General features: G+C 44.6%; 3 protein-coding genes and 2 long non-coding RNA genes across 6 annotated transcripts in view; 2 read left to right on the top strand and 3 right to left on the bottom strand.

The window, feature by feature from the left end:
* The window catches only part of LOC134336618 (unconventional myosin-XV-like), a 315256-nt gene extending 34582 nt beyond the window's left edge, over positions 1 to 280674 (bottom strand). Inside the window, exons 1-38 of the mRNA XM_063030961.1 lie at positions 277760 to 280674; positions 266511 to 266572; positions 251990 to 252053; positions 229574 to 229683; positions 223867 to 223941; positions 223609 to 223705; positions 222791 to 222894; positions 218188 to 218251; positions 209398 to 209511; positions 200976 to 201137; positions 193382 to 193495; positions 188115 to 188173; positions 184733 to 184856; positions 180190 to 180285; positions 148208 to 148339; positions 147617 to 147742; positions 136428 to 136496; positions 133821 to 133925; positions 123027 to 123175; positions 115249 to 115294; positions 106319 to 106443; positions 98415 to 98532; positions 96511 to 96686; positions 91117 to 91207; positions 65933 to 66007; positions 65010 to 65078; positions 53111 to 53168; positions 38259 to 38389; positions 32601 to 32696; positions 27673 to 27908; positions 24299 to 24462; positions 21444 to 21516; positions 18769 to 18978; positions 15131 to 15246; positions 7745 to 7830; positions 4496 to 4583; positions 4180 to 4209; positions 582 to 854 (exon numbers count right to left, since the gene is read on the bottom strand). Coding sequence (XP_062887031.1) covers positions 582 to 854; positions 4180 to 4209; positions 4496 to 4583; positions 7745 to 7830; positions 15131 to 15246; positions 18769 to 18978; positions 21444 to 21516; positions 24299 to 24462; positions 27673 to 27908; positions 32601 to 32696; positions 38259 to 38389; positions 53111 to 53168; positions 65010 to 65078; positions 65933 to 66007; positions 91117 to 91207; positions 96511 to 96686; positions 98415 to 98532; positions 106319 to 106443; positions 115249 to 115294; positions 123027 to 123175; positions 133821 to 133925; positions 136428 to 136496; positions 147617 to 147742; positions 148208 to 148339; positions 180190 to 180285; positions 184733 to 184856; positions 188115 to 188173; positions 193382 to 193495; positions 200976 to 201137; positions 209398 to 209511; positions 218188 to 218251; positions 222791 to 222894; positions 223609 to 223705; positions 223867 to 223941; positions 229574 to 229683; positions 251990 to 252053; positions 266511 to 266572; positions 277760 to 280522 — 6850 coding nt within the window. The 5' untranslated portion in view covers positions 280523 to 280674. The remainder of the gene's footprint in view (positions 1 to 581; positions 855 to 4179; positions 4210 to 4495; positions 4584 to 7744; positions 7831 to 15130; positions 15247 to 18768; positions 18979 to 21443; positions 21517 to 24298; positions 24463 to 27672; positions 27909 to 32600; positions 32697 to 38258; positions 38390 to 53110; positions 53169 to 65009; positions 65079 to 65932; positions 66008 to 91116; positions 91208 to 96510; positions 96687 to 98414; positions 98533 to 106318; positions 106444 to 115248; positions 115295 to 123026; positions 123176 to 133820; positions 133926 to 136427; positions 136497 to 147616; positions 147743 to 148207; positions 148340 to 180189; positions 180286 to 184732; positions 184857 to 188114; positions 188174 to 193381; positions 193496 to 200975; positions 201138 to 209397; positions 209512 to 218187; positions 218252 to 222790; positions 222895 to 223608; positions 223706 to 223866; positions 223942 to 229573; positions 229684 to 251989; positions 252054 to 266510; positions 266573 to 277759) is intronic.
* A 50711-nt stretch (positions 280675 to 331385) lies between these two features.
* LOC134336473 (uncharacterized) lies at positions 331386 to 368715 on the bottom strand. Its single transcript, XR_010015797.1, has 3 exons — positions 368582 to 368715; positions 363592 to 363713; positions 331386 to 331489 (listed from the first exon to the last, which is right to left on the bottom strand). It is a non-coding gene; the product is annotated as an uncharacterized LOC134336473 (long non-coding RNA).
* Positions 368716 to 368797: 82 nt separating this feature from the next.
* On the top strand, positions 368798 to 513422 carry LOC134336596 (growth factor receptor-bound protein 2). 2 transcript variants are annotated; one of them, XM_063030918.1, is made up of 5 exons: positions 368798 to 368982; positions 468638 to 468735; positions 506378 to 506500; positions 507311 to 507479; positions 509892 to 513422. In XM_063030918.1, exons 1-5 carry the CDS (start codon positions 368905 to 368907, stop codon positions 510075 to 510077), a joined length of 654 nt encoding a protein of 217 aa, XP_062886988.1. In that variant the 5' UTR covers positions 368798 to 368904; the 3' UTR covers positions 510078 to 513422. The 2 variants fall into 2 exon arrangements, with proteins under 2 accessions (XP_062886988.1, XP_062886989.1); XM_063030919.1 differs by lacking the exon at positions 368798 to 368982 and adding an exon at positions 458071 to 458115.
* LOC134336597 (uncharacterized) lies at positions 507486 to 523768 on the bottom strand. Its single transcript, XR_010015835.1, has 3 exons — positions 523689 to 523768; positions 513440 to 513484; positions 507486 to 508214 (listed from the first exon to the last, which is right to left on the bottom strand). It is a non-coding gene; the product is annotated as an uncharacterized LOC134336597 (long non-coding RNA).
* Positions 523769 to 523905: 137 nt separating this feature from the next.
* slc25a19 (solute carrier family 25 member 19) lies at positions 523906 to 560335 on the top strand. Its single transcript, XM_063030917.1, has 6 exons — positions 523906 to 524350; positions 542782 to 542937; positions 543561 to 543731; positions 544737 to 544908; positions 557732 to 557862; positions 559163 to 560335. Exons 1-6 carry the CDS (start codon positions 524213 to 524215, stop codon positions 559409 to 559411), a joined length of 1017 nt encoding a protein of 338 aa, XP_062886987.1. The 5' UTR covers positions 523906 to 524212; the 3' UTR covers positions 559412 to 560335.
* Positions 560336 to 576716: the final 16381 nt, after the last annotated feature.

The following is a 576716-nucleotide window of genomic DNA, read 5'->3' as shown; positions in this document are numbered from 1 at the left end:
TTAAATACCTCTATCAAGTCCCCCCTCAACCTTCTACACTCCAAAGAACAAAGACCCAACTTGTTCAACTTTTCTCTGTAACTTAGGAGATGAAACCCAGGTAACATTCTCGTAAATCTTCTCTGTACTCTCTCTATTTTGTTGACATATTTCTTTAAAAGGTAAGGTGAAAATAAGTATGGAGACAGGGGCAGTTTAACTTGGTTGTGCATTCTTAAGCCCTAAATTTTACAGAGGTTACCTCAGACAAATGTTAACTGCACTCGTGAAGAAGTGAACATTTTTCTCAGGGATAGGGGTAGGCCCATGTCCAAGTAATCCTGCTTTCCCTTCATCTGTGTGACCTTCAGCACATCTCTGGCCTTCAAATAAACTGAAGAAGCCTGCCTCTTATTTTGGAGCATGACACTGGAAAAACAAGCATTGATCTTGGACAGTGATGTGGTGTCCCTTTCACTGCAGTATAACTGGAATAAAAGTGAACACTCAGTAATGCTGCAAATTAAAGTACGTGAGGGAGTAGACAGGGCCAGGCTGGCTGGAACTGAGATGAAGAGATGTACCCGAGATCATTCCACTACCTGGCACTGATGGCTCCACTGGCTGCATCACAGGAACTGTTTGCATTGCAGGCATCGGCTGCATTGCAGGCATCGGGTGCATTGCGGGCATCGGTTGCATTGCGGGCATCGGCTGCATTGCGGGCATCGGTTGCATTGCGGGCATCGGCTGCATTGCAGGCATCTGGTGCATTGCAGGCATCGGTTGCATTGAAGGCACAGCTGCACTTATTACTGGGGTCTGATAAGTAGGTACAGCAGTCATCTGTTGCATCTGAGGCATCATCGGAACACCTGAATAAGAGAAAGTAAAGGATACAGATAATGTACCTGGCACAGCCATCTTCTTTCTTCACACCATGCTTCTTCCTATATAGCGTCAAAGGTTTTCTGTATAAATGGTGTCAGGTGAAACTATCCACTGTACTTAGCATACAGAGGTAAAGACCATTAAGACATTGCAGACAGGAATAATTCAATTCACCATCCTATGCAATAGATACAATAAGGCAGTGCAAGATATTTATTCCTGATGACCTGAAGTCAAGCCTTAACTAACCAATAGGGCAGCAGAGTAGAGTAGCCGTTACAGTGCCAGCAATTGCAGATCGCAGATCGAATCCCGCTGTTGTCTGTATGGAGTTTATGCGTTCTCCTTGTGACCACACCGGTTTTCCTCTGGGTCTCTGGTTTCCTCGTTGGTGCTGGAAGCATGGTGGCCCTTGCTGGGCTGCCACCCGCACAATCCCTGCCTGGACTGTGTTGGTCGTTGATTCAAAACGACATATTGCACTGTCTGTTTTGATGTACATGTGACAAATGAAGCCAATCTTAATCTTAACCACTACTTTAATGCCCCAGAGAGGACTGCTGTAGTGTGCAAGGGTGTGGGGGTAGGACCATGTACTATGAAGGATGTACGATAGGATCTATGGGCATTTAGAGAATCATGGTCTGATCAGGGACAGTCAGCATGGCTTTGTGAAGGACAGATCGTGTCTAACAAGGCTGATAGAGTTCTTTGAGGAGGTGACCAGGCATATAGATGATGGTAGTGCAGTGGATGTGATCTATATGGATTTTAGTAAGGCATTTGACAAGTTTCCACACGGTAGGCTTATTCAAAAAGTCAGAAGGCATGGGATCCAGGGAAGTTTGGCCAGGTGGATTCAGAATTGGCTTGCCTGCAGAAGGCAGAGGGTCATGGTGGAGGGAGTACATTCAGATTGGAGGGTTGTGACTAGTGGTGTCCCACAAGGATCGGTTCTGGGACCTCTACTTTTCGTGATTTTTATTAATGACCTGGATGTGGGGGTAGAAGGGTGGGTTGGCAAGTTTGCAGATGACACAAAGGTTGGTGGTGTTGTAGATAGTGTAGAGGATTGTCAAAGGTTGTAGAGAGACATTGATAGGATGCAGAAGTGGGCTGAGAAGTGGCAGATGGAGTTCAACCCAGAGAAGTGTGAGGTGGTACACTTTGGAAGGACAAACTCCAAGGCAGAGTACAAAGTAAATGGCAGGATACTTGGAAGTGTGGAGGAACAGAGGGATCTGGGGGTACATGTCCACAGATCCCTGAGAGTTGCCTCACAGGTAGATAGGGTAGTTAAGAAAGCTTATGGGGTGTTAGCTTTCATAAATCGAGGGACAGAGTTTAAGAGTCGCGAGGTAATGATGCAGCTCTATAAAACTCTGGTGAGGCCACACTTGGAGTACTGTGTCCAGTTCTGGTCGCCTCACTATAGGAAGGATGCGGAAGCATTGGAAAGGGTACAGAGGAGATTTACCAGGATGCTGCCTGATTTAGAGAGTATGCATTATGATCAGAGATTAAAGGAGCTAGGGCTTTACTCTCTGGAGAGAAGGAGGATGAGAGGAGACATGATAGAGGTGTACAAGATATTAAGAGGTATAGATAGGGTGGATAGCCAGTGCCTCTTCCCCAGAGCACCACTGCTCAATACAAGAGGACATGGCTTTAAGGTAAGGGATGGGAAGTTCAAGGGGGATATTAGAGGAAGGTTTTTTACTCAGAGTGGTTGGTGCGTGGAATGCACTGCCTGAGTCAGTGGTGGAGGCTGATACACTAGTGAAATTTAAGAGACTACTAGACAGGTATATGGAGGAACTTAGGGTGGGGGCTTATATGGGAGGCACAACATTGTGGACCAAAGGGCCTGTACTGTGCTGTACTATTCTATGTTCTATGTTGTATAATAACATTTGAAAAGAGGCAATGTAATTTTCTTATTCATTCTGAAATTCCCAACACTTGAAGCACATTAAATTGGATTCAGTTGGGAAGGGAATTGATTTCCTGGATGAAGGGGAAGGTATAGGAGAATGGAAGTAATCAAACCTTCCCCAAGCAGCAAAAAACAATTTTACTGAAGAAACTCAGTGGGCACAGCAGTGTCAGTCCTGAAGCAGGGTTTCAACCCAAAACGTCGACAATTTCCTTCCCTCCACAGATGCTGGTCAATCCACTGGGTTTCTCTGTACTCTGCGTCTACAGTTACTTGTATCTCCATTCTCCAGGGAACTGTCACAGGGGTGATGGCCAGAACCAAAGGCCACAGTTTAAGAATTAGGGGTAGGCCATTTAGAACGGAGTTGAGGAAAAACTCTTTCACCCAGAGAGTGGTGGATATATGGAATGCTCTGCCCCAGAAGGCTGTGGAGGCCAAGTCTCTGGATGCTTTCAAAAAAGAGGTGGATAGAGCTCTTAAAGATAGTGAAATCAAAGGTTATGGGGATAAGGCAGGAACTGGATACTGATTGTAGATGATCAGCCATGATCACAGTGAGTGGCAGTGCTGGCTTGAAGGGCCGAATGGCCTACTCCTGCACCTATTGTCTATTGTCTAATGGGTTTCTTCTCTCTTGTGAGATTCAATGAGCACAGCTCTGACACTGCTGGTGTGTCTACCACTCTAACCATGCTTGAATCCTGCAAGTGATTGCCCCAGTGGTCTTCAGGGGAGGGAATCTGCTGCCCTTACCTGGTCTGGACTATATATGGCCCAGGCCCACAAGCACCTGGCTGATTGTAACTTCCCTCTGGAACAGCTTGGTAAGGAACTCTGCTGTATCAAACTGCTATGTTGAAAGAGAGAAAGTATGAACGCAGACAGTAAACTGGGCATCAATCCAGGAAAGAATTCAGACATGACAAAATCCTTTCCAGCCCTATAGTTTCTGTCCTCATAAACATCTAGAATGGGTGTCTAAATTGGGAGATCTGTCAAGTAGCAGCTCGTCACTAGCAGACAGTGTGGTAGACTTGTCTTCCAACCACAGAACAGACCCAGTCTTGGCAGCGGAAAGACATCCAAGTGGAAGTATCTAAAGGAGTCTCCAACACTGATTCCAAACACCATGAAGTCCAAGGCATCAGGTCAGAGCTGGCCAAGGAAACCATTGCATCCCCTCTCACTAATTAGTTGTTGCTCCTTCATGTCAAACGACATTTGTGAAACGCACAGGGAGTAACAAAGATACAGACTGTGGGTGGAGAAAAAAGTAGGCAGGAGAGTGAAGGACAATCATACATTTAATCATAGAGACTTCCCATAGACAGTAGGGGTTATACTGAGTGAACAGAAGAGCATGTACCTACCCATTGAGTAGCTGGGGACCATTGGTACACCTATGAACAAAGAGAAGTAATCAATAAATATCCCTGAGATGGAACAGAGCACACACTAGGTGTAAATGGTTCCACTGTACACACTCATCACCAACTCATCTCTGCAGCTCACAGTCTGCCTTTCCCATTCCTCAGACTCACACGCACCCTCACCCAGCCCACACCCAATCCCCACCAGCCCACTTCAAATCGCTTCCAGTCTTCTTGCCTCTGCATGTTATTTTCATTTACAAGTCCTCATTCACCACTCGCTGCTCATAACAAAGAGTGCCAGGATGTCCCTGACCTGTGGTCATGTACGCTCCTGCCTGTGGTGGGCCTATCCCCCCGCCTCCTTTCATCCGCCTGTTTAGGTCACTCGGTCTCTCCATTTCCTGAAAAGTGAATCAGAAGGATCTGTCAGAACCTCACTGCACAAAATCTGTGCAGTTACAGACACTGCTCACACTCAGCAACTCTCCCACACCCGATCTCACCAACGTTTACACTCTCTGCTCTCACACCCGATCTCCCTCCATCACTCACACACACCCCAGTGCTGACACAGATCTAAAACTCACCTCTTCACCCCATACTGGCACACATCCCCACTGCACTCACCATCACCACACACTGACTCATCACCAGCCATCACTCATTGTCAAGTATGATTCTTCTCCTGGTGGCAGATCTGGTCACTTGTGGATCCTGAGATGACTGAAGAGGCCGATCTGTGATCCGCGAGCCCTATTGCAGTGTTGGGAAGTGTAGGTCATTGAGGTGCTGGTGGATGGAGCTGGTTGGGCCTTTCCCAGTCTCCCCTTACATGGAAGCCATTTAGTTTCAGCGGCATACTGGAGGTATTCTTTGAGCTGTGCAGTCCCCTCATAGACAGTCCTTCTCCAGCTTTCCCTAATCTGCTAATTTCTCCCATCCATTCATGTTGATGTGTCACTTCCTCAGCTAGGTCGAGAATATTGTCCTTGAACCACTTTTTCTGCCCTCCAGCAGCGCACTTTGCATCCTTGAGTTGGCTGAACAGGAGTTGTTTGGGAAGGTGGGAGTCAGCCAGGCTGATGATGTGGCCAACCCATCACAATTGGTGTTGAGTCACAATTGTGGCTATGGAGTTAACGTTAGCTTCCTTCAGGATGTGGGAGTTAGTACGCCTGTTCTTCCAGCTAACTCTCGGAATCTTTCGGAGACATCTTTGATGGTAAGTTTCTCGGCATCCTGTATCTTGTCCATGAGAGCATTCTGTCTGCATCACTGCATTCTGACAGGCTGCATCACTGTCTGGTATGGGGGAGCTACTGCACAGGACCGAAAGAAGCTGCAGAGAGTTGTAAATCTAGTCAGCTCCATCTTTGGTACTAGCCTACAAAGTACCCAGGACATCTTCAGGGTGACTCAGAAAGGCAGCGTCCATTATTAAGGACCTCCAGCACCCAGGGCATGCCCTTTTCTCACTGTTACCATCAGGTAGGAGGTACAGAAGCCTGAAGGCACACTCAGCGATTCAGGAACAGCTTCTTCCCCTCTGCCATCTGATTCCCAAATGGACATCGAAGCTTTGGATACTACCTCACTTTTTTTAAATATACATACAGTATTTCTGTTTTTTGCATGATTTTTAATTCATTCAATATACATGTACTGTAATTGATGTACTTATTTATTTATTAATATTATTTTTTTATACTATGTATTGCATTGAACTATTGCTGCTAAGTTAATGAATTTCACATCACATGCCGGTGATAATAAACCAGATTCTGATTCTGATCCTGACCTCGCTCAATAAAGCAAGGAGGGAGGGCCACAGCTGTTTAGACAGGAAGCTCAGTGCTGGTCTTCATATTCCAATCTTCAAAAAACCTTTCTCAGTCTGGCAAAAGCTCCACTCACACAGCCGATTCTGCAATTTATTTAGAGGTTAATGTTGCTTCTTGAAGAAGGAAGGCTGCCAAGATATGGGAAATTATCACACTGACTACACACTTCTCCACGATACGCACCACTCCCATTACACACACCGACTACACACCCCTGTAGATTCACCAGTGAAAGACACACACACACACACACACACACACACACACACCCACCCCCATGGATTCACCAGTGAGACACACACATATAGAACATAGAACATAGAACATAGAATAGTCCAGCACAGTACAGGCCTTTCGGCCCACAATGTTGTGCCGACCCTCAAACCCTGCCTCCCATATAAGTCCCCACTTTAAATTCCTCCATATACCTGTCTAGTAGTCTCTTAAACTTCACTAGTGTATCTGCCTCCACCACTGACTCAGGCAGTGCATTCCACGCACCAACCACTCTCTGAGTAAAAAACCTTCCTCTAATATCCCCCTTGAACTTCCCACCCCTTACCTTAAAGCCATGTCCTCTTGTATTGAGCAGTGGTGCCCTGGGAAAGAGGCACTGACTATCCACTCTATCTATTCCTCTTAATATCTTGTACACCTCTATCATGTCTCGTCTCATCCTCCTTCTCTCCAAAGAGTAAAGCCCTAGCTCCCTTAATCTCTGATCATAATGCATACTCTCTAAACCAGGCAGCATCCTGGTAAATCTCCTCTGTACCCTTTCCAATGCTTCCACATCCTTCCTATAGTGAGGCGACCAGAAATGGACACAGTACTCCAAGTGCGGCCTCACCAGAGTTTTATAGAGCTCCATCATTACACCACGACTCTTAAACTCTATCGCTCGATTTATGAAAGCTAACACCCCATAAACTTTCTTAACTACCCTATCTATCTGTGAGGCAACTTTCAGGGATCTGTGGACATGTGCCCCCAGATCCCTCTGCTCCTCCACACTACCAAGTATCCTGCCATTTACTTTGTACTCTGCCTTGGAGCTTGTCCTTCCAAAGTGTACCACCTCACACTTCTCCGGGTTGAACTCCATCTGCCACTTCTCAGCCCACTTCTGCATCTTATCAATGTCTCTCTGCAATCTTTGACAATCCTCTACACTATCTACAACACCACCAACCGTTGTGTCATCTGCAAACTTGCCAACCCACCCTTCTACCCCCACATCCAGGTCGTTAATAAAAATCACGAAAAGTAGAGGTCCCAGAACAGATCCTTATGGGACACAGACACACACACACCCTGTGGATTCACCAGTGAGACACACACACACACACACACACACTGTGGATTCACCAGTGAGACACACAAACACACACCCTGTGGATTCACCAGTGAGACACACACACACCCTGTGGATTCACCAGTGAGACACACACACACACACACCCACACACACACCCTGTGGATTCACCAGTGAGACACACACACACAAACACACACCCACCCACACCCTCTGGATTCACCAGTGAGACACACACACACACACCCCTGTGGATTCACCAGTGAGACACACACATACACTCACCCCTGTGGATTCACCAGAACTGACGTGCATTCAGTACCCAATCCCCACCTTGGTATGTACCCCCTATCAGCTTTTGTCTCCACCTTCACTCAGTCAGCTCATCTCTGCACTCTACACTTACCCCTCCTCCATGCGAGAACACTGAGCCGAATAGATTGTCCACATAGTTTTCATACGCAGGTATAGTCTCGGACTTTGTTAAGGAGTCTGTGAAGGAACGAACAACAGCAGAATTGCCATTTGAAAATATGGGTCATATTTTCTTTCTCGGAGCACCAACTCACACAGATGGGCACCGTTCAGTTAATGGTGACATCAATTGGCCCCACTGTCACCTGCATAACCCACTGACTACAGCAATCCACTGGGAGATGGAAGCAGATTAGTAGGTCAAAGGATGGGGCAGTTGGTGTACAGGTAGATGCAGTGTGTGGAGAACTTGTGAGGAAGGATAGGCAGTCGTTGGGGCAAAATTGCAGTCAGTGGGATGGGTTGAAGTGTGTCTATTTTAATGCAACAAGTATCAAGAACAAGGGTGATGAACTTAGAGCATGGGTCAGTACATGGAACTATGATGTTGTGGCCATTATAGACTTGGCTTTCACAAAGGCAGGATTGGCTGCTGAATGTTCCAGAGTTTAGATGTTTCAAAAGGTACAGGGAGGGAGATATAAGAGGTGTTGGGGTGGCATTGATAATCAGAGATTCTCTACTTAGCCAGTGGGGTTGGAAGTGAGAAACAGGAAGAGAGTAATTACTCCACTGTGAGCATTCTGTAGATCTCCCAGTGGCAACAAATACACAGTGGAACAGACGAAGAGGCATATGTTTGGAATGGTGCAAAAATAACAGGGTTGTTGTCATGGGGCAATTCAACTTCCCTAATATTGATTGGCACCTCCTTATTGCAAAAGGTTTGGATGGGGTGGAATTTGTTAGGTGTGTCCGAGATTGATTCCTGACTCCATATGTAGACAAGCTGACTAGAGGAGAGGCCATATTGGATCTGGTGTTTGGTAATGAACCAGATCAGGTGTCAGATCTCCCAGTGGGAAAGCATTTCAGAGACAGTGACCACAACTCCCTGACCTTTACGATAGCCTTGGAGAGGAATAGGAGAAGATAGTATGGGAAGGAGTTTAATTGGGGGAGGGGGAATTATAATGCTATAAGGCAGGAGCTGGGGAGCATAAACTGGGAACAGATATACTCAGGGAAAAGCACAACAGAAATGTGGAGGTTGTTAGGGTGCAATTGCATGAAGCTCTGGATAGATTTGTCCCATTGTGGCAGAGAAAGGACAGTAGGGTGAAGGAACCATGGGTGACAAGAGATGTGGAACATCTAGTCAAGAGAAAGAAAGATGCTTGCTAAGGCTTAAGAAGCAAGGATCAGACTGGGCTCTAGAGAGTTACAAGATAGCAAGGAAGGAGCAGAAGAAAGGACTTAGTAGAGCAAGAAGAGGCATGAGAAGGGCTTGATGAGTAGGATTATGGAAAACCACAAGGTGCTCTACACATATTGTATGTGAAGAGCAGGATGGTCAGAGGGAGGATAGGAACAATCAGGGAGAAGCATTAGAGAAGGTAGGGGAGGTCCTTAATATGTACTTTGCTTCAGTATTCACCAGTGAGAGGGACCTCGGTGACAGTGACAACAGAGTAAAACAGGCCGATATGCCAGAACTTGTTGATGTTACGAAAGAAGAACATGCTAGAATATTTGAAAAAACATTAGGAATGGAAAGGTACTGGAGCCAAATGAGTCCTGATGAAGAGACTCAGCTCAAAATGTTGGCTCTTTATTTCTTTCTGCAGATGCTGAGTTCCTCCAGCACTCGGTTACTCTGGATTTCCAGTATCTGCAAAATCTCTTGTGGTCATGATATACTTCAGTTACTACGGAAGGGGAGGAAAGGAACTTCTGTGACCTTGACAATAATCTTTTCATCCTGACGGCCACAGGCTCAGTACCAGATAATTGTTGGTAGCAAGTGTTATTCCTTGGATCAAGAAAGAGAGTCAAGATAACTCTGAAAATGACTTCATTGGTGGGTAATTTATTGGAGAGGATTCTGACAGACAGTATTTTTGATTGTTTGGAGAAGCATTGTCTGATTAGGCATAGTCAGCATGGCTTTGTGAGGGGCAGGTCATGCCTCATTAGTCAGACTGAATTCTTTGAGGACGTGACAAAGCACATTGATGAGGTAGAGCAGTGGGTGAGGTGTGTATGAATAAGGTGAGTAAGGTGTTTGATAGCATTCCACATGGTAGGCTCTTTCAGAAAGTCAGGAGGCTTGGGATCCAGGGAATCTTGTCTGTGTGAATAGAGAACTGGCTTGCCCATAGAAGGCAGGGGGTGGTAGTAGATGGAGAGTATTCTGCCCGGAGATCAGTGACCACCGGTGTTCCACGTGGATCTGTTCTGGGACCCCTGCTCTTTGTGATTTTATAAATGATTTGGATGAGGAAGTGGAAGGGTGGGTTACTTAGTCTGCAGATAACATGAAGGTTGATGGAGTTGTTGATAGTTTAGAGGATTGTTGTAGCTTGCAGTAGGACACTGACAGAATTCAGAGCTAGGTGGAGAAAAGGTAGATGAAGTTCAACCCAAGAAAGAGGAAAGAGATTCATCTTGGAAGGATGAACTTGAAGGCAGAGTAAAGAGTTAGTGGCAGGATTCTTGACAGTGTGGAGGAACAGAGGGATTTTGGGTTCCATATCCATAGATCACTTAAATTTGCCACACAAATTGATAGTGTTGTTAAGGAGGCGTATGGTGCGTTGGCCTTCATTAGTCGCGGGGTAGAGTTCGAAAGCTCTGAGGTAAAAATGTTGCAGCTCTATAAAACCCTGGTTAGATCACACTTGGAATATTGTGTTCACTTCTGGTCGTCTCATTATAGGAAAGATGTAGAAGCTGTAAAGAAGATGCAGTGGAGATTTACCAGGACGCTCCCTGTACCGGAGAGTGTGTCTTATGAAGACAGGTTAAGCGAACCAGGGCCTTTCTCTTTGGAGCAAAGGAGGATGAGAAGTGACTTGACAGAAGTGTACAAAATAATAAGAGGCATAGATAGTGTGGATAGCCAGAGACTTTTCCCTAGGGCAGAAATGACTAATATGAGGGGGAATAATTTTAAGGTGTTTGGAGGAAGGTATAGGGGAGTGTCAGAAGTGGATATTTTACACAGAGAGTGGTGGGTACAAGGATTGCCTTGCCAGGGGTGGTGGTAGAGGCAGGTACATTAGGCACATTTAAGAAACACTTAGATAGTCGTATGGATGATGGAAAAATGGAGGGCCATGTAGGAATGAAGGGTTAGATTGATTCTTAATTGGTTGATAGGTTGAAAGCATTGTGGGCTGAAGGCCTGTGATGTTCTATGCTCTTCTACAGTATGTTCAACCCCTCTTCCTGCCGAACCCACCCTAATTCACAGACCCATCACATGGTACACCACATTAAACAAAGGAATCTCACTCCCACCCGTGGGATTACACACCCACTGACCCAAAACCCCTCTCACCCATTCCTACACACACATGATGTTCCCTGGATTGGAGAGGATCAAGAATAAAGAGAGGTTTGAAAATCTTGGATTGTTTCCATGGAGGCTGAGGAGGTGACCTCATAGAAAGTGATAAAGTTATGAGATGGGTAGGACAGCCAGGGGCTGGCTGGTGGTGCAGTGGCAACAACACTGAATTTCAGGGCAGGTGGTCCCGGGTTCAAACCCAGCCAGGTCCCAACCTGGGCAGCAGCGTGGAAAAAGGCCTGGCAATCTACTTCTGTATCTTGTGGACCCTTTGGTTCATGAGGTCACCAAGAGTTGAACTCGACTGAACAACAACAAGACAGCCGGAGTCTTTTTCCCAGGGTGGAAATGTCAAGTACTAGAGGGCATAAATTTATGGTGAGAGGGGGATAGCCACACTCATCACCCATCCCTGGGGCGCCTCCATTGCCACACCCATCAATCCACGAGGCACCTCCCTCACCCATCCCTGAGGCACCTCCATCACCCATCCCTGAGGAATCTCCATTGCCCATCTCTGAGGCAGCTCCATCACCCATCCCTGAGGCAGCTCCATCACCCATCCCTGAGGCGCCTCCATCACCCATCCCTGAGGCAGCTCCATCACCCATCCCTGAGGCTCCTCCATCACCCATCCCTGAGGCGCCTCCATCACCATCCCTGAGGCGCCTCCATCACCCATCCCTGAGGCAGCTCCATTGCCCATCCCTGAGGCAGCTCTATCACCCATCCCTGAGGCACCTCCATCACCCATCCCTGAGGTGCCTCCATCACCCATCCCTAAGGCGCCTCCATCACCCATCCCTAAGGCAGCTCCATCACCCATCCCTGAGGCACCTCCATCACCCATCCCTGAGGCACCTCCATCACCCATCCCTAAGGCAGCTCCATCACCCATCCCTGAGGAATCTCCATTGCCCATCCCTGAGGCACCTCCATCACCCATCCCTGAGGCACCTCCATCACCCATCCCTGAGGCAGCTCCATCACCCATCCCTGAGGCGCCTCCATCACCCATCCCTGAGGCAGCTCCAACACCCATCCCTGAGGAACCTCCCTCACCCATTCCTGAGGAATCTCCATTGCCCATCCCTGAGGCGCCTCCATCACCCATCCCTGAGGAATCTCCATTGCCCATCCCTGAGGCAGCTCCATCACCCATCCCTGAGGCGCCTCCATCACCCATCCCTGAGGCAGCTCCATCACCCATCCCTGAGGCAGCTCCATCACCCATCCCTGAGGCACCTCCATCACCCATCCCTGAGGAATCTCCATTGCCCATCCCTAGGCAGCTCCATCACCCATCCCTGAGGCACCTCCATCACCCATACCTAAGGCAGCTCCATCACCCATCCCTGAGGAATCTCCATCACCCATCCCTGAGGCACCTCCATCACCCATCCCTGAGGCAGCTCCATCACCCATCCCTGAGGCGCCTCCATTGCCACACCCATCAATCCCCGAGGCACCTCCCTCACCCATCCCTGAGGCACCTCCATCACCCATCCCTGAGGAATCTCCATTGCCCATCTCTGAGGCAGCTCCATCACCCATCCCTGAGGCGCCTCCATCACCCATCCCTAAGGCGCCTCCATCACCCATCCCTAAGGCAGCTCCATCACCCATCCCTGAGGCACCTCCATCACCCATCCCTGAGGCACCTCCATCACCCATCCCTGAGGCACCTCCATCACCCATCCCTAAGGCAGCTCCATCACCCATCCCTGAGGAATCTCCATTGCCCATCCCTGAGGCACCTCCATCACCCATCCCTGAGGCACCTCCATCACCCATCCCTGAGGCAGCTCCATCACCCATCCCTGAGGCGCCTCCATCACCCATCCCTGAGGCAGCTCCAACACCCATCCCTGAGGCACCTCCATCACCCATCCCTGAGGAATCTCCCTCACCCATTCCTGAGGAATCTCCATTGCCCATCCCTGAGGCGCCTCCATCACCCATCCCTGAGGAATCTCCATTGCCCATCCCTGAGGCAGCTCCATCACCCATCCCTGAGGTGCCTCCATCACCCATCCCTGAGGCAGCTCCATCACCCATCCCTGAGGCAGCTCCATCACCCATCCCTGAGGCACCTCCATCACCCATCCCTGAGGAATCTCCATTGCCCATCCCTAGGCAGCTCCATCACCCATCCCTGAGGCACCTCCATCACCCATCCCTAAGGCAGCTCCATCACCCATCCCTGAGGAATCTCCATCACCCATCCCTGAGGCACCTCCATCACCCATCCCTGAGGCAGCTCCAACACCCATCCCTGAGGCTCCTCCATCACCCATCCCTGAGGAATCTCCATCACCCATCCCTGAGGCGCCTCCATCACCCATCCCTGAGGAATCTCCATTGCCCATCCCTGAGGCAGCTCCATCACCCATCCCTGAGGCAGCTCCATCACCCATCCCTGAGGCACCTCCATCACCCATCCCTGAGGCAGCTCCATCACCCATCCCTGAGGAATCTCCATTGCCCATCCCTGAGGCAGCTCCATCACCCATCCCTGAGGCAGCTCCATAACCCATCCCTGAGGAATCTCCATTGCCCATCCCTGAGGCAGCCCCATCACCCATCCCTGAGGCAGCTCCATCACCCATCCCTGAGGAATCTCCATTGCCCATCCCTGAGGCAGCTCCAACACCCATCTCTGAGATGCCTCCATCACCCATCCCTGAGGCACCTCCATTGCCCATCCCTGAGGCAGCCCCGGGAAACTCAGAAAAGATTCAGTGAAGAGGCAGGAGTGGGGTGGTGAAGAGAGGGTGGGGGGGTGGGGCTGCACAGCCTGCAGAGTGTGATGGGACTTGTTGAGCTGGGAACTTTCTGCTAATTAATTGGGATACGGTTTCAAACAGAAATTTAGTTTAATGTTCAAGCTGATGCCAAACCAGGATCCTGCTGAAGTCAGGTCGAGAACAGTGCGGAGATAGTTTACACCAGCTGATTGCAGCTGCCAACCTGTTGCTGTGCAGGGCTCACAGAAGGGTCTCTACCCTTCGAGACTCCTCCCAGCATCCAGATAACATCAGTACACACTGCACAGCAGCTACTGTGGGGAAGGCAAACCTGAAGGAGCAGGAGATCCAGGAAGCACACAGTAGGAGTGAGGTTCTGGGTAGCAGGAGCTCAGGGGACCATCAGATCACTGCTGGAAGTAGGAAGAGGCTACAGGAAAGCCCTCGGAGTGGCGATCCCGGACAATGCAGCGGCGCAATGTACGTTGTGTGGAGACGCTGCTCTCTGATGCACGTACCGTACTCTCTCCTCAGATGGTATAAAAGGAAGTGGCTACTCTGTGTCTAATAATTCTTCTTATATGGATTAAAAAGAAAGGACAAGAAAATAGGTCACCTGGATTTTCTGCAATCCAGAGCCTCACTGCTTTCGAGCTGATCATCTTCCTCCCTCTAGAGAGAAGGCCAGAAAGGCACAAAGAAGTTCGAGAGCCGGAGATCTTGACACTACAGCTGTAGACTCAATACGCTGTGACTGGACAGCACTGTTTATATATTTCTAATTTATTTTTTATATTAACTAAGTTTATTCTTGAAATACAAAAATTCAAGAGCAGAGGCTGTTTATAATCTGAGCAGTATGCTACTGACAGTCTTTGATTATGATCACAGCATCCTCTCCAGTACACGCCCTCTCTACTCAATATAACAGCAGTCTTTACAAGCAAATACCTTCTGGTTTGTCTTCGCAGGGGAAAAGGAGAGGTCACACTTTTACTCTTAGAGAAGGGGAGTCTTGTGATCAGGAACAGAGGAGGAGATGTTGGAAGTAGCAGGGAAAATGGGAAGAGCAGGGGAGGAAAATCGATGATGACCAAACACCAATCACTGATTAATCATCAATAACAGCAGATGAGACCACCCCCACTGCTAAAGGCATCACATTAGACTGAGCGCGAAAACCAGCTACTTGTCCCATCTTTATCTTTGGTTTACTTACGAGCATACACATGTGATTCAGCTTCAGAGCTGTTGTAGGGTAACACTGCCGGAGGCAGAGGCGGTGCCTGTATGTTGGGTGCTGGAGGAATATATCCTTCATTGAACTCGAGTGACCTACCGAAACACAGTTCACAATGCTCAGTATGGAAAGCACAAGCAAAAAATACTCAATGCAGCAGTAGTTTCGCACAATACCCAGCAGTGGTTACCCTTGGAAAGTCTGATGCCTCACCCAGGGGAGTGCCCAATACACAGGAATTCTGATTCCTACATTAGAGAAGGTTCAATGCCCAATGGTTTTGATACACCACCCTGGGGAACTAACTATTGAGGTGTTTAAAATTGTTTCGATCAATTTTATAAAACTAGGCACTCAGTACAAAATTAAGAAGATCATGTTAAACCTTCTGTGACCACTCTTCTTCTCAAATTAGGTTGTGGTAAACCATATATATAGGTTGTAACTGGGTTAACTGTCTGGACAGGCCCCTCGACTGACTGCCCCTGTGGCTCCTCCCACAGAGCCCTGAATAAAGGCGTTTTCGCCCTGCTCTTCCCCCTCAGACCAGGGGCAGACACTCAGCATGGAGGTCACAGCTGACTGCGAATAAAAGCCTTTCAGTATTTACCCTACTTCAGTCCTTTGGAATTATTGAAGGAGCTTCATAAGTATTGCTTTCAGTTCTGGGGCTTATCATCTAAGAAGCTGGTCAAAGGCTTTGGACAGAGTATACAGAGGAGGTTAACAGGATATCACCAGGGAGGACTGTGAAGATCTGAGTGCTACAGAGCTGTGGAGAAGGTGCTAGAAGGATGTTTCAGGCTGAGTAGATTTTTTTATGACCGGTACTGACACAAACAGCCTCCTTCTATTTTCCATAACTTCCTGCAGGCATTTAGTTAAGTGAAGGTTAGAGAAGCAAGGTGTTCTCCTTAGACTGGTGGGTTTAGGGAAAGGTAAAAGAGGGATTGGGGGGGACTCCGCCTGCTGCTTAATGGAGTAACACACTATTTCTGTGGCTGCCTTTAATTCTTCCTTTTCCCCAGTTTAAACTCCGAATTTTTAACTTTTATTTGTCGGATCTTAGAAGGGAATAGTTGTCATTACGTCACAATCTTTAAGAAGTGGAAAGTAGCTTTCTGAATCCAGCAATGGAAAGGGAAAAACTTTGAAAGAAAAATCAGAAGATATGCTGGGCTGACCATTTAGAACATGCGTTGATGGCTCTAGACAAGAAAATAGATAATAACACCTCTGAGATGATGTCGTTTTGACAGAGTTTTCAGTTCATAGAGGAAAATATTATTTCCTTGAATTCTGAACTTAAAGAGTCGAAGCGTCAGTTAGCAGGTATTTCAGCCCGCTTGGAACAGGCTCAATGCAAGATTATCGTCAGAGTAACATTTGAATTGGTGGACTGAAGGAAGGATCCGAAAGTGGGGATTTATTGGACTATTTTGCTAATTTGTTTCAATCTCTATTCTACCTCAGCCTCCCGATATTGAACGAGCGCATAGAATTTTCACTTTGAAATCTCAAGATCCGAATAAACCAAGGTCAGTTTTGGTCAGTTTTCTTCATTTCAAAGTTAAAGACAAAATCATAAATTATGCAAGGAAACACAGAGTTTTTAAATTCAAGGGCTCCAAGATTCGTTTTTATGAAGATTATCCATGGGAAGTTATGGAACAGCAGTTCAAATTCATTCCAGCTATGAAGATAGCCCACGATAAGGGATTATTCCCAACACTTCCTATCCAGCCCGATTAAATTATTTCCTAAAGATTCGACTCCACGTGTTTTTTTGGATCCCAAAGTGGCATTGGACTACGTTAATTCTATTTTGGAGGTGGCCGAGGTTTGAATGGTATTAGGTCTGCTGAAAAATTCTCTGAAAGAAGACAAGCTTTGAAGATTTCTGATATGTTGAAGATATCCTTTGATCGATGGGCCATTTAAAGAAGATGTGAACTTCTTGATTTGACTGATGAGTGACTTTTCCGAAATCTGTTTGAATTAACACAGCAGACAGATTGTTAACTGGTTTGATTATTTGTTTTTATTCTTCCTTTTCTTCATTAATTAAGAGGGATTGAAAATAATGAAAGTTATTGATAGAGCAAAGGAAGGGGAACTGTCAGTGGCTCCAGTAACTGGAGGGTAAAGGTTTAACATAATTAACTAAAATATTAGAGCAACGTGGAGAAATATATTCACAAAGACAGTTTGCTACAATATGGAGTGACCTTTGTGACAATGGAATCATTTTATGTTGGAGCTTTCAAAGCACAGTGAAACTATTAGAAATAATTCTTTTAAATTGTATTTATTCAGAGATGTAGCCCAACGAGCCCTCACCACCCAATTACACCTATGTGTCTAGTAAACCTACTAACCCACCAGCGCCTTTACTTCCTGAGAAAGCTAAAGAAATTTGGCCTGTCCCCTAAAACCCTCACTAATTTTTATAGATGCACCGTAGAAAGCATTCTTCTAGGGTGCATCACAACCTGGTACGGAAGTTGTCCTGTCCAAGACCGAAAGAAGCTGCAGAAGATCGTGAACACAGTGCAGCACATCACACAAACCAATCTTCCGTCCGTGGACTCACTTCACACCGCACGCTGTCGGAGCAGTGCTGCCAGGATAATCAAGGACACCACCCACCCAGCCAACACACTTTTCGTCCCTCTTCCCTCCGGGAGAAGGCTCAGGAGCTTGAAGACTTGTACGGCCAGATTTGGGAACAGCTTCCTCCCAACTGTGATAAGACTGCTGAATGGATCCTGACCCAGATCTGGGCCATACCCTCCAAATATCCGGACCTGCCTCTCGGTTTTTTTGCACTACCTTACTTTCCATTTTCTATTTTCTATTTATGATTTACAATTTAAATTTTTAATATTTACTATCGATTTGTACTCCAGGGAGTGGGAAGTGCAGAATCAAATATCACTGTGATGATTGTACGTTCTAGTATCAATTGCTTGGCGACAATAAAGTATAAAGTATAACCCGTATGCCTTTGGAATGTGGGAGGAAACCAGAGGGGCTGGAGGAAACCCACATGGTCATGGGGCAAACATACCAACTCCTTACAGACAGCAGCGGAACTGAACTTGCTGCTGCTAGAACAGTATTATGTGAACCGCTGCATTACAATGCCACCCCAAATAGTTGAATATGACTAATTAGTGGTTTCGCAGAGTAGGCTGGCTTTAATAATCAGACCTTTTCAGAGTAATGTTGGGGTGTGAGGCTGATTTACGTGGGTCTTTCACTGGGACAACAGGAGATTGACCCTAATTGTGCTGGAACCATCAATGATTCTGGAATCTTAAGAGGAAAGATGGACAGAGTTTGTGTTGTTGGTATGCAAGAAGCCTTCAATAACACATTCTTGTTCACTATGTAGGCCCATGGCACAGTGGCACAGGTTGGGGTTGTTTGGTATGAGGTGTGATTTGGATGGTTACACTGTTAATGCATGAAATCTGCCTTCCCATATCTGTAAAGAACTAGTTGCTCAAATTAGCTTACTCCCGTCACCTATGCTTCCCAATTACTTTCTGCAGTTAGTGGATTGACTCCAAAGTCCACTGTGACACAGAAACCGGTAGCACTGAGTTACTTACGAATAGCATTCCTCAGAACCCGAATGGCGATCATAAGCATCCTCATTCTGTTGTGAATAGAAAAGAGGGGCTGGTGGCTGAGCTGTGAGTAAGTTCTTTCCTTCGATTTCAGCAATGAGATCCATGACAAAATCGCAGCCAAGCATATCTCTCCATTCCTCTCCAATGTGCATGGACACCGTCCATCCTCTCTGCTCATCCTGCTGGCCCCTAGGGACACAAAGGAAAAACATCCAGGTATAGCTTAACACATACACAAAGGCATTATTTCTCAAGAGGCTGAAACATAGAGAGCAGGTGGTTTTGCTACCATTCCCAAACCTAATCATCAACCACACCAATGCCCAGGAATGGAAAAGCCTATAAAAGTAGTGGACACAGCCCAGCCCACCCTCCCCTCCACATTAGCAAGGAGCACTGCCACATCCACCATCAAGGACTCCCATCATCCGGGCCAGGCTCTCTTCTTGCTACAAACATCAGGTAGGAGGTCCCACACCACCAGGTTCAGGAACAGTTATTATCTCACAACCATCAGACTCCTGAACCAGCGTGGGTAACTTCACTCACCCCAATGAGCCTCAGGTCCCACACCACCAGGTTCAGGAACAGTTATTATCTCACAACCATCAGACTCCTGAACCAGCGTGGGTAACTTCACTCACCCCAATGAGCCTCAGGTCCCACACCACCAGGTTCAGGAATAGTTATTATCTCACAACCATCAGACTCCTGAACCAGCGTGGGTAACTTCACTCACCCCAATGAGCCTCAGGTCCCACACCACCAGGTTCAGGGACAGTTATTATCTCACAACCATCAGACTCCTGAACCAGTGTGGGTAACTTCACTCACCCCAATGAGCCTCAGGTCCCACACCACCAGGTTCAGGGACAGTTATTATCTCACAACCATCAGACTCCTGAACCAGCGTGGGTAACTTCACTCATCTTAATGCTGAGCTGACTCCACAACTATCAACTCACTTCCAAGGACTCTACAACTCAGGTTCTCAGTATTATTTACTTATTTTTTTTATTGGCATGATTTGTGCTCTTTTGGACAGTGGCTGTTTGTCAGTATTGCTTTATGTTCCTGTAAATACCTGCAAGAAAATGAATCTCAAGGTAGTACTGTATATGGTGACAGATATGTACTTTGATACTTTGAACTTTGAGTATCATGGCATCATAGAGAGTTATGCAGCACAGACAGACGTACGCCCTTTGGCCTATTCACATCTGACGGTTGTGCTCAGGTAGAGTTATTCAGAATCAGAATCGGGTTTATTATCTCCAGCATGTGTCATGAAATTTGTTAACTTTGCAGTAGCAGTACAATGTAATACATAATATTGAAAGAAAAAAAAGCTTCTTTTGGTCAAGTGCAGTAGCCCCCTTCTCCCATACCAGACAGTGATGCAGCCTGTCAGAATGCTCTCCACACAGAAGTTGGAGGAAGTGAAGAACAAATTTGTCAAGATAACTTGGAGGTCAAATTATAACAGCAGGTTGCATTAACTCAGTCCGTGTTTACTAGAGTTTGGAAAGTTAAGGAATGATAAAGTCGAGGCACTTAAACTAGCAATGGAGGATCTGAAAGGAATTTTTGAAATCCACACATGGGACATGGGTAATATCCTTGTGAAGGGGGTGGTGAGCCATCATCTTGCCCTGGTGCCATTCCCGAACTGACCATATTCCCACAGTGTAGCCAGGGAAGGGAGATTAGTGCAATGAAAGAAGATGTGATATATTTTAATGTCAGGATATCATGTGAGTTGGAGACAACCATGAGGTTTCGACTTTCCCAGGTCCTTTCTGGCACGGTCATTCTTGGTGATAGAGGTCACAGTTTTGAACAGTGCCACTGTAAAAACCTTGAGAAGTCGCTGTGCTCCTGTAGACATTACAACAACAGAATGCAGAAGGCAGGTAGGGAGAATATCTAAGGTAGAATATGAGGTGCCAATCAAGTGGCCCGACATGGTTTTGGTTTCTTCAGACTTGTTGGATATGCACTCTTTCAGGCAAATACAGAACATAATTTCATACCTATTCACATTCATTCCTAGTGGAATCCTCCCCTGACCCTCCCCTCCCCTCCAATCACGTGATAGAGGAGTTCTGTGTATGACAATTGCCTCTCAAATTAAGATAACCGTGATAAACTGCCAGCCACACTAACATGTAGAAACGGTAAACTTCACTTCCGATGTATTTACCAGACGCCCACACAGCACCGTCACTGGTCTGTGACAACACTTCACGGCCAATGCCACAGAGCTAAGGTCACCACATTAATGCACTATGCAATGCAAGACTACAGAGACACAAGGCTTACAGAGACAGGTTACAAATCGAACAATAGATGATTATGGTTTTGATTTTGAACTACATTACGTATGTCACTGTGTTTCACCTGTGTTTGTGTTTCTCATGCTGAGTAAAGCTGTGCCTGCATTGGGTATTTTTAATACTGCACGCTGTGCATCATTGCTGAAAGTATCACGGTTGTGACGGGAATTGTTGTATGTGATCTGAGTGTATGTCTGATGGCAGCGGGTGTATCTATACAGAGTGCCCCCACTGGTATAACTCCACTATGTGACTGGCCTACTCTCCCTTTCTCAGGCACATCTGTACACTGGATACCTTGTCAACATTTTCACATACCGGAATTTTAAAATCCAGTTCCCAAGTTCTTCTCCTGTTGTCCAGGACTCCACCTCTGTTGCAAGTGTTTCCTCTGGTGAGAGAAAATGAAGTTAACTGTAAAAGATCTCCAACTGAACCCCTATTTCCAAGCATTTGAGTAGTGGAGGTATAATTTGTCCATCAGTGCCGATCGCCCCATCCTTGACCAAGTATAAATGTCTCTCTCCAGCAGACTTCATCGTGATCATCATGACTCCAGTATCTCTACTATTTTTTAATGCTTCTTAATTGTACACATGATTTTTTTGTGTTCTGTCGCTGAGCAGCAGTGAACCATCTGATTGGCCTATTAGAGATCTCTTTGGGAACTAGTTGACTTGATCAGCATTTCTGATCTGGCTGTTGTTCACGACTGCATTTAATAGAGAAAAAGCAGCCGGGGCAAGAGTGAAACTGGGACCGATAGGGGCGAGTTCAGTGGGGAACCTGTTTCTCTGGTAGGCTACAGGATGTACGGCATATGCAGTCAGTAATGTGCAAGAGGGTACATCTGCACAACACTTCCATATTTCAAATCACTTTTCAGCCAATCCAAAGAAAGAACAAGCCAATAAAAATATTAATACTTTTGGGATCATAGGTTTTACAAATGTGTATAAAATGCTGAAGTCAAGAGAATGCTAATCATTAACACAAGAGACTCTGCAGATGTTGGAAACATTGAGCAACACACAGACAAAATTAAAATACCAAGTAACACACATAAAAGTTGCTGGTGAACGCAGCAGGCCAGGCAGCATCTCTAGGAAGAGGTACAGTCGACGTTTCAGGCTGGAACCCTTCGTCAGGACTAAGTGAAAGAAGAGCTAGTAAGAGATTTGAAAGTGGGAGGGAGAGGGGGAGATTTGAAATGATAGGAGAAGACAAGAGGGGGAGGGATGGAGCCAAGAGCTGGACAGGTGATAGGCAAAGGGGATATGAGAGGATCATGGGACAGGAGGCCGAGGGAGAAAGAAAGGGGGAGGGGTGAAGCCCAGAGGATGGGCAAGGAGTATAGTGAGAGGGACAGAGGGAGAAGAAGGAGAGAGAGAGAAAGAATGTGTGTATATAAATAAATAACGGATGGGGTACAAGGGGGAGGAGGGGCCTTAACGGAGGTTAGAGAAGCCAATGTTCATGCCATCAGGTTGGAGGCTAGCCAGACGGAATACAAGGTGTTGTTCCTCCAACCTGAGTGTGGCTTCATCTTTACAGTAGAGGAGACCATGGATAGACATGTCAGAATGGGAATGGGACGTGGAGTTGAAATGTGTGGCCACTGGGAGATCCTGCTTTCTCTGGCGGACAGAGCGTAGGTGTTCAGCGAACCGGTCTCCCAGTCTGCGCCGGGTTTCGCCAATATATAGAAGGCTGCATCGGGAACACCGGACGCGGTATATATCCCCAGCCAACTCACAGATGAAGTGTCGCCTCACCTGGAAGGACTGTCTGGGGCCCTGAATGGTAGTGAGACCTGGCGTCCCATTCCCATTCTGATATGTCTATCCACGGCCTCCTCTACTGTCAAGATGAAGCCACAATCAGGTTGGAGGAACAACACATTATATTCCGTCTGGGTAGCCTCCAACCTGATGGCATGAACATTGACTTCTCTAACTTCCGTTAATGCCCCTCCTCCCTCCGTACCCCATCTGTTATTTATTTTATATATATATTCTTTTTCTCTCTCTCCTTTTTCTCCCTCTGTCCCTCTCACTATACTCCTTGCCCATCCTCTGGGCTTCACCCCTCCCCCTTTCTTTCTCCCTCGGCCTCCTGTCCCATGATCCTCTCATATCCCTTTTGCCTATCACCTGTCCAGCTCTTGGCTCCATCCCTCCCCCTCCTGTCTTCTCCTATCATTTCGGATCTCCCCCTCCCCCTCCCACTTTCAAATCTCTTACTAGCTCTTCTTTCAGTTAGTCCTGACGAAGGGTCTCGGCCTGAAACGTTGACTGTACCTCTTCCTAGAGGTGCTGCCTGGCCTGCTGCATTCAGCAGCAACTTTTATGTGTGTTGCTTGAATTTCCAGCATCTGCAGATTTCCTCGTGTTTGCGGTTTTAAAATACCGAGTTCTTCTCTAGCTTGTTCACTATGCTAATGTCATGGTGAAGGTTCAGCAGGCAGTCACTGACAGATGTCAAATGATAGCTGAGGCTATTAACATCTGAGGATTTATTTATTCACCTAACTGAGAGGATGGTGAAGATGATACACATTTTGAAGGGGCTTAATAAGATAAGCTGATTACATTGGGATAGGCTTCTATGGGGACTTACCATTATAAATCTGGACACGGATATTTGCAATAGAAAAGTTACCAGGAAAGTCTAATCAAAGTATAATAACTGGTCCAAACTTATGCAGAAATGAATCTACAGAGGAACCACATTTCTTACAGATTTTGATGTTTGCTGTTTCAGTGCATTGTTTATAGAATTTACAAAAATGCAAAACTTCTGCCCACAAACTCTGGACACTATTTCTGTGAAAGTGATTTCAGCAGCAATTCTAATCATACACTGTACTGAGATTAGTGATCAGTGAATCTACTTTCTGTTTCAAGTGTTAAAAAGGAGAGCTGGTTGGAGGATCTTTGTGGGATCTTTGACCTGTATCAGATGGTAAACGAACAAACACTGATGCACAACCTTCTTTTAACACCTTAACCAAACACACCCAATGCATTGCAGTTTCAGGACTGAATTGAAAGAGAATTAGGAACAATAAAGGGTTCCTGTCTTAAAGAGGATCTTTTAACAGTTAATTTATAAAATTATGCATTTCAAGCTGTAAAGCTGAGTCAATGATATTACTGTATTCATGTAAATACCATGAGAGACGTGGATGTCCAGCACCATCTGTCCTCGCCTGTGGTTGGCTGTCCATTCCAGCTGGGTGGGTGGGAAGGCCCTGTTCTGAACGCACTGCATGGCGCTGAGGGCTTTGTGTTGACACACAGCCCTGTACTCTTCCATGATGTGATCGGACACATACCTGCGTGAGAACAACATGTGGTCATTCTGTGTTACTGCAGACCATAGACACAGTCAGGAGACCATCACCTTTCACCTGCTTGACTGCAGGATATTACTACAATAAGGTGAAATCATTTCTATTACAGACAAAAATGAACAATATCGCACCAGCAAGTGGATACAACATGGACCAGACACAGAATAGATCTTTTTGTTCGTCTATTCACACTCTCCCAGCTAAAGTACAATATGGATCAGGTGCCAGTAAATCTGCCAGTGCAGAGCATGGATCATGCTGCAGTTGTAAAATACACTGATAGGTTGTGAATGAAAATAATTCAGTGTTAGTAGGTATGAGGTCATCTACCTACAATTTAAGGACGATTAACTACTGGAGTGCTTTCTAAATGGATCTAAATAACTAGTTAGAGGGCAAAATTCAGAAAGCATTAGAGGACAGGACTAAAAAGGGAATTTAAAAGACTGCTCGAAGTTGGTCTCTGTGTAAGGAAAAGTGAGAAGACATATATTCTGATATGTCCATACATGACCTCCTCGACTGCCACGATGAGGCTAAACTCAGGTTGGAGATGCAACATCTCATATACCGTCTTGGTAGTCTCCAGCCCCTTGGTATGAACATAGAATTCTCTAACTTCCGGTAATTCCCTCCACCTCCCTCCCCCTATCCCTATTTCACTCTACCCCATCCGCCAGCTGCCTATCACCTCCCTCTTGGTTCCGCCTCCTTCTACTACCCATTGTGTTTTCCCCTATTCCTTCTTCACCTTTCCTGCCGATCCCCCCCCCCCGCTTCCCCTCCCCCACCCCTTTATCTTTCCCCTTACTGGTTTTTCACCTGGAACCTACCAGCCTTCTCCTTCCCACCCTCTCCCCACCCTCTTTACAGGGCCTCTGCCTCCTCCCTCTACAGTCCTGACGAAGGGTTCCAGCCCGAAACATTGACTGATCATTTCCACGGATGCTGCCCGACCTGCTGAGTTCCTCCAGCGTGTTGTAAGTGTTGCCAAGAAATATATTACGACTGTAAAGAATTTTAGTTACAAAGTGCACCGGTGCACAGTTATTCACTGTGGGCACCCATCACCAGAAGTATACACTGTGTCAAAGGGCTGCAGCAAGGATTCAATAAATCATATTAGGGTTAAATAATGTGGAAGTGCAGCAGGGGTTTGCTTTGTTAACCCTTGAATAGAGAAGATCTCAGAGAAGGGGAGATGTTCAAATAGTAAAGGTGGTTAAATAATTTAATACAATCACCAATGAGAAAGATGTGACAGAGCAACCAGGTGTGCTGGGTAGTGTTTGGGTTGGTCTAACTTCACGCCCGAGCTTGATTGCAGACTGGCCATTGACAAACCTGCTCCTTCTCATCAGGCTGGTGTTTGGAGTAAGCGGAGGGTGACACAAGCCTTGCATTTGAAGGTGATGGTGAAAGCTGTGGGATGACTGGGAGACTGAGACCAGCCTTTGTTGTGATTGTAGGAAGTGGAACTTACTATTGCCATGTGTACTGAGCTATAGTGAAAAGCTTGTCTTGCACACTGTTCACATACAGCAAATCATTACACAGTGTGTTGAAGTGGTACATGGTAACACACTAACAGCGTGCAGAAAAAGTGTTAGAATTACACAGAAAGTGCAGCATGGCTAGATTTTGGGATGTTGGAAGATCAGCAACTGGGAGCAGGGGAGGATGGGATACTAAAGACCAGGACATAGCAAGAGATCAGGAGAGCATTTAAAGAAAGAAAGCTTAGCTTTATTTGTCACTTGCACATCAAAACATACAGTGAAATGCATTGTTTGGTGTCAAATCACACCAGCGAGGGTTGTGCTGGGCAAGTGTCACCAACATAGCAGGCCCACAACTCACTGATCCTTGCCATCAGTCTTTGGAATGTGGGAGGAAACCAGAGCACCCAGAGGAAACCCACACAGTCAGGGGGAAAACGTACAAACATTTAATGAAGGTTACCAGGTTTGGAGACCATTACAGTGTTGAGGAGACTGTGGATTGGTGGGTCAGGAGGCTGCCTGGAAGTTGCAATGATGGAGAGTGGTTTAATGGGTAGGGGGTTGGTGGGGCCGAAGGATGAAGATCAATATTTCACTTACCTATAGAATCAGAAAGTGAGACTCTCATTTGCACATGACAGACGAGGTTAAGTTGTGAATTAGCCATGATCTAACTGCAAGGACCAGAATTTTTTGTAGCCCAATGGCTTAACTTAATTCTGTCTCACCAGTCATAAAACAGGTACAACATCAGTCAGTTGTGCAATAAAGCCCCCTTGACATCACCCCATCAAATATTTCTAGAGCCCCTTCAGCATGGGCTAGATCAGAGTAAAGCTCTTTTGCACTATTCTAATCAGAATAGAGAAACGTAAGAATAGAGGTTACCTTGTATAGAATCTGTTCTAGACCATCAAGCATTTTGAAGATTTCACACACGTAGACCATTCTAAAGAAGTGGGAATTTGACAATGTTCCCCAAACAGGACCAGGACTGGCTATGTGGACTCTACCCCACCATTCAATAATGATCATAGCAGGTCTCAACTTCACCCTCCACCCTGGTACCAATAACATTTGATTTCCCTGTAGTCCAAACTCACTCAGCCTTGAATACATTCAGACCCTACAGTATATGAAGTGTACTACTTCCAGATCTTTGCACTTTCTGTGGTTTAATCCCAGAGCCAATAGTGTTCTTATATCTTCCACTGGGCAAAGTGTACGAGGAAGCTTCGCAGGTCATGGAGAAGGGATAATGGAAAATGTTGACAGGGCAGGGTGAAGAGAGGTGAGCAGGAGTGAAGCAAGTGTGGAACACAAACAATGGTTCAGAAAGGGTGGGCTGAGATGTCTCTGTGTCCTGCTGTAACATTTGAAAGAAACTGTACAGGAGCTCAATCAGATAAGAGAAGATACCAAAGAGGGTGACATTAGTACTAGGTCAGGAAATGTGTTGTTTTCTGGCAGCAAGATGTCAAAATCACAATTTAAAAAAATAAAAATTAAGCAGTGCATAAGAGAAATGGTAAGGAAGTGTTCCTGAGATTATGGATGGTACAGAAACCCGATGACAGACGGGAAGGCGTTGGTCCTTCTGGCCAAACATTCACTGAATCACTGAAGCTGACAGATTGCTTCTTGTTTCTCTGTTCCCACCCTGCACTCTCCACGTAACACTCTCTCTCACTTGAGCAGAGGCTTCTCGAGCTCAGGCGAAGGCTGCAGACAGCTCAGGCAGGAGGTCATCAGAAGGCAGGCTCGCTGCCACTCCTCCATGGCACGGTTCTTCCAGGTCTGGTTCGCCACCTGGCAGTAGATCTCATTCCGGAGTCTGGGATTGGAGATTCCCTTCTGCACAATAAAATTCCCAAGGATGATTTCCTTCCTGCCTTGGAGGAATTCTTCTTGTTGAAACCGCAGAACCTAAAAGGAAAAGGAAAAGGGGAGCTTAAAAAGTGCATGTAACACATGGTACTAAAGAGGGAGATGGCAGCGTCTGACAGTTTCTACGTAAAGTGAAAATGCCGTACATGGGCAGGTAGGAAGCTATCAAACATACATAGAATACTACAAACTTTACCAGCAGCCTCTGCTATATAAACTTATACTTTTACAAGACAGGAGGAGGCTTTCAGTTCTTTCCCAGCTCTCACTAGACTAATCCCATCAGTCACATTCCTTCTGCTTACTTCTCACCATAGCTCCATGGCCCCTTGCACAAACATCATGCCTCCTGCAGACACTGTCCTTAACTAGCTCCTTCAGGATCCTCTGTATTCCTGGTATGCTCTCTCATCTCTTACCCCATGTGGTGCTCACTCACCTAGTAGCAATACTCCCTGTAATGAAAAGAGTTTCGCTCATCTAGGTCTATGTCCCTTCAGGAGCTCAATGTAGAGATACGTTAAGACAAGACTTTAATGAGGGACAATAATGTCACTTAAGTGGGATTACATGAGAAATTCTGACAATACTGGCAAGAAGGGGGCATGAGAAGGCCTTGGCAAGTAGGGTAAATGAAAACCCCAAGGCATTCTTCAATTATATGAAGAACAAAAGGATGACAGGAGTGAAGGTAGGACCGATTAGAGATAAAGGTGGGAAGATGTGCCTGGAGGCTGTGGCAGTGAGCGAGGTCCTCAATGAATACTTCTCTTCGGTATTCACCAATGAGAGAGAACTTGATGACAGTGAGGACAATATGAGTGAGGTTGATGTTCTGGATCATGTTGATATTAAGGGAGAGGAGGTGTTGGAGTTGTTAAAATACATTAGGACGGACAAGTCCCCGGGGCCTGACGGAATATTCCCCAGGCTGCTCCATGAGGCGAGGTAAGAGATTGCTGAGCCTCTGGCTAGGATCTTTATGTCCTCGTTGTCCACGGGAATGGTACCGGAGGATTGGAGGGAGGCGAATGTTATCCCTTTGTTCAAAAAAGATAGTAGGGATAGTCCGGGTAATTATAGACCAGTGAGCCTTATGTCTGTGGTGGGAAAGCCGTTGGAAAAGATTCTTAGAGATAGGATCTGTGGGCATTTAGAGAATCATGGTCTGATCAGGGACAGTCAGCATGGCTTTGTGAAGGGCAGATCGTGTCTAACAAGCCTGATAGAGTTCTTTGAGGAGGTGACCAGGCATATAGATGAGGGTAGTACAGTGGATGTGATCTATATGGATTTTAGTAAGGTATTTGACAAGGTTCCACATGGTAGGCTTATTCAGAAAGTCAGAATGCATGGGGTCCAGGGAAGTTTGGCCAAGTGGATTCAGAATTGGCTTGCCTGCAGAAGGCAGAGGGTGGTGGTGGAGGGAGTACATTCGGATTGGAGGGTTGTGACTAGTGGTGTCCCACAAGGATCTGTTCTAGGACCTCTACTTTTCATGATTTTTATTAACGACCTGGACGTGGGGGTAGAAAGGTGGGTTGGCAAGTTTGCAGATGACACAAAGGTTGGTGGTGTTGTGGATAGTGTAGAGGATTGTCGAAGATTGCAGAGAGACATTGATAGGATGCAGAAGTGGGCTGAGAAGTGGCAGATGGAGTTCAACCCGGAGAAGTGTGAGGTGGTACACTTTGGAAGGACAAGCTCCAAGGCAGAGTACAAAGTAAATGGCAGGATATTTGGAAGTGTGGAGGAGCAGAGGGATCTGGGGGTACATGTCCACAGATCCCTGAAAGGTGCCTCACAGGTAGACAGGGTGGTTAAGAAAGCTTATGGAGTGTTAGCTTTCATAAGTCGAGGGATAGACTTCAAGAGTCATGGGGTAATGATGCAGCTCTATAAAACTCTGGTGGGGCCACACTTGGAGTACTGTGTCCAGTTCTGGTTGCCTCACTATAGGAAGGATGTGGAAGCATTGGAAGGGGTACAGAGGAGATTTACCAGGATGCTGCCTGGTTTAGAGAGCATGCATTATGATCAGAGATTAAGGGAGCTAGGGCTTTACTCTCTGGAGAGAAGGAGGATGAGAGGAGACATGATAGGGGTATACAAGATATTAAGAGGAACAGATAGGGGGGGACAGCCAGCGCCTCTTCCCAGGGCACCACTGCTCAATACAAGAGGACATGGCTTTAAGGTAAGGGGTGGGAAGTTCAAGGGGGATATTAGAGGAAGGTTTTTTAACTCAGAGAGTGATTGGTGCGTGGAATGCACTGCCTGAGTCAGTGGTGGAGGCTGATACACTAGTGAAATTTAAGAGACTACTGGACAGGTATATGGAGGAATTTAAGGTGGGGGCTTATATGGGAGGCAGGCTTTGATGGTCGGCACAACATTGTGGGCTGAAGGGCCTGTAATGTGCTGTACTATTCTATGTTCTAATGCTGTTTTGAGAACCTTGCAGCTGATGTTTGTACTCCCTACCTGACTTTTACAAGCATCATCAGCGTGATCCTCGAAACTGCAAAGAACAATTTCTAGATTCTTACAGATTGTGATAGAAACTTATATCCAACATTTCCCCTTTCCTCAGATTCTATACTAACACTGACAATTCACCCTACATAACTTGAAATCCTCTTCCAGATTCCAATGAGGCCAAACTCCCCAGCCAATGAAAATAGCCTCTTTGTTTATCACAAGACCATAAGATCGAGGAGAAGAATCAGGGTGCTTGGTCCATCGCATATACTCCGCAAATGTCTACATACCTAGGTACAGTATATAACCAGATCCCATCTGTGATGGTGGGATCTGAGATGAATCACCCCCTCAGCATTCCAGGCTGTGAATGATTCTGGCTTATCTTTTGCACTCACCTGCTAGGCCCACTATCACAAAGACGGTGATGACATTAGAGCTTTCCTCTTTCGCTAACTGTTTATTTACCCATCAGCTACAAGACTATATCCAGCAGGTTGCTGTCTGATCCATTCATTATGGTATCATTTAGCACTGTCCATTGCTTGTGTTAGCAAGCTTACTTCAATCCTGGCACGTCATGCTTGGATACATCTAGTGCTGCTCCCAGCAAGCACCCTCCGTGTTTCACTGAATTAGGGTTGATAGCAAAGGTAGAATGAGGGATGACCCAGGCTGTGAGCTTACATACTGCGGCAGTGTGGACTTATGCTGCATCTAATGATCCAGAGGACCTCATGGATGCCCAGTTTTCAGCTGTCAGATCTGTTTCTGTTCAGCATGACTGCAGTGCACCCAATGTATCAGAGATGGTCACTGCAATGAAGACAGGACATTGTCTCCACAAAAACATGCAATGGTCATTCCTACTAATTGTGCCATGGACAGGTATTGTACCTCTGTAACAGTAGACTTGGGTGTGGGGCATGAGGCTAGGCATGTTTATCTGGTGAATTCCTGCTGCAGACCCTGGCTGGTGTCTTCTCCTGTCTCCCACTGGGCAAAAGATACAACAGCCTGAAAGTACATATCATCAGGCTCAAGGGCAGATTTTAACCCAGATCCCAGGCTCCTTGCTATCAGACTCTTGAACGGAGTTCTTTTACGATAAGATGTACTCTTGGTCTCACCATCTACCTTGTTATGATCTTGCACTTTGTCCTTTTGCTGCCTCTCTTTGGTAGCTTTTACACTTTGTTATTATTGTTATTATTTTACCTTATTCTAGCTCAATACTGTACACTGTGACCTGTATGAATAGTATGCAAGACAAGCTGTACACATGACAATTGTAAACCAATACCCTTCATGCTTGGACTAATTAGTTCAGTGGTGTGGCTACCCAAAGCCCCGGTGATGGAGATTTGAGCCCTCCAACCAGACTGCATTGTCTGCTCTGCTTACTCTAAGCAGTGCTTCCACACTTTGTTCAACAGCGAGGAGCATTGCATCATGAATAAAATGTAATAAGGTAGACGTTCCTTGCCCTTGTTTAAAACGATCTAGGTTGTGAGCTTACAGATTGCGGCAGTGTGTGTTCATGGGGCCTGGGGAAATGTTAAGGATTCTCAAGGCTACTCTCTACCTTGTAGAGTCACGTCAACAGAATCTGTTTTCCCAAAAGGAGAGGACATAACCAGAGATAATGTGTGAGTATGGCACACTGCCTTCATTAATGGTCATCCCTACCACCCCCCACCCCATCTCTTATCTCTCAATCACTTCCTGTCCATGCTTGTCCCCACTATACATTATATACAATATACGGGACCTCATCAGATGTTTGCTGAACACCAACCAAATTGGAATATTCTGAGATCTTGAATCAATAATTGTTGAATAGATATGGAGTCATTATTTCATCATTACTTTTGCATTCTTGTTTATTTTTCCTCTGTCCCAGTTGCTCTACTTTATAATGACCTTTTTTTTTAAAGGAAAATATTAACAAGTAACTATAAAGTATAATTTCTTTATATCCACTTCTGGCTGTGACAGAGATTGAGGGTTAGGTGATCACACTTTCTACCTGTCCTGTTCACCTCTTTACTTTTATAAGAAAGATAATCCACAGGTGATTGAAATAAATCTAAGTAACAGAAGGTTGGTGTTCAAAATCCGATGGTGGTGGTGGTTAGGGAAACCAAGAGAGGCAAAACTTACAAGAGATTCTTGTAAAGAGTGGGCGAGTTCATCGAACCTTAACTGATATGAATACTTTGATTGTGGATTGTCAGAGTTGGTACTAACCAATTTGAAAAGCTCCAAAGCTGCCTGTCGCTCTGCTCCCTGCAGTCGAGTGAGAGGTTGCTGCAGAGGCTGGTCCAGAACTTCAAAGTGAGGCTCCTATGTAGAAAGTGAAATAAAATTAGTCCCTTTTGATCCCTGCTCAATGTTGTCTCTCAATTCCTAACGGTGAAATTCCTTCCTAATAGTGGCCACTTGGCTGTTCAATTCAGGAGGCATCGTGACTGTATCTTCACCAGTGATCCAGAGATATGCATTTCTTCAGGATACTGAGATTACTTTACCTGAGAGCAGTAACACAGCAGCAACCAAAACTGCCGTTTACAAGCAGAGTGGCGAACCTATGCAACACGTGCCTAAAATTACATGCACACAATCTTGTTGGTAAGTGGCATGTAGCTACCCTTCAATTCTTTAAACCCCTACCGTAATGAAAAAAGGTACATCATGATTATTTTACTGCCAAACAAAGCAGCAGGTTATCTTTTACAACCCGAGAGCAGTGAGATGTTTTCAGAGGAAACATCTCCCACCAGTCTGGTGCCAGTGAATGGTTACCAGAACACGTTAAGGTAGATGATACCTTTTGAAATCCTCACAGAACTGGTGTACATATCAGTATTTGGTTAGTAAATGGTTGGGCCAGTTGTCAAAGTCAGAATCTGAATCAGCTTTAATTTCACCGGCAAATGTTTAGAAATTTGTTGTTTTCCAGCAGCAGTACTTTGTAATACATAATAGTATACCACTCTTCGCTCTGCTTATATTTTTTCTTCTGTCGTTTGTGAATGACTAATGATAAATATTGTATGTAGCTTAGCTCCCCCATGAATATTCATGTGAGTCATTCTTTTCAGTGTTGAACTTGGTCAAGTCTAATTATAGATGTAGACTTACTGATGAAACTAGTGCATAGCTCCTTACACTGAGAAAGTCCCAGTTTATATTAGGGAAATTGAAATCCCCCATGCCAATAACCCTATTATTTTTACATATTTCCGTAATCTGATTACATAACTGTTCCTCAATGTCCCGGTGGCTAATGGGGGGGTCTGTAGCACAATCCCATCAGTGTGATTGCACCCTTCCTATTTCTGAGTTCCACCCAAACGGAACCCTCTTATGAAGTTAAATCAAGCAACATAGGTGACAGCAGGGTTCCAGATGAGCTCAATGCCTTCTATGCTCTCCCTGACCATCAAAACAAGGAGGAACCATCACAAACTCCAACAACCCCGATGATCCTACCATTTCCGTCTCTGAGGCTGACGTGTGAGCAGCCTTCAAGAGGGTGAACCCACGAAAAGCATCCAATGAAGTTATATCCTTCAGATGTTGTTACCCACTTCCCTTGTAAAACAACTTCTGGTGATAACCCAATCTCTTCACTGCCAGTGGCCACAACATAGTTGTTGGTTCTGCCTCCCATCTTTCATTTGTTCACTCCAGCAACACCCACACGCTGAAGGAACTCAGCAGGCCAGGCAGCAACTACGGAGGGAAATGAACAGTCAACACTTTTGGTTGAGAGACCCTTCCTCAGGTCGTGTGCCCAGCAGCACCTGCGACTTTAACTGACCACAGGTTTCCATTCTCCTATAGGTTCTCGTGTTTAAATACCTGACTCTTCCTTAACCCAGGCTTCACATTCCTCATCTAATGGAATATTGTCAAAGTCCATCTGCAGTGCTGCTGGTGCATCACTGCCTGGACCTCCATCTTCTGCCCTGCACTCAGAGAGAAAGCCTCCTGTTATTGGAGCTCTCATCCCAGATTGCACCTTCTCTCACTGTCACAAGTCATCGATGGTAACTGGAACTATTGTATCAGACGGCAACCTGGAACCCCGGTCTGCCAGTTTCCATTAACTGAGCATTTACTGCATCTCCCAAGGCCACCGAACCAGTGGTGGGACCAGGGCACCCCTGAAGTGAGTTCCACTTGGAACTTCTCTACTTGGATCCTTCAAAAACAAACTCCTTCACTTTAAATACATTTAGAGAATTTCTAGAAATGATTGACCAGAATATTTTAGGTATATACCTGTGTAATTATGAAAGCAAGTCTCGATTGTTAAATAAGGTAATTGTTAGATAAGGTAATCTAACATCTGATTCATGACATAATTTCCTTGTAGAGAGATCAAAGTTTCATTAAATGTTTAACATATTTCCAGCATGGTACAAATTACATTACATTACATTACTCATTACCTATCTGGGAAAAGAATATTATATGGTAGCTCGTCTTCTCCCATCTCCAATCTTAAATTCTCATCACAACCATAATTCAAGGAATTTTTGCATTGTTTCAAACCATATCCTAATTGCCCTGATTCTGCAGAACTGCATACCTCCCTCAGATGGGAAAGCAAGAACTGGCTGAAATTGCCCATTTTTCTATTTTTGTTTGCTACTCTTAACCAGAGTGAAAATGAGAATGTTTACTGATACTGATCATCAGGAATCTAACTGGACCTTCAAGGTCAGCTTGGTATCAAACTGAAGTTCATTAACATTAGTGTCCAAACTTGCTCATCAGTGCCAGCCCCTCTAGTACTCCAGCACCAGCATAAGAAACTGTTCCTCCGGTATCCAAAGTGTCAGACTGAAACCTTCCTCCCTAATACCAAAGTGTCAGACTGAAACCTTTCTCCCCAGTACCTAAGTATCAGACTGAAACCTATCTCCTAGTACCAAAGTGTCAGACTGAAACCTTTCTCCCTAATACCAAAGTGTCAGACTGAAACCTGTCTCCTAATACCAAAGTGTCAGACTGAAACCTGTCTCCCTGGTACCAAAGTATCAGACTGAAACCTATCTCCTAGTACCAAAGTGTCAGACTGAAACCTTTCTCCCTAATACCAAAGTGTTAGACTGAAACCTTTCTCCCTAATACCAAAGTGTTAGACTGAAACCTGTCTCCCTAGTACCAAAGTATCAGACTGAAACCTGTCTCCCTAGTACCAAAGTGTCAGACTGAAACCTGTCTCCCTGGTACCAAAGTGTCAGACTGAAACCTGTCTCCTAATACCAAAGTGTCAGACTGAAACCTTTCTCCCTAATACCAAAGTGTTAGACTGAAACCTTTCTCCCTAATACCAAAGTGTTAGACTGAAACCTGTCTCCCTAGTACCAAAGTATCAGACTGAAACCTGTCTCCCTAGTACCAAAGTGTCAGACTGAAACCTGTCTCCCTGGTACCAAAGTGTCAGACTGAAACCTGTCTCCTAATACCAAAGTGTCAGACTGAAACCTGTCTCCCTGGTACCAAAGTGTCAGACTGAAACCTGTCTCCCTGGTACCAAAGTATCAGACTGAAATCTATCTCCTAGTACCAAAGTGTCAGACTGAAACCTTTCTCCCTGGTACCAAAGTATCAGACTGAAATCTATCTCCTAGTACCTAAGTATCAGACTGAAACCTATCTCCTAGTACCAAAGTGTCAGACTGAAACCTGTCTCCCTGGTACCAAAGTATCAGACTGAAATCTATCTCCTAGTACCTAAGTATCAGACTGAAACCTATCTCCTAGTACCAAAGTGTCAGACTGAAACCTTTCTCCCTAATACCAAAGTGTCAGACTGAAACCTGTCTCCTAATACCAAAGTGTCAGACTGAAACCTGTCTCCCTGGTACCAAAGTGTCAGACTGAAACCTGTCTCCCTGGTACCAAAGTATCAGACTGAAATCTATCTCCTAGTACCAAAGTGTCAGACTGAAACCTTTCTCCCTGGTACCAAAGTGTCAGACTGAAACCTTTCTCCCTGGTACCAAAGTGTCAGACTGAAACCTTTCTCCCTAATACCAAAGTGCAGATTGAAACCTGTCTCCTTAATACCAAAGTATAAGACTGAAACCTGTCTCCCTAACACCAAAGTGTCAGACTGAAACCTTTCTCCTAGTACCAACGCTCCCAGCAGAACAACCACTCTGCTATCCCTTCCACCTCAACTTCCCCACTAAAGCCATGGCTTTCTAACTCAACCAACCCTCAAAAGACAAGCTCCTTTGTCAAATCTCGTATTTCTCGTACCTGAAACCTTTTCACTGGGGTGTCCAGGCTTCATTTAAGCATCAACCAATAACACTGTCTCTACCACCAGCTGGCTGATTATTTCAAACGTTATTCCCTCCAGGAATAGAGAAGTTAGTCATGGGATCACAGCATTATACAACTCAGAAACTGATCCTTTGAACCAGCTTGTTCATTCTGACCATCATGCTTTCCATTTATCCTTGATTCTTAGTCATTCAAGTGCTCATCTAGGTATTTCTTAAATATCGTAAAACCACCCCCACTCCCCAAACAGTGTCCTCCAAACTCCTAGCTGAATGATATTATTCTACCGCCAAAGACTGCCCTCCACACTATCTGGAAGCCCACAAATTCTTGTGTCATCTGCAAACTTATTCCCATACTACCTACATTAACATCTAAGGCATCAATGTATGTTACAAACAGTAAGGATCCCAGCACTGCACAGCTGGTCACAAATCAATCCCCAACCATCACCCTCTTCCTCCTATAAACAAGTCAATTTTGGATCGAATTTGTGAATTTGCATTTGTTCCCATCTTTTGGACCAGAATTACTTGTGGGACTTCTCCACGTAGACTACATCAACTATACTGCCCTCATCTATATATTTATTTACATTCTGGCAAAATTCAATCAAGTTATTCAGGCAAGGTCTCCCACTGACAAAGTCTTGTAAACTATCCCTGATCAATTCCTGTCTTTTTAAATATAGATTGATCCTAGGCTTCAGAACGTTTCCATTTATGTCCCTACCACTGATGTGAATCTCACTGGCCTGTCGTTAACCCGTTTATCCACTACCTTTCTTTAATAAAAAATCAGTTTGAAGAACCTCATCAGTGGTCAATGGTCTTAACAAATCTCTGTCAGGGCACCAGTTGTCTCCACCCTTGTTTCCTGTAACAGCCTGGGATACTCTTAGATAGATCCCAAAAGAAATTACAGTGTCACAGTAGCATTACAAATATACAAATATTAGAAGAGAAGTAAAAAAGAATAAGTTACCTCAAACAGTCTAACAGGAGGGGGTCACCACTTCCCTGGGTACAGGTTGACTCATTATAGAGCCTAATAATTACTTGCCTCTCTGGTGAGGTTATTAGAAAGGAAAGGCAACCATGTGAAATCATCCCTTTTACATCTGAACAATGGCTGAATTATCCAGGGCAACTTCCCTGCGAGCCTTTGATTTTGTCTGATTTCTTCCTTAACGCTCAAAGCTCATTCTCCCCTTAATGATGTAAGTCAAAATATCAAGGGAAAATTGTCAAAGGATGATATTTATCAATAGCGGTTGAAGCAATTACCCTTCAACTGCGTGAAGATCTGTAAAGTCACTACCACTTTGTTGTTCATAAAGTCGATCCTGGAGTTGATCTTCAGAGCTTGCCAAGTGAATCTCAACACCAGGGTGTCAGGGGGTCAGACATCAGCCTCTGATAGCAAAGATGTGTACAGTAGTCCTGAAACAGTCACACTGATCTAGCACTCACATCAAACACTGTTGGTCCAAGTCAGAAAATCCTCCTCCGCAAGCCCCCCCCCCACCTCCGCACAGGTGTCCAAAGCTTTCCCCTCCCACTGCCAGTAAGTCTTCGAAATGAGAGTCTGTTACAATACCTGGAAATGGCCATTGATGAAACTACTGAAGGGGTAGCTATTCACATCTGCAGGGAGCGAGTGATAGATGAGTGCCTTAACCTCTGGTGGGGAGACTTCAGTCACCTGGTTCTCAAAGGATTGAGGATTCACTGGAAAAGAAACAAAAGCATCAATTATACCAGATCAAAGTATCTAAGCGGGAATGAACTGAAAAAGCATGGCTGATGGTTAGTGACACCAGGCAAGGCATATAAATAGTATACAGCACACTTCACGTTCGCATGAACACAATGAAAAGCACCACACTACACTACAATGAACAGAACATGAAACACTGCATGTGGACTTTGTCAAAACAATGACATAATGTGGATAGATGCATGCCTGATTTTACAATAAACCTCTCACCAAGTACACAGATGCAGTATCTATTTCAAATCAATGGATATTCCATATCCCAAGTGCTCGCACAGTCCTTTCCTAAAATATAGACCAAACTACAACAGTGCTCCATGCCAAATAGTTACAGTAATTCCATTCCCTTTATGTAAAGAATATTCCTCACTGCAGATACGCTATTCCATTTCTTCAATAAGCTTATATTCCATTCCAAAAATACGAAGTATTCAACATAAAATACACTAGTTTTTTTTCCCAAATCAAGGCATGTTTCCTTCCACAGTATTACATTTTTCTTTCAGAATTCCAGTTCCAAAATCACTGAAATTCCATTCCACAAAAAAATATATTTTACTCACGAAGTGCACACAGAGTCCATTCCCCAAATATTCCACTCCCCAAAAACACATTCATTCACTAAGCACATTTGCCAGTGCACTTACATTCCAATCCTTAATACACTCTATTCCCCAAAACACACAAATATTTCATTTGTCAAATACACTTATACTCACATTCCTGAGCACAAGGAAAGTCCCACCTATCAAATAAACTGACCATCTACACCACATAATACACTGTCATGTTTACAAATAAAAATCCACTCTAAATATTCTGATACTCCAGTCAACAAACACACTGTTATGTCTCCCCAAACACCCTACCATTCCATTTCACACAAACAAAATTACAATCTTTTCCACATACAGTGATAATCCAAATACTGCATTATTGAACTCCACAAATATACTGAAAATGTAATTTCTAATATATCAATATTCCAATCTTCAAATAAAAATAACATTTATTCCCCCAAAGCACTAATATTTCATGCACACTCAGTTCTTATGATCTCCAAGTACAATGGTTTTCTAATGCTCAAATACACAGCCATTCTGTTCTCAAAATGCAGTGATTTCCCATTGCCCAAACATGCAGGCATTCTCACTTTCCAAATGTTCTAAATATACTGACATCTCAATCCTAAAGGATACAGAAATTCAACTCCACATATGCACAGATAGAACAGATAAAGGGGAACCAGTACATTGTGTAATAAGACATTAGTGGAAATTACAGACTTGTGTAATATGCCATGTTACGTACCCCGTAACTGGGTTGCCAAACCAGCAGAAATGGATCACTCAGTTGGAGTCTGGATTACTAGAACTAAGAAAGTTTTATTAAAGAAACAAGCAACACAGTACTCTAATCAAAAGGATAATGAATGCAACAGTTCAGCAATGATAAACATACATGTACACAGAATTAAGATAACAGGATCAATCAAGCTCTATCGTTGTCTAGGGGTAAATGACCAGTTTCAAAGTGACGCAAAGTTCAGTTCAATTTAGTTCAGTTCAGTTTGCAGTAATTGCTGCCGTGGTGATGGACAGTGGGGGGAAGGAGAGAGGGAGCAAAACGAATGGATATTCAAGGCTTCCACACAGACCTTCGCAGTCAGCTTTCGGGCGAGTCCTTTGTGATGTCATCTGAGGTCACTGACGGTGACTCCTCCGTTTCCAGATACGATCGTTTCTCTGCGGTGAACCCAGCACCCAGGCAAGGGTGGACACACACCAGGTTCCCGCCGATCGTGCCTTTCCACCCTAAGCGTCTATGGCTTGATCCCGTGATCAGCCGTCCAAGAACTTCCCACCGACTTGTGAGAGACGCACCGCTTCCAGGGTCTCGTTACCTCGGGTGTCGTGTGTGTCCTGCCTTAGCGAACCTGTCCCTTTTTATCCCCCTGCTGGGGTATCGCCTGTTCATCACTTCAAACAGTTCGGGGTTCAAAGGGGGAGCCGCTCTTGACAGCTCTCCTTCCTTCATTAACATCTCCAAAACTGCTCCATTGTTTTCCTTCTCTCTCTCTCTCCTGAAGACAGGTGGCAGACCAACTGCTGATCCCACTGGTGCCAGCCCAGGACAGCATTCTTGTCACACTTCCCCCCTTTAAGGATTTTTACCAGGGGGGTAAAAATTATAAACATGAATACATTATTTGATACACACACAAATATACATCTTTATCAGCTATTTGGCTAATACAGCGAGTTTGAAGTTGTCAACACCTGACAGACAGTCAGCCATCACATTTTCTGTTCCTTTTATATGTGTTATTAATAATCCCTTAGACCAGGCTCCAACTTAGCAAACTTCATAGTGGCCAAAAAGACCGATGAATTGTGATCAGTGTAACCTCTCATTTGGTTTTGTCCCGGACCACAATAACAACAGTCGTCCCATTCCGACTTAGTTTCCTCTCGCAAGGGCTTAGTAGGAGGGGGAGGGGTAGTGACTGCAGAGTTATTGCAAAACTTCCTACAGTACCTCACCATCTCCAAGAGCCTTCTGAGGGCCCTCTTGTCTGTCGGGGTTGGGAGGTCAGCGATAGCCTGCACTGTAGCTTGCATCACTGCCAGCTGCCCCTGTGTCACCACAATTCCCAGGTAAGTGACCTTCGTGTGGCCAAACTCATTTTTTTCAAGGTTCACTATCAAGCTGGCTTCAGACAGCCGTATTAAATTGCCAATACACACCTCTGTGTTCGTCAGCCTTTTAGTCATTGAATTACTCATTCTATATGGATGTTGCTCGCTAGGCTACCCTAGTGTGACAAACACCACCCAACATCCCAGTTCTTTGCATCGCCTCGGGACAATCAAACACACGGGTGCGAGTCGTTTAATTACTTCTCCTAACGAATCGCTTTGTTCGGGGATTAAGGGAGAGACCTTATCAGCAGACCTGGCCAAAACAATAGCCTTCTCCCATCTGGTCGATACCATACTCATCTTTTCAAAATGTTTTTTTTCTCTTATCGGGGGGACCCTAGCTTCATTGATTTCCGCTCTAACACCGACTAGATTTGTTAGCATATCAAAAGCCTGTGACCGTCTCAGTTCGCGTCGGCCATAATCAATAACATCCTTCCCCCTGGGCAGCCGGTAAACCTCTTTCATCATTCCACCAACTGTTCCCTCCAGTACCGCAAAATGTCCACCGGGGGGTACCTTGTGGGCCAGGTTAAAAATCTCATCCCCGTAACTCTTTTGCACCACCCTCCATTCCTCATCTGTGGGTACGGCACTTGGTCTCCCTTTCTTCCTTAGCACTTCCTCCTCCACCAAAACTATCAGCCCCTCGTCCCGCTCCTGCGCCTGCACAAATTCTTTCCTGGCTAATGCTAAGTCTGTCCCAGCTCCCTCACTACCTCTTGTCTCACTACACTCCTTCTTTTCACTTTCTACCCCCTTCTCGTACAAGGCTGGCAGAAACGTCTCAGCTAAATTTACTACCGCAGTCCCGTGATGAACCTGTGAGTCCATGGGCAGGGCCTCAATGCTGGCAGGCTGACCTGTCAATCTCACTGCTGGGAACACGATTCCCCCGGCGAGGTCAGTACCGAGCAAGACTTCCACGCCTTTCATCGGTAATTCGGACCTCACCCCGATCGTGACTAGTCCAGAGACCAGGTTGCTTTGTAAGTGTACCTGGTGCAAAGGGACTGTCTCTGTCCCTTCTCCAATACCTTTGACTTCTACCTCCCCAGTCTGGGTCTCTGAGCTAAACCCTAATACATTCTTCAGTATTAGTGACTGACACGCTCCCGTGTCTCTCCAGATCCGCACTGGAACTGGTTTTAACCCCTCCTTCACCGACACCAATCCGGCCGAGATAAACTTCTCGCGCCCTTCCTGAACTTTGGCAGACCTGTCCTTCCCTAGCGGTTCGTTTACCAGCTCGATACAGCCAGTCAAAATCGCCGTTTTTCCTTTTCCCGTCTCCTTCTTTGGGGCAAAGTGTCCGACTTTCCCGCAATTATAGCAGATGACCCCAGGAGACTTCCTACCAGACTGCTCCCGGTCTATCTTATCCTTCTCACTAGTCCCTGGCTTACTTTCTGACTTTTCCGGCGGACTCTCCCCGCCGTCCTGACTACCCTTCTGGTAGCCTTTACTCGGGGCAAACTTCATTTTATGCGTCAACGCATACTCATCCGCTAACTTAGCAGTTGCGGCTAACGTGGCTGCCTCTTTCTCATCTAGGTAGGGTCTCATACCCTCAGGGACACAACCTTTAAACTGCTCAATCAGGATCAGCTGTAGCAGTCTGTCATAATCCTCCTCTACCCCCTTCGAGGCGCACCAATGCTCACAATATGTCTGCATCTCACGGGCAAACTCTAAATACGTGCGGTCCCACTGCTTCCTCACATTCCGGAACCTCCGCCGGTATGCCTCCGGGACCAACTCATAAATCCTGAGGATGGCCTCTTTCACCACCTCATACCTCTGGGCATCTTCCGCGGACAAAGCTGAGTAAGCTTCTTGGGCCTACCCTTTCAGTACACTCTGAAGCAAAACAGCCCACTTATCCCTCGGCCAGTCCTGACTTATAGCCACTTTTTCAAAATGGAGAAAGTACCGATCCACGTCGGTATCGTCAAATGGGGGAACCAGCCTAACCTCCTGGGTCGCCCGGAACCCTCCACCTTGGTTCGGCACGGGCCCCTGCTCTGCCCTTATCTTTAACTTCTCCAGCTCGAATTCCCTTTCCCTCTGTTTCTCCTCTCGCTCCAGCTGTCTCTCTCTCTCTCCTGCCTTTCTAACTGTTTCTCTTTCTCCCGCCTTTCTAACTCTCTCTCTTTCTCCTGCCTTTCTAACTCTCTTTCTTTCTCCCGCCTTTCTAACTCTCTCTCTTTCTCCCGCCTTTCTAACTCTCTCTCTTTCTCCCGCCTTTCTAACTGCTTCTCTTCGTGTTCTATCTGCCGTACCCGGAACTCGTGCTCGAGTCTCAGTTTTCAAGCTGCACCTGTACTGCGTCTCCAGCAGGTTTTTCAATAGACACCACCTCCAGCTCGCCTTGGGGAAACACACCTTTAGATACATAGTGCTCTACGATAGCTCTGTGTATCTCCTCTCTCCTCATTGTCGACTTCCCCTTAGCAAGATTCAACCGTTTGGCCACAGCTACCAATTTCGATTTCCTGGCATCCTCTAATGCCTCCAAGGTCGGCGCCTTTATAATTTCCTCAGCCTCCATTTCTGCTGTTTGTCTTTTCTTTCTTTCGGGAATTTTTGACCCAAGCAATTTACTCCGTCCCAAATTTAGCGTTCAAAATCGCGGACGAGAACCCCACTTATGTTACGTACCCCATAACTGGGTTGCCAAACCAGCAGAAATGGATCACTCAGTTGGAGTCTGGATTACTAGAACTAAGAAAGTTTTATTAAAGAAACAAGCAACACAGTACTCTAATCAAAAGGATAATGAATGCAACAGTTCAGCAATGATAAACATACATGTACACAGAATTAAGATAACAGGATCAATCAAGCTCTATCGTTGTCTAGGGGTAAATGACCAGTTTCAAAGTGACGCAAAGTTCAGTTCAATTTAGTTCAGTTCAGTTCGCAGTAATTGCTGCCGTGGTGATGGACAGTGGGGGGAAGGAGAGAGGGAGCAAAACGAATGAATATTCAAGGCTTCCACACAGACCTTCGCAGTCAGCTTTCGGGCGAGTCCTTTGTGATGTCATCTGAGGTCACCGACCGTGACCCCTCCGTTTCCAGATACGATCGTTTCCCTGCGGTGAACCCGGCACCCAGGCAAGGGTGGACACACACCAGGTTCCCGCCGATCGTGCCTTTCCACCCTAAGCGTCTATGGCTTGATCCCGTGATCAGCCGTCCAAGAACTTCCCACCGACTTGTGAGAGACGCACCGCTTCCAGGGTCTCGTTACCTCGGGTGTCGTGTGTGTCCTGCCTTAGCGAACCTGTCCCTTTTTATCCCCCTGCTGGGGTATCGCCTGTTCATCACTTCAAACAGTTCGGGGTTCAAAGGGGGAGCCGCTCTTGACAGCTCTCCTTCCTTCATTAACATCTCCAAAACTGCTCCATTGTTTTCCTTATCTCTCTCTCTCCTGAAGAAAGGTGGCAGACCAACTGCTGATCCCACTGGTGCCAGCCCAGGACAGCATTCTTGTCACACTTCCCCCCTTTAAGGATTTTTACCAGGGGGGTAAAAATTATAAACATGAATACATTATTTGATACACACACAAATATACATCTTTATCAGCTATTTGGCTAATACAGTGAGTTTGAAGTTGTCAACACCTGACAGACAGTCAGCCATCACATTTTCTGTTCCTTTTATATGTGTTATTAATAATCCCTTAGACCAGGCTCCAACTTAGCAAACTTCATAGTGGCCAAAAAGACCGATGAATTGTGATCAGTGTAACCTCTCATTTGGTTTTGTCCCGGACCACAATAACAACAGTCGTCCCATTCCGACTTAGTTTCCTCTCGCAAGGGCTTAGTAGGAGGGGGAGGGGTAGTGACTGCAGAGTTATTGCAAAACTTCCTACAGTACCCCACCATCTCCAAGAGCCTTCTGAGGGCCCTCTTGTCTGTCGGAGTTGGGAGGTCAGCGATAGCCTGCACTGTAGCTTGCATCGCTGCCAGCTGCCCCTGTGTCACAACAATTCCCAGGTAAGTGACCCTCGTGTGGCCGAACTCATTTTTTTCAAGGTTCACTATCAAGCTGGCTTCAGACAGCCGTATTAAATTGCCAATACACACCTCTGTGTTCGTCAGCCTTTTAGTCATTGAATTACTCATTCTATATGGATGTTGCTCGCTAGGCTACCCTAGTGTGACAAACACCACCCAACATCCCAGTTCTTTGCATCACCTCGGGACAATCAAACACACGGGTGCGAGTCGTTTAATTACTTCTCCTAACGAATCGCTTTGTTCGGGGATTAAGGGAGAGACCTTATCAGCAGACCTGGCCAAAACAATAGCCTTCTCCCATCTGGTCGATACCATACTCATCTTTTCAAAATGTTTTTTTTCTCTTATCGGGGGGACCCTAGCTTCATTGATTTCCGCGCTAACACCGACTAGGTTTGTTAGCATATCAAAAGCCTGTGACCGTCTCAGTTCGCGTCGGCCATAATCAATAACATCCTTCCTCCGGTGCAGCCGGTAAACCTCTTTCATGATTCCACCAACTGTTCCCTCCAGTACCGCAAAATGTCCACCGGGGGGTACCTTGTGGGCCAGGTTAAAAATCTCATCCCCGTAACTCTTTTGCACCACCCTCCATTCCTCATCTGTGGGTACGGCACTTGGTCTCCCTTTCTTCCTTAGCACTTCCTCCTCCACCAAAACTATCAGCCCCTCGTCCCGCTCCTGCGCCTGCACAAATTCTTTCCTGGCTAATGCTAAGTCTGTCCCAGCTCCCTCACTACCTCTTGTCTCACTACACTCCTTCTTTTCACTTTCTACCCCCTTCTCGTACAAGGCTGGCAGAAACGTCTCAGCTAAATTTACTACCGCAGTCCCGTGATGAACCTGTGAGTCCATGGGCAGGGCCTCAATGCTGGCAGGCTGACCTGTCAATCTCACTGCTGGGAACACGATTCCCCCGGCGAGGTCATTACCGAGCAAGACTTCCACGCCTTTCATCGGTAATTCGGACCTCACCCCGATCGTGACTAGTCCAGAGACCAGGTTGCTTTGTAAGTGTACCTGGTGCAAAGGGACTGTCTCTGTCCCTTCTCCAATACCTTTGACTTCTACCTCCCCAGTCTGGGTCTCTGAGCTAAACCCTAATACACTCTTCAGTATTAGTGACTGACACGCTCCCGTGTCTCTCCAGATCCGCACTGGAACTGGTTTAACCCCTCCTTCACCGACACCAATCCGGCCGAGATAAACTTCTCGCGCCCTTCCTGAACTTTGGCAGACCTGTCCTTCCCTAGCGGTTCGTTTACCAGCTCGATACAGCCAGTCAAAATCGCCGTTTATCCTTTTCCCGTCTCCTTCTTTGGGGCAAAGTGTCCGACTTTCCCGCAATTATAGCAGATGACCCCAGGAGACTTCCTACCAGACTGCTCCCGGTCTACCTTATCCTTCTCACTAGTCCCTGGCTTACTTTCTGACTTTTCCGGCGGACTCTCCCCGCCGTCCTGACTACCCTTCTGGTAGCCTTTACTTGGGGCAAACTTCATTTTATGCGTCAACGCATACTCATCCGCTAACTTAGCAGTTGCGGCTAACGTGGCTGCCTCTTTCTCATCTAGGTAGGGTCTCATACCCTCAGGGACACAACCTTTAAACTGCTCAATCAGGATCAGCTGTAGCAGTCTGTCATAATCCTCCTCTACCCCCTTCGAGGCGCACCAATGCTCACAATATGTCTGCATCTCACGGGCAAACTCTAAATACGTGCGGTCCCACTGCTTCCTCACATTCCGGAACCTCTGCCGGTATGCCTCCGGGACCAACTCATAAATCCTGAGGATGGCCTCTTTCACCACCTCATACCTCTGGGCATCTTCCGCGGACAAAGCTGAGTAAGCTTCTTGGGCCTACCCTTTCAGTACACTCTGAAGCAAAACAGCCTACTTATCCCTCGGCCAGTCCTGACTTATAGCCACTTTTTCAAAATGGAGAAAGTACCGATCCACGTCGGTATCGTCAAATGGGGGAACCAGCCTAACCTCCTGGGTCGCCCGGAACCCTCCACCTTGGTTCGGCACGGGCCCCTGCTCTGCCCTTATCTTTAACTTCTCCAGCTCGAATTCCCTTTCCCTCTGTTTCTCCTCTTGCTCCAGCTGTCTCTCTCTCTCTCCTGCCTTTCTGTTTCTCTTTCTCCCGCCTTTCTAACTCTCTCTCTTTCTCCTGCCTTTCTAACTCTCTTTCTTTCTCCCGCCTTTCTAACTCTCTCTCTTTCTCCCGCCTTTCTAACTCTCTCTCTTTCTCCTGCCTTTCTAACTCTCTCTCTTTCTCCCGCCTTTCTAACTGCTTCTCTTCGTGTTCTAACTGCCGTACCCGGAACTCGTGCTCGAGTCTCAGTTTTTCAAGCTGCACCTGTACTGCGTCTCCAGCAGGTTTTTCAATAGACACCACCTCCAGCTCGCCTTGGGGAAACACACCTTTAGATACATAGTGCTCTACGATAGCTCTGTGTATCTCCTCTCTCCTCATTGTCGACTTCCCCTTAGCAAGATTCAACCGTTTGGCCACAGCTACCAATTTCGATTTCCTGGCATCCTCTAATGCCTCCAAGGTCGGCGCCTTTATAATTTCCTCAGCCTCCATTTCTGCTGTTTGTCTTTTCTTTCTTTCGGGAATTTTTGACCCAAGCAATTTACTCCGTCCCAAATTTAGCGTTCAAAATCGCGGACGAGAACCCCACTTATGTTACGTACCCCATAACTGGGTTGCCAAACCAGCAGAAATGGATCACTCAGTTGGAGTCTGGATTACTAGAACTAAGAAAGTTTTATTAAAGAAACAAGCAACACAGTACTCTAATCAAAAGGATAATGAATGCAACAGTTCAGCAATGATAAACATACATGTACACAGAATTAAGATAACAGGATCAATCAAGCTCTATCGTTGTCTAGGGGTAAATGACCAGTTTCAAAGTGACGCAAAGTTCAGTTCAATTTAGTTCAGTTCAGTTCGCAGTAATTGCTGCCGTGGTGATGGACAGTGGGGGGAAGGAGAGAGGGAGCAAAACGAATGAATATTCAAGGCTTCCACACAGACCTTCGCAGTCAGCTTTCGGGCGAGTCCTTTGTGATGTCATCTGAGGTCACCGACCGTGACCCCTCCGTTTCCAGATACGATCGTTTCCCTGCGGTGAACCCGGCACCCAGGCAAGGGTGGACACACACCAGGTTCCCGCCGATCGTGCCTTTCCACCCTAAGCGTCTATGGCTTGATCCCGTGATCAGCCGTCCAAGAACTTCCCACCGACTTGTGAGAGACGCACCGCTTCCAGGGTCTCGTTACCTCGGGTGTCGTGTGTGTCCTGCCTTAGCGAACCTGTCCCTTTTTATCCCCCTGCTGGGGTATCGCCTGTTCATCACTTCAAACAGTTCGGGGTTCAAAGGGTGAGCCGCTCTTGACAGCTCTCCTTCCTTCATTAACATCTCCAAATGCTGTTCCATTGTTTTCCTTATCTCTCTCTCTCCTGAAGACAGGTGGCAGACCAACTGCTGATTCCACTGGTGCCAGCACAGGACAGCTACATCGTAATCTATGTGTATTCTTGTCACAGCTAGAATATGTAGAAATTGTTGGCAGGCAGGACCTTTTTCCAAATGTCAGGTAGTGACTAGTGCGTGTCACAAGGAGCAGTGCTTGGGCTCTAACTATTCATAATATAGTGGATATCAATGACTTGGATGAGAAAACAATTTGTTACCAGAACCTTAGAGGAGGGAGGGCAATGTGTATTGTGAACAGAATGCAAAGAGACTCCAATGTGATTTAGACAAGTTAGGTGAGTGGGCAAATGCATGGCAGATGAAGGTTAACATGGATAAATGTGAGGTTATACACTTTGATTCTAAAAAGGAAGAATATATCTGCTTGATGACAGATTGGGAAAAGTGAAGGTGTAACAAAATTTGTAAATAAGTGCACAGGTGTGCCAAGTAATTTGGAAGACCATTAGTATGTTAGTCTTTATTACACAGGGATTTCAGCAAGGACGTCTTGCTGTAAAGGACCTTGGTGAGACCCCATCTGGAGTTTTTATGCACTTTTGGCTTCTTTATACAGTAAGGTGCTAATCTCTTCGGCACATATATTTCGTTAGGATGCCTAAGATTTTTGCACAGTACTGTACTTGTCAATGCGGAGTGGAGAGTGAGTTTGTAAATCTGGCTGGAGCAAAATATGTTGGGAATGGTGAGGGTGGAGTTCCATGGGAAGGGTGTGGGACAGGTGGGGGGTGACAAGGGGAGGGGAGCATGCATGGTTACAGACACACCCAGCCCTGAGACACTGGGCAAGGACATTTGATTCCAAACAATGATCACATTGATCACTACAGAAAATTTCTCTGGTACTTCCTGCTCGCTCCCCTCTCCCTTTTCCTTTTCCTGACCATGATTCCCCTTCCCACTCAGTCCACAATAGAGACCCATATCAGAAGCAAGTTTATCATCAATCACATACGTCATGAAATTTGTTTTTTTTTTGCTGCAGCAGTACAGTGCAAAACATAAATTTACTACAGTACTGTGAAGAAGTCTTAGGTACCCTAGCTACTGTGTGTGTATACCTAAGACTTTTGTATAAGAATGTTCTTATCATGATGGGAGTGAAACAAGAGCATACTAGATACTGTCCTGGGGCGGCAGGACTGATGTATGTGGACAGATTGGATCAGTTAGGTCACAATACCCCGGAGCATAGAGGAATGAAAAGGGGAATCTCACAGAAGGATTACAAAATTTGTTATTTAGAAATAAAGTATGGAACAGGCCCTTCTGGTCCTTCCAGCTGCACAGCCCCAATTCAACCTTAGCCTAATCACGGGACAATTTACAATGACCAATTAATCTACTGACCAGTACATCTTCGGACTGTGGGAGGAAACCAGAGCACCCAAAGGAAACGCCTGCATTCCATGGGGAGGCCATACAAACTCTTTACAGAGGATGCTGGGATAGAACTCTGAACTCCAGCACCCTGAGCTGTACTAGTGACATGCTAACCGGTACACTGCAGTGCTGTCCAAATTCTCACAGAACTAAAGAGATGAGATAAAAGGGGGACATTCCTGATAGCTGAGGAGTGGACAACCAGGGCTACTGTCTCAGAACTTGGGGTGTGCCATAAAAAGCCCAGACGGTGGTGAACCTGTGGAATTCTCCACAGCAATTGTCTGTGAAGGTCAAGTTATTAATTATATTTAAGAATGAGGTAAATATATTCCTCGATGCCAAATGGCTCAAAGGAGATGGGGAAGTGAGAACAGACAATGAAATGTTTGATTATCATTGATCGTTCAGCAGAACCCAAGGGCTGAATGGCCAAATCCCGCTCTTGACTCCACATTGCTGTGTTTTCATATACAGTACAGAGATTCAGAGACCTGGGTCCAGTACTGACGTCCGGGGCTGTGTGCATGAAACTTGTACATTCTCCCTGTAACTGTTAATAAAACCATTTTCCTCCGGCTGTTCTGCTTTCATCACATCCCAAAGACGAGGTTCGAAGGTTAATTGACTACTGTAATAGTATTTCAGTGTTTGAAGAGGACTTGGGAAGATTAATGTAGGATTGGTGTGAAAAGACTGAGAGCTGAGGATATCTCATAGGCCGAAGAACACATTTCCTTTCTGTATCTCTTCATGACTCTGATGCAATCGCACGGTGAGCAAGGATGGGAATTGAATATTCTCAGGTAATTGTCATTTCGGGAGGAGACACAGAAAATCAAAGAAGGGTGGTGGTTCTGTAAATAAAAGGTGATCAGTGTGATGTGGAATGATATTGCATCAGAACAAGCTGATAGAATCAGTAGAGATAAGAAACAGAAACAGAAAGAAGTCATCAGTGGGGTGTGGTTTATAAATCCTTGGATAGTATCGAATAGTTTGATTTTTGAACTTCTCTCAATTATAACTGAAGCCTTTCAACCTCAAACAACACTGGTTCTCCCTCTCTGCCCTACAGAAGGATATATGTAACACAGAATGTTAATAGATAACACCATTAATTAGGTAGGCAGTTAGAATACTTGAGTACAATAGGTGTGAAGTGTAACAGTCGGGAAGCTCTGCTGTAACTGTTGAGGGAATACCCTAGTACTGCTCACAGTTTTGGACCGTGTGTTTAAGGAGGAATATATTTGTATCAGGAACAATTCAAACAAGGCTGTCTATGTCACGAAATCATACAGCACAGAAAATACGTCCTTCAGCCAAATCATCCATACCAACAAACTTGCTTACGTAAGCTAGACTCATTTTCCTGTATTTGGTCCATGCTCTTCTAAACCTTCCCTATCATCCTAAACCTCCCCTACCCTAAACCCTCCCTATACTTCCAAATCTTCCCTCCCCTTCCAAACCTTTCCTTTCCTTCCAAACCTTCCCTCCCCTTCTAAACCTTCCTTATCCTTCTAAACCTTCCCTCCCCTTCCAAACCTTCCCTACCCTTCTAAACCTTCCTTATCCTTCTAAACCTTCCCTATCCTTCTAACCTTCTCTATGCTTATCCAAATGGCTTTTAGATGTTATTGTACCAGCCCCTATAACTTACTCTAGCAGCTTGTTCCATATACACTCCACCCTTGGTGTGAGAAAATTACAGCTCTCATCCCCCCTCACTTTAAGTCTATGCTCTCTAGTTTTGGATTCCCCTACCTTGGATGCCCCTCAAGATTTTATACTCCTCAATGAGATCACCCCTCAACCTCTTATGCTCCGGGAGACAAATGTCCTGGCCTATCTAGCCTCTCCTTATACACGTAACTCAAAATCTCCTGTCCCGGTTAAGTATTTGTAAGTCTATTTTTATACCTTTTCCAGTTTAATGTCATCCTTTCAGAACTGTACACATTACTCGTGATGTAGTCTCACCAATATCTTATATAGCTATAACAACACATCTAGTCTCCTGTACCCAATACCCTTACTGATGAATACCAAACACCTTCACGACCCAGTCTAGCTGTTTTCCCACTTTCAAGGAACTATGACCTACACCCCTAGGTCTCTCTGTTCTACAACACTCCCCAGGGCCCTACCATTTACTGTGCAAGTCCTTCTATGGTCTGTCTTAAAAATGCAAAATCTCACCTTAAACTCATCTGCCATTCCTTGGCCCACTGCCCCACTTGATCAAGATCCCATTGTGGCTTTGAACTGAATTGCTGACTGGAACGTTTTAAAGAGCAGTTAATAATCAACCACATAGCTCTAGGCCAGGACACAGGCATTGCTCAGGTGTAAGGCTTTAGAAAACAAGTGGGCTTTTATGACACTCCAATAATTTCATGGTCATCTTGACCGAGAATATCTTCTAATACCAGGATTTTAAAATTTCTTGAATTTAAGTTCTCAAGTGCTGTGGTGGGATTTGAGCTTACCTTCTGGATTAACAGCACGTATTTCCGGAAGCATGTGGAGACTGCAGTGAGAACAATCAATGTGGACTGTGTGCTGTGGCTGAGTGGACAAGGAGAAGGGAGCTGCTCCCGGGGGAGGTGGTGAGGTGGTTGCCTGTTGCTATTGGGAGCAGGAATGTTTTCAGGGGTTGCTGTAGATAGAGGGAAGGTTCCGGAACGAGAGAGAAGATGATGCTTGGGTGGAGTGCTCATGGTAAAGAATCATCAGAAAGGGATGGTACTACTGAGCAGAGGGTCATGTGTGAGAACCTCTCTCTAGGTGATGCAGAGGCCAGCTGTCCAGTTGCATCATAGTTGCTGCATCAAAGACAAATCTTTAACTTAGGATTAATTAGCATTGACTTATTTTGAGTTTGGGTGCAGGAACTGGGCCAGCACCAACAATCTCATTCATAGCAAGGATAAAGAGGAATCAATTGTCCAACAGTCTGGGTTGGATATGTGAAAGAGCGCTTCAAGAATCCCCGCACCCCCCCCCCATCACCTGCCCCAAATTTTACACACACTTACCCTCAGCAAGCTGTAACTGAGCAGCCAATTTTGCTGGGATCTCAAGCAGGCCAGCTTCCTGTTGAAGGAAAAAGCAAGACATTAGCTGGTGGTCTTTGTGAAAGGAGATGTTTGTGGGTATAGCCCACTGCAGGGTGTTTGGGAACGTGCAGACATCTTGTTGAAGGAGCATCTCAATAAGAGATGGCACATAGATGGTGGCATTCTGCTTGTAGCTATTCACCACTCACTGGCATCGAACTGATCATTCATCTACTGAGTAGTACTGACTAGATGCATGTTTGACATTATTTATTTTCAGGATTTTCATGAGCTTGTGGAGATTACATTTCACAATTATGTCGTTTTTCTGCCTGAAAATTACCAGCCAGCACCGTTAATGATAACTGGGCAGTCTTTCTAAGGCTGGTTTTGCACGAAGAGGTATGCTCAGCCCTTGGACTGGAGAATGTGCCAGACTGTGCTGAATGACTGGGTCCCAGTTACCTGTCTGGTTTAATGCTCTGACCCGCACATGTGGGCTCCGGCCAAAATCCAGCCTCGGAATCCCGAAATAAAACAGAGAATTCCAAAGAACGACTGGGAGAGAGTCCAGGAGAGGAGCTAGAAATGTGAGCAAGAGTGAAACCAGGGTCAGGTAGAAGAGGAATTGGGAATTCTGGGAGGAATAGGGTACGAAATGGTACTGGGATGAGCAGGGTTGGGATCAGGGGGATGGGAATACAGGAATAAGGCCAGTAGCAGCATCTATTGAGAATGAATTAATCTTCTTATGAGGAACCATTTCTCCTTCAACTTCACTCACATTTTTCAGATCAAAACTACTGATTCCTGCACCCATACAGAAACCAAAAATGTTGTTACCAATATGGATGCCATTTTTAATCCTGCTCACAGTTTCATCTATCTCTGTCTCAGGAGACAGGTTAGTGACAAATATCCACTGCAAGCCCATAGTTATACTGACTACACTTCTTTGCACCCTGGCTCCTGTAAGGGCTCCATTCTATTCTTGTAATTCCTCTATCTCCATTGTATCTGTTTCAAGGAAAATTTTCCACAGAGGTCTTCTTCCTGAATGTGACTTCCCTTTAACTCTTGACCACATCTCTTCTGTTCCTTGCATTTCTGCTCTCATGTATTCGTTTCCAGGTCAGAACAAGGAAAGAGTTCCCCTGGTTCTTATCTTCCACCTATTAGTCTCCAAATTCAATAGATTTGCAACTTCCATAGCTTTGCCAAGACTCCACCACCTGATATATTTCCCCTCTCCTTCCCATTAGTATTCTGAAAGAGCTATTCCTTTGATGACTGTAGTCTGCTCCTCCATCCTCACCAACTATTCCTCTTCTCATGGTACTTTTCATCACAACCTCCGCAGATCCATCACCTTTCACCTTTATCCCTCCCGTCATCCAGGGATCCAGACTTTCCAGGTGAATTAGTGACTCACTTGCACCCTTTCTGATCTAGTTACTGCATTCAGAACTCACTGCGTGGTCTCCTCTGTATGTTGGATGTTTCTATTGAAGACGCACTTACATTCAATTTGCCTCTGGGCAGATTTTGAGCTTCTGGGTGCCTCTGGCTCTGACATATCTGGCTGTGGCTTCCTGAACTTTTATAGCCTGAGGAACAACACCTCAAATTCTGAGCAAGCATCTTGCAAACTTCCAGACTCAGCACAGTTGCTGTCTGCATCAAAAATGACCAATTCTGTTGTAAATTATCCCTATAAAACTGATAATATATCGGTTTTCTGTCTTTACAAGCCCAGTCTAAATTACTGAGCATATGAATAATCTTACTTTCAGTTCTGATTCCCTGAAACAGCTTGGAACTCTTTGCTTTGTTTGTTTTCTCTCCATTTTGTGGACTTCAGGCATGCTAGGAGTCACACTCGTGTCCCCATCTACATCAACGGATCTGCAGTGGAGCGTGTATCAAGCTTCAAGTTCCTTGGTATCCACGTTTCCGATGATCTCACCTGGTCCCTGAACTCCTCCATCCTGATCAAAAAGGTGTAACAGCGTCTTTATTTCCTGTGGAGCATCAAGAAAGTTCACCTCTGTCCCAGGATACTGACAGACTTTTACCGCTGTACCATTGAGAGCGTACTCACCAACTGCATCTCAGTGTGGTATGGCAATTGTCCCGTATCGGACCACAAAGCACTCCAGCATGTGGTGAAAACTGCCCAGCAGATTATTGGCACCCAATTGCCCACCATTGAGAACATCTACCATAAACGCTGCCTGGGCAGGGCGAAAAGCGTTATAAAGGATGCATCTCACCCTAACCATGAACTTTTTACTCTCCTCCTATCTGGTAGGTGCTACAGGAGACTCCATTCCCGCACCAGGAGGCACAGGAAGAGCTTCTTCCCTGAGGCTGTGACCCTGCTGAACCTCTCATCACAGTGCTAAGCAGTGTTTCACCCATATTTGACTGTCTCAGTACTTCTATATTTGTATGCTGTAGCACTTACCTTTTATTCACGGTTATTTTGTAAATAATACTATTCTTTTGCACTTCTGGTCAGATGATAATTGCATTTCGTTGGCTTTGTATCTGTACTCGGCACGATGACAATAAAGTTGAATCTAATCTAATCTTAACTACCCTCATTAATTTATTGTATAGCTGAGTAAACAGCACTTCACCATGGAAACTCAGGCCTCACCAGACATTTCCTTTGTCCTATCCATCTCTTCTCCACCCTCTTGGCAATTTAAAACTAACTTGTTTTCCTACCTTCCCAATTCTGACAAACAGCCATTAACCCTAATCATTAACCCTGAGTCCTGAATTATTTCGATCAAAAAACACAGGAGCAGAATTAGGCCATTTGTTCCACTGAGTCTGCCCCTGCTCCATCATTTCATCATGTCTGACCCATTTCCCTCACAACTCCAGTCTCCTGACTTCACCCCTTTCATGTCCTGACTAATCAAGAACCTATTGTCTCCACCTTAAATACACCCAATGACTTGTCTCCACAGCTGCCTGTGGCAATGTATTCCACAGATACACCACCCTCTTACTAAAGAAATTCTTCTTCATCTCCGTTCTAAATGGACATCCCTCTATTCTAAGGCTGTGTCTTAGACTCTTCCACCATAGGAAACATCCTCTCCATATACACTCCATTGAGGCCTTTCACCATTCAATAGGTTTCAATAAGATCCCCCCTCATTGGTCTATATTCCAGCGAGTAAAGGCCCAGAGCCATCAATCACTTCTCATATGATAAGACTTTTCATTCACAGAATCATTCCCATGAACCTTCTCCAATGTCAAGCACATCCTTTCTTAAATAATGGGCCAAAAACTGCTCACGACACTCCGTGAGGTGTCACCAGTGCCTAATAGAGCCTTAACATAGCATTCTTGCTTTTATATTCTAGTTCTCTCAGAATGAATGCTAACATTGTATTTACCTTTCTCACCACCTATTCAACCCGAAAATTAGCTTTTAGGGAATGCTGAATGAGGACTTCCAAGTCCTCTTGCACCTCAGACTTCGAATTTTCTCCCCATTTAGAAAATAGTCTGTGTTTTTATTCCTTCTGCTAAAATGCATGACCGTTCCCTTACCAACACTATATTCCATCTGCCACTTCTTTGCCCATTCTCCTAATCTGTCTAAGTTCTTTTGCAGGCTCCCTGCTTCCTCAACATCACCTGCCCCTCGACCTATCTTTGTATTGTTCACAAAGCCATAAATTCTGTCATTCAAATCATCGACATACAATATAAGAAAGAAGCAGTCCCAACACCAACCCCTGCGAAACACCATTAATCACCGACAGGCAATCAGAAAGGGCTCCCTTTATTCCCACTCTTTGCCTTCTCCTAATACTCTATCCATGCTAATATCTTTCCTGTAATACCTTAGGGTCTTATCTTTTTAAGCAACCTCATGTGTGGCACCTTGTCAAAGGCCTTCTGAAAATCCAAGTACACAACATTCACCAATTCTCCCTTGTCTATCCCGCTTGTTATTTCCTCAAAGAATTCGAACAGGTTTGTCAGGTAAGACTTTTCCTTTCGAAAACAATGCTGACTTTGGCCTATTTTATCATGTGCCTCCAAGTACCTCGAAACCACATCCTTGAAAATCGACTCCAACATTTTCCCAACCACTGAGGTTTGATGAGGGAGAGGGAGAAGTGGAGAGTCCATCGTCATGCCCAACGCTGGCCCCCTAGGCCTGAGTCGACATCGTAGTAGTAGTAGTAGAGGTGAAACTAACTGACCTATAATTTCCTTTCTTCTGCCTCCCTCCCTTCTTGAACAGTGGAGTGACATTTGAATTTTTCCAGTCCTCTTGAATCATGCCTGAATCTATTGATTCTTGAAAGATTATTCAAGACCTACTAAGTAATTCTTAAACATAGAAACATAGAAGATAGGTGCAGGAGTAGGCCATTTGGCCCTTTGAGCCTGCACCGCCATTCAGTATGATCATGGCTGATCATCCAACTCAGAACCCTATACCTGCCTTCTCTCCATACCCCCTGATCCCTTTAGTCACAAGGGCCATACCTAACTCCCTCTTAAGTATAGCCAATGAACTGGCCTCAACTGTTTCCTGTGGCAGAGAATTCCACAGATTCACCACTCTCTGTGTGAAGAAGTTTTTCCTCATCTCGGTCCTAAAAGGCTTCCCCTTTATCCTTAAACTGTGACCCCTCGTTCTGGACTTCCCCAACATCAGGAACAATCTTCCTGCATCCAGCCTGTCCAATCCCTTTAGAAGTTTATACTTTTCAATAAGATCCCCCCTCAATCTTCTAAATTCCAGCGAGTATAAGCCTAGTCGATCCAGTCTTTCATCATATGAAAGTCCTGCCATCCCAGGAATCAATCTGGTGAACCTTCTTTGTACTCCCTCTATGGCAAGAATGTCTTTCCTCAGATTAGGGGACCAAAACTGCACACGATACTCCAGGTGTGGTCTCACCAAGGCCTTGTACAACTGCAGTAGAACCTCCCTGCTCCTGTACTCGAACCCTCTTGCAATGAATGCCAACATACCATTTGCCTTTTTCACCACCTGCTGTACCTGCATGCTCACTTTCAATGACTGGTGTACAATGACACCCAGGTCTCGTTGCACCTCCCCTTTTCCTAATCGGCCACCATTCAGATAATATTCTGTTTTCCTGTTCTTGCCACCAAAGTGGATAACCTCACATTTATCCACATTGAATTGCATCTGCCATGAATTTGCCCACTCATCTAACCTATCCAAGTCACCCAGCATCCTCTTAGCATCCTCCTCACAGCTAACACTGCTGCCCAGCTTCGTGTCATCAGCAAATTTGGAGATGCTGCATTTAATTCCCTCGTCTAAATCATTAATATATATTGTAAACAACTGGAGTCCCAGCACTGAGCCTTGCGGTACCCCACTAGTCACTGCCTGCCATTCTGAAAAGGTCCCGTTTATTCCCACTCTTTGCTTCCTGTCTGCCAACCAATTCTCTATCCACATCAATACCTTACCCCCAATACCGTGTGCTTTAAGTTTGCACACTAATCTCCTGTGTGGGACCTTGTCAAAAGCCTTTTGAAAATCCAAATATACCACATTCACTGGTTCTCCCCTATCCACTCTACTAGTTACATCCTCAAAAAATTCTATAAGATTCGTCAGACATGATTTTCCCTTCACAAATCCATGTTGACTTTGTCCGATGATTTCACTGCTTTCCAAATGTGCTGTTATCACATCTTTGATGACTGACTCTAGCATTTTCCCCACCACCGATGTCAGGCTAACCGGTTTATAATTCCTCGGTTTCTCTCTCCCTCCTTTTTTAAAAAGTGGGGTTACATTAGCCACTCTCCAATCCTCAGGAACTATCCAGAATCTAAAGAGTTTTGAAAAATGATCACTAGTGCATCCACTATTTCTTGGGCTACTTCCTTAAGCACTCTGGGATGCAGACCATCTGGCCCTGGGGATTTATCTGCCTTTAATCCCTTCAATTTACCTAACACCACTTCCCTACTAACATGTATTTCTCTCAGTTCCTCCATCTAACTAGACCCTTGGTTCCCTACTATTTCAGGAAGATTATTTATGTCCCCCTTAGTGAAGACAGAACCAAAGTAGTTACTCAATTGGTCTGCCATGTCCTTGTTCCCCATAATCAATTCACTTGTTTCTGTCTGTAAGGGATCTACATTTGTCTTAACCAATCTTTTTTCGTTTCACATATCTATAAAAGCTTTTACAGTCAGTTTTTATGTTCCCTGCCAGCTTTCTCTCAATCTTTTTTTCCTTTCCTAATTAAGCCCTTTGTCCTCCTCTGCTGGACTCTGAATTTCTCCCAGTCCTCAGGTGTGCTGCTTTTTCTGGCTAATTTGTATGTTTCTTCTTTGGAATTGATACTATCCCTAATTTCCCTTGAAAGATTATTACTAATTAATAATTAATTAACCCTGATACTCTCTCCACAGATTCTGACTGAGTGTTTCCAGCACTTTCGTTTTTAGTCCAAAACTGAAGAACTCAGTGAGTCTTTGTGGAGGTAAAGGGACAGTCGATATTTCAGGATGAGACCCTGTATCAGGATTGAGAGGAGAGGAGGGTTATGGTCAGTATAATGAGGTGAGGCAGTGTCTGGGACTGGCAGGTGATAGATGGATCCACGTGAGGAGCGGGATGACGGACAGATGGAGCCAGGTGGGGTGGAGCTGGAGACTGGAAAACCTTTTGCTGTATACAATTATTGCCTTCCAGTCTCTGCCTCTACCTCCAAACTCCAGGTGAACCCTTCCCTCACCTGGTTCCATCTACTCATTATCCCCTCTGCAGGCGGTTCCACTCTATCATGTGCCAGCTCTTGCATCACTCCTCCTCCTCATCTCCTTATTCTGGAAATCTCCTCTTTGCACTCTGATCTGATGAAAGGTCCAGGCCTGAAACATTGACCATCCTTTCCCCTGAACAGGTCAGAATCAGTATCAGGTTTAATATCACCAACATATGTCATGAAATTGGTTGTTTTGTGGCAGCAGTTCATTGCAATACATAATAATAAAAAAGCTGCAAATTACAATAAGGCAGGGATGGAGAAGATGGCAGCGCGACGCGCGCACGCAGCTCTCCGATGAGAATAATATTGTTTCTGTTAAATAGGGGCCGTGGACAATTCTGATTTGATGGAGACAGACGTGAAAGCACAGAGAAACATCTGGAGAAATTTCTGAAACACTGGTTCGCTGCCGCTGTTACTGGGCGATTGAGAATCTTCTGGGGGGAAGGCCCCAAAATCCCTGGCTTTGCCTGCTGCTGGCGACCGAGGCTGAGGTTGAATCATCTGGATAGAGATGGTGCTCGGTACTCGGTGTTGGAGGGCTGATCGGAGGCTCAAAGTTTTCAGACAACTCAGAGTTGGACTGTGGTCGGGCATGGCAGGGAGAGTTTTCTTCCATCTCCCGTCTGCGTGACATGTGGGACTTTCGAGAGACTTTGAACTTTTTTACTGTGCCATGGCCTGTTCTTCATCAAGTTATGGTATTGTTGCACTGTTGTAACTATATGTTATAATTATGTGGTTTTTGTCAGTTTTTCAGTCTTGGTCCGTCCTGTGTTTTGTGATATCACACCGGAGGAAATATTGTAAACAACAGGAATTCTGCAGATGCTGGAAATTCAAGCAACACACATAAAAGTTGCTGGTGAATGCAGCAGGCCAGGCAGCATCTCTAGGAAGAGGTGCAGTCGACCTTTCAGGCTGAGACCCTTCGTCCGAAGTGTCTCGGCCTGAAACGTCGACTGCACCTCTTCCTAGAGATGCTGCCTGGCCTGCTGCGTTCACCAGCAACTTTTATGTGTGTTGGAGGAAATATTGTATGATTTCTTAATGCATGCATTACTAAATGACAATAAAAGAGGACTGCATGTCCTCATAATCTAATCTAATAAATTATATAGGCAGTGCATAAAGAGAGCAATAAGAAAAATAATGCTTGATCTACTGAGTTGCTCCAGAAGATTGCTTTTTTTTGCTCCAGATTCCAGCACGTACGGTTTCTGATGTGGCAGCTTCTGTTTTCACACTCAGTGGCCACTTTATTAAGTACATTTGTACACCTGCTTCCTAGTGCAAATATCTAATCAGCCAATCAGGTGGCATGCAGTCATAGTCAAGAGGTTCAGTCATTGTTCAGACCAAACACTAGAATGGGGAAGAAATGTGATCCAAGTGACTTTGACTGTGGAATGATTGTTGGTGCCAGATGGGGTGATTTGAGTATCTCAGAAACTGCTCATCTCCTGGAATTCTCACAAACACCAGTCTCTCGAGTTTACAGAAAAACAAAAAAATCCAGTGAGTGGCAGTTTTGTGGGTGGAAATGCCTTGTTAATGAAAGAGGTCAGAGGAGAATGGACAGGCTGGTTCAAGCTGACAGGAAGGCAACAGTAACTCATCTAACCTCATGTTAGAACAGTGATGTGCAGAAAAACCACTCTGAATGCACAATACGTCGAGCTTTGAAGTGGATGGGCTACAGCAACTGAAGACCATACTGGGTTCCACTCTAAACTATTAGGTGCACTCCTATACCAAATAAAGTGATCACTGACTGTATATAAACTAGGTTGGTAATTCAACGACTCCCCTCACTCATGGTCTTACACTCACTATCATTCACAGCTAACATAGTACTGTCATCAGCATCTGTCCCAATCCTGAAGTCTACAGATCAGACCAAGGGGATCCTACTCAGATCTTGAAGTCACCCAGGAGGATCAGATCATCTCTGATGGGCAGGATCGGTGTAGATGCAATTCTCAAGAAGTATGATTGGCAAAGAGGAAATAAGAAAACCAAAATCCAGTGAAGCCTGGTCGTTGCCAACAGCCAACAGCCCATTCCTCCATTCCTTCACAGAGGCAAGCACAGGACCTCATGACAACACCCTGATCCAAGCACTCGATTATATCAAAACCAAGCAGTAGACTGCACAGATGACCTGGTTAACAGGCTGACAGGTACTGAAGACCGCTGAACTCTCAGCCATGCTAAACTTGTTCAGTTACCTCCAATATCTGGGGCAATGTTTACAGTTTCAGCCTCCCCACAAAGAGAACTGTTAAAATCTCACAGAGAGCCTGATGTTGCACATGCAGTGACAAGAATGGCAAAGCTCCTTGACTCTCTGAATTCCACTTCATTTAACACCAGTGAGGGGATTCTTGCCACCTCCATCAGTAAATATCAGGACTGATTTTATTTTTTTTTTAGAGATACAGCATGGAAGAGACTCTTCCATTCCGTACCAACCAGCATCCCACCTATTTAACCCTAGCCTAAGCACAAGACAATTTATAATGCTCAATTAGCCTACTAACCAGTACATCCTTGGACTATGGCAGAAAACTGGAGCACCCAGAGGAGGCCCATGCGGTCACGGGGGAACACACAAGCTCCTTATGGACAGTGCTGGAATTGAAGTCCATGGCCAACACTGTAAGACCACTAACTACAGTACTACACTACCGTGGCATCATTAGGAAGTCCAGAAGGTAATTAGCAGCAGAAGCAAGGTGTTTATGGATTGGAAACAGTATATCTCAAGGAACCTGAAGACTGGGGTCCAAGAGATTCCCCCAAAGAACAGCTGAAGAGGGCGCAGAGTGCAGGAAGTGCAGCCATTCTCTGTAACCACAACAAGCCAACAATTCAATGCTCTCAGGGCCATCTGTGGTCCCAGGAATATGTGGTATCTTATGTCTGTTATGCTAGTCACTATGATCCTGGCTGATCTTTTAGCTCAGCACCATTCTCTTGCCCCAACTGCACACCCTTTAAATTTCTTAAATATCTAGAGGCTTATTGTCATGTACACCAGATGCAATGAGATTCCTTGCTCGCATGAGGAAAGACTATACACGATGTTAATAAGTACAGATGTGAGCACAAAACAACAGAAAGGTGCAGGGTATAGTCGTGAAAACAGAAATGCTAAAGTGATGCTAACAGAATAACTGCGAGAGGAAGAACTAAGGATTTGAGAATATGGTAGCACCACTGGGAAACGGGTGGTGCAGAAGTCTGATAGCGAGCTAGAAGCTGTTCTGAAGTCTGGTTGACTGACTGTTACAATCTCCTGTATCTTTTCGTAGAAGTAGGAGAGAGAAAAGGGAATAGTGGTGGGCAATGCATCATGAAGATGAGCTGGATGACAGGACGTGATGAGCTTGTGATGGACTGGGCAGCGTTTATCACAATTTACAGGTCCTGTCAGCCCACTGCCGTACCAGGCTCAGAATCACCCGTCAGGACACTTTCAATGATGTATCTGTTGAAGTTCAAGATAATTCTGGTGGACTAGATGTGGTGTATCTGTCGAAGTTTGAGATAATTCTGGTGGACTAGATGTGGTGTATCTGTCGAAGTTTGAGATAATTCTGGTGGACTAGATGTGGTGTATCTGTCAAAGTTCGAGATAATTCTGGTGGACTAGATGAGGTGAGGATGGTGCTGATATGGATGCCAAGGAACTTGAAGCTATCGACCACCTGTACAGCAGCTCAGTTAATGAGGACAGGGTATTGTTCGCATCCCCAACCCCCTTCCTTCCTTAATCAACAATTAGCTCTTCTGTCTTCCTGACATTAGGACAAAATGGCAAGGTTGTTGTTTTGACATCAGGACACAAAGGTTGAAAATGCTCAGTGACACAGTAGTTAATTCCCTACACTCTGTATGACTAAGGCTACGTCCACACTACGCCGGATAATTTTGAAAACAAAGCTTTTTCTCTTTGTTTTGACCCTCTGTCCACACTAAAATGGCATTTTCATCCCCTGAAAACGGAGATTTTCAGAAACGTTCTCCAAAGTGAATATGTCTGAAAACACCTAATATCCGTTGCAGTGTGTACGGGGTAACCAGAGCTTTTTAAAATCGCTGTCATGATGTGCCGAAACAGATGGTGACAGCACGGCATTTCATTGTTTTCTTATTATTATTCTTATTATTATTATTACTACTTAATTGTCACCAAACAATTGATACTAGAGCGTACAATCATGACAGCGATATTTGATTCTGTGCTTCGCAGAACCTAACAATTTCAGAAGAGATGGCAACGAGACTGAAGCCAGAAGAGTTAGAAATGTACTCACCAAATATTTTTACCCATAGCTTACTGAATAAATAAGTATTCTCACTTTGCCCTGTTTTCTGTCCTTGCTTGTATGAAGGTGGTTCACCTATTAATGCAAGTACTTCTCTGACAATAGGTGTGTAGTCATAGTCATAGTCATACTTTATTGATCCTGGGGGAAATTGGTTAAACAGCCAATGTGTAACAGCCTAATGTAACATTGTATGGAAATACAAGATAATGCTGATGCAGACATGTTTTATACATTTAACAAGGTGCTTTATTAATGTAACAGAGTTAGTTAGTTTTTCAATGTTCGTCGTCAGCCAGGTCCATGAACTCCCTGTCGGTTGCCTCCATACGCTCCAGTATTTGTTTTTTTTAGTTTTAAGTTCCTCCTGCACGAGAGCCAAGAGCAATTCCTTTTTTCTACTCTGTAACTGGACGAACGTGCACCAAGTATATCGTTTCCTCTTTGCTTGTTTTCTGTGTGTCCTGCGCATGCCCACTAGGAGGAGATTCGCCCAAATATCCGCCTAATGTGGACGGAGTCATTTTGAAAAACGCTTAGTGTGGACGCCTGTCGTTTTTACTCAAAACCGGCGTTTTCAAAATTATCTGGCGTACTGTGGATGTAGCCTAAATTTCTCGTCACATCAGTCCTGAATGACTAACTGTTGTATTGTTTATAAAACACCCGCTGTCATATTGTACAAAATGAACCAATAATTACTGTCGAGTTAGAAGAGAGACTCCACAAACTCACCATTCCCACTGCTCCTCCGTCACTCCCGGTCCCTGAATATATTCGTTTGTGCCACGATATCTTGATTGGCTAAGGACAGAAGTCTCAGGTATCAGATTCTCGCTGTCACGCATCCAATTGCCCTCACCCACTATTCCATACCTATTTGTTTAATCCCTTTTTACTGCCACCCCGTTCCCCACCTCCCTCCCGTTTCCTAGGGCGTGATTACATTTGTGTTGCCACACTCCAGTGCCTCACCCATCTCAGACTTTGACAAAACTATTCCAATGTGGAATGCATCATCTTAGTTTTATTTTGAGGGATTGGCTTAGATCTTGACAACATTCTCCTTGGATAATAAGGCAAATTGCAGAGTCCCTACCCCTTCCCACCTGAGACCATCTCTTCACCTAGATCACAGTGGGATTTTCCTGCTGTGTCTGACTGAATTCACTTCACTTGCAATTTCAACATTCATACAACTGGATTAAATCCAGATAGTCTCCCTGTCTGCTTACTCTTAGTTCCCTTGTCTCTCATCTTCTCTGAAAATCAAGGGTAACAGACCCAACATGTTTCTCTGTTCACAGATGCTGATTGACATACTGAATATTTCCAGCATTTCCTGCTTTTGTCCCATCTTCTTCAAACCAGTCTAGGTTCAGGCTACCTCTCAACAATATAGGGAGTCACTTGTTGACTGTTCTAATGAAAGCACTTGTATTATCCACCACAAATAAGTTCAGCATATTTCTAAATACAGACTGAGGTCTTCAAACTCAAATCCTTTACAAAATTCCTGCTTTGCTCAAATGTCAGGATTAAACAAAGGGAACATTTAATCAGTTCTGGACAAGATCTCGGGGAGGACAACAAACTCCGCCTTAGCTCCTACGTCCTCTCAATAACAGCCCAAGCATCAGCTCTCCGATTCCAATTACCTGATTCCTCCTTTTCTCCTGTTTTAATGCGATTTCCTTCAGCTTTGGCCCCGCGGGGAATACATTCCTTCTGCACTGTGCTTGCGATCAGTTTCTGTAGAAGGTGTATGTTCATTAATGTATCAAAGTCCATACAGAAAAACAAGCAAGATTTACTGCAGCTGAACTTTGTCCGGCTCTTGCTGTCAGTGCATCTCGGTGTACGTAATATGTAGCTTCTCAGACTCTGCCTAGCAGAAAACATGGCCACTCCCTGACCCATGGGTGAGGCACCAAGGTGGGGCTACAAGCTGTCCACCTACAACTAAACAGTCACATGATGTGCCTGCAGAATAGATACTCCACCTTCACGTAGTGCACCCGTTCCCTTGTTCCCAGCCCCAGGTCCCCTGCTGCTATTACACAGCAGTCACACTGTAAAAAGCCCTTTGGACCAGTTGCCCAGGCCAACCAGGTTCCTATCTCTGCCAGTCCCACTTCCCTGCCTTTGGCCCATTTCGCTCTAAAACTTCCCCATCCATTTACCATGCAAATGTCATTTTTAATTAATTTTATCTACCTCAATCACTTTGGAGGCCATATGTATACCACCCTCTGTGCAAAAGTGTTATCCATCAGGTTCCTTTTAAATATTTCCTTCTCACCGTAACTCTGTGTCCTCTAGTTTTAGACACCCCAACCTAGGAAACAAAAACTGTGGCTATTCACCTTATCTTGTCCCTCATGATTTGGTAAATCTCAATAAAGCCACCCCTCAGCCTCCCTTGCTCCGGCAGGAAACAATCTCAGTCTGTCCTCATAACTCCAAACCTCCAGATCCAGTAACATTCTCCCGAATTTTTTCTGCATAGCCTGTGCTTAAGTTGCTGAATTCAGTCCCACGAAGAAAGTTGGGAATTTAAATTCAAGCTGACAGAAGAGGGAGAGGCTCTTCTGCCCACAATGTTGCACTGAACTAATTAAATTATTAATCAAGTGCTGCATTAAACTAATCAATGAATGAAATATCTTTATTGTCATTGCATACAGTAGTCATGCAGCACAGTGAAAATCAGTTTGCAACTCTCGTACTCAATGCTATAAACAAACAAATAAAATAAATAAACAGTAAATAAAATCAAGTAACCAGCCAGTACAGGCAATGTCCAGCGGTACAGCAGCGCAACTCAGATGCATGACAGCCATAAACCCAGTATTAAAGTAGCAAGAGAACAAATTTATAAATGATGCTTGATCGATTGGTTCAGAGCAATTATAGTTCTGGGGAAAAAGCTATTTTTCTGCCTTTCTGCCTACTGTACGTGATGCCCATATCTTCCATTTCCTGCACCATCATGTGCCTATTTAAGATCTCCTTGAATGCCCCAACTTTATTTGCCTCCACCACCACCACCTCAGGCAGTGCATTCCAGGCCCCCACCTCTCTCTGTGTAACAAAACTTACCCACACATCTCCTGTGAACTCACTCACTCTAATCCTAAATGCATGCCCTTTGAAATTAATCAATAAATCCTGAGACAAAGATACTGGCCATCCGTGCCTCTTGTATTATTATAAACCTTTATCGCATCTCCCCTAAGCCTCAGACGCTCCAGAGAAAACAACCCAATTTTGTCCAACACCTCATTTCAGCATACGCTCTCTAAACCAGGCAGCATCCTGCTAAACCTCTTCTGCATCCTCTCCAAAGCCTCAGCCAGAGTTGAATGCAGTCCTCCAAATAAGCCTAACTAGAGTTTTATAAAGCTGCACTCTTGAACTCAATTCCTCCACTAATAAAGTCAAGCGTGCATTTATGTCCTCTTTTACTGCCCTATCAACCTGAGTAACCATTTTCAGGGAGCTAAGAATTGGTGCCCTCATCAAAACTGTTGAGGATCCTGCCATTTAAAAGTGCACTTTCTCTTTAGATCTGATCTCCCAAAGTGCAACACTTCAAATTTGGCCATTTCTCTACTTATATCTATATCTTGTTATGTCCTTTGCCAATCTCCTGTGCTGTCCACAATATCACCAATCTTCATATCGACTGCAAACTTACTATGCCACCCATCCCCGGTCATTTATATATATCACAAACAGTGGTCCCATTGCGCATCCCTGTGAAACACCACTAGTCACAGAGCTGCAGCCAGAATAACTTGTACTGACCACTCTGTCTTCGACAGGCAAGCCAATTTTACATCTTAACAGCCAATACAATGTGAATCTTATGCATCTTAATCTTCAGGATGAGCCTCCTGAGAGGGACCTTGTCCATCGCCTTATGTTGATAACATCAACAGTTTCTACCTTTGTCACCTTCTTGAAAAATCCAATCAAGTTAGTTAGAAACATAGAAAAACCTACTACATAATACTACATCGGCCCACAAAGCTGTGCCAAACATGTCCTTACCTTAGAAATTACCTAGGGTTACCCATAGCCCTCTGTTTTTCTCAGCTCCATGTACCTGTCCAGGAGTCTCTTAAAAGACCCTATCGTATCACCCTGCACCACTGTCGCCGGCAGTTGGTTTTACCAGTATGATAAATTTCTTGGTGAACTGGGTACATTACAGAAACAGCCCCTTTGGCCCATCTTGCCCATGCCAACCAAGATGTCCATTTGCCTATTTGCCTGTGTTTGGGCTTTATCCATCTACAGTTTTCTAATGCACGAAACTTTCAAGTGTTGTTTAAATATTGTCAACGTGCCTGTCTCATCTACTCCCTTGGTAGCTTGTTCCACATCATCCAAATGGTGAAAAAAGAATGCCTCTCAGGCTCCTATTAAATCCCTCCCTTCTCACCTTAAACCTATGCCCCCCTAGCTCTTAATTCCCCAACTTCAAGAAACAGACTGTCTACATTCACTCAATTTATGTCCATCATGACCTTATGCATTTTTATAAGATTTCCTCTCATTCTCCGATACTCCATGAATAAAGTCCTATCCTGTTCAACCTCTCTCGATAACTCAATCCCCCAAGTTCTAGCAATATCCTCATAAATCTTTTCTGCATTCTTTCCAGCTGAATGGCAGCTTTCTTATAGCATGGTAACCAAACCCCCAATTTTGAACAATGAATTGAAAGAAAGCACAAGAACTGGGGTCTTGGTGAGTGGAAAGGGAGTGAAGGAGACATTACCTGTGGGTCAGATGTCATACTATTGGGATTTCTGGGTGGTTGAATCATGAATTATAAGAGTTTAGGTACAGGGCTAGAATCCAAACTACTGTAATTTCTCCCACACCATTCTGTGAACCTTGCTTCTCTCATTTCTTATTCTCTGATCTTATTTGTCCTCTGCCAATCTGTACATGGCTCAGTTAGTTATCCAGACATTTACACCCTTGTGCTTTTCTTTCCAATTTTGCCCCAAGCCATTCACAATCCCTCAGCAGAACCTTTTTCCTCATCCTACCAATGTTGCTTCAGCAGTAGATGACAACTGGATCCTCCCGCTCCCACTTCAAGTTCTTCTCCGGTCAGATTAGGTGGCACCAGGTAAGCAACGCAGTCTTTGAGGCTTCCTGTCTTTGCTGCAGGTAACACTATCTATCCCCTATGACTACCACATCCTTTTATCTTCGCCCACCCCCACCATTCAAACAGCTTCCTGTATTCTGGTGTAATGGACAGTTTGCACATCGTCCCAGCAGTGGCTGCATGTCTACACAGGGAGCAAGACCCACTGGACAAGGGGAAAGGCTGAAGCTCCTCTGGACCCACCCTGTGGATCCCCTCACTAGCCTCTTCAGCAGCTATACTCTCCTATCCCTGAGTGCTGATCAAACATGAAGAAGTTAGCCTGAGGGTGTGACTGCCCCCTGAAACACAATGTCTAGATGACTCTCCCTGCCTTATGTGTCCCAGTATCAATGGCCAGTCTCTAGCTTATTGAACATAGAACATAGAACAGTACAGCACAGTACAGGCCCTTCGGCCCACAATGTTGTGCCGACCCTCAAACCCTGCCTCCCATATAAGCCCCCACCTTAGATTACTCCATATACCTGTCTAGTAGTCTCTTAAACTTCACTAGTGTATCTGCCTCCACCACTGACTCAGGCAGTGCATTCCACGCGCCAACCACTCTCTGAGTAAAAAACCTTCCTCTAATATCCCCCTTGAACATCCCACCCTTACCTTAAAGCCATGTCCTCTTGTATTGAGCAGTGGTGCCCTGGGGAAGAGGCGCTGGCTATCCACTCTATCTATTCCTCTTATTATCTTGTACACCTCTATCATGTCTCCTCTCATCCTCCCTCTCTCCAAAGAGTAAAGCCCTAGCTCTCTTAATCTCTGATCATAATGCATACTCTCTAAACCAGGCAGAATCCTAGTAAATCTCCTCTGTATCCTTTCCAATGCTTCCACATCCTTCCTATAGTGAGGTGACCAGAACTGGACACAATACTCCAAGTGTGGCCTAACCAGAGTTTTATAGAGCTGCACCATTACATCGCGACTCTTAAACTCTATCCCTTGACTATGAAAGCTAACACCCCATAAGCTTTCTTAACTACCCTATCCACCTGTGAGGCAACTTTCAGGGATCTGTGGACATGTACCCCCAGATCCCTCTGCTCCTCCACACTACCAAGTATCCTGCCATTTACTTTGTACTCTGCCTTGGAGTATGTCCTTCCCAAGTGTACCACCTCACACTTCTCTGGGTTGAACTCCATCTGCCACTTCTCAGCCCACTTCTGCATCCTATCAATGTCTCTCTGCAATCTTTGACAATCCTCTACACTATCTACAACACCACCAACCTTTGAGTCGTCTGCAAACTTGCCAACCCACCCTTCTACCCCCACATCCAGGTCGTTAATAAAAATCACGAAGAGGTCCCAGAACAGATCCTTGTGGGACACCACTAGTCACAATCCTCCAATCTGAATGTACTCCCTCCACCACTACCCTCTGCCTTCGGCAGGTAAGCCAATTCTGAATCCACCTGGCCAAACTTCCCTGGATCCCATGCCCTCTAACTTTCCGAATAAGCCTACCGTGTGGAACCTTGTCAAATGCCTTACTAAAATCCATAGAGATCACATCCACTACACTACCCTCATCTATATGCCTGGTCACCTCCTCAAAGAACTCTATCAGGCTTGTTAGACACGATCTGCCCTTAACAAAGCCATGCTGACTGTCCCTGATCAGACCATGATTCTCTAAATGCCTACAGATCCTATCTCTAAGAATCTTTTCCAATGGCTTTCTCACCACAGACATAAGGCTCACAGGTCTATAATTACCCGGACTATCCCTACTACCTTTTTTGAACAAGGGAACAACATTCGCCTCCCTCCAATCCTCCGGTACCATTCCCATGGACAACGAGGACATAAAGATCCTAGCCAGAGGCTCAGCAATCTCTTCTCTCGCCTCGTGGAGCAGCCTGGGGAATATTCCGTCAGGCCCCGGGGACTTACCTGTCCTAATGTATTTTAACAACTCCAACACCTCCTCTCCCTTAATATCAACATGCTCCAGAACATCAACCTCACTCATATTGTCCTCACCATCATCAAGTTCCCTCTCATTGGTGAATACCGAAAAGAAGTATTCATTGAGGACCTCGCTCACTTTCAGTGAGATTCCCTGTGCAGCCAACATGGTGCCTATGGGGTTCTACCAGCTACAGCACATCGTCTGCCCAGCCATTCATGCTATGTGTAATTAATAAGGATTTAATTAATTATTTGAACCTGCCACACTCCTTGGCTACAATTATATCCCCAATTTAAATCTGTTATTCTAGATTAAAATTAAAGAACCTGCTAGAAATCTGAAATATAAACAGAAAATGCTGGAAGCTCTCAGCAGGCCAGGCAATGTCTGTGGCAAGAGAAACACTTAACGTTTCAGATCTGGTTCCTTTCCTATTACTTGCCCTAGATATTTAACCCAGTAAGCATGCCTTGAACTGCTTCCAATCCATTAAAGCCCTTCCTTAGATATTGTGTACAACAGTATTCCAGAAGAGATGTTACCAGTGCCCTTAAAAACTGAGATGGGAAGAGGTCAGGGTCTGTATATTCCTGCTAGAGTGAAGGGCAAGATTAGGGAACTTTGACTGATGAGTGATGTTGAAATTTTAGTCAGGGCAAGGAGGGAAGCATACGTCATTGCCAGGCAGCTGGAATGAAGCAAGTTCCTTCGGGAAGCACAATAAGGAATTAGGAGGGTATAAAGGAGCCATGCATCCCAGAGTGCTTAAGGAAGTAGCCCAAGAAATAGTGGATGCATTAGTGATAATTTTTCAAAACCCTTTAGATTCTGGACTAGTTCCTGAGGATTGGAGGGTGGCTAATGTAACCCCACTTTTTAAAAAAGGAGGGGAGAGAAATCGGGGAATTATAGACCGGTTAGCCTAACATCGGTGGTGGGGAAACTGCTAGAGTCAGTTATCAAAAATGTGATAACAGCACATTTGGAAAGCGGTGAAATCATCGGACAAAGTCAGCATGGATTTGTGAAAGGAAAATCATGTCTGACGAATCTCATAGAATTTTTTGAGGATGTAACTAGTAGAGTGGATAGGGAAGAACCAGTGGATGTGGTATATTTGGATTTTCAAAAGGCTTTTGACAAGGTCCCACACAGGAGATTAGTGTACAAACTTAAAGCACACGGTATTGGAGGTAAGGTATTGATTTGGATAGAGAATTGGTTGGCAGACAGGAAGCAAAGAGTGGGAATAAACGGGACCTTTTCAGAATGGCAGGCAGTGACTAGTGGGGTACCGCAAGGCTCAGTGCTGGGACTCCAGTTGTTTACAATATATATTAATGACTTGGATGAGGGAATTAAATGCAGCATCTCCAAGTTTGCGGATGACACGAAGCTGGGTGGCAGTGTTAGCTGTGAGGAGGATGCTAAGAGGATGCAGGGTGACTTGGATAGGTTAGGTGAGTGGGCAAATTCATGGCAGATGCAATTTAATGTGGATAAATGTGAAGTTATCCACTTTGGTGGCAAGAACAGGAAAACAGATTATTATCTGAATGGTGGCCGATTAGGGAAAGGGGAGGTGCAGCGAGACCTGGGTGTCATTATACACCAGTCATTGAAAGTGGGCATGCAGGTACAGCAGGCGGTGAAAAAAGCGAATGGTATACTGGCATTTATAGCGAGAGGATTCGAGTACAGGAGCAGGGAGGTTCTACTGCAGTTGTACAAGGCCTTGGTGAGACCACACCTGGAGTATTGTGTGCAGTTTTGGTCCCCTGATCTGAGGAAAGACATCCTTGCCATAGAGGGAGTACAAAGAAGGTTCACCAGATTGATTCCTGGGATGGCAGGACTTTCATATGATGAAAGACTGGATCGACTAGGCTTATACTCGTTGGAATTTAGAAGATTGAGGGGGGATCTTATTGAAACGTATAAAATCCTAAAGGGATTGGACAGGCTAGATGCAGGAAGATTGTTCCCGATGTTGGGGAAGTCCAGAACGAGGGGTCACAGTTTGAGGATAAAGGGGAAGCCTTTTAGGACCAAGGTTAGGAAAAACTTCTTCACACAGAGAGTGGTGAATCTGTGGAATTCTCTGCCACAGGAAACAGTTGAGGCCAGTTCATTGGCTATATTTAAGAGGGAGTTAGATATGGCCCTTGTGGCTAAAGGGATCAGGGGGTATGGAGGGAATGCTGGTACAGGGTTCTGAGTTGGATGATCAGCCATGATCATACTGAATGGCGGTGCAGGCTCGAAGGGCCGAATGGCCTACTCCTGCACCTATTTTCTATGTTTCTATGTTTCTATGACATATCCCTGATGGATAAGGGAGAATCCAAATAGATTCTATATTAAACTACAGAAAGGGTTAGTCCCCTTAAGCGCTCAATCGGTGTCACGAATGCTGTATCTGTCTTCCAGAGGGAACTGGACTGGATGGTGGACCAGTGCCAACTGGAGGCCACGTTCCCATATCTGGATAACATCACCATCTGCGGTCACGACCGGCAGGATCACGACAACAACCTCCAAAAATTTCTCCAAGCGGCCAAAGCTTTCAACCTCACCTATAACAAGGACAAGTGCGTGTTTGTGACCAGCTGACTTGCTATCCTTGGGTGTGTCATGGAGAATGGAGTCATTGGCCCTGACCCCGACTGTATACGCCCCTTGTTGGAACTCCCTCTTCCCTATACCTCAGAGCCCTCAAAAGGTGCCTGGGCTTCTTTTCATATTACGCCCAATGGGTCTCTAACTATGCAGACAAGGCCCGCCCCCTGGTCAAGTCCACCACATTCCCCCTCGCCGCCGAGGCCCACGTGGCCTTCAGCCGCATAAAAGGGGACATTGCCAAAGCAGCAATGCATGCGGTGGATGAGGCCATTCCCTTCCAAGTAGAGAGTGACGCCTCCGACTTTGCGCTGGCTGCTACCCTCAACCAGGTGGGAAGACTGGTGGCGTTCTTCTCCCGTACCCTTCAAGGTCCTGAAATTCGGCACTCCGCAGTAGAGAAAGAGGCCCAGGCCATAGTGGAAGCTAGTAGGCACTGGGTGCACTATCTCACCGGCAAAAAGTTCACCCTGCTAACTGACCAGCGCTCAGTCGCATTCATGTTTAATAATCAACAGCGGGGCAAAATCAAAAATGTTAAAATTCTGAGGTGGAGAATCGAACTCTCCGCCTACAACTATGACATCATGTACAGGCCTGGGAAGCTCAACGAGCCCTCCGATGCCCTATCCTGGGGAACGTGCGCCAGCGCGCAGATTGACCGGCTATACGCCCTACATGTAGATCTTTGCCACCCGGGGGTCACCTGGCTTTTCCACTTCGTGAAAGCCCGGAACCTGCCTTACTCCCTTGAGGAGATCAGGATGATGACCAGGGACTGCCAAGTCTGCGCAGAGTGCAAACCGCACTTCTACCGACCCGAAAAGGCACCACTCATCAAGGCCACCCGCCCCTTTGAGCGACTGAGTGTTGACTTTAAGGGCCCCCTTCCCTCCACCGACCGCAATGTGTACTTTCTTAACGTAATTGACGAGTACTCGCGGTTCCCCTTCGCCATCCCCTGCCCCGACACCACTACCACTTCGGTTATAAAAGCCCTGCGCAAGCTCCTCACTCTGTTCGGATACCCGTGCTATACCCACAGTGACAGAGGGTCCTCGTTTATGAGTGACGAGCTGCGCCAATACCTACTGGCTAGGGGAATTGCAACCAGTAGGACCACGAGCTGTAATCCCCGGGGGAATAGACAGGTAGAGAAGGAGAATGGCACAGTGTGGAAAGCCACACTCTTAGCCCTCAGGTCAAAGGGACTGCCAGTCTCCCGCTGGCAGGAGGTCCTTCCCGAGGCACTCCACTCCATCCGCTCCCTGTTATGCACAGCCACCAATGCCACCCCTCATGAGCGGCTCTTTTCTTTTCCCAGAAAATCGACCACTGGAACCACCCTACCATCTTGGCTGACGTCCCCGGGGCCAGTGCTGCTCTGGAAACATGCGAGGAGCAATAAATACTCCCTGATAGTCGAGAGGGTTCACTTACTTTATGCGAACCCCCAGTATGCCTACGTGGTTTTACCTGATGGGCGGGAGGACACGGTCTCCATCCGCGACCTGGCACCCGCAGGAGCACCGGGCCCCTTCCCTGAACACTCTGTGGTGACTATTGACCCCGTATCCACTGATATATATACCCACCAGACATCACGCACCCCAAGCCCTACACAGACACCACACGACACTCCCATACCGGGCGCGACGCACACGCACGAGGGATTACTGTCGCCTAAGGCGCTGACACCTCAAGTCAGGCTGGAGCCAGCACAACCGCCATCGCCAGTGCAATTACCGCCGGTGCTACGTAGATCACAACGACGGACTCGACCGCCTGATGGACTTGACCTGTAAATATACTTGTTGTAAATATTGTCAGTCACTTCACCCCGCAGGACTCTTTAAAAAAAAAAGAGGGGTGAATGTGGTAAACCATATATATATATGTTGTAACTGGGTTACCTGTCTGGACACACCCTCTGCTGACTGCCCCTGTGGCTCCTCCCACAGAGTCCTGAATAAAGGCGATTGGGCCTTGGCTCCTCCTCTCAGTCCAGGGGCAGACACTCAGCATGCTGGAGGTCACATTTTACTGCGAATAAAAGCCTTTCAGTACTTATTCTACTCCAGTCTTTTGGAGTTATTGAAGGTGCATCAGCAATATTTATTACTGATGTGGTTTGTCATTGCCTTCTTCTGGGCAGTGTCTTAACAAGACGGGTGACCCCAGTATTATCAATATTCTTCAGAAGTTGTCTGCCTAGCATCTGTGGTCATATAACCAGGACGTACAGGAGTGAGATATGCCAACTAGTGGAATGGTGCTGCAGCAACAACCTGGCACTCAACGTCAGTAAGACAAAAGAGCTGATTGTGGACTTCAGGAAGGGTAAGACGAAGGAACACATACCAATCCTCATAGAGGGATCAGAAGTGGAGAGAGTGAGCAGTTTCAAGTTTCTGGGTGTCAAGATCTCTGAGGATCTAACCTGGTCCCAACACATTGATGTAGTAAAGAAGGCAAGACAGCAGCTATACTTTATTAGGAGTTTGAAGCAATTTGGCATGTCAACAAATATACTCAAAATCTTCTATAGTTGTAGTGTGGAGAGCATTCTGAAAGGCTGTATCACTGTCTGGTATGGAGGGGCTACTGCACAGGACCGAAAGAAGCTGCAGAAGGTTGTAAATCTGGTCAACTCCATCTTGGGCACTAGCCTACAAAGTACCCAGGACATCTTCAGGGAGCGGTGTCTCAGAAAGGCAGCGTCCATTATTAAGGACCTCCAGAACCCAGGGCAAGCCCTTTTCTCACTGTTACCATCAGGTAGGAGATACAGAAGCCTGAAGGCACACACTCAGCGATTCAGGAACAGCTTCTTCCCCTCTGCCATCTGATTCCTGAATGGACTTTGAAGCTTTGGACACTACCTCACTTTTTTTAATTTACAGTATTTCTGCCTTTGCACATTTTTTAAATAATCTATTCAATATATGTAACTGATTTACTTGTTTATTTATTATTATGTTTTATTTTATTTATTTTTTTTATCTGCTAGATTACGTATTGCATTGAACTGCTTTTGCTAAGTTAACAAATTTCACTTTACATGCCGGTGATAATAAACCGGATTCTGATTCTGATACTTTCCCCCGCCCTCGCCAAATACAGATGCTTGATAAGGTGTTCAACAAAGCCCCATACAATGCACTACAAGAGAAAATGAAGCCCACGTGATTAAAATAAGATTTCCAGTGTTCAATATTAGAACCACAGCTCTCTTAGATATGTACAAGAGACACTTAGACTTGCATAAACGTGGGGAAAGTTCACAAAGCTGCTTCCATCTCAGCACCAAACACAGGAATAACATAAGGGCTACAGATTTCAGAATGACAGTGACAGATTGATGAAAGAAGCTTTACTGGATTGAAGCAACAAGTGAAACATTTGAAGGTTTTCCTAAGTATCACACAAGAGAGAAGGAATATGTAGTTTCACAAACACAGATCTTCAAAGGTGGCAATATAATGTAAGAAACATGCAGCCTCACGTCCCTGTTCCACTGTCTGAAGATCATACCTGATCTTTTACCACAGCACCACTGTCTTGCACTAACCTTACATCCCCTTATTCCTTTAATACTTAAAACCTCTTCATAGATTGATTGAGCAAGGGCTAGCCAGTGACGCAATGACATTGGCGCCGGACCCAGGAGCGGAGGTTCCTGGGTTCAAAACCAGTCGGATCCGCTCCCAAGTACACTTTCCATCTGTGCTGGGTTGAGTGTCAAGATTACAACTCAAAAATACTGTGAAAATGTCTGTGTGAGGAGTGGTGTGTCAGTCTCTCTCCTGTTCCGTGCCTTGTAAAAAGCCATGAAAGAGACATCATCACGGACGCACGCACCCACGCACATGCAGACACTCACGCACAGACTCACATGCACGCAGGCACACGTCAAAAAAAAGAGATTGATTCAGCAATTGGTAAATTATCCGTAGTGTTGGGCAATGAATCAAGGAGGAGATGATTCCCCTCATCGCTGACAATCAACACTGGCGCACCTCAAGGATGTGTGCTTAGCCCACCGCAGTATTGCAGCCCACTACATGCACAACTGTGTGGCTAGGCACAGCTCAAATGCCATCTAGAAATTTGCTGATGACACAACTATTGTTGGCAGAGTTTCAGGTGGTGATGAGGAGGTGTACGGGAGTGGATAGATCCACTGCTAGAGTGGAACGATAACAACAACCTTGCACTCAACGTCAGTAAGACAAGGAATTGATTGTGAACTTCAGGAAGGGGAAGTTGAGGAACACACACCAGTTCTCATCTAGTGATCAGCAGTGGGAAGGGGGAGCAGTTTCAAGTTCTTGGGTGTCAACATCTCTGAAGATCTATCCTGGGCCCAATTGATGCAATTACAAAGAAGGCACAACAGAGGTATATTTCATTAGGGTTTTGAAGAGACTTGGTATGTCATCAAAGACTCTCGCAGATTTCTACAGATGTATCTAGAAGACCATTTTAACTGGTTGCATCACTGTCTGGTATGGAGGGGCCACTGCACAGGATTGGAAAAAGCTGCAGAGAGTTGTAATCTCAGTCCGTTCCAACATGGGCATCAGCCTCCCCAGCATCGAGGACACCCTTAAAAGGTAATGCCTCTAAAAGGAGGCGTCTATCATTAAGGACCCCCATCACCCAGGACATGCCTCTTTTCATTGCTACCATCAGGGAGGAGGTACAGGGGCCTGAAGACACACACTCAACATTTCAGGAACAGCTTCTTCCCATCCCTTAGCAGATTTCTGAATGGACAATGAACCCATGAAAACTACCTCAGTACCTTTTTCTTTTTTTTTGCTCTTTTTGTGTTAATTATTTAATTTATTTTTATATGCCATATATTTCTTATTGTAATTTATAGTTTTCATTACTGGGTATCCCAATGTACTGCTGCCACAGGACAACAAATTTCACAACATATGCCAGTGATTCAGATTCTGACTGATCCTATTTAAGGAAAAGTAAATGGCAGTAGTCTAGGGAAATAAGGCGAGGGAGAACGAGAGGGATGATGCGTCGGTGACTCTTGACCCTGATCATTTCACAGGGATCATCCAGAAATCTTCCTTCTTCCTGCAAAATTCATGTTAAGAAGAAAAGCCAAGGTGCAGTGGGAATTTGCATATACTAAACGAAACAGTGACCTCCATGATGTGTTTCCTTTGAAAAATTAGCAATAAATAAGAAGTCAGACCACCATCTTTATGAAGACTCCCAGTTCATCATATCGGTACATTTTATTCGAGCAGTTAGGCAACAAAAACTCAATAATAGTCCTTGCTGTATGTACATTTCAGAGAATTAATGTCACAGGAATCTTGTTACCTGTACAATCATTTGAACTACTCACCCTCGTGTTTTCCTTCAGTCATAGCCTTGCAACATGGTTTGTTGGCCCTCCTCCTTCTGCATAGTCCCCTGTAGCTCGGATGCCTGGTGGCTGCTACGCAGGTTGCCCCGAGCCGTGCTTGAGCTGGAAGGGCTGCCTGCTGATGGCTGAGAAGCTGCACTCTGGGCAGCTCCCCTTGTGATCTAGAAAGGGCAGTGCCTGAGAAACTGCAGTAGGAGAGGAGATAACAATATCCATTTTCTCACTCCATACTCTCCTGCTGGGAGGCTGACAGTGGGCTACAACACTCGTTGTAGGACCGTCTTACACTGTTACAGACCACACCACCACGCAGGGTCCATCACTCTGTCAGAACATTTTATTCAAGCAGGTTGGTGACAACGACTCAGTAATGGACCTTACTGTACACACAGTACATTCCACAGCATTAAAGCATTAACTGCAGTCATTTGAACTACCGACCCTTGTGTTTCCATAGAACAATGCAGTACAAACCCTTCAGCCCACGGTGTTATACTGACCTTTAAACCTCCTGCAAGATCAATCTCACCCTTCCTTCCCACATAGAATTCCAATTTCCCACCATTCATGTGCTGATCTAAGAGTTTTCTAAATGTCCCTAATGTATCCTCCACACACAGCAGTGCATTCCACACACTTACCATTCTCTGTGTGAAAAACCTACCTCTGACATCTCCCCTATACTTTCCTCCAATCACATTAAAAATATGCCCTATCGTATTAACCATTTCTGCCCTGGGGGAAAGGAACTGGCTGTGCCTCATATCAACTTGTACACTTCTAACAAGTCACAACTCATCCTCCTTTGGTCCAAAGGAAGGTAAAGCCCAGCTCACTCAACCATTCCTCATGAGACATGATCTCTAATCCAAGCAGCATCCTGGTAAATCTCCTCTGCACCCTCTCCAGAGCTTCCATGTTCTTCCTACAATGGACTCATCTTTCATTTAATAATGGCCTTTCAAATTGGTTTGTTGATCCTCCCACCTCCGTGTGTTGACCCAGACTGATGTTTGGCCCCTGCTTGTTGACAGCTTTGTCTTCAATGTCTACAGTGTACTTCCAGATTGCTGTTCTTGCAGAAAGAACATTCATCTTTTCCCAGGTGGCATTAAGCTATGATCTGATCAAACCAGCTTTAGTACCAAGGCTTAGACAACCTGTTTGCAACCCCTCATAAAGTTAATTCAGTCTCCCCACGGTTCCTGACACCTCAGACAATCTGACAGCATGCTCAGATATTGAGGCATACTCATCCGTCTTCTATTTTAGCCACACTGGCCCCCTTTCACCCACAGCAGCCCTGAGGCTTGGTGGCACACTGTCCTTTCAGGACTGGGGCCCTGTCATCTGCCAACGGCGACGTGTAACACTGAGACGACCATGAACAACAGAAAAGGAGTACTCTGCACTCAACATGTGTGGACATTGTTTTTGCATTCATGATTACGTCTCCAGTCTGCCCTGCACAGCAATGAATAGATGTCAGTTGAATGAGCAGCATTGGACATCACCCAGTGCAGGAATGATCCAATTTCTAAGCAGATGTCACTTCACCCATCATCCTCTACTCTACTAATAGTCCAATGTTGGGTGTAAGTATTATTTCACTCTTTTTTTCTCTCTCAGAAGGCACAACTTTATGTTTCTCTGCTTCAAACTGAATCTGCCACCTATCTACTGACACTGTTAGCACTGTCTCTGTCTCCATATCATTTCCTGCAGTTTCTCCAGTTTTGTCTAAGCAGCAAGTTTTACATCACGATCCTGCTGTTCATATATAAAACAAGAGATCCAGTGACAGTGTTTGGGTACACCCACATCCTGCCAATCTGAAACCAACCGTTAAACCATGTCTCCAGTCCGACAGCCGCACTGTTTGTGTAATCTCATGTAGATCAAATGTTCAAATTTACAGCAACTTTTGTTCAAGTTCAGAATATTGTTTCCTCACTTCCATCACTAAAGAGCTCAGCTGCTAAAATCTAAAAAGGAAAGTTAATTATTGGTCTGGAATCTTCTCCGAGTTGATTTGAACCTTCTGTTGTAAGTACAAAAAGCAGATGCTGCTCTCTTTGTGATTTAACAACAGGGATAAAGTAATGAAATGGGAGCAGCCACAGCATGTTTATCAAAGTGCATCCACCCGATGGCTTGTCATCGTTAGCAGGCTACTGAAATTCACATACTTTTGTTTTCCTCTGGACTGCACAGTTCAGAGCTCCTCCAAAAAGTTGCCTATTGTCCAGCTGTTGTAACCTTCCCACTTCAGATCACTTGCAGGATTCCACAGCTAAGGCAGGTCTGACTTCAGCATGTGTGCTTCACACAACTGTGTCCTACCAGCTATAATATTCCAATCACAAAGCATTTTCACACTTGAAATCAGTCATCCACAATTCACAAACAGAGTACTGCAGGTTTCCCACATAACTAGACAGTAAGACATTGGAGAAGATTTGTACTGGAGGTTTCCCATATAAATCGAAGCAAGCAGCTGAGAAGAGGAGAGAAGGGTCTGCACTGCGCAGGCACGTGACGTAGTGCACCAAGGTTTAAAAAGAGAAACTTTCAACGGTTCTTGTTTCAGTTGAAGCAAGCAGCTGAAGAAGTTGGGTAGAAAATGTCATTTTTTTTAAACACTGCTCAGGGAGAAGGGTCTGCACTGCGCAGGCGCGTGACGTCACGCACCAAGGTTTAAAAGCAGACCACCATATACAGCGGCCATCGTCGGAGTGGACTGAGTCAGAGTGGGATGGCTTTGGCTCAACAGGCTTCGGCGAGAACAGGCAAAGGCCAGGGTGGTTTCGGTAAGTTATTTGTTCAGATTGTCTAGCGTAGAGAGAATGCCAGGCAGGATGTTGGAATGCTCCTCTTGCAGGATATGGGAAGTCAGGGAGCCCTCCGGTGTCCCTGACAACGACTCCTGCAAGAAGTGCATCCAGCTGCAGCTCCTAACAAACCGCATTAGGGAATGGAGCAGGAGCTGGATGACCTGCGGATCATTCGGGAGAATGAGGAGATTATAGATCGTAGCTACAGGGCGGTAGTTACACCAAAGGAGCAGAGGACAGGAAATTGGGTCACTGTCAGGCGAGGGAAGAGGAAAGGGCAGGCAGAGCAGGGTTCCCCTGTGGCCATTCCCCTCAACAACAAGTACACCGCATTGGATACTGTTGGGGGGGCTGACTTACCTGGGACAAGCTGCAGTAGCTGGATCTCTGGCACTGAGTCTGGCTCTGCAGTGCAGAAGGGAGGGGGGAAAGAGGAGAGCAGTAGTGATAGGGGACTCGATAGTTAGAGGTGCAGATAGGAGGCTCTGTGGTCGTGACAGAGAATCCAGGCTCGTTTGTTGCCTCCCGGGTGCCAGGGTCAAGGATGTCTCTGATCGCTTGCATGACATTCTGAAGTGGGAGGATGATCAGCCAGATGTCGTGGTGCACATCGGTACCAATGACATAGCAAGGAAGAGTGAGGAGGTCCTGGAGAGTGAGTATAGGGAGCTTGGTAGGAAGTTGAAAAGCAGGACCTCGAGGGTGGTACTCTCAGGATTGCTACCTGTGCTACGTGCCAGTGAGGGTAGGAATAGGATGCTCTGGAGGAGGAACAAGTGGCTGAGAAACTGGTGTAGGGGGCAGGGTTTCAGATTTCAGGATCATTGGGACCTCTTCTGGGGCAGGTGGGCCCTGTACAAGAGAGACAGGTTACACTTGAACTACAGGGGGACCAATATCTTTTCAGGGAGGTTTGTTAGTGCTATTGGGGAGGCTTTAAACTAGATTTGCAGGGGGATGGGAACCAGAGTGCCAGAGCTGACAGTGTGGCTGGGGTGAAAATAAATGATGTTAAAAGTTCAAGCAAATCCACTAATAGAAAAGTTCTGAGTGGTGTTAAAAATCTTCTGAGGTGTATATATTTCAATGCTAGGAGTATTGCGGGGAAGGCGGATGAGTTGAGGGCGTGGATTGACATGTGGAATTATGACGTTATAGCAATTAGTGAAACTTGGCTACAGGAGGGGCAGGACTGGCAGCTTAATATTTCAGGATTCCGATGTTTCAGATGTGATCGAGGCAGAGGAATGAAAGGTGGGGGAGTAGCTTTGCTTGTTAGGGAAAATATTACAGCAGTGCTCAGGCAGGACAGACGAGAGGGCTTGTCTACTGAGTCCTTATGGGTGGAGCTGAGAAACAGGAAAGGTATGGCCACATTAGTGGGATTGTATTACAGACCACCCAATAGTCAACAAGAATTAGAAGAGCAAATCTGCAGAGAGATAGCAGGCAACTGCAGGAAACATAAAGTTGTGGTGGTAGGGGATTTTAATTTTCCATATATTGATTGGGACTCCCATAGGGTTAGGGGTCTAGAAGGTTTAGAGTTTGTAAAATGTGTTCAGGAAAGTTTTCTAAATCAATATATAGAGGGACCAACTAGAGGGGATGCAATATTGGATCTCCTGTTAGGAAACGAGTTAAGACAAGTGACGGAAGTCTGTGTAGGGGAGCACTTTGGTTCCAGTGATCATAACACCATTAGTTTCAACTTGATCATGGACAAGGATAGATCTGGTCCTAGGGTTGAGGTTCTGATCTGGAAGAAGGCCAAATTTGAAGAAATGAGAAAGGATCTAAAAAGCGTGGATTGGGACAGGTTGTTCTCTGGCAAAGGTGTGATCGGTAGGTGGGAAGCCTTCAAAGGAGAAATTTTGAGAGCGCAGAATTTGTATGTTCCTGTCAGGATTAAAGGCAAATTGAATAGGAATAAGGAACCTTGGTTCTCAAGGGATATTGCAACTCTGATAAAGAAGAAGAGGGAGTTGTATGAAATGTATAGGAAATAGGGAGTAAATAAGGTGCTTGAGGAGTATAAGAAGTGCAAGAAAATATTTAAGAAAGAAATCAGGAGGGCTAAAAGAAGACATGAGGTTGCCTTGGCAGTCAAAGTGAAGGATAATCCAAAGAACTTTTAAAGGTATATTAAGAGCAAAAGGATTGTAAGGGATAAAATTGGTCCTCTTGAAGATCAGAGTGGTCGGCTATGTGCGGAACCAAAGGAAATGGGGGAGACCTTAAATAGGTTTTTTGTGTCTGTATTTACCAAGGAAACTGGCATGAAGTCTATGGAATTAAGGGAAACAAGTAGTGAAATCATGGAAACTGTACAGATCGAAAAAGAGGAGGTCCTTGCTGTCTTGAGGAAAATTAAAGTGGATAAATCCCCGGGACCTGACAGGGTGTTCCCTCGGACCTTGAAGGAGACTAGTGTTGAAATTGCAGGGGCCCTGGCTGAAATATTTAAAATGTCGCTGTCTACAGGTGAAGTGCCGGAGGATTGGAGAGTGGCTCATGTTGTTCCGTTGTTTAAAAAGGATCGAAAAGTAATCCGGGAAATTATGGGCCGGTAAATTTAACGTGGTAGTTGGTAAATTATTGGGGGGAGTACTAAGAGACAGAATCTACAAGCACTTGGCTAGACAGGGACTTATTAGGGAGAGTCAACATGGCTTTGTGCGTGGTAGGTTATGTTTGACCAATCTATTGGAGTTTTTTGAGGAGGTTACCAGGAAAGTGGATGAAGGGAAGGCATTGGATATTGTCTACATGGACTTCAGTAAGGCCCTTGACAAGGTCCCGCATGGGAGGTTAGTTAGGAAAATTCAGTCGCTAGGTATACATGGAGAGGTGGTAAATTGGATTAGACATTGGCTCAATGGAAGAAGCCAGAGAGTGGTGGTAGAGAATTGCTTCTCTGAGTGGAGGCCTGTGACTAGTGGTATGCCACAGGGATCAGTGCTGGGTCCATTGTTATTTGTCATCTATATCAATGATCTGGATGATAATGTGGTAAATTGGATCAGCAAATTTGCTGATGATACGAAGATTGGAGGTGTAGTAGACAGTGAGGAAGGTTTTCAGAGCCTGCAGAGGGACTTGGACCAGCTGGAAAAATGGGCTGAAAAATGGCAGATGGAGTTTAATACAGACAAGTGTGAGGTATTGCACTTTGGAAGGACAAACCAAGGTAGAACATACAGGGTAAATGGTAAGGCACTGAGGAGTGCAGTAGAACAGAGGGATCTGGGAATACAGATACAAAATTCCCTAAAAGTGGCGTCACAGGTAGATAGGGTCGTAAAGAGAGCTTTTAGTACATTGACCTTTATTAATCAAAGTATTGAGTATAAGAGCTGGAATATTATGATGAGGTTGTATAAGGCATTGGTGAGGCCGAATCTGGAGTATCGTGTTCAGTTTTGGTCACCAAGTTACAGGAAGGATATTAATAAGGTTGAAAGAGTGCAGAGAAGGTTTACAAGGATGTTGCCGGGACTTGAGAAACTCAGTTACAGAGAAAGGTTGAATAGGTTAGGACTTTATTCCCTGGAGCATAGAAGAATGAGCGGGGATTTGATAGAGGTATATAAAATTATGATGGGTATAGATAGAGTGAATGCAAGCAGGCTTTTTCCACTGAGGCAAGGGGAGAAAAAAACCAGAGGACATGGGTTAAGGGTGAGGGGGGAAAGGTTTAAAGGGAACATTAGAGGGGGCTTCTTCACACAGAGTGGTGGGAGTATGGAATGAGCTGCCAGACGAGGTGGTAAATGCGGGTTCTTTTTTAACATTTAAGAATAAATTGGACAGATACATGGATGGGAGGTGTATGGAGGGATATGGTCCGTGTGCAGGTCAGTGGGACTAGGCAGGAAATGGTTCGGCACAGCCAAGAAGGGCCAAAAGGCCTGTTTCTGTGCTGTAGTTTCTATGGTTTCTATGGTTTTTTAACTAAACAGTAAGACATTGGAGCAGATTTGTTCTGGGGTCTCCCACATAACCAGACAGTAAGACATTGGAGCAGATTTGAACTGGAGGTTTCCCACATAACTAGACAGTAAGACATTGGAGCAGATTTGTATTGGGGTCTCCCATGTAACTAGACAGTAAGACATTGGAGCAGATTTGTACAGGGGGTCTCCCACAAAACTAGACAGTAAGACGGGTGGGAGGAGAGAGAGCAGCGCGCCTGCGCGTGCGCAGCCCTCCGGTGAAAAATGATATCGTGTCTGTTAAATAAGGGCCGTGGACAATTCTGATTTGATGGAGAATGGACGTGAAAGCACAGAGGAACATCTGGAGAGATTCCTGAAACACTCATTCACCGCTGTTGTTACTGCGTTGTCGGGAATCTTTCGGAGGGTAGGCCTCAAAATCCCCGGCTTTGCCTTCTGTTGCCGACCAAGGTTGAGGTCGAATCGTTCGGACAGAGATGGCGCTCAGTACTCGGTGTCAGAGAGCTGATCAGAGCTCGAAGTTTTCAGATGACTCAGAGTCGGACTGTGGTCAGCATGGCAGGGAGAGATTTTCTTCCTTCTCCCGTCTGCGTGAGATGTGGGACATTTGAGAGACTTTGAACTTTTATTGTGCTCATGGACTTCTTCATCGAGTTATGGTATTGTTGCCCTGTTGTAACTATATGTTATAATTATGTGGTTTTGTCAGTTTTTTCAATCTTGGTCTGTCCTGTGTTTTGTCATATCACACCGGAGGAAATATTGTATCATTTCTTAATGCATGCATTACTAAGTGACAATAAAAGAGGACTACGTGTCTTCATAATCTAATCTAAGACATTGGAGCAGATTTGTACTGGAGGTTTCCCACATAACTAGACAGTAAGACATTGGAGCAGATTTGTACTGGGGTTTCCCACATAACTAGACAGTAAGACATTGGAGCGGATTTGTACTGGAGGTTTCCCACATAACTGGACAGTAAGACATTGGAGCAGATTTGTACAGGAGATCTCCCACATAACTAGACAGTAAGACATTGGAGCAGATTTGTACTGGGGTTTCCCACATAACGAGACAGTAAGACATTGGAGCAGATTTGTACTGGAGGTTTCCCACGTAACTAGACAGTAAGACATTGGAGCAGATTTGTACTGGAGGTTTCCCACATAACTAGACAGTAAGACATTGGAGCAGATTTGTACTGGGGGTCTCCCACGTAACTAGACAGTAAGACATTGGAGCAGATTTGTACTGGAGGTTTCCCACATAACTAGACAGTAAGACATTGGAGCAGATTTGAACTGGAGGTCTCCCACATAATTAGACAGTAAGACATTGGAGCAGATTTGTACTGGAGGTTTCCCACATAACTAGACAGTAAGACATTGGAGCAGATTTGTACTGGAGGTCTCCCACATAACTAGACAGTAAGACATTGGAGCAGATTTGTACTGGAGGTTTCCCACATAACTAGACAGTAAGACATTGGAGCAGATTTGTACTGGAGGTTTCCCACATAACTAGACAGTAAGACATTGGAGCAGATTTGTACTGGAGGTTTCCCACGTAACTAGACAGTAACACATTGGAGCAGATTTGTACTGGGGTCTCCCATGTAACTAGACAGTAAGACATTGGAGCAGATTTGTGTTGGGCATCTCCCACGTAACTAGACAGTAAGACATTGGAGCAGATTTGTACTGGAGGTTTCCCACATAACTAGACAGTAAGACATTGGAGCAGATTTGTACTGGAGGTCTCCCACATAACTAGACAGTAAGACATTGGAGCAGATTTGTACTGGAGGTTTCCCACATAACTAGACAGTAAGACATTGGAGCAGATTTGTACTGGAGGTTTCCCACATAACTAGACAGTAAGACATTGGAGCAGATTTGTACTGGAGGTTTCCCACATAACTAGACAGTAAGACATTGGAGCAGATTTGTAATGGAGGTTTCCCACGTAACTAGACAGTAAGACATTGGAGCAGATTTGTACTGGGGTTTCCCACGTAACTAGACAGTAAGACATTGGAGCAGATTTGTACTGGATCTCCCACGTAACTAGACAGTAAGACATTGGAGCAGATTTGTACTGGGATCTCCCACGTAACTAGACAGTAAGACATTGGAGCAGATTTGTACTGGAGATCTCCCACATAACTGGACAGTAAGACATTGGAGCAGATTTGTACTGGGGTCTCCCACGTAACTAGACAGTAAGACATTGGAGCAGATTTGTACTGGAGGTTTCCCACATAACTAGACAGTAAGACATTGGAGCAGATTTGTACTGGGGTTTCCCACAAATCTAGACAGTAAGACATTGGAGCAGATTTGTACTGGAGGTCTCCCACATAACTAGACAGTAAAACATTGGAGCAGATTTGTACTGGAGGTCTCCCACATAACTAGACAGTAATACATTGGAGCAGATTTGTACTGGAGGTCTCCCACGTAACTAGACAGTAAGACATTGGAGCAGATTTGTACTGGAGGTTTCCCACATAACTAGACAGTAAGACATTGGAGCAGATTTGTACTGGGGGTCTCTCACGTAACTAGACAGTAAGACATTGGAGCAGATTTGTACTGGAGGTCTCCCACGTAACTAGATAGTAAGACATTGGAGCAGACTTGTACTGGGGTCTCCCACGTAACTAGACAGTAAGACATTGGAGCAGATTTGTACTGGGGTCTCCCACGTAACTAGACAGTAAGACATTGGAGCAGATTTGTACTGGGGTCTCCCACGTAACTAGACAGTAAGACATTGGAGCAGATTTGTACTGGAGGTTTCCCACATAACTAGACAGTAAGACATTGGAGCAGATTTGTACTGGGGGTCTCTCACGTAACTAGACAGTAAGACATTGGAGCAGATTTGTACTGGAGGTCTCCCACGTAACTAGATAGTAAGACATTGGAGCAGACTTGTACTGGGGTCTCCCACGTAACTAGACAGTAAGACATTGGAGCAGATTTGTACTGGGGTCTCCCACGTAACTAGACAGTAAGACATTGGAGCAGATTTGTACTGGGGTCTCCCACGTAACTAGACAGTAAGACATTGGAGCAGATTTAGGCTATTCAGCTCATCATGTCTGCTCCCCCATTTGATCATGTCTGGTTACAGTATGTTCCCTCTCAACCCCATTTTCCTGCTGCTCCCCATAACCTCTCACACCATTAGCAATAAAATACCTATCAGCCTCCACTTTTAATTATACCAGCCATCTGTGGCAATGAATTTCATAGATTCACCACCCTCTGGCTAAAGAAATTCCTCCTCGTCTTTCAAAGTTGCTGGTGAACGCAGCAGGCCAGGCAGCATCTCTAGGAAGAGATACAGTCAACGTTTCAGGCCGAGACCCTTCATCAGGACTAACTGAAGGAAGAGCTAGTAAGAGATTTGAAAGTGGGAGGGGGAGGGGGAGATCCAAAATGTTAGGAGAACACAGGAGGGGGAGGGATGGAGCCAAGAGCTGGACAGGTGATTGGCAAAAGGGATATGAGAGGATCAAGGGACAGGAGGTCCGGGGAGAAAGACAAGGCGGTGGGGGGGGAACCCAGAGGATGGGCAAGGGGTATATTCAGAGGGACAGAGGGAAAAAAAGGAGAGTGAGAGAAAGAATGTGTGTATAAAAATAAATAACAGATGGGGTACGAGAGGGAGGTGGGGCATTAGCGGAAGTTAGAGAAGTCAATGTTCATGCCATCAGGTTGGAGGCTACCCAGACGGAATATAAGGTGTTGTTCCTCCAACCTGAGTGTGGCTTCATCTTTACAGTAGAAGAGGTGCTCCCGATGTGGCCTTTTATATATTGGCAAGACCCAACGCAGACTGGGAGACCGCTTTGCTGAACACCTACGCTCTGTCCGCCAGAGAAAGCAGGATTTCCCAGTAGCCAGACATTTTAATTCCACATCCCATTCCCATTCTGACATGTCTATCCACGGCCTCCTCTACTGTAAAGATGAAGCCACACTCAGGTTGGAGGAACAACACCTTATATTCCGTCTGGGTAGCCTCGAACCTGATGGCACGAGCATCGACTTCTCTAACGTCTTCTAATGCCCCACCTCCCCCTCGTACCCCATCTGCTATTTATTTTTATACACACATTCTTTCTCTCACTCTCCTTTTTCTCCCTCTGTCCTTCTGAATATACCCCTTGCCCATCCTCTGGGTTCCCCCCCGCCCGCCTTGTCTTTCTTCCCAGACCTCCTGTCCCATGATCCTCTCATATCCCTTTTGCCAATCACCTGTCCAGCTCTTGGCTCCATCCCTCCCCCTCCTGTCTTCTCCTATCATTTTCGATCTCCCCTCCCCCTCCCACTTTCAAATCCCTTACTCACTCTTCCTTCAGTTAGTCCTGACGAAGAGTCTCGGCCTGAAACGTCGACTGTACCTCTTCCTAGAGATGCTGCCTGGCCTGCTGCGTTCACCAGCAACTTTGATGTGTGTTGCTTGAATTTCCAGCATCTGCAGAATTCCTGTTGTCTTCCTCATCTTTGTTCAAAAGGAACATCCTTCTACCCTGAGGCTGTGCCCTCTGGTCTTAGACTCTCGCAATAGGTAGCATCCTCTCCAAGTCCACTCTCCCCAGGCCTTATGACGCAATGTCCAATCAGAGTTGGCTGTTGAAGGTGACATCCAGTCGCCATCCATCATGGTACCCACACACACTGTTCCAACCTGCTCGCTGTGCGTGGTGTTGACGAGGGGTGTGTGCAGTGGAGAGTAGAAACAAAAGGGAGGGACTGGTAAGAGATGAGAAAGAGTGACAGAGGGGTAGTGTAGAGTGGGGTAAGGAAAAGGGATAGGCAAAGAAGGGAGGGGAATGAGATGGAGGAGAAAGTGAGAGGGAGACAGGGAGGGTGATGAAACAGTATTATTTGTGAGTTTATTATTTTCCAACCTGATTCTGTCTCCTGTAAGCAACTGCCTTTGAGATTGCCACCGCAGCCCCAAACTGCACCAAGGCTCTCTTCATCCTCTTGTACCGGCTCCTGGTGGTGAAAATTGATGCATAAAGTTAGAGAACAGTTTAGTGGATGAGCTCCTTCACACACATACGTAGACATCGAATCAGACATATACGCGCGCGCACACACACACACACACACACACACACACACACACACACACACTCCTGCTGCAAAACACAGAGCCTCCTCAATGCAGTCCTTTGGAACTTCTGGTAAGAGCTTCATACAGTGTCGGGAAGTGTATGGTCATGAACTTTGCTGGAAGAAATGAAGCGGTTGACTATTTTCTACGTGGAGAGAAAATGCAAAAAACTAAGACGTAAAGGGACTTGGGAGTCCTTGTGCAGGATTCCCTAAAGATTTATTTGCAGGTTCAGTCTGTGGTGAGGAAGGCAAATGCAACATTAGTATTAATTTCAAGAGCAAACAAGAGGAAATCTGCAGATGCCGGAAATCCGAGCAACACACACAAAATGTTGGAGGAACTCAGCAGGCCAAGCAGCATCTAGGAAAAAGCATCGGACTGAAACTTTTCGACAGGACTAGAAAAAAAAACTGAGAAGTAGATTTAAAAGGTGAGGTGGGGGGGGTGAGGGGAGGAACACAAGGTGAAAGGTGAAACCTGAAGGGGAGAAGGGATGAAATAAGAGCTGGGAAGTAAATTGATGAAAGAGACAGAAGACTATGGAAGAAAGAAAAGGGGGGAGGAGCACCAGAAGGAGGTGATGGGCAGGCAAGGAGATAAAGTGAAAGAGGGAAAAGCGTGGGGGGCATTACCGGAAATTCGAGAAATCGATGTTCATACCATCAGGTTGGGGGCTACCCAAACAGAATATAAGGCATTCCTCCAACCTAAGCGTGGCCTCATCAGGACAGTGGAGGAGGCCATGGTTACACATATTGGACTGGGAATGGGAAGTGGAATTAAAATGGGGGTTACTGGGAGATCAGTGAAGCGGTCTCCCAAACTACGTCAGATCTTACTGATATACAGGAGGCCTCACCAGGATTGCTAGACACAGTATATGACCCCAACAGACTCATAGGTGAAGTATCGCCTCACCAGGAAGGACTGTTTGGGGCCTTGAATGATAGTGAGGGAGGAGGTGTCGGGGCAGGTGTAGCACTTGTTCCGCTTGCAAGGATAAGTGCCAGGAGGGAGATCAGTGGGGAAGGACGAATGGACAAGGGAGTCACATAGGGAGCAATCCCTGCGGACAGCAGAAAGTAGGGGGGAGGGAAAGATGTGCTTGGTGGTGGGATCCCGTTGGAGATGGTGGAATTTTCAGAGAATTGTGCGCTGGACATGGAGGCTGGTGGGGTGGTAGGTGAGGACAAGAGGAACCCTATCCTGGTAGAGTGGTTGGAGGATGGGGTAAAAGCAGATGTGGGTAAAATGGAAGGGATGTGGGTTGAGGGCAGTGTTGATGGTGGAGGAAGGGAAGCCCCTTTCTTTGAAAAAGGAGGACATATCCTTCTTTCTGGAATGAAAAGTCTCATCCTGAGAGCAGATGTGATGGAGGCAATGGAATTGAGAGAAGGGGATGACGTTTTTACAAGTCACAGGGTGGGAAGAGGTATAGTCCAGGTAGCTGTGAGAGTCCATGGGTTTAGAATATACATCGGTGGATAAGCTGTCTCCAGAGATAGAGACAGTGAGATCGAGAAAGGGAGGGGGTACGATGATGAGTTCTTCTTCTGCTGCCTCCATATCTGATCTTATTTCTTTGGCAAGATCTCTCCACCCCGCACTGATGACCCCTTCTCCCATCTTCAATCCTCCTCCTCTTCCTGGACACCCTGCCCAGGGCTTTTGCTTACTCTGGACCTTTTCATCGCCAACTGTTGATGGGACATCAACTGTCTAGACTTCAATATTCCTCCTATTCCAACTTCACTCCGTCCGAAAGCTCAGCTCTCCACTCCCTCCACACCAATCCTAACCTCACCATCAAACCTGCAGATAACGGAGGTGTTGGAGTAGTCTGGTGGACTGACCTCTACCTTGCTGAGGCCCATCGCCAACTCTCAGACACCTCCTCTTACTTACCCCTCGAACAGGACCCCACTAAGGAACACCAGGCCATTGTCTCCCACACCATTACCAATGTTATTAACTCTGGGGATCGCCCATCCACCCCACTGCCACCAACCTCAAAGTTCCTATACCCCGCACCTCCCACCCAAGATTCACAAACCTGCCTGTCCAGGTAGACCCATTGTTTCAGCTTGTTCCTGCCCCATCAAACTCATATCTGTATATTCCCCCCCAACCCGCCAGTTCAGTCCCTTCCTACTTACATCCGTAACCCCTCACGCTCTGGATCTTTTCAATGATTTCAGGTTCCCTGGCCCCCATCATCTTGCTTTTTGTCCAGTCCCTCTACACCTCCATTCCCCACCAGGAAGGCCTCAAAGCTCTCCAGATCTAACCAGTTCTCCACCACCACTCACCTCCGCCTGGCGGAACTTATCCTCACTCTAAATAATTTCTCCTTTGGCTTCTCCCACTTCCTTCAGAACAAAAGGTGTAGCCATGCGCACTTGCATGGGCCCCAGCTATGCCAACCTATTTGTTGGCTACGTGGAACGGTCTATGTTTCAAGCCTACACTGGTGACTGTCTCGCACTTTTCCTATGCTACATCGATGATTGCATTGGCGCTGCTTCCTGCTGAACTCCTCAACCTCATCCACGTAGCTTCCAACTTTCACCTTGCCCTCAAATTTACACAGTCTATTTCCGACACCCCCTTTCCCTTTCTCGATTTCACTGTCTCTGTCTCTGGATAGCTTATTCACTGGTGTCTATTATAAAACCACAGATTCTCACAGCTATGCGGACTATACCACTTCCCACCCTGTTACCTGTAAAAACATCATCCCCTTCTCTCAATTCCTCCATCTCCACAGCATCTGTGGATGAGGTTTTTCAATCTAGAATGAAGGAGATGTCCTCCTTTTTCAGAGAAAGGGGCTTCCCTTCCTCCACCATCAATGCTGCCCTTCCATTTCTTCCATTTCACGCATTCTACCAGGGATAGGGTTCCTTTTGTCCTCACCTACCACACCACCAGCCACCGTGTCCAGTACATAATTCTCCGGAACTTCCGCCATTTCCAATGGGATCCCACCACCAAGCACATCTTTTCCTCCCCCCCCCCCTTTTTCTACTTTCTGCAGGGATCGTTCCCTACGTGACTCCCTTGTCCATTCGTCCTTCTCCTCCCGGCACGTATCCTTGCAAGTGGAATAAGTGCTATACCTGCCACTACACCTCCTCCCTCACTATCACTCAGGGCTCCAAACAGTCATTCCAGGGGGGGCCTGTGAGTCTGTTGGGGTCATATACTGTGTCCGGTGCTCCCGGTGTGGCCTCCTGTATATTGATTGGTGAGACTCGATGTAGATTGGGAGACCGCTTCGCTGAGCACCTGAAAAAGTGGGATCTCCCAGTGGTCACCCATTTTAATTCCACCTCCCATTCCTATTCCAATATGTCTGCCCACGGCCTCCTCCACTGTCATGATGAAGCCACACTCAGGTTGGAAGAACAACACCTTATATTCTGCTTGTGTAGCCTCCAACTTGATGGCATGAATGTCAATTTCTTGAACCTCCAGTAATGCACTCCAACCCTCAACTCCTTCATCATTTCCCATTTCCTTTTCCCTCTCTCATCTTATCTCCTCGCCTCCCTCTGGTGCTCCTTCCCCCTTTTTCTTTCTTCCATGGCCTTCTGTCTCTTTCATCAATTTACTTCCCAATTCTTCACTTCATCCCCTCCCCCTTCAGGTTTCACCTTTCATCTGGTGTTTCTCTCTCCCCTCCCCTCCCTCACCTTTTAAATCTACTGCTCAGCCTTTGTCTTCCTCCAGTGCTGCTGAAGGGTCTCGGCCTAAAACGCTGACTGTACTCTTTACCTAGATGTTGCCTGGCTTGCTGAGTTCCTCCAACATTTTATTGTGTGTTGCATTCATTTCAAGAGGACTAGAATATAAAAGCAAAGGTGTAACATTGAGACTTTATAAAGCACTGGTGAGGCCTCACTTAGAGTATTGTGAGCAGGTCTGGGACCTTTCTCTTAGAAAGGATGTGCTGAAACTGGACAGGGTTCAAAGGAGTCTCACAAAAATGATTCCAGGATTAAATGGCTTCTCATATGAGGAGCGTCCGATGCCTCTGGTCCTGTATTCACTAGAATTCAGAGGAATGAGGGGTGACCTCATTGAAAGCTATCGAATGGTGAAAGGCATCTATTGAGTGGATGTGGAGAAGATCTTTCCTATGATGGGAGAATTTAAGACCAGAGGATACAGCCTCAGAATAGATGGCCATCCTTTTAGAACAAAGATTAGGAGGAATTCCTTTAGCCAGAGAGTGGTAAATCTGTGGAATTCATTGCCACAGGCAGCTATGGAGGCCATGTCTTTATGTACATTTGTACATTATGTATGGCTGATAGATCCTTGACTGGTCAGGGCATGAAGGGATACAGGGAGAAAGCAGGAGATTGGGCTGAGAAGAAAATCGGATCAGCCATAATGAAATGGTGGAGCAGACTCAATGGGCCAAATGGTCTAATTCTGCTCCTATATCTTATGGTCTTATACAGGAAGAGTGTCAAGGGAATCCATTCTGTGGGTTCACCTTGGCTTCCATAACAAATCTCTCAGTAACAAGCCTTGTCATTCACCATTGCAATAAACTGAATGGCTCAGTTAATTATTCATCCTCCTGAACCCATTGGGAGATCCAGTTATTTATTGCAGTTCGTCTTTATTAATCACACACACTGTAGGTTGTGGGGCACAGTACGATGTCATGCAGACGTGGTGGTGTCTGACAACGAGGGCACAAGCAATGATTGGCATTGAGGTGTACTGGGACTGAGGCTGCCGAGGTGGGCATCTGGTGACCCAGAGACTCTCTCATCTGGCCCCTGGCACTCAGCTGTACAGCTGCTCCAACATTGGTGATGGACGATGGATTCATTCCACCATGTAAACGGCATCACCTCTGCATCTCTGCAAATGCACAGACAAACACAGACATCTGGTGCTCACGGACAGTTTCAGAAGACCAGCTCTGTCGCTTCACTCCACAGCGGCTTACGTGAAGCCCAAGGAGAGAATCTATTGCTTTAGTGGATGAGGACCAACTTTTACGAGCCAGAGAAGATGGTTGAAAGGGATTGTTTTCTTCTTGTCTGTGGCTGTCACTGCTCTCAATGCACAATTGTATCTTGGAAACACAAAGCTCTCTGATGATACAAAATTGTATCTTGTAAACAGAAAGCTCTCTGATGATGCGCCAGAATCTGACCTGGCCTGGTGTCCCCTGATCTGAGACTGGACAATGACGATCTTGTGCCTGAGCAGCTGGAAGTTTCTCCTGTTGATGAAGGCACGGATATTCTTCTGAATGGTGACTGCTGCCCAGTTCTGGGTTCTTCTCCAGTAACTTTCCAACTGATTAAAAACTTGCTTCTTCAGAAAGGCCTGGGAAAAGAATTACAATGAAACTCCAGGGGCTGCTTCGATGTCATTTTCCAGGTATCTGTCCGATATAGACTACAGGAACCTACAGGGACCTGTCTCATGTAGGCCACAGGTACCCGCTGGTACCTGCCTTATGTCAACTACAGGCATCCACAGGTATTCAAAGGAGGTTCATGAAAATTATTCCAGAATTGAATGGCTTGTCATATGTAGAGCATTTATAACCATATAATCATATAACAATTACAGCACGGAAACAGGCCATCTCAGCCCTTCTAGTCCATGCCGAACACTACTCTCACCTAGTCCCACCGACCTGCACTCAGCCCATAACCCTCCATTCTTTTCCTGTCCATATAGCTGTCCAATTTAACTTTAAATGACAACATCGAACCTGCCTCAACCACTTCTGCTGGAAGCTCATTCCACACAGCTACCAGTCTCATTTGATGGCTCTGGGCCTGTATTCACTAGAATTCAGAAGAATGAGGGGTGACCTCTTTGAAACCTTGATAGAGTGGATGTGGAGAGGACGTTTCCTATGGTGGGAGAGTCTAAGACCAGAGGGCACAGCCTCAGAATAGAGGGGTGCCCTTTTAGAATGGAGATGAAGTGGAATTTCTTTACCCAGAGAGTGGTGAATCTGTGGAATTCTTTGCCACACGCAGCTGTGGAGGCCAGAGGTTGATAGATACTTTATACTTTATTGTCGCCAAACAATTGATACTAGAACGTACAATCATCCCAGCGATATTTGATTCTGCGCTTCTCGCTCCCTGGATTACAAATCGATAGTAAATATTAAAAATTTAAATTATACATCAGGAATAGAAAATAGAAAAATGGAAAGTAAGGTAGTGCTAAAAAAACCGAGATGCAGGTCCGGATATTTGGAGGGTATGGATTGGTAGATAGATTGATAGATTGACTGGTCAGAGCATGAAGGGATACGGGGAGAAGGCGGGAAATTGTGGCTGAGGGGAAATATGGATCAGCCATGATGAAATGGCAGGGCAGACTTGATGGGCCAAATGGCCTCATTCTACTCCTATATCTTATAGTCATGGTATTTTTCATATAGACTATGGGTACCTACTAGTACCTGCAGGTGTCTGATTGAGGTAGCATCTTCCCATTACCCCATTTGATGCCACTATACCCTGTGTACCCTGCCTATTCTGCCATTCTCCATAACAGGAAAACAGAATGCTCTATTCAGCAGATCAAGCAGTATCTGTTAAATAGAAACAGATTTAGATTGAAACATCTGAACTGAAATGTTGCCTCCTTTTCCCTCTCTTCATGGACACTGTCTGAACTAGTGAGCATTTTCATTTCTGATTTATAGCATCTACATTTCTGTTGGTTTCCAATTATCTTCTGCTCCTCTATTCTTTAAATTCTATTCATTCTATATCACACTTAGACCTTCACCATTCTCTGCATAGCTCACTATTCCCCAGAGCACTACCATTTTAAACTCCAATACTCCCCACAGTGTATTCCACACATCCCACTGATCCCTAGCCTGTAAGATCCGGAGATCGCATCCTTCCCCAGTGACCAATCACCGCGAAACCCCTTCATTCACAGAGTTCATTTATTATCACACCATTTCCTGGCGTTCATCCTCCATTCTTCTTCATTCTCCTTCAGCATCTTCACTGTTCCTCAAGATCCGGTCTCTGCAAAACAGAGTTGAAGTGCTGGTATCTGTTAGCTAATTACCTTGGTGATTCCCAGCTGATAGGACCCTGAAGTCCCCTTTGTGACCTTCTTTAGTATAGAGGAGCACAGGTCACGGTGTGAGGAAAGGTCCTTCTCACGACCCAGTAAAATGCTGTACCTGCAGACGACAGACAACCACAGCTAGCGTGAGGTCAACAGGTACAGGTTCCCAGAAATAATGCCCAGTTGTCCGACAAAGAATTTCACATTATAACTTCTCTGCAGCCTTGATTGTTAATCCTAATTATGCTATTTGCAAAATACTTTGTAAAGCGAGTTACTTAAAAATCATGTTCTGTCGAGGATGGCCAGGGAAAACTTTTACTGTTTGGTTCATGGTGTGCTGAGGTGGATCAGACACTTCTGGGAGCAGGAGAAGGTCACTGTACCCCACTCTTGGCCGATCAGATTGCAAGTTCAACTTCAAGTTCCCATCAACGCCAGTAACCTGTCACTCCCACAAATTTATTGGGATTCTATCTCTCTCCCTTAAAATTCTTCAAAGATTCTCCTTCCACCTCCTTTACAGGAAGAAATTTTCAATAAATCACAGCAGTTCGGGTAGCACCTGTGGGTGGGGCAAAGAATTGTTAATATTTCAGTTCAGATCCTGATGCAGGGCTTCCACTCAAAATATCTACAGTTCCTTTCCCACCCCTATCCACGCCCCCTGTACCCCAGCAACAGATGCTGCTCGACCTGCTCAGTTCCTCCAGCAGATTGTTGTAAACCTATGCTGTTATCTTCTCTTATAAGACAACACTGTCCAGTAAACTTCAGCTGAATTGTTTCCAATCCATTAACATCCTTCCTTAAGTAAAGAAACCAGCGGTGTACACGTTACTGAAGATGTGACCTCAGCAACACCCTCGGCAACTAAAGTACAGCCTCCTGTTAATTATCCTTGCAATGAATGATAACAATCTGTCCAGCTTTTCTCATTATACACTGTAGTTACACATTAGCCCTTTGTAAGTCACCCTCCAGCAGCTTCAGAACCTCTACGTCTCACAGCTCTGCAATCCCTCGCCATTTAGATAATATGCTTCTTATTCTCCTGCCAAAATGAACAATCTCACATTTGCTAGATCTTTCCCCAACTCACTGATCTAACCATATCCCTTTGTAACTTCCTTTTGTTGTATTAACCTCTATCAGAACTCCCCTCAGCCTCAACCGTGCCAAAGAAAACAACCCAAGTTTCTCCGGCCTTTCATGACAGCGCATGCCCTCTAAAGCAGACAGCATCCTTAGAGCCATAGAACACTACAGCACAGAAAACAGGCCATTCGGCCCTTCTAGTCTGTGCCGAAACTTTATTCCACTAGTCCCACTGACCTGCACCCAGCCCATAACCCTCCAGACCTCTCCCATCCATGTATCTATCCAATCCTTGTAAACCTCTTCTGCACCCTCTCCAAAGCCTCAACATCCTTCCTCTCGTGCAGCGATGACAATCCTTAGCACTAGATCCTGCTTCCTTTCGTTCTCTTCACAACTTTCCTACCGATATTAGTGACCCAGCAAATTATCAACCGTCTCCTTGATGTCATCTCCTCAGTGAGCTGTTTGTCCAATACCAAATTCAGTATAACACCACTGATTACATCAACCAAGCAGATAGGACCCATTCATGCCCGCTCTAGGGTTCCTGTGAGCCAGCCATGATTTGATCCTCCTGCACACAAATGTGATTTCCCTTTCACAAAACCAAGCTGACCTTGCTCAGTTACCTTGATTCTTTCTAATTGCCAATTTATAACATACTCAATTATGACTAATTCTAATATTTCTAACATTTCCCAACAGGCAGGTGTTACGCTAACTGCCCTATATTTTGCTGTTCTTTGCTTCCCTGTTTTGAAGTAAAGCAGTCACATTTTCTACCTTCTGATTTAGTGGAATCATCCATCAATATATTGCTAGACACTTGTTTCAAGACCCTGGCATGAAATTCAGCAGAATCTAGAGGGTGTCAGCCCTCTGGTCCAACAGTGAGCTCCATACCACTTGACAATGGTGAGGCTGATTTTCCTGAGTTCCTCCCTTATTTCCGATTCCTAAAAACATATCAGCTAATTCATCCACCATTTCCTTGTTTTGCATTATTAGTTCCCAGGACCTGCTGTCTGTATAACCAATTCTCACTTCAGGTTTCATTAAAATATTAATTGAAATTTTATTATCAGTTTCTGGCTATCTTTGGATCATAGAACATAGAAATCTACAACACATTACAGCCCCTTTGACCCATAATGTTGTGCTGACCATGTAACCCACTCTAGAAACTGCCTAGAATTTCCCTACAGCATAGCCCTCTATTTTTCTAAGCTCTATGTACCTATCTAAGAGTCTTTTAAAAGACCCTATCATATCCGCCTCCACTACCGTTGCCGGCAGCCCATTCCACGCACTCACCACTCTCTGAGTAAAAAACTTACCCCTGACATCTCGACTGTACCTACTTCCAAGCACCTTAAAACTGTGCCCTATTTCAGCCCTGGGAAAAAGCCTCTGACTATCCACATGATCAATGCCTCTCATCATCTTATGCACCTCTATCAGGTCACCTCTCATCCTCCGTCGCTCCAAGGAGAAAAGGCCGAGTTCACTCAGCATATTTTCATAAGGCATGCTCTCCAATCCAGGCAACATCCTTTATCTCATAGTTTTTTTCCCTTCTTTATGAATCATTCAATCACTCTTTATATTGTGTTCAATTTCCTAACCTGGTATGATAGACTACGAATGATATTTTAGTTAACTTTGGGCAATGGGTCCTCACTGTTAAACATTTCTTGCTTCTTGTGTCCATTCTGTGTGCTCTGAAGAACTTCCTTAATGAAATGTTCTTTTGACTTAGCAATGACAAAGGGTCTCTAATCTGAAACATGAGCTGTTTCTCTTTCCACAGGTGCGACCTGACCTGCTCAGGGTTTCTTCACCTGTTTACTTCATCAAGCTCTGCTTTCATGCCCACATGCTTGCTGTTCTGGTAGTCACACTATAAGGAGGATGTTGTGGCTTTGGAGAGGGTGCAGAGGAGGTTTACCAGGATGCTGCCTGGTTTAGAGGGCATGTGCTATCATGAGGGGTTGGATAAACCTGGCTTGTTTTCTCTGGAGCGGCAAAAGCTGAGCAGATCTGAAACATAGAAACATAGAAAACCTACAGCACAATACAGGCACAAAGTTGTGCCGAACACGTTCTTACCTGAGAAATTACCTAGGGTTACCCATAGTCCTCTATTTTTCTGAGTTCCATATACCTGTCCAGAGTCTCTTAAAAGACCCTGTTGTATCCGCCTCCATCAACGTCACCAGCAACCCATTCCATGCACTCACCACTCTCTGCATAAAAAAATCTACCCCTGATATCTCCTCTGTACCTAGTTCCAAGCACTTTAAAACTGTGCCCTCTCACACTAGCCATTTCAGCCCTGGGAAAAAGCCTCTGACTATCCACATGATCAATGCCTTTCATCATCTTATACACCTCTATCAGGTCGCCTCTCATCCTCCGTCACTCTGTGGAAAAAAGGCCGAGTTCACTCAACCTATTCTCATAAGGCATGCTCCCCAATCCAGGTAACATCCTTGTAAATCTCCTCTGCACCCTTTCTATGATTTCCACAAGCTTCCTGTAGTGAGGCGACCAGAAATGAGCACAGTACTCCAAGTGGGGTCTGACCAGGGTCCTATAGAGCTGCAACATTACCTCTCGGCTCCTAAGCTCAATTCCAAGATTGATGAAGGCCAATGCACTGTATGCTTTCTTAATCACAGAGTCAACCTACGTAGCAGCTTTGAGTGTCCTATGGACTCGGACCCCAAGATCCCTCTGATCCCCCATATTGCCAAGAGTCTTACCATTAATACTATATTCTGCCATCATATTTGACCTACCAAACTGAACCACTTCACACTTATCTGGGTTGAACTCCATCTGCCACTTCTCAGCCCATTTTTGCATCCTATCAATGACCCGCTGTATCCTCTGACAGCCCTCCACACTATCCACAACACCTCCAACCTTTGTGTCATCAGCAAATTTACTAACCCATCCCTCCACTTCTTCATCCAGGTCATTTATAAAAATCACAAAGAGTAGGGGTCCCAGAACAGATCCCTGAGACACACCACTGGTCACCGGCCTCCATGCAGAATATGACCCATCTACAACCACTCTTTGCACATCCTCTTTCTTAATATCTACATGCTCAAGCTTTTTAGTCCACTGTAAGTCATCCCTACAATTGCCAAAATCCTTTTCAGTAGTGAATACTGAAGCAAAGTACACATTAGGTACCTCTGCTATCTCCCCCAGTTCCAGACACACTTTTCCACTGTCACACTTGATTAGTCTTATTCTCTCATGTCTTATCCTCTTGTTCTTAACATACTTGTAGAATGCCTTGGGTTTTCCTTAATTCTGTCCTCCAAGGCCTTCTCATGGCCCTTTCTGGCTCTCCTAATTTCTTTCTTGAGCTCCTTTCTGTCAACCTTATAACCTTCCAGCTCTCTATCATTATCTAGCTTTTTGAACCTTTCGTGGAAACATAGAAAACCTATAACACAATACAGGCCCTTCGGCCCTCAAAGCTGTGCGGAACATGTACTTACTTTAGAAATTACCTAGGATTACCCATAGCCCTCTATTTTTCTGAGCTCCATATACCTGTCCAGGAGTCTCTTAAAAGACCCTATCATATCCGCCTCCACCACCATCACCGGCAGCCCATTCCACGCACTCACCACTCTCTGTGTAAAAAACTTACCCCTGACACCTCCTCTGTACCTACTTCCAAGCACCTTAAAACTGTGCCCTCTCGTGCTAGCCATTTCTGCCCTGGGAAAAAGCCTCTGACCATCCACACGATCAATGCCTCTCATCATCTTATACACCAACTTATACATCTTATCTTTCGTAAGCTCTTCTTTTCTTCTTGACTAGATTTACAACAGTCTCGTACACCACGGTTCCTGTACCCTACCTTCCTTTCCCTGTTTCATTGGAACATACCTATGCAAAACTCCATGCAAATATCCCCTGAACATTTGCCACATTTCTGCCATACATTTCCCTGAGAACATCTGTTTCCAATTTATGCTTCCAAGTTCCTGCCTGATAGCCTCATATCTCCCCTTAGTCCAATTAAACACTTTCCTAACTTGTTTGTTCCTATCTCTCTCCAATGCTATGGTAAAGGAGATAGAATTGTGATCACTATCTCAAAAATACTCTCCCATTGAGAGACCTGACACCTGACCAGGTTCATTTCCCAATACCAGATCAAGTACAGCCTCTCCTCTATTGTGTCAAGAAACCTTCTTTAACAAACCTAACAAACTCCACCCCTTGCTCTAGGGACATGCCAATCGATACTTGGGAAATTAAAATCTCCCACCACGACAACTCTGTTATTATTACACCTTTCCAGAATCTGTCTCCCTATCTGCTCCTCAATGTCCCTGTTACTATTGGGTGGTCTATAAAAAACACCCAGTAGAGTTATTGACACCTTCCTGTTCCTAACTTCCACCCACAGAGACGCCATAGACAATCCCTCCATGTCTTCCTCCTTTTCTACAGCCGTGACACTATCTCTGATCAACAGTGCCATGCCCCCACCTCTTTTGCCTCCCTCCCTGCCCTTTCTGAAACATCTAAGGCTTGGCACTCGAAGTAACCATTCCTGCCCCTGAGCCATCCAAGTCTCTGTAATGGCCACAACATCATAGCTCTAAGTACTGATCCATGCTCTAAGCTCATCCGTTTTGTTCATTATACTCCTTGCATTAAAATAGACACATCTGAAACCATCGGTCTGAGTGCGTCCCTTCTCGATCACCTGCCTATCCTCCCTTTCACACTGCCTCCAAGCTTTATCTATTTGTGAGCCAACCGCCTGTTCCTCCGTCTCTTCAGTTTGGTACCCACCCCCCAGCAATCCTGGTTTAAACTCTCCTCAGTAGCCTTAGCCAACCTCCTCACCAGGATATTGGTCCCCCTGGGATTCAGGTGCAACCCGTCCTTTTTGTACAGGTCACTCCTGCCCCAAAAGAGGTCCCAATGATCCAGAAATCTGAATCCCTGCCCCCTGCTCCAATCCCTCAGCCACACACTTATCCTCCACCTCACTCTGTTCCTGATCTGATAGTGGTTTATAAAATTCTGAGAGGCGTAGATAGAGCAGACAGGGAGAAATGTTGTATAGCAGAAGGCATGAATTGAAGGTAAGAGGGGGATGTGAGGGGTAAGTTTTACTCAGAGAGTGGTGGATGCCTGAAATGCACTGCCTGGTATGGTGGTAGAGGCAAATACATAGGAGGGTTTTAAGAGACATTTAGATCAGCACATGGATATGAGGAAGATGAAGGGATATGGACATGGTGTTGGTCGGAGGGATTTTGGGGGGTTTTGACTTACTTTTTAGCTGGTTCGACAGAACATTGTGGGCCAAAGTGCCTGTTCCTGGGCAGTACTATGTTCTACGTTCTCAATGGAGAGTCCCTCCAGAACCTTACATGTTGCTCCTGATTCCAGCATCTGCAGGCTCTTCTGTCTCCATTTTACCTTGCTGCACAATATCATGTCCAGTGTATCGCTGCTGCTGGCTGTTTCCGGAGGGCACTAAGCTATGAAACTACCCGAGAATACACTACTAACAGATATGGGTTTCCATTGCCCATCTGTAGATTAAAGGGGGAGAGGAGTGGAAACACTGGTGCCAAAAGGAATACACACATTCTTTTTCTCTCTCTTCTTTTTCTCCCTCTGTCCCTCTCACTATACCCCTTGCCCATCCTCTGGGCTTCCCCCCCACTTCTTTCTCCCTAGGCCTCCCGTCCGTCCCATGATTCTTTCATATCCCTTTTGCCAATCACCTGTCCAGCTCTTGGCTCCATCCCTCCCCCTCCTGTCTTCTCCTATCATTTTGGATCTCCCCCTCCCCCTCCCACTTTCAAATCTCTTACTAGCTCTTCCTTCAGTTAGTCCTGACGAAGGGTCTCGGCCCAAAACCTCGACTGTACCTCTTCCTAGTGAATATACATTCTACATTTTCCCTGTCCTTCCTGAATGTCATATAGCCTTGAACATTCTGGTCCCTGTCTATGTCACCCTGCAGTCATGTCCCCGTGATGGCTATCACACCTTACTTTCTATTTGTGCACTCAAGGTATGTTTTGATTTGAGTACCATGTGTGTTCAAGTATAGAGCCTTTGGTTCTGGTCTTTCAAGGATCAGGTGGGCTCATGGTGTCTTGTTGGTAGTGTACACCGTCAGCTTCCTGACTGCCCGATATTGAAGAGAAATAGCATGTTTATTTCTCATTCAGATTGTGTTCGGTAGAAGATTCATCACCCATCTACCATCTTAACACAATATTAAAGGAAAAGGAACGCTTTGTCAGTGGCAAACGCAGCTGGAGGAACTCAGCAGGTTGAGCAGCGTCTCCGAAAGGACAGGGACCGTTGATGTTTCAGGTTGAAATCCTGCATCAGGACATCTTCTCTGCTTTAACATAATCAACCACACAGCGTCGGCTGAGCTCCAGAGTCTCTGTCAGTTTGTAGGTGACAGGTCGGGGAATTGGCACAGGACAGAACTGCACAAGCAGGTTCACTGCAGATATGTGTGAGCTCAGTGATAGGACAACTTACAACTGTTATCTCCAAATATTAATAAACCCTAATGCCTGCTTTTAAATGAATAACCATTAAATTTCCAGCTTTATCTGATAATTCATGAAATCAGGATTTTCTTTTCGTTCCCTGAGTTACTGAGCATGACTAGGTTACTTTGACATTGCTGGGACTGGAGGGGATGAACTTGAGACCGCTCCCTCATGACAATCCAAAAGCAGGAACCAAGGTGGCACCATAATACATATTACTCCCACCTGCTCGTGAAGTCAGGGAACGGAATTCTGACTGGATAGCCTTCCTTTCTAATATGGATTGCCTCCATAATCCCAGAATGCCTGAGCTGGGAACCAACACATTCCATATCGAAGTAGTCAGCGATCTGTCAGAGACAACAATAAAACACTGAAGTCAAAAAAAAAGGAAAAATAATACATGAAGTGAGCACAACCACACCACAGTCTGCTATTGCTTTCACAACCACTGTAACCCAGTAATACCATAATAAATAGTAAGACTCTTGGCAGTGTGGAGGATCTGAGAGACCTTGGGGTCCATGCCCATAGGTCACTCAAAGCTGCTGTGCAGGTTGACAGTGTTGTTACGAAGACGTATGGTGTGTTGGCATTCATCAACTGTGGGATTGAGTTTAGGAGTTGTGAGGTAATGCTACAGCTATGTAAGACCTTGGTCAGACTCCATTTGGAGTATTGTGCTCAGATCTGGTCACCTCACTACAGGAAGGATGTGGATACTATAGAGAGAGTGCACAGGAGATTTACAAGGATGTTGCCTGGATTGGAGGGCGTACCTTATGAGAATAGGTTGAGTGTACATGACCATTTCTCCTTGGAGCAACAGAGGATGAGGGGTGACTTGATAGAGGTGTATAAGATGATGAGGTGTATTGATCATGTGCAGGCTTTTTCCCAGGGCTGAAATGGCGAACACAAGATGGCATAGTTTTAAAGTGCTTGGAAATAGGTACCGAGGGGATGTCAGGGGTAAGTTTTTCACACAGAGAGCAGTGAGTGCGTGGAGTGCACTTCCAGCGGCGGTGGGGGAAGCAGATACAATAGGGTCTTTTAAGAGCCTCTTAGGTACATGGAGCTTAGAAAAATAGAGGGCTATGCACTAGGGAAATTCTAGGCAGAATCTAGAGTGGGTTACATGGTCGGAATAACATTGTGGGCCGAAGGGCCTGTAATCTGCTGTTCTATGTTAACACCATACCCTGCTATTGTTTTCATAACCATTGTAACCCAGTAATCCCAGACCCTATTACTTTCATAATCACTGTGACCCAGTAATACCAGACACTGCCATCTCGTTCACAACCTGGTGCCTGGTGACACCACACTGTGCTAGCTCCTTCAAAACGACTGCAACCCAGTAACAGAACTCCCTTTTATCCTTTTCACCACCAGTGTTACCAAGTAACACCAGATCTTGCTATCTCCCTAATAACTGCTATTGCCTGGTAACACCATGCACTGTCATCCTCTTCACCACCACCGTAACACAGTAATACCACACCCTGCTATCCTCTTCATAAACACGTTTGCCCGTAAGATCATCCTCTGTGATTTCCTTCACAGCAATGTGGCCTAGTAACACCACACCATATATCACCTTCACCACCACTGTTGCCCAGGAACACCACTCCTTGCTATCCTTTTCACAACCCTTGTTCCCCAGTAACACCACATCCTGTTATTTCCTCCTGTTGCCAGGTAATACCACAACCTGCAACCTCCTTCACAACTACTGTAACCCAACAATACACACTGCTAACGTCTTCACAACCACTGTAACCCAATAACACACTGCTATCATCTTCACAACCACTGTAACCCAATAACACACTGCTATCATCTTCACAACCACTGTAACCCAATAACACACTGCTATCATCTTCACAACCACTGTAAGCCAACAACACACACTGCTATCATCTTCACAACCACTGTAACCCAACAACAATACACACTGCTATCATCTTCACAACTACTGTAACCCAACAACACACTGCTATTGTCTTCACAGCCACTATTGCCCAGAAACACCAACAACTGCTATCTCCTTCAAAACCACTGTTGCCTTGTAAAACCACACCCTGCTATCTCCTTCACTACCACAGTGACCCCATAACACCACAGCCTGCAATCCCCTTCACAACCACTGTTGCCCTGTAACACCACAACTTGTTATCTCCTTCACAAACTCTGTTGCCCGGTGACACAACACCCTGCTATCTCCTTCACAACCTCTGTAGCCCAGTAACACCACAAGCCACTCTCTGTTTCACAATCATTGTAACCCAGTAACAGCACATACTGCTGCCCTCTTCATAATCGCTGTAACCCAATACCACCACACCCTGTTATTCAGATCACAATCGCTGTTGCCCAGTAACATCACACCTTGCTATCTCCTTCACAACCACTGTAACCCAGTAACACCCCACCCTGCTATCCTCTTCACGACTACTGTATCCCAGTAACACCACACCCTGTTATCCTCTTTACAACTACTGTAACCCAGTAACACCCCACCCTGTTATCCTCTTTACAACTACTGTAACCCAGTAACACCCCACCCTGCTATCCTCTTTACAACCACTGTAACCCAGTAACACCACACCCTGCTATCCTCTTTACAACTACTGTTGCCCAGTAACACCACACCCTGCTATCCTCTTTACAACCACTGTAACCCAGTAACACCCCACCCTGCTATCCTCTTTACAACCACTGTAACCCAGTAACACCACGCCCTGCTATCCTCTTCACGACTACCGTATCCCAGTAACACCCCACCCTGCTATCCTCTTTACAACTACTGTAACCCAGTAACACCCCACCCTGCTATCCTCTTTACAACTACTGTAACCCAGTAACACCCCACCCTGCTATCCTCTTCACAACCACTGTAACCCAGTAACACCACACCCTGCTATCCTCTTTACAACCACTGTAACCCAGTAACACCACACCCTGCTATCCTCTTCACAACTACTGTTACCCAGTAACACCACACCTTGTTATCCAGTTCACCATTGCTGTTGCCTAGTAACACCACACCCTGCTCTTTTCTTTCACAACCACTGTTGTCTGGTAACTCCACACCCTGTTATCTCCTTCAAAACCACAGTTGCCTAATCAGACCACACCCTGCTAATTCCTTCCCTCCCACTGTAACTCAGTAACACCACAATCTGCTATTCTCACAACCACTGTAACCCAGTAACACCACATGCTAACTCCTTCCCTCCCACTGTAACCCAGTAACACCACAATCTGCTATTCTCTCACAACCACTGTAACCCAGTAACACCACATGCTAACTCCTTCCCTCCCACTGTAACTCAGTAACACCACAATCCGCTATTCTCTCACAACCACTGTAACCCAGTAACACCACATGCTAACTCCTTCCCTCCCACTGTAACCCAGTAACACCACAATCCGCTATTCTCTCACAACCACTGTAACCCAGTAACACCACATGCTACCTCCTTCACAACCACTGTAACCCAATAACAACACACACTGCTATCCTCTTCACAGTCACTGTTGCCCAGTAACACCACACCCTGCTAGCTGCTTCAAAACCACTCTTCCCTGGTGACGCCACTACCAGCTATCTTCTTCACTCCCACTGTAACCCTGCAACACCACACCCACTATCCTCTTCACAACCGCTGTTGCCCAGTAACACAATTTGCTTTCAAAAACACTGTTGCCCTATAACACCACACCCTGCTATCCTCTTCACAACCGCTGTCGCTGCCCAGTAACGTCACACCTTACTATCTCCTTCACATCTGCTGTAACCCACTAACACCATACTCCGCCAAACTATTTCCTTTACAACCACTGTAACCCAGTGACACCAAACAGCCTGCTAACTTGTCACAACCACTGTTGCCAGTAACACCATACCTTGCTATCTCCTGCACCGACACTGTTGCCAGTGCGACTACACCCTGCTATCCTCTTCACAACCACTGTTGCCAGTAACACCACACCTTGCTATCTCCTTCACAAACACTGTTGCCCGGTAACTCCACACACCGCTCTCTCCTTCAGAATCGCAGTAACCCAGCAACATCACACCCTGTTGCCCAGTAACCACACACTGCAATCTCTTTCACATCCACTGCTGCCTGGTAACTCCTCACCCTGATATCTCCTTCAAAACCACTGTTGCCTGGTAATACCACACCTTTCCATCTCTTTCACTACCACTGTAACCCAGTAAGACCTGCATATGATACTGCTATAAGTTTTTCATTGCACCTGTGTTTGTATGTTCATGTGTATATGACAGTAAACTCAACTTTGACTTTATCTTCCTCTCCTAAAAGAGAATAGAAAACCTCTATCCTGGTACAAAGTCCTCAGCGTTGATGGATTGAAGGGGAGCGAAGTTTATGTGAAGGAGAGGGAAATGGAGTGATTTTTGGGTGGAACTGGGAAAATTTATTTCAAAAAAGCAGGGGATCAACGTATGAAAACAGAATCTTTGAATATTTGTAAGGAAGTTGAATAGAGGCTTGATAAGCAAAGAGATCAAAGGTTATTGTAGGTAGAAAAGAATGCGGAATTAAGATTAGAATCAGATCAGTCAGGATCTAAAGAGCGGAACAGTTTGAAGGGCTGGGTGACCTACTCATACTGCTCTGCCCTGCACGTACAGCAGGATCTAAGCATCGGACTATCTTCGCTACAGATGACTGACCCTAGAACAGGGAAGGGAAAGGGGGAGTAAATAGAGGATTAAGTAGAAGACTTCACAATGATGAAATTCTTCGAGAGGGCAGGAAGAAGTCATTTCATGAGGGTAATAATCAAAGGACTTTGATTTAAGATAATTGGCAAAATAATTGCAGGAGAACAGGGTGTAAATTTTATTTTCATGCAGTGAGGTACGTTGAAATGGAATGTGCTGTAGGAAGCTGATATTTCAGCTCTTTAATAGAGCATTGGATATACATATGACAAACAGAAGCTACCAGGACCATGAGGAAACAGGCAGATGGATCTAACTTTACATCATTTCCAACAAGCTAACACAAACACAGCTTGAAATACCCTCTGAAAGCCGTAACAGTCAATCAACTTGAGTTCATCTGACTGATAGATTGATAAAGGTACTTAGATTGAGAAAGGAATTGTGCTTTAGAGATGGTTAGCTATGGTGTTGTTTTATTATTTTGTCCGGCGGAATCCATAACCCATCTAGGAAGCCAATTATGAGATGATGATGAAAATCTTTAATGCCGAGAGCATGAATAAGAGAAGAAGTCCAACAGCAGGGCACATTTAACAAGCATCAGGAATGCAGGAGAGAAGGAAGTAAATGTGTGACTGGCATGTGGAAGAGGGCTGTGGACAAGTGATATGGGAGTGTGCCTCTTATTGAACAACAGCTCTTTGCAAAGAACCATCACTTTTGTCAGTCTCCCTATCTCCCCACAGTGGGAGCTCACACTGGAAAATCCAGCACCTCCAGACACAGATTCTACTGGTTTGTGCTTGGAAAATTACGGCAAGAATGTGAGGTTGAACTGCCTGTACACTCGCACCAGAAAGGATAAAGGTGGTTTTGTGACTTCATTTGGCAATGTAATGAAAGTTGAGGAAAGCCTTGTTGTAGCTGTATTGTGAACCAATTTATCCACTAGTAGTCGATTATTCATCAAAATGTAAAGGTTCAACTAAAATTATGCATAGTTTAGTGACTAGTTGCATGAAATAACTCAAACATGCTTTCTTTTTGTGATGGAGAACGCTCAGTATACACACTCCTTACACACACAAACATTACCTTGTTATTCTGCTTTCATTCCCTGAGTGTATCCACTTCAATGTCTCCACCCACCCCCGCATATTCTTATAATGGATGATAAACGAAGTTGGTGTGCTTGGGTTGGCTTTATGGTGCCTTTCCCGCAGAATATTCCATTCCTTTAGTAATGAGGATATGTATATATTGTTTGTATACTGTATTTAAGGGAGACACTTTTGTTTATTTTGTAATATGATTGTAACAACATTGTAGGGTGCATCATATTCTGATTCATGTGCAGTCTTAAGCTGACTTTGTGGATAAGTAAAGATGGGATGCCCTGGTGCCTAATAAACGGGGGTCTGCACTCTCTGGCCAGGAGTTCACACTGAATAAAGTATAGAGCTGTTATTGTGCTTTCTGCTAACTATCTTTTTGTAAATATAGGCAGTTTTCCTTTTGCTATTTTCAATAATTTTTCTAAGTTTGATTTTTGACACATCTAATAAACACTCTTGCACAAAAGTGTTCAATGATTCCAGCTACTTTTGCATTGGTCATAATCCACATATCTTAACACCTTCCTTGATATGGAAGAATCTAATGATTTTATTTCTTCACTTATAGACCAAGCCTACAGACAAACCCTTATAAAGAAATTTAGGTAATTTGCATATCGATTGAGCACTGGAATTTCAAAAGATTGCTTTAAGTGAGCAGCTACTCTATTGGGGGTATTCTATAGGCCCTCTGGTAGCAGCAGAAATACAGAGGAGCAGATTGGGAGGCAGATTTTGGAAAGGTGCAAAAATAACAGGGTTGTTATCATGGGTGACTTCAACTTCCCTAATATTGATTTTCACCTGATTAGTTCCAAGGGTTTAGATGGGGCAGAGTTTGTTAAGTGTGTCCAGGACAGATTCCTGTCACAGTATGTGGACAGGCCGACTACAGGGAATGCCATACTAGATCTAGTACTAGGTAATGAACCGGGTCAGGTCACAGATCTCTCAGTGGGTGAGCATCTGGGGGACAGTGACCACCGCTCCCTGGCCTTTAGCATTATCATGGAAAAGGATAGAATCAGAGAGGACAGGAAAATTTTTAATTGGGGAAGGGCAAATTATCAGGCTACAAGGCTAACTTGTGGGTGTGAATTGGGATGATGTTTTTGCAGGGAAATGTACTATGGACATGTGGTTGATGTTTAGAGATCTCTTGCAGGATGTTAGGGATAAATTTGTCCTGGTGAGGAAGATAAAGAATGGTAGGGTGAAGGAACCATGGGTGACAAGTGAGGTGGAAAATCTAGTCAGGTGGAAGAAGACAGCATACATGAGGTTTAGGAAGCAAGGATCAGATGGGTCTATTGAGGAATATAGGGAGGCAAGAAAGGAGCTTAAGAAGGGGCTGAGAAGAGCAAGAAGGGGGCATGAGAAGGCCTTGGTGAGTAGGGTAAAGGAAAACCCCAAGGCATTCTTCAATTATGTGAAGAAAAAAAGGATGACAGGAGTGAAGGTAGGACCGATTAGAGATAAAGGTGGGAAGATGTGCCTGGAGGCTGTGGACGTGAGCGAGGTCCTCAATGAATATTCTCTTCGGTATTCACCAATGAGAGGGAACTTGATGATGATAAGGACAATATGAGTGAGGTTGATGTTCTGGAGCATGTTGATATTAAGGGAGAGGAGGTGTTGGAGTTGTTAAAATACATTAGGACGGATAAGTCCCCGGGGCCTGACGGAATATTCCCCAGGCTGCTCCATGAGGTGAGGGAAGAGATTGCTGAGCCTCTGGCTAGGACCTTTATGTCCTCGTTGTCTACGGGGATGGTAACGGAGGATTGGAGGGAGGCGAATGTTGTCCCCTTGTTCAGAAAAGGTAGTAGGGATAGTCCGGGTAATTATAGACCAGTGAGCCTTTCATCTGTGTTGGGAAAGCTGTTGGAAAAGATTCTTAGAGATAGGATCTATGGACATTTAGAGAATCATGGTCTGATCAGGGACAGTCAGCATGTGAAGGGCAGAGTGTGTCTAACAAGCCTGATAGAGTTCTTTGAGGAGGTGACCAGGCATATAGATGAGGGTAGTGCAGTGGATGTGATCTATATGGATTTTAGTAAGGCATTTGACAAGGTTCCACACGGTAGGCTTATTCAGAAAGTCAGAAGGCATGGGATCCAGGGAAGTTTGGCCAGGTGGATTCAGAATTGGCTTGCCTGCAGAAAGCAGAGGGTTGTGGTGGAGGGAGTACATTCATATTGGAGGATTGTGACTAGTGGTGTCCCACAAGGATCTGATCTGGGACCTCTACCTATCGTGATTTTTATTAACGACCTGGATGCGGGGGTAGTAGGGTGGGTTGGCAAATTTGCAGACGACACAAAGGTTGGTGGTGTTGTAGATAGTGTAGAGGATCGTCAAAGATTGCAGAGAGACATTGATAGGATGCAGAAGTGGGCTGAGAAGTGGCAAATGGAGTTTAACCCGGAGAAGTGTGAGGTGGTACACTTTGGAAGGACAAACTCCAAGGCAGAGTACAAAGTAAATGGCAGGATACTTGGTAGTGTGGAGGAGCAGAGGGATCTGGGGGTACATGTCCACAGATCCCTGAAAGTTGCCTCATAGGGTAGTTAAGAAAGCTTATGGGGTGTTAGCTTTCATAAGTCCAGGGATAGAGTTTAAGAGTCGTGATCTAATGATGCAGCTCTATAAAACTCTGGTTAGGCCACATTTGGAGTATTGTGTCCAGTTCGCCTCACTATAGGAAGGATGTGGAAGCATTGGAAAGGGTACAGAGGAGATTTACCAGGATGCTGCCTGGTTTAGAGAGTATGCATTATGATCAGAGATTAAGGGAGCTTTACTCTTTGGAGAATAGAAGGATGAGAGGAGACATGATAGAGGTGTACAAGATAATAAGAGGAATAGATAGAGTGGATAGCCAGTGCCTCTTCCCCAGGGCACCACTGCTCAATACAAGAGGACATGGCTTTAAGGTAAGGGGTGGGAAGTTCAAGGGGGATATTAGGGGAAACTTTTTTACTCAGAGAGTGGTTGGTGCGTGGAATGCACTGCCTGAGTCAGTGGTGGAGGCAGATACACTAGTGAAGTTTAAGAGACTACTAGACAGGTATATGGAGGAATTTAAGATGGGGGCTTATATGGGAGGCAGGGTTTGAGGGTCGGCACAACATTGTGGGCCAAAGGGCCTGTACTGTGCTGTACTATTCTATGTTCTATGTTCTAAGTGTGATTGCTTAAAATTGCTTTATTCAAACAACTACTGTATACTATTGATTACAGTGAGAGGAAAATCTAACTGACCGAAATCTAGAATGTAACTAGAAGCAATAATTTTACTTAGCAAGAACAGAGACGAGGAAATGACACACCTTTTTATTGTTTGGTTTTATGCAACGGATGAAAAATGGATTACACCTGGAAAATGAAAGAACATCAAGACTGTTATTCTGTTACTTTATAGAATCTTCACATATGTTACTTTACAGAAATATTTTAAGTTCATTAAATGGAAGAGATAAGAATAACTTCACCACACAGAGGCACGTGAGCATATGGTACTCACTTCCAGAATAAAAAGACTACATTATAACCCAGAATTAGATCAGGCTGACAATACTCACCCCCATGAAGTGCAAAGGTCACATGGATGATTGGGGCTGAATGGCCTCTTTCTCTGCTATATGTTCAATGGAACAAGTGATTACCCAGGCAGTGAAGGTGAAAATTAACACTCTAACCTGGGATGTGTTAAAGGTAACACACAACCTGGCAGAATGAACCCAGAATTAATCAGGAGTAAGATCTCTCTGTCCATGATGCTGCCTCAGCTTGTGATGGATTGGATTTGATGACTTTGTGGGTCCATTGAGCAATGCACATTGAAGGTACCCAACTGTTCACCAAGGTGACCAGAAAGCAGGTGTGAAAAATCGGCCTTTCTTTTCAGTGGGAGGGGAGAAAAGGAGAGAGGCGAGGACAGGCAGGGTGGGGAGGATGGAAGAGGGATAGAGTAGTCTCAAGTGAGGCTGTAAGGAGATATTTTTGGGTCTTGAATTCTGAGTCAATGGATGCTGGGGGAGAGGAGGTAGGGATTGAGGCTGAAGACTTTGACAGTTTTGTCCTGGAGACTGAGGACCAGCTTCGTTCTGCAAGAACTAAGTGCCTTGCTAGGATCCAGCGACACCTACAGACAGCAGACGGTACAGCAAGGGCAATGGGACCAGACAATATCCCAGCTGTTTGCTGAAGACTTGTGGTCCTGAATAAGCTGAACTGCTAGCCAATGCAGTTGCAGTGCAGATACCGGCACAGACCTATCAACATGGAAAATTGCCCAGGAATGTTCTGCTCAGAAAGCAGGATATATCCCGTCCAGGTAATTACCTTGGACTCACTTTACACCGCACGCTGTCGGAGCAGTGTTGCCCGGATAATCAAGGACACGACCCACCCAGCCAACACACTTTTCGTCCCTCTTCCCTCTGGGAGAAGGTTCAGGAGCTTGAAGACTCATACAGCCAGATTTGGGAACAGCTTCTTTCCAACTGTGATAAGACTGCTGAACGGATCCTGACCCGGATCTGGGCCGTACCCTCCCAAATATCCGGACCTGCATCTCGGTTTTTTTACACTACCTTACTTTCCATTTTTCTATTTTCTATTTATGATTTATAATTTAAATTTTTAATATTTACTATCGATTTGTAATCCAGGGAGCGAGAAGCACAGAATCAAATATCGCTGTGATGATTGTACGTTCTAGTATCAATTGTTTGGTGACAATAAAGTATAAAGTCTAATTACCACCCAGTGTCCTGTCAGTCAGCAGTGCGGTCAAGTGGCACTTGCTCACCAGTCACCTGGCGGCTGGTACCCAGTCTGTGCTTCATCACCACTGCTCAGCTTCAGACCCCAAAGGGACCTGACCCAAACACAAACTGAGGGGCTCCGTACCAGAGGACTAACTTCGACATTAGTGCAGCACCCTGATGGAAATCTAGCCTGAGGAGTCCGCATAAAGGAAGGTGCTTTTGATTGATGGAGGTCAATCATCCCAGCACCAGTACTTCACTGCAGGAGTTCCTTTGTGCCATGCCAGACCCAACCATCTCCAGCTGCATTATCAATCCCTTCCATTGTAAGGTCAGAAGTGGATGTTCAGTGATAGTTGCCAAAGGCTCATTATTATTATTTGTGACACTTCATTACAGTCATCAACCACATGCAGCAAGACCCAGGCAACATTCAGTATTATTGAGGATATCCTGGAGGGATCATGGACTGAGGTTAAGTGGATAGAATTTACCAATAAGAGAGTGGTGCTCACTTTCCAGGGGTCATTCTTCAGGCCATCCTGTAGCCAGCAGGAATTCGAGGAGCAGGTATCGAAACAAATTGCAGTAAGATGCAAGAAGAAGAGGGAAATTTTAACTTTCCCAGTATTGCCTGTAATTGCTTGTGTGTGGGGGGTTTAGATGTGTAATTGTTAAGCATGTACAAAAGAGTTTTTTGAGACAATATATACATATACAGTAGGTAGTCCCAACAGATAGAGGGTTGTACTCAGCCTTACCGTAGGTAATGGAACTGTTCATACGGCGAAGTGTTGGTGGGGAACAGTGACCATAATTCTACAAGTTTCAAGATCGTTATAGAAAGGGAATAGGTTGGTTCTCAAGTTAACGTCCAAGAGTTGCTTTACAAGAGGATCTGGTGAGGGGAGACTGGTGGTTGGGAGTAAAACAACATTTTGATAAAGGGTTCAGGGCCAGTATGATCTGGTAAGTGTGAAAGACAAAGATAGCAAGGTTACAGAGTTTGGATGAGGGGCTATTGAGGGGTTGATCAGGTAAAAAATGAAAAAAACATGACAGGTGTAGCACCTAGGATCAAGGGAGTCTCTTAATGAATGTAGAGTGTATAAGAGAAAGCTTAAGAACAAAATTAGATGGGCAAAAAGAGGCCATGAAATATTGTTAGCAGATAAGATTGAGGAGAATCCCAAGATATTCTACATCAGGAAAAGGGAGACGAGAAGGTCACTTTAGGGACCAAAGGAGTAATTATGTGTGAAGCCAGGGATGTGGGCAAGTCTTAAATGAATACTTCTGTATTCACCAAGGAGATGGATTGGAAAGGGGTAAGTTCATAGGCTGGAGCTGGTTAGTTTAAACCATATAACACATAAAGGTTGATAAAATGTCTAGCCAGTGCAGAGTACACCTGTGCTTATTTCTCTTAATAATAAGTATACCACTTTAGATACTACTGAGGGGGACAACCTACCGGGGGGGAGCGGGAGCCACAGTGACTGGGTCTCTGGCACTGAGTCTGGTGTTGTGACTCAGAAGAGCAGAGGGGTGAAGAGGACTGCAGCTTTGATAGATGATTCCTTAGGCACAGAGACGAGGTTCTGTGAGCACGATAGAGACACGTGGATGGTACATTGTCTCCCTGTGCCAGGGTCAGATTGGGTCCATGGCATTCTCAAGGGTGAGGGTGAGCAGCGGAGTCTAGATACCAATGACATAGGTAGACAAGGTGAGGGGATCCTGAAGAGAGATCTTAGGGAGCTGGGTAGAAAGCTGTGAAACAGGGTAGTAATCTCTGGATTGCTGCCTGTGCCACGTGGCAGTGAGGATAAGAATAGGATGATTTAGCAGGTGAATGCATGACTGAGGAATTCGTGTAGTGGGCAGGGGTTCAGATTTATGGATTACTGGGATCTTTCCTGGGGAAGGAATCACCTGTACAAAAGGAACAGGTTACACCTGAACCAGAAGGGGTTCAAGATCCTTGTGGTCAGGTTGGCTAAAGTTGTTCGGGAGGATTTAAACTAACTTGGCGGGAGTTGGGAATTGGAGTGGTAGTGTTGAAGATGAGGTACAAACAAGAGGCAATGCGTAGTGAGCAGAGCCTATTGACAAGGCAAAGCTGTAGTCAACAGGATGAGTTGCAACATAAAAGAAGGACACAATCATAAGGGTGAATAGAGGACTGAAGGTGGTATATTTGAATACATGCAGTATACGGAACAAGGTAGATGAACTTGTAGCACAGTTGCAGATTGGCATGTATAACATTGTAGGCTTTATTGACTCATGGCTGTAAGAAGATTATAGTTGGGAGCTTAATGTCCAAGGATATACATTGTATCGTAAGGACAGGCAGGTAGGCAGAGGGGGTGGTGTTGCTCAGTTGGTAAAAAATGAAATCAAACATTAGAAAGAGGTGACATAGGGTCAGAAGGTGTTGAATCATTGTGGAACTGCAAGGGTAAAAAGACCCTGATGGAAGTTGTATACAGACCCCCAAACAGTAGTAAGGATGTCATCTATAAATTACAACGGGAGATAGAAAATACATGGCAAAAGGGCAATGTTACATAGTCATAGTCATACTTTATTGATCCCGGGGGAAATTGGTTACAATAGTCAAGGGGGATTTCAATATGCAGCTAGAATGGGAAAATCAGGTTGGTGCTGGATTTCAAGAGGGGGAATTTCTAGAGTACTTATGAGGTGGCTTTTTAGTGCAACTCGTGGTTGAGCCCACTTGGAGGTAAGCTATTCTGAATTGGGTGCTGTGAAATGAACAGAAATTGATTAGAAAGCTTAAGGTAAGAGAACCCTTAGGGAAAGTGATCATAATATAATCAAATTCACCCTGAAATTTGAGAAGAAGAGGCTGAAGTCAGATGTGTTAGTATTACAGTGGAGTAAAGGGAATTGCAGAAGCATGAGAGAGGAATTGACTGGAAAAGAACACTGGCAGGGATGACAGCAGAGCAGCAATGGCTGGAATTTCTGGAAGCAACTTAGAACGCACAGGATCCCAGGGAGGAAGAAGTTTTCTAATGGAAAGATGACACAACCGTAGCCAAAAGGAGAAGTCAAAGCCAACATAAAAGCCAAAGAGAGGGCATATAATAGAGCAAAAATTAGTGGTAGGTTAGAGGATTGGGAAGCTTTTAAAAACCGACAGAAGGCAATGAAAAAAGTCATTAAGAAGGTAAAGATGGAATACGAAAGTAAGCTAGCCAATAATATTAAAGAGGATACCAAAGGTATCTTCAGATACAAAAGTGTAACAGAGAGGTGAGATTGGATAGTGGACCAATGACGGAAGAACTGAATAAGCATTTTACATCAGTCTTCACTGTGGAGGACATTAGCAATATGGTGAGAGTTCCAGGTGTCAGGGGTCATGAAGTGTGTGAAGTTACCATTACTAGGGGAGAAGGTTCTTGGGAAAATGAAAGGTCTGGAGGTGGATGTCATTTGGACCAGATGGTGTACACCCCAGGTTTCTGAAAGAAATGGTTGAGGAGTTTGTGGGGGATTAGTAATGATCTTTCAAGAATCACTAGATTCTGGAATGGTTCCAGAAGGCTGGAAAATTGCAAATGTCACACCACTCTTCAAGAAGGGAGAGAGGCAGAAGAAAGGAAACTAAAGGCCAGTTAGACTGACCTTAGTGGTTAGGAAGTTATTGAAGTCAATTATTAAGGATGAGGTCTCAGGGTACTTGGAGGTACAGATATTGTGGCTGATTGGCTGATTCGCAGAAGGCAAAGAGTGGGAATAAAGGGAGCCTTTTCTGGTTGGCTGATGGTGACTACTGGTGTTCCACAAAGGTCTGTGTTGGGACCGATTCGTTTTATGTTGTATGTCAATGACTTGGATGATGGAATTGATGGCTTTGTTGTAAAGTTTGCAGATGATATGAAGATACGTATGGGGATAGGCAGTTTTGAGGATGTAGGGAGGCTATAGAAGAACTTAGACAGATTAGGAGAATGGGCATAGAAGTGGCAGATGGAATACAGTGTCAGGAAGTGTATGGTCATGCACTTTGGTAAAATAAATGAAAGGGTTGACTGTTTTCTTAATGGAGAGAAAATACAAAAAACTGAGGTGCAAAGGGACTTAGAAGTCCTTATGCAGGATCCCCTAAGAGTTAATTTTCAGGCCGAGTCTGTGGTGTGGAAGGTAAATGCAATGTTAGTATTCAAGAGGACTAGTATATAAAAGCTAGTACGTAATGTTGAGACTTCATAAAATACTGGTGACATCTTACTTGGAGTATTGTCAGCAGTTTTGGGCCCCTTATCTTCGAAAGGATGTGCTGAAACTGGAGAGGGTTCAAAGGAGCTTCATGAAAATGATTCCATGATTGAATGGCTTGTCATATAGGGTGCTTGATGGCTCTGGGCCTGTAGTCATTGGAATTCAGAAGAATGAAAGGTGACCTCATTGAAACTTATCGAATGGTGAAAGGCCATGATAGAGTGGATGTGGAGAGGATGTTTTGTATGGTGGGAGGGGGTCTAAGACCAGAGGACAGAGTCTCAGAACAGAGGGGCATCCTTTTAGAATGGAGATGAAGAGGAACTTCTTTCACCAGAGAATGGTGAATCTGTGGAATTCTTTGCCACAGGCAACTTTTGAGGCCGTGTCTTTATGTACGTATATTTAAGACAGAGTTTGATGGGTTCTTGATTTGTCAAGGCATGAAAGGATATGGGGAGAAGGTAGGAGATTGGTGCTGAGAGGAAAATTGGATCAACCATGATGAAATGGCAGAGCAGAGTCAAATAGCCTAATTCTGCTCCTGTATCTTATGGTCTTACAAAATACCACAGGGTCCATGAGGTGTATCGGCAGGTAGACAGGGTGGTAAAGAAGGAATATGCTTTGGTTGAGGTATATATTATACGAGCTGGGATATCAAAGATGGGAGGCTCCATCCACCATCCCCAGCATTCACTGTCTCCATAACTAGCACACCACGACTGCAGCGTTTATCTACAAAACGCAGTTACCTGCCGAACCTGCTCCAAAACCCACAACCTCTGTTAGAAGGTACTGGAACAACCACCACCTGCAGGCTCCCCCTCCAGTCTACACACCATCCTGACTAGGAATTGGCATCCCTTCACTGACATTGTGTGTGAATTCAGGAGCACTCTCACCAGGAGGCCTAATCTGTGTGCAGAAGACAACTCGCCATCACGTTCTCATGAGCATTGGTAATAAGTACAGGACTTGGAAGTGACACCAAGGTTCTACAAAGTGGAAAAAAAGGATTGAAACGAGAGTGGATTGTGGTTGGTCAATAGATTTGCTTAACATTTGAAATGTTACAATAACGATCTCAGTTCCTCTGGGGGTGCCTGCAGCTCAGTATGTGGGGGTGTGGTGGCAGTGTAGAACTCCAGCTTCCTGGGTATTGTTGATGATGGCGTGGCAGGGCAGAGAACTGAATGTGACCACAGATCACACTGGAGTTCATGAGCACAACTGGAAACCTCTCTGAAAATTTAACTGGAATGTTAAATTGGAAAGTTGGGATAAGAGGCATCAATTGGTGTCAGGAACAATACATCAATCGGGACGCACAACAAGCTCCTAATATAGCGAAGGTGCCAGCATGGACAGGATGGACAGCATGGACCTAGTTTCAGCGTAATGTGCACACCGAGTGACGAGGCTGTCCTCTCCGTGCAATGGAACCCACCACCCCCTACTGGAGGCACCACCTGCTGCTTGATGGCCACAACACAATAATGTCACATAGAAAAGAACAGAAAATCTGCAGATGCTGGAAATCCAAGCAACACACACAAAGTGCTAGAGGAACTCAGAAGGCCAGGCAGCACCTACAGAAAAGAGTACAGTCAACATTTTGGGCCAAGACTGGAGAAAAAAAGAAGAGATGTAGAGTTAAAAGATGAGGGGAGGGGAGGGAGAAACACCAGGTGATAGGTGAAACCAGGAAGGTGGGGGGGTGAAGTAAAGAGCTGGGAAGTTGATTGGTGAAAGAGATGCAGGACTGGAGAAGGGGAGTCTGATAGGAGAGGACAGAAGGCCATGGGGGAAAGAAAATAGGGAGAGGAACACCAGAGGATGGCGATAGGCAAGCAAGGAGATAAGGTGAGAGAGGGAATGGGGCATAGTGAGGCCACACTCAGGTTGGAGGAACAACATCTTCTATTTCGTCTGGGTAGCCTCCAACCTGATGGCATGAACATCGATTTCTCGAACATCTGGTAATGTCTGCACCCCCCCCCCCCCATCCCCTCACCATTCCCCAGCAAGGCTCCCAATGAAAACAGATACCTGCTATAATGTCAACAGTTACCTACCTCCTCAGTTTTGTGATCAGTTCCAACAGGCTGTTCTGAAATTTGGCAGCCACAGTTGGTGCCTGGTTTCGGTGACCTCGACCCCTGCACCTAATTCTCTTCTGCAGATGAACACTCTCCTGCGCCATCTTGAACAAGTCAGAGACCATCTGGAGTAAGAGGTTGAGGCAGGTCAGAATCCATCACTGTCAGTAGTTGTCCCACTGATGCAGGACACTGTGAAAAGTTGACCTTAAAGGCTGAAGATATAACTTGGTGGATAAAATGGGCAACAATATGGCAAACAATGCTTTTCAGAGTACAAGCAAAATATTTTCCATTAAATGGAGAAACTAAACAAGGGAATACAGTAATTGAGGCTAATGAAAGGTGTAGACATTACGAACAACAGAGAATATTTACGTCAGGATAGGAATATCCTGAGTGGTAATATTGAGGCTTCAGTAAAGAGAGGCTTTATCCAGAGAAGGAAAAGAATAGAAAGGCTCAAGTTTTTTTTCCTTCCCTTCTTTAGATCTGCTCAGCTAGGATAGTAGAAAGGCCAGGCAAGGTAGTGGAATGCTCCTCTTGCAGGATGTGGGAAGGCAGGGAGACCTTCAGTGTCCCTGATGACTACAACTGCCAGAAGTGCATCCAGTTGCAGCTCCTAACAATCCACATTCAGGAGCTGGAGCTGGAACCCGATGAACTTCGGATCATTCAGAAGGCTGAGGGGGTGCAGGACACAGGAGGCTGACTGACAGTCAGGAAGGGGAAAGGGGTTAAGGAGCCAGTGCAGAGTACAACTGTGGCCATCCCCCTCAACAATAGGTATATCACTTTAGATACTGTCAGGGGATTGACTTAAAATAGGGAAGTCATAGTGGTCAGGTCTCTGTCACTGTCTAGCCTGTGCCTCAGAAGGGAAGCGGGGAGAAGAGGCACACAGTGGTGATAGGGGATTCATTAGTTAGGGGAATGGACAGGAGACTCTGTGGGCGAGAACAAGATTCCCAGATGGTATGTTGCCTACAAGGTACCAGGGTCTGGGATCTCTCAAAATGGGTCCTCAGCATTCTTAAGCCAGAAGCTGTGATCCACGTAGGTACCAATGATGTAGGTAGGACGAGTGATGAGGCTCTGCATAGGAATTTCAGGGAGTTAAAGGACATTACCTCCAGGGTTGTGATTTCAGGATTGCTACCCATGGAACGAGGAAGATTATAGAGTTTAATACGTGACTAAGGAGTTGGTGTAGGAGGGAGGGCATAAGATTTTTGGATCATTGGGCTCTCTTCCAGCGAAGATGGGACCTGTACGGAAGGAACGGTTTGCACCTGAACTGGAGGAGGACTAATATTCTAGCTGGAATTGTTTTTAATGCTGCACGGTAGGGTTTAAACTAGATTTGCAGGGGGATGGAAACCAAAGTGTCAGAACAGTTAGTGGAGAATTTGTGGAGGCAGATGTTGGTAAGTCCTCAGACAAAGTCAGGAGTCAAAAGGTTGAGCATGGTGTGACTGGTGTCCTGAACTGTGTATATTTCCATGCAAGAAGTATCGTAGGAAAGGCGGGTGATAGTGCTGAAGACGAGGTAGCTGGTCTACAAACAGAGGCAATGTTTAATGAGGGGAGGCTGTTGATAGGGCAGAATTACAGTCAACAGGATGAGTTGCAATGTAAGATGCAAACAAACTCAAAAAAAAGGCGAATACAGCACTGAAGGTGATATATTTGAATGCACACAGTATATGGAACAAGGTAGATGAACCTGCAGATTGACAGGTATGATGTACTGGGCATCACTGAATCATGGCTGAAAGATTATAGCTGGGAGCTTAATGTCCAAGGATACACATTGTATCAAAAGGACAGGCAGGTAGGCAGAGGGGGTGGCGTTGCTCAGTTGGTAAAAAAAAGAAATCAAATCATTCGAAAGAGGTGACATAGGGTCAGAAGATGTTGAATCATTGTGGAACTGCAAGGGTAAAAAGACCCTGATGGGAGTTGTATACAGACCCCCAGACAGTAGTAAAGATGTTTTCTACAAGTTACAATGGGAGATAGACAATGCATGCTCAAAGGGCAATGTTGCTATAGTCATGGGGGATTTCAATATGCAGGTAGATTGGGAAAATCAGGTTGGTGCTGGAGGACTTTCTAGAGTGCCTGTGAGATGGCTTTTCAGAGCAGCTCGTAGTTGAGCCCACTAGGGGATCAACTATTCTCGATTGGGTGTTGTGCACTGAAACAGAATCGATTAGAAAAGAACACTGGAGATAAGCAGTTATTTCACAAAGCATTAACCACCTGCGTGACACTCCTTCATGCATTACCATGCTTTTGCCTTTAAATACTGAAAAGAGACATGAGGTGGCAACAGAGTAACTTTTTCCCAATACTTCCGTGCAAAAATTGAGAACAATACCAAGTTCACTATTCCAACCCTGAAGTGATTTCAGTGTTTAAATCATTGTCGCGCTTGGTTCAATGATAATAATGCCCATTAGCTTAAGATCAATGAAGACACCAGCCTTGACTGAATACTGCCAGGTCTCCACTGACAACACTGATGAGATCTCAGGTCAATATCAATCATCTCCAGCTCCCCAGCCCTCTGTGACACAAACCTTATTGTTGCTCTGTATAAACAGTTCCATCACTTCTGGCCTGAGCTGGTCACGGTTCTTATCCAAGAATTTATGGACCTGTGTGAAGGAAATTGATTTGCTTAATTCTGCGTATTATGACTTAATCTTTGTCCCAAGCAGTTCAAATCCAACGAGGAGAACGTAGCGTGCTGAATCAGTGATCAAATGCAGCTCGCTGCAGAAGCTGTGCCTCACGGACAGGGGTCCCTGGGCTTTGCTCAGAAGGATGGAGTTTGGGGAGTCCAACAAGTCCAGCAGCACTGATCGGCAACAGCTGGTAAAGGAATGTAAAGCTGAGAGGAGCCTGGCAGCTTCACAGTTGGGTATGGGCATTTTCCATATTTACTTAGAGCAATGGAAGGACAGAATTCACCCCTTTGCCCATTTACTTCCATTACCAACTCTCACTTGTCCATCAGTGCCTCCCTCCTGAATTCTCCAGCCACACGCCTACAACAAAGGCAACCTACCACAACCAGTTAACCCACCAGCACAGAGTTGTAAAATAGAAACCGGCTCTTCAGCATATCCAGTTTGTCCAAACTACTAATCAGCCAATTCCCATCAACCTTACCTGGACTATAGCCCTCCACATCCGTGTACCTGTCTGAATTTAACTTAAATGTTGTAATTGAACTTACATCCACCACTCCGGTAGCAGCTTGTTCCACCCTCTCATGACCTTCTGAGTAAAGAAGTTCACCCTCATATTCCTCTTAAGCATTTCATTTTTTATCCTTAACCTGTGACTTCTAGTTCTAGTCTCACCCAACCTGAGTGGAAAAAGTCTGCTTCCATTTACCCTTATAATGTTGTATGTCTATCAAATCTCCTCTCACTCTTCTAAGTTCTCGGGAATAAAGTCCTAACATGTTCAACCTTTCTATAACTCAGATCCTCAAGTCCTGGCAACATCCTTGTAAATGTTCTCTCCATTCTTTCAATCTCATTATAACCATATACAACCATGTAACAATTACAGCATGGAAACAGGCTATCTCAGCCCTTCTAGTCCATGCCAAACTCTTACTCTCACCTAGTCCCACCGACCTGCACTCAGCCCATAACCCTCCATTCCTTTCCTGTCCATATATCTATCCAATTTAACTTTAAACAACAACATCGAACCTGCCTTAACCACTTCTGCTGGAAGCTCGTTCCACACAGCTACCACTCTCTGAGTAAAGAAGTTCCCCCTCATGTTATCCCTAAACTTTTGTCCTTTAAATCTCAACTCATGTCCTCTTGTTTGAATCTCCCCTACTCTCAATGGAAAAAGCCTATCCACGCCAACTCTATCTATCCCCCTCATAGTTTTAAATACCTCTATCAAGTCCCCCCTCAACCTTTTATGCTTCAAAGAATAAAGAACTAATCTGTTCAACCTTTCTCTGTAACTTAGGAGATGAAACCTAGGCAACATTTTAGTAAACCTCCTCTGTACTCTCTCAATTTTATTGACATCTTTCCTATAATTCAGTGACCAGAACTGTACACAATACTCCAAATTTGGCCTCACCAATGCCTTGTACAATCTCAACATTACATCCCAACTCCTATACTCAATTAATGATTAATAACGGCCTGCATACCAAAAGCTTTCTTCACCACCCTATCCACATGAGATTCCACCTTCAGGGAACTATGCACCATTATTTCTAGATCCCTCTGATCTACAGCATTCTTCAATGCCCTACCATTTACCATGTATGTCCTATTTTGATTAGTCCTACCAAAATGTAGCACCTCACACTTTTCAGCATTAAACTCCATCTGCCATCTTTCAGCCCACTCTTCTAACTGGCCTAAATCTCTCTGCAAGCTTTGAAAACCTACTTCATTATCCACAACTCCACCTATCTTAGTATCATCTGCATACTTACTAATCCAATTTACCACCCCATCATCCAGATCATTAATATATATGACAAACAACATTGGACCCAGTACAGATCCCTGAGGCACACCACTACACACTGTCCTCCAATCTGCCACACAGTTATCCACCACTACTCTCTGGCGTCTCCCATCTAGCCACTGCTGAATCCATTTTACTACTTCGATATTAATGCCTAACGATTGAACCTTCCTAACTAACCTTCCATGTGGAACCTTGTCAAAGGCCTTACTGAAGTCCATATAGACAACATCCACCACTTTACCCTCGTCAACTTTCTTAGTAACCTCAAAAATTCAATAAGATTTGTCAAACATGACCTTCCACGCACAAATCCATGTTGACTGTTCCTAATCAGACCCTGTCTATCCAGATAATTATATATACCATCTCTAAGAATACTTTCCATCAATTTACCCACCACTGACGTCAAACTCACATGCCGATAACTGCCAAGTTTCTCTAAGAACCCCTTTTAAACAATGGAACTACATGAGCAATACGCCAATCCTCCAGCACCATCCCCGTTTCTAATGACATTTGAAATATTTCTGTCAGAGCCCCTGCTGTTTCCACACTAACTTCCCTCAAGGTCCTAGGGAATATCTTGTCCGGATCCGGAGACTTATCCACTTCTATATTCCTTAAAAGTGCCAGTATTTCCTCTTCTTTAATTGTCATACTTTCCATAACTACCTTTCTTGTTTCCTTTACCTTACACAATTCAATATCCTTCTCCGTAGTGAATACTGAAGAAAAGAAATTGTTCAAAATCTCCCCCATCTCTTTTGGCTTCGCACATAGCCGTCCACTCTGATTCTCCAAGGGACCAATTTTATCCCTCACTATCCTTTTGCCATTAACGTAACTGTAGAAACCCTTTGGATTTATTTTCACCCTACTTGCCAAAGCAGCCTCGTATCTTCTTTTAGCTTTTCTAATTTCTTTCTTAAGATTCTTTTTACATTCTTTATATTCCTCGAGCACCTCATTAACTCCAAACTGCCTATATTTATTGAAGATCCCTCTCTTTTTCCGAACCAAGTTTCCAATATCCCTTGAAAACCATGGCTCTCTCAAACTTTTAACCTTTCCTTTCAACCTAACAGGAACATAAAGATCCTGTACCCTCAAATTTAAATGACCTCCATTTCTTTATTACATCCTTCCCATAAAAAAAATTGTCCCAATCCACTCCTTCTAAATCCTTTCGCATCTCCTCAAGGTTAACCTTTCTCCAATCGAAAATCTCAGCCCTGGGTCCAGTCCTATCCTTCTCTATAATTACATTGAAACTAATGGCATTGTGATCACTGGACCCGAAGTGCTCCCCAACACATATCTCCGTCACCTGCCCTATCTCATTCCCTAACAGGAGATCCAACACTGCCCCTTCTCTAGTTGGTACCTCTATGTATTGCTTCAAAAAACTATCTTGCACACATTTGACAAACTGCAAACCATCTAGCCCTTTTACCGAATGGGCTTCCCAGTCTATGTGTGGAAAATTAAAATCTCCCACAATCACAACCTTGTGCTTACTACAAATATCTGCTATCTCCTTACAAATTTGCTCCTCCAGTTCTCAGTCCCCATTAGGTGGTCTACAATACACCCCTATAAGCATCACAACACCTTTCTTATTCCTCAATTCCACCCAAATAGCCTCTCTAGACGAGTCCACTAATCTATTCTGCCAGAGCACTGCTGTTATATTTTCTCTGACAAGCAATGCAACACCACCCCCTCTTGCCCCTCCTATTCTATCACACCTGTAGCAACGAAATCCTGGAATATTTAGTTGCCAATCACACCCCTCCTGCAACCATGTTTCACTAATAGCTGCAACATCGTATTTCCAGGTATCAATCCATGCCCTAAGCTCATCCACCTTTCTTACAATGCTCCTAGCATTAAAATAGATGCATTTTAGAAACTCTCCACCTCCCACTCTCTGTTTATCCTTAATGGAGCAAACAACTTTGTTATCTTTTTCTTCCTTCTCCCCTACATCTTCGGTCTGAGGGCTCCTGATCTCTGTCCCCTGCCTATCCTCCCTCACACACTGCCTACCTGCCTTCTCCATTTGTGAACCAACCTCTCCTCTCCTAGTCTCCCTAATTTGATGCCCTCCCCCGCAACCATTCTAGTTTAAAGTCACCTCAGTTGCCCTTGCAAATCTCCCCGCCAGGACATTGGTCCCCCTAGGATTCAAGTGTAACCCGTCCTTTTTGTACACGCCTGCGCCAATAGAGGTCCCAATGATCCAAAAACTTGAATCCCTGCCCCCTGCTCCAATCCCTCAGCCCTGCATTTATCCTCCACCTCATCGCATTCCTACTCTCACTGTCATGTGGCACAGGCAGTAATCCAGAGATTACTACCTTTGCGGTCCTTTTTCTCAACTCCCTTCCTAACTCCCTATATTCTTCTTTCAGGACCTCTCCTTTTTTCCAACCTATGTCACTGGTACCTATATGTACCACAACATCTGGCTCCTCTCCCTCCCACTTCAGGATCTCTTGAACGCGATCAGAAACATCCCGGACCCTGGCACCAGGGAGGCAAACCACCATCCGGGTCTCTGGACTGCGTCCACAGAATCGCCTATCTGACCCCCTTACTATCGAGTCCCCTGTTACAACTGCCCTCCTCTTCCTTTCCCCACCCTTCTGAGCTACAGGGCCGGACTCTGTGCCAGAGGTACGGCCATTGTTACTTCCCCCAGGTAAGCTGTCCCCCCCAACAGTACTCAAACAGGAGTACCTATTGTCAAGGGACACAGCCACAGCCACAGGGGTACTCTCTATTACCTTATTCTTCCTATTCCCCCTCCTAAACGTGACCCACTTGTCTTCCTCCCATGGCCCCAGTGTGACCACCTGCCTGTAACTCCTCTCTATCAACTCCTCACTCTCCCTGACAAGACAAAGGTCATCGAGCTGCAGCTCCAGCACCTGGCGCAGATGTGGACGTCCGGGAGGCTGGGAGACTCCACTACCTCCCACATCCCGCACCGAGAACAACAAGCTGTCCTCACGCTCATACTGCCCCTCTCCTCAAATAACACAAAAAATGAATACCAAACCTTCCTCGCCTCGCCCGTTTCCGCCTAAGCCTGTTGAACCAAAGCCCTTAAGCCTTCACTCTGCTCCCGGCTCACTCCACAGCCCGCAAAACGACACTGCCCGCTGTATAAGGCTCTGTTCCTTTTAAATCTTCCGCGCTTCACTCCCCGACGTCACACGCCTGCGCAGTCCCGCCTCTCTCAACGCCGATGAAAAAAACCGAAAAATTCAAAAAAGGCTTCCTGCACACTCCCGCTCCGATTCTCAGACTTCCCTCTCCGAATTGATATTGTTCCTGTGGGTAAGTGACCAAAGCTGCAGACAATACTCCAAACCAGGCCTCACCAACGTCCTATACAACTTCAATATAACATTCCAAATCCTGTACTCAATACTTTGACTTCTGAAGGCCAATGTGCCAAAAGTTCTCTTTATAACTCTGTCTACCTGTGATGCCCTGTCAAGGAATTATCGACTTGTAATCCTTGACCTCTCTTCTTCAGTGGCCTACCACTCACTGTGTAAGCGCTACTGTGGTTTGTCCTCCCAAAGCACAACACCTCACGCTTCCCTGCAAGAAACTCCACCTGCCATTTCACTAGCTGCTCCAGATCCTGCTGCAAACTTCAATAGCTTTCTTTGCTGTCCACTACAGCCCCAATCTTTGGGGATTTGGGCAGAAACTGGAGCAGCTGAGTGAACCCACGTAGTCACAGAAAGAAGGTATAAACTCCGCACGTTCTGATAGCTGGCTCAAGCAGCTCTTTATGATGGGCAGGTGAACCAGAAATGTCCTTCATGGGAGTAAATCGGCAATCAGTCCTCAGTCTGCCCTAAAGCAGAGTCCACACCAATCAATGAATAATATAAATAAACCATATAACAGCCATAAAGACTGGTGACAGACCCTACTTGGTGGAACATTTTCGTTACTGCTTTACTCTGCTTCTAATCCACGACAAACCTTCCCAAAGGGTGTTCAAAGGAGAGAGTGACAGAAACTTCACTCTTAATCTAAATTCCCTTTACTGGCCTTGGATGCTTGACGGGAGACATCAGGACGGCTTCACTCGTACTACCATGTGTGGAACAGTGATCAGAGTGTTACTGTGTATCTACATGTGTGGGACAGTGTTGAGGGAGCGTTACTGTGTTTCTACATGTGTGGGACAGTGTTGAGGGAGTGTTACTGTGTATCTACATGTGTGGAACAGTGATCAGAGTGTTACTGTGTTTCTACATGTGTGGGACAGTGTTGAGGGAGTGTTACTGTGTATCATCATGTGTGGGACAGTGTTGACCGAGTGTTACTGTGTATCTACATGTGTGGGACAGTGTTGAGGGAGTGTTACTGTGTATCTACATGTGTGGGACAATGTTGACCGAGTGTTACTGTGTATCTACATGTGTGGGACAGTGTTGAGGGAGTGTTACTGTGTATCTACATGTGTGGGACAGTGTTGAGGGAGTTTTACTGTGTATCATCATGTGTGGGACAGTGTTGAGGGAGTGTTACTGTGTATCATCATGTGTGGGACAGTGTTGAGGGAGTGTTACCGTGTATCTACATGTGTGGGACAGTGTTGAGGGAGTGTTACTGTGTATCTACATGTGTGGGACAGGGTTGAGGAGTGTTACTGTGTTTCTACATGTGTGGGACAGTGTTGAGGGAGTGTTACTGTGTATCATCATGTGTGGGACAGTGTTGAGGGAGTGTTACTGTGTATCTACATGTGTGGGAAAGTGTTGAGGGAGCGTTACTGTGTATCTACATGTGTGGGACAGTGTTGAGGGAGTGTTACGGTGTATGATCATGTGTGGGACAGTGTTGAGGGAGTGTTACTGTGTATCTACATGTGTGGGACAGTGTTGAGGAGTGTTACTGTGTTTCTACATGTGTGGGACAGTGTTGAGGGAGTGTTACTGTATCTACATGTGTGGGACAGTATTGAACGAGTGTTACCGTGTATCTACATGTGTGGGACAGTGTTGAACGAGTGTTACCGTGTATCTACATGTGTGGGACAGTGTTGAGGGAGTGCTACTGTGTATCTACATGTGTGGGACAGTGTTGAGGGAGTGTTACTGTGTATCATCATGTGTGGGACAGTGTTGAGGGAGTGTTACTGTATCTACATGTGTGGGACAGTATTGAACGAGTGTTACCGTGTATCTACATGTGTGGGACAGTGTTGAGGGAGTGTTACTGTGTATCTACATGTGTGGGACAGTGTTGAGGGAGTGTTACTGTGTATCTACATGTGTGGGACAGTGTTGAGGGAGTGTTACTGTGTATCTACATGTGTGGGACAGTGTTGAGCGAGTGTTACCGTGTATCTACATGTGTGGGACAGTGTTGAGGGAGTGCTACTGTGTATCTACATGTGTGGGACAGTGTTGAGGGAGTGTTACTGTGTATCTACATGTGTGGGACAGTGTTGAGCGAGTGTTACTGTGTATCTACATGTGTGGGACAGTGTTGAGGGAGTGCTACTGTGTATCTACATGTGTGGGACAGTGTTGAGCGAGTGTTACCGTGTATCTACATGTGTGGGACAGTGTTGAGCGAGTGTTACCGTGTATCTACATGTGTGGGTGGGAGTATTAGTTCACTTGGTGTGTGTGAAGTGTCTAGTGCAGTAGTGTAGTAGTGCTTGTAGTTACTGCATGCTGTATGCTGCACAGTGCTCTCTGCTCGCTACTCTCTGCTTACAGCTATTGCCGCTGGCTGGCCTTCTTAATAGAGTGTGAGAAGAGGAGCCGAGTGAGTAAGCGTCCTCCTGTCAGTACAGAGCCTCTCCAGCACCAAGACTCCTGCAGTGCCTCCTCGGGGCCACACATGGAAACTGGGTATCTCACGGTCCCAGGCTAAAACAGGGGATCTCGGAGCAGCAGTGGGCCCCAGAGACGTGGCGTGCGGGCCCACCACTCTGTGGACACGTCCTGGCGCCCGTCAACCACTGTCCCAGCGACGGGCAAATAGCCCCACTGCCTTGTGGTAAGTCTGCTGAGACGAGGCTAAGGGAGCACACTCTGACAGAAAAGCAATGCTCAGGCGGCGTGCAATAGGCGGGCCTTAACAGACAAAGGACCCGGCAGCCTGCTGCAGCCAAGATGGAGGATCAGTTATCCTGGGATCACCCTTGCCACTGGGATTTACCTCATCATGGTGAAGATAGTGCCACTGGGGATGGCATACCCCCTGTGGCACTTTAAAATCTTCCTTGTGCAGGTCTCCACCTCTGACCACGGTGAACAATACCTGGACCTTACACATGGTTGAAGTCTGACGGCGATGGGCTGTCTGGCAACGGGAGCAGGTACAAATGGACTGGGAGCTCCTAGTCAGAACCCTGCATGGCAGTGGCACAGGATATTTGGTCGCTAGCAGCTGGGACTGGGTGGTAGCTGTTTTTGGCAGACCCCTGTGTGACTGAGCAGCCCTATTTGGGGACCGCACTGCTCACCCCAGTTGGGGAAGGGCCTAGAAAAGGTGGCCTAAAAATTGCCCATTCAATCACTCACCTGGATAGGTTACCGCGCCGATTGGGTTATTCCACTACTGCGGTCGAAATAAGAAACAATACAACCTAAAACTGGCAACATGGAATGTAAGGACTCTCCTGGACTCGTATGGCATCTCTGACAGACCTCACCAGAGAACAGCAGATGGTCTAACACTTCTGAAGAACCAGAATACCATTCTGCTGAGGTGGACTGAGCATTTTAACACCCTGCTTAATCAGGACTCTGACGCATACCCCACCATCCTCGAACTGCCTGAACTTCCTCCTATCCACGACCTCAGTCTACCACCAACCTTCCACGAGCTTCTATCAGCTGTCCATTCCCTTAAGAACAGCAAGTCCCCTGGCACTGACAATATCCCTGCTGAGTTACTGAAGAATGGAGGGTACATGTGTATGCGCACCCTCTACCAGTACATCACCAAGGCCTGGACCGATGAGAACATCCCACAGCAATGGAGAAATGCAAACATCGTTGTCATTTATAAGAACAAGGGTGACAAGGCCATCTGCGGCAATAGTAGGGGCATATCACTCCTTTCTGTTGTTGGAAAGGTCCTGGCTAAGGTGATGCTTCAGAGACTCATTAGCAACATCACCGAGTCAATGCTGCCTGAATCGCAGTGTGGATTTAGGAAGAACAGGAGCACGATCGACATGATCTTTACAGCCCGGCAGATTCAGGAAAAGTGCTGGGAGCAACATCAGGACCTGTTTATGGCCTTTGTTGACCTCTCCAAAGCATATGACACTGTGCAAAGAGAGCTCTTATGGGATGTCCTCCTCAGGTTTGGCTGTCCCAATAAATTTGTTAGCATCCTCCACTAGTTCCACGATGGGATGACTGCTCGGGTGACCATAGGAGGACAAGAGTCCGAGCCCTTCCTTGTACACACAGGGGTGAGGTAGGGGTGTGTGCTAGCGCCAGTGCTCTTTAACATCTTCCTCTTGTGTGTTACCAGGCTTCTCCACAACGAGATTGAAGACAGCAGTGGTGTGGCAGTGGATGTCAGATTAGATGGCAACCTCTTTGACATCAGGAGGCTCCACGCAACCACCAAACTCCGTAGAGAGCGGGTCCTGGAGCTGCAGTATGCAGACGACTGTGCTCTTGTGGCCCATACTCCGGAGGATCTTCAGACTGTCCTTGCTGTGGCGGTGAGAGCGTACAGCAGGATAGGTCTGACTGTCAATACCACCGAGACAGAAGTGGTTTGTCAATGGAGTACCAGTGTCCCACCCACTCTACCTGCCTTCACTGTTGGTGATGAAAAGCTGTCAGTAGTGCCATCTTTCAAATACCTGGGGAGCATTCTCTCTGAGGATAGCGGCATTGACGACATCCAGAGCCGCATTAAACAGGCATCAGCTGCCTTTGGGAGACTTCAGCGTAGAGACTTTAGAACAGGAGCCTTCGTCCCTCCACAAAGGTCGCCGTATACCAAGTGGTCTGTGTCACCACCCTCCTTTGTAGCTCTGAAGCTTGGGTAACCTGCAGCCGTCACATCAAGTCCTTGGAGTGCTTCCACATAAGCTGCTGATGGGGTGAAGGGGTAGGCAAATAGGGCTATAGACTAAGAACAATGATTAACTAATGATCAATCACCTTGGGTGCACCTTAGCTTACTGTTTCAGACAATCAAAGAGAAGCTTTACCCAGTAACCGGTGACATACTAGTCATTGTTCTCTAAAGATAGGCAAAGGCTCAAACAGGGAACTATCTGATCTTGCAGAAGCAGCTCAAGGTATAGCTAAATATGGGAAGTATTGTGCAGGGGCTAGAATGTTCTGGAGAAAAGGGGAAGGGTACGAATGAGGAACTAATGGGCTAGCTTTGGCTTAAAATAATTATAACTAACTGACCAATGATTATTTTACATCTAATTGTATCTTAGCATGTGAGTGAAATGATTCTAATATTGCCTAAACTTATAATCGTAAGATTTCCTGCTACCTGATCAATGTTATAAATTGCGGAGAACTGTGTAATTCGGGGGCAGTTTCTGGACTGGCTCTTTTGGGAGATCAGTCTGTAACTTCCCCCATAGCATGCTATGAGTAAAGAATAAAGGTTTGAAAAAGAATTACGTGAGTTAGTGTTTTTGTGGTACTTTGTCTTTGCATCGGTCGGTCCAGTACGAACAATTTGGCGAGCCAGCCAGGAGTCCAAGACGAGGGTCTCATGAGACGGTGTCAGAGTTCGACTCGGTGGCAGTGACCTGAGACAGGTGGGCCCACAAGGTAAGAGTTACCTTGTCCTCTCTCATTAATTGCCCACCTTGACGATCCCTTCGTCTGGCAGGTAATCCTCTGACAGACTCCTTCCGAAACCTGAGTTGAGGAACATCTGAGTACCACAGGTTAAAAGAGGGGTTAGAGTCCCCAACAAAGGTAACATAAGGGGTTAGAGTCCCCGACGAAGTATTGTGAGTATTAAAGCCTGCTGGTGCTAACAAATTGGGCTGCGGATCATTGGTAGTGATCTATTACATTTTCTTTGAGTGTGTTACAGCAAATTGGTCAGCGGGTTAATGGCAGTAACCTATTACATTTTGGGGCTGGTAACCATTCCATTGGTGTAGGGGGGCCAGGGCATGCAAGCCAGTAAATTGACCAGCACAGGACAGAGCAGATGTTTGGCCAAACACAGGAGAAGTGGCTCTCCCCTGCAATCTAACCGGATGCTGTAAATACGTTTTGGGGTATACTTGTGACAATTTGCCTGTCTCAGCACCCTGCCTTAGACCGGATGTTAAGAGGGGAAATCCTCCATGCGAAGGTCAGGACACTGAAGTGGGTGCAGAGAGACATGGCACAAGATTGATGGGGAGTAGGGGTTACAGATTATAAGGTGGTAAAGCCGCACTCTGGCGTATCAGCACCCAGCCCTAGACCGGTTGTTAAGAGGGGAAATCCCCCACGCAAAGGTCAGGACCCTGAAATGGGAGTGAGAAAAAGAGGCGGCTGACCCATCCGATTAGGGAGCGTGGGGCAAACATTGGATAAGTCTGTAAATAACTCGCCATTGTTTAAACTTTGTAAAGACCCAGAGAGAGAGAATGATTACTGAAGGTTATCGGCATGCCTAAATAAGAAATTAGGGAGTGAAATTTGGCCTCTGGGTGGGACCTGGGATTTGGATAAATGTCTAAAAGTAGAAGAAGCAATTTGGAAGAGTAATACCGGACAAAAATGGAAGGTTTCAATGTCCAATTGGAGAAAAACGGCCGAAGAATTAAATAACAGATCTAAACAAAGTAGCTGGGAGCATAACGCACGTCACAGAGGGATTAGTATATGTGACAATGAAGGAAATTCGAAACCGTGGGAGATATTAAAAGGACTGTGTGAGGATTACAATAAGAATAAGGAAGAACAGGATAGGGAGACAAGAGATAGGTGGGCTAAGGATAGACGGAAGGATAATGATGAAGCCAGCAAAAGTAAAACTGAGGTACCTCTTGACCTGTCTGGACTGCCCTTGCCCTTTAATGAAAGTGTATCAGAAGGATAGGAAGGTATGCAGAGGGGGAGGCATGGCTTTATTGGTAAGAAATGATATTAAATCATTAGAAAGAGGTGATATAGGATCGGAAGGTGCAGAATCTTTATGGGTTAAGCTAAGAAATTGCAGGGGTAAAAGGACCCTGATGGCAGTTATTTATAGGCCTCCAAACAGCTGCAGTGATGTGGACTACAAATTACAACTGGAAATAGAAAAGGCTTGTCAGAAGGGCAATGTTATGATAATTGTGGGGGATTTTAACATGCGAGTGGATTGGGAAAATCAGGTCAGCACTGGATCTCAAGACAGAGAATTTGTAGAATGTCTGCGAGATGGCTTTTTAGAACTGCTTGTTGTTGAGCCCACTAGGGGATTGGCTGTACTGGATTGGGTATTGTGTAATGAACCGGAGGTGATTAGAGAGATTGAGGTGAAGGAACCCTTAGGAGACAGTGATCATAACATGATTGAGTTCACTGTGAAATTTGAAAAAGAGAAGCCGAAATCTGATGTGTCGATATTTCAGTGGAGTAAAGGAAATTACAGTGGCATGAGAGAGGAACTGGCCAAAGTTGACTGGAAAGGGACACTGGCGAGAAAGACAGCAGAGCAGCAGTGGCTGGAGTTTATGCGAGAAGTGAGGAAGGTGCAAGACAGGTATATTCCAAAGAAGAAGAAATTTTCGAGTGGAAAAAGGATGCAACCGTGGTTGACAAGAGAAGTCAAAGCCAAAGTTAAAGCAAAAGAGAGGGCATACAAGGAAGCAAAAATTAGTGGGAAGACAGAGGATTGGGAAGTTTTTAAAACCTTACAAAAGGAAGCCAAGAAGGTCATTAAGAGAGAAAAGATTAACTATGAAAGGAAGCTAGCAAATAATATCAAAGAGGATACTAAAAGCTTTTTCAAGTATATAAAGAGTAAAAGACAGGTGAGAGTAGATATAGGACCAATAGAAAATGATGCTGGAGAAATCGTAATGGTAGATCAGGAGATGGCAGAAGAACTGAATGAGTATTTTGCATCAGTCTTCACTGAGGAAGACATCAGCAGTATACCGGACACTCAAGGGTCGCAGGGAAGAGAAGTGTGCGCAGTCACAATTACGACAGAAAGTACTCAGGAAGCTGAATAGTCTAAAGGTGGATAAATCCCCTGGACCAGATGGAATGCACCCTCGTGTTCTGAAGGAAGTAGCTGTAGAGATTGCGGAGACACTAGCGATGATCTTTCAAAAGTCAATAGATTCTGGCATGGTTCTGGAGGACTGGAAGATTGCAAATGTCACTCCGCTATTTAAGAAGGGGGCAAGGAAGCAAAAAGGAAATTATAGACCTGTTAGCTTGACGTCGGTGGTTGGGAAGTTGTTGAAGTCGATTGTCAAGGATGAGGTTACAGAGTACCTGGAGGCATATGACAAGATAGGCAGAATTCAGCATGGATTCCTTAAAGGAAAATCCTGCCTGACAAACCTATTACAATTTTTTGAGGAAATTACCAATAGGCTAGACAAGGGAGATGCAGTGGATGTTGTATATTTGGATTTTCAAAAGGCCTTTGACAAGGTGCCACACATGAGGCTGCTTAACAAGATAAGAGCCCATGGAATTACAGGAAAGTTACATATGTGGATAGAGCATTGACTGATGGGCAGGAAACAGAGTGAGAATAAAGGGATCCTATTCTGGTTGGCTGCCAGTTACCAGTGGTGTTCCACAGGGGTCAGTGTTGGGGCCGCTTCTTTTTACATTATACATCAACGATTTGGATTATTGGCTTTGTGGCTAAGTTTGCTGACAATATGAAGATAGGTGGAGGGGCCGGTAGTGCTGAGGAAACAGAGATTCTGCAGAGAGACTTGGATAGATTGGAAGAATGGGCAGAGAAGTGGCAAATGAAATACAATGTTGGAAAGTGTATGGTTATGCACTTTGGCAGAAAAAATAAACGGGCAGACTATTATTTAAATTGGGAAAGATTCAAAGTTCTGAGATGCAACGGGACTTGGGAGTCCTCGTACAGGATACCCTTAAAGTTAACCTCCAGGTTGAGTCAGTAGTGAAGAAGGCGAATGCAATGTTGGCATTCATTTCTAGAGGAATAGAGTATAGGAGCAGGAATGTGATGTTGAGGCTCTATAAGGCGCTGGTGAGACCTCACTTGGAGTACTGTGGGCAGTTTTGGTCTCCTTATTTAAGAAAGAATGTGCTGACGTTGGAGAGGGTACAGAGAAGATTCATTAGAATGATTCTGGTAATGAGAGGTTTAACATACGAGGAATGTTTGTCCGCTCTTGGACTGTATTCCTTGGCGTTTAGAAAAATGAGGGGAGACCTTAGAGAAACATTTCGAATGTTGAAAGGCATGGACAGAGTGGATGTGGCAAAGTTGTTTCCTATGATGGGGGAGTCTAGTACGAGAGGGCATGACTTAAGGATTGAAGGGCGCCCATTCAGAACAGAAATGCGAAGAAATTTTTTTAGTCAGAGGGTGGTGAATCTATGGAATTTGTTGCCACGGGCAGCAGTGGAGGCCAAGTCATTGGGTGTATTTAAGGTAGAGATTGATAGGTATCTGAGTAGCCAGGGCATCAAAGGTTATAGTGAGAAGGCGGGGGAGCGGGACTAAATAGGAGAATGGATCAGCTCATGATAAAATGGTGGAGTAGACTCGATGGGCCGAATGGCCTACTTCTGCTCCTTTGTCTTATGGTCTTACGGTGAGACTGAGGAGGAGGAGGTATGGCACATTCCCGTTGCCCGCATTCGACCCCAACCCACGGCACCGCCACCCCCATATAACGCTCCTACTGCCCAACCCCAGGCACCTCCGAATACACCGTCCCCAAGCCCAACAGCCTCCCGAACCAAGGGATAACTTCGGCGAGGGGGGAGTAACAGGCGCCGGACTAGGAGGCAACAAAACCTTTTGGTGGGAGATGACCGCCTGATAGACCCTGAGACAAATACTGATTATGACTCTGGTATTGATGATTCCGAAGACCCGAGACTCAGAGGGAGAGGGTTCCCGAGGCAATTTCCCAACAGGGCCGGTCCCAACCCTAGGGTAGGACAGCCGAACCAGGCGGCTACTATGCAGGTTTATACTCCTTGGAAGCCCCAAGAAATGTGTATGATCATGAATCAGGCCCCGAACAGGAAAAATGATCCCGAGGGATTTATCGATTATATGGTTGGTACAATCCAAACGTTTCGGGCGACTCCCCAGGATCTTTTTAGTTTGTGCTGCATGGCTCTCACAACTAGTGAGCAGGAAAAATGGAGGGAAGCTAATGGGAAATCATGCCAATTGGGAGTCCTTTTCCACCGCAATTCCACTCGCAGACCAGGTGAATAAGATAAAGAAGGCTTTGCAGCGCCCCGTACACATCGCTAAGGTCCTTGCGTGCCGCCCAAAGGCGGGAGAAGACGGCTGCGATTTTGGGGAACGCTTCTGCTCCCTTTATGCAACCTACGCTGGAGATGCCGCCTATAATGCCGGCAATACTTCGCCCCAGTTTAATTCGATGATTTTGCAGTGTCTCCCCGAGGATGTGTCCAAGGCTATTAGAACTGATACGGACTGGCCCGATAGGAACAAGCAGGCCATGAAAAGGGCAGGTGAGCATTTTTGGAGTCATGCAGGGACTCCAAGCCAACCAGAGTAAAGCATGAAATTGTGCAGCCCGTACATCCGGTGGTCCCTACGATTTTAAGCAACATTCCACCGGACTCCCAAGTTTTTACTATAGATCTGCAGCTTGCGCTTTTATTTGCAACACCCCTTGCTCCTGAGTCACAGAACCTTTTTGTATTTACCTTTCAAGACCAGCAGTACACTTGGACTAGGTTACCCCAAGGGTTCGTGCACTCCCCGACCATTTTCTCGCGGATATTGCATAGGCGGCTTGGAGATTTACAGTTTCCCGGGGGCTCTACGGTAATACAGTACGTTGACGACCTCCGACTGGCAAGCCCGTCAGAGACCTCAAACGTGCAGGACACCAATGTGCTTCTGAACGCTCTGCTTTCATGGGGATACGTGATCCCGCCCCGAAAAGTAAAGAGTGCCCAACGGCAAGTGAGATTTCTGGGAACCCTTTTGAGTGGAACCGAAAGGCAGCTCACCACAGAAAGGATAACCCCATCATTACGACCATCCTGCTATTTGCGGGGAAAGCCACGCGTGCTTTCCTTGGGCTGGTAAACTTTTGCAGACAGTGGATTCCCAATGTTGCTCTGTATACAAAACGTTTGAGCTCTCTGGCTTCCAGTTCGCTTCCGGGGCCCCTACAGCTAACTGAGCAGCAGAGAGAGGCTTTTGAGGAATTGAAGAAATCCCTGTCGAAGGCACCTGCTCTCGGCCGCCCGCTCTATGACCGTCCGTTCCTGCTTTTTCTGAATGTTTTAGATGATTGCGCCACTGCAGTGCTCATTCAGACTCATGGGGATAGACGCAGGCCTGTTGCCTATTATTCCGCTCAGTTAGACCCCGTAGCGCAGGGATTACCCCTCTGTTCGCAGATACTCCCGGCCATTTACTCCCTAGTTACGGCTGCTTCCAACATCACCCTCCAACAGCCAGTTACAGTGTATTCGTCCCACACCATTGTAGCGCTGCTGACCACCCACCAAACCCAACATCTGACTCAGGCCAGACTATGCTGTTGTGAAATAGCATTACTTAATAACCCACTCCTCACCTTTGCATACTGTGATACCAGCAACCCTGCTACACTTTTAGAGAACGGCCCCTGTTGAGTTGACTGAGCCTCCTCACGACTGTCCGCTACGGAACCATTTCCTCGCTCCTCCGGGACCCCCATCCAGAATGCCATGTGTGTAAGGAACCTCCTTCAGGCCATACTCCTCCCCGAAAAATTAGCCATTATTAAATGTTCGGCTCATCTAAAAGACGGAATTGCAGTGACTAAAGGAAATAACAGAGCCGATTTGGCTGCCAAGTAGGCTGCGCAGGAGGCGACCTCTATAGTCTTAACTGCAGAGAGATTGGCCTTCCCCGGACTAAAACACCACGGGCGCCGGGCACTCCAGACAGGGCTACAGTTCAACAACTCCAGGGGGACGCCCCTGATTCAGAAAAACAACTTTGGGAGACACACGGGTGTGCGTATTCGGTGTCCACAGGCCTCTGGCATACCCCAGTTGGCCAAGTTTGTATTCCTAATGCACTGCTGCCTATGTTGCCCGATTGCCTGCATACGGACAGCCACCTTGGCAAGGGGGGAATGAGTAATATTTTGCTCCGCACATGGTGACACCCCAGGCTGGACGAAGCTGCGGCAGCAACAATACAAGCCTGTTTGATTTGCCAAAAGACAAACGCGGGAAAGGGAGTAAAGTGTGCCCCAGGGAAAACCCCCTTGCCAAGTGGTCCTTTTGAATGTATTCAACTTGATTTTATCGAACTACGGCGTGTGTACTGTTATCAGCATTGTTTAGTAATTGTAGATGTGTTCAGTAAATGGATTGAAGCCTTTCCGACCACCAATAATAAAGCTTCTACGGTGGTAAGGTTGGTGCTTACAGAGATTATACCGAGATTCGGAGTGCCCAGACAAATAAGTTGGGATAATGGCCCTCACTTTGTAGGAAATATAGAGAACGATGTGAGGTGCTGAGCATCGAACAGCAGTTTCATTGTGCTTACCAGCCGAAAGCTGCAGGAATAGTGGAACGGGCCAACGGCACTCTGATAAACAAGCTGTCTAAGTTAATGTCCGAAACCGGACTGAGTTGGCCTTGGTCCTTCCGCTGGCTTTATACCATATGAGAATTACCCCGCGCTCCACTACAGGGGTATCTGCCGCTGAAATTGTTTATGGGCGTCCGGGAAGGACCACATGGGACGCTGACATGCAGCCTCCCACCCAAATTGATCTAAATGTCATGGGGGACGAATTGCAGAAGTACTTTCACCAACTAACATCCTCTCTAAAGTTCCTTCACTCTCAGACGCAGAATACCCTAAAGGAACCTGGAGGTCGGGGGGGGAGTGGCTGGAGTTGAAAATTGGAGACTCAGTGCTGATCAGGGATTAGGAGCGCTCCAAGCTTGGACCCCGGTGGAAAGGGCCATTCCAGATACTCCTGCAAACCCCAACGGCCGTTAAGGTTCGAGGGCACAGCCGCTGGATCCAGCTGAGTGATTGCAAACGATGGGCTCCGCAGGTGGACTAAAGACTGGTACCGGCTTTTCACTATCATAACTACCTCCGCGGTATTAAGCCGGGAGGACAATTTATTTTATAAAGCTCACATCCGTCTGCATGGTAACCGTACTGCATGTTATCCTTCGGTACAACCTACAGAAGCATTGTTTGTTGCTAACCCATCAGGGCTAAATTGGGCGGAACATGACTTAGTAGTGGAGGATAGATCAGGGGCATAATGTAAGGGGATGAGAGGAAAGTTTAAAAGGGGGGCTGTGGGAAAGTGCTTCAAGAGAGGGTGGTGAGACTACTGGCGAGGGCACTGGGGAATATCCCTTCTGTTTTGCCGGGGAGGGAGAAGGATGCGTCATTGCCGGGGTTCCCAGGGAGATACCTTGCCTGAAGAAACATTGTCCGGACCGCCGATGTAGGATTGGCCAGGGAATATTCTCTTTCAACTGCATCCACGAACAATGCGGGCCCGTCTTTAAAGGGAATTGAGTATGTATGTGGATATTGCAATAGGACTCATGTGTCGGCAGGTTCAGGGACTTTTGAATACTCCTCCCTGTATCCACAGGATCACTTGTGGTATGATAAAACAGTGAGTTACAATAATACCTGCTACCGTGCCAAGACAAGATATGTGTTATTGTTCAACAGTACCTATACCACAGCTACCACCACTCTGCCTAACCTCCTTGCAGTAGGAACGATTGGACCACTTTCTGTTCCCTGCCCCAAGGCTACCCACGTTCGACGCGACTGACAGCTCGGGCCGTGAGTAAGGAATTCTGTGCTGACTGGAGGAGTCCCGTTACTCTGGGCTCTTCTCTGGCCTATGGGTTCCTGAGCACTCTCTCTCTAGGGGGTTCGGCAGGAACCATAGCTGCAAAGAACCGCAACTACCTCATTTGTGGGCTGGCGGCATTGGGGAACAGTACGATGGAAGGTCTGGAGGCTGTTAACAGAGAATTGGTGGAGTTAGAAACATAGAAAATAGGTGCAGGAGTAGGCAATTCGACCCTTCGAGCCTGCACCGCTATTTAGTATGATCATGGCTGATCATCCAACTCAGAACCCTGTACCTGCCTTCCCTCGATACCCCCTGATCCCTTTAGCCACAAGGGCCTTATCTAACTCCATCTTAAATATAGCCAATGATCTGGCCTCAACTATCTTCTGTGGCAGAGAATTCTACAGATTCACCACTCTCTGTGTGAAGAAGTTTTTCCTAATTTCGGTCCTAAAAGGCTTCCCCTTTATCCTCAAACTGTGACCCCTCGTTCTGAACTTCCCCAACATCAGGAACAATATTCCTGCATCTAGCCTGTCCAATCCCTTTAGGATTTTATACGTTTCAATAAGATCCCCCCTCAATCTTCTAAATTCCAATGAGTATAAGCCTAGTCGTCCAGTCTTTCATCATATGAAAGTCCTGCCATCCCAGGAATCAATCTGGTGAACCTTCTTTGTACTCCCTCTATGGCAAGAATGTCTTTCCTCAGATTAGGGGACCAAAACTGCACACAATACTCCAGGTGTGGTCTCACCAAGGCCTTGTACAACTGCAGTAGTACCTCCCTGCTCCTGTACTCGAATCCTCCTGCAACTATACGCACAGCAGAGCAGGTATGCTGTGAGTTATCAGTTGGCCCAACAGGGAGGGGTATGAGCCATAGTCGAAGACAAATGTATCACCTGTGTTACTGACAAATCATACAACGTGACCCACGCCATTCAGCCTATTAAGAAACAATTGGATGATTTCAGGCAAGGTTCGGGGAAGGGGGATGGCTGGTTAGGGTGGTTGCGGGGAAGATCATGGGGGTCTTATTTACTGCATGGGCTGATTATTCTCATTATCATAATTATTGCTTGCTGTGTGATAATGACCTGCCTAAATGCTGGCTGCCGACTTGTCATGGGAAGACTGATGGCACTCTGCTCGACCTCCATTTGATTGGTCATCATGGTATGATAAAAGGGGGGAATGATGGGGTGAAGGGGTAGGCAAATAGGGCTATAGACTAAGAACAATGATTAATTAATGATCAATCACCTTGGGTGTGCCTCGGCTTACTGTTTTGAACAGTCAAAAACAGCTTTACCCAGTAACCGGTGACATACTAGTCATTGTTCTCTAAAGATAGGCAAAGGCTCAAACAGGGAACTATCTGATCTTGCAGAAGCAGCTCAAGGTATAGCTAAATATGGGAAGTATAGTGTAAGGGCTAGAATGTTCTGGAGAAAAGGGGAAGGGTCCGAATGAGGAACTGATGGGCTAGCTTTGGCTTAAAATAATTATAACCAACTGACCAATGATTATCTTACATCTCATTGTATCTTAGCATGTGATTGAAATGATTTTAATATTGTCTAAACTTGTAATCGTAAGATTTCCTGCTACCTGATCAATGTTATAAATTGTGGAGAACTGTGTAATTCGGGGGCAGTTTCTGGACTGGCTCTTTTGGGAGATCAGTCTGTAACTTCCCCCATAGCATGCTATGAGTAAAGAATAAAGGTTTGAAAAAGAATAACGTGTGTTAGTGTTTTTGTGGTACTTTGTCTTTGCATCGGTCGGTCCAGTACGACACTGCCTCCAGTGCATCCTGGGAATTACCTGGCGTGAGCGGGTGCCTCACACTGAAATACTTGTAAAGACCAACTGCAGAAGTATTGAGGCCATGATCACCCAGCGTCAGCTGCAGTGGCTGGGGAACGTGATAAGGATGCCCCCATGTCAGCTACCCCACAGAGTGTTATACTGCCAGCTACATCATGGTCGACGCTCAGCTGGAGGGCCGAAGAAGCGCTATAAGGATCAGATGAAGAATGCTTTAAGGAAGTGCAACATCAGACCCGAGGACCTGGAGGATGTTGCTGCTGACCGTACCACTTGGCGAGAGCTGTGTAGGGACAGGGTTCGTATTCTGGAGATGGAAAGAACAACCAGAAGACAGCCAGGAGAAATGCATCCATGGTCGCCACCATTACCACATATGTATGTCCCACCTGCAACAGAGCTTGTGGGTCCAGGATAGGACTGTATAGTCATCAAAGATCTCACCGTTAAAGGAGTGGACATCGTCATTGGATTTCGATAGACAACCGAAGACACGTGTGGGACAGTGTTGAGGGAGTGTAACTGTGTATCTACATGTGTGGGACAGTGTTGAGGGAGTGTTACTGTGTATCTACATGTGTGGGACCGTGTTGACCGAGTGTTACTGTGTATCTACATGTGTGGGACAGTGTTGAGGGAGTGTTACTGTGTATCTACATGTGTGGGACAGTGTTGAGGGAGTGTTACTGTGTTTCTACAAGTGTGGGACAGTGTTGAGGGAGTGTTACTGTGTTTCTACATGTGTGGGACAGTGTTGAGGGAGTGTTACTGTGTATCATCATGTGTGGGACAGTGTTGAGGGAGTGTTACTGTGTATCTACACGTGTGGGACAGTGTTGAGGGAGTGTTACCGTGTATCTACACGTGTGGGACAGTGTTGAGGGAGTGTTACCGTGTATCTACATGTGTGGGACAGTGTTGAGGGAGTGTTACTGTGTTTCTACATGTGTGGGACAGTGTTGAGGGAGTGTTACTGTGTTTCTACATGTGTGGGACAGTGTTGCGGGTGGGTTACTGAGTATCTACCTGTGTGGTTTAATGTTCAGGGATCTTCAGTCTGTATCTATCCTGTAAGGTGAAATATTGAGGGAACTTTTGCTCCACATGTACTCTGTGTATTCAATATCCCCTGGTCCTTCAGCTTTCCAGCAATGCTCTCACTCACCTGGTAGGTTACTGCACCAGCATAATGTCTGACTGTGAAGGCTGGCAGAGGCACCCTGGGCTTTTCATACCAAGGGTTGTTGTTATGTTGATAATGGCATTTCTGAAGAAAAGTGTGATCTGTTGCCTGAAAGGAAAAGCATAAATCAGTTATGTTTCATTGCAGGTTTCCTAAAAACATGGAGAAATACAGGAGTAAACAGGCCCTTCGGCCTATCAGGTATATGCTGACCACCAGCCACCTATTTACACAACTCCTGCATCTATTCTCCCCAAATTCCCATCAGTTCTTCCCAGTTTTACCACTCATTTACAGTTATCAATTAATCTGCTGACCTGCACACTTTTGGAATATAGAAGGAAATCGGAGCATTTGGAAGAAACCAACGCAGTCGCGGAGAAGCAGTCAGCACCCGGACCTGTGGAGCTGTGATGCAGTGGCTCTGCTGACTGCAGCCTGGTGCTGTTGGCAACGATATCCCACCCGTGTGCCCATGGGACAACCTGTCTCTCCTCACTGAATCACCACACCCCAGCCTGAGAGAGGCTACAGCTGTGGAGGGGTACAGGTTGGTCACAAAGTCTCTCTGACCTGTGGCAGGCTCGTTTGATCGTCCAGAATGCGAAGAATTCCATTTGGCTTGGCTGCGATGAGGTTTAAACAGCTCAGTCTATCCGAGACAGGAATGAAAGCCCAACTGATCTGTTCCCGAGAGTACTCCTCCTGTGGGACAAGAAAGGAGAGAGTTACAGTAAATATCTTAAATGCTTTTTGGCAGATTAGCAGCGTTTGAATCTGATGAGATTCAGTAACAATTCTGCATCCTGATTTAGTTATAAAAGTATCTACTATGATTTAGAGTTATAGAACCACAGGTGGTCACAGCATAGAAGGAGACTGTTCATTTCCTATCTCATCTTGGTGACTGCCCAAAACGGATCTAAATCCTCATCCTTCGTCCTTACCTGAACATGTTGAGCTTCTGTGAAGGATGGAATATTCTCCATTCCTAAGACATTCCTCTCAAGCCCTCTCTTAATGACATTTTCAGTTTCATTTCCTTGCCCTTAATATTCACCCAGTCACAATCCTTCATCATTCTAACAAATTCCCTCCTTTGGAAATAGGCCCAGGATCTCCATTCAGTATCAACAAGTAAGGACAGGGTTTGACATCACTGGTATCGTCGGCTGGAACAGGAGGTGACAGAATCGGGGAGTGGAGTGGAATGGTGTGAATAGGACTGGAGTGGGTGAGGTGCAATGAGACAGGGTGCAGTGTGGGGTGAGATGGTGTGATTTTGAGGGATGACACAGATGTGATGGATCAAGTGTTGAAGGAGAGCGATGGGTTTGAGAAGAAGTGGTGGAGGCTGCAGTGGGATATAGATTAGATGGTGTAGATCAGGAGTTTTCAAGCTTTTTTATGCCATGTCCCCTTATCACCAGGTTGGGAATACCTGGTGTAGACTCCTGTGGTTCCCAAGGTGGGTGATATTACCCCCCTGGGATGGTGGGAGTTTCTAAGGGGGCAATAAAGATAAAAGGGGTGGTGGAGGGGTGATCAGTAGCAAGGGGGTAGTTGAGGGATTACAGGGTTAATTTAAGAAATGAAGTACGTATTCTAAGCATTTGATTTTCATCATTGATTACAATGATTGCATAATCAACAATGAAGCTGCTCTCCATTGTGCGCTCAGTGGAAGAACAAACTGGACCAGGCCAACATCTATAAATCTACAGTCATGCTACTCAGGGACTTGGGCCATATATTTTTTCTTCTTCTTTGGGACTGTTTTTCTGAAATGGTAACCACATGTTCTCTTTGTGCTATGTGCTGTTGGTAATACATACGTTTTTACACCTTGTCCCAGAGAAACACTGTTTCATTTGGCCATATTCATGTATGGTTGAATGACAATTAAACTTGAACTTGTAATCACCTCATCTCTTGTTAACCCCCCTCTGTTCTCTTAGACTTTGCTTATAGTTGTTGAACAGCAATGTGGCACTTCTGTGTTTAATGTATCATGAGAAATCCGGACTGAAGAAATCGTATAATTTCCAGGCCCAGTCCAGCATTATTGCCATTCAATACTGTTCAATAGTGTTCGCCAGTATAGTTCCCATTGTACAGTGTTGGCCAGTATAGTTCCCATACACTAATCACACAGTGTGGCAATTCCTGTGAATTAGGGTATGGTGTTCAATAAGATAAAGTTACAAATTTGTGCTTTTGAATCGTGTCTACTATATTTCTCAAGCTCATGGCCAACCGAGCTATCTCTGTACCTTCAGGCAGTGTCAAGTTTTGCCTGAGCAATTATGATGTCATAATCTTCCCCTTTATTGATTGCAATGCTTGAGGTTGAACTTAAACAATTGGCGATTGTCCATGGTCAATCAAAACAAAAGTGTTAGAAGAAGTCCGACTGACAAAGTAGTGTGGAGTATCTGAAAGATGGATTTATACCAGCACCAAGCAACCAACAGCAGCCAAAGTTGTCTATTGTGGGAAAAAAGTTTTTTCAAATGAGGCAATGAAATGAAAAACAAAGATGAGGTACAAAGGTAAGCGAGCCAGGAATATAAAAGGAGGGTAGTAAAAGCTTCTTTAGGTATGTGAAGAGCAAAAAAATTAGTTAAGACCAAAGATGGGCCCTTGAAGACAGAAGCGGGTGAATTTATTATGGGGAACAAGGAATGGCAGACGAGTTGAACAGGTACTTTGGATCTGTCTTCACTAGGGAAGACACAAACAATCTCCCAGATGTAATAGTGGCCAGAGGACCTAGGGTAACGGAGGAACTGAAGGAAATTTGCATTAGACAGAAAATGGTGTTGGGTAAACTGATGGGTCTGAAGGCTGATAAATCCCCAGGGCCTGATGGTCTGCATCCCAGGGTACTTAAGGAGGTGGCTCTAGAAATCGTGGGCGCATTGGTAATCATTTTCCAATGCTCTATAGATTCAGGATCAGTTCCTGCGGATTGGAGGGTAGCTACTGTTATCCCACTTTTTAAGAAAGGAGGGAGAGAGAAAACAGGCAATTATAGACCAGTTAGTCTGACATCAGTGGTGGGGAAGATGCTGGAGTCAATTATAAAAGATGAAATAGCAGCATATTTGGATAGCAGTAGCAGGATAGGTCCGAGTCAGTATGGATTTACGAAGGGGAAATCATGCTTGACTAATCTTCTGGAATTTTTTGAGGATGCAACTATGAAAATGGACATGGGAAAGCCAGTGGATGTAGTGTACCTGGACTTTCAGAAAGCCTTTGATAAGGTCCCACATAGGAGGTTAGTGGGCAAAATTAGAGCACATGGTATTGGGGCTAGGGTACTGACAAGGATAGAAAATTGGTTGGCAGACAGGAAACAAAGAGTAGGAATTAACAGGTCCTTTTCAGAATGGCAGGCAATGACTAGTGGGGTATCACAAGGCTCAGTGCTGGGACCGCAGCTATTTACAATATACAGTAATAATTTAGATGAAGGGATTAAAAGTAACATTAGCAAATTTGCAGATGACACAAAGCTGGGTGACAGTGTGAAAAGTGAGGAGAATGTTATGAGAATGCAGGGTGACTTGGACAGGTTGGGTGAGTAGGCAGATGCATGGCAGATGCAGTTTAATGTGGATAAATATGAGGTTATCCACTTTGTTGGCAAGAACAGAAAGGCAGATTACTCTCTGAATGGTGTCAAGTTAGGAATAGGGGAAGAACAGCGAGATCTGGGTGTCCTTGTTCATCAGTCACTGAAAGTAAGCATACAGGTACGGCAGGCAGTGAAGAAAGCTCATGGCATGTTGGCCTTCATAACAAGGGGAGTTGAGTATAGGAGCAAAGAGGTCCTTCTGCAGTTGTACAAGGCCCTGGTGATACCACACCTGGAGTATTGTGTACAATTCTGGTCTCCAAATTTGAGGAAGGACATTCTTGCTATGGAGGGAGTGCAGCTTTGGTTCACTGGGTTAATTCCAGGGATGGCGGGAATGTCATATGTTGAAAGATTGGAGTGACTGGGCTTGTATACACTGGAATTTAGAAGATGAGAGGGGATCTGATTGAAACATATAAGATTATTAAGGGATTGGACACACTAGAGGCAGGAAACATGTTCCCGATGTTGGGTGAATCCAGAACCAGAGGCCACAGTTTAAGAATAAGGGGTAGACCATTTAAAATGGAGTTGAGGAAAAACTTTTTCACACAGAGGGTTGAGGATCTGTGGAATGCTCTGCCTCAGAAGGCAGTGGAGGTCAATTCTCTGGATTCTTTCAAGAAAGAGTTAGATAGAGCTCTTAAAAATAGCGGAGTCAAGGGATATGGGGAGAAGGCAGGAACAGGGTACTGATTGTGAATGATCAGCCATGATCACAGGGAATGGCGGTGCTGGCTCGAAGGGCTGAATGGCCTACTCGTGCACCTATTGTCTATTGTCTATTGAAACTGTTCAGGCTCCTTGAATACTTGAGGAGAAAGCACTTTGAGAAAGCAAATGGCTTATTTTTAGTTATTTTGTAAAAACTTTCAGAAATGGAAAGCACTTCAAAACATATTTGCCAACACTTCACTACAAAACTGTGATGGTCTGTGTGCTTCATACAACATTTCATTGCTCATTGCTAAATCTGTAAAGTCCCATACCATTGGAGAAGAACTGATTCTGCCAGCTGTAAGAGAGGTTCTGAGTACTGTTTTGCATAAGTCACCAGACCAAATAATTAAGGCAATTCTGCTCAGTAACAACTCTGTTAAAAGATTAATCGGTGAAATTACTGAGAATGTGGAAGACACATTGTGCCACATACTTAAGACAGCAGAATTTGCTCTATAGTTGGATGAGTCAACTTTGCCAGGCAACAAATCTTTGCTTCTTGGTTATGTTCACTTCATAAAAGATGAAAACGTGGTTCAAGAGTTGTTGAGAAATAGAAGGGGTTGTTGAGTAATTTTTCAAAGAGAAGGACATTCCCTTCACCAGCACTCTTGCTCATGCAACAGATGAGGCACCATCAATGACAGGACAATGGCCATTCTGTGGTTATTACTTTCTTGAAAAAGTTATATCCAACACAGTTATTGGTCACTGTGTAATTCAGTCATCTTGTCTCGAAAAAAAACCCAAGTGATCAGCTGCACAAGTCATTCATTACTGTTATTACTGAGGTAAATAGAATCAAGCCCCATGCTCTCAATTCTTGACTATTTCAAGAGCTTTGTATTAAGAATTATGAACAGTTTGAACACCTGCTGTTGCCTCAGAAGTCAGATAGCTCTCAAAAGGAAACTGCTTGAGACACTTTGATGTATTTTTGAAACTGTGATAGAATTCTCGAAGACTTACAGTTGAAATCGGAAGTTTACATACACCTTAGCCAAATACATTTAAATTCAGTTTTTCACAATTCTTGACATTTAATCCTAGAAAACATTCCCTGTCTTGGGTCAGTTAGGATCACTACTTTATTTTAAGAATGTGAAATGTCAGAATAATAGTAGAGAGAATGATTTATTTCAGCTTTTATTTCTTTCATCACTTTCCCAGTGACTCAGAAGTTTGCATACCCTTTGTTACTATTTGGTGGCATTGCCTTTAAATTGTTTAACTTGGGTCAAACGTTTTGGATAGCCTTCCACAAGCTTCTCACAGTAAGTTGCTGGAATTTTGTTCCATTCCTCCAGACAGAACTGAGTCAGGTTTGTAGGCCTCCTTGCTCGCACACGCTTTTTCAGTTCTGCCCACAAATTTTCTATCGGATTGAGGTCAGGGCTTTGTGATGGCCACTCCAATACCTTGACTTTGTTGTCCTTAAGCAATTTTGCCACAACTTCGGAGGTATGCTTGAAGCAGGTAACTGGGTGTCTGTCAGGAGAAGGTAGGGAAGTGGACAGTCAGTGCAGAGCACCCCTGTGGTCATTCCCCTCAGTAATAAGTATGCCACTTTGGATACTATTGATGGGGTATCTACTGGGGTAACACACAGCAATCAGGTCTCTGGCCCTGAGACTGGGGTTGGAGCTCAGAAGGGAAGCAGAGCAGAACACTGAGCTAGTGATAGGGATTCCATTGTTAGAGAAGTAGACACGAGATTCTGCAGACGTGATAGAGACACCCGGACGGTGTGTTGCCTCCCAGGTGCCAGGGTTAGCAGACATCCCACCTCTCCCGGAAGTTCCAGGAGTCTCCCGCATATTGATAGCGGCTCCCTGATGCCCGGAAATTATATACAATATCCCGGAAATCAATTTTTTTTTGAGAGCGAGGGGGAGAGCAGGAGCGAGAGTGAGCATCCTGATTGGTCTCTCTTCGTGCTAAGTAGACCTACCAAGTTTTCTCTGTGGGCGGGCTTTATGGTCGACCTCAAAAATAATGACTTTTGCTCGCTGCACTGTTTGCAACAGTGACTTTTCTATTGCCCATGGTGGGTTAAAATGTAAACGACATGTTGAGGTGAGTTTAACAGGTGTCATTCATTCATTACCGTAGCTAACGTTATTTAAACTAGCTCTATTGATGTCCTACGTGATGAGGCCAAACTCCCTGTAGACTTGCTTAAAGTTGTAATAGAATAAGCATGATAATATAATATAATATAAGTACATATTTTAATGTCACATTTTCTACATATACCCAACTTGGTTTACAGATTAAGCAAAATCACTAAACAAAGTATTACATACACGCTTGGAGGTCGACCGGAGGGGGGATATGGGGTTGCGGGGGGCAGGGGTGCTACCTCCCTGAAATGAGTTTGTGCAGTGTGGGATATCTGGGTTAGGGACATCTCAGATCGAGTCCACAGCATTCTAAAGGGGGAGGGTGAACCGCCAGAAGTCTTGCTATGTACTAGCATGAATGACAGAAGTAGGAAAACTGAGGAGATCCTGAAGAGAGAATTAAGGGAGCTAGGTAGGAAACTAGAAAGCAGGACCTCCAGGCTAGTAATGTCTGGATTGCTGCCTTTGCCATGCACCAGTGAGGATAAGAATAGGATGATTGGGCAGATGAATGTGTGACCGAGGAACTGGTACAAGAGGCAGGGTTTCAGATTCTGGATCATTGGGAACTCGTTTGGGAAAGGTATGTCCTGTACAAAAGGGATGGGTTACATCTGAACCTGAGGGGGAGCAATATCCCTGTGGGCATGTTTGCTAGAACTACTGGGGAGAGTTTAAACTAATTTGGCAGGGGGATGGGAAACTGAGTGATGGGCAGTTGGCAGACAAGCACAGACGGTGTGTAGTGAGACTGTCAGGAAGAACAGGCAGATGATAAGGTAAAATAGCACTCAGTGGAATGAGTTGCAGTGTAACGGGGGACAAAATCGAAAAGTGTGTCGATTACAGGATTGAAGGTGTTATCTTTGAATGCACACAGTATACGAAATAAGGTTGATGATCTTGTAGCGCAGTTGGAGATTAACAGGGGTGACATTGCAGGCATCACTGAGTCGTGGCTGAAAGAAGATTATAGTTGACAGTTTAACGTCCAAGGAAACTCATTGTATGGAAAGGATAGGCAGGAAGGCAGAGGGGGTGGCATTGCTCTGTTGGTAAAAACTGAAATCAAATCCTTGGAAAGAGATGACACAGGATCAGAAAATGTAGAGTTGCTGTGGGTAGAGTGAAGGAACTTCAAGAATAAAATAGCCCTGATGGGAGCTATATACAGGCCTCCAAATAACAGCCAGGATGTAGGCTACAAATTACAATGGGAGGTAGAAAATGCTTTTCAAAAGGGCAATGTTACAATAGTCTCGGGGGATTTCAATATGCAGGTAGATTGGGAAAATCAGGTTGGTGCTGATTTCCTATCCCAAGAGAGTGAATTTGAAGAATGCCTACAAGATGGCTTTTTAGAGCAGCTTGTGATTGAATCCACTAGGGGATCAGTTATTCTGGATTGATCATTGTGTAATGAGCCGGATTTGATCAGAGAGCTTAAGGACAAGAAACCCTTAAGAGACAGTGATCATAATATAATAGAACTCACCCTGCAATTTGAGAGGGAGAAGCAAAAGTCAAATGTATTAATATCACAGTGGAGTACAGGGAATTACAGAGATATGAGAGAAGAGCTGGCCAAAGTTGATAGGAAGGGAACACTAGCAGGGATGATGGCAGAACAGCATTAGCTGAAGTTTCTGGGAGCACTTTGGAAGGTGCAGAATAGGGGCACCTCAAAGAAGAAGTATTCTAAAGGCAGGATGACACAACCATGATAAGGAAAGTCAGAACCAACATAAAAGCAGAAGAGAGAACATATAACAGAGCAAAATTTAATGGGAAGATAGAGGATTGGGAAGCTTTTAAAAAATAACAAAAGGCAACTAAAAAAACCATGAGGTCCAAACCGATGAAATATGAAGACAAGCTGGCTAATAATATCAAGGAGGATACCAAAAGTTATTTTGGATAGAAAAGTGTAAAAGAGAAGCAAGAGTAGATATCGGGATGCTGGGAAGGTAGTAATGTGGGACAAGGAAACTGTGGACAAACTGAATAAGTATTTTACATCAGTTTTCACTGTGTCGGGGGGAAGAAGTGAGTGCAATTGCTATTACTGGGGAGAAGGTGCATAGGTAGCTGACAGGTCTGAAGTCAACTGGACTAGATGGACTATACCCAAGGGTTCTGAAAGAGGTAGCTGAAGAGATTGTGGGGCATTAATAATGATCTTTCAAGAGTCACCAGATTCTGGTATGGTGCCAGAGGACTGGAACATTGAAAATGTCACTCCACTCTTCAACAAGAGAGGGAGACAGAATAGAGGAAATTATAGGCTAGTGGTTGGAAAGGTGTTGGAGTTGATTGTTAAGGATGAGGTTTCAGGGTACTTGGAGGCACATGATAAATGGGACAAAGTCAGCATGGTTTTCTTAGCAGAAAATCTTGCCTGAATAAATCTGTTGGAATTCTTTGAGGAAATAACAATGGGGATAGACAAGGGAGAATTGGTGGATGTTGTATACTTGGATTTTCAAAAGAAAAGTATATGGTCATGTACTGTGGTAGAAGGAATAAAAACAAAGACTATTTTCTAAATGGGGAGAAATAAAACCTCATGCAGGATCCCCTAAAGGTTAATTTGCAGGTTGAATCATTGGTGAGGAAGGCGTTTGCAATGTTAGCATTCATTTCAAGAGGATTAGAATATAAAAGCAAGGCTTTGGAAGGAACTAATGAGGCTTGGCCTATTGTGAGCACTTTTGGGCCCTTTATCTACAAAAGGTTCTGCTGAGATTGGAGAGGGTTCAAAGAAGGTTCACATAAGGGTGCAACCTCAGAACAGAGGGATATGCATTGAGAAAGAGGTGAGGAGGAATTTCCTTAACTAGTGGGTGGTGAATCATTTGAATTGTTGCCACAGGCGGCTATGGAGGCCTGAGCAATGGATATATTTAAAGTGGAGGTTGATAGATTCTTGATAAGTCAGAGCGTGAAATGCTACGGGGAGAAATGAGGGAACTGGGACTGAGAGGAAATAGATCAGTCATGATCAAATAGAAGAGTAAATGCTATGGGTTGAATGGCCTATTTCTGCTCCATTGTCTCAAGGTTTCATCAATCAAAATTCTTTATAGTTTTTATGTAATGACTGCAAAGTGAGGGAGAGCTGAGGATATGGTCAGGGAACAAAGGGGCTGGAACAAAAAAGATTGGGAATCACACTTTTAAGTTGTAGAATGTAGTAAAGATTGAGTAGGTGTGGTCAGAGTCGGGGTGTTGGGGACGCGGTCAGAGTGGGGCTGTGGGTGACGTGGTCAGAGTGGGGCTGTGTGTGGGTGATGTGGTCAGAGTGGGGTTGTGGCTGATGTGGTCAGAGTGAGGGTGTGTGTGGGTGATGTGGTCAGAGTGGGGGTGTGTGTGGGTGACGTGGTCAGAGTGGGGTGTGTGTGACGTGGTCAGAGTGGGGCTGTGTGTGGGTGACGTGGTCAGAGTGGGGTTGTGGGTGATGTGGTCAGAGTGAGGGTGTGTGTGTGTGATGTGGTCAGAGTGGGGGTGTGTGTGACGTGCTCAGAGTGGGGATGTGTGTGTGTGATGTGGTCAGAGTGGGGATGTGGGTGATGTGGTCAGAGTGGGGGTGTGGGTGAGTGACGTGTCAGAGTGGGGGGTCTGTGTGTGTGACGTGGTCAGAGTGGGGATGGGCATGGGTGACGTGGTCAGAGTGGGTGCGTGTGATGTGGTCAGAGTGGGGATGTGTGTGGGTAACGTGGTCAGAGTGGGTGTGTGTGGGTGACGTGGTCAGAGTGGGGATGTGTGTGTGTGTGACGTGGTCAGAGTGGGGGTGTGGGTGATGTGGTCAGAGTGGGGATGTGTGTGTGTGTGACGTGGTCAGAGTGGGGGTGTGGGTGATGTGGTCAGAGTGGGGATGTGTGTGGGTGACGTCGTCCGAGTGGGGGTGCGTGTGGATGATGTGGTCAGAGAGGGAGTGTGTGTGGTGACGTGGTCAGAGTGGGGGTGTGTGTGGGTGACGTGGTCAGAGAGGGGGTGTGTGTGGTGTGGTGACGCGATCAGAGTGGGGATGTGTGTGGGTGACGTGGTCAGTGTGGGCGTGTGTGTGTGTGATGTGGTCAGAGTGGGGGGGTGTGTGTGTGTGACGTGGTCAGAGTGGGTGTGTGTGTGTGTGTGTGTGTGATCAGAGTGGGTGTGTGTGTGACGTGGTCAGAGTGGAGGTGTGTGGGTGACGTGTTCAGCATGGGGGTGTGTATGTGTGACGTGGTCAGAGTTCGGGTGTGTGTGGTTGACGTGGTCACAGTGGGGGTGTGTGTGTGTGTGTGACGTGGTCACAGTGGGGGTGTGGGTGTGTGACGAGGTCAGAGTGGGTGTGTGTGTGGGTGATGTGGTCAGAGTGGGTGTGTGTGTGTGTGAGACGTGGTCACAGTGGGGGTGTGGGTGTGTGACGAGGTCAGAGTGGGTGTGTGTGTGGGTGATGTGGTCAGAGTGGGTGTGTGTGTGTGACGTGGTCAGAGTGGGGGTGTATGTGTGTGTGACGTGGTCAGAGTGGGGATGTGTGTGGGTGACGTGGTCAGGGTGGGGATGTGTGGGTGACGTGGTCAGTGTGGGGGTGTGTGTGGGTGTGATGTGGTCAGAGTAGGGGTGTGTGGGTGGGTGATGCGGTCAGAGTGGGTGTGGGTGGGTGAAGTGGTCAGAGTGGGGTTGTGGGTGATGTGGTCAGAGTGGGTTTGTGTGTGGGTGGGTGATGCGGTCAGAGTGGGGGTGTGTGTGTGGGTGATGCGGTCAGAGTGGGTGTGTGTGGGTGGGTGATGCGGTCAGAGTGGGGTTCTGTGTGTGTGTGATGTGGTCAGAGTGGGTGTGTGTGTGTGTGTGACGTGGTCAGAGTGGTGGTGTGTGTGTGTGATGTGGTCAGAGTGGGTGTGTGTGTGTGTGTGACGTGGTCAGAGTGGTGGTGTGGGTGTGTGTGATGTGGTCAGAGTGGGGGTGTGTGGGTGTGTGACGTGGTCACAGTGGGGGTGTATGTGTGTGACGTGGTCAGAGTGGGGGTGTGTGTGTGACGTGGTCAGAGTGGGGATGTGTGTGACGCGGTCAGAGTGGGGGTGTGTGTGTGTGTGTGTTGTGGTCAGAGTGTGGGTGTGGGTGATGTAGTCAGAGTGGGGGTGTGTGTATGGGTGATGTGGTCAGAGTGGGAGTGTGTGGGTGACTTGCTCAGAATGGGTGTGTGTGTGTGATGCGGTCAGAGTGGGGTTGTGTGTGTGGGTGATGCGGTCAGAGTAGGGGTGTGTGGGTGGGTGATGCAGTCAGAGTGGGGGTGTGTGGGTGGGTGAAGTGGTCAGAGTGGGGGTGTGTGTGTGTGGGTGATGTGGTCAGAGTGGGGTTGTGTGTGTGTGTGATGCGGTCAGAGTGGGGGTGTGTGTGTGATGTGGTCAGAGTGGGTGTGTGTGTGTGTGACGTGGTCAGAGAGGGGGTGTGGGTGTGTGTGATGTGGTCAGGGTGGGGTTGTGGGTGATGTGGTCAGAGTGGGTGTGTGGGGGATGTGGTCAGGGTGGGGTTGTGGATGATGTGGTCAGAGTAGGGGGGTGTGTGTATGTGTGATGTGGTCAGAGTGGGGGTGTGGGGGATGTGGTCAGAGTGGGGGTGTGTGGGTGTGTGACGTGGTCAGAGTGGGGGTGTATGTGTGTGACGAGGTCAGAGTGGGGGTGTGTGTGTGACGTGGTCAGAGTGGGGATGTGTGTGACGCGGTCAGAGTGGGGGTGTGTGTGTGATGTGGTCAGAGTGGGGGTGTGTGTGTGGGTGATGTTTTCAGAGTGGGAGTGTGTGGGTGACGTGGTCAGAATGGGTGTGTGTGTGTGATGCGGTCAGAGTGGGGTTGTGTGTGTGTGAGATGTGGTCAGAGTGGGGGTGTGTGGGTGGGTGATGCGGTCAGAGTGGGGTTGTGGGTGATATGGTCAGAGTGGGGGTGTGGGGGATGTGGTCAGAGTGGGGGTGTGTGGGTGTGTGACGTGGTCACAGTGGGGGTGTATGTGTGTGACGTGGTCAGAGTTGGGGTGTGTGTGTGACGTGGTCAGAGTGGGGATGTGTGTGACGCGGTCAGAGTGGGGGTGTGTGTGTGTGTGTGTGTTGTGGTCAGAGTGTGGGTGTGTGTGTGACGTGGTCAGAGTGGGGGTGTGGGTGAGTGACGTGCTCAGAGTGGGGGTGTGGGTGATGTGGTCAGAGTGGGGGTGTGTGTATGGGTGATGTGGTCAGAGTGGGAGTGTGTGGGTGACGTGGTCAGAATGGGTGTGTGTGTGTGATGCGGTCAGAGTGGGGGTGTGTGTGGGTGATGTGGTCAGAGTGGGGGTGTGTGGGTGGGTGATGCGGTCAGAGTGGGTGTGGGTGGGTGAAGTGGTCAGAGTGGGGTTGTGGGTGATATGGTCAGAGTGGGGTTGTGTGTGTGTGGGTGATGTGGTCAGACTGTGGGTGTGTGTGTGATGTGGTCAGAGTGGGGGTGTGTGTGGATGAAGTGGTCAGAGTGGGGATGTGTGTGGGTGACGTGGTCAGAGTGGGGATGTGTGTGACGTGGTCAGAGTGGGGGTGTGTGTGTGACGCGGTCAGAGTGGGGGTGTGTGTGTGTGTGTTGTGGTCAGACTGTGTGTGTGTGTGTGATGTGGTCAGGGTGGGGATGTGTGTGACGCGGTCAGAGTGGGGGTGTGTGTGTGTGTGATGCGGTCAGAGTAGGGGTGTGTGGGTGGGTGATGCAGTCAGAGTGGGGGTGTGTGGGTGGGTGAAGTGGTCAGAGTGGGGGTGTGTGTGTGTGGGTGATGTGGTCAGAGTGGGGTTGTGTGTGTGTGTGATGTGGTCAGAGTGGGGGTGTGTGTGTGATGTGGTAAGAGTGGGTGTGTGTGTGTGTGTGACGTGGTCAGAGAGGGGGTGTGGGTGTGTGTGATGTGGTCAGGGTGGGGTTGTGGGTGATGTGGTCAGAGTGGGTGTGTGGGGGATGTGGTCAGGGTGGGGTTGTGGATGATGTGGTCAGAGTAGGGGGGTGTGTGTATGTGTGATGTGGTCAGAGTGGGGGTGTGGGGGATGTGGTCAGAGTGGGGGTGTGTGGGTGTGTGACGTGGTCAGAGTGGGGGTGTATGTGTGTGACGTGGTCAGAGTGGGGGTGTGTGTGTGACGTGGTCAGAGTGGGGATGTGTGTGACGCGGTCAGAGTGGGGGTGTGTGTGTGTGTGTGTTGTGGTCAGAGTGTGGGTGTGTGTGTGATGTGGTCAGAGTGGGGGTGTGTGTGTGTGTGTGATGTGGTCAGAGTGGGAGTGTGTGGGTGACGTGGTCAGAATGGGTGTGTGTGTGTGATGCGGTCAGAGTGGGGTTGTGTGTGTGTGAGATGTGGTCAGAGTGGGGATGTATGGGTGGGTGATGCGGTCAGAGTGGGTGTGGGTGGGTGAAGTGGTCAGAGTGGGGTTGTGGGTGATATGGTCAGAGTGGGGTTGTGTGTGTGTGTGTGTTGTGGTCAGAGTGTGGGTGTGTGTGTGATGTGGTCAGAGTGGGGGTGTGTGTATGGGTGATGTGGTCAGAGTGGGTGTGTGTGTGTGTGACGTGGTCAGAATGGGTGTGTGTGTGTGATGCGGTCAGAGTGGGGCTGTGTGTGTGTGAGATGTGGTCAGAGTGGGGGTGTGTGGGTGGGTGATGCGGTCAGAGTGGGTGTGGGTGGGTGACGTGTCAGAGTGGGGGTGTGTGTGGGTGACGTGGTCAGAGTGGGGGTGTGGGTGAGTGTGACGTGGTCAGAGTGGGGGTGTGTGTGTGTGTTGTGGTCAGAGTGTGGGTGTGATGTGGTCAGAGTGGGGATGTGTGTGACGCGGTCAGAGTGGGTGTGTGTGTGTGTGTGACGTGGTCAGAGTGGGGGTGTGGGTGATGTAGTCAGAGTGGGGGTGTGTGTGTGGGTGATGTGGTCAGAGTGGGAGTGTGTGGGTGAAGTGGTCAGAATGGGTGTGTGTGTGTGATGCGGTCAGAGTGGGGTTGTGTGTGTGTGTGATGTGGTCAGAGTGGGGGTGTGTGGGTGGGTGATGCGGTCAGAGTGGGTGTGGGTGGGTGACGTGGTCAGAGTGGGGGTGTGGGTGGGTGATGTGGTCAGAGTGGGGGTGTGTGTGTGTGTGATGTGGTCAGAGTGGGGGTGTGTGTGTGTGTGTGATGTGGTCAGAGTGGGGGTGTGGGTGATGTGGTCAGAGTGGGGGTTGTGTGTGTGTGTGACGTGGTCAGAGTGGGGGTGTGTGTGTGTGTGATGTGGTCAGAGTGGGGTTGTGGGTGATGTGGTCAGAGTGGGGGTGTATGTGGGTGGGTGACGTGGTCAGAGTGGGGGTGTATGTGGGTGGGTGATGTGGTCAGAGTGGTTGTGTGTGTGTGAGATGTGGTCAGAGTGGGGGTGTGTGGGTGGGTGATGCGGTCAGAGTGGGTGTGGGTGGGTGACGTGGTCAGAGTGGGGGTGTGTGTGGGTGACGTGGTCAGAGTGGGGGTGTGGGTGAGTGTGACGTGGTCAGAGTGGGGGTGTGTGTGTGTGTGTTGTGGTCAGAGTGTGGGTGTGTGTGATGTGGTCAGAGTGGGGGTGTGGGTGAGTGTGACGTGGTCAGAGTGGGGGTGTATGTGTGTGATGTGGTCAGAGTGGGGTTGTGTGTGTGTGTGATGTGGTCAGAGTGGGGGTGTGTGGGTGGGTGATGCGGTCAGAGTGGGTGTGTGTGTGTGGGTGACGTGGTCAGAGTGGGGGTGTGTGTGGGTGACGTGGTCAGAGTGGGGGTGTGGGTGGGTGAAGTGGTCAGAGTGGGGGTGTGGGTGAGTGACGTGGTCAGAGTGTGGTTGTGGATGATGTGGTCAGAGTGGGGTTGTGTGTGTGTGTGATGTGGTCAGAGTGGGGTTGTGTGTGTGTGTGATGTGGTCAGAGTGGGGGTGTGTGTGTGTGTGATGTGGTCAGAGTGGGGTTGTGTGTGTGTGTGATGTGGTCAGAGTGGGGTTGTGGGTGATGTGGTCAGAGTGGGGGTGTATGTGGGTGGGTGATGTGGTCAGAGTGGTTGTGTGTGTGTGTGATGTGGTCAGAGTGGGGGTGTGTATGTGGGTGATGTGGTCAGAGTGGGGGTGTGGGTGATGTGGTCAGAGTGGGGTTGTGTGTGTGTGTGACGTGGTCAGAGTGGGGGTGTGTGTGTGTGTGATGTGGTCAGAGTGGGGTTGTGGGTGATGTGGTCAGAGTGGGGGTGTGTGTGGGTGGGTGACGTGGTCAGAGTGGGGGTGTGGGTCACGTGGTCAGAGTGGGGGTGTGTGTGTGTGTGTGTGTGACGTGGTCAGAGTGGGTGTGGGTGGGTGATGTGTCAGAGTGGGGGTGTCTGTGGGTGATGTGGTCAGAGTGGGGGTGTGTGGGTGGGTGATGCGGTCAGAGTGGGTGTGTGTGTGTGTGACGTGGTCAGAGTGGGGGTGTGGGTGTGCGACGTGGTCAGAGTGGGGATGTGGGTGACGTGGTCAGAGTGGGGGTGTGTGGGTGGGTGATGCGGTCAGAGTGGGGTTGTGTGTGTGTGTGTGATGTGGTCAGAGTGGGGGTGTGTGTGTGTGATGTGGTCAGAGTGGGGTTGTGTGTGTGTGTGATGTGGTCAGAGTGGGGGTGTGTGGGTGGGTGATGCGGTCAGAGTGGGTGTGTGTGTGTGTGTGATGTGGTCAGAGTGGGGGTGTGTGGGTGGGTGATGCGGTCAGAGTGGGTGTGTGTGTGTGGGTGATGTGGTCAGAGTGGGGGTGTGTGTGTGTGATGTGGTCAGAGTGGGGGTGTGTGGGTGGGTGATGTGGTCAGAGTGGGTGTGTGTGGGTGGGTGATGTGGTCAGAGTGGGGGTGTGTGTGTCTGATGTGGTCAGAGTGGGGGTGTGTGTGATGTGGTCAGAGTGGGAGTGTGTGTGTGACGTGGTCAGAGAGGGGGTGTGGGTGTGTGTGATGTGGTCAGGGTGGGGTTGTGGGTGATGTGGTCAGAGTGGGTGTGTGGGGGATGTGGTCAGGGTAGGGTTGTGGATGATGTGGTCAGAGTGGGGGGGTGTGTGTGTGGGTGATGTGGTCAGAGTGGTGGTGTGTGTGTGTGTGTGACGTGGTCAGAGTGGTGGTGTGGGTGTGTGTGATGTGGTCAGAGTGGGGGTGTGGGGGATGTGGTCAGAGTGGGGGTGTGTGGGTGTGTGACGTGGTCACAGTGGGGGTGTATGTGTGTGACGTGGTCAGAGTGGGGGTGTGTGTATGACGTGGTCAGAGTGGGGATGTGTGTGACGCGGTCAGAGTGGTTGTGTGTCTGTGTGATGTGGTCAGAGTGGGGGTGTGTATGTGGGTGATGTGGTCAGAGTGGGGGTGTGGGTGATGTGGTCAGAGTGGGTGTGTGTGTGTGTGTGACGTGGTCAGAGTGGGGGTGTGTGTGTGTATGATGTGGTCAGAGTGGGGTTGTGGGTGATGTGGTCAGAGTGGGGGTGTATGTGGTGGGTGACGTGGTCAGAGTGGGGGTGTGGGTCACGTGGTCAGAGTGGGTGTGTGTGTGTGTGTGTGTGTGTGACGTGGTCAGAGTGGGTGTGGGTGGGTGATGTGTCAGAGTGGGGGGTGTGTGTGGGTGATGTGGTCAGAGTGGGTGTGTGTGTGTGTGACGTGGTCAGAGAGGGTGTGGGTGGGTGATGTGTCAGAGTGGGGGTGTGTGTGGGTGATGTGGTCAGAGTGGGGGTGTGTGGGTGGGTGATGCGGTCAGAGTGGGTGTGTGTGTGTGTGACGTGGTCAGAGAGGGGGTGTGGGTGTGTGTGATGTGGTCAGGGTGGGGTTGTGGATGATGTGATCAGAGTGGGTGTGTGGGGGATGTGGTCAGAGTGGGGGTGTGGGTGTGCGACGTGGTCAGAGTGGGGATGTGTGTGACGTGGTCAGAGTGGGGGTGTGCGTGTGATGTGGTCAGAGTGGGGTTTTGTGTGTGGGTGATGTGGTCAGAGTAGGGGTGTGTGGGTGGGTGATGCGGTCAGAGTGGGTGTGGGTGGGTGAAGTGGTCAGAGTGGGGTTGTGGGTGATATGGTCAGAGTGGGGTTGTGTGTGTGTGTGTGATGTGGTCAGAGTGTGGGTGTGTGTGTGATGTGGTCAGAGTGGGGGTGTGTGTGGATGAAGTGGTCAGAGTGGGGATGTGTGTGGGTGACGTGGTCAGAGTGGGGATGTGTGTGACGTGGTCAGAGTGGGGGTGTGTGGGTGACGTGGTCAGAATGGGTGTGTGTGTGTGACGCGGTCAGAGTGGGGGTGTGTGTGTGTGTGTTGTGGTCAGACTGTGGGTGTGTGTGTGATGTGGTCAGGGTGGGGATGTGTGTGACGCGGTCAGAGTGGGGGTGTGTGTGTGTGTGTGATGTGGTCAGAGTGGGAGTGTGTGGGTGACGTGGTCAGAATGGGTGTGTGTGTGTGATGCGGTCAGAGTGTTGTTGTGTGTATGTGAGATGTGGTCAGAGTGGGGGTGTGTGGGTGGGTGATGCGGTCAGAGTGGGTGTGGGTGGGTGAAGTGGTCAGAGTGGGGTTGTGGGTGATATGGTCAGAGTGGGGTTGTGTGTGTGTGGGTGATGTGGTCAGAGTGTGGGTGTGTGTGTGATGTGGTCAGAGTGGGGGTGTGTGTGGGTGACGTGGTCAGAGTGGGGATGTGTGTGACGTGGTCAGAGTGGGGGTGTGTGTGAAGCGGTCAGAGTGGGGGTGTGTGTGACGCGGTCAGAGTGGGGGTGTGTGTGTGTGTTGTGGTCAGACTGTGGGTGTGTGTGTGATGTGGTCAGAGTGGGAGTGTGTGGGTGACGTGGTCAGAATGGGTGTGTGTGTGTGATGCGGTCAGAGTGGGGTTGTGTGTGTGTGAGATGTGGTCAGAGTGGGGGTGTGTGGGTGGGTGATGTGGTCAGAGTGGGTGTGGGTGGGTGACGTGTCAGAGTGGGGGTTTTGTGTGGGTGACGTGGTCAGAGTGGGTGTGTGGGTGAGTGTGACGTGGTCAGAGTGGGGGTGTGTGTGTGTGTGTTGTGGTCAGAGTGTGGGTGTGTGTGTGATGTGGTCAGAGTGGGGATGTGTGTGACGCGGTCAGAGTGGGTGTGTGTGTGTGTGTGACGTGGTCAGAGTGGGGGTGTGGGTGATGTAGTCAGAGTGGGGGTGTGTGTGTGGGTGATGTGGTCAGAGTGGGAGTGTGTGGGTGAAGTGGTCAGAATGGGTGTGTGTGTGTGATGCGGTCAGAGTGGGGTTGTGTGTGTGTGTGATGTGGTCAGAGTGGGGGTGTGTGGGTGGGTGATGCGGTCAGAGTGGGTGTGGGTGGGTGACGTGTCAGAGTGGGGGTGTGTGTGGGTGACGTGGTCAGAGTGGGGGTGTGGGTGGGTGAAGTGGTCAGAGTGGGGGTGTGGGTGAGTGACGTGGTCAGAGTGTGGTTGTGGATGATGTGGTCAGAGTGGGGGTGTGTGTGTGTGATGTGGTCAGAGTGGGGTTGTGTGTGTGTGTGATGTGGTCAGAGTGGGGTTGTGGGTGATGTGGTCAGAGTGGGGGTGTATGTGGGTGGGTGATGTGGTCAGAGTGGTTGTGTGTGTGTGTGATGTGGTCAGAGTGGGGTTGTGTGTGTGTGTGACGTGGTCAGAGTGGGGGTGTGGGTGATGTGGTCAGAGTGGGGGTGTCTGTGGGTGGGTGACGTGGTCAGAGTGGGCGTGTGGGTCACGTGGTCAGAGTGGGGGTGTGTGTGTGTGTGTGTGTGACGTGGTCAGAGTGGGTGTGGGTGGGTGATGTGTCAGAGTGGGGGTGTCTGTGGGTGATGTGGTCAGAGTGGGGGTGTGTGGGTGGGTGATGCGGTCAGAGTGGGGTGTGTGTGTGTGTGTGTGATGTGGTCAGAGTGGGGATGTGGGTGACGTGGTCAGAGTGGGGGTGTGTGGGTGGGTGATGCGGTCAGAGTGGGGTTGTGTGTGTGTGTGTGATGTGGTCAGAGTGGGGGTGTGTGTGTGTGATGTGGTCAGAGTGGGGTTGTGTGTGCGTGTGATGTGGTCAGAGTGGGGGTGTGTGGGTGGGTGATGCGGTCAGAGTGTGTGTGTGTGTGTGTGTGATGTGGTCAGAGTGGGGGTGTGTGGGTGGGTGATGCGGTCAGAGTGGGTGTGTGTGTGTGGGTGATGTGGTCAGAGTGGGGGTGTGTGTGTGTGATGTGGTCAGAGTGGGGGTGTGTGGGTGGGTGATGTGGTCAGAGTGGGTGTGTGTGGGTGGGTGATGTGGTCAGAGTGGGGGTGTGTGTGTCTGATGTGGTCAGAGTGGGGGTGTGTGTGTGATGTGGTCAGAGTGGGAGTGTGTGTGTGACGTGGTCAGAGAGGGGGTGTGGGTGTGTGTGATGTGGTCAGGGTGGGGTTGTGGGTGATGTGGTCAGAGTGGGTGTGTGGGGGATGTGGTCAGGGTAGGGTTGTGGATGATGTGGTCAGAGTGGGGGGGTGTGTGTGTGGGTGATGTGGTCAGAGTGGTGGTGTGTGTGTGTGTGACGTGGTCAGAGTGGTGGTGTGGGTGTGTGTGATGTGGTCAGAGTGGGGGTGTGGGGGATGTGGTCAGAGTGGGGGTGTGTGGGTGTGTGACGTGGTCACAGTGGGGGTGTATGTGTGTGACGTGGTCAGAGTGGGGGTGTGTGTGTGACGTGGTCAGAGTGGGGATGTGTGTGACGCGGTCAGAGTGGTTGTGTGTCTGTGTGATGTGGTCAGAGTGGGGGTGTGTATGTGGGTGATGTGGTCAGAGTGGGGGTGTGGGTGATGTGGTCAGAGTGCGGTTGTGTGTGTGTGTGACGTGGTCAGAGTGGGGGTGTGTGTGTGTGATGTGGTCAGAGTGGGGTTGTGGGTGATGTGGTCAGAGTGGGGGTGTATGTGGTGGGTGACGTGGTCAGAGTGGGGGTGTGGGTCACGTGGTCAGAGTGGGTGTGTGTGTGTGTGTGTGTGACGTGGTCAGAGTGGGTGTGGGTGGGTGATGTGTCAGAGTGGGGGTGTGTGTGGGTGATGTGGTCAGAGTGGGTGTGTGTGTCTGTGACGTGGTCAGAGAGGGTGTGGGTGGGTGATGTGTCAGAGTGGGGGTCTGTGTGGGTGATGTGGTCAGAGTGGGGGTGTGTGGGTGGGTGATGCGGTCAGAGTGGGTGTGTGTGTGTGTGACGTGGTCAGAGTGGGGGTGTGTGTGGGTGATGTGGTCAGAGTGGGTGTGTGGGGGATGTGGTCAGAGTGGGGGTGTGGGTGTGCGACGTGGTCAGAGTGGGGATGTGTGTGACGTGGTCAGAGTGGGGGTGTGCGTGTGATGTGGTCAGAGTGGGGCTGTGTGTGTGGGTGATGTGGTCAGCGTGGGAGTGTGTGGGTGACGTGGTCAGAGTGGGGCTGTGTGTGTGGGTGATGCGGTCAGAGTGGGGGTGTGTGTGTGATGTGGTCAGAGTGGGGTTGTGTGTGTGTGTGATGTGGTCAGAGTGGGGGTGTGTGGGTGGGTGATGCGGTCAGAGTGGGTGTGTGTGTGTGGGTGATGTGGTCAGAGTGGGGTTGTGTGTGTGTGTGTGATGTGGTCACAGTGGGGGTGTGTGTGTGATGTGGTCAGAGTGGGAGTGTGTGTGTGACGTGGTCAGAGAGTGGGTGTGGGTGTGTGTGATGTGGTCAGGGTGGGGTTGTGGGTGATGTGGTCAGAGTGGGTGTGTGGGGGATGTGGTCAGGGTGGGGTTGTGGATGATGTGGTCAGAGTGGGGGTGTGTGTGTGTGTGTGATGTGGTCAGAGTGGAGGTGTGTGTGTGTGTGTGTGACGTGGTCAGAGTGGTGGTGTGGGTGTGTGTGATGTGGTCAGAGTGAGGGTGTGGGGGATGTGGTCAGAGTGGGGGTGTGTGGGTGTGTGACGTGGTCACAGTGGGGGTGTATGTGTGTGACGTGGTCAGAGTGGGGGTGTGTGGGTGTGTGACGTGGTCAGAGTGGGGGTGTGTGTGTGTGACGTGGTCAGAGTGGGGGTGTGTGTGTGTGTGACGTGGTCAGAGTGGGGATGTGTGTGACGCGGTCAGAGTGGGGGTGTGTGTGTGTGTGTGTGTTGTGGTCAGAGTGTGGGTGTGTGTGTGACGTGGTCAGAGTGGGGGTGTGGGTGAGTGACGTGCTCAGAGTGGGGGTGTGGGTGATGTGGTCAGAGTGGGGGTGTGTGTATGGGTGATGTGGTCAGAGTGGGAGTGTGTGGGTGACGTGGTCAGAATGGGTGTGTGTGTGTGATGCGGTCAGAGTGGGGTTTTGTGTGTGGGTGATGTGGTCAGAGTAGGGGTGTGTGGGTGGGTGATGCGGTCAGAGTGGGTGTGGGTGGGTGAAGTGGTCAGAGTGGGGTTGTGGGTGATGTGGTCAGAGTGGGGTTGTGTGTGGGTGGGTGATGCTGTCAGAGTGGGGGTGTGTGTGTGGGTGATGCGGTCAGAGTGGGTGTGTGTGGGTGGGTGATGCGGTCAGAGTGGGGTGTGTGTGTGTGTGTGATGTGGTCAGAGTAGGGGTGTGTGTGTGTGGGTGATGTGGTCAGAGTGGGGGTGTGGGTGATGTGGTCAGAGTGGGTGTGGGTGGGTGAAGTGGTCAGAGTGGGGTTGTGGGTGATGTGGTCAGAGTGGGGTTGTGTGTGGGTGGGTGATGCGGTCAGAGTGGGAGTGTGTGTGTGGGTGATGCGGTCAGAGTGGGTGTGTGTGGGTGGGTGATGCGGTCAGAGTGGGGTGTGTGTGTGTGTGTGAAGTGGTCAGAGTGGGGGTGTGTGTGTGTGGGTGAAGTGGTCAGAGTGGGGTTGTGGGTGATATGGTCAGAGTGGGGTTGTGTGTGTGTGGGTGATGTGGTCAGAGTGTGGGTGTGTGTGTGATGTGGTCAGAGTGGGGGTGTGTGTGGATGAAGTGGTCAGAGTGGGGATGTGTGTGGGTGACGTGGTCAGAGTGGGGATGTGTGTGACGTGGTCAGAGTGGGGGTGTGTGTGACACGGTCAGAGTGGGGATGTGTGTGTGTGTGTTGTGGTCAGACTGTGGGTGTGTGTGTGATGTGGTCAGAGTGGGAGTGTGTGGGTGACGTGGTCAGAATGGGTGTGTGTGTGTGATGCGGTCAGAGTGGGGTTGTGTGTGTGTGAGATGTGGTCAGAGTGGGGGTGTGTGGGTGGGTGATGCGGTCAGAGTGGGTGTGGGTGGGTGACGTGTCAGAGTGGGGGTGTGTGTGGGTGACGTGGTCAGAGTGGGGGTGTGGGTGTGTGTTGTGGTCAGAGTGGGGGTGTGGGTGTGTGATGTGGTCAGAGTGGGGATGTGTGTGACGCGGTCAGAGTGGGGGTGTGGGTGATGTAGTCAGAGTGGGGGTGTTTGTGGGTGGGTGACGTGGTCAGAGTGGTTGTGTGTGTGTGAGATGTGGTCAGAGAGGTGATGTGGGTGTGTGTGATGTTGTCAGGGTGGGGTGTGTGGGTGATGTGGTCAGAGTGGGGGTGTGTGTGGGTGGGTGACGTGGTCAGAGTGGGCGTGTGGGTCACGTAGTCAGAGTTGGGGTGTGGGTGGGTGATGTGGTCAGAGTGGGGGTGTGGGTGACGTGGTCAGAGTGGGGGTGTGTGTGTGTGATGTGGTCAGAGTGGGGTTGTGGGTGATGTGGTCAGAGTGGGCGTGTGGGTCACGTAGTCAGAGTGGGGGTGTGGGTGATGTGGTCAGAGTGGGGTTGTGTGTGTGTGTGATGTGGTCAGAGTGGGGGTGTGTGGGTGGGTGATGTGGTCAGAGTGGGGGTGTGGGTGATGTGGTCAGAGTGGGGGTGTGTGTGGGTGAAGTGGTCGGAGTGGGGTTGTGGGTGATGTGGTCAGAGTGGGGTGTGTGTGTGGGTGATGTGGTCAGAGTGGGGTTGTGTGTGTGTGTGATGTGGTCAGAGTGGGGGTGTGTGGGTGGGTGATGCGGTCAGAGTGGGGTTGTGGGTGACGTGTCAGAGTGGGGGTGTGTGTGGGTGACATGGTCAGAGTGGGGTTGTGTGTGTGTGTGATGTGGTCAGAGTGGGGGTGTGTATGTGGGTGATGTGGTCAGAGTGGGGGTATGGGTCACGTGGTCAGAGTGGGGTGTGTGTGTGGGTGAAGTGGTCAGAGTTGGGGTGTGTGTGTGTGATGTGGTCAGAGTGGGGGTGTGTGTGTGTGATGTGGTCAGAGTGGTTGTGTGTGTGTGTGATGTGGTCAGAGTGGGGGTGTGTGTGGGTGGGTGACGTGGTCAGAGTGGGGGTGTGGGTCACGTGGTCAGAGTGGGGGTGTGTGTGTGTGTGTGTGACGTGGTCAGAGTGGGGGTGTGGGTGATGTGGTCACAGTGGGGGTGTGTGTTTGTGTGTGACGTGGTCAGAGAGGTGGTGTGGGTGTGTGTGATGTGGTCAGGGTGGGGTTGTGGGTGATGTGGTCCGAGTGGGTGTGTGGGGGATGTGGTCAGAGTGGGGGTGTGTGTGTGTGACGTGGTCAGAGTGGGGATGTGTGTGACGTGGTCAGAGTGGGGGTGTGTGTGGGTGATGTGGTCAGAGTGGGTGTGTGGGGGATGTGGTCAGAGTGGGGGTGTGGGTCACGTGGTCAGAGTGGGGGTGTGGGTGATGTGGTCAGAGTGGGGGTGTGTGTGGGTGACGTGGTCAGAGTGGGGGTGTGGGTGATGTGGTCAGAGTGGGGGTGCGTGTGTGGGTGATGTGGTCAGAGTGGGGGTGTGTGTGTGGGTGATGTGGTCAGAGTGGGTGTGTGGGTGACGTGGTCAGAGTGGGGGTGTGTGGGTGGGTGATGTGGTCAGAGTGGGTGTGTGTCGGTGGGTGATGCGGTCAGAGTGGGTGTGTGTGTGTGTGATGCGGTCAGAGTGGGGTTGTGTGTGTGTGTGATGTGGTCAGAGTGGGTGTGTGTGTGTGTGACGTGGTCAGAGAGGGGGTGTGGGTGTGTGTGATGTGGTCAGGGTGGGGTTGTGGGTGATGTGGTCAGAGTGGGGTTGTGGGTGATGTGGTCAGAGTGGGGGTGTGTGTGGGTGGGTGACGTGGTCAGAGTGGGCGTGTGTGTGTGTGGGTGAGTGGTCAGAGTGGGGTGTGGGTGATGTGGTCAGAGTGGGGTGTGTGTGTGGTGATGTGGTCAGAGTGGGGTTGTGTGTGTGTGTGATGTGGTCAGAGTGGGGTTGTGTGTGTGGGTGATGTGGTCAGAGTGGGGGTGTGTGTGTGGGTGATGTGGTCAGAGTGGGAGTGTGTGGGTGACGTGGTCAGAGTGGGGGTGTGTGGGTGGGTGATGTGGTCAGAGTGGGGTGTGTGTGTGTGTGATGTGGTCAGAGTGGGGTTGTGTGTGTGTGTGATGTGGTCAGAGTGGGGGTGTGTGGGTGGGTGATGCGGTCAGAGTGGGTGTGTGTGTGTGGGTGATGTGGTCAGAGTGGGGTTGTGTGTGTGTGGGTGACATGGTCAGAGTGGGGTCGTGTGTGTGTGTGATGTGGTCAGAGTGGGGGTGTGTGGGTGATGTGGTCAGAGTGGGGGTGTGGGTGGGTGACGTGGTCAGAGTGGGCGTGTGGGTCACGTGGTCAGAGTGGGGTGTGTGTGTGGGTGACGTGGTCAGAGTGGGGGTGTGTGTGGGTGATGTGGTCAGAGTGGGTGTGTGTGGGTGGGTGATGCGGTCAGAGTGGGTGTGTGTGTGTGTGTGTGATGTGGTCAGAGTGGGTGTGTGTGTGTGTGACGTGGTCAGAGAGGTGGTGTGGGTGTGTGTGATGTGGTCAGAGTGGGGGTGTGGGGGATGTGGTCAGAGTGGGGGTGTGTGGGTGTGTGACGTGGTCAGAGTGGGGGTGTATGTGTGTGACGTGGTCAGAGTGGGGGTGTGTGTGTGTGTGACGTGGTCAGAGTGGGGATGTGTGTGACGTGGTCAGAGTGGGGGTGTGTGTGTGTGTGTGATGTGGTCAGAGTGGGGGTGTGTGTGTGTGTGATGTGGTCAGAGTGGGGGTGTGGGTGAGTGACGTGGTCAGAGTGGGGGTGTGGGTGATGTGGTCAGAGTGGGGGTGTGTGTATGGGTGATGTGGTCAGAGTGGGAGTGTGTGGGTGACGTGGTCAGAATGGGTGTGTGTGTGTGATGCGGTCAGAGTGGGGTTTTGTGTGTGGGTGATGTGGTCAGAGTAGGGGTGTGTGGGTGGGTGATGCGGTCAGAGTGGGGGTGTGGGTGGGTGAAGTGGTCAGAGTGGGGTTGTGGGTGATGTGGTCAGAGTGGGGGTGTGTGTGGGTGGGTGATGTGGTCAGAGTGGGGGTGTGTGTGTGGGTGATGCGGTCAGAGTGGGTGTGTGTGGGTGGGTGATGCGGTCAGAGTGGGGTGTGTGTGTGTGTGTGATGTGGTCAGAGTAGGGGTGTGTGTGTGTGGGTGATGTGGTCAGAGTGGGGGTGTGTGTGTGTGTGTGATGTGGTCAGAGTGGGTGTGGGTGGGTGAAGTGGTCAGAGTGGGGTTGTGGGTGATGTGGTCAGAGTGGGGTTGTGTGTGGGTGATGTGGTCAGAGTGGGGGTGTGTGTGTGGGTGATGTGGTCAGAGTGGGTGTGTGTGGGTGGGTGATGCGGTCAGAGTGGGGTGTGTGTGTGTGTGTGTGAAGTGGTCAGAGTGGGGGTGTGTGTGTGTGGGTGAAGTGGTCAGAGTGGGGTTGTGGGTGATGTGGTCAGAGTGGGGTTGTGTGTGTGTGGGTGATGTGGTCAGAGTGTGGGTGTGTGTGTGATGTGGTCAGAGTGGGGGTGTGTGTGGATGAAGTGGTCAGAGTGGGGATGTGTGTGGGTGACGTGGTCAGAGTGGGGATGTGTGTGACGTGGTCAGAGTGGGGGTGTGTGTGACACGGTCAGAGTGGGGATGTGTGTGTGTGTGTTGTGGTCAGACTGTGGGTGTGTGTGTGATGTGGTCAGAGTGGGAGTGTGTGGGTGACGTGGTCAGAATGGGTGTGTGTGTGGGTGATGCGGTCAGAGTGGGGTTGTGTGTGTGTGTGATGTGGTCAGAGTGGGGGTGTGTGGGTGGGTGATGCGGTCAGAGTGGGTGTGGGTGGGTGACGTGTCAGAGTGGGGGTGTGTGTGGGTGACGTGGTCAGAGTGGGGTTGTGTGGGTGGGTGATGTGGTCAGAGTGGGGGTGTGTATGTGAGTGATGTGGTCAGAGTGGGGGTATGGGTCACGTGGTCAGAGTGGGGTGTGTGTGTGGGTGAAGTGGTCAGAGTGGGGGTGTGTGTGTGTGATGTGGTCAGAGTGTGGGTGTGTGTGTGATGTGGTCAGAGTGGGGGTGTGTGTGTGTGATGTGGTCAGAGTGGGTGTGTGTGTGTGTGTGATGTGGTCAGAGTGGGGGTGTGTGTGTGTGATGTGGTCAGAGTGGGTGTGTGTGTGGGTGATGTGGTCAGAGTGGGGGTGTGTGTGGGTGGGTGACGTGGTCAGAGTGGGGGTGTGGGTCACGTGGTCAGAGTGGGGGTGTGTGTGTGTGTGTGTGTGTGTGACGTGGTCAGAGTGGGGTGTGTGGGTGATGTGGTCACAGTGGGGAGTGTGTGTGTGTGTGTGTGACGTGGTCAGAGTGGGTGTGTGTGGGTGATGTGGTCAGAGTGGGGGTGTGTGTGGGTGATGTGGTCAGAGTGGGGGTGTGTGGGTGGGTGATGCGGTCAGAGTGGGTGTGTGTGTGTGTGACGTGGTCAGAGAGGTGGTGTGGGTGTGTGTGATGTGGTCAGGGTGGGGTTGTGGGTGATGTGGTCCGAGTGGGTGTGTGGGGGATGTGGTCAGAGTGGGGGTGTGGGTGTGTGACGTGGTCAGAGTGGGGGTGTGTGTGACGTGGTCAGAGTGGGGGTGTGTGTGGGTGATGTGGTCAGAGTGTGGGTGTGTGGGTGATGTGGTCAGAGTGGGGGTGTGTGGGTGGGTGATGGTCAGAGTGGGGGTGTGGGTGTGTGACGTGGTCAGAGTGGGGTTGTGGGTGATGTGGTCAGAGTGGGGTTGTGTGTGTGTGTGTGATGTGGTCAGAGTGGGGTTGTGTGTGTGTGGGTGATGTGGTCAGAGTGGGGGTGTGTGTGGGTGATGTGGTCAGAGTGGGGGTGTGTGGGTGGGTGATGTGGTCAGAGTGGGGTTGTGTGTGATGTGGTCAGAGTGGGGGTGTGTGGGTGAGTGGTCAGAGTGGGGTTGTGTGTGATGTGGTCAGAGTGGGGTGTGTGTGTGGGTGATGTGGTCAGAGTGGGTGTGTGTGGGTGACGTGGTCAGAGTGGGGGTGTGTGTGACGTGGTCAGAGTGGGGGTGTGTGTGTGTGTGATGTGGTCAGAGTGGGGGTCTGGGTCACGTGGTCAGAGTGGGGTGTGTGTGTGGGTGAAGTGGTCAGAATTGGGGTGTGGGTGAGTGACGTGGTCAGAGTGGGGGTGTGGGTGATGTGGTCAGAGTGGGTGTGGGTGGGTGAAGTGGTCAGAGTGGGGTTGTGGGTGATGTGGTCAGAGTGGGGTGTGTGTGTGTGTGACGTGGTCAGAGTGGGGGTGTGTGTGTGATGTGGTCAGAGTGGGGGTGTGTGTGGGTGACGTGGTCAGAGTGGGGTGTGTGTGTGGGTGAAGTGGTCAGAGTTGGGGTGTGGGTGTGTGAAGTGGTCAGAGTGGGGGTGTGGGTGATGTGGTCAGAGTGGGGGTGTGTGTGTGTGATGTGGTCAGAGTGGTTGTGTGTGTGTGTGATGTGGTCAGAGTGGGTGTGTGTGTGTGATGTGGTCAGAGTGGGTGTGTGTGTGGGTGATGTGGTCAGAGTGGGGGTGTGTGTGTGTGTGTGATGTGGTCAGAGTGGGGGTGTGTGTGGGTGGGTGACGTGGTCAGAGTGGGTGTGGGTGGGTGACGTGGTCAGAGTGGGGGTGTGTGTGTGTGTCTGTGTGACGTGGTCAGAGTGGGGGTGTGGGTGAGTGTGACGTGGTCAGAGTGGGGGTGTGTGTGTGTGTGATGTGGTCAGAGTGTGGGTGTGTGTGTGATGTGGTCAGAGTGGGGTTGTGGGTGATGTGGTCAGAGTGGGTGTGTGTGTGTGTGTGACGTGGTCAGAGTGGGTGTGTGTGTGTGTGTGACGTGGTCAGAGTGGGGGTGTGGGTGATGTGGTCAGAGTGGGGTGTGTGTGTGGGTGATGTGGTCAGAGTGGGAGTGTGTGGGTGATGTGGTCAGAGTGGGGGTGTGTGTGTGTGATGTGGTCAGAGTGGGGTTGTGTGTGTGTGTGATGTGGTCAGAGTGGGGGTGTGTGGGTGGGTGATGTGGTCAGAGTGGGGGTGTGTGTGTGTGTGATGTGGTCAGAGTGGGGGTGTGTGGGTGATGTGGTCAGAGTGGTGTGTGTGGGTGACGTGGTCAGAGTGGGGTGTGTGTGTGGGTGATGTGGTCAGAGTGGGGGTGTGGGTGATGTGGTCAGAGTGGGGGGGTGTGTGTGGGTGATGTGGTCAGAGTGGGGGTGTGTGTGTGACGTGGTCAGAGTGGGGGTGTGTGTGGGTGATGTGGTCAGAGTGGGTGTGTGGGGGATGTGGTCAGAGTGGGGGTGTGGGTGTGTGACGTGGTCAGAGTGGGGATGTGTGTGATGTGGTCAGAGTGGGGGTGTGTGTGTGATGTGGTCAGAGTGGGGCTGTGTGTGTGGGTGATGTGGTCAGGGTGGGAGTGTGTGGGTGACGTGGTCAGAGTGGGGGTGTGTGTGTGGGTGATGTGGTCAGAGTGGGGGTGTGTGTGTGATGTGGTCAGAGTGGGGTTGTGTGTGTGTGTGATGTGGTCAGAGTGGGGGTGTGGGTGGGTGATGCGGTCAGAGTGGGTGTGTGTGTGTGGGTGATGTGGTCAGAGTGGGGTGTGTGTGTGTGTGTGTGATGTGGTCAGAGTGGGGGTGTGTGGGTGATGTGGTCACAGTGGGGGTGTGTGTGTGTGTGTGTGACGTGGTCAGAGAGTGGGTGTGGGTGTGTGTGATGTGGTCAGGGTGGGGTTGTGGGTGATGTGGTCAGAGTGGGTGTGTGGGGGATGTGGTCAGAGTGGGGTTGTGGATGATGTGGTCAGAGTGGGGGTGTGTGTGTGTGTGTGATGTGGTCAGAGTGGAGGTGTGTGTGTGTGTGTGTGACGTGGTCAGAGTGGGGGTGTGTGTGGGTGATGTCGTCAGAGTGGGTGTGTGGGGGATGTGGTCAGAGTGGGGGTGTGTGGGTGTGTGGGGGATGTGGTCAGAGTGGGGGTGTGGGTGTGTGACGTGGTCAGAGTGGGGGTGTGTGTGTGTGTGACGTGGTCAGAGTGGGGGTGTGTGTGTGTGACGTGGTCAGACTGGGGGTGTGTGTGTGTGTGTGTGTGTTGTGGTCAGAGTGTGGGTGTGTGTGTGACGTGGTCAGAGTGGGGGTGTGGGTGGGTGACGTGGTCAGAGTGGGGGTGTGGGTGATGTGGTCAGAGTGGGGGTGTGTGTGTGGGTGATGTGGTCAGAGTGGGAGTGTGTGGGTGACGTGGTCAGAGTGGGGGTGTGTGTGTGTGATGTGGTCAGAGTGGGGTTGTGGGTGATGTGGTCAGAGTGGGGTGTGTGGGTGGGTGACGTGGTCAGAGTGGGTGTGGGTGGGTGACGTGGTCAGAGTGGGGTTGTGGGTGATGTGGTCAGAGTGGGGGTGTGTGTGTGGTGATGTGGTCAGAGTGGGGGTGTGTGTGTGGGTGATGTGGTCAGAGTGGGTGTGTGTGTGTGGGTGATGCGGTCAGAGTGGGGTTGTGTGTGTGTGTGATGTGGTCAGAGTGGGGTGTGTGTGTGGGTGATGTGGTCAGAGTGGGGGTGTGGGTGATGTGGTCAGAGTGGGGTGTGTGTGGGTGAAGTGGTCAGAGTGGGGTTGTGGGTGATGTGGTCAGAGTGGGGTTGTGTGTGGGTGGGTGATGCGGTCAGAGTGGGGGTGTGTGTGTGGGTGATGTGGTCAGAGTGGGTGTGTGTGGGTGGGTGATGCGGTCAGAGTGGGGTGTGTGTGTGTGTGTGAAGTGGTCAGAGTGGGGGTGTGTGTGTGTGTGTGATGTGGTCAGAGTGGGGTTGTGGGTGATGTGGTCAGAGTGGGGGTGTGTGTGTGGGTGATGTGGTCAGAGTGGGGGTGTGTGTGTGATGTGGTCAGAGTGGGGGTGTGTGTGGATGAAGTGGTCAGAGTGGGGATGTGTGTGGGTGACGTGGTCAGAGTGGGGATGTGTGTGACGTGGTCAGAGTGGGGGTGTGTGTGACACGGTCAGAGTGGGGATGTGTGTGTGTGTGTTGTGGTCAGACTGTGGGTGTGTGTGTGATGTGGTCAGAGTGGGTGTGTGTGTGTGGGTGATGTGGTCAGAGTGTGGATGTGTGTGTGATGCGGTCAGAGTGGGGTTGTGTGTGTGTGTGATGTGGTCAGAGTGGGGGTGTGTGTGTGGGTGATGTGGTCAGAGTGGGTGTGTGTGGGTGACGTGGTCAGAATGGGTGTGTGTGTGGGTGATGTGGTCAGAGTGGGGTTGTGTGTGTGTGATGTGGTCAGAGTGGGGTGTGTGTGGGTGGGTGATGTGGTCAGAGTGGGGGTGTGGGTGACGTGGTCAGAGTGGGGGTGTGTGTGGGTGATGTGGTCAGAGTGGGGGTGTGTGTGGGTGAAGTGGTCAGAGTGGGGGTGTGGGTGATGTGGTCAGAGTGGGGGGTGTGTGGGTGGGTGACGCGGTCCCAGTGGGAGGTGTGTGTGACGCGGTCAATGTGGGGGTGTGTGTGTGTGTGTTGTGGTCAGAGTGGGGGTGTGTGTGTGATGTGGTCAGAGTGGGGATGTGTGTGACGCGGTCAGAGTGGGTGTGTGTGTGTGTGTGACGTGGTCAGAGTGGGGGTGTGGGTGATGTGGTCAGAGTGGGGGTGTGTGTGTGGGTGATGTGGTCAGAGTGGGAGTGTGTGTGTGGGTGATGTGGTCAGAGTGGGAGTGTGTGGGTGAAGTGGTCAGAGTGGGTGTGTGTGTGTGATGTGGTCAGAGTGGGGTTGTGTGTGTGTGTGATGTGGTCAGAGTGGGGGTGTGGGTGGGTGATGTGGTCAGAGTGGGTGTGGGTGGGTGACGTGTCAGAGTGGGGGTGTGTGTGGGTGATGTGGTCAGAGTTGGGGTGTGTGTGGGTGAAGTGGTCAGAGTGGGGGTGTGGGTGATGTGGTCAGAGTGGGGTTGTGGGTGATGTGGTCAGAGTGGGGTTGTGTGTGTGTGTGATGTGGTCAGAGTGGGGGTGTGTGTGTGTGTGATGTGGTCAGAGTGGGGGTGTGGGTGATGTGGTCAGAGTGGGGGTGTGTGTGGGTGGGTGACGTGGTCGCAGTGGGCGTGTGGGTCACGTGGTCAGAGTGGGGTGTGTGTGTGGGTGACGTGGTCAGAGTGGGTGTGTGTGGGTGGGTGATGCGGTCAGAGTGGGTGTGTGTGTGTGGGTGATTTGGTCAGAGTGGGGTTGTGTGGGTGTGTGATGCGGTCAGAGTGGTGTGTGTGTGTGTGTGACGTGGTCAGAGAGGGGGTGTGGGTGTGTGTGATGTGGTCAGGGTGGGGTTGTGGGTGATGTGGTCAGAGTGGGGGTGTGGGTGATGTGGTCAGAGTGGGGGGTGTGGGTGTGTGACGTGGTCAGAGTGGGGATGTGTGTGACGTGGTCAGAGTGGGGGTGTGCGTGTGATGTGGTCAGAGTGGGGGTGTGTGTGGGTGATGTGGTCAGAGTGGGTGTGTGTGGGTGACGTGGTCAGAGTGGGGGTGTGTGGGTGGGTGATGTGGTCAGAGTGGGGGTGTGTGTGGGTGATGTGGTCAGAGTGGGGTTGTGGGTGATGTGGTCAGAGTGGGGGTGTGGGTGATGTGGTCAGAGTGGGGGTGTGTGTGGTTGGGTGATGTGGTCAGAGTGGGGGTGTGGGTGACGTGGTCAGAGTGGGGTGTGTGTGTGGGTGATGTGGTCAGAGTTGGGGTGTGTGCGGTGGATGTGGTGAGAGTCGGAGGTGGGTGGTGTCGTTTACGAGGGCTGCGAATGCAGTAACGGAAAGCCCTGCTTTGTATTTGAGATGGTGAGAGAGGCTTCGGCAGAGTTAAACCTGATTATCATGTGCTGATTTGCATTGGATAAACCCAATGTGAAGAGCACATGAGTTGAGCCTGAGCTCCTGGGCAGGGTGAGTGTGAGAGCAGGTGAGTGGCGCACTGTGTGGAAGAAGTGAGCAGTGAGTTACATTAACAGGAACCTTGGGATGGTTGATGCAGTAGTCTGTAATCATGCCATTACCTGTTCCTGTGTAAGCACCGCTTGGCTGAAGAACTGTTGCAACTGTTCATTGGCGTAATTGATGCACAGCTGTTCAAAACTGTTTACAGCCAGGTCCTGAAGTGAAATAAGACGGAGATATAACTGAGTTATGATAGGTCAGCACTTAAAGCAAACACAGAAGTGAAGATCGAACACAGATTCTTTCCCAGTAGCAATGCTTCAAGATGATTTTCTTCAGAAATCCTACAATATATTCATTCTGATTATCACAAAATGGTCACCATATTGAAGAGGGCTACTCAGCTCATCAAGTCTGCCCTGGTTTTTTCTCCCACATTTCTACACAGCCATGTGAACTCTTCACTTTTGTAAATTAGCTGATGTTACAATTAAGTTTGCCTCATCCTCTATTCTGAGCAGAGCATTCCAGACCCTAACTACTTTCTTCTGGTTGTTTATCAGATATTGGTATTCTATGTCTCCTGGTCCTTCAGACTTCCACCAAAGGGAAACAACCTACTACCGATGGGAACACCTATGGGGACTGTCTTTTTTCTCTATATCCTGATACAAGTGCCCCAATCAGATTTCTGCTGGTCCAAGGGGAACAATTCCAGCTTTTCCAGCCTTTCCACAGTCCATTGTCCCTGGGGTCATTTCAGTAAATCTCCTCTCTGTAGCCTTTACATGTTTTGTGCAGTGCAGTGCCCCCAGAACTGGTACTGCTCTTCAACTACAGCAGAAATTGTGCTTTCTATCATGATCTTGCTCTTATATCTTGTATCTTGCTCTTGCACTTTACCGTGCCTCTTATAAAAATAAGATTCTATCTGCTTTATTAATCAGTTTATCAACTTGCTCAACAAGGTAAGCAGTTTCAAGTTTCTGGGTGTCAACAGCTGAGGATGTATCCTAGGCCTGACATATAGATTCAACTACAAAGAAGGCATGGCAGAGACTACATTTCATTCGGAGTTTGAGGAGAATTAGTCTATTACCTAAGACACTCGCAAATTTCTGCAGCCGTACCATGGAGAGCATTCTAACATGTTGCATCACCACGTGGTAGTGAGGGGCCACTGCACAGGATTGGAAAAGGCTGCAGAAGTTTGTCAACTCTGCCAGCTCCATCATGGACACTCGCCTCCCCAGCACTGAGGACATCTTCAAAAGGCGATGCAACAAAAAGGAGGCATCCATCATTAGGGACCCCCATCACCCAGGACATGCCCTCTTCTCATTGCTACCATCAGGGAGGAGATACAGGAGCCTGAAGACACACACTCAATGTTTCAGAAACAGCTTCAGCCCCTTTACCATCAGATTTCTGAATAAACACTACCTCAGTATTTTTTCTTTCTTTTTGCACTAATTATTTAATTTAATTTTCTTTATATATACTTATTGTAATTTATAGTTTTTATTAATATGTACTGCTGCTGCAAAACAACAAATTTCACGACATATGCTGGTGATGTTAAACCTGATTCTGATTCAGGACAGTGAGTGGGAAACTGGAGGAATAGTGGCATAGACTGGGGCAGATGTAAACGAAAATTCACAAAACACAGAAAATCCTGACTTGTGATAACTGTGAAAATCAAAGCTTCATGTTCTTTATTTGAATGCACTTCCAAAAAAATAGATGAGTTGTCAACAGTCAGCAACGTTTGAGTATGATGTAATAGAAATGGTAGTATGTACAATAATGTGCTAACACTCCTCTGTACAGAACTAGCAAAATTAAATGTGTAGACCAAATTGCACTAAGAATAGATGAGCTTTCTCCTTTAGTATATTTTATAATGAATAAAGTCTATTGAAGTAAAAGAAGAATGAGGGGTGGTGTTATTCAAATATATAAGATCCTAAAGTGGCCTGACAAGAGTAGATGGTGGGATATTTTTACTCAAGGGAGTTTCTTGGAAACAGTCATATAGATATAAAGCTGGTCATTTAAAACTTAGATGGATGGAACTCTGTTTACCTTATCCCATCAAATACTACAGGATACATAAAAAATACTGAATACATGGTGAACTAAATCTCCACCCCGTCCTCATATCTGGTTCCATGGCATGTACAGAATGGGTAAACACACAGCAAAGCTTTGATATGATGTTAAGCTTTATTTTTCTATTGCCTCTATCTTTGTACCAACATCGTCTTCCAGGAGACCTCACTCATAACTCCAGATCCTTTCTCCTATCTGCAGACTTGCTTTCTATCTGCTCCCGCCCTTCTGGCCCTTTAGTCTTTCCAGATCTTTCCATCCCAGGCTAGCAAGACAATGTTGACTGGCTCATTTCATTCCACTGTCCTTTTTCACTCTACTCTCTTATAGCACTCTTCTCACTAAAGATTGAATCCAACATTATTGTCATTCCTACTGACAAGGGCAGTGGTCTTGTGTTTTGGCTAACTGACCTCTATCTCATAGAGCTGGGCATCCCTCAGATACCTCTTTACACCTCCCAGTCAGCCATGATTCCACCACTGCACATCAGGCCATTACATCCCAAAGAGTCTTTGACCTTTGTTCTTCAGATCTTCCCTCACAGCCAACAGCCTCAAAGTCCTCCAACACCACACAACTTACTTCTTCCCCCCTCCCCAAGATCTACAAGAAGACTATCCTGGTAACCCTTTGTTTCTGATTATTCTTGCTTCTGACTGTTCAAGTTATTTCTTCCTAATTTGATGACATTATTTCTCCCCTTATTTAATCCTCATCCCAATTATATCCATGGCACCTCTGGTGCCTCCCGCCACTTTGACAGTGTCCAGTTTCTTGGTACAGCTGATTCATCTTCACCGTGAATGATCAACCCCTCCAAGGGCCTTCAATTCTTCCTTATACAAGCAGTTCAATCAACCACTCACCTTCAGCTGAACTCATTCTTACATTAAACAAATTGTCCGTCTACTCCTAAACAGATGGTGGAAATCTTGAGAAAACACAAAATTCTGGAGAAACTCAGCAGGTCAGGCAGCATCTATGGAGGGGAGTAAACAGTCCCCGGTTATCCTCAAAGGGTCTCAGCCTGAAATGTTGACTCTTTATTCCCATCCATAGATGTTGCCTAACCTGCTGAGTTTCTCCAGAATTTTATGTGTAGTTTGGTCAACTCAGTTTACTTTCTCCAAGAAGGTGTAGGTATGGGGACTTGCATGTGCCCAGGCCACCTGTCTCTTTGTTGGCTCCATGGAACAGTCCTAGATGCAGACCTACTCATGCCCATCCCCTCAGCTCTTTTTCCAATACACTGACGATGGTTCTGGAGCTGCTTCATGCACTCCTAAAGAGCTCAAATATTTCATTACCTTTCCTGCCCACCTCCACTCTGCTCTCACTTAGCCATGGTCCACTTCATTCCTCCCTTCACTACCTTGGCATCTCCATCTCCATCTCCATCTGAGATGAAGTTTTAGTTTCTGATGTCCATTATAACCACACCCACTCCCATGGCTAGCATGACAAACCCTGCTCACACCTCATTTTCGTAAGGAGTTCCTTCTATTCTCCAAGTGTCTCCATCTCCATCATATCTGCTCTGATAATGAGTTTGACCACACTTTTTCCTTTAACTGCGTTTTCATCTCTACAGATCTGCTCATCTATTTCTGCCAACCACTCCCCTTCCCAGAGCACCTTCTTCTGCAAATATCTTTTTACTTCTTCTCTCTCTACCATCCAGAGACACAGACACTCCTTCACAGAGATTCACTTGCACTTCATGTACAGTATTCCGTGTCCCTGATGTGGATTCTGTTGAAGAAACACAGGCAGAGACACTATCTTATAGAGTAGCTCTATTTGGCTCATAAGAGAAACCCTGCAGTTCTTGTTGGCTCAGTTCTTCACCCAACTTCTTCTCTGACCTCTGTACACAGCTTTCAAAATTGTTCCAACAATTGAACCAGCCAATTTAACACAGTATCTTACCATGGACATGTGTCAATTTGTTTCTTTTATCCATGTGCCAATCTTTAAAGTAACTGACCCTGACCCCTTTGGTCTGGGCCTTACCACAGGTGTTTTCTCAGCTCTCTCCAATGATCCCCCTGTCTGTTCATGAGCATACCTGTTTTCTCACTTTTCTAGTTCTGCTGTCGAGTCCTTGACTCCAGCCATTGCCTGTTTCTCTTTCACCACAGATACTGCCTGAGCTCAGCTCTTCCACCACCCTGTTTCTGCTGCTGCCTTCCAGCATCTGCAGGGTCTTGCTCCAACAGGCTTTAAGGTCCTTTGATAAATTTACCTGTTCAACCCTGGAGCCCATCCTCATTCTGAACAGATGCAAGCTATTCTGACATCAATTATAACCTGTCACCAGGAGTGCAAAAAATATGGTCCCTACTTTCTAACCTCTAAGCAGAATTTTGAAGAATGTGAGAAGACACATTAGTGTGCTCCCTAACCCTGTGGTTAATGATTAATCTGTTGTAATATTTCACATGTAAAGACAGATGCCAGTACATTCAGCTTCACTACAACACTATAACCAGACATACGTTAAACCCCCTGATCTTCAAAATTCCCAAATCCCGCCAAACTTACCTCAAAACCATAGATATCCACAACTCCCACAGAACTGTCCATCTCTGCTGGCATCAGACACTTGTTGATTTGTTGTACCAGCCAATCAAACAGCAGTGAATAGAGAGCTTTGGCAATAGTGTCCCTGAGAAGATAAAACACAAAATTACCGGCACCTTGAGAACGTTCAAACATAGGGAGATGGAGAGACAAATGGCAGAGAAAGGAAATGAAGGACAGATTCTAGCATTTGGGAGTGAGGAAGAGTCAGCGATTGGACAGATGATTGGCTGGTCTGAGGCAGGTGGGACAATGGGGAATAAAGGAGAACTGGACAATCAGTGTGTTTGACAGGGAGAGGGTGATAGTCCGGGACAGAGAGGGTGACGGTCCGGGTTGGACGGCAAATGACAGTCCGGGATGGAGAGGGAGATAGTCCGGGATGGAGAGGGTGACAGTCCGGGATGGAAGGCAAACGTCTAAACTAGGCTGAGTGGGGATTCATGATCACAACTTGGGGGTGATGGTAAAGATAAATTGGTTCATTATTGTCACATATACCAAGGTAGAAACATTGTTCTGCATGCTGTCCATTCAGATCATTTCATCACATCACATCACATCAGTGCATTGAGGAAGTACAAAGGAAAAATAACAACAGAATGCAGAATAAGGTGTAATAACGAGAGAATCTGCAACTGCTGGAAATGTTGAGCAACACACACAAAATGCTGGAGGAAGTCAGCAGGCCAAGCAGCACCTATGTCTAAGTTAGGACACTTCTGTCTCCTTCTTCAGTGTTGATGAGGGGACTAGCCCAGAAGTGTCAACTGTTTATTCCCCTCGAGAGATGCTGCTAACTTGCTCAGTTACTCCAGCGTTTTGTGGGTGCTGTAGAATAGAGAGTGGTTGGTTGCCAGTCAATGCTTGAGAGGATGGAGGTGGTTTTCTCAGGGAGCCAAGAGGAGAAGCAACTCTGTTCCCTTGAGCCACAGGGAAATAGGTCACTCTCCTCCAGGAGGCAGGAGCTGTGCAATAACAACCTCATTAATATCAGGCTCAACTGTTTGACTGGATTCCTTCCCCCAACACGGCCAACCGCACACACATACAGACGCTACCAAACAGTTACACACTCAGAATTGGAAACACATCCTGGCACTTAACCTTTTTTTTAAACAGCTCCAAACTACCCTCACCTAATCTTTGTGACTCATACCGAGAAGGTTCTACATAGCAGAGCATTTCAGACCTGTGGAATGTCTATCTGTGCCATGTGGGACTTCTCTGTATCCCAAAAATCCACAGGTGCAGTGTGTATTGTCAACTGGAGGAGTTCAAGCTCTTGTTGTAAGATTTGTTGAAAGGGTGTGGGCTTTGCAGACTGAGCCAGCAACTAACCACCCATCTATCATTGCCCTTGGTAAGGTGCTGGTTAGCTGCTGGCTCACCACTCAGTCCTCGAGCTATGGGAATGCTCACAATGCTGTTACGGAAAGAGAACCAGGAGCCGTGAGGAATGGCGACAGTAGATTCCGACTAATTGGAACACATCGAGACCAGTACACTTTGGCCCGATTAAGGAGCTGACCCAACTAGCTGGTTTCATAGAAATACTTAAAGATGTAGAAAAAAGACAAGCTGCCATTTAAATTAGTAACAAATTGCATATTGAAATGAAATACAGAATGAATCAGAATACCACCAAAACTACTACAGTACTAAAAACTGTGTATTAGTTCCTACTAGTTATCCAGAATCCATTCAGCGTTTGCTGACGTGTTCTTTTGATTGACTGTAAATGAACAAAATCAGGACTGACACTCAGCACAGACAAGGAATTGCCTTCAAATAGTACTTCCAATGGTTGTATCCTCCAGATCTTAATTTTAATTGTAACAATCAAGATGATTTGTAGCTCCTAACTAGTTGAAGTAGTGAAATTGTTTCAATTTCACTCCAAGCCATTTCTGGCATCTCCAACCCTGAAACTGCAGTGAGCAAAACAGTCCTGGATTTTCTTACTCACCAACTATGAGTGACAAAAATCACTGCTCTTTTAACAATGATATGCAGGTGACGCTATTTAAAAACTGTTCACTCTAAGCACGGTGTAGTGTCTAACAGCCACACAATGTGCACACGACTGTGCTCATTAGAAACTGTTTGGCAACTATCTGCCGCCCCAGTTAAGTGTCATTGTGTCCTAAATAAATAAAGGGAATCCTGACTAGTTTCTCAGTATGTTTTTGTTATTTATGAGTTGTCCCAAATAAGCAGCTGCCCTGATTAACTGATGGCCCAATTAACCGGAATTCACAGTATTTCCAAGTCAGGGTGAACTGTAGCTTTGAGGGCAACTTCTAATCAGTGGTGTCCTGATGCAGTTGCAGCCCTTGTCTTTCTAGCTGGTAGAGTTGGTGGGTTTTCAACGTGCTGTCTAAAGCAATCCACTGGAACCTAAGCAACGGCTGATAACACTATGGACAGTCCTAAAGCTGAGCATTTTACCAAAGCCTCCCAACCCATCATCACTATCCTGCATCCCTCACTATCGGCCCATCACTCACCCATCACAACTGTACTCCACCCAGAAGACTGGGCTAGGACATCTGGAAAAGGCCAGAGTCTTACTCAGCTAGTATCTGCTCAACACTCAGCTGTCCAGTTGAGCCTAAACATCCCACTGTAGTGTTATCACTGAATGACAGGGCTGCTCACTGACCTAAAGACCAGGAGATACCAGTGGTGAGAGATTACCTTGATCAGCTCATGGGCCATCTGAAAGTGGCTTCATTGCCGATCAGCAAGACACTGCCAATCAATCACCTCCCAATAGCAGGGAGGATACATCTGGTGGACAGAAGACATGAAAGATTGGGAAAGTGAATAAAAAGGCACATGGGATCCTGGGCTATATCAATGGAGAAGCACAGAGAGCAAGAGCAAGGAACCCAAAAGGAACCTTCAGAAAACACTAGTTCACCCACAATTGGAGCACTTTAGTTCTGGGCACCACCCCTTATGTAAAGACTTCGGAGAGGGTGCAGAAGAGATTTTCTAAAGTCACCTCAGGGATGATGGAAAAGACTGTGAAAGCTGGAGTCACTGAATGAGTTCTGAAACAAAAGAGATATGGGTACAGGGCAGGGTTGTGGGGCTAGGACTGATTCAGCAGGCTGAATGGTCTCCTTCTGAAGAGCAACCATTCTATGAGATATGGAAGAATGGAGTCAGAGAGACAGGTGCCTGAAAGGGAGAAACTAAAATAGAAAAGCAGCAGAAAGAACAATGAGAAAGAAAGAGAGTCGGCGAAGAATGTCAGATGAAGGCACAGGGACACACAGGGACACACTAGCACACACTAGCACACCCAGACGTGCACATGCAGACATCATGTCACCTGGCATCTATGGAGCCTTCAACAGATAGTGGTGAAAAAATCCGGTCATAACTGGTCTCCTGAAATATCAAAACACATTTTACTTCAATGAATATTAACAGAATTGAGGATGTACCCATGCAAACCCCTGTTGATGTGAATATTAATAAACATTCAGTGGCCAATTTATTAGGAGCCACCTGTATCTAATAAAGTGACGAACTAGTGTATGGTCATGGTCTTCTGCTGCTGTGACCCATCCACTTCAACATTTGACATGTTGTACATTCAGAGATGCCCTCCTGTACACCACTGTTGTAATGCATGGTTATTTGAGATACTATGACCTTCCTGTTAGCTTGAACCAGTCTGGCCATTCTTCTCTAACCTCCCTCATTAGCAAAGTGTTTTCACCCACAGAACTGCTGCTCATTAGATTTTTTTTTGTTTTGCACCATTCTCTATAAATTTCAGAGACTTTTGTATATGAGACTGCCGAAAGGATCATCAGGATCTCTCTTCCACTCACTCAAGATAATTATCAGAAGCAGGGCCCTTAGCATTGTTAAGGATCCTTCCCATCCATTCCGCAATCTCTTTGACCACTACCATCAGGTAGAATGTACAGTAGCATCAGGACGAGAGCTGTTCGGATAGAAAATAGCTTCCTCCCCCAGGCAGCGAGACGACTGAACTCCCTGCCACCACTCAGGTCTCATCATGTATGGAGCGCCAGTAGCGTTAAGTGATTTACTTTTTAACTTGCATCATAAATGCACCTTATACTAAATGTCAATCTTATGGAATATATTTTAGTATTTGTTAATACTTGTGGTAATGTGTGAGTTATAAGTACAGTGTCATGAACCTTGGTCTGGAGGAACATTAGTTCGTTGGCAGTATACATGTGTATGATTGAATGATAATAAACTGAACTTGAGCTTGAAAATCCCAGGAGATCAGAAGTTTCTGCGATCCTCAAACCACCCTATCTGGCACCGACAATCATTCCATGGTCAAAGTCACTTAGGTCACATTTCTTCCCCATTATGATGTTTGTAATGAACAAAACTAAACTTCTTGACCATGCCTGCATGCTTTTATGCATTGAGTTTCCACCACATGATTAGTTAATTAGATATTTGTATTAAGACCATAAGACCATATGACCTAGGAGCAGAAGTAGACCAGTCGGCCCATTGATTCTGCTCCACCATTCAATCATGGGCTGATCCAATTCTTCCAGTCATCCCCACACCCCTGCCTTCTCCCCATACCCTTTGATGTCCTGGCTAATCAAGAATATATCTCTGCCTTAAATGCACCCAATGACTTGGCCCCCACAGCCACTTGTGGCACCAAATTCCACAGATTTACCACCCACTGACTAAAGTAATTTCTCCGCATCTCTGTTCTAAATGGATGTCCTTCTATCCTGAATCGTGTCCTCTTGTCCTAGACTCCCCAACCATGCAAAATAATTTTGCCATATCTTATTTGTTCAGCTCTTTTAACATTTGGAATGTTTCTATGAGATCCCCCCTCATTCTTCTGAACTCCAGGGAATACAGCCCAAGAGCTGTCAGACGTTCCTCAAACGGTAACCCTTTCATTCCTGGGATCATTCTCATGAATCTTCTCTGAACCCTCTCCAATGTCAGAATATCCTTTCCAAAATAAGGAGCCCAAAACTGTGCACAATACTGTAAGTGTGGTCTCATGAGTGCTTATAGAGCCTCAACATCACATCACATCCCTGCTCTTATATTCTTTAACTCTAGAATTGAATGTCAACATTGCATTCGCCTTCTTCACCACCGACTTAACCTGCAGGTTAACCTTTAGGGTATCTTGCACAAGGACTCCCAAGTCCCTTTGCATGTCCACAGTGTGAATTCTCTCCCCATCTAAATAGTCTGCCCGTTTATTTCTTCCACCAAAATGCATGACCATACACTTTCCAATATTGTATTTCATTAACGAACAGGTGTACAGGTGTACCTAATAAAGTGACCAAGGAGTCTACCTCCCTACATTAACCAACACTGAATAGTCATAGTCATAGTCATATTTATTGATCCCGAGGGAAATTGGTTTTCGTTACAGTTGCACCATAAATAATTAAATAGTAATAAAACCATAAATAATTAAATAGTAATATGTAAATTATGCCAGGAAATAAGTCCAGGACCAGCCTATTGGCTCAGGGTGTCTGACCCTCCAAGGGAGGAGTTGTAAAGTTTGATGGCCACAGGCAGGAATGACTTCCTGTGATGCTCAGTGTTGCATCTCGGTGGAATGAGTCTCTGGCTGAATGTACTCCTGTGCCCAACCAGTCCATTATGTAGTGGATGGGAGACATTGCCCAAGATGGCATGCAACTTAGACAGCATCCTCTTTTCAGACACCACCGTCAGAGAGTCCAGTTCCATCCCCACAACATCACTGGCCTTACGAATGAGTTTGTTGATTCTGTTGGTGTCTGCTACCCTCGGCCTGCTGCCCCAGCACACAACAGCAAACATGATAGCACTGGCCACCACAGACTCGTAGAACATCCTCAACAACGTCCGACAGATGTTAAAGGACCTCAGTCTCCTCAGGAAATAGAGACGGCTCTGACCCTTCTTGTAGACAGCCTCAGTGTTCTTTCAGTTTATTGTCAATTCGTATCCCCAGGTATTTGTAATCCTCCACCATGTCCACACTGACCCCCTGGATGGAAACAGGGGTCACCGGTACCTTAGCCCTCCTCAGGTCTACCACCAGCTCCTTCGTCTTTTTCACATTAAGCTGCAGATAATTCTGCTCGCACCATGTGATGAAGTTTCCTACTGTAGCCCTGTACTCAGCCTCATCTCCCTTGCTGATGCATTCAACTATGGCAGTGTCATCAGAAAATTTCTGAAGATGACAAGACTCTGTGCAGTAGTTGAAGTCTGAGGTGTAAATGGTGAAGAGAAAGGGAGACAAGACAGTCCCCTGTGGAGCCCCAGTGCTGCTGATCACTCTGTCAGACACACAGTGTTGCAAGCACACGTACTGTGGTCTGCCAGTCAGGTAATCAAGAATCCATGACATCAGGAAAGCATCCACCTGCATCATTAGGGGATCTAATTGTGGCCTTACCATAGGCCGGAGCAGCTCCAGATCAAGTCTCTCCAGGGTCTTCATGATGTGGGAGGTCAATGCCACCGGTCTGTAGTCATTGAGGCCACTGGATGTAGATCACTGAACAAAGATGTACTCTACCACAGAATGTACAGGTTCCATTTCCAGCAATACTACAAATGCTGGCCAACCTTATTTCAACTCCTCTTCCCCCATATAATCTTATCCTATACCATCCTGCTATCCTCCTGGAATTCCCCCTATTGTCCTCCAATAATCACTCTTCATCATTAACCATCCTTATTTCCTAAAAATTCCTCACCTCCAACTGCCCCCAAGTAATTCTATACCTCAGATATCACCCTCCTACAATCCCCCCGCCCTCCATATCTCCTGTGTAATTTCCCATCTCTTGTTTCTCACCTCTGGGAACATCTATTGTTGTTAGCCTGATGTTCTCTTTACGTGACTTGTGATTACATGTGAGGTTTCTGTGATAAGGTTTGGAACTCATTACAAACAAGTTACTAGTGAGTAAGTGACACTTGATAACACTGTTGGCACCACCTTCCACCATACTGTTGAGAACTGAGGGCAGATGCCTCGGGCAGTAACTCGCCAGACTGAGTATGTCCTGCAGTTTGACAGTTTTCCACATTGTTGAGTTATTGCCAGTATTGTGACTTACTGAAACAGCTTGGCTAGAGGCACAGCTACTAACTGCGGTGTGCTGTTCTTCAGTACTCCTGCTGGGCTGTTGTCAGATCCCACACCCCTATTATACCCACTGCTCTCAGCCAGTTTGAATATCGCTCTGAAGTGAACTGAGCTAACTGAACAATGGTCTCGGTGATGGTGGGAATCTCAGGGAGCAAATCCGTGTTTCACTCTTGTCTTTGCCACACACGTGCTGGGCCCTGCCACCTATGCCGTGGGGATGTTCTTGGAACCTTTTCCTCTTGTTTCTTTGCCCATGTTTGACCTAATGCCGTGAGACTACTTGGGGCCTGGAATCAACGTTAAGAACTCAGAATGTGGTATTGGACATTGAGTGTGTGGACTGCTTCCAGAGTATTGCAGCACAGGTGAAAGGCACCGAGCAGGGAGGACACTATACCACTACACGTAAATATATGCAAATAAATACAATTCCAGAGACGTTGACACAGCCCTGACAGACCTGCATGTGCAGATTGACTTGAGAACATGGACACACATCAGACTTGGCTTTTTTTGGTTTTTAGGAGCAGTTTTGGGGACAGAGAGGGGAGTTCGGAGTCACATCAGGGTTTAGGGACAGGGATGAGGGGGAGTTAGGGTCAGGAGTAGTAAATGAAGAGACTGGGTGAGAGACTGTGTCCAGGTCAAAGCACTCTGTGGTCAAATGTCAGAGATCCCAGAAGACATGTCGCAGTCACTAAGGAGACCAGCAATCCTTAGTCCTGGGATGGAAGCCCGTATATGCAGCAAGTCCCAGGTACTGGCAGAGGTCACAAGAGCCAGTAACTCTCTAGATCATTGAGGTCAAAGGTCCATGCAAGTATGGACGCCAAGGTCTGTGCAAGTCCATGTATGGAGGCCCAAAGGTCCAACCCGGCAAAGTCCAGAGGGCAAAAGCCAAAGGTTGTAGTCCAAATGTAGAGGCCCAGAGGAGTCACAATGGTCTGGGTCACTGGGTTGGATACCTGTGCAAGTCCAGAAGTTACCTATGACTCTAAGAATCTGCAGACAAGAACCGGAGGCCTGGAGTAGGACTGTTCTATGGGTGGACACCTGTCCAGGTGACTGGGTAAGTATGTAGGGGGGAGGTAGGGATGGGGAAAAGGCTTGTTTGGTTGTTGTTGTGTTTTAGTTTTGTTGTTGCTGCTTGTGGAACATTGTAGGCATGGCATGTTGGCTCTGGAACAGACTCATAAAGCAGTATAGCACAGAAAAAGGCCCTTTGGCCCATCTAGTCCAGTCCATACCAAAACCATTTAAACTGGTTGTCAGTACAAATGATGCATTCCACTGTATGTTTTGACGCACGTGTGATAAATAAATCTCAGTCCGAATCTGGACTCTGCCCATTATTGCAAAATATAAACTATTTGTACCCACTCATGTAGATATGAAACAAAACACAGGTCACAGAGCCCTACTACCGCGGAAGCTGGTCTGTCTGGTTCTGTACTCACTGTCATTCGTTGTGTGATAACGCTGTTGAGTGCATCCAATGAGACCTGCAGCAGGTTGGCCACGATCCGTGTCTCAGTGTGACTGACAATGACAGCCAGCTCCTGGGACCCCTCCTAGGAAACAACCCACAGGGTAAGTCTGATGTCAGGGTCGAGCTGATAATTACATTGGGCTCTGCTTGTAAGGCAATGCCTGCTAACTGCAGGGAAAACAGCATCAGGGTCCCCAGTGTTGATGCTCCAACGAGACCGCCTGAATTCTGTAGAGCTTAGACAAGATACAGAGATTAGTCTGTAACACAGTTACATCCTGCAACTAACCATTAACCTTTGTTAAAGTCTGCTTTCATTCTTTAAGCAAGCGGGGCTGCTGGAGCTGACAGTCCCATGGGAAGATAGCTTGGAGGAGGCCTTTGAAAGGAAGCTCTCCAAGTACGCAGGACTGGTCAGCAACTGTCAGCAGGCTGGATGGAGAGCGAGGTGTCTCCCAGTGGAGGTTGGTTGTAGGGGATTCATAGCCCGTTCTTTAGTTAGGGCCTTCAGCATTTTGGGCATTGAGGGAGAGAGGAGGAGGAGAGCCATCCGCAGTACCACCGATGCGGCAGAGAGGGCCTCAAGATGGCTGTGGCTCAAAAGAGGGGAGCCATGGAGTCATAAGTAGCTAGCCATCTGGACACAAGCTGGGGTCTGATCAGCCCCGGCTGGGTCACCTGGAGGAGGTTGTATGATGTTGAAAGACCCGAAACACCCGATGATTCCAGGAACATCACTGAAGATGTGTCCAGAAGCATCAATAGATGTATGTACACAGCTGTGTATGTAATGAACATACCGAACTTCACTTCTGTGTTCAGGAGCCTATTTGAATCCTTGGTCTATCAACTCCAGCGCTCGGCAGGTTCCCAGTGCGGCTGCTCTCATGAGGCCGCCTGACCGACCCAGCATCCGAGTTGATAGATTCAAGGAATTGAATCGGCTCCTGAACACAGAAGTCAAGTTCTGTATGTTTAACTTAGTGGCAGCAGTACCATGCAATACGTGGTAATATAGCAAAAAAGTAAATTGATTACAGTAAATATAAATATGTATATTAAATAGTTAAATTAAAAATGGTGCAAAAACAGAAATAATAAAAGTGAGGTAGTGTTCGAGGGTTCAATGTCCATTCAGAAATCGAATGGCAGAGAGGAAGAAGCTGTTCCTGAATCGCTGAGAGTGTGCCTTCTGTACCTCCTATCTGACGGTAGCAATGAGAAGAGGGCATGTCATGGGTGATGGGGGTCCTTAATAATGGACGCTGGCTTTCTGAGGCATCGCACCTTGAAGATGTCTTGGATAGTATGGAGGCTAGTATCCAATGTGTAACTGACTAAGTTTACAGCTTTCTATAGTTTCTTTCAATCTGGTGCAGTAGCCACCCGCCCCTCCCCTTACCAGACAGTGATGCAGCCTGTTAGAAGGTTCTCCACAGCACATCTGTAGATGTTTTCGCGTGTTCTAGATGACAAACCACATCTCCACAAACACCTAATGAAATATGGCTGCTGCCTTGCCTTCTTTATAGCTGCATTGATATGTTGGGACCAAGTTAGATCCTTAGAGATCTTGACACCCAACTTGAGATTGGTTACTCTCTCCACTTCTGATCCGTTTATGAGGATTGGTTTTGTGTTCCTTCGTCTGAAGTCCACAATCATCTCTTTGGTCTTATCGATGTTGAGTGCCTACTCAACTAGTTGGCATATCTCGCTCCTGTACGCCCTCTCATCTCCATCTGAGATTCTGCCAACAATGATTGTATCGTGAGCAAAATTGAGCTGTGCCTAGCCGCAGAGTCATGGGTATAGAGAGAGCAGAGCAGTGGGCTAAGCACACACCCCTGAGGGGCACCAGCGTTGATTGTCAGTGAGGAGGAGATACTATCACCAATCCGCACAGATTGTGGTCTTCCGTTTAGGAAGCTGAGAATCCAATTGCAGAGGGAGGTACAGAGACCGATATTCTGTAGCTTATTGATCAAGACTGTAGGAATGATGGTGCTAAACACTGAATTATAGTCAACAAACAGCATCCAGACATAGCTGATGTCATGACGGTGCTAAACTGCAATTCCTTCAGTTTCATCTATTTCTTCATTTCTACCCTAGATACCTCTCCTTTTCCCTTTCATGGTGGTCAGGGTTCTGTTGAAGAACTGCAGTTACGCTCAGAAATCTTTGCGAAAGTGGGCGCTGTTGGCCAGCTGCTTTTCGATATCCCAAAGACGCAGCCTGGAAGATAAGCCCTGGGGTTCCGAGGTTCACGGGCCTGTGTACCAGTGGACTCCAGGCCGGTGCCACCAACTGAAGCTTCAAGGACAGAACATCGGGAACAGTGGATCAGCTGTCAGAGGCTGTGTACTCAGTGAGTTCTGCTCTCTCTCCCTCTCTCGTTGGTGAGTGAGAGATTGTTGCCAATTCTACAGCCACAGAACTTTTAACACCATAAATCAGTGAGTTGCTTTGCTATGAAAAGGGATACCTCCTTTCCCTTCATTAGGGAGAGAGAGAACTTGTAGCATGTTGAATTGTTGGATGAACAATCACTTTTTGTTGTACTACAGAACATGGTCTTCATTAGGTGGCCTTGCTTGGTGGGTGGAGGGTGCTGATTCTTTTTTGCAGAAGTGGGTGGGGCTGGGGAGGGTTGCTGCTTTGCAGTGACTTGTGCTTGGGAGGGAGAAGTAGGGGGGCTTTGGGGTTCTAACTTCCTTACTGTCACTCATTCTTTGGGGCACTCTTCTTTTTTTGTGGATGTCTGTGAAGAACAAGAACTTCAGAATGTATACATTGTTCTGACATTAAACAGAATTATTAAACTATTGTTTGTGTTGTCCAGGTGGTCTAAAGCTGTGTGAGGATCCATTGAGAGTGCATCTGCCGCAGACCTATTGTGCCGATAGGCAAATTGCAGTGGGACCAGGTCCTTGCTGAGGGAGGGATTCATTCAAGCAATGACCAACTTCTAAAGCATTTCATCACTGTAGATGTGAATGCTACTGAACGATGGTCATTGAGGAAGCTTACACTACTCTTCTTACGAACTGGTATAATCGTTGCCCATTTGTAGCAGGTGGGAACTTACGACTGTAGCAATGAGAGGTTGAAAATGTCCTTGAATACAACCAACTTGTGCCAGTTGGTTGGCACAAGTTTTCAGAGCCTTGCCACGTACTCCAAGGCCTGCCTCCAGGGAGCGTTCACTCTCCTGAGAGACAGCCTGACATCGGCCTCCGAGACAGATCACGGGGTCACCGGGTGCAATATTGTCCTGTATTGCAATTAGCCTTGTGTTGAATGATCTTGCACTGTAATCAGTCTAAACTCATACCACAAGGTGCTGGAATCGGAAGCAAAAACCCAACAGCTGAAGGTTAGGCAACATCTGTGGAGGGAAATAGACAGCCAACATTTTAGGTTGAGACCTTTCATCTGAAACTCCAGGAGGGAGATGGCCAGTATAAAGGGGTGAGGGTGAGGGGTTGAGAAAGAGCTGGAGGGGTTGGTTGCCAGGTGGAGGAGGAGAGAAGATAATAGCGAAAGAGGTCAAGAGGTGATAGCCAGAGATGACAAAGAGCTGCAGATGGGGGTAAATGATAGAAGAGGAAGGTGGAGAATGTAATCAAATAAGGGAGGTGGGGAGCGCAGTGGTGGGGGAGTAGGAGACCCACTGGGAAGGGTATATGGGCGATGGACGGGTGGAGTGGGTACAGAAGGGAAAAGACGGTGATTGGGGGCTGGAACGGGAGGGGTCAAGTGTGTGTCGGAGAAAAGGGTAAATTGGGGGAGAGAGAGTGACTTGTAGCAAGTTACCTAAAATTGGACAATTTGGTGTGTATGCCATTGAGTTGTAGACTCCCCGGGCAGAATATGAAATGTTGTTCTTCTGGTTTGTGTGAACTGAGGACAAACAGGTCAGTGTGGGAATGAGCAGGAGAATTAAAATGGCTAGCAACCGGGAGCTTCAGGAGGCTCCGTCCTCGGCCTCCTCCACTGCTAGGGTGATGCCAAACACAAACAGGAACATCACCTCATTTCCACCCAGATGATCTGCAACCTTATGGCACAGACATTGAATTCGCCAATCTCAGGTAACCCATTCCCCCTCAAATTTCTATCTACCCAGCTCCTCCTATTCACACCCATCCCACCCTCTGCGGCCCTGTCTCTCACTTGCTTTTACCACCTCAACCTCCAGTTGTCCATCGCCCACAATCTCCCACCGGAACCATCCCTCCTCGCATTTCCCTTACTTGGTTCCATACTCCCCTCAGATCCCATCACCTGCAGCCCTTTGTTGCCTCCATCTATCATTCTACCTTCCTCATCTGTATCCACCATTCCCCGCCAGCTCTTACCCCACCATCTCCCCCTTCACCTGGCTGTCTCCCCTTTACCTCTCAGTCCAAACAAAGGGTCTCGGCCCAAAGGCCATCCGCTCATTTCCCTTCATAGATGCTGCCTGACATGCTGAGCTCCTCCAGCAGTGTGTATATTCAGCACTTGCATATTCTGCCGATCGCCAGCTTCGTGCATTTCTCTAACTTTCTCTATGTAACTATTAAAATGTGGTTATGTAAGCATTAAAATACAGCACAATATCAGAATCAGGTTTATGTGTTGGGAAACTTGCTAACAGTAGCAGTAGCAGTTCAATATAATACATAATATAGAAGAAAAAATTAAATAAAATAATAGTAATAATAATAATAAATAAATTACAGTATATGTATATTGAATAGATTTAAAATTGTGCAAATAACAATTTAGGAATGTCCATTTAGGAATCGGATGGCAGAGGGGAAGAAGCTGTTTCTGAATCGCTGAGTGTGTGCCTTCAGGCTTCTGTACCTCCTCCCTGACGGTAACAAGGAGAAGAGGGCATGCCCTGGGTGCTGAAGCTGCCTTTCTGAGACACCGCTCCTTGAAGATGTCCTGGGTACTTTATAGACTGGTACCCAAGATGGAGCTGACTAAATTTACAATCCTCTGCAGCTTCTTTCAGTCCTGTGCAGTAGCCCCTCCATACCAGACAGTGATACATATGTGGAATATTTTAATAAACATGTGCCTTATGAATAATTTTATTTCCTTTCCCCATATTTCTGTTGGAATAATACATATAATTTCCTCACGCTGTTATCTAGCTCGAAATAATTGCTCTTCTACTCCATGAAATGATTAATTGTGAGTTTGTCTTTGTCTCTGTACTGCCCAGACCGTTGATAAGATGTTTACTTTTGCAGAACCAATTCATTTTCCTGCCTATGCATCAAACCATTAAAGTTCACTGAAATGTATGCATCATGGGTGTTACAACACATTCACTGAAGCAGAAACTAATTGAGGGAAAATTAATAGCATCATGACATAAAGAGAAACCAAAAGCATCAGTAGTAAAGTGGAAGAGAGCGAGGAACCCTTTCCAACAGTGGGTAACAGTGGGCTGAAGGCAACTTCATTCAGGGCACTGACATGCTGTGGGATGCCAATTAGCATGGCAACACTGGTTAAGTTATTGGATTAAAAATACAGAAACCAGAATTAATAATCAGAAATCTTGTGTTAAAATGGAAGCTGAGGAAGTTCAGTTCGGTTAATTAAATAAACTTGAGGCTGAACTCAATAATGATAACCATTACACCCTCAAGCAACACACATCAAAGTTGCTGGTGAACGCAGCAGGTCAGGTAGCACCTCTAGGAAGAGGTACAGTCGACATTTCAGGCCGAGACCCCTCTTCCTCCCTCTTCCTAGAGATGCTGCCTGGCCTGCTGCATTCACCAGCAACTTTGATGTGTGTTGCTTGAATTTCCAGCATCTGCAGAATTCCTCCTATTTGCGTGTAACCATTACACCCTAATGGTTTTTAGCATCTTGCGGAAGGGACGCAGCTGGCTTGATCCAGTTTCTGGTAATATAAAGAATACTTGTTCCTTTTGTTTGCAATGTTAATTTATTTCTGTAATTTATAATTTTCATTTTGTAATTTAAAATTGTCTTTGCATCGTACTGCTGCTGCAAAACATGAAAAATTTCACATCATATGGAGATAATAAATCATATTCTGATACTCAAATAATCCTGCAATGAAGTCCAAAATTCCACTTCCTTGTTGCCTTTCTATCTGCCTGCTATGCGTAGGCAGTCTTCAGTGATGCATACAAGAGAACTACCCTCCCCACGCGTGTCCCCCTGCCATCTCCCGAACTCTTTGAGCATAAATACTTCCCAATCTCTCACTATTTTAAAAAAGGAACCTGTACAAAACCCATTCACAACTAATCCCTTGGTTTCTGCTCAGTGGAGACATGGATGCATAGGTATGAAGATGGAGTGGGATTGGTATTTTTAACTCTCCATGCTTATCTACAATTGATACAAATCAGGATTTGCTAACATTTGGTTTTATTGATAGCTTTGTTGAACTTATTCAGTCTTGTAACTGTAATTGGATAACCTCGGAACCTTCATCTGGAACTACCACTCTCTTCGAGCTGCAATTTCAATGGGAAAAGGGTTGCTTACTTCACTGGCTTAGTGTTCCCAATTGTCCACCCTCTACTATGTGATTATGCTGTCTGTGCCTGGTCCAAGCAAACATTTGTGAGAATAGAGAACAGAGACATTTCCAAACGGAGCAGTCAGGATGAGTTCTTGGGTGAGGTTGTTTCCGGAATCAACTGAAGGGGCCAGAGCCAGACATGAAGAGTTTGTGAGCATGGAGAGTGTGAAGATTTACTGGAGTGATTAGACAGTGTGGAGGGATTTGTTGTTGTTCTGCTTTTGTTGGTGATCTGTACCTCAATTGAGTTAGATTGTCCTCTCCTGCAGAAGCCTATCTCCACTTCCAGCTGCCTGTCTCTAGTGTCCAATTTTGGGTTGAGTGATTATCCCATCCAAGGCAAAGTCCACTGGCTTAAGGTGGCAAGGACTTCCACTGAGTCCGAATAAAAAGGTAATGGAACTGCTATGTACAAATCATCACCAGAGTGTTACACTACCTTCTGGTCCCTCATCTAAATGTTAATGCATCTGCTAACCCTGCTACTCTGTGCCACCAGTTCCATCAGTTCAATTATAGTTTTTGCCTAGTATGGAGAAGGACCATCTTGTCGAATGTGGAATGTATCAGAAATGACATTAAACTAGAGCCTAGCCTGCCTGTTCTGCTGGATGTAAAAGATCCCAAGCACTATTCACAGACGACCATGGAAGTTCTGCTCATGCTCCGGCTAATTATTGTATATCAACCAGCACCACAAACAAGACATCCTGGTGTTAGCTCTCCCTATGTTCTTTAAAGTGCTTCCTAGAATGTGACAGTAGCTAAACATTTAAAGTATTTTACTGGCTGCAAGGTGCTAAAGCCATGAAAGGCATTCAATAAATGCAAGTATCTTCATTATTTTTACATCTACAGTATTGCCCCAAAGTGATGCTTAAAGCCAGAGCTGATGATGAGTATGGCAGGCACTTGCGCTAAAACACAACTATTACATGCCAGCACCACAGTGGTGATGGTAACACCTTAGGTTACTGTTTGTCTAACTTACCTCATATGATGTGAAGCAGAGATTGCCAAGTTGCAGAATGGAGGACAGAATAGCCCACACTGACATCAGCTGGCCTTCCATCAGTCCGATCCTCTCCAGAGAGTGCAACAAACTGACAAAGCCCTCCTCCTCATTCTTGCTGGTGATCTCGCACGCTCCACCCTATTGAAGGATACAGAACACAGCTCACCGGTTCAGACACACAGCTGGCAACCAACCACACTCCAGACAGAGCAGAGGGAAGGACAACATTGGCTCCCTCAAAGACTTCAAACTCGTGAAAAATCATGAGTGAAAAAGCACCTACTACTCCTTTCAGGTTGTCACTCACTTTGTGATGCCCTGCCACGTACTCCACACTCCACCATGAGATATAACAAAGGTCAAAGTAAACTTATTATCAAACTATATATATATATATATATATATATATATATATATACACACACACATACATACACACACACAACCCTGAGATTCATTTCTTGTGGGCATTCACAGTAAATACAAAGGACCACAATAGAATTGATGAAAGACCACACACAAGACAGATAAACAACCAGTGTGTGAAAGACAACAAACTGTGTAAATACAAAAAGAAAATAATAAATAAACAAACAAACAAACAAACAAATAAATAAATAAGCAAGCAATAAATATCAAGAACATGAGATGAAGAGTCCTTGAAAGTGAGTCCATAGGTTTTGGAAACAAGTCAATGTTGGGATGAGTGAAGTTATCCCCTCTGGTTCAAGAGCCTGACTGTTGAGGGGTAATAACTGTTCCTGAACAGTAAGATAGCGGTGCGTTCGGCTGCAGTGGCCTCTCAGGGCCAACCAAAGGTGTCTTTTTTATAATCGCAAGACTATACTGGAGTCCAAGAGCTTCAGGTATAGCAGAATACAGACCTACCACATCAGTGAGCTGCTCGTTGGTCGGAGTAGCTGGCTGGCATGGCAGTAGAGCAGCGGGCCGGCAGGTCAGGGGAGGAGGAGCTGGCCAGCAGGTGGGAGTACCTGGTTTGGGTTTGAGACCATGCTACTCGAAGGCATCGGAGTTGGGGCACGAATGCAGCATGCAGGGTAACCACAGGTAATTGCCTTAATGTTTCTTTTGCAAGAAATGTAAAATGCCACAGAGCTGATCTCTCCTCTGTACCTTCTTCCAAGCACCTTAAAACTGTGCCCTCTCGTGCTAGCCATTTCAGCCCTGGGAAAAAGCCTCTGACTACCCACATGATGAATGCCTCTCATCATCTTATACACCTCTATCAGGTCACCTCTCATCCTCCGTCGCTCCAAGGAGAAAAGGCCAAGTTCACTCAACCTATTCTCATAAGGCATGCTCCCCAATCCAGGCAACATCCTTGTAAATCTCCTCTGCACCCTTTCTATGGTTTCCACATCCTTCCTGTAGTGAGGCGACCAAAACTGAGACTATATATAATTGAGACTTGAACTATATATGTGTTTTTTTTGCATGACTGTGTTTTTGTTTTTGCTAACTATTTTGAATGAGCTGTGTATGTTTTGCACCTTGGCCCCAGAGGAACACTGTTTCGTTTGGCTGTGTCCATGTATGGTGGAATTATCATTAAATTTGATTTGAATTGGTGGTGTGGGTCCTGAGGCTCCTGTACCTCCTTCCTGATGGCAGCTGTCAGAAGAGAGCATGGCCTGGGTGTGGAACTCCCTGATAATGGATGCAGCTTTCCTGTGACAGCGCTCCATTTAGATGCTCTCAATGATGGGGAGTGTATGGTCATGCACTTTGATGGAAGAAATAAACGGGCAAACTATTATTTAGAAGGGGAGAGAATACAAAATACAGAAATGCAAAGGGACTTGGGAGTCCTTGTGCAAGATACTATAAAGGTTAACCTCCAGGTTGAGTCGGTTTTGAAGAAGGCGAATGCAATGTTGACATTCATTTCTGGAGGTATAGAATATAAGAGCAGGGATGTGTTGTTGAGGCTCTATAAGGCATTCGTGAGACCACACTTGGAGTATTGTGTGCAGTTTTGGGTTCCTTATTTTAGAAAGGATATCCTGACATTGGAGAGGGTTCAGGGAAGATTCGCGAGAATGATTTCAGGAATGAAAGAGTTACTGTATGAGGAACTCTAGGTAGCTCTTGGGCTGTATCCCCTGGAGTTCAGGAGAATGAGGGGGGTTCTCATAGAAACATTCCAAATGTTAAAAGGCCTGAACAGATTAGATATGGCAAAGTTATATCCTGTGGTTGGAGAGTCTAGGACAAGAGGGCACGACTTCAGGATTGAAGGACACAGAATTACTTTCATCAGAGGGTGATAAATCTGTGGAATTTGTTACCAAGTCATTGGGTGTATTTAAGGCAGATAGCTTCTTGATTAGCCAGGGCATCAAAGGGCATGCGGAGAAGACAGGGGAGTGGGGATGACTGGAAGAATTGGATCAGCCCATGATTGAATGGCGGAGCAGACTTGATGGGCCAAATGGCCTGCTTCTGCTCTTACATCTTGTGATCTTGTTTACCTGTGACTGTCTGGGTCATATCCACTACTTTTTGTAGGATTTTCCATTCAAAGGCATTGGTGTTTCCATACCAGGCATGATGCAGTCAATCAATATACTCCCCACAAAGATCTAGAAAAGTTTGTCAACATTTTAGATGTCATGCGAAATATACAAAAACATCTAAGAAAGTAGACGCACTGCTGTGTTTTCCTTGCAATGTAATCATCTGGCTGAAGCCAATTCTGTATAGGTACAGGAAATACAAACGTACAAATGGTTGACCAGAACTAGTCTGGGCAATTCGTTTAGCAGGGTAATATTACAGGGCACCTGTTCAAGATAACCTCCTACTCTACACATCCAGCTTGCTCACATGATGTCAGTTCCACAGCGTTTTGGGTGGGGAAACTATTACAACCCTTTGTACAAAAAAACATTTCTCATTGTCCTTAATTCACCACCTCAAGGAATCAATTCTTCATGCCCTCCCTCCCAAACACTAAAATGATTTTAAATACCTCAAAACAACAAATATTTCTGCCCTACATATCTTGTAAGAATAACTCCTGGCTCTCTCACAAATTCTCCTAAAATAATTAGCTTCACCTATGCAATAAAAGTAACTTATTGCCTTAAAGATATCTGAAAATGTCCTTGATTCCATAGACCCAAAACCTAGAGTCCCAAATCTGACCATCTCCAAAGCAGTGGTGTTTCAAACCAGGAATTTGAAGAAGCTGCAGCTTCTGTGAAGAGATGAAAACGGGGTACTGAGATGTAACACTTTACTGCTGCAAACCACTCTGCACGTCTGTGGAGAGAGTCAATGCAGGTATTCAATAAGTGCAAGCATTTCCATTCTCTTGATAAGGTAATAAACAGATATGAGGCAAATTTGTACTAAAGCACTAGCCCCCACCAGCACCACTACAATCTCCATTTGTCACATTTTTTCATCGATGTTGAGTGGATGTGTTGAGGTGGATCAAGATATTTCCACTACAGAGGAGAAGAGAAATCACAGGCTTCAAATTAGAGCAAAGCTGTACTGCAGAGACATCAGAATACACTTCCTCACACAAAGAATATTGGAAATCCAGAGCATTATCTTGCAAAAGGCCAAAGATGCTGAGGTAAATTGAAATTTTCAAGTCTGGCAGATTTATTATGGAAAGGATATCAAGGCTAATGACCCAAGGAGATGGTGCTGAGGTTACAGCCCAACACCATTTAGCAAGTTACATTTACATCCGTTTTTAGCATAGCACAGTGTCCTCAGACCCTTTTGAGGACAAACTTGACACCTAATAATGCAACATATTAGGAAAGGTAATCAAATCTCCTGTCAAAAGGTTTTCATGATCTTCTTAAAGGAAGTGATGCAGCAGGATTTGGGGGATTTCGGTGTGGTTGACTGGTAGCTGAAGGCCCAGTTGTCAGTGAGTGAATAATGAAAGCTGTGGATCACAAGGTGCCAGAATTGGAAGAACAAGAGGGTTGTAGGGCTGGTAGATGTTGCCAGCTGGAGTGCGGCTATGCAGAGGGGTGAAAATAAGATGGGCAGTTTTAACATAAATGGGTGCTGACCAGGCGACATTTTAGGTCAAGGCCTAAAATGATATGGGAGCAGGATTTGGTGTGAGTTAGAATACATACAAGCAAATTTTGAATGCTTCAAGTTTGTGTGAATGTGGGAATAGAATCATGGAAGCACTAGAAGTGACAAAGACCATGGCAAAGAGTTTCAATATTAAATCATCCAGACTTGATAGTACACTAGTACATGACTTGATACACACCATTGCAAGGTAACCTTATCCAAACTGAAGGCTGACATGGCAACCACATTCTAACTGAATGAAGGAAAAGATTCAAGGACAGAATGGTTCTACATATGCAGAAAAAATATTAAAGAGAAGGCTGTAACTATTCAGCAGGTCTGTGGAGAGAGAAACAAGTTCTGCGGGAAGGTCATCAAACTAAAACATGAACTCTCTGTCTCTTCACAGATGCTGCCTTACCTGCTAAATGGTTCCAGCATTTTCAGTTTTAATTTCATATTTCCAGTGTACTGCCCTGAGTAAGACTTCAACCGCTATGCTAAAAGAAATATTTTGAAATCATGTATTTCATTTTAGCAGATTTCTGCAAAAGCAGTGTGTCCTGCTGGTAGAATATTTTGGTTTTGGCTAAAGACAAGAAGCCCTACTGTTCTGCTTAGGATTGTTGTGTCAGCCAATCAGGATGGTGGGATCTGGAGAACATTCTAGAGAGAACGCAGCAGAGAGAGTTTTGTGATGGCAGTAGTTCATTTTGTGATCTTTTGGTGGGAGTTGCAGAGCAGGCCAGAAGGAAAGATGTTGCAGAATTTCATTGGAAGGAGAGTCTCCGTTGGAAGAAGTGCTTTGTGCAGATGAATGGCTCCAAGGAGGAAGGCAATACGAGAGACAGAGACAGAGACAGAGAGACTGAGACGGAGAGAGAGACAGAGAGACAGAGACAGAGAGAGAGACAGAGAGACTGAGAGAGATTGAGAGATTGAGAGACTCTGAGAGACTGAGAGACAGCTCGAGATGGTCTTTGAGGGAAGTTCAAGAATCTGGCAGGTGCTTTCACGCAGACCGTGGGTCCAGAGCATGAGTAAGAGATACCCCTGAATACCCAGCTTGGGAAGAGACACGTTCCAATAGTCACAATGCACGTTGGACTGTTTAACCGTAATGGGCCCTTTTCTTTTCTATTTTCCTATTAACTGTTTGACAAAGCTGAAACTGGTAAATATGCTTCTTTATAATTTTATGCAGTGTGTGATCTGTTATTTCTTGCTGACCGCTAATTGTGTATGGACAGTATTTACAGAGCATTCGCTCAAATTGAGGTTTCTTTAATCAGAACATCACGGCGTTCCTGTTTGGCTGAACCTCGAACCATACCAACTCTAGATGAGTATTGTGAATGAAAGGTGGCTGGCTTAGCGCCAAGCCCTGTAGCTGCTAGCTGAGTTAGTCAGCGAGCCAAGTTTGCTTACGAACTTGGTGAGAGCATAACCTAGCACTTGCAATTTTTTGACTTTTACAAAATAAAAATAATTCTTACATACTGCCAATATCCATTCTTCAGCTCAATATTCTGAGTTTTAATTTCTGGAAATCTGTCCTTTGAAGTTTGATCTGGAGTAGTCAATTTAGGTCAATGGCGTTTGGTTCATCTCACAAGTTTAAAAATCTGTTAGTTAACAGATGTCTTACCTTTTCCAAAGCACAGAATGTTTCTCTTTCTCATAACTTGAGTGTTACATGGTACAACACGGGAGTCGTTCTGCCTTTGGATCTGTGCTAGCTCCCATCACATCTGTCCAGCAGCTTAATCACTCTCACCAACTTCTCTTTAAGAGTTTTGCCACTAACCGAATCACTCTCACGTGGCCACCAACTTCTCTTTAAAAGTTTTGCCACTAACCAAACAGCAGATGGGGCCATTGGGTTGCACAGTGTGGTTACAGCTGCTCAGCCCACTGAGTTTGCAGAAACCATCAAGCACCAGATTTCACTAAACCTATACTAATCCCATTCCTTCACATTCCCACCAATGTCACCAGTTTCTGCCACTCATCTCCTCACCAGTGCAATGTACAGTCAGCAGTTCGTGCACCAACCCCCGTGTCTCTGGGATGTGGGGGATACCGGTGAAGGAAGCAGACTCCATGCTGACAGCACTGGAGTTCAGGATGGAACCTGGGTCCCTGTATCCGTCAGGCAGCAGCACTGACTGCTCAGTCACTGTGCAACTATTTGGTGAGGGCTCAGCTCGAGGTTTGAAGAACAAAGAGTATCTGTGTACACTGCTACGTTCATCATCTTTATTGCTCCAGCATTAACAATGTTCCCATCAAGTGCAGTTCTAAACCTCAGGAAACCTCTCTCTCTGTCTATATCTCTCTCACTTAAATTGTTTCCACAAACCAAGCTTTAGATCGTCTGGATTAATACCTTCTTTGTTCGTGAGAGCCTAATAATATGTGTAGGATCTTGGCATACTTCTTGTAGTTTATAATGTTGCGTTTGGATCAAACCGTAACACCGATACACCGATAGCACAAGTCTCTACAACACATACACACACACAGATTTTCTGAAGAAACTTCAGAAGAACACACAAACACAAATTCATCAGGCAGTGGTCAGTATGGAACATCCTGAAGGGCCTGTGGGAGAAAGATGCAATGGATCCTGCAGAATAACTTCCCAAGCAGATTATCAAATACAGATGGCAGAGTGCCTTATCACCAGAACTAATAGTTGTATCCTGTGATTTTATGATCTGGGATTTCTCTAGAAAGTGTGACGAAAGTACACATAGACTAAGATGTTAACTGTCCTGTGCTGGCACCAGTGGGATCAGCAGTTGATCTGCCACCTGTCTTCAGGAGAGAGAGAGATAAGGAAAACAATGGAGCAGCATTTGGAGATGTTAATGAAGGGACAGGAGAGTTTAATGGAAGGAGACACGGTCTGAGAGCTGTCAAGATCGGCTCCTCTTTGAACCCTGAACTGTTTGATGTGATGGACAAGCGATACCCCAGCAGGGGGATAAAAAGGGACAGGTTCGCTAAGGCAGGACACACACGACACCCCGAGGTAACAAGACCCTGGAAGCGGTGCGTCTCCCACAAGTCGGTGGGAGTTTTGGAGGGCTGCTCGCGGGACCAAGCCATAGACGCACAGGGTGGAAAGGCACGATCGGCGGGAACCTGGTGTGTGTCCGCCCTTGCCTGGGTGCCAGGTTCACTGCAGAGGAACGATTGTATCTGAAACGGAGGGGTTACAGTCGGTGACCTCAGAAGACATCACAAAGGGCTCGCCCGAAAGCTGACTGCGAAGAATATCGAAGGTCTGTGTGGAAGCCGTTTGAATATTCATTCGTTTTGCTCTGTCTCTCCTTCCCCCCACTGTCCATCTCCCACGGCAGTGATTACTGCGAACTGAACTGAAATTTGCGTCACTTTGAAACTGGTCATTTACCCCTAGACGACGATAGAGCTTGATTGATCCTGTTATCTTAATTCTGTGTACATGTGTGTTTATCATTGCTGAACTGTTGCATTCATTATCATTTTGATTAGAGTACTGTGTTGCTTGTTTCTTTAATAAAACTTTCTTAGTTCTAGTAATCCAGACTCCAACTGAGTGATCCATTTCTGCTGGATTGGCAACCCAGTTACGGGGTACGTAACAAAAGAAAAAAGAGGCAGAAAACCTGTTGATTATGGCCATTTATTGAGTGTTACAAGAGTAAAGAACGAAGAACCGAATTGGATAAATAACAATAAAGTCTGAAATAAAAACCAGTTCAGACTGAAAAGATAACAAGACATTCCACTGGTAACAATTAACCTATAAAAGAGCTACATTCAAGGGGCAAGAAGCTACTGCAAAAAACACTAGGAAGATTCCAGAAAACTACAGAAGCGGCGATAAAAAATTCATGAACATGTCCCCAGGACAGCTGTAATGAGGAAGAGACGATCGCATCCTTTGTGAACAATGCATTTGCAAAAAAGGTTTGGAAAAGGATGCAAGGATCCATGTCGAGGTTCCTCCTGAGAAGCTACACAACACAACTCTCTATCTATGTGCGATTTCCAAGAACGCACTCACAAATAAACATCAAATGCTCCTGGAATGTCATTAACAGAGTGAACACACTTTGGTCTGCCCAAGCCTGCTGGTCTTACAGTACAATAAAATGCCTGTATGTGAGTGCTGTCTGACACACTGAAGATCAGTGCAGCCAGTCCAAAGGCTTCTTGCGGAAGAATTGCAGTTTAAGAACCTGTCACCGCAGGACACTGAGGAGCTGGGTCCTATACAACAGCACACCAAATGCTTGAAAGATGTTTTTGGGAATCAAGCAAACTGTCTCACCTGGTTGAGGTAGAAATAGGCTTCGGATTCCTGAAGGCTCAACACCTCTTTCAGCTCCTCATCTAGACCTACCAACAGCTCGTAAAACACATGGTAATTACGCTCACTGCGTGCCTGGAAGACAAGAACCAAAGGGGAAATACGTGACACACACTACAGTACAAAAAACACTGCGCTCACACAGTAACAAAGCAAACATACTCAAGGTGTGACCAAGGGAACAGCACCGTTACGCAGTCACAGAGCGACAGAGGAACAACACTGTCACTCATTCACAGTGCGACCATGGGAACAACACTGTCACACAGTCACAATGTGACCAGGAGAACAACACTGTCACACAGTCACAATGTGACCAGGAGAACAACACTGTCACACAGTCACAGTGTGACCATGGGAACCACACCATCACACAGTCACTGTGCGACCAGTGAAACAACACTGTCTCGTAATCACAGTGTGACCAGGTGAACAACACTGTCTCGCAGTCACAGTGCGACCAGGGAAACAACACATTCACGCAGTCACAGTGCGACCAGGGGAACAACACCATCACGCAGTCACAGTGTGACCAGGGAAACAACACTGTCTCGTAATCACAGTGTGACCAGGTGAACAACACTGTCACACATTCACAGTGTGACCATGGAAACAACACATACACGCAATCACAGTGCAACCAGGGGAACAACACCGTCACGCAGTCACAGTGTGACCATGGGAATAACACTGTCACGCATTCACAGTGCGACCAGGGAAACAACACATTCACGCAGTCACAGTGTGACCAGGGCAACAATACCGTCACACAGTCGCAGTGTGACCAGGGAAACAACACTGTCTCGTAATCACAGTGTGACCAGGGAAACAAAACTGTCACACAGTCACAGTGCTACCGGGGAACAACACTGTCTCGCAGTCACAGTGCAACCAGGGGAATAACACCTTCACACAGTCACAGTGTGACCAGGGGAACAACACCGTCACACAGTCACAGTGCGACAAGGGGAACAACATCATCACACAGTCACAGTGTGACTAGGGGAGCAACACCTTCACACAGTCACATTGCGACCAGGGGAACAACATCATCACACAGTCACAGTGCAACCAGGGGAACAACACCATCACACAGTCACAGTGTGACCATGGGAATAACACTGTCACACAGTCACAGTGTGACCAGGGGAACAATACCGTCACACAGTCACAGTGTGACCAGGGGAACAATACCGTCACACAGTCACAGTGTGACCATGGGAACAACACGGTCTCGCAGTCACAGTGCGACCAGTGGAATAACACAGTCACGCAGTCACAGTGTGACCAGGGAAACAAAACTGTCACATGTCACAGTGCGACCAGGGGAACAACACCATCAGACAGTCACAGTGTTACCAGGGGAACAGAACCATCAGGCAGTCACAGTGTGACCAGGGGAACAACACTGTCACATATCACAATGTGATCATGGGAATAACATAGTCACACAGTCACTGTGTGACCAGAGAAACAAAACCATCACGTGTCACAGTGTGACCATAGGAACAACACTGTCTCGCAGTCACAGTGCGACCAGGGAAACAACACATTCACGCAGTCACAGTGCGATCAGGGGAACAACACCATCACGCAGTCACAGTGTGACCAGGGAAACAACACATTCACGCAGTCACAGTGTGACCAGGGGAACAACACCGTCACACAGTCACAGTGCAACCAGGGAAACAACACCGTCACACAGTCACAGTGCGACCAGGGGAACAACACTGTCACACAGTCACAGTGTGACCAGGGAAACAACACCTTCACACAGTCACAGTGCGACCGGGGAACACCATCATACAGTCACAGTGCGACCAGGGGAACAACACCATCACACAGTCACAGTGTGACCATGGGAATAACACTGTCACACAGTCACAGTGTGACCAGGGGAACAATACCATCCAACAGTCACAGTGTGACCAGGGAAACAACACCATCACACAGTCACAGTGTGACCATGGGAATAACACTGTCACACAGTCACAGTGTGACCAGGGGAACAATACCATCCAACAGTCACAGTGTGACCAGGGAAACAACACTGTCTCGTAATCACAGTGTGACCAGGTGAACAACACTGTCACACATTCACAGTGTGACCATGGAAACAACACATACACGCAATCACAGTGCAACCGGGGAACAACACCGTCACGCAGTCACAGTGTGACCATGGGAATAACACTGTCACGCAGTCACAGTGTGACCAGGGGAACAACACCGTCACACAGTCACAGTGCAACCAGGGAAACAACACCGTCACACAGTCACAGTGCGACCAGGGGAACAACACTGTCACACAGTCACAGTGTGACCAGGGAAACAACACCTTCACACAGTCACAGTGCGACCGGGGAACACCATCATACAGTCACAGTGCGACCAGGGGAACAACACCATCACACAGTCACAGTGTGACCATGGGAATAACACTGTCACACAGTCACAGTGTGACCAGGGGAACAATACCATCCAACAGTCACAGTGTGACCAGGGAAACAACACCATCACACAGTCACAGTGTGACCATGGGAATAACACTGTCACACAGTCACAGTGTGACCAGGGGAACAATACCATCCAACAGTCACAGTGTGACCAGGGAAACAACACTGTCTCGTAATCACAGTGTGACCAGGTGAACAACACTGTCACACATTCACAGTGTGACCATGGAAACAACACATACACGCAATCACAGTGCAACCAGGGGAACAACACCGTCACGCAGTCACAGTGTGACCATGGGAATAACACTGTCACGCATTCACAGTGCGACCAGGGAAACAACACATTCACGCAGTCACAGTGTGACCAGGGCAACAATACCGTCACACAGTCGCAGTGTGACCAGGGAAACAACACTGTCTCGTAATCACAGTGTGACCAGGGAAACAAAACTGTCACACAGTCACAGTGCTACCGGGGAACAACACTAGTGCAACCAGGGGAATAACACCTTCACACAGTCACAGTGTGACCAGGGGAACAACACCGTCACACAGTCACAGTGCGACAAGGGGAACAACATCATCACACAGTCACAGTGTGACTAGGGGAGCAACACCTTCACACAGTCACATTGCGACCAGGGGAACAACATCATCACACAGTCACAGTGCAACCAGGGGAACAACACCATCACACAGTCACAGTGTGACCATGGGAATAACACTGTCACACAGTCACAGTGTGACCAGGGGAACAATACCGTCACACAGTCACAGTGTGACCAGGGGAACAATACCGTCACACAGTCACAGTGTGACCATGGGAACAACACGGTCTCGCAGTCACAGTGCGACCAGTGGAATAACACAGTCACGCAGTCACAGTGTGACCAGGGAAACAAAACTGTCACATGTCACAGTGCGACCAGGGGAACAACACCATCAGACAGTCACAGTGTTACCAGGGGAACAGAACCATCAGGCAGTCACAGTGTGACCAGGGGAACAACACTGTCACATATCACAATGTGACCATGGGAACAACACCGTCACACAGTCACAGTGCGACCAGAGGAACAACCCTGTCTCGCAGTCACAGTGCGACCAGAGGAACAACATCACATGTCACAGTTCGACCAGGGGAATAACACAGTCACTGTGTGACCAGAGAAACAACCCCATCACATGTCAGTGTGAGCAAGGAAACAACACCATTTCGCAGTCACAGTGTGACCATGGGAACAACACTGTCTCGCAGTCACAGTGCGACCAGAGGAACAACAACATCACATGTCACAGTGCGACCAGGGGAATAACACAGTCACACAGTCACAGTGTGACCAGGGGAACAATTCCGTCACACAGTCACAGTGTGACCAGGGAAACAACACTGTCTCGCAGTCACAGTGTGACCAGGGTAACAACACTGTCACACGGTCACAGTGCGACCAGGGGAACAACGCTGTCACGCAGTCACAGTGGACCGGGGAACAACACTGTCTCGCAGTCACTGTACAACCAGGGAAACAACACTGAAACACAGTCACGGTGTGACCAGGAGAACAACACTGTCTCGCAGTCACAGTGTGACGACGGGAACATCACTGTCTCCCAGTCACAGTGCGACCAGAGGAACAGCATCACATGTCACAGTGCGACCAGAGGAATAACACAGTCACACAGTCACAGTGCGACCAGGGGAACAACACCGTCACACAGTCACAGTGCGACCAGGGAAACAACACCGTCACACAGTCACAGTGCGACCAGGGGAACAACACTGTCACACAGTCACATTGCGACCAGGGAACAACACCTTCACACAGTCACATTGCGACCAGGGGAACAACACCGTCACACAGTCACAGTGCGACCAGGGGAACAACACCGTCACACAGTCACAGTGCGACCAGGGGAACAACACCTTCACACGGTCACATTGCGACCAGGGGAACAACACCGTCACACAGTCACGGTGTGACCAGGGGAACAGAACCATCATGCAGTCACGGTGTGACCAGGGGAACAACACCGTCACATGTCACAATGTGACCATGAGAATAACACAGTCACACAGTCACAGTGTGACCAGAGAAACAACACCATCACATGTCACAGTGTAATCAAGGCAACAACACAGTCACGCAGTCACAGTGCGACCAGGGGAACAACACCATCACACAGTTGCTGTGTGACCAAGGAAACAACACGGTCATGCTGTCACAGTATGACCAGGGAAACAACACTGTCTCACAGTCACGGTGTGACTAGGGGAACAACACTGTCACACATTCACAGAGCGACCAGGGGAACAACACTGTCTCGCAGTCACTGTACAACCAGGGGAACAACACTGTCACACATTCACAGAGCGACCAGGGAAACAACACCATCATGCAGTCACAGTGGACCGGGGAACAAAACTGTCTCGCAGTCACAGTGTGACAAGGGGAACAACACCATCACATGTCACAGTGCGACCAGGGGAACAACACCATCACACAGTCACAGTGTTACCAGGGGAACAACACCATCACATGTCACAATGTGACCATGGGAATAACACAGTCACACAGTCACAGTGTGACCAGAGGAACAACATCACATGTCACAGTACGACCAGGGGAATAATACAGTCACACAGTCACTGTGTGACCAGAGAAACAACACCATCACATGTCACAGTGTGACCAAGGGAACAACACATTCATGCAGTCACAGTGCGACCAGGGGAACAACACCATCACGCAGTCACAGTGTGACCATGGGAACAACACTGTCTCGCAGTCACATTGCGACCAGGGGAACAACACCGTCACACAGTCACAGGCGAACAACACCATCACACAGTTGCAGTGTGACCAGGGAAACAACACGGTCATGCTGTCACAGTGCGACCAGGGGAACAACACTGACTTGCAGTCACAGTGTGACCAGGGAAACAACACTGTCTCGCAGTCACGGTGTGACCAGGGGAACAACAGTGTCACACAGTCACAGTGCGATCGGGGAAACAACACCATCACGCAGTCACAGTGGACCGGGGAACAACACTGTCTCGCAGTCACTGTACAACCAGGGAAACAACACTGAAACACAGTCACGGTGTGACCAGGGGAACAACACTGTCTCGCAGTCACAGTGTGACGAGGGGAACAACACCATCACATGTCACAGTGCGACCAGGGGAACAACACCATCACACAGTCACAGTGTTACCAGGGGAACAACACCATCACGTGTCACAGTGTGACCAAGTGAACAACACCATCTTGCAGTCACAGTGTGACCAGGGGAATAACACAGTCACACAGTCACAGTGTGACCATGGGAACAACACTGTCTCGCAGTTACAGTGCGTCCAGGGGAACAACAACATCACATGTCACAGTACGACCAGGGGAATAACACAGTCACACAGTCACTGTGTGACCAGAGAAACAAAACCATCACGTGTCACAGTATGACCATAGGAACAACACTGTCTCGTAGTCACAGAGTGACCAGGGGAACAACACCGTCACACAGTCACAGTGTGACCAGGGGAACAACACCATCACGTGTCACAGTGTGACCAAGGGAACAACACCATCTCGCAGTCACAGTGTGACCAGGGGAATAACACCGTCACACAGTCACAGTGTGACCATAGGAACAACACTGTCTCACAGTCACAGGCGACCAGAGGAACAACAACATCACATGTCACAGTACGACCAGGGGAATAACACAGTCACACAGTCATTGTGTGACCAGAGAAACAACACCATCACATGTCACAGTGTGACCAAGGGAACAACACCACCTCGCAGTCACAGTGTGACCAGGGGAATAACACAGTCACACAGTCACAGTGTGACCATGGGAACAACACTGTCTCACAGTCACAGTGCATCCAAGGGAACAACACCTTCACACAGTCACAGTGCGACCCGGGGAACAACACCATCTCGCAGTCACAGTGTGACCTAGAGAACAACACCTTCTCGCAGTCACAGTGTGACCAGGGGAATAACACCATTACACAGTCACAGTGCGACCAGAGGAACAACATCAAATGTCACAGTGCGACCAAGGGAATAACACAGTCACACAGTCACTGTGTGACCAGAGAAACAACACCATCACATGTCCCAGTGTGACCAATGGAACAACATCATCTCGCAGTCACAGTGTGACCAGGGGAATAACACAGTCACACGGTCACAGTGTGACCACGGGAACAACACTGTCTCTCAGTCACAGAGTGACCAGGGGAACAACACCATCACACAGTCACAGTGCGACCAGGGGAACAACACTGTCTCGCAGTCACAGTGTGACCAGGGGAACAACACCATCACGCAGTCACAGTGGACCAGGGAACAACACTGTCTCGCAGTCACTGTACAACCAGGGAAACAACACTGAAACACAGTCACGGTGTGACCAGGGGAACAACACCATCGTGCAGTCACAGTGTGACCAGGGGAACAACACTGTCTCGCAGTCACAGTGTGACGAGAGAACAACACCATCACATGTCACAGTGCGACCAGGGGAACAACACCATCTCACAGTCACAGTGTGACCAGGGGAACAGAACCATCACGCAGTCACAGTGTGACCTGGGGAACAACACCGTCCTGCAGTCACAGCGTGACCAAGGGAACAACACCGTCTCGCAGTCACAGTGTGACCTGGGAATAACACAGTCACACAGTCACAGTGTGACCAGAGGAACAACACCGTCCTGCAGTCACAGCGTGACCAAGGGAACAACACCGTCTCGCAGTCACAGTGTGACCATGGGAACAATACTGTCTCGCAGTTACAGTGTGACCAGGGGAACAACACCGTCACACAGTCACAGTGTGACCATGGGAACAACACCATCTCGCAGTCACAGTGTGACCAGGGGCACAACACCGTTACAGTCTAACCAGGGGAACAACAACTTCATGCAATCACAGTGTGACCAGCGGAACAACACCATCACAGAGTCACAGTGCGACCAGGGGACAACACTGTCTCGCAGTCACAGTGTGACCAGGGGAACAACACTGTCTCGTATTCACAGTGCGACCAGGGAAACAACACATTCACGCAGTCACAATGCGACCAGGGGAACAACACCGTCACACAGTCGCAGTATGACCAGCGGAACAATACCATCACGCAGTCACAGTGTGACCAGGGGAACAACACTGTCTCGCAGTCACTGTACAACCAGGGAAACAACACTGAAACACAGTCACAGTGCGACCAGGGGAACAACACCGTCATGCAGTCACAGTGTGACCAGGGGAGCAACACTGTCTCGCAGTCACAGTGTGACGAGGGTAACAACACCATCACATGTCACAGTGCGACCAGGAGAACAACACCATCAGACAGTCACAGTGTTACCAGGGGAACAGAACCATCACGCAGTCACAGTGTGACCAGGGGAACAACACCGTCACATGTTACAATGTGACCATGGGAATAACACAGTCACACAGTCACAGTGTGACCAGGGGAACAACACCATCACGTGTCACAGTGTGACCAAGAGAACAACACCGTCTCGCAGTCACAGTGAGACCCGGGGAATAACAGTCACACAGTCACAGTGTGACCATGGGAACAACACCGTCTCGCAGTCACAGTGCAACCAGGGAAACAACACATTCACGCAGTCACAGTGCGACCAGGGGAACAACACCATCACGCAGTCACAGTGTGACCAGAGGAACAACACTGTCTCGCAGTCACAGTGTGACCATGGGAACAACACTGTCTCGCAGTCACAGTGTGACCATGGGAACCACACTGTCTCGCAGTCACAGTGTGAGCAGGGGAACAACACCATCACGCAGTCACAGTGCGACCAGGGAAACAACACTGTCTCGCAGTCACAGTGTGATCAGGGTAAGAACATCTTCACACAGTCACAGTGTGACCAAGGGATCAACACCATCACGCAGTCACAATGTGACTGGGGAACAACATGGTCCCGCTGTCACAGTGAGACCAGGGGAACAACACCATCACGCAGTCACAGTGCGACCAGAGAAATAACAACATCACATGTCACAGTGTGACCAAGGGAACAACACTGTCACAGTCACAATGTGACCAGGGGAACAACACTGTCTTGCAGTCACAGTGTGACCAGGAGCAGGGCAAACTCACCTACAATCACAGTGACCATGAGTACAAATCACTGTTACAGTTTGACCATGGGAACAATTAAGACATGGGCACTCATGGGTTTATTCACGTTTCCCACACTCTGACCACAGTAACCTGGTCTACATTAAACACATACCTGAAAGACAAGCCTCGACTTTTCCAGAAGGTAATGGGATATTGAGGTTCCAACCACCAGGCCACTGAGAACATTGAAAAGCCACAGCTCAGTACATCCTCCTTTTTTAACAAAACTATAAAAGCTTATTTACACAATAAATACACAAAGTATAAACATTCAGTTGTAATAAGACAGTTGTATTTATAAAACAGTCAATTCCCCGGGGTGCCTATGGCTCCTGGAAATCCTGCAGTGTACCCATTGTGACCACGTGCTGTCTGTCCAAGGACTGCGAGGCACAAACGTATCCCCGGAAGAGGGGCAGGCACTCGACTCAGGCAGGACCCTCAACCTTCGCTCCCCTAGACCCGTGAATGGCCATCCTTCCACAGCTCAGTAGATCTGACTAGCTACAATATGTGAGAACGCCTCCCAGCCAGTGAATGCATCACTGGTGTTTGTTATGAACATTCCCCCCGACTGTAAATTACATCACTGAGCTCACAGCAAACTGGGGTGGGTTTGTGCAGAAAGGACACTTTCTATTTTGTAGCACCCGCAATAATATCAAACCTCTGAGGAAAGAATGGGCATTTTTGAAAGCAACCAATGTGTCCACTCTCCATCCAGATGAGGTGCAGCTTGAGATGACGAAAGCTTTCTCTTTGCCATCCCATTAAACATTCGACACCACAACTCCACTCAGAATAAATGAAGCTCCTTCCAATCTTGCTTCCTCAAACCCTGAATCTACAAGACTCTGCTTACCTCAGCTGATAGCACCTTGACACACCAGACTCTCACTGTTATCCTCCCCTCCCAAAAGCCTAAAGTGTACGATTGTTATTTAGTATCAAGGAATGCGGAATGAAGTCAGTAGATTATTTGGAGGTGCAGATCAAGTACAATCTAACAGAACAAGGAAACAGACTGAGGGTGTTGATTGGCTTCTGTAGATGTCATTGTTTGTTCTATAGAGACTTCAGCCTGTCTTGAACTCTGTGTCCACGTTAATGCAGCTCAGGGTTTAGATTAGATTATCCAGGGTTCCAGGATGAGACTCCACTCTATTTCATTACTCCTGCATTTGCTGGCCCATATTGTCTGTTAATGGTTTAGCATCCCAAATTGATAACAGCTACACTTGTCTTGAAACCCTTCACATCCCTCCCTTGATAATCTTTTGCTCTGACTCTTAACTTCTGCGTCTGGCTAGCCCTCGTCTCCTGTGCACCCCTTTCTCTGTCTGGCTCATCCTGATCTCTCCTGCACCCCTTTCTCCGTCTGGCTAGCCCTCGTCTCCTGTGCACCCCTTTCTCCGTCTGGCTCATCCTGATCTCTTCTGCACCCCTTTCTCCATCTGGCTAGTCCTGGTCTCTTCTGCACCCCTTTCTCCGTCTGGCTCGTCCTGGTCTCTTCTGCACCCCTTTCTCCGTATGGCTAGTCCTGGTCTCTTCTGCACCCCTTTCTCCGTCTGGCTCATCCTGATCTCTTCTGCACCCCTTTCTCCGTCTGGCTCGTCCTGGTCTCTTCTGCACCCCTTTCTCTGTCTGGCTCGTCCTGGTCTCTTGTGCACCCCTTTCTCCATCTGGCTTGTCCCGATCTCTTCTGCACCCCTTTCTCCGTCTGGCTCGTCCTGGTCTCTTCTGCATCCCTTTCTCCGTCTGGCTCGTCCTGGTCTCTTATGCACCCCTTTCTCCGTCTGGCTCGTCCTGGTCTCTTGTGCACCCCTTTCTCCGTCTGGCTTGTCCTGGTCTCTTCTGCACTTCTTTCTCCGTCTGGCTCGTCCTGGTCTCTTGTGCATCCCTTTCTCCATCTGGCTAGCCCTAGTCTCCTGTGCACCCCTTTCTCCGTCTGGCTTGTCCTGGTCTCTTGTGCATCCCTTTCTCCGTCTGGCTAGCTCTAGTCTCCTGTGCACCCCTTTCTCCGTCTGGCTTGTCCTGGTCTCTTCTGCACCCCTTTCTCCGTCTGGCTAGTCCTGGTCTCTTGTGCATCCCTTTCTCCGTCTGGCTAGCCCTAGTCTCCTGTGCACCCCTTTCTCCGCCTGGCTTGTCCTGGTCTCTTCTGCACCCCTTTCTCCGTCTGGCTTGTCCTGGTCTCTTCTGCACCCCTTTCTCCGTCTGGCTAGTCCTGGTCTCTTCTGCACCCCTTTCTCCGTCTGGCTAGTCCTGGTCTCTTGTGCATCCCTTTCTCCGTCTGGCTAGCCCTAGTCTCCTGTGCACCCCTTTCTCCGTCTGGCTTGTCCTGGTCTCTTCTGCACCCCTTTCTCCGTCTGGCTAGTCCTGGTCTCTTCTGCACCCCTTTCTCTACAAACCAGTATTGGGAAATACATCTTACGCTATTTATGTGTTCTTGTCTGGAAGTGCTACCCTACATCTCTGTGATACCCTAGCTCACTCTCCTTTGAGGCATTCCTAGCTCCTTTTTCACTTTCAGTTATTCTTTGCAATACCTACTCCTTCAGCTCAGCATCTAATGTTTTTCCAACTAAACCTTTGGGATCACCTTGAGATGTCTGTCTACACAAAGAGTAGTGTGAGCTGTTCTCGATAAATAACAAGAGTGACTTCACAAGTCACTATTACCTAAGATTTCCTAACATTGGAGACACTGGGAGGTAAATACCGATTTCTGATTCTCCTTTAACTAGCAGATTACGTCAATCAGATGGCACATGCTAGACGTCCTGTTACCTCTCAGCTTTCTGAACCTCCATTAGTGCTCACTTTTCAGAACTGTATTTGATTCTGTTTTAAAAGTCATAACTAAATTTGCTTCCAGCCGATAAGCTTTTTTGTTCTTGCATTAAAACTGATTTCAAGTGGCCAATACTTACAACAAAAATACAAACAGCCCAGGATTTCAGCCACAAAACTACAGGATTCCTTGTGGGGTTCTCATTTCTTCAGCCTGTCTCACTGGAATGGATCCCAGTGTGTAAGATAATGAAATGGCCAAAAATAACAGTTTAAAATGAGTCATAGTTCAAACTGGAAGAACTTACTTAAAGACTTTAGACTCAAGGGAAGACGAGGATCTCTAGACACAGGATAAGGGAGGATGAATTAAAAATTAAGATATTCCTGTAGCTCCTCCTCATAATAAGAAACAATTAGCTACTGGGTCATGTAGTTCCAGCTGTCCTCTGCCCGGGAATGCCCCTGCCCTGATGAACTTAGGACAATCAGACAACCATCTTTTAGAAAGTTGGGAAAGTTGTGCTACTAATCCCAATAAAGAGAGATGTTGAGATCCTGTTAGAAAAAATGGAGCATGCACTTGGTTTAGGTCAGGGACACAAGGGAATACCTTGGTAGTTATAACAAGATTAAGGATACACTTAAGAGGGAAATCAGGGCAAAGAGAGAAAATGAGATGGATCTGGCAGGTAAACTGAAGGAAAACCCCAAGAGATTCTATCCATATACTAAGAGTAAAAGGTTGGCTAGGAAGAGAGGCCTCCTTTGAGGTCAGTAAGGTTGCAAGAGTTGGGTGGGAATTGTAATCAACATATCTCCTTGATGTTTACTGAGGAGAAAATCATGGTTGCTTAAGAGATAAGGGAAACAAGTAGAGATGTTTTGGAAAATATTCATATTACCAGGGAGGAGATATTTGCTGCCTTACGGTGCTTTAAAGTAGAGGAAAATCCCTAGGCCGACTGAATACATCCTCCACTTTGTGGGAAGATAGAGAACCAACTGAGGAGGGTCCTGTAGTGATATTTGCTTCATCGTTATCTACTGATAAGGTCCTAAAGACTGGAATAAGACTAATGTCGTCTACTGTTTAAAAAGGGAACAAGGACAAGTCAGGGAGCTACAGGCAGGTCAGTCTGACTTCAGTGGTGGGGAAGTTACTGGAGGGAATTCTGAAGGACAGGATCTAACCAGTATTTGGATAGCCAGAGTCTAATTAGGAGGAGAGGGTATGTGTTTTTAATTTTTATTTATTTTATTGAGATACAGTATGGAATTTGTCCTTCTGGCCCTTTGATCCACACTGCCCAGCAATTCTCCGATTTTAATCCTAGCCTAGTCACAGCACAATTTACAGTGAGCAATTAACCTACCAAACGGACTGTGGGAAGAAACCAGAGCACGCAGAGGAAACCCATGCAGCCATGGGGAGAACATACAAACTCCTTACAGGCAGCAGTGGGAATTGAACCCGGGTCACCTGTACTGTAAAGTGTTGTGCTAACCACTACGCTGTCATGCCACCCTATCTATGGGAAGTTATGTGTGACAAATCTTCGTGAGTTCTTTGAAAAGGTAGCAAAAAGGGTAGACGAGGGCAAGGCAATTAATGCTGTCTATATGTTCTTTAACAAAACCTTTGACTTTTTTTTAAAACGCAGAGTGTATGGGTATATAGAATGAGCTGTCAGAGAACGTGGTTGAGACAGGTACAATAGTGTCACTTAAAAAGCAAGTGGACAGATACATGGAGGGAGGAGGCCTGGAACAAACACAGGAAATTGGGACTGGCTAAGTGTGCAATATGGTCAGCATTGACTCGTCAGGCCAAAGGCCTGTATCCCAGCTGTATTCCTCTACAACCATGACTCTAACAAAGTTCACAAATAAGACTCACTGCAGCCCAGTCAGCTGTTACTTACTGTCGGATATGAATCCAAAGGAGTTTCCCAAACCTGCTGGAGTTATTATTCAGGACAGTTTTAGCATTCCCAAATGCTTCCAAGATGGGAAAAGCCTGAGTTGCCTGTGGCAAGAAACAGTACAGATTATGGCATATCTTTCTGCTCACCTATGTTGTCACACTGACATGACGATTGTCAGGAACATGAAATGATCAATTTCTGATCAGCTGGAATGTCACAGATTAGTGTGTTGAAGGTCAGATAGGAAAGTGATGTTTTGGAGCATGAGGCAAATGATAAACACTTTATGGACAATCACTCTATCTTATACACTACATTAGACTAGTGGGCCTGTTAACACCAATCACTCTCACTACGACAATTCTATCTTGGGTTATGAACCTATTAAATTTAAATGAGGGAGTGACTTCACTCCGAGCTGTGACTGACAGGTAGTAGTACCACTGGGTCATCACTGTGACCAAAATCATGAAACAGCTCGTGAGCTGTCACACCACATTTCTGCATATTTCCCCAATCACCTTCAAGTGTCAAAAAGTCTCTGTCCCTACCTCCATTGTGTGTGTGTGTATACACATGTATGTTTCTGTGCATGTATCTTGTTTGTATTTGTGCATGTGTATTCAGATGAGTGTGTGTCCATATGGATCTGAGCTTCCATGATGTTTAGTCAGATCTGTCTGTGTTTGTGTCCATGCACGTACAGTGTGTGACATGTCAGAGTAAATGTGTGAATGCTACACAGTTCTTTCTGAAGGAGACATTCATTTTCATTGATTTCAGACTAACAACCAGTTCTGTGTAGCGAGTCTGACCTGACAGATTTCTTCCTCCCTGGTTCCCTGGTAAAGCGTCGTCAGGTAGCGGATGATCAGTTTTGCTGCCTCAGTCTTCCCTGTTCCACTCTGTCCACTACACAGATAGAAATGGAGGAATCAACGTCACTCAACGTCATGCCAGCCCAGTACCCTGAATCGTCTAGCCTACAACATTAATTGCAAGCACTCTCCAGTCATTCCGGGACAGCTCCAGCATTTTGGACAGACGCGATGCTGTCAGAATGTAGCACCCACCTGACGATGATACACTGCTCTCTCTCACGCCTCTGGCTCAATGTGTACGCAGCATCAGCAATGGCAAAGATGTGCCTGTGAACAGAAAGAAGGCATCTTGTCACCTGACCCACATTCACACTCTGCACCTGCTTTTGAGCGGTTTATCATTTGGTTCTTTAGTTCAACAATTCAAAAATATTTGGGGCCATCAGAACGACAAGACATTTGACCAGATCATGGTACTTTGTTTAACGTTGCTATTGCAACAATTTCCCGGTCAATGATGTCTGAACTTGAATTTGACCAGCACCATCTGAGCTATTTGTCCCAACTCGACCTGACCTCTGATTCGGGGCTGTGTGGGAAATCCCCATTCACCTTGACACCCCTTTCAAACCACTACAGTGGAGCTTGGCATATGGTGGACTTTCTCAGCAAATGTGGCCTTAATCACAGCATAGTGACAGTTGGAGGTAAACAACACACTTACCTTGGCTCCCTCGAACTCTCACTGTGTTAATCCCATGCATAGCCACCTGCCAACATCTTCATCCCTGCTTCTCAAAATGCAGCCATTTCCTGAACTTCTTCCACTGATAGTGCCCAGTCTACTCACCCCCACCTAAAGCTGTGCTCTAGACCCCCACCCCAGGTGCTGCCATTCAGTCTTCCGGCCTCGTGGCTTCCTGATCCTAACCCCCCCGCCCCAACCTCCTGACAACAACTCAGATGTGAATGGAGATTGGTAAGCTTCCAGACCACAGAAAAATTGGTAGTAAGTAGGGTTGTCCTAAGCTACATGAACTAGATGAGCTAATCATTTGGGCAGCGGCAGCTGGAATTTAATTCCGGTTAAGTGGGAGGTAATGCATCTTGGGAAAGTCCAAAAAGGATAAGAGTCAGAAAATGATCGTGAGCTGACAATCGGTCAGAATCAGGTTTATTATCACCGGCATGTGACGTGAAATTTGTTAACTTAGCAGCAGCAGTTCAAGGCAATACATAATATAGAAAAATAAACAATAAATAAATAAATAAATAACAATATACATATATAGAATAGATTTAAAATCGTGCAAATACAGAAATAAGATATATTTAAATAGTGAGGTAGTGTTCATGGGATCAATGTTCATTTAGGAATCGGATGGCAGAGGGGAAGAAGCTGTTCCTGAATCACTGAGTGTGTGCCTTCAGGCTTCTGTACCTCCTACCTGATGGTAACAGTGAGAAAAGGGCTTGCCCTGGGTGCTGGGGGGGCCTTAGTTCAATCTCCAAAGCTGAGAGGTAGCAGTACTAACGAGTATAGGTATCCAGCAATCTCAGAGTAAAAAACTTAGCCCACGAACCTACCCCCTCTCACCTGCAATGCATGCCCTCTGGTATTAGACATTTCAATCCTGGGAAACAGATCCTCTCTGTCCACTCTGTCTGTACCTCTCATTATCTTGTAAACCTCTGTCAGATCTCCCGTCAGCATTCAATGCTGCAGAGAAAACTACTCAAGTTTATCTATCTTCATCTTTCCCTCTAAACCAGGCAGCATCCTGATAAACCTCTTCTGCAGCCTCTCCAAAGCCTCGACATCCTTCCTATAGTGGAGCAACCAAAAACGTATGCAGTTCTCCAGATGTGGCCTAACCAGAGCTTTATAAAGTTGCAACATAACCTCCTCACTTTTAAACTCAATGCCTCATCTAATGAAAGCAAGCATTCCATAAGCGTTCTTAACCATTTTATCAACCTGTGTAGCCACTTTCAAAGAGCTAAGAACGTGGACCCCAAGATCTCTCTGCTCAGCAACACTGTTAAGGATCTTGCCCTGAATAGTGTACTGTCTCCTTGCAATTGCCCTACCAAGATGCAACTCCATCTGCCACTTCTCAGTCCATTTCTGCAACTGATCTACATCATGCCGTATTCTTTGCAAGTCTTCTATACTATCCACAACTCCACCAATCTTGGTATTACCTGCAAATTTACTAACCCACCCATCTACATTTTCATCCAGGTCATTTACATACATTACAAACAGCAGAGGTCCCGGCACAGATCCCTGCAGAACTCCACTAATTACAGACCTCCAGCTCGAACAAGTCCCTTTAACCACCACCCTCTGTCTCTTATGCGCAATCCATTCTGAATCCAAACAGCCAATTCGCCACAGACCCCATACATCTTAACCTTCTGGATTAGCCTCCCGTGCGGGACTTTGTCAAATGCCTTACTGAAATCCATGTAGACAACATCCACTGCCCTACCGTCATCAATCTCTGTCATCACCTTGTCAAAAAAACTCAGTCAAGTTGGCAAGGCACGACCTGCCCTGCACAAAGCCATGCTGCCTCTAGCTAATCAGGCCATGGGCTTCCAAATGCTCAGATATCCTATCCCTGAGAATGTTCCCCAGCAATTTCCCCACAACTGATGTGAGAGTCACTGGTCTATAGTTCCCAGGACTTTCCTTTCTTCCCTTCTTAAATAGAAGTACAAGACTAGCCACTTGCCAGTCCTCGGAACCTCACGTAGAGAGGTCACAAAAATGCTGATCAGGGTCCCAGCAATCTCGTCTCTTGCCTCCTTCAATAACCTTGGGGAAATCCCATCAGGTCCGGGGATTTCACCTTAATACTCTGTAGAAGGCCCAACACTTCCTCTTCCTAGATTTCTAAAAGCCCGAATGTATTTACACACTCAGCACTGATCTCCTGGTCCTCCATGTCCTTTTCCTTGGTAAATAGAAAAGCAAAGTACTCATTAAGTACTTCACTCACATTCTCTGCATCCAAGCAAGTGTTCCCCCCGCCCCGACCTTTACCCTTGAATGTTCCCACCCTATCCCGAGATATCCTCTTGCTCTTGCTGTATGTGTAGAATGCCTTGGGATTCACCTTAATCCGAGTTGCCAAGGAATTTTATGGTCTCTCCTGGCCTTCCTAATTCCCTTTTTTGGTTCCTTTCTGGCTTCTTTATTTCCTCATGTGCTTTATTTGATCCTGACTTCTGGAGCTTTACATACTTCTCCTTTTTCTTCTTGACGAAATTCACCGCCTCTCTGGACAGCCAAGGTTCTCTTATGCCCGTTCTTCCTTCTAACAGGACCATACCTTTCCTATACTCTGTGCAATTGGTCTTTAAACATCCTCCACATGTCTGACGTAGACTTGCCAGAGAAAAGGTGTCCCCAATTAACACTTCTTAGTTCCTGCCTCATGCCCTCGTAATTAGTCCTACTCCAATTGAAAACTTTCCCACCAGGACCATACCTATCCTTATCTAGAGCTATCCTGAAAGTGCAGGAGTTGTGGTCACTGATCCCGAACTGTTCACCCGCTGAAAGGTCAGTCACTGGGCAAGCTCGTTACCCACACCAGGCCCAGTACAGTTCCCCATCTTCCTAGAGATGCTGCCTGGCCTGCTGCGTTCACCAGCAACTTTGATGTGGGTTGCAGTTCCTCCTCTCATTGATTTAAGAAACCTTCCTGGATACACTTAACGAATTCAGCCCCATCTAAACGCCTGACACTAACAAGGTCCTAATTTATATTAGGGAAACTGAAATCCCCCATGACAATAACCCTTTTATTTTTACACATTTCCTTATTCTAATTATATATCTATCCCTCAATGTCCCGGTGGCTATTAGGGGGTCTGTAGTACAGTGTGATTGCACCCTTCCTATTCCTGAGTTCCTCCCAAATGGACTCAGTGTGTGACCCCTCCATTATGTCTCCTGAGTGCAACTGTGATATTATCCCCGCTTAGTGCCTCCCCACCCCTCCCTTTTACCTCCTGCAAACTCTCCCAGGTAGCATCAGTGACACTCACAGCCAGGATACTGGTTCCCCCCAGTTCAGGTGTAACCTGTCCCTCGTGCACAGGTCACCCCTTCCCCAGTAAAGGTTGCAATGGTCCAAGAACTTGAAACCCTGTCCCGGCACCATCTCCATTCATTTGTGCTACTACCCCGTTCCTACCTGCACTAGCCCATGGCACAGAGAGTAATCCAGAGATTACTACCTTGGAGGTTCTTCTCTCCAGCCTCTTTTCTAACTCAATGCATAGTCCCTCTTCCCCTTTTCTGCCCACGTCATTGGTGCCATTATGCACCATGATCTCTGCCTGCTCCCCCTCCCGCTTGGAAATACCCCAGCACCTGGGAGGCAACACGCCATCCTGATGTCTCTCTTGCGGCCACAGGACCTCCTTTCAATCCCCCTAACTACTGAGTTCCCTAGAACTACCGCATTGCCTGACAAGCCTCAGAGCCACCAGTTTGGTTGCTGCTGCTGTCTTCTGATGGGTCATACCCCACCCCCGGCAGCAGTATCTAAAGGATGCTGAGGGGAATGGTCAGAGCGGACCCTACACTGACTTCTTAATCCCCTTACCCCTCTTGGTCCTCTGGGTGTGACCACGTCTTCAAAAGTCTTGTCTATAAGATCTTCAGTCTCCCAAATGATCCTGGTCAGTCAGGTGCACTTACCACAGATGCAGCCATCAGGAAAACTGTCAGGTATCCTGACAGGAGGACCGTTCCATCCTGACTACCCGATACCAAAACAGAAACAGTCTTGCCTCTTCTTAACTGTGCCTCACCTGTTCACGCCAAAGCCTTCACACTCTATCACTGGCACACTCCAGCAATACACTTGGGCCTACCCTTCTTTTATTTGTAGCACAGGTTAGGAGTCTGATGCCCACAAGCTCCATGCCTGTGCAGCCCAAAAAGACCGGCCTTCCCAGAATCTGCTCCTTTTAGCCTGTCTCTCCCGCCTTCTGTAGGGCTGACACCAATACACACTCCTTCCACCTGAGCCACCAAGAAAAGACAGCTTTACCGAGTCTGCTCTCTTCACACTCACGTTCAAGTTCTACACAGACTACACTGGAGGCCTCCGCGCTGCAAAATTCTATTGCACATGAGACCCCAAGAAAGGTGCATGATAAAATAATAAAATAGACCCACTAATGTTATATGGAGCAATGTGAGGGGGGGGGGTCATGGGTTGAGAAGTTTAGGGAAGTAGACACAGGATTAGGGCTTGGACACAGAGCAGGGAGGAGGGAGAGATTTGAGCTTGAATAATGGGGAGGGGGGAGGGTGCAAATGTTGGCTATGGAACCCCCAGCTGTGTTGTGGTAGTGAAGGAAGATGTGGAAGCAGACAGAGATCTGATCAGCTTTTTATTTATACAATTCTGATCAAGGCTACACACAGGCAAATTGGGCAAGGCTGCTTCAGTTTCCCAAAGATGTGAATTTGGCAATTATTCTTTAATTCAAAATATCGAAGATACTTGAAAATATTGAAATGATGGCAAACTTAATGGACGGCGCAGTGACGTAGTGGTTAGTGTAACACTTTACAGTGCCATCTTTACAGCAACCTGTTTCTGAATCCCTCCACTGGCTGTAAGGAGTGACTGCGGGTTTCCTCCGGGTGCTTTGGTTTCCTCCCACAGTCCAAAGACGTTCATGTTAGGGTTGGTAAATTGTGGGATCGCTATGTTGGTGCCAGTAGCATGAAGACACTTGCAGGCTGCTTGGATTGTGTTGGTTGTTGATGCAAACTGAATATTTCACACTATGTTCCAATGGTTTGCTGTCCATGTCACAAATAAACATAATCTTCACCTTTCAATCTTTACTCATTTTGTAATTATTCAAATCAAACAGATACTGAGCCACCCCCAGTCCCAGCGCCGTCTGTCAGGGGACTTACGGAGGGTTCTCAGAAAGCTCCTTCCTCCTGTATTGTTCAGCAGATTCTGTGGCGTATATCCCAACACACTTGTAAGGGTTCAATGAAACCAGAATGCTCCAAATGTAAGTCTGTGAAAGAAGGAGCAATGACTTGAACATTCAAAATCACAATTCTCAAGCCAAGATCAACTTTGGACATATTGGGAGCAATATATGAGGACTGTATTGACAGAATGCAGAAAGCACTGCACTTTCATCCTGAGACTCATACCACTGGCCGACACCAGCACTTCCACAAAATTACCCACAGCATCTCAAATGTACACATTCACAAAGCACACCACCCCTGCAGTATGCATACCAGCTCACACAATCCCGCCACATCACTGACCTACTCGGTTTCTATCTTACCCTCACCACGTAGCTGCACCCATCACCCCACACACACACAGACTGAGAGACATCGCCCCGTACAGACAGACTGACTGACATTGCCCCATACAGACAGACTGACTGACGAACATTGCCCCACACACACAGACTGACCGACATTGCCCCATTAAGACTGACATTGCCCCATACAGACAGACTGACTGACATTGCTCCATACAGACAGACTGACTGACGAACATTGCCCCATACACACAGACTGACTGACATTGCCCCATTAAGATTGACATTGCCCCATACAGACTGACTGACATTGCCCCATACAAACATTGCCCCATATAGACTGACTGACATTGCCCCATACAGACTGACTGAACGACATAGCCCCATACAGACTGAATGAATGACAAAGCCCCATACAGACAGACTGACATTGCCCCGTACAGACTGACTAACATTGCCCCATACATACAGTCTGACATTGCCCCATACAGACAGTCTGACATTGCCCCATACAGACAGACTGACATTGCCCCATACAGACTGACTGACTAACATTGCCCCATACAGACAGTCTGACATTGCCCCATACAGACTGACTGAATGACATTGCCCCAGAGAGTCTGACATTGCCCCATTAAGACTGACTGACTGACATTGCCTCATACAGACTGATTGACATTGCCCCATACAGACTAACCGACTGACATTGCCCCATACAGTCTGACATTGCCCCATACAGACAGACTGTCTGAACGACAAAGCCCCATACAGACAGACTGACATTGCCCCATACAGACTGACTGACTGACATTGCCCCATACAGACAGTCTGGCATTGCCCCATACAGACTGACTGACAGACATTGCTCCATTGGACAAACTGACTGACAATGTTCCACACACACACACACACACACACACACACACACAGAGACTGACAGATGTCGCCCCACACAGACAGGCTGAATGACATTGCCCCATACAGGCAGACTGACATTGTTCCCATACAGACTCACTGACAGACATTGCCCCATACAGACAGACTGACATTGCCCCATACAGACTGACTGACTGACATTGTCCCATACAGACAGACTGACATTGCCCCATACAGACAGATTGACTGAAAGTGCCCCATATACACAGAGACTGACTGACAAATCTTCATACAGACAGACTGACTGAAAATGCCCCGCCACACACAAACACACACACAGACAAATATCACCCCATACAGACAGACTGACTGACATTGCCCTATACAGGCAGGCTGACTGACAGACATTGCCCCACACACACACAGACTGACTGACATTGCCCCATACAGACTGACTGACTGACAGTGCCCCATACAGACAGACTGACTGACAATATTCCACACAGACAGACTGACAGATATTGCCCAATACAGACAGGCTGAATGACATTGCCCCATACAGACATACTGACATTGCCCATACAGACAGACTGCAAGTGCCCTATACAGACAGAGACTGACTGACATTGCCCCAAACAGACTGACTGACAGACATTGCCCCACACACACACAGACTGACTGACATTGCCCCATACAGACAGACTGACTGATATTGCCCCATACAGACTGACTGATATTGCCCCCATACAGACTGACTGACATTGCCTCATACAGACTGATTGACATTGCCCCATACAGACAGACTGACATTGCCCCATACAGAATGACTGATATTGCCCCATACAGACTGACTGATATTGCCCCCATACAGACTGATTGATATTGCCCCATACAGACTGACTGATATTGCCCCCATACAGACTGATTGACATTGCCCCATACAGACAGACTGACAGACAATATTCCACACAGACAGACTGACAGATATCGCCCCATACAAACAGGCTGAATGGCATTGCCACATACAGACATACTGACATTGTCCATACAGACAAACAGACTGAAAGTGCCCTATACAGACAGAGACTGACTGACATTGCCCCAAACAGACTGACATTGCCCCAAACAGACTGACATTGCCCCCATACAGACTGACTGACATTGCCCCAAACAGACTGACATTGCCCCCATACAGACAGACTGACATTGCCCCATATAGACAGACTGACTGATATTGCCCCCATACAGACAGACTGACATTGCCCCATACAGACTGACTGACTGACATTGCCCCATACAGACAGACTGACTGACATTGCCCCGATACAGACTGACTGACTGACATTGCCCCATACAGACAGACTGACATTGCCCCATACAGACTGACTGACATTGCCCCATACAGACAGACTGACATTGCTCCATACAGACTGACTGACATTGCCCCATACAGACTGATTGACATTGCCCCATACAGACAGACTGACAGACAATATTCCACACAGACAGACTGACAGATATCGCCCCATACAAACAGGCTGAATGGCATTGCCACATACAGACATACTGACATTGTCCATACAGACAAACAGACTGAAAGTGCCCTATACAGACAGAGACTGACTGACATTGCCCCAAAAAGACTGACATTGCCCCCACACAGACAGACTGACATTGCCACATACAGACAGACTGACATTGCCCCATACAGACTGACTGATATTGCCCCAGACAGACTGACTGACATTGCCCCATAGAGACTGACTGACATTGCCCCATACAGACTGACATTGCCCCATACAGACTGACTGACATTGCCCTATACAGACAGACTGACATTGCCCCATACAGACTGACTGATATTGCCCCAGACAGACTGACTGACATTGCCCCATACAGACTGACATTGCCCCATACAGACTGACATTGCCCCATACAGACTGACTGACATTGCCCCATACAGACAAACTGACATTGCCCCATACAGACAGACTGACTGACATTGCCCCTTACAGACTGACATTGCCCCATACAGACTGACTGACTGATAATGCCCCATACAGACTGACATTGCCCCATACAGACAGACTGACATTGCCCCATACAGACTGACTGACTGATATTGCCACATACAGACTGACTGACTGACATTGCCCCATACAGACTGACATTGCCCCATACAGACAGTCTGACATTGCCCCATACAGACTGACTGACATTGCCCCGTACAGCCTGACTGAATGACATTGCCCCATACATACAGACTGACTGACATTGCCCCATACAGGCAGTCTGACATTGCCCCATACTGACTGACTGAATGACATTGCCCCATACAGAGAGTCTGACATTACCCCATTAAGGCTGACTGACATTGCCTCATACAGACTGACTGACATTGCCCCATACAGACTGACCAACTGACATTGCCCCATACAGACTGACTGACTGACATTGCCCCATACAGACTGACTGACTGACATTGCCCCATACAGACAGTCTGACATTGCCCCATACAGACAGACTGACATTGCCCCATACAGACTGACTGACTGACATTGCCCCATACAGACTGACCGACTTACATTGCCCCATACAGTCTGACATTGCCCCATACAGACAGACTGTCTGAATGACAAAGCCCCATACAGACTGACATTGCCCTATACAGACTGACTGACTGACATTGCCCCATACAGACTGACTGACAGACATTGCCCCATAGAGACAAACTGACTGACAATGTTCCACACACACACACACACACACACACACACACACACAGATGTCGCCCCACACAGACAGGCTGAATGACATTGCCCCATACAGGCAGACTGATATTGTTCCCATACAGACTGACTGACTGACATTGCCCCATACAGACTGACTGACATTGCCCCATACAGACTGACTGACATTGCCCCATACAGACTGACATTGCCCCATACAGACAGATTGACTGAAAGTGCCCCATATACACAGAGACTGACTGACAAATCCTCATACGGACAGACTGACTGACAATGTTCCACACACACACAGATATTGCCCCGTACAGACAGACTGACTGACATTGCCCTATACAGACAAGCTGACTGACAGACATTGCCCCACACACACACAGACTGACTGACATTGCCCCATACAGACTGACTGACAGACATTGCCCCACACACACACAGACTGACTGACATTGCCCCATACAGACAGACTGACTGATATTGCCCCATACAGACTGACTGATATTGCCCCCATACAGACTGACTGACATTGCCTCATACAGACTGATTGACATTGCCCCATACAGACAGACTGACATTGCTCCATACAGACTGACTGATATTGCCCCATACAGACTGACTGATATTGCCCCCATACAGACTGATTGATATTGCCCCATACAGACTGACTGATATTGCCCCCATACAGACTGATTGACATTGCCCCATACAGACAGACTGACAGACAATATTCCACACAGACAGACTGACAGATATCGCCCCATACAAACAGGCTGAATGGCATTGCCACATACAGACATACTGACATTGTCCATACAGACAAACAGACTGAAAGTGCCCTATACAGACAGAGACTGACTGACATTGCCCCAAACAGACTGACATTGCCCCAAACAGACTGACATTGCCCCCATACAGACTGACTGACATTGCCCCAAACAGACTGACATTGCCCCCATACAGACAGACTGACATTGCCCCATATAGACAGACTGACTGATATTGCCCCCATACAGACAGACTGACATTGCCCCATACAGACTGACTGACTGACATTGCCCCATACAGACAGACTGACTGACATTGCCCCGATACAGACTGACTGACTGACATTGCCCCATACAGACAGACTGACATTGCCCCATACAGACTGACTGACATTGCCCCATACAGACAGACTGACATTGCTCCATACAGACTGACTGACATTGCCCCATACAGACTGATTGACATTGCCCCATACAGACAGACTGACAGACAATATTCCACACAGACAGACTGACAGATATCGCCCCATACAAACAGGCTGAATGGCATTGCCACATACAGACATACTGACATTGTCCATACAGACAAACAGACTGAAAGTGCCCTATACAGACAGAGACTGACTGACATTGCCCCAAAAAGACTGACATTGCCCCCACACAGACAGACTGACATTGCCACATACAGACAGACTGACATTGCCCCATACAGACTGACTGATATTGCCCCAGACAGACTGACTGACATTGCCCCATAGAGACTGACTGACATTGCCCCATACAGACTGACATTGCCCCATACAGACTGACTGACATTGCCCTATACAGACAGACTGACATTGCCCCATACAGACTGACTGATATTGCCCCAGACAGACTGACTGACATTGCCCCATACAGACTGACATTGCCCCATACAGACTGACATTGCCCCATACAGACTGACTGACATTGCCCCATACAGACAGACTGACATTGCCCCATACAGACAGACTGACTGACATTGCCCCTTACAGACTGACATTGCCCCATACAGACTGACTGACTGATAATGCCCCATACAGACTGACATTGCCCCATACAGACAGACTGACATTGCCCCATACAGACTGACTGATATTGCCACATACAGACTGACTGACTGACATTGCCCCATACAGACTGACATTGCCCCATACAGACAGTCTGACATTGCCCCATACAGACTGACTGACATTGCCCCGTACAGCCTGACTGAATGACATTGCCCCATACATACAGACTGACTGACATTGCCCCATACAGGCAGTCTGACATTGCCCCATACTGACTGACTGAATGACATTGCCCCATACAGAGAGTCTGACATTACCCCATTAAGGCTGACTGACATTGCCTCATACAGACTGACTGACATTGCCCCATACAGACTGACCAACTGACATTGCCCCATACAGACTGACTGACTGACATTGCCCCATACAGACTGACTGACTGACATTGCCCCATACAGACAGTCTGACATTGCCCCATACAGACAGACTGACATTGCCCCATACAGACTGACTGACTGACATTGCCCCATACAGACTGACCGACTTACATTGCCCCATACAGTCTGACATTGCCCCATACAGACAGACTGTCTGAATGACAAAGCCCCATACAGACTGACATTGCCCTATACAGACTGACTGACTGACATTGCCCCATACAGACTGACTGACAGACATTGCCCCATAGAGACAAACTGACTGACAATGTTCCACACACACACACACACACACACACACACACACACACAGATGTCGCCCCACACAGACAGGCTGAATGACATTGCCCCATACAGGCAGACTGATATTGTTCCCATACAGACTGACTGACTGACATTGCCCCATACAGACTGACTGACATTGCCCCATACAGACTGACTGACATTGCCCCATACAGACTGACATTGCCCCATACAGACAGATTGACTGAAAGTGCCCCATATACACAGAGACTGACTGACAAATCCTCATACGGACAGACTGACTGACAATGTTCCACACACACACAGATATTGCCCCGTACAGACAGACTGACTGACATTGCCCTATACAGACAAGCTGACTGACAGACATTGCCCCACACACACACAGACTGACTGACATTGCCCCATACAGACTGACTGACTGACATTGCCCCATACAGTCTGACGTTGCCCCATACAGACTGACATTCCCCATACAGACTGACTGACTGACATTGCCCCATACAGACTGACTGACATTGCCCCATACAGACAAACTGACATTGCCCCATACAGACTGACTAACTGACATTGCCCCATACAGACTGACTGACTGACAATGCCACATACAGACAGACTGACTGACAATATTCCACACAGACAGACTGACAGATATTGCCCCATACGGACAGGCTGAATGACATTGCTCCATACAGACATTGCCCATACAGACAAACAGACTGAACGTGCCCTATACAGACAGAGACTGACTGACATTGCCCCCATACAGACTGACATTGCCCCATACAGACAGACTGACTGATATTGCCCCCATACAGACAGACTGACATTGCCCCATACTGACTGACTGAATGACATTGCCCCATACAGAGAGTCTGACATTGCCCCATTAAGGCTGACTGACTGACATTGCCCCATACAGACAGTCTGACATTGCCCCATACAGACTGACTGACATTGCCCCGTACAGCCTGACTGAATGACATTGCCCCATACATACAGACTGACTGACATTGCCCCATACAGGCAGTCTGACATTGCCCCATACTGACTGACTGAATGACATTGCCCCATACAGAGAGTCTGACATTGCCCCATTAAGGCTGACTGACTGACATTGCCCCATACAGACAGTCTGACATTGCCCCATACAGACAGACTGACATTGCCCCATACAGACTGACTGACTGACATTGCCCCATACAGACAGACTGACATTGCCCCATACAGACTGACTGACTGACATTGCCCCATACAGACTGACTGACATTGCCCCATACAGACTGACCGACTTACATTGCCCCATACAGTCTGACATTGCCCCATACAGACTGTCTGAATGACAAAGCCCCATACAGACTGACATTGCCCTATACAGACTGACTGACTGACATTGCCCCATACAGACTGACTGACAGACATTGCCCCAAAGAGACAAACTGACTGACAATGTTACACACACACACACACACACACACACACACACACACACACAGATGTCGCCCCACACAGACAGGCTGAATGACATTGCCCCATACAGGCAGACTGATATTGTTCCCATACAGACTGACTGACTGACATTGCCCCATACAGACTGACTGACATTGCCCCATACAGACTGACATTGCCCCATACAGACAGATTGACTGAAAGTGCCCCATATACACAGAGACTGACTGACAAATCCTCATACGGACAGACTGACTGACAATGTTCCACACACACACAGATATTGCCCCGTACAGACTGACTGACTGACATTGCCCCATACAGACTGACTGACAGACATTGCCCCATAGAGACAAACTGACTGACAATGTTCCACACACACACACACACACACACACACACACACACAGATGTCGCCCCACACAGACAGGCTGAATGACATTGCCCCATACAGGCAGACTGATATTGTTCCCATACAGACTGACTGACTGACATTGCCCCATACAGACTGACTGACATTGCCCCATACAGACTGACTGACATTGCCCCATACAGACTGACATTGCCCCATACAGACAGATTGACTGAAAGTGCCCCATATACACAGAGACTGACTGGCAAATCCTCATACGGACAGACTGACTGACAATGTTCCACACACACACAGATATTGCCCCGTACAGACAGACTGACTGACATTGCCCTATACAGACAAGCTGACTGACAGACATTGCCCCACACACACACAGACTGACTGACATTGCCCCATACAGACTGACTGACTGACGTTGCCCCATACAGACAGACTGACATTGCCCCATACACGCTGACTAACTGACATTGCCCCATACAGACTGACTGACTGACAGTGCCCCATACAGACAGACTGACTGACAATATTCCACACAGACAGACTGACAGATATTGCCCAATACAGACAGGCTGAATGACATTGCCCCATACAGACATACTGACATTGCCCATACAGACAGACTGCAAGTGCCCTATACAGACAGAGACTGACTGACATTGCCCCAAACAGACTGACTGACAGACATTGCCCCACACACACACAGACTGACTGACATTGCCCCATACAGACAGACTGACTGATATTGCCCCATACAGACTGACTGATATTGCCCCCATACAGACTGACTGACATTGCCTCATACAGACTGATTGACATTGCCCCATACAGACAGACTGACATTGCCCCATACAGACTGACTGATATTGCCCCATACAGACTGACTGATATTGCCCCCATACAGACTGATTGATATTGCCCCATACAGACTGACTGATATTGCCCCCATACAGACTGATTGACATTGCCCCATACAGACAGACTGACAGACAATATTCCACACAGACAGACTGACAGATATCGCTCCATACAAACAGGCTGAATGGCATTGCCACATACAGACATACTGACATTTTCCATACAGACAAACAGACTGAAAGTGCCCTATACAGACAGAGACTGACTGACATTGCCCCAAACAGACTGACATTGCCCCAAACAGACTGACATTGCCCCCATACAGACTGACTGACATTGCCCCAAACAGACTGACATTGCCCCCATACAGACAGACTGACATTGCCCCATATAGACAGACTGACTGATATTGCCCCCATACAGACAGACTGACATTGCCCCATACAGACTGACTGACTGACATTGCCCCATACAGACAGACTGACTGACATTGCCCCGATACAGACTGACTGACTGACATTGCCCCATACAGACAGACTGACATTGCCCCATACAGACTGACTGACATTGCCCCATACAGACAGACTGACATTGCCCCATACAGACTGACTGACATTGCCCCATACAGACTGATTGACATTGCCCCATACAGACAGACTGACAGACAATATTCCACACAGACAGACTGACAGATATCGCCCCATACAAACAGGCTGAATGGCATTGCCACATACAGACATACTGACATTGTCCATACAGACAAACAGACTGAAAGTGCCCTATACAGACAGAGACTGACTGACATTGCCCCAAACAGACTGACATTGCCCCCACACAGACAGACTGACATTGCCACATACAGACAGACTGACATTGCCCCATACAGACTGACTGATATTGCCCCAGACAGACTGACTGACATTGCCCCATAGAGACTGACTGACATTGCCCCATACAGACTGACATTGCCCCATACAGACTGACTGACATTGCCCTATACAGACAGACTGACATTGCCCCATACAGACTGACTGATATTGCCCCAGACAGACTGACTGACATTGCCCCATACAGACTGACATTGCCCCATACAGACTGACTGACATTGCCCCATACAGACAGACTGACATTGCCCCATACAGACAGACTGACTGACATTGCCCCTTACAGACTGACATTGCCCCATACAGACTGACTGACTGATAATGCCCCATACAGACTGACATTGCCCCATACAGACAGACTGACATTGCCCCATACAGACTGACTGACTGATATTGCCACATACAGACTGACTGACTGACATTGCCCCATACAGACTGACATTGCCCCATACAGACAGTCTGACATTGCCCCATACAGACTGACTGACATTGCCCCGTACAGCCTGACTGAATGACATTGCCCCATACATACAGACTGACTGACATTGCCCCATACAGGCAGTCTGACATTGCCCCATACTGACTGACTGAATGACATTGCCCCATACAGAGAGTCTGACATTACCCCATTAAGGCTGACTGACATTGCCTCATACAGACTGACTGACATTGCCCCATACAGACTGACCAACTGACATTGCCCCATACAGACTGACTGACTGACATTGCCCCATACAGACTGACTGACTGACATTGCCCCATACAGACAGTCTGACATTGCCCCATACAGACAGACTGACATTGCCCCATACAGACTGACTGACTGACATTGCCCCATACAGACTGACCGACTTACATTGCCCCATACAGTCTGACATTGCCCCATACAGACAGACTGTCTGAATGACAAAGCCCCATACAGACTGACATTGCCCTATACAGACTGACTGACTGACATTGCCCCATACAGACTGACTGACAGACATTGCCCCATAGAGACAAACTGACTGACAATGTTCCACACACACACACACACACACACACACACACACAGATGTCGCCCCACACAGACAGGCTGAATGACATTGCCCCATACAGGCAGACTGATATTGTTCCCATACAGACTGACTGACTGACATTGCCCCATACAGACTGACTGACATTGCCCCATACAGACTGACTGACATTGCCCCATACAGACTGACATTGCCCCATACAGACAGATTGACTGAAAGTGCCCCATATACACAGAGACTGACTGACAAATCCTCATACGGACAGACTGACTGACAATGTTCCACACACACACAGATATTGCCCCGTACAGACAGACTGACTGACATTGCCCTATACAGACAAGCTGACTGACAGACATTGCCCCACACACACACAGACTGACTGACATTGCCCCATACAGACTGACTGACTGACATTGCCCCATACAGTCTGACGTTGCCCCATACAGACTGACATTCCCCATACAGACTGACTGACTGACATTGCCCCATACAGACTGACTGACTGACATTGCCCCATACAGACAAACTGACATTGCCCCATACAGGCTGACTAACTGACATTGCCCCATACAGACTGACTGACTGACAATGCCCCATACAGACAGACTGACTGACAATATTCCACACAGACAGACTGACAGATATTGCCCCATACGGACAGGCTGAATGACATTGCTCCATACAGACATACTGACATTGCCCATACAGACAAACAGACTGAACGTGCCCTATACAGACAGAGACTGACTGACATTGCCCCCATACAGACAGACTGACATTGCCCCATACAGACAGACTGACTGATATTGCCCCCATACAGACAGACTGACATTGCCCCATACTGACTGACTGAATGACATTGCCCCATACAGAGAGTCTGACATTGCCCCATTAAGGCTGACTGACTGACATTGCCCCATACAGACAGTCTGACATTGCCCCATACAGACTGACTGACATTGCCCCGTACAGCCTGACTGAATGACATTGCCCCATACATACAGACTGACTGACATTGCCCCATACAGGCAGTCTGACATTGCCCCATACTGACTGACTGAATGACATTGCCCCATACAGAGAGTCTGACATTGCCCCATTAAGGCTGACTGACTGACATTGCCCCATACAGACAGTCTGACATTGCCCCATACAGACAGACTGACATTGCCCCATACAGACTGACTGACTGACATTGCCCCATACAGACTGACATTGCCCATACAGACTGACTGACATTGCCCCATACAGACTGACTGACTGACATTGCCTCATACAGACTGACTGACATTGCCCCATACAGACTGACCGACTTACATTGCCCCATACAGTCTGACATTGCCCCATACAGACTGTCTGAATGACAAAGCCCCATACAGACTGACATTGCCCCATACAGACTGACTGACTGACATTGCCCCATACAGACTGACTGACAGACATTGCCCCATAGAGACAAACTGACTGACAATGTTCCACACACACACACACACACACACATGTCGCCCCACACAGACAGGCTGAATGACATTGCCCCATACAGGCAGACTGATATTGTTCCCATACAGACTGACTGACATTGCCCCATACAGACTGACTGACATTGCCCCATACAGACTGACATTGCCCCATACAGACAGATTGACTGAAAGTGCCCCATATACACAGAGACTGACTGACAAATCCTCATACGGACAGACTGACTGACAATGTTCCACACACACACAGATATTGCCCCGTACAGACAGACTGACTGACATTGCCCTATACAGACAAGCTGACTGACAGACATTGCCCCACACACACACAGACTGACTGACATTGCCCCATACAGACTGACTGACTGACATTGCCCCATACAGACTGACTGACTGACATTGCCCCATACAGTCTGACGTTGCCCCATACAGACTGACATTCCCCATACAGACTGACATTGCCCCATACAGACTGACTGACTGACATTGCCCCATACAAACTGACATTGCCCCATACAGACTGACTGACTGACAATGCCCCATACAGACAGACTGACTGACAATATTCCACACAGACAGACTGACAGATATTGCCCCATACGGACAGGCTGAATGACATTGCTCCATACAGACATACTGACATTGCCCATACAGACAAACAGACTGAACGTGCCCTATACAGACGGAGACTGACTGACATTGCCCCCATACAGACAGACTGACATTGCCCCATACAGACAGACTGACTGATATTGCCCCCATACAGACAGACTGACATTGCCCCATACAGACTGACTGACTGACATTGCCCTATACAGACTGACTGACATTGCCCCATACAGACGGACTGACTGACATTGCCCCGATACAGACTGACTGACTGACATTGCCCCGATACAGACTGACTGACATTGCCCCATACAGACTGACTGACATTGCCCCATACAGACTGACTGACTGACAATGCCCCATACAGACAGACTGACTGACAATATTCCACACAGACAGACTGACAGATATTGCCCCATACGGACAGGCTGAATGACATTGCTCCATACAGACATACTGACATTGCCCATACAGACAAACAGACTGAACGTGCCCTATACAGACAGAGACTGACTGACATTGCCCCCATACAGACAGACTGACATTGCCCCATACAGACAGACTGACTGATATTGCCCCCATACAGACAGACTGACATTGCCCCATACAGACTGACTGACTGACATTGCCCTATACAGACTGACTGACATTGCCCCATACAGACGGACTGACTGACATTGCCCCGATACAGACTGACTGACTGACATTGCCCCGATACAGACTGATTGACATTGCCCCATACAGACAGACTGACTGACATTGCCCCATACAGACTGACTGACTGACAATGCCCCATACAGACAGACTGACTGACAATATTCCACACAGACAGACTGACTGATATTGCCCCCATACAGACAGACTGACATTGCCCCATACAGACTGACTGACTGACATTGCCCTATACAGACTGACTGACATTGCCCCATACAGACGGACTGACTGACATTGCCCCGATACAGACTGACTGACCGACATTGCCCCGATACAGACTGACTGACATTGCCCCATACAGACAGACTGTCTGAATGACAAAGCCCCATACAGACTGACATTGCCCCATACAGACTGACTGACTGACATTGCCCCATACAGACTGACTGACAGACATTGCCCCATAGAGACAAACTGACTGACAATGTTCCACACACACACACACACACACACACACACACACACACACACAGATGTCGCCCCACACAGACAGGCTGAATGACATTGCCCCATACAGGCAGACTGATATTGTTCCCATACAGACTGACTGACTGACATTGCCCCATACAGACTGACTGACATTGCCCCATACAGACTGACTGACATTGCCCCATACAGACTGACATTGCCCCATACAGACAGATTGACTGAAAGTGCCCCATATACACAGAGACTGACTGACAAATCCTCATACGGACAGACTGACTGACAATGTTCCACACACACACAGATATTGCCCCGTACAGACAGACTGACTGACATTGCCCTATACAGACAAGCTGACTGACAGACATTGCCCCACACACACACAGACTGACTGACATTGCCCCATACAGACTGACTGACTGACATTGCCCCATACAGTCTGACGTTGCCCCATACAGACTGACATTCCCCATACAGACTGACTGACTGACATTGCCCCATACAGACTGACTGACATTGCCCCATACAGACAAACTGACATTGCCCCATACAGACTGACTAACTGACAATGCCACATACAGACAGACTGACTGACAATATTCCACACAGACAGACTGACAGATATTGCCCCATACGGACAGGCTGAATGACATTGCTCCATACAGACATACTGACATTGCCCATACAGACAAACAGACTGAACGTGCCCTATACAGACAGAGACTGACTGACATTGCCCCCATACAGACAGACTGACATTGCCCCATACAGACAGACTGACTGATATTGCCCCCATACAGACAGACTGACATTGCCCCATACAGACTGACTGACTGACATTGCCCTATACAGACTGACTGACATTGCCCCATACAGACGGACTGACTGACATTGCCCCGATACAGACTGACTGACTGACATTGCCCCGATACAGACTGACTGACATTGCCCCATACAGACAGACTGACTGACATTGCCCCTTACAGACTGACATTGCCCCATACAGACTGACTGACTGATAATGCCCCATACAGACTGACATTGCCCCATACAGACAGACTGACATTGCCCCATACAGACTGACTGACTGATATTGCCACATACAGACTGACTGACTGACATTGCCCCATACAGACTGACATTGCCCCATACAGACAGTCTGACATTGCCCCATACAGACTGACTGACATTGCCCCGTACAGCCTGACTGAATGACATTGCCCCATACATACAGACTGACTGACATTGCCCCATACAGGCAGTCTGACATTGCCCCATACTGACTGACTGAATGACATTGCCCCATACAGAGAGTCTGACATTACCCCATTAAGGCTGACTGACATTGCCTCATACAGACTGACTGACATTGCCCCATACAGACTGACCAACTGACATTGCCCCATACAGACTGACTGACTGACATTGCCCCATACAGACTGACTGACTGACATTGCCCCATACAGACAGTCTGACATTGCCCCATACAGACAGACTGACATTGCCCCATACAGACTGACTGACTGACATTGCCCCATACAGACTGACCGACTTACATTGCCCCATACAGTCTGACATTGCCCCATACAGACAGACTGTCTGAATGACAAAGCCCCATACAGACTGACATTGCCCTATACAGACTGACTGACTGACATTGCCCCATACAGACTGACTGACAGACATTGCCCCATAGAGACAAACTGACTGACAATGTTCCACACACACACACACACACACACACACACACAGATGTCGCCCCACACAGACAGGCTGAATGACATTGCCCCATACAGGCAGACTGATATTGTTCCCATACAGACTGACTGACTGACATTACCCCATACAGACTGACTGACATTGCCCCATACAGACTGACTGACATTGCCCCATACAGACTGACATTGCCCCATACAGACAGATTGACTGAAAGTGCCCCATATACACAGAGACTGACTGACAAATCCTCATACGGACAGACTGACTGACAATGTTCCACACACACACAGATATTGCCCCGTACAGACAGACTGACTGACATTGCCCTATACAGACAAGCTGACTGACAGACATTGCCCCACACACACACAGACTGACTGACATTGCCCCATACAGACTGACTGACTGACATTGCCCCATACAGTCTGACGTTGCCCCATACAGACTGACATTCCCCATACAGACTGACTGACTGACATTGCCCCATACAGGCTGACTAACTGACATTGCCCCATACAGACTGACTGACTGACAATGCCCCATACGGACAGACTGACTGACAATATTCCACACAGACAGACTGACAGATATTGCCCCATACGGACAGGCTGAATGACATTGCTCCATACAGACATACTGACATTGCCCATACAGACAAACAGACTGAACGTGCCCTATACAGACAGAGACTGACTAACATTGCCCCCATACAGACAGACTGACATTGCCCCATACAGACAGACTGACTGATATTGCCCCCATACAGACAGACTGACATTGCCCCATACTGACTGACTGAATGACATTGCCCCATACAGAGAGTCTGACATTGCCCCATTAAGGCTGACTGACTGACATTGCCCCATACAGACAGTCTGACATTGCCCCATACAGACTGACTGACATTGCCCCGTACAGCCTGACTGAATGACATTGCCCCATACATACAGACTGACTGACATTGCCCCATACAGGCAGTCTGACATTGCCCCATACTGACTGACTGAATGACATTGCCCCATACAGAGAGTCTGACATTGCCCCATTAAGGCTGACTGACTGACATTGCCCCATACAGACAGTCTGACATTGCCCCATACAGACAGACTGACATTGCCCCATACAGACTGACTGACTGACATTGCCCCATACAGACTGACATTGCCCATACAGACTGACTGACATTGCCCCATACAGACTGACTGACTGACATTGCCCCATACAGACTGACTGACTGACATTGCCTCATACAGACTGACTGACATTGCCCCATACAGACTGACCGACTTACATTGCCCCATACAGTCTGACATTGCCCCATACAGACTGTCTGAATGACAAAGCCCCATACAGACTGACATTGCCCCATACAGACTGACTGACTGACATTGCCCCATACAGACTGACTGACAGACATTGCCCCATAGAGACAAACTGACTGACAATGTTCCACACACACACACACACACACACACACACACACACACACACACATGTCGCCCCACACAGACAGGCTGAATGACATTGCCCCATACAGGCAGACTGATATTGTTCCCATACAGACTGACTGACATTGCCCCATACAGACTGACTGACATTGCCCCATACAGACTGACATTGCCCCATACAGACAGATTGACTGAAAGTGCCCCATATACACAGAGACTGACTGACAAATCCTCATACGGACAGACTGACTGACAATGTTCCACACACACACAGATATTGACCCGTACAGACAGACTGACTGACATTGCCCTATACAGACAAGCTGACTGACAGACATTGCCCCACACACACACAGACTGACTGACATTGCCCCATACAGACTGACTGACTGACATTGCCCTATACAGACTGACTGACTGACATTGCCCCATACAGTCTGACGTTGCCCCATACAGACATTCCCCATACAGACTGACATTGCCCCATACAGACTGACTGACTGACATTGCCCCATACAAACTGACATTGCCCCATACAGACTGACTGACTGACAATGCCCCATACAGACAGACTGACTGACAATATTCCACACAGACAGACTGACAGATATTGCCCCATACGGACAGGCTGAATGACATTGCTCCATACAGACATACTGACATTGCCCATACAGACAAACAGACTGAACGTGCCCTATACAGACGGAGACTGACTGACATTGCCCCCATACAGACAGACTGACATTGCCCCATACAGACAGACTGACTGATATTGCCCCCATACAGACAGACTGACATTGCCCCATACAGACTGACTGACTGACATTGCCCTATACAGACTGACTGACATTGCCCCATACAGACTGACTGACTGACATTGCCCCATACAGACTGACTGACTGACATTGCCCCATACAGACAAACTGACATTGCCCCATACAGACTGACTAACTGACATTGCCCCATACAGACTGACTGACTGACAATGCCCCATACAGACAGACTGACTGACAATATTCCACACAGACAGACTGACAGATATTGCCCCATACGGACAGGCTGAATGACATTGCTCCATACAGACATACTGACATTGCCCATACAGACAAACAGACTGAACGTGCCCTATACAGACAGAGACTGACTGACATTGCCCCCATACAGACAGACTGACATTGCCCCATACAGACAGACTGACTGATATTGCCCCCATACAGACAGACTGACATTGCCCCATACAGACTGACTGACTGACATTGCCCTATACAGACTGACTGACATTGCCCCATACAGACGGACTGACTGACATTGCCCCGATACAGACTGACTGACTGACATTGCCCCGATACAGACTGACTGACATTGCCCCATACAGACAGACTGACTGACATTGCCCCCGACTGACTGACATCGCCCCATACAGTCTGACATTGCCCCAGACAGACTGACATTGCCCCATACAGACTGACTGATAATGCCCCATACAGACAGACTGACTGACATTGCCCCATACAGACAGACATTGCCCCATACAGACAGACTGACATTGCCCCATACAGACTGACTGACTGACATTGCCCCATACAGACAGACTGACTGACATTGCCCATACAGACTGACTGACATTGCCCCATACAGACAGACTGACTGACATTGCCCCATACAGACAGTCTGACATTGCCCCATACAGACAGACTGACATTGCCCCATACAGACTGACTGACTGACATTGCCCCATACAGACAGACTGACATTGCCCCATACAGACTGACTGACTGATAATGCCCTATACAGACAGACTGACTGACATTGCCCATACAGACTGACTGACATTGCCCCATACAGACAGACTGACTGACATTGCCCCATACAGACAGTCTGACATTGCCCCATACAGACAGACTGACATTGCCCCATACAGCCTGACTGACTGACATTGCCTCATACAGACAGACAGACATTGCCCCATACAGGCAGACTGACATTGCCCCATACAGACTGACTGACTGACTGACATTGCCCCATACAGACTGACTGACTGATATTGCCCCATACAGACTGACTGACTGACATTGCCCCATACAGACGGACTGACTGACATTGCCCCATACATATATTGATGTATTTGTCCTCACATGTTGCCAGCTCACATATGTATCTACTTAACCTACACATAGAACCACAGCTACAATACCTTCCATTATCAATCCTGATAGTATCTCTCAGCCACCCAGCACTGCCCCTGGGAGAACAGAATAATGTAGAGGATTTCCCTGACAATAAGTGATATTTAGCCACAAACAAATTGACTGCATGCTGAGATACCTACATACGGTCACACACATATTGTTAACAATATCAAATACTCCACAACATATTCCATACATTTAAATACCAGCTTTTGTAAACTTTACATATTCATTTTAACACAAACCATATATATTGACAAATAGTTACATCTATTATATTCTCAGATTAGCATACACATACATGTATGTACATGAAAAAGTCTAAGGAGCTAGTGGTAGACCTGAGGAGGGCTAAGGTACCGGTGACCCCTGTTTCCATCCAGGGGGTCCGTGTGGACATGGTGGAGGATTACAAATACCTGGGGATACGAATTGACAATAAACTGGACTGGTCTAAGAACACTAAGGCTATCTTCAAGAAGGGTCAGAGCCGTCTCTATTTCCTGAGGAGACTGAGGTCCTTTAACATCTGCCGGACGATGCTGAGGATGTTCTACGACTCTGTGATGGCCAGTGCGATCATGTTTGCTGTTGTGTGCTGGGGCAGCAGGCTGAGGGTAGCAGACACCAACAGAATCAACAAACTCATTCGTAAGGCCAGTGATGTTGTAGGGATGGAACTGGACTCTCTGACAGTGGTGTCTGAAAAGAGGATGCTGTCCAAGTTGCATGCCATCTTGGACAATGTCTCCCATCCACTACATAATGTACTGGGTGGGCACAGGAGTACATTCAGCCAGAGACTCATTCCACCGAGATGCAACACAGAGCGTCATAGGAAGTCATTCCTGCCTGTGGCCATCAAACTTTACAACTCCTCCCTTGGAGGGTCAGACACCCTGAGCCAATAGGCTGGTCCTGGACTTATTTCCTGGCATAATTTACATATTACTATTTAATTATTTATGGTTCTATTATTGTTTATTATTTATGGTGTAACTGTAACAAAAAACAATTTCCCCCGGGATCAATAAAGTATGCCTATGACTAAACGTACACTGACACACACTCAGATCACTCCACTGCAATGGAGATCAGCATCAGTATCAGGTTTATTATACCTGGCATGGGGCGTGAAGCTTGCTGACTTTTCTAAAGAGTCTAATGAAGATAACGAATATCTCTGCAGGAAAATGCACCTCAGGGTTGTATGTGGGGACATGCATGTACTGTCATAATAAATCTACTTTGAACAAATATGTTCATTCAAATTGCTCAATGTTTAAACACCCTAACAAAAGCAATTCTCAGTGAAACCTGCTAGGCGTGGTGTTGAACCAAAAAAAACATCGTTCACTGACATTGTGGGATAACAGTAAGTGTAAATGTGAGGGAGGAGAATGCACACAACAATTAAAGTGATGAACAAGAGAAAATCTGCAGATGCTGGAAATCCGAGCAATACACACAAAATGCTGAACTCAACAGGCCAGGCAACATCTATAGAAAAAAAACAGTCGACGTTCTGGAACGAAACCCTTTGGCAGGACTGGAGAAAAAACGCTGAGGAGTAGATTTGAAAGGTGGGGGGATGAGAGAGAAACACAAGGTGACAGGTGAAGCTTGTAGGGGGAGGGACGAAGCAAAGAGCTGGGAATTTGATTGGTGAAAGAGACAGAAGGACATGGAAGAAAGAAAAAAAGGGGAAGGGGGAAGAGTACCAGAGGGAGGTGAATTGCGGACAAGGGAGAGAGGGACAAGGGGATGGGAAATGGAGAAGGAGGTGTGGGGGAGGCATTACTGGAAGGTTGAGAAGTCGATGTTCATGCCATCAGATTGAAGGCCACCCCCATGGAATAAAAGTTGTTGTTCCCCTAACCCAAGTGTGGCCTTATCCCGATAGTGGAGGGTGGCACGGATGGACGTATCGGAATGGGAAGTAGAATTAAAATGGGTGGCCAGTGGGAAATCCCACTTGTTCTGGTGGAAAGATCATCAATGCTCGGTGAAGCTGTATCCCAATTTACGTCAGGTCTCACCGATATACGGGAGTCCCCACCGGGAGCACCGGACACAGTATATGACCACGACAGACTCACAGATGAAGTGTCGCCTCACCTGGAAGACTGTTTGGGGCCCTGAATGGTAGTGAGGGAGGAGGTGTAGGGGCAGGTGTAGCACTTGTTCCAGTTGCAAGGATAAGTGCCAGGAGGAAGATCAGTGGGGAGGGACAAATAGACAAGAGAGTCACATAGGGAGTGATCCCTGTGGAAAGCAGAAAGTGGGGGGGGGGGGGAGAGATGTGTTTAGTAGTGGGATCTAGTTAGGGGTGGCGAACGTTTCAGAGAATTATGTGCTGAACGCAGAGGCTGGTGGTGTGGTACGTGAGGACAAGAGGAAACCTATCCCTGATAGCGTGGCGGGAGGATGGGGTAAGAGCAGACGTGTGTGAAATGGATGAGATGTGGTTGAGGGCAGCGTTGATGGTGGAGGAACAGAAGCCCCTGTCTTTGAAACACAAGGACATCTCCTTCATTCTAGAATGAAAAGCCTCATCCCGAGAGCAGATGCAGTGGAGACAGAGGAATTGAGAGAAGGGGATGGCATTTTTGACAAGTCGCAGGGTGGGATGAGATATAGTCCAGGTAGCTGTGGAAGTCCATTGGTTACAGTGATAAAATACTCTACAATAATATAAAATTCTGATTGACATAAAAATTACGGATCAGCATCCTGTTAAATGTAGTAAGCAATGCTCACGTAATGTATATCCCTGTGGAATCTCCTCTTCAGGCAAAGTAGCACCGAGCTCTCACACACTTCCCTGCAAATTGGACACAGCAAGTTCAGCCAATGTTACAAGAGACGCTGGATCGATCTATGACGGACAATAACTACCCACATAATACACACACAACCAAAAACCCCATGATGCCTGTGTGTCGACCCTGATGTTATCAGCGCTGAACTCAAACTGCAAAATGACACCATCTCCCTGCTAAACCTTGTGGACCCAAACAACCCAAATGCTGACCGTCCCGTCCCCCAGACGCACACGCTGGATATACTGTATCGGGAACTGTGAACTCTGGCCTCATCCGGGCAGGGTGCTCCTGCGCCGTGAGGGATCGGCGCTCCGACTGCTGGGGGGGTGGGGGCTGGTCCCGATCTCAGTATGCTGGGTGTCAGGAGGGCGCAGGGGAGGAGAGGTTCCGGTTGATGTGCGTGTCGGACCCAGGCCTCGGGGGACCACGAGGGAGAGGGAGAGGGTCCCGCATAATATGAGCCATCTCGCGGGGATGCCCGCCGTGCCGTTCCGGGACGCTCCGAAGCGTTTCTTGTTCGGGCTGCTCCCGCACACCCGCCACTTCCTCGCCTTCGCCTGCCGACCCGACCGGACTCGCCGTGGCGATCCGTGTTCCCATCTGACAGCGGAGGAGGTCCGCAGGGGTGCTTCCCCTGTCCACTGGGGACCTGGGGTGGAAGGTGTTGCATCGGGCAGACCCGGACAACAGGGTCAGCGACACCCGGTCCAGCTGTCCATTCCGCGGGCAGGAGGAGAGTGTATCGCGCGTTTACGTTGCAGCCACGGTTTGAGTTTCTCAAGGGGCTGGTGAAGTTCTGGCGGCACTTGAGTCCCGCGCCCCTCATTACAGGCACCCAGTTCGGAAGGGTGGGGCGTGAGGAGCATCTCCTGGTGGGCTTGGTCCTGGGCCTGGCCAAGAAGGAGGGCGCTGCCCGGGAGGGGCGACTGCCTGCCCCTTTTACGATGGCAGTCCGTGCCCGACTGCCCCTGGAGAGCGAGCACGCGGCGCGCACACTGGGGAATTTCCGTGAGCGGTGGTCCCCCGCGGTCTAGGCTGTTTTATAGACGGTAGTAACCATATTTTAATTTCAGTACGTATTCTTACTGTCTTGTAAATATTGATTGTCTGTACGTGTTATGAATAAACCTGGGGGGGGGGGGAGACGGGATGGTCGGTGTGGAATTTAGAGTGACCATCAACGTTTGTATCGCGGTATAGGATGGTGATATGTGGGTAGGTGATGGATGGACAGTGCATGGGGCATGGGGAGGTCAGTAATGGATGGTCAGAGTGTCACATGGCGGGGCATGGGAGCAAGAGTGGACCCAAATGCAAGACACATCTTGTGAGGTTAATTTTAGTTTATTGTTCGATACCAGGAGAGCTAGGCAGGAGCAGGAGTAGCGAACTGGACAAGGACTGAGGACTACGACTAGGCTGGGACCAAGGGTCTAGGTTAGGACTCGGAATCGGCTCCCAGAACAAGGGGAGACATGAAGAGGCTAGGATATGGACTCCGAGCCCGAGACTGGGCAAGGACCCAGTATCTGGGTCTTGCCTCGGGCTCAGACCCCAGAACCAGGCATGGACATGACATGGGCTAGGGAGAGGAGGAACATGGAAAACAGAGCCTCGGTCTCGAGAGAGCAGGTACATGGAACCATAGACACATACACAGAACAGAGAGCCGGGACCCCTCCTTGGGTGCAGGACATAGGGCCGGGACTCACACACAGAACAGAGTCAGGACCCCTCCTTGGGTACAGGACATAGGACTGGGACTGGCACATAGAACAGAGAGCCAGGACTCCTCCTTAGGTACAGGACATAGGGCCGGGACTCATGACCCTCCACAGGGCAACGGCAAGACGGCCTGACTTACCCCATGGAGGCGAGGACAAGACAAGACAAACACGAATGAACACCAGACAGTACCTATCTAGCTCCGGCGGTGGAACTAGACCGAAGTGCAGGCGGGGGCTGCAGACAAGGGCTAGAGGCGAGAGGGGCATAGAAGGGATTCAGACAAGTGGGTAGGACAGGAATCACAGACCGCCAGGGCCAGGACTTGACTTGGAACCTCCGGGTAGTGGCGAGCTCTCGACTCGGCCCGGGAACAGTAGACAGCGGTTCTTGATTCCCTCTGGTGGGTTAACTGACGGACCGACCTCGGTAAGGAAACTTTGCAGGCTCGCTTCGGCGAGTTAACTGGACAGCGTTGCTCCGGTGAGGAACGGCAAATAACCAGCACCCGTTTCGGCCAGATAACATTGGCACGCCGTGACCTTGCAGACACTCCTACGCCGAACGGCTGGAAGCCGGATACTATAAACTACCGGTTCAGCCGAGTGTTAATTGCCTCTAATCACCAAAGTTGAGGGACACGGGAAAACAGGGAATCAATGGTCCAGATCGTAACATAAACAAGCTAAATTTAAAGGGACCCCGATCCGGACCATGACACAGAGATGGGACAGTAAGTGTATGGGTCAGTGATGGTTGGTTAATGTTTTGGTAGGGAGATGTTCAGCGTCAGTATACAGTATCTTTAGAAAACTAATAGAGAAAAGAATTAAGGGTAAAAATCTAAACTGCTGTGGAGGGAGGGGATGGTGAACATCTCAACTACATCGGACTGAGAGTGTAGAGATAGTAAGGATACAGAGGTGAGACCGGCTTGCAGACGACATGTGGAACCAGATGAGGAGGCGATCATAGGCAGATGTAGCATGTGGCTAAGTTGTTCTTTTGCCTCTGATTTCAGTGTCTGCAGACTCACATGCCTCCCATTGACAGGACTGGAAAGGACAGTAAGGAAAAGCAAGGGATGGTACTAAACAAAACTAGTGGAGTCATTGATTATTCAATGCTAATTCAGCAGTTTAGTGCAGGAGAGAAAGGAGACAACATGATATATGACGTGAACAAATGTTGGCAGGAAGCTAACCTCTCAACTATAGCAGATTAATGTTGGCTAGATTTTAATCTCTTTGTTGCATCAGGAATAAATTTTATTGGCTCGAAGCAAATTGTATTGTCGCTTCACTTTGTGTGTGTGTGTGTGTCTGTCTGTCTGTCCCCAATGCATATCAGATAACATCAGATAAAAGGTCTCTGCAATGCTGTCAACCATTATTGATAGATACAAACACAAAATAATCTGCAGATACTGGGGTCAAAGCAACACTCACAACACACTGGAGGAACTCAGCAGGTCAGGCAGCATCCATGGAAAAGATCGGTCAATGTTTCGGTCCTGACGAAGGGTTCCGGCCCGAAACGTCGACTGATCTTTTCCATGGATGCTGCCTGACCTGCTGAGTTCCTCCAGTGTGTTGTGAATGTCTCATTATTGATAGATAAATGTCTTGACTTGCACAAGGACAATACATATCAATATGTTGTTAACTGCAATCCTTAAAGTTACAGTGATATTTTTCCAATATTTTTAGATTTTATACAGATGACTGGCTGGCTCTGACCATAAACTGACCCTGAGCCTGACATCTGAAACTACATCTTCTGACTTGGCCTCCTGACAGGCTTCTCACCTGGACCTTGAAATGACTGACCCATATTTTGATATCTGACCATTCCTGGCAGCCTCTGACTGATCAATCAAACACACCACCTTTACATTTACACACATAGATACTAACTGATGGACAACAGTCAACTATGCAGTCTACCCTGAGGTCCAAGCAGAATACGCTGAAATTACAAGCAGGAACCCTGGAGCATCATAAATTACCCTTATCTCCCAACACTATCACAACAGGTATAATCTCCAAGGATGGAGTTCAGGGCATACAAGAACAGAATATCCAGACAACTCCTCTCCAAGCTGTGCAGATGTCAAAGCCAGCCCATGAGATCAGATGGACCAAGTGAACTTAAGTCCATTCAGTTTCTTCATGACGTCATTCCTGCACAATTAACAACTTGTTCAGCACCATACTGAATTCTTGTCAGAATCAGAATCAGGTTTATTATCACGGGCATGTGTCGTGCAATTTGTTAATTTAGCAGCAGCAGTTCAATGCAGTACATGATAAAGAATAAAAATAAATAAATAAGTAAAACAGTTGTATTCGTCCATCGTCGTCATCGATGAGGACCTCGACACCATTATGATGGTGTCGAGACTAGCGCGTGATTCGGATTTAAGTGAGGGAGAGTTGTGCAGCGTCAGTCTCACTCTCTCTTCCCAATTCCCATCTGGATCCAGTGGCAAGACAGAGTCTAGACGGCTGGAGATGGGACTAGGCGCAGTGGATGACCAGGATGTCTTCTGTGTCTTGTCCTGCTCTACGCGTTCCACGACGCTTGCAGAGACCGCCTTCTTGACCATTGGAGTGTATGGGGTGTCAGGGAGGGGTAGCACCTCTGGTGGGGTAACATGTTGCATCCTTTTCAAGGCGGTTAGTCCACCTTTGGTCCTCACCTGACACTCAGCTCTCACCTGTGGCTCCCCGTAGCTGTTTGCATGCGACAGCGGCCACACCCCGGGCAACGGCTTCGACAAGCCGGCTAAACCAGGTGAGGGTAGCCGACGGGTCTCAAACCCTCGGTGAGATAGGGAGTTGTCTATCCCAGCATGTGAAGCAGTAAATCAATTACAGTAGGTATACATATGTATACTGAATAGATTAAAAATAGTGCAAAAACTATATAGTTTTTATATAGTTTTTAAAAAGTGAGGTAGATGGGTTCAATGTCCATTTAGGAATTGAATGGCAGAGGGGAAGAAGCAGTTCCTGGATTGCTGAGTGCGATTCAGGCTTCTGTACCTGCTTCCTGATGGTAACAATGAGAAGAGGGCATGCCCTGGGTGACGGGAGTCCTTAATGGACATCGTCTTTCAGAGGCACTGGTCCTATGGAAGCTAGTGCTCAAAATGGAGCTGGCGAATTTTACAACTTTCTGTAGCTCCTTTTGGTCCTGTGCAATAGCCTCCCACCCCCACCATACCAGACAGAGATGCAGCCTATCAGAATGCTATCCATGGAACATCTGTTTGAATGTTTTAGTTGACAAACCAAATCTCTTCAAACTCCTTATGAAATATAGGTGCTGTCTTGCCTTCTTTATAGCTGCATCTATATGTCAGGACCAGGTTAGATGCTCAGAGATCTTGACACCCAGGAACTTGAAGCTGCTCACTCTCTCCACTTCTGATCCCTCTATGAGGATTGGTATGTGTTCCTTCGTCTTACCCTTCCTGAAGTCCACAATCAGCTCTTTCGTCTTACTTACGTTGAATGCCAGGTTGTTGCTACAGCACCATTCCACTAGTTGGCACATCACACTCCTGTACGCCCTCTCGTCTCCAACTGAGATTCTACCAGCAATGGTTGTACCATCAGCAAATTTGTAGATGGCATTTGAGCTACACAGTCATGTATATAGAGGGAGTAGAGCAGTGTGCTAAGCACACCCTGGTGGTGTGCCAGAGTTGATTGTTAGCGAGGAGGAAATATTATCACCAATCGGCACAGATTGCGGTCGTCTGGTTAAGTGAGGAAGTCGAGGATCCATTTGCAGAGGGAGGTGCAGAGGCCCAGGTTCTGTAATTTATTGATCACGATTGTGAGAATGACAGTGATAAATGCTGAGCTATAGTTGATGAACAGCATTCTGCCATGGGTGTTTGTGTTATCCAGCTTGTCTAAGGCTGTGTGAAGAGCCATTGAAATTGCATCTGCCATTGACCTATTGTGGTGATAGACAAATTGCAGTGGGTCCAGGTCCTTGCTGAGGCAGGAGTTCAGTCTAGTCATGACCAGCCTCTCTCATCACTGTCAATGTAAGTGCTATTGGGTGACAGTCAATAAGGTGGCTCACTCTACTCTTCTTAGGTACTGGTATAGTTGCTGCCTTTTTCAAGCAGGTGAGAACTTCTGACTATAGCAGTGAGAAGTTGAAAATGTCCTTGAATACTCCCGTCAGTTGGTTGGCACAACCTTTTCAGAGCTTTACGAGGTACTCCATTGAGGTCTGCCGCCATACGAGGGTTCCCCCTACTGAAAGACAGCCTGTCATCGGCTTCCAAGAGAGAAGCCACAGGGTTACAGGGTCACAGGATCACAGCACAGAAGACGTTGAGCTCATCTGGTAGTGAAGCATCACAGCCATTCATGCTATTGGGTTTCGCTTTGTGTGAAGTATTGTCCTGCAAACCCCGCCAGGGTTGACGTATATCTGATGCCACAGATCGAGCCCTCAGCAGACAATGTACCTCCTGGTTCATCCATGGCTTTTGATTTGGGGGTATAGAGCAAGTTTTCATAGGCACATTCACATCTACACAGATTTTAATGAAGTCAGTAACAACTGCAGCATAGTCATCCAGATTCTTTTTTTTATTGAAGTTCATCATCAAACAAACATTTCCACAAGATGTATTTCAGATACTGTACATATATATCTGTTAAGGATCCGGCCCGAACACTGGGTCGAAGGGTCTCTGCTGGTAGCTCTGGATCACAACAGTCTTTAATTTCAGTTTTCTTTTACCTGGCCATGTGGGTTCTGGCCCAGCCCCTTTCCTTTTTTGGGCTTCCTCCAATTACCTGCTTGTCTCCTCATTTGCACCCACCTGTTTCTAATTTTCACTCATGACCCTGTCCATTTAAACCCCACCTTGACTGGTATCCTCTGCCAGTTCATCCCAGTTCTGAGCTGTGTCGTTCCAGCCTGTCATTGTGACTTCTGCCAACCGATTTTTGCCTGATTCTGTGTTTTAGACTTTGCCCGTTCCTGGACCTGATTTTTGCCTGTGCGCTCTGGGTTCTCTGCCCTCGCCTGACTGCCTTTCCTGGTAACACCTCTGCCTGCCATTTCAGATTCGTGCCTGCCTTCTGTTTTTGAAAGACTGTTGCCTTTGTGCTCCCTAATAATCCTGATGAAATAGTATTCATTGGTCTGCACTTGAGTTCCGCCGAAACCCGACAGAACCAGACAATATCATATAATGATATTTGTCACAAATCTCCACATAATATTTATTTGAGGTATACGCTTACAGAAAGGAGAGGAAAGAAAGAACAATCAAAAGAAAACTATGTACAAAGTAGGGAGTGAACTTCTTTTCACAACATATTCATTGACTTGTGAGAATAAAATCAGGCCTATGAGGTGTTATGTAGTGAAACCATTTTTCCCAGTATGAATCAAATTGTTCCAACTTATGATTAACAGATGCTGTTATCTTCTCCATTTTGTAAATGTCCATTGCAATTTCCATCCATACATTTAAAGTTGGGCTCTCCTGTGATAACCATTTCCTGGCAAGGGTCTTTTTACCAGCCACCAGCAGTACATTCATTAAATATTTATCTCTTTTCAACCATTCTTGAGGTATATATCCAAAATATACGGTCTTACTCTCTAAGGGTATTTCACGTTTGAAGATGTCTTGTAGGGCGTTATGTATCCCACTCCAATAGTCTTTGATAACGGGGCATTCCCAGAAAATATGATAATGGTTTGCATTTTGATTTCTGCAATTTCTCCAGCAAACAGGGAGGTTACTATCACAATGGGATTTCTGAGAGGGTGTAATAAAATATCTTATCAAGTTTTTCCACCTGAACTCTCTCCATTTCTGTGAACAGGTACACTTCCATTGATACCTCCATATTATTGTCCCGTCTTCCTCAGATATTATTATCCCTCCTTCCAACTCTCATTTTGTTTTAATGTATGAAGTCAAATGTGTTTTGAGATTTGACAAACCCTTATACACGCTTGAAATGATTCTACTACCGTTGTCTGAATTATATGCTTTTCTAAATAGCTCTATCAGACATGTACTTGCCTTGGTTACATTTTTAACCCTCCTATTAACATACTGTCGCATCTGTAAATACCGGTAAAAGTCTTGTTTTTCTAATAAGTGTTTCTCTTTGAGCATTTCAAAACTGAACAGTGTTCCTTCTTTCATTATATTGCAAATAGCTGTTAATCCTTTAGCTGTCCAGTCCTTAAATCTAGCGTCCAGTTTATTCGGCATAAAATCCAAGTCATATGCACACCATTTAAGAATTGCAATGTCTCTCTCTAGTTTATATTCCTTTATAATAGTTTTCCATATTTTAAGAGTCCATTTCACCCACGGGTTATCAATAGTATTTATGTACCTTTGTAGGTTGTTATCAGCCAAAATTGCCTGTATGGGGATGGAAAGTATCCCCTCCTCAATGTTTTTCCATTGAGTGTCATATGATGGGTTGCACCAGCATATCACAGCTCTCAACTGTGCTGCGAAATAATAATCTCTGAGAGAAGGTAGGCCCATTCCCCCTCTTCCTTGGCTAATTGCAAAGTTTTGATACGAATCCCGTGTCATGGTCTGGATCGGGTTCCCTTTAAATTTACTTTGTGTTACGATCCGGACCGTTGTCTCCCTGTTTCCCTTTGGTTCCCTGTTTTCCCGTGTCCCTCGGGCTTGGTGATTGGAGGCAATTTACTCTCGGCTGAACCGGCAGTTTATAGTCTCTGGCTTTCAGCTGTTCTGCGCGAGAGTATTAACAAACTCACTGAAGGTACTGCGAGCTAATGTCATCTGGCTGGAGCAAGCCTAGTCTCCTCCTGAAGCAAGTGCCAGCAAGCCGCCTTCCCTTGTCAGTACGGGTCAGTCAAAGTTAACCCGCTGGGGCGAGTCAAGAGCTCGCCGCGGCTTGGAGCGTACTTGAGCCCAGTTATAGTTCTGTCCATTGTCGTGCCTCTAAAGGCGTCCCGGCCCTGTACCCTGGAAGGGTCCTGACCCTGTTTCAAGAAGAGTCCCAACTCCATCCTGTGTCTAAGGAGGAATCTCGGCTCAGTGTTTTATGTCCTGTGTTTGAGTCTGTCCTGTGAATACGAAGAGTTCCTGGCCCCGGGGGCTCCAAGCATCAGGTCCTGGCCCCGGGAGCTCCAAGTTCCACATCCTGTCCCTAAGCCTAAGTCTGTGTTCCTGCTCCTAGTCTGTGTCCTGTCCATGTGCCTTGTCCTGTAGCCTAGCCACGTCTTGTCTCCAAGCCCGAGTCAAGACCCAGATTCTGGGTCCCTGTCCAGTCTCTGGCTCGGAGTCCTTGTCCAGTTTCCTAGTTCCTTGACCTGGTCCCACTTTCCTAGTCTTAGCCTTAGCACAGTCCCTGTGTCCCAGACTTAGCGTAATGGACAAGGAACAGGCCCTGGACTATTTCCCGCTTCTGCTTTGCTCTCCTTGCAACGAGCAATAAACTCAATTTAGTTTACCTCACATGGTGTTTTTGTGTCTTGTATTTGGGTCCACTCCCAATGCCCCCCCCCCCCCACTGTGACATCCTGGGCCTTTTACCTTGCCATGTATATCTTGATAGCATCTTGTTCCATTCATTGAATTGATTTTGGTTAATCTCTATTGGTAGGGTCTGAAAGAGATATAGTAGTCTGGGCAGTATATTCATTTTAATAGATTCAGTCCTTGAACTGAGACCAAGAAAAGGAATTAGGTTCCATCTTGTTATATCTTCCTTAATTTTTTATATATAGGCTAATAATTGCATTCTGATAATTTTGCCAAATCTTTTGGCATAATGATGCTCAAATATTTGATAGACTCTGTTTGCCATGCCCAAGGATATCAACTTTCAATTTCTCTTGGTGGGCTATAATTATATGAAAGTAGTTGGGTTTTATCTATGTTGATCTTGTATCCTGATAATTGGCCATATTGTTCAAACGATTGCATCAATTTAGGTAAAGAGTATGTTGGTTGCCCTGGATAGATCAAAATGTCATCCGTGTAACAGGCCAGTTTATGCTCTGTCCCTTTAATAGTAATTCCCCTGATATCTTCATTTTGCCTGATGTATTGAGCTAATGGTTCCAGATATAATGTGAAGAGTAGTGGTGACCATGCACAGCCTGTCTCGAGCCCCTTTCTAGGGTAAAACTATTAGATAAATATCCATTGATTTTAATCCTAGCAGTAGGATTGTCGTATAGTGCCTGTATAGTTTTGATATTTGTGTCATGTAGACCAAATCTACGTAAAATTCTGTAAAGAAAATTCCAATTAACCGAATCAAATGCCTTTTCAGTGTCCACGCTTACCACTATTGCTTCAATTTCATTTTTTTAAATATGATCCATAATGTGAAGTGTCCTTCATACATTGTCTTGTGTTTGGCGTTGTTGTATAAAATCTGTCTGATTCTTATGTGTCAGTGTGGGCAGAAACTCTTCTAATCATTTGGCCATGATGGAGGTAAATATTCTATAATCCACATTAAGAACAGATATTGGTCTAAATGACCCACATTCCATTTATCCTTGCCTTCTTTCGGTATAGCTGAGATTATTGCCTCCTTCCAGCTGGGTGGCACTTCTGCCTTTCTTAGAACCCAGTTCAGTGTGGGGAGCAAAACAGAAATTAACTCATTTCTAAACTCTTTACACCACTCTGCCATATATCCATCTGATCCTGGTGACTTGCTTAATTTAAGCCTACTAATTGCAGTTTTTAGTTCAGCTTCAGTTATGTCAGTCATCGTTCTGCTTTGTTCTTTGCTTAAAGTGGGTAACTCTAAAGAATTCAGGAACGTGTCAACCTGGGCTATGCTTCCCCCTGGAGCTTTGGAATACAGAGTTTTGTAAAACATTTTAAAAGCTTCTTGAATTTCACTTGACTTATTTTTTTTATCACTTTTGTTCTTGGATCCCTAATTCTATGAATTATATTTTCTGCTTTTTTTTTCAGTTTCCACGCCAGTATTTTCATAGATTTAGATCCACTTTCATAGTGTCTCTGTTTCAGAAACATTAATTTTTTTCTAATTTCTTGTGACGCCAAACTATGATTTCACCCCCCCCCCGTCTTTCTCCCTAGACCTCCTGTCCCATGATCCTCTCATATCCCTTTTGCCTATCACCTGTCCAGCTCTTGGCTCCATCCCTCCCCCTCCTGTCTTCTCCAATCATTTTGGATCTCCCCCTCCCCTCCGCCTCCCACTTTCAAATCTCTTACTAGCTCTTCCTTCAGTTAGTCCTGACGAAGGGTCTCGGCCCGAAACGTCGACTGTTCCTCTTCCTAGAGATGCTGCCTGGCCTGCTGCGTTCACCAGCAACTTTGATGTGTATTGCTATTAATTTCAATGCTATTTTTTAAATTTCCTCTAGTGTATCCTGTGCCAAACTCAGTGTTTTTTCCAGTTCCTTCAGCTTATTTTGTAACTCCTCTAATGTTTTATTCCTTATTTTTTTCTTGTATGAAGATATCGCTATAATTTTCCCTGAAGACAGCCTTCAGAATATCCCATAGAATGGGAGGTGAAACCTCTCCATTATCATTGAATTCTAAGTAAATACCAATTTCTTTTTTAATTTGTTCCTTAAAATAAGGATCATTGAGTTGACTTAAATTTAGTTTCCAAATAGTATTCTTCGGTTGTAGGTCAAAATCAACAGATAAATATATAGGTGCATGGTCACTTACATCTATTGTCCCAATTCCATGGGTGATTATTTTGTCTCTATCTTTTCCAAATGTTATGAAATAGTCTATTGTATATGCAGACTGGGGGGCAGAATAATGAGTGTAATCCCTTCTGTTGGGGAAAGGGTCCCTCCATATATCAATTAGACCAGCATCCTCAAAAAGAGTGTTAACTTTCTTATGCAAGGACTTTGTTTCATAAGTTTTTCTATTGGAAGAGTCTAACTTTGGTTGTAATTGTAAATTTAAGTCTCTCCCGCATATCAAGAGACCTTCTGTTTCTGTTACCATAATATTAGTAATTTTCTGGAAGAAACTAATATCACTTCCTGGGGGTGTGTATATATTCAATAAAGTAACTGGATTTCCATCTATATGCCCCCTTACCAGAATATATCTGCCCTCCTTATCTCCCATTTCGAACACTTTTTCAAAATTTAGCTTGCTTGAGATGAGAATAGCAACTCCTGTTCTGTGTCCTGATTTATATGAGGAGAAAAACAAATTGGTGAAGCCCATTCTCTTTAATTTTCCATGCTCATTATCACTTAAGTGAGTTTCTTATAAATATACTACATGGGCTTGTTCTTTTTTCATTTTTGATAGAATTTTACTTCGTTTGATTGGATTTAATAGCCCACTGACATTAAAAGAAATGAATTTTACTTTGTTCTTAGCCATGTGTATTTATCTTAGTATATCATTGAAATTTGCAGAATATAACTTAATCGATCTACTCCCTGAACAAATAAGAACCAGGAAATGCGAATAATAAAAAAAAAGGTAACGAAGGTGTGATTCCAAGGCTGGGGTCTCTAGATGACCCTGGGTTGAGCTAGAAGAAATGCCTAGCCGTGGGGGATAGCCCCTCCTACCTGTGAGTTGAGGGTCCCCACTGCAGTACCCATAAAAGTAGGTAAAAAAAAATCTATGTCCATTACACAGAAATGATTTCCCTGTATATTCTTGTTTAGATGGGGAAAAGGAGTGAATGAATGAATTTTTAAAAATTGAGTAATATAAAATCCACATTATAATACATTATAATTTCTCGAGATAGGTATAATACCGTCTATTTTTGCTTCCATTTAGTTTATCAGCACTTTTAAAGTTAGCCAAACCTTACGGCTCTTCTGGAGGAGGCAAGGGCTGTCCTCGGAGAACTCAGTATCTTCTTAATATCCTTCTCTCATCGTCCTCCCGTCCCCTGCTTTCTTGGTTCTCTTACTATTTCCCAAGCAGATCAGGATAACTGCTCAGCCAGGCTTTCCCTGGGTTTGACTACGCTAATGGCCAGTTCTCTGTTCTTCATGTCTGTAGTTGCCTCTTCCACCGTCTGATATGGCTGTACCCCTCCTTCGTAAAACACCCTCAGTTGAGCAGGGGGTTTGGAACTTAATCTATGTTGCTTTAATATTCGTTTCACTTCAGAATATTCCTTCTGTTTCTGTAGGACCGCTGGGGGATAACCTTGATCGAAGTATATTAACTTCCCCTTTCAAACAACCCTCTTCTTACCCCAGGCCCTTTGTAGAATCTCCGCCTTGCTCTGGAATCGAAGGAATCTAAGTACTACTGAGCGCGGCTTACTTTCTCTGACTTTGGGAGACCTCGGGACAAGTGCACGATGCGCCCTCAATTTCAATCTCCATAGTCGGAATCTCCAGCGCTTCCTGCAGCAACTTTTCTACAGACTTCATCATCGACAAGCCCTCCGCTCCTTCAGGAACATTATAAATCCTGATATTTCTCCATCGCGATCTTCCCTCCTGGTCAAGCAATTTACTTTCCTGTTGTTTTAATATTTTTATCGTCTTACTTAGTATCTGTTCCACGTTTTGCATGTGATCTTCCACCTTCTCAATTCGTGTCTCTGCCATCGCTGTTTTCTGATTGACATTGGCGAGCTGTGACTTTATATCATTTAATTGCTGTTTTATATCTTTTTAGACTTCCCTTATCTCTTCCAGAATCTTTATCATATTTGGCGCTTCGCCTGAACGAGGCCCAGCGTCAGCCTCGCCGCCACGCGCACGTGTAGGAGAGCCACTCGTTGTACCTCTCTCTTCCATAGGCTCCGCAGTGGTGCTTTTTTTTATCTCCATCCTTTTTCCCCATTCTTGCCCCCCTTATCAATTCAGATATTTTCGAAAGATCTTATATTTGATGGATTAACGGGGCAAAATATGCGTTTTTCCAGAGGAGCTATTGACTTAAGCTGCCATTCTGAACGATGATGTTACTGGACTCCATAGTCATCCAGATTCAAAGTTGAATCCCTGAATACAGTCCAGTCCACCAATTCAAAGTCTTGTGTATCTAATGTTAGCCAACACCACACTTCAAAGGCTTGGAATCCATGGATATATTGGAATCCATCCACGGATTGGATGCCTCCAACATCCAATCTGAAATAGTGTCCAAACTCTGAAACTATTTAACCCTTTAATTATTTTATAGCCTCTAAACCTCTGCAATTCCATGCCTGTTGTACATATTGCTACATTGTTATTGCAGTTACTGAGGAGCAACTACATTAATCCATGTTTGGTGTGGACATCACTTGTATTCAGAGCTCCAGTTGCTCCTAGAATTAGATTTTTATGAAAGTTGGCTAACCCTTCTGTATCTACTTGTAGGATAGTGTAACACATTATCCTCTGAAATGAATGTCTTTTGTATGTGCTCCTCTGTTCTCCAAGTACAGACCAAATAGTGGTATGGGGTGAGACCTGTTCTTTCAGAATAAGGTTAATACAAGTAGCAGTCATTTTGATCACTTATTTTCATATAACTGTTATCTTTGTTGCAGAATAATATAAAATAAAAACACCATGTTTTCCCATAAGAACTTGCTGAACAAAATACCAAGTTTCTTATTACGACATGATAACTTCCATAGTCAATGACAGCAGCACATTTACTATAACATCATGAAATCCAATGCAACTGTCATGATTAATCTAGATCTACCAGGGTACTTCTGGAATTACGAAAGGAAATGATATCTTACTCTAGGTTGGATAGATCCTCCACATCCTTGGTCTCAGCGTTGTGACCATCCTTCAATGCTAGCTGAAACAGAGAGCAATTGATGCTTCAGATTATCTTCTCAAAGACTAAGAAACCTGAAAGATCATTGATAATGGCATCTGAGACATAAGCCTCTGCCAGATACTGGAAATTTTGAGCAACACGCACACAATGTTGGAGATCAGGCAGCATCTATAGAGGGGAATTGTTAGGTCTGACTGGTTAAATGTTATTTTCTCCATAGTATTACAATTTTCTGCTTGTACTGTTTTTCATATTATTACTTATATACAAGTAACTGCTTATTATGCTTCCTGCTGGCCACAGTACATACTGTATATGCAATTGTTCAGTATGTCCCGTATTTATACGATTCAGGAAGTTTCTTTTAGTATTGCATTATTTGCAAAGGAGGTATCTTTCTTTCTTTCTTTCTTTTTAAATCTTTTTATTGAGTAAGTATACAAAAAAGGTAAGCCATATAAACATTAATACAATGTTAAAGTATAATAAAATTCCAAAAGATAACAATACCAAAAAGAAAATACTACAAACAATGTAATTTAAGCATAAGAAACCAAGATAACATAATAGTATACTAAATTTTATATATATCAATGGAAAAAAAAGAAAAAAAAAACCCCAAAAAAAAACCCACCGTGCAGCTAACTAAAAGCAAGGCAAAGCAATGGGCTAACTTGAAACCAAACAGAGTTAAACTTAAAATCACGTCCTCAATCCCGACCTCCATTAAAAACAGTGAAAAAAAAACAAGAAGGGTAAATATTACATTAAATGAAAATATCGAATAAAAGGTCCCCAAATCTGTTCAAATTTAAATGAAGAATCATAAAGGTTACTTCTAATTTTCTCCAAATTCAAACATAAAATCGTCTGAGAAAACCAAAAAAAGGTAGTTGGAGCATTAAGCTCTTTCCAATGTTATAAAATACATCTTTTCGCCATTAAAGTAAGAAATGCAATCATTCTACGGGCTGAAGGGGAAAGATTACTAGAAATTTTAGGTAGTCCAAAGATAGCAGTAATAGGGTGAGGAGAGATATCTATATTTAATACCTTAGAAATAATATTGAAAATATCTCTCCAAAAAGTTTCCAAAGTAGGGCAAGACCAAAACATATGAGTTAAAGAGGCTATCTGCCCCGAACATCTATCACAGAAAGGATTAATATGCGAGTAAAAACGCGCTAACTTATCTTTGGACATATGTGCTCTATGAACCACTTTAAATTGAATTAGGGAATGTTTAGCACAAATAGAGGAAGTATTAACTAATTGTAAAATCTGCCCCCAATCATCCACAGAAATGGTAAGCCCCAATTCCTGTTCCCAATCTACCCTAATCTTATCAAATGGAGCTTTCCTAAGTTTCATAATAATATTATAAATCATAGCCGATGCACCTTTCTGACATGGATTAAGGTTAATTATCGAATCTAAAATATATATAGGAAAAGGAGGTATCTCATTGGTTGACTCTTATCTATGAATTTGAATGTAATCTATGTAATATAAAAGCATGAGACCAAGGCCATCCTAGTTCTCTAACTTCCTTAATTCTTATTGCTTCTATCTCCCATTGCTTAGTGGGCCCCTATCACTGTTCGTTTCAATTTTCCTTTGCTCTATCAATGCTTAATAAAATGATCATGAAGCAATAAATTTTTGCCTCCTAATTGATTTCTGAAAGGACCTTGGATTAAAGCATCAGACTCTAACAATTGGCACAGAGTTTGGCAGGATGATCACTGCGAAGTTTAAGGTCTTGGAACAACTGCAGACAAAGTGGAATTTTTAGCGCATAACAAAAAGAGTAAGTACTCCCTTTGCCACTTGTGTGGAGAGGGGAGAAGCAGATCTGCAACACCAAGCTGAGTGCTGAAATTAATATCGGGCTCGGCTGTATAAATTGGTGCAGTATGGGAGAAGTTCAGTTGGAAGATGATCCGTTTCAGTCGCTTAACGATGTATTTGGCTGAAATCTGTTTCAGCTGCTAGATCATCTACTCAGTTGCAATCTATTAAGATTTCAGGATCGCGACCCAAGTAATAAAAAGTATATGAATTAAGACTGAATTAGTCTAGCCAAGGTCGTAAAACCTACTAAGAACTCTTACCTGAAAAAAACATCTCCGTTTGACAAAATTAATGAAAAAGTCTTAAACAAAAAATATCAACAATGTTATGTTTATTAGATCCAGAGAATGCCTGAGGGAAAGGAAACATAGAAAACCTACAGCACAATACAGGTCCTACAGCCCGCAAAGCTGTGCCGAACATGTCTGCTAGTGATTTAAGTAAGACCCCGTGGTTGCTTTGATCAAATGTGTGAGTGAATGAAAAGTTCAATGAGGGGCCGGCTGGTGGCACAACCTGACCCGGGAACAGAGGTTCCTGGGTTCAAAACTAGTCAGATCCGCCCCTGAGTACGCCTGCCATCCATGCCAGGCTGAGTGTTGAGATCGCAACTCGACCTCATAAAATAAAAAGGGGAAAATACTGTGAAAATGTCTGTGAGGAGTGATGCGTCGCACAGTCTCTCTCTCGCTCAGCACCTTGTAAAAGCCATGAAAAAGACATAATCACGGACACATGGACGCACGCAGGCACACACCAAAAAAAAAGAAAGGAAACGTCAACGAGGGGATTAAAGACTTTTATTAATCATTTGGGAAAGAAACGTGAAACTTGCTACAAGCTACCCAAGCAGCATGATAGAGACAATAAAAAGTCTAAAGAACAAATTTCTGCATTAACCGGACGAGCAGGGGGTAAAAAGCTTGATAAAAATCAACGTGCATTATGCAATGCTCAAACAAACTAAAACAACATGGAGAAAATGATTAGGGACTTCTAGGGGGTGGTCCTGCTCGTGACACTCCTCCTGAATTTCCTCCCTGGGAAACACTGCGCACACTGAACAGTCCCCCGAGACAGCGACACATCTGAACCGCAAGGAATTACAGGATGGACATTGACATGGACTCTATAGTGGCCTCTAACGACTCGAGTGAGGATGACAGTAATGAAACGATGTCACAGTGTGCTCCAATAAAGAGCAAAGAAGGAAAACACGTAGTACTGAAGATGACGCCATTGCTAATCAATATATTGGCAGACAAACCCGTTTAGTAGCAGACCCATCAACTATTTTCAATGACTCAAAACCATCACACAAGTGCTTTACAGTTATCGATATGGTCAATGGATTTTGCTCCTGGTACCTGAATGTTAACTGTGGTTGGCTTTCAGTTTATAATCAACAATACCAGTGGATGAGGCTGCCACAAAGGCTCCACAACAACCCTACTGTCTATCACATGGCTTTGACACAACATCTGAGGGACATTGATTCGTCTGACAAATACTTTGTGGATGATGGCCAGGTTGCATTAAAAGCTGCAGAGCAGCATGAACATGATCTGCTTTATTTGCTCGATTATCTATCTTCCAAAGGTCACAATGCAAATCTAGACAAGGCACAATTGCAACAAGAGGAAGCAATTTACAGTACCTGGGACAGAAAATTTCCCAAGGTAAGCAGGGAAAAACTGAGAATCATGCAATAGGTGTTAAGTCAGCAAAACCTCCAACAGTTTAGCAGCTCCAGTCATCTCTGGGTTTGTGCAACACAGCAAAGCATAGGTCAACTCATGCTGTAATTGCTCAACCAATCAACAATCTGGTGAAAGGCAGCAAACTCTCAGATAACCCTGCGACTTTTAATGAAGAACAACAGAAAGCTTTTCAAATTTAAAGTTAGCATTGTGTATCACTGCATTAGGAATCCACAATACAGGTAGACTGGTTGCTCAGAGAGACGGTGATGGTAGCTGGATGAGAGCTGGTTCCAAGATGTCCTTTTCAGACCAGGCATCTTAGTGTTCATTCCAAAGCTTGGTTGACCTGCTCTGTCTAAATGTAGGCGAAACCCAGAGGAAAGACTCACTGTTGCCCCAATCAGCTTACAGAATGTCCTCCAGAAACGTGAGGGAAATTGTGGACTATGATCGGTGACAAAGTCCACCGGGAATCCATGGATCCTGAAGAACTGGTCCAGAACAACTTTGGCCAACTCTACCACAGATGGTAGCTTGTCCAAGGCAATGAATTTGCAGGCCTTTGAAAATGAATCAACAATTACCATGATAATGGTCTTCCCCTTGGAAGGCAAAAGACCCCTGAAGTCTATGAAGCTGTGCACACATTGTCCCTCTGCACCCAGGTAGCAGGTGGAGGAGCCCTTGAGGTAGGGTACTAGGTTCCTTGTTCTGGGCACACTACATACATGCCCGCATATATTGCTGAACTCCTTTGCCATTCCGGCCACCAATACCTTCTCTCAATGAACTTGAGAGTACTGGCAATTGCTGGGTGAGCGATCGTTCTTGATGAATGTCCCTATTTAATACCAGCATTCCCAAAATACTGATTGAGAAGTTGCAGAACCTGGGCCTCTGTACCTCCCTCTGCAATTGGATCCTTGACTTCCTAACCGGAAGACCACAATCTGTGCGGATTGGTGATAACATCTCCTCCTCGCTGATGATCAACACTGGCGCACCTCAGGGGTGTGTGCTTAGCCCACTGCTCTACTCTCTATATACACATGACTGTGTGGCTAGGCATAGCTCAAATGCCATCTATAAATTTGCTGACGATACAATCATTGTTGGAAGAATCTCAGGTGGCGACAAGAGGGTGTACAGGAGTGAGATATGCCAGCTAGTGGAATGGTGCCACAGCAACAACCTGGCACTCAACGTCAGTAAGACGAAAGGGCTGATTGTCGACTTCAGGAAGGGTAAGACAAAGGAACACATTCCAATCCTCATAAAGGGAACAGAAGTGGAGAGAGTGAGCAGTTTCAAGTTCTTGGGTGTCAAGATCTCTGAGGATCTAACCTAGTCCCAACATATCGATGTCGTTATAAAGCAGGCAAGATAAAGTGGTTATACATTATTAGGAGCTTGAAGAGATTGGCATGTCAACAAATACACTCAAAAACTTCCATAGTTGTACCATTGAGAGGATTCTGACAGGCTGATTATAAATCTAGTCAGCTCCATCTTGGGTACTAGCCTACCAAGTACCCAGGACATCTTCAGGGAGCAGTGTCTCAGAAAGGCAACATCCATTATTAAGGACCTCCAGCACCCAGGGTATGCCTTTTTCTCACTGTTACCATCAGGTAGGAGATACAGAAGCCTGAAGACACACACTCAGCGATTCAGGAACAGCTTCTTCCCCTCTGCCATCCAATTCCTAAATGGACATTGAATCTTTGGACACTACCTCAGTTTTTTTTTTAAATATACAGTATTTCTGTTTTTGCATGTTTTTTAATCTATTCAATATACATAATTGATTTACTTGTTTTTTTTTATCTGCTAGATTATGTATTGCATTGAAATGCTGCTGCTAAGTTAACAAGTTACACGTCACATGCCGGTGATAATAAAGCTGATTCTGATATAAGAGTACCCGATACTTGGGTGAACAGCCGACCCAGAGGCACGATCACATTGGCTTGGGGCAAAATGGCGGTAGGCTGCTCCTCATTCAGGTTTGTCAAACTGACAGGTCGAGGACAAGGTTTCTGGCAAAACTTGCAAAAAATGTAACAAAGTAGGATACATGAAAAGAGCATGCCTGTTTCAATAATTCCACAAAATGAGTTCAAACGGCATTTCAAAAATACTGCAGGTATCCACCTAAGAACTTACACTGGAGAAAAGATAACTCCTGTGGGAATAACATTTGTAACAGTGAAATACAACAACCATCAAGCCACACTGGGCTTGTATGTGGTCAAAACAGGAGGGCTGGCATTATGGGGCTGTGATCGGCTGAGACAGTCATAACTTGATTAGAATATCCATCCACCATTTTCATGCCACATCTCCTGTAAAAGAGTCAACTGAAATGTACTGGATGATGCCTCAGAAGTGTTCAAGGACGGGATTGGAAAACTCAAATATATCAAGGGTAAAATAGTATTAAATGAAAATACCAAATGCAATTTTACAAAATCCGTCCAGTTCCTTATACCATCTGTGATAAAGTAGCCAGTGAGCTACATGGAGGCTTAAGAATTCTTTCCAAGGTTAAGTGCAGCCTATGGGCAGCACCAGTGATCCCGGTAGCAAAGAAGAATCGATCTGAAAGAATCTGTGGTGATTTTAAGGTCACCATCAACCCAGTACTGAAAGTAGATCAACACCCTCTGCCCAGGATACAGGATATATTTGCCAACCTTTCTAGGTCGAAACACTTCAGCAAAGTGGACTTGGTGAGGTCTCCCTGCAGATGGAGGTGGAAGAAGAGCCCAAAGTGCTTCTCACCATGAACGCTCACAAAGGCCTTTATCGCTCTATCAGCGGAGAAGCATCTGCACCTGCATTCTGGCAGAAAGCTGCGGATTAGGTCAGAGTAACCCGGATTAGATCATTGCTACTGGCCAAGATGACAAGGAACATCTCCAAAATCACAAGACAGAGTTAAAAAGATAATAAAATTATGGGCTCAGAGCACAACGTGAACAGTGTGAATTCTTTAAAGCAAGAGTCAATTACTGTGACTACACCATCGATGCACAGGGATTACACAAACATGCTGAGAAAATGCAAGTAGTGGTGGATGCCCCAAGGCCGAAGGATATGTCACAGTAGCTGCCCTTTATAGGATGTACCAATTACTATAACAGGTTCTTGCCAAACCTGGCTACTGAGCTCCATCCCTTGAACTCATTTCTGCAGATTGGGAAGAAATGGTAATGATCAAAGTAGTGTGAAGTGTCTTTCCAAAAGGTAGAGGAAATGGTGATGTCAGGCACTGTACTTACACATTATCATCCATGTCACCCAGTGAAGCTTGCCTGTGACTCCTCGCTTTATGGTGTACAATAGGTGCAGTCATGTGACATGTTATGAGTGATGGGAGTGAACGCCTCATAGTCTTTGCATCCCACTCCCTCACCGCTGCACAGAAAAATTACATACAGATCGGCAGAGAGGCCTTGGGTCCGGTTTGGTGGTATAAGACATTTCAAACAGTACCTGTATGGGAGAGAGTTTACCCTCGTTACTGATCGTTAACCACTGGTGTCCATTTTCAATCCACAGAAGGGAGTTCCACTAACAGCAGCTGCACGAAGGCAGAGATGGGCTTTGTTTCTTGGAGGACACGACTACAAGATGAAATTCAAGAGGACAACTAATTACGGAAATGCTGATGGATTATTCCATTTACCCTTGGAAAAGGAAATACCTGAAAAATTTACAAAAGAGGACACTCCTCTTGACTTATTCTCCCTAAAGCAAATTGAAAGTCTCCCAATTACAGCAGAGGAAGTCCAGAAGGAAACCAAGAAAAATCCCACACTGTCTCAGGTCACCATGGCAACCCAAAATGGATGGAATGTGCAGCAGAAGTTCCAGATTCCCCATTTTTACCAGCGCTGTGATGAACTTGTCCTTGATTTTGCTGGACCCCTCATGGGCACGAATTTCTTGGTAATAGTGGATACAGCTACAAAGAGGCCAGAAGTGTTCCTAATCGCCTCCACTACTGCCTTGAACATTGTTGATGTGTTGAGAAGACTCTTCTCAGGGACTGATGTTCCGGAACACTTAGTCCGTGACAATAGAGCAGTTTATTGTGAAACAGTTTCAGCCATTTCTGAAAATGAATGGAATGAGACACATTACATCCACACTATACCACGCAGCTACAAATGGCTTGGTGGAAAGGTTCTCCAGAGTCTAAATGATGCACTGCAAGCACTGTCTGCAGAATACAATATTCTGAATCAGAAGCTCACCAATGTCCTACTTGCATATATCACAATGCAGCACACTCCAGAACTAACAACTCACCAGCTATTCTGTTCCTGAGTCATCCCATGTTCACTCTTGGATCTCCTCAAACCCAGGAGTAGGCATGACAAACAGCTGAGGCAAATGGAGGGCTCCTCGAACAAGAAGGTTCAATGTTCCACTCCTGGACAAGCAGTCCTGGTAAGGGACTACTGAGCTGATCAAAAGTGGGTACTTGGAAAGATTAGTGATAGAGCTTGACCTCTCTCCTACACAGTGGAAATTGTATTTGATGTCATCTGGAGATGACACATCGATCAGTTGAGGAGAGAAGAGTGAATTGTTAGAGAAGGACAGCATCCAGAGCTGTCAGAACCGCTTCCTGCGGTCCCAGAGTCAACTCCTACAACCACCAGAAGGCCCCAGAACCTGCGGTTGTTTCAAAGCCACACGTCTCACCTGCCAAGCAGAGTGATTGCACCACCCGCCCCCCCCAGACCTTGTTAGGAAAGTCATTATCCCACAAGAATAAGAAATCTTTCACAGCAATTAAATCTTCAGGGCTGTATGGTATCTATTTTCTGTCTGTATTGCATTTATTATGCTAATCTGTCAAGTGGGGGTAGGTGTGGTAAGAGCAAATGAGTATAGTTATGTATTCACACTTTGTCTTGGTTTACTTTAGCGGAGAGGGACTGAGCCATGGGGGATATTTTTTTGTTGACCACTAACTGGAGTGCTTGGTTATACTGATTACTCTATTATACTGCTTAGTAATACTAATATCGCTAATTTAGTTTTTCATCGCTACAAGATCATATTTGTCTTTGCTGGTTTTATAAATAAGGATCAAATGTACCTTCTACAATTTGAAGATTTGTTATTGCACGATCACTGTTTCTGAGAGCGGCCTGCTCTGAGCCATATTCTTTCCATTTCTTGATGATGGACTGAGCTGTACTCTGAGAGATAGTCAGTGACTTGGAAGTTTTCTTGTATCCATCTCCTGATTTGTGCTTTTCAATAACGTTTTGTGGAGTTGCTTAGGGTGTTCTTTTGTCTTCATGGTGTAGTTCTAGCCAGGATACTGACTCACCAGCAGTTGGACCTTCCATATAGAGGTATATTTTTACTACAGTCAATTGAAACACCTTAATTATACCCTAGTGAACTCTATTTAACTAATTATGTGACTTCTGAAACCAATTGGCTGCACCAGTGATAATTTTGTGTGGTTTATTAAAGGAAGTGAATACTTATGCAATCAATTATTTTGTTTTTATATTTGTAATTAACTCAGATCACTTTGTTAAGATCTGTTTTCACTTTAACATGAAAGAGTCTTTTTCTGTTGATCAGTGTCAAAAAAATCCAAATTAAATCAACTGTGATTCAATGCTGTTAAACAAAAATACATGAAAGCTTCCGGGGGTGGGGGGGGGTGAATACTTTTTATAGGCACTGTAAGACCATAAGACCACAAGAGATAGGACCAGAATTAGGCCATTTGGCCCATCAAGTCTGCTCCACCATTTCAATCATTATCCCTCACAATCCCATTCTCCTGCCTTCTTCCCTGACTTTCATGCCCCGACTAATCAACCTCCCTCTTAAATACACCCAATAACCTTGCCTCCACAGTCACCTATGGCAATAAATTCTATAGATACACCAAGCTCTGGCAAAATTAATTCCTTCTTCTCTCCATTCTAAATGGATGTCCCTCTATTCTGAGGCTGTGTCCTCTGGTTCTAAACTCCCCACTACGGGAAACATCCACTCCACATCCACTCTATCTAGGTCTTTCAACATTCCATACTCTTCATTGAGATTCCCCCTCATTCTTCTAAACTCCTGTGAGTACAGGCCCAGAGCCATCAAATGCTCCTCATATGATAAACCTTTCATTCGGGAGTCATTCTCATTCACCTCCTCCAAATGCTCTCCAATGTCAGAACATCCTTTGTTAGATAAGAGTGAAAAACCACAGTGAAAAGGATGGGATTAGAGAGAGATAAATTACATCCCTATAATGCACTGTCACACCCCTCATACATAATCACATCCTTATAATGTATATCACACACCTCATACATAATCACATCCCTATAATGTACATCAGACCCCTCATACATAATCACATCCCTATAATGTACATCAGACCCCTCATACATAATCACATCCCTATAATGTATATCACACACCTCATACATAATCACATCCCTATAATGTACATCAGACACCTCATACATAATCACATCCCTATAATGTACATCAGACCCCTCATACATAATCACATCCCTATAATGTACATCAGACCCCTCATACATAATCACATCCCTATAATGTATATCACACACCTCATACATAATCACATCCCTATAATGTACATCAGACCCCTCATACATAATCACATCCCTATAATGTACATCAGACCCCTCATACATAATCACATCCCTATAATGTATATCACACACCTCATACATAATCACATCCCTATAATGTACATCACACCCCAGTCATACATCACACCCCTATAGTATATCACACCGTCGTACATAATCACATCCCTATACTGTATCACACCTGTCATATATAATCACATCCCTATAATGTATATCACAACCGTCATACATAATCACATCCCTATAATGTATATCACACCCCAGTCATACATCACACCCCTATAGTAATCACACTGTCGTACATAATCATATCCCTATAATGTACATCAGACCCCTGTCATACATTATACCGAGAGTAAGTGGTGGAATGAAATAGACAATGGACTAAGGGGAGGTACTAATGCAGGCAAATAGGGTTAGTGTTGGAGGACAAAAGGGTTAAGCATAGACGTGGTGGTCTCAATGGCCTGTTTCTGTGCTACGCAACTCAATAACTCTGTGACGGGATACTTGCTGGGAAATTCCAGCTGCCCCACTACAAACTGTACATATAGACCCAGAAATAAACAGTAATATCAAGACTTAGGTGGAAAGCTACACTTGTTTACAGAATTCAGGTGGCTGTCAAAAATAACACCTGTATCAAGTGGGAGAGAATAAAGGATGTGAAAGAAGAGAAAGCAGTATGGTGCAAAAAAAGAGAGATGGGAAGAGAAGGATCACAAGGAAGGAGAGGAGAGAGACCTGGAAGAGAGATGAAGCAAAAGAGAGATACAAAGGACAAGAAGAGTGGGAGGAGGTGAATGATAAGGGTTTAGAATATTGAGGAAGGTAATCCAACAGTTATTTACCTTCCCTCACTGTTACTGAGGGAATCTGGCATTTCCAAAAGTGGATAAGTAGTTTCTCGTTGATTATTTTGTCATTTATTTCAAACTAACAGAAAGTTTGCAATGGATTATGTGGAATCTCCACTGGATTGGTACCTGTTTTAATGAGAAGTCATTCTCAGGAATATCTTCAGCATTATCCTCGGGCTCCCAGTGCCCTGTTCTTCTTTGTGTTCTAACACCCTGCTCTTTGTACATTGTCCATTTGCTCAGATTCTCAATAGTTGGATGAGGGAGCAATGTTTCTGAATCCAACCAAGTCAAGTTCTCATTACTGAAGCACTTCCTCCTTGCCCAGTGGATTTCCTTCTTGTCCTGAAAATCTTCATCATCCCAGGTACATGTGATCTGTCGGCAAGGATCTGCTCTCAATTGGGAAGACAGGGATGGATGAGAATCCGACAGGGTGAACTGTCTGTCATCCTGGTCTCTCCTGAGTGGCATGTTCATGGGACCGGTACGCAGGTAATGAGGATCATTTCTGGTATCTCTTGGTCGTAGATTTGAATCACTGCTCTCTGAACTGGATGGTCGAATGTCCCTTTGAGTATGAAGCTTATCTCTTAGTTCATTCTGTGGCTTCCCTACAACACCCGGGTAGGAGCAGTCTGGTTGCGCTGGTGCTGCAGCTTTGTAGGGCTGCGGCATGTCTGCACGATTCCTTTCACTTCTACAACTGGCTAATACAGTTGCTTTTGATTTGACCAGTTGGTGCACTCGTGGCAGCACAATTGCATACCTGGCATCAGAACCCAGCTTTTCCTCCCCTTTGATCTGGCCCTCAGCCTGATGGGGTGTATCCTGTCCACTGGCTTCTCCTTTTAGCACAAGCTGCATATCAGCAGACACCATTGCTTCAACATCTCCCATCCTGTGGGCAGTCTCATCTACTTCTGGTAACCCACAGTCTCCTTCCGCCTCTTCCTTCAATGCCACTTTCCAGCTGGGAAGACGGCCACCCTCTCGGGTGCCAAACCCCACTGTGCTGGCAAGGCGGATTGCCATGCGCCTCTTGAAATTGCTCGGCTTCCCCTCTGTGCTCTTCCGTCTCAGGCTAAGTGTCCTTGAAAGCCACTTGGTAGTTCCAATCACATTGGTAACAGTGACCAGCTTGGATCTGGTCTTCAGGACATTGGGAATCTGGCGGCTAATCCATCCAGTGACCCTACGAATGGCGGAAAACCGCCGGCAGGCATTCCCCTTGATCGTGCTCCTTCCAGGTTTGGCCTCCATGCTACTTTCCACATCCGTTGTCTCCACTGTTCTCTGAGTCTTTGGTGTACACTTCCTGATAGATGCCAATTTCACCTTTCCTACCACCTTGGCAATTTTTGTCTTGTGATCCAGAGCCATCTGCTGCTGTGCAGATGATTGTTGTTTTCCAGCATCGTGGTCTACTGATTCTGAGGAACTACTTTCATTGCTTCTCTCTGTCTGTGGGCTTTTCACTGAGACATGACCAGTGAACGACCCATCGACTGATACATCTTGGTGCGATTTGATGGCCTCTTCTGGCAACTGGCACATTTCACTCTCTCCTGCAGCTGTTGCAAGATGCTGGTTTGATCTTCTGATGTCTCGGTTTTTAGCCTTGAGACAGTGGATAAGGTGTGCCTGATGTAAAGGGAGCCTTGCAGAAGGGACAGGTTGCACAACAGTTAATTTCTCCTGGCTCTTCTCATCATCAGACTCATCTCCCTGCTTTTTGCACGGCTTTTCTGCACAGCTTCTCTCCACTGCTTTACACATACGAGTGTGATACTTGTGCTGAATGTGAACTTTGGCAAACTTCTCCCTGGTTTTACACTTCTGCTTGACCTGCATTTGGTCCATTCCCTTACTCTCCACTTTAGCTTTGATCTTCATGCCCACCATAATCTTCTTTTTCACATCCATTTGTAATGTTCTTCTCTTAAGAATATCATCTGGATATCCAGCCTCACTCTCTGCTGCCTCCCATATCTTCACCTGTTTTTCCTCTTTGGCTACTACTTCATTATCACTCACTACATTGCCGAGCTCCTGTTTATCTTCTTGTTCCTCATTACTTCCAGCAGTATCTTTTGGAATCTGGTTAATGGTTGGAACGTGCTGTTTGCTGTAGTTTCCTCTCTCACTAGCTACTGAATGAGTTTGTTGACTGTTCTCACAACTACTTCTGCTGTCACCTCCCTCTCCTGCTCTTCTGTCACTCACTACCTCCTTCCCCAGCTCTTCACCAACAGTATCTCCTTCCTCAGCCGTACCCTCACTGCCTGTACTGTGGTCGCTAACTTTCTTCTCAACTTCTATCCTGCGAATGCCCTTTCTAGAGCTGGGCTTGTCACCCCCTGTGTCAGATGTGGTCCTCTCACTGTCAGTATCCCTGCTACTGGTGGTCTCCTCACTAGACCCTTCTGAACTCTCACTGTCCTCATCAGTAGAGTCACTGCTGGACCTCCTGCATCTTCCCGTTGGCCTTGTGGTAGAAGCTCCACTTCTGTTTTCTCTATTTTTGGTCTTCCTCCTTTGTGTTAACTCAAGCCCAGGCTTGCTGGCTTTACCGAATGATTGGCATTTCTTCCCTTTATTCTCATCCCCTCTCACTTTATTTCCCTTTTCCTTATTCTGCCTGGTTGATGCCTGACAGTTCAGTTTAATGTCTGTTCTTGTGCGGTCGTTTCCTTTTTGTCTCTTATCTGGCTTGTTTGCTTTGCTCTTATTGCATCCAGATTTCGACATCCCCTTCTCTATCTTTTTCTCAATAGTTCTAGATTCCTTTGCACTAGTTTTATGTCTTTCCCTTGCCCTGTCCACCTGTGGTTTCTTTTTTCCTTTCATTTCCTTCGGGTTTGGTTTCCCACCCCCTGCTTCCCCCATGATCTGCTCACTGTGTCTGCCAGCAGGAGCCAGTCTGCTCCCACTCCCATCATCCAGTTTACACGTCTGCTCTTTGTTCCGCTGAGAACCTCGCCTTTTCAGCTGACCCGAAGGCTTGGTTGCTGACTTAAGCTTTCCTTGGCGAGGGTGGGGTGAGGAAGCTCTTTCAGGGCTAGGTTCTGTATTTTGGGGATCCTTTATGGGATTTTTCCTGAAGTTTCTGATTTTCCCTTGATGATCCTGTGCAGTGTTCTGAGCTCCTTGAGTTGACTTCCCCTTAGCTGGCGACTTTGGCATGTTCGCAGAATGATTGCTGCTTTCAGGGCTAAAAGTCACCTAGAAGAAAAACACAAGATGAGAGAGAAATGAGATTCTCTTAGTAGTTAGCAGATAAGTAATTTGTCTGGGATAAGGTGACTGGTGAAACAATGCACAGCCACTTTTGGGTTCTTATTTTTGCGCCATTCGATCTCATACTGGGCACAGTAAAGTCAAAGATCCCTCGTCTGGCAAAGAAGAACTTCAGAGTTATATAATTTGATAATACATGAACCTTTGAAGGTAGACTATAACAAAGTGGGCAATTACAATTGAACAAGACCCAAAGGATGAGCACATGTTTTGAGTAGTTCCTCTCCACTCTCCTAACATTAGGAATCCCTTGAGTATCCCTACCTCCTCATGCTGGCAAACACAGGGCTCTCTATGGACCTCTGTACTTGCCCGTGTGGTAACACTGCTGAGCACTGAATCCTCCCTGGCTCCTCATATTGCAGAGTACCGACTCATAATTTCTTCAAATACTGCAAAACACTGCAGTCTCTGATGAATAAGCTCTTCTCAGGCTTCCAGCAGGTACGGGTATCGATTACAACAGACGTTTCAGTGACCAACTCTGTCATCTTCATCAAGGATGTTGCCAGTCAGGTGGTATTTATACCTTCCCTCCACCCCCCCCCCCAATCATCCATCCCTCCTGATTGCTTAGTCTTCATCCAATGAGGTTTCCACTCTCCCACCTTGTTTACAATCACAGATCTTAGAGTGAGACCTTTGTCTTTGTTAAAATTCTTTTCCTCTAGTTTTATTTCAATGGCTTTCTTTACCAGACTGACCCAAAAGCCATTGGTGCGGAACACTAGTTTTGTGATGTTGAAGTCAATCCTATGGCCATTGCAAATGCAATTTTCTGCTTCTGCCGATCTCTCCGTGTAACCCAAACGGATATATCTCCTGTGCTCCTTGATGTGGGTTTCCACCATGATCAATAAACACTGCTCCACATTCATAGGGAATCCTGTAAATGCCATCCAATCTGAGTCCCAGGTCATCTTTGACCCACGTAAGCTGTGATTTGAGCTCTTCCTTATGGGTCTGTAGACAGTATTTCTTCAGGATCCTAGTGATCCTTCTCGAAACCATGGAAATATAGGGAAGACAGGAGGTAGCAATGGGTTCCTCCTCATTGTTAGGTTTGTTGGTTTTTCTGTCAGAAAATAAATATCACCGAACTAGACATGCCCAGGCATTATCCCTGATGAAGATGGTGGAGTTTATCATCAAAACATCAGTTATAATCTATACTTGTACCCAGATGAAAGCCTGGGAAGAGTTTATTCATCATATACATCTGGAAAGCAGTAGATCCTTTTCCACTGTAGTTTTTGCATTCCTGAATAGTGGGGATCACTAGACTCATTCCATTTTCTAACTACAGGGAGCACAGGAGTCGTTTTATTTACTACATTTGAAGTGTCCAATTTACGCGTCTATCAAAAGGTAGGAAGAGCCCAGAGCTCTGCTTTGTTTTAACACCAGGAAAGTCTGGTTTCTTCTACATCGAGTGATTCCACCTTCATCCATGTTAGGAGTCAGGAAAATACCATTACTCCCCAATATGAGGACACATTGATGATCTGATATCTGGTATTGTAAGTGGCAGAGAGAGAGAAATTGTTGGCTCTCCCTCTCTGCAGAATTGGGGCCAAAGACTTTTCCAGGCTCTTAATTGACTGGCACCAAACTTTCTTCGTGTCCTAAAATTGGAGAGCACTGAACTCTTTGGCTCCTAAAATGGGCAGAGTTGACGTTCTCTAAAGTTGCAGAGCAATGGGCTCTGCCCTTCTCCCTGTGTTGAGAAAGGAACTGGAAGGTGTCACGATCTTCCAAAACTGGGAAGCACAGGACTCTAAATACTGGGGAGATCTGGGCTCTCGCTCTCCCATCCAATATTTATGAGATTGGATTATAGGGAGGAAATGTGATTTCCCCCTCTCCTGATACTCTGGATCACTACATCTTTTTCCATTTCCCAGTATTGGCAGTCACCAGACCCTCCTCATCTCCTAATATAAATCCAGCCACCCACCTACACAGAGCTCTGCGTCTGCATCCTAGTCACCTCCTTTACTCTTTTGCTAACTACTCAAGTCCATAGAGTCATGGAGTGATACAGCAGGGAAACAGGTCTCTGGCCGTTGACCCTTTGCTGACCATCAAGCAGCTACTTACACATTGATCCCGTTTTTTATTCTCCCCATCTTCTCATCAACTCCCCCTAGAATCTACCACTCTTCGACCATGCTAGGGACAACTTGCAGTGGCTAAGACATCTTTGAGACAGGGGAGGGAACCAGAGCATGTGGAGGAAACCCACACAATCACAGGGAGGACGTGCAAACTCCACAAAGGCAACACGAAAAGTCGGGACTGAACTGGGGTCTCCAGCACCGTGTGACACTGGCTCTATTAGCTGTACTACTGTGCCATCCTCTGATAAAAGATGTGGTAAAGCATTCATTTCCTCTTCAAAACAATTTAATAAACTCACCAATTGACATAGCAGAGCACTCACTCAGAGAAGGGACACATTTTCTTCCTTTGAAGGATTGGTTATCTTCTTCCTATTAACAAAAAGGCAGTTTGACAAAAGGATCCTCAACTAGTCTCTGTGATTAACGCAGATACATCTCCTTTGTATATTCTTGTTTACCTGAGAGTTGTAAATTGTTGTTAATTCTAGTTTAAACTGATGAAGCGCGGATCTGACTCCCGCTGGCCAGCTGAAGCTCTCCTTTTCACTTTGCCAAGATGGAGACAACCTCCTGTCGGCTGTTATTCAGGTGACTTATCTACCAGATCCTCATGAAGCTACTGGATGTGTGGCGGCTGGAGTTAAATGATATTGTAACAATGACGACACTGAATAATTCAGATTTATTCATAGGCACACACCCAATCATTCAACATTTGGACAGCACCAAAACTACTCATTGCGCTAAGGAAATGATAGAAAGAGGTGCTATTTTTGGCAGAACTGATGATTTTGTGGAGTGAATCTGATTTTCTATAACCATGTTTTGTGTGATTATTTGGAAGTTGGTCAGTTGTTGCTATTCACAGTATTCATATATAAATGTTGAAAGGGTCATGTTTCCAGATCAAAGAATATAATGCTATTCTTCATTCATAGCTCCCATCATCACTGATATCAGAGCACTAAAATCAAATATTCATTATTGAGAGAAAAAGTCAATGAAACACATGGTGAGGCTTTGCCATTAATATTGCATTGTCCTTTTGTTTAGTAATTGACTACCATTCAAGAGTTTGGGCTGCCTTTAGCTGGTGAGTAATGTGAGCTTTGAAGAGGCTTAAAAGGGAGCTTACAGAGTGAAACATAGAGTCAAGGAACAAATTCTTATTACACGTTTCAGCACACCAGCGTTAATCCCCAGAGTCAAGCTGAGTAACTCCATCTCAGACACAGAATTCCAGCGCACAGCCTGATCACTCACTGATCGGAGGCAATTCGTTCTGCAAACTATATCTCCCACGTAGTTGCCTGAATTGTTGGATCAACTCATTTATCTTTCACACTGAAGGGTGATATGCAGAGGTATCACCAGAATGAGGGCTGGATTACTGTTCTGATATATATCAGAAGTTTGGATAGGCACGTGAATGATAAGAGGCGTGGAGGGCTATGGTCCCGGTGTAGGTCAATGGCAGCAGTTTAAATGGTTAGGAATGGACTAAATGTGGTGAAGGGCCTGTTTCTGTGCTGTACCTTTCTATACTCTGAAGTCTACAGTAACTGACTTCTCAATATATTTATCTTTGACTGCAAATAAGTTTTTATGTTCTTTACATTAACTTAATAAGTATTGTTAAAACTTAAACAACAGGAATTCTGCAGATGCTGGAAATTCAAGCAACATACATCAAAGTTGCTGGTGAACGCAGCAGGCCAATTGCTGCGTTCACCAGCAACTTTGATGTATGTTGTTAAAACTTTACCTATTTTGTTAGAAATTGTCGAGGGAGTACAACAGAAATTATTATTGTGAACTTTTTTAAATAGCTTCCATTGCCAGAAATATTTTATCAAAAAAAAACAGTATGAAGTTCTGTCCATACTGTTGACCAATAATAGAATATGAACTATTCACAATTCTTTCAATTGAATTTGCTTTAATCAATTTTAATAACTTTTATGTTTTTAATAATATCATTAATTTTTAATAGTTTTTGAATGTTTAAATTTAGAGACCTTCATAAAAAAGTGAGTTAAAAAGGTGGGGGCGGGGAAGAAGGATAGCTAGAAGATTTTGGTGAAGCCAGGTGGGTAGGAAAGGTCAACCACTTGAGAAGAAGGAATCTGATGGGAGAGGAGAGTGGACCATAGGAGAAAGGGAAGGAGGAAGGGACCCAGGGGGAATCTGATGGGAGAGGAGAGTGGACCATAGGAGAAAGGGAAGGAGGAAGGGACCCAGGGGGAATCTGATGGGAGAGGAGAGTGGACCATAGGAGAAAGGGAAGGAGGAAGGGACCCAGGGGGAATCTGATGGGAGAGGAGAGTGGACCATAGGAGAAAGGGAAGGAGGAAGGGACCCAGGGGGAATCTGATGGGAGAGGAGAGTGGACCATAGGAGAAAGGGAAGGAGGAAGGGACCCAGGGGGAATCTGATGGGAGAGGAGAGTGGACCATAGGAGAAAGGGAAGGAGGAAGGGACCCAGGGGGAATCTGATGGGAGAGGAGAGTGGACCATAGGAGAAAGGGAAGGAGGAAGGGACCCGGGGGAACTGATAAGCAGGTGAGACGAGGTAAAATGTCAGAGTGGGGAATTGAAGAAGGGGGAAAGTGAGTATGGGTGATTTTTTTTACTGGAAGAAGAAACGGATATTCATGCCATCAGGTTGGAGGCTACCCAGATGGAATATAAGGTGTTGCTCCTTCACCCTGTGCTGCACCAGACATTGACTTGTCCTGAGTTCAAATCTGGCTGGCTTCTTGCATGCTTTCCATCAGTGCTGGGTTGAGCATCGAGCTAGCAACTTGGCCTCGTAAATAAACAGACAAATGCTAAAGGCCTGATGCACCACAAGGCAATGGTGAGGAACAACAACCTCCACCCTGAGAGTACTCTCAGCTCAGCACAAGAGGAGGCCATGGACCAACACATCAGAATGGGAACTGGAATTAAAATGTTTGGACACTGGGAGTTTCTGCTTGTGGTGGATGGAGTGGAGGTGCTCAACAAAGCGGTCCCAAAATTTACAGCTGGTCTCACCAGTGTAGAAAAGGCCACATCAGGACCACCAGACACAATAGACAACCCCATCAGATTCCCAGGTGAAGTGTTGCCTCACCTGGAAGGACTGTTTAGGGTCCTGAATGGAGGTGAGGGAGGATGTCTATGGGCAAGTGTTGCACCTTGGCCACTAGCAGGGATAAGTGTCGGGAGGGAGATTAGTGAGGAGTGATGAATAGACAAGGGAATCATGGAGGGAGGAATCCCTGCAGAAAGAGGAAGGGGGAGAGGTAAAGATATATTTGGTGGTAGGATCTCTTTGGAGATGGCAGAAGCTGCGGAGGATAATGTGTTGGATATGGAGGTAGATGCGTTGGTAGGTAAGGACAAGAGGAAATCTATCACTGTTAGAGCGGCAGGAGACGGGGTGATCGCTGGTGTCCTGGAACTGAAAGCCATGTCCTGGAAACAGATGTGGTAGAGGTAGAGGAACATAAAAAAGGTATAGCATTTTTAAGAGAGATATCAAGAGAAGAGGTCAAGATAACCGTGGGAATCAGTAGGTTTATAAAAGATGTGGATGACAGCTTGTCTCCAGAGATGAAGACAGAGCAATTAAGAAAGTGGAGGGAGGTGTCAGAGATGGACCAAGTGAACTTAAGGATATGATGGAAGTTAGAGGCAAAGTTGATAAAAATTGATGGGTTTTCTCTTGCATGTGCTGGTATGTATGTGATAGCAATGTGAGGTCATCCATAACATCAAGGTCTTCTAAAGCAGAGAATAGAATCCACCTAATGCGCCTCTGCTTATCTTTAATTGTTTGTCTCATAACCCATTCAATTACCAATGTTTAATAATTATACCAACATTGCACAGCCTTGCCTGACTTCTGTCTTGACTTCAAAGCTCAGATTGCTGTCCCCAACTGAACAGGTGAAGCTAGCATAGAAACGCTGGATAAGTTGGACAATTTTGGAGTGAATCTTGTATGATCTGAGAATTCTCCAAAGGTTCTCCCTGGTGGATACTATTAAAAACCTTTTCAAAGTCCACAACATTCACATACCGTTGTCTTTGCCACTCTATGCACTGTTCTATGGTGTTATGTAGAGTGAAGATCTGGTCAACACGGTCTCTGTTCCTCCTGAAGCCAGCTTGCTCTTTCCTCAAGCACACATCAACAGCATCTGTAATCCAGTGGACGATGACTTTGGCAAGAATCTTGCTGGGCATTGACAAAAGTGCGATGCCACATGTGATGCAATCACTTAGCACTCCTTTCTTGGGGATCCTAACAATATCTCCCTTTGTCTAGTTCTTGTCCCTATTCCTAGATTATAGCAAACAGTGTTCGCAGGATGGCCGCTGCAACTTTAGGTTCAGCTTCGAACGGTTCGGTGTTCAAATTCTCATGTTCTGGACCTTTGCTGCTCTTTAATGATTTAATCGCAGCAACAATCTTTCCTTTCTTCTGGGTGTTGATGTCAAGATCCCCTGCTGCCTCTTGTATGTCAGGTTCTTCATTTGGCAGTGGTCTATTCTCTGAAATACTCTGTCCATCGCTTCTTTCTCTCTCAGTTGTCAAAAGCAGACCGTTCTTAGCTCTCACGGGACCACTAGATCTGGCCTGAAACTTTCCCCATATCAATTTTGAAATCTTATATATATTTCCCTGATAACATTAATTGGCTGCTGCTTCAGCCTCCTCTGCAAGGTCTTCCATGTAGACTCTCTTATCCTTTCTTAAAAGTCTCTTCACTTTTTGTTAGCTTCAGTATATGCTAGTTGAAATTTCTCCTTAATTCATGTTGACTTTGCATCTAACACTTTATTCTTAATTTTCCATCTTTCTTCTAAGACTGTCCATGTTTCTGGCTGCATCCATTCTTTGTTCTTCTTTCCAGCTCTTATCCCAGACAAGTCTTGCTGCTCTCCTTGAAGACTGGGGCAATCCTTTTCCACGTTGTGTCGATCCTGTTTACTGACAGATCTTCGTCAAGGTCTTGCAAGGCCTGAAATCTGTTCTTAAGCTAAATGGTGAAGGCAGAAATCACACTAGTGTCCTTGAGCATTTCAATATCAAAATGTCTTTGTACATGTGCTCTGGACCCAGTGCTTCTCAGCTTGAGATTCGTCACCACTACAACTTCCTGTATCTGCTCCTCTCTTCACCTTTACATCCTGCAAGGATCGTCTCCACTTCCATTGATCATTAAATGGTCAATCTGGTTCTTGTTGCCTCCGCTGGGTGAGCACCATGTTGGTTTGTGGGTTTCATGGTGAGGGAAGCGAGCCCCTCCTCTGTCCAGATTGTTCATGGCACAGAGTTTCACCAGTATTTCACCATTGTTATTCGTCGCTCCGCATCCAAACGTGCCCATATCCCTAGTGAAGTGTGAGCTGTTATATCCCACGATGCATTTAACTCCCATGACAATAACATGGTGTTAACCCTACCTCTGACTGCAGCTGTCCATCAAGGTCACTGTCATTAGTTAGAGCATAGCACTGGATCACAGTCAAGTTTGCTTGCTTTCCTTTCAGCCTGACTCTCATCAGCCTACTGTCGGTTGGTTTCTACTCCAGCAAACACTTCCGAATGGCTTTCTTCAAAATGACAGCTACACCATCATGGTGCTGACCATCTTCCCTTCCGGAGTATAAAACTGTTTCACAAGTTGCTGCCTTTAGTCTGCCAGACGCTGTCCATCTGCTTTCACTGATGCTCTGTATAACAACACATTTCTGCAGTTATTTGCGCTAGCTTGCCAGTGTTGTACATGGTTCACACATTCCCAAATCCAATTTTGGTCTTGGTCTTGGCGGTGTTCAGGACTTCCTTCATTGTGTTAGTAGCTTCCTCTCAGTTTTCACTACTGTCAGTCGTGCAAATCCCAGGTGGAGACTCAGGAATACCATCGCACTCAGATATAGAAGGATTCTTCATTGCTGTTTCTGTAACTTCTATTTTGACCAGCCAGGGTTGTCAGCCTTGAGCTGAAACTCTGAACCTGGAGGGCTGGTGGACCACTCTTCGTCTGGCCTCTACCCTTTGACCTGTTTGGCATGGGTGACCCTACCAAGAGTCAAAGCACAAGGCCCTGACTCCAGCCAACATAGCTCACCAGGTCATTGAGGCACACAAGACTCCGGACCTTGTGACAAGGCTATGGTCCTCTTGGAGGTTTGCTTGGAATACGAGCCCACCTTATCCTTCCTCTCAATTTCTAGCATCTCTCCCTCAGTTACACTAGGCCTTCTCAGCCAAAGGTCCCACCACTGAGGCCCTAATTTCTGTCCGCTGCCTCCATTGGGCAGGCCATATGATTTGTATGCCAGACACCAGACTATCAAAAGAGGCACCCTGTTCCAGGCTCTGACACAGTTAGGCAAAGGAAAGGATGAGCAAATCCTTCTTGAGGAAATGCTATACCTCCCAAGACTCCTGGGAATTCATGGCTCATGATCACTCAAATTAAAGAATAAGCATTCAGAATGATACTAGGAAAACTTAAGGTCATGCACAGTCCCAATATATACGGGAGAAATAAATGCATCACTTCACAGATCACACACCTGCTATGTCATGCACTTCCTGCCCCATCTGAGTCTACGTAACCCACAATGGTCCAATTGGTTACCTCAAACCCCTCAGAACCAGAATGAAAAAAGTCTTCTCCACTCTGAGAAATAGGCAGCATGATCCCTCTACATGGCTGTCAATGCCTTCTTGTATTAGCTAGTCAAGTGAGTGCATGTGGTTTGGGATTAACAAACAGGAGCTGACATCTAGTGTTGCAATGAGATTAGAAAACCATAACGTCAAAATCATGGCCATCATGGTAAATCTAAATAGCTCTATTTAAAGAAAGTGTTACAATAGTTGTTGATATAATATAGCACCATTAACACTCTTAGGTGCTTCAGAGAACAAAATTGAATCTGGTACTGAGCTACATAACGAGTTATCCATCTGCATGACCCACGGATTAGGATCATAGAAGTAGGCTTTAAGCAGAGAATGGGAAATGGAAAGATAAAGAGGTTTAGGGGATGCTCCAGATCTTCGGGTCATGGCAAGTGTAGAACCAATCACCTTGGCTAGTTATGGCTACTAAGCTATAAACCAGTCAGAACTTGAGAAGACCTTGTTTTTAAGTGGCTATAGTTCTGAAGATTACTGACTTAAGTGCAAATCTATGGACAAATTTGAACACAAAAATGAGAACTTCAAGATGCTTGTTCACTCTAATTGTAAAAGGTGGAGTGAATGGGAAGATGATTCAAGTTTCAGATTAATTCAGTGATGGGTGAAGGAAGCTAATGGGAAAGGGCAGAGTTCTGGTCTTCTGCTTTAAACATGTTTAAACTTCTTTGAGTCATAAAGTCACATAGCATGGAAACAAATCCTTCGGCTCAATATACCTGTGCCAACTGAGGTGCCCATCTTGTCAGGCCTGCACGTCAGGCACCTCCCAGTCTCTGCCTAGCTAACAGGAGTGACCTGCCACTCATTTCCAAATCGTCACCTGCAGCCTATTTCAATCCAGTTCTCATCCACAATCATTGTTCACTCATTGGACCAGCCAGCCTCAACCAATTACTCCCAGCCTTTGTTAGGGCAGATTCCGGAATTAGGGTATATAGCAAATATTAGCTTCAGCAACCAGTCCTTAGACCTGAACATGGATGGTAGATTAAATTTAAAATGCAGCCCTGGACAATAGTTTCCTAGAGCTGTGGATATCGGTTACTGAAACCAGACAATGCTGATTAAGGTTCATTTTGGTGTCTGGAGTGTGGGTGCGAAGGAGGAGGCCTGAAAATTATATGTAATTTAAAGGAAGCATCGTAGATACATTGTAACTATAGCAATGTCCTTTGATCTTTAGCATATAAAATATCATGTAATATTGGGTTAAAGAGGCCTCTTCCTCCAGAGAGTACCTCATTTTGTTGAATAAAAGACGACATTTATATCTACCAGCTGTGACTCTTCAGTGCGACGCTCAGTTCCTCCAGCGTGTTGTGAGTGTTGCATTGACCCCAGCATCTGCAGATTATTTTGTGTCGTTCCAGTGACTTTGTTCACGTTACAACAGTTGGGGGCTCGTCCAGCATACTTTCGTGTGTCACCGATGTCAGTAGTTGAAGTGGGTATTTTTAAGATTAGCACCACTCACATTTGGACCTGTACAGGTGGTGGCTATGGGATTGCGAGGTATCAGGAACACGGCGGAGAGCTGAACCAGTAGAAATAAAAGAGGGTGTGTGTGTTTTTGTGTGTGTGTGTGTGTGTGTGTGTGTGTGTGTGTGTGTGTGTGTGTTAATTTGGTGAGACAGGGGCACGGATACTTATTCCAGGAACTGTATTTTAGCAGGTGCGTTGCAAGTGTGTGTCCGTAGCTTAGTGTAACCATTTTAAATGTGAGGAACACAACAGGCATTATGAGTTCAGATTATGAGTTCAGTCACATATTAATGGCAGATTGCAGAGTGCTTATTCTGTGGTTTTAGGTATGACTTGTATCCATCAGTTATATTTTGTGTAGTGTGGAGATATTTGAAGGAGAGGTTATACCCAAATATATCTGTCAGGATGGCACTGATTGATGTGAAGCAATATCAGGTCAAGAACCCCAATGACTTGAGCCAGCTCTTGATTCTGATTACGACCATACATAAGCCCTTCACCCCAGGGAAGAAGCAGAGTATTTTGTCATAGTTTCCCTCAGTTAAGTTTGCCTGTGGGAATGCAGAATTCTGGCACAAGCTCAAGGAAATGGTTGTAAAGATATACACAAGCTGGTAAAAGCTAACTGCCCGTGGAATACTTGGAACAGTACGGTCCAGGGAGTGTGGGATTGTATGAGGGCAGTTACAGGGGATGACAGCAACGAAGAGAGATATTGCTTCTTTAAAAGGGAAGTGAGGCAGCAACTGGGGTGAGGTGAGAGTAACTGGGGAACAATAATGTCAGTGGTTCAGAGAACTGATGAACCTATTATGGATTATGCAGAATATAAATACTGAGCATATGAGGAGTATTCAGGGTTGGATAATCCAGGCGGGATGACCCAGTCTTCCTGAAAATGCTGAAGAAGGTCCTGAGCTGAGCCCACCAGGAAGTTTTAGATTTGGGGATAGCAGTAGGATTGACCTACCAACAGTGCCATGGGCTGGTGAGATACACCAGAGGACAGGAAAGAGAAGTCATAAAGTGGCTGTGGTGAGTAGTTGCTGTGACATCACAGAGAACTTGTTTTGTGTGCCAGCAACTAGGACACGTAGCAAGTGTTGTGAAAGCCCTTAATGAGCTCAGGTATGATTGGAGTGCAAGTAGTTGGGTGTGATTGTGGTGCAAGTAGGAGGTTACTTCAACAAATTTATATTGCTTTAATCAGATCTGTCTTTGATTATGGATACGTTGCTCTTGAGTCAGCCTCACCAGTGATCTTAAAGCTTCTAGATAAAGTTCAAGCTTGGACATTGAGATTATGTTGTGGTGCTATTAAATCTTCCCCAATTTCAGCATTACTGTAGAAATAGGTGAAGTTCTTTTACACAACTGCAGGTTAGTTAGCAATAATTCTTTTGTTTAAAAAAAAAGTACCTCTTACAACAATGATTAGTGAGGCACAGAGAGATCTGTATTTACCAACAAGTACCTTCATTGTTCAAACTAACAAGTATCTGAACTCATACATTAAATACCTTGTGTGCACACCCGCTAAGTATCCCTGACTCTCCTTAACAGAGAAAGAATAGCAAAGGTATTACCCGGGCAAAGGAGTCTGCACTGGCCGAGCTTCCCTCGTAGTCTCGATTCACTCGCCACCTGTTTCACGCAGGGTTGCTCACGCTTGTATCTGCAATGGTTCTTCTTCAAAGTTACCACTGCCAGCACACATGAAGCATCCACTTTTATATCCATTCCTTATCAATTCAAATATTGCATTCCAGTGACATTGGCCATAGGTCATTTGTCTCACCTTTAACACCTTGCTTTTGGCTCTGCTCCAAGCCAGCATCCATTTCTTGCCCTCTTCTCATCAAGTGACAGTCGATAATTTATGGCTGTTTGTTCTCAATCAGCAACCAGCCCAAATCACTCCAGGCAGGCAGCAACCCTAACATTCACAAACCTGCATATTATATCCAACCAAAGAACTTCTCACAAATAACTTATTTGGAAATGATCTCTATTCCACCAGATTACCTGAAGTATCATTGTGTCTTTAAAATATTGATCAAGCCCAGCATATTAAGCTCACAAAATAGAATAGAGTATCTTCACAAAATGGCAGCCTCCATCCCCAAGCATGCGGCAAGAACAAAGACAATTAGTCTGTCTGCTTCCACTGTCCTTGATTCATTTTAAGTCACTGATTTGTAGAATGTCGTTCTTTCTGGCCAACACAAGGAACTGATGGAATAGACATGAGAGGGTGAAGAAGATAATTTGTTACAGCTGTGGCTCCTCAGGCCATGATTAAAGGCAGTGTCCTGAAACAGGATGAAAGCATGAAAATCACTCACCAAAGCAGGCAGAGTCCACAGCAGCACCCCTTCTTTCTGATTTGACTGCTGACCAGATTATAGAGCTGCTGAGCCCAGATAAATGGTTGACAGCGGCCTCTATTGCCAGCGGTGGTCATCCACGGATGTACACAAGAAGCTTTTTAGGGGGCCAGCAATGTGACATGCTACTGGACACGGGGTCATCAGTATTCACTACTGATCTACCCTTGCCCACGACTGGAGGTAAGGGTGGAGAGAATCAGCCCCAGATACTTGAGATTGAGGGAGTGCAGCTTCCAGTAGATTTCTGGGTGTGCTCACCAATGAAGGTACTATCCTGGGGTTAGACACACTGAGTAAGACAGATCTGATCATAGACTCAGGAATGGGAAAAATAACATGGACAAGACAGGGACAGCAAATATGTGTGACCTGCAAAGCAGCTAACATGGTGCACAGAGAGACAGCAGGCGCAAGCAGGGAGGAGAGATGGCAATGTGCGGGAATCATGTCCGGGGTCCCAAGGGCAGGGAGCGAGCGCAAGCGGGAGCTGTTAGAAGCAGAACAGCTGCCTGAGTGTTTAAAATAAAGGCTCACCAGAAAGGGGACAGAAAGGAGCAGAAAGGGAACGAGTGGGCAGACGTCAGTGCAGGGAGGGCAGCGGAAGAACTAAGAAGCAACAGAAATTACAAGTGTACAGGAAGAAACTACAACTGCCAATTTAGCAATATTTACATAGAGATGTGAAGGACCTCTGTAACCAGGGCAACACATTGAGGGATCGAGCAAAGCAGCAGCAGCGATTGCGGATCAGAGAGAGCCAGAGGGAGAGAAGATGGTCCTCCGCACAGCCAGGTGACCAAGTCATAGTAAGGGAGCTGGTTGAAGAGACAGGTTTCACTCCCAGGTGGTGTTCTGGCCAAATAATGCCTGTGTTGGGGTACAGTCCTGACAAGGCAGCCAGTAGAAAAACTGGACCCAGTTTAAACCATATGACCCGCCTTGTTGCCCTCACAGACAGAGCAAGACCAGGTGTACCCAGTAATAATGTCATTGCAGAGAACCGAAGTGGAGAACATCAGACCTGACCACTGCTGATAGGACCCGGAGCAAACGTGAAGGCAGAGGGCACTGACAGAGTGGAACAGCAAGCTGTGAAGAGTAGTATGTTGAAGCATAACAGTAATGGTCCTCTGCCATCATTCTCTGCTTTCCCCAGAGATCGCTCCCTACGCGAATCCCTTGTCCATTTGTCCCCCCCATCCCTCCCCACTGATCTCCCTCCTGGCACTTTCCGTGTAAATGGAACAAGTGCTACACATGCCCTTACACTTCCTCCCTTACCACCATTCAGGGCCCCAGACAGTCCTTCCAGATGAGGCATCACTTCACCTGTGAGTCGACTGGGGTGATATACTGCGTCCGGTGCTCCCGATGTGGCCTTTTATATATTGGCGAGACCCAACGTAGACTGGGAGACCGCTTTGCTGAACATCTACGCTCTGTCTGCCAGAGAAAGCAGGGTCTCCCAGTGGCCACACATTTTAATTCCACATCCCATTCCCATTCTGACATGTCTATCCACAGCCTCCTCTACTGTAAAGATGAAGCCACACTCAGGTTGGAGGAACAACATCTTATATTCCGTTTGGGTAGCCTCCAACCTGATGGCATGAACATCGACTTTTCTAACTTCCGCTAATGCCCCACCTCCCCCTCGTACCCCATCCGTTATTTATTTTTATACACACATTCTTTCTCTCTCCCTCCTTTTTCTCCCTCTGTCCCTCTGACTATACCCCTTGCCCATTCTCTGGGTCCCCCCTCCCCTTGTCTTTCTTCCCGGACCTCCTGTCCCATGATCCTCTCGTATCCCTTTTGCCAATCACCTGTCCAGCTCTTGGCTCCATCCCTCCCCCTCCTGTCTTCTCCTATCATTTTGGATCTCCCCCTCCCCCTCCAGCTTTCAAATCCCTTACTCACTCTTCCTTCAGTTAGTCCTGACGAAGGGTCTCGGCCTGAAACGTCAACTGTACCTCTTCCTAGAGATGCTGCCTGGCCTGCTGCGTTCACCAGCAACTTTGATGTGTGTTGTTTGAATTTCCAGCATCTGCAGAATTCCTGGTGTTTGCCTCTGTCATGAAGGTTGGTTGCTGAAGGCAGATGGTTCACTGTAGTGTAGAATAGACAAAAATATTGGGGTAACTAGATGGCAAGGAATCCAAGTTACAGCAGAGACATCAAGTTCCACAACTTTGATGGTGTGGCAGACTGAGAAAGAGAAGAAATTGCACACAGCGTCTGAAGACAGTCACCCCCTCCTGAATGGGCAGTGAATACAAATGAGTTGGGCCTTTCAGTGGTTGGGCAGTGATCAACTGGTCAGTCTGGAAGGGGGTGCCACTGGGGTGAGGTCCTTACAGTCATTCAAATAGAGACCATTCCAAACCCTTCTGTACATTGATGAAAGAGCCTTTGAGCCTGATGCACTTACCTTGCTCATGCCCCTGACCGGAGAGTAACCACTGATAGTCTCTGCTGAATTTCAGGCTATCGCAAAATGAAGGGTGGAATTAAAGTATGTGATTAAACTACAATCAGCCGACAGGGAAGGAAGGCAACGGGCATACGAATGATGAGGCTGCATTTTAAAGACTGTTGGTCAAATTTCTAGAACAATCTCTCTGCTTAGCATCTTGTAGGTAGATAGCCATTAGGGATGGTAGCGTAGATGTGGATGCACATAGGGTAATTGGGGAAGGGGGGTCCGAAGTACAGAGCATTTTTTGCTGCCATTTTTGATTAGATCTTCCTTAAGGTTTGGCCTTTCCTGGAACAAATTTATTTTTGTCCAGGGCCAAGGAGAGGGACTGGTTGGGGCAGATTCTGCAGTTAGGGTATAGAACAGATATTAACTTCAACAATCAATCTTGAGACCTGAACCTAGACTGAAGATTAAATTTAAAAGTCAACTCTGGACAATAGTTTCCTGGTGTTGTGGATATCAGTTAATTGAAAAACAGAAAATGCGGATAAATGCAAACACGAGGAAATCTGCAGATGCTGGAATTTCAAGCAACACAAATAAAAGTTGCTGGTGAACGCAGCAGGCCAGGCAGCATCTCTAGGAAGAGGTACAGTCGACGTTTCAGGCCGAGACCCTTCGTCAGGACTAACTGAAGGAAGAGCTAGTAAGAGATTTGAAAGTGGGAGGGGGAGGGGGAGAACCGAAATGATAGGAGAAGACAGGAGGGGGAGGGATGGAGCCAAGAGCTGGACAAGTGATTGGCAAAAGGGATATGAGAGGATCATGGGACAGGAGGCCCAGGGAGAAAGAAAAGGGGGAGGGGTAAGGCCCAGAGGATGGGCAAGAGGTATAGTGAGAGGGACAGAGGGAGAAAAAGGAGAGAGAAAAAGAATGTGTGTATGTGTGTGTGTGTATATGTATATAAAAAATATATATAAAATATATTAAATGACAGATGGGGTACAAGGGGGAGGACAGGCAATAAGGGAAGTTAGAGAAGTCAATGTTCATGCCATCAGGTTGGAGGCTACCCAGACGGAATATAAGGTGTTGTTCCTCCAACCTGAGTGTGGCTTCATCTTGACAGTAGAGGAGGCCGTAGATAGACATATCAGAATGGGAATGGGACGTGGAATTAAAATGCTGATAAACATTCATTTTGGGTAGCTGGAGTTTGGGTGTGAAGGAGGAGGCTTGAAAATTATATGTAATTCAAAGGAAGCATTGTAGATACATTGTAACTATAGAAATGTCCTTTGATCTTTAGCATATAAAATGTCATGTAATATTAGGTTAAACAGGCGTCTTTCTCCAGAGTGTCTGATTTTGTTGAATAAAAGATTACTTTTATATCTACCAGCTGTGTCTCTCTGGTGACTTTGTTCACGTTACAGCAGCCTTCAATTACCTTGTTGCCTTGTCATGTTACGTATTCATCCTCCCCTGTTCTATGGCCCCTCATGAGTTTGCTCACCTTAACAAGTACACGATCCATTTGCTGGCTACACTCAGCCAACTCTCCATCTCATTACACCAACCCTACGCCAGTCAACCTCCTCCCTAGGCGGCCCTGGTTCTGAGCCTGAATGATTCGATGGAACAGGAAATTGTGACAACATGCCTTGAACGATGCAGCCATCCCTGTATTCTGTGCATCGAGTCAGGATTGCCTTTGTCACTCTTGACTGGGTGAACTCTGACCTGAACCACTGCTAACTGGGACAATAAAACCACCATCTGCAATCAATATGAGGAATTCACCACTGAGATCCACTGGGTTTTCAACCATCTGGGAAGTGGAACGGAGGCAGTAGATCAGATGCTTTGCCTGCATCAAGATGTATGCTAAGTACTGGATTACACCATGGAATTCAGGAGCCTTATGGGAGAACACGGCTAGAATGAGGAAGCACTGCTGATACATTACCATCACGGCCTCTCAGAGCACTTGAAAGACAAGCTGGCTACCTGGGAGATTCTACTGACCCTATGTGGACAAGTGTTTTATTTAACGACCCTCCAAATCACCAGCCAGAAACCCAGTTCCAGTCCCAGAACCATTTCAGGCTGCAGAACCCTCCTCAGCCATGCCTCCAGAACCCTTAACACCCTCTCCTTCCCCCCTCCCCGTGCCCCCCTCCCCTCCCTCCCCCTCCTCAGCCGTGCCTCCAGAACCCTTAACCCCCCTCCCTCCCCATCCTGCCTCCCTCCCCCTCCCTCCCCCTCCTCAGCCATGCTCCCAGAACCCTTATCCTCCTGCCTCCACCCTCCTCAGCAATGCCTCCAGAACCCAGAACCCCCCTGCCCCCTCCCTCCCCCTCCTCAGCTATGCTTCCAGAACCCTTAACCCCCTGCCTCCACCCTCCTCAGCAATGCCTCCAGAACCCAGAACCTCCCTCCCCCTCCTCAGCCATGCTTCCAGAACCCTTAACCCCCTGCCTCCACCCTCCTCAGCAATGCCTCCAGAACCCAGAACCCCCCTGCCCCCTCCTCCCCCCTCCTCCCCCCCAGAGTGACAGCATTGGTGAAGAAACAACTTGTGTGCTTACTGCAGTGCAGACAATCACCCATGCATCAAATGCCCACTGCGTCTGGGGAAATGACACCACCAGGCAGAGACAAGGGGCCTTCTACCTGGTAAGCCCACCGCCCTCCGCCCCCGCCCCGTCGCCCCTTGTTCCAGCACTATAGCCTAACTCAATTTTTCTGGACCAGACTCTGTGTCTGCAGCTTGGACTTCCTACCGAGCCCTCTGCATCACAGCCATTGACAGATGTCCCTCGGGAGCTGAAATGGTCAGTGTACATCAGCACTGGGCAGCACCCCACATCCATCTAATTCCTCCTTATTGACTCACACAACACTCCTCTTATCTTGGGTTACCCTAGCTCTCCACTCAAAACTCTCACTATGTCTAGTCATCCAATTCACTGGTGAGCTGGGGACCCACCTGATGGATCCTACAACATTAGTTGACTTCATCCCCTAAATCCATGGAGACGGGGGAGACCTGTAACCTCTCCAAACTACGAAGACTTAGCCACCATCTTCAGTAAAAGTGTATGAGGGAAAACAGGAGGGCCAGCACTGTGGGGTCGTGATTGACTGAGACAACTCCAACTTGATTGGAGATTGATCCAAAATTTGCATGCCACATCCCCTGCAATCGAGTCAACTGGAAGTTGATTAAGAAAGGTGCTCTATGATGCCGCAGCAATATTCAAGGAAAGTATTGGAAAACTCAAACATATCAAAGGTAAAATAGTGTTAAATGAAAATCCCAAACCCAAGTTTTTAAAAACCCATACGGTTCCTTATACCATCTGTGATAATGTAGCCAGTGAGCACGGGGGCTGAAGAAATTCTTTCTGAGTTTGAGTGGAGCCCGTGGCCAATGCCAGTGGTTGCTGTAAGCAAGAAAAATGGGTCTGTCGGGTTCTGCGGTGATTTTAAGGTTACCATCAATACAAAATTGAAAGTAGAATCAATACCCTCTGCCCAAGATAGAGGATATCTTTGCAAACCTTTCTGGAGGGAAACACTCAGCAAAGTGGACTTAGCTGAGGCCTACCTACAGATGGAGATGGAAGTGTCCAAACTGTTTCTCACCGTCAACAATCACAAAGGGATTTATCACTCTCATAGACTTATTTTTGGAGTAGCATCTGCACTCTGACAGAAAGCTACACACTGCCCAAGTGCTCAGTGTTACCAGTGAAGATGACAAGGAACAACTCCAAAACCTCAAGACTGTGTTAAAAAGATTAAAAGATTACGGACTGAGAGCACAACACGACAAGTGTGAATTCTTTAAACCAAGCATCACTTACTGTGGTCACACCATTAACACACAAGCGTGCTGAGAAAATTCAAGCAGTTGTGGATCTCCCAAGGCCTAAGAATGCGTCACAGTTGTGTCCTTTGTAGGATCTCACAATTATGAAACAGGTTTCTGCCAAACCTGGCTGCTGTGCTCCAGCCCTTGAACTCGTTACTACCGATGGGGAAGAAATAGCAATGGACAAAGCAGTGTGAGGTGGCTTTCCAAAAGGCAAAGAAATGCCTACTCTCACATTATGAACCTTATCATCAACCAAAGCTTGCCTGTGATGGCGCAGTCATGTCACATGTTGTGAGTGATGGAAGTGAATGCGCTTAGCCTTTCAATCCTGTCCCTCTCTACTGCAGAGAAAATTATGCACAGATTGATAGAGAGGCCTTAGTCTGGATTGGGGTGTAAAACATTTCAACAAGTACCTATATGGAAGAGAGTTTACCCTCATTACTGATCATCAACCACTTGTGTCTATTTTCAATCCTCAGAAGAGTGTTCTAACAGCAGCAACAGGAATGCAGAGACGAGCTCTGTTTCTCAGAGGACACAATTACAAGATTGAATTCAAGAGGACAACTTATCATGGAAATGCTGATGGACTGTTCTGTTCACCCTTGGAAAGAAAATGCCTGAAAACTTTACGAAAGAGGACATTGCTCTTGACGTATTCTCCCTAATGCAAATTGCAGAGATGATCAAAGGGAAATCAGAAACGACCCCATGCTGTCTTGGGTTGGAAAGTGCAGCAGAAATTCCTGATTCCCCTCATTTTTACTAGTGCCCTTGATTTGGCAAATGCCTTCAGTAACCTGGCCTCACACCACTCGCCTTTATCTTCCCTCTTCATACAGTAATCTTAAGGTTTAGGGTTATGAATATGCTAAGGGTTAGTGGGGATTCTGTGATTATTATTTATGGTTAGTGTAGGGGGATGGGTTTAGATTGTAGGGAATGAGTGGTCAGGATTTGGGGATGTGGGCCAGGGTTAGGGATAGGTGATGGAGGTGAGGAATTTGAGAAGAGAGGGATGTGAATATTAGGGTTAAGGGTAGGGTTGGGGATGGAATTGAGGGTGATGTGGATGTTAGGGTTAAGGCTAGGGTTGGGTGATGAGGTGAGGGGTTGGAGGAGAGAGGGGTGTGGATATTAGGGTTAGTGGTAAGGTTGGGTGATGGAGGAGAGAGGGGTGTGGATATTAGGGTTAGGGGTAAGGTTGGGTGATGGAGGAGAGAGGGGTGTGGACATTAGGGTTGGGGTAAGGTTGGGTGATGAGGTAAGGGCCTAGTGGGAAGAGAGAAGCCTGGTGAAGAAAGAACTCAGGTTTGGGGGATGTGGGCCAGGGTTTGTGGGGAAGTGGAGATTGGGGTTTGGGATAGGGGCAGGGTTGGAGGATGGGGGCAAGAGACTGGAGGGGGAACTGGAAAATGAGGTTTTTGCTTGTCCTGCTTGGGGAGCAGTTGTTCTGGAGCAGCATTAGCTGTACATCTACCTGGGGAATGGGATGGAATGCCCCTTGAGTTGGACTGCCTTGGGGGATTCTGTAGTGTGGGATATACGAGGCTGTACATGAGTTCAAAGACGACATAGCTTGCCTACTTTGTCATGAGGAAATCTGCAGATGCTGGAAATTCAAGCAACACACACACAAAATGCTGGTGAACGCAGCAGGCCAGGCAGCATCTATAGAAAGAGGTACAGTCGACGTTTCAGGCTGGGACGAAGGGTCTCGGCCCGAAATGTCGACTGTACCTCTTCCTATAGATGCTGCCTGGCCTGCTGCGTTCCACCAGAATTTTTTGTGTGTGTTGCTTCCCTACTCTGTGTAGCTTTTGATCTCTTTTGCATTTGGGTGTGTGGGGACCCACAGTCCGGATTAATCCTATTCTCAATGCTGTAATTCGAGACATCTAATCAGTATTTTAGGCCTAGTTATTAGGCTTAATTTTGATGACTTGGGGGTAGGTTTTGTTTCGAAAATAGTCTACATATTTATTTCTTCTACTAAAGTGCATGACCATGCATTTTCCAACATTGTATTTCATTTGCCACTTTCTTGCCTATTCTCCTCATCTGTCTAGGTCCTTCTGCAGCCTACCTCAACACTACCTGCCCCTCCACCAATCTTCGTATCATTTGCAAACTTGGCAACAAAGCCATCTATTCCATCATCTAACACGAGGAATTCTGCAGATGCTGGAAATTCAAGCAACACACATCAAAGTTGCTGGTGAACACAGCAGGCCAGGCAGCATCTCTAGGAAGCGGTACAGTCGACGTTTCAGGCCGAGACCCTTCGTCAGGACTAACTGAAGGAAGAGTGAGTAAGAGATTTGAAAGTGGGAGGGGGAGGGGGAGATCCAAAATGATAGGAGAAGACAGGAGAGGGAGGGATGGAGCCAAGAGCTGGACAGGTGATTGGCAAAAGGGATACCAGAGGATCATGGGACAGGAGGCCCAGGGAGAAGGAAAAGGGGGAGGGGGGAAACCCAGAGGATGGGCAAGGGGTATAGTAAGAGGGACAGAGAGAGAAAAAGGACAGAGAAAGAAAGAATATGTGTATATAAAAAAGTAAATAATGGATGGGGTACGAGGAGGAGGTGGGGCATTAGCAGAAGTTTGAGAAGTCAACGTTCATGCCATCAGGTTGGAGGCTACCCAGACGGAATAGAAAGTGTCGTTCCTCCAACCTGAGTGTGGCTTCATCTTTACAGTACAGGAGGCCATCATTTAAATCATTGATATACAGCATAAAAAGAAGTAGTCCCAACACTGACCCCACTGCATCCCCCTTATCCATCCTACTTGTAATCTCCTCAAAGAATTCCAACAGGTTCGTCAGGCAAGATTTTCCCTTACGGAAACTATGCTGACTTTGTTCTATCTTGCTTGTGTTACCAATACTCCACAATCTCATACTTAACAATTAACTTCAACATCTTCCCAACCACTGAGGTCAGGTTAACTGATCTATAATTTCCTTTCTGCTGCCATCTCCCTTCTTAAAGAGTGGAGTGACATTTGCAATTTTCCAGTTCCCTGGCACCATGCCAGAGTCCAATGCTTTTTTGAAAGATCATTACTAATGCTACTAATCTCTACCGCTACCTCTTTCAGAACCCTGGGGTGCATTTCATCTGGCCTGGGTGACTTATGTACCCTTAGGTCTTTCAGATTTTTGAACACCTTCTCCCTGGTAGATGTGAATGCTTCCTTAAATTTACTTCATAAATATAGAGAAACTTAAGTGCAATAGCAAGCTATCTCTAAGAACTGATGGCATGTTGAGGAGAAATTAGAAATAAGTGGCTTTAAAACTAATACATAACAAAAAAAAATTTCTCTTTTAGCCTCACTGAGGAGGCCTGAGCAATATATTCCCATTATCTCAAAAAATGTTTTTTAAGTGCTTCATTGGCATGGGCTTTTGCTGCTGTATTTCATTTCAACATAGATTATTGGTTCTCCAGTTCTTTCATCTGAACCTCTGAGATTCACACATTCCTGCTGGTCTCTTCTATGCAAAATACAATGGAATAGAATTAAATTTTGTTGATGGTGTGAGATAGTGGTCTGAGTCTGGAGCCCACATTCATGAAAACAGTGCATATTGAAACTTGGATAGCTGGTCATTATGGACTACTTCAACAGCCCAACTCTGAACCAGGGCTTCCCAAACTTTCCTATGCCACAGAGCCTTACCATCAACCACAGGGCCCAGGCTGGGAACCCCTGCTCAAAACAGAAGTCAATGATCTGAAATTCAAATGGTTTCTCTCTTAGCAGGTGCTGCAACATATTTCCAAAGTTTCTATTTTTATTTCAATGCTTTCAACAAAGACCAATTTCCATCACATTCTCCATGCTGCAGGATTTTATTTTATCAGCTATTGTCACACTTTGCTGAAGGCAGAAAGCAGAATGAGGAATATGGTGGAGATAATGTACAAGTCATTAACTCAGGAGCGTGAAAAAAAATGACTCATCTTCACCCCAGTCAACAATTTCAACTGGTTTCTTAGCACACAATTTGTCAAATGTCAATTTGGCTTTAGAGTTTTTCAATCCCAAATCAGTTGTCCTTTCATACTGCTTCCATGCTCATTCCTGTTCTAAATTTGAAAAGGAACATGTTATTTTACACAGATAAGATGACGCAAGCATTTTGATGACTCTTTGAGATATTCAGGGTGATCACTTCCAACTTATGCTCAGTGGCCAGTTTATTAGGTACCCCTATATACTTGTCCGTTAATGCAAATACAGTATCTAATCAATCATGTGCAGAAACTCAATGCATAAAAGCATGCAGGCATATTCAAGAGGTTCGGTTACCATTCAGACTAAACATCAGAATGAAGATATGATCAAAGTGACTTTGACTGTGAAATGATTGTTGGTGCCAGAAAGGGTGGTTTGAGTATCTCAGAAACTGCTAATTTTCTGGAATATCCACACACAATAGATTCTAGTGTTTACAGAGAATGCTGTGAAAAACAGCAAAAATCCACTGAGCAGCATTTCGGTGAGTGGAAATGCCTTTCTGTGGCTGAAAAAGGAAAGAGATCAGAGGAGATTGGCTGGACACATTCAAGCTGACTGGAAAATGACAGTAATTCAAACAACCACACATTACAACAGTGGTGTGCAGAAGAACATCTCTGAATGCACAACATGTCAAACCTTGAAGTGTATGGGCCACAGCAGCAGAAGACCATGAACATACACTTAGTGGCCACATTATTAGGTACAGGAAATACCTAATAAAGTGCTGACTGAGTGCACATTATACTGCATTTACTTTTAAGTACACTCAGGAACAAATTGAAAAAGGGATTTGGTATCCTGCCTAATATTTCTTCCTCAACCAATATCACTTTCAAACAAATTACTTGGTCATTATCACATTTTTGATAAGGTACCCCATGCAAGACTTATTGAGAAAGTAATGAGGCATTGGGATCCAAGGGGACATTGCTTTGTGGATCCAGAACTGGCTTGCCTACAGAAGGCAAAGAGTGGTTGTAGACGGGTCATATTCTGCATGGAGGCCAGTGACCAGTGGTGTGCCTCAGGGATCTGTTCTGGGACCCTTACGCTTTGTGATTTTTATAAATGACCTGGATGAGGGAGTGGAGGGATGGGTTAGTAAATTTGCTGTTGGGTGTGTTGTGGATAGTGTAGAGGGCTCTCAGAGGTTGCAGCTGGATATCGATAGGATGCAAAACTTGGCTGAGAAGTGGCAGATGGTTCCAGTGACGTCATTGTCCAGAATGGCAGCTTAAATCAACAGCTCCTCCGGAAAAACGCCTATTTTGCCCCATTAATCCATCAAATATAAGATCTTTCGAAAATAACTGAATTGATAAGGGGAAGCAAGAATGGGGAAGAAGAATGGAGATAAAACAACATCACTGCGGAGCCTATGGAAGAGAGGTGCAACTCGCGGCTCTCCTACACGTGTGTGTGGTGGCGAAGCTGACACTGGGCCTCGATCAGGCAAAGCGGCAAATATGATAAAAATTCTGGAAGAGATACACGGATTCCAAAAAGATGTAAAACAGCAACTCAATGATATCAAGTCAGAGCTCGCCAATCAGAAAATAGCAGTGGCAGAGACTCGAATTGAGAAGGTGGAAGATCACGTGCAAAACGTGGAACGGATACTAAGACGATAAAAATATTAAATCAACAGGAAAGTAAACTGATTGACCAGGAGGGAAGATCACGACGGAAAAATATCAGGATATACAATGTTCCCAAAGGAGCAGAGGGTTTGTCTATGATGGAGTTTGTAGGAAAGTTGCTGCGGAACACGCTAGAGATTCCCTCCACTTTGGAGTTTGAAATTGAGAGGGCGCATCGTGCGCTCGTCCCGAGGTCTACTGGAGACAGAGAAGATAAGCCACGCTCAATAGTAATTAGATTCCTTCGATACAATACCAAGGCAGAGATTCTACGAAGGGCCTGGAGTAAGAAGAGGGTGATTTTGGATGGGAAATTAATATATTTCGATCAAGATTACCCCCTGGCGGTCCTGCAGAAGCGTAAAGAATACTCTGTAGTAAAGCAAATATTAAAGCAAGGAAAGATTAGATTCCAAACCCTGCTAAACGGCAGGTGTTTTATGAAGATGGTATGTAACTGTATCAGACAGTGGAAGAGGCGACTACAGACATGAGGAACAGGGGGCTGCCCTTCAGCGTAATCAAACCGAGGGAAAGTCTGGCTGAGCAGTTATCCCGATCTGCTTGGGAAATAGTAAGAGAACCGAGAAAGCAGGGGATGGGAGGAGGGAGAGAGAATATCAGGAAGAGACTGTGAGTTTTCCAAAAACAGCCCTCACCCCCTCCAGAAGAGCCATAAGGTTTGGCTAACTTTAAAAGTGTTGATAAGATAAACGGAAGCAAAAATAGACGGTGCTATACCTATTTCAAGAAATACTTTACTATAATGTGGATTTTATATTACTCATTTTTTTTTAATTCATTCATTCACTCCTTTTTCCCCAGCTAAATGAGAATATATATTGGAGGAATACACAGGGAAATCTTTTCTGTGTAATGGACATAGACTTGTTCACTTACTTTTATGGGTACTGCAGCGGGGGCCCCCAACTCACAGGGAAGAGGGGCTATCTCCCACGGCTAGGCATTTCTTCTAGCTCAACCCAGGGTCATCTAGAGACCCCAGCCTTGGAATCACACCTTTGTTACCTTTTTTTTATTATTCGCGTTTCTTGGCTCTTATTTGTTCAGGGAGTAGATCGATTGCTATATCCTGCAAATCTCAATGATATACTAACAGATAAATACACATGGCGAAGGACAAAGTAAAATTCATTTCTTTTAAGTTAATGGGCTGTTAAATCAAATCAAACACAGTAAAATACTATCAAAAATGAAAAAAGAACAAGCCCATGTAGTATATTTACAAGAAACTCACTTAAGTGATAATGAGCATGGAAAATTAAAGAGAATGGGCTTCACCAATTTGTTTTTCTCCTCATATAAATCAGGACACAGAACAGGAGTTGCTATTCTCATCTCAAGCAAGCTAAATTTTGAAAAAGTGTTCGAGATGGGAGATAAGGAGGGCAGATATATTCTGGTAAGGGGGCATGTAGATGGAAATCCAGTTACTTTATTGAATATATACACACCCCCAGGAAGTGATATTAGTTTCTTTCAGAAAATTACTAATATTATGGTAATGGAAAGGTCTCTTGATACGTGGGGGGGGACTTAAATTTACAATTACAACCAAAGTTAGCCTCTCCCAATAACTTATGAAACAAAGTTCTTACATAAGAAAGTTAACACTCTTTTTGAGGATGTTGGTCTAATTGATATATGGAGGGACCTTTTCCCCGACAGAAGGGATTACACTCATTATTCTGCCCCCCATTCTGTATATACAAGAATAGACTATTTCATAACATTTGAAAAAGACAAAGACAAAATAATCACTTGTGGAAAGCGGCTAGTCAGTGAGTGGGCCAGTGAGTGAGTGGGCCAGTGAAGGAGTGCAGCTTTGAGGCTTTGACTCGAGAGGCTTCGCTGAGAAGAGTCAGAGGACAAGCTTGCTCCCAGTTAGTCTTTACAATGTCTCCTGAGACGGTGATGTGCCTCTCATGTGAGATGTGGCAGTCTTGAGGGAACGCCCCTCTCCCGCATAGTCACATCTGCCAGAAGTGCATACGGCTGGGCGATCTGGAACACCGTGTATGGAATCTGGAGCAGCAGCTGGATGACCTTCGACTCATAAGGGAGAATGAGGCAGTCATAGATGAGAGCTACAGGGAGATAGTCACACCTAGGCTGTCGGAAGCAGGTCGTTGGGTGACAATCAGAGGGGGGAAAGCGAAGGTGAGCAGACAGGTAGTGCAGAGCACCCCTGTAGGCATTCCCCTAAATAATAAGTTTACTATCCTGGATACTGTTGGCGGGGACGACCGACCAGGTGTGAACCACGGTGGTAGGGCCTCCGGCACTGAGTCTGACCCGGTGGTGCAGAAGGGTGGGACGGAGGAGAGGAGAGCTGTTGTCATTGGGGACTCTATAGTCAGGGGAGCAGACAGGAGATTTTGTGGATGTGAGAAGGACACCCGCATGGTTTGTTGCCTCCCGGGTGCCAGGGTCCGGGACGTCTCTGACCGGGTGCACGACATCCTGGTACGAGAGGGAAAGCAACCAGAAGTCGTGATACATGTTGATACCAACGACATAGGCAGGAAGAGGGATGAGGTCCTGAAGTGTGAGTTTCGGGAACTAGGCAGAAGGCTGAAGAACAGGACCTCAAGGGTGATGTTCTCAGGATTGCTGCCAGTGCTACGTGACAGAGATGGTAAGAATTGGAGATGGCAGTTGAATGCGTGGCTGAGGAGTTGGTGCTGGGGGCAGGGTTTTAGATTTTTAGATCATTGGAATCTCTTCTGGGGAAGGTGGGACCTGTACAGATGGGATGGGTTGCACCGGAACTCGAGGGGGAGCAATATCCTTGCAGGTAGGTTTGCTAGCATGGTTCGGGAGGGTTTAAACTAATTTGCGAGGGGGGTGGGACCCAGAGCGATAGAGCAGTGAAAGAAGTGCATGGAGTAAAGCCAGATCTAACATACAGAGAGGTTTTGAGGAAAGAGAAGCAGAATAAATGGTGTAAAGACAGTAAGGTAGAAGGGCTGAAATGTGTGTACCTCAATGCAAGAAGCATCAGGAACAAAGGTGATGAACTGAGAGCTTGGACACATACATGGAATTATGATGTAGTGGCCATTACAGAGACTTGGCTGGCACCAGGGCAGGAATGGATTCTCAATATTCCTGGATTTCAGTGCTTTAAAAGGGATAGAGAGGGGGGAAAAAGGGAGGAGGGGTGGCATTACTGGTCAGGGATACTATTACAGCTACAGAAAGCGTAGGTAATGTAGCAGGATCCGCTTTTGAGTCAGTATGGGTGGAAGTCAGGAACAGGAAGGGAGCAGTTACTCTACTGGGGGTATTCTATAGGCCCCCTGGTAGCAGCAGAGAAACAGAGGAGCAGATTGGGAGGCAGATTTTGGAAAGGTGCAAAAATTACAGGGTTGTTATCATGGGTGAATTTAACTTCCCTAATATTGATTGGCACCTGATTAATTCCAAGGGTTTAGATGGGGCAGAGTTTGTTAAGTGTGGCCAGGACGGATTCCTGTCACAGTATGTTGACAGGCCAACTAGGGGGAATGCCATACTAGATCTAGTACTAGGTAACAAATCGAATCAGGTCACAGATCTCTCAGTGGGTGAGCATCGGGGACAGTGACCACCGCTCCCTGGCCTTTAGCATTATCATGGAAAAGGATAGAATCGGAGAGGACAGGAAAAATTTTAATTGGGGAAGGGCAAATTATGAGGCTATAAGGCTAGAACTTGCGGGTGTGAATTGGGATGATGTTTTTGCAGGGAAATGTACTATGGACATGTGGTCAATGTTTAGAGATCTCCTGCAGGATGTTAGGGATAAATTTGTCCTGGTGAGGAAGATAAAGAATGGTAGGGTGGAGGAACCATGTGTGACAAGTGAGATGGAAAATCTAGTCAGGTGGAAGAAGGCAGCATACATGAGGTTTAGGAAGCAAGGATCAGATGAGTCTATTGAGGAATATAGGGAAGCAAGAAACGAGTTTAAGGAGGGGCTGAGAAGAGCAAGAAGGGGGCATGAGAAGGACTTGGCGAGTAGGGTAAAGGAGAACCCCAAGGCATTCTTCAATGATGTGAAGAACAAAAAGATGACAGGAGTGAAGGTAGGACCAATTAGAGATAAAGGTGGGAAGATGTGCCTGGAGGCTGTGGAAGTGAGCGAGGTCCTCAATGAATACTTCTCTTCGGTATTCACAATGAGAGGGAACTTGATGATGGTGAGGGCAATATGAGTGAGGGTGATGTTCTGGAGCATGTTGATATTAAGGGAGAGGAGGTGTTGGGGTTGTTAAAATACATTAGGACAGATAAGTCCCCGAGGCCTGACAGAATATTGCCTAGGCTGCTCCACGAGGCGAGGGAAGAGATTGCTGAGCCACTGGCTAGGATCCTTATGTCCTCGTTGTCCACGGGAATGGTACCGGAGGAGTGGAGGGAGGCGAATGTTGTCCCCTTATTCAAAAAAGGTAGTAGGGATAGTCTGGGTAATTATAGATCAGTGAGCCTTACGTCTGTGGTGGGAAGGCTGTTGGAAAAGATTCTCAGAGATAGGATCTATGGGCATTTAGAGAATCATGGTCTGATCAGGGATAGTCAGCATGGTTTTGTGAAGGGCAGATCACGTCTAACAAGCCTGATAGAGTTCTTTGAGGAGGTGACCAGGCATATAGATGATGGTAGTGCAGTGGATGTGATCTATACGGATTTTAGTAAGGCATTTGACAAGGTTCCACACAGTAGGCTTATTCAGAAAGTCAGGAGGCATGGGATCCGGGGAGGTTTGGTCAGGTGGATTCAGAATTGGCTTGCCTGCAGAAGGCAGAGGGTCGTGGTGGAGGGAGTACATTCAGATTGGAGAATTGTGATTCGTGGTGTTCCACAGGGATCTGTTCTGGGACCTCTGCTTTTCGTGATTTTTATTAACGACCTGGATGTGGGGGTAGAAGGGTGGGTTGGCAAGTTTGCAGATGACACAAAGGTTGGTGTTGTAGATAGTGTAGAGAATTGTCGAAGATTGCAGAGAGACATTGATAAGATGCAGAAGTGGGCTGAGAAGTGGCAGATGGAGTTCAACCCGGAGAAGTGTGAGGTGGTACACGTTGGAAGGACAAACTCCAAGGCAGAGTACAAAGTAAATGGCAGGATACTTGGTAGTATGGAGGAGCAGAGGGATCTGGGGGTACATGTCCACAGATCCCTGAAAGTTGCATCACAGGTAGATCGGGTAGTTAAGAAAGCTTACGGGGTGTTAGCTTTCATAAGTCGAGGGATAGAGTTTAAGAGTCGTGATGTAATGATACAGCTCTATAAAACTCTGGTTAGGCCACACTTGGAGTACTGTGTCCATTTCTGGTCGCCTCACTATAGGAAAGATGTGGAAGCATTGGAAAGGGTACAGAGGAGATTTACCAGGATGCTGTCTGGTTTAGAAAGTATGCATTATGATCAGAGATTAAGGGAGCTAGGGCTTTACTCTTTGGAGAGGAAGAGGATGAGAGGAGACATGATAGAGGTGTACAAGATAATAAGAGGAATGTGCTGTACTATGTATGTTTTATGAATTGGGACAACAGATATAAGTGACCATGCACCTAACTATTTATCTGTTGATTTTGACCTACAACCAAAGAATACTATTTGGAAACTAAATTCAAGTCTACTCAATGATCCCTACTTTAAGGAACAAATTAAAAAAGAAATTGGTCTTTACTTAGAATTCAATGACAATGGAGAGGTTTCACCTCCCATTCTATGGGATACTCTGAAGGCTGTCTTAAGAGGGAAAATTATAGCAATATCTTCATATAAGAAAAAAAAAGAATAAAACATTAGAGGAATTACAAAATAAGCTGAAGGAACTAGAAAAAAATACAAATTGAATTTGGCACAGGATACGCTAGAGGAAATTTTAAAAATTAGGAATGAAATTAATAGTTTGGCTACTTTACTTTATGTTATACTTTATACTTTATTGTTCCCAAACAATTGATACTAAAGCATACAATCATCACAGCGATATTTGATTCTGGGTCAGGATCCGTTCAGCAGTCTTATCACAGTTGGAAAGAAGTTCCCAGATCTGGCCATATGAGTCTTCAAGCTCCTGAGCCTTCTCCTGGAGGGAAGAGGGACGAAAAGTGTGTTGGCTGGGTGGGTCGTGTCCTTGATTATCCTGGCAGCACTGCTCCGACAGTGTGCGGTGTAAAGTGAGTCCAAGGACGGAAGATTGGTTTGTGTGATGTGCTGCGCCGTGTTCACGATCTTCTGCAGCTTCTTCTGTCTGGGACAGGACAACTTCCATACCAGGTTGTGATGCACCCTAGAAGAATGCTTTCTACGGTGCATCTATAAACATTAGTGAGGGTTCTAGGGGACAGGCCAAATTTCTTTAGTTTACTCAGGAAGTAAAGGTGCTGGTGGGCCTTCTTGGCAGTGAACTCTGCTTGGTTGGACCAAGTCAGGTCATTTGTGATATTGACCCCAAGGAACTTAAAGCTTTCGACCTGTTCCACTTACGTACCTCCGATGTAAATTGGGTCGTGCGGGTCCGCTGCTCCTTCTGAAGTCAACAACCAATTCCTTCGCAAGAAATCAGGGAAAGTTTAATGTTTCTGAAACAGAGACACTATGAAAGTAGATCTAAGTCTATGAAAATACTGGTGTGGAAACTGAAGAAAAAAAAACAGAAAATACAATTCATAGAATTAGGGATCCAAGAACAAAAATGATAAAAAAATAAGCTCAGTGAAATTCAAGAAGCTTTTGAAACCTTTTACAAAACTCTATATTCCAAAGCTCCAGGGGGAAGCATAGCCCAGGTTGACACCTTCCTGAATTCTTTAGAGTTACCCACTTTAAGCAAAGAACAAAGCAGAACGATGACTGACATAACTGAAGCTGAACTAAAAGCTACAGTTAGTAGGCTTAAATTAAGCAAGTCACCAGGATCAGATGGATATATGGCAGAGTGGTATAAAGAGTTTAGAAATGAGTTAATTCCTGTTTTGCTCCCCACACTGAACTGGGTTCTAAAAATGGCACAAATGCCACCCAGCTGGAAGGAGGCGATAATCTCAGCTATACCGAAAGAAGGCAAGGATAAATGGAATGTGGGTCATTTAGACCAATATCTGTTCTTAATGTGGATTATAGAATATTTACCTCCATCATGGCCAAATGATTAGAAGAGTTTCTGCCCACACTGATACATAAGGATCAGACAGGTTTTATACAACAACGCCAAACACAAGACAATATATGAAGGACACTTCACATTATGGATCATATTTAAAAAAATGAAATTGAAGCAATAGTGGTAAGCGTGGACGCTGAAAGGACATTTGTTTCGGTTAATTGGAATTTTCTTTACAGAGTTTTACATAGATTTGGTCTACATGACACAATTATTAAAACTATACAGGCACTATACGACAATCCTGCTGCCAGGATTAAAATCAATGGGTATTTATCTAATAGTTTTACCCTAGAAAGGCGCACGAGACAGGGTTGTGCATGGTCACCACTACTCTTCACATTATATCTGGAACCATTAGCTCAATACATCAGACAAAATGAAGATATCAGGGGATTTACTATTAAAGGAACAGAACATAAATTGCAAACAACAGGAATTCTGCAGATGCTGGAAATTCAAGCAACATACATCAAAGTTGCTGGTGAACGCAGCAGGCCAGGCAGCATCTATAGGAAGAGGTGCAGTCGACGTTTCAGGCCGAGACCCTTCGTCAGGACTAACTGAAGGAAGAGTGAGTAAGGGATTTGAAAGCTGGAGGGGGAGGGGGAGATGCAAAATGATAGGAGAAGACAGGAGGGGGAGGGATGGAGCCGAGAGCTGGACAGGTGATAGGCAGAAGGGGATACGAGAGGATCATGGGACAGGAGGTCCGGGAAGAAAGACGGCGGGGGGGTGACCCAGAGGATGGGCAAGAGGTATATTCAGAGGGACAGAGGGAGAAAAAGGAGAGCGAGAGAAAGAATGTGTGCATTAAAAAGAGTAACAGATGGGGTACGAGGGGGAGGTGGAGCCTAGCGGAAGTTAGAGAAGTCAATGTTCATGCCATCAGGTTGGAGCTACCCAGACGGAATATAAGGTGTTGTTCCTCCAACCTGAGTGTGGCTTCATCTTTACAGTAGAGGAGGCCGTGGATAGACATGTCAGAATGGGAATGGGATGTGGAATTAAAATGTGTGGCCACTGGGAGATCCTGCTTTCTCTGGCGGACAGGCCTGTTACGCGGATGACATCTTGATCTATCTAGGGCAACCAACATACTCTTCACCTAAGTTGATGCAATCCTTTGAACAATATGGCCAATTATCAGGATACAAGATCAACATAGATAAAACCCAACTACTTTCATATAACTATAGCCCACCAAGAGAAATTACAAGTAAATATCCTTGGGCATGGCAAACAGAGTCTGTCAAATATTTGGGTATCATTATGCCAAAAGATTTGGCAAAATTATCAGAATGCAATTGTCAGCCTACATATAAAAAAATTAAGGAAGATATAACAAGATGGAACCTAATTCGTTTTCTTGGTCTCAGTTCAAGGATTGAATCTATTAAAATGAATATACTGCCCAGACTACTATATCTCTTTCAGACCCTGCCAATAGAGATTAACCAAAATCAATTCAATGAATGGAACAAGATGCTATCAAGATATACATGGCAAGGTAAAAGGCCTACGGTTCATCTCAAAACTTTGCAATTAACCGAGGAAAAGGGGGAATGGGGCCTACCTTAGAGATTATTATTTTGCAGCACAGTTGAGAGCTGTGATATGCTGGTGCAACCCATCATACGACGCTCAATGGAAAAACATTGAGGAGAGGATACTTTCCATCCCCATACAGGCAATTTTGGCTGATAACAACCTTCAAAGTTACATAAATACTATTGATAACCTGTGTGTGAAATGGACTCTTAAAATATGGAAAACTATTATAAAAGAATATAAACTAGAGAGAAACATTGCAATTCTTAACTGGTGTGCATATGACTCAGATTTTACGCCAAATAAACTGGATGCTAGATTTAAGGGCTGGACAGCTAAAGAAATAACAGCTATTTGCAATATAATGAAAGAAGGAACACTGTTCAGTTTTGAATTGCTCAAAGAGAAACACTTATTAGACAAACAAGACTTTTATCGGTATTTACAGATGCGACAGTATGTTAATAGGATGGTTAAAAATGTAACCAAGACAAGTACATGTCTAACAGAGCTATTTAGAAAAGCATATAATTCAGACAATGGTAGTAGAATCATTTCAAGTGTGTATAAGGGCTTGTTAAATCTTAAAACACATTCAACTTCGTACATTAAAACAAAATGGGAGAAGGAAGGAGGGATAATAATATCTGAGGAAGACTGGACAATAATATGGAGGTATCAATGGAAGTGTACCAGTTCACAGAAATGGAGAGAGTTCGGGTTGAAAAACTTGATAAGATATTTTATTACACCCTCTCGGAAATCCCATTATGATAGTAACCCCTCTGTTTGCTGGAGAAATTGTGGAAATCAAAATGCAAACTATTATCATATTTTCTGGGAATGCCCCGTTATCAAAGACTATCGGAGTGGGATACATAATGCCCTACAAGACATCTTTAAATGTGAAATACCCTTAGAAAGTAAGACCGTATATTTTGGGTATATACCTCAAGAATGGTTGAAAAGAGATAAATATTTAATGAATGTACTGCTGGTGGCTGGTAAAAAGACCCTTACCAGGAAATGGTTATCACAGGAGAGCCCAACTTTAAATGTATGGATGGAAATTACAATGGACATTTACAAAATGGAGAAGATAACAACATCTGTTAATCATAAGTTGGAACAATTTGATTCATACTGGGGGAAAATGGTTTAACTACATAACACCTCATAGGCCTGATTTTATTCTCACAAGTCAATGAATATGTTGTAAAAAAAAAGATCACTCCCTACTTTGTACATAGTTTTCTTCTTTCAATTGTTCTTTCTTTCCTCTCCTTTCTATAAGGGTATACCTCAGATAAATATTATGTGGAGATTTGTGACAAATATGATTATATGATATATATTTACAGTACCTGAAATACATCTTATGGAAATGTTTGTTTGATGATGAACTTCAATAAAAAAAATAAATTACAAAAAAAAAGAGAAAAAGAGAGGCAAGAGTAGATGGTGGACTATTGAGAAATGATGCTGGGAGTTAGTAATGGGGGACAAACTGTATAAGTATTTTGCATCAATCTTCTCTGTGAAAAACTCTAGCAATATGCCAGAAATTCAAGAGTGTCAGGGGGCAGAAGTGAGCGCAGTTGCTAAAACCAGGGATAAGGTGCTTGGGAAGCTGGAAGGTCTGAAGGTCGATACATCATCTGGACCAGATGGACTACACCCCAGGATTCCGGCAGATGACAAGATGGCCCCAGTGAACCATGGTGATGTTCTGAGGGTTACGTACAATATGTCTAAAAATACCTTTTTTGAATTACTTTCACTGCAATCTGCAGCTTGTAATTTCCCTTTAAATCAACTTAATGATCCACAGGTTTCACAATCTTCTAAAGGACTCGACAGACCAAGCAGGTACGGCACCTTTAAGTGGTCAAAGGTTGACCAGCATGGAAGCAAGGCAGGAGGGTGGAACTCAAAGCCAGGCTGAACTGCAGAGGGATGAGGCCCCCCTCTACCTGACATCTTGTTGGCCAATGTACAGTGGACAAAATTGAGGACCTGAAGGCAAGATTGCTGTATTGGAGTGAAATGAGAGGTTGTTGATCAAGATGTGGCTTTTTCCAGACACACCAGATACAACAATCCGATCTAAAGGCTTCTTGATTTACAGAATGGAAGGAAGTGCCAATTCAGAAACAGCAAAAAGTGGAGGTGTATGTGTCATGATAAACCCTCAGTTCTGCTCCAATGTGATAGTTTTGTCGAACTCGTGTTCCCCCAACACGAGTTCAACAAAACCACCACATTGGAGCACCACTAATGGGCAAATTCCATCCATTCTGTTTACCTAGAGAGTTATCCATAAAATCCTAACTACAGTTTATATACCATTAGTGGCCGATTATAATCAAGTGTTTGAAGTAGTGCGTGATGTTGTCTCCAAATTAGAAACAGAGGGGGTCTCATCTCTCCATGTTTCAAACCTGTCGCATTTTAAATCATAGTCGGGGCCTTCAACCAGGGTTGTTTGAAGAAAAAGTGGTGGGAGATGTTCTCAGGGAAATGTACGGAGAAATGTGGCAAATGTTCAGGGGATATTTGCGTGGTGTTCTGCATAGGTATGTTCCAGTCAGACAGGGAAAGGATGGTAGGGTACAGGAGCCATGGTGTACAAAGGCTGTTGAAGGTCTAGTCAAGAAGAAAAGAAAAGCTTATGAAAGGTTCAAAAAAACTTGGCAATGATCAACATCTAGAAACTTATAAGGCTAGCAGAAAAGAGCTTAAGAATGAAATTAGGAGAGCTAGAAGGGGCCATGAGAAGGCCTTGGCGAGCAGGATTAAGGAAAACCCCAAGGCATTCTACAAGTATATGAAGAACAAGAGGATAAGACATGAGAGAATAGGACCAATCAAGTGTGACAGAGGAGATAGTGGAGGTACCTAATGAATACTTTGCTTCAGTATTCACTACGGAAAAGGACCTTGGTGATTGTAAGGATGACTTATAGTGGACTGAAAAGCTTGAGCATGTAGACGTTAAGAAAGAGGATGTGCTGGGGCTTTTGGAAAGCATCAAGTTGGATAAGACACCGGGACCAGACGGGATGTACCCCAGGCTACTGTAGGAGGCGAGGGAGGAGACTGCTGAGCTTTGCATCATCAGTGGGGACAGGAGAAGTTCTGGGGGATTGGAGGGTTGCAAGTAGAAACATAGAAAACCTACAACACAATACAGGCCCTTCGGCCCACAAAGCTGTGCCAAACATGTCCTTACCTGAGAAATTACCTAGGGTTACCTATAACCCTCTATTTTTCTGAACTCCATATACCTGTCCAGGAGTCTCTTAAAAGACCCTATTGTATCCGCCTCCACCACCATTTCCGGCAGCCCATTCCATGCACTCATCACTCGCTGCGTTAAAAACTTACCCCTGATATCTCCTCTGTACCTACTTCTAAGGACTTTAAAACTGTGCCCTCTCGTGCTAGCTATTTCAGCCCTGGGAAAAAGCCTCTGACTATCCACACGATCAATACCTTTCATCATCTTATACACCTCTATCAGGTCACCTCTCATCCTCCGTCACTTTGTGGAAAAAAGGACGAGTTCACTCAACCTATTCCGTAAGGCATGCTCCCCAATCCAGGCAACGTCCTTGTAAATCTCCTTTGTACCCTTTCTATGGTTTCCACATCCTTTCTATAGTGAGGCGACCAGAACTGAGCACAGTACTCCAAGTGGGGTCTGACCAGGGTCCTACATAGCTGCAACATTACCTCTCAGCTCTTAAACTCATTCCCACGATTGATGAAGGCCAATGCACCGTTTGCTTTCCTAACCACAGAGTCATCCTGTGCAGAGCCTTGAGTGTCCTATGGACTCAGACCCCAAGATCCCTCTGATCCTCCACACCGCCAAGAGTCTTACCATTAATACGATATTCTGCCATCATATTTGACCTACCAAAACCAACCACCTCACACTTATCTGGGTTGAACTCCATCTGCCACTTCTCGGCCCAGTTTTGCATCCTATCAATGTCCTGCTGTAACCTCTGACAGCCCTCAACACTATCCACAACATCCCCAACCTTTGTGTCATCAGCAAATTTACTAACCCATCCCTCCACTTCTTCACCCAGGTCATTTATAAAAATCACAAAGAGTAGCGGTCCCAGAACAGATCCCTGAGGCACACCACTGGTTACCGACCTCCTTGCAGAATATAACCCATCGACAACCACTCTTTGCCTTCTGTGGGCAAGCCAGTTCTGGATCCACAAAGCAATTTCCCCTTAAATCCCATGCCTCCTTATTTTCTCAATCAGCTTTGCATGGGGTAGCTCATCAAATGCCTTGCTGAAATCCATATACACTACATCTACTGCTCTATCCTCATCAATGTGTTTAGTCACATCCTCGAAAAATTCAATCAGGCTCGTAAGGCATGACCTGCCTTTGACAAAGCCACACTGACTACTCCTAATCATATTATGCCTCTCCAAATGTTCATAAATCCTGCCTCTCAGGATCTTCTCCATCAACTTACCAACCACTGAAGTAAGACTCACTGGTCTATAATTTCCTGGACTATCTCTACCCCCTTTCTTGAATAAGGGTACAGGAAGGGGTCAACATCTCTACTGGGTGTTTTTTATAGACCACCCAATAGTAACAGGGATATCGCAGAGCAGAAAAGGAGACAGATTCTGGAAAGGTGTAATAATAACAGAGTTGTCATGGTGGGAGATTTTAATTTCCCAAATATTGATTGTCATGTCCCTAGAGTGAAGGGTTTAGATGGGGTGGAGTTTGTTAGGTGTGTTCAAGAAGGTTTCTTGACACAATATGTAGATAAGTCTAGAGCCTAGAGAGGCTGTACTTGATCTGGTATTGGGAAATGAACCTAGTTAGGTGTCAGATGGGAGAGCATTTTGGAGATAGTGATCACAACTCTGTCTCCTTTACCATAGCATTGGAGAGGGATAGGAACAGACAAGTTAGGAAAGCGTTTAATTGGAATAAGGGGAAATCTGAGGCTATCCGGCAGGAACTTGGAAGCATAAATTAGGAACACATGTTCTCAGGGAAATGTACGGAAGAAATGTGGCAAATGTTCAGGGGATATTTGCATGGAGTTCTGTATAGGTACGTTCCAATGAAACAGGGAAAGGATGATAGGGTACAGGAACCGTGGTGTACAAAGCCTGTTGTAGATCTAGTCAAGAAGAAGAGAAGCGTCACAAGAAATTAGAAAAAGAAATCAGGGAAAGTTTAATGTTTCTGAAACAGAGACACTATGAAAGTGGATCTAAATCTATGAAAATACTGGCGTGGAAACTGAAAAAAAAAGCAGAAAATATAATTCATAGAATTAGGGATCCAAGAACAAAAGTGATAAAAAAAATAAGTCAAGTGAAATTCAAGAAGCTTTTAAAATGTTTTACAAAACTCTATATTCCAAAGCTCCAGGGGGAAGCATAGCCCAGGTTGACACCTTCCTGAATTCTTTAGAATTACCCACTTTAAGCAAAGAACAAAGCAGAACGATGACTGCTGACGCAACTGAAGCTGAACTAAAAACTGCAATTAGTAGGCTTAAATTACGCAAGTCACCAGGATCAGATGGATATACAGCAGAGTGGTAAAGAATTTAGAAATGAGTTAATTCCTGTTTTGCTCCCCACACTGAACTGGGTTCTAAGAAAGGCGGAAGTGCCACCCAGCTGGAAGGAGGCGATAATCTCAGCTATACCGAAAGAAGGCAAGGATAAAATGGAATGTGGGTCATTTAGACCAATATCTGTTTTTAATGTGGATTATAGAATATTTACCTCCATCATGGCCAAATGATTAGAAGAGTTTCTGCCCATACTGATACATAATGATCAGACAGGTTTTATACAACAACGCCAAACACAAGACAATGTATGAAGGACACTTCACATTATGGATCATATGCAAAAAAAATGAAATTGAAGCAATAGTGATAAGCGTGGACGCTGAAAAGGCATTTGATTCGGTTAATTGGAATTTTCCTGACAGAGTTTTACATAAATTTGGTTTCCATGACACAATTATTAAAACTATACAGGCACTATATGATAACCCTACTGCTAGGATTAAAATGAATGAAATAAAATTATTAAAATAATTTATCTAATAGTTTTACCCTAGAAAGGCGCACGAGACAGGGTTGTGCATGGTCACCGCTACTCTTCGCATTATATCTGGAACCATTAGCTCAATACATCAGACAAAATGAAAATATCAGGGGAATTACTATTAAAGGGACAGAACATAAATTGGTCTGTTACGCAGATGACATTTTGATCTATCTAGAGCAACGAACATACTCTTTACCTAAATTGATGCAATCCTTTGAACAATATGGTCAATTATCAGGATACAAGATCAACATAGATAAAACCCAACTACTTTCATGTAACTATAGCCCACCAAGAGAAATTGAAAGTAGATATCCTTGGGCATTGCAAACAGAGTCTTTCAAATATTTGGGCAAAATTATGCCAAAAGATTTGGCAAAATTATCAGAATGCAATTATCAGCCTATATATAAAAAAATTAAGGAAGATATAACAAGATGGAACCTAATTCCTTCTTTTAGTCTCAATTCAAGGATTGAATCTATTAAAATGAATATATTGCCCAGACTACTATATCTCTTTCAGACCCTACCAATAGAGATTAACCAAAATCAATTCAATGAATGGAACAAGATGACCTAACAGTAGTAGTGAGGTTGGGGATGGCATTAAACAGGAAATTAGAAATGTGTGCAATAAAGGAACAGCAGTTATAATGGGTGACTTCAATCTACATGTAGACTGGGTGAACCAAATTGGTAAGGGTGCTGAAGAAGTGGATTTCTTGGAATGTATGCGGGATAGTTTTCTGAACCAACATGTCGAGGAACCAACTAGAGAGCAGGCCATTCTGGACTGGGTATTGAGCAATGAGGAAGGGTTAGTTAGCAATCTTGTCATGCGAGGCCCCTTGGGTAAGAGTGACCATAATATGGTGGAATTCTTCATTAAGATGGAGAGTGATATATTTAATTCAGTAACAAAGGTTCTGAACTTAAAGAAGGGTAACTTTGAAGGTATGAGACGTGAATTAGCTAAGATAGACTGGCAAATGACACTTAAAGGATTGACGGTGGATATGCAATGGCAAGCATTTAAAGATCGCATGGATGAACTACAACAATTGTACATCTCAGTTTGGCAAAAGAATAGATCAGGGAAGGTAGTGCACCCATGGCTGACAAGGGAAATTAGGGATAGTATCAATTCCAAAGAAGAAACGTACAAATTAGCCAGAAAATGTGGCTCACCTGAGGACTGGGAGAAATTCAGAGTCCAGCAGAGGAGGACAAAGGGCTTAATTAGGAAAGGAAAAAAAGATTATGAGAGAAAGCTGGCAGGGAACATAAAAACTGATTGTAAAAGCTTTTATAGATATGTGAAAAGAAAAAAATTGGTTAAGACAAATGTAGGTCCCTTACAGTCAGAAACAGGTGAATTGATCATGGGGAACAAGGACATGGCAGACCAATTGAATAATTACTTTGGTTCTGTCTTCACTAAGGAGGACATAAATAATCTTCCAGAAATAGTAGGGGACCGAGGGTCTAGTGAGATGGAGGAACTGAGGGAAATACATGTTAGTAGGGAAGTGGTGTTAGGTAAATTGAAGGGATTGAAGGCAGATAAATCCCCCGGGCCAGATGGTCTGCATCCCAGAGTGCTTAAGGAAGTAGCACAAGAAATAGTGGATGCATTAGTGATAATTTTGCAAAACTCTTTAGATGTGGCTAATGTAACTCCGCTTTTTAAAAAAGGAGGGAGAGAGAAACCGGGGAATTATAGACCGGTTAGCCTAACGTCGGTGGTGGGGAAAATGCTAGAGTCAGTTATCAAAGATGTGATAACAGCACATTTGGAAAGCGGTGAAATCATCAGACGAAGTCAGCATGGATTTGTGAAAGGAAAATCATGTCTGACGAATCTCATAGAATGTTTTGAGGATATAACTAGTAGGGTGGATAGGGGAGAACCAGTGGATGTGGTATATTTGGATTTTCAAAAGGCTTCTGACAAGGTCCCACACAGGAGATTAGTGTACAAACTTAAAGCACACGGTACTGGGGGTATGGGATTGATGTGGATAGAGAATTGGTTGGCAGACAGGAAGCAAAGAGTGGGAATAAACGGGACCTTTTCAGAATGGCAGGCAGTGACGAGTGGGGTACCGCAAGGCTCAGTGCTGGGACCCCAGTTGTTTACAATACAGGTGTCCCCCCGCTTTTCGAACGTTCGCTTTACAAAACCTCGCTGTTACGAAAGACCTACATTAGTACCCTGTTTTCACTTTCAGAAGGTGTTTTTACTGTTACGAAGACAGGCAGCGCGCTATAAAAGGCAGCGCGCGCCCCGAGCAGCCGCTCTCCCCCGGATTCGAAATGGCATTGCTTAACCACGTTGCGTTGAGCAGCCGTTTGCAAGGTGAGTTCTAAGGTGTCGGAAAAGCCTGAAAGAGTTCGTAAGGGTGTTACACTTAGCGTAAAACTAGACATAATTAAGTGTTTCGATCGTGGTGAACAAAGTAAGGACAAAGTGAGTTTGGCTTGCGGAAGCTGACGAAGATGATGTTGAAGAGGTTGTGGCATCCCATGACCAAGAACTGATAGATGAAGAGCTGATGCAATTGGAAGAGGAAAGGATAACAATCGAAACTGAATTCAGTAGCGAAAGTGAAGTCGTCCAGGAACTGAACGTGAAGCAACTGCGTGAGATTTTCGCTGCAATGATAAAGTACGACTTTAATTTTGAAAGGGTACGTAGGTTTAGGGGATATTTGCAGGATGTTTTGAGTCCCTTACAAAGAACTGTGTGATAGAAAAATGTGCGAGGCTCAGCAGTCAAGCAAGCCTTCCACATCAGCCACAGCAGACGACGAACCTCGACCTTCGACATCGAGGCAGGCAGACATAGGAGACGATGAGCTGCCTGCCCTTTTCGATAATGAGATGACACCCCCGTGTCCCACCACCCCAACCCCTGGGCCCCGGGCAGATACTGTACCGATTCGCAGAAAATGCAGCGGTAGCCGGGAGGCACACAGCACATCTTTAAGAAAAAAGCCGAAATAAACATGCTAATTAATTAGGTGCCGCCTAGCACGTAATTGTTTGCCCAGATCAGTGCCGATGCAATCGGCAATCGCCTCTGATCTGCGCTGACATTTATATGCCGGGCAGCACCTAATTAATTAGCATGTTCATTTCGGCTTTTTTCTTAAAGATGTGCTGTGTGCCTCCCAGCTACCCCGCGTGCTTCACGGCAATGTATCAGTCGGCGGCCTGGAGGGTGGGGGCCACTGCACCACCCAAGCTGCGACGATTCAGTCTAACACACCATCATCAGTGCGCTCGATGTCTTCCCGATTCCAGTAAGTGATACTACACTGTATGTACATTATTTCTACTTTATATAGGCGGTGTATTTTTACGTGTTATTTGGTAGATTTGGCAGCTTCATAGTTTAAAGGTTACTGGACAGCGTGTTTGTGCCAACAGCGCTTGCGCGAGATTTTCGCTTCGGAGATCTGTGCATGCAATCGTTGTAGAGAAGTATTTCTACTTTATATAGGCTGTGTATTTATCATATCATTCCTGCTTTTACTATATGTTACTGTTATTTTAGGTTTTATATGTTAATTGGCATGATTTGGTGGGTTATTTTTGGGTCTGCGAACACTCACAAATTTTTCCCATATAAATAAATGGTAATTGCTTCTTCGCTTTACGACATTCTAGCTTTCATAGGAACGCTCTACCTTCGGATGGCGGGGGAAACCTGTATATATTAATGACTTACACGAGGGAATTAAATGCAGCATCTCCAAGTTTGCGGATGACACGAAGCTGGGCGGCAGTGTTAGCTGTGAGGAGGATGCTAAGAGGATGCAGGGTGACTTGGATAGGTTAGGTGAGTGGGCAAATTCATGGCAGATGCAATTTAATGTGGATAATTGTGAGGTTATCCATTTTGGTGGCAAGAACAGGAAAACAGATTATTATCTGAATGGTGGCTGATTAGGAAAAGGGGAGGTGCAACAAGATCTGGGTGTCATTTTACGCCAGTCATTGAAAGTGGGCATGCAGGTACAGCAGGCGGTGAAAAAGGCAAATGGTATGCTGGCATTCATAGCAAGAGGATTCGAGTACAGGAGCAGGGAGGTACCACACCTAGAGTATTGTGTGCAGTTTTGGTCCTCTAATCTGAGGAAAGACATTCTTGCCATAGAGGGAGTACAAAGAAGGTTCACCAGATTGATTCCTGGGATGGCAGGACTTTCATATGAAGAAAGACTGGATGAACTGGGCTTGTACTCGTTGGAATTTAGAAGATTGAGGGGGGATCTGATTGAAACGTATAAGATCCTAAAGGGATTGGACAGGCTAGACGTAGGAAGATTGTTCCCGATGTTGGGGAAGTCCAGAACCAGGGGTCACAGTTTGAGGATAAAGGGAAAGCCTTTTAGGACCGAGATGAGGAAAAACTTCTTCATACAGAGAGTGGTGAATCTGTGGAATTCTCTGCCACAGGAAACATTTGAGGCCAGGTCATTGGCTATATTTAAGAGGGAGTTAGATAAGGCCCTTGTGGCTAAAGGGATCAGGGGGTATGGAGAGAAGGCGAGTACAGGGTTCTGAGTTGAATGATCAGGTATGATCATACTGAATGGTGGTACAGGCTCAAAGGGCCGAATGGCCTACTCCTGCACCTATTTTCTATGTTTCTATGTTTCTATCAAGATATATATGGCAAGGTAAAAGGCCTAGAGTTCGTCTCAAAACTTTGCAATTAGCCAAGGGAAAGTGGGGTTGGGGCCCACCTTCTCTCAGAGATTACTATTTTGCAGCACAGTTGAGAGCTGTGATATGCTGGTGCAATCCATCATATGACACTCAATGGGAAAACATTGAGGAGAGGATACTTCCCATCCCCATACAGGCAATTTTGGCTGATAACAACCTACAAAGGTACATAAATACTATTGATAATCCATGGGTGAAATGGACTCTTAAAATGTGGAAAATTATTATAAAAGAATATAAACTAGAGAGAGATATTTCAATTCTTAAATGGTGTGAATATGACTCTGATTTTACGCCAAATAAACTGGATACTAAATTTAAGGACTGGACAGCTAAAGGAGGGAGGAGAAGATGGCGGCACGACGCAGCAGCTCAGAAATGATATCAGTATATGTAAGTAGGTACCGTGCACAATCCTGATTTGATGGAGACAGACGTGAGAAGCACTGGGGAACGTCTGGTGAAACTTCTGAAATGCCTGCTTCGCTGCTGCTGCTACTGTGTGATCAAGAATCTCCGGAGGGAAGGCCCCAGATCCTCGGCTTTGCTTATTGCCTGTTGCCTGGGCTGGGGTCGAAGCGCTCGGCAGAGACAGTGCTCGGTATCGGAGGGCTGGTCGGAGGCTCGAAGTTTTCGGACGGACTCAAGAGTCAGCTGTGGTCGGGTGCTTCCAGGGTGCTGCATCAGCAAGTTTGCAGCACTGGAGGTTCATGGCAGGAAGAGAGTTTCTTTTCCTTCTACCGTCTGCGTGAGGTGATGGGACTTTCGAGAGACTTTAAGACTTTTTTTTACCGTGCCCATGGTTAGTTCTTTATCAAATTACAGTATTGCTTTGCACTGTTGTAACTATATGTTATAATTATGTGGTTTTTGTCAGATTTTTTTAGTCTTGGTTTGTCTTGTGTTTCTGTGATATCATTCTGGATGAATATTGTATCATTTCTTACTGCATGCATTACTAAATGACAATAAAAAAGGACTGAGCGACCTCATAATCTAATCTAATCTAATCTTTGCAATATAATGAAAGAAGGAATACTGTTCAGTTTTGAAATGCTTAAAGAGAAACACTTATTAGAAAAACAGGTCTTTTATCGGTATTTACAGATGCAACAGTATGTTAATAGGAGAGTTAAAAGTGTAACCAAGGCAAGTACATGTCTGATAGAGCTATTTAGAAAAGCATATACTTCAGATAATGGTAGTAGAATCATTTCAAGCGTGTATAAGGGTTTGTCAAATCTTAAAAACACATTTGACTTCATACATTAAAACAAAATGGGAGAAGGAAGGAGGGATAATCATATCTGAGGAAGAATGGACAATAATATGGAGGTATCAATGGAAGTGTACCAGTTCACAGAAATGGAGGTAGTTTGGATGGAAAAACTTGATATTTTATTACACCTTCTCAGAAATCCCATTATGATAGTAACCTCCCTGTTTGCTGGAGAAATTGTGGAAATCAAAAAACCATCAAACCATTATCATATTTTCTGGGATTGCCCTGTTATCAAAGACTACTGGAGTGGGACACATAATGTCCTACACGACATCTTTAAATGTGAAATACCCCTAGAAAGTAAAACCATATATTTTGGGTATATACCTCAAGAATGGTTGAAAAGAGATAAATATTTAATGAATATACTGCTGGTGGCTGGTAAAAAGACCCTTACCAGGAAATGGTTATCACAGGAGAACCCAACTTTAAATGTATGGATGGAAATTACAATGGACATTTACAAAATGGAGAAGAATACAGCATCTGTTAATCATAAGTTGGAACAATTTGATTCATACTGGGAAAAATGGTTTCACTACATAACACCTCATAGGCCTGATTTTATTCTCACAAGTCAATGAATATGTTGTAAAAAAAGATCACTCCCTACTTTGTACATAGTTTTTCCCTTTTGCTTGTTCTTTCTTTCCTCTCCTTTCTATAAGCGTATACCTCAAATAAATATTATGTGGAGATTTGTGACAAATATGATTATATGATATATATGCACAATATCTGAAATATATCTTATGGAAATGTTTGTTTGATGATGAACTTCAATAAAAAATAAATTACAAAAAAAAAGGAAGACTTTCAGTTCGCTGGACGAACTCAGCAGGTCGGGCAGCAGCAGTCAGAAACGATGAGTTGACGTTTCGGGCTGGAACCCTTCGTCAGGACTGAAGAATGAAAGATGGCGAAGGATTTGAAGAATGCTTATAGTGTCAGTTGAAAGACCAGTAATTTGGAAGACAAAGGGATGGGGGAGGGGAAGCATTGACGTCATAGCCCTGAAAACAATGGGTGGTAGAAGAAGGAGGCGGAACCATGAGGGGGCTGGGGGAGGGGATAGAGTGACATAGGGATAGAGGAAGGGAGGGGGAGGGAATTACCGGAAGTTGGAGAATTCTATGTTCATACCAAGAGGCTGGAGACTACCTAGACAGTATATGAGGTGTTGCTCCTCCAACCTGAGTTTAGCCTCATCATGGCAGTAGAGGAGGCCATGTATGGACATATCTGAATGGGAAGCAGAGTTGAAGTGGGTGGCTACCGGGAGATCCTGACTGTTGTGGCGGACAGAGTGGAGGTGCTCAATGAAGCGGTCCCCCAATCTGCGTCGGGTTTCACCGATGTACAGGAGGCCACACCGGGAGCACCGGATGCAATAGATGACCCTAACAGACTCACAAGTGAAGTATTGTCGCACCTGGAAGGACCATTTGGGGCCCTGAATGGTTGCAAGAGATGAGGTGTAGCACTTAGGCTTACAGGGATAAGTGCTGGGTTGGAGATCAGTGGGGATGGACGTGCGGATAAGGGAGTCGCGGAGGGACTGATCCCTGCGGAAAGTGGAGAGGGGTAGAGAGGGAAAGGTGTGCTTAGTGGTGGGGTCCTGTTGAAGGTGGCAGAAGTTGTGGAGGATAATGTGCTGGATCCGGAGGGAGTGCGGAGAGAGTGGAGGGCAGTGTGTTCAGAGGGAGAGAGGTTGGAACAGGAGAGAGGAGTGGTGAAATTAAGACGGGTGATGTCTCGGCGACAGTTGGAGATGAAGAGATCGAGTGCAGGTAGAAGGCCCGGGCGGAGTGTCCAGGAGGAGGAGGAGGGTTTTAGACAGGAGAAGGGGTCACTCCTCACTCCCTCTGAACGCACTGCCCTCCACTCTCTCCGCACTAAACCCAACCTCACCATCAAACTCACTGACAAAGGTGGTGCTGTAGTAGTCTGGCGGACGGACCTCTACCTCACTGAGGCCAAATGGCTGCTCTCTGACACCTCCTCTTACTTACCCCGGAACAGAACCCCACCAAACAATATCAAACCATTGTCTTCCACACCATCACCACCCTTATCAACTCCGGAGACCTTCCATCCTCAGCCGCTAAACTCATTATTCCCACACCCCGTATCGCTCAGTTTTACCTCCTCCCAAAGATACACAAGCCTGACTGCCCCAGTAGACCCATAGTTTCTGCCTGCTCCTGCCCCACCGAACTTGTACCTGCCTACCTGGACTCCATTTTGTCACCCATAGTTCAGTCCCTCCCCACCTACATCCGGGATACATCCCATGCCCTCCACCTCTTCAATAACTTCCAGTTCCCTGGTCCCAACCGCTTCATTTTCACTATGGATGTCCAATCCCTATACACCTCCATTCCCCATCAAGAAGGCCTCAAAGTCCTCCGCTACTTCCTGGATAATAGACCTCACCAGTTCCCCACCACCACTACCCTCCTCCGGTTGGCAGAACTGGTTCTCACACCCAATAACTTCTCTTTTGGCTCTTCCCACTTTCTTCAGACTAAGGGTGTAGCTATGTGAACTCGTATGGGACACAGCTATGCCTGCCTCTTCATTGGTTATGTGGAACAGTCTGTACTCCAGACCTATTCTGGTACTGCTCCCCAACTTTTCCTTCGGTACATTGACGACTACATTGGTGCTGCCTCCTGCACTCATGCTGAGCTCGTCAATTTCATCGACTTTACTTCAAACTTCCACCCAGCCCTCAAATACACTTACTCTATCTCGGACACTTCTCTCCCCTTTCTCGATGTCTTGGTCTCCATCTCTGGAGACAGACTGTCCACTGACATCTTCTACAAGTCCACTGACTCTCATAACTACCTCGACTATACCTCTTCCCACCCTGCCACATGCAAAAATGCCATTCCCTATTCCCAGTTCCTCCGTCTCCACCGGATCTGCTCCAAGGATGAGGTTTTCCATTCCAGGACATCTCAAATGTCATCTTTCTTTAAAAATCGTGGTTTCCCTTCTGCCGTCATCAATGATGCCCTCACCCGCATCTCCTCCATTTCCCGCACTTCGGCCCTCACCCCATCCTCCCGCCACAACAGGGACAGAGTTCCCCTTGTCCTCACCTACCACCTCACCAGCCTCTGGATCCAGCACATTATCCTCCGCAGCTTCTGCCACCTTCAACAGGACCCCACCACTAAGCACATCTTTCCCTCTCCACCCCTCTCCGCTTTCCGCAGGGATCAGTCCCTCCACGACTCCCTGGTCCACACGTCCCTCCCCATGGATCTCCCACCCGGCACTTATCCCTGTAAGCGTAAGTGCTACACCTGTCCCTACACCTCATCTCTTGCAACCATTCAGGGCCCCAAACAGTCCTTCCAGGTGAGACAACACTTCACTTGTGAATCTGTTGGGGTCATCTATTGCATCCGGTGCGGCCTCTTCTACATCGGTGAAACCCGACGCAGATTGGGGGACCACTTCGTCGAGCACCTCCAGTCCGTCCGCCACAATAGACAGGATCTCCCGGTAGCCACCCGCTTCATCTCTGCTTCCCATTCAGATATGTCCATACATGGCCTCCTCTACTGCCATGATGAGGCCAAACTCAGGTTGGAGGAGCAACACCTCATATACCGTCCAGGTAGTCTCCAGCCCCTTGGTATGAACATAGAATTCTCCAACTTGTGGTAATTCCCTCCCCCTCCCTTCCTCTATCCCTATGTCACTCTACCCCCTCCCCCAGCCCCCTCATGGTTCCGCCTCCTTCTTCTACCACCCATTGTTTTCAGGGCTATGACATCAATGCTTCCCCTCCCCCACCCCTTTGTCTTTCAAATTACTGGTCTTTCAACTGAACCTACAAGCATTCTTCAAATCCTTCCCCATCTTTTATTCTTCAGTCCTGACGAAGGGTTCCAGCCCGAAATGTCGACTCATCGTTTCTGACTGATGCTGCCTGACCTGCTGAGTTCATCCAGCGAACTGGAAGTGTTGCTTTGATCTTTTACAGCATCTGCAGATTATTTTGTGTTTACAAAAAAAAGGAAGTGGCTGATGGAGTTCAACCCAGATAAGTATGAAGTGGTTCATTTTGGTAGATCAAATATGATGGCAGAATATAGTGTTAATGATAAGACTTTTGGCAGTGTGGAGTATCAGAGGGATCTTGGGGTCTGAGTCCATAGGACACTCAAAGCAGCTACACAGGTTGACTCTGTGGTTAAGAAGGCGTACGGTGTACTGGCCTTCATCAATCGCGGAATTGAATTTAGGAGCCAAGACGTAATGTTGCAGCTTTATAGGACCCTGATTAGACCCCACTTGGAGTACTGTGCTCAGTTCTGGTCACCTCGCTACAGGAAGTTTGTGAAAACCATAGAAAGGGTGCAGAGGAGATTTACAAGGATGTTGCCTGGATTGGGGAACAGTTAGAGTGAACTCGGCCTTTTCTTCTTGGAGAGACGGAGGATGAGAGGTGACCTGATAGAGGTGTATAAGATGATGAGAGGCATTGTTCGTGTGGATAGTCAGAGGCTTTTTCCCAGGGGTGAAATAGCTGCCACAAGAGGGCACAAGTTTAAGGTGCTGGGAAGTAGGTACAGAGGAGATGTCGGGGTAAAGTTTTTACGCAGAGAGTGGTGAGTACGTGGGATGGGCTGCTGGCAACGGTGGTGGAGGTGGATACGATAGGGTCTTTTAAGAGACTTTTGGATAAGTACATGTAGCTTAGAAAAATAGAGGGCTATGGGTAACTAGTAATTTCTAAGGTAGGGATATGTTCAGCACAGCATTGTGGGCTGAAGGGCCTGTATTGTGCTGTAAGTTTTCTAAATTTTGTTTGTGGAAACCTGAGTGGAAATGACTGCTGAATTTTACACTACAGCAGTGACCATATTTCAAAAACTCTTTAATACCCATTACCAATTTGAGATACAAAAAGAAACTTCACGTTTCCTCTGTTCTTCCTTTATCTCTTTCCTTCTTTCTTTCACACTGCAGAAATAGAGAAATACAAATAAATAAAATGTTATCAAAACTGAAAATCTTACAGCTGAGCGTCTTTTAAGGTGGAATAGTGAGAAGGAAAGAGAAGAAAACAAATACAGGTCGACCTTCGCTAATCCGGCACCGCTGGGACCTGAGGAGTGCTGGATTAGTGAAGTGCCGAATTACAGAAGGATCACATTAAGCAAAATCAGTGCCGGATTATCAAAGGAACCGGATTACAGGTAGTCGGATTAGTGAAGGTCGACCTGTACTCAGAAAGGGAATGAGTTGGAAGAGATAAGGAAGTTCATTGCCAGAAAATAAAATAATGAGTCACCGGAAAAGGAATTAGATAAATAAGAAATAGATTCTCATGAATGGGGAACTGAATCTCCCCAGAGGTCTTGAACACCGCTGTTTTGACCTTATTCCAGTTAGATTTTCTGTTAAATTCAGAGCTGCTGAAATCAGTTCTTGCAAGTTTCTGGTGGATATTCTGGCCAATAAAATGAATTACTCTTATTTTGAACAAGTTGAGTTAACTTAAACCTGATTCAAATAATTTAGTTAGGGATTATGTCTTTCATGCACTGTTTTAACTTTTTAAAGATTTGTCAGTAAATTTAAAATATTTGAAACTGTGCATCCTGCTGAAAGAATAATACAGATTTACAAACAGAAATCAGATATTTCTGGAAGCCAGTGGGCCTCGGGAGTTGGACTGAGGACCAAGCAGCGGGTGATAGATTACCATGAGTGAGAGCAGTTTGCCACACACTGACACAGACCAGGTAGAAGCAACAAGCTGGCTGGACACTGTGCACTACTGAGCTAAATTGGCAGGTTTGGCCAGCTTCCAGAACTTCCCAAAACTTCAAAGAATTTTCAAAGATTTGGTTGAGAAGTTGAAATCGAAGCAAATTGGGCACATCGAAAGCTGATATATTAATATTTATTCAATGGTTCGATGGTTCCATTTAATATCAGAGAACGTATACAGTAAACAATTTGAAGTGTTTCTCTTTGCAGGTATCCACGAAACAAAATAAACCCTCAAAGAATGAATGACAGAAAAACGTTAGCACCCCAAATCCCCTCACCCCCTCCCTTGCACAAACAGCAGCAAAACATCAACTCTCCCAACCCCTCCTCACCCCACTTGTTCCAGTGGAAAGCATCAGCACCCTCCCCCCACCACCAACCAAGCAAAGACCCCACAAAGAGACCAGGAAGTAGGTCCATCAAAAACTACAGTCCATAACCCAGCACTTCAACGTGCCACAGACTTTCATTCCCACTAATAAGGGAGAGAGAGGTGTCGCCCTGTCCACAGCGAGGGGGGAGACCAACAAACAGCTTGCTGTTTCAGCGTTACGGTCTGCACTGTCAAACTTATTCCGAGTTTCTCCGATTCGAGAATTGGCAGCAAATTCTCTCTCACCATCGAGAGACAGCATGATTGCCTGAGTGCAGAGGACTCCGAGAGGGGCACATTGTGCCTTGAGTTGCTATAATTACACTGTTACCACCACTTAGACTGAATTTGTCACCACTTAGAAAGCTTGTAGACAGATTGATCAGAATCAGGTTTAATATCACAGGCATATATGAACTTTGTTAATAGTGGCACCAGTACAATGCAATATATGACAAATATAGAAAACAAATACATTAATTACATTAATTATATTAGTTAAATTGAAAACAGTGCAAAACAGAAATACTAAGAAAAGTGAAGTAGTGTTCATGGGTTCAATGTTCATTTAGAAATCTGATGGCAGAGAGGAAGAAACTGCTCTTGATTCTTTGGGCATGTGCCTTCAGTCTTCTGTACCTCCTTCCTGATGGTAACAACGAAAAGAGGGCATGTCCTGGGTGATGGGCCTTCTTAATAATGGATGCCGCCTTTCTGCTCCCTGATACTACGGAGGCTAGCACCCATGATGGAGCTGACGAATTATACAACTTTCTACAGCTTTCTTCAGTCCTGTGCAGTAGCCCCCTCACCCCCCAATACCAGCCAGTGGCACAGCCTGTCAGAATGCTCTCCATGGTACAACTGGAGACAGTTTTGAGTTTCTTTAGGTGACAAATCAAATCTCCTCAAATTCCTAATGAAATATAGTTGCTAGCTTGCCTTCTTTATAGCTGCATCAATATGGTGGGACCAGATTAGATCCTCAGAGATCTTGACACCCAGGAACTTGAAACTGCTCACTCTCTCCACTTCTGATCCCTCTGTGAGGATTGGTTTGTGTTCACTCATCTTACCCTCCCTGAAGTCCACAATCAGCTCTTTGGTGATACTGATGTTACGTGCCAGGTTGTTGCTGCAACACCACTCAACTCGCTGGTACATCTCGCTCCTGCACGCCCTCTCGTCTCCATCTGAGATTCTGCCAACAATGGTTGTATCATCAGCAAATTTATAGATGGTATTTGAGCTGTGCCTAGCCACACAGTCATGGGTATAGAACGGGAAGAGCAGTGGACTAAGCACACACCCCTGAGGTGCGCCAGTGTTGGTCGTCAGCGAGGAGGAGATATTATTACCAATCCACACAGATTGTGGTCTTCCAGTTAGAAAGTCAAGGATCCAATTGCAGAGGGAGGTACAGAGGCCCAGGTTCTGTAGCTTTTCATTCAGGACTGCAGGAGTGATAGTGTTGAACTCTGAGCTATAGTCAATAGACAGCATCCTGACACAGGTGTGGGAAGTGATGGAATATTCTCAGTTTGCCTCGGTGAGTGTAATGCCAACAACCCTCAAAGGGTCAGAGAGGAAGGTAGTACTGACGAAGCAGGGAATCTGTAGAAGGACTTAGATAGGTTGGGAGAACGGGCAAATAAGTGGCAGATGGAATATAATGTAAAGAAGTGTATAGTCATACACTTTGGTATATGGAATAAAGGCATAAACTATTTTCTAAAAGGGAGAAATTTCAAAAATCGTAGGTGCAAATGGTTTTGGGAGTCCTTGTACAGGATTCCTGAAGGTTAATTTGCAGGTTGAGTTGGTGGTAAGGAAGGCAAATGCAATATTAGCATTCATTTCGAGATGACTAGAATATAACAGCAAGGATGTGATGCTGAAGCTTTATAAGGCATTGGTCAGATCAGACTTGGAGTAATATGAGCAGTTTTGGGCTACTTATCAAAGAAAAGATGTTCTAGCATTGGAGAGTCCAGAGGAAGTTCATGAGAATGATTCCAGGAATAAAAAAGGTAACGTATGAGGACCACTTGATGGCTCTGGGCGTGTACTCACTGAAGTTTAGAAGAATTGAGACTGGGAGGAGAAGATGGCGGTGTGACGCTGCTCGCAGTGGCCACTCTGGTGGTGATATCTGTTATCTGTCAAGTAGGGTGCCGTACACAATCCTGATTTGATGGAGACGGACGTGAGAGCACAGAGGAACATCTGGAGAAACTTCTGAAATAGTCATAGTCATAGTCATACTTTACTGATCACGAGGGAAATTGGTTTTCGTTACAGTTGCACCATAAATAATAAATAGTAATAGGACCATAAATAATTAAATAGTAATATGTAAATTATGCCAGGAAATAAGTCCAGGACCAGCCTATTGGCTCAGAGTATCTGACCCTCCAAGGGAGGAGTTGTAAAGTTTGATGGCCTCAGGCAGGAATGACTTCCTATGACGCTCGGTGTACTCCTGTGCCCAACTTCGATGCCGCTGCTACTGTGTGGTCCAGAATCTCTGGAGGGGAAGGCCCCGAGTCCTCGGCTTTGCTTGTTGCTCGGCGGCTGGGGCGGGGTCGAAGCGCTCGGCAGAAATGGTGCTCAGTATCGGAGGGCTGGTCGGAGGCTCGAAGTTTTCGGACGGACTCAGAGTCGGCTGCGGTCGGGTGCTTCCAGGGTGCCGCATCAGCAAGTTTGCGGCGCTGGAGGTTCATGGCGGGGAGAGTTTCTCCCTTCTGCCGTCTGCAAGAGATGATGAGGCTATCGGGTCTTGAGACCTTTTTTTTACCGTGCCCATGGTCTGCTCTTTAGCAAATTATGGTATTGCTTTGCACTGTTGTAACTATATGTTATAATTATGTGGTTTTGTAAGTTTTAGTCTCGGTTTGTCCTGTGTTTCTGTGATATCATACTGGAGGAACATTGTATCATTTTTTAATGCATGCATTTCTAAATGACAATAAACGAGGACTGAGCGTCCTCATAATCTAATCTAACCTAATCTATTGAAAGGCCTAGATAGAGTGGATGTGGAGATGGAGACACAGCTGGAGGGGTGGAGAAAAAAATTGAAAGCATCTATCTTTCTACATGTAATTGGCAAAGTTACTTTGGACATCAATATCTTTCAAATTGATGAGACCGCCTTTATATTGGACACTCTGATGACAAAACTTAAGGAGCATTTTATCCCAAGTGAAACATGATGTTTGAAAGATACAAGTTCTTTTCCTGTGACCAGAAACAAGGTGTTAGCTTTGACCAATACTCAGCTGAGCTTCACACACTGAGTAAGTCCTGTAAGTTTGGAGATTTGAGATACTCAGTAGTTAGAGACAAAATAGATTGCGGAACTACAAATAATAGGCTCAGAGCATGATTGCTTTGTGAAAAGTATTTAACACTGGAAATGCCTGTGAATCTGCGATCACAAGCTGAGGAGTTGCACGGGGTAAGAGCGACAGGGCATGCTGAGAAAGCAGAAGGGCAGAGCACAAGGATGTTTCTCAACGCAATAGGTAGGCTCAAACAGCAAATGTAGTAAGTGTGGAGGTAGGCAAACCCCAAAGACGTGTCCTGCTTATAGAAAGTCCAGTAATAATTGTGGGAAGAGGAATCATTTCATAAAGTGCTGCCAAGCTGGGGCTACCAAGAGAAAATGTTGCTGAGGAAATGGACGAGGTCTTTGTAGATTCTCTACAGACTGCTGGTGCTGGCAAAACAGAATGGATTGTTCCAGTGACTAAATGAGACAGCAATTCCATTCAACCTTGACACTGGAACCCAGGAGAATCTGTTATCCATGAATGATTACAATTCCCTCAAAGTTAAGAGCAAGATTTACCCAGTGCAATTAAAAGTGGCAGGCTATACTGAAGAGAACGTTCCAGTAAAAGGGGGCTGTATAGTGACCATCAAGCACAGGGGGCAGCACTCAAAGGCTCAGCTACTGATTGTTGAAAAGTGAGTACTGCCAATATTAAATGCAGGAGAAGAGCTCAACCTGGTGGCTTCACAGGCTAAAGATGACCACATTTCATGCTTGGAAGAGTATGCAGATGTTCAGGGTTGGGTTGCTTACCTGATGTAACTCGAGAAACTCGTAACAGCATCCATGACAACTCCAGAGAGGTTATGCAAGAGAGGTACAAGAACTTCACCTTCCATAGACGTCTGTACTAGCTACACCAGCATGAAAGTCAGGGTGCTGGTGCTGAACAGAGTGATCATGATGAAGAAGTCACCATTCTTGCCTCCACACCATGTAGCTTTGGATCAAAATCTGTCTCTCATCGACATCCGGTTAAAGACTGGAAATTAAAAATATCTCCACAATCCTCTCCAAGGCTGAAGAGGAAAAACGAAAAGGAAGATGGGGAGACCATACAGATCCCAAGGCCAGAACAACAGCAACAGCTCAACACAAACCAACTGGAGGAGTTGCTGTCTGTGATGCACAGTCAACAGAAGGAGCTCTGTGAATTGAATCAGTTGGGGGGGTCCAGTGATGTCATCGTTCAGAATGGCAGCTTAAATCAACAGCTCCTCCAGAAAAACGCATATTTTGCCCCATTAATCCATCAAATATAAGATCTTTCGAAAATATCTGAATTGATAAGGGGGGCAAGAATGGGGAGAAAGAATGGAGATAAAAAATGCATCACTGTGGAGCCTATGGAAGAGAGAGGTACAACGAGCGGCTCTCCTACACGTGCGCATGGCGGCGAGGCTGACGATGGGCCTCATTCAGGCGAAGTGGCAAATATGATAAAGATTCTGGAAGAGATAAGGGAAGTCCAAAAAGATATAAAACAGCAACTAAATGATATAAAGTCAGAGCTCGCCAATGTCAATCAGAAAATAGTGGTGGCAGAGACACGAATTGAGAAGGTGAAAGATCACGTGCAAAACGTGGAACAGATACTAAGAAAGACGATAAAAATATTAAATCAACATTTAACAACCTAAAAAGTTATATAAATACAATTGATAACCTATGGGTGAAATGGACTCTTAAAATACGGAAAACTATTATAAAAGAATATAAACTAGAGAGAGAGACATTGCAATTCTTAAAAATTCTTAAAAAATGTGCATATGACTCGGATTTTACACCGAATAAACTGGATGCTAGACTGGACAGCTAAATGAACAACAGCTATTTGCAATATAATGAAAGAAGGAACACTTCAGTTTTGAAATGCTCAAAGAGAAACACTTATCAGAAAAACAAGACTTTTATCGGTATTTACAGATGCGACAGTATGTTAATAGGACGGTTAAAAATGTAACCAAGGCAAGTACATGTTTGATAGAGCTATTTAGAAAAGCATATAATTCAGACAACAGTAGTAGAATAATTTCAAGCGTGTGTAAGGGTTTGTCAAATCTTAAAACACATTTGACTTCATACATTAAAACAAAATGAGAGAAGGAAGGAGGGATAATCATATCTGTGGAAGAATGGACAATAATATGGAGGTATCAATGAAAGTGTACCAGTTCACAGAAATGGAGGGAGTTTGGATGGAAAAACTTGATAAGATATTTTATTACACCCTCTCAGAAATCCCATTATGATAGTAACCTCCCTGTTTGCTGGAGAAATTGTGGAAATCAAAATGCAAACTATTATCATATTTTCTGGGAATTCCCTGTTATCAAAGACTATTGGAGTGGGATACATAATGTCTTACAAGACATCTTTAAATGTGAAATACCCTTAGAGAGTAAAACCATATATTTTGGGTATATACCTCAAGAATGGTTGAAAAGAGATAAATATTTAATGAATATACTGCTAATGGCTGGTAAAGAGACCCTTACCAGGAAATGGTTATCACAGGAGAGCCCAACTTTAAATGTATGGATGGAAATTACAATGGACATTTACAAAATGGAGGAGATAACAGCATCTTTAATCATAAGTTGGAACAATTTGATTCATACTGGGAAAAATGGTTTAACTACATAACACCTCATAGGCCTGATTTTATTCTCACAAGTCAATGAATATGTTGTAAAAAAAAAGATCACTCCCTACTTTGTACATAGCTTTCTTCTTTTGATTGTTCTTTCTTTCCTCTCTTTTCTATAAGTGTATACCTCAGATAAATATTATGTGGAGATTTGTGACAAATATGATTATATGATATATATGTACAGTATCTGAAATACATCTTATGGAAATGTTTGATGATGAACTTCAATAAAAAATAAATTACAAAAAAGATAGAATTAGTTGGAACTTATGCAAAGACTCACTAATCACATGGATGGAGTCCAGGGCTCCATTATGAGGCACAGGGAGTGAATTATGGTTACACAGCAAGAACAAGAATAGAGACGAACTGATAAAACCTAGGCAGAAGGATGTGAAAGAAGTGAACTTGTTCATCAATGTTCTCAGAAAGACATAAATGAAAGCAATACATCTGTGGAAACAAACAACAGATCCAAAGGGGATCAGCAACTCACCTCAGAGACGGATTGAGAGTTGCTGAGTGAATAAGGGATTGTATTTGCTCATTACAGTTGAAGTTAACATAATTATCTTTGTTGGAAAGGATGATTGTTTACTGTAGGTTTATTTAAGTGCATCCATTTAGAACAGAGATGACAAGAAATTCCTTTAGCCAGAGGGTGGTGAATCGGTGGAATTCATTGCCATAGACAGCTGTGGAGGCCAAGTAATTGGGTATATTTAAAGTGGAGGAGAACAGGTTCTTGATTAGTTGGGGTGTTATAGGTTATGGGCAGAAGGCAGGAGAGGGATAATAAATCGTCTCTGGCAATGAATTCCACAGATTCACCACCATCTGGCTAAAGAAATTCCTTGTCATCTACATTCTAAATAGACATCCCTCCATTCTGAGGCTCTGGTCCTAGACTCCTCAATATAGGAAACATCTTCCTCACAGCCAATCTATCTAAGCCTTTCAACTTTTGATATGTTTCAATGAGATCCCCCAGCATCCTTCAAAATTCCAACGAGTAAAGACCCAGAGTCATCAAAAGCTCCTTGCATGATAATCTTTTCATTCTATCTGCCACTTCTTTGCCCATTCTCCTGCCCTGTGTGTCCTTCTGCAGCCTCTCAGCTTCCTCAACACCACCTGCCCTTTGTATCATCTGCAAACTTGACCACAAAGCCATAAATTCCATCATCCAAATCATTGACAAAAACGTAAACAGAAGGGACCCTTGTGTAACACCACTAATCACCAGCTGCAGCTGGAAAAAGCTCCCTTTATTCCCACTCTTTGCCCTCTGCCATCATCCCTGCCAGTGTTCTTTTCCAATTAAATCTGGCCAACTGCTCTCTCATGCCTTTGTAACTCCCTTTACTCCACTGTAATACTAATACATCCAACTTTAGCTCCTCTTTCTCAAATTTCTGGGTGAATTCAATCATATTATGATCACTTGCCTCTTAGGGTTCTTTTACTTCAAGGTCTCTAATCAATTCTTGTTCATTACACAACACCCAATCTCGGAATAGCTGATCCCCTAGTGGGCTCAGCCACGAGCTGCTCTAAAATGCCATCTCATAGGCACTCTAGAAATTCACCCTTCTGGAATCCAGCACCAACCTGATTTTCCTAATCTACCTGCATATTGAAATCCACCATGACTATTGTAATATTGCCCCTTTGGCATGCAACTCAGAAGGCGCAAGATAGATGCATCCCAGAGCAGTAGTAGTATTCTACCGGCAGGATGACGCAACCATGGCTGACAAGGGAAGTCAAAAACAACATTAAAGTAAAAGAGAAGGCAAATAATAGAGCAAAAATTAGTGGCAAGTTAAAGGATGGGAAGCTTTTAAAAATCACCAGAAGGCAACTAAAAAAATCATTAAGGTAAAGATGGAATACTAAAGAAAGCAATAAAAAATATTAAAGAGAATATCAAAAGTTTCTTCAGATACATGAAGTGAGCATGGATATCCTTTCAGCCTCAGTCTCCTGCCTTCTCCCCGTATCCTTTCATGCCCTGACCGATCAAGAATCTGTCAACCTCTGCCTTAAAAATACATAAAGACTTGGCCTCCACAGCTGCCTGTGACAACAAATTCCACATGGGAAAATCTTGCCTGACAAATCTCTGGGAATTCTTTGAAGAAATAACAAGTAGAAGAGACAAAGAAGAATTGGTTGATGTTGTGTACTTGGATTTTCAGAAGGCCTTTAACAAGATGTCACACATGAGGCTGCTTGACAAGCTATGAGCTCATGGTATTAAGGAAAGATTCTAGTATGGATAAAACAGTGATTTATTAGTAGAAGGCAAAGAGTGGGAATAAAGCGAGCCTTTCCTGACTGGCTGCTAGTGACTAGTGGTGTTCCACAATAGTCTGTGTTAGGACTGATTCTTTTTACATTATATATCAATGATTGGGATGATGGAATTGATGCCTTTGTTGCAAAGTTTGTAGACCATATGAAGATAGGTGGAGGGGAAGGTAGTTGTGAGGAAATAGAGAGGCTACGAAAAACTTAGGAGAATGGGCAAAGAAATGGCAGATGGAATACGGTGTTGGGAAGTGTATGGTCCTGCACTTTGGTAGAAGAAATGGAAGGGTTGACTATTTTCTAAATGGAAAGATTCTCTAAAGGTCAATTTGCAGGTTGAGTCTGTGGTAAGGAAGGCAAATGAGACGTTAGCATTCATTTCAATTGGGCTAGAATATAAAAGCAAGGATGTAATGTTGAGACTTTATAAAGTACTGGTGAGGCCTCACTTGGAGTATTGTGAGCAGTTTTAGGCCCCTTATCTTAGAAAGGACGTGCTGAAACTGGAGAGGGTTCAAAGGAGGTTCACGAAAATGATTCCAGGATTGAATGGCTTGTCATATGAAGAGTGTTTGATGGATCTGGGCATGTATTCACTAGAATTCAGAAGAACGAGGGGTGACCTCATTGAAACCTATTGAATTGAAAGGCCTTAATAGAGTGGATGTAGAGAGGATGTTTCCTATAGTAGAAGAGTCTAAGACCAGAGGTCAGAGTCTCAGAATAGAGGGCAGTCCTGTTAAAATAGAGACAGGAGCAATTTCTTTAGCCAGAAAATGGTGGCTTTGTGGAATTCTTTGATGAAATGGCAGAGCAGATTCGATGGGCCAAATGTTTAATTCTACTCCTATATCTTATGGTCTAAGTTCCAGCCACTGCTATCCTGCTGTCATCTCTGCTGGTGTACCTTTGCAATCATCTTTAGCCAGCTCTTCTCTCATGCATCTATAATTTCCTTTACTCTACTGTAGTACTGATACATCTGACTTTAGCTTCTCCTTCTCCAACTGCAGGGTGAATTCTATCATATTATGATCACTGTTCCATAGGGTTCCTTTACCTTAAGCTCCCTAATCAAATCCTATTCATTATACAACACCCAATCCATAACAGCCTTTCCCCTCGAGGGCTCAGCCACAAGCCATTTCATAGGCAATCTACAAACTCTCTCTCTTGGGATCCAGCACCAACATGATTCTCCCAATTTACCGGCATATTGAAATCCCCCATGACTATCATAACATTGGCCTTTTGACATGCCTTTTCCACCTTCTGTTGTAATTTGTATCCCACATCCTGGCTAATGTTAAGAGACGTGTATATAACTCCCACCAAGGTCTTTTTACCCTTGCAGTTTCTTAACTTTTACATCTTCCAATCCTTTGTCACTTCTTTCTAAGAATTTGATTTCATTTTTTTTTAACCAACACAGCCATGCCATCCGCTCTGCCTACCTGCCTGTACTTTCAATACAACGAAAACCCTTGGACGTTAAGCTCCCAACTATAATTGTCTTTCAACCATGACTCAGTGATGCCCACAACACCATAACTGCTAATCTCTTAACTGTGCTATGAAACCATCTTCCTTATTCTGTATGTTGCGTGCATTCAAATATAACTCCATCAGTCCTGTATTTGTCACCCTTTTCTGTTTTGTCACCCTGTTACACTGCAACATCTAACTGCAATTTTGCCCTATCATCTGCCTGTCCTTCCTGACAGTCTTACTGTACACTACATCTGCTTGCATACCAACTGTCCCTTATCACTCCAATTTTTAACCCCATGTATATTTTACATGGAAAGATACCTGACACTAGTGGCCTCAGTAAGGCTAAGAAGTTAGCAGGACTTGAGGTAAAACTCAGAGATCAGTACTGCCCTTGTTGACAAAAAGAGAGCAGAATGAGCTGAACCACAGCAGATCTATGTTAACATATTTTGACAAACTGCCCAGCCTGAAAAGATGCAAGGGATGATAAAGGGCACAGGGAGTCCATCACTTGTGCCTTGCAAGACTTTATGTAGATGAAAAGTGCATTATTTTTCAAACAGATGTGGCATTTCCCCAGTTATCAGAAGGCATGGACACTCCCACTCAGCAAAAGGAATTTGGGAGAACACACACCAGTCCCTGTGGGGGGATCAGCAGCAGAAAAGGTGAGCAGTTTTAACTCCTGGGTGTCAACAACCCAGAGAACCTATGCTGTGCCCAACACATTTATGCAATCATGAAAACTGTACACCAATGGCTCTACTTCAATTGGAGTTTGAGGAAATTTAGTTTGTCACCAGAGACTCAAGTAAATTTCTACTGATGTGTGATGGAGAGCACTCTGACCGGTATAGAAGTTCCAATGCACAGGATTACAAAGGGCTGCAGAGACTTCCAGTCACTGCCACCTCCACCATGACCACACCCCTCCCCACCAACAAGGATACTTTCAAGGAGTAACACCTCAAGAAGGCAGCAAGCATCATGAAGGACCTCACCACCCAGGACACACCCTCTTCTCATTACTCCCACTGAGGGGGAGATATGATCACAAAGGAACCAAATTCTTTGTGCCCTGACTCTCAAACAGATCCTCCCAGGTTTCAGCTGCTGCTACCCAGGAACAGGCAATGACAAGAGCAGAGAGATGCAACCTGAGAAAGGGCAGATGTTCTGGTGGAGATGATAGTTGACAATTGAGAGCACATGGTTGCCACCAGGGAGATGGATGCTGCCAATGTGGGAATTGACCACCTCTGAATATATTGTGCCTTCCAAAATTGTAATACATTTCAGGTCATTGGGCTTTTAATGGGCTGAATATGTACTTTTAGCAAGTGAAAAATCAAAATTTAGCTTTCCTGTTCTTGTAGATCAGCAGCCCATTTGTTGTTTATCAGAACAGGCTTGATGATTCTTTAAACTACTGTATATCTCTACTTTGCATGAAACTCCAGTAACAGAGCCTCCATGATTGAGGTACATCAACACAGTGCACTGTCTACAGTGCATCAACACAACAGATGCAGAGGCACACAGGAAGCATGGTGAGGGCTTGAAGACAAATGGTTAAGTAAAAGCTACACGATTCAATGATAACTGTAAACAGAGAGCAAACTTTCCATATCCATTCCTAATCTAAGACAACATCACTTATTGCAGACAGGAATTTCCTATAAACCAGATGTAAATAACAGTCTAAATCATGGGTACAATTGATCCCTTTGCACTGATAAGGTGACTTTCTCAGCAACACCACCAGTTTCCCAAGCAAAGTATATCCCTGACTGGAATAATAATTTCTCCTGACAACAAAGTCTCCCCTTGTCTCCCATTGCTCTCAAGCACTTACTTGCCATTTTCATAGAAAAACTAAGGAATCTTCAGATGCTGGAAATCCAAAACAACACACACAAAATGCTGAAGGAACTCAGCAGGTCAGACAGCATCTATGGACCTTCTTCAGGACTGGAAAGGAAAGGGGAAGATGCCAGAATAAAAAAAGTGAGGGGAGAGAAAGGAGGACTAACTACAAGAAGGATCTAGGCCTGATATGACAACTATTTATTCATTTCCATAGATTCTGCCTGACCTGCTGAGTTCCTCCAGCATTTTGTGTGTGCTGACCAGGATTTACAGCATCTGCAGAATTTCTCATGTTTATAGATAGCTGGAAGGTGATAGGTGAAGCCAGGTGGGTGAGAAAGGAAAAGGACTGGGGAAGAAGCAATCTGATATGAGCGGAGAGCAGACCATGGGAGAAAGGGAAGAAGGAAGGGCACTAGGGGAAGGTGACATTCAGTTGAGAAGAGGTAAGAGCCCAGAGTGGGGAATAGAAGAGAGAAGGGGGAGGGAAAAAGTTAGTGCAAGGAGAAATCGATGTTCATGCCATCATGTTGGAGATAACCTAGATGGAATATAAGGTCCTTGGCACAAGAGGAGGCCATGGACCAATGTGTCAGAACAGGAATGGGAACTGGAATTAAAAAATTTGGCCACTGGGAAGTTCTGCCCTTGGTGGACAGAGCAGAGGAACTCAACGAAGCAGTCCCCAATTTACAACGAGTCTCACCAGTGTAGAGAAGGCCACGTTGGAACACAACAGACGACACCAGCAGATTCACAGGTGAAGTGTTACCTCACCTAGAAGGACTGTTTGAGGCTCTGAATGGAGGTAAGGAAGGAGGTAAATGGGCAGATGTAGCATTTCGGTTGCTTGCTAGGAGGGAGATTAGTGGGGAGGGACGAATAAACAAGTGAATCATGGAGAGCGATCCCTGCTGTAAGCGGAGAGTGGTGGGGGTGGAGGTACAGAAGTGTTTGATGATAGGATCCTGTTGAAGATGGCAACCCATTGAAGAGGGCCTAAGGAATGTCCTATAGTCTCTACTAGAAATAAATAGTCTCCAGAACACTACTGTAAGCAACTTGGGGGAACATCACTGCACTATAAAAGGTATGAAAAATTGTTTTGCTTAGGTTTCCTTAATTTTGAACAGATTTAGTTGTTATAAAAATATTGGCAATGCAGCCAACAAAATAACAGAATTAAGTTTTGGCCCAGTTGGTGAGAGGAAGTCTGTGTAGTGGAAGGGTAGTCCTGCTGTATGCCCAGTGAAGGATATGAGAATGCGGAAGGGTAGTCCTGCTGTATGCCCAGTGAAGGATGTGAGAATGCGGAAGGGTAGTCCTGCTGTACGCCCAGTGAAGGACCGTGAGAATGCGGAAGGGTAGTCCTGCTGTATGCCCAGTGAAGGAAGGTTAGTCCTGCTGTACGCCCAGTGAAGGATGTGAGAATGCGGAAGGGTAGTCCTGCTGTATGCCCAGTGAAGGACCGTGAGAATGCGGAAGGGTAGTCCTGCTGTATGCCCAGTGAAGGACCGTGAGAATGCGGAAGGGTAGTCCTGCTGTATGCCCAGTGAAGGATGTGAGAATGCGGAAGGGTAGTCCTGCTGTATGCCCAGTGAAGGAAGGTTAGTCCTGCTGTATGCCCAGTGAAGGACGTGAGAATGTGGAAGGGTGGTCCTGCTGTATGCCCAGTGAAGGACGTGAGAATGGAACGATTACTTTAGCTGCTTTGGTTTCCTCCCACACCCCGAAGTAATGTGGGATGGTCAGTAAATTGTCCCAAGTGTCTAAGTAGGAAAGTGTGGGGAGAGTGAAAAATGTAGCCAATGTAGGATTAACGTAAAATGGTGGTTGATGAACAGCATGAATTATGTGGGCCAAACTGTCTGTTTCCATGCTCCCCCTCTCTCTATAATTCCATAAAAGATCTATTGGATTAAAAAGGCACACTTCTCACGAGTCATTTAACAGATCGATCACAATGCTTTACTAATGTCAGGGAAGTTTCCAAAATAAAAAGACTTTTATTAGTTTTATTACTCGGGTAATGATGATTTTGAGTACAGAGAGGAAATTAAGAACCTGGTGGCATGGTGCGAAGACAATAACCTATCCCTCAACGTCAGCAAGACGAAGGAATTGGTTGTTGACTTCAGAAGGAGTAGCAGACCGCACGACCCAATTTACATCGGTGGTGTGCAAGTGGAACAGGTCAAAAGCTTTAAGTTCCTCGGGGCCAATATCACAAATGACCTGACTTGGTCCAACCAAGCAGAGCTCACTGCCAAGAAAGCCCACCAGCGCCTTTACTTCCTGAGAAAACTGAAGAAATTTGGCCTGTCCCCTTAAACCCTCACTAATTTTTATAGATGCACCGTAGAAAGCATTCTTCTAGGGTTCATCACAACCTGGTATGGAAGTTGTCCTGTCCAAGACCAAAAGAAGCTGCAGAAGATCGTGAACACAGCGCAGCACATCACACAAACCAATCTTCCGTCCGTGGACTCACTTTACACCGCACGCTGTCGGAGCAGTGCTGCCAGGATAATCAAGGACATGACCCACCCAGCCAACACACTTTTCACCCCTCTTCCCTCCGGGAGAAGGCTCAGGAGCTTAAAGACTCGTACGGCCAGATTTGGGAACAGCTTCTTTCCAACTGTGATAAGACTGCTGAACGGATCCTGACCCGGATCTGGGCCGTACCCTCCAAATATCCGGACCTGCGTTTTGGTTTTTTTTAATACTACCTTACTTTCCATTTTTCTATATTCTATTTATCATTTATAATTTAATTTTTTAGTATGTACTAATTGTTACTATTTTTAATATTTAATATTTGTAATCCAGGGAGTGGGAAGCGCAGAATCAAATATCGCTGTGATGATTGTACGTTCTAGTACCAATTGTTTGGCGACAATAAAGTATAAAGTATAACTTTCATTTAAGTAGTCCCTCTAACAATTGCGAGACATGGTAAAGCAGCAGAGCACTTTCGACATAGGATCACTGTTGAAGAGCAGAAAATATGATCACCAATTTGCTCATGTGAACAGCAGTATAACCAGAGAATATAGTTTTTAGTAACATTGATTCAAATTTATACATTGGCCAGAATAGGGAGAAACTCCTTATTCTTTCTCAAAATAGTGCCATGTACCTTTTGCATGAATAAATAGTAAATAACTAGTATTGGTGAAGAGGAGGTGTTCAGAAGTTTTTGGATGACTCTGCCATAGTTGGATGCATCAGCAAGGGAGATGAGGCTGAGTACACGGCTACGGTAGGAAACTTTGTCACATGGTGTGAGCAGAATTATCTGCAGCTTAATGTGAAAAAGACTAAGGAGCTGGTGGTAGACCTGAGGAGAGGTAAGGCACCGGTGACCCCTGTTTCCATCCAGGGGGTCAGTGTGGACGTGGTGGAGGATTACAAATACCTGCGGATACAAATTGACAATAAACTGGACTGGTCAAAGAACACTGAGGCTGTCTACAAGAAGGGTCAGAGCTGTCTCTATTTCCTGAGGAGACTGAGGTCCTTTATCATCTGCCGGACGATGCTGAGGATGTTCTACGACTCTGTGGTGGCCAGTGCCACCATGTTTGCTGTTGTGTGCTGGGGCAGCAGGCTGAGGGTGGCAGACACCAACAGAATCAACAAACTCATTCGTAAGGCCAGTGATGTTGTGGGGATGGAACTGGGCTCTCTCACGGTGGTGTCTGAAAAGAGAATGCTGTCCAAGTTGCATGCCATCTTGGGCAATGTCTCCCATCCACTACATAATGTACTGGGTGGGCACAGGAGTACATTCAGCCAGAGACTCATTCCACCGAGATGCAACACAGAGCATCATAGGAAGTCATTCCTGCCTGTGGCCATCAAACTTTACAACTCCTCCCTTGGAGGGTCAGACACCCTGAGCCAATAGGCTGGTCCTGGACTTATTTCATAATTTACTGGCTTAATTTACATATTACTATTTAACTATTTATGGTTTTATTACGATTTATTATTTATGGCGCAACTGTAATGTAAACCAATTTCCCCCGGGATCAATAAAGTATGACTATGACTATACAGATCAAATCATTACACGGTGCATTGAGGTAGCACAAGGTAAAATGGAAACAGAATGCAGAATAAAGTGTAACAGCTGCAGAGAAAATGCAGTGCAGGCAAATTGCAGGTGCAAGGTTATAAGGAAATAGATCGTGAGTTTAAGAGTCCATTGATTGTACTTGGAAACCATTAATAGTATTAAAACGGTGGGGGGTGGGTAGAAGGCTACATGCTTTCAGGCTTTTGTATCTTCAGCCTGATGGTAGAGGGGAGATGAGAGAATGTGGATTGGATCTTTGATTATGCTGGCTGCTTTAATGAGGTAGCGAGAAGTAGACAGAGTCTATAGAGTCTTACTATCTCTTCTTTCAGTTAGTCCTGACAAAGGGTCTCGGCTCGAAACGTCGACTGTACCTCTTCCTACAGCTGCTGCCTTCACCAGCATTTTGTGTGAGTTGCTTGAATTTCCAGCATCTGCAGACATCCTTGCGTTTGCGTCTATAGAGGGGAGGCTGGTTTCGATGATTTGCTGAGCTCTGTCCACAACTCCTGCAGTTTCTTGCAGTCACGAGCAAAGCAGTTGCCATATCAGCCCTGTATTCACCCGGCTAGGATGCTTTCTATGGTGCATCAATAAAAATTAGTAAGGGTTGACAGGGACATGCAAATTTGTTAAGCCTCCTGAGGAAGTAGAAGCATGGGTGCACTTTCTTGGTGGTGACAACCACTTGTTAGAACAGAACTTATGGGTAATGTTCACTACGGGAAACTTGAAGCTCTCATACTCAACATCACTGATGAAGACAGGAGCATATGCAGCATTCCCTTCCTGAGGTGAATAACCAGCTTTTGTTTTGCTGACATTGAGGAAAACATTGTTGTCATGACACTCTGCACTCAGTACAGGAATACTTCCTGTACTCTGACTCATCGTCATTTGAGATACAGCACAGTTTCATCTGCAAACTTGAAGATGGAGTTAGAGCAGAATCTGGCCACGCAATCGTGAGTGTACAGGGAGTAGAGTGGGGAGGGGCTGAGGATGCAATAATATGGTGCACCAGTGTTTAGAATAATTGTGGCAGAGGTGTTGCTGCCTATCCTTATTGATTGCAGTCAATTGATCAGGAAGTTGTGAGGGAGGTGCTGCTTCCCAGGTCTTGGCGTTCTGTGACAACTTTGCTCGGAATTTTATCATTCAGGATGGAGTTGTAGTCAATAAATAATTTAGGTGATTTTATTGGCCAGATGCTCAAGCAATGAGTGTAAGATTAGGGAGATGGTGTTCACTGTAGACTTGTTTCAGAGGTAAGCAAAGTTGTCTGGGAGGCTGGATGGAATGAAGGCATGCCAAGACCAGCCTCTTGAAGCACTTTATGATGGTAGATGTCAGAGCCTCTGGGGAGTAGTTGTTACTTCATTTTTCTTCCTATAAGTTACTTATTTACGGACAATTATGCTGCTGGAGTTTACAGCAGTAATGAAGGTCCTCCACTTCTGACAATGGTCGGGGCTTCCTTCATCGTATCAGTAGCTTCCTTTTGGTTATCACTACTGTTGGTTATGCAAGTCCCAGGCGGATGTTCAGAAATACCATTGCATTCAGATGTAGAAGGATCCTGCATTGCTGTTTCTGTAACAATTTTGTTCTACCAGTCAGGGTTGTTAGCCCTGAGCTGAACCTTCAAACCTGGAAGTCTGGCGCACCACTGCTGGTGTGCTGTCCTTGTGACTGCGTCAATGTGAGGCCTAGCACAGATCCTCCGAGGTGCTGACATCCAGGAACTTTAAGCTGCTGCCCTTTCTACTACTGGCCCCTCAATGAAGACTGGTGAATGTTCCCCTAACTTCTCCTTCTTAAAGTCTACAATCAATTTCTTGGTCTCGTTGATGTTATGTGAAGTTGTTGTTGAGACACCACTCAACTATCCAATCAATCCAACTCCTTATCCTCCTCGTCACTATCTGAGATTTTACAACTAACAACTTCAAGGGCAGCAACCTTTGGAATGCTGCCTGTGCCATGTACCAGTGAGAGCAAGAATAGAATAATTTGGCGGTGGAAAGCGTGGTTGAAGAATTGGTGCACGGGGCAGGTTTCAAGTTTCTTGATTATTGGGATCTCTTCTGGGGAAGGTATAATCTGTATAAAAACGACAGGAAACACCTGGACTTCAGGGGAAACAATATCCTTGCAGGCATATTAACTAGACTTGTTGGAAAAAGTTTAGAGTAGTTTTGCAGGGGAAGGAGATGAGAACCGAAGTGATACAGTAGGTGGGAGGATGTGGCAAATGGTGCACAGGTAGATGTAGCTGTGAGGAAGAATAGGCAGTTGACAGGGAAAAACTGCAGTCAGTGGGATGGGTTGAAGAGTGTCTATTTTAATAGAAGTATCAGGGACAAGGTGATAAACTTAGAGCATGGGTCAGTACATGGAACAACCACATTGTGGCCATTACAGAGACTTGGTTGTCATGAAGACAGTACTGGCTGCTGGATGTTCCAGGGTTTAAACATTTCTAAAGGAACAGAGAGAGAGTAAAAGAGATGGGTGAGTGGTATTGCTAATCTACAGAATCAATGGGGGTGGAAGTCAGGAACAGGAAGGGAGTATTCGCTCCATTGTGAGTATTCTATATATCCCCCAATATCAACAGAGAGATGGAGGAACAGATTGGGAGGCAGATTTTGGAATAGTGCAAAAATAACAGTGCTGTTGTCATCATAAACACAAAATAATCTGCAGATCCTGTGATCAAAGCAACACTTTCAGTACGCTGGACGAACTCAGTAGGTCGGGCAGCATCAGTTAGAAACGATGAGTCGACATTTCGGGCTGGAACCCTTCGTCAGGACTGAAGAATAAAAGATGGGGAAGGATTTGAAGAATGCTTGTAGCTTCAGTTGAAAGACCAGTAATGTGAAAGACAAAGGGGTGGGGGAGGGGAAGCATTGACATCATAGCCCTGAAAACAATGGGTGGTAGAAGAAGGAGGCGAAACCATGAGGGGGCTGGGGGAGGGGGCAGAGTGACATAGGGATAGGGGAGGGAATTACCGGAAGTTGGAGAATTCTATGTTCATATCAAGGGGCTGGAGACTACCTAGACGGTATATGAGGTGTTGCTCCTCCAACCTGAGTTTAGCCTCATCATGGCAGCAGAGTATGGACATATCTGAATGGGAATGGGAAGCAGAGTTGAAGTGGGTGGCTACCGGGAGATCCTGTCTGTTGTGACGGACGGAGTGGAGGTGCTCGGCGAAGCAGTCCCCCAATCTGCGTCGGGTTTCACCGATGTAGAGGAGGCCGCACCGGGAGCACCGGATGCAATAGATGACCCCAACAGATTCACAAGTGAAATGTTGTCTCACCTGGAAGGACTGCTTGGGGCCCTGAATGGTGGCAAGAGATGAGGTGTAGGGACAGGTGTAGCACTTGCGCTTACAGGGATAAGTGCTGGGTGGGAAATCCGTGGGGATGGACGTGCGGATGAGGGAGTCGCGGAGGGAGCGATCCCTGCGGAAAGCGGAGAGGGGTGGAGAGGGAAAGATGTGCTTAGTGGTGGGGTGCTGCTGAAGGTGGCGGAAGTTGCGGAGGATAATGTGCTGGATCCGGAGGCTGGTGGGGTGGTAGGTGAGGACAAGGGGAACTCTGTCCCTGTTGTGGTGGCGGGAGGACGGGGTGAGGGTCGAAGTGTGGGAAATGGAGGAGATGCAGGTGAGGGCATCATTGATGACAGCAGAAGGGAAACCACAATCCTTAAAGAAAGAGGGCATTTGAGATGTCCTGGAACAGAAAGCCTCATCCTCGGAGCAGATGTGGCGGAGACGGAGGAACTGGGAATAAGGAATGCCATTTTTGCATGTGGCGGGGTGGGAAGAGGTATAGTCGAGGTAGTTATGAGAGTCAGTGGGCTTGTAGAAGATGTCAGTGGACAGTCTGTCTCCAGAGATGGAGACCGAAACATCGAGAAAGGGGAGAGAAGTGTCCGAGGTGGACCACAGCAGGTTTGATGGTGAGGTTGGGCTTAGTGCGGAGAGAGTGGAGGGCAGTGCGTTCAGAAGGAGTGACGTTGGAACAGGAGAGAGGAGTGGTGAAGTTGAGACGGTTGATGTCTCGGCGACAGTTGGAGATAAAAAGATCGAGTGCAGGTAGAAGGCCTGGGCGGGATGTCCAGGAGGAGGAGGAGGGTTGAAGACAGGAGGAGGAGTCATCTGTAGCGGGAGGGGAATCCTTGCCAAAGAAGTAAGCTCGGAGACATAGGCGACGGAAGAAGAGTTCAGCATCATGGCGGGCACGGAACTCACTGAGGTGTGGACAGAGAGGGACAAAAGTGAGGCCCTTGCTAAGGACAGAACGTTCTGCCTCAGAGAGGGGAAGGTCAGAGGGGATGGTGAAGACACGGCAAGGGTTGGGGCTGGGGTCGGAGGATGGTGAAGAGTGGGAGGTATCAGGAGGGTGAGGGTGATGGGGATGTTTAGTGAGAGCGGGGTTAGGGAAGGATGAGGAATCAGAGGGATGGAGGGGCGATGGGGAGTAGATGGAAGTTTGGGAGTCGCTGAGTGGAAAGAGGGTAGTGGGGGAATAAGGTGGGCGGTGGGACCCAGTGGCAGTAGGCGCGGTTCCGGTTTGGAGAGTGTTGGGATCTCGGTCTGAGCTGGATCCGGAGCTGGGGGTGACGGAGCCTGTAGCCTGCAGGGCCTCAGAGCTGAGGTCGGAGTCGGAGGCGAGTGAGTCCATGGCTCGCCGGGAGCTGGTTCCCCTTTTCGGGAGGTGGTGGTTCCAGTTAGGGTCAGAATCAGAGGCAGAAGGGTCTCCGGCCTGCCGAAGGCCTCAGAAGTCGAGGTCCGAGTGGTCGTGGTCATAGGGTCTTCAACTTCCCTAATTTTATTTGGTACTTCCTAAGTGCAAAAGGTTTGGATGGGGTGGAATTTGTTAGGTGTGTCCGAGATTGATTCCTGACTCCATATGTAGACAAGCTGACTAGAGGAGAGGCCATATTGGATTTGGTGCTCGGCAATGAACCAGATCAGGTGTCAGATCTCCCAGTGGGAAAGCATTTCAGAGACAGTGACCACAACTCCCTGACTTTTACGATAGCCTTGGAGAGGGATAGGAGCAGATGCTATGGGAAGGAATTTAATTGGGGGAGGGGGAATTATAATGCTATAAGGCAGGAGCGGGGGAGCATAAACTGGGAACAGATGTACTTGGAAAAGCACAACAGAAATGTAGAGGTTGTTAAGGAGCAATTGCGTGGGGTTCTGATAGATTTGCCTCATTGAGAAGGGAAAGGTAGGGTGAAGGAGCCACGGTTGACCTGAGATGTAGGACATTCAGTCAAGAGGAAGAAAGAAGCTGACTTGAGGTCAGACAGGGCTCTAGAGTGTAACACGGAAGCCAGGAAGGAGCTGAAATATGGACGTAGGACGGTGAGAAGGGGGCATGAGAAGCCCTTGACAAATATGATTAAGGAGAACTCAAATGTGTTCATCTCATACGTGAAAAACAGGAAGATGGCCAGAACGAGGACAAGTCTATAGAACGTAGAACATAGAAATCTACAGCACATTACAGGCCCTTTGGCCCACAATGTTGTGCCGACCATGTAACCCACTCTAGAAACTGCCTAGAATTTCCCTACCGCACAGCCCTCTGTTTTTCTAAGATTCATGTACCTATCTAGGGGGCTTTTAAAAGACCCTATTGTATCTGCTTCCGCCGCCGGCAGTGCATTCCACGCACTCACCACTCTCTGTGTGAAAAACTTACCCCTGTCATCCTCTCAGTACCTGTTTCCAAGCACTTACAACTATGCCCCCTTGTGTTAACCATTTCAGCCCTGGGAAAAAGCCTCTGGCTATCCACACGATCAATGCCTCTCATCATCTTATACATCTCCGTCAGGTCACCTGTCATCCTCCGTCACTCCAAGGAGAAAAGGCCCAGTTCACTCAATCTATCCTCATAAGGTACACCAGACAACCCCAATAGGCGGACCGTGGGCCAGGTCCAGACCGCGAGAACCAAGTGTCTGCACAGCACTGATCCATTGGCACTTACGTGAACGCGCCTGTCATAACATGTAGATAAAGCGCACGCTCCTCTAATTTATTTTAACCTCATCCCACACTGTACGCTTGACCTACTCCCCTGTAGAGTGTGCGACCTATTGCGCGCACTCTATGGTCCTCGACTAGACAGTGGCACGCACCAGCTACCCGCCTGTCATCTAAGCAGCGAATCTGTCATCTAAGTGAATTGTTACCAGCAGTAAGTGACAGACCCTAAACCAAGAACAACATGGCCTGCGTGAAAAAGCGCAAAGTCGACCAGGAAAACCGTCAGTTCAAATCTGACTGGACTGATCAGCTTTGTTTTATTTTACTGGACCAGGCCAATGCTAAACCGACATGCTGAATATGCATGCAGTCCGTAGCTGTCTGCAGATCAGCAAATCTAAAGCAGCACCTCAACACTCTGCATGCTGCCCATTTTAATGCCAACTCCCCTGCAAAATCAGATCAATGCAAACAAAAAATTGCAAATATGATAAGATCATACAAGCGCTCCGTTTCTACTATCTGTAAGCCAACACCTGCACAAGAGAGCGCAACAGCTGCATCATAGCATGTGTCATGGAATCTTGCCAAAGCTAAGGAGCCATTTGCTGATGCCGAGTCGATTAAAACATGTGCAATTGATATGGTTGGCGAAGTTTTAAGTCATGATTAGAAAACCAAGAAAACGGATGTGGGGCTATTAAAGTCGGTGCCAGTGCCTCAGGATTGCCACAACAGAATACAGGCCCGACACCAGAAGGTTTGCCCCATCCCGTCGCTGTCACTTCCCTCACTGATCGGTGAGTGAATCAATTTATACTTGTCCATTTGTCAATCTTATTGTGGTATAATAACATTACAACAACAATAATACTGACAGTTTCATTTATAGCTACACTTCATACTTCAAATGCTACATAGCTTAATTAAAAAGAACAAATAGATTAAATGAGAGAACAGAAACAGTGGAAAAGGCAGTACTACTAAAACTCTTTGTGTGGAAGAGAAGTGGTGAAGACTACCATGTTTGCAGTGTGTGTGTGTGTGTGTGTGTGTGTGTGTGTGTGTGTCGGTTGCGCGCACACACGCTCATGTATTTTAAGTCCCAGTTGAGTTCTCAATGTGACAGCTGACAGTTGTGACAGCTAGAGTCATAATTAAATGGTTGGTTTTGGACTTATTTTGTTTCAGGAGTGCATTTTTTTTTCTTGTGTGACCCACAACACAGGCTTTGAGAATCCCAGGCCTAAATTATTACCACTACTACCACCACTACTATTACTACTACTACTACTAATAATAATGGTAATAATAGCAACAACAACATCTGCCCATAAAACAACTTACTGGTGCAATGAAAAAAAAACCCTGGACATTTTGGCCCTTGGCTTGGCATGCTTGACATAATTTGGCCCTTGTGGAAAACTAATTGGGGAACCCTGAGGTACACCCTCCAACCCAGGCAATATCCTTGTAAATCTCCTCTGCACTCTCTCTCGAGTATCCACATTGTTCCTGTAGTGAGGTGACCAGAACTGAACTCAGTACTCCAAGTAGGGGTCTGAGCAAGGTCTTATATAGCTGTAACATTACCTCACGGCTCTTGAATTCAATGTCATGGTTGGCGAATGCCAACACACTATACACCTTCTTAACAACCCTGTCAACCTGCGCAGCAGTTTTGAGTGTCCTATCAACACAGACTCAAACACCTCTCAGATCCTCCATACTGCCAAGAGTCTTATTATTATATTCTGTCTTCAAAATTGACCCACCAAAATGAACCACTTCATACTTATCTGGGTTGAAGTCCATCTGCCACTTCTCTGCCTAGTTCCGCATCCTATCGATGTCCCACTGTAACCTCTGACAACCCTCCAGACTATCCACAACACCCCCAACCTTTGTGTCATCAGCAAACTTACTAGCCCACCCTTCTACTTCCTCGTCCAGGTAATTTGTAAAAATCACAAAGAGGAGGGGTCCCAGTACAGATCCCTGCAGAACATCACTGGTCACCAACCTCCATGCAGAACAGGAACCATCTATAACCCCCTTTGCCTTCTTTGGTCAAGCCAATTCTGGATCCATAAAGCAAGGTCTCCTTGGACTCCATGCCTCCTTACTTTCGGAAGAAGCCTTGCATGGGGACCCTTATCAAATGCCTTACTGAAATCCATATACACTACATTCACTGCTCAACCTTCGTCAATGTGTTTTGTTACATCCTCAAAGAATTCAATCAAGCTCGAAAAGCACGACCCGCATTTGACAAAGCCATGCTGATTATCCCTAATCAGATTATGTCTCTTCAAATGCTCATAAATCCTGCCTCTTAGGATCTTCTCCAACAGCTTGCCCACTTTGAAGTCAGACTCACTGGCCTATAATTTCCTGGGTTATCTTTGCTCCCTTTCTTGAACAAGGGAACAACATTTGCAACCCTCCAATCCTCCGGTACTTCTCCCATCCCCATCGATGATGCAAAGGTCATCGCAGAGACTCAGCAATCTCCTCCCTCGCTTCCCACAGTAGCCTGGGGTATATCTCATTTGGTCCCAGCTTTTCAAAAGCTCCAGCACATCCTCTTTCTTAATGTCTATATGCTCAAGCATTTCAGTCCACTGTAAGTCATCCCCACAATTGCCAAGGTCTTTTTCCCTGGTGAATACTGAAGCAAAGTATTCATTGAGTACCCCTGCCTCCTCCTCCAACTCCTTGCACACATTTCCACTATTGCACTTGATTGGTCCTATACTCACACGGCTCATCCTCTTGCTCTTCACATGCCTTGGGGTTTTCCTTAATCCTGCTCAACAAGGCCTTCTCATGACCTCTTCTGGCTTTTCTAATTCCATTCTTAAGCTCCTTCCTAGCAACCTTGTAATTTTCACTTCACTAAAGGACTTGGTCTATTCTGTTCAGCCAATTGGGGGCACCCACAATTGTGCACACCGCAGCTAAATCCCACCCTCTATCTCCTTTGTTCAAAAGAAAACAAGCCACACCAGAAAAAAAAATTTTGAAACACTTAAATGGCTTAGGCATGGGTGCACAGATTGCAACTTGGCAGATAACACACCCATATGGTAAAGAGCAAGGAGAATAGAAAAATACTGTGGAATACTGGTTGAAGGGATAGACAATTGGCATTAATGGTAAATACAGGAAAATTTAAAATTGTATACTTTGACAGAAAGAATTAGGGTCAATATAGATTAATTGGCACAGTTTCTAAATTTAACATAGAACATTGATTAGTACAGCACAGTACAGGCCCTTCGGCCCACAATGTTGTGCCGACCCTTAAACCTTGCCTCCCACATAACCCCCCCAACTTAAATTCCTCCATATACCTGTCAAGTAGACTCTTAAATTTCACTAGTGCATCTGCCTCCACCACTGACTCAGGCAGTGCATTCCACACACCAACCACTCTCTGAGTAAAAAACCTTCCTCTAATATCCCCCTTGAACTTCCCATCCCTTACCTTAAAGCCATGTCCTCCTGTATTGAGCAGTGGTGCCCTGGGGAAGAGGGGCTGGCTGTCCACTCTATCTATTCCTCTTATTATCTTGTACACCTCTATCATGTCTCCTCTCATCCTCCTTCTCTCCAAAGAGTAAAGCCCTAGCTCCCTTAATCTCTGATCATAATCTATACTCTCTAAATCAGGCAGCATCCTGGTAAATCTCCTCTGTACCCTTTCCAATGCTTCCACATCCTTCCTATAGTGAGGCGACCAGAACTGGACACAGTACTACAAGTGTGGCCTAACCAGAGTTTTATAGAGCTGTATCATTACTTCGTGACTCTTAAACTCTATCCCTCGACTTATGAAAGCTAACACCCCATAAGCTTTCTTAACTACCCTATCTACCTGTGAGGCAACTTTCAGGGATCTGTGGACATGTACCCCCAGATCCCTCTGCTCCTCCACACTTCCAAATATCCTGCCATTTACTTTGTACTCTGCCTTGGAGTTTGTCCTTCCAAAGTGTACCACCTCACACTTCTCCGGGTTGAACGCCATCTGCCACTTCTCAGCCCACTTCTGCATCTTATCAATGTCTCTCTGCAATCTTCAACACTCCTCTACACTATCCACAACACCACCAACCTTTGTGTCGTCTGCAAACTTGCCAACCCGCCCTTCTACCCCCACATTCAGGTCGTTAATAAAAATCACAAAAAGTAGAGGTCCCAGAACTGATCCTTGTGGGGCACCACTAGTCACAATCCTCCAAACTGAATATACTCCCTCCACCACGACCCTTTGCCTTCTGCAGGCAAGCCAATTCTGAATCCACCTGGCTAAACTTCCCTGGATCCCATACCTTCTGACTTTCTGAATAAACCTACCATGTGGAACCTTGTCAAATGCCTTACTAAAATCCATATAGATCACATCCACTGCACTACCCTCATCTATATGCCTGGTCACCTCCTCAAAGTACTCCATCAGGCTTGTTAGACATGATCTGCCCTTCACAAAGCTATGCTGACTGTCCCTGATCAGACCATGATTCTCTAAATGCCCAGAGATCCTATCTCTAAGAATCTTTTCCAACAGCTTTCCCACCACAGACGTAAGGCTCACAGGTCTATAATTACCCGGACTATCCCTACTACCTTTTTTGAACAAAGGGACAACATTCGCCTCCCTCCAATCCACTGGTACCATTCCTGTGGACAATGAGGAATATAAAGATCCTAGCCAGAGGCTCAGCAAACTCTTCCCTCGCCTCATAGAGCAGCCTGGGGAATATTCTGTCCTAATGTATTTTAACAACTCCAACACCTCCTCTCCCTTAATATCAACATGCTCCAGAACATCAACCTCACTCATATTGTCCTCACCGTCATCAAGTTCCCTCTCATTGGTGAATACCGACGAGAAGTATTCATTGAGGACCTCGCTCACTTCCACAGCCTCCAGGCACATCTTCCCACCTTTATCTCTAATCCGTCCTACCTTCACTCCTGTCATCCTTTTGTTCTTCGCATAATTGAAGAATGCCTTGGGGTTTTTCTTTATCCTACTCACCCGAGGCCTTCTCATGCCCCCTTCTTGCTCTCCTCAGCCCCTTCTTAAGCTCCTTTCTTCCTACCCTATATTCCTCAATAGACCCATCTGATCCTTGCTTCCTAAACCTCATGTATGCTGTCTTCTTCCACCTGACTAGATTTTCCACCTCACTTGTCAGCCATGGTTCCTTCACCCTACCATTCTTTATCTTCCTCACCAGGACAAATTTATCTGTACCATTCTGCAAGAGATCCCTAAACATCCACCACATGTCCACAGTACATTTCCCTACAAAAACATCATCCCAATTCACACCCGCAAGTTCTAGCCTTATAGCCTCATAGTTTTCCCTTCCCCAATTAAACATTTTCCTGTCCTCTCTGATTCTATCCTTTTCCATGATAATGCTAAGGGCCAGGGAGCGGTGGTCACTGTCCCCCAGATGCTCACCCACTGAGAAATCTGTGACCTGACCCCGTTCGTTGCCTAATACTAGATCTAGTATGGCATTCCCCCTGATCCGCCTGTCCACACACTGTGACAGGAATCCATCCTGGACACACTTAACAAACTCTGCCCCATCTAAACCCTTGGGACTAATCAGGTGCCAATCAATATTAGGGAAATTAAAGTCACCCATGATCTCAACCCTGTTATTTTTGCACCTTTCCAAAATCTGCCTCCCAACCTGCTCCTCTGTATCTCTGCTGCTACCAGGGGGTCTATAGAATGCTCCCTTCCTGTTCCTGACTTCCACCCATACTGACTCAAAAGAGGATCCTGCTACATTACCCACCCTTTCTATAGCTGTAATAGTATCCCTAACCAGTAATGCCACCCCTCCTCCCATTTTTCCCCACTCCCTATCCCTTTTGAAGCACTGAAATCCAGGAATATGGAGAATCCCTTCCTGCCCTGGTGCCAGCCAAGTCTCTGTAATGGCCACTACATCATAATTCCATGTGTGTATCCAAGCTCTCAGTTCATCACCTTTGTTCCTGATGCTTCTTGCATTGAAGTACATGCACTTTAGCCCTTCTACCTTCCTACCTTTACACCCTTTATTCCTCTTCCCTTTCCTCAAAGCCTCTCTGTATGTTAGATCTGGCTTTACTCCATGCACTTCTTCCACTGCTCTATCGCTCCGGGTCCCATCCCCCTTGCAAGTTAGTTTAAACCCTCCCGAACCATGCTAGCAAACCTACCTGCAAGGATATTGTTCCCCCTGAAGTTCAGGAAGAGTTTAGTGCAGTAAGAGAGAAAACTGGACATATAGATGCATAGATCTCTATATGTGACAGATTATCTTGAGAGTGTGGTTAATAAACCTCAAGAAGGTGGAATCCATCCTTAAAGACTCCCACCTTTTAGAACATGCTCTCTTCTTATTACCACCATCAGGGAGGGAAAGCCTGAAGACGTACACTCGATGTTTTAGGAATAGCTTCTTCCCCTCAGCCACCAGATTTCTAAATTATCCGTGAATCCTACCTTACAACTGTGCCAAGATGAGCCACCCTCAGGGTGGAGCAGGAACACTTTATATCCCACTTACATAGCCTCTGACCTGATGGCTTGAAGATTGATTTCCCCTTTGAGAAGCAAACTCCCCAACCCCCTCTATTCCCCATTCTGACCTTTTACCTATTCTCACCTGCCTATTACTTACCCCGGATCCCCTCCTGCTTTCCTTTCTCCTTTGGTCTACCCTCCTCGCCTATTAGATTCCTTCTTCTCTAGCCATTGATGTTTCCCATCCACTTGGCTTCACCTATCGCCTTCTAGCAAGCCTCCTTCCCCCTCCCCCACCAGCCCCACTTTTTATTCTGGTATCTATTCCCTTTGTTCTCAGCCCTGAAGAAACGTCTTGGCTCGAAATGTTGACTATCTATTCATTTCCATAGATGCTGCCTGATCCTGCCGAGCTCCACCAGCATTTTGCCTGTGTTGCTTTGGATTTCCAGCTTCCGTGGACTTTCTCATGTTCGCAATTTCACTCTCTTTCTGCACTTTTTTTAATACTTATTATTGTTATTTGTATATTTTTATGTATTGCACTGTTGCAAAACATCAAATTTCATGACATAGGTCAGTGATAATAAACCTGTTTCTGATATGGGACACTGGAATTCATAAATAGAGACATAGAGTGCAAAAGGTTGTTATTCGAATGTCTGTAAAACATTAGACCATTACTGGAGTATTGTATCCAGCTGCCGTCACCTTTCCTGAAAAGGGATTCAAAGGTCCTGGACAAGCTGTAGAACAGATTTACTGGAAAGGTTCCATGGATGAGAGATTTCAACTGTAAGGTTTGGCTGATGAACCAAAGGCACTTGGAAGTTGAAAGTTGATACTACTGTGCAAGTTAGTTAATGTAAATGATGGGAAGTTGTTCCCATTACTGATGATTCAAGGACAAGCAGGCTGTGAGGACATTTTTGTGCTCTGGAAGTCACTACATATGAGAATAGTGTAAGCAGAATCAATCATTGCTTTCGAACAAAGCACTGGATAGGTACGAGAGAGAACAGGGGAAAATGGGGCGGACTGGATTGACATGCCAGCAGGACTGAATGACTTCATCTCCACCATAGTAATTCTATCATTTCCCATCTTAACTAATGTCTTTAAATTAACTGTAGAGCCCTCAATGAGGATCTCTGGCCTTGAGATTTCCAGCAAGAGTGTTGAATCATTGGACTAAAATAGTAATATTGTGGAAGCAAAACTACCCTATCTCAGGTTCCAATCAAATCCTCACGTCTAAACATTCAAAACAAATGAAACACTATTCCAACACATTTAATCACGTGTGTATCTTCATGTGTGGGGATAGACCTAACTACACCAGAAATTATTTCTGATTTGCCTCATACTATTCTGCATGTTACTTCATTGTAGACAAATAACTCAGAGGCATTATCTGTTAAACTACTGTCAAGGATTGTACAGAAAAGAATTGAAACTTATTGAGGTACAGTGCCATTAAAAGCAAAGAACAACTGGATTCTTATGGTGATCGTAATGTCAATATGCATGTTTGAAGAAATGGGATATAAGATATTGGGAAGAGGAGAAAAAGTAGGCCAGTCACCGTACAAGTCTGCTCCCCATACTCTATGAAGTGACAGTTCTGATCTCCATTTCAGTTCCTCTTTCCTGCCTGACCCTCTTAATCTTCGACCACATTCGTCGCCTCTCCAGACCCCTTCCTCACCCATGATCAAAGTTCTGTTTTTCCAGCCAAGGAGCAATTGATGAATCAGTAAACACAGCTTTCTAGAACAGACAATTCATAAAATCCTTTCTCCTGTCTTAAACAGATGGCCCTGACTTTGATATTCTGCCTTCAAGTTCTAGGTATCCCCATGCGAGGAAACATCTTACATAAGAACGTAAGAAATAGGAGCAGGAGTCGGCCATCCGGCCCATCGAGCCTGCTCCACCATTCAATAAGATCATGGCTGATCTGTCTGTAAGCTCAGCTCCATCTACCTGCCTTTTCCCCATAGCCCTTAATTCCCCTACTATGTAAAAATCTATCTAACTGTATCTTAAATATATTTAGTGAAGAAGCCTCAACTGCTTCCCTAGAAGCATTTGAGGCTTCTTCACTGAATATATTTTCTCAGAATCCACCCTGTCAAATCTTGCAGGTTTCAAAACTTCCATTTCTTCTAAACCTGATAAAGTAGCAAATATGCACAATCTTTCCTTATTAACCAATCCCTTCTTATTGGGAAGGAATCTAATGAGCCTTCTCCAAATTACCGAGTATACTGTACATGTGCGCATTCCACAATCAATAAGGAGATCAAGACTGTAGACAGTACTCTTAATGTAACAAAACCTTCCTACTTTAATACAATAAAGCTAACATTCCAGTTGCTACTTTTATTACCTGCAGATTCTGCATGCTAATTTTCTGTGTTTCATATATGAAGTACAAGGGAGAGTACCTGATTTTCTCTGTCCTGCAGTATTAGGTAGCCAAATTCAGACTCAGCCTAAGTCTGAGCATAACAAAAATCAGGAGCACTGCACGCAGAACATTGCACATAAGTCACATAATTGTGAAAGGGAATGGTTACGATGACAGGACAAACCCATTTTAAATGGAGACTCTTGGTATTTACGTATCTTCAAGTACACAGGCTCTTCATTTCTTTTTCACCTTCCTTCAAGGCAAGCACCATCACAGAAACTGAGGGCAAGGACGAAAGTGTGCCTGCACAAAAAAAAAACATGTGAGTTAAGAAAGCAATCTCACTAATAGAGGGTCAACTATGCATGCCACTCTGAGACCTTGTGCAACAAAAGATGTTTCATTGTTGGAGTGACAGATTAGTCTGCAGTTTGCCAGATTGCTGAGTGACAAGTCTGGAACCAGATAGCAAAGTTCAAATAAATGAGCCAAAATGTACATGCGCCAAAAAAAATCTGTCTCACATGTTTTTGAATCAGGCACTGCAAGTAAAGTTCATATGTATGTGGTTTAACTGACAAGCAAATTGAATGTAAATTATTCACTCAACCATTTTCTATTTGTAAGTGCATGTAAAATAGCCATATTGATGGAGCAGTCTTCCAAAAACACAAAAGGATTTCTTCAGTTAATGCTTAAGTGTTAACAGCGTATGGGTAAGTGGCAGCAGCAGATGCATGAGCTCCAATATTAAGTTCTATAGACGCACAGTGGCGAGTATCCTGAATGGTTATATGTATCATGGCCTGGAGTGGAAACATTAATGGCCAAGAATTGAAAAGCCTACAATAAGTAGTGGATACAGCCCAGTCCATCACAAGAAAAGCCCTCCCCACCATTGAGCCCATCTACAGGCAGCAGTGTTGAAAGAAAGGGGCATAGATCATCAAAGACCACTCCCCCCCCCCCGCCATCATCCAAGTCATACTCTCTTCTCCCTGCTACCATCAGGAAGGAGATGCAGGAGCCTTAGGATCCACACCACCAGGTTCAGGAAGAGTTATTATTCCTTCTACCACCAGGTTCACAAATCAGCATGGACAACTTCACTCACCTCAACACAACTGATTCCACAACCTATGGACTCACCCTCAAGTACTCTGCAACTCATGTTCTCAATATTATACAGTTATTATTTTTTTTTCTTCTTGTCAGTTCATGTTGGTTGGTTGTCAGTCTTTGTGTAGTTTTTCAGCAACTCTATTGCTCTTTGGCCACAGTAAGGAAGAGGAAGGTAAGATGGAATGGCCACATATCAAAATCAAGTGGACTCTCAAAGATCATTCTTCAAGGAACGCCGCAGAGGAAAAGAAATAGGGTCAGACAGAGGAAGAAATGGGCAGACAACATCACAGAGTGGATCGAAAGAGCTTTGCTGCAGCCTCGGCACTCACCCATAACCATGAGAGATGGAGGTAACTGGTGCAGCGCTCTTCCAACAACACCCCTACCACCCAGACGGGTTGTGTAATCCATAACCATACCCATATTGCTCTTCCTTTTTGTTCTACTGTGAATGTCCACAAGAAAATGAATCTCAAAGTAGTGTATGGTGACATATTATGATTATGAAGACACGCAGTCCTCTTTTATTGTCATTTACTAATGCATGCATTAAGAAATGATACATTATTTCCTCCGGTGTGATATCACAAAACACAGGACAAACCAAGACCGAAAAAACTAATAAAACCACATAATTATAACATATAGTTACAAACAGTGTAACAATACTATAACTTGATGAAGAAAGTGCATGAGCACAGTAAAGTTCAAAGTTTCTCAAATGTCCCACATCTCACACAGATGGGAGAAGGAAGAAAAACTCTCCCTGACATGCTGACCACAATCCGACTCTAGAGTCATCCGAAAACTTCGAGCTCTGATCAGCTCTCCAACACCGAGTACTGAGCGCCATCTCTGTCTTAAAGATTTGACCTCCTCCTCGGTCGCCAAAAGCAGGCAAGGCTGGGGATTTTGAGGCCTACCCTCCGAAAGATTCACGGCCATGCAGTAACCACAGCAGCGAATGGGTGTTTCAGAAATTTCTCCAGATGTTCCTCTGTGCTTTCACGTCCATCTCCATCAAATCAGAATTGTCCACGACCCCTATTTAACAGAAACCACTTTCACCAGAGAGCTGTGCACGCACGGCGCGCTGCCATCTTCTCCTCCCGTATTACGCGCTTTATTAATGAATCTACTTTGAACTTTGAGTGGGTTATGAATATGAGAGGTGGGACTGGTGGGAAAAGCTGTGCAGCTGTAGTGGAGATAACCCATCAGATGCCTGTTTGTGAAAGGTTGGAATTGTACAAAGAAAGTGTGACACGATCTTACATTGAAACATATAAGATTGATGCACCACGACATCACTTGTGGCACCTTCCACTAAAGATTTAGAGCAATTAGAAGTCTTATTACACACATTGGTCATGAAATATCTATTGCTTTTGTTTGCACACACTAAAAGTGAAACTGACTGCACTCAAACAGGAAAAAAATATTATGGACTGAGGCCATAATATTAAAAAGCATAAATCATTAGAGTACAACAACCTTGCTCAGAGCATTCAGCCATGTTAAAATGCCATTACAGACCATCTCTGAATGGAATATGAAAAATGCCGCACATCTTTGCAATACATATTCTGTCCAAGTCTATTTTGAATAATAAACTTCAATTTCAACCATTTAAATCTGAACAATTCATGAAATTAAATGGATTAAACTTTGCTTCACATTTTCTTGTCAACCAGTTTTTTTCTCTCCCAGTTTATTTACTTTTTCCTTCTTTTTATTTGTAGTTAGAGTAGTAGAGATGCCAGGCAGGCTAACTGAACGTTCCTCTTGCGAGATATGGGAAGGCAGGGAGACCTCCAGTGCCCCTCATGACTTCATCTCCAAGAAGTGCATCCAGCTGCAAGTTCTAACATTCTACGTCAAGGAGCTGGAGCTGGAACTGGATGAACTCCATTCGGGAGGCTGAGGGGGGCAATAAATAGAACATATAGAGAGGTGGTGCCCAAGATGCAGGACACGAGAAACTGGGAAAAGGGGTTAAACAGCCAGTGCGGAGTATTCCAATGGCCATCCCCCTCGACAACAGGTGTACCAGTCTGGAAACTGTTGGGGGGGGGGATCGCGGGATGACCTAGCAGAGAAAAGTCACAGCAGTCACATCTCCGGCACTGAGTCTGGCTCTATGGCACAGAAGGAAACAGGGGAGAAGAGGTGAGCTGTGGTGATAGGGGATGTGTTAGTTAGGGGAACAGAAAGGAGGTTCTGTGGATGAGAACAGGATTCCCAGATGCTTTGTTGCCACCCGGGTTCCAGGGTCTGAGACATCTCGGATCAAGTCCACATTATTCTTAAATAGGAGAGGGAGCGGCCAAGGTTGTAGTCCATGTAGGAACCAATAACATAGGTAGGAAGAGTGACGAGGTTCTGCAAAGTGAGTTCAGGGAGTTAGGTAAACACAAGGAATTCTGCAGATGCTGGAAATTCAAGCAACACACATCAAAGTTGCTGGTGAACGCAGCAGGCCAGGCAGCATCTCTAGGAAGAGGTACAGTCGACATTTCCAGCCGAAACCCTTCGTCAGGACTAACTGAAGGAAGAGCTAGTAAGAGATTTGAAAGTGGGAGGGGGAGGGGGAGATCCAAAATGATAGGAGAAGACAGGAGGGGGAGGGATGGAGCCAAGAGCTGGACAGGTGATTGGCAAAGGGATCCTTTGCTACTTGCTAGGGAGGGCAGAAGTAAGACGATCATATTCCAGGGTTCCATTGTTTTAGATGCAATAGAGTGGGAGGGATTAAAGGAGGAGGGGTGGTGATATAAGTCAGGGAAAACGTCACGGCAATGCTTGGTCAAGACAGACTGGAGAATATGTCTAGTGAGTCTTCACAGGTGGAACTGAGGAATAAGAATAATGGGTCTATATTATAGACTACCCAACAGTCCGCAGGATCTTAAGTGGGAGGGTGAACAGCTGGAGGTCGTGGTCCATATAGATACCAATGACATAGATAGGAGGAGTGACAAGGTTTTGCCAAGGGAGTTAGGTGCTTAGTGCCATTGCTAGAGAGACCAGAAATAGGAAGATTATACAATTTAACACATGGCTAAGGAGTTGGTGTAGGAGGGAGGGTCTCAGGTTTTTGGATCATTGGGCTCTCTTCCAGGAAAGATGGACCTGTACAGAAGAAATAGTTTGCACCTGAACTGGAAGGACACTAACATCCTTGTGGAAGGTTTACTAATGCCGCACGGGGTAGCTTAAACTAGAATTGCAAGGGGATGGGAACCAGAATGGATAGTGGAGAGGTTGTGGAGACGGATGTTAAGACTTCAAAGTCAGGAATCAAAAATTTGAGCATGGTGTGACTAATGTTCTCAACTCAAACACGAGGAATTCTGCAGATGCTGGAAATTCAAGCAACACACATCAAGGTTGCTGGTGAATGCAGCAGGCCAGGCAGCATCTCTAGGAGGAGGTACAGTCGACGTTTCAGGCCGAGACCCTTCGTCAGGACTAACTGAAGGAAGAGCTAGTAAGAGATGTTCTCAGCTGTGTATTTTCAATGCAAGAAGTATTTTAGGAAAGGCAGATGAGCTCAGGACATGTATCAACACATGGAATTATGATATTGTAGCAATCGATGAGACTTAGTTGCAGGAAGGACAAGACCGGCAGCTCAATATCGCAGGCTTCCATTGTTGTAGGCGCGACACAGGGGGAGGGGTAAAGAAGGTACATTCAACTATTTCCGACATATTGCAACCAATTCCTCAACCGAGGAACTTTAGGAAAATCAAATTCAATCCATCAAATTTTCTCACTCGCCACTGCGTCAAAGTCTATCTGAAAGTCCACAACTTTTTTTCAAGACCACACGAGTAACTCGTGTGAACCAGGACTGAGACAGTAACAAGAGTTAAAAAGATAACTTTGTTAAGCAGGGGTCCAACTCCTTTCCCCTTGGAGAAGGTTAAAATTCAATCTGACGGACTGCAGCATCAGGGCACATCCAGTGTGTCAGGCTGGAATAAAACAGACGCGTCCAGAGTTACACTACCCCGGAGAGGCCAGCCACCGCACTCACGTACCGGAGCTGGAGCTGGGGCTGCGGCAGCCAGCGAGCGAGCGGACCCGCTCCCCCTGCCCGCACAAACTGCGCACACAGCAGCTACAGGGACCACGCCTGGCTTCAGGGCGGCCCCGGCCGCTTCCGGTGACTGCGCTGCGCCCGGCCGGCCGGGCTCCCGCCCTGATTGGTGCGGAGCGCGCATGCGCAGAGGCTGGTTCCGCCCAGCTGCAGTGCGCAGGCGCGGCGACTGAGGCCGAGCGGAGAGCGGGCGAGGCGGACACCGCTACACGCTGGCGAGCGATAGGCCGGCGGAGGCACAGGCACCCGAACCACACATTAAGTATGGAAGCCATCGCCAAGTACGATTTTAAGGCCACGGCCGACGATGAGCTGAGTTTTAAGCGCGAAGACATCCTGAAGGTAAGACCCGAATATGAGGAGGCGAGTGGGCCTGGCACCGAAACTGGGCTCTGCCTCGGCGTTCGCCATCCGGGCCGATGCCTTTGGTTTCTTATCAGCTATCAATGCAGATGCCGAACTGAACGAGTAACTTGCATCGCGTTAAAGCGGTTGTAAAGGGCAGTGGTTAGAGATGGGAGATGCCGGCCGGGAGGACGGGAAAGGGGGGCACCAGCAAAGAAGAGCAGATGGAGGGAATTTTATTGGGGAGATGATGGTCGGTCGAGAAATCACCAGCCATGGAGTGCGATGCTGAATTGTACCAACCGGGTGAGATTGGAGGTGAGCAGTCAGGGCTTGGGATGTGAGTGTTCAAGAGAAAAACTAGTGAAGTAGAGGTATTATATTCGGTTATAGATGGGGTGTGAGGAAGAAAGAGCCTAGCAACAAGGGGCAGAATTGATAGCTTGAGGGTTTGGGAATGTTGTAACTGGAGGTTTTGAAACTTGATTGTGTTGATGTTGCTGGAAATAACGTAGAAGCTCAGGTCACTTAAAACCCGCAGGATAGAAAAGCTGTGAATGGAGTGTTGTTGATCTGAGAGAATTGATTTTTGACATGTGAGGACAATACGTGTGTCTTCTAGGTGCAGTCTACCTTTACTTGCCCTTTTAGGTAGTCTAATTTAAAGCAGCAACAAGGTTTCTAATGATATTTTTCCTTGTTAATTGGAGCATTCCTGTAAGTTTCTTCCTGATAGCCCTGATTTTTATTGGGGGTATACCTTCCTTTGTTCCGATACTATTACATTTGCAATATTATAGATGAAGACTGTTATTGAGTATGGGGATGGATGCATTGCCGTTGCTGAGTGGTAAGGATATAACATAGAGCTTGTCAGAATCTTCCAATCTTTCCAGATTCAAAAGACAATAGTGGTAACTGGTAACAATTTATAAATGTCTTGGATAATGAGGTCCAAGTGTGGGTTAGTAAATTTGAAGTTGTCACTATGTTGGGGATGTTGAGTCGTGTAAAAGGTTGGAGGTTACAATGGGATATTGATAGGATGTGAAGCTGGGCTGAGAAGTGGCAGACGAAGTTCAATCTGGAAAGTGTGAAGTGTTTCATTTTGGAATGCCAAACTTGAAGGGTTAATTGCAGGATTCTTAGCAGTGTGGAGGAACAGGGACCTTAGGGTTCGCATCCGTAGATCCCTCAAAGTTACAGTGCAGATTGATAGTGGTTAAGAAGGTGTATCGTGTTTTGGCCTTCATTGGTAGGGGGATTGAGATTAAGAGCTGCAAGGTGCTGTTGCAGCTCTATAAAACTCCAGTTAGACCACACTTTGTATTCGGTTGTTGCCTCATTATAGGAAAGATGTGGGAGCTTTAAAGAGGGTGCAGAGGATGCTGCCTAGATTAAAAAGCATATCTTATGAGGTCAAGTTAGTAATATAGGGTTTTCTTTTTGAAGAGAAGGATAAGAGGTCACTTAATAAAGTGTACAAGATTAGAGATAAAGAGGCACAGATAGAGTAGAGTCTGACACTTTAACAGGGTGGAAATGGCTAATACAAGGGAGCAGATTTTTGCGTAGTAAGGGAATTAAGTGTTATGGGGAAAAGGTAGGTGTAGATGAGTCCATGGCCAGATCAGCCATGATCTTATTGAATGGCAGAGCAGGCTTGACGGGCCAGATGGCCTACTCTTGCTCCTCCTTCGTATGAACTGTAAGGCATTTGGAGGAAAGTGCATGGGTATGTCAGAGATAGGGTTTTTGCATAGAGAGTAGTAGGCTGGTGGAACATGCTGCCAGAGAAGTTGGTAGTGGCAGATGCATAAGGGACGTAATTAAGATCACACACACTAAATAAAAGACTGGGTTGGAGTTAATTCAAGGGAGCCAGTTTGTCTTTGATAAAGGTATATATTTAACTAAACTGACAGATTTTTAAAAATATAGTAGTGGAGATAAAGGGAATGAGGTACAAGTTTACAATGATTTTCAGAATGCAATTGAAAAGTTTCTCAGAGATGTTTGGGATCAAAGTTGAGAGCCATAAAGTGGAACTGCCAGTAACAGTATGGATGAAAAAACTGGCTTAGAATGCAGAGCATGGTGATTATGGCTGCCTTTTTGGAAGGTCTTGTCACCCGTGGAAGAAAATCCATGCCAGTTTACCTTTCAGATTGCAGTTGCCTATAGTTTTGTTTATGGGGGGAAAAAGCTACTGGTCCTTCATAATAAAAATAGAATTTTCGCAAAATATTCAGTGGGTCAAGAAACATCGGAAGAGAGTCAGTTGATGACCCTTTTGTCAGAATGTTAACTTTCAGTATTTGACAGTACTAACCTTGTATGTCTCTGGAACTCTCACTTGGATTGTGCCTTATATAAACCATTTGACTACAGCAGTGTTAACCTAAGCATAAGGTCAAGCAAAACACCCTGACAAGAAATATGCAAATGATAGTGACAGACAAAATCCAGTGAATTGGTTTTCAGAGCTGTCTTGATGAAGCTGCTTCCCTCACCCTGCCTGTGCTTTTCTTCTTTTTACTAATTGTATACTTGCAGTTTTTTACTACATAAAGTTATTATGGCTTTATTTGTGACTATTGTACTGCAGACTGTGAAAGTGTATGAGACAGTGCTGTGGAACTTCAGGGTAGTATTAACTGGAGTGCACTTCCTCTATTAAACAGTGAAAGCTGTTTCTTTAAGTAAAGCAAGCTGTTCAGGCTAAAATGGAGGTTGTTTAAGGAATTCTCAATTGATGTGCCGATTTATGTATATTGTGTCTGGTAGAACAGGTTATGGGGTTGGACAGTCACCATAGTAGCTAAAAATGGCAAAGGAACTACTAAGTGGGTTTCTGTAGTGGTAGTAAGCTTATTAAACTTCTGATTTTGAACTGCTGTGTAACTTCCTTTAACCAGTTTCCTGTAAATGCTTCTTGGAAGAAGGGGAGCTTTTGCTCTGCCTCTGCCTCATGTTTCAATTGGAGTTGAATTTGCTTTGGTTCAAAGTAGCTGACTGGCTGAGTGAATTGTTTCAAATCCTAAAAAGACTCTTCATTGACAAAAAAACTTAAGATGTGATGGGAATCATTGGACCTTTTTGGTTGAAGCTGATATCATTAAACCTATTCACCTTTGAATTTTAATTGTTGTGGTTTGGTGGTATGATAATTACAAATGTACTGTTGCTTCAGCTTTCTTTTCTCACTCTCCTAACTGGTCAGTGTATGGTTGCTTGGCACCATGACTTTTGTTAGGAAAGATGGGAAAGTGGAATTAGGATATGGAGCATGGATTGTGGAAACCCTCTCTGGGCTGAAATATTTACAGTTTTCTTGTTTATCTAGAATGTGTTGTATGGCACAGAAGCAATCCCATTTGCCCATATTTGGCACATATATCTCTGAACCTTTCCTATCCATGTACATGTCTAATGCCTTGTCGTGTTTTAATTCTATTCTTTGTAATATTTGTTCTGGCAGCTTCTTCCTCATTCACCCCCCCCCCCAACCAAAATCTTGCCCCTCGGGTTGCCTTAAATATATTCAGTTTAGTTTTTAGACTCCCTTCTTAGCCCATCACTCCTGCTCCACTGACAGCAGCTTGTCAGAGTCCTCTGTTCTGGGCCAGTCTTTCAAACTGGGGTGGAAACTGACAATTCATCTTAACTATGTCCCTTGTATTTTTATAAGGTCTCTCCTCAGTCTCCTGCACTCCAGAAGGGAGAAAAGGCCCTATCATATCCTCTGGCGATGATCTTTGCATCATCAGTGGAGACGGAAGAGGTTTCGGAGGGTTGCGGATGTTGTTTAAGAAAGGGAGTAGAGATAACCCTGGAAATTACAGACCAGTGAGTCTTATTCAGTGGTTGGTAAGTTGATGGAGAAGATCCTGTGAGGCAGGATTTATGAATATTAGGACAGGCATAATATGATTAGGAATGGCATTGTCAAAGGCAGGTCGTGCCTTATGAGCCTGATTAAATTTTTTGAGGATGTGACTAAACACATTGATGAAGGTAGAGCAGTAGTTGTAGTGTATATGGATTTCAGCCATGAAGGTACCCCATGCAAGGCTTATTGAGAAAGCATGGGATCCAAGGGGACATTGCTTTATGGATCCAGAACTGGATTGCCCACGGAAGGCAAAGAGTAGTTGTAGATGGGTCATCGGTAACCAGTGGTGTGCCTCAGGGATCTGTTCTGGGACCCCTGCTCTTTGTGATTTTTATAAATGAATTGGATGAGGAAGTGGAGGGATAGGTTAGTAAATTTGCTGATGACACAAAGGTTGGGCGTGTTGTGGATAGTGTGGAGGACTGTCAGAGGTTATAGCGGGTTATTGATAGAATGCAAAACTGGGCTGAGAAGTAGCAGATGGAGTTCAACCCAGATAAGAGTGAGGTGGTTCATTTTGGTGGGTCAAATATGATGGCAGAATATAGCATTAATGGTAAGTGTCTTGGCAGTGTGGCGGATTAGAGAGATCTTGGGGTCCGAGTCCACAGGATACTCAAAGCTGCTGCAGAGGTTGATTCTGTGGTTAAGAAGGCAAATGGTGCATTGGCCTTCATCAACTGTGGGATTGAGTTTAGGAGCCGAGAGGTAATGTTGCAGCTTTATAGGACCCCACTTGGAGTTCTGTGCTCAATTCTGGTCGCTTCACTACGGAAAGGACATGGAAACCATAGAAAGGGTGCAGAGGAGATTTACAAGGATGTTGCCTGGATTGGGGAGCATGCCTTATGAGAATAGGTGAGTGAACTCGGCCTTTTCTCCTTGGAGAGACAGATGATGAGAGGTGACCTGATAGAGGTGTTTAAGATGATGAGAGGCATTGATTGTGTGGATAGTCAGAGGCTTTTTCCCAGGACTGAAATGGCTAACACGAGAGGGCATAGTTTTAATGTGCCAGGAAGTACGTACAGAGGAGATGTCAGAGGTAAGTTTTTTACGCGGAGAGTGGTGTGTGTGTGGAGTGGGCTGCCGGCAACGGTGGTTGAGGCAGATATGATAGGGTCTTTTTAAGAGACTACTGGATAGGTACATGGAGCTTAGAAAAATAGAGGGCTATGGGTAACCCTAGCTAATTTCTAAGGTAAAGACATGTTTGGCACAGTTTTGTGGGCCGAAGGGCCTGTATTGTGCTGCAGGTTTTCTATGATTCTATATCCAACTCCCCCTATAACTCAAGTATTCAGTATGGGTAATATCCTTATGAATTTCTTCCATATCCTTTCCAGCTAAATTAATCCTTCTTACCTATAGCTTAGTGACCAGAACTGCACACACTACTCCGAGAGGTCTGAACAATATCTTGTACAGTTGTAACGTAACATTGCCCATCTTGTACTCAGTGCCCTGACTGATAAAGGCAAACCCACCCTCTCACTCCTACCATCGAGCTCCTTTTGTATCCAATTGGCTAGCTTACTGTAGATCCAATGTGATCTAACCCTGGATTCCATGAACTTGTTTTTTTTTCAATTTTTCACAATTCTTATGAAATTTTAGTGCCATGTAAGAATGGTGTAAAGAATATACTCTGAGTTTGTATTATGACGCAGAAATCAAATCTAAAATGTAATGAGTTTCAAGGTTGTCCACTGAGAATCTGCTGACATTGAATCCGGTTTGACTGTGAAAGCCATGTTGGAACTGGGCCAGGTATTGGAATCTTCAGACCATCTTTGAGTTTAATTTTAATTTGGTTTTTATGTTGAACTAATTCTCAAATAAGTTACTTTACTTATTAACACAACAGATTAATTTGTATTTATTCAATGTCTGGCATGACTGCAATACATGTCAAAACACTTTACTCTCAATTAACTATTTTTGAATAGCAGTCATTGAAATGTAGGAGCTGCAGTAGCCATTTTGTGCATAGCATGAATCCTGCACAACAAAAATGAATGCTTTGTTGATCTGTTTTCAGATGTTACATGATAAGTATTGACTAAGGTTTCTGAGGTAAATTATTTGTAATTAACCCAGGAAGTCAGTATGTTTTGACATATTTGAAAGACACTCTTTCTGAAATTGCAGTACATTTTGTGTGGCATGAGGATGTCACCTGGATTTTTATGGTTCTCTAGAGTAGGAGTTGCACAGATGAAATAGTTGTGGGTCAAAGCACCATCATCTTAGTTACAACTGTCGTGTCCATGCGTGCAGAGGACGTGATTGGCAGAAGAATTGTTGTTTTGCCTTTAAACTGGAGTTGATTTGGGCTAAAGCTGGGCCAGGCGCCAAAGTACTGCAGAAAATCACTTTGTTAGTAGAATCATAGGGTCAAACCCACCGGCAGTTGGCAGACTGCGTGCTTGATTATTGTAGCTGTTAGTTTGGTTTTGTATTTGTGCTTCACTTGTTGCTATTTGTGTTCAAATTCTGCACTAAAGTGCTTGCTTGAATATGGTTGACTGGAGAGCTTTCGTAAAATTGCATTTGTGAAACATTTGTGTAGAAAGCAGTTAGTGTAGTTTTGATCTGGATCCGGCATATCCACCTAATAGTTCAGTGCGATGTCACTATCTGTCAGCTAGAGGATGGCTGTTTGTTTTAAATATAATCTCTTAAGAACTCTTCTACAGGAAACACTGATCACAGGATATGTCTTCCTGGCTTGAGGCCGAAGTTACCTGATAGTTTGGATGAATGTGTGAATTGTTTATGATTAGTAACTTGGTGCCTTAAAGGGAATGAAAATCAGTAAAAAAAAATACAGGTCTGACAGCATCTGTGAAAAGACCTGAAATAGTTTGTCATAGGTCCAAAACCTTATGCCATACTGAAGTGCACTTTATTGTTATGTTTTTAAAGAAGTTATCAGTTTTCATTCTTTCAATTATATGTTTGAACAATGGCAGTTGTTCTGTTTATGCTGCAACTGACCCATGTCTCTGCCAAGCACATTGCTACAAACCAATACATTTATCTTGCATCCCTGTGCTGACTGACCAGCATTGGCTCTTAGTCTGATGAAGGCTTTGTTTGAGGATTTGCATCTTTTTTGCAAATCCCACAAGCCTTGCACTTCAGCTATTGAGAGTGTATTGACTGGTTGCATCACTGCCCTGGTATGGAAACACCAATGCCCTTGAATGGAAAATCCTACAAAAAGTAGTGAATATGTCCCAGTCCATCACTGGTAAAGCCCTCCCCATCGTTAAGCACATCTACATAGAGCACTGCTGCAGGAGAGCAGCATCCGTTGTCAGGGACCCCCATCATCAGCCTCAAGCTCTCTTTTCACTGCTGCCATGAAGAAGGTGGTGCAGGAGCCTCAGGACTCACACCACCAGGTTCAGGAACGGCTATTACCCCTCAGCCATCAGGCTCGTGAACCAGAGGGGGATAACTTCGCTCAATTTCACTTAACTGTTCCTCCAACCTGTGGACTCACTTTTGAGGACTCCTCATCTCATGTTCTCAATTTTTTTTTGCTTGTTTATTTATTATTTCTTTTTGTATCAACACAGTTTGCTGTCCTTTGTACACTGGTTGGCATAGTCTTTCATTGATTCTGTTATGGTTACTGGATTTTTTTGAGTATGCCTTCAAGGAAATGAATCCCAGGGTTGTATATGGTGATATGTACTTTATTATTACATTTACTTTTAACTTTGAGTCATATATCAAATAGTGACATGACAAGCCTGTGCCTTGAGTGGACATTCAAAATATTTTATGAACCACAATTGTATAAGTTATCATAGTGATAATTCAACCAAATGAACAGTTTTTGGTTTCTGTTTGTTTCCTGTGCTGCAGCTGGATATTGGATGCAAGAGTTGAAAACTAAGTTTGATCTTTGGTTAAAGAAGAAGCTGTCACCAGGAAACGGGCGGTAGTAGGGGAAGGAGTGATCTGTCCCTATAAAAAGCAGCCTGTTCAAAATTTAGTCTTGATAAATAGTTAATGTGAAAACATCGATAGATTTGTTGGTCTGTTCTATGTACTGCAGTGCACTGTAAAGGATTTTGTTCATTTCATATGGACAGTATTGATTTTATCACTAACTGATGTTCTCCTTCACAGCTGACCTTTAGTATTTTCATTTTAACAAATGCAAAAGTCAATCTTTGCTAACTATTTCTTGTACCAACTTCTGTTGCTTTATGCCCTCCTGGCTACTGCTCTTCGATAACTGTCTAGCTGCCATTCAGATTTGCAGCACTTGTCTTACCTTTGTCAAATATCACCTGTACTGTCACCAACACCCCCTCCCATTGTCTTTTTCTGGGTAACTACTTTTAACGTAGAGTGCAACAGCTATTTCCTATTTTGATATTGTTTCATATCTCCTATTTTCTTTAACATTTCTTATAAGTGAGAGTAAAGCCAGTTGGTCCATTGAATCTCTGGCTGTGAGAATATTGTAATTTACCCATTTATGCCCTGCAGCCTGTTCTCTCACATTCTCATCAGTTCTCCCTAATTAAGATCCACTACCTGTAGTCAAAGTAAATCACGACCCAATTAGCCTACCAGCCAGCATGTCTTTGGGATGAGGGGAAATGTGAGCACCCATGGGAGTAACCCATGCAGGCACAGTGAGACAGGGCAGACTTAGGCTACGTCGACACTACGCCGGGTAATTTTGAAAACAAAGCCTTTTCTCTTCGTTTTGACCCTCTGTCCACATTGAAACGGCGTTTTCATCCCCCAAAAACGGAGCTTTTCTAAAACACTCTCCAGAGTGTGTAAATTTGAAAACGATTGTTGCGCGTTGTAGTGTGGACGGGGTAAACAGAGATGTTTAAAAACACTGTCATGACAACACCACAACAACAATGCTTTTTCTGCTTCTGCTTGGTGCTGCGCAAGCACTGCCGTACGGCTGTTATAACGTGCAGTCGGTGTGAACGGTGTGAGAGTTAAATTGTGAAGTGAGCTTTTTTGACTATTTAAAAATGCTGTCATGATGTGCTGGAACAGGTGGCCACAGCGCAGCATTTCGTTGTTTTATTGAACGCAACCCCCCACATAACCTAACAATTTCAGAACAGACGGCAACGAGACTGAAGACAGAAGGGTTAGAAATGTACTCACCAAATACTTTGACCCATAGCTTACTGAATAAATACTCACTTTGCCCAGTTTTCTGTCCTTGCTTGTATGAAGGTGGTTTACCTATTTATGCAAGTACTTCTCTGACAATAGATGTGTAACAGCCTAATGTAACATTGTATGGAAATACAAGATAACATTGATGCAGACATGTTTTATACATTTAACAAGGTGCTTTATTAATGTAACAGAGTTAGTCAGTTTTTCAATGTTCGTCATCAGCCGGTCGTACGGTCGGTGAACTCCCTGTCGGTTGCCTCCATGTGCTCCAGTATTTGTTTTTTTTAGTTTTAAGTCCTCCTGCGCGAGAGCCAAGAGCAATTCCTTTAAAGTTTTTCTAGTCTGTAACTGGACAAACACGCTCCAAGTATACCGTTTCCTCTTCGCTTGTTTTCTGTGTGTCCTGCGCATGCCCACTAGGAGGAGATTCGCCCAAATATCCGTTCTAATGTGGACGGAGATATTTTGAAAAATGCTTGGTGTGGACGCCTGTCGTTTTTACTTGAAACCGGCGTTTTCAAAATTATCCGGTCTAGTGTGGACGTAGTCTTAATATCTGAGTTGAGGAGCTGGATAGCAACAAAACGAGCTGATAGCAACTGTGTTTAAGAACTCTGTAGGGAGTTATTTACTATATTTTAAAAAAAAACAAAGCAGTTCGTGCTTTAAACAGATGCTTCATTGGACATTTGGTTGTGCCCAGTGGTTGCATTCTCATTTGTTAATTCAGATAAAGATTTTACTTTCAGGACTTTGGCACATTGTTAAAAATCATAATTTAGTGCATTATTGCAGAGGTGTCTTTTTTGATTGAATAAAGGTGGTCTTGTCTAGTAGTATAGATATGAAGACCCACTATATGATTTAGAGAAGAGGCGAGTTCACCTGGGGAGCCAGTGCATAGTTATCCCGTAGTCAGTATCAAAAGCACAGCATATTGTTGAGATTTGAATTCAATTCATAGTAAATTTGTGGGTGTTCAGTTAAACCAGGTTAGGATGTTACAGAATTGCGCATAACCTTATCAAAAGTGCTGCACAACCACTCTGCATCTATTATTTTCTGCCTTCATTGAGGAAGTTGTTCCCTTACCTCAGCACGTGAAGTGGTAGACTGCTCTTCACTGCAGTTATGATAAGTTAATTATCTTTTGCATCACCAAATTCCCCTCCTTACACTTCTTCACTCCTTGTGTCTTACTGCTTGCGCAGAGGTCAGCACAATTTGAATGCATAGCTTTGTTCCCTCAGCTTCTCATTCTATTTAGGTAGGTCTTGCACAGCATAATGAATTAAATGGAGCGAAATAAATAGTTACTGTGATAGTGGGATGAATAGCACGTAGTCAAGTCTGCTTGAGGAGCAAACAAATGCAGGAATAGATTTTTATTAAAGGAGTGGAGGTGAAAGAAAATCTCATGAGCCTGGGTGAGGGGATTGGTTTAGTGCCATAGTGGTTAGCGTAACCCTTCACAACACCAGCTATAAGATCAGGGTTCATTTCTCGCTATTGTTTGTAAGAAGTTTGTACGTTCACCTGGTAATCACATGGGTTTCCTCTGGGTGCTCAGGTTTCCTCCTACATTCCAAAGACATGTAGGTTAGAGTGTGGGCATGGCCCTATATCAGTGTCTGCAGATGGTTTGGTTGTTAAAGCAAGTGACAGATGCTACTGTTTCGATGTATATGTGATAAATCTAATCCTTATTTGTAAAAATGGATGCAGATCAGTGGCCACTTAGAGACACCTGTGCCCCTGCTTAGTAATGCAAATCTAATCAGCCAATTATGTGACAGCAACTTGGTGCATAAAAACATGCAGATATGGTCGAGGTTCAGTTGAACGTCAGAACCTGGGGAGGAAATGTAATCTAGATGACTTTGACCATGGAGTGATTGTTGGTCCCAGGTGGGGCGTTTTGAGTATCTCAGAAACTGCTGACCTAGGAATTTCATGCACAAGTCTGTAGAGCTGGAGTCCACAGACCCCTTGCTTAATGGTATTGGTTCATGGCATAAAAAGGTTGGGAAGCCCTGCTCTAGAGTGGTGCAAAGAAACAATAAAAAAACACCGTGATGAGCCGTAGCTTCATGGGTGGCAGTTTTATGCTTTGTTATTGAGAGGTCAGAAAAGAATGGACAGACAGGGTCAAGTGCATTATTGCAGAAGTGGTGACTTTTTTTGATTGAATAAAGGTTTTCTCTCTCTGTTGGTATAGATATGAAGACCCATTATATAATTTAGAGTGAGATGAGTTCACCTGGGGAGCCAGCGTATAGTTATACCGTAGTTAGTATCAAAAGCACAGCACGTTGTTGAGATTTGAATTCAATTCGTAGTAAAAATTTGTGGGTGTTCAATAGTAACTCAGATAATCATGTGTTACAACAGTGGTGGGCAGTAGAAGACCACGAACATACAAGCAGTGCCTACTTTATTAGGCACAGTGTGCTACTGGCTACTGTTCCATATATTTGTTTAACTCTTGGAAAATTCTCCCTAGTTATAGACGAGGAAGTAGAAGGGGAGTGTTCACAGGGCAAGATAATCAGTGTTGAAATTTGCATGCCATGTTGTGTAATATCACACCTTTGAGCCTTGTTGTTGGACACTTATGGGAAATATGCAAGTTAGTAACCAGACCTCCCCACCCTTGGTCACCTGTTGGATGGTGTGGTTTGCATAGAATATGTTTCTCACAGCTAATCTAAGCAGATTTCTTGCAAACTAATACCAGTGACATGTATTTGATTTGCATAGAAACGCCAAAAATATTTCCCTGAGGCATACATAGGTACCTGTATCTTAAATACTTTTGACCAACTGCAGACCAAAACACACAATGCTGGAAGAATTCAGCAGGTCAAGCAGCATCCCTGGAGGTAAACGATGTGGGATGGTGCTTGATCTGCTGAATTCTTTCAGCATTTTGTTTGTCTTCCTGCATCTTTGCTCCATTTGCCTTTTACTTTCTTTTATAGAGAGAGCTAGTTGGTTACGTGTATTGTAACTTTTAAGCTGAAATGCAATGTATTTTGGTAAATACATTGCATTTTCTATGTTGCAAGATGAAACAAATGAGTTTTTTTTCTCAATTCCTTGATCAAACACAAATTAAGCTCTACTTTTCAAAGCTTTGTTCTTGGAGCTCCTGTTTAGCAGAATAAAGTATTCACCATTATACATAATAACTAAACACTGCAGGTCGGCTAGTCATCTTGAATAATGTTAGATAGCATGTGTTACAGTAACTGGTCCCAAGAATCGCTAGGACATGCTAACGTGTCTTCTTTTAAGCTGAACATGTTCTCGTATATGGTATAATTTCAGAATAAAGGGTTGGCCAGTTAGGAGTGATGTGCACGCGTAGTTACTCAAGTTTGTACATCATTGGTTGTTTCCTTCTCCCTGCGAATGTAGACCATTTTACAGGTTTCTACATTAAATGTAGTTTACCATTTTGGCTGAGTGTATTCCTTGAAATGTACTTTTATCTTCCTTGCCGTTTATTGCACTTCCAAGCTTTATTTTATCCACGGAATTTGATCTTGCATATTATTTTCCAAGTCATTAATGCAAGCTTTAAAAAAAAGTGTTCTTGATTGATCCTTTCAGCGCTAACCTCCGTTCAGTGTTAGCAACCATTGACGCTTACTCCTGAGCCAATTTCTGATCTATGTTTCTACTAATATTTTTAATATTTCATAATTTGTTTTCTAACTATTTTATGTAGGTCTTTGTAAAATGTCTTCTGAAAATTGTTAGATGCAAGACCTGAACTATCCTTAGTCCACACTTGGGCTTCATCGAAAACTTCACTTGGGTTATTAATTTATTTAAATTAAATTAAAATTAATTTATCAATTTAGGTTTTTAATTAAATTTTCATTTATGTAACATTAATTGCCTTTATGTTCAGACAGTCTGTCCTTTCTTAATTTGTTCTTCTATGAGGTTATTTTATCCGCCAATAATCAATTCCAAGAGCTATCTCACTGGTGCTTAAAACTGTTTTGCTGGATTTGTCCTTGCTAGTCTTTTTGATCATGCTTGCTAGTCCTCTGGTGCCTCCAATGCGTCTGGGAAGGCTAGGAGGTTACAAACCCTTCTGCGCTTTCTGGTGACATTTTTCTTGGACTGTATTCTATCTGAATCAGATAAACTATTATAGTCGTTCTGTAATGATATTTGAGATTAGTTTTGTATTGTTCTCATCCTCTGTATTTCTGGTTCTCCCAGTGTCTCGATCAACACTGTCCCCTCAATTTAAATTACAAAAGCAAGTTACCCATCTCTTTTATATGGTATCACACACTGTTTTCCAGCATGAATCACTGCAAACTCATTATCTAAAATTTGCTTTGGGTTGTTAGGTAGCTGTTACAAAGTATTTAGTAAATGTAAATCCATTCAATTGTATTGATTGCTGAACTTTCAGGAACAATTCAGATGTATGTTTATTGTTTCATGTGGATTCACTTAGGTATATCAAAACAGGTTCAGATCTGAAATGGATACAAATTCCTGATTCAATATGTGGAGCAAATCGAGTTAATTTCTGAGACATTATTAGCAGATAGCATTATATTCAACCCAAGTTATGTAATGACATGCTTGACCATCGTGGCTGAAATTTTACTCCATCTCTGCAGTTACTGAAAATAGCTATCTGTTCTGAACTAATGTTCCTCATTGTAAATGGGGCTGGGGGGGAGGAGTTAAGCAGTGAGATTATGTTGGTGCCATGATTTCTTTCCCATCCAATTCCAGATGGTGGGAACAAACAATCTCCAACAGGTAGCCTGGACATTTTGAACATTTATATTTAAAGTACCATGTGCTATGTATTCAAGGGTTTTTAAAAAGTGATTTTAATCTAATAGTGGTGATTTATACAGTAAGTGTTGTGTTAATTTGTCTCCGATTTCAGATTGTACCCTGAAGAAATCCATGTGAATCTTGTGTAAGGGTTAACTTGCATGCTTAGTCCTTATCAGGAAGAAAATAATACAGGTTGACCACCTTAAATCCGGAATGATTGGGACCTGTGCGGTGCTGGATTAATGATTTTTGCCAAATCACAAGTGGTTGGGTTAGGATTAAATAAATGAACATCTAACCCACTTGATGATAGCCTCACCCTTGGATAATTTTTTTAAAAAGACAAATGAAAAGCAATTCTTTCACAAATTCCTGTACTGGTATGCCAGATTCAACTGCGCTCACTAGCCGCTTCATAAACAGGGAACGATATTTACCCTTCAAAGAGTGTCATATGCCATTGTCCAGGGGTTGAATTAATGACGTACAGCTAGGTAGCAGGAAGATACCATAAACATTGTTCCTTACTTTTGGATGTGCAGAGCAGTTATCTAAAATCAGTGTTTTCTTACAATTTTTGTCCAGATCAACAGTCACAGTGAGCTCTTGCTTCTGGAACAGCGTAATGCTCAACCTATTCCAATGTAACGTCAGTTGTAATACATGCTTTTTTTTTGTTGTTAGCATGGTAAATTACTGCTTCATACCTTTGAAAGCTCTGGGACGTAAACTTTTGCCGATGACTAGCAGCTTACACCTGTGGGTTCTTGCAACGTTAGAGCAGCCCAACATTGTGACGCAATCTTTAGATGCTTTATAACCTGTTGTTGATTCTGTATCCTTTATAGTCAGTATTCTTGGAGTACAACACCAACATAAAGTGGTTTTATCCACAATGCAGACTTTTTCGGGACTTAAATTTTCATCACAAACTAACTTAGCAAACCCATCAACAAACTTGGCATCTGCTTCCTTGTCTGCTGACTGTTTTTCACCAACTGCACAAAATACTGTGCCATGTCACTGCTTGAAAGCTGAAGCCACCCTTCACTGTAATTGCACCCATAATCCAGTCTTAATTCTTCATGAAATAATTTCGTTTGTTGCTTTATCTCTTCTGACAGTTTTGCACCCTCATTGACATGCGGTGTATACCACTGAGAACTTTATCTAGTTGTGAACATCTTCCATCGTTCATTGTTTTCCTTATGCACATCTGTTGTTTTGACTTGCTGTCAGCAAAGAACTGGAGCAGCTTTTCTTTTTTGTTTCTTTATAACATAATCCATGAAAGTACCAATGTTATACAAGTTACATATGCTTTTCACAGACACAGCATTGTCAAGTTTTTTCAACTTGCACCATATCTTATATGGATAACGGATGGTGTTTGTGCTTTACACCACAAGAAGCACTTCCTTTATTCAATGAAGACATGACTGGGGCTAGATAAGCACAGGTTATAAAAATAAATGCAGAATAACACAGAGGAACAGTATGCTTCTTTTAAAGACCATGCCAACAGCTGATTCTACTAATGGTGCCACCAAAACAGTGGTGACAGGTTGTTGTGGCGATGCGGGAGATTTGAAATTAGGCTGGTGAAAATTATGTCCGAATCAGCGGTGGAATTAAATTACTGATTGCTGCATTCGAGGTGGTCGACCTGTACTACCTTTTGTATTGTTGATCCTAGAATAGATGATAGAAACCAGATTTTAGTAAATAGTTTTTTAATTATCCAGACACGTTAATTAAAAAAAACTAACAACATTTTATCAGCCTTCAGTATTTCAAAGGGATGAAGCCTTTTTATTTTTTCTACTGCTTCTGGTCATGGAATATATCTTGTCTCAGCTAAGACTTAATGGCAGACTGCTTGTCCCAGAATAAGGATCAAGAACTATTGTAAGTAGCTGTGCAAGTAATTGGTACTGTAAATTATTGCTGAAGTGTTGTTTCAGTGGGGTGGTGTTGCGGGGGTGGGGAGCCAACATGAGTGTGTGGATTACATAGTCATGGAGCCAAATCTATATAACTGTGCTTATTTATGGGATAAATAATGCAAGGCTACGATGGAATACATTTGCGAAGAACTGATTTTGTTTAAAATAATGCTTTAATTTTGGTAGCAATTTGCATGATTTTTGAGAATCTGTTGGCCCTTGATACAACAAGCCAAATATTGTCAAAGGTTTGAAAGCTAGTCTGTTGGTCAAATTTTCTCAATTGTAAAAAGTGTAGGAAATAATAATTTATGGACAGAATTGAATCAGCATGAAAGATCCTTCATTCTTGAAAGCTAATTTAGTACCTTTCTTTACTCACATGAGGGATGGGTCTGAGCTATTCTTTAGACAACCGAAGGATTCCAGAAGTTACAATTAGACAATTACATGTCGCAGTCAGCAAGAACCAGCAAAATCAGGATCAGCAAAAATCAAAATGAAGCTCTTTTAAAAAGAGCTTTAGGTCAATTCTGAAAGGAAATTAATCAGACGATATTTAATAGTTATGCTGTTTAAGATGAGCACTTATTACAAATAAGACTTCGAACAAATGAATGTAAAATGTGATTATTTAAATGGTGATTTTTTTTTCCTCTCAAAAAGTGGACTGAGGTGGTTTTAATGCTAATTTGAAATAGTTTTTCACAGACAAAAGCAATTGTTTGACTCTCAACATAATATAGAAGTATTTTACACTGACCTTCGAATGTCCTTTGCTATCTCTGTGGTGGGGGTAGGTAGAAGGAGAAAGATGAGGTGTTTTGTTTAGCAAGATATTTTTCTGCATAAGATCTGCAAAAATTAGTCTGAAATAAGTGATTGTTGAAATCCACCTTGCTTGAATCATTTAACCCACGATATACATATTTTGATTTATTTTTTGATTGCGGAGTTTAATCCATAATTACTGATCTGACCTGATTCTGTCCTGATGTTTTTGCCATCTAGGTTCACCCTTTGTTCAAATAAATGAGTATTACAATCAGGGATTTTGTTAAATTTAACTGAAAATTTTTATTTGTGAATCACATGATCCTTTTTTCACAGTGGAGCCCCAAAACAGAAAATTACAAAGCATGAAAAGCTAAAAGTTCAAAAGCTATGACAGCAATCCTAAAATACTCATCCCTGTATGCTCAGTCCTTAGTTCAACCACTTCTTGCAGCTATTACTGCCAGCAATCTTTGGCTAAGTCTATTAGCTTTGCACATTGTGGTGGAGCAAGATGTGCTCATTCCTCCTTGCAAAATTGCTCGAGGTGTGCCAGGTTAGTTGAGGGGGGGCAGTGGACAGCAATCTTGAGGTCTTGCCAGAGATGTTCAATTGAGTTAACATCATACTCCAACTGGGCATTCAGGGACATCAGTTTTCTTCATCTGGAGCCTCTCCATGGCTGCTCTGGCAGTGTGCTTTGGGTCATTGTCCTGCTGAAAGACCAACTTCCTCCCAGTTTAAGCTTTCTGGTGGAGGCTAGCAGATTTTACCCAGAATCTCTCTGTATTCAGCATTCATCGTCCCATCAATCCTGACCAGATTTCCAGTACCTGCTGCTGAAAAGCAACCCAATAGCCTGATACTGCCTCCATCGTATTTTACAGTAGGGATGGTGTTACCTGGCAGAGCAGTATTAGATTTATGCCACACACATCAAAGTTGCTGGTGAACACAGCAGGCCAGGCAGCATCTCTAGGAAGAGGTACAGTCGATGTTTCGGGCCGAGACCCTTCGTCAGGACTAACTGAAGGAAGAGCTAGTAAGAAATCTGGCCTGCTGCGTTCACCAGCAACTTTGATGTGTGTTGCTTGAATTTCCAGCATCTGCAGAATTCCTCGTGTTTAGATTTATGCCATATGTGACGCTAAACAAAAGCATATCCTCGCTCATAAAGACTTTGCAAATAACAGGAATTCTGCAGATGCTGGAAATTCAAGCAACACACATCAAAGTTGCTGGTGAACACAGCAGGCCAGGCAGCATCTCTAGGAAGAGGTACAGAAGATGTTTCCGGCCGAGACCCTTCGTCAGGACTAACTGATTAGTATCCTTAGTCTCTCCTGAATACAGAGAGATTCTGGGTAAAAACAGGTTAGTCTTGATGAAGGGTCTCGGCCTGAAACGTTGACTGTACCTCTTCCTAGAGATGCTGCCTGGCCTGCTGCGTTCACCAGCAACTTTGAAGACTTTGCAAATCGTCACTTAGACGATGCTATAGAGATTTGGAAGAAATTCTTGTGGTTGATGAGACTAAAGTGAAACTTATTGGCCTCAACACTAAATGTGAATTTAATACTGGGCATCAGTACAGTTCTTACTGTAAAAAGCAGGACAACAACAGAGAGCACACTGCCAGAGCAACCGTTGGAGTGGCTTCAAATGAAAGTTTATGTCCTTGAGTGACCCAGCCAGAGTCCTGACCTTAACCCAATCAAGCATCTTTGGCAAGACCTCAAGATTGCTGTCTGCTCCCCAACTGACCTGACACCTTGAACAATTTTGCAAGGAGGGATGGCATATGCCCCATCACATTGTGCAAAGCTCATATAGACTTATTCCAAAATACTACCAGCTGTATAGCTGTGAGACATGGTTCAATTAACTACTGAGCAAAGAGGAATGAATAATCTTGGACCGCTGACATTTCAATTTTGAAATTTTAGTTTTTCATACTTTACACTTTTCTGGTTTTTTATATAGCTGTACTATGAAAAAAAGAGCATGTGATTCACAAATAAAAATTCTCAGTTAAAATGATCAAAATCCCTGGTTGTAATATTGAACAAATTGTTGAGGACAGAATGCTTTAAGGCACTGTACTTACAATATTCTACTCTTAAGTCCGAGTTATAAGGCATTCTACAAGTACATATGAAATGTACTTTAAAGTAAAATACTCCTACATGAACAACTCTCCCCACTGTGCTGGAAGATATTGTTACGTACCCCGTAACTGGGTTCCAAAACCAACAGAAATGGACCGCTTAGTTGGAGTCTGGTTAACAGAAACTAATAAAGTTTTATTACAGAAATAAGCAACACAGTACTCTAATTGTAGGGATATAAATGCAACAGGTTAGCAATGATAAAACACACATGTACACAGAACTAGGGTAAGAAGAATCAATCAAGCTCTCGCAGTCTAGGGGTAAAATGATCAGTCTCAAGTGACACAGAGTTCAGTTCAGCTTAGTACAGTTCGCGGTAATCGCTGTTGTGCCGTTGGGGGGAGAGAGAGAGATAATATGCAAATCTGATTCAGACAGACCTTTGATGTTCTTCGCAGTTAGCTTTCGGGCGAACCCTTTTAATGTCTTCTGTGGTCACCGACTGTGACCGCTCCATTCCGGATACGACCGTTCTTCCACGGTGAGCCCGGCACCCAGGCAAGGGCGGACACACACACCAGGTTCCCGCCGATCGTACCTTTTCACCCTGTGCATCTATGGTGCATCTAAACACCCATCAACTTGTGGGGGCACACCGCTCTTCCAGGGTCTCGTTATCTTGTGATCTCGTAGTGTGTCGTGCCTTAGCGAACCTGTTCTTTTTATTCCCCTGCTGGGGTATCACCTGTCCATCAAACTTCAAACAGTTCAGGTTCAAAGCAACCGGTCTGTCAATACTCTGAAATGTGTTTCTTTCTCGGTAAACTCTCTCTTCTCTCTTATTAGCGTTTTGAATGTTTCTCCATTGTCTCCCTTATCTCTCTCATCAGCATCAATCTTCTGATAACTTGGTTTGTCGTCACAATATACTTGCATCTTGCTCAAATCTATAATGGTGCAGCATGAGAAATCACACGTGTGTCTATGTAGAGAAAAACAATGGCTCTCAGCTCCTCCCACTTCTCTGCCCAGTCAGTAAACTGCTTGTTTCTATTTACATTTCTGATGGTTGGCATAAGGAAGGAAACCCAAGACAGAACTTCCTTATTGCTATGGCATTTGTTGACAATTTATTCAAAATGCTGTGAAATGTATCCACCCCATCATTAAAAACCACCCATAATGTATTTAGAGTTGCTTTGGTTCTGTTCCGAAGTACGATAGTGATAGCATTAAATGCAGAACTCAACCATGCAAATCAGAAAGTCACTTCAGTTGGCCTGGGAAAGTGATGATGGGGAATAACATCTTCATCCTAAAACTCAGTGTTGTGAGCTTATCTATACATCTTTCATCTTTTTTGTAATGATTCCATATGATTCCTGTGATACTAGCTACATCCTCAAAGTATCCTTGAAAATTTGTCAAATGTGATTGCTATGTTATGATTTAAGTGGCCAGTTATTTCTTAATTCCAACATTTTTCCAGTGAGAAATGTTAAGCTAGGTGACCTATTGTATCCTGATTTTCATCTTTCAAATTGAAGGATAGAAATCAGGGGCTGCATGATAATGTATTTGACATAATGTTTTGCAGCGCCAGTTGGTGGGAGTTTAATTCCTTCCACTGTCTGTAAGGAATTTTTGTGTTCTGCTCATGACCACATGGGTTTCCTCTGGGTGCTGTGGTTTCCTCCCACATTCCAAAGACATACAGGATATAGTTTGTATGTTGTGGACATGCTAAGTCGGTGCTTGAAGTGTGACGCTTGCACATTCAGACTGTGGTTGTTGACACAAAACTTTGTGCATTTATGCTGCATTTCACTATCTGCCACACGTATATCAAAACACAGAAAGCCAATCTTTAATGTGAATGTAGATGCTACATTTGCAGTTTTCCAGATAACTAGGAATTTACTAATTAATTTATCCATTCCATATGAAAATTGAAATGGATTTGTGTATTAAACATCTTGCTGACAGTCAATTGTTAAGCCAGTGGATTGCTCCCACCAATGATTTCTTTCACACAAAGTTTATTTCTCTGTTTTTATTGTAATATCATTTCTTTATTGACTAAATTGCGCCTATCTCCTTTTCTGTACCAGCTTTTGAAATGTCAGATGGACAGAGAGGCACAGCTAGTAGAACTGCTTCAGTGCAAGAGGCCGGCCCAGATTCAGTCCTGCCTGTGGGTGCAGCCTGGGTGAAGTTCCCGCCCCCCCCCCCGGGTGACTGTGGGCTTCATCTTCTTCCCAATTCCTAAATAGGTTTGAGTTGGTAGGTTGTTACTGTAAATTGGTAATAGGTACTATTGTAGGTGTATGGTAGAATTTGATGTAGGGAGAATTAATACATGGAATTAATGTTAATGTTGTCTGTAATCCTAGTGATAGCAGCATTGTTTAAGTATATTTATTTCACAGCTGCTCACTTTGCTAATTCTTCCTGTCCCTATCTTGTCCAGTTGAAACAATGCTGGGCTTCCGTTGGTCAGCTGTTTTGAAGTAAGCACTCAAACCTGTATGAATTAGTATGTTCCAAGCATGGAATAACTGTCACTTTGACTTGATAATGTGTAGTTGGTGACCCGTTCTTCTGAAAACTAAATCAGTGGCAGTGTTAAAGTTGAATCTGAATAAAACTCGGGAGATCAGCTTCTTATAGTTACAACAGTTTATTGCGCACCCTCCTGAAGGAGTTTGAGACCCAGTTGTCAAAGGGAAGGCACGTAAGTACGACCACCATCCGACAAGTTGACCTCTTAGTCAGGTTACAGCCGTATATTTATACATAGTAAGTCCCGTACATTACTTTTGCAGATGTTATTAGTACTGGTACTCCCACCAAGTCTGTTGGTTCAAAACTTAGTTACAGATAAGAGAGTTTGTTAAATCAAGGTTTTAATTACAGATGGATGTACTGTCCAGTCCTTACCAGTTATTCCCTTTACAAGGCCCTGACCTAATTACAGATGGATGTTCATTCCTGTCCTTATTGGTGAGTCCTCCTCCCCTTACTCAAATGAGGGTGCAATGTATAATGTTATCAATTGTCAATGTCTCTCTCTGCATTCCAAAGGAGAGCTAGTATAAGCCGTTTTTTTTTAGCTAACTGCTGAAGACAGATTTTACTTCAATTCAAAAAATTCCTATTCAACAGCAGCACAGGAATGCTGTCACTGAGGTGTGTCCAGTTGGCCAGATGTGAATTAAGTTAGATACTAAATCATGCTAATTTGTGTTTAGCTAGAAACATTAGCCAAGCTGTGGATTTAGTTAATGCAGCTGCCACACCCAAACTTCTAATTGAGGTTAGAAAAAAGGCAGCTGAAGTCGTATTTAAATATGGTAGGTATGTTGTGTGGTATTGAGTCCTCAACTTTGATAATTCTGACCAATAATGTGTTTGATGCAACTGCATTGGGCTTTACATTAGAGAGAATGTAAGGTGGGAGACCACCATTGTTCTTGGTGTTGTCTTTCTTTGGCTGCAACGTTGTCCTTGTTTGCACCCAACCTAGTCTGAATAACAGCCTATTATTTATTTAAGTTCACAAAAAATATAGTCTTTTGGCAAGCTTCGAGATGGCTGTTGGTCCCCGAAAGAGGATGCCCTCACCTCATCCTCCTGCCGTCCCACCAGGGATAGGGTTTCTCTTGTTCACACCTACCACCCTGCCAGCCTCCGAGTCCAGCGAATAATTCTCTAACTTCCGCCATCTCCTATGGGATCCTACCACCAAGCACACTTCCCCACCCCCAACTTTTTCTTTCTGCAGAGAATGCTCCCTAAATGACTCCCTTGTTCATTCGTCCCTCCCTACTGATCTCTCTCCTGGCACTTATTCTTGTAAGCAGAACAAGTACCACACCTGCCCCTACAATACCTCCCTCACTATCATTCAGGGCCCCAAACAGTCCTTCCAGGTGTCACCTCACCTGTGAGTCAGTTGGGGTAATCTGTATCCAGTGCTCCTGATGTAGCTTCCTGTATATTGGTGACACCGGACATAGATTGGGAGACTGCTTCACTGAGCACCTACCAGTGCCAGCGGCCACCCATTTTAACCCTGCTTCCCATTCCTATTCTGACATGGCAGTCTATGGCTCCCTCTACTGTTGCACCAAGAAGCCATATTCAGGTTGGAGGAGCAACACCTTTTATTCTGTCTGGCTAGCCAGATTTCTTGAACTTCTGGTAAAGCCCCCCCCCCCCCCCCCCGCCCCACTTGACTCCTTCACCATTCCCCATTCTCATTTCCCTCTCAGCTTATCTCCTTACCTGCCCATCACCTCCCTCTGGTGCTCCTCCCCATTCCATTCCTTCTATTGCCTTCTGTCCTTCCCTGTCAATCAGAATCAGGTTTATTATCACTGGCATGTGTCATGAAATTTGTTAACTTAGCAGCAGTTCAGTGCAATACATAATATAGAAAAGAAATCAATTGCAGTATACGTATATTGAATAGATTAAAAATCATGCCAAAAAACAGAAATAATATGTATTAAATAAGTGAGGTAGTGTCCAAGGGTTCAATGTCCATTTAGGAATCGGATGGCAGAGGGAAAGAAGCTGTTCCTGAATTGCTGAGTGTGCCTTCAGGCTTCTGTACCTTCTACCTGATGGCAACAGCGAGAAAAGGGCATGCCCTGGGTGCTAGAGGTTCTTAATAATGGATGCTGCCTTTCTGAGACACTGCTCCTTGAAGATATTGTGAGTACTTTGTAGGCTAGTACCCAAGATGGAGCTAACTAGATGTACAGCCCTCTGCAGCTTTTTTTCAATCTTGTGCAGTAGCCCCACCCCACCAGACAGTGATGCAGCCTGTCAGAATGCTCTCCACAGTACAACTATAGAAGTTTTTGAGTGTATTTGTTGACATGCCAAATCTCTTCAAACTCCTAATGAAGTATAGCCGCTGTCTTGCCTTATTTATAACTACATTGATATGTTGGGACCAGGTTAGATCCTCAGAGATCTTGACACCCTGAAACTTGAAACTGCTCACTCTCTCCACTTCTGATTCCTCTGAGGATTGGTATGTGTTCTTTCATCTTACCCTTCCTGAAGTCCACAATCAGCTCTTGTCTTATTGACGTTGAGTGCCAGGTTGTTGCTGCGGCACCACTCCACTAGTTGGCATATCTCACTTCTGTACGCCCCCTCGTCACCACCTGAGATTCTACCAACAATGGTTATATTGTCAGCAAATGTATAGATGGTATTTGAGCTATGCCTAGCCACACAGTCATGTGTATATAGAGTAGAGCAGTGGGCTAAACACACACCCCTGATGTGCGCCGGTGTTGATCGTCAGTGAGGTGTGTATTTTATCACCAATCCGCACAGATTGTGGTCTTCTGGTTAGGAAGTCGAGGATCCAGTTGCAGAGGGAGGTACAGAGGCCCAGGTTCTGCAACTTCTCAATCAGGATTGCGGGAATGATGATATTAAATGCTGAGCTATAGTCGATGAATAGCATCCTGACACGGTTGTTTGTGTTGTCTAGGTGCTCTAAGATGTGTTGAGAGCCATTGAGATTGCATCTGCCATTGACCTATTCTGATAGGCAAATTGCAGTGGGTTCATGTCCTTGCTGAGCCAGGAGTTCAGTCTAGTCATGACCAACCTCTCAGAGCACTTCATCACTGTTGATAGTCATAATCTTACTTTATTGATCCCGGGGGAAATTGGTTTTCGTTACAGTTGCACCATAAATAATTAAATAGTAATAAACCATAAATAATTAAATAGTAGTATGTAAATTATGCCAGGAAATAAGTCCAGGATCAGCCTATTGGCTCAAGGTGTCTGACCCTCCAAGGGAGGAGTTGTAAAGTTTGATGGCCACAGGCAGGAATGACTTCCTATGACGCTCAGTGTTGCACCTTGGTGGAATGAGTCTCTGACTGAATGTACTCCTGTGCCCAACCAATGCATTATGTAGTGGATGGGAGACATTGTCCAAGATGGCTTGCAACTTGGACAGCATTCTCTTTTCAGACACCACCGTCAGAGAGTCCAGTTCCATCCCCACAACATCACTGGCCTTACGAATGAGTTTGTTGATTCTGTTGGTGTCTGCTACCCTCAGCCTGCTGCCCCAGCACACAACAGAAAACATGATCGCACTGGCCACCACAGACTCGTAGAACATCCTCAGGACCTCAGTCTCCTCAGGAAATAAAGACGGCTCTGACCCTTCTTGTAGACAGCCTCAGTGTTCTTTGACCAGTCCAGTTTATTGTCAATTCGTATCCCCAGGTATTTGTAATCCTCCACCATGTTCACCCTGACCCCCTGGATGGAAACAGAGGTCACTGGTACCTTAGCTCTCCTCAGGTCTACCACCAGTCTTTTTCACATTAAGCTGCAGATAATTCTGCTCACACCATGTGACAAAGTTTCCTACCGTAGCCCTGTACTCAGCCTCATCTCCCTTGCTGATGCGTCCAACTATGATATAAGTGTTACTGGGTGACAATCATTAAGGCAGCTTACATTATTCTTCTTAGGCACTGGTATAATTGTTGCCTTTTTGAAGCAAGTGGAAACTTCTGCCCGTAGCAGTGAGAAGTTGAAAATGTCATTTTGCTTGTGTTGGGGGTTCTGTCATTACAAATTCCCATTCAAAGAAACAGTTTGCACTTCAATTTCTAGGTCTTTCTTACCCTCATTTGAATCCGCTTAGATATCTTGGGTTGTTCTTGTACATGTGCCTCTGCACTCCCAATATGAGAGTTTCCTGAGTAGTCTAAGCACCTGCAGAGGCTTTTGAAAGCACGTTTATGATAGCTGTAGACCTGTTAACACTAGTATCTTGAGACATTCAGAATTTACAGCACAAGCATCATTTAACCTGTAAAAGGAAAACTCTGAGGATTACTCTGGGGCTACAACAGACTGACAATGCTTTCCAAGTAGTTCACAGTAATTAAAACAATTCAGTTGATTTGAAGACACCAGTGCTATTTTTAGTTATTAAAATTTGGTGTACCTAAAACATGTAGATTTGATTGTTCTGGACAAACTGAACACCCCTTAAGTAATTTTCAGTTGTAAAGATGCCGACATGAACACATTGATGTGAAATATTAAGTCTGGCTGGCTGGTCCAGTTTGTTTCCTCTAATCCTGAAGGCAATACTAAAATTTCCTCGCACATACAAAATACTGGAACTCAGCAGGTGAGGCAGCATCTATGGAAAAGGGTAAATAGTCAACATTTTGGGCCGAGACCCTTCATAAGAACTGGAGAAAAAAAGATGAGAAGCTACACTTATTTAAGGACTCTTATGTTATTATTTTATGCTTGTTATTTATTGCTATTTATCTACATTTGCGCAGTTTACAGTTAATTGTTCCTGATGTTTACAGTTTACAGTTACCGTTCCATAGATTTGTTAAGTATGCCCGCAAAAAAAAATCTCAGAATTGTATGTGGTGACATGCATGTACTCTGGTGATAAATTTTACTTTAAAGTCAGTAAGAAGGTGGGGGAAGGGAGGAAGAAATACAAGATAGTAGGTGATAGGTGAAACCGGGGTGGGTTGGGGGGGGAAGAGAAGTAAAGAGCTTGGAAGTCGATTGGTGAAAGAGATAAAGAGCTGGAGAAGGGGGAGGAAATCTGCTCACCAGACCTACAATATCTAGCGGTTAATTGCTGTCCTTATTACCTACCACAGAAGTTCTCTGGGGTCATTTTGGTAGCAGTATAATTCCACCTCAGGCCAACGTAATTCAGGCTTTAGATGATCTGAGCAATGGGATCAACATGCATGAAACAGCACACCCTAACGCCTTCACCATCGTTTAGGGGGATTTTAACCAGGCCAGTCTGAAAAAAATCACTAAGCAATTGCCATCAATAGATCACTTGCAGTACCAGAGGAAACAACACGCTGGACCATTGTTACATCACCATCAGGAATGCCTACCATGCTATTCCTCACCCTCACTCGTGAAGTCTGATCACCTGGCTGTACTTCTACTCCCCGAGTATAGACAGAAACTGAAGACTTCAGCACCAGTAGTGAGGACCAAGAAGGTTTGGACAAGGGAAACACAGGAGCACCTACAGGACTGCTTTGAATTGGTGGACTGGACTGTATTCAGGGATTCATCTTCAAATCTGGATGAGTGTGCTGCAGTTGTTACTGACTTCATTCAAACCTATATGGATGAGTGTGTGCCTACAAAGACTTACTGTACATTCCCAAACCGAAAGCTGTGGGTGAACCAGGAGGTATGTCGTGTGCGGAAGGCTAGATCTGTGGCATTCAAGTCTGGTGACTCAGGCCTGTACCACTAAACCAGGTTTGATTTGCAGAGGGCTATTTCAAGGGGGGAAAAACAATTTCGAATGAGGTTGAAGGCGACATCAGATGCAGAACAACTCTGGGAGGGTTTGCAAGACATTACTTTCTACAAAGCGAACCCAATAGCATGACTGGCAGTGATGCTTCACTACCAGATGAACTCAACACCTTCTATGCCCGCTTTGAAAGGGAGAATATAACTACAGCTGTGAAGATCCCTCCTGCACCTGATGACCCTGTGATCTCTGTCTGAGGCCAATGTTAGGCTGTCTTTAAAAAAAGAGTGAACCCTCAGAAGGCAGAGGGTCCTGATGGAGTACCTGGTAAGGCTCTGAAAACTTGTGCCAACCAACTGCCAGGAGTATTCAAGGACGTTTTCAACCTCTCACTGCATAATTATACTAGTGCCTAAGAAGAATAATGTGAACTGCCTTAATTATCTATCACCTGGTAGCACTCACATCGACAGTGATGAAATGCTTTTGAGAGGTTGGTCATGACTAGACTGAACTCCTGCCTCAGCAAGGACCTGGACCCATTGCAATTTGTCTACCACCACAATAGGTCAACGACAGATGCAATCTCAATGGCTCTCCACAAGGCTTTAGACCACCTGGACAACACAAACACCCATGTCAGAATGTTGTTCACCAACTATAGCTCAGCATTTAATACCATCATTCCCACAATCCTGATTGAGAAGTTGCAGAACCTGTGCCTTTGTACCTCCGTCTGCATTTGGATCCTCAACTTCCTAACCAGAAGATCATAATCTGTGCAGATTGGTAATAACATATCCTCTCGCTGACGATCAACACTGGTGCACCACATGGGTGTGTGCTTAGCCCACTGTCTACTCTCTATATCCAAATGCTTGCATGGCTAGGCATAGCTCAAATACCATCTATCAATTTGCTGACGATACAGCCATTGTAGGTAGAATCTCAGGTGGTGGTGAGAGGGTGTACAGGAGTGAGATATGCCAACTGGTGGAGTGGTTCCACAGCAACAACCTGGCACTCAATGTCAGTAAGACAAAAGAGCTGATTGTGGACTTCAGGAAGGGTAAGACGAAGGAACACATACCAATCCTCATAGAGGGATCAGAAGTGGAGAGAGTGAGCAGTTTCAAGTTTCTAGGCGTCAAGATCTCTGAGGATCTAACCTGGTCCCAACATATTGATGTAGTTATAAATAAGGCAAGAAGTTTGAAGAGATTTGACATGTCAACAAATATGCACTCAAAAACTTCTATAGTTGTACTGTGGAGAGCATTCAGACAGGCTGCATCACTGTCTGGTGGGGTGGAGGAGGGGCTACTGCACAGGACCGAAAGAAGCTGCAGAATGTCGTAAATGTAGCTCCATCTTGGCTACTAGTCTACAAAGTACCCAGGACGTCTTTAAGGAGCGGTGTCTCAGAAAGGCAGCATCCATTATTAAGGACCTCCAGCATGCAGGGCATGCAGAAGCCTGAAGGCACACTCAGTGATTCAGGAACAGCTTCTTCCACTCTGCCATCTGATTCCTAAATGGACATTGAAATCTTGCACGCTGCCTCACTTTTTTTAATATACAGTATTTCTGTTTTTTTGCATTTTTTAAAATCTATTCAGTATACGTATACTGTAATTGATCTCATTTATTATTATTATTTTTATTTTATTTGTTTTTTGCTCTTCTATATTATGTATTGCATTGAACTGCTGCTGCAAATTAACAAATTTCACGTCACATGCCAGTGATAATAAACCTGATTCTGATTTTGAGAATGAACAACTTCTCAACTCAATGAACACTCTGACAAGATTGCATAACATGAAAAACCACCTAATCTGCCCTTGGGATTTCTGTTTGACCTCAAGGTGAACTCTTGTTCCCATATGTTCTTCATCAAGATCATCTGCTTCCTTCATGGCACATTGTCTCATGCAGAAACTCTCATGCATGTCTGGTTAGTTGCTTTCGGATTCAGCTATTCCAATCGTAAGCTCAGTGTTCGAATTTAAATAATAGGAATGTTTTCATTCAATTATTTTAAACATGGACAATGCTTACAGTGCCAGCTTTTCTTTTTCATCTGTCCTTGAGTGAACAATTTAATTATGTCCATGCCTGTACCACAAACAATAAATGTATTATTGTGATTTGTTGCCAGTTCTCCAGCATCTTAATTGTTATTCAGATCTGCTAAGGCCCTTAGGCCTTTTCAGCTGGATTATTGAAGCATTTCTCTAACTCTCACTTCATACACATCTCATACTCCTTTTGCTCACTTTTAGCAGTACTCTAACATCCGTGTAATGTCAACTTTGGGACTTGATGAAAATATTTTCCAAATTAAATGTTACTTCTATTTATACCCAAACACTTCAGTTTTATTGGCACATTAAATAAGTTGCCCAGAGTTGCCTTGGCTTTGGCCTCACTTATCTTGTACTCTGGATCTCTCCTCAAGTTCTGAGCTCATGAGTAAGCCAGACGTTTTATCATCAGGATTTCCAAACAAGCAGATTGTAGTCACCCATTTCAATTCAACTTCCCTTTCTAACATGGCTGTCAATCACCTACTTTACTGTCATGATGAGCCCAGTCTTGGGTTGGAGGAGTAACACACCTTGTTTTTCATCTGGATGGCCTCCAATGTGATGGCCTGAACATTGATTTTTCTATCTTCTGGTAATCTGTCCTCCTCTCCTCCTGTCTTTTACTATTCCCCCTTCTTGCTACCCTGTCATGTCTTCTCTTCTCACCTGCCCATCAACTATGTCTGGTTCCTCCCCAACCCCCAGCTCTTTCATGGTCCACTGTCCTATCAGATTTCTTCAACTCTGTCTTTCACCATTCCCTCCCAGCTTCTTATTTCATCCACCTCACCCGGTTCCACCTTTCACCTTCCAGCTTGTACTCCTTCCCCTCCCAACCCCCACTTTATTCTGGCATCTACCTTTCTTCCCAGTACTAATGAAGGGTGTCAGCCTGAAACATCGACTGACTCCATAGAGGCTGCCTTACTTGCTGAGTTCTGGAAATAAAATGTTGTACATCAACAGATACAACATTGTTAGAACCTTTAAGGTGATGTTTTAAATTCAGATTTTCATAAATATATACATAATCAACTAAAAGACTTGAGCATAATTAGTACAATAAAATCTGCAATTCTACAATCACTGTTCAAATGAACTGCCCTTACCTAATTTCTCTGGGTAAGTGCAAGCACCTCTTCCGCTGTTGGATTCCATGCAGCATCCAGCGAAGAGCAGTTGATAAATCATAAAATTGCCACATCTTGTTAACGTTAACTATTCCTTGCAGAACAGGATGAAGTCTGGACTGTGGAATCTTAACCACATCCACAAATTCTGATGCGCGCAAGAATTTTGCATTGTAACAAGTTCATTTCTCCCTGGGAAAGGGGATAAAGGGCTAGTTAGCAAATTGGTAATGTGCAACCGAAGATGGGCAGGATACCTTTCCCATCCTAGGTTTCCGATAATGGTAAAGAACCAGCTGTCATATTTGTTCTTCCAATGTACAGTACCTTTTTTTTCATTCAGTTTCTCTGCACGGCCTTCAGTTTAATTTCTGTACATATCCGAGTTTCTTTTCTCCTTGTTTCAGTATACTCTAGTAACTTAGCATTTGCTTTGCCCTTACTAACTTTATGTTCTTTCTCTTCTATTTTCCATCTACAACTAATCTTCCATCTTGTCCTCTATTCCCCTTACCCCTTTGCATTATCACACTACCAAAATATGGAGGAATGTAAGGTGGGGGTTATATGAGAGGCAGGGTTTGAGGGTTGGCACAACATTGTGGGCTGAGGGGTCTGTCCTGTGCTGTACTATTCTGTGTTTTAAAATATTAAATGCTACTACCAAACCTGGTGGCTATTACCAACACTTCTGGTTTCCGATTTCCATCACTTGGAGCATATTGCTTTAGTACGTGTCTTCCTGTCAGGTTAGACAAACATGCCTGTTCCTTTGTGCTTTGGAAAGTGGATCCTTGAAATCACTTGCTTTTCCAGCTCCAAATTTTGACCTTAATCTCAGTGTTGAGAGTGCATGTTCAATATGGGGTATCTCTGAAGCTATCTATAATTTGTTAGTGACACCAATACAGGGGATCTCCCCCCCACCCCTTCCCATGCCATAGGTTTTTGGGTTATGAAAATCCACCCTCATAGAATTCACAAGTCTGTACTCAGAAATCTGATGTAACTTAAAATTCTCTTTCTCAAAATTTATTTGGAAGGAAAGCAAAAACAACTTCTCTTTCAACTCTTGTGCTCATGTTTCTTGATGCATGTGCATTGGCGCAATACGGACTACTTTCTTGGAACCCACCACACTCCCCCCCCCCCACCCCTCCACTACAGCTTGGGAATCGCTCATACTGTGCACAGACCCATGCTAAGTCTTCTAATGTTAGTTCGGAATTTCATGTGTGGGGTGAGTTAGCTGCCCTCTTCAGATGCCCATTTCTTCCACACTTAAGGTATTTGCATATCTGGAAAGAATTTCCTGGATGAAACATCCCTGTCCAATATAGCACCAAAGTGATGTATGCGTGGGTAGACTAAAGAAAGCTTCATCCATGAAACTTATGAGAAAACCATGGTTTGGGGGATGGGGGGGGGGAGCTGGGACAGGAGAGAAGACAGCAAATCCAAGGTCTGCCTTTTTTCCCATTGTAAAAATTATAAATTATGATTTTTTAAATAATTACCAACTTTAAGGTCTACTCTTGAACACTTCTAAAGTATTAAGTTACCTGGGTATTTAAAACAACATTTTATTCTAACTACAGAGCTGAATGAAGTCTAGTAACTGGCAGTATCTATCAATATTTTTTAGGATTTTTCTGTATCTGTTAATATGCAGTGCCAAACATGCTGGCATTTACACTGTTAAATACAGTTTAGCTAGCTGGGCCTTCTAAATCTTGGTCAATGCTTTACCCGTGAACTGGAAACCTGGGGTCCCTCATTTTCTAATATTAAATGGCCTTTATTTATAATGCTAGAAAGCATTTGATTTCGTCTTCCAAAGGTGCAAGTTGATAGCAGCTGTGCATACTTGCCATACAATCCAGAAAGCCTGTATTTATGCAATAAAATTGGATCAGGGGTTACAGTGCAAAGACTAGGTTTAGGCTGATATAATTCCTCATGAAGAACTTGTGTTGCACCACTTGTGTTGCTCTTTTGACGGGGACTGTGGTGCCAATTGTCAACCATTCCTCATGAGCACGGATTGAATGTTATGTAGCATATAATTTCTTTTTGATAACAAATATAGCTTTCACTCTTTTCTTTTACTTTGCAATGTGGATGAGCAGATCATGGACTGGGATCTTATTTCCAATATATTCAGATTTGACAGACCTTATGATCCTGTATAAATTTTCTTCTGACCCTGTTTACCAGAAATAATGTCGGCATTCTGTTTGTGAAGCAACACATATAAAATGCTGGAGGATCTTAGCACATCGGACATATCTGTGGGAATGAATAAACAGTCGACAATTTGAGCCAAGAATCTTCATCAAGACTGGAACAAAAGGGGGAAGAAGCCAAAATAAGTTGGGGGGAATGGAAGGAGTACTAGCTGCTAGGTGATGGGTGAAGCCAGGTGTAGGGGGAGGAGGGATGAAGTGTGAAGCTGGGAGGTAATGGGTAGAAAAGGTAAAGGGCAGGAGAAGAAGGAATCTGATAAGAAAGGAGAGTGGACCTTGGGAGAAAGTGAAGGAGGAGAGGTACCGGGGGAGATGATGGGCAGGTGAGAAGAGGTAAGAGGCAAGTCAGAGTTGGGGAATTGAAGGGGCGGGGACTTTGAGAAATCGATGATCATACCCTCAGGTTGGAGGCCACCTAGATGGAATATGGGGTGTTGCTCCTCCAACCTGAGGGGACTCGTTGTGGTAGTAGAGAAAGACTTGGGATTGGAACAGGGATTGGAATTGAAATGACTGACCACAAGGGAATTCCTTTTTTGCACATCGAGCGGTCCCCCAATTTCCATTGGGTCACACCAATGTGGAGGGGACCACATCGGGTGCACTGGGAATAGTAGACAACCCCAACAGGTTTGTAGGTGAAGTGTTGCCTCACCTGAATGAGGTTCTGAATGGAAGTGAGAGAGGAGATGAATGGGCAGGTGTAGCACTTTCGCTTGTAAGGATATTAGATAGGTGAGTGATGAATGGACAAGGGAATCATGGAGGGGAACAATCTGTGTGGGAAGGGGTAGGTAAAGATGTTTGGGAGCATCCCATTGAAGATGGTAGAAGTTGTGGAGGCTTATGAGGTGGTAGATGGGAAAACTTTAACTCTGTTAATGTGGTGGCAAGATGAGGTGAGGTCAGGGAAAACCCATTCATTGAAGGAGAAGGACATCTCTGATGTTCTAGAAAGGAAAGCCTCTTCCTGGGACCAGATGCTGTGGAGATAAAGGAAATGAGAAAAGAGAAATGGCATTTTTACAGGAGATAGTGGGAAAAGATAGAGGTGGTGGGAGTTTTATGTTAATATAAGATATCGGTAGACAGCTTGTTTCCAGAGATGGAGACAGATCAAAAAAGGGAAGAGGAGAATGGACCAAGTGTATTTTAGGGCAGAGTGGAAGTTAGTTGTAAAGTTGATGAAATCGACAAGCTCAGCATGGATGCATGAAACAGCACCAAAGCAGTGGCCAACGTAGCACAGAGTTGGGGAGCATTACCAGGGAAGGCTTGGCACGTGGACTGTTCCATTTAGCCACTGAAAAGGCAATCATAACTAGGGTTCCTGCAGGTGCCCATAGCTGCATTTTGTGATTGGATAAAGTGGGAGAAATTGAGGGTGAGGACCAGTTCTGCCAGATGGACGATGCCAGATGGAGGGGAACTGGTTGGGTCTTCTGTCAAGAAAGGAGCAGAGCTTTAAGGCGTTATTGATGAGGGATGGAATTGTGTAGCAACTGGACCTCAATGGTGAAAATGAGGTGGTCAGAGCCATGGAATTGAAAATTGTTGAGATTGAAACCATGTAGAAACATCACGGATGTGGAAGGGACAGAACCGAGGTATGCAGACACAAATTCAGTGGGGCTGGGGCAGGCAGAAACAATGGGCCTATCCAGACAGTCAGGTTTGGGGATCTTAGGTAGAGCGTAGAAAGGAGAAGTGTGGGGTAAGGAACTATGAGGTTAGTAATTGTGCAGGAGACAATGTCCTGATGGTCCTGAGTGGGGTCCTTTCAATGGGTAAGAAAGAGTAGTTATTTTAGAGTTGCTGCCTGGCCTCAGTAAGGTCCAGCAGACTCCAACAGCACCCCCTTTGTCTGCGGGTTTGATGGTAAGGTTGGGATTCTGTATGTGAACTTAGAAGCACTGAAAGTTTCTTCTCTGTTTAACTTGTTGACATTAACTTTGTACAATCAGTTTTGGTCATGTTATATTCTGTGCCAATAAACAAATTAGCATTTTTTTAAAACTTCCTCTCTATGCCGTTAGAAGTTTAAATGGTAATTTGCAGCAGCAAAAGGGTTATCCCTTGGGGTTTGGAATGAGTTAACATTGGGGATTTAATCATAATTTCATCAATTATTTTGATACTATCTGGTGAATCTATCCTTTGGTTCCAAGGACAATTTAAACATCAAATTGTTGAGACAGCAAGTCAAAAGATCTTGCGTGGCAGTAGAAGTTGCATCAGGATGTCTTGATATTCTTAAATAGTCTTATCTTTTATGATCTTATAAATTAAGAGCAGAATTCAGCCATTCAGCCCATCTAGTCTAGTCTGTTCTGTCATTCAGTCATGGCTGATTTATTATCCTGTTGAACCCCATTCTCCTGCTTTCTCCCTGTAATCTTCGATACACAGATTAATCAAGAACCTGTCAATCTCCACTTTAAAAATACCCAGTGCTTGGCCTCCACACCACAGCCTTTGTGGTAATAAATTCCGCAGATGGCTAATGAAATTCTTCCTCACTCCTTTAAAAGGACATCCTTCTGTTCAGAGGTTGTGCCCCTAATTCCAGACTCTCCCTCAATTGGAAACATCTTCTCCGTGTCCACTCTATCCAGTCCTTCCAATATTTTTTAGGTTTCATTGACATCTTCTCCTCCCCCCCCCCCCCCCCCAACCACCACCACCACCATTCATTTGAACTTATGGTAGCAATTATGCTAAAAGCCAGTTGGCTTGATTTTTGGTAGTACTAGGTAGGATAAGTGATTGGCAGGTGACCTTACCCCACCTTGGAGATTTTACTGGTGTTTCAGTTTAGTATAAACAGTTCCACATTTTCCATCAATGCCCTCTGCTCAACATTGCTTCAGCTCTATTTGACATTCTGAAATAGAACCACATTTTCAGATTTGCCAGGGTGTACAACCAACTTGGCCATTGTTTGTATTTGCTTAAAAATGCTTTAATGTGGCTTGTGTATAAGACCTGCACGGTTCATTTATCTTGTTTTGGTCTAGACCTCAGTAGTTTCCACTACTGAAAATCATTTTCTGTACAGGAAAAGATCTGATAATTTGTAAATTCCTTTCCCTGCATTCACTTAATTCTGCTGCTCTTTTTGTTCCAAACACAGCTACCACATCCAGACTTGGCCAATTTATCTCCTGATTATTCAGCATCCACAAGCTCTGTTTCTGCTTTTATTCCCATTGTTTAATCAGTGCCTTGGAAGATTTATTTAATGACATAACTTCCAGGAGTGCTCTCAATTCTGTACACTGGATTTGAATTGTTGCTGTTGGTACTTGTCATTTGCCAGATATCTTATTCCTCTTCAGACATGTCCCCAAAGCATTTACTTCTGGTAACCTCCTGAAATTTTCTGTTTCTTGGCACTGCCTGATTGCCTGCCACATGTAAAAGGGCTTCTTTTCCTGTAAGTAGTGGTATGAGCAACTAGATTTTTAACCCTGCTGAACTGTATTCTGTGGTAACACACATCAAAGTTGCTGGTGAACGCAGCAAGCCAGGCAGCATCTCCAGGAAGAGGTACAGTCGACGTTTCAGGCCGAGCCCCTTCGTCAGGGCTAACTGAAGGAAGAGTTAGTAAGAGATTTGAAAGTGGGAGGCGGAGGGGGAGATCCAAAATGATAGGAGAAGACAGGAGGGGGAGGGATGGAGCCAAGGGCTGGACAGGTGATTGGCAAAGGGGATACGAGAGGATCATGGGACAGGAGGTCCGGGAAGAAAGACAAGGGAGGGGGGACCCAGAGGATGGGCAAGGGGTATAGTCAGAGGGACAGAGGGAGAAAAAGGAGAGTGAGAGAAAGAATGTGTGTATAAAAATAAATAACAGATGGGGTACGAGGGGGAGATGGGGCATTAGTGGAAGTTAGAGAAGTCAATGTTCATGCCATCAGGTTGGAGGCTACCCAGACGGAATATAAGGTGTTGTTCCTCCAACCTGAGTGTGGCTTCATCTTTACAGTAGAGGAGGCCGTGGATAGACATGTTGGAATGGGATGTGGAATTAAAATGTGTGGCCACTGGGAGATCCTGCTTTCTCTGGCGGACAGAGCATAGGTGTTCAGCAAAACAGTCTCCCAGTCTGCGTTGGGTCTCGCCAATATATGGAAGACCACATCGGGAGCACCGGATGCAGTATATCACCCCAGCCGACTCACAGGTGAAGTGTCGCCTCACCTGGAAGGACTGTCTGGGGCCCAGTCGGCTCCCCTCCCCCTCCCACTTTCAAATCTCTTACTAGCTCTTCCTTCAGTTAGTCCTGACGAAGGGCCTCGGCCTGAAACGTCGACTGTACCTCTTCCTAGAGATGCTGCCTGGCCTGCTGCGTTCACCAGCAACTTTGATGTGTGTTGATTGATTTCCAGCATCTGCAGAATTCCTCTTGTTTGTGTATTCTGTGGTGTCTGGTCTTTATATCTCTCCAATGTTGAATTTCTACTAGTTTGGGCAGTCCATAGATGTTTGGGTCATGCTCAAATTCTTATTTTGTTTTTCAGAAGTTCTTATAAAATAACGCTCTTGCTTAGTGCTTGACAAAAATCAAAACTTCACTGAGGATCTAGCAAATAATTTTCTACGGCAAAATATTCATTCCCGCAAACCTCATTGAGAAGTTACAGAACCTGGGCCTCTGTACCTCCCTCTGCAATTGGATCCTTGACTTTCTAATTGGAAGACCACGATCTGTACAGATTGGTGACAATATCTCTTCCTCGCTGACAGTCAACACTGGTGCACCTCAGGGGTATGTGCTTAGCCCACTGCTCTGCTCTACTCTACAGCCATGAATGGGTGGCTAAGCATAGCTCAAATACCATCTATACATTTGCTGCTGATACAACCATTGTTGGTAGAATCTTAGATGGAGACGAGAGGGCGTACAGGAGCGATATATGCCAACTAGTGGAGTGGTGTCACAGCAACCTTGCACTCAACATCAGTAAGACGAAAGAGCTGATTGTGGACTTCAGGAAGGATAAGATAAAGGAACACAATCAATCCTCAGAAGGATCAGAAGTGGAGAGAGTGAGCAGTTTCAAGTAAAAGGGCTTCTTTTCCTGTAAGTAGTGGTATGAGCAACTAGATTTTTAACCCTGCTGAACTGTATTCTGTGGTAACACACATCAAAGTTGCTGGTGAACGCAGCAAGCCAGGCAGCATCTCCAGGAAGAGGTACAGTCGACGTTTCAGGCCGAGCCCCTTCGTCAGGGCTAACTGAAGGAAGAGTTAGTAAGAGATTTGAAAGTGGGAGGCGGAGGGGGAGATCCAAAATGATAGGAGAAGACAGGAGGGGGAGGGATGGAGCCAAGGGCTGGACAGGTGATTGGCAAAGGGGATACGAGAGGATCATGGGACAGGAGGTCCGGGAAGAAAGACAAGGGAGGGGGGACCCAGAGGATGGGCAAGGGGTATAGTCAGAGGGACAGAGGGAGAAAAAGGAGAGTGAGAGAAAGAATGTGTGTATAAAAATAAATAACAGATGGGGTACGAGGGGGAGATGGGGCATTAGTGGAAGTTAGAGAAGTCAATGTTCATGCCATCAGGTTGGAGGCTACCCAGACGGAATATAAGGTGTTGTTCCTCCAACCTGAGTGTGGCTTCATCTTTACAGTAGAGGAGGCCGTGGATAGACATGTTGGAATGGGATGTGGAATTAAAATGTGTGGCCACTGGGAGATCCTGCTTTCTCTGGCGGACAGAGCATAGGTGTTCAGCAAAACAGTCTCCCAGTCTGCGTTGGGTCTCGCCAATATATGGAAGACCACATCGGGAGCACCGGATGCAGTATATCACCCCAGCCGACTCACAGGTGAAGTGTCGCCTCACCTGGAAGGACTGTCTGGGGCCCAGTCGGCTCCCCTCCCCCTCCCACTTTCAAATCTCTTACTAGCTCTTCCTTCAGTTAGTCCTGACGAAGGGCCTCGGCCTGAAACGTCGACTGTACCTCTTCCTAGAGATGCTGCCTGGCCTGCTGCGTTCACCAGCAACTTTGATGTGTGTTGATTGATTTCCAGCATCTGCAGAATTCCTCTTGTTTGTGTATTCTGTGGTGTCTGGTCTTTATATCTCTCCAATGTTGAATTTCTACTAGTTTGGGCAGTCCATAGATGTTTGGGTCATGCTCAAATTCTTATTTTGTTTTTCAGAAGTTCTTATAAAATAACGCTCTTGCTTAGTGCTTGACAAAAATCAAAACTTCACTGAGGATCTAGCAAATAATTTTCTACGGCAAAATATTCATTCCCGCAAACCTCATTGAGAAGTTACAGAACCTGGGCCTCTGTACCTCCCTCTGCAATTGGATCCTTGACTTTCTAATTGGAAGACCACGATCTGTACAGATTGGTGACAATATCTCTTCCTCGCTGACAGTCAACACTGGTGCACCTCAGGGGTATGTGCTTAGCCCACTGCTCTGCTCTACTCTACAGCCATGAATGGGTGGCTAAGCATAGCTCAAATACCATCTATACATTTGCTGCTGATACAACCATTGTTGGTAGAATCTTAGATGGAGACGAGAGGGCGTACAGGAGCGATATATGCCAACTAGTGGAGTGGTGTCACAGCAACCTTGCACTCAACATCAGTAAGACGAAAGAGCTGATTGTGGACTTCAGGAAGGATAAGATAAAGGAACACAATCAATCCTCAGAAGGATCAGAAGTGGAGAGAGTGAGCAGTTTCAGGTTCCTGGGTGTCAAGACCTCTGAGGATCCAACCTGGTTCTAACATATCGAAGCAGTTATAAAGAAGGCAAGACAGCGACTATAGTTTATTAGGAGCGTGAAGAGATTTAGTATGTCAACAAATACACTCAGTCTTTTATAGGTGGAAAGCATCTGATAGGCTGCATCATTGTCTGGTATGGGGGAGGGGGCTACTGCACAGGACCGAAAGAAGCTGCAGAGGGTTGTAAATTTAGTTGGCTCCATCTTGGGGACTAGCCTACAAAGTACCAGGTGCGGTGTCTCAGAAAGGCAGTGTCCATTATTAAGGACCTCCAGCACCCAGGGCAATCCCTTTTCTCACTGTTACCATCAGGTAGGAGGTACAGAAGCCTGAAGGCACACACTCAGTGATTCAGGAATAGCTTCTTCCCCTCTGCCACCTGATTCCTAAATGAGCATTAAACTCGTGAACATATATTTTAGTATATATTTGTTTTTTTATGATTTTTAATCTAGTCAATATACATATACTGTAATTGATTTGCTTATTTGTTTGGTATTATTATTACTATTTTCTACTCCGGGGCCTGGGGAGACAGATAAGTGGGTAACAGTCAGGAGAGGGAAGGGCAAGAAGCAGGTGCTAGAGAATACCCCAGTGGCTGTCCCCCTTAACAATAAATACTCCTGTTTTAGTACTGTTGGGGGAGATAGCCTACCTGGGGGAAGCAGCAGTGGTCATGCCTCTGGCACAGAGTCTGGCCCTGTGGCTCAGAAGGGTAGGGAAAGGAAGAGGATGGTAGCAGTGATGGGGGACCCTATAGTTAGGGGGTCAGATAGGTGATTCTGTGGTCACAGAAATGAAATGCGGATGGTAGTTTGCCTCCCAGATGCCAGGGTCTGGGATGCTTCTGATCGCATCCACGACATCCGGAGGTCTTGGTACATATTGGTACCAACAATGTAGGTAGGAAAAGGGAGGAGGACCTTAAAGCAGACTACAGGGAGTTAGGAAGGAAGTTGAGAAGCAGGACCTCAAAGGTAGTAATCTCAAGATTACTGCCTGTATCACGTGACAGTGAGTATAGGAATAGAATGAGGTGGAGGATAAATGCGTGGCTGAGGGATTGGAGCAGGGGGCAGGATTCAGATTTCTGGATCATTGGGACCTCTTCTGGGGCAGGTGTGACCTGTACAAAAAGGAGGGGTTGCACTTGAATCTGAGGGGGACCAATATCCTGGCGGGGAGGTTTGCCAAGGCTATTGGGGAGAGTTTAAACTAGAATTGCTGGGGGGTGGGAACCGAACTGAAGTGATGGAGGAAAGGGTGGTTGGCTCACAAATGGAGAAAGCTTGGAGACAGTGCGAAAGGGAAGATAGGCAGGTGACAGGGAGGGGATGTGCTCAGACCGATGGTTTGAGATGTGTGTATTTTAATGCGAGGAGTATAATGAATAAAGCGTATGAGCTTAGAGCTTGGATCAGCACTTGGAGCTATAATGTTGTGGCCATTACAGAGACTTGGATCGTGCAGGGGCAGGAATGGCTACTTCAAGTGCCAGGCTTTAGATGTTTCAGAAAGGACAGGGAGGGAGACGTAAGAGGTGGGGGCGTGGCACTGTTGATCAGAGATAGTGTCACAGCTGCAGAAAAGGAGGGAGTCATGGAGGGGTTGTCTGCGGAGTCTGTGGGTGGAAGTTAGGAATAGGAAGTGGTTGATAACTCTACTGGGTGTTTTTTTTTATATAGACCACCCAACAGTAACAAGGACATCGAGGAGCAGATCGGGAGGCAGATTCTGGAAGGATGCAATAATAACAGGGTTGTTGTGGTGGGAGATTTTAATTTCCCAAGTATCGATTGGCATGTTCCTGGAGTGAGGGGTTTACATGGGGTGAAGTTTGTTAGGTGTGTTCAGGAAGGTTTCTTGACACAATATGTTGTTGTTTATCCATCGTTGATGTCGATGAAGACCTCAACACCATGGTTATGGTGTTGAGACTAGCACTTGATTGGGATTTAAGTGAGGAAGAGTTGCGCAGTGTCGGCCTCACTGTCTTCCCAATTCCCATTTGGATCCAGTGGCAAGACAAAAGTTGAGAGGGCTGGAGATGGGACTAGGTGCAGTGGACACAATATGTAGATAAGCCTACAAGATGAGAGGCTGTACTTGATCTGGTATTGGGAAGTGAACTTGGATCAGGTGTCAGATCTCTCAGTGGGAGAGCATTTTGGATATAATGATCACAATTCTATCTCCTTTGCCGTAGCATTGGAGAAGGATAGGAACAGACAAGTTAGGGAAACGTTTAATTGGAGTAAGGAGAAATATGAGGCTATCAGGCAGGAACTTGGAAGCATAAATTGGAAACAGATGGTCTCAGGGAAACATACGGAAGAAATGTGGCAAATATTCAGGGGATATTTTTGTGGGGCACTGCGTAGATATGTTCCAATGAGACAAAGAAAGGATGGTAGAGTACAGGAACTGTGGTGCACAAAGGCTGTTGTACATCTAGTCAAGAAGAAAAGAGCCTACAGAAGGTTAAAAAAAAACTAGGTAATGATAGAAATCTGGAAGATTATAAGGTGAGCAGGAAGGAAATTAAGAATTAAATTAGGAGAGCCAGAAGGGGCCATAAGAACGCCTTGGCGGGTAGGATTAAGGAAAACCCCAAGGCATTCCAGAAGTATGTGAAGAGCAAGAGGATAAGATGTGAGAGAATAGGACCAATCAAGTGTGACAGTGGAAAAATGTGTGTGGAACTGGAAGAGATGGCAGAGGTACTTAATGAATACTTTGCTTCAGTATTCACTACGGAAAAGGACCGTGGCGATTGTAAGATAACTTACAGTGGACTGAAAAGCTTGAGCGTGTAGATATTAAGGAAGAGGATGTGCTGGAGCAGTTGGAAAGCATAAGGTTGGATAAGTTACCGGGACCGGATGGGTTGTACCCTAGGCTACTGTGGGAAGCAAGGGAGGAGATTGCTGAGCCTCTGGCGATAATCTTCACATCATCAATGAGGATGGGAGAGGTTCTGGAGGATTGGAGGGTTGCGGGTGTTGTTCCCTTATTCAAGAAAGGGAGTAGGGGTAGCCCAGGTAATCATAGACCAGTGAGTCTTACTTCAGTGGTTGGTAAGTTGATGGTGAAGATCCTGAGAGGCAGGATTTATGAACATTTGGAGAGGGATAATATAATTATGAATAGTCAGCATGGCTTTGTCAAAGGCAGTTTGTGCCTTACAAGCCTGATTGAATTTTTTGAGGATGTGACTAAGCACATTGATGAAGGTAGAGCTGTAGATGTAGTGTATATGGATTTTAGCAAAACATTTGATGAGTTACCCCATGCAAGACTAATTGAGAAAGTAAGGAGGCATGGGATCCAAGGAGATGTTGCTTTATGGATCCAGAACTGGCTTGCCTACAAGAAGGCAAAGAGTGGTTGTAGGCAAGTCATATTCTGCATGGAGGCTGGTGACCAGTGATGTACCTCAGGTATCTGTTCTGGGACCCCTACTCTTGGTGATTTTTTAAAATGACCGAGATGAAGAAATGGAGGGATGGGTTGGTAAATTTGCTGATGACACGAAGGTTGGGGGTGTTGTGGATAGTGTCGAGGGCTGTCAGAGGTTACAGCAGGACATTGATAGGATGCATAACTGGGCTGAGAAGTGGCAGATGGAGTTCAACCTGGATAAGTGTTTATCGGCATCCGTTAGTCTCGTGGGACCATGGATTTGCGCCTTGGAATGTTTCCAGGCACAGGCCTGGGCAAGGTTGTATGGAAGACCGGCAGTTGCCCATCTGCAAGTCTCCGCTCTCCACGCCACCGATGTTGTCCAAGGGAAGAGCACTAGGGCCAATGCAGCTTGGCACAGGTGTTGTCACAGAGCAATGTGTGGTTAAGCTGAGGCTCGAACTAGCGACCTTCAGATCACCAGACTGACGCCTTAACCACTTGGCCACGTGCCAACACAGTGTGAGGTAGTTCATTTTGGTAGGTCAAATATGATGGCAGAATATAGCATTAATGACAAGACCCTTGGCAGTGTTGGAGGATCAGAGGGATCTTGGGGTCCGAGTCCATAGGACATCAAAGGTGCAGAGGAGATTTACAAGGATGTTGCCTGGATTGGGGAGCATGCCTTATGAGATTAGGTTGAGTGAACTTGGCCTTTTCTCCTTGGAGCGACGGAGGATGAGAGGCATTGATCGTGTGGATAGTCAGAGGCTTTTTCCCCAGGGGTGAAATGGCTAGCCCGAGAGGGCATAGTTTTAAGGTGCTTGGAAGTACAGAGGAGATGTCAGGGGTAAGTTTTTTATGCAGAGAGTGGTGAGTACGTGGGATGGGCTGCTGGCGGAGGCAGAAACTATAGGGTCTTTTAAGAAACTCCTGGATGGATACATGGAGCTTAGAAAAATAGAGGGCTCTTGGGAAGCCTAGGTAGTTCTAAGGTAAGGACAGGTTCGGCTCAGCTTTTTGGGCTGAAGGGCCTGTATTGTGCTATAAGTTTTCTATGTTTTACTATAGGAGGAGGAGAAGATGGCGGCGCAATGCAGCGCGCACGGCCTCTCCGGTGAATGATATCTGTAATCTGTTAAGTAGGGTACTGTACACAATTCCGATTTGATGGAGACAGACGTGAGAGTACGGAGGAACATCTGGAGAAACTTCTGAAATGCCCGCTTCGCTGCCGCTGTTACTGTGTGGTCCAGAATCTCCGGAGGAGAAGGCCCCAAATCCTCGGCTTTGCTTGTTTTGGCGGCTGGGACGAGGTTGAAGGTGCTCGGCAGAGGATGGCACTCGGGAGGCTGTATCGGAGGGGCTGGTCGGAGGCTCCAAGTTTTCGGATGGTTGGACTCAGTGTTGGTTGTTGTCGGTGCTTGGAGGTTTATGGCAGGGAGTTTCTCCCCTTGCAGCCTGCTATTGGGAACTCGGGAATCAATCGACAAAGTGAGTTTGGCTTGTGGAAGTTGACGAAGATGATGTTGAAGAGGTTTTGGCATCCCGTGACCAAGAACTGATAGATGAAGAGCTGATGCAATTGGAAGAGGAAAGGATAACAATCGAAACCGAATGCAGTAGCGAATGGACCGAAAGTGAAGTTGTCCAGGAACTGAACGTGAAGCAACCGCGTGAGATTTTCGCTGCAATGATTGCAGAAAAGTGCGACTTTAATTTTGAAAGGGTACGTAGGTTTAGGGCATATTTGCAGGATGGTTTGAGTGCTTACAAAGAACTGTATGGTAGAAAAATGCGTGAGGCTAAGCAGTCAAGCAAGCCTTCCACATCAGCCACAGCAGACGACGAACCTCGACCTTCGACATCGAGGCAGGCAGACATAGAAGAAGCTGACCTGCCTGCCCTAATGGAAACAGACAGCGATGAGATGACACCCCACTGTCCCACCACCCCAACCTCCGGGCCGCAGACCAATATATTGCTGCGAAGAATGCAGTGCTAGCCGTGACGCACCCAGCACATCGGCAATCGCCTCTGATCTAGGCTGACATTTACGTGCACCTAATTAATTAGCTTGTTTATTTCGGCTTTTTTCTTGAAGATGTGCTGGGTGCATCCCGGCTACCACTGCACCCCTACATGTTTTGCGGATCAGTATCAGTCGGCGGCCTGGAGGTTGGGGACCACTGCACCATCCCACCACCCCAACCTCCGACGACTCAGCCTAACACACCATTATCAGTGTGCTCGGCGCTGTCTTCCCGATTCCGGTAAGTGAAACTACACTGTACATACATTATTTCTACTTTATATAGGCTGTGTATTTTTTATGTGTTATTTGGTATGATTTGGCAGCTTCATAGCTTAAAGGTTACTGGAGAGAGTGCTTCTGCTGAGAGCGCTTGCGTGAGATTTTCGCTACAGAGAACAGTGTGATAATGATTGTAGAAAAGTATTTCTACTTTATATTGGCTGTGTATTTATCATATCATTCCTGCTTTTACTATATGTTACTGTTCTTTTAGGTTTTATGTGTTATTTGGCATGATTCGATAGGTTATTTTTTGGGTCTGTGAACGCTCAGAAATTTTTCCCATATAAATAAATGGTAATTACTACTTTACGACGTTCCGGCTTACGAACCGTTTCACAGGAACGCTCTACCTTCGGATGGTGGGGGAAACCTGTAGTTAGAAAATGAAAATGCCTGCCCCATGCAGTAGGTGAAATGAATAGCAAAGTAACATCAATTGAAAACTGGTGAGAATAAAACTTTATGCCAATAGATGAAATAAAATAATCTGAAAGCCTCACTTTCAGAGATCAGTGATTCAGTGATCAACTGTTAGCTATATACATTTACGTGTACACTGGATTTTGGTTAATTGGGACACTGCGACCAGTGCATTTTGGCTCAATTAAGAGGCTATCCCAATAAGTTGAAGTATCATAGAAATAGTTAAGAATTAAGGAAAACTGCTGTTTAACTGAGTAACAAATGATGCATTTAAATGAAAAACAGAACAAATTAGAACATTACCAATACTACTACAGTACTAAAACTGCATTAGTTTCTAACGGTTATCAGAGGAATTCATGCAGTGTACACTGCCTCATCCTTTTGACTGTAATTGAACAAAATCAGCACAGACACCTAGAGCAGATTGACTGCATTGAAATACTGCACTATCTTGAAATAAACAAAGGGAATCCTGGCTATTTTCTTGAAGAGTTTCTCTTAGTTCTTTAAGAGTTGCCTCAAATAAGCATCTGTCCTGATGAACTGATTGCTCAATTAACTGGAATCCACTGTATTAGGAATTTGGGTACAAGTGCAGAGCTCACAGCTCTGGTTCTGTGCTGCACGTTCTTTGTAATTTTGATTTAGCATGGGAAGCTCAGATTCCTTCAAAGGATCATTATTTAGCTATTCCTTCTAATACTTAATTCCGTCATGTTTTAAATTTACTTCTGCAGTGTTGTAAAACAGAGATACCTAGATACAAGAATATAGTTCCCTGAAAGTGGCAACACTGGTAGGGTGGTGAAGAACACGTATGGTGCGCTTGTCTTCATTGAGTCAAGAGTATGGCCTGTCATCTTACAATAGTACAATATGTGTCTTAGACTGCACTTGCAGTATTGCATGCAGTTCTGGTTGCCATGCTGTAGGAGAGCGAGAGTGCAGAGAAGATTCACTAGGATATTGCTTGGACTGGAGAGATGAGATAGACTTGGACTGTTTTCCTTGAAGCCAAAGTCGCTGAGGGGTGATCTTGCAAGGGTTGATAAAATTACGAGAGGCATAGATATGGTTGATAATTGCAGATTTTTCCCAGGGTAGAAGTCTAAAATTAGAGGACCTTTCACTGTGAGGGTCTATGGAATGAGGATGCAGTAGAGGAAGCTTCAATTGCAACATTTAAAAGAAAACATTTGGGCAAGAACATGTATATGAAAGGAAGGATGTAAGGCTAGTGCAGGAAAATGGGATTAGTTTAGATTAGCATTTTGGTTGGCATGGACAAATTGGACTGAAAAGCCTTTTGCTGTATGGTAAAACTAATCTACAGAAAATAACTTAAATTTATATTATCTGCTCTATTTTAATTATCTTAGAACCGTACCTTACATACTTGTTGCCAAAGTAACTCAAATCTTTTATTTTCATGTGTATAAGACCTGAATTTTCATTTTGCTATTGGCTCACGGATATTTCTCGCTTTAATTAGAATTAATGTCCTTACAAAGTGCAACTAGATTGAAATCAGTAGATTTCAATTGTACATTCAAAGTCATGATTAAAATTTACTCGTAAATTTTATCATACCATTCACCAGTGCTTTCAACAAGTAAATGAGATTGATCAGCTGTCAATTGAAAAGGCACTTAAGGTAATTTCAAAACAATAGAATAGTTATGTAAATATTTTGCATGGTTGATATTTTCTCTAAAAATTCAGTCTAGTGATAGCAAATTTCTTGGTAGTAATTGTGTCAATGGAAAGCTGATATTTCTGAGTCAGTGGCTGAGCAAGAGGAAGTGGTGTGTACACCAGAGCCTATGTGGCAGTACATGGATTGCATCAGTTCTTATGACTACCAAGTAACTGAATGCTGTTGTGATACTAAAAAGTAGAATACTGCCGTGGTATTGGCACAATATTAGCACCATGGTAATTAGCGTGACGTTATTACAGCTCGGTATTGGACATCAATCCCGACAACCTCTGAAAGGAGCCTCTGTGCATACTCCCGTGGAATGCATTGGTTTTCTCCGAGTGCTCTGGTTTCTTTCCTCGGTCCAAAGGCATACTGCGTCGTCAATTGGTCATTGTCCTGAGATTAGGTTAGGATTGGGTTGTCAGGAATTGCTGGCCAACATGGCTCGGAGAGCCAAAATGGCCCATCTGTATCTCTAAATAAAATGTATGAATCCAGGTGATCCCATCTGCAAACCACTTCCTATTGCACAATGATTGACTTGATCATATCAACTTTCCCTGTCTACACAATTACTTGAAAGCAGGGGTTCCCAACCAGGGGTCTACCTACCTCAGTGATGGTAGGGGTCCATGACATTTAAAAAAAAGTTGGGAATCCCTGCTCTAAAGTTATCCGTTCTTGGGCTCAGATTTAGAGAAATGCCAGCAATTCTGTGCATGTTTGCTGATTGTGACTCATTTTACCCACCAGCAAGTTTTCACATGTGCAATCATAAATGTAGGAGTTCCATATTGTGTTAGCTGCTTATGCTATTTTACATCATTGTAGTCTGCCACTCTATTCACTTGATCCAATAGCGAAGAGTTGTGACAAGTCTCAAACACGTACATGAAAATGTTTCAAACAGCTTGCACTGGGTTGTTCCATTTATTTCAATGAAGGAGAAAAGCTGTGAGAGACTAAGTGCAGATATTTAAAATCCTTATTCTTATTGGCTTCAGAAAGTTTTTAAGTGTCCCAGTATCAGAAGCTCTGTTTCTGACAGTTTTGAATGGGTAGCGCTGTTTTCCTAACTGTTTCCCAAGTAGTGTGCTCTGAACTGGTCTCTGTATTCAACCTCATAAGATCTGACAATCTTAGAAACATCTCACTATAGGAAGGATGTGGAAGCACTGGAAAGGGTACAGAGGAGATTTACCAGGATGCTGCCTGGTTTAGAGAGTATGCATTATGATTAGAGATTAAGGGAGCTAGGGCTTTACTCTCTGGAGAGAAGGGGGATGAGAGGAGACATGATAGAGGTATACAAGATATTAAGAGGAACAGATAGAGTGGACAGCCAGTGCCTCTTCCCCAGGGCACCACTGCTCGATACAAGAGGACGTGGCTTTAAGGTAAGGGGTGGGAAGTTCAAGGGGATATTAGAGGAAGGTTTTTTACTCAGAGTGGTTGGTGTGTGGAATACACTGCCCGAGTCAGTGGTGGAGGCAGATACATTAGTGAAATTTAAGAGACTAGACCCGTATATGGAGGAATTTAAGGTGGGGGGTTATATGGGAGGCAGGGTTTAAGGGTTGGCATAACATTGTGGGCCGAAGGGCCTGTACTATGCTGTACTATTACCTACAGCACCATACAGGCCCTTCGTCCCAAAAAGTTGTGCCGAACATGTCCCTACCTTCGAAATTACTAGGCTTACCTATAGCCATCTATTTTTCTAAGCTCCATGTACCTATCCAAAAGTCTCTTAAAAGACCCTATCGTATCTGCCTCCACCACCATTTCTGGCAGCCCATTCCACACACTCACCACTCTGAGTAAAAGACTTACCCCTGACATCTCTTCTGTACCTACTCCCCAGCACCTTAAACCTGTGTCCTCTTGTAGCAACTATTTCAGCCCTAGGAAAAAGCCTCTGACTATCCACACGATCAATGCCTCTCATCATCTTATACACCTCTATCAGGTCACCTCTCATCCTCCGTCGCTCCAAGGAGAAAAGGCCGAGTTCACTCAACCTATTCTCATAAGGCATGCTCCCCAATCCAAGCAGCATCCTTGTAAATCTCCTCTGCACCCTTTCTATGGCTTCCACATCCTTCCTGTAGTGAGGCGACCAGAACTGAGCACAGTACTCCAAGTATGGTCTGACCAGGGTCCTATACAGCTGCAACAATACCTCTCGGCTCCTAAATTCAATTCCACGATTAATGAAGGCCATACACCGTATGCCTTCTTAACCACAGAGTCAACCTGCGCAGCTGCTTTGAGCGTCCTGTGGACTTGGACCCCAAGATCCCTCTGATCCTCCACACTGCCAAGAATCTTACCATTAATACTATATTCTGCCATCATATTTGACCTACCAAAATGAACCACTTCACACTTATCTGGGTTGAACTCCATCTGCCACTTCTCGGCCCAGTTTTGCGTCTTGTCAATGTCCCGCTGTAACCTCTGACAGCCCTCCACACTATCCACAACACCTCCAACCTTTGTGTCATCAGGAAACTTACTAACCCATCCCTCGACTTCCTCATCCAGGTCATTTATAAAAATAACGAAGAGTAAGGTTCCAGAACAGATCCCTGAGGCACTCCACTGGTGACCGACCTCCATGCAGAATATGACTTGTCTACAACCATTCTTTGCCTTCTGTTGGCAAGCCAGTTCTGGATCCACAAAGCAATGTCCCCTTGGATCCCATGCCTCCTTACTTTCTCAATAAGCCTTGCATGGGGTATCTTATCAAATGCCTTGCTGAAATCCATATACACTACATCTACTGCTCTTCCCTCATCAATGTGTTTAGTCACATCCTCAAAAAATTCAATCAGGCTCGTAAATCATGACCTCCCCTTGACAAAGCTGTGCTGACTATTCCTAATCATATTATACCTCTCCAAATGTTCATAAGTCCTGCCTCTCAGGATCTTCTCCATCAGCTTACCAACCACTGAAGTAAGACTCACTGGTCTATAATTTCCTGGGCTATCTCTACTCCCTTTCTTGAATGAAGGAACAAAATCCGCAACCCTCCAATTCTCCGGAACCTCCGGATGCAAACATCATCGCCAGAGACTCAGCAATCTCCTCCCTCACCTCCCACAGTAGCCTGGGGTACATCTCGTCCAGTCCAGGTGATTTCAAAAGCTCCAGCACATCCTCTTTCTTAATATGTACATGCTCAAACTTTTCACTGTGCTGTGAGTCATCACTACAATCACCAAGATCCTCTTCCATAGTGAATACTGAATTAAAGTATTCATTAAGTACCTCTGCTATTTCCTCCTGTTCCATACATACTTTCCCAGTGTCACACTTGATAGGTCCTATTCTTTCACGTCTTATCCTCTTGCTCTTCACATACTTGTAGAATGCCTTGGGGTTTTCCATAATCCTGCCAGCCAAGGCCTTCTCATGGCCCCTTCTGGCTCTCCTAATTTCCTTCTTAAGCTCCTTTCTATTGACCTTATAATCTTCTAAATCTCTAACATTACCTAGCTCTCTGAACCTTTTGTAAGCTCTTCTTTTCTTCTTGACTAGATTTATTAAAGTCTTTGTACACCACGGTTCCTGTACCCTACCATAACTTCCCTGTCTCATTGGAACGTACCTATGCAGATCTCCACACAAGTATCCCCAGAACATTTGCCGCATTTCTTCCGTACTTTTCCCTGAGAGCATTTGTTTCCAATTTAAGCTTCCAATTTCTTCATCCCATCACCCCACTTTGTACTCAAATCATCTTGCAGAGAAAATGAAAGTGGATGTGAACACATGTAAACTTAGTTTGGAGATCTGGGAATAGATAACATTGGTGTGAATTGAGGTTTGGTTAACAGAAAGTAGGTCATGAGTGATCTTTACCTCTGTACTCTCGAAAAATATTCATCTTTTTTTTAAAAAGCAGAGGTTTAAGACTTTCAATGTGAGTGACTAGATTGGTGATAGACTGCTGTAGTCCGACCAAAAAGCAACTAATAATGATTTAGCTGAGAGGATCTTGCAATATACTGAATTTTGCTGGCAATACAAAGCTAGATGGCAGCAAGACTTGCAGGATGCGTAGGTATAGGCAAATGGATAAATAGAACAACACATTTTTTATATAGAAAAATGCGATCTTCATTTCAACCCTGGAAATACATATAGTACATGAATGGTAAGAGTTTGAATAATACTGGTGTTCAGAGTGTCCTTGCATTTGCAAGTACAGCAATCAGTCTCTTATACATTTTTGCAATGTGATTCAAATATAAGAATAACTTGGTCTAATACATGAATCCTTAGCGAGTCTTTCTGAATATTGTGACTAGGTCTGCTCTTCCTGTCAGCCCACAGAAACAAAAAGCAGTAAAGGTCCAACAGGTTGATCCCTGAGATGACATATCTATTGGGTGTTAAGAGGTAGAGCAGAGTGATCTGTATGCTTGGGTTAAAAGTGATATTATCGAAAATATGTAAAGTTCCCATGGACCTTGACGGGTAAGGTGCTGAGATAATGTTTTCTTTGGCTGGTGTGTCTAGAACAAGAAGCTGGCCATCTAGGGTAGAGGTGACGAGAACTTCCTTTACTAAGAAGGAAGTGAATCTCTAGAATTGCTTATTCAACTGTGGAAGTTCAGTCACATGTTTAAAGAGGCTTTGACAGGCTTTTAGATATAAACTTGGGGCTTATGAGGAAAGTGGTTCTGAGATAGAAGTTCAACCATTTTCCTGAATGGCATTGTGGACATGAGGGGTTAACTGGTGTGTGTTCAGTAGAGTATGAGTGGTCATCTGATTGCAGAATTTATGCTAATCTGATAATCATGTCTTACTCTGTGAAGCTTCAAAAAACATTTTGGAGTTGAAGTAGAAACAATTTAAACCAGTGCTGTTTACAAGGGTAGTTAATTGGGGTGACACTTGCATCTAACTCAAGTAGGATAACATTTGTGTGCTTTGTATCTATTCATGTTCTCAGTGTTCCACAGATCAGCTAAGTAAGGTGATGAGCAGCTCTCACTTCTACCCTAATATTAAGTCCAAGATGTACAGTGATGAATTGGTTCATTGATAAATGAATCTTCACTTCATCTGAATTCAAGTTATGGGGGTATTGCAACCAAACTATTAATCCTAGCATTCACATTGGAGAGTGTTTGTTTCTAAAGCTCAAAGCTCATTCACTTTTTAATGCCAGCATGTATTTAAAAGAATTGCACTGAGCTATTTATGGACCTTAAGGTTTCACACTTAGTTTATACCAAGTTAAACTTTTTTCTGCTAATTCCTATACCTCGGCAGTGTACCTCACTTCTCTAGTGTTAAGATACATTTAGTATTCCACACACCCTCTTAGAAAACCAATCTCCATAAACACCATTTGGACTGGAAATTTTGTCAAATATAAGGCAACCATAATGGAGAGTGCAGCTAAACACAGCCTGCAAAGTAATTTATCTGTTTTTTTTGAACAAACAGTGCATAGCACTGTCACGGTTGAGCAAAGTAAAGAGAAAATACAAACCAAGTATCGTTAATTGGATAACCAGCTTCAATTTTATGCAGGAGGAAATGAAAATTGAAGACTTGAAGAATTGTATTGGTAGTCATTCAGACCTTGTATCTGTCATGGTGAAATGCACTTTTCAGTATCTGAGGTGAAAATAGTTCATCTCGAGCATTAACAGGTATCCTGTTTTGACACGGTAAGGTTAATGTCAACTCTTATTTGAAATTGCAATTGAATATGGAACCCTTGGTGTTAAAAAGCATACAAAGCGATGCATTGGACTGAAAGGCAGAAAGGAATGGGAGGAAGTTGAGAAGGTTATCATCTTGTTACTGTGCCATTATTTAACTTTCATTTTTAAAAAATCCTCAGTGGTTGCAAAAGTCCCAAATCATACTTCCCACTGAATTTTTCAGATATAATTTTGTCAACTTCAGAGAGTGGAAGTTGGTTAAAATTTCTAATGAACATTTAGTTTCTTGGAACTGTTTTAATGAGTGTTGCTAGGATGGGCTGCTACTGAGCATCCACTCAGGAAGTGTGTCTGGCGTGACTCATTCCTAGCTAAGGAGAGGGAAGGCAGAGGTGTTGCATCTTTTTATTAACAGTACAAAGACTGGTTGCGGAGACGGCCAATGATGGCAGGCACATGACCTCTCATCCAGACCTGTCTATTTTCACAGAAAATTTCATCACAACAGGGAAAGTGTTACAAACTTCGAAGTTCAAAGACCAGTTACAGGCTGAATCGAGGTGGTGAAGTCCAGGGACCAGAGCATACTGAAGGAACTGAACCCACTGTTTCAGAACAATTGGCCCCAGAGCATACGAGGCAATTGAACCTGATGTTTGGATGTCGATTTAGACGCTGGGCCAGGGTGTTGGGGCCTGAGGGCTGCTTCAGACTGCTGCTCCACGACTCGGCTCTGCAGTGAACTATGGAACTCTCTTTGCAGACTTCAGTTCAGAATGCTGTTTGCTTGCGTTTATTGTTTGCATGATTTCTGTCTGCATGTTGGGTGCTCAATAGTCTTTTGAGTTTCTTTGTTTTGTGGCTGCTGATTAGGAGACAAATCTCAAGGTTGTATAATGTATACATATGTTGATGATACTTTGAACCTTGAGCTAGACATGGAGCAATAGAAGGTTAACTCCCAATACTAAGGAAAGGTTGGATATGCATGGGACAGATTAGTAATGCAGAACCATTTTTTATAATTTATAAAAGAACAATTGGGTATAGAATAATGGTGCTTGTGCCCACATTGAATAGAATTTAAATCTACTTGTGCATCTGAAGAAACAAAGCTCCTGACCTGACCCATAATTTGAATAATCAAACTCCACTTGGGTGTTTTATGGGAGAAGTTTTCATCTTACTCCAGTTACTTGTTGTTCTCCCCATTATATCAAAATGCTGCAAAAGATTCAGATCAGGCTCCTAAGCTGGTGTACAGGGCAACAGAGCACAGCCTGCTCTTAAGGAAATTTTAAGATTCCTTTGATCCCCACCATTACATCTATAAGCTGTCGTGTGTGGTACTTGGCTTGAGTTGCAAATCAGGTTTTATTTCCTTGACTCTGTGCCTCATCTGAAGCAAACGCTTGCCTTGTGGTGCTGATTGCACAGTCAAGAGTTAAACAAAGCTTTGTTCTTTGGTCTATCATAAGTATAGTTTTTAAAGCAGACGTTGGGCGATAGAAATAGTTCAGGGATTCAATTTTCTATATCCTGGCCCATCCCTAAGTGAGGCTATGCAGTAGAAATCAAGATTCAAGGAGATTGGTATTTTGTGTGTTTTTTTCCCAGAAGTGGCTTTGTGACATTCTTAAATTGGAATCAATTACAAATATTTTACCAAGATATAGTTGTTAACAAAAAGCAGAAGTTTAACTGAAGCACAAAAAAAACTTTAAACTCATACTTTGGATCACTTACTATCATAATAGTAGGGTACAGTTACTTCATGTACAAGAACTAATCTAACCTCCCTCATGCAGATACTTGGTGACTTCAAATAGCCACCTGCCCATCTCGGAATTTTCTGTTTATTACAAACGGCCAGTATATCATTGAGTTCACTGGCTGATTCATCACAGTATGGAAGAATGGAATTGATATTCCTCCATAAATTAAGATTCAGTCCAGTATAGACAAGTTGAAGGTTTCATATGTTACGCAGTGTTAATCCCAATTAGCCTTTAAATTTAAATCACAGGAAAGAGTGGTGTATTTGGATCACATGAGAATTGACACTGCAACACTGTGTTTAACAAGAATTGTGGCATCTTCAGAGAATTCCATATCTAATGATTCATAGCAACAATTTTTGTACTTCCAGTATTTTCTGTTTCTGACGTCGTATCGTGTATTTAAAAAGTAAAATGCTACACAGTAACCAAGCTTCAAATGTTGTCTTTAGCAGCTTGTTCCTTTTTCTTTCTATAGTCCAGCAGTCTGAGATCTCTGAGAATTATAACCAATTACATCCACATTGGGTGATTATACACGTGAGATTGTGATGACCATGTCATACAATAACAAAAATGATCATAATCAAATATTTCTATCCCATTCTTGGGGCATAACAGAACATGGTTTGTGAGCTTGCCCAGTGATAGATATATGCTGTTAAGTGTATTACTGCAGCACCATAATCTGATCAGCAAGGAAAGACGGTTTCACCATTACCTTTATAAATGGCAAGATATTATAGTTTCATACATATGGGACCCGGAACGATAGAGCAGTGAAAGAAGTGCATGGAGTAAAGCTAGATCTAACATATAGAGAGGCTTTGAGGAAAGAGTAGCAGAATAAAAGGTGTAAAGGTAGTAAGGTAGAAGGGCTAAAGTGCGTGTACCTCAATGCAAGAAGCATCAGGAACAAAGGTGATAAACTGAGAGCTTGGATATATACATGGAATTATGATGTAGTGGCCATTACAGAGACTTGGCTGGCACCAGGGCAGGAATGGATTCTCAATATTCCAGGATTTCAGTGCTTTAAGAGGAATAGAGAGGGGGCGAAGGGGAGGAGGGGTGGCATTACTGGTTAGGGATATTATTACAGCTACAGCGAGGGTGGGTAATGTAGCAGGATCCTCTTTTGAGTCAATATGGCTGGAAGTCAGGAACAGGAAGGGAGCAGTTACTCTATTGGGGATATTCTATGGGCCCCCTGGTAGCAGCAGAGATACAGAGGAGCAGATTGGGAGGCAGATTTTGGAAAGGTGCAAAAATAACAGGGTTGTTATCATGGGTGACTTTAACTTCCCTAATATTGATTGGCACCTGATTAGTTCCAAGGGTTCAGACGGGGCAGAGTTCATTAAGTGTATCCAGGACGGATTCCTGTCACAGTATGTTGACAGGCCGATTGGGGGAATGCCATACTAAATCTAGTATTAGGTAACAAACCGGGTCAGGTCACCGATTTCTCAGTGGGTGAGCATCTGGGGGACAGTGACCACCGCTCCCTGGACTTTAGCATTATCATGGAAAAGGATAGAATCAGAGAGGACAGGAAAATGTTTAATTGGGGAAGGGCAAATTATGAGGCTATAAGGCTAGAACTTGTGGGTGTGAATTGGGATGATGTTTTTGCAGGGAAATGTACTATGGACATGTGGTTGATGTTTAGGGATCTCTTGCAGGATGTTAGGGATAAATTTGTCCCAGTGAGGAAGATAAAGAATGGTAGGGTGAAGGAACCATGGGTTACAAGTGAGTTGCAAGGATTAGATGGGTCTATTGAGGAATATAGAGTAACAAGAAAGGAGAAGGGCTTGAGAGCAAGAAGGGGGCATGAGAAGGCCTTGGTGAGTAGGGTAAAGGAAAACCCCAAGGCATTCTTCAATTATGTGAAGAACAGAAGGATGACAGGAGTGAAGATAGGACCGATTAGAGATAAAGGTGGGAAGATGTGCCTGGAGGCTATGGAAGTGAGCAAGGTCCTCAATGAATACTTCTCTTTGGTATTCACCAATGAGAGAGAAAATATGAGTGAGGTTGATGTCCTGGAGCCTGTGATATTAAGGGAGAGGAGGTGTTGGAGTTGTTAAAATACATTAGGACAGATAAGTCCCCAGGCCCTGACGGAATATTCCCCAGGCTGCTCCACGAGGCGAGGGAAGAGATTGCTGAGCCTCTGGCTAGGATCTTTATGTCCTCGTTGTCCATGGGAATGGTACCGGAGGACTGAAGGGAGGTAAATGTTGTCCCCTTGTTCAAAAAAGGTAGTAGAGATAGTCCGGGTAATTATAGACCAGTGATCCTTACATCTGTGAAGGGAAAGCTGTTGGAAAAGATTCTTAGAGATAGGATCTGTGGGCATTTAGAGAATCATGGTCTGATCAGGGACAGTCAGCATGGCTTTTCTGAAGGGCAGATTGTGTCTAACAAGCCTGATAGAGTTCTTTGAGGAGGTGACCAGGCATATAGATGAGGGTAGTGCAGTGGATGTGATCTACATGGATTTTAGTAAGGCATTTGACATGGTTCCACATGGTAGGCTTATTCAGAAAGTCAGAAGGCATGGGATCCAGGGAAGTTTGGCCAGATGGGTTCAGAATTGGCTTGCCTGCGAAGGCAGAGGGTCGTGGTGGAGGGAGTACATTCAGATTGGAGGGTTATGACTGGTGGTGTCCCACAAGGATCTGTTCTGGGACCTCTACTTTTTGTGATTTTTATTAACGACCTGGATGTGGGGGTAGAAGGGTGGGTTGGCAAGTTTGCAGACAACACAAAGGTTGGTGGTGTTGTGGATAGTGCAGAGGATTGTCGAAGATTGCAGAGAGACATTGATAAGATGCAGAAGTGGGCTGAGAAGTGGCAAATGGAGTTCAACCCAGAGAAGTGTGAGGTGGTACACTTTGGAAGGACAAACTCCAAGGCAGAGTACAAAGTAAACGGCAGGATACTTGGTAGTATGGCGGAGCAGAGGGATCTGGGGGTAATCGGATTGACTATCGGGTTGCAAACTGCTTATAGCGCTTCAAATCGGAAGGAAGAGAAGATCCTAATATAGAGCCAAGTGCATAACCTTGAACAGAATGTAATTCCAATACTACCCATTTAGGAATGGATAGTATATCTTGGTCAAGTAACCAAAATTTCATGTGTCGAATATTAATTGCCCAATAATAAAATCTAAAGTTAGATAATGCCAAGCCTCCATCTCTCTTAGCTTTCTGTAGATGTATTCTACCCAATCTTGGAGTTTTATTTTGCCAAATAGATTTTAGAGTCTACTTTATCAGAAAAGGATTTTGGAATAAAAATCGGTAATGCCTGAAATATATATAAAAATTTTGGCAGAATAAACATCTTAACAGCATTAATACAACCAGTCAAAGTTAAATAAAGTGGAGACCACTTAAAGGAAAGTTGAGTAATATGGTCAATTAAGGGTAAGTAATTAGTCTTAAATAAATCCTTATGTTTGCGGGGTGTTAGCTTTCATAAATCGAGGGATAGAGTTGTGAGGTAATGATGCAGCTCTATAAAACTCTGGTTAGGCCACACTTGGAGTACTGTGTCCAGTTCTGGTTGCCTCATTATAGGAAGGATGTGGAAGCACTGGAAAGGGTACAGAGGAGATTTACCAGGATGCTGCCTGGTTTAGGGAGTATGCATTATGATCAGAGATTAAGGAAGTTAGGGTTTTACTCTTTGGAGAGAAGGAGAATGAGAGGAGACATGATAGAGGTATACAAGATATTAAGAGGAATAGATAGAGTGGATAGCCAGCGCCAAATTTCAAAGACACTTGGACACTAGATTACTTCTTCGAGCAAGCTGGGAAACCAGTTTGTCTCATTTGCTTAGATCTTGCTGATTTTTGCTTACATGCAAATGAGTTCAACCTATTTGCTACTCCATTTGATGTGGAAGTGGACACTGCATCAGAAATTTTTCAAATGGAATTGATCAAGATGCAGTGTGACGACATATTGAGATCGAAATTTCATTCTGAAGATTCGTTAGTGCTTGACTTCTATAGAAAATATATTCATCCAAGTGGGAAGTATCCTAACTTAGTGGACCATGCAAAAAAGATGGCATCATTGTTAGGCAGCACTTATCTGTGTGAGCAATTATTTTCAAAAATGAAGCACACCAAGAACCATTTGAGAACAAGATTGACTGATGCCCATCTGGATAATGTCTTGCTCTTGGCATTAACAAGTCTGACACCCAATATTGACAAGCTTTCAAGCAACAAACAGCATTAAGTTTCACATTGACTTATCGACTGTTTGCATTAAAATTTTCTTTTTTATTATACTTAATTTACCATCATTCAATGCATCATGTTCATACATTTTATGTTTAAAGATTCTTGATGTCCTTTTAATAGATTCAAAAGATGACTTGATTGAAATAAATTGCAACTAAACTGAGTTCTTTGATTACTAATTGGCATCCTTGGTTAAGCACAAATGATTTTCTAGCATGCGTTATTAATTTGAGGCTAAACATAACTAGATGTATTTAAATGGATAATTCCCATACTTCAAGTTTTTTATGGCATTTATCTGGCCCACTGTGTGCTCATTAATACACGATCCAGCCCACAGAGGCAAAAAGGTTGCCGACCTCTGCTTTAAAGCTTCCACATCCTTGTACTGAGGCAACCAGAATTAAAAACACAATATTCCAAGTTTTATAGAGCTGCGACATTACTTTGCGGCTCTTGAAATCAGTCTCCCAACTGATGAAGACCAACACATCATTGGCATTTTTAACCACCCGATCAACCTGTGTGACCTTTGACAAGCTGCATACCAAAAAGTTGAGCGCCATTTAAATTCCTCAACAACTTCCTTTTTATAAGTGCAGATAAAAGTAATGCTGGAAAGGTAAGAAGCAAGACTGATATTGCAGATTATCTGAAATTGTGGCTTGTTTAAGAATTTATGACAATCTTTCATAGAAACTATCTTCTGTTTTTTACATAAATTATCGCTTATACATGCACTCCATTTTGTAGTTTGTAACCTGAGAATAAAATACCCCACAATTGGTGCATGGACCCACTGGTACTCATCAAAGTGAAGTCGTCTTAGTTTTAAGATCGGCATGATGGCAACATGCCATTTTAAGTGCTTCTTAACATGTTTCCTTTATTGGCGGGAAAGCTATTTTGGATAATAGCCATGGTACTCAAAACATTGAAGCAAGTTGTAAAGAAAAATGTAATGTGCAACAACTTTACGAGGATGATGCATCTCTTAATTTCACCTTTTTCCATATCCCACAACCTTAGTTGACTTCTTTGTGCTCTTGTATCTCAGTAGGATATGAGTGTAAAAGAACATGGACTTTCACCTTACTCTATTCCCATTTTGTCCACATCTTAAAGCTTTCTATTTGTAACTTTTCTGTGTTCTGGTAAAAAGACATGAACTGAAATGTTGACTCACTTTCTCTCCCTACAAGTGCTCCCTGTGGAATAGAAGTACTACAGTGCAGTGAATTGTAGGTCAAACACCAATGGTATTTGCAACACTATATTTAGTCTGCTTCTGGAAGACTAGGCAAAAAAATAGTTTTGATTTGATCTATTTAAATTGTTTAATTGTCATTCAGACCATACATGGATACAGTGAAACAAGACAGCATTTTTCTGGGGCCCAGGTGTATAATATACATTCACAATAGCGAGAGAGAAAAGAAACTTACTGACACTTGTTTCGCAGGAAAACACACATATAGCACACTGCAGTAGAAGGCAAGCCCACTTGAGGTCCAGTCCTCACTACAACCGAGGCCACGCTGCTGCCTCGTCCCCGTTCTCACCACCAAACAAACGAAGCAGGCCTGTGGCATTTCACATTATCAATTAAGATAGGGATGATGTATCTGGACTGACACATTACAAAAAGCACCATGGAGTACATCAATACAAATAGAGGTGGTTAAATTCTGTTAACTGATAACATGCACAGGTCAACAGATAAACTGAAGTGTCATAACCCAAGCTTCACCAATTTCTTTTCATCCTGTTAAGCACAACAAGCATAATAGGTGCTCCAGTATTTAATTACGTCTTTTTTCCATAAGACAATCCTTTGTCCTTCCACATACTTGACCTTTTTGTGTTGCCCTGGCTATTCTGTAAGTCTACTTGATTGTGAAATGCTTTGCAACACCTAAAAATGATATATATATATATATATATATATATAGTCTATAAAAAGTATCCACTTCCCCTGGAAGTTTTTGTGTTTATTTTACAATATTGAATCGCAGTGGATTTAGAAACATAGAAAACCTAGAGGACAATACAGGCCCTTCGGCCCACAAAGTTGTGCCGAACATGTCCCTACCTTAGAAATTACTAGGCTTACCTATAGCCCTCTATTTTTCTAAACTCCATGTACCTGTCCAAAAGTGTCTTAAAGACCCTATCGTATCCGCCTCCACCACCATTGCCGGCAGCCCGTTCCACGCACTCACCACTCTGAGTAAAAAGCTTACCCCTGACGTCTCCTCTGTACCTACTTCCAAGCACCTTAAAATTGTGCCCTCTTGTGCTAGCTATTTCAGCCCTGGGAAAAAGCCTCTGTCTATCCACACAATCAATGCCTCTCATCATCTTATACACCTCTATCAGGTCACCTCTCATCCTCCGTCACTCCAAGGAGAAAAGGCCGAGTTCACTCAACCTATTCTCATAAGGCATGCTCCCCAATCCAAACAACATCCTTGTAAATCTCCGCTGCACCCTTTCTATGGCTTCCACATCCTCCCTGTAGCGAGGTGACCAGAACTAAGCACAGTACTCCAAGTGGGGTCTGACCAGGGTCCAATATAGCTGCAACATTACCTTGGCTCCTAAATTCAATTCCACGATTAATGAAGGCCAGTACACCATATGCCTTCTTAACCACAGAGTCAACCTGCGCAGCTGCTTTGAGCGTCCTTTGGACTCGGACCCCAAGATCTCTCTGATCCTCCACACTGCCAAGAATCTTACCATTAATACAATATTCTGCCATCATATTTGACCTACCAAAATGAACCACTTCACACTTATCTGGGTTGAACTCCATCTGCCACTTCTCAGCCCAGTTTTGCGTCTTGTCAATGTCCCGCTGTAACCTCTGACAGCCTTCCACACTATCCACAACACCTCCAACCTTTGTGTCATCAGGAAACTTACTAACCCATCCTTCCACTTCCTCATCAGGTCATTTATAAAAATCATGAAGAGTAAGGTCCCAGAACAGATCCCTAAGGCACTCCACTGGTCACCAACCTCCACGCAGAATATGACCCATTTGCAACCCGTCTTGGCCTTCTGTGGGCAAGCCAGTTCTGGATCCACAAAGCACTGTCTCCTTGGATCCCATGCCTCCTTACTTTCTCAATAAGCCTTGCATGAGGTACCTTATCAAATGCCTTGCTGAAATCCATATACACTACATCTACTGCTCTTCCTTCATCAATGTGTTTAGTCACATCCTCAAAAATTTCAATCAGGCTCATAAGGCGTGACCTGCCCTTGACAAAGCCATGCTGACTATTCCTAATCATATTATACCTCTCCAAATGTTCATAAATTCTGCCTCTCAGGATCTTCTCCATCACCTTACCAACCACTGAAGTAAGACTCACTGGTCTATAATTTCCTGGGCTATCTCTACTCCCTTTCTTGAATAAAGGAACAACATCTGCAATCCTCCGTCCCGTCCCCACTGATGATGCAAAGATCATTGCCAGAGGCTCAGCAATCTCCTCCCTTGCTTCCCACAGTAGCCTGGGGTACATCTCATCCGGTCCTGGCAACTTAACCAACTCGATGCTTTCCAAAAGCTCCAGCACATCCTCTTTCTTAATATCTACATGCTCATGCTTCTGTTTTGACACTAATCAACAGAAAGGCTCTTTCGTGTTATAATGAAAACAGATCTCTACAGTGTGATCTGAATTAAGTATTGCATAAGTATTCACCCTCTTTATTATGAAACAACAGATCACTGATGCTACCAATTGGTTTTAGAAGTCACATAATTAGTTAAATAGAGATCTGATTTTGGAAACCTATGTGAACTCAAGGTGTTTCAATCAATTGTAGTAAAAATACACCCGCATCTGGAAGGTCGAACTGCTGGTAAGTCAGTATCCTGACAAAAGCTACACCAAAAGAACAGTCCAAGCTACTCAGCGAAAATTTTATTGAAAAGCAGAAGTCGCAATGGATACAATAAAATTTCCAAGTCACTGAATATCCTTGGAGTACAGATAAGTCATTCATCAAGAAATGGAAAGAATATGGCACAGCTGTAAATCTGCCTAGAGCAGGCCATCCTCAAAAAAAAAAGTGACTGATCAAGAAGAGGACTAGTGAGGGAGGCCACCAAAAAACCTATGCCAACTCTGGAGAAGTTACAAGCTTCAGTGCTTGAGAAGGGAGAGACTGCTCATACAACAGCTGTTGTCTGGGTGTTTCACCAGTCGCAGATTTATGGGAGAGTGGCAAAGAGAAAGCTGCTCTTATAAAAACCTGGCATGAAATCTTGGCTGGAGTTTGCCAGAAGGCATGTGTGAAGTCAGCTGGAAGAAGGTTCTATGGTCTGATAAAACCAAAATTGAGATTTTTTGTGATCAGACTAAATGCTATGCGCATCATCAAAAACACACCATTGCTACTGTGAAACATGGTGCCCGCATCACGCTGTAGAGTTTTTCACTTCAACCTGATTCTGATTCTGATTCTGATCTCAATCTTGGGTTTTTTCTTTTTTTTTAGTAGTTATTGACCAGCTTCAGTTAACATCTATTACTGACCATGGCTGTTTAAATGACATAATTAAACTATCAGCTTACTTTCATCTGAGAGTAGCTGGTGTGCAGCAGCCAGCAAATTAATCTTGAAATTTGAAACATTTCAAGCCAATGCAATTAATAACCTGTTTCACCGATAAGTAAGAGTCAAAACACTGAACATCATGTGCCATATAGAACACACATCCAGCTTGCTTAGAAATCAGCAGTTCGAATGCAGAGCCCAGAAAAAGATAACTAAATTTAAAATTTTACAACAGACTCGTCCCCTCCAATAGTCATCCCTTTCTTTTGTAATCTGTAGGTGTCTAAAATTCAGTTTAAATCATTATTTTGTTGATCATGTTCCCCTCTAACCTTTTTTTTAAGATGATTGTTCTGTCCTTAAGACTTAATTTGAGCTTCCCGATAAAAGATAAACATCCAAGTTATCAACTACCCAGTCAGGTCAAGATGAGAGGAAAGTCATGAGTGTGGCCAAATCTGACATCAGGCAAAGAGTTATTGGAATAAATAGTGGAGCAAGTAGGCTTTATAATCATCTTGGTGTGGAAAACAAGATCGAGCAGCAGAATTCGGAATAGCAATCCAATAGTTTGAACCTTAACAGCTATTTTTAAGATTCATGCTTGAAGCAATGGAAACCTCAGAAGCACAACCAATCAGAACTGGGGAAGTAATTCAATGATCTGACATTTAGGACTGGAGATAAAACCAACATTAAAACCTCTCATGCAACACACATCAAAGTTGCTGGTGAACGCAGCAGGCCAGGCAGCATCTCTAGGAAGAGGTACAGTCGACGTTTCAGGCCGAGACCCTTCGTCAGGACTAACTGAAGGAAGAGCTAGTAAGAGATTTGAAAGTGGGAGGGGGAGGGGGAGATCCAAAATGTTAGGAGAAGACAGGAGGGGGAGGGATGGAGCCAAGAGCTGGACAGGTGATTGGCAAAGGATCCTGTCCCATGATCCTCTCATATCCCATTTCCTAATATCCTCTCATATCTCAAACTTCCTAGAGATGCTGCCTGGCCTGCTGCATTCACCAGCAACTTTGATGTGTGTTGCTTGAATTTCCAGCATCTGCAGAATTCCTCGTGTTTGCGTTAAAACCTCTCATGTCACACACAAGCTAAATCACATTTTGTCCAATTATGGCCAGAGACCTGGCCCACTAGAACACTTGCACTGCACAGCTTTTGCAACTCAGCAGAAAGATATGCTGGATTTAGCAATGAGTTAGAAATTCATTCTAGCCAATGTGTTTTTACAGGCTACACAAGAGAGAAGTGGCCTTAAATACTTGAACAGTCAGCTGTAAAATAAAAAAAAAGCCAGTAAAATGTCTGGTATCCACTGGCTGCTAAACTTTTTTTTTGTTGAAAAATAGCTGAAATGCTTGCGTTAGAACTAGGCCACCAGCAAGTTCTACAATTGCTTAATTTTCCACACAGCTGCTCCTAGTAGAAGCTGATGAATAACCTCTCCTGAAGGTGGGCATAAAATTAAGAATGAAGTATTTATAGTTGGTGTAGCTCTATGTAATTAATCACTAGCTGTCACTAATATCAGTTACTCTTCAGCACAACTATTTTAACAGAAAAGCAAAGTGCTCTGGGAGGATTATATTAGAATAGTTTGGGGAGCTACATCTGAAAGTAATGAACAGAATAAGATGCAAAGGAGATAAAATGAGGAATTTTCAAACATGTACTGCTTGAAATCTTTTCCATTTCTATTTACATATTACTGAAACCTTAACCACAGCAAAGTTTTAGCCAGTGTTATGCTATAAGCTTTCATCCTATAGTGATGTCAATACCATGATATCAGTACCAAGAATCCACTGTTAAAGTAGTTGTGGAGACGATGGTACAGATTCACAAGTTAGTCTAAATTTGATTGATTATAGACAGGGACTTTCAAAAGTTGATTGTAAAACTGTTAGCAGATAAGATTCAGTTGTAAAATGGGCAGGTTTTTAAAAATGAGGTTGCAAGAGTTCAGGCTCAATATCTTCCTGTTAGAGTGAAGTGGAAGACTGATAGAATTGGGCAGTCTGAGATAGTGAGGTGAAAAGGTGTGTGTCAGAGGTAGGTAGCTGGGATCAACTGAGCTCCTTAAGTATAAGGGATAGAAGAGTATACTTGAAGTATCCATGACAGATAAGGAATGGAAGAAATTCTAGATTTTATAACTATATTAAAAGCAAAAGAGTAACAAGAGAGAGATTGTTACCTTAAGGATCAGTATGGTCATCTCTATGTGAGAGTGACCATTGAGTGTGTCCTGACCAGCTGCATCAAAGTTCAAAGTAAATTTATTATCGAAATACATGTATGTCACCATATGCAACCCTGAGATTCATTTTCCTATGTGTATACTCAATAACTATAGAATAATAACTATAACAGAATCAGTGAAAGACCTCCCAACTTAGGCATTCAATCAGAGTGCAGAAAGCAACAAAATGAAAATGCAGGAAGAAAATAGTAATAATAAATGAGCAATAAATATCAAGAACATGAGATGAGTCCTTGAAAATGAGTCCATTAGTTGTGGGTACATTTGAATGAAGGTTCAAGAGCCTGATGGTTGAGTAGTGACTGTTCCTGAACCTGGTGGTGGGAGTCCTGAGGCTCCTATATCACCTTCCTGATGGCAGCAGTGAGAAGAGAACATGGTCTGGGTGATGGGGGTCCCCGATGGATGCTGCTTTCCTGCATCAGCTTTTCATGAAGATGTGCTCAGTGGTGGGAGAGCTTTACCTGTGATGGACTAGGCTGCATCCACTACTTTTGGCAGGATTTGTGGTTCAAGGGCATTGGTGTTTCAGAGACTCGACCAACTAGCACACTTGTATTGCACAGCTCTTGCAACTCAGCAGAAAGCTGGAACCTTGTTTCCAGAGTAATATCTGTGGCTGGTCCATTTGGGTTTCTCATTAGTGATGGCCAGGAATTGATGGTAGGTGGTAGTAATACAGTTCATTGCCAGGTTAGAGTGGTACTCATTGAAGATGATCATTCTCCTGTTATAATTTGAAGGCATTGCTTTCATTTTTTTTACTGTCTTCTCCCCCATGACTGACATTTTAATTCACTCACACCTTTCCTGGTTCTCCCCCCCCCCCCCACCCCTTTGTTTTCTTTGAATGTATTGAGTTGTTGTAAGTGTAGTTTCACATGGATTGACAAACAGCTTCTCCTCTTTGCTGATCATTAATACGGGTGTATCTCAAACCTGTGTATGTTTTACTTTCTTTATCTGTTAGTGCATAGCTGGTGGAGAATGGGTCCATGGTTAGTGGTACAGTGTCTTGAAAAAGTAATCAGGCCCCCACAAATATTTTCACATTTTACTGTTTGATTTTCTAAATTTAAAATGTACTGAAATGGGATATTTTGAGCTAATCTACAAAACATTGAGCATCATATCAAATCTAAAGAAAAATTCCAAAACCTGTGAGCAATTTACTAAAAATTAAAACCAAAATTGAGAGGCTGAAAAAGTGTTCATCCTTTTTGTGCTGTAATTACTACACTAACTTTCCTTTGGTGAAATACTGTATATTACCTTACTCACTCAGCCAATTTGTTGATCAGCACTCAATGTCAGTAAGACAAAAGAGCTGATTGTGGACTTCAAGAAGGGTAAGACGAAGGAACACATACCAATCCTCATAGAGGGAACAGAAGTGGAGAGAGTGAGCAGCTTCAAGTTCCTGTGTGTCAAGATCTCTGAGGATCTAACCCGGTCTCAACATATCAATGTCGTTATAAAGAAGGCAAGACAGAGGCTACTTTATTAGGAGTTTGAAGAGATTTGGCATGTCAACAAATACACTCAAAAACTTCAATAGTTCTACTATGGAGAGCATTCTGACAGGCTGCATCACTGGTATGGAGGGGCTACTGCACAGGACTGAAAGAAGCTGCAGAAGGTTGTACATCTAGTCAGCTCCATCTTGCACCCTACAAAGTACCCAGAACATCTTTAGGGAGTGGTGTCTCAGAAAGGCAGTGTCCATTATTAAGGACCTCTAGCACCCAGGGCATTCCTTTTTCTCACTGTTACCATCTGATGGGAGGTACAGAGGCACACACTCAGCGATTCAGGAACAGCTTCTTCTCCTCTGCCATCCGATTCCTAAATGGACATTGAAACTTTGGATACTACCTCACTTCTTTTTAATATACAGTATTTCTATTTTTGTACGTTTTCTCAGTCTATTCAATATGCATAATTGATTTACTTTGTTATTATTTTTTGTTTTTTTTTCCTCTGCTGGATTATGTATTGCATTGAACTGCTGCTAAGTTAACAAATTTCACATTACATGCTGCTGATAATAAATCTGATTCTGATGTAGAAAATTGTAGAATCACCTGTTTACAATGAATTCATGAGAATAATACCCATTCTCTGTAAGGTCCAACAGTATGGTAAATTTTTAACAGACTAAACCAAAATGTAACCATAGCCACTTTCTTGGTCAGGCCACCCCTCTAAACTTAGTCACCAGAGAAGAATGGCACTTGTAAGAGACGCTACTGTGAAGCCAGCAGTCACTCTGAGTGGCTGCAACTGGAGATGAAATTCATGGCTGCACAAACTCTATGGCCTTGCACATAAAGGATATTCATGCAAGAGTGGCAAGGAAGAAGCCTTTGCTTTTTTTAATTAATAAAAAATTTGCCTTGCCCCTAAAGCATCACTTGGAAGAAACACACCAACTTGAGCGTTCAATCAGTGTGTCAAAGACAACAAACTGCAAATATTAAAATAAAGAAATAATAAATACATTAGTAACATATCTTGAGAGCAGGACATGAAGTGCCCTTGAAAATGAGTCCTTAGGTTGTGGGAACATTTCATTGATGTGGTTTAAGAGCCTGATGGTTGAAGGGTAATAACTGTTCCTGAACCTGGTGGTGTGAGTTCTGAGGCTCCTGTACCTTCCTGATGGTGGTAATGAGAAAAGAACATGACCTCAATGTTGGGGGTCCCTGGTAATGGATGCTGCTTCCCTATGACAGTTTTGTGTAGAGGTGCTTAATGGTGGGGAGGGCTTTCCCATGATGGACTGGGCCGTATCCACTACTTTTATAGGACTTTCCGTTCAAGGCCATCAGTATTTCCATACAAGGAGTGATGCAACTAGTCAACATGCTCTCCACCACATATCTATAAAAGTTTGTCACAGTATCATGTCAAACTGGATCTTCTCTAGCTTCTCAGGAAGTACAGACACAGCCGTCCTTTCTTCATCATTGGACTTTCATGCTTGGCCCATCCTCTGAAATGATAACATGGAGGAATTAAAAGCTGCTGGCCCACTCCACCTCTGATTCTCTTATGAGGACTGTCTCATGGACCTCTAGTTTGCTCCTTCTGAAGTCAATAATCAGCTCTTTGATCTTGCTGATATTGAGTAAGTAGTTGTTGTGGCATTATTCAACTAGATTTTCAATCTCCCTCCTATATGCTGATTCATCATCACCGACACAGAACCCTGCGCGAGAGCCTGCGTTGCTGTGACGTGCACCTCTCCCAAAGTGTAACCGCGCGTCGCGGCAACACAGAACGCAACAACTGTGATTGGTCCGCTTGGTAGCATCGCATGTCATCCTACATTGCAATAGCTTCCCATTGGGCGACTGAAGCGCAGGGAAGGAACTCTGGCTGCAATGCTTTTCATAAAGCTTTACAGACCTCCGAAATTATGGAGGACACATTTCGCATGAAAAAAGACGCTCGCGTCTTGTTTACCCCAAGACTACCATGACCATGAAGCCTTGTGCAGGCAGGTGAGTGCGCATGCGTGACAGGCGCGAATTGCCGAGCAACGCATACACACCAACGTACAAGTATAAATGCTCGCAGCGTGCGTAGGCTACTTGCGTAGGTTACGGCATCCAGTTAATGCAGAAGTATAAACCAGGCTTTAGGCCGATACTATTGAAGTTATATCATGGGGTAATACATCAGGGAAGGCAAAGCATGATCACAACCCTCCATTAGGACTGGTGATGGGCGGGGATGTTGGGAAGTTCTGCCACCGTTGTATCATTTGGGCCCAGCATAACCCTGGTAAGGGCAGAAAGCTACAGCTGGCAAATCAGCCTCAGCTGAGGGGACCCTGTGAAAACATCCAGATAGACTTCACAGGGCCCCTGCCAAAAAGCAAGGGGAGAAGCTACTGTCTAGTAATTATGGATCACTTCACCCGATGGGTAGAGGCTTTCCCAACAAGGGACTGCACTGCCAGCATGGATCCTAGTTCAGGAAATCCTCCCAAGGTGGGGAACCCCAGTCCTGGTGAATTCAGATCAGGGGGCACATTTCATGGGGAAAGTAAAGGAAATGTGCCAACTGCTAGGGATTCGACAAAGCCTCAGCTTTGCTTGTTGCTCGGCGGCCGGGTCAGAGTTGAAGCACTCGGCAGAGATGGTGCTCGGTGTCAGAGGCTCAAAGTTTTCGGAAAGACTTAGAGTCAGACTCTGGTCGGGTGCTTCCAGGATGCTGCATCGGCAAGTTTGCAGCGCTGTAAGCTCATGGCAGGGAGAGTTTCTCCCTTCTACCGTCTGCGTGAGATGTTGGGGCTATCAGGACTTTGAGACTTTTTTTTTGCCGTGCCGATGGTCTGCTCTTATCAAATTATGGTATTGCTTTGCACTGTTGTAACTATATGTTATAATTATGTGGTTTTTGTCAGTTTTGGTCTTGGTCTGTCTTGTGTTTCTGTGATATCATACTGGAGGAACATTGTATCATTTTTTAGTGCATGCATTTCTAAATGACAATAAACGAGGACTGAGTGTCCCCATAATCTAAATGTCAATGGTTCCACGTACGCTACCACCCCCAGAGTTCGGGGATGGTGGAAAGGATGAACCGAACAATCAAGAATGCGATAGGAAAGACATGGGTTAATGTATTACCAGGAATCCTGATGAGATTGTGCACAACCCCGAACCGCACGTTGGGTCTCAGCCCCTACGAATTATTGATGGGGCAAGCAATGCATTTCCCCTATGGGGTAATTACGGGTTGCGGTGTAAACGTAACTTTACTAGATCAAATAATGATGGCACAAAAAGATCATTACTTTTCACCCATTTATTTCTTCGAGCTCAGCCGGCGAGTGAACTCGGACCCGACATCAGGGAGAGACCCCTTCTCATCTCCCTGGCAGTTCTACAAGTTCACCGCCCGATGTCAGAATTGTCAGAAGTTATAAGGCGACAAAAGAACAAAATCAGTTTGATAACCATTCCGGTCAAGTCATTGGACTATTGATACAAAGAACAATCAGTTTGTTAGACACTCCAGCCACCTTAATTAAAGAAAAGAATGTTCTACCTGGTTTGCTGGAGCCATGACTTAATGACAAAGATAAGGACATCCATCAAATTTATGCTTTAATTAAGAAAGGAATGTTCTGTCTAATTTCCATCAGGTGCTGCTTTTTGTCAAAATCAAAAGGTGTGAAAAGCCCAGAGACATCTATGTGGACCTGGGCGAACTTTAATTACCTTGCTCCAAAGAAAGCGCTGTGAGGCATTATTCAAACACACTGCAGTCACAGACACAGACTTAATCCATTGTTAACAGGAATCTTGAGAATCCCTCATTCCCTTAAACTTTATCAGCGGGGAGCCTGGGGCTTACAGGGATAGAATGACACAATATGTGAAAGACCCTTGTAACCAACTTAAAGTGTTGAAGGACCAAGCAAAACAACAGCAGCGAATTGCTGATCAGAGAGAGCCAGAGAGAAAGGAGATCATCCTTCCACAGCCTGGCGACCAAGTTATGGTGAGGGTGCTGCTGGAAAGGCTGGGGCTTGCCCCCAGGTGGATAGGACCACGGATGGTACTCTTAACCAGTGTTACTTGTGTCTGTGTACAGACTCGGCGAGACAGCCAGTGGAAACACTGGACTCAGGTTAAAGCATACGACTCACCCCTCTTGTTGCTCCCACAGACAGAGCGGGGGATCAAGTGTACTCAGTAACCACGTAATTACAGAGAACCTAAGAGAGGAACACCAGCCAGCCATGCCAGACCTGACCACAGCTGATGAAAACGTACCTGGAGGAAATGCAAAGGCAGAAAACGCAGAGAGCGTGGCAGAAGACACTGAGAGCGTGTTGGAGAACCATGAATAGACTGCTAAAGTGTGATGATGGTACACTGTAAGGAAGGTTGTTTGCTGAAGGTAGATGATTAGTTTAATAGCATAGGATAGAAAAATATTAGAAAATAGATGGGGAGGGATTCTTAAGCTAAAGCAGAGACAGTAAGTTCCACCAGTTCGTGGCATTTCAGACTGCACACGGCATCTGAAAGCAGTCACCCCCAGTCTGAGGAGCTGGGCCCTTTCAGCAGTTGGGCCAGTGATCGACAGTTTGGAAGGGGGTGCCACTGGGGAGTGGTCCTTGCAGACATCTACATAGAGGCCACCCCAACCCCTTCCCATACATCGATGAGAGGGCCTGTAGGTGCTCCTGGAAAGAGAGTTTCAGCGATCAGAGAATGAAGGGGTGAAGACTAAGGAAAGTGATTAAGCTGCAGTCAGCCTGCAGGGAAAAGCTGACAGACACACGAAAGAAGCTGCATAACTAAAGATGTTCAAATTTCTGGAACAGCCTCTCTACTTAACGCTTGGTAGGTAGCGATTAGGTAATGCTAGGGTAGATATCGAGGCACACAAAATTGGGGGGGAATTTCGAGGCAGGGCATTTTTGCTACCCCATTTGAGTAGATCTTGTTAGTTTGGCCTTTCCTGGAACAAATTTATTTTTGTCCAGGAGGGACAGGAGGATGGACTGTTAGAGCGATTTTTGGGTTTAGGTCATTAACATTTAGCAAATGGCTTTGGCCACCAGTCTTCTGTTCCCTGACAATGTACTGTGGATTCTGCAGGGAGCGCTCATGGAGTAAGGTCGTCTCTGACTTTGCTCCATTCCCGTTATCTTTTTTAACCTATGATCTCCTTGATCTAATTAATTTTATCCACACCAGAAGATTTATTCTATCTTACTGATTTACTGATTTTACTGATTTTTTCGTAAATTGCAACTCTGGAGTTTAAAGAAATGAGTACAAGATCCAAAGCCAAAGATGGGAAAGACTCTGACGGGAACGGAGGAAAAAAGAAAGGTGATTCCAAACAAATGGAACTAACTTATGAGGTTATGATGAAGCGTCTGGAGGAAAAGTTCGAGGAACAACGGTAAAAATTATCTGAAAGTTTATCTGTTCAATTTGAACAACATCGTCAAAGCCTTAATGAAGATTTAAAATCAATCACGGAATCTTTGAAATCCCTGGATTGTGAAGTTCAAAAACATGGAGGTAAAATCTCTGAACTGGATATTAAATCTCAGAAGACGGATTCAAAAATTGAGAACTTAGAGAGGAATTTAGCTTCGACTACTAAACAACTGCAACACCTTAAATCCAAAGTCATCGATCAAGAAGACAAAACTTATGCATAATTGGTCTATCCGAGGATGCTGAGGTTGGAGACCCTGTAATATTCTTTGCTCAACTTTTAAAGGATACTTTCAGTTCAGTTTTTCCCAATGACCGTCCATTACTTGACCGTGCCCATCGTATACCGTGGACAAAGTCGACATCGGTTGTATCCAAACCGAGACCAGTTATTCTTCGTTTTCATTATGTTAATATTAAAGAACAGCTTCTCCAGACTGCTCGTCGGCAAGGGATGATCAAGTATCACCAGCATTCCTTCAGGATAGTTCAAGATTACAGTCCCGAAGTGATGAAGGAGCGACTGACTTTTAAACCTCTAATGTCGGAATGTTATCAAAAAAATTTGAAACTGGCATTATTGTATCCTGCACGTCTCAGAATTTCTCCTTCTGATGGATCTCGTCGTGTCTTCCATTCCATAACCGCCACCCGAAGCTTTTTGGATGATAACTACCCATCTGAGACGGACACCGTCCTTTAATGTCCGGTGCTTTCAGCACCAGCTTTTTTCTCTGGTGTTTTTTTTTTATAAAAAATAAACCTTCTACCACTGTACGATGAAAGTTTTTTATAAGCTCAAGATTTTTGTTTTGTGCTTACTACTATAGTTATCATTTTACAACCTATATAGAATACTTATTTCTTGTGAATAACATCAATTTCTTTTAGTTAATTTTTTCTTTAACTTTTTGTTTTTCGTTATTATTACTAATGATTTGATCTGACGATCATTTTTAGTTGTATGTTTTTTATTTTTGGTTTCCGTATAACTAAAATGGCGATTTGTCTTTCTTTTTGCATAATCTCCTTTGTTCTTTTTGGGACGCCTCGTTCTTATGTTTCTTCTTCCCATAATCCCTTTTCTTTTCTGGAAGCGATATTTTACTTACTCATTTATAATTAACTAATCATACGTATTGACACTAACTTTTTTTTATTTATGTATTTTAGTAATTATACTATGTAGATTATTTTACTATAGTGTTTATTTTTTATATATATCAGATTCCGGGGGGGTCATCTATATAACATATATCTTTGGAGTTGCCTCCTGCAGAAATGGGGTTAGGGCTAGTATTAGTTAGTGCTTTCTTCAGCCTTCTCTGGCTTAGTTCGAGGTTCTTGGGGTTGGTGGGTGGGGTAGTCTTTTTCTTTTTTAATTTTTTCTATTGGGCTGATTTAGAACTACAAAGATGTCCGCAGTGTCGAGATTTCCGGTTCCTCTCTGATCATGTATTCCTCTTCCGATTTCATGAGTTCACATTACCAAAGGGTTAATTTTAAATTATGGCTCACATTATTAATTTTGTCTCTTGGAATATTGGATGGTTTAAACCATCCAATAAAACAGAAAAAGATTTTCAATGTATTCCAAAGACTGAATGCTCATATTATTTTTGCACAAGAAACTCATGTAAGGAAAGAGGATAATCAACGCTTCTTTAAGTTTTGGAAAGATCAACAATACCACTCAAATGCCCAAGCCAAAATTAAAGGCGTTTCAATTTTTATAGATCCCTCAATTACATTTATTCATCAAGGCATTATCTCAAATCCTAATGGCAGATTTTTGTTAATCACTGGGTTACTTTTTAACAAAAAGGTTGCTCTCTTACTAGCTGTTCCTTCAGTTAGTCCTGACGAAGGGTCTCGGCCTGAAACGTCGACTGCACCTCTTCCTAGAGACGCTGCCTGGCCTGCTGCGTTCACCAGCAACTTTTATGTGTGTTGCTTGAATTTCCAGCATCTGCAGAATTCCTGTTGTTTGCTATGGTTAATGTTTACGCTCCGAATATGGATTATCCTGAATTTTTTAAACACCTATTCACTTCCTTTCCTAACTTAAACGAGTATATGTTGATAATGGGTGGTGACTTTAACTTATGTTTGAATCCCATGTTGGACAGATCCATAGGTAGTCTGGCTTTACCAAATAAGTCAGCTACTCTTATTAACTCTTTTATGTTTGATTCTGGGATTTCAGAAATTTGGAGATTTCTACACCCAAACGATAAAGAATTCTCATTTTTTTCACATGTTCGTTCTTATTCTTGAATTGACTTTTTTTATTGACTCTCGGTTAATCCCATCTGTAGTTGATTGTAATTACGACATTATCGCCATTTCAGATCATGCTCCAATGAAACTTTCTGTCAAGTTAATGGATATTTCTTGCACTAATAGACAATGGCGATTTAACCCTATTTTGCTTCAAGACTCGGACTTTGTCAAGTTTATAAAGGAACAGATTGATTTCTTCTTTTCAACTAATACTACGGAAGAAGTTTCCAATGGAACTGTTTGGAACGCTTTTAAAGCTTATATCCGTGGTCAGATTATTTCCTATTCGGCTGGTTTGAAAAGACGTGTTAAGAATGAAATACTTTTGTTGGTTGATAAAATTAAAGAAATCGATAAAAAAATGCTATTTCTCCCAGTAAGGAGCTGTACAAACACAGAGTTGAACTTCAATTGGAACATAGCTTATTATTAACATCCTCGATTGAAAATCAATTAATGGAAACTAGAAGTGATTTTTATATTCATAGTGATAAATCGGGTAAATTATTGGCTAATCAATTGAAATTCGACTCGGTTAAACGTCAAATTACTAAGATTCGTAAACACGGTGATACTTTGACAGTTGATCATGATGGAATAAACAAAACCTTTCAAGAATTTTATACCTCTCTATATCACTCTGATTTTCCTCATGATTCCAATTTCATGCATGATTTTTTAAGTAAACTGAATTTTCCGAAATTATCACCCGAAGATTGCTTATCATTAGAAACTCCCATTACAGACGAAGAAATAATAACTGCAATCTCATCATTGAATTCTGGTCCGGACGGGTTTACAGTGGAATTTTTAAAATTCTTTTCCTCTATTCTCTCTCCGAGGTTGTCTAGAATATTCAAAGAAGCAATCAGTTTAGGTAAATCACCACAATGATTTTATGAAGCCTCTATCTCTTTAATTCTTAAAAAGAATAAAGATCCTACTGATTGTGCATCATACAGACCGATATCTCTTTTGAATGCAGATTCAAAAATTTTTTCAAAAATTCTAGGTTAGAGAAGGTATTACCTCTAATTATATCTATGGGTCAAACCGGATTTATTAAAACTCATTATTCATCCTTTAATATTAGGAGGTTAATGAATATTGTTTATACCCCCTCACTTACTACCCCGGAATGTATTATCTCATTAGATGCTGAGAAAGCCCTTGACAGAGTCGAATGGCCTTATTTATTTAGTGTCCTTGAGAAATTTAATTTTAGTTTGACATTTATATCTTGGATTAAATTGTTATATTACTCCCCAGTAGCCTCGGTTTGTACTAATAATCATAGATCTCCTTATTTTCGTCTTTTTCGTGGTACTAGGCAAGGATGTCCTCTTAGTCCTTTACTTTTCAATATCGCCCTTGAACCTTTAGCAATTGCTATCCGTGACTCGCCCAATATTTTTGGTATTACCCGCGGAAACGAAATACATAAATTATCACTGTGCAGATGATTTGTTGTTATACATCTCTAATCTGGAGAAGTCAATTCCTGCTATTCTAGGTTTGTTGGCTCAATTTAGTAATTTTTCTGGTTACAAATTGAATCTTAATAAGAGTGAATTATTCCCCCTAAATAAGCAGGTACCTATTTATGGATGTTTACCATTTAAATTGGTTACTGATTTATTTGTATATTTAGGGATAACAATTACGAAAAAGTATAAAGACTTATTTAAAGCTAATTTTTTACCTTTAATTGATCAGATTAAACTTTTGTTTACTAAATGGTCACCAATCTCTTTGTCTTTGATTGGTCGGATTAATGCTATTAAGATGATCATTTTGCCCAAATTTCTATATGTATTTCAATCAGTTCCAATTTTTATCCCAAAATCTTTTTTCGATAATGTAGACTCAAAAATTTCCTCATATATATGGCAGAACAAAAATCCTAGGTTAGGTAAAAGGTATTTACAGAAATCTAAAAAGGAGGGGGGGGCTCGCCCTCCCGAATTTTAGATTCTATTATTGGGCAATTAATATTCGATATTTAAAATTTTGGTTACGAGATTTGGATGTATCTTTAAATCCACATTGGGTAAATCTTGAATGTAGTTCATTACAAGGGTTTTCTCTGGGTTCGGTTTTAGGTACTTGGCTTCCTTTTACTACTAAATTCTATAAACAAATGAATAATCCAATAGTTAAGCATACTTTACGTATGTGGTTTCAATTCCGAAGATTTTTTGGGTTTAATCAATTTATTTTAGCAAGTCCTATTATATCTAATTTCCTTTTTCAACCTTCCACTATGGATCAAGCTTATCTTGATTGGGAAACCAAAGGTATAATACGTTTTCGTGATTTATTTTTGGATAATTGTTTCATGTCTTTTGATCAACTTTCTAATAAATATAACTTACCCAGATCTCACTTTTTTAGATATCTACAGGTTAGAAACTTTTTAATTACTGTTTCTCCTAATTTTCCATACCCATATCCAATGGACACTTTGGAAAAAATTTTAGATTTAAATCTTTCTCAGAAAAGTGTTGTAGCAATTATATATAATATAATTATGAATTTATGTCCTGATGTTTCCAATAAAATTAAAGCTGATTGGGAAAGAGAACATAAGATTATTATACCGATTGAAAAATGGGAAAAAATTCTTCAGTTGGTTAATTTATCCTCTATATGTGCTAAACATGTGTTGATACAGTTTAAAGTAGTGCACAGGCCTCATATGTCCAAAGATAAACTATCTCGTTATTATTGTTATATTAATACAATATGTGATAGATGTCATTCCGAGATAGCCTCTTTAACTCACGTTTTGGTCATGTCCTTTGTTGGAACAATATTGGAAAGATATTTTTGACATTATTTCAACGGTTTTGAATATAGACTTACAACCTCACCCAATTACTGCTATCTTTGGATTACCAATGATAGATTCAAATTATTTAACCTCTTCAGCACGCAGGATGATTGCATTTCTTACTTTAATGGCTAGAAGATCCATTTTGCTGAATTGGAAAGAGATTAACCCTCCTACTGTATTTCATTGGTTTTCACAAACTATGGTGTGTTTGAATTTGGAAAAAATTAGAAGTGCGGTTTATGACCCTTCCATTAAATTTGAAAAAACTTGGAGGCCATTTATTCAGCATTTTCATTTGATGTAATTTGACCATTTCCAAACTTATTTTATTTCTCTGTACTGTTGGTTGAGAGGAATGGAGTCATCGACACTAAGGTTTTCTTCTTTCCCATTTTTAAGTTGTTAGAATTGCCCAAGTCTTTTAGTTTAGTTGACTAATTCTATTTAGTTTTTTTTTGGGATGGGGTTTTTTCCCCTATTTTTTTTTCTTTTTCATGATTTTTCTTCAGTTTTTTTTGCCCTGTATTATTCATTGTGATTCTACACGATTGGGAGCTTTGTCAATTTACACTATTTGGTCTTACAATTACTCAATTTAAGTGCAACAATGTATCTCCTACTATTTGTATTATTGCTATGTTATGTTTTCATTCTATGAAATTAATAAAAGATTGAAAAAGAAAGAAAGACAATGTACTGTGGATTTAGTTTGTAACAATGCATTTCCTAAAAGCTGTGAATACCAGTTCAGACGCTGCTGGCGCCTGGGATGGATGCGAACCAGAAGGTGTGAAGTTTGCATGTAGTTTCGAAGACAGGATTATCTATACTTTGTAAATATGGATTGCCCTTTGTGTTTGGCAAATAAATATCAAGCCCCACACTGAGCCAGCAGACCTTTCCACTGAGAGTGTCTCCGTATGATGCCTGCTGTACCTTGTTTTGTCGAATAAAGAAGCTGCTTTGTATCTACCACTAACTCTCTTCGGTGATTTTGTTCATGAAACAACACAGGGCAATCATGAACCAATCTACATTGGAGGATGGGTGATGGGGAAGGTGAACAGCTTTAAATTCCTGGACATAACTTGAGCCGAACACATAGAAGCCATCATACAGAAAGCACACCAGTGTCTTTATTTTCTTAGAAGCTTCAGGAGGTTCAGTTTGTCACTAGACACTTTAACAAAACTTCTACAGATGTTCTGTTGTAAGAATCCTGACTGGTTGATCATGGCTTGGAAAAGCTATTTGAATGCGCAGGAATGTAAGGAAGCTGCAGGGAGAAGTGGACTTTGCCCACTGCTCTGTTACTTTGAAAACTTTTGTTCTAAATGTGTTATCTCTTGTAAGAGGCTTATATGCTATGTGCCTACAATCCTGCTGCAAGTAAGTTTTTCATTGCACTTGTGCATACATGTATATAACAGCCAACTTTTAGTTTGATTTGTTGGGAATAATAAAGCTGTATCATAGTGAGTTCTTTTTAAACTATCGGCCTAATTTTAGTCATGTGCACTTTTGGCATTACATGTGATTGTGAATGGGTATGTCATCTATGCCACTAAGTTATAAAAGCTAGCTGAGAAGTGTTACGGTGCTGACCAGAATTGAAGCTGGTTTGTATGATTTATGTATTTGTTACACTCATTAACCTAGTGGGTGTGAAGGAGCCTCAAAATTGCCATTGTTGATGGGTGTAGAGTTTCCTGAAATTCACTGGGAATTCCAGCCTGCCACTTGCCCTTGCCAGATGGCCCATAGAGATATTAACCTGGATTGTTAGCAAGGGCCAAACTTCTGCATAGGGTTGATGACACATTCACAAAGACTGCATATCTAAACTTTCCCAGCCTTCAACTCAGCCCAGCTTTACTGCTTTGATTTAGTTGCTTCAACAATGGACACTCCAGTGCTCTTCATGCTTCAGTGTCATGAATTCTAATTCATCCTTACCTCCTGTTGTCCTGAACTGCTTAACTCTATCCATTTTTATGCTCAAGTCACCCATCTTCACTCCTTTTTTCAACACCCATTAACTGTCCAGCACTCCCAAGCTGAAAATTATCCTTTGGACATACAGTTGCAAGAAAAGGTTTGTGAACCCTTTGCAATTACCTCGTTTTCTGCATTTATTACTAATAAAATGTGGTCTGATTTTCATTAAGTCACAATAATAAACAAGCACAATCTGTCTAAACTAATAACATACAAACAATTGCACTTTTATGTCTTTATTGTTTAATCATTCACAGTCCAGGCTGGAAAAAGTATGTGAACCCTTTTATTTAATAACTGGTAGAACCTCCTTTAACAGCAATCACCTCCTCCAAACGTTTCCTGCAGCTGCAGATCAGGCTTGCACAACAGCAAAGAACTTTGGAATATTCCCTGATACAGAACTGTTTCAGTTCATCAATATTTCTGGGATGCCTTGCATGAACAGCTATCTTCAGGTCATGTCACAGCATCTCAATTGGGTTAAGTGCTGGACTCTGACTTGGCAATTCCAAGACATGAATTTCCTTCTTTTTAAATCATTCTGTTGTTGATTTGTATTTCAGATCATTGCCTTGTCGCATCATCAAACTTCTATTAAGCTTCAGTTGACAATCTCTACGCTGACATTCTTCTATAAAATGTCTTGATACAATTTTGAATTCATTGTTCCCTCAATGAATGCCAGCTATCCTGGTCCTGAGGCAGCAACACAGTCCCAAACCCTGATCTTCCTTCCACCATGCTTCACAGTTGGGATGAGGTTTCGGTGTTGGTGTGCAGTGCCCTTTTCCCTCCAAACATAGCAATGTGCATTTCTGCCAAGAATTTCAACTTTTGTCTCATCTGTCCGCTGAACGTTATCCCAGAAGGGTTGTGGAACATCTAGCTGGCTTTGCAAACTTGAGACGTGCAGCAATGTTTGTTTTGGAGGGTATTGATTTCCTCCGTGGTGTCCTTCCATGAGCAGAGACTTGAGCAAGCTCTACAGATTCTGCAGATCTTTTGTTACCCTTGGATTCCTCTTTCCTTCCTTCAGTGTTGTACATTGTTCTCTTAGTGTGATCTTTGCAGAATGCCTGCTCCTAGAGAGAGTAGTAATAGTAACACACAAAAAATGCCGGTGAATGCAGCAGGCCAGGCAGCATCTATAGGAAGCGGTACCTCTTCCTAGAGATGCTGCCTGGCCTGCTGCATTCACCAGCATTTTTTATGTGTGTTGCTTGAATTCCCAGTATCTGCAGATTTCCTCGTGTTTGCGAGAGGAGTAACAGTACTGAGTTTCCTCCATTTGTGGACAACTTCTCTTACTGTGGACTGATGAACACGCGGGTCTTTATGCTTTTGTAGCTTTTTCCCGCTTCATGCATCTTAGAAGAGTGGAAGAGGTCCCAAAGTTGTTTTGATTGTGGCATTGTGCACATTAGTGGATCTTTCTTGAGAAGAGCGAGCTCTGTCAGTAAGTAACCTGACCCTTTTTTTTAAGCGGGCAGGGCACCTCTGCAACCCAACCTCCAATCTCATCTCATTGATTGGAACACCTGACTCCAAGTGGCTTTTGTAGAAGACATTACCACAGAGGTTCACATACGTTTTTAAAAACCTGGACTGTGATTGTATAAATGGTGTGCTCAGTATTGACGAGAAGTGTAATTGTGTGTTATTAGTTTAGGCAGATTGTGCTTGTCTATTGTTGTGACTTAGATGACGATCATTCCACATTTTATGAGTAATTAATGCATAAAACCAGGTAATTGCAAAGGGTTCACAAACTTTTCTTTCAACTGTTTGTCTCCAAAGGGAAGATTATATATTGATTTCAGGTGTCATCTCCAAATCACTGCAGATGTGATCTGTAAGTTGCTGTGCCCAAAGCTCAGCTCTGCCTGTAGGCCAACCAAGATTTTGTACAACTGAAGCATAATTTCCTCATTATATTCCACCTTTTGAATAGAGACCAGATTTTTAAAAAAATTTTGTTTTGTTTGGTGTACTGTATATAGGCATGTTTCTTTGCAGAGCAGATGTCCAATTCAGATCACTTCCTTATCTCCCTCCACCCTCTCCATCTGCCCACCACCCACATACTCCCACTGATTCTCTCCTCTGTTCCTAGCTACCCATTCTATCTCTATGATTCCATGCTCCACCTTCCTCTCAGGTGTCATCATCTTCAGCCCTCTCTCCTACTCTCCCTCCTTTACCTGACCAACATCCTAGATCATGTTAGGCAAAGATCGCAAGGTTCTACATCTGCGGACAACAGAGCATGCTGGCCCTGAAACTAGCAGGCATGAACTTCAGATTGCCTCTGCCGTTGATCTCGCTGGCTCCAACACCTCAGGGCATATTCAAAACCCGGACTCCAGCAACGACCACAGACACCTTCAAAGCGATTGTGCAACCACCAACTGCGACTCCAGCCTTGAACTCCAGGCCAAGTCTTTATGTGCTGCTATTGTGACTCCCGTCTCCCCTTCCCCCACCAATACTCTGCAATCCCGTCTCCCTCAGATCCCATCGTCAGCTCCTGGGTACTCAGAGGCTCCATCTTCCTCTCACCCCAACCCTCCCCTCTCCACTGACACCCCCAGCCTCCCCCCTCCCCCCCGATCCCAGCTCTCATCCGTACCGGGTCTTTACCATCCCCTCCGACCTTCAGCTGTCTGAGGCAGAACGCTCTGTCCTCAGTAAGGGCCTCACCTTTGTCCCCCTTCGCTCACACCTCGGCGAGTTCCGCGTTCGCCATGATGCGGAACTCTTCTTCCGCCGTCTCCGTCTCCGAGCCTACTTCTTCAGCAAGGACTCTTCCACCCCCACCGATGACCCCTTCTCCCGTCTTCAACCCTCCTCTTCTTCCTGGACACCCCGCTCTGGTCTTCTGCCTGCTCTGGATCTCTTTATTGCTAACTGCAGACGGGACATCAACCGTCTCGACTTCACCGCATCTTGTTCCCATTCCAACCTCACTCCCTCCGAACACTCGGCTCTCCACTCCCTCCGCACTAATCCTAACCTTACTATTAAACCCGCCGATAAGGAGGGTGCTGTTGTAGTCTGGCGTACTGACCTCTACCTTGCCAACTCGTGGATACCTCCTCTTATTTACCCCTCGATCGTGACTCCACTAAGGAGCACCAGGCCATTGTCTCCCACACCATCACCGACTTTATCTGCTCAGGGTATCTCCCATCCACTGCTACCAACCTTATAGTTCCCACACCTTGCACTTCCTGTTTCTACCTCCTACCCAAGATCCACAAACCTGCCTGTCCTGGCAGACCTATTGTCTCAGCTTGCTCCTGCCCCACCGAACTCGTTTCTGCATACCTCGACACGGTTTTATTCCCCCTTGTTCAATCCCTTCCTACCTATGTTCGTGACACTTCTCACACTCTTAAACTTTTCGATGATTTTAAGTTCCCTGGCCCCCACCGCTTTATTTTCACCATGGATGTCCAGTTCTTATATACTTCCATTCCCCATCAGGAAGGTCTCAAAGCTCTCCGCTTCTTTTTGGATTCCAGACCTAATCAGTTTCCCTCTACCACCACTCTGCTCCGTCTAGCGGAATTAGTCCTTACTCTTAATAATTTCTCCTTTGGCTCCTCCCACTTCCTTCAAACTAAAGGTGTAGCTATGGGCACCCATATGGGTCCTAGCTATGCCTGCCTTTTTGTTGGCTTTGTGGAACAATCTATGTTCCGTACCTATTCTGGTATCTGTCCCCCACTTTTCCTTCGCTACATCGACGACTATATTGGCGCTGCTTCCTGCACGCATGCTGAGCTCGTTGACTTTATTAACTTTGCCTCCAACTTTCACCCTGCCCTCAAGTTTACCTGGTCCATTTCTGACACCTCCCTCCCCTTTCCAGATCTTTCTGTCTCTGTCTCTGGAGACAGCTTATCACTGATGTCTGCTATAAGCCTACTGACTCTCACAGCTATCTGGACTATTCCTCTTTTCACCCTGTCTCTTGCAAAAATGCCATCTCCTTCACGCAATTCCTCCGTCTTGGCCGCATCTGCTCTCAGGATGAGGCTTTTCATTCCAGGATGAGGGAGATGTCCTCCTTTTTTTAAGGAAAGGGGCTTCCCTTCTTCCACCATCAACTCTGCTCTCAAATGCATCTCCCCTATTTCACGCACATCTGCTCTCACTCCATCCTTCCGCCACCCCACTAGGAATAGGGTTCCCCTGGTCCTCATCTACCACCCCACCAGCCTCCGGGTCCAACATATAATTCTCCGTGACGTCCGCCACCTCCAACGGGATCCCACCGCTAAGCACATCTTCCCCCCCCCCCAGCTTTCCGCAGGGATCGCTCCCTACGCGACTCCCTTGTCCATTCGTCCCACCCATCCCTCCCCATTGATCTCCCTCCTGGCACTTATCCTTGTAAATGGATCAAGTGCTATACATGCCCTTACACTTCCTCCCTTACCACCATTCAGGGCCCCAGACAGTCCTTCCAGGTGAGGCGATACTTCACCTGTGAGTCGGCTGGGGTGATATACTGAGTCCGGTGCTCCCGCTGTGGCCTTCTATATATTGGCGAGACCCGACGCAGACTGGGAGACTGCTTTGCTGAACACCTACGCTCTGTCCGCCAGAGAAAGCAGGATCTCCCAGTGGCCACACATTTTAATTCCACATCCCATTCCCATTCTGACATGTCTATCCACGGCCTCCTCTACTGTAAAGGTGAAGCCACACTCAGGTTGGAGAAACAACACCTTATATTCCGTCTGGGTAGCCTCCAACCTGATGGCATGAACATTGACTTCTCTAACTTCCGCTAATGCCCCACCTCCCCCTCGAACCCCATCCGTTATTTATTTTTATATACACATTCTTTCTCTTTCTCTCCTTTTTCTCCCTCTGTCCCTCTGACTATACCCCTTGCCCATCCTCTGGGTTTCCCCTCCGCCCCTTGTCTTTCTCCCTGGGCCTCCTGGCCCATGATCCTCCCATATCCCCTTTACCAATCACCTGTCCAGCCCTTGGCTCCATCCCCCCCCCTCCTGTCTTCTCCTATCATTTTGGATCTCCCCCTCCCACTTTCAAATCTCTTACTAACTTTTCCTTCAGTTAGTCCTGACGAAGGGTCTCGGCCTGAAACGTCGACTGTACCTCTTCCTAGAGATGCTGCCTGGCCTGCTGCATTCACCAGCAACTTTGATGTGTGATCCTAGATCCCCTTAACCCTTGCGAGCTCTTGCTGAATCCCTTCACTCCATCTTTGTGTACTGGCTGTCTCTGTCTTTCAGTCCAACTGAAGGTCCTTAATCCAAAATGTTATTCTTTCTCTCTCTCTTCTCTACCCCCACCCCCCCACAAAAATAAAGAGATGCTGCCAGGCCCAGAGCTCCTCCAGCAGCTTGTTTATATTTATCTGTGGAAAAGGATATGGGAACTAGTGAGTTCAGGGAGGGAACAATGATATCTTAGACCATATTAACATTACAAAGAAGATAAATATTAGAGGTCCTGAGGCATATAGAGGTACTGGAAGATTGGAGGCCAGTTGATATTAGCCTTATGTCAGTTATGGGATGGTTAGTTAAAATATTGAGAGTTGTGGACTGGTTTGTGATAGCATGCCTTGTTTGTGGAGTTTGAATTTTTTTGAAGTAATTGAGGACTAGAAACATAGAAAAACATACAGCACAATACAGGCCCTTCGGCCCACAAAGCTGTGCTGAATATGTCCCTGCCTTAGAGCTACCTAGGCTTTACCTCTATTTTTCTAAGCTCTGAAAAACTTACCCCGACATCTCCTCAGTACCTACTTCCATGCACCTTAAAACTATGCCCTCTCGTGCTAGCCATTTCAGCCCTGGGGAAAAGCCTCTGACTATCCACATAATCAATGCCTCTCATTATCTTGTACATCCCTTATCAAGTCACCTCTCATCCTCCGTCGCTCCAAGGAGAAAAGGCTGAGTTCACTCAACCTAATCTCATAAGACATGCTCCCCAATCCAGGCAACATCCTTGTAAATCTCCTCTGCACCCTTTCTATGGTTTCCACGTCCTTCCTGTAGTGAGGCGGCCAGAAATGAGCGCAGTACTCCAAGTGGGGTCTGACCGGGGTCCTATATAGCTGCAACATTACCTCTCGGCTCTTAAACTCTATCCCACGATTGATGAAGGCCAATGCACCGTATGCTTTCTTAACCACAGAGTCAGCCTGTGTAGCAGCTTTGAGTGTTCTATGGACTTGGACCTCTGACCCTCCACACTGCCAAGAGTCTTACCATTAATACTATATTCTGCCATCATATTTGACCTACCAAAATGAACCACCTCACACTTATCTGGGTTGAACTCCATCTGCCACTTCTCAGCCCAGTTTTGCATCCTATCAATGTCCTGTTGTAACATCTGACAGCCCTCCACACTATCCACAACACCCCCAACCTTTGTGTCATCAGCAAGTCTACTAACCCATCCCTCCACTTCCTCATCCAGGTCATTTATAAAAATCACAAACAGTAGGGGTCCCAGAGCAGATCCCTGAGGCACACCACTGGACACCGGCCTCCATGTAGAATATGACCCATCTACAACCACTCTTTGCCTTCTGTGGGCAAGCCATTTCTGGATCCACAAAGCAATGTCCCCTTGGATTCCATGCCTCCCTACTTTCTCAATAAGCCCTGCAGGGGGTACCTTGCCTTGCTAAAATATATATGCACTGCATCTACTGCTCTACCTTCATCAATGTGCTTAGTCACATCCTCAAAAAATTCAATCAGGCTCGTAAGGCATGACCTGCCTTTGACAAAGCCATGCTGACTATTCCTAATCATATTATGCCCCTCCAAGTGTTCATAGATCCTGCCTGTCAGTATCTTCTCCATCAACTTACCAACCACTGAAGGTAAGACTCACAGGCGTATAATTTCCTGGGCTTTCCCTACTCCCTTTCTTGAACAACATTCGCAACCCTCCAATCCTCCGGAACCTCTCTTGTCCTCATTGATGATGCAAAGATCATTGCCAGAGGCTCCCTCACTTCCCACAGTAGCCTAGGGTACATCCCGTCCTGTTCTGGTGACTTATCCAACTTGATGCTTTCCAAAAGCTTCAGCACGTCCCCTGTCTTAATATCTACATTCCATTGATGAGGGTGATGTGGTAAATTTATGTTGATTTTAGCATGACCTTTAACACGGTCCTGCATGGGAGGCTGGTGAGATGTGCAAGTACATAGTTTCCTGAAAATGGGAACACAGGTAGTCAGAGTGGACAAGGTGTATGGCATGATTGCTTTCATTGGCTTAGGCATTAAATACAGGAGTTTTAATGTCATGTTACAATTGCACTAAATGTTAGGCCTCACTTCGAATATTGTAAGCTGTTCTGGACACCACACAACAAGAAAAATGTGATTAAGCTTGTGAGGGTGCAAAAAAAATCATGTGGATGTTGCTGGGTTTGGAGGGCTTGAATCATGTGTCTATTTTTCCTGGAGCAAAGAAGGATGACCTAAGATGTGGAGGTGTATAAAATTGAGAGGGATGGATAGATAGCTAGTGTCTGCTTCTGTGGTAGGGGTGTCTAAAACTAAAGGCCATAGATTTAAGAGAGAGGGAGGAGGTATAAAGGAGACCTAAGGGATATATTTTCACACAATAGCTGATATCTGGAATGTAACACCAGTGGATATGGTAGAGGCAAGACAGTAACAACATTAGAGGCATCAAACATCTACCGTTGTGAAAATGCTTGAAGCTACCATTAAGGAATGTATAACAAGTCACTGAGGTAGAAGTGATTCTATCAAGAAGGGCTGATCGTGAATTTCTTTGAGAATATAATGAGTGCAGTGGATAAAGGACAGGTGATGTTGGATTTCCGGAAGGTAGTTGATAAAGTGCTGCATATGACTTAAAACATAAGATAAAGATGCATGGAGTTGAGGATAATGTATGACATGGACAAAGGATTGGTTAACCAATAGAAGGCAGAGTTGAGATAAATGTGTGCTTCTCTGGTTGGCAGTCAGTGGTGAGCAGAGCATCTGTGCTGGGCCTGCAACTGTTCACCAAGTGCTTTTAATGATTTGGAAGAGGGGACTAAGTGTAGCGTGTGTAAGTTTGTTGATGCTACTAAATTTAGTAGAAAATTTAGTCTGCAGAGAGACAGATAGATTAAGTGTGTGGGTAACGGTCTGGCAGATGGAGCACAACATCAGTACATGTAAGGTTATCAACTTTGGAAGGAAAAACAGAAGGCTTAGATTATATAAATAGTGAAACATTACAGCATGTTGTGCAGAGAGACTGGAGTGCTTGTGTATGAATCATAAATATTTGCTTTGTTGGTACAACAGGTTATCAAGGAGGCATATAGAATGCTGGGGTCATTACTAGAGGGATTGTATTTAAGAGCAGGGAGTTTATGCTGCAACTCGACAGGGTACTAGTGAGGCCACACCTGGAGAGCTACATCCAGTTCTGGTCTCTTACTTAAGATACTGGCTTTGAGGCAGTGCAGAAGAAGCCCACAAGATTTATTTCAGAACTGATGGGGGTGGGGGGATGTTTAAATGGTTGAGGAGCAATTGAGTCGCCCAGGACTGTGCTGGAATTTAGAAGAATGGGTGTGGGGGTCGTGTTAAAATGAAAGGGATAACTAAAATAGAGGCAGAAAAATTCTTTCTACTTGAAAGTGAGACTAGAACTAGGGGATAGCCTCAAGATTTGGAGGAGTAGATTTAGAACAGATGAGGAGAAGCTGCTTTACCAAGAGTGCTATGAATCTCTGGAATTCTCAGCTCTGGGAAGTAGTAGAGGTTACCTCATTAAATATATTTAAGACACATTCGAAGTGATTTTTGCATAGCTGGAGAATTAAAGGCTATGGGGGGAAAGGCAGATAGGGAGAACTGAGTCCACAGTCAGATCAGTCAGGGTCTTATTGAATGGCAGAGCAGGCTTGATGGGCCAGATGGCCTTCCCTTCTTGTTACCTGGACAGATACTTGAATAAACAAGCCATAAAGGGATGTTGGTGAGTGGAATTAGAATAGCTGGGTATGATGGTCATGATGTTCAGTAGGATGAAGTCTTTATATGTTGTACAACTCATGACTTTACCAATTGTGTGCCAAGTATGACAATATTTTTTTATCTGTTAGGTGATCTTATAACTTATTCTTTGTTCTGTCCCTGGAGAAATGAGATGAACTCTACCTTTAAGCTTTATCTCAGCAGAATCTCCCTGTATTTGTGGTGAAATTATCTGCAGAAGTGTGCCAGAGTTGGAGACAAATGGAAGGGGATGATGGCAAGAAAATACAGGCAAGGAAAAACTTCTGTAAACTATGAGATTTCTCTCTCGGCACAGTAGGCTGCAGCTGAAAAGCAAGAGGTGTGTGATGAGTTGTATGAGACGTGTTCCATTGTTTAATAGTTGATTGTAGCTTCATCCATTTGAGGAAGGATATTCCATCCGGTGCTTCCTTCGCAACATCCCTTGTGATTTCTATCTTTGTGCTCTTTGTTGGCTTCAAAGCTAATGGGTTTTAAATCCAACCCCCAGAAATTGGTCTTAACCTTTCTCCTCCCCTTGCTCTGAATTTACTTTTAGACAGACATCATTTAATATTGCATTTTCTGTAGACTTTTCCCCCTTTTCTTTTTACATTGCTATTGTGATGCCAAATGTTTGGGTGATTTTAGGGAAAGTGAGAATACGGGAGGGAAATAAAGCTAAGACCAATGTTCTTGAGCATTCTATCCGTTTACAAAATAGGTGAATTTAGAGTGTCCATTTCAAGATGTATTAGATCATTAAATTGCTGTAGCTTTAGTCATTCCTGTGTGCAAACGTTATAAATGGGCTTCATGAGTGTATCAGTCTAGGTGCAGATCTTGACTACTTTTGCTTGTATTGGGAAAAGGGAAAGAGTAATGGAAGCTTGGCTGTTCTTGTGTACAGCTGATGAAAGCAAGCATTTGCAAAAGCAAATAATATGTTGGCCTTCACTGGAGGATGATTTAAAACAGTAACAAGGATGTTTTGTTGCAAATGTACAGGGCCTTGGCAGAACCCCATCTGGAGTTTTGTGTGCAGTTTTCTGTTATCTGAGGAAGGATGTTCTTATAGTGGGGAGAATGTAATGGCAATTTAGTAGACTAACTCCTTGAATCATGGGGCTAACAAATTAGTTGGTTAGACTTGCATTCACTGAACTGTAGAAGAGCAAAAACATCTTGTAGAATTCTATGAAATTCTAATAGGACTAGACTGACTAGATACAGTGAGAATGTTCCGGAGTCCAGAGCCACTGGTCCCATGCTATGTCATTTAGAATGCAGATCAGAAGAGGTTCATAAATCTGTGGAATTCTCTACCACAGAAGAAAGTGAAGGCCAAGTCAGTAAATGTATACACATTACCCCCTCCACCATCAAGGACATCTTCAAAAGGCAATGCCTGAAGAAGGTAACATTCATGAATGGGACCCTCATTGAATGGGACATGCCCTTTCTCATTCCTACCATCAGGGAGAAGTATGTAAACTTGTGAACACACACACTCAGTGGTTTAGGAATGGTGGCTTCCCTTCGCCATAGATGGCAGAATGTTCCATTTGCACTGGCTCAGTTCTTTATAGTATTTTTTGTCTTGCACTGTACTGCTGTCACAAAACAAATTTCACAACATACAGTATGTCAGTATAATAAACTTCATTCTGATTTGAAAAGGAGGTAGATATTTTCCTTCGTGCTAAAGGGGCCGAGGAAGAGTTTGAATGCAGAGACAAGGTACTGAAATTATGATTGGCCATGATCAGATTGAATGATAGTGAGGGCTGAATGCTCTCCTATTTTCTGTTTCCGTGGTAATAGTACAGGTTTCCCCCACTATCCGAAGGTAGAGCATTCCTATGAAACCGTTCGTAAGCGGGAATGTCGTAAAGTGAATAAGCAATTACCATTTATTAATATAGACCCAGACCCAAAAAATAACCTACAAAATCATGCCAAGTAACACATAAAACCTAAAATAACAGTAACATATAGTAAAAGCAGGAATGATATGATAAATACACAGCCTATATAAAGTAGAAATACTTTCCTGCAACACTGCCTAGCGCAGCGAAAATCTCATGGCAGCAGTCTTGGCAGAAACACTCTCTCCAGTAACCTTTAAGCTATGAAGCTGCCAAATCATACCAAATTACACAGAAAAATACACAGCCTATATGAAGTAGAAATAATGTATGTACAGTGTAGTTTCACTTACCGGAATCGTGAAGACTCCAATAAATTGCAGTTTCGTCACAGTTAAACACTTCCTTATACGAATAACCACTTTCTGTAATTATTTTCTTCAGTTCTGCTGGGAAATTTTTGGCAGCTTCAGTATCAGCTGAAGCACTCTCTCCAGTAAACGTTAAACTATGAAGCTGCCCTCGCCTCAGAAACTGATCAAACCACCCATGACTACCGTTAATTTCCACTATCATCACCATCGTCCAGTGCTTTCTGTTTCAGCTTATTAAAAAGACTGACTGATTTCTCCTTAAGTATAAGAAAACTTAATGGAACACCATGCTTTGTGCACCCATCAATCCACTCAAGCAATAGACTTTCCATTTTATCCATTACTAGATGCTGACTAAGAGAGACCACTTTGCTATGAGCAGAACCAACAGTAACATCGGCAGCTTTCAAAATTCTTTCTCTCTGCGTATAAATAGTGTGAATGGTGGATGCAGGCAAGTTCAACGTGTGGACAATGTCCTTACTTCATTCACCACGATCGAAACGCTGAATTATGTCCAGTTTTACGCTAAGTGTAACATCCTTACAAGCTCCTTTAGGCTTTTCCGATACCTTTGAACTCATCTTGCTAACGGATGCACAAAATAAATTGAGGTAAAGCACGTGCTTAAGCAATGGCGGCTAGAATGCAGTTCCGGGGGAGGAGCTTGACTGTTCGGGTGTGCGCTGCCTTTTTTCGTAACAGTGAAAACATCATCTGTTAGCGAAAACAGGTAATTAATGTAGGTCTTTCGTAACAGCAAGATGTCGTAAAGCGAATGTTCGGAAAACAGGGGCCACCTGTATTGTCACTGAACCACTAAAATCCACCTATGGGCAAGATCATCCACCGTACATGAATAATTGATTTTGACAGGTCAATCAGTGCAAGGACAGAATGTTGACTGCATCACCAAAAAGTTATTAGTTGCTTTTCCAGTAGTTGTTTCTGATCTCTTGCACTCACTCACCTGAATGGGCAGATGGTTCTCTGTTTTATGTATTTTTAGTGGTGTAGAACTTCCTACGTACAGCACTGAAATGTCAAACCAGGATGATGAGTTCTTTACTGATGTGTGGAAAACTCCTTAATTGGTTCTGATGAATTTAAAGGGAGGGTGAGAATGGGGCCTTGTGAGTTTAAAGGGAGTATAGGATTCATCACCCCATGAGCCAGATGCTGAGCCATTGTAATTTTGGAACAATTAAATATTGGAATTTTATTGGACTCAGCAGTGTCATTATGGTCATTTCCTGAACTCTGAGCTGAACTTCATGTAAAGTAACTTCATGCTAACATAGATAGGCTGTTCTTTCCTCCTGCCCCTCAGGCAGAAGATACAAAAGCCCAAGAGTACAAGCTACCAAAGTTGAGGACATCTTCTCCCCCATTGTTTAGTCTTGAATGGACTGCTCATACACCTAACAAATGGACTCTTGGATGTATGATCTCCCATTCTACCTCAATGTGGGAGTTACAGAGCAGATAGACCATCAATGTGTACTCGGTAACTGTTACCTTTTTTACTACCTTGGTGTCATGGTCTAGATGGCATGCAACACAAATGCTTGTCACCGTGTCTTTATTCACTGTTGGATGGACCTCTCTAATTGAGCATCCAGTTAAGATGTGGACTAATGCAGCTTATGAATTGTAAACATAATTTCACTTGAGACCTTCCAAGTGCTTTATAGCAAATTATGAATTAGCAGAAAATCAATTTAAAATGGCAGAGAATGGAACAACCAATGCAATACTATGGTAGAATGGGATGGCAAAGTTCATTGTTTACTCAGATTATGAGGAGCTTTAAACGGGACAGAAGATGAGGATACTCTATAAAGATTTCAATAGAGTTTTGAATCTGTGCGGCTTAATTCCATCTCTGCTATTAGAGCCACTGGCAAATGGAAGAAGTTTTTAATGGGACAAAAAATGGTGGCTTTGCATCTTTTGTTGTACTTTTGTTTGAGCTTGCAGTCTAAAGTACTGATTTATTTTTATGTTCGCTTCTTAAATGATGTGGAAAAGAATACAGTATCTTTCAGTCACTAATTATGAATTATGGTTAGCTGGTCACGGTGTTCATAGTGCTCATCTAGATACTTAAAAGCTGTCAGTGTTTTTGCTTCCATTAGTCTCAGGCAATGTATTCTCTATACTCACCAGTCTTGCTGTAAAAGGTCTCCCCTAGAAATCTCATACACCTTATCCTCAATTTATGTCCTCTATTTTATCTACCCCTGAGACTATAGACTTCAAGAAATGTTTTCCCATATCTATTCCCCTTATAATTTTATATACTTTAATTGTTTCTTAACCACCACTTCTCCAGGGAAAACGGATCTAGTTTTGTCAAATTTGAATCATAAGTGAAGTACTCCATGCCAGGCAACATCTTTTTGAATCTCCTTTGCACTCTTGAATGCAATCGCATTTTTTCCTCCAGCACAGAAATTAGAACTGCACACAGTCTGAGCAATGTTTTAGAAAGTTGGAGCATAACCTCTTCAATGTCCTGACTAATGAAAGATGTGATATTTTGATATGGCTTCCAGTTTAGTGGTACCTATAGAATTAGGAATTGAAGGAATGTTGTGCTGCTGGTCCTTTGCTTTCAGCAAATATATAATTGAGCAACTATCAAGGAGAGGCCAAACAGTGTTCGTGGCCTTGTATTTGTCAGAACAGCTGAAATTGGAGTTTGGCTGTTTAGTGCATTGAAGCTTGTGACTGGATCGAGAATTTCAAGTGCTCTTATCATAAGGGACTGATTGACAATTTCATAATTGTAATGTTTTTTTCAAGGCATGGCATTTTGAGAGAAGCTTCCAAACAAAGCTATTTACAGTCTTGTGTTGTAATAGGAAAATTGCTTGCTCTTTTTCAGTGAACATAGTGAAGATCTCTTAATCAATTATGCTAATATTTATCAACAGTTTATATGGTTGCATTCCTTTTGAAAAGATTGAAATATTTTACTTCAAAGTAAATAAATATCCAGGTTGTATGCAAACTATTCAACACTATCTGCCAATAGAAACAACATATCATCTCATTCCAGGCATTTTTCTGTATGACGATGACCAAGGGTCAGTGTTACCTGATGTTACAGTAAAATAGCATCAGGTCTTCTGCTTTTACATCATTACAAGTCAAGGCCTGATCAGTATGGTTTTGTGAGTGGAAGGTCATGTCTGGTGAATCTTTTGAAATTTTTTGAAGAGTTAATGAAGGGGATGGATGAAGGTAGTGCAGTGGATGTTTTCATTGCAGAAAAGCCTGCTTCCAAGAGATAGGTTGGAAATTGAAGCAATGTTTTCAGTGCTTTCGTGGCTATCTCAGGATATTCAGCCTTGACTTTGATCCAGAATGCCGGCAGAGATGTTATGTCAAACATACTTTTCAGCCCACCGTCATTTGCAAGCTCGAGGAGTTGACCTTCTTCCCGCACTGACATAGATGATGCGAGGGTAATGACCTCGAGTGTGTTCAAGTTCAACAGTGGGCATGACAGGGAATGAGGAAAGGTGCAGCTGACTCGTATTGTTTCATATCACCAAATCATATCATTTCCTTACGGCCCGGTACCGGTCTGCGGCCCAGTGCTTGGGTACCACTGCTCTAGCAGAAATTGACCTTGTGTTTCTGAGTCACTGCCAGGTAGTCTATAATGAAATTGCTTTCATACTGTGTCCTGTGATTTTGTGATCTTCCCCCTTTCCATGATATTAACTCTAGCCACAGTATTGTATTAAGACCACACAGGGCTGGCTATCACAATGGACCCCTGGTGCAATTTCTCTCAATCGCTCATTCCCCATTTAAAATTTAATCTTCCAGAGGCTTATTAGTGTATATGGCTATGTTAACTTAGGGCAGTTTCAGTACTTGGAGCAGAGAAATATGAATAGGTTGATTGAACTTGGCCTTTTCTGCTTGGAGTGATGAAGAATGAGAGTTGACCTGATAGAGGTGTATAAGATGATGTGAGGGATTGATCATATGGAGAGCCAGAGGCTTTTTCCCCAGGGCTGAAGTGGCTAAAATGAGTGGGCATAGTTTTAAGGTGCTTGGAGGTGGGTACAGAGGGGATGTCAGGAAAAGTTTTTCACGCAGAGAGTGGATACGTAGAATGCACTGGAAATGACTGTGGTGGAAAGGGATATAATAGACTTTTAAGAGACTCTTAGATAGGTACATGGAGCTTAGGAAAATAGAGGGCAATGTGGTAAGGAAATTCCAGGCAGTTTCTAGAATAGGTTACGTGGTTGCACAGCGTTGTAATGTGCTATTTCTATGTTCTATATAGCCTTAATGGAGGAAGGGAAGGCAACTTGATGTTTCTGGTAGCTGTGTTTTTGAAATATGATGTTTAACAAAGGTGAGGCATTATTAGGTAAGGAAGCATAGAGCTGTGGGGGTAGGGTGGAATGGGATGATATGCCAGAAAGATAAACAATTGTGTCCCTGAGATTGATCTGAGGAATAGAAGAGAAACCATCATGTTGCTCAAAGTGGACTATAGATACTAAGCAGCTAGGAGGAGGTGAAGAACAAGCTTCTGAGAATAATATTGAAAATAATTTAAAAATTATACATCGTACCAGATTTTTGCTGCCTTTATGTTAAACTGCGACCAAGATTGTAAAAGATATCAAAGATGAAATATTCTTGATGATTATTGAAATATTTAATCAAAACAACACCAACAAAAGGGAGTTGACTATTTTAGGGATGAATGTGGGAAAAACAGGAATGGATGTAAAAAGAAGGAATAAAATTCTAGTTGATGTCAAGATCAGTTCTGTAAAATTGAAATTTGATATGCTGTTAATGGACTTAAAGGTATTCTTGAAGTTAAATCGGGTAGGTACTCAAGAAGGGCCTCGGCCCGAAACGCCAACTGTTTATTCATTTCCGTAGATGCTGCTTGACCTGCTGAGTTCCTCCAGTGCTCTATCTCTTACTCAGGTATTGAAAGAGGCAGTATAAGTTTAGAGTTAGTAACCCTGCTCTTTATGAATGTTAAACACCATGTTAAAAAGAAGCTAAATGAGGGAGGTCAAGGTGGGATCAGCAATGAATAAGCTTGATGTTCAAAAAGCACAGGATAAGCTTAAATAGAAAAATAAAAAAACCAGAGAAGGAACATGGTTAAAAAATATTGTCGAGTCAAATCATGGAAACCTTAAAGATGCTTTATAAATATACAAAGTAGATAAGGCAAGAGTCTGCTCTTGGTGAGAGTATGAAGGTTTCAAAAGTCTTTATTTCTAAATAAATATTGCATACTTCAAAAAAGGGTGACACATTTTAGACATACAGGACATTTTTAAAAATGGATACACTGGACCTAGGTAAAATTTTAACCTTTAAAGAAACAACGGTGGGGGCTCTGAAAATCAATTTCCAGTTCCGTGTGTTGATAGGTTTGGTATTGGAAGCCTGCCAAGTAAAACAAATGTTTATGGGAGAATGACATCATTAGTGGACAGCTTATTTAAAAATAATTGGGGGAACAGCAAAATCAACATGTAGAGAAGCAAAGGCTAACCGGGAAATTCATTGCTGCAGATACTGGAAATATGAAATAAAAATAAAATGCTGGATACGCTCAGCATCTCAGGCAGCATCTGTAGAGACAGAAACAGAGTTCCAGCTCAGACTGGAAGTGTTAACTTCCTCTTTGCGTTGATTGGACGATAATCATTTACAGTCAGCATGAGGTTGTTATGAGGAAGTTGTGTCCAGCTAAATTTAAGGTCGCATAAGAAAATAAGAAATAGAAGCAGGAGTAGGCCAGCAGGCCGATCGAGCCTACACCGCCATTCAATAAGATCATGGCTGTTCTGACCACGGACTCATCACCTACCTGCTTTTTTCCCCCGTAACTCGTAATTCCCGTACTATGCAAAAATCTGTCCAAGCTTTTCTTAAATATATTTACTGAAGTCACGTTGAGGCTCAATCAGAGCAGCACCCTTGATATGACATATGTGGGTTTTGGAGTCGTAGAGAACTACAGCACAGAAATGGGCCCTTCACTGCATTTAGTCCATGCCAAGCTATTGTTCTTCCTAGTCGCATTGCCCTGTACCTGGTCAATACCCATCCCATCCGTGTACTTATTCAGATTTCTCTTAAATGTTGAAATCGAACCCCCCTTCAGTACTTCTGTTGGCAGCTCATTCCACACTCTCATGACGCTCTGAAGTTCTCCCACATGTTCCCTTTAAATATTTCATCTTTAACCCTTAACCAATGACCAATGACCAATGACCACTAGTTGTAGTTGCACCCAATTGCAATGGAAAAAGCCCTGACTGCAGTTGCAAAAAAAAGTTTGTGAACCCTTTGCAGTTAACTGGTTTTCTGCATTAGTTACTCATAACATATTTGATTTTCATCTCAGTCACAATAATAAACAAGCAAAATCTGACTAAACTAATAACACACAAACAGTTGTACTTTTCACGTCTTTATTGAATACATTGTTCAGTCATTCACAGTCTAAGCTGGAAAAAGTATGTGTACCCTTGTATTTAATAACTGGTAGAACCCTCCTTTAGCAGCAATAACCATTTCCAAATGTTTCTTGTAGCTGCTGATCAAGCTTGTACAGTGCTGAGGAGGAACTTTAGACTATTCCTCTGTACAAAACTATTTCGGTTCATCAATATTTCTGGGATACCTTACATGAACAGCCATCTTCAGGTCAAGTCACAGCATCTCAACTGGGTTAGGGACTGGACTCTGACTTGGCCATTCCAAAATATGAATTTTCTTTTTAAACCATTCTAGACATCCCACCCTGCAAAAACAAAAACTCATTTCAGGGAGGTAGCACCCCCCACCCCCCCGCAACCCCATATCCCAGGAACGAATGACACCTGTTAAACTCACCTCAACATGTCTTTTACAGTCATTTAACCCACCATGGGCAATAGAAAAGTCACTGTTGCAGACAGTGCAGTGAGCAACACTGTCATTATTCTTGACCCCTATTAGGCAGGGGCACACTTCAGTGTAGTCTCGGGTGACGTATGTTTTACATTTTCTTTTTTTGGAACACTCTGCCATGGCGCTGCAGGACACTAAACTGAACTGATGGACAATGAGAGAGAGAGGGGTAGACTGTAAAACCTGCCCACAGAGAAAACCGATAGGTCTGCTTAGCACAAGGAGAGACCAATCAGGATGCTCTCTCTGTCATTCTCTCGCTATGTCTGTCACTGTCTATGTATGTGTGTGTGTGTGTGTGTCTGTCTGTCTGTCTGTCCAGTGCAACCCCTAAAGGTTCTTGCTCTTGGCCCTTAAGTAAGGTATGCTTCTTGTACAGCTCCAAATAAACTGTTGTATTGCTAGTACCTGGAATGTTAGTTATCCTTGTGAAATCTAAGTACTAGGGTGCAAACAACGAGTAAAGCCAAATACATAACTTGCAGAAGTGAGTATTGACATTTACATCATAGTGTATAGTTGTGTTAACATAACTCTTCATGCAATGCTAATGTTCTGACTGCAGATGAACTTCATAATTGTAAAACAATTACTGAGCCAGGTGGCCGTAAACTCAAGGCCCAGTTTGGAGCTTCAGGCTGGAGACCTCTTTTTAGACACCAAGCCAGGTGGCACTTTAATGTTGTGTCTAAATATTGACCGAAGGCCCTTCTTGTCGGGGAAGGCGGGGGAGTGGGAATGTTTGTGGGTAAACAAATATACTGTGACAGGAAAATATGTCAATGGAGACCCTTTTTCAATACCAGCAAAGCATTATTCACACTACTTTATCTCATTGTTTGTGCACAAATGACTGCTGTACTTGCCGGCATTGCATTTTGGGACATCATAATGTTTTGAAATGCTTTTTCTGAGGGCATAAGTTGAGATTTCTGAGCAAGACATTTATCTCAGGAAATCATTAGCCATTGCAATCAAGATGTAGCAGCAGCTGAGAAGCCCCTCTGTACTTCGTTTCAGCTCAGTGCAGCATTACCTGGGGGCAGCCTGACACCCAAGTTCTCAGTAATTTATGTGAGAGAGAGAAAAAATGAGCATAGAGAATACAGTGTTTTAATAACGGCAAATTATCAATGTAAGCACATCTTGGCATGTCTTCATTAGCCTCTCTTTGTAATGATCCAAAGTTCTCTTGATTTTGTTTATTTTAGAATTTTGAGAACTTTATTTAGATTCCCCTAATGACAATCCTGCCATTCAATTTTGCATACTGGTCTAGAGCTGCTTGTAGTGCTTTCCAATATGTAACCATCTCAAACAAGAGTGAACCCTGAGATGTTGACTGGCAGGGATAGTAATTGGATGACTTCTGCAGCCCATTGTCCTTGGACTATTTAAAATTGTAGTTAGTGTCAAAGAAAGGTTATTCTGGCCCAAGCTGGCCCCTGTATTTAGAGCCAGTGAAAATGTGTTAACTCTTCCTGTAAATTAGATAAAGTAAATGTTCAATCTTCCCCATCTCTGTAATCTTGAGTGTAACTATTAATCTTCCAATCAAACCAATTACTTTGTGTGTTACTTTTGCAGGTTTTAAATGAAGAATGTGATCAGAACTGGTACAAGGCTGAGCTGAATGGAAAAGACGGCTTCATCCCAAAGAATTACATTGAAATGAAACCACACCCGTAAGTATTTTCTGCCGCCTCCTACTCCAGCAAATTATGATCAATTGATCTCTGTACCCTTGTACCATCTATAATGCACCATTTCATTCCATCCTTTCCACCAAGTTCCCTCCAACACTTATCCATTTCCTTTACTTTGTGGCATATTTGAATTGATTTATTTTTAGCTGGATTTAGAGGTGTCTGTTATGTCCTGTGTGCAGTACGACAGTTGAACATAATGCCTATAATTGTGTCTTGTATTTGATATTGTATCTTACTCATTCAGTTCATGACATTAATTCGTTTGCGTTCAATATAATTTCAACCTCTTCCTGAGCTCTTGATTGTAAGTTGTAGCCAGTGATTAGGAGGAGGTGGATGTAAACCAGGCAATGTGAATATGTCATCAAATGATACTAGTGAGATGTTTTTTTCTGATCAGACATGTTAATTGCACAGTGCAAGGGCCTTCCCATCTGAGTGTTTTAATTTAGTTCTCATGACTAAAAGCTTGAAAGCAGATCTGATCAAGATAATGATAAACCTGATGTGACTGAGAAATTCATTAGGGTAGATGCACCGAATCTATTTCATCAATGTAAAATGAGGGCCACAATGTAAGACTTAATGTTGGGCTTTTTCATGAGACTGGAATGGTCTACAGGAAAGGTATGAATGGAAATTTTAAATGTCTCCAATGGGCAATTGAAGAGCAATTTGAAGTTTATATGACTGAGGACAATATTTTGTTGGGTAGCAATAGTAAGAAATTTGAGCAAAATAGTCTATACAGAGGCACTCTGAACTAAACTTAATACAGAGCTGATTGGAATATAATTAGCATTGAATATGGTGAAAAATGTTGAGAAACTATACTGGAGTAGTGTAACGGTACGATGTTATGTAATTTCAATGAACTACTGAATCTAACGTGTTTGAAGGTAGTTCTGTGGCCGCAGTCAAGACTCTAGGATGATATCACACACAAAATGCTGGTGAACGCAGCAGGCCAGGCAGCATCTATAGAAAGAGGTACAGTCAACATTTCGGGCCAAAGTCTTGGCCCGAAACATCGATTGTACCTCTTCCTATAGATGCTGCCTGGCCTGCTGTGTTCCACCAGCATTTTGTGTGTGTTGCTTGAATTTCCAGCAACTGCAGATTTCCTCGTGTTTGCGTCCAGGATGGCATGTTGCATTTTGGTGCCAGGGTCAACAATGTCTGTGAGTGGGCACGAGACTTTCTGAAAGAGAAGGGTGAGCAGTCCGAGGTCATGGTCCACATTGGTACCAATGAGATAGACAGGAAGGGAGATGAAGTCCTGCAAAGAGAATTTAAGGAGTTGGTTTAAAGTTTAAAAAAAACAGGACCTCTAGGGTTGTAATTTCAGGATTACTCCCTGTGCCACATGTTAGCAAGGCAATAAATAGGAAGAGAGTATAGTTGAATGTGTGCCTAAGTAATTGGTGCAGCAGGGTGGCCTTCAGATCCCTGGATCACTGGGATCTCTTGCAGGGCAAAAGGCAAGCTAATAAACATGGCGGAACTGCTGGGATGAAATGTTATTTCAACGCTACAAGAATTATGGATAAGGAGGATTAGCTTGGGGGCTCAGAAGGGATCTTGCTGGCACTGGTGTTCTCATGTCCCTGCTGCCTTTGTCCTTAGTAGTGGCGGGTTGTAAGCTCTGCAAATCACCAGCGTATTGTACAGTAGTTTGTAAACGTCACGCACCATGTGGAGGAATCGGTGATTAGGTGATGGATTAAGCATAATCAAGCAGGCTCCTTTTTTCTGGGTGGTCTGGTTCTTCATTATTGAAGCTGCACTCATTCAGGCAAGTAAAGAGTATTCATTCACTCTCCTGAGCTTGCTTTATGTATGATGGGAAGGCTTTGGGGAGTCAGGTGATGACCACTTGATATAGAATATCAGCTGTTGTTGCCACATTATTATTTCGATGGCCAGTCAGTTGAGTTTGTTGTTGGTGGTGCCTCCAATATGCTGATGTGGATGCTGAGGACTGATGAGTGTCAAATGTTAGATTATTGGAAATGGTTTTGCTCAGCATTTCTTTGGTGTCCATGAACACTATCTTGCAGTTCCTCTCTTACACTATTCACTCACTGTTTTGTGAACTACAGTATTTTTTGTTTTGCACTGTACTCCTGTCACAAGCAACACATTTCAAGACATGCCAGTGGTAGTAAATCTGATTCTGATATATGCTACATCAGCCCAAGCATGAACTAAATCTAGGTTGTTGCTGCATGTAGATTTGGACTGCTTCATCTTCTGGGGGCAGTGCATGGAACTGAACATTGCACAATCAGCAAACATCTCTCCTGACTGCAAGGAGAGCCCTTTGTAGCAGCTGAAAAGGGTTGCACTGAGGATACTGCAGTGAGGTAGGTCTGTATTTTGATCGAGATTGTGGTTAAGTCTAATGCCGATTGTTCCTGACAAAGCCCAAACTAAGCATCAGTGACCTGGTTTTTGAAGGACAGGACCCCCTTGATAGCACAGTGGAGGACACCTTTTTTATACATGGTACTATATAATTAATGCAAACTAGCTTTTTTTGCATCTTTTGCCGGGAAAGTATTAGATTATGAAGACACGCAGTCCTCTTTTATTGTCATTTAGCAATGCATGCATTAAGAAATGATGCAATATTTCCTCCGGTGTGATATGACAAAACACAGGACAGACCAAGACTGAAAAAAACTAACAAAACCACATAATTGTAACATATAGTTACAACAGTGCAACATACCATAACTTGATGAAGAAATCCATGATGAAAGGTAGTATGGCTAAGTTTTATTGGTGATTGCTGCATTTGGTTAGTGAATGATCTGAGGCCTCCGGTCAGAGTTGACCATGGATATTGCAGCCTAGCTGTCTAGATACGCAAGCCTGGGCAGTACAATATGGAGAGCAAGCTGTTGCCCATGTAGAAAACTCCCCCTCTCCACAGATCTGATGAACCCAAAGGAACGGCAGAAACCAATCCAGTTCGGTACCAGCAGCATTGCAGGAGTTGCCAGTCAACGTTGAGCTCAATGTAGTGACTACCTTGGAAGCTCCAGCTCTGGATTTTTCCCTTAGGGTTTACTCTTGAAGTCTTCCCCATGAGTGGACATAGCTGCCATCTAACAGAGGTTTGAGATCAGAGTTTTGCTTCTCCTAGATGAGCTGCTAACCACAGGTGAGGAATCCCATCTACCCAAAGTGAGCAGCTTTAAGGTGCCAGTAAATCGCCCTTACTCCTTCTGTCAGTAGAAATGGTTCTACTGGACTTGGTAGCTAAGCCGCATGTGAAGGCCAGGGGTTGGATTTGGTTGTCAGAGGCTACTTGAGGCACATGCCATTGGGAGCATTTAATAGGTTGTCCCCATTACCACTGCCCAGCTATAACAACCTTAAGGAATGATAGAAGTTATTTTAAAATACTTCTCTAAAATATATTTGTCTTTCCTAACAAAGGTAGTTTTTTGTCAGTAATTTCTATTGGGCTGTACCAGCCAAATAATAATTACAGGTTTCCCCCGCTATCCGAAGGTAGAGGGTTCCTATCAAACGGTTCGTAAGCCAGAATGTCATAAAGTGAATAAGCAATTACCATTTATTAATATGGGAAAAATTTTTGAGCGTTCCCAGACCCAAAAAAAACCTACAAAGTCATGCCAAATACCACATAAAACCTAAAATAATAGTAAAAGCAGGAACGATGAGATAAATACACAGCCTATATAAAATAGAAATACTTTTCTGCAGTACTGTCCAGCACAGCGAAAATCTCACGGCAGCACTCTCGGCAGAAACACAGCGCAAGCATTCTCAGCAGAAACACTCTCTCCAGTAACCTTTAAGCTATGAAGCTGCCAAAGCATACCAAATAACACATAAAAATACACAGCCTATATAAAGTAGAAATAATGTATATACAGTGTAGTTTCACTTACCAGAATTGGAAAGACTCCAATAAATTGCAGTTTCGTCTCAGTTAAACACTTATACGAATAAGCACCTGACACAATCTGCAGTCGTCTCTGATCTGGGCCAACATTTACGTGCTGGGCGGCACCTAATTAATTGGCTTGTTTATTTTGGCTTTTTTCTTAAAGATGTGCTGTGTGTGTCCTGACTACCGCTGCACTACTGCATTCTTCGCTGCAATGTATCGGTCGGCGGCCCGGAGGTTGGGGACCACTGCTTAAACTATGAAGCTCCCCTCGCCTCAGAAACTGATCAAACCACCCATGACTACCTTTAAATACCACTTTCATCACCATCGTCCAGTGCTCTCTGTTTCAGCTTATTAATAAGACTGACTGATTTCTCCTTAAGTATAAGAAAATGTAACGGAACACCGCGCTTTGTACACCCATCAATCCACTCAAGCAATAAACTTTCCATTTTATCCATTATTTGATGCTGACTAAGAGAGACCACTTTGCTACGAGCAGAACCAACAGTAACATCGGCAGCTTTCAAAATTCTTTCTCTGCGTATAAGTAGTGCGAATGGTGGATGCAGGCAAGTTCAACGTGCGGACAATGTCTTTACTTCGTTCACCACGATCGAAACGCTTAATTATGTCTAGTTTTATGCTAGTGTAACACCCTTATGAGCTCTTTTAGGCTTTTCGGATACCTTAGAACTTATCTTACTAACGGATGCAGAAAATAAATAGAGATAAAGCACGTGTTTAAGCAATGGCAGCTAGAATGCAGTTCCGGGGGAGGAGCTTGGCTGTTCGGGCGTGCGCTGCCTTTTTTCGTAACAGTGAAAACACCTGTTGGCAAAAACAGGTAACTAATGTAGGTCTTTCGTAACAGCGAGGTTTCGTAAAACGAACGTTTGGAAAACGGGGGCCACCCGTACTTATTTATAGAGCATTTTTCATACAGACTATGTATTTCATAGTGCAAACATGAAAATGAAAATAAAAGACAAAGGTTGTTAATTAAAAGCAAGGTTAAATAAGTTTTGAGCTGGTGTTTAAAAATGTCAATTGAGTCTGCATCCTTTGTAGTTTTAGGTATTGAATTCCACAGTTCAGAAGCGTAGTTCAAAAACAAACTGACTTGTTAATTATCTTTTGAGGGAGATTGTTTAAATTTAAGAGACTGACGGAAGAAGACTTGAGAGGTCGAGCAGGATTTATAAAACAAAAACCATTTTGTGATGTACTCCAGTCCTAGACCATGAGAACTTTAAAATCAACTCTAAACAATACAGAAAGCCATTGCAGGGTAGCTAGGGTGGGAGTGATGTGTACCTTTACCCTGGGTTTAGTTAAGTCAAGCTGTGCTATTATGAATGAGTTGAAGTTTGCCAATAGCTTGTTTTGTGGGATTTTAAATTCAAAGCTGAGTCAAGGATAGCATCCTTACTATCTGATTTTACAAGGGGAGCCAAGTTCTCAAGTTTATCAAGAAGTTTATCTCTTTTGGCTTTGGAACCAACCAAAAGTATTTCAGTTTTATCTTCATTTAGTTTTAGGAATTTTTTGTTATTGCAGCCATACCAGAAGTCAGAGAAGATAGGGTGTTATCATTAGGCTTAACCGAGACATAAAATTTTGTCATCTGCTTAACTGCAAATTAAGTTTATGCTCTAATGATGTCTCCTAAGGGGAGCATGTATAATGTACAAGGAGCATGTTTGCTGCATAAGCTTCCATATTTGTTTTAAATATATTGATTATATCTCCCTTCAACTCATCTGTGCCTGAAAATCTTAGCTTATCACAATTAATTATTAATACTTAGTTCTACCCCTGGTTTGAATTATTCTTCAAGAAGGGTTCTCAAATATCAAGCCCAACAGCAGAACCTTTATATTCTTGCGATCTGTTCTGTAGCCCTTTTATAGGAGCCCATGATCCTTGTGATACTTTTTGTTTATTAAATGCCATTGATGGTCACTTAGTTTCTCCAGCTGATCCAAGATGGTGCTGATGAATCACTGCGACTTGTTTCGGGCTGGCTTACAAAGCTTCTAAATATACTTCTGAATTACTCTCACTACAATCTGTGCCTGTAATTTCCCTTTAAGCAATGTACTTTTGAACCATCTTAATGAACTATTGATTTCACCATCTTCTAAAGGACTTGGTGGACTTGATTCTCAAGCATGCAGGTAAGGCATCTTCAGTACATCGCCATAGCCAGAATAGAGGAAGGAGGGGTGGATTCCAAAGCCAGGGTGAGATGCAGAACATGAAATGCTCTCTACCCAGCATCTTATTAGGAAATATGCAGTTGCTGGAGGACAAGCTGTAGGACTGCTGTATCAGAGGGAAATGAAATGAATTGCTGTGTTCTGTGTTTCACTCTGGTTGCATCAGTTAGACCATGGGCTTCTCAGTACATCAGATGGATACGACTGCTGATTCGTAGAAGGCAGAAGGGTGGGGGGGTGGGGGTCTGTGTTTTGTGATATTCTGTGGTGCTCGGACACAGCGGTCTTGTCCCCTCGACCTGGAACATCTAATTACCAAGGAAATTCTCCTCGGTGGTCCTGACCGCAGTTTAAATACCGCCAAAAGCAGATGTTAAACAAGCACTCGATGGACTGAATTAGCAAATAAGAAACAACCTACCCTGACACCTTTCAAATTATCGTTAGGTCTTCAGTCAGGCTTGTTTGAAGAAAACTGCCGGATTATCATAAACGTCACCTGCAGCACCAGGGGTCCCAACTCACTCAGCCACTATTACACTGTGGTTAGAAATGCCTACCATTCCATACCTAACCTACACTGCATTTTGGGAAATCTGATCACCAGGCTGTCTTCCCACCTGCATGCAGGCAGATGCTAAAGAGCAAGGCTTCAGAGATGAAGACGGCAGAGTAGCAGCTAAGGGATTGCTTTGAGTTGGTAGCCTGGACCATGTTCAAGGATTCATCAGAGGATCAGAATGAATGCACCATGGTTGTCATGAACTTCACAAAAACAGTTGTAGATGAGTAAGTCCCCACAGAATTATTCAGTCTTCTCAGACCAGAATCCCTGGGTGAACCATGAGATCTGCAGTCTGCTGAGGTCTAGATTAGTGGCATTTAGGTGTGGTGACCAAGTTAAATACAAGGGGTCCGGGTATGATATCTGGAAAGCCATTCCACGTGCAAGTGGCAGTTCTGGACCAAACATGAATCAGTGAAGGATATTTGACAACTGTGGCATGGCTTGAATGCTATCATCTCCTACAAAGTGAAACCATGTGACAGAGGTGATAGCAGGGCTTTGCTCCTAGATTAGCTCAATGCCTTTTTTGCCTGCTTTGATTATCACAACATGGAAGCACCTTCTTGAACTCCCACAGCCCCAATGATGAGGTGACTTCTGTCTGAGGCCAGTGTGAGAGTATTCTTCAGGAGGGTGAACCCATGGAAAGCATCCAGCCCAAATGGGATACCTCACCGGGTACTAAAGATCTGTGCAGATTAACTGGCTGGAGTATTCGCCGATATCTTTAAATTCTTGCTCTGGCAGTCTGAGGTGTCCAACTGCTTCAGGCGGTCTTCAGTTAAACCGTTGCCTGAGAAGAACATGGTAACCTGCCTCAATGACTACTGCCCAGCAGCACTTTCATCCAGTGTGATAGCGTCTCGAGAGATTGGTGATGCTATTAACTCCTGCTTGAGGAGTGACATGGATCTAGTGCAATTTTCTTGACAACCCAGTGTCAACAGCAGGTACCATTTCATTGGCTCTTAATTCAATCCTGGAACATCGGGACAGTGAAGATGCATGTATCAGGATGCCATTCATTGAATGCAGCTTGGCATTCAATACTATATCTTCTCAAAGTTAATCTATATCCTAGGCCTCAAAAACCCCCTCATGCAACTGGATTCTACTCTGCTTCCCATTCCCATTCAGATATATCCATACATGGCCTCCTCTACTGCCATGATGAGGCTAAACTCAGGTTGCAGGAGCAACACCTCATATAGCGTCTAGGCAGTCTCTAGCCATTGGTATGAACAGAGAATTCTCCAACTTCCGGTAATTCCCTCCCCCTCCCTTCCTCTATCCCTATTTCATTCTGCCCCCTCCCCCAGCTGCCTATCACCTCCCTCATGGTTCTGCCTCCTTCTACTACCCATTGTGTTTTCCCCCATTCCTCCTTCACCTTTCCTGCCTATCACCTTCCTGCTTCCCCTCCCCCACCCCTTTATCTTTCCCCTTACTGGTTTTTCACCTGGAACCTACCAGCCTTCTCCTTCCCACCCTCCCCCCACCTTCTTTATAGGGCCTCTGCCCCTTCCCTCTTCAGTCCTGACGAAGGGTTCCGGCCCGAAACGTCGACTCATCGTTTCCACGGATGCTGCCCGACGTGCTGAGTTCCTCCAGCGTGTTGTGCGTGTTGCTTTGACCCCTGCATCTGCAGAGTATTTTGTGTTAACTGGATCCTCTATTTCCTCCCCAGTCAGTTCGGATTGGCAACATCTCCTCTCGAATCTCCATCAGCACAGGTGCACTGCAAGGCTGTGTGCTTAGACCCCTGCTCTACTCGCTTTACACTTATGCCTGTGTGACTAAGCACAGCTCCAAATCCATATTTAAGTTTGCCAACCACAGCATTGTCATTGGCCAAACCAGGGGCGGTGACGAGTCAGCACATAGGAGGAAGAGTGAAAATCTGGCTGAGTAGTGCCATAACAGCAACCTCTCACTTAATGTTAGCAAGATGATTATTGACTTCAGGAGGAGCAAACCAGTTCTCTTCAGGAGATTGGAGGTGGAGAGAGTCAGGAAATTTGAAATGATAACACTGAGGAATTTAGAGGATCTGGCCTGGGTCGTGCGCTCAAGTGTCATTACATAGGAAGTACGGCAGTGCCTTTATTTCCTTTGAAGTTTGTAAAGATTTGGCCCATCTAAAACTTTGACAAACTTTGAAGGTGGCAAAGCTAAGATGTTGCCAAAGGGCAGTGGCTTCGAGCTCATCTCTGAAATAGCTTAATTTCTTTGCTTTAATGTCTATTTTTTCCTTTTCAACATGGATAGGTTCTGTCAGAGTCCGTGATTTATAGCTGCACTCAAAGTGCGGTTCTTGACGGTACTGTTTCCTGGTCCTGGAGCTTACTGACTGGACATTTTCGATATCTCAGGATGCAGCCTGGAAGTATCGGGCCTCTGGTGTTAGGCCCTCCAACCCCATGGACGAACTGATTCCATGTTGATGTTGCCTACTTGTGGCATCATTGGAGAACGGAACACCATGACAGCGGATGCGGCTGTTGAAGGCCTTTGTTCTCGGGCTATTTTTCTCTCACTTGCTGTCGATTCTCTGAGAATTATACCCGATGTACTGCAGATCATGGTCTCTCTTTGGGGGATTTGCTATTGCTTGCTTGGTGAATGTGGGTGCTGATACATCCTGCTGAAGTAAGGGGGAGATGGAGAGGACTGATGCTTTGCTGTTTGTGTTTGGCAGCAGGGAGAGAGCGCTTTGGGGTTCTGATGTTTTTTTGTCTTTCTTTCCTTCTTTGGTGTTCTCTTCTGCTTTGAGGATGTCTGCATAGAATAAATATTTCAATTTGCATACTGTATACATTCTCTGATATTAAATTGAACCATTGAACGTCTATAGATGTGTGGTGGAGAGTATATTGACTGGTTGCATCAAAGCCTAGTATGACAACTCCAATGCCCTTGTATGAAAAGGCCTACAAAAATTCATTGATATTGCCCAGTCCATCATGGGTAAAGCCCTCCCCACCATTGAGCACATTTACATGGAGTGCTGTTACAGGAAAATTGCATCTATCATCAAGGACCCCCGTCAACCAGGCCTTGCTCTGTTCTCACTGCTGACATCAGGAAGAAGGTACGGGAACCTCAAGACCCACAACACCAGGTTCAGGAACAATTATTACCCCTCAAACATCAGGCCCTTGAACTAGACAGGATAACTTCACTCAACTTTACTTGCCTCATTACTGAACTGTTCCCACTGAAATGGACTCACTTTCAAGGACTCATCTCTTGTTCTCTATTTATTGCTTTATTAATTATTATTTACTATTATTATTATTTTCTATTTGTACAATTTCTTTTTACATTGTGATAGTTGTCTGCCATGTTGGATGTAGTCTTTTGTCGATTCTATTGTGTTTCTTGTATTTACTGTGAGTGGTCCACAAGAAAATGAATCTCAGGGGTATTGATGGTGACAAACATTAATCATAGATTGAGCTTTGAAATTAATCAATAATCACCACTTGTGTTATGTTGTTCAATAGTCCAATCCAAATATGGTTGCGATCTTGCTATATGTGGGCATAGACTGCTTCATTATCTGAAGCGTTCCAAACTGAATTAAATATTGCACATCACTGAGAATCGCCCATTGGTTTTATGATAGAAGAAAAATAAAAACATGCTGGGAATTTGAAATGGAAGCAGAAATTGTGGAAAAGACTAAGCTAGTCAAGCAGCATCGATGGAAAGAAAGTTAGCATTTTCATTTGGAGACCCTTAGAACCGGATGAGAGAGGAAACCAAGTTAGAAAGAGAGGCCTCTGTTTCTCTTGTTTGGAGGCCCAATGATTTCCCTTTTCACCTGACTGAATTTACCCTCTCATTGGACCTTAACACATTTTGCGTAGGTTTCCTTTTCAACAGATACTGTCGCACCAGGTGAATGTTTCCAGCATCTTTTTCTGTTTGTTTTTGATGTTGGGATAGTCATTAATGTAGTAACTGGGAATGCTTATGCCTGGGAAAATGTCCTGAGGATTCCTGAAGCAATATTGTCGGTGATGTCCCAAACTTCTTGGAACCCAACCATTTTCCTTTTGCTGGGTGTCATACCACCCACTGTAGATCCCCCTATTCACATTGAGCTAAATAATATGCTTAGTCAAAAGCTCCCAAAGGCTGCTATGTATGCTGATAACTCTTTCATTTTAAAATCTTTTTTATTAATTATTATTGAAAATCAACAACAGAGAAAAATACATCAAAATAATCAAAACAACATATCCATATGTAGAATAAGAGTTAAATTATCAACCAAACTGAACAGTATATCAATAATAATAATAAAAAAACACAAAATGTTAAAGCTATTTTTTTTGGAAAAAAGTAAGAAAGAAGAACCCCTACTAACTAAAACAAAAAAACCCCAAAAACAAAAAAAAACGGGGGGAAAGATCCATTTGGAGCACAAACCCGGAGTTATACTCCATACAAGCTTCCATAAAAAAAGACATCAATCCGCCAACCAAATTCATATACCCAAGCATCAGAAAAGGACCATCTTTATTAACTCAAATCAAATGGTAATAACGGGCAAAAGAACCCCACCTTTTCTCGAAGTCAAATCTAGGATCAAAATTTTGACTTCTAATTTTTTCCAAACTAAGACATAACATCACCTCAGAGAACCATTGTATCAAAATGGGAGCAGAGGCATCTTTCCACTTTAATAAAATAGCCCTTCTAGCCAATAGTGTGACAAATGCAATTATGTGTTGGTCTGATATAGAAATACCATGAATATATTGAGGAATTATACCAAACAAAACTGTCAATTTATTAGGTTGTAAATTGATTTTTAAAGCTTTAGAAATTGTAGAAAAAATAGATTTCCAAAACTGTTTCAATACAGAAAACGACCAAAACATATGTGTCAATGTAGCTATCTCAGTTTTACATCTATCACACTGACTACTTACATTAGGAAGTATTTTAGACAATCTCTCCTTTGTCAAATAATAACGATGTACAATTTTAAATTGAATTAGAGAATGACTGGCACAAATCGAAGGAGAGTTAATCAACTTCAAAATTCGCAACCAATCCTCTGTTATCAAGGTCATGTTAAGCTCTCTTTCCCAATCTTGCTTAATCTTAAGTAAAGGATAGTTATCCTGTTGTAGTAGTAAATTATAAATTTTCCCAATGAAACCTTTCACTAAAGGGTTCATTTTTAAAATAATGTCTAACAGGTCAGAGTCTTGTATATATGGAAAATTACTTAAATATTCTTGTAAGAAATGTCTGACCTGAAGATATTGCAAAAAATGTGAATATGACAGAGAATATTTAGTTACTAATTTCTCAAAGGACATCAATCGGCCTTCTTGAAACAAATCCATAAAGGAAAAAGTTCCTTTATTCCTCCAAAGAGAAAAGGTAGGATCACTAAGTGAAGGTTTAAATAAATAGTTTTGATAAATTAAACTAAAAAGGTTAAATTTTTTAAGATTAAAAAACTTACCAGATTCGTAATGACTGCTTAATCATAGGATTTATATTTAGAATAGAAATTTTGGCTAATTGTACAGGTAAAGGAGCTCCTAATAACGAAGTTAAATGAAATTGTTTCATAATTTTCAATTCCAGCTCAGACCTCCATACTTTTTGAATTTTTGTAAATGACATTTTCCAATTCTTGGTCTTTTATTATTCCAAACAAAAGATGGAATAATAGAGTCAACCTGATCAAAAAACTTCTGAGTTAGAAAAATAGGAATATTTTCAAATACGTATAAAAATTTTGGTAAAATCATCATTTTAACTGCATGAATTCGACCGGCTAACGAAAGTGTAAGTGGATTCCATCTAGAAAAAAATTGCTTCATAAAATCCACTAAGGGAACTAAATTAGCTCTGTAAAGGTCTCCATAATTTTTAGTGATGATAATACCTAACTATTTCAAAGAATCCGTAACTTTTAAAGGAATGTCATATATAGAAGCAGAATCATTTAAAGGAAATAATTCACTTTTATGCAGGTTTAATTTATATCCTGAAAACAATCCAAATTCATTTAATAATTTCAATAAACTAGGAATAGATTCTTCGGGATTCAAAACATAAACCAAAAGATCATCCGAATAAAGGGAGATCTTATGAATAGTTCCATTTATAGAAATTCCTTGAATATCTTTAGCTTCACAAAGTTCAATAGCCAAAGGTTCCAACATCAAATTAAATAACGAAGGGCTTAACGGACATCCTTGTCTCGTACCCCGCGGAAGTCAGAAAAAGAGGGATCTACAGTTATTGGTAATAACGGTGGCAATAGGACTTTTATATATCAATCTAATCCATTTATTAAAATTAGTACCAAAGCTAAATTTCTCTGAAACTTTAAATAGATATTTCCATTCAACTCTATCAAATGCCTTTTCAGCATCTAGAGAAACAACACATTGGGAGTCTTAGAGAGGGATGAGTATATAACATCTAACAATCTCCGAGTGTTACAAAAAGAATAATGGCCTTTTATAGAACCTGTTTGATCCTGAGAAATAATTTTAGCAAGTATATTCTCCATCTGATTAGCCATTATTTTTGAAAGAATTTTAGCATCCACATTTAATAATGAAATAGGTCTATATGAAGCACAATCAGTAGGGTCTTTATCTTTCTTAAGAATTAAAGAAATAGAAGCTTCATAAAATGTGGAAGGTAACTCTCCTAGCAGAAAATAATCTTTAAGCATTTCCAACATATAAAGAGTAAGCAAGTCTTCAAATTTTTTTTATAAAATCCCACAGAAAAACCATCCAATCCAGGAGCTTTACCAGATTGTATTGAAAGAGTAGCTTTCTGAATTTCTCTTTCAGTAAAAGGAGCATCAAGAATTTGCTGATCTTCAACAGATATTCTAGGAAAATCAATCTTTTGTAAAAAGGCATACATATTAGAAGGGTCAGCTGGAAACTGAGATTTATAGAGTTCACTGTAATAGTCTTGAAAAATTTTATTAATATCTTAATAATTACAAGCTAAACTACCATCTCCCTTACAAATTTTTAAAATTTGTCTTTTAGCTGTAACTGCTTTAAGTTGAGATGCTAATAGCTTGTTACTTTTATCTCCAAACACATAAAATTGACTTTTTAATTTAAGCAAATTTCTTTCAATAGGATAAGTTAATAGTAAATTATATTGTGATTGAAGTTCAACCCTTTGTTTAAATAAATCAGCATTAGGAGAAACTGCATAAGTGTTATCCAGGTCTTTAATTTGTTTTGAAATTCTATCTAACTCTATTTTTGTCTGTTTCTTGAGCTTAGCCAAATAGGATATTATCTGACCTCGCAAATATGCTTTAAGTGTATCCCATATAATCAATTTCGAGACATCTCCCATATTATTAAGAAGAAAGAAATCTTTTATCTGAATCTCTATAAATTTAACAAAGTCCGGATTTTGTAATAAATTTTCTGGAAAGCGCTAAGGCAAGTTTACATTACTAACGTCATTTAACGCAAAAGTTAAGCTTAAAGGCGCATGATCCGAGTCAGCAATAGCATCATATTCACATTTGTGGACTTTGGACAAAAATCGGAAATCAGCTATAAAATAATCAATTCTCGAATGTTTATTATGAACATGTAAATAAAAAGAATAATCTTTATCATTGGGATGTAAATTTCTCCAGATTTCTATCAAACCATAATCAAATAAAAAGGAATTAATAAGTGTTGCCGAACGACTTGGAAGCTGCTGATTTGTTGAACTCTTGTTTAACAAGGGTTTAAACAAATCATTGAAAATAAACTAGGGAATGCAAAAACAGTCTCCAAAGACGCCAAAGCAATGCTATTAGCCCAAACAGTATAATTTCTAACGAGAGAAAAGCAGCGCCATTATTCTTTAACTTACTACCTTATTTAACAAAAGAACTGAAGCTAATTATCTATTACTAAGCACTCCATAATATAAGAAAAAAGTCTATATAAACTGTAAGCAAACTATCACTTAATTAATAAAGAAAAAGGAAGATGGAAACAGATAACCAAATGAGTTAACAATCTATCTGCTGTATTAATTCACTCCGTATACTAAACAGACTTCAAAAAAAGTCATTCTTTAGTCAAACCAAGAAGGTCACCTCTTCTTTAAGTAATCCATCAATCAGAGGATATCTTCAGGATACAGAAATCTTCAAAGCCTGTTTTCTTTCAGAAAGTTATTCAGCAACTCTTAATATCCTTCATACATCAGCCGATTCCACAATAGAGTTGACAAATTCCGATGCCGCTTGGGGATGCAAAAAGACACGAGGAGTAGAATCTTTAGGAAATAATTTAAATCTCGCCAGATATCTGAGAGATGGAAAAAGTCTTTTTTAATGTGCTATCTTCATGACAGATATGAATTTGATCCGTTGTTCCATAACTTCCCGTGGATAATCTTCATAAAAACAGATCTCGGAACCGTTAAATTATAAAACTTTCTGTTTTCTTGCACATTTTATGATTGGGTCTTTAACTTTAAAGCAAAGAAAATTGACTAAAATTGGTCGAGCTTTATCTGACGAAGTGAAAATTCTTTGAGCTCTTTCAATATCGGGAGGCTGAGATAGAATATCCGGAAACAGAGATTGAAACAAATTGGCAAAGTAATCCAATAAATCCCCATTCTCAGAGCCTTCTCTAAGACCCACAATTCAAATGTTATTTCAACGCAATTTTGCTTCTAAATCGACAATTTTGCGTTGAGCCTGTTCCAAGCGGGTTGAAATATCCACAATCTGACGTTTCGGTTCTTTAAACTCAGTATTCAAGGAAACAATATTTTCTTCACTAGTCTGTAAACTCTGTCGGAACAACTTCAACTCAGAAGTGTTATTGTCCATTTTGTTGTCAAGACCCATCAACACACGTTCCAAACGCTCAGCCCAGACAGGCATATCTTCTCATTTTTCTTTTGAAGTTTTTCCCTTTCCATTGCTGGGTTCAAAAGGCTGTTTTCCACTTCTTAAAGGATACAACATAATGACCGCTATTTCCCTCCAAGATCCAAAAAATAAAAGTTAAACAATTCAAAGTTTAGACTGGGGAAAAGGAGGAATTAAAGGCAGCCACAAAATTTATGTATTACTCCATTGAGCTGCAGGCAGAAGTCCGATAACCTTTTCCTGGGGCTAGTTTTTCTTCTGTGTAATTTTGTGATCATGTTTACTCTAGTCCTATTTATATTATGGTGACTTCTGAAGCTCTGAAGCACTGAAGCTTTAAGTTTAGAGGAAGATTGAAGATTATTTTATTGTGTCTACTCTTTGAAACATCAGTAACTTTCTCTCACTCATTTGCTGTTTAGTTCAGTGGACGGGTGAAATGTCTTCACACCGATCAGACTGCAGCACAGTACATAATTCTTCCTGTAAGTTTAATATGAATGTGGCATTATATTCAGAGCTAAAAGGTATTTTTCCAAAGATTGTGTGATTCTAGAATTATATGCAAATTTACATCGGGAATAGGAAAAATTATGGAGAATTCTGTTTTCAGATTACAAGGTGATGATTTCAAATGGGAATTCGATAGTGCAGACTGTCACGGGAAGCTTCACCCTTGTCAGTAACCCACAAACTCACCATGTTTATATATTATCATTGTCTTGTCTCGATATTAGTCCTTTGTAATAACTTGTCTACACACCAACTTGATTTATAGCTATAAATTGCAACCCAGAAGTGAATTTATTGGTTTTGTTGGAAAGACTGGGAAAATGGGAAATTTGTTATGGAAGCTAAAAAATTGACAGATGGCTTTGATAGATATTTTTAATAGGTGAACAGATGATGTGGGTACTTTTTTCCCCATGTTTAAAAAAAAGTGTAGGGAAGTTTATACTGTGCCCAATGTGTTATGATTGGAAATGCACTGTCAGGTTGGTGGAAAAGATGTTCAATTGTAAATTGTGAAAGAAAATTCAATTATTTATTTAGAGAAAGCTACTGAGAAAGCAGGAAAGTGAAATAACTTTGTGGCTGTTACAAATAGCTACAGGCATGATAGACTAAGTAACTGCTTCATTTCTCTGTATCCTGCAGCTGCACATAACCTACACATTTCTGAGAGGACCTTGAGCATTTCAATCTGCATTGATCTTGAATTACTTTCATTTTCTTGGTATCATTATAACAAGGATTTGACTAGCTAAATAAAAATGTTTGATTTTGTAATCAATTTAATTTACGTTGGGAACTTGGATGCAGTAGCATTTAATGAAATTTAAAATTATCCAATTAAGTGCAAGATTTCAGGAAGTAGCCTGGTAAATTGTTTTGCTAATTATGCCAGTATATGGGGTTACCTACTTATTTTCACTATTGATATATATATATATATTTACTACTTTTTTAATCTATCTGCACATTCTTTACTTTGAGAACAGATAGCTGATAAATGGTTGAGGATTAGAGAACAGGGAAAGGGTAGTATGTTTACAACTGGGCAACAGAATGAATTGAGTTTAACATCAAACTTTTTAAAGATGAATATACTTTTAGAGCAAGCAGGTACATTTAAATTGTGTTTGGTATTGAATCTAGAGTTCAGATTGCCCAAGTTGCTTTCTAGTTCTTTCTCCTTGTCTGTGTAGAATTAGAGACATGAATGATTTGAATCTAAATGCGCGGGAATTTTTGCTTGCATCACACAAGGCTGGAGGAACTCAGCAGGCTAGGCAGCATCTATGGAAAAGAGTATAACCATATAACAATTACAGCACAGAAACAGGCCATCTCAGCCCTTCTAGTCCGTGCCAAACTCTTACTCTCAGAGTGCAGTCGAGGTTTTGGGCTGAGACACTTCAGGAAATCCAATTTGCTTGGATTTCCAGCATCTGCAGATTTTCTCTTGTTTGTGAAGAAATTTAGCTTGGTCACTTTCTTCCAAGGGGTGGTCTTAAGTTTCTTGCTACAGTGTAGTTCCTTGGGAGTTCCTTTTGACTTCGTTACGTGGGCCTTCAGATGAGCTTCAGTGGTGATTTATTTCTTAGTGCGTCCATCTTACATAATATCTGTGCATAAACACTTTGATAGTTGATGGAAACAGAACCATTCTTAATTTTTCCCTCCCGACAACCTTTCAGTTGACATTTAGCTTGAAGTTGAGGACAGTGCTGGTCTGTGCTGTCCTTCAGATGCAGTGTTGATCCTCATGCCCACGAAACCACAATCTTTGGAATTCTGTGGAATTTTCAAAGATTCCAGCCTCCCAGTGCCAGTGGTGTAGAAATGAGCTTGCTAACAGACCAGGAAATGAAATGGAAAAGTGGCTTAAATGACCGCTTTACAGCAAATGCGAGTTATCAAGTTCCTGTGGCTGTTTTTCTATTATCCTTAAGTTAGTCATCTAGCCCCATCACAAACAGATTAGTACTTGACTCTCACTGTGCATTTTTGACGGCTGTTTTAGTAAGCTTAATTTTAGTTCAGCAGTTACAAACAAGAGAAAATTTTTAGTTTTTAGTTCGGTGGTGTTTGTTGACTGTATTTCTGCACTCCAAAGATGCAACCATGATGCTTGGTTGTAAGATTTTAGTTGATAGCTCTGTGTGGGCTGCAGTTACATGGTTATTGAGACTTCTGAGTTTAAGATGGAGGGACAGCAATAAAACACAACTAATGCTAATACCACTTTGCTGCATGTTTTGGTGCCTTCATTCTTGCATAAGTTGTACAGCCCTATTTACTGATGTAGATTCAACAAGGTCATTGAATCTACAAACTGTATTGGTCACTGATCCTTGCACCACCAGTTCACAACAAGGTCTTGTAGAAGTGAGCCAGTTACACCCAGTAAATAAACAGAGCTGAATTTATAAAACAGCTTTTATAACATAAGTATGCAAATAAATTTAGCATCCAGTAGCATGCTCTTGAAGTATAATCTCTGGGGAGATGTAGGTCTCAGTTTATGCAATGCATATTTCTATAAGCAGCAGTATAATTGTAAATAACCAGATAATCTCTTTTCGTGAAAAATGGCACATTGTTAATCATAATCCAGGGAAATGGAGGTTGTATGGAAGGGTATTATGGGGTGAGCTGTGATTAGAGGATCAGAGTGAAGCTTAAATTGATGAAGTGTGAGATTTGTTCACTTATGACAGTGTTAGCTCAATTGCAACTTTTAGATTAAATTACTCTTGACATGACTCTCTGCTAACCTGCAGATCTCCCAGCTTAGTAACTTGAGCTCTTCTAAAATTTATATCAATACTTAAAATTGCAAGCTCTCATTTCCTCCCATACTCTCAAAAAGAATTTCCTGTTTTCAATTTTCATTTTCCATTTTCCTTGCTCTCATCTGTAATCTCTTAATTAGCATCTTCAGATATCTAACATTAAACTAAGCCTTCTATCTACCACTGAACACAGTTCTTGTCACTTGTTCTTTCGAATGAATTTAGATTCACACTTTCATCAAGCATTTAGCCTCCTAGATTAATACCACCTTTTGAGGCTCATTATTAAATTTATTGGTAACATTTGTATGGAAGGTCTTGGTTTGATTACTTTATTTAAGTGATACATTAAACTAATTACTGGAGAATTAACAAACCAATGATGGACCTGGAGACTGTTTCACACAAAGGGTGAACTCTTATAAAGCTAGGACACTGAAGTGTTAATCATTTAAATTAACCTAGGCACTGATATTCTGGTCTTGCCATTGATCAGCAATTTTGCAGGACATTGCTCCAAAACAGCTTTGGTTTTAAGACATCATATCTCAATTTATTGAGCTATTTTGATTTTTTTTGTACTCATGAGGCAGGGTATAACTGCCAAGGGCTTTCAGAATTGGCTATTTAAATACATAAAGTTCTCTTAGAATGTTTTTAACATTTTTTCCTGATCAGTTTTTGTTTTGTGCATGTTAACTTCCTTGTACCAATTTTCCTTCTCCATTTCACTATAAGAGTTTGAGGGTAAAGATCCAAATGAAGTCCTGTTATTTTAGTGGTGAAAAATGTGAACTACTACAGAATGCTGCTGATACTTCAAAGCTGAGTGTTGAAACAACTTGAATCTTTCAGGACCTTGAAGCTTAAGTAAATGTACTAAATTATCTTCGGAAGCATCTTAGAGGGGGTAAGAAGTAGAGGGCAATAATTACAGAACTTTAAGGTCTAGAATGTAACTGAAGGCATGATTACAAATAGTGGACATTATGTGTTAAGTTGAAATTAGAAGAGCTTTTGAAAATTTATAGACCTGGAGAGGGGAAGGGTTTTCAGTACTTGGATGAAAACTTACAACATTATAAGGCTCCGATCCAATTTTTGTATGTGAGCATAGATAATGAAAGATAGAATATAAGCAACAGGGATTAACAGCTGAGATTTATTAAAGATGGCAGATAAGAGGCTGGCTTTAAGACCATTGGACTTGGAGGCAACAAAACATTTATGAAAGTTTCAGCAGCTGTTTGTCTAAAAGTATTCAGTTTCGGTTTAAGACTGAGGTTGAAAGGTGGCGTCAAGTAAGTCTTGGGTATCTGTGTGCACAGATCCTCTGAAAGTTAGCAAGCAGGTTCAGTGAGCAGTAAGAGTGTTGACTCTTGTAGGTGAATTTGAGGCCGGTTAGAAGCATCTTTCTCCAATTAGATCTGCATCTGGACTTGTTCTCTATCTCTAAACAAGGATGAATTTGTGAAAGTTGGAGGAAAGGTCCGCTGGATTTATTTGGAATGACTTCTCCATTGCAAAAAGGGAAATCAGAATCAGGTTTATTATTACTGGACTGTGTCATGGATTTTGTTAACTTCACAGCAGCAGTTCAATATAATACATAATATAGAAGAAGGGAAAAATAATACATACGTAATCAATTATGGTAAACATATATTGAATAGATTAAAAATAGTGCAAAAAACCAGAAATAATATATTTTAAAAAGTGAGGTAGTGTTCACGGGTTTAATGTCCATTTAGGAGTCGGATGGCAGAGAGGAAGAACCTGTTCCTGAATCGCTGAGTGTGTGCCTTCAGGCTTCTGTACCTCCTACCTGATGGAGAAAAGGGCATGCCCTGGGTGCTGGAGGCCCTTAATAATGGACGCTGCCTTTCTGAGACACCACTCCCTGAAGATGTCCTGGGTACTTTGTAGGCTAGTACACAAAATGGAGCCGACTATATTTACAACCCTCTGCAGCTACTTCTTATCCTGTTCAGTAGCCCCCCATAACAGACGGTGATGCAGCCTGTCAGAATGCTCTCCAAGGTACATCTGTAGAAGTTTTTGAGTGTATTGGTTGACATACGAAATCTCTTCAAACTCCTAATGAAGTATAGTCGCCATCTTACCTTCTTTATAACTGCATCAATATGTTGGGACCAGGTTAGGTCATCAAAGATCTTGACACCCAGGAACTTGAAGCTGCTCACTCTCTCCACTTCTGATCCATCTATGAGGATTGGTGTGTGTTCCTTTGTCTTACCCTTCCTGAAGTCCACAATCAGCTCTTCCGACTTCCTGATGTTGAGTGCCAGGATGTTGCTGCGACACCACCCTCTTGTCGCCATCTGAGATTCTACCAACAATGGTTATATCATCAGCAAATTTATAGATGGTATTTAAGCTATGCCTAGCCACACAGTCATGGGTGTATAGAGAGTAGAGCAGTGGGCTAAGCACACACCCCTGAGGCGCACCAGTGTTGATCATCAGTGAGGAGATGTTATCACCAGTCCACAGATTGTGGTCTTCCAGTGAGGAAGTTAAGGATCCAATTGCAGAGAAAGGTACAGAGGCCCAGGTTCTGTAACTTTTCAATCAGGATTATGTGAATGATGGCATTAAATGTTGAGCTATAGTCGATGAACATAAGTGTTTGTGTTGTCCAGGTGGTCTAAGGCCGTGTGAAGAGCCATTGAGATTGCACCTTCTGTTGACCTATTGTGGCAATATGCAAATTGCAATGGGTCCAGGTCCTTGCTGAGGCAGGAGTTCAGGCTAATCATGACCAACCTCTCAAAGCATTTCATCACTGCAGATGTGAGTGCTACCAGGCAATAGTTATTATGGCAGCTCACATTATTCTTCTTGGGCACTGGTACAATAATTGCCTTTTTGAAGCAAGTGGGAACTTCCGCAGGTAGCAGTGAGAGGTTGAAAGTGTCCTTGAATACTCCAGCCAGTTGGTTGGCACAGGTTTTAAGAGCCTTACCAGGTACTCCATTTGGACCTTCTGCCTTTTGAGGGTTCACCCTCTTTAGAGACAACCTAATATTGGCCTCTAAGACAGAGACCCCAGGGTCATCAGGTGCAGCAGGGATCTTCACAGCTGTAGTTGTGTTCTCCCTTTCAAAGTGTGCATAGGTGGCATTGAGTTCATCTGGTACTGAAGCATCACTGCCTTTCATGCTATTGGGTTTTGCATTTTAGGAAGTAATGTTTTCCAAACCCTGCCAGAGTTGTCATACAGCCTATGTTGCCTCCAACTTCGTTCAAAATTGTCTCTTCACCCTTGAAATAGCCCTCCACAAATCATACCTGGTTTTCTGGTACAGGCCTGGGTCGCCAGACTTGAATGCCTTCAGCAGACGATGTACCTCCTGGTTCATCCACGGGTTTTGGTTTGGGAATGTACAGTAAGTCTTTGTAGGCACACACTCATCCACACAGGTTTTAATGAAGTCATTTACAACTGCAGCATGCTCATCCGGATTTGAAGATGAATCCCTGAATACAATCCAGTCCACCAATTCAATGCAGTCCTGTAGGTGCTCCTGTGCTTCCCTTGTCCATACCTTCTTGGTCCTCACTACTGGTGCTGCAGTCTTCAATCCCTGCCTATTCTCAGGGAGTAGAAGTACAACTTGGTGATCAGACTTCCCGAAGTGAGGGCATAGAATAGCACGGCAGGCATTCTTGATAGTGGTGTAACAGTGATCCAGTGAGTTCTTTACTAACTCGGTATGTGATTTAGTAAACTAAGATCATTCGCTGAAGTTTTGAAACTAAGTGATCTCATTAAACATTTGCAATTCTTATCTTCAGAAGGTATATGCAAAGTTGATATTTCTATATAGTTGAGATGTGTGAAACCAGGGACTGCAATCTCAGAATTAAAGGACCATTCAGTGCAGAGATGAGATTATTTTTTGTAACCCATCTAGCAGTGAATCTTTGGAATTATTAACGTAGGATTGTGAAGTCTTGGTCACAACATATTTTCAAGATATAAGTTATTAGATTTCTACATATTGAATTGGTGCAGGGGGATTGAGTTGAGCTGAAACATATGCCATGATTTTGTGGTGGATCAGACACAAAAGGACAGGTGGTTAACTTGTTATTTTCTACATCTTGGCATAGGTAAAGCTAAATAATATTTAGATTTAGATTCAGCTTTATTGTCATTGTGCTGAGTACAGATACAAAGCCAATAAAATGCATTTAGCATCTGACCAGAAGTACAAAGAATAGTGTTATTTACATAATAGCTGTGAATAAAAAAAGTGCTACAGCACACAATTATAAAAGTACTGAGACAGTACAGTACGGATGCAATACTGCTTAGCGCTGTGATGTGAGGTTCAGCAGGGTCACAGCCTCAGGGAAGAAGCTCTTCCTGTGCCTACTAGTGCGGGAGCGGAGTCTCCTGTAGCGCCTACCGGATGGGAGGAGAGTAAAAAGTCCATGGTTAGGGTGAGATGCATCCTTGATAATGCTTTTCGCCCTGCCCAGGCAGCATTTATGGTAGATGTTCTCAATGGTGGGCATTTGGGTACCGATAGTCAGTTGGGCAGTTTTCACCACACGCTGGAGTGCTTTGTGGTCCGATACGGGACAATTGCCATACCACACTGAGGTGCAGTTGGTGAGTATGCTCTCAATGGTACGGCGGTAAAAGTCCGTCAGTATCCTGGGACAGAGGTGAGCTTTCTTCATGCTCCGCAGGAAATAAAGACGCTGTTGCGCCTTTTTGATCAAGGTGGAGGAGTTCAGGGACCAGGTGAGATCTTCGGAAATGTGGACACCAAGGAATTTGAAGCTTGATACACGCTCCACTACAGTTCCGTTGATGTAGGTGGGGACGTGAGTGTGACTCCTGGCATGCCTGAAGTCCACAATGATCTTGGTCTTCTGGGTGTTAAGGGCCAGATTGTTGTTGGCACACCATGGTAAATATCAAGGTAAAAATGGGTGTGCTTTGAAAGGGAGAAGTGGATTTTACTGTGAAGCATTAATTTCAGATTTCAGTTCTGTCCCAGTTCTCTGTATTATATAACTGAGGATTGATGTAACTTTGATATGAATATATCTATGTTTTGGTGCTATCTTAGAAATAAACTTGATTGTGTGATTTGCTTCTTTATGGCCTTATGTGACAGAAGTTTTTATCAATTTGTTCTTTTGAGATTCTTTTGTTCCTTTTTCCCCAGTTTCTTCTTTTGTAGCTCATTCTTGATATGCATTTGCCCCAACATTCAACACATTTATTTTAAATTTCATTTGCTCAATTATATATCTTAATGTTTACTAAATAATTAAAATTTTCAATATGTAAACTTTGTGAATAAAGATGTTCATGTAGGACCCTATTTCCTATCTTTAGTCACACTTCAAGCCTCTGTTTATTATTACCCATGGTTGCTGGCTGTTTCTTTATTCTGCAATTTGTTTCATTTTAATTTCCTTCTGGAGACTGAAATGTGTAACATTTAGTATATTGTTCTTGTTGACCAAAGAGAAAGCAATCAACAAGAACTATTTTATTTTGGTTTCTAGATATTTTCCTTTTTTTTTCCCCCTTCACTGTGTATTCTATTTTTACTGCTGGTACTGTACAATTATTGGCTCATATTATTCAAACAGATGGGATTTCCTTGCTATAGATAGATGTCGACCTTTAGGTTCCCGGAGATTCTGCTATTATTCAGTATTGTTGCTGTTTCATCTGCCCGAACTGTGTCCATCATTCACACCCATTCTTCTTATCTCTAGCAAACATAGATGAATCCTTTATTTTCACATTCGCCTTGGAACCAGACCGGTGAGCTTTCACTACATTTTCTGTAAACAAGATATACTATATCTTTCCTTTTCCTTTTTTTCCTTTTCGAAACGACATAGTATTTCAGTTCTTTGGATCAAAATGAACCACTTCACACATGCTCAGTTCTCTGTCTACTGCTTTCTTGCCAAATCATTTGTGTAAGTCCATTTTTACAGGATCTTTATATTCACCTCATAACCCACCCTGCTTTGTGTCATCAATAAACTTACTGTTTCCCATTTCAAAACAAGGCCCTACCTCTTGTGGTTCTCTACTAATAGCAGCCTGCTGAACTGTGTCAGTGTCTGTACCCACTTTAAATCCTTCAGCCCGTCCACTCAAAAAAATGTTCTTCCAAACCCAAGAGTGTTGTTTTGTGTAACAATCTTTCTCAGTGCATCTTATTGAATGCCATTTGAAAGTCAAAAGCTTTTTGGTTTCTTTTTAAGTACCCTTGTAACTATATCTTCAAGCTAGAAGAGTCAAACACCAACTTCTTTTCACAGAGTTGTTCATTCTGATCAGTGAGATCTTTTTTAGTTGTATAGCCACTTCCTCAATGGATTCCATCATTTCCCTGTTTACTGAAGTCAGGCTAACTAATCTGTATTTTTCTCAGTTTTCTCAGGTAGTGATCTTACTCCAGCTACTTCCAATCCATTCTTTTTGGTCTAGCATTCAGGGAATTTTGGAATTTGTGACCAATGTACTCGCCATCACTTTAGAGCCATTTGGTTCAGGCTTATCTTGTTAATTTTTTTAAATAATATTTCCTGTTTTGAACAGTGAAGATAATTTAAATTTATTGCCTTTTGTGATCTCTGCGTGTCCTAAATGCTTTACAGTCAATAAATGGTAGCCAGTTAATAATGTAGTGAAGGATGAAGCCGGTGTGTACTCAGCAAGCTCCCACAAATAGTATCTTTGATTAGCATATTGGGGAGAAGTTCTTTGAAATTCTGCCATCCCACGGGTTTAGTGAAGACAGTCAATCATGACACTTAGAAGGGAACTGGATAAATATTTTAAAAGGGGAGCTTGTAGCACTGCAGGGAGGAAACAGTGAAATGATGCTGGCTGGATTGTTTTAGCATTTAATTGGTCCATACTTGATGGGCCAAATGATCTGCCTAGAATAGATGCTTTTTGCTTTGATTTCATGAGAAGATAAAAGGTCAACATTTGGATCTGTTGAAAACGATAGCATTATTATAGTTCATTTAAAAAAAATATTTCAAATATTGGATGTTCCGTTAGTTTTGGGTGTGAGGGAGGGGTTGTTTTGGGGGTGGGGTCGATGTTCTGCTTTTGTGCAGAGTTAAGGGGTTTGGGGGATTGATGATTGGGATGCGTTCTTTTTTGTGTGGGGGTGTGGGTTTGATCCTGTCTGAACGACTTTCATGTTCTGTCTTTGTTTCGTGGCAATCTGAAGAAGACAGATTTCAGAGTCGTATGTAGATACATGCTTTGATAATAAATGAACCTTTGAAAGTAAGTGCATATTTTGCTGAAAGCAGCATCACAGGTCAATAGGGTGACCTGTAAGATGAGAAGGAGTTGGGAAATTATGCTAGTTAGAAAGACATCGGTTTAGGCATACTTGGAGTATTGCATATAGTTTTAATCACCCTTTTATTGAAAATATATTAAACTAGAAAGAGTGCAGAAAAGATTAACCAAGGTGTTGCGTGAACTTGAAGGACTATCCAAGCAAAGAGATGGTTGTGTCCACTGCAACTTTATTCTCTCGAATGTAGGAAATTTGAATGGTGACCTTCAATCTCCTACCTTCCACATAGGTCCTTTTCTAAGGGAGGGGATACCAAAAAAAGGAAGGCATAGGCTTAAGATCAGATGCAGAGAGTTAAAAGGGATAGCAGGGCAGCGGCTTCACACAAAGATTAAAGATTGGCTTTATTTGTCACATGTACTTCAGAATGTACAGTGAAATGTGTCATTTGTATCAACGACCAACAGTCTGAGGATGTACTGGGGGGTAGCCCGCAAGTGTGCCATGCTTCTGGCATCAACATAGTGAGCCCACAACCTACTAACCCTGATCCATACATCTTTCGAATATGACAATAGACAATGGGAGGAAAGCTGAACCCCACACACCTGCTACGAACTATAACTTTTTAGAAATAAACCAGCAGCAAGAGATTTCACACTGAGTCGGGTTTTAATGTTAAAACCACTATCTTTATTAGTATCTACTTATCATATCGTAACTTAACCAAGATAAACAAATGTTAACAGTTTTATGTGTATATGTGTGTAAATATAGCTCCCAAACTAAGTTGAGCTTGGGGAAACAAAAACTTAAGACTCTTGAGATGGTAATGTAGGAAAGTTCAGTTCCTCCACGGAATGAATGACAGGAGAGAGATATTTGTAATCTAGGGTGAAACGTAGAGAAAAGGTGGTTACGTCGAATTCCACAGGTAAACGAAAGTATCATTGTCGAAGATCTTTTTCGATATTAAGGAAATCAAACCATGCAGAGTTAGCATAGGAAAGTGGCACTGAGGTAAAATGATGTTCGTGAATACCTTCAAGCAACACACACAAAATGCTGGTGGAACGCAGCTGGCCAGGCAGCATCTATAGGAAGAAGCACAGTTGACGCTTCCGGCCGAGACCCTTCGTCAGGACTAACTGAAAGCGAAGGGTCTTGGCCCGAAACGTCGACTGCTTCTTCCTATAGATGCTGCCTGGCCTGCTGCATTCTGCCAGCATTTTGTGTGTGTTGCTTGAATTTCCAACATCTGCAGATTTTCTCATGTTTGCGTTTGTGAGTACCTTAGTATTTTTCTTCTTAATTCAGCATAGTGATTTCCTCAAGATTGGTTATGGTTTGTCAATCATAGCATAGTGCCTAGATACTGTTGCTGGAAGCTGAGCTGTTTCCAGTTCCAGTTTAAAAGTTGTTGTTTTACTTTGTGGCCAGCTTGCTGAAGATCGTAAATCATCTATCTTGGCAAAGTCACTAGAGGGCGGTGTCTTGATTCGTTCTGTTGTACTACATGCCACATTAATGCACTGCCCTCCACCCTCTCTGCACCAATTTCAACCTTACCACCAAGCCCATAGGCAAAAGGCCTGCTGTTGTAGTGTGGCAGACTGACCTCTACATGCTGAGGTCAGGTGGCAACTCAGACACCTCCTCTTACTTACCCCTTGAAAAGTACCCCACTCCTGACCATCAGGCCATTGTCTCCTGCACCATCACTAACCTCATATGGGATCACCCATCCACTGCCACCAAATTCATAGTACCCTTCCCCTGGACAGCTCATTTCTACCTCCTACCCAAGATCCGCAAACATGGTTGTCCAAGTAGGCCCATTGTCTCTACCTGCTCCTGCCCCACTGAACTCCTGTCTGCATACCTTGACTCCATTCTATCTCCCTTAGTTCAGTGTGTTTCCACCTACATCTACAATTCACATCCTCTTGATCTCGATAACTTTCAATTCCCTGGCCCAGACTACCTCATTTTCACCATCGATGTCCTGTCTCTATGCACTTCTGTCCCCCATCAAGAAGGCCTTAAAACTCTCTCGACAAAAGACTCAACCAGTTCCCCTCCACCATCCTCCTCCATCTGCTGGTCTTCGCCCTCAATTTCTTCTTTGGCTCCTCACACTTTATCCAAACACAAGGTGTAGCCAAGAGGATCGCGTGCACCATCTTACCTTTTTGTTGGCTACGTGAAACAGTCCATGCTCCAAGCCTTTCCTGGTAATGCTCCCCAACATTTTTCTGTATGTCATTGACGACTGCACCAGTGCTGTTTGTGCAGCCGTGCTGAGCTCATCAATTCCATCAACTTTGCCTCCAACTTTCACCCTACCCTTAAATCCACTTGGTCCATTTCTGACATCTCTCTCCTTCCTCTCTCACTCCATCTCTGGAGACAAACTATCTACCAACATCTTTTATAAACCTGCTGATTCCCACAGCTATTTTGAATATACCTCTTCCTACCGTCTCCTGTAAAAACCTATTCCCTTTTCTCAGTTCCTTTGACTTCCCAAGAAGAGGCAGGTTTCCAGAACATCAGAAGTGTCATCGTCCTCCTCCAAAGAACAAGGTTCACTCACCTTGACACTGAACTGGCTCTGTGACTCACTTTCGGGGACTCTGCTGTTAATATTCTGCATTATTGTGTGTTATTTGTTTGTTTGCATGATTTGTTCTTTTGTCACACATTGGATGTTTGATAGTGTTCACGTTTTTTTTAGGCTTTCTATTGTGTTTCTTTGCTTTGTGGCTGCCTGCATAAAGACTAATCCCAAGCTTGTATATGGAATACATACTTTAATAACGTGGTCTGAACTTTGAACTACTCTCCACTTTATGCAGGGATCGCTCCCTCCATGATTTCCTCGTCCATTCTTCCCTCCCCACTAATTTTCTCCCTCCTGGCACATATCTCTGCAAGTGAGATATATGCCATTCACATCCTCCCTTACTTCCATTCAGGGCCCCAAACAGTCCTTCCAGGTTAGGCAAACAGTTCCCCTGCGAATTTGTTGGGATCGTCTGTAGGACAAACTGATTCCAACCTAATCTATTTGACTCTATTAAGAACTGCCCTCAAGCAATGCATCAGAGAAAAGTAAAATTACATAGTGTGGCTTTTCAGGTTCAGATTTGTGAAGTTGAATTTTGAAGGCTTTATAGATACTAAGATTATCATGGACTTGTTATTGAATAAGTTATGAGAGTAGCTGACTGGCCTTGACATCAAGGTACCATTTGACCAAGTATGGCATCATCTGTTTCATCAATGACTTACCTTCTGACATAAGGTCAGAAGTGTGGATGCTCACTGATTACGTAATGTTTAATTCCATTGCCAGCTCCTCAGCAAATGAAGCAGTGCAGCCTAATGCAGTATGTGCTAGGAAGTAGCAAATAAAATTTTTACCACGAAGAAGTTGAGATTCAGATTTATTTATCACAGGTACATTGAAACATACAGTAAAATGCATGGTGCCGGTGTAATGTTGCCACCCATTCTGGTGCCATCATGCTTGGCAGAACAAAACAAAATACAACACAAGCTTAACACAAAGCAACAGCAAAACAAGCCCCATTCCTCCTTCCCAACTACCCACCCATCCATACACACAGTCCCACAACTCGCAGGCATTGGGCCTTTAAATTCCCCAACAGATTTACAGACTTGGGGCAATGCCGATCAGGCCTCGACTTCTGAATTTCCAGTCGACCTTTGGGTTTTGGTCTTTGGTATCGACCCCAGGATTAGCCAATGATTACAAACGAGGACCGGAACTCCAGTTTTCTAACTGTACCGGCCGATGTCGGGACCCTAAATACTAGGCCTTGATCTATGTACTTAGGGATCTCTGACACTGACCAACAAGAGACAATCGAAGCAGCTATTCTTGATATTTAATGGTATTGCCTTTGTTAAATCCATCACTGTGAATATCAACACTACACACAAAATGCTGAAGGAGTTCAGCAGGCCTGCTGAAGGGTTTTGACCCAAAATGTCGTCTATGCTTTTTTCCATTGTTACTGCTTGGCCTGCTGAGTTCCTCCAGCATTTTGTGTGTGTTGCTTGGATTTCCAGCAACTGCAGATTTTCTCTTGTTTGTGACTATAAATATCACAAGAGTTGCAGTCAACCAGAAACGTATGAAGGCAACCATATACATACTTGCCTATGGGAGCAGATGAGAGGCAAGCTGCCCTATGGCAAGCAGCTCTCCTCCTGACTCCCTGAGGCCTTTTTACGATCTGCAAGGCAAAAGCCAGAAGAGTTGTGATGTACTCTCTACTTGCCTAGATCTATACAGCTGCAGTAACTCAAGAAATTTGTTACCAACCAGGCTAGTACAGCATGCTTGATTGGCATAGCCCCTCATCATTCATCGTTAACATTTATTCCTTCCTTAACTACATATTGACCACAGTCTGTACCATCTATAAAATATACAGCAATTACTTGTCCTGACTCTGTTAGGTTGATTTGCTGCTCCTGGCTGCTTTTAGACTCCTGAAGAAAATGCACAGCTCAGACGTGAGGTGAGGTCATGTCTGTGAACCTAGTGTCACAAGCAGTTCCTTGTGGAAGTGGTGCATTTGAAAAATGGAATTCAGTATCATTCACAATGGAGATAAATCAAATCGTTAAAAATTTTTCCACTTCAAATGTCTACGAATAGGTCTGTGGATCTTTGCTGTCTTAGATTGGGTAACATTTGTCACAGTGACACTAATAGACCACTGCATTGAATTGTACACCAGAACCCACTGGCAGAAGGAACAGAAAGCACAGGATCCAGAATGAGAGCGATTAACAAAATAACTAAGTGATTTCGGTCTGGAATTGTACTACTGGAGTGGTAGTGGAGGAACAGAACTGGATCTGAGAAGAATTACCAGCACTACAATGAGGCAGTAAGAGCTTGGAACTAGCTAGAGCAATAACAGTTAACTGGATGACCTCCATCTATGCTGTAACTATCCCGTAATTCTTAGGGCTTCCTGGGATGAGAGGGATGTATGGATGCAGGGTTGTTGTAATTGTATGATGCTTACTGGAAGATGTGACTGCATAGTAGTTAAATATTGCTATTTTTTTTGCAATCTGATGATACACTGACATCAGGGCAGGATTGTGCTTGTTTTTAACTAGTTTCAATGAAAAGCAAGCAACTTCTAGTTTGAAACCTGTAGAAAAGTTGATAATGTGCATCATGGTACTGTTGTATGAAAATGTTCATCAACATTTCATGGGTATTACCAGGAGCAACCTGACAGTGAGCCAAAGGAGGTAATTGAGTAGGTGAGTAAAAGGTTCGTCAAAAGAAACAGGCTTTAAGAGGTATCTTAAAAGGAGAAGGGAGTTGGAGATGGAAGGCTTTGATGGAGAAATTTTTTGAGGTTAGTGCCTAGGTGCCTTAACACCAGTCCTGGGAGAAAGTTGAGGTAAGTCATTGAGTTATACAGTAAAGGGGGCTCTTTGGCCGACCTGGTCCATGCCAGTCACCGGACCCATCTCTTACTAGTCCCATATACCAACACTTGGTATGTAGCTTTTTCTAGCATGGTCATTCAAATATGGAGAGAGAGATGTCCGTGGTGGAATTTATACACATTTGAAAATATTAATATCAATAGGAAAAAGGGGTTTATGTCGATCAGCAAGCAAGGATAGAATCTTGCAACTTGGGACAGAAACAGTGTTTCAGATGAGCTGGTATTAAGGGAGGATACGAGTTGTGAGGTGGGTAGGAAAGCAATGAATTTGTGTAAATACATAGGAGCAGGTGTTACCACCAGAGTAGAAAGCTACATTGTATTAAGTTGGAGGGGATTGCAAATACAAAGATACAGAATGCATGCAGTAACACAATTCATACATCCCAAAGAGGAAGAAGAATTCTAAAGGCGGGATGATAGAACTGCAGCTAACAAGAGAACTTAGATGGTCTACACCCCAGGGTTCTGAAAGAGGTGACTGAAGAGATTGTGGAGGCATTGGTAAAGATCTTTCAAGAATCAGTAGTTTTTGGAAAATTGCAAATGTCACTCCACTCTTCCCGAAGGAAGAGGCAGATGAAAGGAAATTATAGTTAGTCTGACCTCAGTGATTGGGAAGATGTTGGAGTCAATTGTTAAGGATGTGGATTTGGGGTACTTGGAGGCATGTGATAAAGTAGGCCAAAGTCAGCATGGTTTCCGTAAGAGAAAATCTTGCTTGACGAGTCTGTTGGAATTCTTTGAAAAAATAACAAGCAGGATAGATAAAGGAGAATCTGTTGATGTGTATTTGGATTTCCAGAAGACCTTTGACAAGGTATCACACATGAGGCTGCTTAACAAACTATGAGCCCATGGTATTAAGAGAAGGTTCTGGCATGAATAAAACAGTGGCTGACCAGCAGGAGGCAAAGAGTGGAAAAAAGGAGAGCCTTTTCTGGTTGACTGCCAGTGACTAGAGGTGTTCCACAGTGGTCTGTGTTGGGATCAATTCTTTTTACGTTATATGTCAATGACTTGGATAATGGAATTGATAACTTTGATTCAAAGTTTGCAGACAATACAGAGATGGTGGAGGGACAGATAGTTCTGTGGAAGTAGAGACTACAGAAGGACTTGGATTAAGAGAATGGACAAAGAAATGACAGATGGAATACAATGTTGGGAAGTGCATAGTCATGCACTTTGGTACAAGAAATAAAACTGCAGACTATTTTCTAAATGGAGAGAAAATTCTAAACTCTGAGGTGCAAAGGGATTTGAGTTCTTGTGCAGGATTCCCTAAAGGTTAACTTGCAGGTTGAGTTGGTGATGAGGAAGGCAAATGCAATGTTAGCATTCATTCTGAGAGGACTATAATATAAAAGCAAAGAAGGAATGTTGAACTGGTGAGGCCTCTACTCACTGGAATTCAGAAGAATGAGGGGTGACCTCATTGAAAGCTATCAAATGTTGAAAGGCCTTGATGGAGTGGATGTGGAGAGGTTGCTTTCTGTGGTAAGGGAGTCCAAGACACTCAGTCACAGCCTCAGAATAGAGGGGCTTCCTTTTATAATGGAGATAATAGACAATAGGTGCAGGAGTAGGCCATTCAGCCCTTTGAGCCAGCACCGCCATTCACTGTGATCATGGCTGATCATCCACAGTCAGTACCCTGTTCCTGCCGTCTCCCCATATCCCTTGACTCCGCTATTTTTAAGAGCTCTATCTAACTCTTCCTTGAAAGAATCCAGAGAATTGGCCTCCACTGCCTTCTGAGGCAGAGCAGTCCACAGATCCACAACCCTCTGTGTGAAAAAGTTTCTCCTCAACTCTGTTCTAAATGGTCTACCCCTTATTCTTAAACTGTGGCCTCTGCTTCTGGACTCCCCCAACATCGGGAACATGTTTCCTGCCTCTAGCATATCCAATCCCTTAATAATCCTATGTTTCAATCAGATCCCCTCTCATCCTTCTAAATTCCAGTGTATACAAGCCCAGTCGCTCCAATCTTTTGACATATGACATTCCCGCCATCCCTGGAATTAACCCAGTGAACCTACGCTGCACTCCCTCAATAGCAAGAATGTCCTTCCTCAAATTTGGAGACCAAAACTGCACACAGTACTCCAGGTGTGGTCTCACCAGGGTCTTGTACAAATGCAGAAGGACCTCTTCGCTCCTACACTCAACTCCCCTTGTTATGAAGGCCAACATGCCTGTGTACCTGTATGTTTACTTTCAGTGACTGATGAACAAGGACACCAGATCTCATTGTACTTCCCCTTTTCCTAACTTGACACCATTCAGATAGTGATCTGCCTTCCTGTTGTAGCCACCAAAGTGGATACCCTCACATTTATCCACATTAAACTGCATCTGCCATGCATCTGCCCATTCACCCAACCTGTCCAAGTGACTGTGCATTCTCATAACATCCTCCTCACATTTCACCCAGCTTTGTGTCATCTAAAAATTTGCTAATGTTACTTTTAATCCCTTCATCTAAATCATTAATGTATGTTGTAAATAGCTGCGGTGCTTGCCATTCTGAAAAGGACCCGTTAATCCCTACTTTTTGTTTCCTGTCTGCCAACCAATTTTCTAGCCTTGTCAGTACCCTACCCCCAATACCATGTGCTCTAATTTTACCCACTAATCTCCTATGTGGGACCTTATCAAAGGCTTTCTGAAAGTCCACTTTCATAGTTACATCCTCAAAAAATTCCAGAAGATTAGTCAAGCATGATTTCCCCTTCATAAATCCATGCTGACTCGGACCTATCCTGCTACTGCTATCCAAATATGCTGCTATTTCATCTTTTATAATTGACTCCAGCATCTTCCCCATCACTGACGTCAGACTAACTGATCTATAATTGCCTGTTTTCTCTCTCCCTCCTTTCTTAAAAAGTGGGATAACATTAGCTACCCTCCAATCCACAGGAACTGATCCTGAATCTGTAGAACATTGGAAAATGATTACCAATGCATCCACGATTTCTAGAGCCACCTCCTTAAGTACCCTGGGATGCAGACCATTAGGCCCTGGGGATTTATCAGCCTTCAGTCCCATCAGTTTACCCAACACCATTTTCTGTCTAATGCAAATTTCCTTCAGTTCCTCCGTTACCCTAGGTCCTCTGGCCACTATTACATCTGGGAGATTGTTTGTGTCTTCCCTAGTGAAGACAGATTCAAAGTACCTGTTCAGCTTGTCTGCCATTTTCTTGTTCCCCATAATTTCACCTGTTTCTGTCTTCAAGGGCCCAACTTTGGTCTTAACTAATTTTTTCCTCTTCATATACCTAAAGAAGCTTTTACTATCCTCCTTTATATTCTTGACTAGCTTATCTTCGTACCTCATCTTTTCCCCCCATATTGCCTTTTTAGTTATCTTCTGTTGCTCCTTAAAAGTTTCCCAATCTTCTGGCTTCCCGCGCATCCTTGCTATGTTATACTTCCTCTCTTTTATTTTTATACTGTTCTTGACTTCCCTTGTCATCCACGGTCGCCCCTTACTCCCCTTAGAATCTTTCTCCTTCTTTGGAATGAACTGATCCTGCACCTTCTGTATCATTCCCAGAAATACCTGCCATTGTTGTTCCACTGTCATCCCTGCTAGGGTATCTTTCCAGTCAACTTTGGCCAGCTCCTCCCTCATGGCTCCATAGTCCCCTTTGTTCAACTGTAATACTGACACTTCCCATTTTCCCTTCTCCCTCCTGTAAAATTTGAATGTATGATAAACAGGAGGATAGTGATAAAGTACCAGTGGATTGTTACTGGCAAAATGGGTAAACAAGAGGCATTTGAAATTAAGGCAAGAAAGAAGTTATGCATTTTGGCAGAAATAAGGGAAAGATATCCTAAATTACCTATTTTTTTAAATGTGCAAACACAAAGAAGGACGTTAATGTCTTTGCGTAAATATTTGAAGGTGGCAGAACATTTGCAAGTATGATAGTAAAGCTTGCCAAGCTTTTAAGAGGTACAAAAACAGGGAAATTATTCTAGCCTTTTTGAAATACTAATTCACTCGCAGACTGTTGCATCTAGTTCTGGTCATTACGATCATTGAGAGTGTAAATGGCTGTAATGGAGAATGGTTTCAGACTTTAGAAGTCTTGGTTACATTAGACCATAGAAGCTGGAGTGGTGGTTCTTGCAGGAGAGGAAGCTGAGAACAGATTTGATAGAGATAAATGAAATTATGATGGTTTGCACAGAATATTGGAGAGAAATTGTTCCCATTCCTTGAAAAGGACACATTTTAAGTGATGGGTATGAGAAAAGCCTTGTCATTTTGAGCTCCCTGTAAGATGGTAAAAGGTATCTATCAAGGGAATTGGATAGGACTGAGCTGACGCAGGATGAGTAGGCCAAATGTCTGCCTCTTCTGTCACAATGCTGTGGTTCTGGTCTGGAGGAAATAAAGCAAGATGGTGTAAACAACAAATGGACAAAGGCAAGAACACAGATGTCCTGTGATAGTGATATGGAAATAGTAAAAAAGGGAATTTTAACAGGAAATGAGTTAATGGACATGCTGTATTAAAATTCTGCAGGGCAATATTGTTCCAGAATTGGTGAGTAATGTCCATCACTGACTTTGGGATGGTGAAAGATTAGATAAATGCAAATCGATTTTTTTTTTCTGAACTGTAATGCTCTATTTTCAATTTGTTGAAATCATTCTAAATGATATAAATGCACTTACTGAAGCTGCTTGAGTTCTAATAATTGACCTTTTTTGCAATGTTATTGCAATTTGATAATTAACTTTGTTCTATACACAAGGCATTGCGCAAGTCTGGGTCTACTGAGGTCTGCTTCTGACCAGTTTTATTTGATGTTCACTTCCGATTTGGTTGGTGTGTGACGGGACACCTCTTTACTGAGTTCAATGATTAGAAAATGCCAACCTTGATCCCTGATCTCTGCTGGTGTTAAAAATAATGGCTTCAGGCAGGTTAAATTGGGAGAGGAAGGAAAACAGATTAGGTCAAAATAATTGATCGTTCTCAACCACTTCCCTTCAACTACTATGCAAAATCAGCCCAATTTTGTGAAATGCTAAGTACGTTCCATGTGTTACGAGCTTTGACTGGATGGACTCTCCAGTTTGATGTGCGCCATAAATCTTGGGCTGCATTAGTTGGGCCCCTGTACCATTACAGTGAATTGAAAGATTCAGCTGCATATAATGTGTTGTTTATAAAATAGTAGTAATAGGTTCAAATGGTCATTGTGGAATGCCTCTTATCTCTTTCCAGCCAACCAGATATTTATTACCTTATTGCTGTCTGGTTTTTATGGAATTTTTTTGTCATCATTCAAAACATGGCCCTGGCAACTTTATAGTATATTTATTGTAACTTGTAGTGACTTCTTTATATATTGCTCTCTACTGCTACTGATAAACAACAAATTTCATAACATATATCAGTGATAATAAACCTGATTCTGACTTGCCTATTACCACCTCCACTCATTGCACTGCTTTGACTCAAATGCCCTGTATTTAAAATTCTCAGCCTGTTTTCATCTATTGTTTCTGTAAGCTCCAGCCCCACAACCGCTTTCCTTCTTTATCCCATTACGCCCCCACATCACTGACTTCTGCAGTGTTTCAGTGTTGCCCTTTCTATCTTTAAATTCTGTTAAATCTACCTCTTTGATCAGGGCTTTGATCACCAGCCATCCTGTTCTTTGGTTTAATGACTAGTACGTTATGTTGCTGTGGGATATTTTGCTGCATAACTGCAAATTGTTTTATAAATATTGACATGCTACTTGGTAGTACCTGCAGATCTGAGAGTGGCGGTATTGTCCCAGCACACTTGAGTGAAACTTGCCTTTTCTTTTCACAGGTGGTTTTTTGGGAAAATCTCTAGAGCAAAGGCAGAGGAACTGCTCAGCAAACAGAGGCACGATGGAGCCTTTCTCATACGAGAAAGCGAAAGTGCGCCCGGCGACTTCTCACTCTCAGTCAAGTGAGTAGTTGAAGAACAAGTGGGTGGTTCTCTCAGAAAAGGCTAGCACAGACACGGTGGGCTGAAGGCCCACCTTGTTGCAGTGAATCAAGTATCCTGGAGGTGGAGAGAAAAACTATTTTAAAAAAAAGAATGGTATATATTTTTAATCAACTCTCACACCTTTAGCCTGCCTCACAAGGTGTTCATCCTTGCAAGAACATCATAGTTTCAGTACCCAAAGCTGATTGTCCCGTTTGGAGTAATTTCAGTGCTCAATATCTATGCATGCATCTGGGCTTTTGATATCTGGAATATTAGATGGGAATCTCAACTGTGGTCACTGCTGCCCCCTACCTGTGTAAATTGTACAGCATTTCAGAAAACTGGCTTCAAGATGATTTGAAAGTAGTTTTATTAATAGATCTTAGAGGTAAATGTCTGATTCCACAACCTGTAGAGACTGCAATGCAATGTTGAGGCTGTGGTTGTGTGAAGTATTATATAGGTACTGGCTGGCCAAGAACTAGGGAAGTATGGATGTTTACCCAGCCTCTATTGCCATTCAACACTTCATGCTGAAAATCCCAGTGAATAAATGTTAGCTGATGTCAGATGATACTTTCCATGGTCAAATAGCCATCACCTTGTGTGAAGATTAGTTACCTGATTGAGCTGCCAAAATGTATTTATATATAGGAGTGGAGCAATACCGTTCTGGGGAAACATATTAAAGGAAATGCAGAACCTGAAGATAGCCTGAACTTCGATTTGTGTCCTCCATGTTAATGACTTTTAATGATAATTGTCTTCCTTTTTGTTCCTTCATAGGTTTGGAAATGACGTACAGCATTTTAAAGTATTGCGTGATGGAGCAGGGAAGTACTTCTTGTGGGTAGTGAAGTTTAATTCGCTGAATGAACTGGTGGATTATCACAGATCAACATCTGTGTCTCGGAACCAACAGATCTTCCTGCGTGATATCGAGCAGGTCCCTCAGGTGAGGGGGTGGCATTGATGGTTGAGGGAGCAAAAACTAAAGGACTGGCTCCTTGGTGCAGCTGTAAATCATTGTTGCAAATTTGTAGGTGATCTTTGCTACTGCTCCTATGTTTCAGCACAAATCATCCTTTGTGGCTGAGTGACTTGTTGACTCTGATGCTTTGTTGAGTTAATAACAGGGATGTTATCTCCAATTGCAGGTTGTGAACATTTGGCTTCTGGTAGGGCTATGCCTTCAACATTTGGAAATATTGCAAATGCCTGTAATTAAGAGATTGAAGAGGGGTGACGGTGGGGTCATTAGTCATCTTGGAGGTCAGGATAGGGCTCTGTTGTAATCACTCATGAACATAAAAAGTGTTTCCCTTCTTGGCATACACACAATGAATAGCCTAGAAATAGCAGGCTTCTGGATTCCAGGATATGGACCATTTGTGGCAGTCCCATTACTTGTAACCAATACATTTTCTTTAGTCTGACACATTCTACTTTAAGAAATAAAGAGTGAAAAGGAGGAATGGGTAAGACTGAAACAAAATTTCTGTTAAAATGGAGAAGACCCTGTTCTCTGTTGGTCAGTGAGTGGATTAACGTACGAAGCCCTAAGCATTTACACTAGCTTCAAACGTTGATAGTTCTTGCATCCCATTGAAACTTTGCAGCAACTTGTCTGAGGAGGTGTTAGAATTATTTTTCCAGTTGCTTCAGAAATGAGTTGTATTGCAGCTTTGGTCTGTTTGGAACATAAAGCAAAATGCAAGTTCTCAGTCCTCATATTCGCAATCCAGTTACAAGCATTGATGCGTTGTTTGAAACTGTTGTGGTATAATGCAATATTGTCAGCCTTGCTGAGGTTAAATGTTCCTGGTGTTGGGTGTGTAAAAGGCCAGTGTTCAGGTTTGCACAAATAAGGTACATTTAGAGCTGATAAATGCAGGTAAGTGCCTGAAACTTCACTCTAATTTATAGTTTAGCAGTCCTGGAAGTTCAACATGGTGCTGCAGGCCATTCTAAGCCTGTGCCGTGCCTTCCTCGGGATTCATTATTACTTGCAGAAAGAGGGAAGAATCCAGGATAGGGTGGGGGGAGGGGAAAGGGAACAAGCCAAAAGGTGATAAATGAAAAGGAAGGTGGGTTGGTGAAGGAGAGGAAGAAAGTGGGTAGGTGGGTGGAAAGGATAAAGGGCTGAAGGAGGAATATGATAGAGGAGAGTGGACCATGGGAGAAAGGGAAGGAAGAGGAGCACCAGAGAGAGGTGAGAGGCAGGTGAGAAGGGAGGCAGAATAGGGAATGGAAAAAAAGAGAGGGGTGAAAGAGGGAGAAATTAACAGAAGGGAGAGAAATTAATATTCATCCTGCCATGTTGGAGGCAACTCAGAATATGAGGTATTGCTGCTGTAGCCATGGGCCAACAAGTCGGAATGTGATGGACAGAGGAATTAAAATGGTTGGTCACTGGGGAATACTGTTTGTTGTGGACGAGTGAAGATGCTTGACAATGTGGTTGTCTTACCAATATAGAGGAGGCCACACTGGGAACATAGGATACAGCCGACAACCCCAGCAGATTCGCAATTTAAGTGTTGTCTCACCTGGAAGGACTTTTTTGGGGCCTTGAAAGGAGGTGAGAGAGAAGGTGAATGGGTAGATCTTCTTGCAGGGATAAGTGCCAGGAGGGAGATCAGTGGAGAGGGACAAATGGACAAGGGAATCACAGAGGGATCTCTAGAAAGGGAGGGAAGGGTGCAGAAATAAGGATATGTTTGGTGGTAGGGTGCCATTAAAGGTGACAGAAGTTGTGGAGAATGGTGTACTGGATGCAGAGGCTTGGGGGGGCGGGGTGGTAGGTTAAGGTGTTGGGAAGATTCAGTGAGGCTGGATGTCTGGAAATGGAGATGTTGGTGAGGGCAGCATCACTGGATAGAAAAAAGGGGACCCAAACTTGAGTAGGGTTATCCACGGTCCCTCTGAGTACAAGACATTTGTAAAATTATGTCTGCATGTGATTCTCCGGGACTCTAGCTTCTCCCACTCTTAAGAGAAACAGCTCTAAGCGTAAAGCAACAAACTGACTTCAAATGAAATGTAAACTTGTTCAGGTCTAGACATTGATCTGAAATGCCTTCAGGATGTATTGCAATTGTAAGGTCTTTGCTGGAGCTCATTACCTGCAGAAATTTGGATTACAGTGTGGTATAACAGGGCTTGCCCCTTGATTTAAGCACTGCAGACAGCTGCCTGTTAATAACCCAGGAGAGGAAGAATTTTGAATCTCAGCCTTTCAAGCATGTCTCCATGAACCACAATTGTTGCCTATTTATTAGTCACCCTACTACCCTGAACACCCAGTACCTAACTCAAACTGGCACTGTCTGCCTTGTTAACTCTGCGTTGTTATCTGTCTCCACAGCAACCCACATACGTGCAGGCACTCTTCGACTTTGACCCGCAGGAGGAAGGTGAGCTCGGCTTCCGCCGTGGTGACTTTATCCAGGTTCTAGACAACTCAGACCCCAACTGGTGGAAGGGCAGTTGCCACGGGCAGTCAGGCATGTTCCCTCGCAACTATGTCACTCCAGTCAACAGAAACATTTGATGGACAGCAGTGCTGAAACCTGAAGGCAATCACGGCTCCCCCGTGAACTTAACAGTCTGTATGGAACTTCAAACTAGAGCGCCAAAACCAATTCTGAGGTGGAACAGAAAAGCTGAGCGATTTTACCAATAGGTTTCCACAGCTGCTTCCCCCTCTTCTCTAACCCATCCTTCCCCTCTTCTCTTCCCTCCCCTTGTAAATCTGTGCATGGATTATAATTCCATTACTCTAATCCTGTTGTAGAATTTAAATGTTTTTTCTCTATGCAAATATTGGATAATCTTATCAGCAATGTAACACAGGCCAGAGGTCAGTAAAAGTCCTTGCATTTGGGGCTTTTCAAAAGAAAACTAATCATTCTTGGCCTTGTTCATTTCCATTTGGAATTCCTGCTTTTTTTTCTTTGTACAAGTTGCTAATTTAGCTTGTCCTTGGAAATAAGCCTAATGTTTCCTTTAGCAACTAGCAGCTATAGGAATCAAGTACAAATTGTCAAGATGATTTGTAATTTTAGAGAATAACTTGGCGGCTTTTATCAACAGCATGTTCTAGGAGTTTATACAGGAGGTTGGGCTGCTAATGGTTTTAAAGGTGTTTGGCTGAGCACTTTCTGAATTCTGTCTTCATAGTGCCTTTTGATTTTTTTCCCTGTCCTGATTTTTCTTATCTTTTGCTCTAATTCACTTTAATAACTGAGAGCTTCAAGTCAGTTGATGGGCAAATATTGGGCATTTCACACTGATGTGCCATTGGCTATCTGGCCTGTGACTGGGGTGGGGATGTTGACTGAGACCAGGTATGGGGAATCCAGCAGTTTGATATTTGAACACTGTTCTAAAATGTTCCCAAATGACCTTTGTCACCATTTTCCTCTCCACTGCAAACTGCAACTGCAGTTGAGCAGCAGGTTAAGTATTTTTCATTTGTAAAGCTATGTTTGTCATGCCAAGTTTAAAAGTATACTAGCATCGCTAAGGTTTGTATAACAGGTGTACTTTGAATATGATGCGTGAGTCAACAAAGGGATTAATTCTTCAGGCTCTTTCAGTGAATCCCTGCTAGCTGCTCTCTCTGCCCACTGCAGAGTAGAGCTAACTACATGACCCTGCTTTTCTCTCCACAGCCAGTTTGCACCATTCAGCCCAGCTCATCCGCTCCAGCCAGACTAATTATAAACACACCAATGGTTCTGCTGTGTCACTGGGGGAGCTGCAGAGTTTCACCTGCCCATCTGGATAATGGGAGTTTGATTTTTTTTTGAGCTGAACACATCTGATGACATAACTGAGAAATTCTAGTTCTTAATGAACTTTGGTTTTTAAAGCTGTCTTGCATTTTATTAAATTCTTTGCTTCTATCACAATCAAGCACTGTAATAATTTATTTCTTAGGCCATTTTGCTTTTTAAGTGAGACTGATCATGAAAATTAGTTGCAATTGAACCGATGTTCAAGGTTACTGCTGTTCAGGCCTACTGCCTTCGATCCATGGAAATGATAGCTATCACTGCTCCTTGCATGGGTGATCCCAGCCCAGTTACACTTTGCCAAATCTGTCATGATCAATAAGCCTGCTATTTGGAATTGTGGTGTCTCCTTGGCCACCTCCACATTTTATGTGCTATTCAGGTGATGTGACACTCAGGCCACCAATGTGACAGTGGTGTTTGTATGCCAGGTGTAGCCACCCAGTGGCCTGAATCTGGCAGCTGCAAAATTCCTGGTGGTACAGGGGCATCTTGCTATGGAAGAAGTTGATGGGCAGGCTAAATGAATACATGTCCTAATACCTGTTGTATGTTTCTTGCCTTTGTTAGCAATGGAGATTAAGAAACTTCATGCAGAGAAATTGAGGATGTTGGTAGGTCATTGTCAGAATTCACCAGTCCAAGGAAAGAGGAACATTTCCCAGAGTTGTCACTGGAAAGTTCTGGAGCCAGTATGTGGGCATTCACTACAAATATGGAGTAAGGTTAAAGTTAGTGTGTATAAGTTGAACGATGGAAAGGTGACCCTATCTGGTTCCTGTTGCTAAAATGGTGCAAACAGTCTCTGCATGGCACAGATAGTACCTCAATGTTAAAGGATGCCTCAGGGCATCAAATGAAAAGGCAGAGATAGAAATCATTTGATGAGAATCTTTTGCTGATCCATCAACTGTTGAAGGACAGATTAGTACAGAAACTCTGGATTCATTCAAATGTTAGAATTCACCAAATGCAGCCTGGGGATTGGTGTGGATAGGGGCATTATGACAATTCTGCAGACAAGAAGTCTGAGGACACTTCAAGCAGGTTCCAGAGCAGACAGGTATTAAAGTTCACAGTCTATTCCCTGGTATCATCTGCCCTAATCTCTGTGGTGCTGGCAGTTCCTCCTCCACTATCCCCATTTTCTCTTTGCCATGCCTGTGATACAACACATTGACATTAAATATATATAATTAATTGTAAACAGCTGCTTGTCTGTTAATTGATGTTTGGTTTTGGTTTTTGTTTTGCTGATTTGACCAGTTAGAGCTACCACCTATGCATTAAGTACCATGACAAGAACGCATCTGGTTCAGCACCTGTGCAATCTAATTTCCTGCTGACACTTTTAAGGACTGTCAATAGATCACTTGATTTAAAGGAGACAATAATACTTCTTACTGAAGGCTAGTGAAGCCAAATGGTGGGTAATCACATATGTCTGGGGTTGACATTGCTTAAACATTTACAGCCTCAGAAACCACACACAAACTCATCAGTATTGGCAAGTGGAACCCACCCATTAAGCCCTGGTAATTGCATCAGAATGCATGTGTTATGAGGCATCGAATCTGAGCAAGATTGAAACTACACAGTCTGTACCAAGTCTAGATAACGTTGAGGAATGTGTAGAAGGGAGCTGAATAACAAAATGGTCAGGGATCTAATTGAAGTATGATGATTCTGGTTAGCCTCTGGGGTCAGATTACAGGCAGTACTGGGAACCAGGAGGTTTGACTGTGATGCGGGGGTTGGTCTGAAATTAAATTTTGTTTCCTGGAGTTCAGTAGCATATTAATTTAACTTGTGCTAAGAACTCATGAGACTAATGAGATTGAGCTTTCCACTACACACTGTCACCCAAACTATCAAACTGTGTCTGAGAGCTTTTGACAAATGGACCAGTTGATTGTTTACTGTTTTTGAATTGGTGTATTATCATAAGCCTTGCAGACATTTCATGTATATATTAAACAAATCAATGTTAAAATGGAAAGGCCTGTGTACTTATCCCTTGATTCTCAATGCATTTGGTAGCTAGAAATTAACTGTGAATAATAAAATGCTGTGTATTCTTCATGAAGTGGTCTGGCTTTCTTTTGTTGACACATACCTGTACCACCCCTCTTCTCACTGTGACCTCCTTGCTCTTAATGCCCTGCACAAAAAGAGTTCATTTATTACTGTTAAATCAACTTCATGTAAATGTTTCTGGTCTTGGGCTGCTGTAGCCCATCTATCTACTTCGTTTGCAGATGCTGATCTGCACACCACTGTTGTAGCATGTAATTCTTTGAGTTACTGTGGCCTTCCTGTCAGCTTGAACCAGACTGGCCACTCGTCTCTCATTAACCCACAGAACTGCCATTCACTGGACATTGTGTCTTGCACCATTCTCTGTGTGGTTCTAGACTCTAGAGACTGTTGTGTGTGAAAATCCCAGGAGATCAGCAGTTTCTGAAATGCTCAAACCGCACTGTCTAGCACAACAATCGAGCTAACTGCTATGCTACCATGGCACCCAAGGTGCTACCACATGATAGGCTGATTAAATATTTGCATTAATGAGCAGGTATACAGGTGTAGCTAATAAATTGGCCACTTAGTGTATGTGTTTCAGTTTGGTCAATGGGGAAAAAACATAGGTTAATGAAGTGAGTGATCTTTAAGAGATTTTAGATTTAGCAGCAGCTTCAATTCCATAAGACCATCATTTAGAATGTAATATTGGGCAATTAATATTCGATATATTACTTTTTGGATTCATTATTCAGACATACATGAATGTCCTTCATGGTTGGATTTGGAGGAAAAGTCGGCGAAGGGGTTCTCTTTGGCCTCTTTACTGGGAGCTCCTCTTCCCTTTTTGTTTTCTAAGATTAGTAGACAAGACTTTAATCCCATTATTAAACATACATCAAGAATTTGGTTTCAGTTTCATAGATTTTTTTGAGTTAAATAATTTTGTTCTTTCTAGTAATATCCATTTCAATTATTTTTTTAAACCATCAATTTTGGATAAGGCCTTTTTAATTTGGAAAACCAAGGGAATAACAACTTTTTCAGATTTGTTTTTAGGGGATTGTTTAATGTCTTTTTCTCAGTTAGTGGATAAATATGATTTATCTAATGTACACTTTTTTAGATATTTACAAATTAGGAATTTTTTACGTGATTTGCTGCCAAATTACTCTTCTTATCCACCTAATGTGACAGATGCTCTCTCTCAGCTTAAACCACCTTAAAAAGGGTTGATAGCTATAATTTATAAACGGTTATTGAATTTACGAATAAAATTCTAACGATAAAATTAAACGTGCTTGGGAATTGGAATTTCAAGAGTCATTTTCAGATAATCAATGGAGTAAAATTTTTCATTTGGTTAATAACTCATCTATTTGTGCCTGCCATTGCTTGATACACTTCAAGGTAGTGCATTGGGCCCATATGTCAAAGGATAAACTAGCACGTATTTTTTTCCAACATCAATCCTATTTGTGACAGATGTAATATTGAGGTGGCATAAAGCTAGATAATTTTTGGACAGATGTTTTTAAAATGCTATCAAAAGTCTTGAATCTGGACCTACAACCTAATATACTTACAGCAATCTTTGGGATTATCCCATTGGAAGCAGGAAATATTCCTGTTTCCGCTCAACGTATGATAGCCTTTCCAACTTTATTGGTTAGGAGAGCAATTTTATTGAAGTGGAAGGGTTCTAATCCACCTACTGTTTTTTATTGGCTTTCCTCCATTATGTCCTGTTTAAGTTTAGAGAAAATAAGAAGTCGGACATTTGATACATCCTTTAAATTTGAGCAAATCTGGTGACCTTTTATTCAATATTTTCATTTGATTTGATTTATTACTCTTCCAATTATTTTTTTTCGAAGTTTTAGATTTTATCAGAAAGTCTTTCCCTTTTTTTGGTCGTATCCTCAGAATGGACTGCCCAGTCCCTTTTCTACCCCTTTTCTCAATATAGTGTAGTGGGGTTTTTTCCTTCTCATTTTTAAAAATTTAAAGTTTTTTTTTCTCACTATTATATACTACATATTAGCTTAATACTATGTATGCCTATTTCACTTTCTGTTTGTATTGTTATTGATATATATATTTGAGATAATTCTCTTGTTTGTGTATATATGCTCTTTTTAAATCAATAAAAAGATTAATAAAGAAAGAAGAAAGAAAAGACCATAAGATATAGGAGTAGATGTAGGCCATTCGGCCCATCAAGCCTGGTCCACCATTTAGCCATGGGCTGATCCAATTCTTCCAGTCATCCCCACTCCCTGCCTTCTCCCCATACTCTTTGATGAGGTGCAACTGTAACAAAAACCAATTTCCCCTGGGATCAATAAAGTATGACTCTGATGCCCTGGCTAATCAAGAACCTATCTATCTCTGCCTTAAATGCACCCAATGACTTGGCCTCCACAGCCACTTGTGGCAACAAATTTCACAGATTTACCACCCTCTGACTAAAGTAATTTCTCCACATCTCTGTTCTAAGTGGATGCCCTTCAATCCTGAAGTCATGCCCTCCTTTTAAAAAAAAACATAGAAAATAGGGGCAGGAGTAGGCCATTCGGCCCCTCTTGTCCTAGACTCCCCTACCATGGGAAATAACTTTGCCATATCTAATCGGAAATTTTCTTTGAGATCCTCCCCCCCCGCCCCCCATTCTCCTGAACTCCAGGGAATACAGCCCAAGAGCTGCCAGATGTTCCTCATACGGTAAACCTTTCATTCCTGGAATCATTCTCATGACTCTTCTCTGAACCCTCTCCAATGTCAGTATATCCTTTCTAAAATAAGGAGCCCAAAACTGCACACAATACTCTTAAGTGTGGTCTCACTAGTGCCTTACAGAGCCTCAACGTCACATCACATCACATCCCTGCTCTTATATTCTATACCTCTATAAATGAATCCCAACATTGCATTCACCTTCTTCACCACCCACTCAACCTGGAGGTTAATCTTTAGGGTATCCTGCACAAGGACTCCCAAATCCTCGCAAGGCCTGATTTGGAGTATTGTGTGCAGTTTTGGTCACCTCCAAATAAGTTATTTGTGAGATGTTCTTTGGTTGGATATAATATGCAGGTTTGTGAATGTTAGGGTTGGTGCCTGCCTGGAGTGATTTGGGCTGGTTGCTGATTGAGGACAAAGAGCCATAAATTATCGACTGTCACTTGATGAGAAGAGGGCAAGAAATGGATGCTGGCTTGGAGCAGAGCCAAAAGCAAGGTGTTAAAGGTGAGACAAATGACCTATGGCCAATGTCACTGGAATGCAATATTTGAATTGATAAGGAATGGATATAAAAGTGGATGCTTCATGTGTGCTGGCAGTGGTAACTTTGAAGAAGAACCATTGCAGATACAAGCGTGAGCAACCCTGCGTGAAACAGGTGGCGGGTGAATCGAGACTACGAGGGAAGCTCGGCCAGTGCAGACTCCTTTGCCCGGGTAATACCTTTGCTATTCTTTCTCTGTTAAGGAGAGTCAGGGATACTTAGCGGGTGTGCACACAAGGTATTTAATGTATGAGTTCAGATACTTGTTAGTTTGAACAATGAAGGTACTTGTTGGTAAATACAGATCTCTCTGTGCCTCACTAATCATTGTTGTAAGAGGTACTTTTTTTTTAAAACAAAAAAATTATTGCTAACTAACCTGCAGTTGTGTAAAAAAACTTCACCTATTTCTACAGTATTGCTGAAATTGGGGAAGATTTAATAGCACCACAACATAATCTCAATGTCCAAGCTTGAACTTTATCTAGGAGCTTTAAGATCACTGGTGAGGCTGACTCAAGAGCAACGTATCCATAATCAAAGACAGATCTGATTAAAGCAATATAAATTTGTTAAAATATCCTCCTACTTGCACCACAATCACACCCAACTACTTGCACTCCAATCGTATCTCAGCACATTAAGGGCTTTTCTTTTACACCTCTCTAGAATTTTATTCACATGCACCTTCCATGTCAACCTTGTGTCCATCCACATATCAAGAAACTTTACCACTGTCTCTTGTTTAAAAGATTTACCATATAACTTGAGCTCAATTGTGGGTGTAATGTTCCTTTTAGAAAAATAAATAAAACTCAAGTCTTTGCAACAGAAAATAAACCCCAACAATGTCCCCATTCCTCTTCCTCATTCATAGCTGCTTACCTTTTCCTAACTATATATATATTCCTGCCTCTCCCACACTGCACCAACATTAGCATATAATGATTTGGAAATGTCTGAGCCAACATTTAAGAAAATGGCATTAATCAGAACATTGAAAAAGGAGTAGGCTACACATACTCCCTTGTGGAGTCCCATCTCACACTCCTTAGACCCAACCTTTTTTGATGCCGCTAAGCCTTACCATTAACTCGGGGGTCCGTGGACGTCTGGTTGGGAAACTCCGCGAGAGAATGTTGTTTCTACCCTAATTTGTATATCCTATCGTATAAAAAAAGTCTTGAACCCGTTGAACATTCTACCACCAACCATTGTCAAGTTTAAGCAGCAACCCGTGTGTCCATAACATATCAGAAGCTTTCTCTACAGGTAACCTCGCTGGAGCAAACATTCTCTCCACATCTACCTTATCTAGTCCTTTCAACATTTGATAGGTTTCAATGAGATCCCCATGCATTTTTCTAAATTCCAGTGAGTACAGGCCCAAAGTTGCCAAATGCTCCTCATGTTAACCCCTTCATTCCCAGAATCGTCCTCATGAACCTCCTCTGGAGTCTTTCCAAAGACAATACATCCTTTCTGAGATAAGGGGCCCATAACTGTTCACAATATGACTAGTGTCTTGTAAAGCTTCATCATTATCTCCTTGTTTTTATATTCTATTCCCTTTGAAATAAATGCCAACAGTGCATTTGCCTTCTTTACAACCAACTCAACCTGTGAATTAACCTTCTGGGAGACTTACATGAGGACCCTCAGGTCCTTCTGCACCTCTGATATTTGAACCTTCCCATCATTTAAATAATAGTCTGCACTGTTGTTCCTTTTACCAAAATGTATTATCATACATTTCCCAACACTGTATTCAATCTGGCACCTTTTTGCCCATTCATCCAATTTGTCTGTCCTGCTGCAATTGCATTGGTTCCTCAGCACTACCTATCCCTCCACCTATCTTCATATCACCTGCAAACTTTGCCACAAAGCCATCAATTCCATTATCCAAATCACTGATAAACAGTGTGAAGAGTAGCGGCCCCAATACTGACCCTGAGGAACACCACTAGTCACTGGCAGCCAACCAGAAAAGGCCCCCTTTATTCCCAGTGGCTGCCTCCTGCCTGTCAGCCATTCCTCTATCCACGCCAGTATATTTACTGTAACACCGTAGGATTTAATCTTGTTAAGCAGCCTCATGTGTGGCACCTTATCAAATGTCCACTGCCTCTCCTTTTCCTCCCTGCTTGTTATTTGCTTGAAGAACTCATAACAGATTTGTCAGGCAAGATTTCTCTTGACACAAACCATGCTGACTTTGACTTATTATAAGTCTCCAAGTACCCTGAAACTTCATCCTTAATAATGGACTCCCAACATTTTCCCAACCACTGAGGTTAGGCTAACTGGCCTATAATTTCCTCTTGTCTTCCTCCCTTCTTAAAGAGCGGAGTGACATTTGCAATCTTCCAGTCCTCCGGGACCATGCCAGGATCAAGTTATTCTTGAAAGATCATGACCGATGCATCTGTTGCCTCTTCAGCAACCTCCCTCAGGACTCTGGGATGTAGTCCATCTGGTCTAGGTGACTTATCCACCTTAAAACCTTTGAGTTTGCCTAGCATTTTTTCCCTTTGTAATACCAATGGCTCCTACTCCCTGACACTCACAGACCTCTGGCATACAGCTAGTGTCTTCCACAGTAAAGACTGAAGCAAAGTACGCATTAAGTTCATCTGCCATTTCTTTGACCCCTGCTGCTATCTCACCAGCATCACTTTTTCAGTGGTCCAATATCAACTAGCCTCTTTTATTCTTTACATAACAGGAAAAACAACTTTTAGTATCCTGCTTTGTTACTGGCTAGTTTGCCCTTGTATTTCATTGTTTCACTTATAGCTGTTTTAGTTGCCTTTTGTTGGATTTTAAAAGCTTCCCAATCATCCAACTTCTGGGGGACATGTCTATCCTGCGCCTTGTGAACTATTCCCAGAAACTTCAGCCACCTCTGTTCTGCCGTCATCCCCACCAGTATCCTCTCCAATCCACCAGGGCAAGCTCCTCTCATGCCTCTGTAATTCCCTTTATTCCATTGTGATACTGATGCATGTGACTTATGCTTCTCCCTCTCAAATTGCAGTATGAATGCAATCATATTATGATCACAACCCCACAACTTGGCTACGATCTGGAGGCCTATATATGATTCCCATGATGTTTTTTTTTAACCTTGAAGTTTCTTAACTCCACCCATAAATATTCGCCATTCTCTGACCCTATGTCACCGCTTTCTAAAGATGTAATTCCATCTCTTACAAACAGAGCCACACCAAATAATCACTCCCCACTGTTGTATCGTAACTTCCCAGTTGCACACACTTTCTATATCTTCAGATACCAGTGTAAGGTCAATGGCAGAAACAGTGTTAAATAGATCTATAGTTGTACTCCTACCATCATTCAAGCACCCCAACCACTTTTCTTCCAAAAAGTGCCTGCCTGCCTCTTGGTTGGGTAGGTAACGAAGCCTTCTCTGACAATGCTCCCTAACTCTTGCTCCGCTACTTTGACAACTGCATTGGCGCTACTTTCATGCCCCCATGCTGAGCTCAATTTCACCAACTTTGCCTCCAACATCCACCCTGCCCTTACATTCATTTGGTCCATTTCTGACACCTCCTTCCCTTTCTCCATCTTTCTGCTTCCATCTCTGGAGACAAACTGTCCATATAACCATATAACAATTACAGCACGGAAACAGGCCATCTCGGCACTTCTAGTCCATGCTGAACTCTTACTCTCACCTAGCCCCACCGACCTGCACTCAGCCCATAACCCTCCATTCCTTTCCTGTCCACATAGCTGTCCAATTTAACTTTAAATGACAACATCGAACCTGCCTCAACCACTTCTGCTGGAAGCTCGTTCCACACAGCTACCACTCTGAGTAAAGAAGTTCCCCCACATGTTACCCCTAAACTTTTGCCCTTTAACTCTCAACTCATGTCCTCTTGTTTGAACCTCCCCCACTCTCAATGGAAAAAGCCTATCCATGTCAACTCTATCTATCCCCCTCATAGTTTTAAATACCTCTATCAAGTCCCCCCTCAACCTTCTACATTCCAAAGAATAAAGACCCAACTTGTTCAACCTTTCCCTTTAACTTAGGTGTCGTCCAACATCTTTTATAAACCTACCAATTCCACGGTTACCTCTTCCCACCCTGTCTCCTGTAAAACTGCTATTCCCTTTTATCAGTCTCCCTTTGACTCCACCACATCTGTTCCTAGGACGCAGCTTTCTGTTCTAGGACATCTGAGATGTCGTCCTCCTTCAAAAAACACTGTTTCCCTGCCTTCACCCTCATCTCCTCCATTTCCTGAACATCCATGCTCACTCTATCTTCCTGCTGCAGTAACAGTTATAGAGTTTATCTTGTCCTTCCATACCACACCATGATTCTCCGCATCCAACACATCCACCGCAACTTCACTCATCTCCAAACATATCCACCAAACATATCTTTACATTCTCCTTTCCCCCCACCACCCACTTTCTGCAGGGATCGCTCCCACTGTGACTCCTTTGTCCATTTGTCCCTCCCCCACTCATCTCCCTCCCAGCACTTTTCCACACTAATGGTCTAAGTGCAACACCTGCCCATTCACTTCCACCCTCTCCCCCATTCAGGGCCCCAAATAGTCCTTCCAGGTGAGGCAACACTTCACCTGCAAATCTGCTGGGGTCGTCTATTGTGTTCAGTGCTCCCGATAAGGCCTCCTCTAAATTGGGGAGGTCCCCGTAAATTTAGAGACGCCAAAAGCGGAACTTCCCAGTGTCCAAACATTTTAATTCTGATTCCAATTCCCGTTGTGACAGGTCAGTCCATGGCCTACCTTGTGCCAAAATGTGGCCACCCTAAGGGTAGAGGAGCAATACTTTATATTATTTCTGAGGAGCCTCCAGCCTGATGGCATGAGTATCAACTTCTACTTCTGCTAAAAAAAATCTCCCTCCCTCTATTCCCTACTCTGGCCACTTACCACTTCTCACCTGCCCATCACCTCCCACTAGTGCCCTTCCTCCTACCCTTTCCCCAATGGTCCACTCTCCTCTCCCTATCAGATTCCTTCTCCAGCCCTTTCCCTTCCACCCCCACCTTTTCATCACAGCAGCTTCCCCCTTCCTTTCCAATCCTGATGAAGGGTGTTGGCCCAAAACGTTGACTGTTTATTAATTTCCATAAGTGCTGCCTGACCTGAGTTCCTCCAGCATTTTGTGAGTGTTGCTCTGGATTTCCAACATCTACAGACTTTCTTGTGTTTATAATTTCCCAGTGTTTCTTTCCTTCCTCCCACAGCTTTTAACCCCAAAGCCTTCTCACATTGCTATCTTCACAACATACTAAAAGTACACCTGTAAAGGTTGTGGAACCACAATATCTGCTAATGCTTCTTTTCAAATCCTTAATCGAACTGAATTGATATCAGAAACAGGTTCACATTCAAAACTGAACCAAACCATGCCATGCGTGAGATGTGGGACATTTGAGAAACTTTGAACTTTACTGTGCTCATGGACTTCTTCATCAAGTTATGGTATTGTTGCACTGTTTGTAACTATGTGTTATAATTATGTGGTTTTGTCAGTTTTTTCAGTCTTGGTCTGTCCTGTGTTTTGTGATATCACACCAGAGGAAATAATGTATCATTTCTTAATGCATACATTACTAAATGACAATAAAAGAGGACCACGTGTCTTCATAATCTAAAAAACCTTAAAATCTTCATTCCTTTTATTTAAATCCTGTCACTTATTTTTCCATTTTGCAGAAACCTGCCATTAGCCTTACCCCATACAACTTCTATCACCCAATACCACCTACCTGCTCTCCCGCCTCCTGCCTGAGAGCAACTCCCAACAGCAGGCTCAGTCTTCTGCTCCAGCCCCAATCATTCAGCCAAGCTTCGTCCACGTTGTTGGTCTTGGGCAGGGAGCTCAACTGACCAGTGCTCAAGATGAGTAGTGAGTTGTCTTAATGACTACTGTCCAGTAACAGTTGCATCTATGGTGATGAAGTGCTTTGAGAGGATGGCCATGACTAGAATCTACTACTGCCTCAAGAACCTGGAGGTACAACAAATTGCCTGTTGCTACAATAGGTCTATAGCAGATTCAATCTCAATGGCTCCCGTGTGGCATAGGCTCACATGCACAATAAAATACAAATATTAGGATGCTGTCCGTTGAGTATAGCTCAGTGTTTTAACATCATCATCCCTACAACACTGATGGAAAAGCTACAGAACCTGGGCCTCTGTACCTCCTTCTACAATTGGATCCTTGACTTCTTAACTGGGAGACCAGCCTGTGTGGATCAGAAATAACATTTCCTCCTTGCTAATCTCAGGGATGTGTGCTTAGCCCATGGCTGTATGGCTAGGCATAGCTTAAATGCCATCTATAAATTTTCTGACGATAGTTGTTGACAGAATCTCAGATGGTGATAACAGGAGTGAGATATACCAGTTAGATGAGAGGTGTCACAGCAACAACCTTGCACTCAAAGTCAGGAAGACCAAAGAGCTGATTGTGGATTTCAGAAAGGGTAAGACAAGGGAACACAATCCAAATCATCATAGAGGGGTCACAAGTGGAGCAATTTCAAGTTCACTTTTTCTGAGGATTTAATCTGGTCCCAACGTATCGATGCAGCGATAAAGAAGGCAAGACAGCAGCTATATTTCATTAGGAGTTTGAGGAGATTTGATGTGTCACCTTAAACACTCGAAAGCTTCTGCAGATGTGCCGCGGAGAGCTTTAGGACAGGCTGCATCACTGTCTGGCATGGGGGTGGGGGCTACCGCACAGGAACGAAATCAGCTGCAGAGAGTTATAAAATTAGTCAGCTCCATCATGGGTACTCGCCTCCGTTGTATCCAAACCATCAGAGAGGCCACCCACCCAGGACATGCCCTCTTCTCCTTGGACAGTAAGTCAGGAAGGAGGGACAGAAGCCTGGAGGGACTCGCTCAGGGACAGCTTCTGCCCTCCGATTTCTAAATGGACATTGAACTCGCACAGCTTTTTGTATTTCTGTTTTTACACAAATTTTCATTGAACTATTTAATATACGTACACTGTATATACTCACAGGAATTCAGTATTTTATATTTATCATGTATTGCATTGTACTGCTGCAGCCGCGTGTGCCGGTGATCTGAAACCCGAAAGACCCGCGACTCAGTTCCTCAAGGTGAAGAGCCGCTCTTCCGCACACGTCACCCCACGTGACCCAAGCCCCGCCCCGGTCAGGCGTGCCCCGCCCCCTCGGTAGGCCCCGCCTACTCTTCGCGCTTCCCGCTCTCCGAAGAAGGGCAGCCTTCCTCGCCTCCGACTTCTCCCGCGCTTGGTTAGGTAGTGACATCCTCTCTCATGGTGGACAAAGCTCTGACGGCTCTGCCTCCGGTCAAGTAAACTACGAAAGAATTGACATCCGCTTCCTCATACTTGATTGGTGTATCGTCAGATGACGGATTTTGAGTAGCTGGAGTAGCTGTCAATTATTCTGAGACCCCCCCCGCGCTCACTCGTCCGTGATTGGTCGGAATCAGTGACGATACGCTGACAGTTTCCGGTGCGCGACACCGGGGAGGGAGCGCCGCGCCGCGCCGCAGCATGGTGGGCTACGAGCCGCCGGCCCAAGGTCAGGGACCGGTACTCTCAGCCAGTCAGGCGGCCGTAGCCGGCTCAGCGGCTGGCCTCCTCACCCGGGTACTCATAAATCCGCTTGATGTCCTCAAGATTCGCTTCCAGGTAACGTGGCGCTCAATTTGTTTTATTGTTTGTACTGAGATACAATAATAATCGTGTCTGCATACTGTCCATTCAAATCAGTTCATTACAGACTGCGGCCGGTTAATTACCGGGTGACGGGTGAATAGACGGTGACAGTATCAGGTGACTGGTGAACGGACGGTGAGAGTATCGGGTGACGGGTGAACAGACGGTGAGAGTATCGGGTGACGGGTGAATGGACGGTGAGAGTATCGAGTGACGGTGAATAGACGGTGAGAGTATCGGGTGACGGGTGAATACACGGTGAGAGTATCGAGTGACGGGTGAATAGACAGTGAGAGTATCGAGTGACGGTGAATAGACGGTGAGAGTATCGGGTGACGGGTGAATGGACGGTGAGAGTATCGAGTGACGGTGAATAGACGGTGAGAGTATCGGGTGACGGGTGAATGGACGGTGAGAGTATCGAGTGACGGTGAGTAGACGGTGGGAGTATCAGGTGACGGGTGAATACACGGTGAGAGTATCGAGTGACGGGTGAATGGACGGTGAGAGTATCGGGTGAATGGTGAATGGACGGTGAGAGTATCGGGTGACTGGTGAATGGACGGTGAGAGTATCGGGTGACGGGTGAATGGACGGTGAGAGTATCGAGTGACGGGTGAATAGACAGTGAGAGTATCGAGTGACGGTGAATAGACGGTGAGAGTATCGGGTGACGGGTGAATGGACGGTGAGAGTATCGAGTGACGGTGAATAGACGGTGAGAGTATCGGGTGACGGGTGAATGGACGGTGAGAGTATCGAGTGACGGTGAGTAGACGGTGGGAGTATCAGGTGACGGGTGAATACACGGTGAGAGTATCGAGTGACGGGTGAATGGACGGTGAGAGTATCGGGTGAATGGTGAATGGACGGTGAGAGTATCGGGTGACTGGTGAATGGACGGTGAGAGTATCGGGTGACGGGTGAATGGACGGTGAGAGTATCAGGTGACGGGTGAATACACGGTGAGAGTATCGGGTGACGGATGAATAGACGGTAAGAGTATCGGGTGACGGGTGAATGGACGGTGAGAGTATCGAGTGACGGTGAATAGACGGTGAGAGTATCGGGTGACGGGTGAATGGACGGTGAGAGTATCGCGTGACGGTGAGTAGACGGTGGGAGTATCAGGTGACGGGTGAATAGACGGTGAGAGTATCGAGTGACGGGTGAATGGACGGTGAGAGTATCAGGTGACGGGTGAATACACGGTGAGAGTATCGGGTGACGGATGAATAGACGGTAAGAGTATCGGGTGACGGGTGAATGGACGGTGAGAGTATCGAGTGACGGTGAGTAGACGGTGGGAGTATCAGGTGACGGGTGAATACACGGTGAGAGTATCGAGTGACGGGTGAATGGACGGTGAGAGTATCGGGTGAATGGACGGTGAGAGTATCGGGTGACGGGTGAATGGACGGTGAGAGTATCGAGTGACGGTGAATAGACGGTGAGAGTATCGGGTGACGGGTGAATGGACGGTGAGAGTATCGAGTGACGGTGAGTAGACGGTGGGAGTATCAGGTGACGGGTGAATAGACGGTGAGAGTATCGGGTGACGGATGAATAGACGGTGAGAGTATCGGGTGACGGGTGAATGGACGGTGAGAGTATCGAGTGACGGTGAATAGACGGTGAGAGTATCGGGTGACGGGTGAATGGACGGTGAGAGTATCGAGTGACGGTGAGTAGACGGTGGGAGTATCGGGTGACAGGTGAATAGGCGGTGAGAGTATCAGGTGATGGGTGAATAGACGGTGAGAGTATCAGGTGACCTGGTGAATAGACGGTGAGAGTATCGGGTGACGGGTGAATGGACGGTGAGAGTATCGGGTGACAGGTGAATCGGCGGTGAGAGTTCAGGTGAATAGACGGTGAGAGTATCAGGTGAATGGTGAATGGACGGTGAGAGTATTGGGTGACCTGGTGAATGGACGGTGAGAGTATCGGGTGACGGGTGAATAGACGGTGAGAGTATCGGGTGACGAGTGAATAGACGGTGAGAGTATCGGGTGACGGGTGAATAGACGGTGAGAGTATCGGGTGAATAGACGGTGAGAGTATCGGGTGACGGGTGAATAGACGGTGAGAGTATCGGGTTACATGGTGAATGGACGGTGAGAGCATCGGGTGAATAGACGGTGAGAGTATCGGGTGACGCGTGAATAGATGGTGAGAGTATCGGGTGACGGGTGAATGGACGGAGAGAGTATCGGGTGACGGGTGAATAGACAGTGAGAGTATCGGGTGACGGGTGATTAGACGGTGAGAGTATCGGGTGACTGGTGAATAGACGGTGAGAGAATCGGGTGATGGGTGAATAGACGGTGAGAGTATCGGGTGACGGGTGATTAGACGGTGAGAGTATTGGGTGATGGGTAAATAGACGGTGAGAGTATCGGGTGACTGTGAATGGACGGTGAGAGTATCGGGTGAATAGACGGTGAGAGTATCGGGTGACGGGTGAATAGACGTTGAGAGTATTGGGTGACGGGTGAATGGATGGAGAGAGTATTGGGTGATGGGTGAATAGACGGTGAGAGTATCGGGTGACGGGTGAATAGACGTTGAGAGTATTGGGTGACGGGTGAATGGATGGAGAGAGTATTGGGTGATGGGTGAATAGACGGTGAGAGTATCGGGTGACGGGTGATTAGACGGTGAGAGTATCGGGTGACTGGTGAATAGACGGTGAGAGTATTGGGTGATGGGTGAATAGACGGTGAGAGTATCGGGTGACGGGTGAATGGACGGTGAGAATATCGAGTGACGGTGAATAGACGGTGAGAGTATCGGGTGACGGGTGAATGGACGGTGAGAGTATCGAGTGACGGTGAGTAGACGGTGGGAGTATCGGGTGACAGGTGAATAGGCGGTGAGAGTATCAGGTGATGGGTGAATAGACGGTGAGAGTATCAGGTGACCTGGTGAATAGACGGTGAGAGTATCGGGTGACGGGTGAATGGACGGTGAGAGTATCGGGTGACAGGTGAATCGGCGGTGAGAGTTCAGGTGAATAGACGGTGAGAGTATCAGGTGAATGGTGAATGGACGGTGAGAGTATTGGGTGACCTGGTGAATGGACGGTGAGAGTATCGGGTGACGGGTGAATAGACGGTGAGAGTATCGGGTGACGAGTGAATAGACGGTGAGAGTATCGGGTGACGGGTGAATAGACGGTGAGAGTATCGGGTGAATAGACGGTGAGAGTATCGGGTGACGGGTGAATAGACGGTGAGAGTATCGGGTTACATGGTGAATGGACGGTGAGAGCATCGGGTGAATAGACGGTGAGAGTATCGGGTGACGCGTGAATAGATGGTGAGAGTATCGGGTGACGGGTGAATGGACGGAGAGAGTATCGGGTGACGGGTGAATAGACAGTGAGAGTATCGGGTGACGGGTGATTAGACGGTGAGAGTATCGGGTGACTGGTGAATAGACGGTGAGAGAATCGGGTGATGGGTGAATAGACGGTGAGAGTATCGGGTGACGGGTGATTAGACGGTGAGAGTATTGGGTGATGGGTAAATAGACGGTGAGAGTATCGGGTGACTGTGAATGGACGGTGAGAGTATCGGGTGAATAGACGGTGAGAGTATCGGGTGACGGGTGAATAGACGTTGAGAGTATTGGGTGACGGGTGAATGGATGGAGAGAGTATTGGGTGATGGGTGAATAGACGGTGAGAGTATCGGGTGACGGGTGAATAGACGTTGAGAGTATTGGGTGACGGGTGAATGGATGGAGAGAGTATTGGGTGATGGGTGAATAGACGGTGAGAGTATCGGGTGACGGGTGATTAGACGGTGAGAGTATCGGGTGACTGGTGAATAGACGGTGAGAGTATTGGGTGATGGGTGAATAGACGGTGAGAGTATCGGGTGACGGGTGATTAGACGGTGAGAGTATCGGGTGACTGGTGAATAGACGGTGAGAGTATCGGGTGACGGGTGAATGGACGGTGAGAGTATCAGGTGACGGGTGAATGGACGGCGAGAGTATCGGGTGACGGGTGAAGAGACGGTGAGAGTATCGGGTGAATAGAGGGTGAGAGTATAAGGTGACTGGTGAATAGACGGTGAGAGTATCGGGTGACGGGTGAATGGACGGTGAGAGTATCGGGTGACGGGTGAATAGACGGTGAGAGTATCAGGTGACAGGTGAATGGACAGTGAGAGTATCGGGTGACGGGTGAACAGATGGTGGGAGTATCGGGTGAATAGACGGTGAGAGTATCGGGTGAATAGACGGTGAGAGTATCGGGTGACGGGTGAATAGACGGTGAGAGTATCGGGTGAATGGACGGCGAGAGTATCGGGTGACAGGTGAATAAACGGTGAGAGTATCGGGTGAATGGACGGCGAGAGTATCGGGTGACGGGTGAAGAGACGGTGAGAGTATCGGGTGAATAGACGGTGAGAGTATCGGGTGACAGGTGAATAGACGGTGAGAGTATCGGGTGAATAGACGGTGAGAGTATCGGGTGACGGGTGAACAGACGGTGAGAGTATCAGGTGACGGGTGAATAGACGGTGAGAGTATCGGGTGACTGGTGAACAGACGGTGAGAGTATCGGGTGACTGGTGAATAGACGGTCAGAGTATCGGGTGACTAGTGAATGGACGGTGAGAGTATCGCGTGACGGATGAATAGACGGTGAGAGTATCGGGTGACTAGTGAATGGACGGTGAGAGTATCGGGTGACGGGTGAATAGACGGTGAGAGTATCGGGTGACTAGTGAATGGACGGTGAGAGTATCGCGTGACGGATGAATAGACGGTGAGAGTAGCGGGTGACGGGTGAATGGACGGTGAGAGTATCGGGTGACGGGTGAACAGACGGTGAGAGTATCGGGTGTATAGACGGTGAGAGTATCAGGTGACGGGTGAATAGATGGTGAGAGTATCGGCTGACGGGTGATTAGACGGTGAAAGTATAAGGTGACTGGTGAATAGACGGTGAGAGTATCGGGTGACGGGTGAATAGACGGTGAGAGTATCGGGTGACGGGTGAATGGACGGTGAGAGTATCAGTTGACGGGTGAATAGACAGTGAGAGTATCGGGTGACTGGTGAATAGACGGTGAGAGTATCGGGTGACGGGTGAACGGACGGTGAGAGTATCGGGTGACGGGTGAATAGACGGTGAGAGTATCGGGTGACGGGTGAATGGACGGTGAGAATATCGAGTGACGGGTGAATAGACGGTGAGAGTATCGGGTGACTGGTGAATAGACGGTGAGAGTATCGGGTGACGGGTGAACGGACGGTGAGAGTATCGGGTGACGGGTGAATAGACGGTGAGAGTATCGGGTGACGGGTGAATGGACGGTGAGAATATCGAGTGACGGGTGAATAGACGGTGAGAGTATCAGGTGAATAGACGGTGAGAGTATCGGGTGAATAGACGGTGAGAGTATCAGTGACGGGTGAATAGACGGTGAGATTATCAGGTGACCTGGTGAATAGACGGTGAGAGTATCAGGTGAGGGGTGGACAGAGGTGAGAGTACTGGGCAGAGGGTAAAAATCTGGCTGGTGGTACCAGGAGGTGGTTATATACCGAGTGACAATGCAATTCGGTGGATAAAATACCTGGTAGTTGGCTGAATACTGAGCGATTGTGCAGGTACATTTGTTAAATGTGATTTCAGCCTCTCACTGCTACAGGCGGAAGTTCCCACTTGCTTCAAAAAGGCAACAATTATATCAGTGCCTAAGAAGAATAGTGTGAGCTGCCTTAATGACTATCACCCCGTAGCACTCACATCGACAGTGAGGAAATGCTTTGAGAGGTTGGTTATGGTTGGACTGAACTCCTGCCTCAGCAAGGACCTGGACCAATTGCAATTTGCCTATAGGGGTGTGTGCTTAGCCCACTGTTCTGCTCTCTATATACCCATGACTAGACATAGCTCCAATACCATCTATAAATTTGCTGATTCTACCATTGTTGGTAGAATCTCAGGTGGTGACGAGAGGGCGTACAGGAGTGAGATATGCCAGCTAGTGGAGTGGTGCCGTGGCAACAACCTGGCACTCAACGTCAGTAAGACGAAAGAGCTGATTGTGGACTTCAGGAAGGGTAAGACGAAGGAACACATTCCAATCCTCATATAGGGATCAGAAGTGGAGAGAGTGAGCAGTTTCAAGTTCCTAGGTGTCAAGATCTCTGAGGATCTAACCTGGTCCCAACATATCAATGTAGTGATAAAGAAGGCAAGACAGTGGCTATACTTCATTAGGAGTTTGAAGAGACTTGGTATGTCAACAAATACACTCAAAAACTTCTATATATGTTCTGTGGAGAGCATTCTGACAGGCTGCGCCACTGTCTGGTACGGAGGGGCTACTGCACAGGAGCGAAAGAAGCTGCAGAAGGTTGTAAATTTAGTCCGCTGCATCTTGGGTCAGTCAGTCAGTCAGTCAGTGGGTGCCGTCCCGAATCTGGGATTGGCGGCTATGCACCTCCACCTTCTTCGATCTTGCGCTCTTTTCCTGGCCTCAGCATAACTCAACCCAGTCTATTGCCTCACATTACCGTACCAAGTGGTTCGCTGCCTTCCTCTTTCCCTCTTTCCTTCTATCATCCCTTCCAATAACAATTTCTGCAGTCCATCACCTCTTAACAAGTGCCCGGCATATTCCAGCTTCCTTTTCTGCACATTCTTCAGCAACTCCTTTTCCCTCCTCGCTCTCTTCAACACTTCCGTATTACTGACCTTCATCACCCATCTCATTTTCTGCATTCTCCTTAAACACCACATTTCAAATGCCTCTTGGATACTAGCCTACAAAATACGCAGGACATCTTCAAGGAGCGGTGCCTCAGAACGACAGCATTCATTAGGACCTCCAGTACCCAGGGACTGGTACCATCAGGTAGGAGGTACAGAAGCCTGAAGGCACACTCAGCGATTCAGGAACAGCTTCTTCCCCTCTGCCGTCCGATTCCTAAATGGACATTGAACCCTTGGACACTACCTCACTTTTTAAATATATATTATTTCTGTTTTTTGCACCATTTTTAATCTATTCAATATACGTTTACTGTAGTTGATTTACTCGTTTGTTTATTATTATTAATATTTTTCTTCTATATCGTATATTGCATTGAACTGCTGCTGCTAAGTTAACAAATTTCATGACACATGCTGGTGATAATAAACCTGATTCTGAGTCTGCATACTGGATTACAGGAAAGTGGGTAAACACTGGGGTAGAGATTCTGTATTGAGTAACAATGTTTTAATTGTAAATTTGGAAAATAGAGGATACATCAGTTAACTATACCGGGTTAATACCATGTTTCTATAGATGGCAATCGGTACATACTGATTGACTGATTCACTGCCTTGATATATAGTCGTGGGCAAGTGTACTAACATGGGCGCCACAGTTGCACGGAGCTATTACAATTTGGAGATCAGTTCCTGTGCCGTCTGTAAGAGGTTTGTTGGTATGTTCATGAGCGCGTGGATTTCCTCCATTTGCTCCAGTTTCTTCCCATAGTCCAAAGACATACCCGTAGTAGGCTAATTGGATAATGTAAATTGGCTGGGTCTGTTCCACGCTGTATCTAAGTAAAGATTGGAAAATCACTCCAGGAAGTTGATAAATTACAGGAAACCAGTCATTAAGACATTGCCAGTGCACGGGTCAGTAGGTAAATACAATGTAGTGATGCTAGGCAGGGTAGATGTGTCAGGAGGTTGCACTGGACGTTGAGCAAAAATAAATGTCTCCAGAAGTAGGCAACTACATGACGCTGTAGGAAATGCTCTACAGTCTCAGCAAATTTAGTGGTAACTGGAACTACCGCCAGTTACTGGGTAAGTACGCCAGGCAACAAGAATTTGAAGGGCACTGAATTGAATTGAATTGACTTTACTTCTTACATCCTTCACATACATGAGGAGCAAAAATCTTTACGTTACGTCTCAATCTAAATGTGCAATGTGCAATCATCGTAATTTATAATACCTAGAGCAGTCAATGTAATATAGAGTACACTCAAATCAGCGTGAGTTCATCAGTCTGATGGCTTGGTGGAAGAAGCTTTCCTCAACCATCTGAAGTGAAAGAGGCCTATTGGTCCTGGCTTTCATGCTGCGGTACCGCTTCCCGGATGGTAGCAGCTGGAATAGATTGTGGTCGAGATGGCTTGGGTCCCCAATGATCCTTCGGGCCCTTTTTACACACCTGTCCTTGTAAATGTCCTGAATGGGATGTTCACAACTACAGATGTGCTGGGTTGTCCACACCATCTCTGCAGAGTCCTGCGATTAAGGGAGGTACAGTTTCTATACTAGGCAATGATGCAGCCAATCAGGATGCTCTCAATTGTGCCCCTGTAAAAAGTTCTTAGGATTTGGGGACCCATACCAAACCTGCTCAACTATCTGAGGTGGAAGAGGCGATGTTCTGCCTTTTTCATCACACAGCTGGTGTGCACAGACCAAATGAAGTCCTCGGTGATGTGGATGCCGAGGAACTTGAAGCTGTTTACCCTCTCGACCCCAGATCCATTGATGTCAATAGGGGTTAGCCCGTCTCCATTCCTCCTATAATCCACAACCAGCTCCTTTGTTATTGTGACATTGAGGGAGAGATTGTTTTCTTGACACTACTGTGTCACAGAGATGACTTCTTCCCTGTAGGCCACCTCATTATTGTTTGAGATAAGGCCAATTTTCTGAATTCGGCTTGCAGTTCAATACCTAGTAAATCAGTTTCTCGCCTATATAATGCACTCTCCCATGCTAAAAATGTAAATACACTGTATATTAAAGAGAAGTGGGAGAAAGAAGCGGGGTTGGTACTTTCAGAGGAGGCTTGGGGGGAAATCTGTAGCCTTCAATGGTCCTCGACTAATTCTTTGACTTGGAGAGAACATTGTTGGAAAAACATTATAAGATACTTCAAGACCCCATATCAGGAAAAATATAAAGATACAAATGTGATGTGTTGGAGAAGGTGCGGCTCCAAGGAGGAAAATCATTTTCATATTTTCTGGGATTGCCCTAAATTAAGTCTATTTTGGGAAGGTATTCATAGAATATTAGTTAAGGTACTTGGGTCCCAGATACCTCTAAACTTTGAGACGCTCTATTTGAGGCATGTATTGTTCCCTGAACAGAAGGAAGATATAAAGTTGCTGCAGGCCCTCTTAGCGGCAAGTAAGAAATCAACTAGAAAATGGCTAAATCCAATACCACCTACATTAGAAGATTGGTACGAAATTATCTTGGAAATATTTAAAATGGAAAAGTTGACTTACTCCCTGAGAACTCAAAAAGAAAAATTTTATCAAATCTGGAATAAATGGATTGAATATATAACCCCAATGCGAGCAGACTTTAGATGACTCTCCTAATGATTTATATTGCTCTTCTCATCAACACAGTAATATTGCTAACGTAAGCACCCCTAGTCTAAATGTTTGTTTTTTTTTTGTTTTTTTTTTTGGAAAATAGAGAATTAACACAAGTAAAGGGAAAGATTTGGGAAAGGGATAAAAAAAAAATGGAAAAATTAAGTAAATAAGTACATAGGGATTGGATAATTATGTCTGCGGGCAGGAGCAAGCATGAACAAATTAGGATATAAACAAATTGGTATATAGGCTTGTATGCAACATTTTGGACCAGTGGAAATGGTCCAGAAGGGTTGTATGGAAACTATTATTACCATTTTTCTTAACAACTAATTTCATTACTTAGCCTAATAGGTTAGATTTACCACAGTACATAATTATCTATTTAAATGTTTATTTTCCTTTTATATCATCTTAATGTGTACTTAAGAATGTATAAATAATTGTAGTTTTATACATATAAAAAAATGGAAAAGGTTATATGTGTGAAAAAAGTACATGATATTTGTGAATTCCTTATCCAAATAAAAATAAAATTTAAAGAAAAGAGAGATAAGGCCAATCAATGTAGTGTCATCGGCAAATTTAATTAGCAGATTTGAGATTTGGGAGTAAAGGAGGGGACTCAGTACGCAGACCTGAGGGGTTCCTGTCTTGAGAGTCAGAGAGGTGGAGGTGAGGGAGCCCACTCTTACAACCTGCTGTTGATCTGACAGGAAGTCCAGGATCCAGCTGCACAAGGCAGGGTCAAGGCTGAGGTCTCTGAGCAGCAATATGTTGATCATCAGTGGTTTCTTTCAGAGAAAACAGCCTGCTAGGTTTAACTGACCGTGTCAACCCTTTACATACTTTATCAACATTGGCCACAGTTGTTTTTCACCCTTTAATGCCTAGGATTCATGGCGTGACATAGTCACTTGGTCTTCTGTTAAAGCCATCAGATTTAGCATAGAGATGAAGAGTTAATTCAATTATTTCTTACTTTAGCCCATCCTCAATCCAGAAATCACCACGGACCCCTGTCTGCCACTTCCCTCTTTTATGCTGGTGCATAGTGACGTAATAGTAGACAGACTCTGCGCTGCTTGGATAACAAGAGCTAATTAAGTGAGAAAGGTATCCCCCTCACTTTACATGTTCATAAATTTTTACAAGGAAAAAGGGAATTGGGATGTACTTTTGGAATTAGCAGGTTCTGTCATGAGACTCTTCCAGCTGAGAGCGGAGTAGGTGATCTAGATGAGTAAATAAGTTTAACACAGCTGTATTTTTGACCTTTTTAATATTATTGAAGCATTTTGGTTCTTTTCCTGGAGGAAGTGGGATTAAACAAATAGTCCCAAACCATAAGCAATACTGTTGAGGTCTTCATGTTATAATATGGTAAAGGCATTGTTGAAGATGCTAGATTGATTTGCAGACATGATAACAGAATTAGAAGGCCAGTTGTTCAGAAAAGGTGACTGGACTCAGACTATTTCCTCTACAAATCAGAAGATTTGAGACACAAGTTAATAGAGGCATTTAAAAAAAATAGTCTGAAGGGTTTTAGCCTGAATCGTTGACTGTTTATTCATTTCCATAAATGCTGCCTGACTTGCTGAGTTCCTCCAGCAATTTGTGTGTGTTGCTCTGAAAGGTTTTGATAGGATGTATGTAGGGAAAATATTTGCCCTTGGTGGAGTGAGTCCAGACTTAGTCATAAATAAAATTGATAATTAAAGTGAGTGTTTGGGGTTGGGGGGGGAAGATTTCTGCCTGGTGAGTGCTTAGAATGCAGAACTTGCAATTGAGTGGATAAAGCAAATAAAACTGATGCATTTTAGGGGAAGTTAGGCAAGTAAGTGTGGAAAGAGTAGAAGGAAATAGTGAAATAGGATTAGATTATGACTGCTGAGAAAAAGTTGGTATGGGCAATAAACATCTTGGAAAAGATTCTGGTGTCCTTTCCACTCTTGAAGAAGGGTCTCGGGCCGAAATGTCGACGATATTCATTCCCATGGATGCTGTCTGACCTGCTGAGTTCCTCCAGCATTTTGTGTATATGTTGTCGTAGGAAAGTTGGCTTGTTTCATAGAAACATAGAAAATAGGTGCAGGAGTAGGCTATTTGGCCCTTCAAGCCTGCGCCGCCATTCAGTATGATCATGGCTGATCATCCAACTCACAACCCTGTGCCTGCCTTCCCTCCATACCCCCTGATCCCTTTAGCCACAAGGGCCATATCTAACTCCCTCTTAAATATAGCCAATGAACTGGCCTCAACTGTTTCCTGTGGCAGAGAATTCCACAGATTCACCACTCTCCGTGTGAAGAAGTTTCTCCTAATCTCGGTCCTAAAAGGCTTCCCCATTATCCTCAAACTGTGACCCCTTGTTCTGGACTTCCCCAACATCAGGAACAATCTTCCTGCATGTAGCCTGTCCGATCCCTTTAGGATTTTATACGTTTCAATAAGATGCCCCCTCAATCTTCTAAATTCCAACGAGTACAAGCCCAGTTCATCCAGTCTTTCATCATATGAAAGTCCTGCCATCCCAGGAATCAATCTGGTGAACCTTCTTTGTACTCCCTCTATGGCAAAGATGTCCTTCCTTAGATTAGGGGACCAAAACTGCACACAATACTCCAGGTGTGGTCTCACCAAGGCCTTGTACAACTGCAGTAGTACCTCCCTGCTCCTGTACTCGAATCCTCTTGCTATGAATGCCAGCATACCATTCGCCTTTTCAACACTATAGACTCAGTATTTTTTAGCATATAAGCACCTGGCAGCCGGGGAGGGAAGAAAATAAAACGAATCAGTGAATCAACATTGAACAACTGGATAGGTCAGAAAGAGGGGTGCAAATGGCATTCCTATCCAATGAATAAATATATCTTTTACTATGGTGAATAATGTACTCAGACAGCAAGAAACTATGTATATGCAAAATAAATATATTTCAACCGCTACCACCTGTACTGGTATAACCTTGGTGGTGGGGGGTTTGGTTCAGATGGTAATTTTTAGTGAGTTGGCAGAACAAATTTACGATACTAAATGCTGCCGAGAGTTGCTGGTGTGAACTTCCTCAGGGATCCTTGCCAACTGCATCCCAGCTTTTGCCTTCCTCTAGAGACCAGCAATGAAGCACCAGCACCCTACTGATTCTTAGCTGAATAGTATGGTACAGGCCATTCAGCCCACAATGTTGTGCTGACCTTTTAACCCACTCCAAGATCATTCTAGCCTACATAGCCTTATGTTTTTTTTCATCCATTAAAGGGTCTTTTAAATGTCTCTAGTGTATCTGTCTCTATCACCAGCCCGGCAGTGCATCCATGTACCTACCACTCTCTGTATAAAAACAAAGGAAAACTCTGTGACATCTCTTTCCCACCCTCCATCCTTTCCTGCAATCACATTAACATTATCCCCTTTTATATTACCCATTTCAGACCTGGGAAAAAGTTGTTGGTGTGAACCTCAAAATTCACACTAACAACTCTCGGCAGCATTTAATATTGTAAATTGATTCTGTCTGCAGAAGTTTGCAAACCAACGCACTAAAAATTACCATCTGAACCAAACCCCCCACCAAGTTTCTACCAGTAGAGGTGGTACACCTCTCTCAAGTCACATCTCATCCTCCTTCATTCCAAGGAGAAAAGCCCTAGATCACTCAGCCTCTCGTAAAATCTAGGTGCAAGCATCCTGGTAAATCTCCTCTGCAGCCTCACTAAAGCTTTCACATCGTATAATGACTTGAACCAGGAGCTCAATTCAATGGCAACGGGTGTCTTCAGAATCAGAATTGCTGGCATATATTGTGTATTGTTTTGCAGAAGCAGTACATGCAGTACATAATTAATAGGTATGGTGGATTCCAGTTGATTGGACCATCAGTTCATCAGCACAGCCACTTATTTGGGACTACTCTTAAAGAACAAAAACTAATCAACAAAATTGCCAGATTCCCTTAGTTTATTTGGGATGCTAGGCTGTTAAATTGGGACAGGGAATGGTTGCCGAGCAGGTTCTAACTATTGTCAGTCGCATGCACTTGTGTGGCCGTTTGAATGCCACACTGTGCTTAGAGCAAACCGTTTTTAAATAACATCAGTTGTGTGTGTGTTTGTATTCAAAAAGCAGTGATTTTTGTCACTGATAGTTGGCAAGAAATAAGTAATAAGACAATTCAGAATTATTTTTCTCACTGGCATGGTATCAGAAATCATCTTAACTGTTAGAATGAAAGAGAAGATTTGGAAGATGCAGTCATCAATTGCATTGTATAAAGACAGTCCTCTAGGTATCTGCACAGATTTTGTTCATTGCACACACTAGAGGAATTCCTCTGTCAATAACTAGTAAGAGCTTGTACACACTTTTATAGTACTGTAGTACTGTACTATTGGTAGTGTTCTAATTTGTTCTGTAGTTGATTTAAATACATAATTGGTTACTCAGTTTGATTTTATTATACACTTTTTAACTATTTCCATGAAAGTGGCTAATTAGGACAGCCTCTTAAATGGGCTAAAATGTACTGGGTCCTTTGTGTCCCAATAAACCAGAATCCACTGTGTGTGTGTGTGTATAAAAACAAGTAGTGCAAAAAGTGAGGAAAAGAACAGTGAGGTAAATGTTCATGGGTTCTTTGTCCATTTAGAAATCTGGTAGTGGACGGAAAGAAGCTGTTCCTGAAACGTTGAGTGTTTCTCTTCAGCTCCTGTACCACCTCGATGGTAGCAATGAGAAGTGAGCATGTCCAGGCTGATGAGGAATGTTCAGTTGGGAACTAAATGTCGGAGGGATAGGAAGGTAGACAGATGGGATGGCGTGGCTCTGCCAGTAAAGAATGGCATCAAATCAGTAGAAAGATGTGACATAGGATCAGAAGATGTTGAATCCTTGTGGGTTGAGTTAAGAAACTGCAAGGGTAAAAGAATTCTGGCAGTTATATATAGGCCTCCGAACAGTAGCTGGGATGTGGACCACAGATTGTAACAGGAAATAGAAAAGGCGTGTCAAAAGGGCAATGTCATGATAGTCATGGGAGTTTTTAACATACAGGTTGATTGGGAAAATCATGTTGGTAATGGATCTCAAGAGACATACATCAAAGTTGCTGGTGAACGCAGCAGGCCAAGCAGCATCTATAGGAAGAGGCGCAGTCGACGTTTCAGGCCGAGACCCTTCGTCAGGATCTCAAGAGAGTGAGTTTGTTGAATGTCTACGAGATGCCATCTTAGAGCAGTTTGTCGCTGAGCCTACTATGGGATCAGCTATACTGGATTGGGTGTTATATAATGAACCAGAGGCGATTAGGGAGCTTAAGGTAAAAGAGCCCTTAAGAACAAGTGATTACAATATGATTGAGTTCAACCTGAAATCTGAATGAAAGAAAGTAAAGTCTGACATAGCAGTATTTCAGTGGAGTAAAGGAAATTACCGTGGCATGAGAGAGGAGTTGGCCAAAGTAAATTGTAAGGAGCTGCTGGCAGGGATGTCAGCAGAGCAGTAATGGTGTGTGTTTCTGGGAAAAATGAGGAAGGTACGGGAACAGATGTATTCCAAAATCGAAGAAATACTCAAATAGCAAAATAGTACAAGCGTGGCTGACAAGGGAAGTCAAAGCTAATGTAAAAACAAAAGAGAGGGCATACAACAAAGCAGAAATTAACTGGAGATAGAGGATTGGGAAGCCTTTGAAAACCTACAGAGAGCAACTAAAAGAATCATAAGAAGGGAAAATATGAATTATGAAAGCAAACGAGCAAACTATATCAAAGTGGATAGCAAAAGCTTTTTCAAATATGTAAAAAAAAGGAAGGTGAGAGTGAATATAGGACTGATAGAAAGTGAGGTTGGAGAAATAATAACAGATGGCAGATGAACTAAATGAGTATTTTGCATCAGTCTTCACTGTGGAAGACACCACCAGTGTGCCAGAGGTTGCCTGTGAAGGAAGAGAAGTGAGTTCCGTTACTATTACAAGGGAGAAAGTGCTCAAAAAGCTGAAAGATTGAAGAGTACATAAGTCACCTGAATCAGATGAACTGCATCCTAGGGTTCTGAAAGAGGTAGCGGTAGAGATTATGGAAGCATTAGCAATGATCTTTTAAAAATCATTGGACTCTGCCATGGTGTCAGAGGACCGGAACGTTGCAACTGCTACCCCACTCTTTAAGAAAGGAGGAAAGCAGCAGAAAAGAAATTATAGACCAGTTAGCCTGACCTCAGTGCTTAGGAAGATGTTGGAGACAGTTGTTAAGGATGAGGTTATGGAGTACTTGGTGACACAGGACAAGATAGGACAAAGTCAGGATAGTTTCATTAAGGGAAAATCTTGCCTGACGAACCTGTTGGAATTCTTTGAGGAGATTACAAATAGGATAGATAAAAGGGCTGCAGTGAATGTTGTATATTCGAACTTTCAGAAACCCTTTGCCAAGGTGCCACACATGAGGCTGCTTACCAAGTTAAGAGCTCATGGTATTACAGAAAAGTTACTAGCATGGTTTGAGCATTGGCTGATTGGTAGTAGCCAGCGAATGGGAACAGAGATTCTTTCTGGTTGACTGCTAGTGGTGTTCCGCGGGGATCACTGTTGGGACTGCTTTTTATGCTGTATATCAGTGATTTAGATGATGGAATAGATGGCTTTGTTGCCAAGTTTGCAGATGATACAAAGATTGGTGGGCAGGTGGTGTTGAGGAAACAGGTAGGATGCAGAAGGACTTAGACAGATTAGGAGAATGGGCAAGACAGTGGCAAATGAAATACAATGTTGGAAAATGTATGGTCTTGCACTTTGATTGTAGAAATAAATGTGCAGACTATTTTCTAGAAAGGGAGAAAATCCAAAAATCTGAGATGCAGAGGGACTTGGGAGTCCTTGTGTAGAACACCCTGAAGGTTAACTTGGTGGTGAGGAAGGCAAATGCCACGTTAGCATTCATTTCAAGAGGTCTTGAATACAAGAGCAAGGATGTGATGCTGAGGCTTTATAAGGCACTGGTGAGGCCACACCATGAGTATTGTGAACAGTTTTATGCTTCTCATCGAAGAAAAGATGTGCTGGCATTGGAGAAGGTCCTGAGGCAGTGCACAAGGATGATTCCGGGAATAAAAGGGTTATCATACAAGGTACATTTGATGGTTCTGGGTCTGTACTTGCTGGAATTTAGAAGGATGGGGTGGGGGGGGGGATCTCATTGAAACCTTTTGAATGTTGAAAGGCCTAGATAGAGTAGATGTGGAAAAGATGTTTCCTGTGGTGGGGGAGTATAGGACAAGAGGGTACAGCCTCAGAATAGAGGGATGTCCATTTAAAACAGAAATGCAGAGAAATTTCTTTGGCCAAAGGGTGGCGAATTTGTGGAATTTCTTACCCTAGGCAGCTGTGGCGGTCAGGTCGTTGGGTGTACTTAAGGCAGAGATTGATGGATTCTTAATTGGACATGGCATCAAAGGTTATGGGGAGAAGGCCAGGGAATGGGGTTGAGGAGGGGAAAATGGATCAGACATGCTTGAATGGCAGAGCAGCCTGAATGGGCCAAATGGCCTAATTCTGCTCTTATGTCTTATGGTCTGATGATGGATGCCATCTTTTTGAGGCATTGCCTTTTGAAGGTGTTCGCAATACTGGAGTGATAAGTAAAATTTGGATAATTTATGTATTTTTAAACTGATATTTTGGTAGAATATGCTTTTTAAATTAGATGAAAATTATTGTTTAATATTAACTTTTTATAGTTTACTAATGTTACAATTCATATTTAAAAGGTGATCGTAACTGCAACAATCCTGCAGACTTGGGGTTTAATAGTGCTGAATCGTCAGATTTTCCAGGTGATTGGATATTATACAAACACCTTTAATTTTTTTTTTGATGTCTCACAGTCTTATAAATTTTCTGGTGTGTGTTGGAGCAGCGTGTAAGATGCTAAACCATTAGGTGCTCTGAATTGGTTTATTATTATCACATGTACTGCAATACAGTGAAAAGCTTGTCTTAAATACTAATCATCGAGATCAAATCATTGAGGTGGGACAAGGTTAAAACAATAAAAATGTAGAATAGAGTGCCACAGTTACAGAGAAAGTGCAGTGCAGGTAAACACTAAAGTGCAGGCTCATAATGAAGTAGATTCTGAGGTCAGGAGTCCATTTTGTCATACTAGGGAAGGATTTACCGGTCTTAGGATATTGGAGTTTTACTACGTCTGTTCAATTAGATGTTCATTATCTTTTGACGTCCTGTAATGCTCACTGTCAAAGCATTGCTGGGAGCAGGGCTTGCTGTTTTTATGGCAGGAAGCGCAAGGCCTTGCTGCTCAGAGAGCCGCCTCTTGATCTCAACGTCAGTATGGGTGCTGGCAGACTTCTGCTTTCCAGGAGAGGAAGATGCAATCATCCCACTGGTTATATTTTGTAGGGATAATGAAGCTGTTACCTACAGTAGTAATGTAAGAACAAACAATGTGGTCGAAACTATTAGCACAGTCCAGAAATTTCACTCCACCTAGAATTGTGGGTCTGTTTGTTCAACGTTGAGATAACACCTCCATAGCAGAATAATTCTTATTATAATTATAGAATCACTTGGGTACAAGTGCCATAGAGAACACATGTTGACAAAGGATGATGTAGATTACATCGATAACCTACCTGCCTCTGTCTCTCCCTTTTCCTCTTCTCTCACACCAGTTAGCTCCATTTGCCTATTTTTTTTCTTGTTTCCACCTATTGCCCCTCTTCCATCTTGGCTGGTTCCATTTATCTCCAATCAGATTACCTCACACCTCCCTCTCATTTCTATATACCTTGTATCTGTTAGCCAGTCTCATTCCTGATGCAGAACATTAACTTGAAGCATTGACTATCCCTTTACCTCCACAGATACTGCTTGAGCTGCTGAGTTCTTCCGGCAGTTTGTTTTTGGCTCCTAATTCCAGCACCTGTCATCTCTTGTCCACCACCCAGTGTTTTGTTGCTGCTTATCACAGGGGTCTCACTGCTGTCATTTGCTTTCCCAGCTCCAGATTGAACGCTTGTCATTGCTGGAGCCAAGGGCCAAGTATCATGGCATTGTGCAGGCCACTGGCATGATATTCAGAGAAGAGGGTCTGCAGGCATTCTGGAAGGGCCACGTTCCAGCCCAGCTCCTCTCAGTCTCTTATGGGGCTGTTCAGGTATGACACATCTCCATTTCTTTCTCAGCCCTTTCTAGCAATATCTTAATGTAGTGAAATATCACTATATTTTTCTGCCTAATAAACTGAGAGTCAAGAGGGAATAGATTCTGGCACCCTCAGCACTATCCTGTCACTGAAATGGTCATCTTGAGTGTGGGTGACTAAATCTTGGGCTCAGAATTTTGAAAATTTCCTGAAGTGTGTATTTATTGTAAAAAAAAGAGTTTGAATCAGGTGTGTTCAGAGTCAGGAGGTCATTGATTCAGATCATGGAGAAGTGCTGATGTTTCCCAATGTGATGTTAAACTTTCCTCTCAGGATGATGCAGAATGTTTCACGGCACTGGTTTAAAGAAATGCAGATCTGTTATCTCCTGACTAGTTTTAATCCTTCTGACAGGGAAAAAAAAAGATCTGTTCATTCTGAAATTGCTGTTTGTGGATTTTTTGAGTATTTTGTGTTGCTAACTTAATAAGATGTAACTTCAAAAGTGTTTCGTAGACCTCAAGGTGTTTTGAATACTTTGAGGTCACAAAAGGAGATGAAAGGATGCAAACCACTTTTAATTTTTAATTGTCTTTGTTGCAAGATGTTTAATCTTTTTCTCCCTTTTTTCGCAGTTTGCAAGTTTTGAATTTTTAACCAAATTTATCCACAATGCCTTGCTCTGCGACTCGAGGAATCCTACGGTGCACTTTGTTTGTGGAGGTCTGGCAGCATGCACTGCCACTGTGACTGTACAGCCCATTGATACACTCCGTACCCGATTTGTGGCACAGGGAGAACCCAAGGTAAGGAAGGGGCAAGCACGTTGTGGCAGCTGCAGTGTTGGAGGGCTGATGTGCATGCGTGTGTAAGTTTTGTGGAGAGGAGACTTAAGTGACTGGGTGGGATCCTGCATTAAAGCCCCATCAAGATATCAGGAAGCTGTAGCTGAGTAACATCAAAACAGCAAGCTTGCCAAGTTGTAGGTAGTCGTTGAAGGGAGGGAGGATGGAATGGTGTAGGTAAGGATGCTCTGGTTAACCTCAAACCCTGTGTGTTCCTGATTGCTGTCTCGACCTCAGAAATGTTGCATGTCAGAATAAGATTTTTTATCTCTGACGTAGATAATTTGTTGTTTGGTGGCAGCAGTATAGTGAAAAGCTACAAAATCACTATAGCTTACAAAAATAAAACACTGTATAAAAAAAAAGATCAAAGTGATATTGTTCATGGACTGTTCAGAATGCTGATGTAGGAGGGGAAGAAACTGTTGAAGTCATTGGGTGTTGGTGTTCAGGCTCTAGTATCTCCTCTTCAGTGGTAGTAATAAGGAGAAGTATGACAGGGATGGTGCACGTCCATAGTGATGGATACAGCTGCCTTGAGGCACTGCGTTTTGAAGATGACCTCAGTGCTGAGGAGTATTGTGCATGGTGAAACCACAGTGCAAGTCCTGTGATTGAACATCATAAAGCATAAACTCTTCTCGGGCTGGTACAGGTGTTGATATTAACTGACATTTTGATGATAAACTCTGCCACCTTCATTAGGGATGTTGATTAGTCACATCTAGTCTGTTGCTATATATACTCAACTCCCATCGTCCGTCCTTCCTGAGTAGTTAGTCCACAACCAGTTAGGTTTCCACTGTCCCACCTTGTTTAAAATCGTATACCAGTTCTTACTCAGAGTGAGACATTTGTCTTTGTTAAAATTTTTATTCTCTAGTCTTATTTCAATGGCTTCCTTCACCAGGAGGGATGTGTGTGTTCTTTGTCCCTGAACCATCAAGATATTAATTTGTATTGTAGGTTTACAGGAATCTTTGGCATGCAGTGGTCACAATGTACAGAGGAGAAGGACCATTGTCATTTTATCGGGGCCTCACTCCAACCATTATGGCTGTTTTCCCTTATGCTGGGTTCCAGTTTGCCTTCTACAACATATTTCACCGTATCTCTAAATGGGCTAGCATCAGCTCAGGTGAGTGAATGGAGGTAGGAATCTCTTAAGGCACACAACCTGATTGGGATAGGGAAGACTCTGAGATATTTGTAACCTTAGGAAGTAGCTGAGAGAGAATTCAGAGTGGAAGTTGCAGAAACGTGGATGCTGAAAGTGCAAGCAATTCCATTGCAGCATCAGGGGAGGCTGCACAAATAAACACCCTGAATGGGTGCCCCCTAATGCACTGAATACTCAATTCCTTGGCTGAAATAAAGGAGATACAATATCTTTCTTGATGCTGTCCATTCAGGTTCTTTTTGAGCTGAGCTAATCTTTTGGAGCTTTCTCCTTTCCAGTTGCCGAGGTCACTCTAGTTCATCTTAACCACTGTCTGTCCTCGACCAGATTCTCCCTCTAGCTAATGACCCCTCCCAGTTCTCCCTTCAAGTTGCTGTTCAAAGCTTCTCTCGATATCTCTGTGGGTTCCTTTTCCCATGTAGAGACTGGCACCTCCATCACTGCTATTTTCACTGCCTACCCAAGATCCTCAATTCTAGACTTTATATGCAGTCTTTAAACTCATTTTTTAACAGTCTTTAACCCATGTAACATTGTCCTTTTGAATCTTTTTATTCCATCTCTCTAGTCACCTAACTCTAGTCATATCACTGTTGTCCCTTTCTGCACTTGCACTTCTGCATTGATGTGTTGCTGGTTTTGTATGTTCTCCATACCAACTTTTATTTTTAACTAAAGCATTTTTCAGAAATAGTAGCTTTTTTTAAGCATCTTGGCATTCCAAGGTATAATGGCCAAGTTGCCACTGGCAGAGGGTATTTTAACTAAGCCCTGAGATTGTCTATGCTCTCTTGTGCCTTCAGAGGACTCAGGGCATCTAAGATGGTTAAGATTGCTAATATTCCATGTGAACAATTTTAAAAAAGGCAAGGATTGTCAACCTTTCTCAACAACTTCGTCTTTCCTCAGCTCGAAGACACTTTTTTTTTGTAATTTATTTTTTTATTGAAGTTCATCATCAAACATTTCCACAAGATGTATTTCAGATACTGTACATATATATCACAAATATATATTTGTCACAAATTTCCACACAATATTTATCTGAGGTATTCACTTATAGAAAGGAGAGGAAAGAAAGAACAATCAAAAGAAGAAAACTATGTACAGAGTAGGGAATGATCTTTTTTTTTACAACATATTCATTGACTTGCGAGAATAAAATCAGGCCTATGTGGTGTTATGTAGTTAAACCATTTTTCCCAGTATGAATCAAATTGTTCCAACTTATGATTAACAGATGCTGTTTATCTTCTCCATTTTGTAAATGTCCATTGTAATTTCCATCCATACATTTAAAGTTGAGCTCTCCTGTGATAATCATTTCCGGGTAAGGATCTTTTTTACCAGCCATCAGCAGTATATTCATTAAATATTTACCTCTTTTAAACCATTCTTGAGGTATATACTCAAAATATATGGTCTTACTTGCTAAGGGTATTTCACATTTAAAGATCCCACTCCAATAGTCTTTGATAATGGGGCATTCCCAGAAAATATGATAATAGTTTGCATTTTGATTTCCACAATTTCTCCAGCTCAGCTTGAAATGATTCTACTACCGTTGTCTGAATTATATGCTTTTGTAAATAGCTCTATCAAACATGTACTTGCCTTGGTTACATTTTTAACCGTCCTATTAACATACTGTCGCATCTGTAAATACCGATAAAAGTCTTGTTTTTCTAATAAGTGTTTCCCTTTGAGCATTTCAAAACTGAATAATGTTCCTTCTTTCATTATATTGCAAATAGCTGTTATTCCTTAGCTGTCCAGTCCTTAAATCTAGCATCCTGTTTATTCGGCATAAAATCCAAGTCATATGCACACCATTTAAGAATTGCAATGTCTCTCTCTAGTTTATATTCCTTTATAATAGTTTTCCATATTTTAAGAGTCCATTTCACCCATGGGTTATCAATATTATTCTCCGTAACTTCCGCCACCTCCAACGGGATCCCACCACTAAGCATATCTTTCCCTCCCCCCCTCTCTCTGCATTCCGCAGGGATCGCTCCCTACACAACTCCCTTGTCCATTCGTCCCCCCCATCCCTCCCCACTGATCTCCCTCCTGGCACTTATCCGTGTAAGCGGAACAAGTGCTACACATGCCCTTACACTTCCTCCCTTACCACCATTCAGGGCCCCAAACAGTCCTTCCAGGTGAGGCATCACTTCACCTGTGAGTCGACTGGGGTGATATACTGCGTCCGGTGCTCCCGATGTGGCCTTTTATATATTGGTGAGACCCGACGCAGACTGGGAGACCGCTTTGCTGAACATCTACGCTCTGTCCGCCAGAGAAAGCAGGATCTCCCAGTGGCCACACATTTTAATTCCACATCCCATTCCCATTCTGACATGTCTATCCACGGCCTCCTCTACTGTAAAGATGAAGCCACACTCAGGTTGGAGGAACAACACCTTATATTCCGTATGGGTAGCCTCCAACCTGATGGCATGAACATTGACTTCTCTAACTTCCGCTAGGCCCCACCTCCCCCTCGTACCCCATCTGTTACTCTTTTTTATGCACACATTCTTTCTCTCACTCTCCTTTTTCTCCCTCTGTCCCTCTGAATATACCTCTTGCCCATCCTCTGGGTCACCCCCCCACCCTTGTCTTTCTTCCCGGACCTCCTGTCCCATGATCCTCTCGTATCCCCTTCTGCCTATCACCTGTCCAGCTCTCGGCTCCATCCCTCCCCCTCCTGTCTTCTCCTATCATTTTGGATCTCCCCCTCCCCCTCCAGCTTTCAAATCCCTTACTCACTCTTCCTTCAGTTAGTCCTGACGAAGGGTCTCGGCCTGAAACGTCGACTGCACCTCTTCCTATAGATGCTGCTTGGCCTGCTGCGTTCACCAGCAACTTTGAATTTCACTGAGCTTATTTTTTTATCACTTTTGTTCTTGGATCCCTAATTCTATGAATTATATTTTCTGCTATTTTTTTTTCAGTTTCCATGCCAGTATTTTCATAGATTTTGATCCACTTTCATAGTGTCTCTGTTTCAGAAACATTGTTTTTTCTGATTTCTTGTGACGCCAAACTATTAATTTCATTCTGAATTTTTAAAATTTCCTCTAACGATCCTGTGCCAAACTCAATTTGTGTTTTTTTTTCTAGTTCCTTCAGCTTATTTTGTAATTCCTCTAATGTTTTATTCCTTATTTTTTAGATTTTTTTTAGATTATGAGGATACGCAGTCCTCTTTTATTGTCATTTAGTAATGCATGCATTAAGAAATGATACAATATTCCTCCGGTGTGATATCACAGAAACACAGAACAGACCAAGACTGAAAAACTAACTAAAACCACATAATTATAACATATGCAACAGTGCAACAATACCATAACTCGATGAAGAACAGGCCATGGCACAGTAAAAAAAGTTCAATGTCTCTTGAAAGTCCCACACCTCACGCAGACTGGAGAAGGAAGAAAACTCTCCCTGCCATGCCCGACTACAGTCCGACTCCGAGTCGTCCGACAACTTCAAACTCTGATCAGCCCTCCGACACCGAGTACCGAGCACCATCTCTGCCGAACGCTTCGACCCCAGCTTCGGTCGCCAGCAGCAGGCAAAGCCGGGGATTTTGGGGCTTTCCCTCCGGAGATTCTCAATCGCACAGTAGCAGCGGCAGCGAACCGGGCATTTCAGAAATTTCTCCAGATGTTCCTCTGTGCTTCTCACGTCTGTCTCCATCAAATCAGAATTGTGTACGGCCCCTAGTTACAAATACAATATCATTTTTTTTCTTATATGAAGATTTTGCTATAATTTTCCCTCTTAAGACAGCCTTCAGAGTATCCCATAGAATGGGAGGTGAAACCTCTCTATTATCATTGAATTCTAAGTAAAGACTGATTCCTTTTTTAATTTTTTCCTTAAAATAGGAATCATTGAGTAAACTTGAATTTAGTTTCCAAATAGTATTCTTTGGTTGTAGGTCAAAATCAACAGATAAATATATAGGTGCATGGTCACTTACATCTATTGTCCCAATTCCACAGGTGATTATTTTGTCTTGATCTTTTCCAAATGTTATGAAATAGTCTAATCTTGTATATACGGAATGGGGGGAAGAATAATGAGTGTAATCCCTTCTGTCGGGGAAAAGGTCCCTCCATATAGCAATTAGACCAACATTTTCCAAAAGAGTGTTAACTTTCTTATGTAAGGACTTTGTTTCGTAAGTTTTTCTATTGGATGAGTCTAACTTTGGTTGTAACTGCAAATTTAAGTCTCCCCCACATATCAAGAGACCTTCTGTTACCATAATATTAGTAATTTTCTGGAAGAAATTAATACCACTTCCTGGGGGGTGTGTATATATTCAATAAAGTAACTGAATTTCCGTCTACATTCCCCCTTACCAGAATATATCTGCCCTCCTTATCTCCCATTTCGAATACTTTTTAAAATTTAGCTTGCTTGAGATGAGAATAGCAACTCCTGTTCTGTGTCCTGATTTATATGAGGAGAAAAACAAATTAGTGAAGCCCATTCTCTTTAATTTTCCATGCTCATTATCACTTAAGTGAGTTTCCTGTAAATATATTACATGGGCTTGTTCTTTTTTCATTTTTGATAGAATTTTACTGTGTTTGATTGGATTTAACAGCCCATTAACATTAAAATAAATGAATTTTACTTTGTCCTTAGCCATGTGTATTTATCTGTTAGTATATCATTGAGATTTGCAGAATATAACTTAATCAATCTACTCCCTGAACAAATAAGAATCAAGAAACGCGAATAATAAAAAAAAAGGTAACAAAGGTGTGATTCCAAGGCTGGGGTCTCTAGATGACCCTGGGTTGAGCTAGAAGAAACGCCTAGCCGTGGAGGATAGCCCCTCCTACCTGTGAGTTGAGGGCCCCCGCTGCAGTACCTATAAAAGTAAGTTTAAAAATCTATGTCTGTTACACAGAAATGATATCCCTGTGTATTCCTCCCATATACAGTGGCATGCAAAACTTCGGGCACCCCTGGTCAAAATTTCTGTTACTGTGAATAGCTAAGCGAATCAAAGATGAACTGATTTCCAAAAGGCATGAAGTTAAAGATGACACATTTCTTTAATATTTTAAGCAAGAAAACTTTTTTTATTTCCATCTTTTACAGTTTCAAAATAACAAAAAAAGTAAAAGGGCCCCAAAGCAAAAGTTTGGGCACCCTGCATGGCAGTACTTCACTTTAACTTCATCAGTCCACAGGACTTGTTTCCAAAATGCATCAGGCTTGTTTAGATGTTCCTTTGAACCTTTTGAGTAGAACTTTTTGGCCGCAATGAGCAAAGGTATGTTTGGAGAAAAAAGGGTGCAGAATTTCATGAAAAGAACCCCTCTCCAACTGTTAAGCACGGGAGTGGATCGATCATGCTTTGGGCTTGTGTTTCAGCCAGTGGCATGGGGAACATTTACTGGTAGAGGGAAGAATGAATTCAATTAAATATTAGCAAATTCTGGAAGCAAGCATCACACCGTCTGTAAAAAAAAGCTGAAGCTGAAAAGAGGATGGTTTCTACAACAGATAAAGAACCTAAACACACCTCAAAATTCACAATGGACTACCTCAAGAGGCGCAAGCTGAAGGTTTTGCCATGGCCCTCACAGTCCCACAACCTAAACATCATTGAGAATCTGTGGATAGACCTCAAAAGAGCAGTGCATGCAAGATGGCTCAAGAATCTCACAGAACTAGAAGCCTTTTGCAAGGAAGAATGGGCGAAAATCCCCCAAACAAGAATTGAAAGACTCTTAGCTGGCTACAAGAAGTATTTATAAGCTATGATACTTGCCAAAGGGGGTGTTACTAAGTACTGCCATGCAGGGTGCCCAAACTTTTGCTTCAAGCCCTTTTCCTTTTTTGTTATTTTGAAACTGTAAAAGATGGAAATAAAAAAGTTTTCTTGCTTAAAATATTAAAGAAATGTGTAATCTTTAACTTTATGCCTTTTGGAAATCAATTCATTTTTTACTCGCTTAGCTATTCACAGTCACAGATATTTTGACCAGGGGTGCCCAAACTTTTGCATGCTACTGTATATTCTCATTTAGGTGGGGGAAAAGGAGTGAATGAATGAATAAAAAAAAAATTGAGTAATATAAAATCCACATTATAATACGTATTCCCTGAGATAGGTATATCACCATCTATTTTTGCTTCTGTTTAGTTTATCAGCACTTTTAAAGTTAGCCAAACCTTACGGCTCTTCTGGAGGAGGTGAGGGCTGTCTTCGGAGAACTCACAGTCCCTTCCTAATATCCTCTTGTCCTCCTCCCATCCCCTGCTTTCTCGGTTCTCTTATTATTTCCCAAGCAGATCGAGATAACTGCTCAGCCAGACTTTCCCTCGGTTTGACCACGCTAATGGGCAGCCCTCTGTTCCTCATGTTTGTAGTCGCCTCTTCCACCGTCTGATATAGCTGTATCCCTCCTTCGTAAAATACTCTCGGTTTAGCGGGGAGGTACGGGGTTTGGAATTTAATCTTTTCTTGATTTAATATTTGTTTCGCTTTGGAATATTCCTTCCGTTTCTGTAGGACCGCCGGGGGGTAATCTTGATCAAAGTATATTAACTTCCCGTTCCAAAACACCCTCCTCTTACCCCAGGCCCTTCGTAGAATCTCCGCCTTGCTCTGGAATCGAAGAAATCTAAGTACTATCGAGTGTGGCTTACTTTCTCTGTCTTTGGGAGGCCTCGGGACGAGTGCACGATGCGCCCTGAATTTCAATCTCCATAGTTGGAATCTCCAGCGCTTCCTGCAGCAACTTTTCTACAAACACTGTCATCGACAATCCCTCCGCTCCTTCAGGAATATTATAAATCCTGATATTTTTCTGTCACAATCTTCCCTCCTGGTCAAGCAATTTACTCTCCTGTTGATTTAATATTTTTATCCTCTTACTTAGTATCCGTTCCACGTTTTGCACGCGATCTTCCACCTTCTCAATCCGAGTCTCAACCACCGCTATTTTCTGATTGACATTGGTGAGCTCTGACTTTATATCGTTTAGTTGCTGTTTTATATCTTTTTGGACTTCCCTTATCTCTTCCAGAATTTTTATCCTATTTGCCACTTCGCCTGAATGTGTAGGAGAGCCGCTCGTTGTACCTCTCTCTTCCATAGGCTCCACAGTGATGCATTTTATCTCCATTCTTTTTCCCCATTCTTGCCCCCCTTATCAATTCAGATATTTTTGGACGATCTTATATTTGATGGATTAACAGAGCAAAATTTGCATTTTTCCGGAGGAGCTGTTGATTTAAGCTGCCATTCTGGATGATGATGTCACCCTCGAAGACACTTCTTAATGGTGCCGGTATCTCTTAGAAGCCTTGTCTCTCTGCTGTAATACAGGGAGTCTGGTGACAGGCTTTCAGCAAGATACCAAACAGCAATTCAGTAATGACCTAATCGTCCGTTTTAGTCATTGCTCTGAGAGACTATTGACCTGGATATTGGGGACATCTCCCCAATGGTGAAAATAGTGATATTTTATCATCTTATTTCAGTTCCAGGATTCATCAGTCATTCAGCTTCCTATCTGGCTTCAGCTGACACTGAACTACATTCTTTTTTTGTTCAAATATCCAGAAAAGGACCTGCACTACATTGACGACTGCATTGGTGCTGCTTCATGCGCCCATGATGAGAATTTTAATTTCATCAACTTCGCCTCTAATTTCCATCCTGCCCTTAAATTCACTTAGTCCATCTCTGACACCTCCCTCCCCTTTCTCAATCTCTCTGTCTCCACCTCTAGAGACAGACTGTCTACCAGTATCTTTTATAAACTTATCAATTCCCATGTCTATCTTAACTATACCTCTTCCCACCCTGCCTCCTGTAAAAATGCTATTCCTTCTTCTCAATTCCATCATCTCTGCTGCATCTGTTCTCAGGACATCAGAGATGTTGTCTTTATTCAAAGAACAGGGTTTCCATTTTTCCATTTCTCCACCGTTAATGCTGCCCTCACCCACATCTCCTCCATTTCCTAAACATCCACACTCACCTCATCTTCTCACTGCCTTAACAGGGATTGTCCTCACCTACTGACCCATGAATCTTCACATTCAACACATTCTCCACAATTTATGCCATCTTCAATGGGATCCTATACCAAACATCTTGACCTCCTCCTAGAAATATAGAAAACCTACGGCACAATGCAGGCCCTTCGGCCCACAAAGCTGTGCTGAACATGTCCTTACCTAGAACTATCTAGGCTTACCCATAGCCCTCTATTTTTCTAAGCTCCATGTACCTATCCAGGAGTCTCTTAAAAGACTCGATCATTTCTGCCTCCACTGCCGTCGCCGGCAGCCCATTCCACGTACTCACCACTCTCTGCGTAAAAGAAACTTACCCCTGACATCTCCTCTGTACCTACTTCCAAGCACCTTAAAACTGTGCCCTCTCGTGCTAGCCATTTCAGCCCTGGCAAAAAGCCTTTGACTATCCACACGACCAATGCCTCTCATTATCTTGTACACCTCCAACAGGTCACCTCTCATCGTCTGTCGCTTCATGGAGAAAAGGTCAAGTTCACTCGACCTATTCTCGTAAGGCATGCTCCCCAATACAGGCAACATCCTTGTAAATCTCCTTTGCACCCTTTCTATGGTTTCCACATCCTTCCTATAGTGAGGCGACCAGAATTGAGCACAGTACTCCAAGTGGGGTCTGACCAGGGTCCTAGATAGCCGCAAGATTACCTCTCTGCTTTTAAACTCAATCCCACGGTTGATGAAGGCCAATGCATTGTATGCCTTCATAACCTCAGAGTCAACCTATGTAGCAGCTTTGAGTGTCCTATGGACTCGGACCCCAAGATCCCTCTGATCCTCCACACTGCCAAGAGTCTTACCATTAATACTATTTTCTGCCTTCATACTTGACATACCAAAATGAACCACCTCACACTTATCTGGGTTGAACTCCATCTGCCAATTTTCAGCCCAGTTTTGCATCCTATCAATGTCCCGCTGTAACCTCTACACTATCCACAACACCTCCAACCCTTGTGTCATCAGCAAATTTACGAACCCATCCCTCCACTTCCTCATCCAGGTCATTTATAAAAATCACGAAGGGTAGGGGTCCCAGAACAGATCCCTGAGGCACACCACTGGTCACCGACTTCCATGCAGAATATGACCCATCTACAACCACTCTTTGCCTTCTGTGGGCAAGCCAGTTCTGGATCCACAAAGCAATGTCCCCTTGGATCCCATGCTTCCTTACTTTGTCAATAAGCCTTGCATGGGGTACCTTATCAAATGCCTTGCCAAAATCCATATACACTACATCTACTGCTCTACCATCATCAATGTGTTTAGTCACATCCTCAATCAGGCTTGTAAGGCATGAACTGCCTTTGACAAAGCCATGCTGACTATTCCTAATCATATTATACCTCTCCAAATGTTCATAAATCCTGCCTCTCAGTATCTTCTCCATCAACCACTGAAGTAAGACTCACTGGCCTATAATTTCCTGGGCTATCTCTACTCCCTTTCTTGAATAAGGGAACAACATCCGCAACCCTCCAATTCTCCGGAACCTCTCCCGTTCTCATTGATGATGCAAAGATCATCATCAGAGGCTCAGCAATCCCCCTCGCTTCCCACATGTAGCCTGGGATACATCCCATCTGGTCCCAGTGACTTATCCAACTTGATGCTTTCCAAAAGCTCCAGCACATCCTCTTCCTTAATATGTACGTGCTGAAGTTTTTCAGTCTGCTGTGAGTCATCCCTACGATCAACAAGATCCCTTTCCGTAGTGAATACTGAAGCAGAGTATTGCTTCATCCTCTCCCCCACCTGCTTTCTGCAGGTACCACTCTCTCTGCGGTTCCCTTGTCTATTCATCCATCCCCACCACTCTCCCTCCTGGCACATACCCTTGCAAGTGATCAAACTGCTACACCTGCCCATTTACCTCCAGGGCCCCAAACAGTCCTCCTAGGTGAGACAACATTTCACCTGGGGTCATCTTTTGTATTCATTGCTCCTGATGTGGCCTCCTACGTTGGTGAAACCCGATGTAAATTTGGGTCTGTTTTGTTGAGCACATGCATTCCATCCACCAAAAGCAGAATTTCCCAGTGGCCAACCATTTTGATTCCTAACCTTATTCCAGTTTTGACCTGACAGTCTATGGCCTTCTCTTCTGCCACAATAAGGGTATTCTTAGGGTGGAGGAATAACACCTTAAATTCTGTCTGGGTAGTCACCAAACTGATGGCATGGACGTTGATGGGTCTTTCTGCTTTATAAAAAAAATTCACTCACCCTCCCTTCTTTTTCCATTTTCCCCTCTGGCTTCTTGCCTCTTCTCCTCATTTGCCAACATCTCCCCATTTGACCATAAGACAAAGGAACAGAAATCGGCCATTTGGCCCATCGAGTCTGCTCCGCCATTTTATCATGAGCTGATCCATTCTCCCATTTAGTCCCACTCCCCTGCCTTCTCACCATAACCTTTGATGCCCTGGCTACTCAGATACCTATCAATCTCTGCCTTAAATACACCCAATGACTTGGCCTCCACTGCTGCCCGTGGCAACAAATTCCATAGATTCACGACCCTCTGACTAAAAAAATTTCTTCGCATTTCTGTTCTGAATGGGCGCCCTTCAATCCTTAAGTCATGCCCTCTCGTACTAGACTCCCCCATCATGGGAAATAACTTTGCCACATCCACTCTGTCCATGCCTTTCAACATTCGAAATGTTTCTATGAGGTCTCCCCTCATTCTTCTGAACTCCAAGGAATACAGTCCAAGAGCAGACAAACGTTCCTCATATGTTAAACCTCTCATTCCCAGAATCATTCTAGTGAATCTTCACTGTACCCTCTCCAACGTCAGCACATCCTTTCTTAAATAAGGAGACCAAAACTGCCCACAGTACTCCAAGTGAGGTCTCACCAGTGCCTTATAGAGCCTCAACATCACATCCCTGCTCCTATACTCTATTCCTCTAGAAATGAATGCTAACATTGCATTCGCCTTCTTCACTACTGACTCAACCTGGAGGTTAGCTTTAAGGGTATCCTGTACGAGGATTCCCAAGTCCCATTGCATCTCAGAACTTTGAATTCTTTCCCCATTTAAATAGTAGTCTGCCCGTTTATTATTTCTGCCAAAGTGCATAACCATACACTTTCCAACATTGTACTTCATTTGCCACTTCTCTGCCCATTCTTCCAATCTAACCAAGTCTCTCCGCAGATTCTCCGTTTCCTCAGCACTACCGGCCCCTCCACCTATCTTCATATCATCAGCAAACTTAGCCACAAAGTTATTATTATTCCATAATCCAAATCATTGATGTACAATGTAAAAAGAAGCGGCCCCAACACGGACCCCTGTGGAACACCACTGGTACCCGGCAGCCAACCAGAATAGGATCCCTTTATTCCCACTCTCTGTTTCCTGCCAATCAGTCAACGCTCTATCCACGTATGTAACTTTCCCGTAATTCCATGGGCTCTTATCTTGTTAAGTAGCCTCATGTGTGGCAACTTGTCAAAGGCCTTCTGAAACTCCAAATATACAACATCCACTACATCTCCCTTGTCTAGCCTACTGGTAATTTCCTCAAAAAATTTTAATAGGTTGGTCAGGCAGGATTTTCCTTTAAGGAATCCATGCTGAGTTCTGCCTATCTTGTCATATGCCTCCAGTTACTCTGTAACCTCATCCTTGATAATCAACTCCAACAATTTCCCAACCACCAATGTCAAGCTAACGGGTCTATAATTTCCTTTTTGCTTCCTTGCCCCCTTCTTAAATAGCGGAGTGACATTTGCAATCTTCCAGTCCTCCGGAACCATGCCAGAATCTATCGACTTTTAAAAGATCATCGCTAATGCCTCCGCAATGAATTTGCCTTCATCTCCCCTGGGTGCCCGTCTTTCTCTTTCTCCCATTGTCCTCTCTCCTATCTGATTCCTTCTCCTCCAGCCCTGTAGCTTTCCCATCTAGATTAGATTAGATTATAGACACGCAGTCCTCTTTTATTGTCATTTAGTAATGCATGCATTAAGAAACGATACAATATTTCTTCTGGAGTGATATCACAAAACACAGGACAGACCAAGACTGAAAAAACTAACAAAACCACATAATTATAACATATAGTTACAACAGTGCAACAATACCATAACTTGATGAAGAAGTCCATGAGCACAGTAAAAAGTTCAAAGTCTCTCAAATGTCCCACATCTCACGCAGATGGGAGAAGGAAGAGAAACTCTCCCTGCCATGTCCGACCACAGTCCGAGTTGTCTGAAAAACTTCGAGCCTCCGATCAGCTCTCCGACACCGAGTACCCAGCACCATCTCTATCCGAACGATTCGACCTCAATCTTGGTTGCCAGCAGCAGGCAAACCCGGGGATTTTGAGGCCTTCCCTTGGAAGATTTCTCGATCGCGCAGTAACAACGGCAGCGAAACCTGCGTTTCAGAAATTTCTCCAGATGTTCCTCTGTGCTTTCACATCTGTCTCCATCAAATCAGAATTGTCCACCTGGCATCACTTATCACCTTCTAACTATCCTCCTTCCTGCTCCTCCACCTTTTTGTTTGTCATCTTCCCTCTTCCTTTCCAGTCCCAAAGAAGGGTCTTGGCCGGAAACGTTGACTGTTTATTCATTTCTATAGATGTTGCCTGACATACTGAGTTCCTCATTTTTGCGTGTGCTGCTTTAAAAGGAAGAATTATCCCTTTCACTTGTTTGTTCCTTTTTTTCTAAGGTAATATACAGAATCTCGTGTGTGGTGGATGTGCAGGGATCATCAGTAAAACTCTTACGTACCCCTTTGACCTTCTAAAGAAGAGACTGCAGGTAGATGGCTTTCAGCAGGCTCGAGCCGCCTTCGGACAGGTGAGGAATTGCAGGCCTGTGCCTTTTATTCTGCTTGACAAGATATTCTCATTGTAGTACTGTGATTCCATTGTTGTGTCAGCACATTACATGGCTGCTGACAATTGCACTTACATACTATCATTCATAGCCCAATACATGTGCCTGGTAGTCTATTAAGAGTAAAGATTAATACTGAGGTCAACCTAGCTGAACATGCTGCACCTTGCTCCAGTGAGTCATTCTTTCTCACATATCTGTGCTGTTGCTGTGTCTGCAGAACTATGACTGACTTATTGCCTGTTACGCCTGTGGGCATTCGAGGCAACAATGAATATCTTCCATCTCTCTCTGTTCTTGGCCATCATGCTGTTGCACACAGATGTAGAAGGATTCTTCTTTGCTGTTTCTGTGACAGTTTTGTTTGACCGGTTAGGGTTGTTAACCCTGAGTTGAACTCCTGAACCTGGAGGACCACCCTTAGTCTGGCTCCTAGCCTTCGACCTTTTTGCCATGGGTGACCCTACCGTAAAGCCTTGACTCCAGCCAGCATCGCTCTCTGGGTCATTGAGGCACACAAGCCTCCAAACCCAACGACAAGTGTGTGGACCTCTTGGAGGTATAACTGACTAATAATCATCCAGAAAATGTGACACTTAAACATTCTACCATTTTGAGAGTGCAATTGTTTTTTAACAAATATAATCTTGTTAAGTGACCACAAATATGGCTAATACTAGAAGGCACAGGTTTAAGGTGCTTGGAAGCAGGTACAGAGGAGATGTCAGGGGCAAGTTTTTTTAGGCAGAGAGTGGAGAATGGGCTGCCAGCGATGGTGGTGGAGAGATACAATAGGGTCTTTTAAGAGACTCCTGGATAGGTACATGGAGCTTAGAAAAATAGAGGGCTATGGGTAACTCTAGGTCATTTCTAAAGTAAGTACATGTTCGGCACAGCATTGTGGGCCAAGGAGCCTGTATTGTGCTGTAGGTTTCTAAACATTGGAATATCTGTGTAAAAAGATAGCTGATGCCTTAGTGAAGGAAACTCGCCACTTTGTCAATTGCAGTCGGGTACAGCAGACTAGACCAGGTGCCTAACAACACACTCAACGTCACTATCATTTCCAGAAGCATCCTCGGGTTGACAACAATGTGCAGAACTGAACACAATAGTTTCAGTACACAGGACAAAATGAGTCACTGCAGGGTACAGTGGGTTGGGATGGCTCAAGGATGGAGAACATGGTGTAGGCATGGGGAGATGACATGTAGTAGGGTAGGAGTACCAGTGATAACTCCCATGTCCTTGTGTGTTTCAGGTACAAACCTACAAAGGGTTCCTGGATTGTGTGTTTCAGGTGGCTCAGAATGAGGGGCTGAGAGGATTCTACAAGGGCTTGTCACCCAGCATGGTAAAAGCTGCCTTTTCCACTGGACTTGTATTTTTCTGGTATGAACTCTTCTGCAATATGTTGAACAACTACAGATTGAGGGGAGACCCAGAACACCAGCAGCAACTGAGTAAAGGTCTCAATGGCAAGCAATCACATTCAGCCAACTCCTCTTAATTTTCACTTGTCTGGCCCAAATCCGCTGCTGATTCTTGCTTTGTGTGCAGACAAATGAGTGCACAAGTCTTGGGATTCTTCAGGAAATATGATGTTTTCTTGGGATGTCGTCCCGTTCCACAGTGTAGTACTGCTGTTCTGGGGTCAAGCAGAACTGAGCAGAGCTATGTGTTACTGTGTGTGAAGCATGTGCCTGCTGAGGATTCCTGTATTCAGCTTAATGTGCCATTGCTTAAGTTATTAATATTTAATTTTCTAATGAGGTGCATTTATTTGGTGATTTGTCATTTTGGATGCAGGTATTTACATAAACATACTTGATACAAACGCTATTATGTCACACCAAGTCTGCTGCCTCCTGTCAGTACTTGAGTGGTGTCAATTTTTCCTCTAGGGTCAATGCTGTTTTTACTTGAGTGCGGTTGTGGGGAGTAGACAGAGGTATGCAGAGCTTTAACATTGCTCTGTGTGACTGCTTATTATAAGAGATTCCAAACTGCTGGCTGTGAATCTCACACGGTGGTATTATAGCAATGTGCTGGAGGAGCTCAGCACATTGACAACTCCTTTCCTCGCACAGAGGCTGCATGACCTGCTGAGTTCCTCCAACAGTTTGTTGTTGCTCCAGCTACAGTCTCATTTCCTCTGTAATGATTTCCAGAACTACACACTGGGCTTGGACCAAGCTCAACAATGCTCTCCAGGGCTGAACAATCTAAGTGTGTATCAGTGGTGACGCAGACGTGATACAAGGGACTGTCTACAATCATTGGCAGCCTCAGAGTACAGAAGGAATATTTTAGGTGAATGCCAAATCTGTGCAGTTTCTGCTGCAACTTATTTTGAAATTGCATATATTTTAATATATATTAAAATGTTTATACTTTTAATATTTATGTATATTTTATAAATAAAGTGTGAAGTCGAGGATTCTGTTTGGTTGTAAAGTTCTTCCTCTCTAATATTGCTGTCTGATTTGGAACAGTTATATTATGCACAAAATTTCATCATATGTAAGATGGGTGACTTTGATTACAGTGTTAGGGAGGGATATTGTCAGAGCAGAGAATGCTTGTTGCTTTTCAAATGCTAGCACAGGGATCTTTTAACATTCATTCGAGCCTCCAGCATAGAGAGGAGAGGGCACAACTCAACACTTGACCAACAGGTATCACCTCTGTGCAGCACTCTCCAGTACAAGTATGTGTAAGTCGAATCCGGATAAAGTCACTCAAAGACCGTATAAGTACAAACTCTTTACTCAGTCACTCAAACAGGAACAGTCTGTCTGTGACTGTTCCTGCCCGATCCACCAAAACTAACTAACAATTCCCCTTACAACACGGATATATTTGTTCAGATACCCCCCCCCCCCACACACACACACACACACACACACACACACGCAATACAGGCTGGAGACAAAGTTATCCACTACGTGACAGCACCAAAAGACAAATTACAGAATAGGCATAATGGACAGAACATACAGAGACAGGCTGGAGTGGTCCTATCTCTATGCGTGAGTGCACAAGGAGATAAGCATCCTGAAACCCTAGCTAACTACCTTCAAGAAGAAATATGGCTCAGCATGGCTTAGCACATCTGTTGATCATCAGCGGTTTCTTTCAGAAAAACAGGTTGCTATTGTTTAACGAAGTGTTAATCCTTTTACATACTTTATCACTGCCTCAGGTCACCCATGATTAAGAATCTACAATTGACTGACAGCGTAATGATATTTTGTCTCTTTCGCTCTCCACCCAGCTGACTGGAGTAGGATGAGATGTGTCTGCATTTCTCTTTACTTTCCCCAATAGAGGTTCTTTATTTTGCTTTGTACCACCTTGATACACCATGTAATGATTTAATCTGTATTAACAAATTTTAAAAACAGTTTTTCACTGTACCTTTTTCTCATACGAAGTCCTTCACTGATGTCTGCTTTTATCGAAACCTTATCATGTTCATGACATCCTCAAAACACTGTGAGAAACTTAAAGTGGGAATCATTCAGCTGTCCAGAAACCTTGGCCACATCTGGTCAGTAAGGTTTAAAGAAAGGAGAAATTCACAGAATGCTACAGCACAGTACAGGCCCTTCAGCCCATGATGTTGCACTGACCTTTTAATCTACTCTGTGATCAATCTAACCCTTCCCTCCTACGTAGCCCTCCCATTTTCTATCATCCATGTCTATCTAAGGCTTTCTTAAATGTTGCTAATGTATCTACAGAGACATGAGGTAAAACAAGTCATGTTATTTGAGTCATTGGAGGAGAACATGCTTTGACAGGCTGCGAAAAGACACACACACAGCAAAATGTCATCTTTATACTTCACAATGTGCAGAGATTAATGACCTTCAAAATATATGAATGCTTGCACCCAAGGCATCCTTTTGTGTAATCAGTGTGGGTGAGAGATTATATAGATTCATACTTTGAGATGAGCTTTTAGTTTAAATGCAAAGCCAATACAGTATAATGCTACATTTCATTCTGTGTGCTTGGTTGGTTGATAATCAGCCTAGGGCAGCGGTGTGGGTCTCTGCCTATGCCTCAGGGCAAGGGGAAAAGCAGCTAGGAGTCCCACTGCCAGTCACCAGCTGTGAACACCCAGTGTGGGAGATTGCCCACTTCTTAAAATAGCTTAAGGATTTAACACGAATCTTAACTTTTTGTGTGCAATGGCAGAAAAAATGGACTCACTTACTACTTAGCAATGCTCACTTGCAATTCTAAATAGTTTGTTCCTCACTGTCCAGGATGCACTCCAGTCCAGCGAGCCAGAGGAGACGCTCCCCTTGACGTTGGACTCCCTGGTATGGACACATCATCGGAACAAAGGGCAGGCAGCTGATATGGATAAAAAGAAAATTGTGATCAGCACCAACTGTTCTCTGGTCAAATAACCTCCTGCTGCATCACAGTGAAGACTATTTTGCCCAAGTAGCTTAGTCTTGGTGTTCTGTCCAGTAGCCAATCTCAATTCTAGTCTGCAGAAGGGATGTACAACTTGGAGGGGCTGGGAGTTCAATTGAAGAGGTCGACTATGATGCAAACTACTCATTGCAAAATCAGATTAAAATCCATAAAATCCTTTTCTGAGAATTTACAGTAAAACAACACAAGACATTCCTTTGTTACCATCTCAGCAGATTTGCTTACAGTCAACATGGCATTAATCTTTCATTACTAAATTGAAATGTTTGACAGTCTGTTGCTGTACCTAGCTCTTGTGTCCAGTGGTGTGAAAAACCTGGAGTGTGTTCTTACACCTTAGAGACCTCGCAGCTGCAGCACCAAGCTTCAGGATGTCCCTCAGACATACTCCTGCAGTTTGGAATGAGCAGGTCTAGAATCCTCAGCTGGAAATAGCTCCCTGTGCTGTAAGACCAGAAAGTTCTGGTCAAAATGCATCTGACACCAAGCTGTGAATCTTCTTGGTGTGTGTCCCTGAGGAAAATCCACAGAGCTGTGACGCAGCTGCGTAGGAAGGACCCTGACAGAGACCATTGCACCCCTGCTTGGTAAAGGAACAGTCTACAATATGCTAATCTTCTGATCTGCACTGCTGCCACCTCAAAAGTAGCATTCAGTGGGAGTGTGACTGGCTTTCCACCGAGACTTTGTTGGGGAGGCCCTTCTCATAACCAGGAATGTTTGGCCATGAACTTTTTTTTGTAACCTGCAAAGGATCTTTGAAAATGGTCGACTGACCAGCAATGACCCCCACCCAACTGAGAGTCAGACTACTTACAAACACTGGAACATCTGCAGATGCTGGAAATCTAAAGCAACACACCCAAAATGCTGGAGGGACACAGCAGCTATGGAAAAGAATAAACAGTTGATATTTCAGGCCGAGCCCCTTCACCAGGACTGGAAAGGAAGGGGGAAGGTGGGGGAGGGGAGGAAGTAGTAGAGTGGAAGGTGATACCTGAAACGGTGAGGGTGAAGAAAAGAGCTGGAAGTTGATTGCTGAAAGAAGTCTGGAGAAGGGGGAATCTGATAGACGACAGAAGACCGTGGAAGAAAGGGAAGGTGGATGTGCACCAGAGGGATGTGATGGGGAGGCAAGAAGATAAGGTGAGAGGGAAAGAGGTCTGGGGAATAGTGAAGGATAGGAGGGGATGGGGCAATGATTTACCTGACGCCAGACTCATCAACCTATAATATCCTAGCTAATCCTTAGAGCCTTTCTTGAAAATGGAATGACATTAGCTGTCCTCTGTCATCTCACCCATGGCGAAGGACATTTTAAGTGCTTCTGACAGGGCCTCTGCAATTTCTGAACTATCTTTTCACAAGATCCAAGGGCATTTATTCACCCTAATTTGCCCTAAGATGGCAAACACCTCCCATACTTTAATCTGGATAAGGTCCACAGTGGTTTTAACTTAGTTCACATCCTTATTAGAAACATACAAAAAAAATCAATTTAAGATCTCCACCTCTTTCGCCCCACACATAGATGACCAGGCTGATCGTCAAGTGGGACCACAATTTTGCTATCTTTTTAGACTATAAGACAGGAGCAGGATTAAGCTACTTGGCCCACCGAGCCTGTTCCGCCTTGGCTGATTTATTATCCTTCACAACCCCATTTTCTTGCCTCCTCTCTGTAACCTTTGACACCCTGACTAATCAAGAACATGCCAATCTCCATTTTAAAATGCTCAATGACTTGGCCTCCACAGCTGTCCATTGCCATGAATTCCACAGATTCACCACCCTCTGGCTAAAGAAATTCATCTTCATTTCTGTTGTAAATGGATGGTCCTCTATTCTGAGGCTGTGCCCTCTGGTTCTAGACTCCCCCACTATAGGAAACCTCCTCTCCATGTCCACTCTATCTAGGCCTTTCAATATTCAATAGGTTTCAATGAGATACCCCCTCATTCTTCTAAACTCCACCGAATACAAACCCAGAGCTATCAAACGCTCCTCATACACCCTCTCTAATACTTGCAAATCTTTTTTTTTTTAAGATAAGGGGCCCAAAACTGCTCATAGTACCTCGAGTGGGTCTGACCAATGCCTTAAAGCCTTGGCACCACATCCTTGCTTATTTATTCAGAGTCCTCTCAAAACCAGTGGTAACATTGCAGTTGCCTTCCTTACCATTCACTCAACCTGCATGTTAACTGTTAGGGAATCCTGCACAAGGACTCCCAAGTCTCTTTGCACCTCTGATTTTTGAATTTGCTCCCCATTTAGAAAATAGTCTATGCCTTTATTCCTTCTATAAAGTACATTGTGACGAGAATACACATAAAATTAACATGTTTGCTGGCCTAGGTTAGCATCAGTGACATCAGCAAGTGGTCTGCCACCTGCCCTCAGGGGAAGGAGAGATAAGGAACAATGGAGCAGCGTCTGGAGATGTGTAATGAAGGGACGGGGGAGAGAGAGCTGTCTGGAGCGGCTCCCCCCTTTGAACCTTGAACTGTTTGAAGTGATGGACAGGCGATACCCCAGCAGGGGGATAAAAAGGGACCGGTTCGCTAAGGCAGGACACACACGCCACCCGAGGTAACGAGACCCTGGAAGCGGTACACCTCTCACGAGTCGGTGGGAAGTATCAGACAACGGCCAGGGTGGAAAGGTACGATCAGCGGGAACCCGGTGTGTGTCCACCCTTGCCTGGGTGCCGGGTTCACTGCAGAGGATCGACCGCATCTGGAGGAGGGGTCACAGTCGGTGACCTCAGGTGACATCACCAAGGACCCGCCCAAAAGCTGCTTGTGAGCCATATCGCCGGTCTGTGAGTGAAGCCGTGTCTGAATGATCAGTTGTTCCTGTTCCCTCTCTCTCTCTCCCCCCACGTTGTCCATCGCCATGGCAACGATTACTGCGAACTGAACTACTAAACTGGACTGAACTTTGAATCACTTTGAAATTTGGTCATTTACCCCTAGACAACGATAGAGCTTGATTGATGCTGTTATCTTAATTCTGTGCACATGTGCGTTTATCATTGCTGAACTGTTGCATTTATTATCCTTTTGATTACTGTGTTGCTTGTTTCTTTAATAAAACTTTCTTAGTTCTTGTACTCCAGACTCCAACTGAGTGATCCATTTCTGCTGGTTTGGCAACCCAGTTACGGGGTACGTAACAACATGACTATACACTTCCCTACACTATATTCCATCTGCCACTTCTTTGCCCATTCTCCCAATCTGTCCAAGTCCTTCTGCAGACTCCCTGCTTCCTCAACCCTACCTGCACCTCCACCTATCTTTGTATCATCTGCAAACTTGGCCACAAAGCCACCAATTCTATCATCCACACAGCACGTGGATGTACAGTGTGTGGTCTATCCATACCAGTATTTTTCCTGTAATATCTTGTTCCGATCTCATGTGCCAATGTGAAAGCATCCTTCAGGAGGGTGAACTGAATCTGAGGTACCCACCCGCTTCAAGCAGGCTTCAATTATACTGGTACCTAAGAGGAACGTGGTAACCTGCCCCGATGATTATCATTCAGTAGGACTTGCGAAAACTGTGAAGAAGTTCTTTCAGTGGTTGGTGTTGAAACATGTTAACTCCTGCCTGAGAAGCAACTTGTATCTGCTCCTATTTGCCTACTGGCACAACTGGTCAATAGATGCAATTTCATTGGCTCTTCTCTCAACCATGGGACATCTGGACAGCAAAGATGTTCTTTATTGACTACAGCTTGGCATTCAATACCATTATCCCCTCAAAACTAATCAACAAGCTTCAAAACCTTGGCCTCAATATCTCCTTGTGCAATTAGATCCTCAGATTGGCAACATCTCCCCAATATTCATCAACACAAGTACACCACAAGGCTGTGTGCTTAGTCCCTACACTACGCTCATGACTGTATGGCTTAGTATAGCTCCAATGCCATAGTGTCTGCCCTGTTGCTGCAGTCTTTTACTGATTGTATTATAGTTATTGGATTTATTGAGTATGCCCACAAGAAAATAAATCTGAGGGTTGTATTTGGTGACGTGTTTGTGCTTCACTTTGAACTTTGAAATTTAAATTTGCTGACTGTTGTAGGCCGAATCAAAAGTGGTGATGAATTGGCACATAGGAGGAAGATTGAAAATCTTATCTGAGTGGTGCTACAGCGACCTCTCTCTCAACATCAGCAAGACCAAAGAGCTGACTATTGACTCCAGAGGTTCATGTGCCAGTCTTCTTCAGGGGTACCAGAGGTGGAGAGGGCCGGCAACTTTAAATTCATCGGTGTTATCATTTCAGAGACTGCGTCCAGCACACAAGTGCAATTACGAAGAAAGCATGGCTACGTCTGCACTTCCTTAGAAGTCTGGAAGATAGTGCATGATGTCTAAAACTTTGACAAACTTCTATAGTTGGGTAGTGGAGTGTATATTGACTGGTTGCATCGCTGGCTGGTTTGGAAACACCAATGCCCTTGAATGGAAAATCCGACAAGAAGTAGTGGATGTGGTCCAGACCATCACGGGTAAAGTCCTGCCCACCTCGGAGCATATCTACATGGAACACTGTCGCAGGAAAGCAGCATCCACCATCAGGGACCCCACCCCAACACCCAGGCCACGCTCTCTTTTCGCTGTTGCCATCAGGAAGAAGGTACAGGGGCCTCAGGACTCACATCAGCAGGTTCAGGAACAGTTATTACCCTCAACCATCAGGCTCTTGAACCAGTGGGGATAACTTCACACCCATTACTGAACTGTTCCCACAACATATTTACTCACTTTCAGGGACTCTTCATCTCACCTGCTTGAAATTTATTTGTTATTATTTATTTTTTATTTTGTATTTGCACAACATGTCTTTTGCATGTTAGTTTTTCTGCCCTCTTAAGTGCATTGATTTTATTATGGTTATTGGATTTACTAAGAATGCCTGCAAGGATTGTACTTTGATAATAAATATACTTTAAACTTTGAATCTTGTCAACGGCCTTCTGAAAATCCAAGTAAACAACGTCCACTGAATTTGTCTAGCCTGCCTGTTATTTCCTCAAAGAATTCCAACAGATTTGTCAGGCAAGATTTCCCCTTGAAGAAACCATTCTGACCTTTACCTACTTTATCATGTGCCTCCAAGTACACCAAAACCTCATCCTTAGTAATAGACTGTACCATCTTCCCAGCCAAGCTAACAGGCCTATAATTCCCCTTCTTCTGCCTCCCTTCCTTCTTTCCAGTCCTCTGGAGCCATTCCAGAATCTGGTGATTCTTGAAAGATCATGACTAATGCATGCACAGTCTCCAGCCACCTCTTTCAGAACCCTGGGGCATAGTCCATCGGGTCCAGTGACTTACCTACGTTCAGACCTTACAGCTTCTGAAGCATCTTCTCTTTAGTAATAGTGTTACATATCTCAAGGAGATCTGTGACTTTTTTTGTGAGAATGATGTAATGGTCTTTTGGAAGTCACCTGATGTGATTTTCCCGCCGATGTGAGGTCACGTGATGACATGTGCACCACGGGTATATAAGGGAAGACCTCAGATGACGCAGTTAGTTTTTAGTTTTTAGTTTTCCAGCTAGAACATGTGTTTATATGTCTCCGTTTCTGTTGCATATTTATTTTATGATGCAGTTTCATTTTTAAAATGGAATGTTACATTCTGTTGCAAGGTACAATATGCTGGATTGGCAATCTTTGCTAGGTTTGTTGATGTACCTTTTTCCAGTAGTATAGGAGAATGAAGACTTTATTGAAGTACAGGACCCGAGGGATTAACAGAAGTTGGTATCGTTCCGCAGTTTAATAAAGGATCGACCTTATTGAGTCTTCATTGAAGAAGTAATGACCTGCATCGAAGATAGCTCTTGCCAAAAGAGCAAGGAAGTTCATGCAGGATTTGCTCTCTAGAAACTAAGGTCAGTTGTTTTAAGCCGTTTATTTCCTGCATTGTGAATCCTTTGGACAGAACCAACAGGAAAGTCGCATCTATGAAGAAATCCTTCTCCAGAGAAGTCTCTCCCAATTGAACGTATAAATCTGTTGGACTTTCGAATTTACCATTTTAAGAACTATATCTGACTTTACCACTTTAAGAACTGTTTTCGCATTTAACGCTTTAAGAACCAGTGCTGAGTGACGATTTGTTGAACAGCTGCATAGCGGTTAACTTCCGGTTAAGGTTTTCATTTGTGTTTTATTGTTTATCCGTGTTTAATAAATGTTTGGTTGTTTTTATATAACCTGTCTTGATTGATATTCATTGTTGCCGGTTACATAATAGCAACTACACCTACTTCTGCCCCAACACGCTTGGAACTTTTCCTTTTCTTGTCTGTCAGAGCAACCTCATGCCTTCTTTCAACTCCACTGATTTCCCTCAAGTGTTCTCTTGCATTTCTTGTACCCCTCAAGTGCATCCTATACATGCTATGCACCACCTCCTTTTTCTTAACTAGGCCCTCATATTCCTCAAAAACCAAATTTCCCTAAACCTCTTTGTCTTGCCTTGCCTTTTACTGTAACAGAATCACACAAACTCAAAAGTTGACTTTTGAAGGCCTCCCACTTACCAAACACCCCTTTATCAGAAAACAACTTGTCCCAAAACACACTTGCCAGATCCTTTCTGATGCCATCAATATTGGCCTTTCGCCAATTTAGAATCTCAACCCAAGGACTAGCCCTGTCCTTCTCCATAATTATCTTGAAACGAATAAAATTATGATCAATATTAGATCCAAAATGTTCCCCAACACACACTTCTGTCTCATCCCTAATGGGAGATTTAGTATCACATGCTCTCTAGTTGGAACTTCTATATATTAAGAAAACGGTTTCCTGAACACATTTGACAAACTCTGTCCCATCCAGTCCTTTTACAGCATGGGATTCCCAATCTATGTGGAAAGTTAAAATTATTCCTCTTGTAACTGCGATCTCTCCACAGATTTGCTCCTTTAAATCCCACTGATTATTAAATTGTTTAAAATAGCATAGCCATTCCTTTCTCATTCCTCAGTTCCATCTACTGTATATAGGGCTCGTCTACTGAGACTCAGTCTGTCCTGTCTGAGCAAAGCTGTGACATTTTCCCTGACTAGTAATACCCTCCCTTCCCCTTTTGCCCCTCCTGTTCTATCTCTATCATGCGTAAAACAATGGAACCCCAGAACCATGAGCTTCCAGTCCTGCCCCTCTGCAACCAAGTCTCACCAATGGCTACAATGTTATAATTCCGCGTGCTGGTCCATTCTCGAAGCTCATCCAATGTCAGATTCCATAGTCAGGCTGGATGTTTGCTCAGACGTCATCCCTAGCCTGATGACTCAAGGAATGAGAATCGACCTAGACAATCCCAGGGAAGGGTTTTTAATGACAAAGGTCAATAAATGTAAATAGTCATAAAATGGTGACTGTTAGTAATAAATCGAATTTGCCACTACCTTCTTTGCCAATGCTGAGAATATGGTATTTGCTGTTACATGGAATTTTGAATTTATTTGGAGTCATAAATAATGTGGATTCTGGAATCTTGAGCAACAAAAACAGTGCTGGAAGGATTCAGGTGGGTTGAGTAGCAAAAGGACAGGTCGACACCATTCACTTAGACTGGTTTTTGGACTGATGTGTACATATTTGTTCTTTAGGATCTGAGTATTGCTGAAAATAACAGCATTTATTACCTCTACAAGTGCCACACCTACCCCTACACCTCCTCCCTCACTACCATTCAGGGCCCAAAATAGTTCTTCCAGCTGAGGCGACACTTCTCTAAGAATCTGTTGGGGTCATCTACCGTATCCGGTGCTTCCAGTATGGCCTCCTGTATACTGATGAGACCTAACGTAGATTGATAGACCGCTTCGCCAGGAAAAGTGGGATCTCCCAGTGGCCACCCATTTTAATGCTACTTCCATCCCTATTCTTGACATGTCAGTCCACGGCCTCCTCTATGGCCGTGATGAGGCCACACACACATTGCAGTTGCAACACTTTATACTGTATTCCGCCTAGGGACCCTCCAAACTGACAGTATGAGCATCGATTTCTCAAACTTCTGGTAATTGCCACCCCCCTCTTCCCACACCTTTGTCATTCTCCATTCCCGTTTTCCTCTCTCACCTTTTTCCTTACCTGCCCATTACCCTGATCTGGTGCTCCTCCCCTTCCCCTTCTTCCGTGGTCTTATATCCTCTCCAATCGGATTCCCCCCATTCCAACCCTTTATCTCTTTCTCCAATCAACCTCCCAGCTCTTCACTTCATCCCCTCCCCTTCTCTCAGTTTCACCTATCACCTATCAATTTGTACTTCTTCCTCCCCTCCCCCCACCTTCTTACTCTGTCTTCTCATCTTCCTTCCAGTCCTGGTGAAGGGTCTCAGCTGGAAATGTCAGCTGTTTATTGTTTTCCATAGATGCTACCTGGCCTGCTGAGTTGCTCCAGCAATTTGTGTGTGCTGCCTTTATTACCTCTCCCTAATTGCTCTTGAACAAAGTGCTGTGCACTTGCTGGGTTACCTACAGATCAATCTCTTGGGATTTCACCTGGGTGTTACACATCGTTGGGTGGCTGATTTTTTTTTCTTTTCTGGAGGGCCTTAGTGAACAGAAGTTTTCACAGGTTTCATGGCATTCATTACTTGTTGCTCCTGCAGTATTTAAAACAAAACAGATTAACAGAATTGTAAGAGACACAAGAATTCTGCAAATACTGGAAATTTTGAGCCACACACACAAAATTCTAGAGGAACCCAGCTGGTCAGACAGCGCCTATGGAGGGAAATAAACAGATGACATTTTGGATGAAGGATCTTAGCCAGAAATATCAACTGTTCATTTCCCTCTATAGATGCTACCTGGCCTCCCGAGTTCCTCCAGCATTTTGTGTGAGTGTGTGTTGTAACAGAACTGTGATTTCCACAGCTGAGATGGTGGGACTTAAATAACCGTTTCTGGATCATCAGCCATGTCTCTGGGTTCCTCATCCAGGAGATTGAACCACCGTCCCAGCCCTGTACCCTTGGTGTGGTAGAGTTAATTAGCAAAGACTGACGACAGAAATATGCCCTTTGGGAACTTCACAAACTGATTTCAGAAATTCCTCCCACTTCCCCTGTAACGATATTCCCGTGTGCAGAAAATGCAGTCCTCAGTGACACCTCTCACATCCCTTCGACCTGATTTCCATCCACTCATTAGCAGGGTCATGCACAACACCCACAGCCAAGTTGCATAAGAACACTGCTTTTGCTTCTGAAATGCCAACCAGCTAGATTCTGTCATTGATTCTCAAGGACATTCTCACTTTGTTAACAGGACAACTGACTCATCCTCCTTTCTTTCCATCCTTATCTGTTCTGACACTTTGTATCCTGGAGTATTAAGTACCTATGTCACACTCCCAGCCCAGTCCTATCCAACATCCACCCAAGCCCCATTGTCTCCTGCCACATGCTGAATTCTAGGGGATTTCTGCCCATCGAACTCCAGAAAGAACATTGACCGTGGAACATAGAACAGTAAAGAACAGGAACAGGCTCTTTGGCCCATCATGCCTGTGTTGACCATGATGCCAATTTAAACCAATCCCCTCTGCCTGTACATGACCAATATTGTCCATTCTCCGCCTGTTCATACACTAAAAGTCTCTTAAGCTTTGCTATTGAATCTGCTTACATCACCTCCCCTGGGAGCACATTCTGGGTGCCTACCAATCTATAAAATATTTGGCTCATAAATCTTTAAACTTTCCGCCTGCTTGTGTTTGACATCTGGGAAAAGTCTCTGTCTACCCTTTCTATACCTGTCATAATTTTATAAACTTCTCTCAGCCCCTCAGGCTCTGATGCGCCGGAGAAAACAATCCAAGTTTGTTGAATCCCTCCCTAACTTCCTGTAATGCAGTGACCTGAACTGCACACAATACTCCAAATGCAACCTAACCAAAACTTTACACAGCACCTTCATTGAGCTCCATCGAGCACCTTTACTCCGCCTGTCACAGCAAGAGGAATTTCCCCGTGACCACACATTTGAATTCTGCTTCCCATTCCCATTCTGACACGTTGGTCCGTGGTCTTCTCCACTGCACTCTCAATTTCGAGGAGCAACGTCTCACATTCCGTCTGGATAGCCTTCAAACTGAAAGCATGAACATTGATTTGCCAAACTTCCATTAATTTCCTTCCTCTTCTCTTTCCACTGCCCATTCTGGCTCCCGTCTTATCCAGTCCCTTCTCCTCACCTGCCCATCATATTTCTCCTCGTGTCCTTCCTCCTTCCCTTTCTCACAGAGGGAGAGGACCTGTTAGGTTTATCTCACAGAGGGAGAGGACCTGTTAGGTTTATCTCACAGAGGGAGAGGACCTGTTAGGTTTAACTCACAGAGGGAGAGGACCTGTTAGGTTTATCTCACAGAGGGAGAGGACCTGTTAGGTTTAACTCACAGAGGGAGAAGACCTGTTAGGTTTATCTCACAGAGGGAGAGGACCTGTTAGGTTTATCTCACAGAGGGAGAGGACCTGTTAGGTTTAACTCACAGAGGGAGAGGACCTGTTAGGTTTAACTCACAGAGGGAGAGGACCTGTTAGGTTTATCTCACAGAGGGAGAGGACCTGTTAGGTTTAACTCACAGAGGGAGAGGACCTGTTAGGTTTATCTCACAGAGGGAGAGGACCTGTTAGGTTTATCTCACAGAGGGAGAGGACCTGTTAGGTTTATCTCACAGAGGGAGAGGACCTGTTAGGTTTAACTCACAGAGGGAGAGGACCTGTTAGGTTTATCTCACAGAGGGAGAGGACCTGTTAGGTTTATCTCACAGAGGGAGAGGACCTGTTAGGTTTATCTCACAGAGGGAGAGGACCTGTTAGGTTTATCTCACAGAGTGAGAGGACCTGTTAGGTTTAACTCACAGAGGGAGAGGACCTGTTAGGTTTAACTCACAGAGGGAGAGGACCTGTTAGGTTTAACTCACAGAGGGAGAGGACCTGTTAGGTTTATCTCACAGAGGGAGAGGACCTGTTAGGTTTAACTCACAGAGGGAGAGGACCTGTTAGGTTTAACTCACAGAGGGAGAGGACCTGTTAGGTTTATCTCACAGAGGGAGAGGACCTGTTAGGTTTAACTCACAGAGGGAGAGGACCTGTTAGGTTTAACTCACAGAGGGAGAGGACCTGTTAGGTTTATCTCACAGAGGGAGAGGACCTGTTAGGTTTATCTCACAGAGGGAGAGGACCTGTTAGGTTTAACTCACAGAGGGAGAGGACCTGCTAACTTTAATTGTTGATGGACAGAAAAAAACACACCTTGTTGCACGAACTCAGCTGGTGGAGCAGGTTCTGTGGGAGCAGTCAATCTTGCAGGTTGAGACCCTACATTAGGCCTGCGAGAGGACAGTATGTTTATTCCTTGCCCTGTCCCATTCAGCAGCCAGTGTTCTTAAGCCCCAGTTTAAGATACAAGGTACAGCAGGCCATTGACTTCAGCAAGGTGTGGGTGACAGGGAGGGGGTACACAAACACCTGTTTACATCAATAACTGTTGAGGTCGAGGGGATTGAAAGCTTCACATTCCCAGATGTGAACATCAATAGCCTGCCCTTGTCCCACCAGGCAAAGAAAGTGCACCTGTGCCTCAGTTTTCTAAAGAAATTTGACTCTCGTTTTATCGACTCACCGCAGAAGGCATCTTATCTGGGTGCATCACAGCTCAGTGTGGTAACTGCTCCGTCCCAGACCGCAAGAAACGACAGAGCTGTGGGCCCATCACAGAGACCCACCTCCCCTCCACTGACTCTCTCCATGCTCTCACTGCCTAGAAAAGCAGCCAACATGATCAAAGACCCCACCTTCCCTGGAATTCCTTTTCTACCCCTCCCATCAGACAGAATATACAAATCCCCAAAAACATGTCCCGCCAGACCCCACTTGGAGTACTGTACCGTGTTTAGTTCTGGTCACCTCAGTACAGGAAGGATGTGGAAACCATAGAAAGGGTGTCGAGGAGATTTCTCCTTGGAGCGACGGAGGATGAGAGGTGACCTGATAGAGGTGTATAAGATGATGAGAGGCATTGATCATGTGGATAGTCAGAGGCTTTTTCCCAGGGCTGAAATGGCTAGCACAAGAGGGCACAGTTTTAAGGTGCTTGTAAGTAGGTACAGAGGAGATGTCAGGGGTAAGATTTTTACACAGAGAGTGGTGAGTGTGTGGAATGGGCTGCCAGTGACGGTGGTGGAGGCAGATATGAGAGGGTCTTTTAAGAAACTCTTAGATAGGCCGATGAAGCTTAGGGGGCTATGCGACTGGGAAATTCTAGGCAGCTTCTACAGAAGGGTAGATGGTCGGAACAACATTGCTGAGGAACCTGTAATATGCTGTACATTGCTATGTTCAGATTCGAGGACAGCTCTGTCCCTCTGTTACAAGGTGGACACAACTTCAGACCGACCTCATTATGGCCTTGCACGTATTGTCTGTCTGATTTGCACTCTCTGTAATTGTAACACTTCATTCTGCATTGTTATTTTTCTCCTGAACTTCAAAGCACTGATGTAATGAAATAACCTGTATAAGGTTCATCCCTGAACCTTGGTATCTGTTCAGTAATAACCAATTTTGCCATTCACAGATACTGTACCTTTACTGTACTTCCCGAGGAGGTCGGGAACCGCAGGGGTCTGACTGAATGCTGGATGAAGACGCCCATGTGTTAACCCGATGATTTTACTGTCTACGCTGTAGGTTTAGAGTACTGTGCTGTTGGATTTGACCTCTTTATGGAAGGAGTGTAATAGAAAGCCCGGCACCAATTCTCAGGCCGTCCTTTACCCTCCCGACCAGCGCTGCGGGATCTTCCTGTGCGCGACATTCCTCACGGCCTGTTGTGTTGTGTTGTGTCGTGTTGTGTCGACACACAGCGGGCTCGCCCGCGGCAATTGCACTTCCTTGTCCAACTTGATTCGGGAGCACCGGCCGCCCCCGCCTGGCATAGGGAAGGAAGGGAGATCCGGTCGGGGATTGTGCTGGGCCAGGGGCGGGGCGGGGAGAGGAGAGGGGCGGGGCGGGGACAGGGGCGGGGCGGGGAGAGGAGAGGGGCGGGGCGGGGAAAGGGGCGGGGCGGGGAGAGGAGAGGGGCGGGGCGGGGAAAGGGGCGGGGCGGGGAGAGGAGAGGGGCGGGGCGGGGAGAGGGGCGGGGCGGGGCGGGGAGAGGGGCGGGGCGGGGAGAGGAGAGGGGCGGGGCGGGGAGAGGGGCGGGGAGAGGAGAGGAGAGGGGCGGGGCGAGGGGCGGGGCGGGGCGGGGAGAGGGGCGGGGAGAGGGGAGGAGAGGAGAGGGGCGGGGCGGGGAGAGGGGCGGGGCGGGGAGAGGGGCGGGGCGGGGAGAGGGGCGGGGCGGGGCGAGGGGAGGGGCGGGGAGAGGGGAGGAGAGGAGAGGGGCGGGGCGGGGAGAGGAGAGGGGCGGGGCGGGGAAAGGGGCGGGGCGGGGAGAGGAGAGGGGCGGGGCGGGGAGAGGGGCGGGGCGGGGAGAGGGGCGGGGCGGGGAGAGGGGCGGGGCGGGGAGAGGGGCGGGGCGGGGCGGGGAGAGGGGCGGGGCGGGGAGAGGGGAGGAGAGGAGAGGGGCGGGGCGGGGAGAGGGGCGGGGCGGGGAGAGGGGCGGGGCGGGGAGAGGAGAGGGGCGGGGCGGGGAGAGGAGAGGGGCGGGGCGGGGCGAGGGGAGGGGCGGGGCGGGGAGAGGAGCGGGGCGGGGAAAGGGGCGGGGCGGGGAGAGGAGAGGGGCGGGGCGGGGAGAGGAGAGGGGCGGGGCGGGGCGAGGGGAGGGGCGGGGAGAGGGGAGGGGAGGGGCGGGGCGAGGAGAGGAGAGGGGAGGGGAGGGGCGGGGCGAGGAGAGGGGAGGGGAAGAGAGGGGAGGGGAGGGGGGAGAGGGGAGGGGAGGGGAGGGGAAGAGAGGGGAGGGGAGGGGAGGGGGGAGAGGAGAGGGGAGGGGGGGAGAGGAGAGGGGAGGGGAGGGGGGGAGAGGAGAGGGGAGAGGAGAGGGGAGGGGGGAGAGAGGAGGGTAGGGGCGGGGCGAGGGGAGGGGAGGGGGAGGAGAGAGGAGGGGAGGAGAGGGGAGGGGAGGGGGAGGGGAGGGGGGGGGAGGAGAGGGGAGGGGGAGGGGGGAGGAGAGGGGAGGGGGAGGGGGGAGGGGAGGGGAGGGGAGGGGGAGAGGAGAGGGGAGGGGGGGAGGGGAGGGGGGAGTCCGGTCGGGGACTGTGCTGGGACAGAGGCGGGGAGAGGGGAGTCCGGTCGGGGACTGTGCTGGGACAGAGGCGGGGAGAGGGGAGTCCGGTCGGCGACTGTGCTGGGACAGAGGCGGGGATA

This window comes from Mobula hypostoma, chromosome 22 (assembly GCF_963921235.1).
Source record: "Mobula hypostoma chromosome 22, sMobHyp1.1, whole genome shotgun sequence".
In the NCBI taxonomy this organism is placed as follows: domain Eukaryota; kingdom Metazoa; phylum Chordata; class Chondrichthyes; order Myliobatiformes; family Myliobatidae; genus Mobula; species Mobula hypostoma.
Note: the sequence above shows the minus strand (reverse complement) of the source record. Positions and strands in the feature narration are given on the sequence as shown.

Coding starts and splice junctions, on each gene's coding strand:
- LOC134336596 (XM_063030918.1), top strand. CDS start 368,905: ATGGAAGCCATCGCCAAGTACGATTTTAAGGCCACGGCCGACGATGAG. Junction 368,983..468,637: donor AGCGCGAAGACATCCTGAAG/GTAAGACCCGAA, acceptor TTACTTTTGCAG/GTTTTAAATGAAGAATGTGA. Junction 507,480..509,891: donor ATATCGAGCAGGTCCCTCAG/GTGAGGGGGTGG, acceptor CTGTCTCCACAG/CAACCCACATACGTGCAGGC.
- slc25a19 (XM_063030917.1), top strand. CDS start 524,213: ATGGTGGGCTACGAGCCGCCGGCCCAAGGTCAGGGACCGGTACTCTCA. Junction 542,938..543,560: donor TCTCTTATGGGGCTGTTCAG/GTATGACACATC, acceptor CTTTTTTCGCAG/TTTGCAAGTTTTGAATTTTT. Junction 557,863..559,162: donor CTCGAGCCGCCTTCGGACAG/GTGAGGAATTGC, acceptor TGTGTGTTTCAG/GTACAAACCTACAAAGGGTT.